Genomic DNA, 576,716 nt, shown 5'->3' on the forward strand with positions numbered 1-576,716 from the left:
AATCGATATCCTACAAAACTTCCAGGACAAGCAGCTAAAAAATAAGCCTTTCCATGGATATATTGCAGATAATATGTATGATATCGTTTTAGAATGATGGCAAGTACACGGTCCTGCAATATAAAACACTTAACTCAGTTCATAGTACACAATACATCAAACACTTCGCGATCAATATCTACAATTGACTGGATTTAATCTCTTTCGGCTACTCCATTAGTTATTGTGCTTTTTTTTATGGAAACGCTGATATAATCTGAAATTACTTCATTTATCAAGTCTCCGCGCTTGTCAGAAATTAATTCAGGTAATGGATACCATTACAATTAAATTCCTGCCACTTTTTTAAATATGTCCGATGCTATGGGGAGGCGCCGAATCGGCTTTTTTTATATATAAAGTTCTGAATTAGAAATTTTGTATTGATGACGTGTCATTTTGTAATAGGTATCACTGGTGTGATGTGTGGGAATTCATGTCAAGTGAAAGCGGTGCTTCTCTTTCAGCTTATGAATTACAGCTGTTCCTTCATGCGAAATAGATTTATCCTGGTAATACAAGTTACATAAGGATATTTTAATTGTGCTGGTGATATGAAGAGCATCGTATGGGGAAGAAATATGGGGCATTGAAGTAGATATAAGAGAACTAGATATAAAAGGCAATTCATTCTGTAAAATAGTAACGATTCTTCCAGAATGTACAGCCAATAGCGGAATTAGAAGCTATGTGAACATATTAGCATTAAAGCAAATATAGCTAGGAAAGTAATAAAATACTGGTTTAGTATGCAAGATGAAACACTAAAATTATGATTATTGGCTAACGGTATTGAAAAGGATGCTCGACAGAATAGGAATGGGGAAATTCATATACCTCTCAGTTTTCATTACTGCGTTGATGGGGTAAGAGTTCCTTGTGGTGATCACTGTAAGTACCTATGTGGTAATGTAAGGAAAGATCTTCATTGGGATAATCACATAAATGGGATTGTGAATAAAGAGTACACATGCACATGGTTATGAGGGTATTTAGGGTTCGTAGTAATGATGTAAAGGAGAGGGCATGTAAGTCTCTGGTAAGACCCCAACTAGAATATGGTTTCAGTGTATGCGACCCTCACGAGGATTACTTGATTCGAGAACGGGAAATAATCCAAAGAAAAGCAGTTCGATTTGTTCTGGGGGATTTCCTACAAAAGAGTAACGTCACAAAAATGTTGAAAAGTTTGGGCTGGGAGGACTTGAGAGAAAGGAGACGAGCTGCTCGACTAAGTGGTATGTTTCGAGCTGTCAGTGGAGAGATGGCGTGGAATGACATTAGTAGACGAATAAGTTTGAGTGGTGTCTGGAAAGAAGGGAGGCTCACAGAAAGCGAATACGGGAATACTGGGAAGAATTAAGCTCAAGGATGCAAACGGTTGAAATAACGTGGTCTGCATCCGGCCGAAACGAAGCAGAGTAATAATAATAATAATAATAATAATAATAATAATAATAATAATAATAATAATAATAATAATAATAATTAGCGGGAGGATTTCAGTGACCTAAAATGTGTGAAATATGTATACTTTTATGATCTACATACAAACACGGCCAATAAAATTCAAAATATGACTTAATGAATAGCATGTACATTACATACAGAAACACTTGTATCACAATTACTACAGACTGCAATTAATGTAGAGGTAAAATAGTTTTAATTCTTCGAAATCCTCAACTTAAAAATTAACTGTAATGCTGAACAGTTCGTGAAGTCATTAAGGTTACACTGCTTACTCCTAGGTAATGATGGACTCTGTGGAAGACATAAACACTACAGTTACTTTCACTGTTCAGTATTCAATCAGTTTTTCGTTATACGCAAAATATGTTATTTGAATGAAGCTTTCGCACCTGATCTAGTCTCCATCATCAGGATTGTTGCAATTTATGACCTCATGCATCTTAAGGTGGTTGAATAAGAATCCTCTCCTGTTGTCACTGAGTATCGTCTCGCGTATAGAAGAAAATTTCTTTCTACATTACATGATGTAGGGACCTAGGAAAGGTTTTCATTCCCCTCCCCGAAGTGGAGGGGCGGGCCAACTAGAAGGTAACGCTTTCTCACTGGACCACATGATGTAACGGGAACGTACTTGCATAGAGTTAAATCACTCGTAGAAAATTCGTGGAAATCTGCAGAAAAATAGCTGCAGAATTGCGTTTTATACTTCTCTGAAAATAATAGCCCGATTTTCAGAAAGTTACCCGACTAGCAAACAATAGCTCTTACCTGCTAGAAACATTCCGTACACTACTTTTTAGTGGTTCTTCAGTAGAAGAATATTCCAGTATATCCTGAAAAATAATGTCTAGAGCTTACTCAGATTCTTATAAAACGAAATTCAAATGAAAATTACCAACTTTTGTCGTTATAAGGAGATTTTTCAAAATATGCCGCAAAAGTAAAGAACCCTAAATATTCATTTTTTATTTTTATTATCATGCTTGGAAACTTGCTGAAAATACAAGACTACATGATATAATGTTAATGAAAAAATATGACTTGTCATACAAATGCGCCCCGTAATAATAATGCCCGACCTTAATCCCCTCGAAGTCGATTCTTGGGATAGTTGGAAAGTTCCTCTGTAAAGGAGAGAGTCAGATAATAAATTATTAAAAATAAAGTTTCTTTCGTGTACATGCTCGTGTTATTTAATTGTTATAATAATACATATTCTTCGCATAATGTTCTCGGAAAAACTGAATGTTATTATTGTCGAGAGATAAGGGGAAATTAGGTTGTATTGTGTGAGCGTGCTTTGATGGCTGGAACATGTATTTTGGTTAGTTTCTGTCGGGCACTCCTCCTACGCTGGTTTTGATCGGAAGTGAGCAACAAGAAGAAGAACGGTATGTCGTGTTTCTGTGGAATTAAACAAGTAATTCCCTTCAGACAGACAGATAGACACACAACTACACAAACTACTTGTAAAGTCCGAGTGTTTGTGCCTCTGTATGTTAAACTAACTTTCTCTTGTCTCCGCACACTAAGTGATGGATTCTGATAAAAAGTTTTTGGGTTTTGCTTGCTGCGACTTCATTGAAAGCTCAGCTGCATAGCGTGGAAGTTAGACGCCTGCTTGTTTGTGCACGAACTTGAGGGACAATTGCTGCTAGGTTAGATAAGCCTGTCTGCTTGCTTGCTCTCTCGAGTTCGCTTGATTCACTTAATGAAACATGGCAGTGAATGTGATGGCAGGAAATAGCCTGTGTTCAAGGAATTCCTCCCCTAACAGTTCCACTGAGTACACTGCTTATATTTCAAGGCACTTTGGACCCTCCGCTTATCGTAACTAAAAATAAACATTTCCCTCAGCGAAAAGCTAATGATATTGAATAGAGTTTGGAAGCTGAAGACCGTAAATTGCTTAAAAAGAACCCTGTAAAAGGACCTGAAAATATCCAAGAAAGAACTTAAAAACTGGCAAGGACATAAAAACACGATCCAAATCCATGCATAATTTTAGTTTTAATTCAATATTTCATGAAGGAATATAATGTTTTAAGATGTAAAATTCTGATGGTATGCAACATGTAGTTCAAAAATATGAGTGAAATACTTCTTTCAGACATTGTATATTTTTAGACATAATTTAAAAAAAAGGAATTCCGTGTTTGTTAAAAAATGTACTTACAGAATTTTAAATGACGGTTTTTTTTTTTTTTGCCTAGAATTAATTCAGCGAACCCGCAATGGAGAAAGAAATTGAAATTAGTATAACTCGAATCATACTTGGCTTAACCACACTAGGGTTACAGAAATTGGAATTTAGAAACCTTACCTCAGTTGGCTTTACAGTACGCGAAACTTTTAGTGATACTTCGGCTCCCTTAGTGCTGAATCGGTAGACATCGGTTATCTTCGAGATTCGTATTGGCAACCTTTGACACACAAACTATGAATCGATTATTCATCGCCGTGAGACATCTGGCGTACACTTTACGTATTAGTACTGTTGTTTACACAGCCAACGGCCGTAGCCATCTTCAAACACCGGATCCCGTGAGATCTCCGAAGTTAAGCAACATTGGGCGTGGTCAGGAGTTGGATGAGTTGCCACGCGCTGTTGGTGGGGGGGGGGGGGGTAAGGGAATGGAGGAGCGGAAAGGAACTGACCACCCTACCGCACGTAAACTTCGGCTCAGGAACACCTCTGCGGAGGTTCGGACCTGCCATCGGGCAGAATAACCCTTACATTACCTTACCTTACCTTGTTTACACAGCAAAGCCAAAATGCTAGGGAGAAGATTCACATCGAGAAATGTTAAGTTATTATAATGTGTGTGTGTGAGAGAGAGAGACAGTTGTTGCCTTAATATAATAAAGGTTTAGGAAATTCATATCGATCGATCATACCATCGATTCAATTCAGATTTAATTTCCATTCAGTTGGCAGAATTACCGGAGCCGGGGTAGCTCCCTTTATACTCCTCATCCCTGTAAAAAGAAGTATCACTAAAAGTTTCGCGGACCTTACAGTATATATCGCAATCATCATCTCTAGGGTCTTCTGTGTAAAAGATCGTCGGTTGCAAAAACATCGAGAACCTTCTCTCCACATCAGTGGCGGCGCGTGACTTTCATCACTGGGGGTTCAAAAGAAGAAAAAATTGCCTCCCCCCAACCTCTCCTCTCCCCATCTCCGCCAGCTTCTCTTCCATCGTGGGCCGTAACCTCCTAAACTAAGATGACATCAGTTCTAGAAATGCGATCAAATACGAGAGGAGCAGGAAATACGGTAGGCCTACATGCCGAGTTTTACCACATGCAAAATAAGAAATAACTGCTTCATTGAAGTCCGCAGAGTCTCGAACAGAGTTCCTTTCAATTGACAACATAGCAAGAGCAATAAGTCTATCCTCGGTCATTGTGCTGCGCTAGAAAGTCTTTATTCTCTTCAGGGTAGAGAAACACCTTTCTGCTTCCGATGTCATGGGAATAGTAACAACTATATTTAAAAGTTTTCATTGGTATTACCTTGCCGCTATTCTTTGCCTCAATGATTTTTGAGTTAAGTTTCTCTCCAAAAGGTAATTATTCCAAAGAAGGCAAATTAATAGATGTTTAGTAAGTAATGATATATTTGGGACAAGATATTAATTGGAATTTGACAGTTTAATGTGACTTTTGGTAGTAACGATGCTTTTCAACACTAGCGCTAGTTACGTGCACTATTCTCTGCTGCCTAGTCAAATTCCCGTAAGACCAACAGATGGCAGACACATACCCCAACCCCAACAACACGACAAGCTAGTCTTGAGACAGTGGCCTATTGCGCATGCGTAAATAACAGAGATCCGTTTCTGCGATATCCTGGTCTTGCGTTAGTGCTGGCTTTCGTCCCCCCGCACTTCGCCACTCCCTTCGCCTATGTACGGACGGAGAGATCGCCTTTGCAAGGGGGTTCATTCCAGACAAGTATCCAGCCACAGATCTTGCGCAGCTCACATGAATTGAAAGCCAGTACGAGTACGGATAGAGGGACTTAGCAAGAGCTTCGAGATTGACAAGGGAGTTATGAAAATTACGTAGTTGAGTACAATTTGATATAAACTGGAGGTTCATTGCTCCATTGCGCTATACCAGAAACCGCCACTGCTCCACATAAACGGATGTTATGTGTTCATACTTGAAGCAAGTGATATCTTTCTCTTCAAAATCACTCCCATCAAAATTTTCTCTTTTCAGTATTTCACATATCTTGCACTTAATTTAATACCCCTTGTTTATTTTAAGCGTAAGTTTCATTTTTTCATTCCCTTTTCTCTCTTAATACAGGAAAAATATTTAAGATGTGATGGATGAACTAACGATGATTCGCTTTGAGGATGGGCAGTACAAATGTAATCGAAAGAAGGTGACGTTGAAGAAAAAAGCCGTTAAGACGTAAAAAAGGCTAAAATGGACCTATAAGCCAAGAAACGCCAGTAAAGGTAAAAGAGGACAAATAAAACCCACCATTTTCTGGCCTACAATGACCCAGGATGAACATATATATTATTTTGGGCGTCGTCTTCGGACACTCGACTAAAAACGGATTTTCCCTCAACTTCTGAGCCCTAATCATGAAAATCTCTTTGAGTAAATGAAATTCAATGTTATATTAAGGAGAACTGCAACTCTACGTCAAAGGAACTTCACTTGTAGCCGCAGCATATTTGGCGACCAAGGCCTACAGTAAGGACTAATGTGACGTCATTGAAGATACACTTTCCGTTTCAACACATTCTATTTATACAAATCCACAGCCTTATCTTGGCGACCAAGGCCTACAGTAACGACTAATGTAACGTCACTGACGGTACACTTTCTATTTCAAGAAACTCTGTTTATACAAATCCACAGCCGCAACATCTTTCGCTACCAAAGGCCTACAGTAACTACTAATGACATCACTTCCATCACATATTTTGTCGTGTTACGTTACACCAATTTTCGGATGACCCCCCCAGCTATAAGACATATTCATGTCAAAATGGTGGAACCGTTTCTGGGGTCATATCATGCATATATCTTTCGGTAGTATGAAAAACGCTACAGTAGAGGTTTTGAAGCCTTGTGAAATTAGGAACAATTTCCAGAGGAAGAGTGTATATGACAGAGATTAGTATAGAATATGGCATTCGTATCTTGATATATTTCCTCATTACTTTCTCGGGGTTTGAGGATTAAAATTAAGTTTGGACTATGAGGAAACTCAAGCGCATGAAAATTGTAGACCATCGATTTGGAAGGTTTACCATCGAATTGTCCGACTCGTTGGCTGAATGGTCAGCATACTGGCCTTCGGTTCAGAGGGTTCCGGGTTCGATTCCCGGCCGGGTCGGGGATTTTAACCTTAATTGGTTAATTCCAGTGGCCCGGAGGCTGAGTGTTTGTGCTGTCCTCAACATCCCTGCAACTCACACACCTCACATAACACTATCCTCGACCACAATAACACGCAGTTACCTAAAAAATGGCTGATGACGCCCGCCCTCATCGGAGGGTCTGCCTTACAAGGGCTGCACTCGGCTAGAAATAGCCACACGAAATTATTATTACCATCGAGTGGTTACGTGTGCGTGCGTATGCTGTTTTGCTTCTGAGCTCGAATTTCGAACCCGTAGTTTAATCACCTTGGAGAGTTTTGCAAGTTCTCGATTTTTGTAGGGATCTTGGTAACTGTCAGAATCTCTTGTACCAATTTTGAAGTTTCTAGGGTGCCTGAAAGTGCCTCAGAAATTCGTATCTATAGTGTTTTGATTTTTATATCTACCTTTACACATCGTTGCACATCGAATTCCGTTTATTAATAGATATATATCGTCTTTATTGATGGCGAAGTTAGGGTTCTGGGCCTTTTCTTACACTTAACCTCTGTTTCACTAAAATGCTACCATATTAACATTAGAACAACTGATGATGATGATAATTATTGCGGATGGGAACTTCGGACCAATAAAGAAGTTTATTTGAATCTCGGAGGCAATGTGGATGTGACTATCGTACCTCAGTTTTTAATGTTGAAAAAATTTCTTAGCAAACGAAGTAGGGGTCGCCATACTACGAAGAACGTAAAATTAAGCAATTTCCTTAATTGTGCCGAAAGTTGAAGGGCTAAAGGGCCCGGAAAAGCAACAAATTGTGAGTCTTGGATAACTCTATCAAACTAAAAATATCAAATTTCTTAAATCACTTCTGGTGTAAATGGCAGTTTCGGAAAAAGAGCCTAAAATCGCTTGTTTCTTTGCTCGTTTTCTTTTTTATTCAGACCCTAGCCAAATTAACTTATTTACCTCATTATTTTTGTAATTTGTTCCTTGGTTCAATACTCTCATGCTTTTTTTTTGAAAAATTTCCACATCGAAGGAAGGGCTTAAATTGTCTCACCTTAGCGCTCGTAGTGGTGCTTAAGTGAAACAATGCATTGGCTCACATTAGCGCTCGTATTGGTGCTTAAGTGAAACAATGCATTGGCTCACATTAGCGCTCGTATTGGTGCTTAAGTGAAACAATGCATTGGCTCACATTAGCGCTCGTAGTGGTGCTTAAGTGAAACAATGCATTGGCTCACATTAGCGCTCGTAGTGGTGCTTAAGTGAAACATTGCATTGGCTCACATTAGCGCTCGTAGTGGTGCTTAAGTGAAACAATGCATTGGCTCACATTAGCGCTCGTAGTGGTGCTTAAGTGAAACAATGCATTGGCTCACATTAGCGCTCGTAGTGTTGCTTAAGTGAAACAATGCATTGGCTCACATTAGCGCTCGTAGTGGTAGGAAAAGGCAAACTGCAAATCGACCGGATACTTTATTATATTTTATTTACCTGAAATTCGTAGCTCATATCCCTAGGATGTTTTCAACATTGAGTTGCTTGCCAAAAGGGCTAGAACTGTGGATTTTTACGATATAAAGATTAAAACGATGCCACAAGATTGGTTGGAAATAAGGCATTATGAAGGCGTTTAATTAATTTATGGAGGTTTATACAGTAGATTGAACGCTGAAATTCATAACGGTTTGTAATGATCATCATCATCATCATCCCTCACCAAGCGTCTTGAGGTCCCTGGGACCTCCTGCAGTTTTGTTTGTTTGCTCCGTGCCATTCCTTTCGAGCAATGACTTTGGCAGTCCCAGTACCTTCATCAGTTAGCTTCCGACATATCTTGCGATAACATCGGAATGTGCTCTGTTGTACTAACTATACACAACTCGAGCGGTCACGTGGACCTCACAACGCTGGTTATGTAACATTTATAATCTGGCGCGACTTTCGTTATTGGCCTGCCAAAGTCGTTTTGTCGTTGTAACAATGGCTAAAACCGAACCATAGAACTGTGTGTTGCCATTGCTTCTTTTGAAGAAGTTGTCTTAAGCAATATTAGAAGATGCACTAGTGGCGTAGATAATTCTGAGAATGACGATACTGATTATCATACGGTAGTGTATTTTTATCGGTGATCTTCAAATTAAGGGATATTTTTGCTTTCGATTTTGGTGAATGGGGAAAGAACAGACTTACATATTTCATCTTAGTGTTATGAGTAGGATATATTTTAATTTTCCAAGTGTTTGAATGAATGACTATATGAAATAAAAATAAGAGTTTTGTCTGTACATTGCTCAGAATTTAAAAAGAATGGTATTTCTATATCGGCCATGTTCACAGTAACATGGAAATGCACGTTTTAATTTTTCGTAATTTTTGTCTGTCTGTATGTATGTACACGCATCACGAGAAAACGGCTGAAGAGAATTGATTGAAAATCGGTTTGTAAAGTCGGGGAATAAGTCGCTACAATCTACGCCATAAATAATTTTATTCACGCTGAGTGAAATGATGGGGGAAGGCCTAAAATTCAGTTATCGAATATTTATGTTACTAGTGGTCCTATCTATAAGTACTACATAACTAAGGTTATATAAAATGTAATTTCCGATCATTTGTGTCTTATACATTTTTACGGTATTGGCTATGATAACAGGGATATTCATGAATTTCGATTTTTGTTGCTAAGTCCATATCACCACCGATCACAGGAAAATGGGTTAACAAAATTTCATGAAAATCTGTATGTCGGGGAATAAGGAAGTACAGTCTAGGCAATAAATGATTTTATTCACCCTAGTTGAAACGGTAGTTTAGGGGAAGGAGCCTAAAAATTAATTTTTAATTACCTATGTCATTGATCCTATCCAAAAGTAGCAAATAACAGAAGTTATAGAGAATACAATTTCCGATCAAGATGGGTGATTAATGGTGATTATTGTTTTAAGAGTAATTCATTAATTTAGATGAATTTAGACTTTCATTGCTTAGTCCACATCCGTCCGACTCATTGGCTGCATGGTCAGCGTTGAGGACTTCGGTTCAGAGGGCACCGGGTTCGATTCCCGGCCGGGTCGGGGATTTTAATCGCCTTTGATTAATTATTCTGACCCGAGGACTGGGTATTTGTGTTTGTCCCAACACTTTCCTTTTCATATATTTAGACAACACACTACATAAACACGCAATAGTGATTAAATCCCTCCATATAGGGTTGGCGTCAGGAAGAACATCCGGCCGTAAAACAGGCCCAAATCCACCTGTGAGATAATGTTCACACCCGCGACCCCACAAGTGTGGAAAAAAGCGGTAGAAAAAGAAGAAAATTGCTTAGTCCATATCTACGCCGAACATTGCTGACAAAGAAATACTATTCAATCGTGTTGACTGGCGATGGATTTTGTCATGATTGTCTTAAGGTGTAAAACGCGTGGTCAGCGGTCCATATCGACAAGGAAGATTGTGAATATGATTATAGAAATGAGAAAATAAATCGAAAAGGAACGATCGCTTGAATAATAAGACTAGAGGGAGTCACGAAAGGAAGGAGCACATCACAGAATCAGAAGAAAACTAAATGTGAAGGCTTACAATATAGAAAGCTCATAAAAATGATCAACAATAACAATTCATTGACCATTGTTTGTTGTGATGTGATTTGTGTCTTCTGCTGCCACTCATCTTCGGTTGATGGGATACTACCGCGTTCGGAGTATAGCAGCCTGCCTGAATATTGGCGGGAAGTAGCTGGGGAGTTAGACAACTCTCTTGATTAGCTCGCAATTCCTCTGGTTCATAAATTTTCTGACATTACTTGTACGCAACACACTGGTTCATCATAGTATTCCAGCTATTCGATCCCTACTCTGAGGCACTGATTGACATGAGCAGTGTGCACACTTACCGGAATAATGGCAAAAGAGTGCTCACAGCTGTCTACGGCCTGGTCATTCCAGCTCGGTAACTTTGGACTATTAGATCGGCAACGTAGTACTATTCGTTAAAAGTACTTTTAATGGCGACATTCGTACTGACGTCATTGTAATGACCTATGTTGACTTCAGTTTGGAAAACCACAAAGGCAGTCTTTCTGAGGATTTAAAAAAGGCAGGTGGAGAGTGAGTGTCTGCCATTAAATGAAAACTGCCCAACTTGATTCTGACTGGCAGTGGGCAAGTGGGCCTACCATCGTAATGAAACACCTCCAGCTTGTTTGTAACATGGTAGGCAAGAGGACCTGCCTGTCATTACACTGAAAATTCCCTAACCCAGTCTTCACATGAGAAAAGACGTATGGTGACTTCCCCGTCGCGTTTTTGGTTAACGTTAAGAGCTGTATAATTTAATACAATCTTACTCACAACGTGTATACTACTTAACCTAGAATTCCGTATATCTTTCAAGTACCGGTATCTAAAATATATGATCTGCTGGTTTTCGCGTAGCATTGCTTTTTGAATAAATAATTTCACACTTTGATTGTTGGGACCTTCATATCGCGATTAAACAATTGTAAATGTTTTGTGTATCTTTAAGTAGTTCATTTGAATATTTATTACAAACTGATTGAAATAGACATTAGCTACATTCTATTTATTTGTAAACCTGTTAATAACTGCCCTATGGAGTTATTTATTAGTGAAATTAAGGTACCGGTAATTGATTAGAATTAGTAACAACTAAACACACCATTGTTGATCTAATACCGTTTTTCAGAAAATCTTATTCAGCCTTAAACATGTGCAGTCACGTATCTCACGACACTGGTTATGTTCCAGAAATGTCACGACTCTTGCTGAGGCTTATTATTATTATTATTATTATTATTATTATTATTATTATTATTATTATTATTATTATTATTATTATTATTTGAATTATAATTATGTCCGGCTCCTTGGCTAGATGGTTAGCGTGCTGGCCTTTGGTCACAGGGGTCCCGGGTTCAATTCCCGGCAGGGTCGGGAATTTTAACCATCATTGGTTAATTTCGCTGGCACGGGGGCTGGGTGTAAGTGTTGTCTTCATCATCATTTCATCCTCATCACGACGCGCAGGTCGCCTACGAGAGTCAAGTCGAAAGACCTGCACCTGGCGAGCCGAACTTGTCCTCGGACACTCCCTGCACTAAAAGCCATACGCAATTTCATTATTATTATTATTATTATTATTATTATTATTATTATTATTATTATTATTAATAGTAGTAGTAGTAGTTGTTAAATCAGATGTCAACCCGGTGTCTTAAGAACGTTATTAGATTTTTACATTGGATAAGTGAATCTTCAGGCATTAGTGCGCTCTTGGTATTAAAAAGCACATTCCCATTTGGAGATCTGCCATTATCGTAAAGGAAGCCTTACTAGAATTCCATGGAGGAGAGTGTCCACGAGTTTCATGTTGGCTTCATGGGTCGTAATCCCTTGTGCGTGTTAGAACACTATCCGGAGTCACTATTTTAAAACATGTGGTAGTGAGCGAAATACTTCGCTAACACGTATCAGACTTCTATACCAAACATACTGTTTCTCTCCGAGTTTCAATTTAATAATGGGAAGAAAAGTACTAATAACATAAGGTACTCTGATATTACATATTAACGTGGACAGGTTATTGGAATGGGGATCTGTCTGGTATTAACGTCATCATTTTCTCGACAGTATTGTAACCACGGCGTCCAGTGTTCGTCTGTACATACTAGGTCAGTAGCGCTTTCTTCGTGTAACTAAGAGCTTGATAAAATCTCTTATCAAGTAAACCCCATTCTACTGCTTAGTCCTAAATAAAGCAAAGTGCGTATACATAAATGAAGCTAACAGACGCCATCTTTGAAAGCATTCCTATCAATATAAATCAATAAACTGGCCGGACTGAATGGCTCAGACGGTTGAGCCGCTGGCCTTCTGACCCCAACTTGGCAGGTTCGATCCTGGCTCAGTCCGGCGGTGTTTCAAGGTGCTCAGATACGTCACCCTCGTGTCGGTAGATTTACTAGCACGTAAAAGAACTCCTGCTGAACAAAATGCCGGCACATATGCGTCTCGAAAAACTGCCGAAAGTAGTTAGTGGGAAATAAAAACAACAACACTATTATTATTAGCAGTAATTGCACCTATCTATAAGCAAGGGAACAGGAAGGATTGCAACAACTATCGAGGTATCTCATTGATTAGTATACCAGGCAAAGTATTCACAGGCATCTTGGAAGGGAGGGTGCGATCTGTCGTTGAGAGGAAGTTGGATGAAAACCAGTGTGGTTTCAGACCACAGAGAGGCTGTCAGGATCAGATTTTCAGTATGCGCCAGGTAATTGAAAAATGCTACGAGAGGAATAGGCAATTGTGTTTATGTTTCGTAGATCTAGAGAAAGCATATGACAGGGTACCGAGGGAAAAGATGTTCGCTATACTGGGGGACTATGGAATTAAAGGTAGATTATTAAAATCAATCAAAGGCATTTATGTTGACAATTGGGCTTCAGTGAGAATTGATGGTAGAATGAGTTCTTGATTCAGGGTACTTACAGGAGTTAGACAAGGCTGTAATCTTTCACCTTTGCTGTTTGTAGTTTACATGGATCATATGCTGAAAGGTATAAAATGGCAGGGAGGGATTCAGTTAGGTGGAAATGTAGTAAGCAGCCTGGCCTATGCTGACGACCTGGTCTTAATGGCAGACTGTGCCGAAAGCCTGCAGTCTAACATCTTGGAACTTGAAAATAGGTGCAATGAGTATGGTATGAAAATTAGCCTCTCGAAGACTAAATTGATGTCAGTAGGTAAGAAATCCAACAGAATTGAATGTCAGATTGGTGATACAAAGCTAGAACAGGTCGATAATTTCAAGTATTTAGGTTGTGTGTTTTCCCAGGATGGTAATATAGTAAGTGAGATTGAATCAAGGTGTAGTAAAGCTAATGCAGTGAGCTCGCAGTTGCGATCAGCAGTATTCTGTAAGAAGGAAGTCAGCTCCCAGACAAAACTATCTTTACATCGGTCTGTTTTCAGACCAACTTTGCTTTATGGGAGCGAAAGCTGGGTGGACTCAGGATATCTTATTCATAAGTTAGAAGTAACAGACATGAAAGTAGCAAGAATGATTGCCGGTACAAACAGGTGGGAACAATGGCAGGAGGGAACTCGGAACGAGGAGATAAAGGCTAATTTAGGAATTAACTCGATGGATGAAGCTGTACGCATAAACCGGCTTCGGTGGTGGGGTCATGTGAGGCGAATGGAGGAGGATAGGTTACCTAGGAGAATAATGGATTCTGTTATGGAGGGTAAGAGAAGTAGAGGGAGACCAAGACGACGATGGTTAGACTCTGTTTCTAACGATTTAAAGATAAGAGGTATAGAACTAAATGAGGCCACAACACTACTTGCAAATCGAGGATTGTGGCGACGTTTAGTAAATTCTCAGAGGCTTGCAGACTGAACGCTGAAAGGCATAACAGTCTATAATGATAATGTATGTATGTATGTATGTATGTACTCAAACTATACTAAACATTAAGTTCCCAGAAGGAAACCATAATTTAATTTCATCAGTGGCAAATATTTTTTTAAACAATAGGCCTACTGTCGCATTGAGGGTGGATGAGTCTACCTTGGGTAGAAGCTGCGTGTTAGTGTTGTGTAGGAAGGTGTAATGTATGCGTTACGTATTTTTTCATTCTTTTATTTTTTTATAATTTGTCTTACATCGCACGGAAACAGGCAAGTGTTATGGCGATGTTTGGGGAGGAAAGGGCTAGGAGTGGGAAGGAAGCGACCGTGGCCTTACTTAAGGCATAGTCCGAGCATTTACCTGGTGTGAAAGTGGAAAACCACAGAAAGTCATCCTCAGGGATGCCGACAGTGGGATTTGAACCCACTATCTCCCGAATGCAAGTGACAGCTACATAACTCAAACCACGCAGCCACTCGATCGGGTACAGAAATATTAAGGACAAAAGGAACACAAGGAAGAAGTGGGATATACAGTAATGTTAGCTCTGTGTTTGGCTGCCATTCTCTCCTTGATTTGTCCTGGTATGCAAATTGGTATGCTAAGTAATTTCCTATTGGCAACTGTAGCGTCGTCCTGTGAAATTAATTAATCAAGAATCCTTCCTCATTTACGCATGCGTCGGTCCACAACGTTATTACTTCAGTAACTGTATGTTAACAGAAACCGTACAAAAAAAGAAAAGAACTATACATGCTGAGCGTATGGGAAAAGACAGGGTGTGGCATGAGATGTTATCTAGTAGCCTAGCAAAATTCACCAACTTCCCGAGAGGAGAAAACTTCATTAAAGTGTCGTGTAAACTATTTAACTAAAGTGTACCGCACATAGGACAAACTTTGATGCCCTTACTCCACCCAGACCGGAATAAAAACCCGACTGGTGGTGTAGAGTAATGTAATGAGTGGGACAAGGAACATTATACAAGTTCCATTAGAGTCACGCATGAGTTAGCAACGTGCGCTATTTTCAGTCAGAGCGCCACACCTTTACTTTCATGTCCTAAACATTTCCACTTATAAAATTAAACAGTCTCTGGCTACAGAATAAGCTGTAGCTCATGTTCGTTAAAAATTAATGTTAGATTGGTCCTTTGTGGTACTGCCCAGCTTCTTTATTATGTGCGCCCTGGGTTCGATTCCCGTCTGGTTAATTCCTCCAGCTCGGAGTGTGCGATCTTTTGCTTATCTTAACGCACAGTTTCATTTTCACACATCACACTACAAACCACCGCATTATTACTTAATAGTGAACACATCCCTCCCCATAGAGTTAAACGGCATTGGGCCGTGAAAATGGGCTCAATACATACAAAATACTGATACTTCGTAATTGGAAAACTGACAAGGAAGAGGAGGAAAATAAAAGAAGCTCTACACTCGTACATTTTCTCAACTACACACGAAAGCATAGAACCGCGAGATCTCAACTCTTTATCTTCTTGCTGGTCCACCAGGTTTTCATTCTTTCAGAAAGTGCTTTCCTCCTTCCATGCATCACAATGGACATGCTTCAGTAGAATTGGGACTTCTTGATCAACCTGACTAAGTTTGTGTTTGAGTGGTGCCCAGAGTTGAATATCTGTTTCTGAGATTCCATACCTTAAAAGATTCGTATCGATCTCCACCAACCAAGGAGGAATCGTTTTCAGACTTCTGAAGCAGGATAACAAACGTTTACAGATTCTTTCAGCTGGCAGTCTGAAAAGGTGAACCTAAAAATTTGTCCTTTTTTCCGAATTACACTTGATATCTTTCCGGTGTGGATGTATATTTATAAGTTTCTCCGAAGTCTATAAACACCATCTTTGACTTTGGGACCAAGGGTGTTTCGGATAATCCTCCTTTCCTTAATTTCCGGTTTTTTAAGCAGGCTATGTTTTGGAAGTGTTGAACGTTCTGCTACATATAATGCTTCAGGTCTAATATTACAGTTTGATAATGTCTATTTTTTGCATTTCTAGAGATGGGCATTTTGTTGTAGATTTCTTGAGTGACTTGGAAAGCTGTTTCAATCGTGTTGAGATGTGTTAAGAAGGCGAACTCCTCAGAATTGTTGGATTCAATTATTATTATTATTATTATTATTATTATTATTATTATTATTATTATTATTATTATTATTTTGCTAGTTGTTTTACGTCGCACCGACACAGATAGGTCTTACGGCGACGATGGGACAGGAAAGGGCTAGGAGTGGGAAGGAAGCGGCCGTGGCCTTAATTAAGGTACAGCCCCAGCATTTGCCTGGTGTGAAAATGGGAAACCACGGAAAACCATCTTCAGGGCTGCCGATAGTGGGATTCGAACCTACTATCTCCCGGATGCAAGCTCACAGCCGTGTGCCTCTACGCGCACGGCCAACTCGCCCGGTATTATTATTATTATTATTATTATTATTATTATTATTATTATTATTATTATTATTATTCGTTGGGGACATCTAGGACCACGTTAAGTCTCGTTACATTTGGCCGTTTGCTTCGCTTTCTATTGAGCCCAGAATTCCTTCATTCTTTGTGAGTGTGCCAGCTTGCGTTCCTCTTCCCAGGTGGTACCTTGTCTTCTTTTCGGTTGCTTGTCTCGGTTTAGCCCATTCGTCAGTGTATTTTTGCGGGAGAGACCTCTACTGAAGGGGTCTTAGGGTTTTATATGCAGAATTTGGAGGTCTTCTTTGATGTTCATAAACCAGGGCATTGTGTTTTTGGGTTTGGAGTCAAAGAAGTAAAAGATCTGTATAGTCAGCCTGTTTGAGATGACCGTAATATCGTGCCCGTCTCTTACGGATTGTTTCTGTAATATTCTCTATTTTACTGTACACTTCTTTGTTGGTTTTTTAAATATTCAGTGCCAGTCTTGTAATTGGATTCCATGATATTTCTGATGATTTTGCGCTCTTTTTTCTCCTATCTTCGAGGAGTTCTTTATTAGCATTTAGGGATAGGGTTTGGGATGCATAAATAACTACTGGCTTCAGAACAGTTTCAGAATGATGTAATTTAGAATTTTGGAACAGGCATTTTTTGTTGTAGATTGAGCGCGACGTTTGATAGGCTGTTACAAGTTTGTGTACTCGTTCCTTAAATTCTTCTTTGTCCAATCCATTTTTCATTATGATCTCGCCCGGATACTCACATTTTTCTACTCGTTTGATCTTCCTGTATTTTGTCTGGGGTTTTGCTGGGGCATCTTTGATGTTAGTCATTACTTCGATTTATTATTATTATTATTATTATTATTATTATTATTATTATTATTATTATTATTATTATTTGCTAGTTGTTTTACGTCACACCGACACAGATAGGACTTACGGCGACGATAGGACAGGAAAGGGCTAGGAGTGGGAAGAAAGCGGCCGTGGCCTTAATTAAGGTACAGCCCCAGCATTTGCCTGGTGTGAAAATGGGAAACCACGGAAAACCATTTTCAGGGCTGCCGACAGTGGGGTTCGAACCTACTATCTCCCGAATACTGGACACTGGCCGCACTTAAGCGACTGCAACTATCGAGCTCGGTATTATTATTATTATTATTATTATTATTATTATTATTATTATTATTATTATTATTATTATTATTATTATTATTATTATTATTATTATTAATTCGTATAGGCCGACTAAGGATCACGAAATTCCACTGTCGCGTTTGGGATGGGTTTTGATATTTGCCCAGTAATTTCGCATCCTGTGACTGTGTTTTTCCTTCCTCTACCTGTCCCTTCTTGGTCGTTTGTCCGGTACCGTCTTTTGTTTAAGAATCCTCCTGAGAGATGTCCGGTCTATTAAATCTCTTTGCTTTCCTCTCAGTTCCTGCAGATCTTTGTTTACTTCCATCAACCATGGTGACTTGGTCTTCCTACTTCGCCAGTAAACGAGAAGCTGCTTGGTCAAGCTTGCAGGATGCTTCCTATAGACGTGTCCATCAAATGCTAGGTGTCATCCTTGTGGTGTAGAAGTAGCGTGTCTGTTTGTTACTCCAAGGCCGACGGTTCCTTTCCTGGCCAGTTCAAGGATCGGAATTCTGGGTTCACTTGATAGTTACAGGAAGAAAGCGCACAGTGAGATGATGACGCTACTGACCTACTATACATCGACGAACACTGGTTGCTTGGTTACAATGTTGTCGGGGAATTGATGACGCTGATTCAAAATATATTCGAACAATCGAACCTCGATATCTCGAACCTCCATTACTCGAATTTTGCAGTATCTCGAAGTAACATAAATTTCCCGGCCATTTGTCCCCTAGTGTTCACGTGTATTTATTTCTCTATTACTCGAAATTCGGTTACACGAATATCTAGATTTCTCGAAGCAAACATTTCCTCCCTTCAAGCAAAAAAAATACTCTGTAACTCGAATTTTGTGCAATTTCTTTAAAACATGATTTTTAAAAATGTACGAAGTGTGCGATTTGCAAATTAAATTATGTGCTATACATGCTCAAGAACAATATTCTCGATATCTCGAAATTTCGATAACTCAAAATAAAATTTAGATCTCGAGGCGATTCGAGATATCGAGATTCCACTGTACATTCCCAGCTCAGAAACATTTCCCTGTTAAAAGTGGTTGTTTGTAACGTGAATCCATAAACTGCTTTGATGTAGCTGTACACGCCACCCTATCCTGCACTAACCTTTTAATGTATACATATCTACTGCAACCTACTGTACATCTACTCCAATGAATGAATGAATGAATGAATGAATGAATGAATGAATGAAAGAATGAATACACTTCTCTCCCAGTCACTGATGACCACCAACTGGGGAGAGTTTATTCCTTTCTTGTAATCTAAATCATTACATGTGGTTAGATTTGAACTTACTACAAAAAAGATTAAAATTGAAAAAATAATCCAAAGATATTCAAATTTCTTAAATGTTACAATAATGTTAGTAAGTGTTCCATTTCCCATACATATTATATATATTATTTCAGTAGTATAGATCCCTTTTGCTGCGCTCACAAGTAACCAATCGTGACAAATGAGCATTCAAAAGAAAGAGAATAGACATTAGCAGTGACGAACTGCACTCTCATTTCATAAATATCGATAGTTTATTTAAAACATGAGCTTTAAAAATGTACGAAGTGTGCGATTTGCAAATACTGTTGCTGTAGGAAAATACGCGCCATCATTTCTGTCCACTTCACATTTTGGCCACTGGGATGCCTGTTTTATGTCATTGTAGCACGCTGTAATTATCAGATGAGAAAAGAATGATAGTAAAAACCAAAAATTACTTCCGGAACATTCGTCAGTATAACAATGCACTTATATTTGCTTCCGTTAAGACTGTCTAATTTTGTACTGTTTGTGTATTCCTTAGTTCACCAGAGGGCTACTCCACCACATACTTTATGAACATGCGAGATTTCTCGCACGGGTCCCCTAGTACAACCTTATTCATACTACATATGAATGCTCGAAGACAAAGAACAGGACCCCCCCCCCAGTCTCGGATAACCACCAATCGGGCGGGGAGTTCAACATCTGCCCGCCGCAACCATTGCACTCACATGCAATCTGTATTATTAATTTTCGGAAATACCATACATGTTTTACCACGTTTGAGGAAAACCGCGAACAGACACCCCCTCCCCCATTCACGGATAACCACCAACCATCGCAATCATCGCTATCACATACCACTGGTGCTAGATGAATAGCATACTTTCTGGCTTCTCAAAAACGCGACCACTTTTCAAATCCCTACAAATGCATCTGAAATTGTTGAAATTCTACGTTGCTGTGGTTTGGATTGCACATTAAACTGGAGGACCCTTGGGTACGTTCACGATATAGCAGTCAAGTACAACTACAAGCTCGCTTTTCTTACCTGTCAACTTCTTTGTTGATGTTTCATTTCAGTCCCTTATCATCCCTTTCCTCCGCCAGTTATCACAAGAGTCTGGATTTTTAGGCTCTAATAGCTTAGAATGCAAACTTGTTGAAGTGCGTAGTCCGCTCTACGCTTGTGTAGGGAGAGCTGCATAAAATGTAGGGGCATTCATGGAGGGGGTTGAGGATATTTCCTACTCACCTGAATTGAGACTGCATTCTAACTGGTCTCTAATTATCACTAAAGCCCGGATTATATATAATATAAAAATGAGAAATATGTACATAAATATGTAGCTAAAATTGACAAAATATGTAGTTTAATATGTAATAAATATAAAATATGTAACTTAATATCTAAGCTGTATTTAATGTATTCATGTACATAGATAAGGAGGAAAATACGAAAAAGTTAAAAGTGCAGTGGTTAGTCAACCTATAATTTTTATTTGGAGGTGCAATTAATAACTAAATATTTTTCCAAATTGTCTGCGGTCATCGAATGCCTTATGTCTGTTAGGATGTTCTTATTTATAGAAAAAGACCTTTCAACTTCACTTGAAGTCACTGGCGCGAATTTCAAATTGCCCGGCAAAGACATATTTAATTGTAGACTTGATCAAGCAAGGGTTTATTCTGCCCGACGCAGGTCCGAACCTCCGCAGAGGTTTGTCAGAGCCGGAGTTTACGTGTGGTAGGGTGGCCAGTTCCTTTCCGCTCCTCCATTCCCTAACCCCCCACCAACAGCGCGTGGCAACCCATCCAAACCGTGACCACGCCCAATGTTGCTTAACTTCGGAGATCTCACGGGATCCGGTGTTTCAACACGGCTACGATCGTTGGCAGATCGAGCAAAGATGGTCCTTATTAAGGGAGAAGAAATTTGATCTCATGAAAGACATGCTTATTAGAAAAATGTTTCTGAAGACTTTTCTATGATGTGTATGCATTTATGGAAGTGAATCATGGGCAATAACCGAAAAAGAAAGAAAGGAAGAAGAAAAGGTGCTTTTGACATGCGACATTAAATAGAGGACTGGCGAAGGGATCATAAAAGAGGCGTCACTAAATCTGAGAGGAGAACAGTGTGACAAACATAGTTCAAGGGAAGATTGATAGATTACAGCTCGAGATACTCGAGACTTGCACCGTCAACATAGCTATTTTGACAGAATACCTCACTTTAAATTATTAAATTATTTTTAAATGTCAGAGACGTACAGGATTTTAAACTATTTTTCAAATATTTAATTAAAAAACGTAAGTCGATATAAAATTAGTGCAAAAATAAATTCTGTTTTCTTTCAAATGCGCAATATCCTTAAAAATATTTAAAATATGTAATAATCCTAATATTTATTATGCATCGAAATACGTAAAAATATGTAACTTAAAACTCCTGGAATAATGGTCCTTTTAGTGTGACTCGTCGACATTTTAACTTTCCTTATAACTACATATATGGGAACAGAATATGTAATTTCATATAATCCAGGCTCTAGTTATCACGTTTAAGATCGTCCGAGTGACGTAAGTGCCTTCTTCACAGTGTCCTGCAATCAGACAAACCAGACTATCTCAGAATAAACTTTAAATACCTCTCCCCTTCAAGGAGAGTTCCCGCAAGGTCATTAATACGATCCATCTTGCCCGTCACCATTCATCACAGTAGCACCCACAAATCATTTGTACCTGTGACCAGGCCTTCCTAGCACTCAGGCCCAGCTGAGACAATATTTGGCCGCACAAATGTATCAAATAAACTAGTGGCTTGAAGCAGCAATGGCTGCTTATCTATTGGATGAGTGTTTAAAAAATTCAATTGCTTAATTGGACCAGAGAAAAACGAAGAAATAGTATTGAAAAGATTAACTTACGCTCACTGAAGGGAGCAATTGATTCAAACTGAAAATTGCTTGAAAGACATAACAGTTAGAATCGTTCGTGCTGTAATTAGGTCGGTATATAGCGCTCAATTTATGGAAATGAGTTTCAGAAACACTTCTCTGTGATCAGGTACCGTAATAACTGATCGCGCGCAGATACACAGTGTTATTAACAGAGAGTAGCTAGTGGAGAATAATTGTAACAGCTCTTTGAAAGATAAATTTTGAAAACCGAGCTGCAACTTGGCGTAATCAATAAACTATTCCCTGTAGGGACATTTTGTTTTAACGACCGTGTCCTGTCCTGTCGTGGAGAGTGAGTTAACGTTCATAAATTTAAAAATAAAAACAGTAAAATGAATTCGAGACAATTAGTGCTTTCCTGTCACTAATGATTATTCCTCTATTTTGTTGTTTAATCGTCTCCATTCAGAATCAACGTCCACAACTTTATAACACGAAATGCTATAACAATTTAAGAGTAACAGTATCCGTACTATGTTTTTCCTCACTTTTCTCTCTGGTCACTAGGAAGCCCAACCTGGGTCAGTTTGACCGAGCTGAAGTTGAGAAGTTTAATTTTAACTTTAGAAGTTGATCTACGTGAACTTTCTTTCTTGAATTTTACTCACTTTGCGAATATTTCATTATTACAAAAAGGTTTATAAATATCGAACTTTTCGGGAAAAAAGTAGTAGTTTGACAAAAATGTCTAACACAGGTAATTTTGACCCACGTCTTTGTAAGTGATTTGAGTTTTACTGTTGGCGTCTCTGATTGTGAAATACATCGCATCACCGTATTTACTCAGTGGCATTAGATACAAGAAAAGCTAATTATTTGTTCTTGTTTGTCATGATGTTGTCATTGTCTGCTTCTCTTGAGAGCTTGTAAAGATGTCTCGCGAAGATGTAATCCTGGAAGAATTACAAAGTGTGTTTTAAAGACAATACAAGTAACTCAAAATGTTCTTGTCGCAAGAAAATGGTGTGTGACAAATGCACAAGGAAATTGCAGTATACCTGTGCTAGGTGTGCGTAGGTTATGTGTGAGTAGAACTACCACGAACGACACAGAAATACAGGGTGTATCAAAGTAATTTAACACTCCGAATGACCACAAAGTCATGCTGATGTTTTGTTTTTGCATTCTGTAACTAATCTAACAGCATGGCAGGTGATCAACTTAGCTTTGAAGTGAGAAAGTTTGTTCTTAAATGTTATTGGCAAACCGAAAACGCCACAGAAGTGCAAAGGCGGTTCAGAAGTGAGTTCGATAAACCGCCAATGGACTTCCTTTTATGAGGATACCTCAAGGACAGGGTTTGACACAAAAAACCAAGAAAAATTGATGCATTGAAGTTGGAAATTGAAAGACAGTGTCGCATAATGTTCTCTTTCGTGACGTTTGCGAATCCATTGGTTCGCGTTATCGGCGTTCTCTGAACAATAATGGCCATCAAGTTGAACATTTGCGAACATGATTCTGTAATCACATGGTTCTTCGGTATTTCAAGCCCTCAGATTTGTCTCCATGCCCCAATTAATGACTTCAGTCCTTCTAAGTGTTAGTACAATATTTTGAGACACCCTGTATAAACAAATTGAGAAAGACATGAGTAAATCTTCCTCCATCACTTCATAGAAATTTTTTTTTCTCTTTATCTCCAATTCATTGGAAGTAAATTCAGTATTTGCTGACTTTTTTATAGGACTTCTAATATACTTGTATTGTAGTAATTGTAATTTGTGAACAAGCTACTCATTGTTGCCCATATGGCTGGATCACCAATCATTATTACTGCTCGTAAATAATAGTTCATTAGTTTAAAAATATTATCAACAATAAAATCATTATACCAACATTCTATAGCTTGGGTCAAATTGACCCAGGTTGGGCGTTAAAGGCAAACGGAACAGCTGGACACTGGAGTGTTAAAAATAGGGTTCGGTAATAATAGTAACTGAGAGATTCGTCGCATCAATCACTTGCCTCCTAAAGGTTAATCGGCATATACTAATATTTGTCCTTTCTGTCGCGTGGTTGGATCTGCACCGATTAACCCCTCTTCCTCTCGCAAACCGAACTTCTACCTCCCTCCCTCCCTCCCACAGCAACTGATGGAGGGGAATAAATCACGCAAGCGATTATAAACACAGAAGGCTGATCTTAATTAATTCATCCCCTATTCTATCATTTTAGAGAGGATAGGCGATGGCGGAATAGGAAGAGAAGAGAAAGACCGATGGGGTCGCGAGTGTCCGATACACATTGATGAGTTAGAGTTCCATTTATCAATGCCAACAATTCTGATTGTCATTCATCTGAACTGTCGACCCGGTCTGATCGATAAAAGTGCGGAAGTGTTAGTTCAGACTGCTTTGGTATTCAAAAGTGCTGGAATTTAATCTTCTATCTCCGTGTATTGATCATCACCCGCATGAGAGGTAGAGTGGATTTATATTGTTCAGAATCTCTCTCTTTGGCTAGGGTTTTCTCCAGTGGGAGTTTCTGCTGCAACCAAGGTCTTGTGATAACGGATTACATGACAGGTATAACCATATTTAGAGTACAGTAAAACCTCGATTCGACAACAGTCCAAGGCATGCATACCGCATATTATGCGGGGAGAATCTAAGCAATGTTGCTGTTGTTGTTTTTGTTTGAGTTGTTGTTTGACTGGTTTGATGCATCTTCCAAGCCAACGTATACCGTCCTAATTTTCTCATTTCTACGTAACCGCTGCATCCTACGTCTGCTCAAATCTGTTTGTCATATTCACATCTTGGTCTACCCCTACCGTTCTTATCGCCTACACTTCCCTCAAAAGCCAGCCGAACAAGTCCTGGGTGTCTTGTAAAGATGTACCCTATCATTCTACCTCTTCTTCTCGTCATATTTAATCAAACCGATCTCCTCTCACCAATTCGATTATCTCTTCATTTGTGATCGATCTATTCATCTGACCATTCTCCCGTAACGCCACATTTCAAAAGCTTCTATTCTCTTCTTTTCTGAGCTAGTTATCGTCCATGTTTCAGTTCCATACACTGCCACGCTCCAGACGAAAGTTTTCAGAAACATCTTTCTAATTCCTATATCAATGTTTGAAGGACCTATTTTCGTTCCGTAAGAAAGGCCTTCCTTGCTTGAGCTAGTGTGCATTTGATGTCCTCCTTACTTCTGCCATCGTTAATTATTCTGCAACCCAAGTAACAATATTCACCTGCTTCCTTTAAGACTCCATTTCCTAATCTAATATTTCCTGCATCACCTGACTTCGTTCGACTGCACTCTATTTCTTTTTTTAAAAATTTAGTTATTTTCATCTTGTACTCCTGCCCCAAGACTCTGTCCATATCATCCAGCAATTTCTCTAGATCTTCTCCAGTCTCAGATAAAATAACAATATCATCGGCAAATCTCAGGGGTTTGATTTCCTCTCCTTGGATTGTTGTATGCAGAGAGTCTGGAAAAGAATGGTAGAGACATATGTCAGAGTGGGGGAGGGGGGCACATGTGGAGATGGATTTCTGTCACATGTGGCCGGCCACCAATGGAATGGTGAGAAATTTGCACCTTCAGCTGGTAGGGGATGTTGAGGTCTTCCCTTTCGGCCCCGCGGGTAGGGCTGAGCGTGTCATGCTTGGGAGGGCGGCTCCTTTTCTCACCAGGGGGGCGGGGGGAGGGGATGACACGGCCGGACAGTAGTTGTAGGATTGGCACCTTGCACGTGGACTAGTTTCTCGCCCGTGTAGAGGGCCAGCAAGTTAATTTTAGGATTATAGGGTTAATTTAGACGCAGGGGTGCACTAACATGTTGACTGGTCATCCGCCCATGTTAGTGGCAGCTTACTAGACTTAGTTTAGGTGTGGTGCCTTGCATGGAGACTGGTATCCCACCCGTGTGGGGGGCCACCAAGTTAGCTGTAAGATTATAGGGTTGTAGGGTTGGCCATTACTTGTGGACTGGTCATCCGCCCATGTAAGGGGCAGCTTAGTAGATTTAGTTGGTGTGATTTTAGTTCTGTTTATTATTGTTCAGTTTCGTTGGTTTTAATGGCTCTTTCTGTTTTATGTAATATGGCATTGTGAACATGTATCTGGGCGAAAAGCCTGTGATGTTCAATAAATTACTATATAAACATTGCAAAGGAGGAGGGGGGGGGGGCAAACCGTAGCCTTCCCGCACTCCTTTCTGGATTGCTCTTTCTTTTTAAAGCAATGTAATTACGTAATTTTCATGTAATTCTTTATCGTATTCGGACCTGCCTTCGGGAAGAATAACCCTTACTTACGTTGTAATGGAAGGTGGTGTTGGGCGTGTTGTGTGAGTTTCCGCAATGTTAAGGAGAGTACAAACATTGGTACGCGTAAATTTTGTACAGTATTGTTTATGTATTTTGTAAACATGTAAATATTGCAAAATATATCACATTTTAAGATAGGTCTAGGCCAAATTTTATATGCACAGGGAGCTCACTGTGTGCTGTCGCCTCTTTTATTTATAATGGTTATGAACGAAATTGTAAAGGAGATGAAGGAAGCATATGAGATAACATTATTACTCTTTGCATACGATATTGTGGTCTGCGGAACACACAGCAAAAAATTACAACCTGATGCTCTGGACAAGAAAATTGAAAAGTATGGTTTGAAAATCAGCGCAGAGAAAAGCAAGACCATGGCGGTATCAAGAGCAGAAAGACGATGGAAAGGTAATGTGAAGATTGGTGGTCAAAGCCTTGAAAATGTTGACAGTTTAAAATATGAAGGGAGAAAATTAGTGTAGAATACAAGGCTGGACAAAGAGATTAGCAAGAGGATTCAACAGGGCAATGCATTCTAGCCGAGTTTAAGAAATCTTGTCTGGAATAAGGAAGTACCATGGAAGTGTAGAGAGTTAATGTTACAAAATGTGTTACGCACCCATATTGACCTATGCGACTGAGACCTGGACAAAGCCAGCGAAATTGAAATACCTAAGAAGTATGATAGGAAAGACAAGGAAAGACTGATGGAGAAATGTAGATGTGAGAAAGGAGGTCGGGATGGAAAGCCTAAATGAGAGAATTTATATGAGTAAACTTAAGATGGTTTGGACATGTAAAGAGGTTGGGGGAGGAAAGAATACCAAAAATAGATGATGGAGATGAAGTAGGAGGGAAAGAGAGAGATAAGGAGACCTAGAACAAGGTGGATCGATTCAATAAAGATTAGTGCAAGAGGAAGAAGCCTGAACTGGGACAAAATGATGGTGGAAGAAGAGGGGAATGTGGAGAAGTGCTATAAATGCCCCGCTCCGGGATGAGGTGGATAAGGGAAGAGGAGGACGAGGCTTTTTTTTCTGGATTGCTAGTGGCTTTAAGTCGCACCGACACAGATAGGTCTTATAATGACGATGGGATGGGAAAGGCCTAGGAGTCGGAAGGAAGCGTCCGTGGCTTTAATTAAGGTACATTTGCTTGGTTTGAAAATGGAAAACCACGCAAAACCATCTTCAGGGCTGCCGGCAGTGGAATTCGAACCCACTATCTCCCGGATGCAGGCTCACAGCCACGCGGGAAGAGGAAGAGGGGGAGGAGGATGGGGCTCGCTCTTTTCCTCTAGATTTCGATATTTCTGCCCAGAAATGTGGTAAATAAAATAATACTAATAATAATGCTCTAAATCATAAACGTTAGGCATATTATTTCCGATCTTTAATGTCCACAATATTTTTCCAAATGAGGAATAATAACGGAGATACTCGTAGCCCTAATCATCCTTAAAATCTCAGAGACGTTATATCTTCTTGAACTGTGATTCCTGTACTTAACATATCAACTTTAAGATTAATTTCACGCTGGTATATGCAAGAAATATATGAGAAATTAGTCCTCTTTTTAATCTAAGTTGCGCTCAGAAAGCCGAGTCGTGGAGGTCGCATCTTGTCTGTCGGTTCTGACGTGAAGCGTACGGCTTGTGTGCTATATATGTTTACTCAGCTCGGTATCCGCAGGCGAGTTTACCATAACACAGCCCCCGAGAGCCCAACTCGAGTGTTTATTGTCCTGGCGAGATTGCTGTCCCATCCGTCAGCAAGCCACCCTCCACCCAGTGAAGTGTGGTGCATTCTCAAGAGAGAGCTTTTGAATCTGTGGAGAGACGGACAGACCATACCGATATCATCTCTCACCTAATCGACCTACTTTAACTGAAGTTAATTCCATATCCCTTTCAGACCGGAAAGAAAACTGGAGGTGTGAATTTTTGTTTGTACGTCAAGAACTGACTAAAATGATCCTCAATACATATATTAATAGTTTATTTTACAAAATAAAAACTAACATCCGAAAAACAGGACCCACACAATTGTGCGTATCAAAATTCAAAACCTCGTTGTATCACGTACGATGGTGTAGCTTCAAAATTTACGTTCACTAACCAATGTACACACTTCATTGAATATATTCCGGTATTCAGTAAAGCTTCTAGATTAACATAAACGCAGTAAATAAATACTTACTTTCGGCACTACTGCTTCCTGCCATTTCGCCGATCAACTGTGCTTTTTAAACTCTTCTTCCTTCGCCCTGGCGGTCAAGCGCATACTAAAATCAATTGAAATACACGCCACGTGTCCTGCACAATCACTGTAGTCCGCTGTAGCGCCGAAAAAACATCAAATACGGTCAGGGATAACTAAAATACGAACCCGCACAATTGTGCGTACTCGGTCTGAAAGGGATATCAACATACCGTATTGTAGAACTTTCCCAAATAGATATTTTTTTAAAAAAGTTATTATCTAATCCACGTCTGAATTTGCCATGGACACAGCATTTTTAACCATCAACTAATTTTGTATCATGACTTGTATCATGGTTACATGAGATGAAAATCATCTTATTGTTCCGTATTGACAGTAGCTCACAATTGAGAAAAAACTAGGGGTATCCATGTATTCAATACTTTATACATTTCAGTCTATTAGATTGATGTCACATCAAAATTGCAGACATGTTTCGATTCTTTTGGGTCGTCGTCATTGCATGAGACAAACTTGTAAACATCTTGATTAAGATAAAAATCTTCTAAGACACTAAACGCTATAATTCTATTTAAATCTTTGTTACTATTTTGTAATTCTTGTTTCCTAATTCTGTTCTTTTTCTCTGTCTGTTGCAGGTGAGTTACATCAGATGTTCCATTCTTTGTCACGTAAGTTCGTTCTTTCTCTTCCTCGATTGGGAATTCTCCTACAGTAAGTTGATTATGAATACCAACGTTCGGAAATGAATCATTATGTCTGTTCCACGGTAGGAATAGAATACTTCACCGTTCCCAGAACTGTGATTGATTCCTTATGTTGGCAGTGGCTTTCAGTGGCGTAATGTTCCTCCACGTTGTATTAGACACCCTTAAACGGTCAAACTTTTAGGCAGTTATGTTCGAGCGGGCTTCATGGTTTCGTAGACTCATCACTAACAACTTTTGAATAAGGCGGTTTCATTCTTGTTACTTTCAGTTTATGACTAAGATAACCTAAGTCCACGCATTCTTTTTCCTCCTGTCACTGTACACCCTTCAGTAAATGATCACACGGTCTAGCGGTAGCAAGTATGCATCTTACCTGAAGGCCCCGGGTTTGACTGCCGACCAGGCAAGGATATTTTACCTGTATCTGAGGCCTTGCTTCAGTTCCATTCAGTCTATCTTAGAACAATGAGGAGCTATCTGACGGCGAGATAGCGGTCCCACGGCTGACCACACGACACTTCGCAATCTGTAAGCCTTCGGACTGTGCAGCGATCGCTTGGTAAGCCAACGTCTGTCAGTACTGTAATGCCATGAGGAAATTAACGTTCAGCATACACCAAAATGGATTGTATTGCTTCATTATTTATTGGGCCAATTTGTTCCTTTAGTCCCGTTATCAAGTTGTAAATTAAATAATGCTAATTAGAAAATGAAAACGTGCTTTTCATGCTTAACCCTCGCGCCTTGCCTAGTTGGTTTGGGAGCGGCCACTGACACTGCGCTGTCAGGGCGAGAAATACCACTTGTCTATGGCTACATCAGGATTGAAGTCTTGTAAGACTGGTATATTTACGACCAGCAGCATGACATCTCCTAATAAGGTGATTTGTTATCCTATTAATGAAGTTGAATCGTTACTCCCCAGATAATGCAATGCACATGACTCCGTAAAACACTTTCTAGAGCTCACCTAAGCATTCAGGAAACGTGTGTGAAATATTTAATAGTTCGCCTTATCTGTTGGAAAATGTTTGCCTTCCTTGAACCGTAGCCAACGGCCGTAGCCGTGTGAAACACCGGATCCCGTGAGATCTCCGAAGTTAAGCAACATTGGGCGTGGACAGGAGTTGGATGGGTTGCCACGCGCTGTTGGTGGGGGTAAGGGAATGAAGGAGCGGGAAGGAACTGGCCACCCTACCGCACGTAAACTCCGGCCCAGGAGCACCTCTGCGGAGGTTCGGACCTGCCTTCGGGCAGAATAACCCTTACCTTACCTCTTGAACCATATTGTGTAGTTGAAACAATTCTGATAGCAAAATATCCTCATTTATATCACCAGCAATAAAATCTCCTTACTGTCATAAAATTATGTTAGGGTGTTATCTTTGGGCGAAAGCAAATCAAAGCTAAACAAAACCGTCATCTCCGTGCAGGCCATGAAGGCCCTTGGAGGGGTGGAAGGTAAAGGCTTCCACTATCCGTAACCTCGGTACTTGATGGGGGTAAAATGGTTAGCCATACGCCCGGCCGTCTTTGCCCCCAGGAATTAACCTAGTACTCATTTTTGGTGTAGGCTTAGTGAACCTCAGGGCCAAGTGCACCTCCGCAAGTGGAAATTTCGTTTCTTAAATGTTTCGACCTACTGATTGGGAATTGAACCCACGTCCTTCCGGGTGAACCGAGCGAGCCTTTTATCTTTGGGAAGGCACAAGAGAACCAGAATGTGTCACTTGATGCCAACTTCGTTCTCAAATGTATCAAGGCGGCACTTAGCAAGTAGTGAATTGTGCGTCCAGTGTTGCCAACTTATATTTTCAAGATCCGCTAAATACTACTAAAATTCCGCCAAGAAATCCGATCTCGAATAATGAGCAATAAAATGAGCAATAAAATGAGCAATAATAATAATAATAATAATAATAATAATAATAATAATAATAATAATAATAATAATAATAATAATAATAATAATAATAAGTAAATGTCTGCACTCACCTGATCTGTGAGTTTCACTGGGATTAACCCCCTGCCTGCGAGCCGGTGAGCTAAAACTTGTAGGCGTTTTAGTGCCGGGTGAAAATTAGGTGAATCCCCTACCTCAAGGCCCACAACAGAACAAGCCAGTTCATTAAACGGTCTTCCTTCATAGCATAAATATATAAATGCTACTGTCTCACAGTTTCATTATCTGTCGCCATTCGTCAACCCTTTCATACGCGTTATAAATTTATGACACCATGATCTCATAACATATAATCCAAATAACATGTTTTCCACATGTGACTGCTAACTCCTGACAAGAACTACGGAATACCTCGGAGGAAGACTGGAGTACAAATTTTAAAAAAATGCATAAAACACTAAATTCCGATATAATAAATCTAGAATTCCGCCAAAAATTCCGCTGTCCGCTAAATTATATATTTCTCCGCCGACAGTCTTCTAATTCCGCCAAATTTAGCGGAAAATCCGCTAAGTTGGCAACACTGTGTACGTCTGATCAACTGTTTACGAATTTATTGTTGATTCTTTTTATTTTTCGGCAAAACGCCAGTTGCGAGTGGGGTAGTGCAGTTTTCGAGAGCTGCTTTTAGCCTTTTCTAAAATGCTTGTGAATACTTTGCCTCGTATACCGTGAAATAGCCCTCATCCCATAATCCCTCAGAATTGCCAACATCGTTGTATAGATGTAGGGATTGTGAATGTTTAGGTATTACTTGTTGCATTACTCGCCTTTCAGTAATCAATAATAGACAACAGTCCACGATCTCTATACAGTAGGGTGCTCACCTTTTCATTCTGTGTGACGAATAGAAGGCACCAGGCAAAAAATAATGTCTGATAAGCTGGCGTATTAAAGTTTGAGCGAGGCGCCAAGTTTATCTCTCTGTAATATTCTAGTCCAGCAATTCTGTACTAAGGTGTCTGTCAACAGCTTTAATTAACCAGTAATACTATCACACGGCCGCAGTTGACGAGCCGATGATGGATGAGGCGTCCAAGAAACCTCGCCCTCAGTCCTCCTACTGAAGGGCGGGTTACCTACGTGATGCATTCATCTTGATTATGCTCGTAACATCATTAGGATAGTGTCGAGTACGCGTGTCCCCACCTTCTGCTCAGTGGCGAAAATAATAATAATAATAATAATAATAATAATAATAATAATAATAATAATAATAATAATATAAAGAGGTAAAGTTTTTTTGTATGCAATGGCTAATCTCAGGAACTCCTCGATATTCCACTAATAGAAAGATACATTATCCCTGAGTGCTATAGGCTATATTTTATTTTCAAAACAATTCGAGGTGGGGGGCGACGTGGGGAGATATACAAATACTAGGCTAATAATGACGAAATATCGAATTTTGTCGTACGAGGAAGAGACAAAGCTCATTTTAAGCCCCTTGACGCAAAGAGCAAAATTTGGTAAGCTCTACGGGCCCGAAAACCATGTTTTAAGGCCCTGAAACCAAACGTTATGGAGATATTGGCACCACACTATCCCTGCTCTAGGAATCGGATAAAGAAATGAACTGTCGTAACCATGGCAACATCAGATTCAGTATGCTTACAGCATCGAGATTATCTACAATATATCACAAAAACCTAACATGTTACAGACATCAAAATTGTTATTTGGAATCTCCTTTAAAAATAAGAGAACACACATTTTTGTTTTCAGAAAATCCACTTAAGGGGCGTGGGTGGGGCGGTGTGGGGGGCGGGGTGAAAGAAGTGAGGAAGGACTTGAATTCTTTACATGAGGATACATATTTCTCAGAAACTGAAGATGTTACAGACGTTTGAGCTGGTACATGGAATCTCTCTTAAAAATAAATGAACACTTTTTTTTGAAAATCCACTTAAAGGGGTGAAATAATAAAAAAACGGGTGGATTTTTAAAATGAGTATCTTCTTCTTCTTCTACCAGCGCTTTCCCCACACCTGTGTGGGTCTGCTTTTACAAGGGCTGCAAGGGCTGCAAATTTCATGTTCACATTACGTAGAAGAACTTTAGGGTTTTGAAGTGTTTTATGATCCTTAATTTCAATGCTAACGAACTGAGAAACATTCATCAAGAAGTTAAATTTTTATTTCAATTTTTCAATAGTAAGTGAGTGTTCTTATTTTGTTGGATTTAATACTTAGAAAGACTCTAGGTTCAAGACAAATACTTGGTGTTTTTATAAAAGTTAAGAAGACTATAGGGTCAGTGATATTCATTTACATTTTCTAGAAATAACTTCAAGAAGATCTCCGTTTAAACCTTTGATTTTGATGAAAGATTTGAGTCCGATATGAATATTGCAGGGTGATGAATCTTTAAACATTATAAATAAATTGTTAACCAAATATAACCGTATATTATTCGCCCTGCGGTTCTATCCTCCTCTGTATCGGCCATACGAAATTAGTATTCTAGTTCGTTATTCGCTGTATTTCTTAAATGTTTTTATTTCAGGAGCTTTTTTTTTTTGATACAGCGAGAATCTTCCAGCACTTGTTAATGTTTATTGAGTGCGTTTCTATTTTAAATTTCAAATATGTGCGTCGATGAAGTGTTCATGCATGGACTATAGTTATATCAGAATATGGATAGTTAACCGTTTCATTAGTGGAGAAGTTATTGAAGAACTTGGCGCAGTTCCCACCCTTTTAGTCGTTTTCAGAGGGAGAGGAAAGAAAATTATCATGCTTTATTTAAATTCAATGGATCCATTTTGGTGAACTCTCACGCCCAAGTTATGGACATTTCATTTAAATCCTTTATTTATTTATTTATTTATTTATTTATTTATTTATTTATTTATTTATTTATTTATTTCAAGTAGAAGCAGTAAAATTACAATTGAAATAAAAAATGGGGTAAGTATCTCAATAATATTGCAGTATTCTAATATGTGTTCCTTTAAGGAACAGTGCCTGTTGCCTTCTTATTCGTTCGAAGGTGCGAAGCACGTTTGAATCTAACAATGTCGTCGTTGTCGTCGTTGTCGTCGTCGCATTGAATCCCGGATTCGCTGATGCGCGGGTTGATGCATGTGTCCAGCGTTGCCAATAGTGGAATACAATTACCCACTAAACGGCTACTTGAAAATCACCAGAAACCACTACCCCTCACCATCCTTCTCCCCCTTAAGATTTGTTTAGTTACGAAAATATTGTATCAACACGTAAATTAAGTATATCATATTGGTTAAAAGTATTCGAAATACATTTCAAGGTGTACTATATCCACAGTCCCAATTTGTTGTAATACTTCGTTTGCTAGCTCATATGACAGCATTGATTGTTTCCCCGCAGTCCCACCCGAATCGATAAAAGCAAATTTGTCACTTCGGGTCTCCTTAGTTTTAATTATGTTCTGCTGACTAAGCATTCTTTCACATTTCGCATTTGAACACAGCAGTAGGCCCTACTACTGTAATCGCGGCAATGCAGATGTTGCCAGCTGCTCAAATTGATTGATTTTACTTCCATCGTAGTATTTCATCACTTTACACCAGAACTGAACGGTGCCCATGTTTTGAGACTAAAGGACACATTTTTCTAACTGATATATTAATCTATTCGCTTGCGTCCAAGTCACATGATTAAGGGGAATCGACACTGTAACAACCTTAAGTGAAGTGGACACTTGAAGAAACGTTCCTTGCTCCGTTATTTTTAAAGGAATTCCCTACATTTCACCTCCATTTCACATTTCCCTGGCTCACCTCTTGATGGCACTGTCAACACCAGGGAACATAAATTTGAACTGTTACATTATTATACTCTCTATATTGTAATGCATAAAACTTTATTTGGAAACCAATCAAAATATTCACTGGCGTAAGCATGAAGAAGACTAGATTTCCCACTGTCCACCGTATGTTAAAATTTGCCCACTGGCGAAGAGTAAAAATAACTAGATTTAGTGGGGCATTTTGAAAATTTCATGTAACAAGGAGTTTCATGTAGTATGCTGGTACTTTCTGTTCCTGTGTGTTTCCCACCATTGATGTACTATGTAGAGTTTGAAAAATATGTTCTAACATGGAAATAAAACGTTTCTGGACCCATGTCATTATAAAATATTTTCTTCTTCTACGTGTCACGAATGTGTCCTGGAAGTCTGACACCATGGTTACCCGGTTCGAATTCCGTTGATGGAAAAATATCGGCAGCAGAATGTTGGCCGGTACGGTAGGAGAGATGGTGGTAAACAATGTCTAATCACTAGATTGCGTGCCAAAGGCCTGGATTAATTCCAAACCTCTTCACAGTGTTCATATGCACTGACGGAGTTTGGCACTGTTGATTGCGGTTCGTCCGTCGGATGGAGACATTAAGCCTTGAACACACCCCTTGATGTTATTCGGCAGGAGTAGGCTATGTGCCGACACCGGGTTTCACAGTCTCCCTACCTCATTATCATCCCACATCCACATGCACAGGTCGCCTATGGGCGTTAAATAGAAAGGCACTGGTACCTGACCTCAGAATTTGCTATCAAATGACTGATCTCGTAAATTTGTTCATGTAAGTTCAGCTGGCAACATATCATTAACCAGAGTCACTTAAAGATACATATGTATCCAGTTGTGATTTGGGATGTGTAGCAATGTTTGTATGTGTGTGCGTGTGGCCATGTCGGCCTGCATTACGGTGATTACACTCTGACAGAAGTAGCCATGTGGTCAGACCGTCAGATTAATTAATGACAAAGTGCGTAGCACCTGTTACGGGAGAGATTGACTATACTTTGGCCGGTGATATATCTCACGCTTGTAACCTCTCTGTTCCATACCAAGCAACTAACACCTACTGGTCCAATTGTGTGTTCTAACCGGTAATTCATTCCACCTGGTGGGCCCCAGCAACTCGACATCCGTAAAGAATTGATTAGATGAATAATTCTCCCAGTGATTTGAATATTATGTCGGAATGAAGGGGGGAAAATAATATTTCTACCTAATGCATGGATTTTCGTGAACGTTTCTAGGAATGTATTCAGAACAATAGAAACAGTTTCCCAAAACCAATTGGAGATGTACCTAATTTTAAATATTTAATGAAGAAAAAATATTTTGAACATTTCAAATCCATTTTTTCCCTCGCTAATTCCATTTCAGTTCTGTTGAAAATTTGGAGTTGTTATTATTATTATTATTATTATTATTATTATTATTATTATTATTATTATTATTGTCCGACTCATTGGATGAATATTCAGCGTTGAGGCCTTCGATTCACAGGTTTCCGGGATTTTAATTGCGTCTGATTAATTTTTCAGGCTCGGGGACTGGGTGTTTATGTTTTTCCCAACGCCCTCCTCTTCGTATATAGATAACACAACACACTACCGACTATCACAGGAACACGGAATAGTGATGACATCCCTCCACAAAGTGCCGGGTCAGGAAGGGCATCCGGTTGTTAAACAGGGCCAAATTCAGATGTGCGATACAGTTCTCACCCGTGACCCCACAGTCGAGAGCAGAACGGTAATAGATTATTATTATGATTATTATTATTATTATTATTATTATTATTATTATTATTATTATTATTATTATTATTATTATTATTATTATTATTATTATTATTATTACACACATAATAGGCCGATATCAGACCACGTGAAGCATTCATGACTGCTTGTTCTTGCAGTGTTCTTTTATTTGGTCACTAAAGGCCTCTTCCGTTCTTCGATCCACTTCGGCCTTGGAGCTTTAGGTGCCGCATTCTCTGGCATTACTTCCCACTTGTATATCTTGTGCCTATACATGTTGTTGTATGTATTGTCCGCTGAATCTACCTGCGCCCTTTCCAGATCGAGTTTTACTTGCGTCATCCATGGTGTAGTGTTCTTGACCCCCTGGATGTATCTGAGGATTCTGAACGTAAGTCTAGATTGTGGAAGTCTGCTTACGTGTCCATAAAATTTTAGTCCCCTGTTTCGGATGTCTGCTGCGAGATTAGACAACCTCTTTATGGTATCACTGGAGTGAAGCCTGTTCCATTTATTTGTGAGCTTTGGGCCGATAATTTTTCTGATTATTATTATTATTATTATTATTATTATTATTATTATTATTATTATTATTATTATTATTATTATTATTATTATTATTATTATTATTATTATTATATTTGCCTTTATTCGTAGTGGCGAAGTTAGGATTCATGGTCCTCTCTTAAAGTTAACATACATTTTCGGAAAACATTATTTAGGTCTATTTATTTTTCTATATGTAGCCTAAACCATATTCAGAAAGTTATGTTGTATTAAAAAAAGAAATTTTATTTGTAAAAAAATTATTACTTCTGGAAAAGTATCCTGCTATCAAAAATGCCATACATAGGAATCAGCACTTCATTAGTTATTCGGTTCAAAGGCTGGATACTCTGTGTTGTTGTGGGATCTGCATTTTTCGGAACACATTAATATTGTAATTAGTTGGTGCTAGGATAAGGAAGAATGTGGCCGATATATAGCTATTTTGTACCATCCTAGCATTCACTTGATTAGGAAGGGTATTTTTATGCAAGTTCTCTTCTCAGTCAGGTCAAAAGCGGCTTAGTGCTCACCGTTCGATACGCATAACCTAGTCTTAAATTCACGACAGATCAAGAGTATTGTACAGCCAACCGGACAGGAGACTACTGTCCACCGTGCTCGATAATTGCTGTCGCTTAAGTGCGGCCATTGCCCAGCATTCGTGAGATGCTGGGCTCGAACCCCTCTATCGGCAGCCCTGAAGATGGTTTTTCGTGTTTTCCCATTTTTACGCTAGGCACCTTAATTAAGGCCGCGACCGCTACGTTCCCAATCCAAGCGTTCTCCCATCCTTGCGTCGCTGAAAATTTTAGATATCTTAGTGCGACTTGAAACTACTAGCAAATAATAATAATAATAATAATAATAATAATAATAATAATAATAATAATAATAATAATAATAATAATAATAATAATAATAAAGCAAACTTTTCCTTGTGTCATTGCGCTGTACACATCCCTGCAGTTCGTACGTATAATTTTGAAACACCCTGTACTGTTTCTCTCCCACTGCTGTAACATTTCTGTTTCTCAGACATTCAACAGAACATAATTCAGATGATAAGAAACTGCTGTGGTGTCTATAGCTTTGAAATTGTCCTGCAATTTAACCTGGTGTTGAATTGCTCCTTAAGTATGCCAAATGACGTGTCATCGGTAATTAAACAGACTTTCGAGAGAGCCGTTTAAAACGGAGAAAGAACAGCAAGTATCTTTTTTAATGAGCTGCCCGTTACGACTTCAGAGCTCATGGAGGCTTTACTGCGAGTGCTGACGTTTTTGGGTGCGGAGTCCGACTGCAGAGTCGTGGAAGCACTAATCCCAGGAGAGAAATGTGTTAAGCGGTTAATGAGCTACGGAAGTAAATACAAGAAGAAACGCAATATAAAGTCACGTGCTGAGCTTGACTAGGCTCACAGATTTACTACAGCGACGCTCTCTTCAAACAGACTGGCAGTTAAATTCAGCATGGGAGTTATGGAGCTAACAATCTTGTGTGGAATTACCGTAATAAAACTGCCAGCCTCCCTCAACAAAGCAGAGATTACAGCAGCAGTAGCAGAACTTTAACATACATACGTGTGTGAAGAGCAGAAATTGCCATTAGTAAAGTTAGAAGGCTGTGGAATTTAATGATGCGAAAATATTGTCCTAATTTCCTCTTGCTTCTGAAGTTAATGCCATGATAAAGTTATTAGCAAAACCTGTCCATACTAGAATAGCAAGCTTTATTTCTGTTGTGTCGAAAGTTAACATTAATTAGAAGTCAAGATCATTGAACCCTGCCTTCTGCCTCTCCTTCCAGATTCCTACATAACATGCATTTTTTCCCTTTTCTTGAAAGCTGTAAAACTTCTTCGAGCCGCAGTGAGAATTCCTGTACGTCGTGGCACTGAATCAAAGAGGTCTTGGATGTGTTCCTCAAAACTTTTCTGCCAGGTTGCTTATATGCGATTCCCCAGTTCATTGGAGGAATTTTGACGGAGTAGTTGTCGGACGACCACATTGCTCACATCGTCAACTGGCGACAAGTCTGACGAACAGGCAGGCCACAGGGGAAGCCATACCTCCTGTGCTTCCAGGAAAGCTTGAACGTTCCTTGCAAGATATGCACTGGCGTTTCCTTGCTGGAATATCGTCAGGAGTCCGCCTAAGGCTACGGCAAAGTGGATGACCACACTTGTTTGCATGACGTAATTTTATTAGTGTGTTGTATATTGTGAAGTAGCTAAGTATCCCCATTGCTCTGCATACGGGAGGAATTCCATTAAATAATAACACCGTTGTTACGTTATATGCTGCGTTGGTTGTTCGTCGTCGTAATCCTCGTCAAAGAAAATATTGGACCCATTATATAATAAGTGACAGGTCATCAAGTGGACAATTTGTTCTCCTAAGCCAAGATAATTTTAATATTACAGAATGTCCATGACCTCATTTGAAATAGGCTACTTTTCTGTTCGTTGGAAAATGCCAGGGCCGGATTAACGGGGGGGCTAAAGGGGCTGGAGCCCCGGGCCCCGCGTGCCAAGGGGCCCCGGCCCTTGGCCGAACCTAAAATTGTATAAAAAGGCCTGCTGCTCCACCTCCGTGCATGTATACGAATATGTACGCTCGCAAAATATCGAACACGCACTCTTCCTTCCTTCTTGTCGGCGTTAATATTTCATCACTGCTAGAATCCATTACCGTCCGGAGACACGAATCCTCGCTATTTACGCACTGTAATTATTGTAAAGGTTATTGTTGACGAAAATTTAAATCTGGCAGCTTGCGGGTACGGGCAGAGGGGGACGGGAGAAGAGGTCTAGGAAGTGAGCTGGAGGGGACAGGGGAAGCACGGTGGAATGCGCACGCTATACTATATCTTTGCATCAGGAAGATAACTTCCAGTTCATCTCTGATTATTGAACCATTCGTAAGTTACAACTGTAATGTTCTTGTAAAATTGACAGAAAATATCCCAGTGGTGCCAAAAAACGTAAGTTATGTTTTGTATGTCGATTTGATAGTGATGATGAGACAAATGTAAAATATGTTTTTGGCATTGTGAAATAATAAACATGAAAAACAGCGAAAAATTGTAGTCTATTTCAACACTTCCATTCATCAATTTAAGTGGAAGTAGTTCTATAATGACTTCAGTATGCTAGTCTTACTTGATGTTACGAAGAAGGGGCCCACATTTTTAAATAGCCCAGGGCCCCCAAACACCTTAATCCCGCACTGGAAAATGCTATCAGCAAAAGAAACACAACGTCTCCCCCAACACTGCGCCCATTTCTCTTCATTTCTCTGCTTTTGAACTCTTGGTTCTTTGTATCGTAAAGGCGTGGGTACTTTTATGCCTCCAAAATTATTAAATCACTGTCTAATTCCATTCTGTGAAAGTACAAAACGAACGCAGGTGGACCATGCGCAGTATTCAGACAAGAGCACAGTACCGCAGCGTCTTCTTCCCGCAAGTGTGGCCAGACACTGAACGGGAAAACAGGCAAGTAAATTGGACCTCGGCCCATTCTGGAGCGAGCGAACTTGAAGACACGCCTTGTCTCTTGTCGCGCGGCGGAAAATCACACTGTGTGTGGTCGTAGCCTGAGGCTGTGTATTGTCATCGCATTATGTCTCTGCAGCTGTGTAACCGTTGTATTTATAAGAAAATGAACGTTGTAGTTGCTGTTAGTGCTTCTGGTTCTCTTTGTATTAGAGATGGCTGAAAAATAACGCAGCAGTTACGTTGTCACAGTTAAATGCCTGTCACTGTTACAAATGCAACGAGGACAGAAAATAACAGGTTACCGAGTAACGACAACAGAATAACGTACTAGTGAAAACAGTAACTGGGAAGTGGGAACTGTCACTAGTAGCAGGTTACAGACACAGAATGTGACCTTCAGAGTTCAGATAGTACGCATGTCTTCCAAGTGAGAGCGCTTTCGTAGGAGAGTGCTTTAAGTCAAATACACTATAGTGTATAATATACTCTAAAGTGTAATTGTTTAAGTTGCTGCTGTCATCTGATAAGTAAAGTATAAACTGTTATGACATATTCAATTGCTCAGGGGTAATCGTTGACTTAGACATCCCTCAGGACTACCTACATTATAATATTATTATAAGTTTCACCGGTATAATTTTTCTTGTACCATAAATAAATTAGTATGCTAATTTTCCATTTTGATATAGTTTACATATTATAGGTAACATAACATTACTTCATTTTACTTAATCGATCTTCTTGTACCGGTTTGTGTTGAGGTTTGGCAGAGAGATCATGTTTTCTTGTCTTCTATCCTTGAACGGGGCATTGTCAAACTCACTCCTCTACATTTCAGAAATGACGCTGTATTGTCTTCTAATTTCATCCGCTGTCTGCCTCTCGTTAACTTTATAGAAAATAGGAATGCGTATTTTGCTGCACCGTCTTTCAACAGTGTAGTGATGCGTGCGCGCATGTGCTAGTGAATGAAAGGGACTTCGCAACATAGCTGTAACGAGACAAGCTTGAAGCCGTGACCAGGCTGTGACCAATAAAAGGTGAGTAACATTGGACATTATTTTTAACTGTTTCTTTTCACTGTTACTTTATTGCAGCAGTGACAGATGTAGCAGTTACACAAAAATAACCGTTTCACACCTCTACTTTGTATGATATTCCTGGATATTGTGAGGCTCGGGAATAGGAATGGAAGCTCTGACAGCAACTAGAGCTTTCACGTTCTTAGAAATGTAACGATCACGCAGCTGCAGAGATATGATGTGAGACAGTAAGACTTCTTTCAGTACAGCTTCTGATGTACCGGTTGTTGGCGAGATTACCCTCACTACGTAGCATCCGAAATCCTGAACAGTTTCCTAGACTGACCCACACCATCACGATCGGCGTTTTGCCGGTGTGAATCTGGACAGTGCATGCCGTATGATACCGCTTACTAGGACATCGTCTGATGCATAAGCGGCAGTTATTGTAGTCGAAGGTAAAGCAGGACTCGTTAGAATGTACAATTTGTTGCCGTTGTGTATGCTTTTTCTTCACGAGCGTATTGTAGCCGGAGACTCCGATAGTCTGGAGTTAGGGGAATCAATCGAAAGGAATGCATGCAACCAGTCCTATCCAAAGGCAAACGTTGTCGAGCATTGGAATGAAACAATGCTACTGTGTTAAACCGTTGTGTTAATAATTATGGTGAAGCTGAACGGTCCATCACTGATATGCGGACGAAGGTCTGACATCCTATGGTGTCGTCACTGTTCGTGATCCACTGACGGATTTTCGATGGACCTGTTTGTCTTCAGTCCACTGCTCACATACTTGAATCACTATTGTGACATATGAGCAGCAATGTCGCTGTACTGAAATTCCACCTTCACGCAGGTCTGTCATTCAATCCCTTTCAAGAGCTGTTGTTTGTTGATGCTGTGCCCGTTTTCTACGTTGAGGTATAGTGACTTGAAGGAAGGTTTAGAGAGTGTTGACACTAATTACTAACACGACAGACCTGAGGATAGATTTGCGCCCTTAAATGCAAAATCACTCAGTAATTCAAATCACTTGCTTGTCACACTCTGCTTTGCATTCCCTGTAAGTTATACATGCGTTTCAACCTTCCTTCATCGAATTACAGTTGTCATAAACATACTTATATGTACATTATGTGAATATAACTGACTATAATTGTAGGCTGTTAGGGCTTTAATTTTTAGTTATCGCAGTTGATTATTGCTTTTGTTAGCTGCCTCTGTGCATGAGTGGTAGTATGTTGGCTTCCGGATCCTACGATAGCGCGTTAAAACCCAGCAGAGGAATGCGGATTTTTGAAGGGCGGAAGAAAAGTCCATTCGACACTCCATGTCACACGATGTAGGTCTGTAAAAGATTTCTGATGACACGTTTGGTGTTTACATGGCAAAATATTAGTTAAAACTCAGCCATACACGCCCAAAAGAGAGTCGGTTTTCTCCGCCGTCTAGTAGGCCTAGAATAAAACGGAACGTCGAAATTGACGAGCAGGCAGCCAGATGCATCCATTTAAAATGTTTGCACACGGTAACTGAAGCCATACGATTAATTAATTAATGGTATAGAACTTTTACAGAGCGTATTAAATCAATACTTCAATTCCTGCTATGTTTCTTCTTTCTCTCCGCCCACACCTCTGTCATCCGTTCTGATCTCTGTTTCCGCAGCTGTTCTACGTTATGTGGCTGCTTTCATTTTCTTTATTGTTTATCCCTGAGGATCACGTTTTTAATTCTGTCCCCTAATAACTTCCTATTATGTGCATCATTAATGACAATGTTTGATTCTTTGAGATCATTCAGTGTCGGTGTAAACCATGCTGATTTTACTTTAAGCTTTACGATTTTATTAAAATTTTGTTTCGTCAGTCTGTAATTATTTATTCTGTTGAAATGTCCGAAAAATGACAATCTTCTTTTACTCATGGTGTGTAGTATATTCTCCACATGTACATAATTACATTTCTTTACTAGATCGTGCCCTTTTGTATTCTTCTTCTGTTGTCCTTGGTCCAAGAATGCTTCTAACCAGTCTTCTTCCTATGCTCATGGTTTTGTTTATTTCACCTTTCCGCATTAGTTCGAGTATTTCGGCTCCATAAAAAGCTTCCGGTTTCACCACTGTATTGTCATGTTTAATTTTGGTGTCCGTGTGAGCTTGTGTCAGGGAGAAGTTGGGTTCGAACCCCACTGTTGGCAGCCCTGAAGATGTGTTGCCGTTGTTTCCCATTTTCACACCAGGCAATTGGTGGGGCTGTACCTGAATTAAGACCATGGTCGGTTCCTTCCAACTCCTAAGCCTTTCCTATCACATCGTCGCCATAAGATCTATCTGTGTCGGTGCGACGGAAAGCCACTAGCTAGATTTAAATGCGCGGCGTTGGGGTGTACCTCCCGGTACAATAATAATACAAATAAAATAATAATACAGATAAAATAATAATAATACAGAGGAATGTTTATAACAGAAATTGAACCGTTACATTAGATAGGCCTAGCATTAGAAAATTGTTTACGACAAGGAGAAATAAACAGAACGGACAGAAAAGTTCGTAGATCGAATGAGATGTAGCAACAATATTTATTGATAATGATCCTAAAATTACAGTAACTATAGATTTATCAGTTAATTAGTAGAATAATTGTAAGGTAGCAGAAGTGCTAAGCTGTACGTCCCGCGTCATTCTCGACCCCCCTTTTCTGTATTGTATGGCACGTTCTTCTGCAGACTTTTGGGCTTGCTCGATTCCTCTGATTTCCGTCTCTCCTTCTGAACGCGTTTATGGCAGTTCCTGTCCCTTTTAGACCGAAGATACTTACAGTAGATAATTTGAAAGTTTATCAAAATTTTCAACTTTTTAACTCATCTTATGAAGAAGTAATGGACGTTATCGACACCAACGGTAGCTAGTATGTTAAGAGTTCTACGAGTCACACTTAACGATATTACGTAGGCCATCCAGAATTCCCTTTTTGTTTTCTTATAAAATAAACGTATTTAGACGGGAAATCTGTGACGTAATCATATACCGACCGGACAAGTCCCGCCTGTTGTCAGTAGCGCACCAGCAGTGACTTAAAATAGCGGCTCGTATTCTATCTCCCACCGCCTGTGAGGTTCGGTCTATAATGAAGTTTTCTGCGATGGGCGATTCAAAACAAGAGGTGTGGAATTCTCAGTCCAGGTGTTGTGCTGACCCATGGTAATGCTCGGCACTCAGCAACTGTTCAGCGAGAATTCATCTGGGAGGCGTTTGATCGTCCACCGTACAGTCCTGATCTTGCTCCCAGTGATTTTCATATTTTCTTGCACCTCAAGAAAGTCCTGTTCTCCTGTCAGCATTTTCACACGGACGAAGATTTGAGGACGAATGTCACACGCTGGTTCCATTCCGTTGTATGACACTGGGATACAAAAGTTTATTCCACGACATGAAAAGTGTCTCACTTCTGGTTGCGATTATGTCGATAAATAATTCCAACATTGCTGTATCGGGTGCCAACAAATTTTTTCATGAAACTATATTGTCTTTCTTTAAAAACATAGGGAAACTTAATTTCTGGATGGCCCTGGGACTTTCAACATTGTTGCACGTGGGAGTCCCGTGCCCATTCTACTATGTTGCAACAGTCTCGATTTCAGCACAAAATGACGGACGCATTCACCGTGACGGCATCATTTACCGAAATTAATTTTCAGGAATATCTTCACCCTTCGCCCTTTTAACCGCCTATGAACCATTTAGATGTCATTTGTGATTTCAAAGTTGCGAAGCCAAACTATACTTTCCTGTGTTGACGCTCCAAATTCTACGCGGGGCACGGTACACAAACGTAAAGAAATATTTATTCTACATCAGAAACATATCACCGTTGCGCTTGCAGGAACTGTCATGTGAAATATTTCAGCTTAGAACTTTGGCCGATAAGGTACTGTCATCTAAGGTTGGGTATTGTGAGATTATTTCAAAGTTGTTCTTGATAGGATGTGTGCTCCGGGTCAGTATTCCTCCTACAACATTATCACATAGCGGTTTTCGCAGGCGCACGGAAGAGACAGTATCTCAAAAAGGAGCACTTGTGCTAGTTTTAGCGCTTGGTTAGTATTACAGGGATGTTGGCGTCTGTTAAAGAAGGAAGGACTATTCCAAACATGGCCTCCTGTGGGAAGAGTCCTAGCGCAAGGTATATGTGTGACAGGGCGGTGAAATAAGAGATTCGATATTATTCCGGTAGCGTATCTTGAGCGAGCTACTTGCTATTCTAACCGGCCGTCACTCTCTGATGAATACATGCATGGTACAATGTTTGGACACACACTGGCTTCATTTACTTAAGTCTTCCCTCTCGTCTTTAAAAGACTGCTTACTGCTCATGTTTGTTCATATTCTTTTAATTTCATTTGCGGTTTTTGCCATCCTTCTTCGATAGATTAAGTTGAAATTGGTTTAAATCTCACGGGTAATAAAGGGAAGAGGAATACAAATCCAGTTTACCTAAACCAGGGGTATAAAAATATTTTCTGTTAAGTGATCATAGTAAAAAAATGAAAACCTACAACCTGTTTTCCAGGCAGTGACCGGGTCAGGGGTGGAATGAATGAAGCCCACATTTTGCGGCGAGGATAGGTGCCGGCTGCCGAAGCCTGTCGCACTCCTCTGGGGCAATGATTAATGATAGATGAAATGAAATTATATTGGAGAATGTTGCTGGAATGAAAGATGACAGGGAAAACCGGAGTACCCGGAGAAAACCCTGTCCCTCCTCCGCTTTGTCCAGCACAAATCTCACAGGGAGTGACCGGGATTGAACCAGGGAACCCGGCGGTGAGAGGCTGACGCGCTGCCGCCTGAGCCACGGAGGGTACGAAGTAAACATAGTATTCATTGTGATTTCTCTAAGAATGGTGTCACATTTGATCGTCCTAAAGGGATAACGAAAATAGTTCGTTCCTGATTTAGATGGAATTAACTTTTGTTATGAGTGCAGTGACTTATTGTCCATTCTCAGCTTATGTTAAGAGGTCTACTTCGTTCTGACGTTAAGCACTTTCTGGAATATAACTTCTGCGCCGTAAAGATCATATTTTCATTTAGTGGCACATGGTTTTCTGAAGACGCTTAAATGGACCCCAATAATGCCAACATATTTTTCTACTGCAATTTTTAAGTAGACCCCTACTAAATTTTTCAAGTTGCGACGCTGTCCTTAATTTCTTTATTCAGTGAAAAAGTTAGACGATCTCGACGAATGGGGTAATATCAATAACTACAAAAATCCACGTGGTGGCAGCTCTAGTGTGTTCAGTTTTCCTTTACGGATTGTTTGTCATGTTTCTGATGCAGTCTTTCTGTTTGACGCCCACGGGCGCCCTCCGTGTCCAGGTGTGTGATGGTTAGGTAAAAAAAAAGATGGCGTATGGCTTTTGGTGTCGGGAGTGTCCGAGGACATGTTCGGCTCGCCAGGTTCAGGGATTTTGATTTGACTCCCGTAGGCGACCTGCTCGTCGTGATGAGGATGAAATGGTGATGAAGACGACACATACACCCTTCCCCCGTGCCAGCGAAATTAACCAATGACGGTTAAAATTCCCGATCCTGTCGGGAATCGAACCCGAGGCTCCTGTGACCAAAGGCCAGCATGTTAACCATTTAGCCATGGAGCCGGATGATCTTTAGGTCAGAGGAACTAACTCTTTCTCAAGATTTAAGGTCGCCTGCCGAGACTACCTGCTGAGGCCAGCTGACAGAATGGTTGCAAGTATGAATATGTGCGTGCCTGAGGATTAGTTAGATAGTTTTAAATGTTCTAATATGAACTAGTTTAATATTCATTTAGTTGTTAATGTATTTACATTCATTTGTAATTTATTTTTAACCATTTTAGATTTTAACCAATGTGTGGTTGAGTGTAAGTGAGGGCCCCGAGCCCTAAATTCGCCACTGAAGAAGGCACTAATACATAAAATTAAATAAATAAATAAATAATGCGGCTGGGTCTGCTCAAAACTTTTAAGTCCGACGAATCACCATGAACAGCGTTATATGCGTTCACTCCATATGAACACCGCGGAGAGTAGCTGTCAGTTTGCATTCCGGAGATAGTGGGTTCGAACCCCCACTGTCGGCTGACCTCGTTTTCTATGGTTTTCTGTACCTTAATTAAGGTCACGGTCGCTTCCTTTCCACTACCAGCCCTCTTCTTTCCCATAATCGCCATAGAGCCTACCTGTTGCGGTGCAATGTAAAGTAAATTGTCATTTTTTTCTAAGTTCGAATTTAGAAAATACGCGCCTACTGATACAAATTTAGCCTGGTTTATTATTGCATCCTCGTAAATAGGATCGACTATATAATTTCTTCTTTATTATGATTTAGATATTTGTAGTGGTAATACTGTCCTCTTTCGTCTACGTCATAAGTCAGGAATACTAATAATTTTGTGTGACTGAGGGTACGTTAGGAATGAACTCGATGGATGGAGCTGTACGCATAAACCGGCTTCGGTGGTGGGGTCATGTGATGCGAATGTAGGAGGATGAGTTACCTAGGAGAATAATGGATTCTGTTATGGGACGTAAGAGAAGTAGAGGAAGACCAACACGACGATCGTTAGACTCAGGCTGTAACGATTTAAAGATAAGACGTATAGAAGTAAATGAGGCCACAGAAATATTGTAGTTACAAATTGTGGCGGTGATTAGTAAATTCGCCTAGGCTTGCAGACTGAACTCTGAAAGGCATAACGGTCTATAATGAAAATGTATGTATGTATGTATGTATGTATGTATGTTCTGTCCTTTTAAGGCAGCCAGCCTCCAAAAACCCAGTCCTCAAGCCAAGGGAGTTTACCGTTAAGAATTAAAATCCCTCGGCCCGACCGGGAATCGAACTCGGGGTCGCTAGACACAAAGGTCAAGATGATGTCCATTCAGCCATATAATCAGACCTCAGTCAAAGTTTACATGTATATTTAGAGATAATTTATCAATGTTCTTTAACACATGATAGCAGTTTTTCTTTGGCACTATATAACTTACTCATCTCTGCAGCATAGGTCGTTTAAATATTTGAAACTAAACCATCAAATTAAGTGTAATGTTCTCATCATGTAGTTCACGTTTGTAATTTTGAATAATGTAGCTTGTAAATTGTTGGACGGTCGAAATGGGATCCAGATCAAACAGAACACCAGACCGGACCCGTAGTTAATTGTTGTAAAATTGCTGTTTACTCTTCGTACGCCGCAGGCAGGGCACAGTAATATTATGTACCCTCATCAAGCTCTGTGTACCAGCTTGATGCGTACTGGCAATTTTGATTATTGTGTGTACTTTGAGGATTTTTTTTTTAACTTTACGTCTGCCCGTCCTACATGTGTATGCATGCGTAGTTTCGGTTTAGTGTGTGTATAAATCGTACGATACTTATATGATAATCAGTAAATAATTATTTTCAGTTACAGCTACTTATGTATACGACGTTTAATGAATAGTTATCTGGAAGATATGATACAAGTATATAATATAATTTCGTGTGGCTATTTCTAGCCAAGTGCAGCCCTTGTAAGGCAGACCCTCCGATGAGGGTGGGAGGCATCTGCCATGTGTAGGTAACTGCGTTGCATTGTGGTGGAGGATAGTGTTATGTGTGGTGTGTGAGTTGCAGGGGTGTTGGGGACAACACAAACACCCAGCCCCCGAGCCATTGGAATTAACCAATGAAGGTTGAAATCCCCGACCCGGCCGGGAATCGAACCCGGGACCCTCTGAACCGAAGGCCAGTACGCTGACCATTCAGCCAACGAGTCGGACATAATACAAGCAAATGGTTTAGATAAATCTACTGTAGAAAAAAGGGTTAAACAAGACGAAATAAGCCTATGGCTTCACTAAGGATTTTTACAACAAGAAATCCTTATCTAAAAGTCTTGAAATAAGGAACTACAATATAGCATTTCTTTTACGCAAGTAAATGTCTAGTTTTGAACTATAGTTCAAATAATCTGGAAGTACTAGAAAGAAGAATCACGAGAAAAATCTTAGGTCCAAAGAAAACAATAGAACAGTGGAAATTTTGCTAGTTGCTTTACGTCGCACCGACACAGATAGGTCTTATGGCGACGATGGGACAGGAAGGGGCTAGGAGTGGGAAGGAAGCGGCCGTGGCCTTAATTAAGGTTCAGCCCCAGCATTTGCCTGGTGTGAAAATGGGAAACCACGGAAAACCATCTTCAGGGCTGCCGACAGTGGGATTCGAACCCACAGTGGAAATTAAGAAGTAATAAAGAAATATATAAGAATATAGAAAATAAGAAAAATGAGGTTGCTATTTTCGGACATATCTCATAATGGATTAATTAATCTAAAATTCATTCTCTTGTGGGAGCTACTCCCCCTGGTCATTCAAATGATAACTTCCTACGTTCAGGAACAATTAGATCTACTCCAACATTCTGCTAACCCATTCTCAGTCAAATATCTATGAAATTCGGAATTAACTTTATAATGTTTACATAATTTAAGTGGTGTGATTTAATTCGAGTGGCTGTTTGTCGGCACTCGGTGATCGGTTTGTGGATTTTTGGTATGCATTTCTTGAATGAATCAGTTACGTAGTGCAAACCATGTGGGGAGGAAGTTTTGAATATCACTCAGAACTGTATTATCGTCTTCTTCATAATTTTCTCCACCTTTCTTGTTGGTCCTCTTCTGCTCGTTTTTTTTCTTCACCTAAGTTTTACGATTTCCAATACATAGGTATATTTTTTCGGAGAACGTCTAGCCCACTTTTTCCATAGGGTAATGTAAATGTCATTGGAAGCCGTTTTGGATATATCTATTATGTTGGTTTCTTGAGTTTCACGGAGTGACATTTTATGCAAACTATTAATACTCACTTTAAAAATTAATCTAATTAAAATATTTTTAAAAATCCTGTTAAGGAAATTCCTGATGTCATAAAGCATATGCAAATTTTCTATGTTATATAGTTCTGCGTTTTTGAAAAATTGTATCTGAATGGTGTGATAAATAAAAATAATGAAAATTGGCTGTAACGTTACATTTGCAGTAAAACAATGTAGAAAAGTATCACCGATATTGCGTGACGTATTGTGAATGTGCGTGCAAAGTTGCGTTGGTGTATGTAAAATATTACAAAAGCTATTGCAGTTTCAAAATGTCCCTATTTTTCAGCCATTGTCTCCCCTTAACACTGTCACCGATCGCAGCTGACCTCACTACTTTTTAATCTATAAAGATAAAATCTTGTAAGTTTGAAATCGTGTTGAAGACAGTCAAGGCTATGGCACGTGCAATTTTGATCACGTTTGGATGACGCGTTTTGATGTTACATCATTTTAAATTCGGAGTTTGTACATAGAATATCAAGAAACACGTTCTCTTTATCGTCCCGATTACAACAGCTGTACAAATGCACATGACAAAAACACAGTATAATACTGCTTAACGTAGAAAGAAAGGTGGTATAAATTGGTGCAATTGAGTTTGAGATCGGTGAATCCATTATTTTTTTATAGATGTTTAAACTCGAGTATCCGAACTTTTGAATCGGACAGTAGTAGGCGTTCTAGTTGATGACTATTCACTTCACTCGCGTTAGCGAATGTCTACAATTTCATTAAAGGCCAACTCTATCATTCTTGGAGCTAATTTGGCTACATTTTGTTTTCTTTATCCAATAGAATGTTTACCACCCTATTTCACATCAATCTCAATGCAGTCTTAAACGAAATGTGAATGAGGCGTTCTCCAGTGTACTGCAGAGTGAATCTCCATGAAGCAAGATGGATCGTGTTCATGAAAGCAAGTTTTATTACGGTAATACAGATATTTGATTACCTTGACCTTCTTGATGAGCTTTAAAGTTCAACTGTTTCATGTTTAAATAAATTGGATATAAATTGTTGATGACGTGCGATACTGGTAGCTATGTTACGGACATGAATATTTAATCCAGGAAGAACAACACCGGAGAGGAGCTGTTCATTAAGCAGCACTTAACGCCTGATATTGAGTGTGCCCCTCCTACACCGGTGTCATGGCGCATCTTTCCCTTGGAAATGAGTCTAGGGGTTGATAAAGATGAAGATGAAGACTTGAAAATGAGAAGACGAGCTGCTCGACTAAACAATATGTTCCGTGCTGTCAGTGGGGAGATGGCGCGGAATGACATTAGTAGACGGATAAGATAGAGAAGAGCTTTTAAAAGTTGGAAATAATATAAAGATAAAGTTGGAATTAAAGAGGGCAAATTGGGGGAAATATTCATTTATAGGACGAGGAATAAGGAATTATAATAGTTAACTAAGGGGAAATATTCAATAAATTTCCAAGTTCTTGGAAAACGTTTTAGGAAAAGGCTAGTGAAACAATTGATAGGGAATCCGCCATCTGGGGACATCTAAATGCAGATCATTGATTATTAATAATAATATAATTGAAACCGTTGTCCCGTTTCGCTAAGGGGTCAAGTATGAAGTGAGGTGAATATTCGTAGCGAAATTTTATAACCGGATGCCCTTCCTGACGTCAACCACATCAGAGGAGTTAACGAGACGAAATTACTGACGCCGGGCTGAGTGGCTCAGAGGGTTAAGGCGCTGGCCTTCTAACCCCAACTTGGCAGGTTCGATCCTGACTCAGTCCGGTGGTATTTGAAGGTGCTCAAATACGACAGCCCCGTGTCGGTAGATTTACTGGCACGTTAAAGAACTCCTGCAGGACTAAATTCCGGCACCTCGGCGTCTCCGAAGACCTTAAAAAGTAGTTAGTGGGACGTAAAGCAAATAACATTATTATTATTATTATTGAAATGACTGACGTGATGTATGGTAGTAGGAAGGGGGAGGATGAAACCCGGTTTCGGCACATCCTGTCGAATAACACCAAGAGGTCTGCTCAAGGCTTAACGTCCTCTTCCAAGGAACGAATTACCATCAACAGCGTCATGTGCCCTCACTCGACACAAACACTGCTGAACTGAATATCCTGAGATGGATTTCTTTCTGTTTCCCGCTTATTAGAACCAACATGGAGTAACGACTAACATTCTGGTAATAACTTGATTTCACAGAGCCATCTATAGGAATAACATAGAAAGATCTACATAGACACACGGCCGTGAAAGACAACTTTCACAGCGCTCTCTGTCGGGCTTTCATAGAGTGATCAGCGCGAGACAGCTTTCATAGAGCCATCTACTAGCGAATACAGTGAACTGCATTGACGTAATCATCGCATTATTTGAATACACGACTATTTTACGCAAATAAAGGACCTGATGATATAAATAATATTTTTCTATTATAGTAATCCTGATATGGAGACCTTTCTTTTGATATGTAACACGTAGGCGCTAGTATTTCAGTTTTTTTACAATATTGCCTTACACGTTCAAATTGTATATATCTATACATGTCTCTCGAAAACGATTCGTTAGGTGCATATTAATCGTTATCAATTTGAGTTTCACTTGTTGGAATACATATTTATGGTCATTTGATTTTCCCAAAAGGGAAATTTCACATCAATTTTTGGTCGTGATTTTTTGAGAAGGTTGTTACTGTAGTATACGCGATGCTGAGACAATTCGGGCGCTTCATTCCCAATCCCCGACTATTCCTGTGCTTACGTCCGCCGAAAGCCTTCCATATGTGGGTGTGGCGTTGAACCACTGGCAAATGTAACAAAGCCTACCTACCACTTCAGAGACACTTATGGCTGGCGACAGTGAGGACATCTAGCCGTAAAACTGGACCAAATCCATATGCATTACCTACCCCAAAGTGATTGGGAAAATGTTGGGAAGAGCTAGAGGGATTTATTTCAAAGATAAGGTAGAGATCAGAGCCCCGGCTTTGCAACCAATAAAGGATAAATCTATCTCTTTCGGTCCAGCGTAACGATTAGCGCTATTAGCTGCCGTTCTCGGTGGACCGGGTTTGGTTCCTGGTAATGCCATAAATTTAAAATTGGCAGGGCTGGTGTGTAGTAAAGAAACATACTTCCAGCTCTCCTTCATTGAGGGTGTGTCCGTAAAAAACTGCAACACCTTGGGACGAGCATTCGAATTTATTTTACTAGACTTAATGCCAACCCTACGGTGTAGGTGTAGCGTTTCAGCATCTTACCCGGATGTCCTTGGTTCGATTCCCGGCCAGCTCAGGGATGTTTACCAGATTTTGAGGGCTGGTTCGAGGTTCACTCAGTGTGCGTGATTACAATTATTATTATTATTATTATTATTATTATTATTATTATTATTATAAATAAAGTTTAGTAAAACTAAAGAATAACGGCCGAGATAACTCGTCATGCTGACCACATGGCACCTCGTAATCTGCAGACCTTCGGGCTTAGCAGCAGTCTGTTGGTACAGTACATTAAGACCCTTCCGGGGCTGTCGCGCCATGTTTTATTAGGGAGGGCTTGTATGTGGTTAAATAGGTACTCGGAGCTCTCCGTCCTTAAGAGTGTGTCTGAAAGAAGCTACACCACCTTGTGACGAGCACTCGAATTTATTTTACTTTGGTGACTTAATATTCCTTAGACTCCACTTGAAGAACAATCACAGACAAAATCGATAGTTAATTAATCTAATTCAACGAGTTTAAATTAATTACGTCTATTCTCTTATCTTCTGCTTTGAATTTGTTTAATGCTCGAAGATTTATTTGTATTATTCAAAGCTTCGCCTTTATTTCAGGTAGAATGCTTCTCTATATAGAGTAATTCATGATTGGATCACTTATATTAATTTTAGCTGTAATTCGCCCCAGTTAGAGTTGGACTGAATTTATGAATTTTAACGGAAACGCTGAAGGAGTGCTTTCAGCCGTACCGGTATTAATTAATCAAATTCAAATCAAATCTCTCTCTTTTGTAAACACTGAGCTATGAGTTTATTGTTGAACTAGAATACGATATTAATAATCCTTTTCGAATAATATAGACAAAAACATTCACTCATTACTATTCTTTTCAGATGATATCTACACAGATGACTATGTAGGTCAGGAACGTATTTATTTCTGGTTTTATATTTCTCACCAGACAGTTCAAACCTGTACCACACGTTGAGGTAGGTTTTCATCGGGGTGTTATAAGTAGTTAATATTCAAGTAATATCTAAGATGCTACTGTTGTGGAATTCCCGGAATGTTGATGTGTGTCTGTTCCTATCAAGAGATGTTAACGGTTCTAGAAATGTAACTGTTAACAGAACAGCAGACAATGGTATGATGGTAATGGAGATGAAAAGACAAGTATGTGTTTCATGAAGAAGGAAAGTCCTATCAGTGATAGTAGATCTGGAGAACCCTGTCTATATCCGTTATAATGAAAGAAGCGTTTTGAGAGATAGGAATGGAGGGAGAAGCATTGCAAGGTGTTGCCACATTCCTGCATTCCTTTCTCCTTCCCCTCACTTCCGGCTCACTCGTTCGTTCGTTCACACCGTTCAGGAGTGAGAGATTTGGCAACTCCATGCAACACGAGCCGACCAGCAGGCTTTTCTCCATGGCAACGGCAGTGGACCCGCCCGTGTTTCCATGGCAACCATACCCCCTACTTCCTTCTCCCCACTGAGGCAGCAGTAAACGGACCTCCCTCTAAGAACTGTGAGAATGCTTCTTTCAGTATTACGACCTTAGGTGTTTACATAAGGATTGATATTCACTGGAGTAACCACATTAACACGCGTGTAAAGAAATGATACAGAACTTTTCACATAGTAATGAGAAAATTTAAGGATGCAAAGGAGAGGGTGCGTAATTATCTGGCAAGGCCCCAATTAGAGTATGGCTCCAGTGTATGGTACCCATCGCAGGATTACTTGATACGAGAACTGGAAAATATCCCAAGGAAAGCAGCACGCTTTGTTTTTGGTGAAATCGTTGTTCATCATCGTCTTTTTGAATTCTAGTCGTCAGTAGATTGATTTTGGAATTATTTTTAACTTTTAATATTTTGCGCTGATCTTTTTACATACGCATTCATCCATTCATTCTTCATCATAAAATTTTGAATTTTGGTCAGTGGATGATTTTTGGAATTTTCATTACATTTCATCTCATTTCGTACCATTAGGACCCGATGACGTGGATATTAGGTTCATTTAAGCAACAAGCATCATCATCAACATCTGTTCTTGGTAATTTCTGACTAAAGAGTAGTGTTACTTTGCGATTGGCGTTACGAAAAGTCACGTTACCCCTCTCAGACTAATGGTTAAAATGTTGTATAATTACAGTTAAAATTAATCTATTATAAAGGTAAGGGAAATATTAACGCTTGTAAATCACAGCACCCAAAAGTGTAGGTCGTAATACAATTTGTGTTAATTTAATGAATATATTTATTACCTGTAAGTACTTATTCTTTTCCAGCATCAAAAGTACCGTAGAGAACTTATTTTTGTTGTTGTTGTTGTAAAGGGTTTATCTTCCGAGCTATGTTTCAGATCGTGCTGTAACATTTCCTTACTCTGGACCTTTGATTATCACCTTCCCCCCCCCCTTTTTTTCCCCTTCACTCACAGTTCAGGCACAATATTACTTTCTCTCCAGTTTAAAAGAAAGAAAGAAAGGTAGAGAACAAATACGTGTGTCCTACTAGGGAATGATAGAGAAACACCTTAGGAAAAGGAAATGGGAAAACAAACGGATATACGTGTGGAGTTCATTATTACGAACCGTGTTGTAAATAAGAATATTAATTATGCATTTCAAAAGAAATTCGAGACAAAACAGGCGGAAACAGAGCAGGATCATGGTGAAAGGTAGCGCACATTTGCGGCAGTGAGGCCGTACAGAATAATGCCCTCCGGGGACAAAGGATTATACTCGCACATGTTCAAGCAGGGATTTAAATCAAATGTTTGTATGTATGTATGTATGTAATCTAGACACAAAACTGGTTCTGTTTTCAATTAGTGAAAGCAGGACGTGAAAAATGGAACGCAGAGAGGTAAACCATGACTGAGGAGAAAATAAGTAACAGAGCTTAGTTGCGTGTGTGTTGTTCAGTTCGCTGTATCGACAGTCCAAACTCTGTTAGTAGGTACTGACATTGTATTTTCATTAAATCAAGTTTTGAGAATTTTGTAATAAGAAAAAAAAATGCTCACCGTACTACCTGTTGTATACCTGTCATTAATAAGTTGGTTCGGGTAATGGCAGCATAATGCCAGACCTGTCAAACTAGAGAAGTGTCAGAGCGTGCGGTTTAACCTGGAGGGGGTGGGGGAAATCCGGAAGATTGCATGAGGAACGAAAAACATGATAGAGTGTTAAAACACACGCGTTTATGTTCTAAAAGGACATGGCTTTTAGTGCCGGGATATCCCAGGACGGATTCGGCTCGCCAGGTGTAGGTCTTTCTATTTAACACCCGTAGGTGACCTGCGTGTCGTGATGAGGATGAAATGATGATGAAGACAACACATACACCCAGCCCCCGTGCCATTGGAATTAACCAATTAAGGTTAAAATCCCCGACCCGGCCGGGAATCGAACACTGGACCCTCTGAACAGAAGGCCAGTACGCTGACCGTTCAGCCAACGAGTCGGACATAAAAGGACTATTAAAAAAAGAAAGAAACGCACAGTCTACGCTAACAAGTAGTTTTTCATAGAGGATCCGGTGAATTTATTGAAAAGAATTTACGTTTATTTCGGCATTTCTTCTGCATACTTATAGCAGTGCTTTTTTTTTTGTACTGGTTCATAAGTTAGAGAAGTGAAGTTAATAAAATAACTATTTTGTACCAGTGCGCAGTAACAGAAATCAGGACGATTCTTTTGAAGTATATCCTCTACTTGTGAACAGCGAGTCAAGTGAATAAGGAAAAAAAAAAATCGCAAAATCTGGTAGATTTGCTGCAGTACAAGAGGGAAACGATTCTGACCATGATAGGCCCGATTGTTGGACATTAAGTCAGAAGAATTACTTCTTGTAGAGAAACGAATGACTTTGTGTGAAAAATAAAATGCTAGATTGTAAGATGTGCCAAGATTTTACAAGTTTAGGACCAGAAAAACGGTGTCCGGACATTTGTGGTCACAGATATACTTGTGCCCATTCACAGAAATTCCCCAGCAATCGCGGTCACTGCAGCAGGGGGTGGGCCTCATTAGCTTAATATCGGGATATCCCCGCTAACCCGCCTGGGCTCCTGCTCGCTCGTTCTAGTTCAACATTCTCTTCCCGCGCACATTACTTAGAGACGGATACGTTCAGCCATCATTATGCACATTACAATTATTAGATGTGCAGAAAGTATAGGGAAAGTCAGGATGGAATCGTCACGTTAGTGTGTCTAAGGAAAACAAAAAGTCATATCATATTTTTGGAAACATACAATTCTGCAATTTATAAAACATCCCAGTGTATATTTTGTTGAAATTTGGCTTAGATCAGATGACGGATTTTTCAGTAACAATGTCTTAAAATTGACGCATGGGTGAAATATATATAAAAACGGGATTTTTTTTTGCATTCCACCTGTGATAAAAATATTAATATTATAACGAATTAAATAATTAACGTAAAATAAAACTTAAAATGAAGCGAGGAAAATGATGACGTTATTTGATTTCCTGCAGGCTTATTGGTTATTTAATGAACAACCTCAAAACTTGAGTGCATATAATAATATGGTTGACAGTAAATTAAATGTTTTTAAAATGCTGATTCCCATCACACTTTATGCAGAATGTTGATCAAGAACAAGCGAGCAGGAGCCCAGGAAGTTTAGCGGGGATATCCCGACATTGAGCTAATGAGGTCCATCCCACTGCTGCAGTGGACGCGGATCACCTGCGACTGCTGGGGAATTTCTGTGAGTAGCCAGAAGTTTCTCTTAGTGACCGCAAATATGCGGCAACCCAGAAAAATAGTTGGAAGTGAACATTTCTTCAGAGTGGGGTAGCAGTAAAATCAATATCTTAGGAAAATAAGATATCTGGAGATCTGGACAAAGTGTGAGATTCAGTTTATGAAGAAATTCGGAAGAGTACCGGCACCATTTTTCTTAAAAATATCAACAAAAAACAAACAAAAAGAAAGAGAGATCACCGCTTATTTATACGACTATGTTTGTAGGTAACGAAATAAGAATAAGCTGGTTCATTTTTAAGGTAACAAGTATCGCAAAAAAAAAAAAAAATGAAAATCCAGTTCAATTGTGTGTACCACCGGAGCATACAGAATAAAATTTAAACATAAATCAATAACTACATTTAGAGAAACAACAAAACCTTAGTAGATATCGAACAAGGAAGGAAATAATCATCAACTCTTCAGTTCAAAAATTCTGTAATTAATTGAATAAAACAAAAAAGAAAACAAAAACGGTTTTTTTACTCGCTCATTCTTTAAACATTTGTTCATCGTTCTAGAACTTGGTAGCTTTTATGGAAGTGTTTAAAAGTTCACTCGAAAGTTCTTATTCATATTGGCTCTGATGCACGCTTATGCGTGTCAGCTGTAGATGCCTGTTGCCTTTTCTCTCAAAATGCGTAAATTTGCAGGTTCGTTGGTTGAGAGCAGGAGTTGATGTTCGAATGCGTGCGACTGGCGCATTTTTTTTTTTTTTGAGAGTTGACATGTCTGCATAATGCCCTCTAGCATATATCAGTGATAGCAGAAGAGAAGAAACACACCTCATTTAAAAGCAATATAATTTGTCATTGTAATGTTATTGTCATTCATATTTCGGTTTGTCATTTTCATTATCTTCCTGACCAACAGCAGCTAAGAACTACATGCTTTTCGAAGTTTATAATAACAATCATCACAACCACCACTATCAGTTAGTTCGTAACCATGACGACTGAACACTATTTCTATATCAGTGATGCTCGCAGCTGATGATCGTAAAAATAAAAATGTGAATTTTGTAAATTATTGTAGCTCATATGGTAAATGGTATGAAGTATAAAGTATTGAAATGATATTTTCTGTCATTTTGTTAAGTACACATTTACATTTAGTACACAATTACATTTAGTACACATTCAGAATATCTGAAACATATAACAATAGTTCACCGAGCGGGAGATAGTGGGTTCGAGCCCCACTGCCGGCAGCCCTGAAGATGGTTTTCCGTGGTTTCCCATTTTTACACCAGGCAAATGCCGGGGCTGAACCATACTTAAGGCCACGGCCGCTTCCTTCCAATCCCTAGGCCTGTCGTATCACATCGTCGCCATAAGACCTATCTGTGTCGGTGTGACGTAAAGCAAATAGCAAAAATAATAGTTCGGTAGATGCAGAGTGGGTCCCTGCTCATAAGTGGCCACGGCTGGTCCGTGGTCCAACAGCACTGCACTCTGACCGGCCAACTGAGCAGAGGAGGGGTGGCTATGGCTGTACCGTGGCTCTACGCCTCTGCATTCGGGAGACGAGACAAAGCTGGAGCTCACGGCTGGCCCCAACCGTCGGTTTTCCTGAGAAGGGTTTTCCGTGGTTTTCCATTCCCCTGCACTAATTCGAATGCCGGAACAGTTCCTAGTATAGGCCACGGCCGCCAACCCCATCGCCTGCATCTCCTTCAGCGTAACAAATCTCCCAGCCTGAGAGGCGGCGTTACCGTCTAAGAGGCCCGCCTCTCCATTCAGGGGAGGAATGAAAGCGTTTTTAGTAGTAGTAAAAATACAATATAATAATCGCAAATGTCTCCCTTATTGCTCCTTGTACGATAAAAACACGTGGAGCATACAGATCCCAAAACCAAGTCGTCAGCATAGACCAAACTACGTACTAGATTTCCGCCTGACTAAATTCCTCCCGGCAACTTTATGGTCCTGTTTCTTCAACGAATGTTAGGTGTTGACATTACTGTTAAGTAGACATAACACACAATTTAACAAAATGACCGTCTTATCAAGAATTGTTACTGCTAACAAATAATTAACACTTGTGTTAAATTAACATGGCCTCAGTCCTGTCTTAAACCTCTTAAAACATCTGTAAATATTTTCAAATTGTATCAAGTAGACGACGTAAATTTGAAGCTTTATTGCTGTATGTAGACTGTTTATAAACTGAAGAAGTCAAAGGACTATTCATACTAGACTTTTTAGAATTGTCAGAAGAAAGCTTTCTACGAAGATACTTAATTACCAAAGCCATAATGAACAGAATACTACAGAAAAATGAAAATAGCTTAGAGTTTCCCACGGATTGAAACTTATCCGTTGCTTTTACAGTAGTTCTTAGTTATTATACTTCAGGCTCTTTCAGTGTAATTGTAGGCGACTATGTTCATGGGTGTAAGACAAGAGTGCGTAGAATTCTGCAAATATTTCCTGCTGCCATTGCAGCATTGGCAGGGCATTACATTATTTTCCCCACAGTAAAAGAATGCCCGAAAATAATTCAAGACGTAAGTTATATCAATTGTCATTTTTTCGGTGTTGTAGGAGCCTTAGATTGTACTCATATAAGAATACTGTACATTGAATGTTGTTTTATAACCGTTCGTTCCTTCATTTTTCAAGCACACTCGCATACTTTCAGATTAAATCTATAGTAATGTTTGTCTCGTATACATTGTAATAACGCTTCTGTTGGCTCTTACTGCACATGTTTACGTCTTAGCGGGCTCCGATAACCATAACTAGAGCCCTGCACTGATGCGGATATCCGCGAAGTTAGTGTCTTGGCGGACACAAACTGTAAACTGTATGGCAGTACGGATCGATAATTTCTGAATAATGACGGTTATTGATTTTCACTCAGGTATAGGGGAGACCGGGGCTAGTTGTTACAGGGGCAGGTTGTTACAAACATATTTTTGAAAGAACCAATAGGAGCAGCGCATCCCTCTCCATATCACGTGTTGACCTTACCGTCCCTCACAATCCGAGGGAGTCTCAGGCTGGGTGTGGATCTGTGAAATTTTTAAAGTTGTGACTTCCCCTTTTGGAGAACAATCATTGAACGAGAAATGCAACCATGCAAGCTAAGGGCGCCAATCTTTAAGTTGATGACTTAAAGATAAAAATTTATAATCAAGCTTGGACGGACTCTTATCACAGGGGTGGGGTGATAGTGCACTAATCATTAAGCAGGAGAATTAGAAATCAAATGGCTAATTAAGGCAGATTGATTAACGTGAACTGGAAAAATACTATTTATTATATTGAATATAAATGACGACGGTATAACGAGAACTGAATTTAAAATAGGAAATGAATTTAACAAAAAGTTGAATGACTCTACTTCGCGAAAACTTGCAATATTTTTAACTCGCTTGCTCACCATGTAGTCTTGTTCTGCTGGTCCTTGGAAAGCTTCCATCCTTGTAGCTGGAACATCACCGGTCGTCTTTGATATATCTTCATCTGCAGCTAAGTACCATTCCTGCCTTGCTAAGTGCACCGACCACTAATTGGAAGATGGCTTCGACACTAACACTCCCTATTATGCTCTATCCCATATATTGGAGATGAGCCCTAAGTCATAGTTAGAAAAACCTCCTTGGGTTATATGGAGAGGATACTCAATTAATAATCCTTCCAACTTTACTGAAAATGTGCCCTGAAGTTTCATTTCTATCTAGTTTAATACTACCTATTGTCTTAGACTGGTACAAACCGGTCTAGTAGCCGAGCTGTACGTACTTCCTGATGAGAGTGGCTATACACCCCTCATTCTGAAATTCCTAAGTACCACGTCGTGGTAATGAAGTAATTAATGTAGAAGTGATAAACTATCACACTAGTCCACTATGGTACAACAACCATAAGACAAGTTCTCAGACCTACAGCGAAATACAAGATCGAAGAATCAAGAATCCAGAAGAAGAATAATAACGAATGCAGAATGATGCCAAGAGCTCCAACACGCCCTTTTATAACCTTCTCTGGCTCTAATTACAGGTCGCTACACGTGGTCCAATCAGTTGACACGTCTCTCCCCACTCCAGATATTAGAGTTGATGGGTCCCAACCAAGATATCAACTGTTCTTCTATTAGCCCTTTCACTCAGTATCCATGGCAACATGACGCTCCTTTGAAAATATAGGCGGTGATCAGTTTGAATTATTCTGGTCGAATTACGGTAGCTGTCGTTACAACGCTTGAACACGTGCTCGCTTTTCCCAGAATTTGATGTCTAAATTTGTCCTTCCTTCTTCCTCGGTGATGTGGCAAGATAGAGGAAATCTACTGCAAGTTAAATTTAAACGAATGTCGCAAGAATCTAAGTGAATATTAGGATATTCAGCCCTCGTTTACAAGTCGTAGTTACAAAGTAATGAAATGATAGTGAGCAAATGATCAACCATGAATTATAATACAATTACATACCAAGATAAATATCATGACGTTAAATTCCTGAATTAATCACACATAATAAAATTAACATAATTACACTGTGACGTCTGGAACGTTACAAAGTGGAAAAGTTTATTTTTGCTGTGTGTTTAGGCAGCGTCTTGCGCCTTTCCGATCTTTAACCACGTGATCAAATAGACAGGTAAACAGATTTTTTTCTGTTTTCGATTTAAACCCTCAGACATAAGCCTTTGTTTTCTAATGTAAGATAATTCTATCTTTCCTGTGTGGTTAACTATAACACAAAATATAAGATGGCGGCTACTGGGGCTAGTTGTTACTTACCGCGCGGGGCATGTTGATACATGTAACAACGTGCACCATGCTGATCTTATATCGATTCTCCCATTTCTTACAGAGAACGTGGTTCGTTCCCCTAAGAAGACAACTGAAAGTGGTAACGCAGACATGGAGACATTCGAAGCAGCCGATTTAGAAGTAAGATCAAATGAATCTTCCATTAGGAAAGCTGCTACAGCGTTCGGAATTAAATTACTGACTTTGCACCATTTCACAGTATCTTGAAAGAATTTCCTCGGGAAAATGAACATGTGAGGAACAGAATTAACAGCTGCACTAACTGCTTGATGTTACTGCACCAACTTGCTTTACACCGTTTACTGGCAAAATTTTGCTGGGACCCTGAACTCTTGTGACAGCTGTTTCATCGCTGTTCCAAAGATCTAACGCAAGACGATTCTTCGTGGAACAAGCCTGGCTCAGGCAGATCCACAGTTACCATTAGCACAGATAGTCTCAAATTACCAGAAACATTAGAAGATGGAAATTCAGCATTACGTCATGTTAGTCCGCAAGAAATTCGTCCAGACTCGAAAGCAGGTGAACGAAAAAGAAAAGCCCCGTTATGGGGCATGTCGTTACAGAATACCTAAGCAGATAAAAATGCATCTTATTGACAAATGTGTGCATGTTCTAGAATTTTTCAACTGCAATTCTTATGATAAAGGTTTATTCTTTCTATCAGCAAAATTGAAATTTCATTTACTATTCACCTTAAAATTTTTTAAAAATGAAATCCAAAAATCGTAACAACATGCCCCGGTCTCCCCTACTCTTATTTTTGCTTGTTGTTAGGCGAGCCTTGACACTGGTATTGGAGAATAGTGATACATAAAGAGCCTTGAGATCATAAAGCCGAAAATCTGACCTAAGCCTAGCTGGCTCCTGTCCTGAATCAATGGAAGTAAGGAACAAAGGTCAATACGTCGGTAGTTTTTGCAAGAGAAAGTCCCTCATGAACCTGTGACTATAGGGGGTCTGCTCCCAGGTATCAGGCCTATTGTATTATGTTAATAGATCTACACGTTTCAAAATGCATATCTGCGGATAACCATTCGCGGATGCGGATATTATTTTGAATTTCCGCGCAGGCCTCTAAACATAACCTATTATAATGTCAACCATGTGTGACAAAATACTATTCCAAAATTGTGCTCTGAGCACTTTATGTAAAAAAAGACCCTATCTGCCAAAGACATTCAGAAATCTCACGGAAACGTAACAGATGTTGGAAATGTTCGTGAAACAGGGGACTTGTAAACGATGCGTTAAATTAATAACAATATTGTTAAGTAAAATGTAACAGGTCCGCCTCTGTGGTGTAGTGGTTAGCGTGATTAGCTGCCACCCCCGGAGGTTCGGGTTCGATTCCCGGCTCTGCCACGAAATTTGAAAAGTGGTACGAGGGCTGGAACGGGGTCCACTCAGCCTCGGGAGGTCAACTGAGTAGAGGTGGGTTCGATTCCCACCTCACCCATCCTGGAAGTGGTTTTCCGTGGTTTCCCACTTCTCCTCCAGGCGAATGCCGGGATGGTACCTAACTTAAGGCCACGGCCGCTTCCTTCCCTCTTCCTTGCCTATCCTTTCCAATCTTCCCATCCTTCCACAAGGCCCCTGTTCAGCATAGCAGGTGAGGCCGCCTGGGCGAGGTACTGGTCATACTCCGCAGTTGTATCCCCTGACCAAGAGTCTGAAGCTCCAGGACACTGCCCTCGAGGCGGTAGAGGTGGGATCCCTGGCTAAGTCCGAAGGAAAAACCGAACCTGGAGGGTAAACAGATGATGATGATGATGATGAAAATGTAACAGACAGTTGAAAAACCCGGGCATGTATCTTTTAGTAGATTGGTCCATGACAACTATAAACGACATATGAGAAATATCACTGCTTTGTATACTCTTGTAAGTATTTTTAACCAAGAAATGTTACCATCAATTACTGCTGCAGCCCAATTTTCAACTTACAGTAAATGCCTTCGATTGCTTTAAATAATCTCCCCTTAATCCCACAATTCCCAGAATGGCTAACATCTATTCTCGCAATTCTCTGTCATGCCTTCTCTAGATATACGAAACATAAACATAACTATCTATTCTTCTTGTAGCATTTTTCAGTTGCCTGGCGCATGCTGAAAATCTGATCCTGACAGCCCCTCTGTGATCTGAAACCATCCTGATTTTCATTCAACTTCCTCTCAACCATTGATTGCACCCTGAATTCCAAAGTGTCAATGAACACCTTGCCTGGTACACTGATCAGTGAAATACCTCGATAGATTTTGCAACCCTTCCTGTTCCCCTTGCTTGTAAATTGGTGCAATTACTGCTCTCGTCCAATCAAAATGTACCTTACTGACACTAATGCTAATCTGATTACTGTCTGAAGCCATTTCGTCCCTGCCTTCCCACTATATCTCACTATTTCAGGTCTAATTTAATCTATTCCTGTATTCCTGTTGCTTTATGGTAATGGTGTTTACTTACTATCGTTTCCACGGCGATGATATAATAATAATAATAATAATAATAATAATAATAATAATAATAATCATAATAATAATAATAATAATAATAATAATAATAATAATAATAATAATAAAACTGACCGTGTTCTGGTCGATATCCTGTTGGCACGAGCAAACTAATTCTGGCAGTGCACTGTAGTTACTGTTGGTCTATCTTTATCTGGTTCTTGGTCTGGCGGATAAGTTGGTACATCCGGCAGAAGCTGTTTTGTACTCCCATCTCAAGAAGTGACTTTGTACTTATTTTTGCTCCGGTATTATCAGATAAAAGCGTGCTTGTGTTCTGCAGGGAATACTTATTTCACGCTTGCCAGACATTTATTACTATTTATACTCAGTGTGTTTTTCCTCTTGGGACATCTGTAGTATTGTTATCATCATCTTATACACGAGTTAATCCTGGCTGACATTGCACAAGCTGTTATCTTGTTAGTCCGCGGTGTTAAAGGTGCGGATTTCCGCAGTGCAGGGCCCCGATAAACCTCTAGATTTATCACCTCTTCCATTCTCTCTGGGGTTAGATCGTGCCTATAGGAGCGGGTCATACGAGACCACGATCGCGGACTGCATAGTGTAGTGGTTCTTGAGCTACGGGGCGCGGCACCCAAGGGAGCTGCAAAGTACTGGGAGGAATCCTCTTTCTTATGGATATCAGTTAAACCTGGTCCTTATAAAGGATAGCCCACTTAGGTTTATCACCTCGGATCACTTCTGGCTATTCGTAGCTTGAGATACGTGGTTCTCACCGAGGTGAACAACAAGAAAGTTGAATGAAAGACCATGCAGTGCGTGACTCATGCTTTATATATGCACCAAGGCAGTGATACCAAGTTCAGACTTACCAACTTCCGCTAGTCTCCCTACTTTTCATTCTTCCTCCCACTCTCTTGATTGGGAAGAGCAGTCTCCCGATTTTGACAGTAAATTCAGTGCTTTTGTATTCCTTAAACAATTCCGCGCGTTTCCTCGTCCTGTCAGAACCTGAATAAATTTACGTTTCGATTCCAGACATGAATACAAAAGGTGAGATCATTTTTAACATATTAAAAAAGAGGAGTGAGCCAAGATCGAACCTGCCGAGTTGGGGTCAGAAGGCCACCGCCTCAACCGTCTGAGCCACTTAGCCCGGCTGTAATAGAGTAGTGTAATGTGTTAAATATTCTGGAATTGATGTAAGTTACGTCAGTATTGATGTATTTTACTGTAATACGTCGTGATGTGCCGCAAAAAATCCCCTGATTTTTTTAAAACTTTTGATAGTTGACATGACTGCAAGTTGTAATTTTTGAATGAAACTATCTTTCGTAAGCATATTCGGTCGTAGGCAGCTCTACTCAGCGATGCAATCATTTTCAGAGTCAGTCATGTACCACTGACGTAAACGAGTGTTAAACTGTGTCCACCTTCGTCTCGTACGGCGAAAACATCGAGAGTGCTTCGTTGTTATGATTTTTCTGGATGCGTTTTCGACCAGGGTCCGCTAATTTTATAATCGTAGTTAGGTAATGTTTGGCCTTCTGTTCCCAAGATTTCATTAACGGCTAAAGTTGATGACATTTAAGTGTATTTAAACAACGCTGTGCAGATGGTTCTGGTAGGGGCCTACTTGACGACTTAAATTTCAAATAGAGAGCTTAAGGAACCTTAGTTTGTTCACAGGATTTGCATGAAAGCTAAAATAAATACAAGTATTTAATGGAAATATGGCTAAATGGTTAGCGTGTTGGCCTTTGGTCACAGGGGTTCCGGGTTCGATTCCCAGCAGGGTCGGGAATTATAACCATCATCGGTTAATTCCGCTGGCATGGGGGTTGGGTGTATGTGTCGTCATCATCATTATTTCATCCTCATCACGACGCGCAGGTCGCCTAAGGGTGTCAAATCAAAAGATCTGCACTTGGCGAGCTGAACTTGTCCTCCGACACTCCCGCCACTAAAAGCCATACGCCATTTCATTTTTCACTGTCTAAAATTCCGGAGTCAAGTAAGTACACATGCTGTAATAGTAGAATACCACCAAAGTATGTTTCTTTCTTGTCACCAATTTCTTCTGTATTATGTTTATTTTCTGAAACTCGTTGTTTAAATCTCCGCCGCAGTGAATGGACACTCAATGGCGAGCTGTAATCGATTGTATTGAGCGTTCTCTAGCCCTGTATATCTCCACGACAATGATCGTCTCGGTTTTCCTTTTAGTCAGCGTATCAGTTTTGATGTAATTCAACACACACTGTGTCGTATCGATATGCTGTAGTACATATTTGCTCCCATTCCCTATAGACCAATATCGACTTGTACTGTTATCGACTACGCTCGCATTGCTGTGATAAGAACGTTGCATTTCCAATAATCGACCTAATGAAGCAATCTCCTAGAGTTTGTGCAGTCAGTTCCATATAATAGTAGGAACCGGTTTAATCCGATGAAACGCAATTGATTCGTGCAGAATACAAGAAACAGAATGTTTGTGAATTTAAAATTACATCTGCACCAAAGTGAAAATAATAGTTCTCTTCTTCTTGCTTGTGTTTGGTGGCTTTGTAGATAATTTATTTCTAGAACCAGTCTCTTCTTTTTACTAAATTCTCTTCCTGCCTTTATATTTTTTTTCTTTTTCTGCAACTTATCCCACACCTCTGGAGTCGCGCGTGGGAACTGTGTCGCACATGTGGACGTCGCCCTGTTTTACGGAGGATGCCCTTCATGACGCCATCCCTATATGAAAGAATGTAATCACTATTGCGTGTTTCTCTGCTGATTGTTAGTATGATGTATTGTCTGAATATAAAGAGAGAGTGTTGAGACACACACAAACACCCAGTCTCCGAGCCAAAATAATTAATCGGAAGCGATTAAAATCCCCTAGCCGGCCGGGAATCGAACCTGGGATCCTCTGAACCGATGGGCAGTACGCTGACCATTCAGCCAACGAGTCCGACTCTTTTCCTGCCTTTATATCGTCCTGAATTCTTGTCTTGGTCTCCCTGTTGTAATACGTCCTTCCATTTTTTCCTCCGGCGAGGTTGTGTGAACCATCTTAAGTGTCGCCGTAAGTTGCCAGTCATACAATTCCATCTCTCCTCTAATTCAGCTAATATTTTCCTCGTTAGTCTCTCCTTCTCTCTCTCGCTCTCCGTGATATCTTCAGCACCACATCTCAAAATCCTCAAGTTTTTTAAAATATTCTGTTGTTGTTAAAGTCAAGTTTCAGAGGCGTAAGTGGCTAAGCTCCAAACAAAACTTATAACAAATCGATTTTTAGCTTTTGAGTGACACATTTCTTGATGTTATAAGACTTCCCTTCTTGCAAAATGTTTCACTGGCTTAGGCTGTTCTGCACTTAATGTCAATTGTACTCCTACCGTCCGATATTATAGAGTTCCTCAAGTAGTTGAAAGAAGTAACCTGAATTAGCTGTGAAAACAATGAAGTGTTATTATCTCTCACCGACAAATTGACTCTCAGAGATTGATATTAGGTGAGGGGTATTTGAGGAATATATCAACTCTCGCCTGTTTCTGATATTACCCTTCTTTAGCCTATCTTACGACACCCAGGACTTGTTCAGTTGGTTTTTGAAGGAAGTGTAGGGGGTAAGAACGGTAGGGGTAGACCAAGATATGAATATGACAAGCAGATTAGAGCAGATGTAGGATGCAATAGTTACGTAGAAATGAAAAGGTTAGCACAAGATAGGGTGGCATGGAGAGCTGCATCAAACCAGTCTATGGACTGATGACTCAAACAACACAACCTACAGGCTACGGAACTCCTGGCTGTTGTTGCGACACTTCCCTAACATTTAAGTAGGAGCGTCGAACATCCCTTGTACTGTACGAGGCTTGTCCGGAAAATACGTATAAAAGTTGAATAATAACTTTATTTGACAATTATTCAGGTATTACAATACGATCTCCTTCAAAGTACTCTCCCTGAGACAAGATGCACTTCTGCCAACGCCGTTTCCACTGTTGATAATATTGTTGAAAGTCTTCAGTTGTGATGCTGTTCAGTTGCCGTGTCGTTTCTCCCTTGATGGCTTCCACATCACCCAAGTGCCGCCCCCGAAGCACCATTTTGCATTTCGGGAACAGGAAGAAGTCACAAGGGGCTAAATCGGGTGAATAAGGCGGGTGGTCTGTCACGGTGATTGAGCTTCGGGCCAAAAACTCACGCACACGTGTGAGCGGGCGCATTGTCGTGATGAAGGATTGTCTCCGTAAACTTGTTGCAAACACTCAAAAATCTCACGGCCATCCTTACCTAGTTTGGCAAGAAACTTGATGTTGATGCGCTGTTCCTCAATCAGAGAGAGCTCCATACCGACGGCAGGTGAAAACGGGTAACTTTCAACAAGCAGCCGCACACTGCTACTGACACGCAGAGCTCTCCGACTCGAACTGAGCGTTGAGAAGATTGGCGACAACAGCAGTGCCACCTGGCGGCGCCTCCACGATACGTGATACGTCACCCCGACGGATTTATACGTATTTTCCGGACAAACCTCGTATGTTGTGGCCTATGGTGTCATTTAAGTGGCCCTAAAAGTAGTAATGGGGATGATTATTGTCCTAAGGGCAGATACAGCTAAACAAGCGTCCCCTCTTGGCCCTGATCGAAACAGAAAAGGGAAGGTATTCGACTGTTTGAGTAATTAAGGTATCTATATATGAAAGTGAACGGTCACGAAGGGCGTGAAAACTCCTTAGGTCTCGTAAACCGAATATTGCTAGGGTTGGCAGAGAACGAGAGTTTACAGAGGGAGGTCTGCCTGGGTAAATTGAGACAATACAGATCTAGACTTAGGGTCCCGTCGCAGTCAACCTTCGTTCCCGAGATGCCAGCCCATGAGGATTACACATTATTATAGCCTAGAAGTTAGGCAAAAAGCCTTTGTTAATTAGGTGATGTATCGAAGTTTTAATCATAAACATGTTTCTGTACATTTGGGAATGGTACGACAAATTACTTTGCATCTTTTGTCTATTGTACCTCCCATTGTCTATTTGAAAATTTAGTGTCTTTTTTGAGTTGTTTATGGATAATAAAATAAATCAGTAGAAAGAAAATTACGGAACTCCCAATGTACTGTATTAATAATAAAGAGAAAAAATTAATTTAATAGGTACAACATTTGCAAGAACGATACTTTCATATTACACAAATAGAAAATCTCACTCTACAAGCCAACTGGTCGATAGGTTTACCAGGTACCTTACCCGCTTTGTAAGATTGAGTACTAAAATGTGATGCTGCTATGTATTAAGTAGCTTACATTAATCCATTTTTATTATTTTAGTGCCCATTTTCATCAGTTTTAAAATGCATGTGTTTATTATCCTGCCAATTATAGCCCAAAACAAATGCCTGAACATTCGGACTCTACTTAAAATAGTCGCCTCTTACTACAGGTAGAATATATTCTCTGCCTCTAACCACAGATGAAGGCCCTCCATAAAAGACATGAAGTATATTTTACATATAACACTAATGTATTATGTTTCATCTTAGTGTGGTGTACAAATCTCGTTTTTAGTTTTTACAGCTTTGTCTTTCATTGTGATTGATTGTGGTGATTTTTGTTTTACGGAGAGGTGATTGATCCATTTCTTTTTTTCTCTGCTTGTTTCAGGTAAGGACTACATCACTTTAGGCAGTCTTATTCGTGTACGGATCCAAATATGTTCTCGTCATATCAGAAATAAGAGCCAACAACGTAAGTACAAAACACCTGTAAGAACTTTGATACCAAGAATATCAGTGCCGATCGTTTTGTACCTGTGTATATATAAGCAAGCTGTGGTGGTTAATGGGTATCTATAAGAATAAGGGTCTAAGAGAGAAAAATGAAGATAATTGTTGTTTGTTTTGTGGAGAATTAATGTCACTCAGGATCAAATACCTGGGTATTGATTTCAAAGCAAAAATAGAAACGGAGAAATAATTGTGTACGATTATAATATAAAATTATTAAACGAAGAATAGATCGCAGCGGGTAGCGACAGCAAAACTTTTGGTATAGTAAAATATATGTGGCAGAAGAGAATAAAGAAAATAAAGTAAGGACTAATTCAACTTATAAAGGTGAGATACATATTGTCCTAGACTATTAACATCTAGGAGGGAAAATTCAAAACAATTTATTAATTGGGTGTATATAGTTATTAGGTTTAATTTTAATGTAATTATAAATAAACCAATAGTGATAAGGAAAAATCATGCATGTATCAGAAAACAATTTCGATTAGAATAAGTCATTACTGACTGTCATCAGTTTCAGGTGGTGCGAAAGTGAGGGATGGTAGTATTGTAGTATATTTTATTATATCCACTCTCTAGGCCCGTTTCTTGATATGGGGTGTGGGATGAGGGGAGGCGAATTCATATGACATGTTTTACTGGCGGATGCACTTCGTGCCACCAACCTCCTTGAGGAGCTAATGAAGATGAATTTTGGTCAGGTCAGGTCTTGAGGACCAGGCGCCTATAGCTAAGCCACTGGGCTAAATCGCGCTCACAATAATAGCAATAATTATAATTTTACAGTAATAATAACACTTCAGCACTGTAATGAAACCAGGGGAGGGGGATCTGTAAGGCTCGGACTGCCTGAAACTTAATAACAAAGGGGAACTGCAAGAAATCGAAGGAAAAAAGAAAGGAATATCATGAAAAAATTCTAGAACCACTGAAACTCTCATGGGATATGAAAGAAAAGAAAGAACGAGGACTTTTATAGTCACACTGAAAATATCAGCATCATTGCGAAAATAAAGGTTGAAATTCCGTCAACATCTGATGAGATTGGAGGAAAACCGATTGACGAAGATCTGTATGTATGTCGTAGGAAATCGAAGGAAAAAAGAAAGGAATATCATGAAAAAATTCTAGAAAAACTGAAACACTCATGGGATATGAAAAAAAAAGAAAGAACGAGGACTTTTACAGTCATACTGAAAATATCAGTCTCAGTGCGAAAATGAAGGTTGAAATTCCGTCGACATCTCATGAGGTTGGAGGAAAACGGATTGACGAAGATCTGTATGTATGTCGTAGGATTGAAGGCGGCTACAGCGAAGTGGGTGGAAGAGGTCAAGAGGGGTGCAGAGGAAGCTGGACTTATAGCAGATGTGATCAACAACCTAAAAGCGTTCAGAAGCCAAACTGACATCAAGACATTCGAAGAGCAAGAAGAGAAATATAGGCCCAAATTGAAAATATCCGAAGAGCAGAGAAAGTTCAGAAGTGAAAGAATGATGCAATTTTCGTAAGAGAAGAAGAAGAAGACCAGATAACCTTCGCTTCTGTGGTTGGTGAAATTCTGATTTTCAAAAAAATAGTAAATTTTTACGGTTTTCGCAGATGCCGAGGTGCTGGAATTTTGTCCCGCAATTGTTATTTTACGTGCCAGTAAATCTACCAACAGGAGGCTGACGTATTTGAACACCGGACTGAGCCAAGATCGAACCTGCCAAGTTGGTCAGAAGACCAGCACTTCAACCGACTGAGCCAATCAGCCCAGCAAAAAATAAAAATGAAATCCTTTTTATGTTGCAACTTCCTAGGGATATGAGCTACGAATTTTAGGTAAACAAAATATGACAATATATTCTTTATTTATTCCTAAAAATTACAATCCTTTTCTTCATAATCGTTTTCCGGTCGATTAGATTAGCAGTTTGCCTTTTTTCTACAACTACGAACGCTAATGTGACTCAGTGCAGAGTTTCAGTTAAGCCCTTATAACTACATTCGGTGTGAACATTTTTCAAAATATGAAAAATATCTGAGGGTATTGAACCAAGGACACATTTCAGAAGGAATTATGTAAATAAGTTAATTTGGCTAGGATTCGAATAAAAAAGAAAAAGATAAAAGAAACAAGCGGTTTTAGGCTGTTTATCTGGAATTAGGTACATAATTCTTCCGATCAAGGTGAAGTAATGCCCTACAGGTAAAATACCCTCTTCATTGTGATGTCCCAGGTTAGTAAGCCTTACATCTAATTACATTGGAGCAAAGATAATTCTGTTGAGACCCCATTTTTTTCGAGAGACAATGAGTTGTGTGAAGTGCCTCTACATATTCCCGAATTTTTCGAGATTTACCCGAATTTTTCGAGATTTACCACACAGAATTTTCGTTTGAACATAATTGTTGGGTATATTATTTTGAATGCTGCACTGAAAACTGTGCGCGCAAATTCTGGTTGCTGTTCCATTTCTGGCATTTACTTCAGAGCAGTGCATAGTAGTTACGACCGGGTGGCTTACTCGTGTTGAGGACGATTTAAATCTGATGTCTAAGCGAGCGCGTGGGACCACTAAACCTTAACCTTGACCTGTCCGGGAATCGAACATGGGGCCTACTGCTAAGAGACAGATTCGCTACCCAACACAGTAAATTGCTAATTGATCAATGTAGAATGTTACAGCACAAATATATTTACAGATGACTTGTGAGTTTTATTCGTCGTAAACGCGTATAGCTATGTCGTAAAAATTGAACGACCTACTTCTTCTGCTGGAGGAACTTCAGGCACGCTTTTATCCGTGTGATGACGTCGTGGGAAGGACGTGCTATTTCCAGAATATTCACCACCTCCGCTGGGAGAAAGATCAAAGCTAGCAAGAGCACATTGGCATTGTGGGTAGTATCTACAAGCTCTGCTCTGTTTTCTTTTGATGCATTTCATTTGTCGTCCTGCTTTCTTTTTCTTGTTCCCCTCTCTTTGACATTTCTTTTTTTAAATTGGCTGTACAAACTAAAATTGAGCGAATAAGACAAAGAATGAAAAGATTATTAGACATGTCTTTGTTTATGAACGAGGATGCCATCTCTTCACATGGCTGCATTCAGAGGAATATCATGCAGAGAAGAAAGCGTGTGTGCAAGGAATTTGTTCTCAGAGGGGGAAAATCCGCACTGGATAGCTGCCCAGAACAAACGTTACTGGACGGTTACATCACTGTGAATATTTGTTGAAGATAAACAGGGTGACCCAAAAGTCAGTTAAAATTTGACAAGGCAATACCTAACGGAATACTGGAGGTAGAGAGGTAATAATTAGCACATATGATTGGCATGGCATGGGGTTTTATTGACACCAAGAACAAGTGCATGAACAGGCCAACAGATGGCGCTGGACAACAACACATCAGTGATGCTGTATGAGACAAGTGTTGTGAGAGAGGGTGTCAGACGCGCCTGCAGTGGTGGCATGCCATACTTGGCCTCCCCGGTCCCCCGACCTCAGTGCGTGTGATTATTGGTTGTGGATAAGGGTGCCCATGCCCGGGGGCCGCGCCACCCCCCCCCCCCCTAGCTCTCAGGGATAGGAAAAAATCGAATGTAGTCAAGTGTTTTTCTTTCAAGAAAATGATATAAAAGTCGGTATTACGTAGAAGTGGTAGTACCGCCCCCACCAGAAGACAACATCCGACTGGAATTTCTCACCACATGTACGGATATGCTGTACAGTGTGCTGTTATTGATGAATGACGACAGACATGTTGAGCATATGTTATAAAGAACATCTTTGCTAAGCCTCGATTGTTATGCTAAGTATTGCTTGTGTATCGTATGGAGCGCCATCTGTTGGTCATACAGTATATTACTGCCGTGCAAAGTCCATTCGAATTAGTCCTCGAACGTATCTAATTGGCTAATTTCAGCAGCTGATAAAATGACAACGGTGTGAGATAACGAATAATTTCTTTCAAATTATTTAACAGCATGAACAACCCTCTAATAATCATATACCCAGTTCACATTGTTCCCGACCACCCTTTATATTTATTGAACGAATCAACGACTTTCCGCAGGTGTGGGCTGCCACAATTGACGAAGCACAGCCTATCAGGATACAGAAATATAGCGTTAGTATGCTTTTGAAATTATGGAGGTCCGAACAAGTGCGACCTCAGGATATGCCCAGATGCACGTATGGTGGTAGTAACTGTTACGGGGATGTATCGTGGAAAGCAGAGGTAAGGAAGCGCGTAGGGTGAATGGCTGGACAGGCGATCACTTAGAGAAAAAAAAAATACTGTAGCAAAAAATTGGACATTTCGTTCAAACCCAAATAGAGTAATCTAATGGTTTAACATGAAGCAGTAAAAAATTACTTGAGAATACTCACATTTAACAACGAGCTCGTCACCTCCAACAATACAGTGGACTTAGAAGTCTTTAATCAGGTAAAGATTAATTGGGAGAAATTCCCAGTCGTTATCCCACATATGAATGAGCATAATTGCTCCTGACAGGTACACATTATAGAGTCTGAGCTCCAAAATCATAGAGGCTAGTTCCAATAAAGCGACATGTCGCTTGTTACATTCGCAATTACACCATTGACCAATTGGGTGACCCCACTTCATAGTGCTCATACACAGGTTGCCGCATGGTGGAATTATCAGTTACAATATTTCACAATCAGGTTGAGTACTTTTCCCCAGCGAAGCCAAAACGTAGACACGGTTATTCGCAAAACCATAAAGAATATACAGGGGCATATTACCCATTCTGCTAGGCCTTAAGAAGGGAAAAATGGTTACAAAAAACAGGCCATTAACCAAAACACCAGCACTCGTTAGAAGAATGTTCTAGAAAATACAAGAACCAAAGTGGGCTTAGGGTCCAATGACACGGAGGTTAACCGTGCTAAAAAGGGTGACTACAAGGGAAAAATTAAAAAATCGATACAAATTTCCAAAATTTTCGAGGTAGAAAAATTTTAGTCACCCAGCTCAAAAGTAGAAGGGAGAGTTCCGAGGGTCACAACTCATGCTCCCTTACATTAAATATTTTCCTAACAGGGAATATAAATTTAGTCCGAAGATTGCGCAGAAGGTCCTACATTTCAGCGAGAAATGAACAGATTACATATTATATTTTAAAGGAAACTGCCGAAATATTCCCCTCAGAACACACGCCGGGACAATCACATATTTAGGTAAATTCTGTCATTACCTGTTAGTGCTGGATCTTCTTCATGCCGGCCACCTCCTACATCCTGCCTTCTGCCCCCTCTAACCTCCGTTAAGTCGCGTACTCAAATCACCGGAGCAATTCAGGCAAGACGGCCCTAAAGCGCTCTCCTTAAATAGCTCCCGAGGGGAAAGTTCTACACCATATTAGAATCCAGAGCGCTGATAGGCTAAACTTCCATACACTCCCCCGAGTACTTATTGGTTAGAGAACTGAGTTACAGGCATGTGATAGGCAGGTTGCTTTCGAGGAGGAAACAGGTGAAGTATTAACAACTTCGGTACATAAAAAAGCAATAACCAGTAAAAAGGTTTACGACTATAACAAAATAAATTTCTCTGGCAGTAGACTGGAACTTAGCCCACAAGAGATCACTAGAAAATTGATGCCGGGGCCATCTAAATGTCGGAGAAGAAAGTTTAGGGAAGTCTAAAATGTTCTCAATCACTTCAGAGAAGGCGCATAGTTTAAATAGCAGGGGAAGGTGTACCCCTGGTACAATAACCATGCTACTGTTTCAGCAGATTGAATAACGTAATAGTTATATTTAAATGAGTCGAAACTGAAAAAAAAAATTGCTTCAGTCATTAAAAAAAGTAAAAAACCAACAATAACAACCATAATTAAATTCTATCGGGCATTGGTGTAATATCGTAGCTGAATATCCAACTTCTCAATCCACTGTACTGCTTCTGAAATTGGTGGTAGGATCTATTTCCACCTGCCTGGATAAACGCTAAGCTGACACTCTCTTACAATATGGTGAATGGCTTGACGAGGATCTGTACAATCGCATTCAGGAGTTGGCACAATGTTTCATTTGCAGAGAGAATCCTAATAATTTTCATGACCTGTACTGATCCTGTTCAGTCTGGTCCACGTTGTGCGCGGCAATTCGGATCCGCAATCAATTTGCTCTTCACCGAAGATGCCGTGCAGTGGCAAGAATGTCAGAATTCTTCCAGCGGTCTTTTTACTCTTCCCAAACATTGAAGTTGGCTGATTTCATGACAGCAGCATCACGAACGGGTGGTTCTTGTGGCTGTAGTCTTTGGAGACAGAGAGTTTGTCGTCTACGACATGTAGCTGAGGATTACTCTAGATCTTATTATACTTCGTAGATCGGGTGGTATTATTCCCGACAGCAACTAGAGCCAGTAGATTGGAGTATATATCATGGCAATGGCGCCCGCTCGTTGACCCTAAGGGAACCCGGTTGTAGAAAAAAGTTTTTTAGTTTTGCGTGACTTTTAATGTCGTTATCATGACTAGAATCTGGATGTTTACACAGTAATAGGTTGGAATGCAAACTTATTGAAGTGGATAACAAGTATAGTCTACCCTACATAACGGTTATGTTATGAATCTTGCATAAACGTTAGGGGCATGGCCCATCAAAAGCCCCTAAAATTTATGTTACTCTTGCTACATAACGGAAGAACGGGCTAGACGCACTTCCTAATAACCCAAATAGTTTGCATTCTAACCCATTATTGCCTAAACATCCTAAGTGTAACCATGACCACGGGACCACCACTTTTGCGTGATATCCGAGCCTCTGATGACGGCTATTGGCCTGGATTTGAATCATGGCCGCCTTGGTAAAAATTGTAGTGACAGTGCCACTCAGCTACCACGCCCCTCCGTAGAAAAAGATCAAGTTGAAATGTACGACACAGTTCTCGCCCATGACCCCGTCAGGGTGTGGGAAAAGAAGTGGAAGACGAAAAAAAAAATATTTTTAGCTTAATGCATTCATTGCCTTAGTATAATTTCTTTTGTACACAGTGTATGGTTTAGAACAAGGTAATTCAATTACCTTTTCCTGCCTTCACGTTAGTACTCCGACATCCTGTTACTCCAGGATACATCCTAGCTTAGAGCTAAATCTGTCGTTAGGATTTTGGAGATTTGTTTCCAGTTAGCGATGGTGGTTTGGTGCGCTTAGCCGAGGCTGGCGACATGTTTCACATTCAAAGTCTCATATAATGATGCAGAGCTCTCTACCTAAAACAATGCCGTTCCTTTACTTCAAAGTCAATCTTTATCATAATAATGAAGCTTCGCGTTAGATACCAATCACCGTTATACGACCAAGCGATTGGGCTCGTGGTTTCGGGCACGTTACTGGCAGCTTACATTCGGGAGATAGTGGGTTCGAATCTCACTGTCGGCAGCATTGAAGAGGGTTTTCCGTGGGCTCCCATTTTAAATCAGGCAAATGGTGGGGTTGTACCTAAATTAAGGCAACGGCCATATCCTTCCCTCTCTTAGCCCTTTCCTATCCCATCGTCGACATAAGACCTATGTGTATCGGTGCGACGTAAAGCAAATTCTAAAGAAGAAAACAACTTTCACGCGATATTTCTGGTGCTAATCTTCGTTTCTACGTAACAAATATATCCTACGTCTACTTATCCTACATTGCACCGACACTGCTCGAGCATGTGGCGGCATTCGGTGCTCAGCGCTATGAAGATACGCTACAGAAACTAAGGCGCACCATAACACCAAAACACCGAGGCAAGATATCGAATGGCTTTATCTTTCTTCATGGCAACGCCCGCCCGCACACTGCCAACTCTGTGAAGAATACACTTCAGATATTTGGTTGGGTAATTCTTCAGTAGCTATCGATAGTTTTTGATCCATCTATATATATATGTGTGTGTGTGTTTTGTCTGTATAGTGCTCAGAATATTTTAAAAATAGCATTTATATATCGGTCGCGTCCACAATAAGAAAGGAAATGCATTTTTAGTTTTCTTTCATCTCTGTCTGTATGTACGTGCATCGCGAGAAAATGGCTGATGAGAATTTAATGAAAATTGTTATGTTTAGTCGAGGAATGTGGCACTGCAGTCCAGACTATAAATAATTGTATTCAAGCTGAGTGAAAGGTAGTTTCGGGGAAGGTCTAAAATTTAATTCTCAAATATCTGTTATTAGCGGTCCTATCGATAAATACTTCATAACTAAAGTTATATACAATTAAATTTTCGATCATTAATGTCGTATACATTTTTACCATACCGGTTATGATAACGGAGGTAGTCATGAATGTATATTTTTGTTTCTATGTCCAAATCAACGGCGAGCATTGCTAACATGGAAATATTGTTCAATCGTGTTTACCGGCCTCGTAGGGTAGGGGTAGCGTTTCTGTCTCTTACCCGGAGGCCCCGGGTTTGATTCCCAGCCAGGTCAGACGATTTTACCTAGATCTGAGGGCTGGCTCGAGGTCCACTCAGAATACGTGATTACAATTGAGGAGCTATCTGACGGTGAGATGTCGGCCCCGGTCAAGAAAGCCAAGAATAATGGCCGAGAGGATTCGTCGTGCTGACTACACGACACTTCAGAATCTGCAGGCCTTCGGGCTAAGCAGCGGTCGCTTGGGAGGCCAAGGCCCTTCGGGGCTGTTGCGCCATAGGGGAGGTGTTGACTGGCGATGAATTTTGCCATGACTGTCTTAAGGTGTAAAACCAGGTGATCGTCGGTCCATATCGACTAGGAAAATTGTGAAGATGATTAGCGAGAAAGAACCGCATAGGAACGATCGCTTCAAGAATATGACAAGAGTCCTGAGGGAGTCCTTTACATTAGATGCTCTAGTATCACAAAGTCGGAAGAAAACTAAATATGAATGACTACAATATCGAATGTTCATAAGACTGATCATCAATAACATTGCAATGATCATAGTTATGATGTGATTTGTGTCTTCTGCTGCCACTCATCTCTGATAGATGGGCTACCTCTCTATCTCGAGTAGAAAAGCATGTCTGAATATTGGCAGAAAGTAGCTGGGGAGTTAGAAAACTTTGCACATGCTATATATGATTTGGGTACTACAGCGAGTCGGTGTAATATATACATACGAGGGCGAATCAAAAAGTAACTTACACCTCCAAGTTCTGGTCACCTACACATAGGCCACACGGCTATGACAACATATAATGTAAGTTTACTTTTCCACATAGTCCCCAAGAGACTCTAAAACATTTCTCGGAACGATCAACCAACTTTTCGAGCCCGGATGCGAAGAAATCACATCAAGCGCTGTGTAACCACCTAGAAACAGGTGCTTTCACCTTCTCATCGCTTCGGAATAGTCGTCCACCGAGATCCTTTTTCAGCGTACCAAACACAAGATAATCGCATGATGCGTAGTCTGGACCATATGGAGGATATTGCCATACCTCCCGCTTGAATCGCTGCAGCAATTCGGACGTTTGGCGTGCCGGGTGTGGTGTTGCGTTATCGTGCAACAAGCTGAAAAAGGATCTCGGTGGACGACAATTCGGAAACAATGAGCAGATGAAAGCAGCTGTCTCCAGGTGGTTACATAGCGCTGGAGGTGGTTTCTACGCATCCGGAATCGAAAAGTTGGTTGACCGTTTCGAGAAATCTTTACAGCTGTTGAGGACTGAGACTGGCAGAAGATCTCGAGAAGTTGCTGAATGGTATGGATAAAGTCTTAGGTAAGGAGTACAAGATGAAAATAAATAAGTCCAATACAAAAGTAATGGAGTGCAGTCGAACGAAGGCAGGTGATGTAGGAAATATTAGATTAGGAAACGAAGTCTTAAAGGAAGTAGATGAATATTGTTACTTGGGTAGTAAAATAACCAACGATGGCAGAAGTAAGGAGGACATAAAATGCAGACTAGCACAAGCAAGGAAGAGCTTTCTTAAGAAAAGAAATTTGCTCACTTCAAACATTGATATCGGAATTAGAAAAATGTTTTTCAAGACTTTTGTGTGGAGCGTGGCATTGTATGGAAGTGAAACATGGACGATAACTAGCTCAGAAAGAAAGAGAATAGAAGCTTTTGAAATGTGGTGTTACAGAAGAATGCTGAAGGTGAGATGGATAGATCGAATCACGAATGAAGAGATACTGAATCGAATTGGTGAGAGGAGATCGATTTGGCTACATTTGACGAGAAGAAGAGATAGACTGATAGGACACATCTTACGACACCCAGGATTTGTTCAGCTGGTTTTAGAAGGAAGTGTAGGTGGCAAGAACGGTAGGGGTAGACCAAGGTATGAATATGACAAACAGATTGGAGCAGATGTAGGATGCAATAGTTACGTAGAAATGAAGAGGTTAGCACAGGATAGGGTGGCATGGAGGGCTGCATCAAACCAGTCTATGGACTGATGACTCATCAACAACGAGGACTATGTGGAAAAGTGAACTTACATTGTATGTTCTCATAGCCATGTTGCCTATGTGTAGGTGGTTTCATAAATGGCGATAACATGGAAGTGTAACTTACTTCTTGATACGCTCTCGTGTGTACGTATATACAGTATATGAAGAAAATTGGGCCAGATCGAGTGAATGAAGACCGTAATATGAATGCGGTAATATATTATATGAATCGATTACGCAATTATTGGACTATGTATTGTCTCTTCTCTCTCTCCCTCTCTTTCTCTTTTTCTTTTTTCTCTCTCTCTCCGTTCTCTCTCACGAACAATTACGTTCCTAATATTTACCTGGAACGGGGATAGCGAGAGAGACCGCATGCAAAACTGAGCCCTGCTGTGTAGTGATTAAAAATCTAATCAAATTTTATATTTACTGCTAGGTTCAGTGGGGGTGATTAAACTGGAAGTGGAGCTATCTCTCGGCCGCACTCTGTAGTCAGATCGGAGCTGTCAGAGCAAACAAACAAGCCTGATGGTGCCGACAGGTGCAGTAAAAGTCCGTCTCGTGTGTGGCAGTAAGCCAGATCCCAAGTGACGGAACCAAGTCACCGTGCTTGCCTACACTTTCAACGTCTTATTGCTTGCTCTCTACTGTACAGAGTTTTCCTGCCGCGGCATCTCCGTCAGCTTGCCTGCAATGTTTGTGGACGGCAAAAGTCAGCCATGGAAAGAAAAATGTTAAAACGCTTTTAGTGTTTGAGTAGAATGCGTATATCGCCAAGAGTATTTAACTTACGATTATCTTTAATGTCTCAGTTGACAGAAAAAAAAATTGAAATTTAGTTCTTATGAAATAGCGCTTAAAGTAAGAAAAATTAGAGCTGAATGTGACGTCACGCGCATACTCTGTTATAAGATGGCGCTGTGTTGACTCGCCTGTAATTGGTATGGAGGAGATGCAGAGTGTTGAATGTGAGGAAAGGAACGTTAAGGACAACACAAACACCCAGTCCCCAGGCCAGGCATATTAATCATTCACAACTAATAACCCCTGACCAAGCCGGAAATCGAACTCGGGGCCGCCGAGTGACAGGCGGACGCGTTGCCCTCTACACCGCCGGGCCGAACCATTTAGAGGTTAGCTGTCGTTGTGAATACACCGTAATCAGTTGTACAGAATAAAAAATTGAATAATGGAATAGAAAGATTGACGTCACGCGAATACTCGGTTATAACATGGCGCTGTGATGAATGGCTCGCTCAGTTGGAGGTTAGCTGTCGTTGTGAATACATCCTGGTCATTTATAAAGATTAGCAGATTTATGAATGGAAAAGAAAGATTTGATTAGTATTCGGCAAAAAAAAAAAAAACAGTGCAAAAGGAAAGAGTTGACATGAGAAAAGTGAATTATGAAGTAATGAAAGAAATGAAACGAAAATAACGTAATAGGCTTTACTGTAAGAAATTGAAGCAGCGAAAACAATTTACAATAAGTAACTACTTTGAAGTACGACTTTGTAATATTACTCCCGAACTCTGTCTCTTATTTCTCATATCGCAGGGCCCATACTACACGGAGTTATTACCGACATTCCAAGCGTACCACGTTGTATTGAATAAAATTTATTTTCCACATATTTGTCTTTTATTTATGATAGGTAAGTCCACAAAACCCTGAAAACTCTGCCGCCTTTATAATAGTGGCTGCGTACGCCAATTTGTTTTCCTTCCTCCTGAAAGTCATTAAGCTTGCCGGCGACGTTACTCCCTTTCGACCTCTCAGACTGGACGCCTGTTTTGGGAATACGGGGTATTTTGCTTGAAAGACATTGGTGTTCAATACCGGTGTGCATCGTAAATACGCCTGCACCTAATCGATTGTACAGTCGTCTTCCTACCCAGATCAACAATCGTCTTTTCTGGCTCTTCAATAGCAATACTTTATTTTAACTGGCAAGATTAAGGCCTTCAGGCCTTCTCTTTCATCTAACCAGGCACTTAAATATACATATATTACATTGTGTTACTTTGCACTAATTATATTAAATTCAAATTAAATTATTAATAATAATTCAAGAATGATGAGTAATGGGATTAAATTAAGATGAAATAATTTTAATATAATAAAAGGAAAAATTGTTAAAACAAAGCCCTCCTTGTAAAAAAAAAGTAGTATATAAAATTTAATAACATTTGAAAAGCAAAACGGTTGAAGATTTTAAACTAATCTTCTACCAGGGCATCCATGACAATAGAACGGTTGCGAGTAGCAGCATCAACTTTACAGATAATCCCTACTGGTGCATACAGTGTCTCCTAAGTGCTTCCTTGAAAGTGCGAATAGCGCTTAACCCTCCGATACTGTCGGGAAGAAGGTTCCATTCGCGGTTCTTTCTCAGTTCCATGTGGATTAAACATAGCTTTACGGCCGGATGGCTTTCCTGTCACTAGCTCTAAATGGAAGGGTGTAGTTATTACTATTGTTTGTGTTTCGTTTGGCATAAGTATGTCGTAGAACTGGCGGTCATCCGAAAATGTGTGGAAAAAAAAAGATAGTGTCCTGTGACAAAATGTGTGAGGAGATGTTACCTAGCAACAGTACCTTGAGAGCTGCACAGGCCTTGGATCTGTAGTCATGGCCATCCATTCACATATTTTACTGAAAGACATATACATTTATGACCATTCGATTTTCCCAAAGGGAAATTTAATGCAATTTGTGTTTCTACTTGAAATATGTAAAATATAGGGTTTTAGTTACATTAGGATTGTACAGTTCAGTTTGTGTATATTTGTGACCTTTGTAAATGTTTATATATTTCTTATTTAGATGAGTTATTGTAACTATTTTATTTATTTATTTATTTATTTATTTATTTATTTATTTATTTATTCCTTTGTACGCGGCGAAGTTAGGGCTCACGGCCCTCTGTTACACTTAACCACAACATACAGTGCATAGTCACATAACTAGGAAAAATAACATTAACAGTCTCTAAGAACTACCTAAATTAATGGAGTAATATTATAACAGATTATAATTGTTATTTTTAATGATTAATATTATCTAGCCTATCTACTTCACCTAACAATAGCTCTAAATCATACTTACTCTCATACACACTAACATTCATACAAGCTGGTCACGTATTTAAGAGGAAATCTCGACAAGACCGTTTAAATGAGACTATTGAAGTTCTATTACGTATAATGACAGGGAGAGTATTCTATAGCCTTGCCCCAGACACCTGGAATGAGTGGCTGTATACAGTTGAGTGATTAACCGGTATCATAAGGGTATAAGTCGATCTGGTATTATGGCCATGGATAGATGAGAGGAAGTTAAAATGTGAGGATAGGTAATCAGGTGTAGATTCGTTCAGAAGTCGAAAAATTAGTGTCGCAGTATGTAAATTTCTTTGTTGGTCGATTTTCAGCCAGGATAGCTTCTCATAATAAGGGGAAATGTGTGTCCTGAAGTTAAAAAAAAATATAAATCGTATGCAAGAGTTCGTTGCCTTTTGAAGTTTCATAGTTTGTTCTGCAGTTGCATCGGTTAATACGACATCCACAGTAATAAAATATTGGAAAAATGAGATTTTGAATAAGTTTTATTTTCATGCTGTGTGGAAGAATGGATTGTCTCATTTTAGGGGGTGAATAGATGCATATACCTTTCTGTATACACTTGTTATATGGTCATTCCAGTTTAATGTGTCATTCATGACAATGCCCAAGTTTTTACAGACTTCTGAAAAGGTATAGCTTCACAACAGAGCATGAGATTAGGCTGTTGTGTGATGTTTAGCGTATTTAAAAGCCTAGATTGTCCTATTATGATTGCTTGCGTGTTCTTCGGATTAATTAATAGCCAGTTCTCTTTAGCATACGAGCTAATTGAATTTAAAGTTGAGTTCATATGGTGGATTGCTTTGTCAATGTCGGGCACTTTAAAGTGTGAGCAGATCTGAAAATCGTCAGCATAAATGTGATAGTTGCAGTCATTCAGATGAGAAGAATCGCTGTAATTCGGCGCTATTTGGATTCTGAATAAATAAATAAATAAATAAATAAATAAATAAATAAATAAATAAATAAATAAATAAATAAATAAATAAATAAATAAATAAATAAATAAATAAATAAACAATTTATTTGATCTCGTACGGACACAGTCAAGCCTTATGGGGACGATAGAAGAGAACAGAGCTAGGACTGTGAAGGCAGCGACCTGGCCTTTATTGAGGTATAGTCCCAACATTCACTTGGTATGGAAATACGAAACCACAGAAACCATTTTCAGGGATACCGACAGTGGGATTCGAACCCACTATCTCCAGAAAGAAAACGAACAGGTTCGCGTCCCAAATCGCGTAGCAGCTTACATGGTCATCACCTTAAAAAGGGAAGGGAATTCCAGGAGCGTACAGTTCCAAGTAAAAATCCACAGGCAAGCAACTCGGTGTTGAAAATATTCTCTGTGTATGAACTAAGAGATTTCGGTAAATAAAATATAATAAATTATGATAATATATTCTCTATTTATTCCTAAAAAATACAATCCTTTTCTTAATCATCGTTATCCGGTCGATTATATTAGAAGTTTGCCTTTTTCTACCACTACGAGCGCTAATGTGAGTCAATGCATTGTTTCACTTAAGTACTTGTCACTACTTTCGGTATGGACATTTTTCAAAAATTAAAAAAAAAACGCCTGAGAGTATTGAAGGAACACATTACATAAGGAGTTACGTAAATAAGTTAATTTGACTAGGATTTGAATTTAAAAAACTACTAAAGAATCAAGCGATTTTAGGCTGTTTTTCAGAACTACATTTAGGTCGGAAGTGATTTTCGAAATTTTTTTTTTTTTCGTGTGACAGAGCTATCGAACGCTACCATTTTGAAACCTTTTCGGACCCTTTGATCCTTCAACTTTCAGATGTAAGACTCATCAGAGTGGGATGTGTCAAACCCTACCCACTGACGCTGGGTGTATGCAGGTGAGCTTATCGGAAGCCTATATATGAGGCACAGTCTGATAACTGCATACGGGAGATAAATCTCCACAATGGAATTATTGCCCGCGTAGCAATTCCGAATGGAAAATTCTAAATTCCCATGGAGGGAATTAGATAGTTTTCACCAACAGAGCATGTCAAAAACATATCAGATGTAAGGCTTTTCAGGCGTTTGCTCTATTAACCAGCGCTTCGTCTTAGGTCTGACACTAGACTTGTCAGAGTGGGATGTGTCAAACCCTACCCACTGACGCTGGGTGTATGCAGGTGAGCTTATCGGAAGCATATATATGAGGCACAGTCTGATAACTGCATATGGGTGATAAATCTCCACAATGGAATTATTGCCCGCCTAGCAATTCCGAATGGAAAATTCTAAATTCCCATGGAGGGAATTAGATATTTTTCACCAATAGAGCATGTCAAAAACATATCAGATGTAAGGCTTTTCAGGCCTTTGCTCTATTAAACTTCACCTTTCGGCACAATTGAGGAAATTACTTAATTTTACGCATTTCGTAGTCTGTAAAAAAATGTTTTTAACATTAAAATTATTAAATTACTGTACCGTAACTTGTAATGCGGTGAATAGGAAAACTCAGCAGGGAAGAGGTTTCTGACCTTGTAGGAATACTATTTGGGGATGACAAGCATGTAAGATCCGTTCTCGAAAACTTTACAGAGGATGTTGTGGACAAGCGAAACCGACTAGATGGCCGATGACCTACTGGTTAGTTCCCTCTAAACAACAATCACCATCTTCCTAAACTCGTGATTCACCTTAGGTGAGCTCCTTTCCAACGTGGCTTCAGACTATGAATAAGTATAGAACGTCGTGAAGACTGGCGTGTTGAAGCAGATGTGTGCGATGACAGTATAACCAGATTATTAAAGTAGAAAAAGAAATTTCCTGAGAAAAGGTTCAGGACGCATACCAAGGAGGAATAAATGTGATTTGTGAAACGGCAGAGACTGATCGTACACTGCGAGCGGGCATTAGATGACGATGGCAACAAGAAGAGAGAAAAACAGGGAGGCATTCAGAGAGGAAAGGAAGACATAAGAAGGTTTGGACTGTAGAATGTAATTGGTCCCGACAAGGATGAGCGGAATTGTTGGAATGGAGGAATTCTACTTCGAACAGATGTGGGAAGGGGGAGGGAAATAACAAACGAAACACTTTTATTGAGCCGAACTACGAGATTGTTCCTAGATGAGTTTGGCTTAAAAAAGAGAGGAAATAAAAAAAACCCACCACGTACACGCAAGTTAAAAGAACCTTGCTCCATTTAGCCTGGTATTCTTCTTGTTCGGGATCTAGAAAGCTTCAAAGGATGTCATTATCCGCCGTTCCTCCCCCATCACAAAGAACGCATCTGTGATTGCTCTTTTCTGTCTGGAATGTGATTAGTAGAGTTTAAGTCCTTAAGTAATATTAACTAAGAGGCTTCAATAAATTTACACAGATAAAATAGAACTTTCTACCATTCTGCAAAGACAAACACCCATATTGTTAGAACATAATTTCATGAACCTCACAGGGGAGACGTTAATTGTGGCCGGCACTGATTTTGTCGAGCTTTGCCAAGGTTTAATGAGACAAAATTAATACCTCTTTCGGAATTATCTCCAATGGATTTCAATTTTCGAAATTAGCGTTTCACTTTTCAAACACTGGCCGTCATGTACATTGTAGGGATGTAAATATCGACCCTTTTTTAATAGATATTCGATATTTCATTGTCGATGTTGTGTTTCAATACTTTTTATGGTATCAGTACTATGTTATGATTATGAAATTAGTGATATTGAAAAGGTGGTTAGCAAAATTTAAGGAATAGTGGTACTAATCGAACACTGCGTAGTGAATTATAATTAAGAGTAAACTTGACGAGTAGTCTATTACCTTAACAGAAAGTCGCGAAGTATTTTAATATTGAAAAAGGGTACTGACCAGTGTTGCCAACTTAGCGGATTTTCCGCTAAATTTGGCGGAATTAGAAGACTGTCGGCGGAGAAAATTATCATTTAGCGGAGAGCGGATTTTTGGGCGGAATTCTAGATTTATTATAGCGGAATTTAGTGTTTTATCAATTTTACGTTTTTTAAAATTTGTACTCCAGTCTGTCGCCGAGCTCTTCCGTATTTCTTATCAGGAGGTAGTAATCACATGAGGTAAACTTGTTATTTGGATTTTATGTTATGAAATCATGGTATTATAAATTTGTAATGCGTTGGGGAAGGGTACTTATCTTTTAGCTGACGAATGACGCCTACAAGTTTTAGCTCGCCGGCTCGCAGGCAGGGAGTTACATATTCTCTTTGGGGAGTTAAGCCCAGTGAAACTCACAGATCAGGTGAGTGCAGACATTTACTTTGATTATTATTATTATTATTATTATTATTATTATTATTATTATTATTATTATTATTATTATTATTATTATTATTATTATTATTATTATTGCTCATTTTTACTCATTATTTAAGATCGGATTTCTTGGCGGAGTTCTAGCGGATTTTTAGTGGTATTTAGCGGATCTTGGAAATATAAGTTAGCAACATTGGTACTGACCGATGGAATGGACTTTTCTCCGTATATTGTTCGCTTTTTATTGAGTTATGTGTTCTGCACGTGTCTTGTGTAAGTGTACTGTTCGGAGCTCATGTGTTCTTCCCTCCACACAGACTAAGTGCCGTTAGTATAGTAGCCTCCTTCTTCTCCTTCAATTGCCATCTCCTCTGATAAGTTCGGCTACCATCATAGAGATTCTTGCTTTAGATGATGCAGCCCAAAACAGCTCAATAGTGGAGCAATTGAACCAAGTTTTCAGATTATCAGCCCAAGAAATGCGTCTTCTTCCTGGTCTTCTTTTGTCTTGTATCTTCCCTTTAATGACCAGCAGAAGTAGATGATATTTCTCTCCTCCCATCACATGATCGAGATACTGTAGCTTTCTGATTTTGACAGTATTGAATATCTTCTTTTTCTTTCCCACTCGGCTTATTACCCCATCGTTTGTGTGTCCAACACACCCGCAGCACCCTTACTATCAGATAGTGCAAAATATCGGCCCTCATTTTAGACTTTGCTTGAGTGGCTTTTTTGGGTCGGATGTGAGGGGTTAATTCGTTCGTTTGTTTGTCCAACCCTTGTCCCGTTTCCCTACTGGGTCGGGTATGAGGTGAGATGAATTTGTCGTGGCGGTTTTTTATGACCGGATGCCCTTCCTGACGTCAATCTCATCAGAGGAGTTAATGAGAGATGAAATGAATGACGTGATATATGATAGTAGGGAGAGGGTGAAACCCGGTGCCGGCACATAGCCTACTCCTGTCGAATAGCACCAAGGGGTCTGCTCAAGGCTTAACGTCCCCATCCGACGGACGAATCACCATCAACAGTGTCATATGCCCTCACTCCATATGAGCACTGCGGAGAGGTTTGGAATTTAATCCAGGCTTTTGGCACGCAATCTAGTGATTAGAAATTGTATACCACCACCTCCCCTACCCTGCCGGCCAACATTCTGATGGTGAAAATTTTTTCGACCAACGGGACTCGAACCGGCTAACCTCGGTGTTAGACCGTTTTTAGACTTCAGCGCCTTAACGATCATGGCCACCAGGCGGGCAGGGGTTAATTCGTTCGTATATGCGCTTTTATTAAGTCATTCTTTCTTGTGGTTCTTCCCCAGATAACCAGATAACTTTCTTTGAGGGTGAATAGATTTTTGTCTTAGTGGATACATTTTACGCCTTCGGTATATCTACCGTTAGCAAGAAGTGGAAAATAATTCGTAGAGGAGTTGGACAAATAATTTGGAACATTTTTAAGTGACGTAATCAAGAAGCTAGATTACGTAAGAAACAGCATCATTAAGTAAGTCATCCTGTTTGATTTTAAACTATCATTATTAAAATAATAATAATAATAATAATAATAATAATAATAATAATAATAATAATAATAATAATAATAATCTATGATCTCAGCTACATAGAATAGACCTTTCAACTTGGTACATTGAGGCGACCCTCCTTGATATCATTGCCCTTTTAATGGAAATATTACTGATTTAGCTCCATCTCTCAAATTAGCGTTCTATGCGCTGTGGACTTTATACGACACAATTTTTTTAGGAAGCCAGATACCACTACGCTTCTCGATCAGCCTGGCTGGCGCTGAGTTTCCGATGGTTACATTCCTCAGCCTAGCAACTAAGTGAGTTCCGAACAGTAGTTGCTGTTGGCCTTTTGTATATTGTAGGCCTGCACATTTTTCACTTTGTGCGTTAAGTCTGTATGGTCTGACGCCGTAGTTAGACGGTTCAAGTCCCGTTGTTGGAAACAGTTTCCACCATCACGATGTTGGATGGCAGTTTAGGAGGGCATTTTGAATACTTCGTGTAAGAAAGAGTTCCATGTAGTATGCTGGTACGTCAAGTTCCTGTGTGTTTCCCATAAATAATATACATTGTAGAGATGTAGAACATAAGTTCTGACGTGGAAATAATACTTCCGGACCCATGTCTAAGTGTGCGGAATATGTCCTGAAAGTTCGGCCGTACCTTATTGCTACACCCAGTATATGTGGAGAAAAAATTAGAAACCTTCGGACCCATATCTAAGTATGCGGAATGTGTCTTGAAAGTTCGGTCGTACCTTACTGTTACACTCTATATCTGTGGAGAAAGAAGTAGAAAGTTCCGGACCCATATCTAAGTGTGCGGAATGTGTCTTGAAGGTTCGGCCTTACCGTATTGCTACACTCTGTATATGTGGAGAACTAAGTAGGAACTTCCGGACCCATGTCTAAGTGTGCGGAATGTGTCCTGAAAGTTCCGCCATACCGTATTGTTACACTCTATATATGTGGAAAGACAAGGAGAAACTTCCGGACCCATGCTTAAGTATGCGGAATGTGTCCTGAAAGTTCCGCCGTACCTTACTGTTACACTCCATATATGTGGAGAAAGAAGAAGAAACTTCTGTGCCCATATCTAAGTGTGCGGAGTGTCTCTTGAAGGTTCGGCCGTTCCTTATTGTTACACTCTGTATATGTGGAGAAACAAGTAGAAACTTCCGGACCTATGTCTAAGTGTGCGGAATGTGTCTTGAAAGTTCGGCCGTACCTTATTGTTACACTCTGTATATGTGGAGAAACAAGTAGAAACTTCCGGACCCATGTCTATGTGTGCGGAATGTGTCTTGAAAGTTCGGCCGTGCCTTATTGTTACACTCTATATATGTGGAGAGACAAAAATAATCTTCTGGACCCATATCTAAGTGTGCGGAGTGTCTCTTGAAGGTTCGGCCGTACCTTATTTTTACACTCTGTGTATGTGGAGAAACAAATAGAAACTTCCGGACCCATGTCTAGGTGTGCGGAACGTGTCCTCAAAGTTCCGCCGTACCTTATTGTTACGCCTGTATATGTGGGAAAACAAGTAGAAACTTCCGGGCCCATGTCTAAGTGTGCGGAATGTGTCTTGAAAGTTCGGCCGTGCCTTATTGTTACACTATGTATACAGCTCATAAATCTCATATTTTGTCCCGTATTGGCTCAACACAACTAAAGTTAAGTTATAAGTAGATTCCCACCTTCCAATACTTGTCAATTTTTATAATGGCTTTATTATTTACATGATGTCCGGCTCCATGGCTAAATGGTTAGCGTGCTGGCCTTTGGTCACAGGGGTCCCGGGTTCGATTCCCGGCAGGGTCGGGAATTTTAACCGTAATTGGTTAATTTCGCTGGCACGGGGGCTGGGTGTCTGTGTCGTCTTCATCATCATTTCATCCTCATCACGACGCGCAGGTCACCTACGGGTGTCAAATCAAAAGATCTGCATCTGGCGAGCCGACCATGTCCTCGGACACTCCCGGCACTAAAAGCCATACGCCATTTCATTTACATGATATAATCTAACTTAATCTCTAGGTGTATACTAAATAGGACATGTTTCGTTTCGATTATGGAACATCTTCAGCTAAAAGATTTTACAAATGGCAAGACAATTAAAACACATGTGATAGTTATGATGATAAAATAAAATGTTCATTCATGTTGGGTTAAAATTTCCAACAAGTCAGTGTACAAGTGACGAAGTAAAACTGGCGTAAGGGTTCTTCTTTATGTTGGAGACGTGTATGCTTGTTAATCTCGAAGATAAAATTAGATATATAAAATATTTTCTTAAAGTATAGTTATCGCAGAAACTCTTGAGAAATAACCGTAGTTGAAGTTGAGTTGCAGTTGGACTATTAAAATGAGTCTTATAGTCGATCGTGTCGTATTTAAGGTCCTCCCTTACGCCGTGTCGTCAACTGACGTCAGTTAGTTAGTTAGTTACAGTCTGTATATATGGAGAAAAAAGTAGAAACTGCCGGAACAAGTGAGTTGGCCACGCGGTTAGAGTCGCGTAGCTGTGAGCTTGTATTCGAGAGGTGGTGGGTTCGAATCCCACCATTGGCAACTGTGAAGATGATTTTCCGTTGTTTCCCATTTTCACTCCAGGAAAATGCTTGAGATGTACCTTCATCAGAAGTGCCAGCTCCCGCTGATTTAAGCGGGAGACTCCTTGTTTTTCGTCCTGTATTTTTGAAAATACCTGATTTTTTCCTCATTCCTTAAGTATCTGGAGAGAACAGATGTTCAGTGGGCACTAGCAAGACAGATGCAATCAGCTGGTGGTGTGGTTAAATGTGACAGAATCTCTAACTTAGTGCTTTTTATGTTATCATTTCCACATAGCAATGCCGACTGTGAGACTATTTTTAGCGTATTTACAGCGACAAAACCTCAGTTCAGATCAAAGCTTCCCGAAAAAGAATTCTGTAAAAATTAAAACTTAAAACCTGTACAACGAGGTTAATGCTTTGAGCGTAAATCCAGAACAGAAATTTATGAAGAGGCCTAAGGCAGTTACAATGAAGATTCTTGTCTTATAAAGCTCGCATACATGCAGTATTTCAGTATTTATAAAATACATCCAATATTTCGTTATGAATAAATTAATTAATTAATAACATAAATTAAATAAATGTGTTAAATATTCTTCAAAGTTACGCCATCATTGATGTGTGGTGTAACATGTCGGGATATGCCGGAAAAAAATTCTTCTGATTTTTTACTTTTAAAATTTGGCACGTCTGCTTCATTAAGGGCACAGCCGTTTCCTTCCCACTCCTAGTCCTTTTCTATCCCTTCGTTGCTGTAAGACATATCTATGTCGGTGCGACATAAAGGCAGTTGTTAAAAAAATCCAGCTTCGGACCGAGCTAGTTGGCCGTGTGGTCAGGGGCGCGCAGTTGTGAGGTTGCATTCGGGAGATGGTGGGTTCGAATTCCATCGCCGGCAGCCCTGAAGATGGTTTTCCGTGGTTTCATATTTTTAGTCCAGGAAAATGGTGGGGATGTGCCTTAATTAAGACCACGGCGTTTCCCTCCGACTCCTAGCTCTTTCCTATCCTTACATCGCCGATAACCTTCAGTGTGTTTGTACGATGTTAAAATCACTAGCAAATAAAAACAATAAAGTAAGTTAATAAAATAATTTAGAAACTTAATATAATGAAAACAAACAAACAGACCAATGTACCTCCGGCACAGATGTGTTACTTCTACACAGAATGGGTGACGTGGTGGCGGGAAAGAAGACAGCGGAGAGGCAAGCAGAAGTATATTACAAACTTAAAAGAAATAATGTGCTGAACATCTTTTTAAGCTCGTATTTTTTTTAATAGCATGGATATGTTGTACAGTGAATGGAAGTATCAATGGTATCGATAATAAGACACCGAGCTCGATAGCTGCAGTCACTTAAGTGCGGCCAGTATCCAGTAATCGGGAGATAGTGGGTTCGAACCCCACTGTCGGCAGCCCTGAAGATGGTTTTCCGTGGTTTCCCATTTTCACACCATATTTCCTATCCCATCGTCGCCATAAGGCATATCTGTGTCGGCGCGACGTAAAGCCACTAGCAAAAAATAATAAGACATTTCTAAGCATTCACAATACTTTTTTTCTTCTTTTCCCTGTTAACCGACTTGCTGCCCGTTTACATCGGATAAGCGGGACTGTACTGTATATCCAATTGAAAAATGGCATAGCTGTTTTGAATTTATTCGAATATCATTAGACAGCTATCCACCACACTCAGTGGCATACACACGACCTCCTGCTCTGTGTGTGGCCTCCATCGACTGAGACAGTGTATGAGATGGTCAAAGGAATTCATTACAGCGTATACCAATAAGGCTAATACTGGGCAATTAGCTAGAGCTAAATACAGGTGACAGCAGAGAAATAGACAGGGGGAGGGGGAAGAGGAGAAACTACATAATACATCCAATATGGAGTAACTTATGAGAATTGCTTATAGGGGAAATTACATGTCACACACCTATAGTGTCCCACAATAGGTGATCGTGTATGACGATAAACTGTCCCTTCGATGATCAGATTACCATATTAGCAGCACTAACTGTCTAGCACAGGCTTGCCAACCTCCATATTCTAGAGGAGAACATTACCAACCGTACAGTCTATTGCTGCTATAGTCGAGGGTGTTGTAACCATGGACTTCGGGTAGTCTCGAAGAAACCTACCTTTAATTCTATTTCCTCCGTTCGTTCATATCAACACCTTGCTCTTCGTTTCTACGCTGTAGAAAATTGTCCACAGACTGAGTCAGGGTTTGATATTGCACCTTGTGCATATAAAGTGAGTAATTAATTAATGTTATTGGCTTTACGTCCCACTAACTACTTTTACGATATTCGGAGACGCCGAGGTGCCGGAATTTAGCCTCACAGAAGTTCCTTCACGTGCCAGTAAATCTACCCACACGTGACTGACGTATTCCAGCTCTTTCAAATACCGACGGACTGAGCCAGGATCGAAGCTGACAAGTTGTGGTCAGAAGGCCAGCGCCTCAACTGTCTGAGCCATTCTGCTCGGCTAAAATGTGAGTGCTTAACCTACTATGCTACTTAGTAGTAATTCGTTTCAAGAGGCTTGCTTGATGAGATATTTAGGTCAAAATTCTGGCGTTTCTCAAACATCATAGGTTAACATTGCTCTGGCTGATATCACATAGATCAACCGTAACTTCGCCCTGTGGGTGGGAGTGGTAGAATATATGGCAGTTTTTCCTGCCTGTCGTAAGAGGCGATTGAAGTACAAGTTTAACTTTTGTTTTAAGTATAAAAAACTACTTTGTTGCGTAATCCTTTTTTAAGATGTGAAGAACTGTACCAAGTTCCTGTAATGTTACATTTTTTCTCCCTGACTTTTGTAACTTTTGATGTGTGAGTAGTTACTGTTAGGTATTGTTTAGAATTCTACATAAAATTAGTTTATGAATGGTTAATTTATTAAGATTTTTGCAACAGACCCCAGATTTTTAGGCAGCAGTAAGTTAGAATGCAAAGTGATTTGGTTATTAGAATGTAGGATTGCCAGGTTTTTGAAATGCCCATAACGGACAGGTCATGTGAACATTTGCTCAAGAAAACACTGAGATATAATTTACTGTACTGGGTATATTTACATCATAGGCACAACATTTATTACATGATTTTACTGATTCATCCTGTTCACAAAAGGTTTTAAATCTGTCTTTTCCTTAACTTCTAGCCTTTTATTCAATAATGCTGAATCTCCCTTAATCGCACGTTATAACCACACTAGTATGAACACACGTCTCACGCCACCAGAGCACAACACAAACTGACAGCTTTAGCTATTTCTGCTAAAAGAGTTTGAAAATGAAAGAATGCAGGGTTTCGTTAATTGTTGTGTTGACATAAACCAGATGCCTCTGTGTCTCACTCCAGTGAGTCCGGCACTTGGGCTTGGCCCTGGCCGTTCGCTCGCCGAATACACGTTTCGATCATAGTGCAGAATCGCTAGATGAAAAATAATGAACTGAAATGCAGGATCTCTAAATGCTACCGTAAACTGATAATTTTAACCATGGTAAAAGAGAGTTGTTTAAATAAGGGAATAAAAGGGCATCCCGTATGCTGTTAAAACGGGACAGTACTTCCGACCTTCAAATACGGGAAATCTCGTGTAATACGGTACAGTTGCCAACCCTATAAGGAAGGGTCATCTAGCCCGTTCTTCTGTAATGTAGCGAGAGTAACATAAATCCTAGGACCATAATCCTAATGTTTATGTAAAAATCATAGCATAACCTATTACTGCCTAAACATCCGTGATTTATTTACCAGTCCACTTCTGTTACTGGTTAAGTGTAAGAAAGAAACGGCTGTCCCTAATTTTCCTAGGATTAATGAATTATCTTCTATCGGAAACCCCCGAAACAAGTGGTAGCAGAGCGTGGTCTCTCAACTAGGGAGCGCGGATTGGAGACAAAGGTTCCCCTAGCTGAGTCTGGCATTACTTCCACTTAATATGTCTGCCCCAATTTCACCTTTCCTAACCGACCTCCCTTGGTCAACTCTTATTTTCTTCCGATCCCGATGGTATTAGGTGTGCAAGGCCTAGGGAGTCTTCGTGACCCTTGTCTTCCTTTTGCCAATACTTTCATTTTTCGAATGATCGGACCTCTTCATTTTCCCCTCATGAGATAGTATAGTTGCCCTGTGCAATATAATCGCCGCAACTCTTCGGTTGTAATATATGTGGATGCTGATGGCATACTTATAGGATCAAATGACAGAGGGGATCTGCAAGGTACGATAGTCAAATTTGAGAATTTCGTCATCAAAAGCAATCTTCCAATCAACAAAGCAAAACAGTACAGATACCTTCAATTTTACCTTGTAAGATAAGCTGAAGGAGTTTATATTTATCATGTCCAATGATATGGCCAGAGTACTCAAGTTTATTCCTTTTGACGTTATGCATGACCTCTAGCTATTTGTTCAGGCGTTGGAGTACTTCAATGTTAGATATTTTAAATAATGGAATAAAAATGCGTACCTTGTGCTGTTAAAACGGGACAGTACTTCATACCTTCAGATACGGGAAATCTCGTATAATACGTGACACTTGCCAACCCTATCAGGAGGTCGGATAGGAAAGATGAAATTGGAGCTGACATATTAAGTGGAAGCAATGCCAGACTCAGCTAAGGGAAACTTTGTCTCCAACCCACGCTCCCTAGTTGAGAGACCACGATCTGCTACCACTTGTTCCGGGGGTTTCCGATAGAAGATAATTTATTTATGCTAGAAATCTTAGGGAAAGCCATACCTTTCTTACACTTAACCAGTAACAGAAGTAGATTGGTAAATAGAGCCCGGATGTTCAGATGTCGGTAGCACCACATCTCAACGGATTGAAGTTTCTTTGGTGATGTTTGCTGTTATCGTCAAAGTCGTGGCACCATAACACCGAAGTAAACGGAGACGAAGATTGATCTTAATGTCCCTGTTACGGATTTGGCTGTCTCCCGTGACCAGTACTACTATATGAGGAATACCATGATTGCTATTAAAGGGTCGGTGACCTGGATTTTGGACCCCTTTGGGCAATAAGCATCATCTCTGAAAATAAGGAATTAATTGTGAATTGGATCCACTGATTTTTGGATTCATGGTCATTTTTTCATCATCATCATCCATTATAGATTCCAGTCAGTGGATACACTTCGAAGTTTTAATTATCGTGTCATTTCGGTGCACCTCGTACTATTAGGGGCCGATGACCTAGCTGTCCATTTAAACAACAAGTATAATCATCATCCGCCCCTGAAAACAACAGTAATTGAAATCTCCAAGATAACACTTCAAGACTGATATATGAGCTGCCCGTAGACAGATTCCTAGTAGAAGATCTAGGAACCAGACTGCAACGGCAGGGGCAGGAACTGACCAAACAAAAGAAACGGGTCGAAATTAGCCTAGACATGTACTTAATTAGTGCCGCACTAAATCGAAGCTGGAGCGGGCAAAACGATGACCTGATTAGTGCTGTAAATAGACTGACGATACTCGAATTCACCATAAACTGAGCGTCCGTCCAGGATTTCACCCGTCTGTGTAGAGAGAGAGAGAGAGAGAATATGTTTTTTGTGCAGCAATTCGTGTAAACGTTATTATTTCAGCAAGAGATTGAAATATTTATTGGAATATTGTACATTCGCACATTTGTGTGACGTTCATCTCTTATTGAATATTATAGTCGGGGAAGTGAAAGTGAAAAATGGTGAAATTAGATACATTTACTTTCTCATGACTTTGAAGTCTGTTCACCTTATGCAAGAGTTTTGGATGGCTGCAGATAAATTACACTGTACCTACGAGTCTTAGCTCGATACGGGTCACAGGTGTTACGGCAGCTCGCTTCGAGGCTTAACCCTATAAATCATAAGACAGTTTCATGACCTAGGAACCAAACTAATGAAATCTCTTTGTTTCTTATTACGATATAATACACCTGGTGTATTAAGTCCGTCACAGTGAGAAATTAGTCTTAAGAATATGCTTACCCCATTTATTATTTAGCTTTAGTGGCAGCATTTGGTTTAGAAGTGATGTCTGTCACGCCTTGCAGTAATAAATCGTATACAAGGTGATTCTTAAGTAGAGTCCTGATTTTTTAACAGTACTAGGTTAGAATGCAAACATACGAAAGCGAGTAACATGTATACTCTATACTGCACAACGGTTAAGCTATGAGATTTGCATAAACATTAGGGGTACGGTCCATCAGAACCCCTAGAGCTTTTGTTACTCTCGGTAGACTGTGGAAGAGCAGGCTAGACCACACTTGCCACTAACAAAATTAGTTTGCATTCTGACCTGTTACTAGCGCTGTACTCCAGAAATTCTCACAGGGTATACTCTAAGAGAAGGCATGACAAATCTCGGATGCAAGACCACCCTGACGTTTAAAATCAGTGGGTTATGGCTAGTTACAACGAACTTCCCTCAATTTGGCACACATCAGGCATATAGAAGATACTACTGTATGTTATGACGTCAAAGAAGAAATTCATACTTGAACAGAAGCGGCGATTGGGAATTAGAAGTGGGGGGGGGGGGAGACTGTGATATAGTGGGACGGGGTATATACATAAGAACAAAAAATGGTAAGTTTTTTAATACTGAGCGAATTTCCGCAGAGAGGTAAAGGTTGACCATTTACCAACTTAAGTGCGGTAATAATAGGTTTTCGAGATTTTTATTTAGTACTAAACAATCAAAATTTCACAAAAGGAACAATATTACATGTGTATTTCAATTAAATAGAAACGGAGTGATTAAAAGAAACATTTAGTGTTTGACTACACACAACGAAACTAACAGGCACTAAAGAGACTACCACCGAGCTCGATACCTGCAGTCGCTTAAGTGCGGCCAGTATCCAGTATTCGGGAGATAGTAAGTTCGAACCCCACTGTCGGCAGCCCTGAAAATGGTTTTCCGCGGTTTCCCATTTTCACACCAGGCAAATGTACCTGAATTAAGGCCACGGCCGCTTCCTTCCTCTGCTAGCCAAAAAACAAAAAAACAAAAAAAAACGGGACTACCAGACTGACGAATGCGCGCGGCATTTTGTGCGTATCTCCGATAGTAATTTTGTTGCTAATTAAAGGAAAGTATTAGCCGATAGGACAACAAGGCTTGTACAATTTGCTTTCTTAAACAATTACTAGTTTCAGTCGGCTAAAATGGAATAAAAACGTAATGTTTTCTTCACTGCTCACCCATCTGCCCCCCCCCCCTTCCACCCCTAATTGCCACTACTGTACTTGAATGTACTAATTTGAAAATCTTAATTCGCTTACACCGTAGTTTTCCACTGGACTTACTGTACTTTCATCTGTCCATGAAAAAGCAATCCAAAGTGCCTCTTTTGATTTGTGAATGACTGTACTTCCATCTGTTCATGAAAAACCAATCCAAGGCGCCTCTTACGATTTGCGAATGCACTTTTCAGTGGAACAAACTCTTGAATTAGTGTGTGTTGCAGTACCATGGTTTGCTGCCACGTATTCGTATATTTCTCAGGCTAAAATTGATCCACTGTTGAGACATTTGTATGTATGAACATAAGGCTGGAAACATAAGCGACGGACAGAGGTGACATTAAATAAATGATGGCCGATAATGTTATTCATCAAGCCGAACTTCCGGTGTTTACGTTTTTGACAGCAAATGTTCCGAGCAGTTGAAGATATTTGTAGGCGGTTTTCTCCTTATTGAATAGCAATACAGGGTACATTAAATAACCTGGAATGTGTCCGGTGCTGAAATAAGTACCGAAATAGCAATATCGGGTTAATTTTTTTTTTAATGTCAGACATGTAGCATTGCCGAAAGTGAGTACTGAGGTGTGCACATTTTCAAATGTGGCATCGCCATGAGAAGACAAGAGCTCGAGCTGGTGTCTCCGAGGAGAGAGGACATGCAAACATTGTCTGACCCGCACCTTCGTCATCTCTTCAACGCTCAGAACGTCAGCGCCTGGCAGTACAGCAACCACTGAACGTTCAAAGAAGTGGAGAACCTCTCCCTAAAACCGACTTGTAAGACGACAATAGCAAATCGTTGTTTCGGTGTCCGTGATTAAATAAAAGGAGAAACAAATCTAACGAATCTTAAACTGAAAGCCCCCATTTGCTCTGCTAATGTGTTGGTTACACCACATTCCCTTGTCAAGGTCAAGGTCGAAACTATTAGTGTGAGAGTGTGTTTTGATACCAGCACAGATGTTGCTTGTGCCATCTGTTACTACGTTCTGAATCCCTTGTTATACTCTCGGTGTCACTGAGAAAGATGCTCTAACATACACTTCACTAATGAGCTCTAAAATGGACGGATTTCTTGGAAGAGGGAAATAAACTATGCGCTCCTCTTTCTACAACCATGGGAGAAATTTATTTTCAGAGATTACTTCTGATATAAATTGTTGCTGAATAAATTTAAATGTGCCGTTGGAAAATATCCGAGTAATATCTCCACAAAATATCATTAAGACCATTAATGGACTGATTGGTGGTGATTATTATTATTATTATTATTATTATTATTATTATTATGGTGATGATGATAATAATAATGGTAATCAGAATGGATGACAACAGGTTAACCAAACAGATCTTCAAATATCTTTGGAACAGGAAGTCAAGAGGACCCAGGGTTCATGAAGTGAAAAATGATTTGGAAAGTAACAACATCAGAGAAGAAGGAGCAACAGAGAGAGATAGAGATTTTTAGAAAGAATGTGCTAAAAATGGAAGGATTCTACGGTCGGGAGGGAAAGAAAACAGGTTCAAAATGGCCCGAGGAAAGGAAAGGTAGGTATAGTGGGCAGAGGAAGGAGTATTAAAGAAAGAAGAAACAAAAAGGGACGAAGCATTGAAAGTGTCACGTGGTTCGTAGAAGACCCTAACGGAGAAGGAATAATAATAATAATAATAATAATAATAATAATAATAATAATAATAATAATAATAATAATAATAATAATATACTCCTTTGTCGCGTTTCCTGACACGAAGTCGGGGATACCGAGCTAGTTGGCTGTGTGTAGGGGCGCGCATGAAGATGGTTTTCCGTGGTTTCCCATTTTCACACAAGGCAAACGCTGGGGCTGTACCTTAATTAGGGCCACAGTCGCTTCCTTCCCGCTTCTAGCCCTTTCCATTTCTCTCGTTGCCATAAGACTTATCTGTGTCGATGCGTCGTAAAACAAATTAAAAAACGAGGTCGAAAATCAAGTGACGTGAAATTATATGGCATATTTTTTACGGCCGGATGCCATTCCTGACGCCAACCTCAGTCGAGGAGCTAATGAAGATTGAATTAAGTGTGCTAATTGAAACTGGGTAAGGAGGTGGAAGGAATCGGCTGCAGCCTATGAATAGAAAGTGAAAATGGGAAACCACGTTAAACCATTCCCAGGACGGCCGACGGTTGATTTCCAAGCTACTAGTTTTCCGAATGCAGAGATCGTCTGCACAGGCATAGCGCGTTAACACGCGCGACCACTCCGAGAAGAAAAAATGAAACTAAAGGGATAAATATTAGCAGACTTTTTAAAAACAAAATTCACCGTGATTGCTTAGATTTTGCAGAAGACCTTGCAACTTTTTCTAACAAAAAGAAGCAATCCAGGCCCTAGAAAAACTTAGTGAAATAGCGACAAGAAACGTACCCCAAATATAGTTTGAAAAGACTCAGTGTATAGAAGGAACTAAATTAAGATTCGACACTAAACCATGAATAGCCAAATTTAAAAAAAATACAAGGAGATAAATTCGAGTAACTGAACGAAATTATTCAGTCAGCAGGTATAAAGTATACAAAGGATGAACTGCTAAACTGCATTGATCCAACACAAACTAACACAGCAACAAATATACATTTTAAAAATGCAAAATTATGACACTATAACAGAGTCATGAGATCAGAGGATGTTTCCAAAATCCTGATAACTGGTGGCAGATTACCAAAAAATTAAAATTAAATTGAAACACAAGACAAAAAATCGCAGAAAAATACTAGGTCCAAATACGAAAATGGAAATTGGACGAAAAGGACACTACAGGAAGAATGATCACGTTACAAAAAAATCGCAAATACACTTTCAGGGAGGCGGTTAAAATTTTGCAGGCACCCATGTAGAATGGATAGCAACGGCTGACAAAACAAAGCAAAACTTCTAAACCTAGCACTATGCCTGAAAAACCGCAATAACGGACGGACGGATGGTTGGAGGGATGAATGGACGGACGGACGGACGGACGGACGGACGGACGGATGGATGGATGGACGGACGGATGGACGGACGGACGGACGGACGGACGGACGGACGGATGGATGGATGGATGGATGGATGGATGGATGGATGGATGGATGGATTATTTATCCTGGAAAAGTTAGGGTAGTTTCCATGTCTTACACTTAACCAGTATCTAAATTAAGGTTGATAACTAACTAATTACATATTATTTAAAGTAACCTATCAAAAACTTAAACTATGTAGAAGTATTGAACTAAAATTAACTACTTATACATTAAAATTACGAAAGTCAAGGGGAAAGAGCACAATAATACAGACAGGGAGTACGGGTTTTAAGAGATATATATATAAATAATAACGTTGTAGAATAAAGATAATTACTTAACATAATAGAATTATTTTTGAAATATAACTTTTGTCCTGTGAGTTTCCACCCAAGTTAAGAAAGGTACAGGGGAAGGTTAAAGTAGGCGGGAGGAAGAGGACTTCAAAGAAAAGAGGACAAGGTAGTAGGATAGTGTTAAGTCTTGCTGCCTTGCTATTTGTATCTTCCGTCAGATATTTTGCGGATGTGCTCTTAAATTTCGTGGACACTGATATCCCACCGAAATCGATAGTTGCAGTCGCTTAAGTGCAGCCAGTGTCCAGGATTCGGGAGATAGTGGGTTCGAACCCCACTGTCGGCAACCCTGAAGATGGTTTTCCGTGCTTTTTCAATTTCACACCAGACAAATACTGGGGTTGTACCTCAATTAAAGCCATGGCTGCTTCCTTCCTATTCCCAGCCCTTTCCTGTCCTATCGTCTCCATAAGACCTATCTGTGTTGGTGCGACATAAAGCAACTTGTAAAATAATGGCAGCTTGTACTGTACGTCAACGATGAAGAAATACAGTTCATTGAAATTGTTAAATATCGGCCTGCCCCCGACGGGTATGTTATGCTAGTTTAGTCATAATTATGTCGGTAGAATGCTATCTTACACTCTTCCTGCTGCACTTGACATTGCTGGTTGTTTTTTGTTCATATGTCATAAGAAGTTGACAGCCGTCTTTGATATTGTTTACTACTACCATGACAAGTTGTACATCTGCAGCTGTTGACGGTTTCTTATGAAAGAAAGCTCCGGTCTGCTGTCGTCTCATCCTTGACCTTGCTTACGCAGGCCAATGATCTTTTACTGTTATGACTAATCAGTTGATGTCGCACCGAATGCGGTTACGGCTGCACTGTTTGTTGTGTGACTTCATACCTGGAAGCGACACCCGAGGATCTTGAAAACGAGACTTCTTTTAACTGCATTCTTCGCTTAAATCTATTATCTACGGATGTGTTACAGAGAAATGGGATGGGACGTAGCTTCTTTATAAATTCCCCGAGAAAAAAAAGCAAACAAATATTACCGGGGAAATCTGGACAAAAATTCTATATTTTGGTCATTTTGGCGAAACAAATTGGCTGAAATTGAAAGGATTGAGTTTATTCTTTCTTGTCACGACGTTATTCCGTTGATTTCAAACAATTAATCACATTAATGATGCTTTATTTACCAGTCTGCATACAGCAGAAATGGGCTTGACGTGTGCTTTGTTTTATTTTTACGCATTATTTCCATGGTTCTTCCATAATACTCTGCTAAATGTAACAAAATGTATATGGTATATGTAGCACAGCTACATTATAAAACCTGTGTGTGGAATTTTTTATTACAGAAATTTTCAAATAGTAGGAATCTTTAAATCCCAAATTTTACAACATAAAAGTACAAAAACATTATTACAATATTTCTCCTTTTTATAAATTATGTACAGAAAACTCAGTACACATTGAGTTTTAAAAAATTATTATGAACCTAATTCCAAATTTTCTTGAACATCTCAATTAGATTTCATGAAAAAATGGAATTAAATTTTTCAAAATGTTTTTTGGAAAACTCTTAAATATACAATAAATAAATTTTCGTGATATCCCTACTTTTATTTAGCTGATATTCCCACACTATTTCATGACAATCCATTCGTTAGGTGAAAATATCTGTTTATATCCAGCAGTGGCGGCTCGTGACAAAATTTTTAGGGTGTTCACAACAACATTTTTGTTCATGTCTCAAATCAGCAAAAAAGTAGCATAGGTACAAAAATCATTTCCCTAACAGTTCCTTGTACGGTTCCTTCTTCACAAATAATTTGGTAGAACCCCTGTAACCGTTGATAAATTTTATACGAGACTAATTTGTTAGTGTAGAACTAAAGTAAAATGCACAATAACTTTATTACACTGCCGAATATTGAAGGATGCGAGCACTATTCTTGGTTTTTAAATAGCACGAACTTCACCTGGGTGTTAGTGTAGAACCAAACAAAACCCCATGGCCCACCAAGCGAGTGCTGCTCAGCCCGGTGGTCTGCAGATTACGAGGTGTCGTGCGGTTAGCACGACGAATCCTCTCGGCCGTTATTCTTGGCTTTTTGACCGCTATCTCACCGTCAGATAGCTCCTCAATTGTAGTGGACCTCTAACCAGCCCTCAGATCGAGGTTAAAATCCCTGACCTGGCCGGGAATCGAACCCGAGGCCTCCGGGTGAGAGGCAGGCACGCTACCCCTACACCACGGGGCCCGCAGAGTTCTACTGTGTCATATGTTAATTATTCTCGTCTTGGAAATTATAGACAATACTACCGTAGGGAATTCAATACTCGCATTTTTGTGTGCATGAACATTTTCATGTTTATTTATTTTTGCACTCAAATGAGCAAGGTCTGTGCACCCAGCTGAATTCCATTCACTTCTTTCTTTGTTGAACAATAAACAGGGCAAACAAAAAAGCGCGTTCCTAGATCTACATCCACAGAGCCACTTGCGTGTTTCGTACACTTCTCTCTTAAACTTACGCCTATACTCGCGTTTGTCAGTTTTTGTAAATTTTTCGATAATCAAATCTGGTCTGTTCGGTCCAAGCCTTTTAAATTCTAACTTATCCTGATAGGTTAATATTTCACTGGTTAAAATTACCTGAACCGAATTCATTTCCTCTTACACAAAGAAAACCATGGTCACAAACCATACAAACACAGAAGCAGAACAGAACACTTAAATTAATTTCACTTGAAAAGATTTTCCAGTCACAAGGTAAAGCAAACTTCTTCCCTCGATTACAAACACCTGTTCACAACGAGCTAGAAAATGCCTATTCAGAATTAGGGTACTAGCGAAATCTGCCGGTAATGTAATGCAATAGTAGTTCCTGGGAGGCAGTGGCTAACCGTAATAGGGGAGGTGGCGGACCCTTGTGGTCAACTGTCATACTGCCACTGGGTTGAGGGTGGCTCTAGACGACAAGGCACGTACCTTGCCGTGCTCTTCGCTAATGGGAATATCAGTGCAGAAAACCCTGACGTCATCTGCTTTGCGCATGCGTATAGTCTTCAGCACAAAAGCGCATTATCCAGTGTGCTCGCTGCACTGTCAGTCAAAACGAACAACTGTCGGTGTAACGGAGCTTCGATATAAGTCGAATGCTTTCGATTGATTGTTGAAATCAGGTCGAAAGAAAGGAAAGTTTTAAATTATCCATGAATGCGTAAATATATATTAAAACTGGGTGTTCACGTGCTCCTGTGCTCCTGAGAGCCCACCGCCACTGATATCCAGAGTGTCCCCTTAAATCAGAATGTAAAAGTATGTGAATTCAAAACGCTGAAATTCACGACACCGCTAATTATAATATATTCCGTTGTCTTCAGGAGTCATAAAAACATTTGTCACGAGATATAGTATGAATGCTATGCTATTTTTAGGAAATAAAAGGACGTGAGTTTTTAATACACTTTGGACTGGTAAAAGCAGACTCTATCTCTTAGCCCTAAAACCAAAAGAAGGCTCTTGAAAGTTTTCCCAAGCTGGAGCGAGCCACTTTACTGCTAATGATCCCCCGCCTGTCGGTCGCCTCTTCTCTTTCCCTATTCCTACCACGTCAAGAGACTCTCTCGGCTCGGAGGCACTGATTGCCGCAGCCTGCCGTGCTGGAACCGAACAAACAACATCGATCTCGCTCTGTCTGCAGCCAGCCAGCCTGCCTGCCTTCGCGAGCATACTGCTTAAAATGAAACGTGGCCAAGGAAGATAAACAATTTAATTAGCTTCATTAGAGGAACTGACCACATCCACAGGGTGATCCGCGAAGAGATGACTTCATGTGCGGCCTTCATATTTTTAGGAACGAGACTCATATTGTAAAACTGTGCTGCAGTAGGTGGTCACAAAAGGAAATTCCTTTAAATTTTGTAAATAATACATTTAAGTTTCTTATTGCTTTGGTTGATAAAACAAAATTGGGAACCTGTCGAGTATGTACCGACTGTGCCTTCATCCAATCCACCCTATCCTTGATGTGCCTTGTGTAGGTAGTTCCAGGTGTTTGCAGCGTAGTTGCTTCCGTTTTATAGACGTTCTCCATTTTCATAGTAGGTTTTCCGTTTTAAAGGCTGTGCGGTAAATCATCTGCACTGTCTTCTGATGGTTAATGATAAATAGGCCCGGATTTTTAGGGTAATATGTTAAGTGTGCAGAGTAATTTGTTTGTTAGGAAGAATCGTCTTGTCCGCTCCTCCGTAATATAGCGAGAGAAACATAACATCTAAGCGGTTCTGATGGGCTGTACCCCTAATATTTATGCAGAACTCATAGCACAATGAATTGTTGTACAGGATAGAGTATACTTCTTACTCCCTTCAGTATGTTTGCATTCTAACCTATTACGGCCGAAATATGTGGCCTGTAATTATCAACTTACATCTGCCCACATCACTAGCTAGTGGAAGCTTTAGTTCACACACATAAACTTGTGTTCTGTTCTAAGTATTTCCAGAGAGACACTATATGCATTTAAATTCGAACATTATGAATTCATTGCATAGTGACATGACCCTGATATCATCGGTTACCTGTTCATTCTCTTCATATCTCTGTTATTGTCTGTTCTTTCCATTTCTGTGTCAAGAACTTCTTTCGTAAGGTGAACTGTCCGAGTTTAGAGAAATGTCGCAGAAATAAACATCAACATTACGATCATATAATTTACTCCACTGCTTTCGCTAGTTTATCATCCCTCAGGATGGCATGCAGCAACCGAACATACATACCACAGTTTCATACCATTTATCACAGAGGAATAGCTCCAAAGGAGATAGCGGTGTTAGCATCTCTCAAAACTTGTCACTTTAATTTTGACAGTCTAAAATTCAGATCGAGTGTGGTCGATGAAATAACAAGCTTCATGTCATAGTACATTGTGAAGAACCATTATGAAAACGGGGGTTATTTTCAGTGTATGAACTGAAGGATTGATTCATATTTCGTATAAAAGAATTATTATTATTATTATTATTATTATTATTATTATTATTATTATTATTATTATTATTATTATAATAGAAATTGATTGAAATTGCCCCTAAAACCTTACACGAAGTGTGCCACAAACGACTGCATTTGTGCTGCTACGCTGTGAGAGTCCCAACAGTGCTGGATGCTGTCCTAATAGTTCACAATGTAATCACCGATCGATGAGAGAGCTGACAGCGCAAGGAGGAGAAAGGAGGTGGCAGAGCTAGCTGAAGTTAATCTAGAAACTTCTCGATGTTGAACTCCTTGAAATATTTGATCACGTTCAGGCCAGGAAGAGACAATCCTTCTCTTTCAAACATCTTCTCCTCTCAGTATTTTTCATGAAGTGTAGTTTGGGACCATCTATCAGGGATCGTCCATGAATCAAATGAAGTCACAGTTTCATTGACAGTTTTTATCCATTGCGTTGATTTCTATATCACTACTTCAATGCGTGCTTAACTCTCAACTATGTCGTCATTTACAGAGAAACTGGTTGGATAATGTTGTGGAGACTTCAATGAGCGTGTCTTTCATATGTACGTATACTGGTAAGTTTCTTATTGATATTGAACAGATATGGTGAACGCGGTGGTCTTCTGAGCCCAAATTAGCGGGATCGATCGCGGTTCTGTCCAGTAACATATGAAAGCGCTTAAATACCCCAGCTTCTTGTCGGATTTATCATTTCGTGAAAGGCTTCTACGGGGCGATATTCCTCCAACTCGGTTTCTCCCAAAACCGTAAAACTACTTGGTGAGTCATGAAATTATTATTATTATTATTATTATTATTATTATTATTATTATTATTATTATTATTATTATTATTACTAAAACATTGCTCATTAAGTTACGACCAACTGTATACAATAACCTGCCATGGAATCAGGATTTTTTCAATATTTCTTGTTTTAAATATAACATTCCCTGAACAGACATTAAAGGAAGAGGGATATTATGCATGCAATGAAATACAATCCTCCTGTACCATTTTTCTGAGTTTCCTTCTTTAAGATTAATATCAAATTTCTTAGCACTGTGAAGTCCAGCTCTTGGCAGGGTAATTAAGGGCAAGCGACTTCATTTCATTTTCCACTTCTTCACATTGTGCGTACTCGTCCGCTTGGGAGTGATCAAATCCGCATATACAATTTTCTTTTAAGAACTTCAAATAATAATTATAATCCACGACATTTCTGAGATCATGCTGTTTCTCCAAAAACAAGTGTTCGTAAATTTTTGCACGTTAAACCACATTCCAGATATGTAACAGGTGAGGACGATAATTGAAATGGAAGTGGAATACTGTGAGATATGCTGCTGTATCTTTACAGCTACGTCATTGGGTACTCGTGTATGGATATTATTCGTACCACGTAAGTCATGCGGCAGTTCGTTCTTCTCAACGAGCTGTGCCAAACAAAAAACAGTTTTACCAGAAACAACCCGTAAAATCAGGAAGGCTTTTCTGCAGATCTTACCTCGAGTTTCCCTGTCCTTACAAAATATGTGTAGGTTTCTGCCACTATTCACGTGTAGAATAACATTGTGGTCGCGGACATAATTAATGTACAGTCCCAAGATTTGCCTGGTGTGAAAATGGGTAGGGCCTAATCACGGGAAACAGTCTTCAGGGCTGCCGACTCTGGGGTTCGAACCCATCTCCCTAATGCAAGCTCACAGCTGCGCGACCCTAACCCCATGGCCAGCTCGCTCCGTTTATTATTATTATTATTATTATTATTATTATTATTATTATTATTATTATTATTATTATCGTGCAATATTTTCAAAATCTCATTTTAGAAGTGGATAGGTAAAGTCTACTATCGCATTTGCATTTAATTCATTGTAATTGTTTTCTAAATCTGTATTAATTGAATATTCGTTTTCCTGGCGACGAATATTGCTTTTCATTTCTGTATAGCTACAATAGTCCTTCACCGTCTTATTTATATACATTTGGTAACTTCTGTATTGCTAATGTAAAGTTGCCTGTGAAAGAATTAGAGTGCATTTAGTCATGTTGTGCTCGATTTGAGGAAACATGTGACAAAGTGTGGAATGATAATTGGTCACTTGTTTTGATGCTTGTTTAACAGTGTATCTTGAGTGCTTGTTGATGGTGTAAACTCGTGTGGTTTGACATGTTGAGCTACACATGTATACCTCAGGGAATAACAGCCCCTGCTGTATAGGCATTACATAAATCAGTGTTGTATTGCGGCTCGGCTCAAGGAGAGACAATGGCGCTCACAATAATTGATTGGCTGCTTATTAAGGCGTGTTATATGTCGGCGAAGGGAACGGATAAAACCGCCGAGCGAAGTGCTGGCTAGTCGCGGTGGAGTGAGAGCAATATTGGGAAGGGTCCTAAGTGCTTTCCGGTGTAGGGAGCATTAATGGCTGCTACTCCTTCGGGTACAGTCAAGACTGCAAATCTTGTGTTGCTCATTTCACGAGAAGAAACATCAGAGCGTGTGCTCCCTTTACAAAGTTTTCAACGAACTAATTACGCCAAGATGGTTCATTTTTCAAGTCTCGGCTAGTATTCAGGTACCGGCATGGAAAAAAAGATTTTTTTATATGAATCAGTTACACGGGACGGAGATAATGTTTCTTACAAGGAGTTGTCACGAGGAAGAAATATTCATTTTTTGTAAAATAATTAAGATGCTAATATAAGCATTTTCAGCACAACACAGTATATCTTCATATCGCGATGATAGAACGGACCTTCATTTGCACATGATATCCCAATCACAGGGACGTTACTTTTCGTTTCTAAATTGTCACACGCATTGGCCGGGATTCGAATTATGGCCGCCTTAGAGAGAAGCCAATGATGATATCACTCGGTTATCAGTATGCGCCCATCACCATAACGAGAGAAAAGTGTGTCGGACTAAGAACTGATCCCTGAGGTACTCCAGCGTTAATACTTATTTCTCTACTGAAGTAAATAAGTTATTACATAAATAAATTAAAATCTTCCGTTTATATGAAATATTTCTCGAGTAGTTGGAGACACTGTGACTAATTTTTGGGTTGGCTTGAAGTATAGGACTGGATGCCCTTCCTGATGTTACGTGATTTCTCTTTTGAATATCTCACTCTGGGATCCGTTAGGATTCGAAATTAGTTAAATATTTAAATTAACAAATGTGGATAGCTTGCTTGCACTATTAAAAAACTATTATAGTTTTACAAAAATGTAACTTTAATATTTTTTCAGACTATCGAACGCTAATTATAACACCATAAGACACCTGTTAAAACACATTATTAAACAAAGAATAGCATGCTTCGTTTTGGAAGAACATCATCATATTCTATCGAATCACACTTTTTTAAATTGATGAAAATTGTTTAGAAATATCGAAACATGTGTCTTAAATTCTATTTATTCTCTTTAATACTTAAAAGTTGGAACTTACCGTAACGAAGTGCTCCAGTAGTTCATCCTCTCTCCGTACTAATCCAACAAAGACTGCCAGGTGGTTTAACGCTTTTTTATCGGCGTTTCTCGGTAACTTTCCGTTTTGTCATGTTCTGGTGGTCATCAGCTACTTTGAATTGAACTTTAAGCTTTATATTATTATTATTATTATTATTATTATTATTATTATTATTATTATCGTAATTGTAGTTTATTGAGCATTAGGGAGTAAATGTGTCTGGAGTAGCTAATACACTTCGTAAATCCAGGAATTTACTTTATACAAGATATCCTAACCCATATTCCAAACATTCAAGTCAGAGTAACCTCCTGTTTGACTCATTAAACGCTAGGTGCAAAAAGTGTGAATTGTTGTTCAGAAATTACGTAGTGCGAATATGGGGTATTTTTTGAAATGGGTGTGGTTAGTTGGTTTAATAAGCATTTCATGGGCTGGCTAGTTTACCGGTAATTGTCGGTTACGTCATTTTCCGGTGACGTCGGCGCCATTCTCGGAAGTGCATTTGTAGAATATTATTGTTGCTGTTGTTGAGTATTAGGGAATGAATGTAAGTTAATAGTTTTGATGAAGTAAAAGTATGAAGTTGAATTCAAAGGTATAGTATAAGACATAAATAACAGTAATAATAATATAATTTTGTGGACTTGAAGATATCCGGAAGAGAGATAGAAAAATGCTAAGGAAAATTCTGGGCCAAATTAAAGAAATAGGGAGGGGAAACTCAAAGCTAACAAAGAATTGAATCAAAGAACAGAAGAAGTGGTTGAACTGATGATAAAGAGAAGGTTGCAATTCTGTGGACACTTGTTGAGGATGGACAACAGTAGACTAATGAAGAGAATCTTTGTTTTCTTCAGGAAGAGGAAGAGAGACGTGAGGTTGGACTTGATGAAGATGGGGGTCTGGAAGATTTTTATCATGGACAGAAATCAATTCAGACAACTCGTCAAGAAATTCCGCGGTTTCCAGGAGACTGGGGAAACACTAGTGAGGAAAGGGAGGTCCTATGGAGAAGAACAGAGGAAGGAAGAAGGAAACAGTATGAAAAACTGGCAGAGTGAAGGCAGAGAAGACAAAAAATACTGCAAAGTTTGTCAAACCTGGTCCATAGACGGCCGAAACAAAAAAGTAATAATGCTAATATTTTTACGTATAAAAATACCACTTACTACTTTTGGCGGTTTTCGGATACGCCGAGGTGCCGAAATTTTGTCCCTCAGCACTTCATTTATGTGCCGGTAAATCTACCGACACGACGTGATTTGAGCACCTTAATATACCACAGGTCTGAGCCCCAGGATCGAACCAACCATGTTCGGGTCGGAAGGCCAGTGCTTCAACTGTCTGAGCCTCTCATCCCAGTACATTATTTTTCGTGATAGCTAATAACCTCCTAAAATGCCTAGAGCGGGTAAGAGGCTGCGTAAATTCAGAAAATTTGCTATTCCATAAATGTCTGGAGTTACATTTAATCATAGTAACCTCCTTTGGGATTCCTTCTTAAGAAAGAAAAGTTTCAGTATAATTTTATGTATTTTAAATATTAACTGAGAATTGTTTCAACTATTTCAGATTTTCGGATGAAAGCAAATTCGAATCAACGGAGTTTTAGTGTACCTGCTTTTCCGACTGCTAGCTCTACTCCGCAACAAGTGCTGTGAGAAATTGTACGGTTTGATCCATAAATGTATTTAACCTGTTCTTTGAAATGTAACTGCCCCAACTACAACCAACAGCTTGTACCATACCACTCTCAGTAATGTGTTTCAGATCCATATGGGCAGACCGGGAGGCTGCTTGTGAGGCTGTGTAGTGAATTAGAGTGCGGTTTAATATCGCCCGTTTGTGGACGGCGCCGAGAACGAAATAGAGGGGTTTTTTTTCTTCTGTAAATCTTGAACGGAGAAAGAAGAAGCGGATAAAAACAAGCGCGAGGTTATAAAATCTCAAAAGACGAGATGACGAGGAAAACGTGAAGCTATGGGAAGAAGAAAAATCAAGCAAGGCTGGAGGAGAAAGCGACACGAAAGAATGTCATAAAATACCTCGATGGAAAAATGTAAAAACAATTTGTCTATCAGAAATCGTTATTGTAAATTGGGAAATAAATATAGCTGGTTCTCAGAAACCCGAACGAAATTGAATTCTTGCTGCTTTAAGGCTGGGTGAGAGTTGTAACGAGTGTTTATGCAAGTACTGTACGTCTTTCAAGTAAATCAATAGGCATTTAACAGAATTAGGGCAAGTGGGAGGTTTATTTGAACTCGTGTTCCGTTATATCAATGGTCTTCTTCTTCTTCCAATTACTTAGAATAGCATTCTCCCATCACCTGAAACTGATGATGATGATGATGATGATGATGATGATGATGATGCTTGTTGTTTAAAGGGGCCTAACATCTAGATCATCGGCCCCTACCACCTGAAACCGTAGTGAGAGTAATCATTTCCTGTAGGCCTAATATATAGATGGTTTTGTTTATTACACCTTGTTTATCTGTTACTACAGTAAACATTATAATGAAACGTATTAATTATTTCCACCCAAATTCCAGATTGTATTTTAAAATTTATTTATTTATTTATTTATTTATTTATTTATTTAGGAGCCTCAGCGGTTCAGGCGACAGCGCGCCGGCCTCTCACCGCTGGGTTCCGTGGTTCAAATCCCCATCACTACTTGTGTGATTTATGCCGGACAAAGCGGAGGCGGGACAGGTTTTTCTCCGGGTACTCCGGTTTTCTCTGCCATCTTTAATTCCAGCAACACTCTCCAATATAATTTCATTTCATCTGTCAGTCATTAATCATTGCCTCAGACGAGTGTGACAGGCTTCGGCAGCCGGCACAATTCCTATCCTCGCCGCTAGATCGGATCTTCATTCATTCCATTCCTGACACAGTCGAACGACTGAAAACAGGCTGTGGATTTTCATTTTTATTTATTTATTTATTTATTTATTTATTTATTTATTTATTTATTTATTTATTTATTTATTTATTTATTTATTTATTTATTTATTTAGTCCTAGATGTTAATAATGTTATGTAATATATTAGAACGTGTACAGTACGCGAAACTTTTATTGATACTTCGGCTCCCTAGTGCTGAATCGGTAGACCTCGGTTCTCTTCGAGATTCGTATTGGCAACCTTTGACACACAAACTATGAATCGATTATGCATCGCCGTGAGACATCTGAGAATTCATGCTAGGAACAAGATTCGCATCGAGAACTTTTATATAATGTGTGTGTGGCATAGTTGGTGGCTTAAAATGATAAAGGTTTAGAAAATACATATCGATCGATCATACTATCGATTCAATTCAGATTTCTTTTCCATTCAGTTGGCAGTATTACCGGAACCGGGGTAACTCCCTCCTTACTACTCACCCCCCGCAAAACGAAGTATCACTAAAAGTTTCGCGGAATGTATCTTACGCTTCACAAGTTGTATTAATGTTTACTTTTGTTTCAAGTCTTTATACAGTTATCCTACAATTACAACGTACATTATGAATGAATGATTGCCTAAATCGATGAATTATTTCATGTTTGAATTGCGTTCATGACGAATTATTAAACACCTTCTTTCCCGGTCATCGATAGCTGCTAACTGGAGAGAGAAAATTCGTTAATGATTGATTGATTGATTGATTGATTGATTGATTGATTGATTGATTGATTGATTGATTGATTGATTGATTGAATACTCTCAGCCTACTGCAACGGAACCCCAGCAGCTATGGACATAATATTCTATTATGGATGAATGAATGCATAATGGGTGAGAGCTTCGCGACATCAGAACCCAAGACCATACGCGGTCCATTCAGTAAGGAACGTGCTCCCATAAGGCAATGAAAATAATAAATTAAAGAACTTACGTTCGATTCTATAGCTATAGATTTTTAGCCAGCCCAGTGCTGTATTTTAACGTCCTGGGTTCGTTTTTCGGCCCGTTCACGGTTAAGTGTTATGGCGATGATGGGATAGAAAAGGGCTAAGAGGTAAAGGAAGCTACCGTGGCCTTAATTAAGGTACAGCCCCAGCATTTGCCTGGTCGGAAAGTAGGAAACAGCCGGGTTAGGTGGCTCAGACGGTTGAGGCGCTGGCCTTGTGACCCCAACATGGCATGTTTGATCTTTGTTCAGTCCGGTGGTATTTAATGGTGCTCAAATATATTAGCCTCGCGTCCGTATATTTGGCACGTAAAATAACTCATGCGGGACTAAATTCCGGCACCTCGGCGTCTACAAAAACCGTAAAAATAGTTAGTGGAATGTTAAGCCAGTAACATGATAATAATAAAAAATGGGAAACAACGGAAAACCATCTTTACACCTGCCGACACTAGGGTTCGAACTCAGTATGTCCCAGATGCAAGCTGACATCTGCGCGCCCCTGACCGCGTGGGCAACTCGGTCGGTCAAGAATTTTGATTCTGCGCCGAAGAGTAGAACGGGGTTCACTTGATACGAGATTTTCTCAAGCTCTTAGTTACAGGAAGAAAGCGCACAGTGAGAAGATGATGCTACTGACCAAGTACACTTAGACGAACAGTTGTTGCGACGTAAAGCCAGGTGTGTGAAACTGGTTGCCATGGATACAGCGGTGTTGGTAAATTTATGAGGGTAATTGCAGATTGACCCCGGCCAAAGAAACATCCATGTTAAAAATCCATCGTGCGATAAGGAAAGTCGTGGTACAAGAGCATATTGAAACTGGTCTGCTCGTTATCTTTGCAAAACATTTGCCCACCACACGACAGAAGTAAGGAGTTGCTTGCTCAGTTCCCCGAGTGCTGCTATTGGTGATAACTAGAGGGCGGATTTTGGGCGTATTTGCATGCTTTGTTTGTTTCAAGATAAAATATGCCTGTTTAAATTTAAAGTCAAGAATTGCATGTTTGGTCCGTATTGAATAGAGATTACAAAACAATAAGTTGAATTGTACAAGATCCTCCTTTTCAATGCAACAGGACCAACAACACATCTTGTAATATGCCTGTAACAAGTAAAGACTATTCATGCCATTTGAAATCGAATCGCTAAGTTTCGTAGGGCATATAAATGCATAATTGCAGTTTATATTATTATTCTGTATATTCAAATCGGGGCACAAATGCAAAGAAAATGAATATGTAAACAAAATTCCATTCCCAGCCGGAAGCATTTGCAATGCATTGTTGCTGACAGTCGACAGTATTAACGAGAGCTTGACAATAGGTAAATTCTTTTCGGTGGCTTTTGGTATTCCGTTCGGATGTTGCAATCATATAAGGGGTGTTTTTTAAGTAAGTACCGTTTTGATATAGAAAAATAGTAATGCATTTTTAAACATTTTTTTATTACACGTAAGCCTATACCTTATACTACTTCTCAACGCAAGTTCCAGGCATATTAAGGCACTTGTCATACCGTGCAGCCAGCTTCTGAATTCCTTCCTCATAGAAATCTGCCGCCTGATGCGTCAGCCACTGCCGCGTGGTCATTGTTACGTCATCTTCGTCGTCGTGGCGTTGACTTCCTAAATACTCTTTCAGGCGCAGGAAGAGGTGGTAGTCACTAGGTCACGACTATACGGAGGAGGATTAAACTGCCCTAACCAAATGTAGCTATGACGTTTCGGGTTCGATAAGCCATGTGAGGTCGCACATTGTCATGAAGCAAAAGAATCCTCCTTGTGAGCATGACAAACCCTTTGTTTTGGATTACGTGAGCACAACTTCCGATAATCTAAGCGTCCTGACACAATTTCATAAAGAACACTCCCTGCTATTTCAGGCAACTCATAAATTAATGACTAAATCGTAAAGCATGAGTTTTCTCGAACCTTTGCATCAACGTTTTGCACCAAGTCTTTAGTATTGACAGATGGTCCCCCACTACGCTTCTTGTCGTGGACAGACAAATACCATAGTTCTAGTTTACTAGCGATAAGTACCATTATTAGGGGCCGATGACTTGGATTTCGGACTCCTTTAGACTACAAGCATCATCGATTCAGTAATATTGCTGTAGGAGCAGTCCCTTGGTCAGTAATATTGGTTTACGTCAGAGTCTGTGTTTTTGAGGCATTGCGGGTCGGATCCACTGATTGTTCATATCCATCCATTCATTCTTCGTCCTCACGTTTTGAATTCTGGCCAGTGGAGGATTTTGGACTTTTAATTTGCCATTGTATTTCATCTCATTTCGTACCATTACGGGCCGATGATCTAGATGTTAGGTCCCTTTAAACAACAAGCATCATCATCCTTCATCGTCGTCGTGGACATTAGTACGGCCTTCTTTAAATGTTCTAACCCATTTTCTTACCATTCCTTTGCTCATAGTGTGTTCTCCATACACTTCACTAATCTACCGATGAATTTCAACAGCTTTCACACCTTCTTCATTTCAAAATCGGATTACAGCGTGTACTTCACACTCGGCGGGACCATTAATTGTCTGAGCCGTTTTCAGTATGCACAAAGAAACATAAATACGGACGAATGCCTCCATAATGGCGTTTGTGGCTAGCCTACAGATGTACATACCGAGCGCGCATGCTCTGAACGACGATCGAAGCGCTGGAGCGGCCATATTTAAAAGCGGTGCTTACTTTAAAAACATGCTTCGTAGAAATATAATGATACCTGAAATAGTAGAGAGGAGAGATTCTTCTTTGATACTTGGCAGGGACCAGCCACAAAAATCATTCTTTCTTGTACTGTAAAAGAATTAAAACTGTATGATGCCACCATTTTCTTTTTCGTGTCCAGACAAATAGTTTGTAGCTCTAACTTACCTTTCATCTTTACTGTTCATCTTTTCTTCTAGTATCGTCGGTGGATGCAGAGTGGGTCACGACTGCTCCGTGGTCCAACAGCTCTGCACTCCGACCGGCCAAAAGAGCAGAGGAGGGGGGTCACGGCTCTACCGTGACTCCACGCCTTTGCATCCGGGAGACGGGACAAGACTGGACCTCACGGCTGGCCCCAACCGTCGGTTATCCTGAGAATGATTTTCTGTGGTTTTCCGTTCTCCTGCACTAACGCGAATGCCGAGACAGTTCGTAGTAGAGGCGGAAAACTATCGATAGTGCTATCGATAGTTATCGATAGCGACCACTATCGTCTGACATCGATAGTCAGTTGCCTACTATCGATAGTCAACGATAGTTTTTTTTCCGTTATTGACTTATTTTTCTCACTAACAGAAATTGTACAGATGTTTCACTGTTTGGTAGTAACTTTAATATACCGGTTTAAAATTGTGAACTTCATATATAGATGCCCAAAAGGAAGATACCTGACGTTTGGAAGTGATTCAGGCGTAGTGAGGATGAAAAGTTAGCTAAGTGCAATGAGTGTGGAATACTGTAATAGAACCCCTACACCAGAATATCCGTAAATGGAATGATATTAGATCGTTCAGTATTTACAATATTACATTGTTTCCACGCGAATGTATGTGCTACATCACCATTGTTTCCGACAAAATATCTTCCTCACATTCATTAGAAATACCAGGTCATCATGCGAAAAATCATTATTACTACTGTTTTTTTTTTTTTTTTTTTTTGCAAGTTGCTTTACGTCGCACCGACACAGATAGGTCTTAAGGCGACGATGGGACAGGAGAGGGCTAGGAGAGGGAAAGAAGCGGCCGTGGCCTTAATTAAGGTACAGCCCCAGCATTTGCCTGGTGTGAAAATGGGAAACCACGGAAAACCATCTTCAGGGCTGCCGACAGTGGGGTTCGAACCTACTATCTCCCGAATACTGGATACTGGCCGCACTTAAGCGACTGCAGCTATCGAGCTCGGTGTTATTACTACTATCAGAATTACTAATATCATTTAGAGATTCATCTTTGATGTAGGCGAGTCACTTATTTTGTCATCAGACAAACATTTCTTCCTTTTCGCGTTCGCCATTTCTGTTCACCTTGTCAGCCGGTGAGTCAAGAGATTGTATAAGAAGATAAGGCAAATTTTAGGCCATAGGCTTCACGAAAGCAACTGAAAACTCTCCTGCCATCCGTTCAGAATGCTGTAAAACATTTTTCCAAAGATATTACTATACCCGAGAAAATGTCGGGCGATCGCAAATGAACACTGCAGCTGAACGAGAATTTCTCGGGCGGTAAAGTTATGGGCAAGCGCGTGCAGCTCGAGAATGTCTCGGAAGTGCCACTAAAGAGATTAATGAGTGATTCCTATTTGAATTTCTGAAATTACATAGCATGAAATAGTTGTAACTTCTACTGAATTTTTTTGTGGATTGTGTTCAGTGTATGTCCTATTTTCATGCATAATGATATGATTCGTTCCACTTTTTGAAAACTATCGATTACTATCGATAGTAGAGCTCATACTATCGGAAAATATCGATGGCGATTACTATCGATAGTTTGCCGCCTCTAGTTCGTAGTGTAGGCCACGGCCGCCAACCCCCTCACCTTTTCCGTGCCCATCCTTCACCGTAATAAATCTTCCCGTCTGAGAGACGGCGTTACAGTCTAACAGGCCAGCCTGCCCTTCAGGGGAGGAATAAAAACGTTTTTAGTAGTAGCTCTCAATATCTGTGGATAATGCGCCGACGTTACCAAACATGTTCATTGCATTGCGAGCTCGTCGGAGCCACCGCTATGTCAGATTTATAGCCTATACTTTCATTGTATGTAGACCAGTAACCACTAGAAATTATGCCAAATGAAAAAAAAAAAGGTAAATGTAATATAATTCAGCAGTGGATATTTGGAAGACTGACTGTATACACAGAGAAAAAATAACACGTATTTTGCAGAGGATGCAATAGTGCATATATTCTTGTTTTTTCTTTAGATGCATGTATATTTGCCATTTAAAGTGCATAAGAATGCACCCTCTAGTGAAAGCGCGCTGGACATACTTGGGCAACCTTCTTGCAACATGTGCTATTATTTACTTCAGGAGCAGAGTAGTAATGAAAATGGCGTGCCGTCTGCTTAATTTAAATATACATAACTTTTTTGTGCTCACATCAAAGTTTTATTGCTCCAGGCAGTATTAGATAACTTCTTTTAATATTGCTGTTCGTTGTGAGCTGCTGGAAGAGAAAGAAACATACCCTTCTACACTCGTATATACAGTCATATGTTCGTATAATATTAATTAATAAACTTTTGAACTATATTAAACATGCATTTCTCAGCTTTAACTGGAATGCCTCTCTCTCTGTGATGTGAAATTAAAATATGGAAAGTGAGGCAGTTACACAGGATGAACAAGGTACAGAGATAAATATCTTTGTTGACGTAGTGAAGGCCATTAGACCTTCTATTACATTAAATCAATTATTGTACATTATAATGATTATCAAGGCTGTCATAATTAATACTAAATAAAGTTACTATGCCATAATCAAAATATGTTATAGCCGAAATAAAATTGATATAAATTTCTACCCCCATGAGACGTACATATTTACACAATTGAAAAATTAATAATAATAATAACTGATGATCTAGCTATCTTTACCAAGACTAGTGAAGAAACCAGGTATGCCATAGAGAAGTTGCATGAAATAGCATCAAAGACAGGCCTCCAAATATCGCGGCTAATGGACACCAGAATATCCAAAGATCCCCACTACAGACAAATTATGGAATAATCACACAGGTCCCTTCCTTCAAATATCTAGGAGAAATCATTGTACCATCCGGATTGGACAGGAAAGCTAATTTAGAAGGAGCCACCAAACTCCTGAAAGCATACCGAATAAGATAGAACCACTACAATAAAAGAGTGATGTCACGAAATGCAAAACTTCGGCATTACAAGACTGTTGTTCTTCTGAAAGCCTTGTATGCCTCAGAAACCACATCTCTAGGAGGCTACTCTAAAGTTGATGAAATTGAAAAACAAGAACGAAAAATTCTTGGGAAAATATATGGCCCCGTTCATGTAAATGGTATATGGATCAAAAGGAAAACTGTAGATTTGTACAAAGCAATGGACAAGTTCACCGATACCGTACGCAGGAAACGATTGAAATTTTATGGCCACATCTTTAGAATATGCAAAAAAGAAAACTGCTTGCTATAATTAATTCAAAGAAGGTCAAAATAAGCTGGTTTGAGGAAATAAAGCAGGACTTAAAGAAATGAATATCACAGAAGATATCATCAGCGATCGCAAGGCTTTTGGGAATCTGGTTGCAGAGTACACGTTCACGGAAAATGCTAAAAGAACCACAGGGAAACAATGGACGGAAGAACGCAAGAAACAGCATAGCGAGTTCATGAAGAGATTTTGGGATCATCAAGCTAACAAGTTCCAACGCGCTCTGTAAACGGGCATAACGAAGAAAGAAGAAGAATAGCTTGTAATCATATTTCAGTAACACGATCAATGAAAATGAAATGTCGTATGGCTTTTTTAGTGCCGGGATATCCCAGGAGGGGTTCGGCTCTCCAGGTGCAGGTCTTTCTATTTGACTCCCGTAGGCGACCTGCGCGTCGTGATGAGGATGAAATGATGATGAAGACAACACATACACCCAGCCCCCGTACCGTTGGAATTAACCAATTAAGGTTAAAATCCCCGTCCCGGCCGGGAATCGAACCCGGGACCCTCTGAACCGAAGGCCAGTACGCTGACCATTCAGCCAACGAGTCGGACAACACGATCAATGAAAGAGTAAAACTGCGCAGCTCACTCTCATCCTCCTGTAACATTTAAAGCTCTTTTAAATGATACCCGCCTGTTTGAGTGGCTCAGACGGTTAAGACGCTGGCCTTCTACCCCAACTTCGCAGGTTCGATACTGGCTCAGTCTGGTGGTATTTGAAGATGCTCAAATACGTCAGCCTCGTGTCTGTGAATTAACTGGCACGTAAAAGAACTCGCGCGGGACAAAATTCCGGCACTGTGGCGTCTCCGAAAACAATCAAAAGTAATTTGTAGGACTTAAAATGTCAATAACATTATTATTATTATTATTATTATTATTATTATTATTATTATTATTATTATTATTATTATTATTAAATAACATTGTCGTTGGTATTCCCCTGATGTGTTGACCACAGTGATATTGTACATAGTTTTTGGTGCTATATTCAATATAGAAGTCACCTGCAACAACTTGTTGTTCCTGGTTTGTTTATTTCCGAGGGACCGTTAGCTTGGGAGCATGGGTTAGCGATCACAAGGCCCCTAGCTGAGTGTGGCATTGCTTTACATTCTTGTATCATTCTCCTGCTGAATGGAGGGATTTAGGGTGGTAATATTTCATGGCCTCTCTCATGATCCTGGTATCCCAGCTGAGTCTGTAAATGCTTCCCCGCACTTGTGCCATCTTTCCATCTTTCCCATTAAACCTCACTTGATCAGTTCCTGTTCTCCTTCGTAGATTGATCTCTCTCTAGGGATCGGTGGTAGAGTGTCGGCCTTTGGATTCCGAGATCGCAGCTTCCTGCCCTACAGAGGGATTCGGGTTTTAAAAGGGCAAAAGAAATCTCAACAGCACTCCATTTTGTATGACGTCAGTATGTTAAAGATTTCTGCTGACACATTAGGTGTTACCCGATAAAATTCATTACAATGTTGCCATAGATCGCTCAATAGAGATCTTCGAAGATGTTGATGAACATGTTCTGCCGCAGGAAGACAAATAATGTGTGAATTTTCTCTCATAATTCTGGAGCATTCCTAGGCCGCTCTGACTGGAAAACTGATTTCTTCAGCATGCCTCATATGTAGAGATTCGGGGAGCAGAAGTGTGTTGTGGCCTGTAGCTCCATCTTGTTGCATCGAATGTCGTTCCAGTGGTAGGTTTCTGGCTATATTTAGTACAGTTTGACTTTCAGAGTATGTATTATAAGCACTCTTTGTTTTGCCCCCCCACACACCGTATAATTAATATACTAATCCTATTTTTGTTCTTTGTTACAGGTGAGTTCAGGCCCGTCTCCATATTAGCCATCTTCCGCGTAAGTCTTTACAGCTTTCAAGCTGGAATTTGCATGGTCACTGGAAATACGACAGAGTATGCATCGTTTCTTCACTTTTAAAGGTTCACAACCTGCATTAAGGGTTTGAAAGGAAATTTGAAAAAAAAATCTCAGAGGTCTTCATGGCCCCTTATATTCATGCAAATGCCTTAACATATCCTTAATGTGGCGTAGACCAGACTTACAACATTTTGCCTGGAAGTTGGTCCCGTAATTCACCCGTGGTGTTGTCATTATTTTCTAACCTTCCTTTTTAAGTAATACGTGAAACTGTCTGCTATGGCTATTAAACCATTAACACACTGAATGGCTTTTAAAGTTCCCTGTTAACTATTTTTTACTAACAAGGCTGTGCTGTTAAAGATTACCGTCCACATTATGCCTTCTCGATTTGTTGGGGAAAAAATACTGTTTACTTCAGAATCCAGCCGGATCCGTGTTGTAGGGGTAGCGTGCCTGCATCTTACCTGGAGGCCCCTGGTTCGATTCCCGGCCAGGTCAGGGATTTTTACCTGGACCTGAGGGCTGGTTCCAGGTCCACTCAGCCTACGTGATTAGAATTGAGGAGCTTATTGACGATGAGATAGCGACCCCGGTCTAGGAAGCCAATAATAACGGCCGAGAGGATTCGTCGTGATGACCACACGACACCTCGTAATCTGCAGGCCTTCGAGCTCAGCAGCGGTCGCTTGGTTGGCCAAGGTCCTTCAAGGGCTGTAGTGCCCTGGGGTTTCTTTGTTTATTTTTACTTCAGAACCCAGGTTTCCTTCTCCTTAGCTCCTTTAAGTGATTGTCAGCTCTCTGTAACAGACAAGCACTTCGGTGCGAAGACCCGAGAAGTCTCCTAGAAGTATTAATATAGCCTAATTTCACAATCACTTCCTGTTAGATTATTTACAGTTATGTTATTATTGCCTAACTCATTAGCTGGATTGTGAGCATCGATACCTTCGAGTCAGAGGATTCTAGATTTGATTCCCCGGCATGGTCGGAGGATTTGTCTGACTCGGGGACTGGGAGTTTGTATATTCCCCTTCACAAATACACACTATGCATTAAACTACCAATCACAAAAAGAAACAGGGGAAAGTGAATACATCCCTTCACATGGGAGTTGACTTCAGGAAGGACACTGGGCTGTATAACATAGTCATGTAAGGATGCTCTACAAAATTCGCATCCGCTATTCCTTCCACCGTGATGTGGAGAAAAGATAACAATAATAATAATAATAATAATAATAATAATAATAATAATAATAGCCTCCGTGACTCAGGCGGCAGCGCGTCAGCCTCTCACAGCTCGATATCGCGGTTCAAATCCCGTTCACTCCATGTGAGATTTGTGCTGGACAAAGTGGAGGCGGGACAGGTTTTTCTCCGGGTACTCCGGTTTTGCCTGTCATCTTTCATTCCAGCAACACTCTCCATTCTCATTTCATAGCATCTATCAGCCATTAATAAATCACTTTGGGAGTGGCGACCACATCGTACTAATAGCCTATATCTGCTTCATTCATTACATCTCTGACCCGGTCTATGACTGGAAAACAGGTTCTAGGTTTTCATTTTTTCATTATTAATAATAATAATAATAATAATAATAATAATAATAATAATAATAATAATAATAATAATAATAATGACATTAACATTATGTGGACCACGCTAATTCGTATCAGCTTCATTTCCTCTAGTCTTCCTCCTTGTCCAATATTCTTTCATTCTTATAGGCCTGCTTTGCAACCTTCTTCAGTCCTTGATGATCTTGTTCTGGGCCTAGTTCTGTCCTGAAAACCTGTGCAATCCTGAATGTTTCATTTTAAAATCACTCTGTTTTATATCTCGGGTTTCTGTATTCCCATTTCTTGTAGATACCTTTGTACTCATCGAGCGTACTTTGGCCCTCTTGTTCACAATAAACTGTATTATTTGCAGCATTAAGCTCCCCTGCTCCCGTCTCAGGATGTGTCGGAATAAAATGCTCCTTTCTTCTGTATGATGTCAGAGATTTTTTCTTCTTCTTCTACTTCATCATCATCTGTTTAGCCTCGAGGTTCGGTGTTTCCCTCGGACTCAGCGAGGGGACCCACATCTACCGTCTCAAGGGCAGTGTCCAGGAGCTTCAGACACTGGATCGGGGATACAACTGGGGTGAATGACCAGTACCTCGCCCACGGCCTCACCTGCTATGCTGAACAGGGGCCTTGTGGGGGATGGGAGGATTGGAAGGGATAGACAAGGAATAGGGAAGGGAGCGACCGTGGCCTTAAGTTAGGTACCATCCCGGCATTTGCCTGGAGGAGAAGTGGGAAACCACGGAAAACCACTTCCAAGATGGCTGATGTGGGAATCGAACCCGCCTCTAATCAGCTGACCTCCCGAGGCTGAGTGGACCCAGTTCCAGCCCTCGTACCACTTTTCAAATTTCGTGGCAGAGCCGGGAATCCAACCCGGGCCTTCGGTGGTGGCAGTTAATCACACTTACCACTATACCACAGAGCCGGACGTGATTTTATCTATCTTGGTACACAGTCCTTAGTTCGCTCGTCTTCTAGATTAACCGACCTCTGCTCTTCACGGTCCCGATATCTTCCTGAAAATCTTTCGTTCCACCATGTCCGACTTCGTGGCTGAATGGTTGGCGTTTACACCTTCGGTTCAGAGGATACCGGGGTCGATTCTTGGCCGAGTCCGGGATTTTAATCGGTCTGATTAATTATTCTGGCTCGGGGTTTGTGTCAGTCCGAACACATTACTCTTCATATACAGACAGTACACTTCACTACCAATCACCACAGAAAAATGCAATAGCGAATACATCCCGCCATAGCGTTGACGTGATAAAGGATCCGGACGTAAAACAGGGCCAAAACCACATGTGTGACAAAATTTACACTCGCGACCCCACAATTGTGGGAAAAAAAAGTGGTAGAAGGAGAAGGAGAGAAGATTATTATTATTATTATTATTATTATTATTATTATTATTATTATTATTATTATTGAAAAATGAAAACCTACAGCCTGTTTTTCCAGTCATTGATCGTGTCAGGGATGGAATGAATGAAGCAGATATAGGCTATTACTACGATGGGGTTGCCACTCCCAAAGTGATTTATTAATGGCTGATAGATGCTATGAAATGAGAAAGGAGAGTGTTGCTGGAATGAAAGATGACAGGGAAAACCGGAGAACCCGGAGAAAAACCTGTGCCGCCTCCGCTTTGTCCAGCACAAATCTCACATGGAGTGACCGGGATTTGAACCACAGTATCCAGCGGTGAGAGCACGACGCGCTGCCGTCTGAGCTACGGAGGCTCCTATTATAATTATTATTATTATTTATTTATTTATTTATTTATTTATTTATTTATTTATTTATTTATTTATTTATTTATTTATTTATTTATTTTTTATTTATTTATTTATTCGTTATGCCCAACCTATACCTGCGTTTAACGTTATTGAATACAATGGTTATTCTTTATCAACTATCTGTGAAGCAAATGTCTTGCTTTAAGATTATTATTCACGACGTTTCTTCTCTTCTTCCTGGAAATCACTCTTTCATAAGAGGTACGTTTATCCCCTCCTCCCACATCTCCTGACAATGAAAGACGCGTGGGCTGCATGAGCAGGACAAGATGCTGGTGGGGAATTTAATTTACATTTTGTTGATTGTGGCCGGCACTAGTAATTTATGTTATGACACACTTGTCGCCAGTGACGTCATCATCTCGCTCGTCAAATGTGTCTGACGTACAATGGCCGTCGACGCCAGACTTCTCTTTCTGTTTCTTCTTCTTTTGATGGACAAAGTTCTAGTTTGTATCATCTACAGACATATAAATAGAATCCGGATTATTAGGCAGTAATAGGTTGGAATGCAAATTTATTGAAGCGGGTAACAAGGTAGTATAGTCTACCCTACACGACGTCTATGTTACGGGTCCTGCATAAACCTTAGGTGGGAACGGCCCATCAGAACCCCTAGAATTTATGTTACTCTTGCTACGTTACGGAAGAACGGGCTAGACGACACTTCCTAATAACAAAATTAGTTTGTATTCTATCCTAATACTATCTAAAAATCTGGAATCTACATATGAACATGTTTCATTCTTCATTTCATATTCTGGTGCCTTTGTATTTGTGTATGTATTTTGCATATCTCGAGACCGTCCAAATGACATACATTGTGCGAACCAGCTCAAATGCGGGCAGAGATACGAGAACCGGAAATGAATCAAAGGAAAGCAGTACGATTTGCTCTGGGTGCTTTCCGACAAAAGAGCAGTGTCACGAAAATGTTGCAAACTTTGGGCTGAGAAGACTTGGGAGTAAGGAGACGAGCTGCTTGACTAAGTGGTATGTTCCTAGCTCTCATTGGAGAGTTGGCATGCAATGACGTTGGTACACGAATAAGGTTGAGCGGAGGAAAGGTGGTGAAATGATAAAGCTGGAATTCAGTAGGACAAATTGGCACAAGTACTCGTTTATAGGAAGAGGAATTAGGAAATGGAGTCATTTATTAAAGGAGATGTTTGATACATTTCGAATTTATTTGAAATCATTTAAGGAAAGTTTAGGGAACCAACTGACACGAGAATCCACCACCTGGGTGACAGCCTTAAATACAGATCAATAGTGATTGTTTTATTGTTTGATTGAATGAAAAAGTAGATCGAGAAGACCACGGAGATGGTTAAGAAAGCCGTTTCTTTTTCGGCAGAGAAATACGTGTGAGTTTACGTTTACGCGATTTGGAATTCCAGACAGTTCGTGGTCCGCATAAAGACTTCACCCGTATGTCGTCTATAGAATTCGAGTACCCATTAGCCATAATTCGAAGGCTCGCTACAGAGAATGCCCCAACATTAAGGAAAGCTCGCCCATGAAGGTTGATTACTAACTAAAGGTTTATAGGAAGGCGTAGAGTTGGGAGACTGCGCAGGCTTGCCATGCTACATTGATGGTAGGGGAAACGCCCTCGTCCACACTAGTCGAACCTGTATCACGTATCATATCTGTGATGTGACGACAAAATACTGAGTTTGGCTGGGAATGATCCTGATCCGATCATTGTATCATTTTTGATCCTGGCGCTTGAAGCAGAATGCCGTTTTCACAGCATGATACAGATACCGTGATTTGATACAGGTGTGGACGCACCTTAACATGTCGGAACTGAATGGTTTGTGATTTCGAAACAAAACAACCTAATGTGTAGACACCGACTTCATTACCCCAGGGATAGGCCTACATCAGCTCATCTGGGATTCAGTACGACGCTGGATTGATGCAAGTATCAAGTATCAAACATTTCATGTGGTATGCTGGTACACTCTGTTCCTGTGTGTGTGAACTACAGTATATTGAGTTCTAACATGGAAATAAAGCGTTTACGGACCCATGTTCACATAACATATTTTCCTTTTCTACATGCGAGTAATGTGTCCTGAAAGTTTGACCTACCTTGTTGTTACACCCTGTATTATGACAGAGTGATGTACAGTGGAACCTCGATATCTCGAATCACTTTGGGAGCTAAATTTTATTTCGATTTATCGAAATTTCGAGATATAGAGAAAACCCTTTTTTAGCATGTACAGCATAGCACGTAACTGAATCATATCTATCTACTAGTGATGGGACATTCGATTCATTTTACTGAATCGATTCATTTGATTCCGTTCACGTTACTGAATCGATACAGTGATCCGATTCACGGCACATTAGTCACCGCTCCTACTTCATCTGTAAAGTATGTGCTGGTAAGACAGCGAGCAACAGCATTCAGTGCTCGCAGCTGCCATCTGGTCTTCATACTATGAACTCCTTTCTTAGAAAAAATGCTAGTCACTCTAATACATCGAAGGTTTCCGGCGACGCAGGGTGGAAAAGGTTAGGATTAGGAAGGTAGCAGCCATGGCCTGAATTAAGGTACAGTCCCAGCATTTCTTGGTGTGAAAATGGGGAAACTACACGGAAAACCATCTTAACGGCTGACGACGGGGGATTCGAACCCACCATCCCCCGAATGCAAACGCATAGCTACGCTATACTAACTGCACGACAACTCGCTCAGTCATTTTTGAAAATATGTAATTTTATATCAGCTGAGGATTTTTTTTAAATCGTCATATTTTGTATAGGCTACCCGAGATGTACAGTAGCCCGCTGGTTTTCTGATTCAGCATACTGTTGGTTAAGTTATTGCGTCTGTCCACATATGATTGAAGTCTTGTGCAACGATGTGACATATGAACTGAGAGAATACTGAGCCGTTCTTCCCAATATAAAACAGATACTTTTGAGTGGTCATTAGCATGACTCATAGTCTTAGGGCAGGCTAGAGTCGAGTTTAATTGTCAAATGTCAACTAAGATATAATACTAAGATTCATTAAACTAATAAATAGTATAATCTAATAGCCTACCTACTTACTACCTACTTCAGAATTATGATTTGACTACCTTTTTAACACTGCAAATAAATCCATCTATTATTTAAACCTCCCTGAAAGAAGAGGATAGTGAATGAAAATGGGTTTTATTTTCAAATGAGATGAGCTCGAGAGTCCATTACAGCATACGTTTCTTTCGGTGTGCTATGGCTCACTGTATGTCTCGCTGCAGCGGAAGCTCGGCTCTCGCCAGTGTCCAGTGAGCCGATGAGGAGCCGAGTGTATCTTGTGTCTCATTGAGCCGCGCTCGTTCACGATTCTTTCGGTGTGCTATGATTCACTGTCTCGCTGCAGCGGAAGCTCGGCTCTCGCCAGTGTCCAGTGAGCCGATAAGGAGCCGTGCGTATCTTGTGTCTCACTGAGCCGCGCTCGTTCACGATTCTTTCGGTGTGCCATGATTCACTGTGTCGCTGCAGCGGAAGCTCGGCTCCCCGTCAACGTCCAGTGAATGCGCCACTCAGCACTGTCCGCTGGGAGTAAGCTGAATCGTGTGCCGTGAGCTCGCCGTTCCTGTGAATCGATTCACTCGGACACTCGAATGAATCGATACACTGCTTCGAATCACGCATTCAGTAGCCAACACTACTATCTACGAGTTTGTACTGAATACATTAATTTTAACATGATTTAAAAGTATACAAACTAACTCTATTTTACGGCATCCCTTTAATTATAACCCTTTTTACAGTAATCATTTTAGAATACAGGATACAGTACATACAGTATTGAAACAAGCAACCTTTCGAAAAAATACGTTAGCCTCTTTTGTTTGTTACTGTTACTGTTTTCTTCTCTTCACGTTGGAACTTCTTGTCAATAACACGCGGCCGAACTTGTCATCCGCGACTTCGGAGAATTACTTTCGTACGTGATCGGTAATTAATTCACACCCGAGAAACAGCGAGGCCTCGCCGATTTTCCGATCATTAGAAGTTGAAGCTTTTCGCAGTGGCGTGTGGTGAACATATTCATTACCCAGCTGCAATTTAAAAAAATATAAACAATTGTAGCCCCACTAAACTCTCTAAAGTCAACATTGCCATTTTATAAGGCTGCGTTTTTCGTGGAAACGTCTACCTGAGAAAGATCTTTCAAGAATATTTTCAACCACACGCTCGCGCATACTTCCAAATTGATATCCACAGCAGTGACGACACCATTATCACTTAATCCATAGCAGATTTTAAACTATGCACTTACAGGTTCATCCGGTGCCGCTTCGTGATAGATAGTACAGTCATGGTTTTCACAAAGTTACACTGGGGCTATTTGTCTTTTACTTAAAAATCCTAATCTAAACTAATCAGCAAAAGTTAACTGGTATTTTACCGTCATTGAACTTTTTTAGTTTCACTCGCATACTGAGTGTACGTGTATCAACTACAGACGAGGGAAAATATTTGCCACGATGTATAACACATGTTATATTCATGAAGAATGCCACAGAACTCCAGAAATCTTCACTTATAATCCAATAGGAACACCACAAACATTCACCATATACCATTATCACAGACAGCTTCGCGCTTAACTCTGTGTTCATGCTTGGCAACTTAAATATTATTCTGCGGCTATCGGAACACATACTCCACACTTGCCATCAATGATTTGCTCGAACAAAACGGTATACATGCCGAAAACACAGATTAAAATATATTCTTCTATATTACAATTGATTTCATGTACTGGCCCTATTTTTATTAGCCGTGCAAGTGGTTATACTGTTAAGATGTTGATATTTTTCTTGTAGTCTCTAGTGTGTGGCGCTGAAGACCTCGAGTTTCAAGTATTAAAACTAACATTACCTTACCTAAGCTAGCTGGATAATCGCCGTTAAATTTCTGTCGGGGAAGGGGCCACAGCTCCGCCTCGCTGCCAGGACAAGGAATCTTCAAGTGCATGCGTCACCCAAAGCATCTTGAATTTCGCTGGGGTAGCTCTCTTTCGCGCTGGCAAGGGAACCAAGCTCGCTGGAGAAGCTGAACTGCGGTAGTGCGAGAGGATTGTCGAAACAGCTTTACTTGGCTTGGCTTAGATGTTCGCAGTTTTTTTTAACTTTATAAAAAGCATTCCAAGGAATATTTAGAAAATGTTCATACAAAGTTCTTTACCCCAGCAGCGCTGCAAACCACAAATGCCGTATTGCGCAGTGTTAATGTTGCACACAATTCGAGTTAGTCTACAGAGTATTTTTGGTTTCAAGGGAGGAAATGTTTGCTTCGCGAAATCGAGAAATTAATGTAACCGAATTTCGAGTAATAGAGAAATAAATACACACGAAGAATAGGACGAACGGCTGTGAAATTTAAATTACTTCGAGATACTGAAAATTCGAGTAATGGAGGTTCGAGGTATCGAGATTCAACTGTATTTCGTAATATGTGTGTTCACTTTCAGTTACATATTACACTACTCCGCAGTTTAGAAACTTTGCAGTTCAGCATTTCGTGACAAGGTTGTGGACGAGAATATCAGAAACTGTCTACGTCATTTTGAAAACTTGTATCTTATGATCAGGATTACTTTGTAGCAGGCCGGGATGAGTGGCTCAGATGATTGAGGCGCTGGTCTTCTGACCCCAACTTGGCAGGTTCGATCCTGGCTCAGTCCGGTGGTGTTTGAAAGTGCTCAAATACGTCAGCCTCATGTCGGTAGCTTTACCGGGACTAAAGAAATTTCGGCACTTCGGCGTCTCTGAAAATCGTAAAAATGTAGTTAGTGGGACGTTAAGCCAGTAATATGAATATTACTTTGTAGCAGGATGGCGTGACTTTATAGAGGCGCTGAAGGTATGCTCGGTACCTGGAAGGACGTTGGTTGGATTTCCGCTCAGAAAATCGAAAGAGTAAAAAACGAGATTTCCACTTCTAGAGTGCCACATGGCCCGCAGTTTCACTCAGCCTGCTCCAAAACTGAGTACGCATCAGAGTAATTCCTAATGGCAAAGGCGGTCGGTAATAGAGCACACCGACACGACGTTAGCAGCTGTCAGATGATTTACAATTTTCAAACCAAAACCACTTCTTTCTCAGTCCGCGAACTTCATTCCACTGCCCCTGAAAAGCTGCATTTGTTAGTGCGACGTTAAACCACAGACCAAAACTGAAAGGAAAATTTGTCTGTGTTTTAGATATATTTACAGAGCAGTAATATTAGTTGAACATAGAATAAGTCCGACTCGTTGACTGAATGATCAGCGAAGTGGCAGTCGGTTCATAAGGTCCCGCATACGATTCATGGACGGGCCGTGAATTTTAACGTCTGGTTACAACCTCCGATTCGGGAAAATTGAAATGACTATACAGCCCTCCACCGCGTCGAAATCCTGCTCTCCAGCTGAGCTGGCGGAAGACACTCGGTCAGACATATTGCAGTTTCCGCTTACAGATCATTCCTGCCGCTTCTCCAGTGTTATCGTTCCCAGTATCTTCGAAGGAGCTCGGCCATCTGCTTGTTGTGTGCCTCAACAATTGATCGATGCTGCTGTTCTGCTTGCCGCTGGCCCCCCGCACATTGTTACTGCTTCGCTGGCATTCTTGCCTACTACTGGACACCGCAGCAACGGCTCGCGTTGTTACAATACATGACGCACACAATAGTGAATACATCGCTCCACGTAGGGTTGACGTCAGGGAGGACATCCAGAAGTAAAACTTGGCTTAATCAACGGTAAAGTCGTCCAGTCATATTCATTCTCATTAATTAACTGTGGAAAATGCCTTTTTTTGTTTCTTTTTCGATTGCGGTAAAGGATCAGAAATTAATGATTTTATAGCCACAGCACCCACTTTGAGAAGTTCAAGCTGTTAATGTGTTATTGTTGACAGCAAAAGAATTGTGTGCAAAGTGTGGTTGACATTTTATAATCCGTGAAACGTAGATTCACATAAAAAGTCACAAATTTTGAATTCCACGCGAAGAAGGGTTCTTGATTGCCTTAAAGACCTCACTACAGATCTCATTAACTCAAAAAGCGTAGAAGAGTGAACGTAAAAGAAAGAGCAAAACTAACGAATTCATTTCCAAAGTGTAATTTTAGAAAAAAAAAAAGGTAGGGAAGTTCGTGCAGACATATAACATGGAAATTTGTGCTTTTGTGCTTTTTAATTGCTTCCGCTGCCATTGTTTGTATTACCTTTTTCAATTACTCTCTATTGTTCGGGCAGAGAGCCCCTCATTATTATACAGATCTTACTGTTAATTATTCTCTATTAGCATCGACCTTTGTAATGTGTGAGCCATTTAGAAGCTCTGTTCTAGACAGCAGAATAATAATAAATGTATACATTAAAAGAGTTTATTAACAACAGCTTTGACAAATTCTTCCGTCCATTCTACGGGACCGACTTGCTTAATTTTTTTATTCTCTCCGGAATTACTCGGCGGTGAATCCTCAGATATTGATAGGTCTCTACGTTCAGCCAACTCTGAGTAATCATACAATCAGGTCATTCAATGATCACTCCAAAAATTGCAGGCAAAGTCTTGCTCTAACACGCAATACATTCTGTACTTAGCGGGTTGCTAAGAGATTAACACTTTCATCCTTAGTAATGTCATTGCATGCATCCATGTTTTATTACTGCATGTCAAGCCAGAGAGTATACACTTCCTCTGATCGTGGAAGGATACCATTCCCTGCTAGATACTCTTTGATTCTCTAACCCTTCTAAATTTCCAAATATATTCAACAGATGGCAGAACGTTCCTAATAATTTACATGCTGCTAAAAGAAAAAAAGTCTACGTAGAGTGCTGAACATGCTTCTATTTTCGGCAAGGTTACTGGTGGTCAGCTGAGCGGAATCTCCGCTCCCATACCTACACAGCCCCCTAGTACTAATCCGCTTACAAATGCTTTTAACAACTTTCCAAATTCCTTACAGGTAGTACATGCTAACGTTCAAAGTCTAATTCCTCACTTCCACGAACTCCGTAACATTATTGCTAATGTCAACCCTCACATCGTCATGAACGGAGAAACCTGGATGAAACCGTGGTTGTCAGATTCTCTTGTCCACATCGAAAATTATACCTTGATCCGAAATGATCGCACAGGTAAAGCCGGCGGCGGAGTAGCTATGTATATTAGGAACGACTTAAAATATAAAATAATTTACAAAACAACTAGTGAATACTGCGCAAGGCCCGAGTTCATGTTCATTGAAATTGAGGCTTTAGGTGTAAAGTGCTTACTGAGTGTTGTGTATCGCCCACCAAAGATTGGATACATCACCGACCTTGAAGACATCTTACTTGACCTCCTACCCAGGTATGAGCATGTTTTATTACTAGGAGACCTCAATACTGACATCCTTAACGACAAAATGACTGAGACTAAACAACTAATCAACATATTTAAATCTTGTAACATGACGATTTTGCCACTTAAACCAACACATCACACAGCCACGTCACATACATTACTGGACTTAATTGTGACGAATAACCCTGACAGAGTACTGACCCACGGGCAAATGTCTGCTTGCGGACTATCCAATCACGACTTAATTTATTTAGCTTATTCACTTAAATGCCCCAAGTACAGACCTAAATTAATTACATTCAGAGATCTAAAACGTATAAATAACGAAGCCCTATTAGAAGATGCTGCAAACATACCTTGGCATAATGTCCATATTTTAGACAATATAGATGATAAAGTGGAGTTCTTAAACACACAACTGCTAGCTCTCCTTAATAAACACGCGCCAAAACGCACTGCTCGTGTAACACGCCCTGCGGCTCCATGGATGACGCAGGAAATACGAGACTTAATGACAGAGAGAGACAAAGCTTTCAGAAAATTTAAAACTAGCCAAATACCAAACGATTTTGACCTGTACAAGACCCTTCGTAACAGAACCACACAGGCCGTAAGGAATGCTAAAATAAGACACTCACAGAACATTTTGCTAACCCGAAACACGACAACAATCTGGAAAACCGTTAAAAAAATGGGCATAGGCGGAAATAAAATACATACTGCTGACGTTAAAATATCACTGGATGATTTAAACCAATACTTTACTACAAGACCCGTTAACATTGACGAGACAACAAAAGAACAGACGATTAACAAAATTCTATACAATGGCAATACTAACAATGGAGGAGAACAGTTATATTTTTCCCTCGTAACTCCTGCAGAAGTAAGACAAATTGCACGATCAATAAAGACAACTGCGACAGGATGTGACGAGATTGTTCCACAGTTACTGTTAAAAACTCTAGATGTAATCCTACCAACTCTAACCCACATCATAAATACCTCACTGATAACCGGCATATTCCCTTCCCTTTGGAAATATGCAATTGTTCGCCCCCTCCCCAAGACCAACAATCCCGTGGAACCCAAAGACTATCGATCCATTTGCATTTTACCATTTCTGTCCAAAATTTTGGAGAAAATAGTTCACAGACAAATAACCGCATATTTAAATAACAATATGCTTCTTGACAAATACCAGTCTGGTTTTAGAAGCAATCATAGCACAACTACTGCACTGCTTAAAGTTACAAATGACATAGGAGTAGCTATGGATAAGGGAGAAATTACTGTTTTAACTCTTCTAGACCTTAGTAAGGCCTTTGACTGCGTTGACACGGACATACTAATAGCAAAATTACGTGCTCTTAATTTCTCACAAAGCACACTATCCTGGATGTATTCCTATCTCTCTGATCGCCGGCAGTGTGTATCTACAGGTGAAAATTTCTCTTCATGGCAATCTGTAGAGACTGGAATACAACAGGGGTCAGTGCTAGCACCACTCCTATTTTCGATCTTCATTTCAGGACTAACACAAGTAATTAAACATTGTCAATATCATGTGTACGCAGACGACATACAGATATATACACATGCACACCCTCGTGACTTACGGACTGCAATAAATAATATGAACGACGACCTAGGAAGAATATGTAGGTGGACCGATGACCATGCACTAAAGATCAATGCCCAAAAATCACAGTGTATTCTTTTAGCTACCCAAAAAACCCACGCACGACTTACAGACATCCATACCCACTCAGTAACATTAAGAGGCACTCAGTTACAATTCAAAGACACAGTTAAAAACTTAGGGATGATAATGGATAAAAACCTTAGTTGGAACGATCATGTAACAGGTATATGTCAGCGAGTGTTTTATTCCTTACATTCCCTTAAAAAACTCAGAGATTTACTCCCCCAAAATGTAAGAAAACTGCTTATCCAAAGTATGGTAATGCCAATATTCGACTACTGTGACGTAGTATACAGTAACCTGAATGCCTCACTTTCCATCAAGCTCCAAAAGGCACATAACGCATGCGTTCGATTTATTTCAGATATACCAAGGTTTAGCCATATTTCTCCCGCATTTGCTAGGCTTTCATGGCTACGCTTAAGAGAGCGACGAAATTTACACACTCTTTCCCTGTTACATCGTATACTGAACCTTAACACACCTGAATACCTTGCCACACAATTCCATTACCTAGCATCACCTTCTAGTACTCCTACCAGATCATCATCCACCGCAGTACTAAGCATTCCCATTCACCGCTCAACTGGCTACAGTAGATCATTTATAGTCGCCGCCAGCCGAATTTGGAATTCCCTACCTGCTGAAATTAGGAGCGTGTCAAACCACCTCCGCTTTAAGAAACTCTGTCAAACCTGGTTAATAAATAATAATGATTTCTTATAACATAGTAGGATTAGATCATAGTTAAGTTTTAGATTAATTAAAACATTTAATTGCTACCTTAAGATATTAAACTGTAGATAATTTAGTGTATATTTAACTCTTCATGTAGGTGTATGTATGGTCGGACAGAATAGCAGGCTTCATAGCCTGAGTCCCGCCATATAAAACAAGACAATAAATAAATAAATAAAAATACAAACAGACCCCATCATGACATACGCCTTAGACATTATTTGGGAACACCTATCGAAGGATACCCTAGCTACACAGAAAGAAAGAGTGCAGGCCTGGCAATAAAATGCTCCTTCGAGACAAGACAACCGTTCTACACTGACTGACAGAGCAAATGCAACACCAAGAAGGAGTGGTTCGAAAGGGATGAAAGTTGGGGAAAAAACAGAGACGGCACGGACGAATAATTGATGTTTATTTCAAACCGATATGCAGGTTACACAATGCGCACGGCATCGACTCAGTAGGATGTAGGACCACCGCGAGCGGCGATGCACGCAGAAACACGTCGAGGTACAGAGTCAATAAGAGTGCGGATGGTGTCCTGAGGGATGGGTCTCCATTCTCTGTCAACCATTTGCCACAGTTGGTCGTCCGTACAAGGCTGGGGCAGAGTTTGCAAACGGCGTCCAATGAGATCCCACACGTGTTCGATTGGTGAGAGATCCAGAGAGTACGCTGGCCACGGAAGCATCTGTACACCTCGTAGAGCCTGTTGGGAGATGCGAGCAGTGTGTGGGCGGGCATTATCCTGCTGAAACAGAGCATTGGGCAGCCCCTGAAGGTACGGGAGTGCCACCGGCCGCAGCACATGCTGCACGTAGCGGTGGGCATTTAACGTGCCCTGAATACGCACTAGAGGTGACGTGGAATCATACGCAATAGCGCCCCAAACCATGATGCCGCGTTGTCTAGCGGTAGGGCGCTCCACAGTTACTGCCGGACTTGACCTTTCTCCACGCCGACGCCACACTCGTCTGCGGTGACTATCACTGACAGAACAGAAGCGTGACTCATCGGAGAACACGACGTTCCGCCATTCCCTCATCCAAGTCGCTCTAGCCCGGCACCATGCCAGGCGTGCACGTCTATGCTGTGGAGTCAATGGTAGTCTTCTGAGCGGGCGCCGGGAGTGCAGGCCTCCTTCAACCAATCGATGGGAAATTGTTCTGGTCGATATTGGAACAGCCAGGGTGTCTTGCACATGCTGAAGAATGGCGGTTGACGCCACCGCTTGGCGGCGGATGCGCCGATCCTCGCGTACTGACGTCACTCGGGCTGCGCCTGGACCCCTCGCACGTGCCACATGTCCCTGCGCCAACCATCTTCGCCACAGGCGCTGCACCGTGGACACATCCCTATGGGTATCGGCTGCGATTTGACGAAGCGACCAACCTGCCCTTCTCAGCTCGATCACCATACCCCTCGTAAAGTCGTCTGTCTGCTGGAAATGCCTCCGTTGACGGCGGCCTGGCATTCTTAGCTATACACGTGTCCTGTGTCACACGACAACACGTTCTACAATGACTGTCGGCTGAGAAATCACGGTACGAAGTGGGCCATTCGCCAACGTCGTGTCCCATTTATCGTTCGCTACGTGCGCAGCACAGCGGAGCATTTCACATCATGAGCATACCTCAGTGACGTCAGTCTACCCTGCAATTGGCATAAAGTTCTGACCACTCCTTCTTGGTGTTGCATTTGCTCTGTCAGTCAGTGTATATAGACGAACTGCGATTTAAAATACCATTGCCTCTTACGACATAATACCAAGCTTTATATCAGGAACTGCAGGATAAAGAAAGCGAATATATGGATATATTTTTACCAAACAGACGGCTTGATGACATTGTAATGAATGAATTCTGACTACGAACCTCGGCATACCATAATGCGTTTCTTAATAAATGTTGATAAAACAATTGAAAAGGGCAGGAACAACAATTGACTACGACAATCATACAAGAAGAGTTATCTGGCCTATTTATAACGAACGCGTCGGAGCAGCACGGGTTCTCTAGTAATAATAATAATAATAATAATAATAATAATAATAATAATAATAATAATAATAATAATAATCATTGTTACCGTGTTTTTGCGGTAGGTAGAGGTGAAAGAAGGTGCAAGCTTGAACGGGTCTCAAACTACGAAATTAAAGTTAATGTAAAATTTAACAAGGTTATATTTTCTTTTCAAAATAAAGAAATAACAAGCATGGCAGGTACAGAGTAGCAAGGCAACAAAAGTATCGTTACAATATTTACCGGATTTGGGCTTCGCGCCCCGACTTCACAATTCTTGGGCGATCAGCCCAACCTTACTCCAAAATAAGTTTTAACAGAGGGGCAGAAAACCCCATTCATGCTCAGGAGCACTTGCTCCAAATTACACAGAAAAGCCTCCTCGAGGCATACATACTCAATTTTCAAGAAAGAGCCACTCGCTCTCAACATTAAGCCTATTAAAGGCCACACCAAACTCCACCTTCAAGTTGTCCTCTAAGGACATAGATACAGGGGTAAAATACCCAACCTACTGAGGTCTATTAAGTAAGAAAAAAGGTTAATTACATGACCTCTAAAATAACCACTTGAGAGGAGGCGACCTGCACTCCTAATACATTTGTTCAAAACCTACTTGGCACTAGGCCATTAATGCAGGGGCTAATCCCATACTAAAGAGGTGACTTTAGAAAGGAACAATTTACATTACGTTAAAGAAGAATAGGTTGAGAAAAAATAAGTTCACCTCAAAACAATATGAGTGGGAGCTCGAGAGGGTTAAGCACTCTCTATCCCGATATGCAGTTTAAAGATAGAATAGATACCAAGGGTCTTTACATTTTAAGGAAGGTTACATTATGGAAAAACTTCGGACCCGCCCCGAGAGTTAAACTGCTGAGCTAGCAAAGAAAGAAGTTATTAATCGGCCATTACCTTGTTGTTGACCGCTGCCGAAGAAAGAGGCGCTTCCCTTCCCCTGCTATGTACTTTACACACTAAAAGATGGAACAGAAGTGGCGCAGAGACCCAAAAATCAGCAGTTTATATACTCTCGCGGAAAGTTCAAGGCGTTTTTGTAATGAGAACACCCTCCCACCAAAACTTTATTGGTTAGGGATAAGCAGCATATTCAAGTTGGGGGAAGATACATCAGATTGGTCAGAAATTAATTAAAGAAATTCGGGATTGGCTAAATACAAACAAGGGGAAAGAGAGGGGTATACAGCCAACTTAAACAATAACAGAAAGAAATTTAACAAGAAACAAACTTTTGAAATAAAATTTTCTCCAAAAAACAGTTCTTTCACATCGCACTAGGGTGCACCATTGCAGTTTTTAGTGGTGTCCTCTAGAAGAGAAAGTTCACACTTCTTACTACCGGTAAAACAAAAATACATCAAAAGTGGCACAGTTCAAAAACTCCAAATTTTCCACGTAGTGACATCTTCTGAGAAACTTGAAAATTAATACCGTCGATAAAGTTCAGACTTCCTCCAGCAGAGGAGTTTCAACTGGCGCACATTTTAAATTAGCGGCGTGGAGGTGTACCGCCCGGTACAATAATAATAATAATAATTCACTGTAAGATTGGGGAACGAATTGCTCCATCCGTTGTTACAAATTCGGTTGTGAGTCGTACAACCACATTGTCCGCCCTCTTAGCCGTTGGGAATCTACCTCTTCCGCCGTCGTGGCCGTTGACTGCATTCGTTTTTGCCTCAGTTGATCCGCGGGTGTTTACTTGACTTAACAAGGAAACCCTTCCATCTGCTAATCTCCGATCTGATTGAGATTTGGTACAAGGACTTCAGTAGAAATGATTTATTGAGCCATACCAAAATTAGATGCCCAGTCGTGTATTTAGCACCTGTTTTGGGTTGACAGAATTTCCTCATTTAAGTGACAGGAGTGAGCGGTGGGAAGCAGGTAGAGGTGGGGAAGTAGTGTGTGTGCGAAAGAAAGAGTGAGAGCATGGCACATGAACTTGCTGGCTGCCCCACCTCTGCCTGCTTCCCGCCGCTCACTCCTGTCTATGCGGTGTGTAAATGAGCAAACTTTAACACCCTTCTATGGCCATAACATTAAGAGGACCCATGAGAGTCTATATCTATAATGTTAAATTTACTGTTTTTAGGTACATTTATCTCAGAAACGGTTCATACTAAAGACTTCATTTTTTCATGCTTTCTTTATACCTTCTTGCGTATTTTAACACAGGGGTTTATTCATTAGAGATATTCGTCCACTTTCAATTTTTTTCATTCAGTGGAACATTTTTTGGAAAAAAAATCGCTCACTTTTTAGCCCCTGGTTTCTGTACCAAACACTTCTCTCCAAAAACGTTGTGTTAAAGTGTGTACATTATGACTTTATGTAATATCTGAAAGTTTCAAGATTGTGTACTAAATAGTTTTTGAGAAAATTTTCCTTTTGTTCAGAAAAAAGTGAACTTGCAGAAACAAGCCTTCAAAGTTTTTCAATGTAATCCTGCCCCATATGATGGATCATCTGGGTTGTCTTGCATATCATCCTCTAGTTTTCTTCTCACAGATCTCTTAGTTTGTCTTGACAGTTTTTTACAGTCCTTTTCTGCACCTTCAGCCTTCCTTTTCCGTTCACAATCGATTTTCTTCATACTTGTTATCATGTGATATCCTGGAGAAATTCCCAATTTTTCTAAGGTTTTACATTTTATGATGTTACCTTCATTGTATGTAGCCACAGCATCGTACACTCCAAAATGCAAGGCATTGACCTCTACAAAAACTCTCTTGGGAATTCGGGTCCAAATCAAATTATTAACACTCTCGTTGGGGTTCTGGGTTCGCCCATGAAGGCACTTTTCATGAAGTTGTGGCTCTGCTAGATCTCTAAACACTGGTCGTATTGCTTCCATTACAGCATAAGAAAGACTATGCTTGCGATCATATGGTTACCTGCACTCATACGTATATACCACAACTGGGCGGGAATATGAGGAGGGAGCCAAGGAAACGTGTTATCGTTGTCAACAACGAGATCTCCCGGCAGATAAAGTTACCGCGCCCATGCAGTGTTGTCTTGGAAACGCAGTACAAAGCACTTACAATTAATATATGACCATGAATGATAGTTCTAATGAAAGAAGAAAGTCTCTAGATTTTTATGGAATGAAAATGTAAAAATTCCATTTTTTGCCGAATTTCACCCTACCGGGCCCCCTTAAAGGGTTTCCTACAATAGATCTATCGAAACGAACATGTATTTCTGTCAAATTGAGAAATCTTTATTCTGTCCTCTATCTCTTTTCACACACGCAATGTTGGAATACAATATCAAGTTCGTTATTTTCCATGAAATTCGCTGCAGTTTTTCACTTATCCCAAAATAAGTAGATTTTGCTTTAAAATTACCTTATCGCTTTCATTCGCTATGATTCGCAAGAATAAAATAATGATTTTCTTAACGAATCATATAATGAGTAAAGGTATCTCAAAATCGCTTCAAACTATTTTTGTTGCGTTTATCGTTAATGCAAAAAAAAAAAGAGAGAAAAAAAACACACCTCTACAAACATCTTATAAAATCGGTTTATTCTGTTGCTTTGTACAACCCTGGCGCTTGCCAGCTTCTTATGTCGTCCTCGCTGTATAACAGATGGGGACACTTGATTAAGCACATCCAAAGTGAGGGAGACTCTAGAACGGCTATTTGAGTTTAAAAATAAAGCGGTCGAAATTTGATCCTCATCTCGTCCTTCCTTCCTTCTGTTCTCACTACAAGAGCAGTCTTGTTGTGTCTCATTCATCGAGATCGTAGTATTCTTCTTGCCTCCCCTCCCCACTTCCTTTCTCTCATACCCCCGCTTTTCTTTTCTTTTCTGACGAATTTCTACTCAAGAATAATTAAATTGCTTCGTTATATTGAGACGAACAAAAGGAAGGCATTGTTATTAATAGAGCCCGCGTGCTCGGCATAGTTTTTGCCAACGTAGACAAGATTGAGGGAGGCACGTCTTGTCTATTAAATGGAACAATCTCTAATGAAGCGGGAACAAAGACGTAGGCTGTTATTAAACACGGCGTGTTCTTAGGAATTATTGATTCTAGAGACGTTGTGGTTAGACGGTGTTTGTGTCAGCGTCTTCCTGCTGTGTTCGTGGTAAACCTAACAGAAATATCTCACCTGAAACAGTCATTTCCACCTAGGTTGGTAAATATTTAATTCTGAGTATAGTTCTAGGAAAGGGATTTTAGTCATTAATAGGTTAGAATACAAACGTGTTTGAACAAGGCGTAAGTATCATCTATCCGCACTACTCTCTTGTAGGTAAGTTGCATACATTTTAGGGTAGACTCATACGCCTTGCCGGTCAACTTTTGACGGTAATTTTTTTCGGCCATCGGGGCTCGAACCCACGATGTCAGAACGTGTAGACTTCACACCTTAACGATTAAGCCCACCGGGTGGAGTTTTTAATAATGTAGTTACGAGGGGAGATCAAATATAAAGGGGTTTTATTTTTTATTTAAATTCATTTATTGGAACACACTAGGCAATTACAATTCATTTTTCCACATTGTTTCCTGCTTTGGAAATGCATTTGTCCGAGCGTATGGGTAGCTTTTTGATACCCTCATTGAAAAAAGAACAGAGTCCTGTCACCAGCCAGTTACGCACAAAGTCTTTCACACTCTTGTCATCTTCAAATCGTTGCCCTCCTAGAGCGTTTTTAAGTGGCCCGACCAAATGAAAACCCCAGGGCGATAAGTCCAGGCTGTAAAGAAGGATGATCAAGTGTAGGCCAGTGCATTTCCTGTAGCTTGGAGACAGAGCTGCAGTATGGGGCCGCGCATTGTCGTGGAGGAGGATGACCTGTCGAATCTGTTGGTCTCATCTTTTGCGGCGATATGCAACCCTCACCTTGTTCAACAGCTCGCAGTAGTAAGCAGCATTGATTGTGCGTCGCTCATGCAAAAAATCCATCAATAATAATCTCTTTAACCGCACGACTGTTTTCGTCTGTAATGCTGGTCCGAGGACGTGTTGCTGATTTTCCACAAGTTCTCGTCCTTCCTTGAACTTTTTATGCCAGGCAAACACATGCGTCCTTGACAGTGTTTGATCATCGAACTGGGCGGTCAATCTCTGGCAAATTTCCGCCGCTGTAATTCCTTCACGGGCAAAACATTTTATAATTATGCCTTGCTCAGTGGAGAGGTGCACCTGTTGCTCCGACATCGTGAGCGTTACTGACGAAACGGTGGAGAATATCTAACAGCGCGCTCTCCCCACTCCTAATAGTCCCGCCTAAGCATAGCAGAAGCGCGGGTCCAGTCCTACCAGCAGTTGATGTTCAGGAACAAAAATCCCGTTTATATTTGATCGACCTTCGTAGTATATTCTTAAATCTATATTTTGTATGACACCGCGGCTGAATGGTCAAGATCGACGCCTTCCGTTCAGAGGTCCCCGGGTTCGATACTCGGTTGTGTCAGCGATTTTAATCGCGTTTGTTCAATTCCGCTTTCTCGGGGAATTGGCGTTTGTGTCTGTCCCTATACATTCCTCTTAATATACACTACACTACTAATCACCCCACAGATACACTCAATAGTGAATACATTCCCCCACATACGGTTGGTGTCTGGGAAGGGCTTCCAGTCTTGAAACAGGGCCAGGTCCACATATTCGGCATAGTTCGGACCCGTCATCCAAACAAAGGAAAAGCTGTGGAGGAGGAAGAAGAAGAAGAAGAAGAAGAAGAAGAAGAAGATTATCCCATCTTTATCTCGTTTTATTTAGATACTACTTAGTAATAATAATAATAATAATAATAATAATAATAATCGTGGAATTCTTTTGCTTACTAGTACATTCACGGACACGAGACTGACGTGTATTCGAGCACTTTCAAATACCACCGAACTGAGGGGCTTCTAAGCCTCAGAGGCTTGTGAATCATCAATAAATTAAGTTCATTTCAATTCATTCGTCCCCGTTGGTGAGCTTCCGTGGCTGAGACGGCAGCGCGTTGACCTTTCACTGCTGGGTTCCGTGGTTCAAATCCCAGTCACTCCATTTGAGATTTGTGCTGAAGAAAGCGGAGGCGGGACAGGATATTCTCCAGGTACTCTGGCTTTCCCTGTCATCTTTCATTCCAGCAACACTCTCTACTATCATTTCATTTCAGCTGTCAGTCATTAATCATTGCCTCAGAGGAGTGCGACAGGCTTCGGCAGACGGCACAATTCTTATCCTCTTATCCTGACCCGGTTACTGACTGGAAAACAGGTTGTAGGTTTTCACTTTTTCTCCCCGTTGGTAAAGAGTGTAACACCAAATATGCGTATATTGCCATGGTTAATTGAAGTAATACACTGACTGACAGAGCAAATGCAACACCAAGAAGGAGTGGTCAGAACTTTATGCCAATTGCCGGGTAGACTGACGTCACTGAGGTATGCTCATGATGTGAAATGAGCCGCTGTGCTGCGCACGTAGCGAACGATAAATGGGACACGGCGTTGGCGAATGGCCCACTTCGTACCGTGATTTCTCAGCCGACAGTCATTGTAGAACGTGTTGTCGTGTGCCACAGGACACGTGTATAGCTAAGAATGCCAGGCCGCCGTCAACGGAGGCATTTCCAGCAGACAGACGACTTTACGAGGGGTATGGTGATCGGGCTGAGAAGGGCAGGTTGGTCGCTTCGTCAAATCGCAGCCGATACCCATAGGGATGTGTCCACGGTGCAGCGCCTGTGGCGAAGATGGTTGGCGCAGAGATATGTGGCACGTGCGAGGGGTCCAGGCGCAGCACGAATGACGTCACCACGCGAGGATCGGCGCATCCGCCGCCAAGCGGTGGGAGCCCCGCACGCCACGTCAACCGCCATTCTTCAGCATGTGCAAGACACCCTGGCTGTTCCAATATCGACCAGAACAATTTCCCGTCGATTGGTTGAAGGAGGCCTGCACTCCCGGCGTCCGCTCAGAAGACCACCATTGACTCCACAGCATAGACGTGCACGCCTGGCATGGTGCCGGGCTAGAGCGACTTGGATGAGGGAATGGCGGAACGTCGTGTTCTCCGATGAGTCACGCTTCTGTTCTGTCAGTGATAGTCACCGCAGACGAGTGTGGCGTCGGCGTGGAGAAAGGTCAAATCCGGCAGTAACTATGGAGCGCCCTACCGCTAGACAACGCGGCATCATGGTTTGGGGCGCTATTGCGTATGATTCCACGTCACCTCTAGTGCGTATTCAAGGCACGTTAAATGCCCACCGCTACGGGCACTTCCGTACCTTCAGGGGCTGCCCAATGCTCTGTTTCAGAAGGATAATGCCCGCCCACACACTGCTCGCATCTCCCAACAGGCTCTACGAGGTGTACAGATGCTTCCGTGGCCAGCGTACTCTCCGGATCTCTCACCAATCGAACACGTGTGGGATCTCATTGGACGCCGTTTGCAAACTCTGCCCTAGCCTCGTACGGACGACCAACTGTGGCAAATGGTTGACAGAGAATGGAGAACCATCCCTCAGGACACCATCCGCACTCTTATTGACTCTGTACTTCGACGTGTTTCTGCGTGCATCGCCGCTCGCGGTGGTCCTACATCCTACTGAGTCGATGCCGTGCGCATTGTGTAACCTGCATATCGGTTTGAAATAAACATCAATTATTCGTCCGTGCCGTCTCTGTTTTTTCCCCAACTTTCATCCCTTTCGAACCACTCCTTCTTGGTGTTGCATTTGCTCTGTCAGTCAGTGTATGTGTAAAGAGAGACCAGAATTGAAAATAAGATATATAATAGAAATTCCGACCTAAGTAATCACAGCACAATAGCATGAAAATTCACGCAACCTTTATAATTATAAACCTCCCCGAAATGAGGATGGAACCAACAAATCACTTAATTTTCAGGAGAGAGGAATATTCTTTTCGGGGCTTATTTCATGCTACACAATACTTGAACCAGTTGCACACACATGCAAGCCTACAGATGAGTTCATCTCTTAAAAACAACATTGTATTGTTAAGGTTTTACCAATAACATATGAATTGGAAGTTATACAATGGAAAAAGGGTGCATCATCATTTTTTATCCACAAAATAATATGCAAGTATGGAGTATTTCTTACATTTTTATATAACACAAGAGAAATCATGTACGTACACTTGGAACACAAGTGATAGCAAAATAATAACCATTAGTGTAATAACAACAATGTCAGACTATTTGGCTGAATTGTCAGCGTTGAGACCTTCGGTCCAGAGGGTCCCGGGTTTGATTCCCGTCTAGGTCGGGGATGTTAGTCGCGTCTGATTAATTCTTCTGGCCCGGGGACTGGATATGTGTGTTTGTCTCAACACTTTCCTCTTCGTATTCAGACAACACACCACACCATCAACCATCTCGGAAATACGCAATAGTTATTACATCCCTCCGTAAACAGGGTCAGGAAAAGCATTCGGCTGTAAACCAGGGCCAAATCCACATGTGCAACACATTTTGCACCCGCAACCCCACAGGTGTGGGAAAAGAAGAAGAAGTACTGTAATAACAAAAATAACAATAATGACAAAAGAAGTCGGGAAAATATCATGGCAGATAATATTTCAAAATATTGATGTGATCTCGTCTATAGCCTTTATTTAAATGATGCATTACACCTGTTGATGAACGAACACAAGCACTCTCCACCATCTTGACTACTGTAATGTTGCATCCTTACACCGCGGAGGACGAAGTTCTGCTGGCACTAAACCACCTTGTAGTTTAAATGTAGGACATAAGATGACAACACAGCATAGAGGCGTGATGTTACACCCTATTTTCATTGAAATCTCACTTTTCAAAATTTGTTGCTTATACCCTTATACCGGGGAGGTCTTTAATTCCAATAACTTAGCCACAGTTTAGGGTAGATTGACATTATCATACGTTCACTTCCACTACTTGAAGCTGACCGCGCGGGCGGCTTGTGTGCCTATATGGAAGTGTGAAGTGAGGAGGAGGTTGGAGAAGAGGGAGTTTTCTTTTCGCACCGAAGCTTGATAAATGAAATGGGGGCAGAGCTTAGCTTTCCAATATTACTGAGAGTCTCATTGTTCCTTTTGTAATTTACTAGAATAAGCTCAAATTCAATATCAGTAGAAATTGGAAGTCCTAAATTTCTAGGAATTATCCGTATAATAACATGAGTTTAAAGATATCGGAACACAGATGGTGTTCGTAAGGACCTGGATTACAACGCCAGGAGGGATTAGTTGGATAATGAGCCGATGAAGATTACTAGGAATATTTGAACCGGAGCGAAAGCTGATTATTGTAGACTGGAAGTTTACTAATTAGTATAGCTAGTTAATTGTGGCCAAGTTTGAATCGTGCTGATGTATCGAATTCCCAGCAGGAGCGGTATTGTTACGAACATAACATTGACTGTTCTGTTGAGCCAATTTAATTCCCCTCTGGGTGGGGGTTCGTACGTTCCGATGGTACAAAAATATCGACATTTCGTTCGATATCGATGTTGTTGTTTGAATTATCAGTCTATACAGTGGTTTGTTTCAGCTCTCCATCCCACCGTATCTTTTTCCAACCTTTTCATTTCAACGTAACTAAGTCGCTGCTAAGCCGCGGGGCGGGTAGAGGGTGATGATACACAGGCAAGCGTAAGCACAGTAAAACATGACTGGAGTAAGCAGATATCTTTTATAGGGCGTGATTTGCGTGTATTTTTCGAGGTAATTAATCTACGAGGGTCGAGTCAAAAATCATGGCAATCTTTTTTTCTCGCGAACAGTAGACAACACGGAAAATCTAAGATATGTATTTGGAAATATAGGGCATGTACTTATACATAGTGCCTGAAGACAAATTCTGACTTCAGAAGATTATCGTAGGAAAGTGACAGAACATAGGCCATTGGTAAACATTCTTTTATTATGGTATTGACAGCAAATACACAGGACTACGTACAAAGGACGGGTCACCACTGGTTACAGACCTGCGAAATAATCAACCAAGGTTTCCGCTATGCGTTGCCAGCGAGGGCGAGGCAAATCGGCAGTTGATACTCTATCCCCACCCACCTCGCCACTGTTCTACAGGGCATGGCATGCACACCTAATGCTTCCCGCAGCTCTGCATGGGATTGGCGTGCATTTCTGCCGCGGAGAACTGTTATTTTAATATACGATCGTTGATCCTGCTTGTTGACTTCCATTTTGTGACGCTCTCACTCACACACTGAACTTCGAGGCATGCTTAGACCCACACTGTTGTTTACATACACCATCTAGTGGCATCGTGCACAAGTACATACCGTACGTTTCCAAATGAGCAAGGTGGCATCAGCAGTTAAGTTGGCAGCACGGCCTTTAGCCTTTATCTCCTCATTCCTAGTACGCTCCTGCCATTGTTCCCACCTGTTTGTACCAACGATCATTCTCGCTGCATTCATTTCTAACTTACGAATAAGATACCGTATTTTGAGTCCACCCAACTTTCGCTCCCCGTTAAGTAAAACAGACCAGGGTAAGCATTCGTCCGGGAGCTGACATTTTTCTAGCAGAACACTGCTGATTGCTGCTGTGAACTCACTGCATTAGCACCAAGGTCAGTTATCCTTTTTGGAAGTCCTTCCTCTAATAATAATAATAATAATAATAATAATAATAATAATAATAATAATAATAATAATAATAATCCGGGCCCTTTCCCAATTAACTACTGAAGGTCGGTACTACATCAGATTTCGGGTTACGTGTAAGAGAGTAGCCTAGCATACACCTTGTATTTTGTCGCCCTTCCGTACGTGTTTAGAATTTCTGGCTCAGTATTTTCCCTTCCCTGTTGATTACGCCATTGCACCAAGACTGGTCGTGACGGGACAGTGAAGAGAAGGGAAACGCTATGAATGATCATAATGTGAGTATTTACTCACACTGAGATGACGTCACGTTTATTAAGTGCAGCTAATTGACTTGTTAGTCTTTTCAGCTCACCCACACCGCCTAGCATAAATAAGAGCGCCAGTAACCTACTTTACATGCTCTCTGACAAGTTTTTGAATGCTTAAATATTTAAATCATTTTAATACGGTTTTACAGTTCATCAATTTTTTTAGTAATTTGGAAACAATTTATTTGTGGATGCATTCTTCTTCTACCTCTTCTCCCACGCCCTACTAGGGTCAATACTTTAGAACGCAGTTATTCATGGCTATAATAGTTATATAATACTGTTGAAACTCAATCTTGTAGGGCTGATAGAAGAGACACAAACATACGTTTTTCGTTAATTGATTCGGTCATTACTAAAAGGCCATTTGTCCACATTTTCTGTAGAAAGTACGACTCCTTGGCTAAACCTTTAGCGTGCTGGCCTTTGGTCAGAGGGGTCCCGGGTTCGATTCCCGAGAGGGTCGTGAATTTTAACCATCATTGGTTAATTTCGCTGGCTTGGGAGCTGGGTGTATGTGTCATCTTCATCATCATTTCATCCTCACCACGACCCGCAGGTCACCTACGGGTGTCAAATCAAACAGATATGCACGTGGCGAGCTGAACTTGTCCTCGGACACTCCCGGCACTAAAAGCCATGCGCAGTTTCATTTTTTTTCTGTAGAAAATACCTAACCTTGGATTCGATATCCGCCGGGCTGAGTGGCTCAGACGGTTAAGGCGCTGGCCTTCTGACCCCAACTTGGCAGGTTCGATCCTGGCTCAGTCCGGTGGTATTTGAAGGTGCTCAAATATGTCAGCCTCGTGTCGGTAGATTTACTGGCACGTAGAAAGAACTCCTGCGGGACTAAATTCCGGCACCTCGGCATCTCCGAAAACCGTAAAAGAGTAGTTAGTGGGACGTAAAACAAATAACATTATTATGATTCGATATCCTTACGTAGGCACACACAGTTTGTGCTAGGTGGACTTTTTCCCATGATATATGTACAGCCATATCATAGAAAACATAATAGAAATAATACGGAAGAGGCAATTAATACCGTATAGAGGAAGAAAAGGAAGAAGAAGAAGAAGAAGCAACAGAGAGAGAGAGAGAGATTTTTTTAGAAATGAAGTGTTACAAATGGAATCATTCCATGTCGGAAGGAAAAAAAATGCTCAAAACGGTTGCAACAGAGGAAAAGGAGATATAGTGAGAATATGGAGTATTGGAGGGAGAAGAAGGAATGCCAGGGGCTCGTGGTCTCTAGAAGACCCTAACGGAGGAATAAAGATAGAAATAACAATAACCAAGAGTGATATTAAGAGGCTTGAAGCCTTTGAGATGTGGTGTTGGCGTCGGCTGCAACAGATAAGTTAGGTGGAGAAGAAGACCAAACTGAGGTATTGAACATTGTTCAAGAAAAGAGACAGCTGTTGAGTCAGATTAGAAAGATACAACTTTCTTGGATGGGGCATAGGAAAGTGTTGATGGAAATTTTGCAAGGTAAAATACCAGGGAAACGCCCTCATGGAAGAGCAAGAAGGACATTCGTGATGAAATTTCTTGTGAACTCAGGATGCAGGAGCTACGCAGGCGCAAAACGTACCGCAGAGAATCGACCCAGTTTAGAGAAGACTCATTGCAGGAGCAAACCACCAGTCATTAGTCTGAATTGCTCAAAGAAGAAGATTATAATATATTTAGCTTATTGTACAAGTTAAGGCGCTTACAAATTGAGTAAGATTACCTAAAACAATGAATAATAATAATTGAAACGTATTGTGTATGCTTCTAAAGGTTTCATACACAAGGAATGGAACATACAAACTCAGATCTCTAGCTGCATAATCTAAAGTGGACATGTAAGGAACCCGTTCTTCAGATTCGAAGCAGGAGTTTAAAGTACACACAGTGCTTGGCTATTGTAGTCTCGTGCCATGTTGAGAGAGATGGATTGAGATAGCTCCTCCAGTAATTTGAAAGCACGCAAGAACCCGGCTGTAATTTTGTCTCAATTGTCGTCTACAAAAACATCGCTTCCTCTTGGTAACCTTTGATATTATGTGGAGGGTTTCGCAACTCAGCTCCCCGTGTTTTCACAATCTCACAATAGGGAAGAGGATCGTGTGTACTATACACTGTGTAGCTTGTCCAATGTCTGCACCTAATGAGCGACGTGGAAGATAACATCTGGGGGTCAGTCAGTGGCGACTGCTCGCCGTCAGACAGGGAAACGGAGAACAGTGTGAAACTTCTTTTATCTGTACCCCGATAAGCCGAAGTTCGCTTAAGGGGCACCCGTAGGATGTATCTTTCCCATGCAATTTTTACAAATTTCATTTCACCTTTTCTTATGAACCAATTAAGGTACAATTCTACAACAAATTAGGGTGTGCGTATGTGATACTTTAATACAGAGATTTCCAAAAATATCAGTTCGTTTGCCAGAACTTTTTTTAGAAATACTTATTTTTTGAACTTGCTCGCCAGTCCATAATGCACTAACTATGAGGTATAATACAATATCCCTGTGTTAACCTACTCACAGGCATGTACTTTCAAAGCTGTGATATATTCTGTAAATTTATGCAAGTAGTTTTCAAGAAAAGGTACAAAAGTCGTTCAAAACCATAAATTATGGAAAACTACCGGTACTGTCAAAGTTTCAGTGCATTCCAGCACCATAACTTGGGGTCATCTGGATCCTACTGGTAGCTTTCTTCCAGCCTTCTCTTTAGTTTTCTTCTCTTTCCTCTTGCCATTTTATTCCGCTTAATTTAATGCTTCTTCTGAAGTCTTATCTTTCTCAAGCTTGTACATGATTTTTACGGTGTGATATTCGACATTGTGAAGATTGCCCCACCCACACCGCATCTTGTTAAATAATTTAGTATGGGAATTTATAGGTAACAAAACTGTATATGTTATATACCAAATTAAAGAGGACAACTCAAAAGTCAAGTTTCAGCAAAAAAAAAAAAAAAAAAAAAAAAAAAAAAAAAAAAAAAAAAAAAAAAAAAAGAAGGCAAGAAAAATTCGTCATTTTTCAGACAGCACGTTGCGACAAATCGTTGCGAAAAATCGAGAAACTTCTCTCCACATCAGCGGTTATTAAGTGTTCATACTTGAAGCAAGTGAAAACTCTCACATCAAAATTATTTCCTTTCAATATTTTACTTATCTTGCACCTAATGTCCCACTTCCATGTTTTGTGCGCATTCTATCCAGCGATGTCCGGCTTCATGCCTAAATGGTTAGCGTGCTGACCTTTGGTCACAGAGGTCCCCAGTTCGATTCTCGGCAGGGTCGGGAATTTTAACCATAAATGATTAATTCCCCTGGTACGGGGACTGGGTGTATGTGCCGTCTTCATCATCATTATTTCATCCTCAGCATGATGCACAGGTCATGTTTATGCGATAATTTTTTTGACTGCCAGTGGCATAAATGTAAGCAATGTATTTCTTATAGCGCTTCGGGAACTGATTATTTTAGTTTCCGCATGAGCTACATGCTTATAACCCATGCCAACAGATTCGAATAGTGTATTTACGAACCGATCATAGTCCCATAAGAGCCTATGCATAGCGGCCATTTTGCGCATTTGCCCTTGTTTCAGCTCTCCGAGTTAGTTCCATAGGAGCTCATGTATAGCAGCCTTCTTGCCCATTAGCCCCTGGGCCAGCTCTCAGAGTTAGTCCCATAAGAGCCCATGTATAGCGGCCAGCTAATACTTTTTCTAACTACTACATGTAACAACAGGCCTCCCCGGTTGCCATACGCCATTATTTTGAATATTATTATTATTATTATTATTATTATTATTATTATTATTATTATTATTATTATTATTATTATTATTATTATTATTATTATTATTTCTTTTTCTGCGATTCCACATGCTACGATGGAGATCAAAACCTCCTGGAATGCAATTGGGATTAAACGTTCTATACCACTCTAGAGCCCCTTGTGACCACTGATGTTTCTATTCCTCTGGTGAGCACAATCCTGTGTATGTCGAGTATCTGGCTGTTTTGATTTCCGGATTAGGGAGGTGGTATTCAAAGTGTGGTACGTGGGTTGTCTCAGGGGGTACGCAAATTTATTGTAGCTTCGGTTTTCAGTGAGCATTTCAGAAAACAGTTGAGCCTGCTCACTTTCAATAACATTTTGTTTTGATGAAGTGTTATTGTCTACTACTACTACCACCCAGAGCCCCTTTCTAAGTATGTGTCACTTTGTACTTCCCATTGACTAGGTATGTAAAAATGCTGTCTTATGCTGCATTGCTGTATTTATACAATTTTTGTTTCACTTCAATGTTTTCAGCAGCAGTACACATAGTACAGTAGTAATTATTGCATTAATAATGATACCTCCTAATTCCACTCAAGAGAAAACCACGTTTTTCTGTCTCTCTTGTGAAGGCTTGCCGTGTTGCCTGGGAAGGGAACAAAGGACTCCATTGGTCGAATAATTGGGTTGTCATTAAGGAATGAAAATGCCAGGAACAGTTCTCCGACCATTACTGACCGCTCACTTTTGGGCTTCTTCTCTAACTTCACTTCGAAAGAGTTCCGAGGTTTTCTTTGTCCAGCGACAATATACACTACATATAATACATTATTGTTATTATTGGGGAATAGGTTGTTGTAGCGGCTTTGCCGGTTGTCTGTCACCCCGGCGACCCTGGTTTGATCCCTGGTGTTGCAGGGGTAGGATTTTCAGGTGTCAGAAAGGGCATGCGAACTTAAATTCCCGGTAACAACTCTTTCACCGGGCGAGTTGGCCGTGCGGTTAGAGGTGCGCAGCTGTGAGCTTGCATCTGGGAGACAGTGGGTTCGAATCCCACTGTCGGCAGCCCTGAAGATGGTTTTCCGTGGTTTTCCATTTTCACACCATGAAAATGCTGGGGCTGTACCTTAATGAAAGACACGGCCGCTTCCTTCGCACTCCTACGCCTTTCCTATCCCATCGTCGTCATAAGACCTGTTTGTGTCAGTGCGACGTAAAAGCAAATAGAAAAAATTCTTTCACGCCTCCGTGCGTGCACGGACCCTGTGCAAGCGGGATAATCTGCGGAAGGCGATGGTAATGATGATTATTATTATCATTAATATTATTTAGCATCCAACAACAATCATTTGTTATTTTTGGTATAACTGAAATTTACTCGTGCTTCGTGGGTACAAAGGTAAAACAATTAGATTTTGAGGGTGCGTCATCCAAACAAGTGTGAATACCACTCGATTATGGTATTTCAGCCTTCTACTGCAAAGATCTTTGATGTCCCTGTGAATTAGCACGAATCATTACTTGAGGTCTTGTTGTATTCTGAAGCAATCCGTTGGAACGGCGCATGTCTGGTGGGAAAGAACGAGTGAGCTATTTCAGTGCGTCTGAAATTACATTTTGACTTAAAGGAAGCCGTGAATGGGCGGGGGGAAATACTATTGTCTTATTCGATATACAAACCTACATTATGAAAAAAGATGTTTTAAAAAAGCCAGTTTAGAATAACCTAATCTGAAGACATGCGAGTTTTCTTTACCATATCTGCTCTCACTGCCAATGTGGAAAGAACCTTTAGTTTTATGGCAGCACATTGGAACTTCTTCAAAATACAAGTAAAGGTAAGATTAATCATATAAAATATATTAATATTCATAAAACTATTGAACGGGCAGCAAGACAATAAGACTACGACAGGTATATCAAGACGTTATCTGACGTATTTATAGCCAATGCTGCGGAACATGGGTTCACTAGTTTAAATGTTATTCGTATAGGGTAGGCCAATGTGAGGGTATTACCTAGTTTCTAGAAATGTTATGCTTGTAGTACCAGTTTTCGGATGCATTTTATTTTAATATATTTGATGTTATATGTTTCTGACACTTAAATAAATCGACTCTGTTTTCCCATAACTGCGGACAGCAGACACCCGCTAGTCCAGAGTTCACCGATTCATTTTCCAGCAATCCTATGTGAATTCACATGGACACTGCTCTGCATTAACGCTCATAAACAACCACCAACTGGACAGTGTCATGTAAGCACCTCAGCCAAATGACAGAGAATAACAGAGAGGTTAGCTGGCGCGCTGGCGGCTACTCTGTGTCACAGTAATTAGGCCCTAGAACGTATTATTGTTCAAATTTTGATGCAATATCATCCCTGTGTTGGAATTATTGAGGTAGCGTGTGGGACTCTTCAAAAATCCGATCACCTCAGCCGGATTTGAATGGGCTATCTCAATATTCGGATCACTGATTTATACAGGGATCTATTTGCTTGGTGTGTAAGTGGGGAAAAAAGGGTTGCCGACTGTGGGATTCGAACCGAAAGCCAGTACGCTGACCGTTCAGCCAACGAGTCGGACATCGCACCGGTGTACACAACTAACTGAAAGCACTGCTTTACGAAAGTCTTCTGGCAGAAAAACTCAGTGGGATTCCCCTTTCAAATGTAAGCATCACGAAGGAATTGTAACACAGTGAATGATTTCTAAAATTTGGAAGGACAGAGAGAAAATAGCCTCTTTTCGAATAAAATTCTTCTAGCCTAGCTGAGTGGCTCAGACTGTTGAGGCGCTGGCCTTCTGACCCCAACATGGCAGGCTCGATGCTGGCTCAGTCCGGTGGTATTTCAAGGTGCTCAGATACGTCAGCCTCGTGTCATTAGATTTACTGGCACGTAAAAGAACTCCTACAGGACGAAATTCGAGCACCTCGGCGTCTCCGAAAACCGTAAAAGTAGTTAGTAGGACGTAAAGCAAGTAATATCAGTATTACGACAATTCTTTAAAAATCAAGCGTGCCGGAATATCTGAACACAATGAATATTTTAATGAATAAGGCATACCACCTTACACAAAGAGCACAAAGATATTGAAGAATCAGATGGTTTAAGCAGCAAACAACAAAGAATGCATCAATCACTGGTGATCTGCAGTTAGAGCAGTCGCCCAGGTAGCAGATTCCCCACCTGTTGTTTACCTAGTATTTTCCGCAATAAATAATGTGCCGATCAATGGACCTATTCTTCAAGCGAAAGCTAATGAAATGTCTTGCACTCCCACTGAACAAATACTATACTGTAAAATAATACATTACGTTAGTTGAAGTTTTAACTTAATTCTCTTAACCATGTAAGTGTGCAGTCTAAAACTTACAAATATGAAATATTTAGCAACGAATAAAAAAAATCGGTTTGAACGACTATCAGCTATAACGACCGTTGTTTGGCGGTCCGTCTCATGTATTTTTATTACGTACGACATATTTTCAGACGGATCACCTCAAGGAACGCGCTGGGACCATCTCTAATGTAGAGATATCTCGCGGACACCACAGCCTCTTTCTTCTTGTTGTGCGAGTGTGGCTTTTGTTTCCTTGTAATATGTAGCGAGCACTATAACAATGAAATACACATCATGTGCTGGTGCTATCAGAGAACCCCAAGTGTTGGCTAACGGACTGAGCTCCGCTTTCCCGAGTGGCCGTGTGTTAGGCCGTTATTTTACGCCGGCTGCAGAACTAATAAGAAAAGGAAGAGGTTGCTGGCTGCTCGCTCCTTCTCTCTCGTCCCGAGTCCGGAAATGACCAGACTGCGTCTCTAGACTTGAGACCAATGAGAAGAGGAGCAGGAGGAGGGCGAAAAAAGTTCTACTCGAGTTCAGTAAAAAGGAGAAAAAATTCCCTCCGAGGTTCCGCATAACTAGGATCATTATACGTCTCACTCCGTGGTCGTACTGCTAATATATGACGCATTCAGTTTTTTAAATTATTTTTCAGGCAAGAAATGCACTCTTCTCATTCAGTATGATTGACCAGCGATGCGGGAGAGCCTCCTTGCATGTGCAGATCGCAAGGAAAAAAGTTCAGTTATAATAATACTGAAGTATATAACGCAACAAGCCTATAGCGCCATATAAAGACGCTAGTATGTTTATGAAACGTCTTAATTATCATTATAAGCCAGGTGCAAACGACGGTTTTTGCTCGACCATAATAAAATGTCGCCGGTCTCGTGGTGTAAGGGTAGCGTGCCTGCCTCTTATCCGGAGGCCCCGGGTTCGATTCTCGGCCAGATCAGGGAATTTTACCAGGATCTGAGGGCTGGTTCGAGGTCTACTCAGCCTACGCGATTGTAGTTGAGGAACTATCTGACGGTGAGATTGGCGGCCCCGGTCTTAGAAGGCCAAGAATAATGGCCGAGAGGATTCGTGGTGCTGACCACACGACACCTCGTAATCTGCAGGCCTTCGGGCTGAGCAGCGGTCGCTTGGTAGGCCAAGGCCCTTCAAGGGCTGTAGTGCCATGGAGTTAGAATTAAATGTCCAAGTTTTGAGATTTTACGATATTCATTGTTCGAAAGATATCAGTTCACAAACCGTGAATGATCACAAAGATACTGAATTTATACACTTTAGACGATGTCAAACGAAAATATGAAGAATAGGAGTAGTTTAAGTATTGATTTAAAATAGTCAGTGAATCTTTTAAAATTTCCACCTTTTTTCCAGTGTCATGTGCTGGATTCCAAGCTTTTTCAGGATTTACCACGTGTGCTTGGGTACATTGTCTCTACGTCCGAATAGCGCATCCGTCACGGACAAGTTCCCTGGGCGAATGTCATGTCTTTCACACACAAGGAGAGAGTACGCACGCGTCATCTAGGATTCGGTTTATTTCTGGAGGGGTTATAGAGCATCGTCAGAAGAGTTACAGAAGTATTAAGAATAAACTCCCCACCATTTTCGAGAAATATGGATTACAAAATTTCGCTTTGGTTTAAATAGGCTAAAAGTTACTTATATGTGTTAGAGATGCTTAGCGCTTGTAGGGGCACGTCGGTTTCTTATATCATCGCATTTGTGTTTTTATGTACCGGTAGGCTATTTGCAATTTTCATGTCAACAAACAAACAAATTCCATTGGGTTTGTCACGTTGTGCTCATGCAATAAATTAATAATAAACTTCCCAACATTATTCATCTTTCAAAAACAAATTGGCAGGTTTGATCCTGGCTCATTCCGTTGGTAGTTGAAGGTGTTCAGATACGTCAGCCTTGTGTCAGTAGATTTACTGGCACGTAAAAAACTCCTGCGCGACAAAATTCCTGCACTTCTGTCTCTGCGAAAACCGTAAAAGTAGTTAGTGGGACATAAAGCAATTATTATTATTATTATTATTATTATTATTATTATTATTATTATTATTATTATTACCATTAAGACAGTGGTTGAACTTGAATGTTGCATGATTATTTAATTTAGTCTTGTTTTCTCCTTTTCTCTTCCCAAAATTTCTTCATTATTTTACTGTGTTCTTGTTTTCTTTGTTCAGTCCACATTTTCCCTGTTTTTACTCTCTTTTACTTCAAATTTCGCATTCATAATTTTATTTCTGAATATGTTTATCATTGCCTTGTCGATATTATTATTATTATTATTAAAAACAAATTGAAGAAAAAAGGGGATAAAAGAAATGTCGATTGTGGGACTTGAACGAAGGTCGCCAGGATGGGAGACCGATGCCCTCCCTCAACCGCTAAGCGTACTCTTAAGACATATGTATAACTTTTAATTATTTAAACCAAAGCCAAATTTTAAATCGATATTTCACGAAAATGGTGGGGAGTTGCGTCTTAATATTTTGACGTCTACCTCTTCAGGCCATGCTCTATAACCCCACCAAATGTGAAACGAATCCCAGATGGCACGTGCGTAGTGTCTCCTTGTCACGCATGGGATGCACGGTTCATTAATGATCTTGTTTTCCTGGTCAGCTCCTTGGCGTGGGATATGCCTCTTTGAAACCGGATGATTGGATCAGGAATAACATTGTTACCTATTGATTTCCATGTTGTCAAATTTAGAAACTAATACTTTATTCGCAAAAGGAAACTTTCTGAAACTTTTGCTGTTTTCTGTAATTTCCCTTCGCAAAATTTTCCATACTGTATTTTCAAAATTATTTAAGGAAACTGTAGGCAAAAGAAATGAAGTCTAGACTTTCATCGTGTGGAAAAGATTTCTAGTGAAATGTCTTTCGTACGCTTTGGTTTGTAGTTTACGGTAATATTTTGTTAAAATATCTCGCGCGTTCATCTGTAAGTGTGTATTCATAGTAGTGTGAGAACATCAATCGCTTGCTTTGCTGGTTAACAGAATGCTTATCTCGTTCCCATGGCGCAACTTTGTAGTCCATTTTACTCCGAATAATCAGACACAGAACCGAGACAATATTCCTTCCCTCTGCTGGAAACATTTCTCCCCCAGGTCTCTGATGGAATTACATACTTACTACAGACACAGCGAAAGAGAATAGCAAATTGAACTTGAGTTTGTTTTTCGATTCGGGAGATTGGATAATCGAGTTTCTTGGTTATTACTGGTATTCTGAAAATTCTTTCTCCCTTCTCTTCTATTCCGTTGCTTTTGAATTCTCAGGAATATCGAACATCTTACTTACTTCCCCTTCATTTTTCACTGTACTTATAAGTTCTGCTCTGGTTTATGTTTCTAACTTGTAAGATTACCGTAAGGAGAGTAGAGAACGGCGTAGTAACGCAGTGACCTTGACTGTTGGCTGTATTTCCAGATGTCTGAAGTTCGAACTCCACCCGGTCTTGGAGTGAAATTTTCACCTTCAGCAAAAATAAAAAAATGACAAAAAGTGGATCCATAAATCAGTTGAGATTAACTGAAGAAATTTTGTTTTTATACTCCGCAGTACCTTACTTCTAAATTGACATTTTGTCCGATTTTGGCTCTGTCTGGTGATTATGCGCTGAAACAAAGACATCCCACCAATCCCAAGCTGCCATTCATATCGACAGAGTGCGATCTCGAAACCTAGTTGCCAACTCTAATATTTACATTCGCCATGCGGTTAACCTATCTCGCTTAGCGTGTACAGTATTCGGTACGGTTTCGTGATCTTTTGCATTTTTCTTCAGTAATTAGTGTCTTTATCTCTCTAGTATAATACAGTACAGCGTAGTTTACAGTTTAGCATAGCATAAGTTAGTAAAATACAGGTTTTGTAGTTCAGTGTGTAAAAATAGCTGTAGTTTTATTTACGTCCGTGTATTGGTTAATGTGTCCGGCTCCTTGGCTAAATGGATAGCATGCTGGCCTTTGGTCACAGGGGTTTCGGGTTCGATTCCCGGCAAGGTCGGGAAATTTAATCATCATTGATTAATTTCCCTGGCATGGGGCTGGGTGTATGTGTCGTCTTCATCATCATTTCATTCTCATCACGACGCGCAGGTCGCCTACGGGGGTCAAATAGAAAGACCTGCACCTGGCGAGCCGAACATGTCCTCGGACACTCCCGGCACTAAAAGCCATACGCCATTTCCATTTCATTGGTTAATGTACTTAGTTCGTGCGTGGTTAGCATGTTTCAATCAGAAAACAGAAAACCAAGCGTCAAGAAAGTGACTATGAGATCAGTGGAGTGTTCCCTTTGTAGGTCATAGCCTCCTTCCTGTACCAGCCATTAGCGGTGAGTGGTGTGTTTTTTCCTCATTCTCCTTTATTCTTAATAATTGATTCACCTTTTAGTGTCGGATGTTGTTAGTAAGTGTAATTTTTGTGAATTTGTTTTCAACCCCGATTCATTAGCTTTACTGGGCATGGTATTACATTATACGAGGGCTGTTTACCGCGGTCGTATTGCATCAGCTGTTCTCACGGCAGTAGCGCGCTGGCAACAGAGGTGAGGCGATGCTCATTTGTTTTGCGAAACGTCAGTTTAGAAGTAAAGCCGTGCGGAGTATAAGTTTTTTTTTTAATACGGTGGATCAACGTCGTTCTAACACATGGAAGGATTTCGGTGACCCAAGGATCGGAAAGTGGTAGGTCTGGGAAGGTAGTGGCCGTGTCTTTAATTAAGGTATAGATCCAACATTTGCCTGGTGTGGAATTGGGAAACCACGGAAAACCATCTTCACGTCTATCGACAGTGGGATAGTACTATATAAACTTTTACCTCAGCGACGATGTCAAAAGTTCGTAAACACCCGGTAGAACCCCTTTTGCCTTACAATTGTATATCTAATCCTTAGTTGTGGTCTCCTTTAATTTCTAGCTGAATATTCGCGAAAGTAACGCTCGAATTGGAGAAGGGATTAAGAACAAACATCGCTATCAGGTCGAGAGAGAAGAAGAACGTTCTGAGTGATGGCGGAGAAAGAGCAGAGCACTCGGGTGGAATTAGCGGCCAAGACTCTGACAATAGTGTGACGTCACCGGGCTCACATTACACGTCTCTTCCCTCCTTCCTTTCTTTACAGACGCACTTAATACGACCAGGGGTGTGTAAGCATCGACCATCATGGACCAGGACCACTATTTATCTAATATGACATCGGTTACTGCCTGAAAGCACAGCAAATAATATTTTTTCTCATTTTCTGACAGAAGTGTGTGAGGAATATAGAATGAAGATTAGTAAGAAGAAAACAAAATGTATGGTGAGCGGCAACATATCCATGATTATATATTTTTCTGTGCTGGGGAGAATATGTACGATCGTCAAGTAACTATTTACCTTGTATCTTCCATACCATTCCTAAATTACGGTATTAGGCAACACTGAGCTGTATGACAAGCTACTGTATAGTGACATAAATATTCCTTATGGCTGGGGGATCATCCGAAAATTTATGTAACTTAACAAAATGTGTGACGGGAGTGTTACCTAGCAACCGTGCAGGCTATGTCTTATGGCTGCTTACCATCTGAAATTAGCAGTCGTTGATAGATGGCCATGGCCGGCAGACATATTTATGATCATTTGATTTTCGCGAACGGAAAAGTGGTTTGTTTTTCCCACCACTTTCATTCAACGTAAAAAAATATTTTTCATTAAATATTATCCGGTGATGTACTCTAGCTCAGCTTTCAGCGTGTAAAATGTGAACGAAATCGGAGTGTAAGATCTCAAAGACTTCGCTTGTAAGATGCGCCATGGTGTTGTCGTCTGCATTGTTCACCGAACTCGATAGCTGCAGTCGCTTAAGTGCGGCCAGTATCCAGTATTCGGGAGATAGTAGGTTCGAACCCCACTGTCGGCAGCCCTGAAAATGGTTTTCCGTGGTTTCCCATTTTCACACCAGGCAAATGCTGGGGCTGTACCTTAATTAAGGCCACGGCCGCTTCCTTCCTACTCCTAGCCCCTTCCTGTCCCATCGTCGCCATAAGACCTATCTGTGTCGGTGCGACGTAAAGCAACTAGCAAAAAAAAAAAAAAAATCTGCATTGTTCATGCGATTTGGCCCGACTGTCCCCCGGACAGAAAACCCATTCAGCAATAGATTGAAACGATCTGCTCACGGACGTCCTGAATGACCATGTAATCTGCAAAACTTACCAGAATCGCCAGTTATGAATAGGGAAAATTGGGCCGAATGACTTGTTTGCTCGTCGCCATAAGACCTATCTGTGTCGGTGCGACGTAAAGCCTCTAGCAAAAAAAATAAATAAATAAATAAATAAATAAATAAATAAATAAATGACTTGTTTGCCCTGTTGACTGTATGCCAAGACGCATTCAAGCCTGTATACAAGCAGCGGGACTAGTTATCATTATCAACATTATCAAGACTGGTCTCATGTTATTATCAGTAAAAAGCTCCACCTTAACAGTACTCTAAAAACTGATCTTTAAAACAAAGTTAAAGGAACATGAACATGTTTCGTCCCTTTTGGGGACATATTCAGCCTTGCAAAGAACAGAAGTTCAATGGTAAAGATTGTAGTAACTACAAAGACGCACACACGTGATGTTGTCGGTTGCATACACTAATTTATTTACAAATTATACGCACATTATACACACACATCAATGAACCACCATTTCGAGCAAAACACTTCTGCGAAGAAGAAGAAGAAGAAGAAGAAGAAGAAGAAGAAGAAAAAGAAGAAGACAAAATCACAACATGAGTTTACCCAAAGTCTCGCTAACAACTCAACTGCAACTCCCAAGACTGCCTCTTTACAGTATATACATTGCCTGGCCAGGCTTCTAGAAAAGTATGGCACAACCTGTTTTCTCGAATTTTCTCGAGTCTCTAATAACCTATTTACAAATGAATCGAATATTCGATAAACCTCTAGTGACAAAGTGCGTTGTTGTGGACTATTACCCTCCGCTGCACAACACTGCATTGGATTTATACATCATATTTACAGATTATATACTATTTACGTTTTCTTACATTAAATAAACTCATATTAATATACATACAGCAGACGTCTCGTGACATAACCTCACATGTTTTGTTACGACCTCGATTTATACCAAATCAAGTCCGTACATAACTACGTAAATAATAATAATAATAATAATAATAATAATAAGAAGAAGAAGAAGAAGAAGAAGAAGAATAGACGTAAACAACTTCATAGCCACACATCACAAGTTAATAATAATAATAATAATAATAATAATAATAATAATAATAATAATAATAATAATAATAATAATAATAATAATAATAATAATAATAACACCTACTAATCGAGCTCGATATTTCCACTATTTACCCATAGGTTAGAGAATTGTTTCCAAGAGCCCATTACACTTGCATCAAAATAAAAAGCATGGATCTTATAGATTCAAGATTATTGAAGACATGATATGAATTGTAACAATATTTTAAATATGCTTTTATCTTTGCCACTTTTGTTCTTTTCAAGGCTGAATATGTCTCCAAGAGGGACGAAACACGTTCCTTTGACTTTCATTTAATGATTAAACGTTTTGAGTGTTGTAAAGGTGGAGCATTTTATTAATAACATCATAAAACTGTTCGTCCGCCTCTGTGGTGTAGTGGTTAGTGTGATTAGCTGCCACCCACGGAGGCCCGGGTTCGATTTCCGGCTCTGCCACGAAATTTGAAAAGTGGTACGAGGGCTGGAACGGGGTCCACTCAGCCTCGAGAGGTCAACTGAGTAGAGGTGGGTTCGATTCCCACCTCAGCCATCCTGGAAGTGGTTTTCCGTGGTTTCCCACTTCTCCTCCAGGCGAATGCCGGGATGGTACCTAACTTAAGGCCACGGCCGCTTCCTTCCCTCTTCCGTGTCTATCCCTTCCAATCTTCCCATCCCCCACAAGGCCCCTATTCAGCATAGCAGGTGAGGCCGCCTGGGCGAGTTACTGGTCCTTCTCCCCAGTTGTATCCCCCGACCCAAAGTCTGAAGCTCCAGGACACTGCCCTTGGGGCGGTAGAGGTGGGATCCCTCGCTGAGTCCGAGGGAAAAACCAACCCTGGAGGATAAACAGATTAAGATAGATAGATAGATAGATAAAACTGTTCAAAGTTGACAGTAAGGGCTAAATATGACTTATATTACATGTGATTGTCAAGAATGATGTGGGAAACAACAACTGTAAAAACTAATGTTGTGATCTCGTACAGAAATGTTCTCATTTTGAGAAAAAGGAATTAATGCAATTAATGCAAAAATATTATACAGTATTTGCAAGAATTGTGTCTACTTTTATGCTAACTTATACAAGCTTAAATTGAACAATATTCGTTTTTTTTTTTTTTTTTTTTTTTTTTTTTTTTTTTTTTTTTTTTTTTTTGACGTGACAACATCTCGCGACAGCAAGGACAAAAACAGATCTGTGCATATTTTGGTTTATTTATTAAGTTATTTAACAGAGGATTGTACATTACGAAAAATTACATTAAAAAAAAGAAACCACTTTTCCCTTTGCAAAAATCAAATGATCATAAATATGTCTCCCGGTCATGGCCATCCATCAACGGCTACTAATTTCAGGTAAGTCACAGACTGCACGGTTGCTAGGTAACATTGTCTGACTATCCATCCATACCTTACATCACTGCCTGCACGGTTGCTAGGTAACATTGTCTGACTATCCATCCATACCTTACATCACTGCCTGCACGGTTGCTAGGTAACATTGTCTGACTATCCATCCATACCTTACATCAGAGCCTGCACGGTTGCTAGGTAACATTGTCTGACTATCCATCCATACCTTACATCACTGTCTGCACGGTTGTTAGGTAACATTGTCTGACTATCCATCCATACCTTACATCACTGTCTGCACGGTTGCTATGGTTGCACTTCCATCACACATTTTGTCGCGTCTTGTCACACATATTTTCAGATGAACCTCAGCCGTAAGGCATATTTATGTCCAAACGTCTCCCTGTGGGGGGCCTCATGTGTTGAGCGCTCGATTACGCTCAGGTTTGGTAGATGGCTGATGAGAACGGTGCGGCGACCGGGCCGATTGCGTGACTACCTGAGAACATTGCCGTGCACGACTTTAGGTTCTTCCACATATGCAAAAGTACATGTTTATTTTCGTTGTTTAATCAACTGCTAACGAAATGGCTTGTGTATCCTCGAAACTCAAAGGTGGATTGTGCATGGACAAAGTGTGTGTTCCTTTGTGCAATCGAAAGCAAGTGATGGTAGAGGAACCCGGAGTATTTAGCAGGGTGCGAAATCAGAAATAAATGGTGGGGGGAAGGGACATAGGGCTTAACTACTAGTGTTTATTTCAGGCAGTATTTCGCGGGTGGGGGGTTAAATTTCTCCTGTAATTTAATTACCCCCTCCCCCCAGACAAATGTAAATTGTAGACTAGATATTTTTGTTTGAATTTTGTTGTTATAAGGAGAATGATAAACATTAGAACATTATTCCAATAAGCTGAGAAGTTTCTAGAGACTGTCGCTTTCTTACGAAAGGCCAGTCGAGGCGCGATTTATCCTGATTTATTGCTTTATTACTGAAACCTTCCTCTATCAGGGCTAAGTTTTGACTGAAAAAATTTGTCGGTTTGTACACTGCTGAAGTGAATAGTGTCCTGTTGGCTACTTATCGGGAAACACACTCTCTCCAAGAAGTACAGGAGTGGTGTAAGCTCGAGCTACTTAGAGAAATGACAAAGGATGACAGCTTCAGTAATTTATATTATTTCCCGGGTTTCAGATGGACTTGTCAGAGTGAAACATGAATAATATGTTGCAGGTCCGGATTGCCACTGCTGCATTGTTTTACTGCTGAAGGTCTGGCAGTCACTTGAATTAATGCTGATGTTTTCATAAAAATATGTGCAGTAATAACCATTAATTCCAGTCATAAATTATATGTGTTCTACATTTTCCTCATAATTTTATAATGAAAGAATCCCCCAGGGCAATTTAAGTGGGGGGGGAACCTTTGAGATAAAATTGTCGGTGGGGGGGAATCCCTCCCTTCTCCCCCCCCCCGCGATTTCGCACCCTGGTAATTAGAACATGGGGTAATTAGAACATCATTTAAGTACCAAAAAGTAACTAATGATATTTCTGCAATTCCCACACATTATAGTGTGTCACTCAATTTGTGCAAGAGGTTTTTTTTCTAATTACCCATTTCAGTTTTGTATTTCATTTTCCTACATATGGTATTTATATGACATTGTTCGAATTACCCCATATTCTAATTTCCCCGGGGGTCCCATATTCGATATTTTTGTGACACCGTTACAGATTAATGATACAGACCGAAAATATTAAGTATGTTGGACAAAAGGGCTAGAGGAAGAAGCCTTGCACGGTGTTGTCATATTCCTTCATTCCTTTCTCCTTCTCTTCGCTTCCGACTCATTTGTTCGTTTGTTCAGACCGCTGTATTCTATTGTACATAACTCAGAAGTGAGAGATTTGGCAACTCCAGGCAACACAAACCGCAGTCGGTCCGCCCTCATTTCCATGGCAACCGTACCCCCTACTCCCTTCTGCCCACCCAGGCAAGCAGTAAACGGACCTCCGTCGAAAAATTGTCGGAACGCATCTTTCAATGTTACGACTATAGCTACTAGGTTTCCGGTAAACTAAAACCTCCTAAGAAAAATGTTTTAAAAATATCAGACTACCATATTTCACGCATTTGCCACACGAAAAACCGTTTTTTTTCTGATTTAAATTTACTTGGATTTATTATATTTAAAATTATTTAAAGTTATATACAAAAAAAAATACCAAAAATACCGTCTTGTTTCGCAAACATGCTGTTGATACCATCAGGACCTCTGTGTTCAATCGGACATTACTACGCCAGCACCGGTTAGCTTGACAAGTGTTTACGCTGTAATAGTAGGAGGAAGGTGTGGGATGAGGAAGTGCACTGCTAGCTGCCGGTATGTGTACAAGTACGTATTGTGCTATAAATCATAAATATTCTTTCAGTTACGCAGACTAGACAAATTTCCCCTGTTTCGTGCTCTGACAATAAATATCTTGAAATTTGCTTATGAAATCAGTCGTGGTATTTCTCTTGGTGGATAAGTTTCTTTTACAAGAATTCCCACAAGGAATTGTGTATATGCTACTGTATCTTCTTTGCTTGTTACTTTTGCACGTGTGTGTGTATTTTGTGCTCGTTTTTCTCTGTTAATATATGACGGACATGTTTTGTTAAGGTAAATTATTTTCTCTCTCTTCTTCCACTTGCCCATTTTTTAAACGCCATTAATATTTCTTTTTGCCGACCACACCTTTCTTGGCGCTTCGTACTCTGGTGACGTCACGGTCATACATCAAACACACACACACATATACAGTCTACCCTCCAGGCGCACACAATTTATTCACAAAGTTGGGCTTATTTAACGACTACTCCCCACCCTTCCTTATTTATTGCCTATAGCGAATATCCACTTACCTACTCCCTACCTTACGTCCGATGATGTAGGGAGAGTGCCGAAATATTTCGTATTTAATGTGTTCTTCTGCTGACATTCAACAGAATCTACGTGGGGTGAGACTTGAAATATGCGGATGAAATTGCTAGCGAATATTTACGGCAAACAAAACACTACCTTTTATAAAGCAAGTTTTTTGGATCGTGGATAGACTGTAAATGTGAATAAGATTTGATTTTGCTTAACCGTCTCTTCCAGAGGTTTGGTCACAGGTGCGATTGGAGCCATACATGTAGAATTGAGCCAGCTTTACGGCTGGATACCCTTCCTCAATTCAATCCTTTTCGGAAGAATGTATTTATTGTATTCGGTGGGCGTTGGCAGTGTTGTGTAGTCTATAAATGAAGTGAAATATCTTAGCCAGTTCCCAGTCTGAGTATGGTTATGGTGTACGGGGCTGTTACCAGAATTACTTTATTCGAGAAGTGGGAAAAAGAATACAAACAAAAGCAGCACGATTTGTTGTGTGTAATTCCCAACAAAAGAATAGTGTTACGAAAATGTTGCAGACTTTATTCTGGGAAGCCTTGGGAGTAAGAATGCAAGCTGTTCGATTAAGCGGTACCTATAATCCTAGCTGTCAGTACAGACAGGCGTGGAAGGACATATGTAGACAAATAAATTTGAGTGGTGTTTTTTAAAGTAAGACAGATCACAGAAGGACAAAGTTGGAATTCAACAGGATAAATTGGGGCATATCGTCGTTGCCGGGACAAAACCTCCTATGTGATAATATTTTTGGAGATATAATGACTCGCAGCACATACATTATGAAGAGCGAGAATGCCTTACTTCATTCACGCAATATTGCACCTTACATGACAGAACCTTACCGGCCAAAGTTCTAAGCTAAAATATTTCACATAGGAGGTTTTGACCCAGCACCGACGATATACTCCTTTATAGAATGAGCAGTAAGGGGTTGGAATAATTTACCAAGAGAGATGTTCAGTAAATTTCGATTTATTTATTTATTTATTTATTTATTTATTTATTTATTTATTTATTTATTTATTTATTTATTTATTTATTTATTTATTTATTTATTAGAGTTCGAGAGTAAGAAAAAATAGTATGTGCTGCAGTTATTATTGAATAAAGATGACGATTCAAAATTATATTGCAGGTGAAAGGAAATAAAACTGCAAACCAAAATTACCAGAACAGAAATAGATTTAAAGGGAGTTTGCATTGCGACCCCATAGATATGGGAAAAGTTGTAGGAGAAGTATATTTTTTGTGGACACTTCAGTCCATCGTGGGATTTCGCTACCCAGCCAACGCCCCCTCAAGACTCACCAGTGGATCGGGACCTATATATTGAAAACCCCTGTGTAGATGATAATTTGTTACTCACTTTCTCACTGGACTGTGTCATGACACAGCAATTGTGACACCTGACTGCGTCGTTAACGTTTCTTGCTGCTTCACTACACATAATTCCTGTAGTTAGCATCTTCTTAAAGGGGAGAAACTTGAAAGTCAGGTCACTGCCCATTGTTTCTTTTGTACGGTGCAGAAAGAAGGCCTAGCTTTCACAACGCAAAAGATTGTCTTATAATAGCAGTCCCTCTTATTCTTTTAAGGTTTATTCCTTATTACAGCGTGTGTCCTGTAATGAATGCATTTCCGAACTCTAGTACCAGTGTTTTGTGTGCTATCCTAATTGTTAAAAATGTCTCAACTTGAGACAAAAATAACCCACCGAGCAAGTATTTATTTATTTATTTATTTATTTATTTATTTATTCATTTATTTATTTATTTATTTAGAGTTGCTGAAGTTAGGACTCTCGGTCCCCTCGGTCACTTAACCTCCTTCTTGATCACAGGTTGGATTGACTTATTATAAGAAATTAATAATATAGCCTACTGTATATTATGTATTGCTGTGTACAGATCAACCCCAATTCTTCCGGAATTCTGCAACGAGGACAACTCTGGTATTGACAACCCTCCGATCATCTTGGAAGTACGGCTGATTAGTGTCTTCACTCTCACAAAGGAAATCTCCCGATGCACGAAGGAATCCCCACGTCTTTAATTATCCTTACGTCTTGTAACCGTACAACAGGGTTACAGATTCCATTCAGTATTTATTATTATTATTATTATTATTATTATTATTATTATTATTATTATTATTAACCCGATTCATTAGATTTGATATTCTGTTTCTCATCATTTAGACTGTAATAATTAGGTATCACGTATATTATTGTATTTTATCATAGGTTAAGTGAATATGTTTGTAATTATTCTGTATTGTAGTAAGTGAGATTTGTTGGTTTTATATTGTCATGCTGTGGCTTGTAACTTTGGCTAGATGAGCTGGCATAGTATTTTGCAATCGAGGCTATGTTTAACTGGGAATGTTGTGTACAAGGAGATTTCCCGGTGACGCATTCGGTATAGTCATTGTCGAACCGCTTGGGTACGCTTAGACAACACTTGACTGATGACATAGTGCGTGGACACGTGATTGCGACCAAGTGTCAGTATTCGCCAGCTACTGTATGTGGAAGTGGAAGGGATGAACAGTGAGTGGGGAGATGAGTCGTCATCGCGAGGTGATATAAGGTGATGCTACGGTAGGGAGAGGTACTCAGTCAGATGATATCAATCAGTTCATAGTACTCAGTTCATAAGCAGTTGGTATCGTGCAGATCATATGTAACAGTCAGATGTATCAAATGGAAGAAGTGGTCTTAGTGTGATGGTCAGAGCTAAGAGTTGTGTTTGAAGAGGTAATCATCGAGGAAGTCTACAAGTGGTGGTTGTATCCGAGCAGAGACGGGTACTATGCTGATAAAGAAACATCATCTTCTAGTGAGGATGGACTTCACACGATGTTTCAATAATATGTTCCAATTTCTTATAATATATTGAATGGACGTAATTACATTGGAGCTCCCTACACGCGTACATGGTATGTAGGCCAACTCCTTGTTATATAAGAAGAGAACAACAGACGGCTCCCGACTTCAGCTCACAGGTTTTCCCAAGAATTTCAAGTTCAACAGCGGTGTATGCAGACAACAGGTAATTAAAGCATCAGACATGTTATGCATTCATAACATGAAGAAGAGTGTAATCAGCGGCGATATCATATCTCACTTCAAGTTCATGCCAATAGCTTTTTTTGTTTAGATTAAATTTTCCTTTTCTTAATACCGCAAATCTCACGATATATTTCTTGTGTTAAATTAAAAGACGTCAATGATTGTTCATTGTGACGTAAATTATAGTCATAAACTCAGTTTTATTTTAATTATAATAAGTGATTCCAGTTCCATGTACAATCCTCAATTGTGGAAATGCAATAGTAATTTAATATTTTCCTGATCCATATCCCTGTATATTGCCAAATATGTGAGTTTATCACCTCACGCCTTGAGATAATTGATTTAAGAGGTATGCTCTACCGAATTTTGTTGTTTTTCTTAAAAAAGCAACTGGCGCTCAAACAAATGTTATGTATATTGTGTGAAGGAGTATAAGAGTAATGGAAAGAGTAGCAACAACGTGTCGCCAGCAACGTGGGACTCGAAAGGTTCAGAAAAAGTGTTTCTGAATGGCAATATACATGGATCAGTTCTTTTAATGAGTACGCACATGTTAAATTCACCGAGTAATGTTAGGAAGGTCATTTTGTTGAAGTTTGTATTTAAGGGGTAATGTCAGAGGAATTGCAAGGGGAAATAGCTTTGAGATCGCGAAAAATTAGTAGGAAACCGAAGATGGACAAGGATAGCAATATGCAGTCAGGTGATGAGGCTGAGGTTATTGTGTCCAAGGAAATCCAAGGTGGTAACATAAATAGGAAGTTGGTGACTAAGTTGGGACCTGCTGAAAGTCAGAAAATAGTAGAAAGTGAGGAAAACGCTGTCACGCAAGATCAAAGTAAAGGGGTGATTGACCTGGGTTTATTTAATTTGCTGATGTCCAAAATGACTGAGCAGAATAATATCATTAGTGAGAAAATTGAATCTCAGAATAATATTATGAGTGAGAAAATTGAAACGGTCATTAGTGAGAAAATTGAATCTCAGAATAATATTATGAGTGAGAAAATTGAAACGGTTATTAGTGAGAAAATTGAATCTCAGAATAATATTATGAGTGAGAAAATTGAATCTCAGAATAATATTATTAGTAAAAAAATTGAAGCTCAGAGTAATGCCATTTGATGATGTTAGTAATAAGATAGATCATAAGGTGTTAGAAATAAGTAAGCAAATTAATAATTTAGAAAGTAAAGTAAATAAGGAGTGTAGTGATATCAGAGCTGAGATGGAATTGGGTCGGAGCAATCTCCATACGGAAATAGAGCAAATTAGTGAGACATGCATCAAACAGATTGATGAATTAGGCGCCAAGATCGAGTCCAATAAAGGAGAAATCAATGAGTTAGTAGAAGAAAGGTTTGAAAAGATAACCAATACAGTGGGGCAAGAAACTAGGAAATGTATTAGTAGGGTAGAACAGGTGGAAAGAAAACTTGGAGAAGTAGGTGATCTAGGGAGTGAGCAGAAATCATTATCACAGAAGGTGAGAGAATCGGAAAAAAAGTTGGAGGAATTAAGAAAAATTCAAGAAAAGACTGAGGAAACAGTGGAAGAAAAATTTCTGAGTTGCCAGAGAGTACTCCAGCAAGAAGTGCGTGATAGTAAGAATGTACGTGAGCTAATTGTAAATAATGGTTTAATCACTAGAGATCATGATTTACCTAAGTTTTCTGGGAAAGAATTTAACCCGATGGAATTTATGAGAGTAGTAGAGAAGAAATTTGCTGTTCAATTAAGAGACAATATTATTAGCTGGGAAACTGTATTGGAGATCTTATCTAATGCTTTCGTAGGAGAGACTAAGTCTTGGTTTCAAGTATATAAAAGCTCGATGTCTAGTCTAACTGAATTTAAGGAGAAATTCATGGCTAAATTTTGGAGTGAAGGTGTTCAGAGTAGAGAGAGAGAGAGAGTAATTTTTGGCAGGTATAATTCTAACGAGGGTGTTAGAATGACTGAATACTTTTTGGCTCATGTTTTGGTGTGGAGAAATTTAGAATGTATTGGACCTGAAGCTGATATAGTTAGACTTATGGCTAAGCACTATCCCGATAGAATAAGAGAAGCTGTTTGTATGCAAAGAGTGGAGACTATTAAGGAAATGGAGATTTTGTTCGAAAGTTTTGATGCTTTAGGTAGTAGCTTGAATAATAGTAGGACACTAAATAGGAATGTAGAAGGAAGGGGTAACCAATCTAATAATCAGGACAGGCCTATGAATAATCGTAACTACAGAAGAGAATATCAAGAGAGACCTAATAATAATTTCCACAGGGAGAGAAATTATCAAAATAGTTCGGAAAATTTCAGGACTGGGAGGCGTGATTATGGTAATCAACCAGAAGCTGGGAGGCGGGAGAATACAGGCCATAATAATAATAATAATAATGACGCTAGAGGAAATAGGCAACAGGGGAGGCCGACTGAGGTGTGTAACCAACAAGTCGTAACCGAACCTAGTACTTTAAACGCGCAACGGGCTGTATAAACAGGTCACTGAGACAGTCCGTAAATGGTGAGTTCACGTATAAGGTAGATAAGCATGTTAATGTCGACCAGCCTATAGTTGTAAGTGAACATGATTGTGACCTAAGTAGCAATAATTCAAATGTTTTAAGTGACGACTTAATCGTAGACAATAAATTTTATAAGTGTAATTTAAATTTAGATATAAGGCAAGATTTGTTAAGTGATCTTATATTATGTAATGAGGATAATTTAAGTAGTGTTACTGTTACACCGACGATTGAACTGCTGATATGGGGCAGAAAAGTTAAGATTTTGTTGGACTCTGGTAGTGAGAAGTCATGTGTAAATTCCAAGCTGTATGAGGAAGTTTTAAGAGAGAAGTATGAGGTAGCGGAAATTCCAGTGAGGAATACGTTCATCGTAACAGCTGTTGGAAACAAGTCTCAAAGAGTGAATAAACAAATAGCTGTCCCCATTAGCATAAGTGGAGAATGTATTTTCCAACCATGCTTAGTTGTGCCTAATTTAGTTTATGCCGTTATTTTAGGTACCGACTGGTTAACGTGTCACAAGGCTAAATTAAATTTTGATCTGTGTAATGTCAATCTTATTTGGGGAAAGAGTAGCAGGGAAGTCAGTTTACCATATGATGTTTTGTCAGAAATTAGTGCGAATAAAGTGTGTTCTAGTACGGAAGGATCTTGTGAAATTCCTAATATGAGGAAAAATATTGATGTCTGCCATGTGTCTATACAGAGAGATTCTAGAGATGAATTGTATGAGACTGTGGAGAAATGTAAGTTAGCAGAAAGTCAGAAGGACGAATTGTGTGAATTATTGATATCACATAGTGATGTTTTTAGCGATCGGCCTGGTAGAACACATCTTTACGAACACAAATTTAATGTTATTGATAACTCAACTTTTGTAGGACCGAAATATCCCATTCCGTTAAAATACGCTAGCGCTGTTGAAGAGCAGATTGACATTATGCTAGATTATAATATAATCGAACCATCATGTAGTCCTAATTTAAATCCACTTGCTATTATACTTAAGAAGGGTAACACGGTAAGATTGTGCATGATAACTTTTGTAGGATTATATTGGATGAATTTGAACTTGGTGACAAGGTTTTACTCAGAGTGCCTCTCCCGTCATCAGCAGAAGCTGGTCAATTTTCTAAGTTTTTCTTGTTATATCAGGGATACTTCACCGTAGTGAAACGGATTGGGAAATGTGCTTATTCATTAGAAGACAAGGAAGGAAATATCGTAGGCATATACAATATAAGAAATCTTAAGAAATATATCATGTGAGTTTGTTGATTAATTTTCATTATTATGTTAATTCACCATGTTTTATGAAGCTGGCATTGCGAACAGGACTTCAGTGAAATTAGCGTGTGTTGTGATAATAAGTGAAGCACGGCAGTGCAATAAACTCCAGTGCTTGGAGACAGTGTATATAATGAAATGTCTTCGAGAATTACTTTTGAACACTCAATGAACGTTTGAAACGACAGAAGTGAGAAAGAAATGTAATCTGTATGTAAATAATGCTGTATAATCAAAGTGAAATTGATAATTGATCAATGTTTTATATGTGTAACAACGAACATCCAGATGGATGATACTATGTACCAAATTTGTAAAGGGCATTTTTATACATGTATCTATGGTGTACTCGATTTCAGGTGATTGTGTAGATATTTCATGAATCAATCGATTCTTTTAATCGATTATTTCATGAGGGAGGCGTTCTGTAACCGTACAACAGGGTTACAGATTCCATTCAGTATTTATTATTATTATTATTATTATTATTATTATTATTATTATTATTATTATCATTATTATTATTATTATTAACCCGATTCATTAGATTTGATATTCTGTTTCTCATCATTTAGACTGTAATAATTAGGTATCACGTATATTATTGTATTTCATCATAGGTTAAGTGAATATGTTTGTAATTATTCTGTATTGTAGTAAGTGAGATTTGTTGGTTTTATATTGTCATGCTGTGGCTTGTAACTTTGGCTAGATGAGCTGGCATAGTATTTTGCAATCGAGGCTATGTTTAACTGGGAATGTTGTGTACAAGGAGATTTCCCGGTGACGCATTCGGTATAGTCATTGTCGAACCGCTTGGGTACGCTTAGACAACACTTGACTGATGACATCAGTGCGTGGACACGTGATTGCGACCAAGTGTCAGTATTCGCCAGCTACTGTATGTGGAAGTGGAAGGGATGAACAGTGAGTGGGGAGATGAGTCGTCATCGCGAGGTGATATAAGGTGATGCTACGGTAGGGAGAGGTACTCAGTCAGATGATATCAATCAGTTCATAGTACTCAGTTCATAAGCAGTTGATATCGTGCAGATCATATGTAACAGTCAGATGTATCAAATGGAAGAAGTGGTCTTAGTGTGATGGTCAGAGCTAAGAGTTGTGTTTGAAGAGGTAATCATCGAGGAAGTCTACAAGTGGTGGTTGTATCCGAGCAGAGACGGGTACTATGCTGATAAAGAAACATCATCTTCTAGTGAGGATGGACTTCACACGATGTTTCAATAATATGTTCCAATTTCTTATAATATATTGAATGGACGTAATTACATTGGAGCTCCCTACACGCGTACATGGTATGTAGGCCAACTCCTTGTTATATAAGAAGAGAACAACAGACGGCTCCCGACTTCAGCTCACAGGTTTTCCCAAGAATTTCAAGTTCAACAGCGGTGTATGCAGACAACAGGTAATTAAAGCATCAGACATGTTATGCATTCATAACATGAAGAAGAGTGTAATCAGCGGCGATATCATATCTCACTTCAAGTTCATGCCAATAGCTTTTTTTGTTTAGATTAAATTTTCCTTTTCTTAATACCGCAAATCTCACGATATATTTCTTGTGTTAAATTAAAAGACGTCAATGATTGCTCATTGTGACGTAAATTATAGTCATAAACTCAGTTTTATTTTAATTATAATAAGTGATTCCAGTTCCATGTACAATCCTCAGTTGTGGAAATGCAATAGTAATTTAATATTTTCCTGATCCATATCCCTGTATATTGCCAAATATGTGAGTTTATCACCTCACGCCTTGAGATAATTGATTTAAGAGGTATGCTCTACCGAATTTTGTTGTTTTTCTTAAAAAAGCAACTGGTGCTCAAACAAATGTTATGTATATTGTGTGAAGGAGATGTAAGTATAAGAGTAGTGGTCGGAGTAGCCACAGTCTGTATGAATCAACACGTAAACGGTTGAGACACCTCCAAGTGGTGTATGGCAAGTCATATCCCAGTGGAAGTTCTTTCTTTCCTTATTTATTTATTTATTTATTTATTTATTTATTTATTTATTTATTTATTTATTTATTTATTTATTTATTTATTTATTTACATGGAACAGGTACAACAAAAAATCAATATTTCGAAACGCTAAATTAAAACACTATAACCATAATTTTGCTGAAGAACCCAAGATGAGAACAACCACTGCTTGAAGGGAAGAACGGAAGGAAAAACAGAGCGAGAAGATGAAGCGATTCTGAAAAGAGAAGAAAGCGCATTCATCTAATAAATAAGTTCAATCGCGCTCCTTATTTCGGTGCAACGTTATGAAAAAAATGACTAACAGAATCCTGTAACTAGGCAACTGGGTAAAAAATGGTGACATTAAGAGGTAATAAAAAAGAACTTATAACATCGTAGGAGACTGATGAAGTGCGTGGTTTAGTGCACCGTAAAAGAAGTACTGGGTATTTTCCAGATGTGTGATCGTCAATATCCCCCGATCTGGTTGTGGGAATATTTGAAGGATCGTGTCTATCAGGGAGATATTCGGTCTCTACCTGATCTAAAGGCTAGCATACAACGACATGCCGCTCTGATTTTTTCCGATATGCTGCCGGCACCTGTCGACCGTGCAGCATGTTGTTGAGTTGGGAGGGCATATCGAACAGTGTTTGTAACCACCAATTCTAATAAACGTGTCAGGGCCACCGTTATTATGTGTTTGATCTTTCCTGCCCCTTTCGGCGAACCTGCCATTGCTTACAGTGCTATGTTTTCTCCTGGTGGCAAGACTAGGAACTATTAATTCTTGTGGCATAATTCGCGAGCGCTTTGCTTAGTTAGCATATCTACGAAATTTCAGACACTTATGATCATTACAGCCCGTGTATGCCGCGCTCAACCCCGTCAGTTTAATTGTGGACACCCGGTACTTGTTACTGGCTTTAGTAATAGTAATTTATTGAACATTACAGGCTTATCGCCCAGATACATGTTCACAATGCCAGATTACATAAACAGAAAGAACCATTAAAACCAACGGAACTGAAAAATTATAAACAGAACTAGAAAACAAACTTTTTTAAGTCTACTAAGCGGCCCCTTACATGGGCGGATGACCAGTTCACATGTAATGGCCAACCGTACACAACTAACTTGGTGGGTCCCCACACGGCCGGGACACCAGTCTCCGTGCAAAGCACCTCCCTCTAAACTAAACCTACTAAGCCGCCACTAAGATGGGCGGATGACCAGTCCACATGTTAGGGCACCACCTACATCTAAATTAACCCTATAAACCTAAAATTCATTTGTTGGACCACTACACGGGCGAGAAACCAGTCCACGTGTAAGGATGCTGGCTTTAGTAAGTTTGCATTCTACCAGTAAGTCTTTAATGGTTTCACTAAGAGATGGCGCCAGCGAACAGTACGCAGCGTATGAATTTGACACATACATCAGTTTATTCGTCTGACATTAACCTACCAACACACACAAGTTGAGTCCGCCAAACATTAGCGTTGTGTTGTATCGTTCAGTGATCATGTCGACGTTTGTGCCTGAAAAGGAACATTTGCGGCACGCATTGCATTTCTTATTTAATCAAAAGGAAAAAGTTATGGAAGTCATCGTTTGCTGGTAGAAGTATATAGTGAACATGCTCCATCGATTAGAACATGTGAGACGTGGTTTCGACAATTTAAAGGTGGTGATTTGAATGTGAAAGACAGAGCGCGCTGTGGTAGACCAGAAAAGCGGTATTGTGTATTATGAACAGTTAATGCACAACGCCAACGTCAACAAATTATTAATTTAAATTACGCATTGATCGAAAGACGAGCGGAATGGGCCAGAAGACATGGCAAAGTGATTTTGATACAAGACAATACACAGCAAAACCAGTGAAAGACACCTTGAAATCTCTTGGATGGGGACATCCTTCCGCACCCACCGTACTTCCCCGACCTGGCGCCATCTGACTATCACCTGTTCTCATCAATGGGCCACGCGCTCGCAGAGCAGCACTACAGCAATTTTGAGGAAGTTGGAAAATGGCTCGACGAATGGTCTTCCGCAAAAGACATGCAGTTTTTCTGGCTTGGTATTCATAATTTATCTGAAAGATGGGAGAAGTGTGTAAAAGCCGATGGCTAATATTTTGAATAAGCAAAAAATGAATTTCCCTACAAAAACCGGCAAAAAATTATGCGCACACCTGGTAACCTGTTCAGTGCCTATACATCTGGGTTCTGTTCATCATTATTGGAAGCAATTAAGTACTACGTCATTTTTATATTCATTGTGCATTCATACAAGCTGGCTATGCAGTTAATAGCGAATCCCGATAGGATCTTTTAAAAGAGGTTAAGTAGTGCAGTTCCTAGCTCTAAGTGGGAGAGAATTCTATATCCTGGGACCAGACACGAGGAATAGTAAGAAGCAAGGAGTTGGACTGAGGGTAATGCTAATGAGTAGACATTGGATGTTTAGGCAATAATAGGTTAGAATGTTAACTAATTTAGGTAATAGAAAGTGTCATGCAAACCGTCCTCCCATTATGTAGCCAGAGTAACATAAATTGTAGGAGTTCTGATGGGCCGTGCCCCTAATATCCATGCAAATTTCATAGCATAACCGTTGTTCAGGGTAGAGTATACTTGTTACTGGCTTACGCAAGTTTGCCTTCTAACCTATCAGAGCGTAACAATCCGGACTCTGGTGATGCGTAGAGGAGATGCAGCCACGATCAGTGCGTGTTGCTTCATTGAAAAGTTGGAAAATGAGTGTAGCAATGTGTAAATCAGTAGCGAGGCGTGGCCTAAATAGGAGGTAGACAGATATTTTAAAAAAAAATTAAACTATTAATCATATTATAGGCCTATGTGGAATTTTGTTTTTGACGCATACAGGACTGCATTGAATATTATATTAATGTCTCTGAAACTAAGACAAACCCTATAACAGTCTCGTTTTATTTTTAAACATAGACTAAATAGACAGCGGGAGTTGTCAAATAACAACATACTTTTGGAATAAAAATAGCAATATATTTCATTGTTATATTGATTTAATCAGATAAATAAGAAATAGATTCTCGTACAAGTCACCTTAAACAATATTCTTATAAATGAGTTCAATCCGCCTGTCCTTCATTTCAGCAAATATACAGTATATATTAGAAGCCTCCGTGGCTCAGACGGCAACGCGTCGGCCTCTCACCGCTGGTTACCGTTGTTCAAATCCCGGTCACTCCATGTGAGATTTGTGCTGGACAAAGCGGAGGCGGGACGGGTTTTCTCCGGATACTCCGGTTTTCCCTGTCATCATTCATTCCAGCAACACTCTCCATTCTCATTTCATAGCATCTATCAGTCATCAATAAATCACTTTGGGAGTGGCGACCCCATCGTACTAATAGCCTATATCTGATTCATTCATTACATCCCTGACCCGGTCAAAGACTGGAAAACAGGTTGTAGGTTTTCATTTTCACAGTATATATTACTCTCGTCTTGAAGTCAGGCGTCTTTCTAAGATGCCACAGCATTTCCCTCTCTATAGCTAGAGTTTCCAAGTTGGACAGTCTCTGGTTGGTCATCGAATTCCTTAAATAGGTTTTGATTCATTTGAAAGCGCATTCACTAGAAACTGAAGTTAGCGGACTATAGAGCATCAAGTTAAGCAATTTTGTTGTTTCCGTATGCAAATTCTGGAACTCATTATTAAAAATGTAAGCCAATAGTTGTTGGGGTTATAAAACCGTAACTAATATTGGCGGGCAAGTAAATGCATGTATTTGAAGGGTTTTGATGCTGTCATTCATTTATTACGTGCAAGTTTGCTATACTTGGTATTTGAACATTATTATTTTATTTTCAGACGTGTCTTATAATAAATTAAATGCAAATTAATTACAGTACATTAAGAGCATGTCTGAGATGGTACTCAACAAGAGCACCTTTATAACTGAGAGCCAGTGAGAGCAAGAAGAGACGCTGGTAAGTCTGTCTACTGGGCGGAGAAATCTCGCTATAGGAAAGTGATAGTTTCATAGTCAGCCCCTACAGATAGCGTTAGTGTTGCTCTATCTGAAAGCTTCGAAAATCAAAGGGAACATACACAAAATGGACAGCGTCTACTTTCGCTTACGTGCTTCGTGTAACTGAGCGAGCCCTAGCATTGCCTAAGTGAGACGAAAATAAGTAAAGCGGGGAATACAATGATGTCAAAAAATTAATGCTCTAAAAAATAATTGAATTAACTAGTCAGTATTTCGTTCACAAAATGTTAAGGATACACGCTGTCTACCCTGACGTTTCGCCCCTGTGTAAATATCTCTTTTAATCTTTAATCATCCGAATGTCTCGTGTAATAGGGAGTGACATGAGTTGTTAACTTTAAATAAACAAACAAACAAACAAACAAACATTCATACTGTGGAAGTCAGCTCCAGGACGAAACTATCTTTACATCGGTCTGTTTTCAGACCAACTTTACGGGAGTGAAAGATGGGTGGACTCAGGATATCTTATTCATAAGTTAGAAGTAACAGACATGTACTGTTGATCGCAACTGCGGGCTCCCTGCATTAGCTTTACTGCTCTTTGATTCAATCTCACCTATTAATATTATACTGCCATCCAAATTAAAAAAAATGAAAGGAAGAGTCTATTGCCTTCTTCGATTCCTTTGTTTGTACCTTAGTGTCGTCAACTAATACTACACCACAGGAATTGAGTATAGGTAACACGGGGGTGTGAATTAATGTCACTTTCATATTATGTGGAAGTAGCGACCGGTGAATTTTGAGTGAATGAAGCGAAGCGTATAGGCGTACTTTCCTGTATCACTTATTTTGAAATACATGTTTTTGACTATTTTTAAACGATGTACGTGCCTTTGCTGGCGCGACCTAGTGTTTACAGTGCACTGTTTCTTCCGGTATAGGCTAGAGCAATTTTGCTACTTTCATTGATCTGTCTCTGTCTTATACTTGGCTTTGACAATATGAAAGTGACTGAGGTATGAGCGATGCTAGTAATGCCGTTCCTTATGCAGCCAGTTCCTGCTATGAATGGCATGAAACTATTGCTCATAGGGTTGGTTGGCGCATGCAGTTCAGTGGACTTGGCAGACTGATATGTAATAGCAACTTCTAGCTCAGTGAGGAAAGCAACGGGAAACTACCTCACTCCTCATTTCCCTAGTTCGCCTCTTCAGTGATGCTTAGGCCATCTTTGACAGCTGATGGCGGAGCTGTTGAGGATCCAACCAGCCTTCGGGCTGATGACTAAACATACAATACATGTACATATTATGAATACTTTTTAGTATAGCGTATATAAATCTTAGCCCTGCTCATAAAATACTAATTTTATGCGTATTTGTGAATATTGGATGTGAGCGCGGGACCTTTCGGTACTGCCATCTGTTAATGAATGCGCTCGTGTCTCGGCCGGGAAAGTAACATCACACTAGTTTGTTCAAGTGACTTCTGTCGGTAAGCTGTAGGCAATGCAACACAATGTGTGTTCTCCTCGATTTCTGATAAACTGTAGATTATAAACAGTAATAGCCTTTGAAATGTGGATCCACCGTAGGGTGCTCAGAATTTTGACTAACGAGCCAAGAAGAAATCTGGAGGACAAGTCAGGAACTCATTCGAACAATAATGCGCCGGAGGATTTCTCACACATCCTCAGTAATGACCGTTACCTAATCTTACAACGGATTGTGCAAGACAAAATACAGGGTCAAAGAGATGTAGGGAGATGTAGGTTTGGAAACATCGTAGAATGGACTGGAATTCACAGTGTTGAAATACGTTTCTTTCTAGCAAGAAATCGCAGAACATTTGTCACAGTGATCGCCGACGTAAGGGGGACGTGATATGGTACTATGAAAAAGAGCAACAAGTGCATTGGAACGGACTTCTAGGCTACAATCCTCTTTCGTCATCACTCTAGTCACCCTTTTCCCTGTTGCCATAGAACAGGCACTCCCCCAGGACACTTATCAGTTTCACCTTTTCTTCTTCCTCCTCTTCTTCCTCAGCGTCTGCCCGCAGTGTCCCTTTTCCTGTCTTCGTTTCTCCATTTGGTACGATCATGTGCCTGGTTGTGACGTAATTTATTGTAATCAATACTCACTCATTTCGAAATAGCAGAGTCCTAACCAAATGCACTCTTAAACGGCTAATGTGACGTAGCCCTCAACCCAACTTGGCAGGTTCGATCCTGGTTCAGTCCGGTGGTATTTGAAGGTGCTCAAATACGACAGTCTCGTGTCGGTAGATTTACTGGCACGTAAAAGAACTCCTGCGGGACTAAATTCCGGCACCTCGGCGTCTCCGAAGACCGTAAAAGTAGTTATTGGGACGTAAAACAAATAGCATTATTATTATTAAAAATATAATAAGAATGTAGTGGCTCTCCGTACATTCATTTTTTCGTAATTTTGAGCGAATTGATGCAGAAACATATTCATAATTTTTGTAAGTTTTATCTCTCTGTCATTCGGTTTAGAATAGTAATATTCGGCCTATAATAATTCTCGTACACAAATTCAAATTTATTCCGTTGTTCTAAAATTCGGTATATAAATTTATGGTCTTATATTAGTTATGAAATTACATCAGCTTCGAGTTGCCTGGGAGCACATGCCCTCTTGCCCCCAATATAGATGGTGCAAGCGAGTTGACCGTACCGTTAGGGGCGCTCAGCTGTGAGCTTATATTCGGGAGATAGTGGGTTCAAACGCCACTGTTGGCAGCCCTGAAGTTTTTTCTGTGGTTTCTCATTTTCACACCAGAAAAATGTTGGGGCTGTGCCTTAAGGCTACGGCCGCTTCCTTCCCACTCCTAGGCCTCTCTTATTCCATCGTCGACGTAAGACCTGTCTGTGTCGGTGCGACGTAAAGCAACTTACAAAAAAAAAACATGCCCTCTAGACCCCCCCTCCCTCCTCTATCCCCATGTAGTTGGTATATGTGGTCACCCACTGTATCGGGAATTGTTGTTGTCTTCGTTGTTACGTTGTTGCGTTCGTAGACCCCCCCCCCCCTCTCTCTCTCTCTCTCTCTCTCTCTCTCTCTTCACTTTCGCGTGGTCTTGGTAGAGAAAGTTTTTTCACGTCCTGATTAAACGCTTCTTGTTATTGCTTTGGAGGCAGTTGTTCGATCAATGATTGTGACGCTATTTTTCTCTTTTTTTTTTTGTCTGTGTTGTGTGAATCGGGACCGTCTGTTTTCCACCCGCAATTAACTCTCTCTCCAGTGAGAGCGAAAGCTGGAAGCTCAGGTGAATTACCACTAATGGAGCAGGCGTAAAAAATCTCCACAGCAGGACACCTGCCTGTATAATGAGGGCATAAACTCACCGTTGTCCGCTTTAGAACAGCACAAATGCTGCGGTGTAGTTCTGTCAACTGGAACCGGAAAGAAGGATGACTAAGCTTTTAATGCGGTGTCCCCGACAGTGTAGAGGGAAGATTCCAAGCATTCTTTAGCAGTGCCAAGAAATACATACAAGTACAGTAACTGCAAAAGATATGTTATAATTCATTCAAACTATGTGTTATTTTATCCAGGACTAGCTTTATACGCGTGGAATTCCTTCCAGTATTATGTGAAACTCAACCAGTAGTAAACATGTGTCTAGTTTTCCGCATGACAACGGCGGTACTTCAGTGCTCCATGCGAATAGTATATGAAGCTTTTCAGTATGCGCGTAGCTAGTGGAAGCGACACGTATGACAGTCCCTTGAGACAAATGGGAGGGATTCCGGCCTCTGCAGGGGGTTATACTAGAGGCCTGGAATAGGTCTCGAAGTGGTTGTCTACCCACGGCCGCGCCTCGAACACAGTCTACGTTGCCGAGAAAACTCAAACAAGCTCATAGATGAGGCTGGCGTAGTCTCTGATGGTGACGGGATTGTGAACTCGCTCATAACCCAATGAGCTAAACTAACATCGGTTTGTCAAGATAAACTCATAGACTGGAACTCGTCGGACTAATAGAACAGAGTGAGCTTGGGATGAGTTTGAGCCCAGTCGGAGCAAGAATCAAGTTTGGGACTCTCCATACAGGGTATTGTTTGTTAGCTGATGCACTGTTGCCGTGTGTGCTTTTTTACTCTCATATAAAAGTTGAAATTCTTTGGGAAGGCCACAGGACGATAGCACCGACATTCAGCTTGGGGACTGTTATTTCCGTTGCGCAAAGTGCACAAAGTGAATGACTTATTTGACAACACTTTGGATGACAACCGTGAGCTGTACAGAAACTCATTTTGCTCACTGAGTTTCAGTGCAGCCCGTCTTACCCATCCGTCCAGTGAGCTGGATTCAGCGAGCTCGGCAGGTTCAGATACGGCTCAAACAGATTAGAGCCCACGCAGTCTCTTTACCGCCTCACATGAATGGATTTGTTTGGGCGAGTCCCATTCTCAGACTCATCCAGGTGGATGGCTTTGAGACCTGTTCCAGATCCCACAGTTAAAGGCTCAGTCAAACAGGAGGCGGGTTCTGACGCAGCTGGCGGTCAATCAGAATGATGTAAGATTGTATTATCTACCTCAAACACAAGGTAGGCTGACACGGCGGGCTAGGCTAAACCGTGGACGGACTGCGAGAAGATTATCTCCGTCAATAAATTTCCGAGTGGGCAGACGAAAATGACTGAGGCTATCACAAAAAAAAAAATCGTCAAATTTGCGGCTGACATTCCTTTCGCTTACTTGTGCTCAGCTCCTCATTTTCACGTTTCTATCCAGGATTCCTTTGATAGACTTTTGTTCTTTTCCCGAACCCGATGGTATCAGCTTTGCGAGACCTAGGAATTCTTTCATTTTCATGCCCTTCATAACCATTCTCGATGCTTTTATTCTCAAAGGATCGGATCTGTTCTTTTTGACATAAATACATATATATACAAATATGTTTTATGGCTGGGGGTCATGGGAAAATTTGCGTTATGGGAGTTTACGTCACAACATGTGTGACTGTAGTGTAACTCTAGCAACCGTGCAGGGTATGAGGTAAAATATGAATGGATGGCCAGGCAATGTTACCTAGCAACCATGCAGGCTATGTCTTACGGCTGGTCACCATCTGAAATTAGCAGTCGTTGACTGACGGATGACCATGAACGAGAAACACGTTCGATTTTCGCGAAGGGAAAAAATGTTTCTTTTTACCCTCTTGATTAGTGTTAAGAGAGAATGACTGCCCACTTGTTCCTCATCTGAAAACAATAAAATCCATTACCACTATCATCGATTTACAACTTGAATATTTCTCTTTGTTTCAGGTAAGCAGCAGTCTTGTTTACAGTTGAGTCTTTTTGGTAAGTACCTCACCTAATTCGCGTTTCGGAAGAGCATGGTAGACGAATGGCATGAACAGTGGATTTTTACCAAAATGGCCGTTGTTCGAATCCCGACAATCTTTTTCAGGTGCAATCTGTTAAATGTTTAATTTTTCGGGTATTATACGCAGTAGAGTCATTATGTGCCGGCCCCGTGGTGTAGAGGTAGCGTGCTTGCCTCTTATCCGGGGGCCTCGGGTTCGATTCCCGGCCAGGTCAGGGATTTTTACCTTGACCTGAGGGCTGGTTCGAGGTCCTCTCAGCCTACATGATTAGAATTGAGGAGCTATCTGACGGTGAGATGGCGGCCGCGAAAGAAAGCCAAGAATAATGGCCGAGAGGATTCGCCGTGATGACCACACGACACCTCGTAATCTGCAGGCCTTCGGGCTGAGCAGCGGTCGCTTGGTAGGCCAAGGCCCTTCAAGGGCTGTAGTGCCATGGGGTTTTGTTGGGTTTAGAGTCCTTATGTTCGTGGACAGGCCGTCTAGTGTCGCTGTGGTGCAGTACAGCGGAGAGTCTGCACCACAGGATGTTGTCGTGACAGTTCTTCGCCAGTCGCAGCAAGAGGTAGTTGCGTACATACAGTACAAGTAGAAATAGGGCCTCTGTTGTGAAGGGTAGTTGAATCTCAGTAACGAAATTTGACAATGTCGTAGTTTGAGCAACGGGCAAATTTTAAGTTCTGCTAAAAATTAGGCAGATCTCCTAGCGAAACAATTGAGATGATCAAGTTGAAATCACCCGAATCACCATGACGGGAAAAATAATCGAAAGGACAGGTCAAAAGACTGTGCGATTCTTGAGCTGTTAGCGCCAGTCCACCGACAGATTGACTGTAGTACGTGCATAGATGTACACTGTGTTGCCTAAACTGTAGGGGCCAGTCCACAAACTTATTGACTGTACTAGTATTTATATTTATTTTATCCTGCACTAGTTTTCGCCAGACTGAAGAGGACCTCACAGTTATATATTAACAAAATAAAACGGAACAGAAATGGCTTTAAAAAACAGGTGTCGAATTTTCCTATGGGAAAATCAAATGCTCATTAAATATGTCTTATATGTCTCTCCGTCATGGCCATCCATCAACGGTTGCTAATTTCAGATCTCCGCCAGGCATAAGACGTAATCTGCACAGTTGCTAGGTAACATTGTCCGGCCATCCATCCATACATACATACATACATACATACATAACATCACACACTGCACGGTTGTTAGGTTTCAATTCCGTCACACATTTTGTTACTGGCGCTATTTAGTTGCATACATTTTGGAGTGAACCCCAGTTCTAAGATACGTTAATGTCAAAGAAAGAACCTAAGTGGACGTTGCATGGTTATGATCGCGATACAAACTGTTGAGTTCTAAGACTGTTAGGCAGTGTATTTGAAATAAATCAATTTCTAACTATTACTTTAGAGACAGTGATTAATATTATTATTATTATTATTATTATTATTATTATTATTCATTTGATTAGGACGTCTTAGGACCACATGAAACAGTTTTCTTCTTCTTGTCTTCCCAAAACTTCGTCATCCTTTCTCGGTGGTGATGGTGGGATATTTTCCCCCTTCCATTAACTGCCTGATTTCTTCTTGGCTTTCTCTGTACATTTATCATCAGATATTGCTTTCCTAAATTTTTCTCTGTTTGCATCTTGTTGTTATTTAATATTGAATAAATCAAAATCTCCTTCGGCTTTGAAAAATGTCGAGTTGGTTTTATAATTTGCATAGTGTTCAAAATTTTGTGTAGTTAATCTTTGTCGATTCTGTACAGCTGAGCAAAGGATCTTAATCTGCAAAACAGTTCTTAGAAGGAAACCATAATTTAATCTTCTTTTTATGAAAGCGTGACCTACTTTTTCTGATGCTTTGAATAAATCTTGTTCTGGTCTCAATATGTAGGCTATACGCAATTCTCCCAAGTAGGTCCCATCATTTTTCGTAGGATTGTCTTTTCTGTTTTGCTTATTCTTCTATCTGGGATGGCAATGAAACACGCTATTGCATATAAGGCTGCTGGAAGGTTTACAGTTTTTCTTCTTCTTCTTATTCTTATTCTGTTTGACACAATTATTTCCATAATCATTTATCAACTACCGCTCGAGTTGACTGCTCGGTTTCGGTCACTTACCTGTGAGCTAGTAGTCGAGAGACAGTAAGTTCGAACCCCATCGTCGTCAGCAAAGAGGATGGGTTCCCATTTTTACACCAGGCAAATGCTGGGGCTGTACCTTAATAGAGATCACGGTCGCTGCCTTTTAAGTCCTAGCCCTTTCCTATCCCAGTGTCGCCGAATGACCTAACTGAGAAGATGTGACGTTAAATCAGTTGCAAGAACAAGTGATCAACTACTTTTCTTGGACTAACTTCAGTAACATAGTTGGTTAGTTGTCCTCATTCCATGGTAGTATATTCAGTCCATCTGTTTGGTGATAATGGAATTTTATTTTTAATATATGAATTAGAATTTGCCACTGAGGCTAGTAAGTTCTTTATGCAGCGTCTGTTTTGAATAGAACATCGTCGTTGACGGGACGAAACCTCCTATGTGATAATATTTTTGGAGATATACTGACCCGCAGCACATACGTTATCAAGAGCGAGAATGCCTTGACAATAATCACACAATATTGCACCTTAGATGACAGAACCTTACCGGCCAACGTTATAAGCTAAAATATTTCACATAAGAAGTTTTGTCCCGGCAGCGACGACATAAAAAATGAAAGAGAAATTTAAGACCTGGTAGAAAAGTGGCAAATTTATGAATATTAAGTTATTGATCTGCTCCGACAAACAGTTTAATGCATTTGTTTATGGAAATTAGAGCAAAGGAACAAGTAACAACTCTTGATCAATCTTTAGCAAGAGACTGATTATAAAGTTGAAATTAACACACTGAGAGGTAAACAAAATTCATAATTTATTAAAGATGCAACGTCGTGCAAACATTCCACATGCTGTATTTACTATGTTACATGCATTGCTCACAGGGCTGCAAATAATACTCTATGTGGTATTACTAGGCCTAATACAGAATCATGGTCTTCAACTCGTTGTTTCCTTTTTGCTAATCACAGATATTTACCGCGCTTAGATTTTCTTCCAGAACTTTTCGGCCAATCTCAGTCTCATTTTATGATTCTTTCACGTGGACACATACTAATTCCAATCAGTGATGACTGAAAATATTAAAAGTTTTTTTGTTGAAAATCCTGCCATACTGTCAATATGATAGGTTTAAAACCGGACGAGTTGGCCGTGCGCGTAGAAGCGCGCGGCTGTGAGCTTGCATCCGGGAGATAATAGGTTTGAATCCCACTATCGGCAGCCCTGAAGATGGTTTTCCGTGGTTTCCCATTTTCACACCAGGCAAATGCTGGGGCTGTACCTTAATTAAGGCCACGGCCGCTTCCTTCCAACTCCTAGGCCTTTCCTATCCCATCGTCGCCATAAGACCTATCTGTGTCGGTGCGATGTAAAGCCCCTAGCACACACACGATAGGTTTAAAAATACATGTTGTATTCTTCAAACGTCATATACAGAGAGTGAAAAGAAATCAAAACAAATAAATGGCACACTGCACCTTTCACTTAGCACCATTTATTGATCTTTTGTTGGTCTTAAGAACACGCTACAGCCTGCTCTGGATCTAGTCCCGATGGTTATGTTATGCTCCTTCAAAATCCGTTCCTTTCAAATGAAGAATCTACTTTAAAAGTTTTAAATGTGGAACTTGCCAAAGTTCAACTGAGAAGTATCCAGTTATGAACTAAATACAAGAACGTAGACACGAGAGAAAGTCCATTATGGATAGCTGACTTAATTCTGGAGGAACCATAAAGCCTCAGCCTACTAATGAATCTATTGATACAATAGAAATTAAAACATATTAATTTTCATTATAACTTTCAAAATTTTTTATTCATTTGTTCAAATTATGTAAAGTTATGCAGATGATTTTGTACAGTTTGGAGGGAATCTCCGAAAATCGCAGTTGACATATCTTGCAGAATATTAGCAGGGAGTCGAAAGCGTTTGAAAATATTCACAGTGAAATTTGTATTGTTCCTCACGCACGAATAACTTCCCAGGTATTAATTTTATACTTGTGTTGCAAGTCACGAAAGCAATGCTCACAATGTATCTTCTTTTCTGTACCAACCTCTTTAGATTGGTTTTCATCTTGCTCAAGTGTGACTGTTAGATAATGACACCGGTTTTTGGTTTTCTCCCGACGACTACAATACCCGCTCTTTAAATTGAACTTTCAGTGGATGTACAGCATGTTTTGTCCTGTTTTGTGTAAACCGCACATTAAACAATAAACATGTGGTATTACAGTGATAGAAATGAACCCAGAGTTTGAGATGAGTTTTGCATTAAAGAACTATGTTAATCACGACAAGGAGAAGTAAGTTTGTCTTTTTTTTAACTCCTGAAAAACCAATTAATCTACTAGCTACAAGGCTAAAAAAAGTGTTTCTGGCTTATAAACGTGTCCATACTGTAGTTAAATGCAGTATAAGAAACCGGAGTTAAAAATTCTTCACAATTATATCATAGGCTGAAAAGCACTTAGAATGCTTAGTCAGTGTATGTACCGGTTGAGAGCGAACGTATTCGCTCAGGAAACAGGTTTAAGTGTCTTTTAAGAGACAGCAGAATGCATTAAAAGGTGAAGGTTTAAACGTGAGAACTCTGTGTCCTTAGCTTCCAATACATTAAAAATGTCCTGAGGAACAGACTTTCGACAGCCCGGAAGCTCTCAATAATGATAGCTGTTGAAGGAGCTCTGTAAAGGCCGCCGGCGGGTGATTTTGCAGGGTTAATTTTGGTCAGCTTTAAGGAAGATTTTCTCTTAATGCATTAAATATAGAAGACTGAATGTTTTTACAAACTGTTTTGTGACCTTTTCACATACTCAGATGGTTTAAAATTTTATTTTCATATTTTGTGCTTGAAATATACTTTTTCAAATAAATGCTCTAACGTTTGTCCACCCCTATGGGTGGGGGACGCAGATGAAGACTACACCCACGGTATCCCCTGCCTGTTGTAAGAGGCGACTTAAAAGGGGCGACCAAGGGATGATAAAATTAGAACCACTGGGCGAGTTGGCCTTGCGGTTAGGGGCGTGCAGCTGTGAGCTTGCATCCGGGAGATAGTTGGTTCGAACCCCACTGTCGGCAGCCTTGAAGATGGTTTTCCGTGGTTTCCCATTTTCACACCAGGCAAATGCTGGGGCTGTACCTTAATTAAGGCCGTGGCCGCTTCTTTCTCATTCCTCGGCCTTTCCTATCCCATCGTCGCCATAAGACCCATCTGTGTCGGTGCGACGTTAGGCAAATACCAAGCAAAGTTAGAACCATGAGACTACTTGTGATTAGTACCATCGCGTGTATTCCACCGTGACGAGGGAGCCGGCACTCAGTTGCATAAACTGTGGTCTAATGGGGATAGGTGCCTAGCGCTGCGCTTGAATGGGTTAGTTCCACTGTGTTCAGAATTGGTCTGCTTTATTTACGAATAGAACCGCTATATGAGGAACACCGTGGGTCTACGTTGCCTGTGATTAGTACCACAATGTGAGGAACACCACGGGTGTGTGCATCGCCCGTGATCAGTATCACTATGTGAGAAACACCATGGGTCTGCGTTGCCTGAGGGTAGTACCCTTATGTGCGGGGCACCATGGGTCTGTGTTACCTGTGGGTGGTACCATAATGTGGATACATTGCCTGTGGTTAGTACCACTATGTGAGCAACCCCATGAGTATACGTGGCCTGTGCTTCGTACCTCTATCTGAGGAATACCACGGAACGATCATGTAATAGGTAATAGGTTTTTCATTCCTTACATTCACTTAAGAAACTCAGAGATTTACTCCCCCATAATGTAAGAAAACTGCTTATCGAAAGTATGGTAATGCCAATATTCGACTACTGTGACGTAGTATATAGTAACCTGAACGCCTCACTTTCCATCAAGCTCCAAAAGGCACATAACGCATGCGTTCGATTTATTTAAGATATACCAAGGTTTAACCATATTTCCCACGCATTTGATAGACTTTCATGGCTACGCTTAAGAGAGCGACGAAATTTACACACTGTTTCCCTGTTATATCGTATTCTGAATCTTAACCCTCCTGAATACCTTGCCACGCAATTCTATTACCTAGCATCACCTTCTAGTATTCCTACCAGATTATCATCCACCTCAGTATTAAGCATTCCCATTCACCGCTCAACTGGTTACAGTAGGTCATTTGTAGTAGCCGCCAGCTGAATTTGGAATTCCCTACCTGCTGAAATTAAGAGCGTGGCAAACCACCTCCGCTTTAAAAAAACTCTGTCAAACCTGGTTAATAAATAATAATAATTTTTTATAACATAGTAGGATTAGATCATAGCTAAGTTATTAGGTTAATTAAAACATTTAATTTCTACCTTGTATGTATGTTGGGTATTCAGCCCTAAGGCTGGTTTGATCCTCCACAGTTCCGCCAACATCTGTCATAGATAGCCTAGCCGTCACTGAAGAGGCATACTAGGGAAATGAGGAGTGAGGTAGTTTCCCGTTGCTTTCCTCACTGAGCCAGAAGTTGCTATTAAATATCAGTCTGCCAAGCTCATTGAAATGCATGCACCAACCGACTCTATGAGCGATATTTTCGCACCATTCATAACAGTGACTGACTGCATAAGGAATGTTATTACTAGCATCGCTCATACCTCGGTCACTTTCATTTTGTCAAAGCCAAGGACGAGACTGAGACAGGTAAATGAAAGTAACACATTTATTCTAGCCCGTACTAGAAGATTTAGTGCACTGTAAACACTACATCTTGCCACCAAAGGCATAATTTAAAATATTAAATTATAGATAATTTATTTAGTGTATTTAACTCTTCATATAGATGTATGTATGGTCGGATAGAATAGCAGGCTTCATAGCCTGAGTCCCGCCATATGAAACAAGACAGTAAATAAAATAAACAAAAATAAATAAAATAAATAAATAGACAAGATATATTCGGCTCCCGTGATTAGTCCCTCAATGCGAGGAACACCGTGCGTCTACGTTGCTTCTGAGTAGTACTCTTATGTGAGGAACAGCATAGATCTGTGTTACGTGTGAGTGGTGCCATTATGTGTGACATGTCATGGGTCTGCATCACCTATGATTAGTACCACCATGCAAGGAACACCATGGTTCTGCTTTATGAGGGGCCCGTGACCTAGATCTTGGGCACCTTTAGGTAATAAGCATCATCCCAGTAACTGAGGCATTGTGAATTGGATACACAGATTGTTTTGGTTTCACGGTCATTCGTTTTAGGTTCTAGTGAGTGTATATACTTTGAAGTTTTAATTTCACTTCGTCTCACCTCATATCGGTAGGTGGCTGTTAGGCCCCTTTAAACAACAAACATCATCATAAATTTTTGTCCATGAACTGGACATAATTTGTTAAGTCAAAGAAAAACAAATCAAAGTACTGCAAGCCTGTTGTGGTAAAACCCATAATGCAGTCCCTTCTAGAAATGTTATGTGTTTCACTTGAATATCTTCGATAGGTCGTGAGAAAATGTTCCTTTTACAGCGAAATATTTATTTGGTGGAAAACTAATTCTAAAGCCTCTGAAAAATTCATTTAACACTTTTCGAATAAGATGACATTCATCTAACATGGCTGAAATTGAATCTGGATGTCTGATTTATTTTCATCTCAAAACCAAAATTGGTATAATTTAGGCATGTAACCCACTCGGGCTTCCTTAAACAAAGCATATTACCGCCCTTGCCCTTAGGATATTTATCTCTCGTTCTAGAGGCCAATAATTATTACTCCATTGTCTTTCAGCTTCCAGTTTACCAAGCGGAAATCCAATTTCATTGTGTCATTGTTAGAGTAAATCAGGTAGCGTCATAGCAGTTAAGTCCTTGCAGCTTGACGGTGGACGATAGCAAGTGGCTAGCTCTGTTATGACTAATATAATCCCGCAGATGTTTGAGACACACAACTACTGCTACTTGGCATCCAGCAGCGACGTCACCGCACTCTGTGGTCGGCCATGATAATTGTAATCTCAACAGTGAAAGCCGGAATTGAATTGTGCGGCTTGAATTGAATCATATGCCCGGGAGGCATGGACAAGCTCTGCCTGCCATCTTCCGTCCTCTGGTGTCCGCCCCCAATCTCCACCTCAGTGTCTGAGCCCAGTCAATCCTATTTTATCTCGTATCTGAAGTTCCACAACCTTCCTGTACTGTGCTGCTCCACGACTGATTTATTAACCCTCGACTAGTGTGGTGGACGTAGGTGACGTAAATAGTGTGACTCAGCTCATAATGATCATCATAATGTCTGTATCTGAGAGCCAAACCAACTATTTTGTGAAACTTAGTGCTATATAAAAGTAAGTCTACTGTCATTTTTTTTATGGCAAATAAAATAATAACTAATCATTTTAAGTGTAAATTATATTAGTGAATGTGTTCAGTGATCAAAATTACAGAATATATGTCAAGAATATTGGGTAGTAAAATAACTTATGATGGCAGAAGTAAAGTAACACAAGGAAAGAAGGCCTTTCTTAAGAAAAGAAGTTCGCTCACCTTGAACATTGATATAATATGTTTATGAAGACTTTTGTATGGAGCGTGACATGTATGGAAGTGAAACATGGACGATAACTAGCTCAGAAAGAAAGAGTATAGAAGTTTTTCAAATGTGGTGTTACATAAGAATGCTGAAGGTGAGATGGATAGATCGAATCACGAATGAAGAGATACCGAATCGAATTGGTGGGAGGAGATCGATTTGACCAAATTTAACCAGAAGAAGGAGATAGAACTATAGGACACATCATAAGACACCCAGGGCTTGTGCAGTTGGTTTTTGAGGGAAGTGTAGGCGGAAAGGACAGTAGGGGTAGACAAAGGTATGAATATGACAAGCAGATTAGAGCAGATGTACAGTGGGATGCAGCAGTTACGTAGAAATGAAAAGGATAGCAAGGATAGGGTGGCATGGAGGGCTGCATCACACAAGTCTGTGGACTGATGTCCCAAACAAGAACAAATCAAAAACAATGATGAAAATGTATTGTCGAAGACATAATTTAGCCAATATGCTCTTAAACTTTCGTTTTTCCTATCTCCTGTGATATTACGCGTATGTAGTTTCTCTCCTCTTTAATTCAGTAATAATAATAATAATAATAATAATAATAATAATAATAATAATAATAATAATAATAATAATGTTGGGTCTCGTAGCTGTCAGCTTGCATTCGGGAGATAGTGGGTTCGAACCCCATTGTCGACAGATCTGTACATTCTTGAACCTGAAAGCTAAACTAACGTAAGTCACATTTTAGTCATTTTACTGAAGAGTGGAAAATCGTCAGTTATAGAGCATTTTTCCTGCCTTATGACTTAGGCAATAAATGTTCATCATTTTTCTTGATGTATACTTTGTGTAATTTACAGTTGAAATTGTTAATTATTATTTTACTGCCATAAAAGTAAAATGATTGCGTTTATATGGTTCTAAGTTTCATAAAAAATGACACGTTGGTTTAGCTCTCAGGTCAGATATCGCACCACAAGAGCAAAATGATACTTCTTAGATAATTGCAATGTAAGATTTTAAAAGGTGTAGTAAATTCAGTTTTTAATATATTTTTATATGCGTTATTTATTTATAAATTAGGTATTTTAAATATATTTTTACATTCATACATGAAATTTTCTCAGAAGTATCATTTTTGCATTTTTGGCTCCCTTCTCCCCAAGGTGCGATATTTGCTAATTTATTTCTGCAGTAGGAGTTGAATGACAACGTTAGTGGTTTTAACACATGATTTTTCTCATAACTATACAATGCACTTTACAGAAAGCACCCGCTTAATAGTGCTAATAAATGTACTAAATATATTTGCTGCAATTGGCATTATAAAATAATGCTTTTTCCTTTTGCGTAATTTTCCGAAGAAAGAAAAATTAAAAAGGCATCTAAATTCAAAACATAAATTGAAAATAAGTGACCAGGTGTATTATAGCTAATGGATTTTACCAACAGAGAAGCCCCTTCCCGTACAGTAACGCCCAATTGCAATCAATGTTTATGCATAGTGTCACGGAGCCTTTCGCGTATCTTACACGACTCCGTCTTCCTGTTCTTTTTCTAAGGACAGATATAGCACCGTTTCCTTTACCCTGTCATTCACATCGGACACATCACTTTCAATACCAATATTATCATGCAGTTCTTCAGCTTCTGGAAGATCTGCTAACTCAATCAACAATCAGTCTCTACTGATCTGCATTTAGGGCAGTCACGCAGGTGGCATATTCCCTATCTGTTGTTGTTTTCCTAGCCTTTTCTTAAAGGGCTGCAAAGAAATTGGAAATATATTGAACATATCCCTGGGTTATTCAGGTCCCTAACTCCCCTCCTTATGAACGAATATTAGCCCCAATTTTGTCCCGCTTTGTCGAGCAGTTTGTTTCCTTTCTCCCAAGTCTTTCCAGCCCAAAGTTTCTAAGATTTTCAAAACGCTACTCTTTTGTCGGAAATCACCCAGAACAAATCGAGCTGTTTTCTTTGGATTTTTTCCAGACCAGGTAACTTGGAAAAGCCGCAGCTTATATACCCGAGAGGATGGTTCGAGAGGGTTCTGGACTAAATCCGAACACACCCTCTAATTTTTGTTGGCCGAATAAAAATCTACAAGAAGACTGTGATAAGCTGAAAAATAAATACAAAAATTTCTAATTGGCCAGATTCAAAAGCTGACGGGATGAGAAGGAAGTGTTGCAAACCTTGAAATAACAAAATAAATAAACATTGATTTAGTTATGAAAACCTAGAAACACAAAACTTCTTTAAATCACAAGTTCTTCCACCTTGCACCAGAGTGCATGACCTCAGTTTTTTGTAAGGTCATCTATGGAGAAAAGTTCAGACTACTTGCTGTACACCAAAACAAAACAAATAAATCCAGTCAGTTTAGGAAACTTTAAAATAACACAATACTCTGTTATTTATGAGTGACATATTCTGATTAATGTTCCAACTTCATGCAGTAGCTCTTTCACGTTTTGTTTGATAGAATTCCTTAAGGCGCTTCTTTTAAATGTGCGGGGTAAGGGTCTACCTCCCGGTACTATTATTATTATTATTATTATTATTATCATGAAAAAGTTCAAGTAGGTAATTTGAGAATGTTGTGGTGTAGGCTGTCTTACAAGCTGGTGAGCTGTCCCAGAGCAGAGTGCGCCCTCAACAGTGAGTTACAAAAAGAGAAAAATCTCTGCTCCACTGTGGGTAGAAATAATAAAAAGCAAACAGAAGGGAAACATTGAAGTAGAGTACAGAAATGTAATAAATAAAATGAAATGAACAGAGCGCGGCCCGGAAGTCAAGAGTAGCAATAAAACACAATCAAGAAGATTTGTATTCTATTCCTTCCTTCCAGACCTCGTGCATCTATGAATTAAGAACAGCTGTATAGGAAATTGGTCTGATGGGATGGAACGTCTTGTTTTGGAAATCCATTATCTCCCGTCATTTATCTGAATATGGCCTGCTTGTGACTCGGAATTGTCTTGTTTGTTCCCTGGCCCTCGCCATCGATATCATTTCTGTGAAAGTGTAATGTTAAACATTGCCTACAAATTGAGTTTCCGAACCATATAGCTCGATATAAAGTATCTTACGCTTGGAAGCTTTCCCCATCTGTCTTAATATAATATATAGGCTGTGTTATTCCACAAAATCAAAGTGGATTAAGGAATGGGAACTTTCTGATTTTAATCTCTATCCCACGTACAGTATCAGAAACTCGTGGAAAAACAGGCTGTTAAGGGCGTTGGACTGCCAAAACTGCTGCTGCACAGCCGGATGGCCTGTGGATGTTGGAGTCATTGTTGCCAACACTTAATGGCGAAATGTAACTAATTGGCCAGTAGGAACTGTAGTCTAACCTGCTCGTCCATAATGTAGCGAGAGTTACATAACATGTACATTAGGGGGTTCAAATAGGCTGTACACCAAAGTTTATGTAAACCTCATAGCAGAACTGTTGTGCAGTATAGAGTATACACTTTAGTAACTTTGCATTCTAACCTGTTAATCCATAAACATCCGGGCAGTAAAGTATTAGACAGGATAAGTCTATGCATACAGCCTACACACTTCTTTTTAAGTGCACCATCTAAAGGAGAACAAAAATGTATGAAAGTTCAATTTATTTTAATTGTAGTAAATTAACCTAACAAAAATATAAGTCATATTCATCCTCATCCCTTCCGAACTGCATCCCTTCCAGGAGCACTTGGGGTGTCCGTTGATTTTTCTGATGACGTATAAACTGCACTTGCTCAACAACTCGAAAAACACATGAAAAACATTTTTCCGCACGGTTGAACATATGCTAAGTTACACTTGTTCCAACAAATCGAAAAACACATGAAAAACATTTTTCCGCATGGTTGAACATATGCTAAGTTACACTTGTTCCAACAAATCGAAAAACACATGAAAAACATTTTTCCGCACGGTTGAACATATGCTAAGTTACACTTGTTCCAACAAATCGAAAAACACATGAAAAACATTTTTCCGCACGGTTGAACATATGCTAAGTTACACTTGTTCCAACAAATCGAAAAACACATGAAAAACATTTTTCCGCACGGTTGAACATATGCTAAGTTACACTTGTTCCAACAAATCGAAAAACACATGAAAAACATTTTTCCGCACGGTTGAACATATGCTAAGTTACACTTGTTCCAACAAATCGAAAAACACATGAAAAATATTTTTCCGCACGGTTGAACATATGCTAAGTTACACTTGTTCCAACAAATCGAAAAACACATGAAAAACATTTTTCCGCACGGTTGAACATATGCTAAGTTACACTTGTTCCAACAAATCGAAAAACACATGAAAAATATTTTTTCCGCACGGTTGAACATATGCTAAGTTACACTTGTTCCAACAAATCGAAAAACACATGAAAAACTTTTTCCGCACGGTTGAACATATGCTAAGTTACACTTGTTCCAACAAATCGAAAAACAAATGAAAAACATTTTTCCGCACGGTTGAACATATGCTAAGTTACACTTGTTCCAACAAATCGAAAAACACATGAAAAACATTTTTCCGCACGGTTGAACATATGCTAAGTTACACTTGTTCCAACAAATCGAAAAACACATGAAAAACATTTTTCCGCACGGTTGAACATATGCTAAGTTACACTTGTTCCAACAAATCGAAAAACACATGAAAAATATTTTTTCCGCACGGCAGAACACATGCTCGACTTCTGTATTTGAAGAGGCAAAGTTAGGGGTGGAAGATCAAACCAGGACAATTCTATATAGGGATTGTCTGTTGCAGTATCTTTATACTAATTAAATTCGAGCAAAAAATCAGTCCTGGAGGGCCTGTTTACTAACTTATTACAACTTATATTCCTCCTGATTTTCAATTTTGTCACTTCTTCTTACAAATCCTTGAAACTAAATCTCGTTTTATGACTTCATTCACACTTAGTAATATTTTTGAAGGATTCGAATTTCTTGAATTTCTATAACTATGGTTTATTAGTTTATATTTACGCACTTATCTCGTAAATTTTCCTAGGTATCATCTGACATATTGGAAATTTTCATTTCATTCTCAAGTGAATAACCAAAATAATTAATTTAATTTCGTGTGGCTATTTCTAGCCGTGTGCAGCCCTTCTAAAGCAGATCCTTCGATGAGGGTGGGCGGCATCTGCCATGTGTAGGTAACTGCGTGTTATTGTGGTGGAGGACAGTGTTGTGTGTGGTGTGTGAGTTGCAGGGATGTTGGGGACAGTACAAACCCCCAGCCCCCGGGCCATTGGAATTAACCAATGAAGGTTAAAATCCCCGACCCGGCCGGGAATCGAACCCGGGACCCTCTGAACCGAAGGCCAGTAACGCTGACCATTCAGCCAACGAGTCGGACACCAAAATAATGAAAATCATAAAATCATTCTTTAAACAACATTTTATTTCCAGTGAAAACCTAAACGACATTTTCCGTTCGTACTGGACGTCACATGACGTAGGTATCTATGATCAGCCTTTGTTTGGGCTGACTCTACCTATACATAACGAAAAGGAAATCGAAAACGTCTTCGGAAACACCAGAGAAAAGGCGCCAGACGACTATTTTGTCTTTTGTAAGTTACTGTACGTTGCACCGACACAAATACGTCTTCTGGCGACGATGGAATAGGAAAGGCCTAGGAATGGGAAGAATGTGGCCATGGCCTTAATTAAGGTACAGCCCCAGCATTTGCGTGGTGTGGAAATGGGCAGCCACGGAGAACCATCTTCAGGGCTGCCGATAGTAAGGCTCGAACCCACTATCTTCCGAGTATAAGATTACAGCTGCGCGCCCCTTACCGCGCTGTCAACTTTCTCGGTCTAACGACTCTTAGGTGTTACCCAGAGGCTCTGTACGTGTATTTTTGAAACGATAAATAAATTAATCGTCATCGATTTGAAGTTCATTTATTTTCCCAAATGAAATTTTAGCACCAATTACATATATGTTTATATTATTTCAGTGTAATGAAAAATATTCTAGGCATATTGTTCGCGTGAAAACTTGTTAAAAAGAATATACGAGTATTTGCTGTAAATGCGTAGTCACAGCCCTTAAATTGGCGAAACTGAGCAAGTGGGTCACTTAGCTATTAGATTGCATTCGGGAGAGAGTGGGTTCGAACCCCATTGCAGGCAGAACTGAGGATAGATTTCCGTGGTTTTCTATTTTCATGCCAGGCAAATGCGGGGTTCTGTATCTTCATTTAAGATCACGGTCGGTTACTTCCCACTCCTACCCCTTTCATATCCCAGGCATGCCATAGGACTTAACTGCGTCGGTACGACGTAAAGTAAATTGAAAAAAAGTATAAAGAATACAGCATGCATCCACTTCGTGCTACAGCCTAGGTATTACTAGCACTTGAACATTACTGTAAACAAAACAACATCGCAGAAACTGAGATGACAGGCTTTCAAAACACAGTTTGTTAATCAAATTAATCACTGACCGTACGATAACGTTTGGAGACTCTCTCTCCCAGCCATATGACGTAGATACAAAAACAACAGGGTATACTGTATATGCACCAACAATACCCTACTTCCAGAGAACCTACAACGTCAGGAACATACGAGTAAGAGGACTGCTTCTAGGTAATAGGGGGACCATCCCCGGAAATGTTGTCGAATGGCGGCAATCGTAAAAACTGGACAGAAATATTCAAGACAAAATTGTTACTACGGGCATAAAATTCTCAGTGGCAAAAATGTGGAACCATTTGTATGGAAAACGTAGTATTTAATTTCCTCCCGGGAGCACAAAGAAATGTTCATATTCTTTGAGTACACCGATATTTCTTTTACGAAACCAACAGTTCAGTTATGTTTTCAAAGAACTTGTGAGCTATTCTGTGTCCCTTGGCAAACACATATTGGTGTCAAAATGAATAAATGAAAAATAAGCAATTTGAATACATACTCGTTATATGACCAAATAAACGTTAAAGAATGAACTATAAAACAAACCACTTTTCCCTTTGCGAAAATTAAAATTAGCATCTGCTAACTTCAGATGGCCACAAGACATAGTCAGCACGGTTGCTAGGTAACATTGTCTGAGCATCCACCCACACCCTACATCACTGCTTGCACGGTTGCTAGGTAACATTGTCTGAGTATCCACCCACACCCTACATCACTGCTTGCACGGTTGCTAGGGTTACACTTTCGTTACACATTTTGTCACTCACGTTACACAAATTTTCGGATAAGATAAAGATAAAGCGTGCAGCCTCCGGAGAGGCCTGGTACAGGTCTTTCGTGTTGACGCCGTATAGACGACGTGCGCGTCTTTGACGATTAGGCGCTACCTATGATGAATTATAACGCTGAAGACGGCACACACGCCCAGCCTCCGAGTCATTGGAATTAACCATTGAAATTTAAAATTCCCGACCCGGCCGGGAATCGGACTCGGGACCTTCTGTACCAAAGGCCAGCATGCTAACCATTTACCCGTGTTGCCGGACGATGACCCTTCGCTATAAGGTATGTTAAGGTCAAAAATAACTTGACGTCTAACCACTCGTTTCCTTTTACGTATGTGTATGCATGTATAATGAAATTCACGCCATCGATTACCTCGCTATTAAACCAACTGATGACGCTGCAGTTTGACGCCTTAAAACACCAAGCATGTATCAAAATAATGACAAGGGATATTATATTCTTCATAACAAGTGTCGGGCAGTTTGACAAACAGAGCTTGTGACATACGTACGAGCATTCAACAAAGTAATGAGGTTGGACACTTTTGTCCTGGTATGCATAACAGTGGATAATAGCCGTGATAATATAACATTTCCATGCAAAATCAGGTTATTACTCAAAGTGTTTCCGCCGCTAAAAGTAGAAACATGTTTCGTTAAAATATTTTCATTAAACAAAGCAGAGTTGGGGAGAACACATGGAGCCACACTTCATTTTTATGGGGCTGCCTCTATAAAATATATTTAAGGCAATGTATAATGTTGCTCTATATATTACAGACCGTGCAAACCCTCCCCCCCCTACCCTCAGTTTCAGATGCTCTTCTCCTAGCATTTCTATCTTTTTTTGTGACCTCCCTTGCGAGTATTGTAGTGTTGTGCACTTCTCTTCCTCTTGGGACTCCTAACTGCAATATATCACCCCCAACGCTCCTAAACGGTAGCCGAATCAGTCGATACAAGCCTGCTGTAAGGTCGCAAGGCCATAATACATATCGCCATTGCTACTAAATAGTTGCGACCTGGCAAGCTCTTTGCTGCCACAACTGGGCTCGATTGAAGTTCAGAAAAATGACTCTGCCTCTCTCCCTCCAGAGTTAACTAGTGCTCGTCGTTCCAATACGCTCAGTACAAGAATGCCATTACGACGCTGTCCATCTTTTTCGTGTTCCTATGTATGTGTTCAGCTCGAAGGCTGGTTGAATCCTCAAGAGTTCCACCGGACACATAATTAGTCACCCCAGTACGCACGCGCCTCTACGTGAGCATAAGGAAATAGTGATCAGTGAGAAATTGATGTTTCAAGCGGACAGTGTATGTCAACATGGGTGGATGTATGGATGTGACAGAGGGGCAATCGTGTTTGGCCGTGTGCTTGGCCATACGGTGCGTGAAGTTGCCGGATTTGTTCACAGCGGACTGTTCAGCGTGTCTGCAAGCAGCGGTGTACTACACGTGGCCACGAAACACGACGTTAGAATTGTGATCGGCAAAAGATCCTGACTAAGAAGGACCGGAGACGCGTTTCACGGCTTGTGAATTTAAATCCTTCTAGTCCCGGCAGGAATTGCAGCAGTCAGTGAATGAAGGTCCATCCCAACCTGTTAACGAGAGAACATTGCGACGGGAATTGCATGCAATCAACATCTGGAGACTTGTCACCTCGCAAGAAGCAATTGCTCACACAGGCACATAAAGCTGTACATCTTCAATGGACTAGAAAGCATCGAACTGGCAGAACGTAATGCGGTCTGACGAAACACGTTTTTGCCTGCATTCCAATGACGCACGTCTTCGAATGCACCGAAGGCCGAATGAAGCATTTCTTCCTGGATGTGTGCAAGGTCAGGTTCAAGCCAGAGGTGGCTCTGTGATGTTTTAGGGGTGTTTTTAGTATCATATATTAGGCCCGCTCACTGAGGTGACTAGTAACATGAACCAACATTGTGGATGATCAGGTGTTGCCTTTCAGTCACTATCTGCGTGATGAGTATGCTATTGATTTTTCAAGATGACAACAGCAATGTTCATCGGGCTGGACGCATATGTGGCTGGTTTTATGAATACTCCCCCACCCTATTACATCTCGATTGGCCTGCTAAATCACCTGACTTTAATCCCGTTGAAAATCTGCGGTACATGTCGGAACAGCGGATGAAACGCCGACATCTAATCCTCAGCGAGTGGCTTAACCTGGATGCGACATACCTGCACAAGCTTTCGGACTAACTTCATAACCGAATTCAAGCGGTTATCATGTTCAGAGGTGGAATTACTCTGTATTAAATGATGCTTGTAATGCGTTATCCAGGGGTGACTAATTTTTGTTCGGTGAACTTAGATCGCCTATGCATCACTGAAAAAGCGTACTAGAGAAATGAGGAGAGAGGTATTCCTGACTGAGCCAAAAGTTGCGATTACTTATCAGTAGAGCCCGGATTTCCATGCAAATGCATGTTCCTAAATAAGCTGGTTACACTTCTGAAACTTTGCAAATATTCGTTTTATGACTAACCATTTCCAAACAACCGTACTTTTTCCGTGCATGTTTGCATGTTTTGGCCTTTTTGGGAAAAAATTCATGCATAATGCATATTTTGAAGATTTTGAATTTAGCGAATAATTTGACATTTATATTGTATTATATGACTTTTCTTCTGACTTTAACGCATATATTATGTTAATTTGCATGATAGTGGCTTTTTCTGAACATGGATTTGCAGAATTTAGGACCGTACATCCACGTTATTTGTTTATTACTGAGTGAGAAAGAAAATGTATTCTTGGTATATTACTTCACAACCAAAGTTAGATGCATAGAGGTGCCATAATCCAGTTAGCTAAGCACGTTCTTTTCTGTCGCTTGAATAAACATTGACATAAGCGAGAAGGCCCCCGTCGACCTCTCTGATCCGTAGAAATAAGGTGTCCCAGTAAAATCCAACCGTAAATTTGGGGTTAATAAATGTTATTCCTTTTTTCGTCTATGTTAGACGAAGATATCAAAACTTCAATCATACTTCTGTAACGCCGCGTTTCTGAAATAGCAGCTTACAAACCTTGGTTTTGCACTGAATCCTGTTTTCTTTTCCTGGAATGATCTACCCCGAACTCCGAACTCTCACTGTTCACATGTCTGAAGCCAAAATAATTTAGAAAAGAAGGGAGTTAAAAAATAGCACGCTTCAAATTGCAATTTAGTGTTGGACTGTGCTGTGAAGTGTTCGTGTCATGCCACCTATTGAAATGAAATGGCGTATGGCTTTTAGTGCCGAAAGTGTCCGAGGACAAGTTCGGCTCGCCAGATGCAGGTCTTTCGATTTGACGCATGTAGGCGACCTGCGCGTCGTGATGAGGATGAAATGATAATGAAGGCGACACGTACACCCAGCCCCCGTGCCAGCGAATTTAACCAATTATGGTTAAAATTCCCGACCCTGCCGGGAATCGAACCCGGGACCCCTGTGGCTAAAGATCAGCACGCTAACCATTTAGCCATGGAGCCGGACATGCCACCTATTAAAAGTATACGAAGAGACCTCGTGTCTAAATGGATTGAGGTAAGGAAATTTTTAGTTAATTTTCGAAAAGAGATAACCAGATATACTTCGTCCTAAATGTCTTCATTTAAGTATGAACCTGTCACTTCTTGTGACGTAGAAAGATCATTTTCCCGTGTTCAGCAATGTTCTGTCAGATAAACGAATGAAATTAAATGAAGAAAATATGGAGAAATTAGTTGTTATACAATGTTTCAAACGGAAGTGAAAATATAACAATGTGGAACTAAATTTTGATAGTGAATATTTTCCACTTGATTGTGCATGTTTCGTCATTTGATATTGCATGAATGCATGCATATTTCGAGACTTGATAGTGCATGGAAATCCGGGCTCTACTTATCAGTCTGCCAAGCCTACTGACCCTATGAGCAACATTTTCACACCATTCATAGCAGAGAGATCGGCTGCATAAGGAATGGAATTACTAGCATATTTCATACCTCAGTCACTTTCGTACTGTCAGTGCCAAGCATAAGACTGTGGCAGGTCAATGAAAGTAACAAAATTGCTCTAGCCCATGCCAGAAGACATATTGCACTGTAAACACTAGGTCTTGCCAGCAAAGACATCATGTTCCTGTGTATGTGCGTGTTCAGCCCGAAGGCTGGTTGGATCCTCAAGAGTTTCACCATTAGCGGTCATAAGCTCACCGGACATAGTTACTCCGGTTGAAAAATCGTAGCCTCCATCTTGGCTAATTAATTCCTTTTTTTACTTTTTATTTCCGAATTTGTCCAAACTACGTACTTCATCAAACCGAAGGATTGTTTGCCTCTATTCTCTTTTCTTCCCATAACCTCTTCATTCTTCTGCTTCCCATCTTTCTCTCCTCTTCGGAATGGAACAGAATAGAATAGAATAGAATATATTTATCACCTACAGGATGTCCCAATTACAGATGATGCAATAGAAAATTAAATAAAAATGAAATTAAATAAAAATTAAATAATATATATGTATAAATATATATACAAACAGATATAAATCTTGACATGTTTTCTACAAATTTCTTATATAATTTACAAAATTATCATGTTCCACCCTTGAGAAGAACTTTCCTAATTGCAGTGGAAGGGTGGTGAAAAATGTCGAGTGGCCTTTCCAGCAGATTTATGGTCCTAAGTAAGGGCTTGCATGAACCAAGAATTTTCATGTGCAACCACCCTTCAAATGATGTTAGACTGTCGACTCATCTCTTGAACTCTCTTTTCTACTGTAATTCCAAACCCTTCCGCATCCCTCTTTACCTCTTCTTCCAACTTGGAGGTGGCCTTCAATCTCATGATATATTTAAAGATATTTTTGGTCAGTCGTTTGTCATCCACTCTTACTATAGCCCATTCCACGTTAAGAAACCATTATTGGTCTTACGGACCTACAAGCAGTGATTAAGGAATATTATACTGAACTTTGCAATGTATTATGAAAGACAGATAAAGAGGATGAGGCAGTTTTGCCTGTAAGTTGTTAAAATAACTACATAACATTTTCTTTTTCATAAATATATTCGTAGGGAGGAAGCATAATGGCAAGAACAGCCATCGCTTCGTTGCCTTCCTTCATTTTTCTTCTACGTTCCTCTGGTGCAAGCATCGTGTAGTCCCTTACTCTGTGAACCTCCGGCAACTCACTTCTACAGTGAAGTCATCTACAGTATTTATTTGTTGCTTGTTCGTTTCTAGGCTTTAAATCAGTGCGTACTCGTCTTGTACTGAGTGAGAATTGGTTGTATATTGCATAGTATTTGTGTGTGTTCTTTTATTTTCGTACTGTACAGATGATATTGTTATTTTATCTGAGACTGCAGAAGATCTTGAGAAGTTGCTGAATGGTATGGATGAAGTCTGGGGTAAGGAGTACAAGATGAAAAGGTGATGTAGGAAATATTCGATTAGGAAAGGAAGTCTTAAAGGAAGTAGATGAATATTGTTACTTGGGTAGTAAAATAACTAACGATGGCAGAGGTAAGGAGGACATAAAATGCAGACTAGCACAAACAAGGAAGAGCTTTCTTAAGAAAAGAAATTTTCTCTCTTCAAACATTGATATCGGAATTAGAAAGATGTTTTTGAAGACTTTCGTGTCGAGCGTGGCATTGTATGGAAGTGAAACATGGACGATAACTAGCTCAGAAAGAAAGAGAATAGAAGCTTTTGAAATGTGGTGTTACAGAAGAATGCTGAAGGTGAGATGGATAGATCGAATCACGAATGAAGAGATACTGAATCGAATTGGTGAGAGGAGATCGATTTGGCTAAATTTGACGAGAAGAAGAGATAGAATGATAGGACACATCTTAAGACACCCAGGACTTGTTCAGTTGGTTCTTGAAGGAAGTGTAGGTGGTAAGAACGGTAGGGGTAGACCAAGGTATGAATATGACAAGCAGATTAGAGCAGATGTAGGATGCAATAGTTACGTAGAAATGAAAAGGTATAGGGTATAGGGTGGCATGGAGAGCTGCATCAAACCAGTCTATGGACTGATGACTCAACAACAACACTGTACAGAAGTTGTTACTGAAAATTTTGGTGTTGCAGTAAGTAGGGATACGTCATCGTATAACTTGTAGTGATAAAATATTTCCCGTGTGTTTTATTTGTGCTTGGCTTTGCTATTTAGCTGTCTTTCTTAATAACATTTTAATTTTACCACTTTATTTACGACCGCATTTAATTATTACTATTGTTTTTTTGAGCGATTCGACAACACAGTAGTACAGCGCAATGCCTTGGAAAATTTCTTAAATGTAATTAAATGCATCCCTCACCCATCGGACCCATAACAATTTTATTTTTCTATTTTCTCCCCCAATTTGCCTTACACTTCAATTCTAAGGTTTTTCATGTTCTGTAGTTTACCTCTGATTCTGTACAAACCAAGAATAGCCCCTGTAAATCGCCGTCCCCTTTAGTTCATAAAATTAATTTTCAGCTTAGTTTCTTCCGCTTTTTATCTTGAACTTAAATACTGAATTTCACAGATTTATGTACCGCCATTTCCCCGTGATGGTGTTGAGCAGAGCCGTTCGAAATGGCAACCCTCTTGTCATAAGAGCAATACTGTTTTCTTAACATGGAATGACCTATACGTGTTCGTAGGATTTCAACCTTCGTTTCCGCATTGTGTCCATGATCTCAGTGTTTTTGTAGAGCCCCTAAACTTCCCAGTTCAATCAATAGTCTTCTGCGGTCCCAGAATTTTCCTCACAACCTTTCCTTCTTCTCGAGTGATGAACTTTTCATGGAACCATGTATGAACAGTGTGGATATTGGAGCTGTGTATAGGTGGGCTGAAAACACACTTCTCGAATTTATCTCTGATGCAGAACATTAAACCGGCCCAAAGTGAGGATTTTACATGTTTCTTCAACGCTAGAGCTGTTCAGTCGGCTGACATTGATTGTGAGTGGAGTGAGCTTTATGCAGGAAATGCAATGCACGTTTCAGTGTTTCCAGGAAATAGATTGGAAACATTGATGAGAAGGTTAGGATGACGAACTGTGAAGGATTCCGACCAACTGTAGTTAATGATTTGACGACGATTTTGTTTCATCCGATCCATTTCCTGAGTGCAGGGTCAGTCCTCCGGGAAATTGCTTTAAGCTCGCCTTGACTTCCGGATGTTGTTACGCAGGATGCTCAAGATGCACTATGCGGAACAGAAAGCAAAATAATCATGTCATACCACACGATGAGCTTCTCTGTTTTTCATTTAGACAGAGAGTATTTTCACGAGGGAAAATTTATTGGACTCAGTGTGCAGAGCGTAAAATATTAAGGGATGTATGTATCAGTATAGGAAGGAATTCAAGAGAAAGAGAGAGAATATTTTATACAATAAATTACTGATATACTGATACAATACTTTAATACATAGTTTAAAGTATTACACACATAATACAATAATAATAATAATAATAATAATAATAATAATAATAATAATAATAATAATAATAATAATAATAATGGCGTGTGGCCTCCGAAGAGGCCTGGTGCAGGTCTTTCGAGTTGACGCCGTATAGACGACCTGCGCGTTTGAGAGGATGGGTCCCTACCTAAGATGATTTCTAATGCTGAAGACGGCACACACCCACCCAGCCCCCGAGCCATTGGTATTAACCAATGAAGGTTAAAATTCCCGACCCGGCCGGAAATTGAACCCGGGACCCACTAGATCAAAGGCCAGCACGCTAACCATTTACCCATGGTGTCGGGCATTACAAAGATGAGCAGATATAATATTACAACCGCATATTTTTTTAAATATATGTGAATCTGAGGTAGTACACTTTTAAGTATACAGATTTCTTTAGTAAAGGCTATGCAAGGGTCTCAAGTACCAGTAATGACGAGCCGCATACACTGGATGGCATAAGTAGTCTTGAAGTGGTGAATGGTCTGATGTTTAGGCAGTAATAAGTTAGAATGCGAACTAATTTGGCTGGAAGGAAGTGTCCTCTAACCCGCCCTTCCGCAATGTAGCGAGAGTAACATAGGCCGCACCCCTGAAATTTATGCAAATCTCACAGCATAACTGTAGTGCAGTATAGGTATAGAGTATACTTGGTATCCGTAAGTCAGTAAGTTTGCATTCTAACGTACTCAAAAAATTATTGTGACCATGTCTGTAGTGTAGTGTAGTGGTTAGTGTGATTAGCTGCCTGCCGGGAGGCCCGGGTTGGATTACCAGTTCTGCCACGAAAAATGAAAAGTATATTGTAACGGGTTCAGTCAGCCTCGGGAGGTCAACTGAGTAGAGGGGAGATCGATTCCCACCTAAGCCATCCTGGAAGTAGGTTTTCCGCTGTTTCCCACTTCTTCTCCAGGCAAATGCCGGGATGTACCTAAATGAAGGGCACGGCTGCTTCCTTCCCTCATCATTGTCTATCCCCTCCAATCTTCCCATCCCCACAAGGCCCCTGTTCAGCATAGCAGGTAAGGCCACCTGGGCGAGGTGCTGGTCCTCCTTCCCATTTGTATTCCCGAACAAATGTTTCGCGCTCATTGACGCTGCCCTTAGGTGGTAGAGATGGAATACCTCACTGGAGGGCAAAAGAATTAGGAAATAAATAAACAAATAAATCAATAAGGAATTGTCCAGTGTATGAATTCATAAGAGTTCGAACGTTTCTGCTAAAAGCTAAGCAAAGCAAAGCAAAGTCACCTCCATACAGGCCAAGGAGGCCCTGGGAGGAGTGGAAGGTAAAGGCTTCCACCATTGTTAACCTCGGCACTTGATGGGGTAGAGTGGTTAGCTCTATGCCTGGCCGCCTTTGCCCACAGGAATTAACCTGGTACTCATTTTTGGTGTAGGCTGAGTGAACCTCAGGGACATATGCACCTCCGGAAGTGGAAATCTCGTTTCTTAAATTTTACGACTTCCTGACGGAGATTCGAACACACGTCCTTCCGGGCGAACCGAGCACGCCTTTGCCGCCTCGGCCAGGCAGCCCCTAACTTTTCTGCTAGTGGCAGAAATTTCTGCAGTTTCATTAAAAATCTTCAGTTGGTATCGATAATCTCTCGGAAGGACGTAGTACGATGCTTGACAAGCCTCTTACAACTACACACACACATATATAGGTCTTTTCACGTCCAATTCACTGAATATATCGGTATGTCATCATCATCATCATCATCTGTTTACCCTCCAGGGTCGGCTTTTCCCTCGGACACAGCGAGGGATCCCACCTCTACCGCCTCAAGGGCAGTGTCCTGGAGCTTCAGACTCTTGGTCGGGGATACAACTGGGGAGAATGACCAGTACCTCGCCCAGGCGGCCTCACCTGCTATGCTGAACAGGGGCCTGGTGGAGGGATGGGTAGATGGGAAGGGATAGGCAAGGAAGAGGGAAGGAAGCGGCCGTGGCCTTATGTTAGGCACCATCCCGGCATTCGCCTGGAGAAGAAGTGGGAAACCACGGAAAACCACTTCCAGGATGGCTGAGGTGGGAATCGAACCCACCTCTACTCAGTTGACCTCCCGAGGCTGAGTGGACCCCGTTCCAGCCCTCATACCACTTTTCAAATTTTCGTGGCAGAGCCGGGAATCGAACCCGGTCCTCTGGGGGTGGCAGCTAATCACACTAACCACTACACCACAGAGGCGGACATATCGGTATGTACCATTTTATAATATGAAAAAGGAGTGTCCATATACTCGATGTATTACAAGTTGTTCTAGTGTAATATCTTAGGTGAATATCCCTGTGTATATGTGTACGCGTATGTCCTTAATTAAGTTAATGTCTCCTGTCGTTATTTGTTTTCTGGTCGAACTCTGCCTTTCTGCTTTCCAAGGCATCAATTTCAGCTGCGGAGGTCACGCAAAGTTTCATGGAACTTTTATTTTTCTGCCTTGTAACACAACTGGTGGCAATTAATAAACGCTGCGACGCCACGGTTCTGAATGTTTTAGTGAAAAGAAGTTTAAATTACTGGCTCGCTCACGATATTGGTTATACGTCATCCCAGAGTTAATTACACATCCTTTATCTCTCAAGATTAAAGCAAAACTTTTACGGCTGCAATAACGAAACTGGAAATATGATCAAAACATCGAGAAATACCACGGATCACTTTAATTTCGTACTAATGATCTCAGTGCAAGACAAGCTTCGTGTTAATGTGAAATAAGTGTGTGAGAAGCTCTCTTAGAATTCTCCCTGTTACAATAGAGGCTTCCGACTACAAAGACACAATTTTCTTTATGTTCAACTACAGCTGGTTCTGTTCCAGCTGCGGTCGCTGGTATTTGAAAGTGCTTTCATTCTTCTGCTCCTTATCACTGGCTTCCGGCGTAATAAAATACTTTGCAGGCTGAGTGGCTCAGACGGTTAAAGCGCCGTACCACATTTACCAGACGTGAGGGGCGTTAAATTCAAGTTGTGATATGTTCGATAAAACATTTAGGGCTTAAATATATGACACTGTAAGTATATTTTTGTCTTAAAGTCTAGATAAATATCTAACAAATCAGGTTATACGTGAAGGAATGTATGCATTTAACTATTTCATTTCGAAAAACCATGAACACTCTGGGTGACACCTGTGCCCGACGTGGCCATTTCTATTCACAAAATGCACGCGCCTGCTGTGGGGTTAAGGCCAAGGCTGCTTCCTTCCCTCTCCTAGCCCTTTCCTGTCCCGTCGTCGTCATAACACTTACCTGTGTCGGTGCAACGTAAAGCAACTTATAAAAAGGAAAATTAAAGGAGAAAACAATTTATTTACATCATTATCTTCTCTTTTACTTTCTTTTTTCTTGTTATTATTTGAGAGTTACACCACATATCTGATATTTCTGAACCTGAAACCTTTGACTCTCAGTAATTCTATTTCGTGCTTTTGGGGTTAGAGTGTTATTGCAGAGAATTTTCTTCAACATAGGCGATGAGTCTTTCCTGCTTGTTTCATAGCTTACAGTGTGAAACTAGTAAGTGTATCCACCCAGTAATTTATGTGTCCAGTTACTAATGACTTGTGCTGACGAGGTCATACCGCACATGTTAGACCAATATTGCTCTCTCGGGGCTCGAACTCATGATCTCGACCTAGCCACACACTCCATTACAGCACTAGAGTAACTAAACGGCGAGGCCCCAAATGCAAATGTCGGGAACGACCAGTTGCGGTAACACCTCACTTGTACTGAAGACACGACTCTCTTCCGGCAACGTAATTAATTCAGTGGCGCTGCCAAATGTTCGTCCGCAGATGACATTTCTTAGAATTATCCTGAGCGAATTCTGTTAAACTCATCAGAAACATAGTGGAGATGTTACCAGTTCCAACCCGCTGTGCAGTTCTGTTTCAAGTGATGCATAAAGTGTAGGGATAGTAATAAGCTGTTCTCCTATGATTCATGCAACTCGCATTGCGTCTTCGTTCTGCTGGACGGAATATCGTCGTTGTCGGGACAAGACCTCCTATGAAGATATACTTACCCGCAGCACATACAATATAAAGAGCGAGAATGCCTCGACAGTATTCACACAATATTGCACCTTAGATGACAGAACCTTCCGGGCCAAAATTCTAAGCTAAAATATTTCACATAGGAGGTTTTGTCCCGGCAGCGACGATACGCTGTATTTGGTGCTCGCTTCAGGAAGTTTGTATTCTGTACAGGGTCGTAGAAAAAGGAGGGGGGAGGGGGTGTACTGGGGTTAATCCTCCCATGAAAATTTTACAGAAAGAAATTATATACAGAAGCTGACAATAAACAATAAATTAATACACATTCAGATACATAATTGTAGAACAAACAGATCTCTTGAATCTATTTTCTAAGAAGTCTCGAAGGTTGGATTTTAGATTATAAACTGAACATAACATTCGCTGTATAACTCTTGACCTTGATCGTATTGTTCTTGTTCTGTATTTTAATGTAAGACTAGAGAACCTGTATTGCTCCGCAGCATCCTTTATAAATAGGTCACATAACTCGTCGTGATATGCCTCTCGTAGTCATATTGTTTTTTGCCTGCCCTTTTCAATGGTTTTATGAACATTCAATTAATTAATAAGAAGCGCGTTATAGTACGCCGCAGTTCGTGGTCAGAATTCATCCATTCTCAAGTCATCATTCCGTCTGTTTGGTGAAAATCTATCCATATATTAGTTTTTTTTAATCCCGGAGTACTTGATGAAGCTTCGTATTGTGTCGTAGAAGGTAATTGTATTTTTAATCGCCGTCTTTCTGTATAGAATGGTTGTCTTGTGAGCTCGTAGGTTTGTCTCGAAGGAGCGCTGTTTGCCAGACAGAGAAATTTTTGAGGTACATGGGCTCCACTCTTTCTAGTGTAGCTAGGTTATCCTTCGATAGGTGTTCCCAGATAATTTCTAAGGCGTTTGTCATGATGGGGTCTGTTTGTAGGGGAGGATCTGGAGTTATCGGACGGCGACTGGTGTCGGACAATCACAGATGTTTTTTAACAGCATGTGGCAGAACCTTTTTAGTTACTCACAGGTCCGCCTGCATGCTTGAAGGGTGGGTACATCCTATTCAGTCTAAAGTCAGGGTCGTTTATGAGTGGTGGTGTATTTTTGTCCTTTGTGTGATTTTTCGGCCGGCACGGATTTATTTTTTACCAAGAAGTAGCAGCAACAAGGATAAGTTGCATTGAACTTTAAGTACATTAGCAGAAGCAGTATTCCTTACTCTGTAATATCGCGGGTTTAGAATCAGTTTCTTTTCGAACGTTTCCGTTCAGTTCCTGTTGTTTCTTAAGGGAGTCATTCGGGCGGTATAGGACACGAAACTGGCGTGCGGTATCGGACACATAGGTTGCAGTTTCGTCCGGGTTACTGATAATACTATCGTTTGTTTTAAGTAAACATGGAGAAGATACGAGGACAATGTGAAGAAAGCAATATGATATTAGCTGTGAATAGTGTCAGGGACAATAGAATGGGTTTTACAGAGGCCAGTCAGTCAGTATTCCTCTGTTCCACAAGAGCACGTTAGGTGATAGAATTAAAGCTCTTGATGCTGGCAAAGAGATTGCAATAAAAGCGTGTACGGCGAACAGTGAGCCTTATCAGAGAACATTCTCAGATGAAGAATTGAATGACCTGTACATGCATATCATGACCCTAGATAGCCAGTCAACAAAACAAAATTTTTAAAACTTGTGTATCAGTTTACTGAGGAATTGAAAGCTGAACATAGGTTTAATAAAACTAAAATGATGGCAGGAAAGGCCTTTTTATGATTTTATGAAGAGACATTAAGACCTCCGTTTGAGGACGGATGAGCCTATCAGCTTGCAGCGCGCATTAGGCTTCAAATTTTTTGATAAATTAAATGATCTTATTACTAAATATTTTTTCGTCCACCAACAATCTTCAACGCTGATGAGTGTGATATTTGCAGAATGGCTGAATGTTAATTTGTTTGTATTTTGAACGTGGAAAAAGCTCTTTTTGTTAAAAAGATTGGCCTCCGATACCACCCTCCATTTTCAAACCTACGAAAGTGTAATGACCTCATAATTTGTTAATATTGTCCGTGTTTTTAATTGTGATTTAATATATTCTAGTTGAGTACGTTAATATAAGAATATAGATGCTTATAAAATGGTTTACACGATATTTTTCGTATTCCATTAAAAAATTATGGCAGAAAAGTTAAACTGTGCGATACCTCCCGATTTTCCCCTACGTAGACGTTTTTCTCCTAGTAGCAAAGGAACGCTCCGCCATCTTTTAAATATATATGGAAGTTGGGAAATTTTAGAGAATGAAAGAGTATCTATCAGGGAATAGTATTCTTCTGTGGTCAGAGGAAGTGTATACTCCTGACTTGACAGGTAGTAATCAAACATGGCTCTATGCAGTGTCATTACTAAGGGTGATATAACATATATCAGAATATGAATGCAAGTGTTAGTCGCTTAGCAACCTGCTAAGTACAGAATGTATTGCGGGTTAGTGTAAGCCATCGCCTGCAATTTATTGGAGTGATATTTTCATGACTTGATTTTATGATTATTCAAAGTTGGCTGAACTTAGAGATCTGTCAATGTCTCATGATTCACAGACAGGAAATTCCGGAGAGAATAAAACAGAAATGAAGCAAATCGGTCCAGTAGAAAGGACGGAGGGTTTTTAGTAAACTCTTTTAACATATAGATTTTGTAGTTTACTGCAATCTCACTATCAACATAATTCACTTGTATCGACAAGTCTTGCATGCGCGCACCACACAGTACAAGCACCTTCATTGTGTCCTATCAACACTTTGTAAAGGGGGACCCCCTTCGGCCGATCCTGGCTGCGCTACTGATTTTGTATGAAAATCCGGTCTGTATGTTATTAATATTGCCCTTTGGGTCAAAAATTCAGAGAATATTGCTGTCCTGAAGACTGAGGATCTCTTTTGGAAGTGCTTTTCCAAGCTAAGGATAGTATTTTGTAAAAGAGTTAGCAATAATTTACAAACCGGGCGAGTTGGCCGTGCGGTGGTTAGAGGCGCCCGGCTGTGAGCTTGCATCCGGGAGATAGTGGGTTTGAATCCCACTGTCGGCAGCCCTGAAGATGGTTTTCAGTGGTTTCCCATTTTCACACCAGGCAAATGCTGGGGCTGTACCTTAATTAAGGCCACGGCCGCTTCCTTCCCTTTCCTAGCCCTTTCCCGTCCCATCGTCTTATCTTAAAGTCTAGATAAATATCTAACAAATTAGGTTATACATGAAGGAATGTATGCATTTAGCTATTTCGTTACGAAGAACCATGAACACTCTGGGTGACACCTGTGCCCCACAAGGCCATTTCTGTTCACAAAATGCATGTGCCTGCTGTAGGGTTATGGCCAAGGCCGCTTCTTTCCCTCTCCTAGCCCTTTCCTGCCCATCGTCGTCACAATACCTATCTGTGTCGGTGCGACGTAAAACCAATAGCAAAAAAAATTGCAATACGTAGCAGAATCAAAATGTTCAAAATTACATTTCACTCCTAATGGGGGAAGGTGGAGCAGACGGATTGAGGAAGGACGTGATGCCTGCAGACAGAACCCTTGCCCGAGATGTTAGAAGTCTAATAATTTTGATGGGCCCAATGGTTCAGATGATATAAGCACTGATTTTCTTAGTTTGGTTAGTGTGTTGGATTCCGACTCAGTCGGGCTGTCTTGAAGATCATCAAATACGCTAGGCTTGTTTCGGTGGAATTACTAAGCACGTAAAACAACTGCCGTAGGACAGCATTCTGAACCTCGAGGTATCCCGATACCTCAGACAAGGTGTCTTAAGGCAGGCTTGAGAGCACCAATCGAAGAAAGAATGACTTCTTACAGGAAGAATTTGAACATGGACCTCTGAGCTAACAGGACCGCACCCACAGTGTGTTTGTTTTTAATACTGATTTCTCGGCATCGGTAGTTGCTAGGCGATCATTCATTTACGGAAATCTTCGTTAAGCAGCAATGTGGCACCGCAAGCCTCTGCCACGCGCAGATTTAGCAACACCGCATCGCGAAGCCCATTTGAATTCGCCCGCGAACTGATCTGATTGGCTAACTTCAGCAGCTGATAAAATGGCAACGGCACGATATATCGATTTATCTTCTTTAAATTATTTATCAGTATGACCAACCTTCTAGCGGTCATACACACCCAGTTCACATATTATCCCATCACCCAAATCTTGCTATTTGTTTTACGTTTCAGCGGCATAGACAGGCCTTACGGCGACAAAGGGATGGGGAAGGGCTAGTACTGGGAAGGAAGTGGCCGTGGCCTTAATTTCCTTGTGTGAAAACCATCATCTGAGTGCAAGCTCACAGGTACTCCGAAACGCTTAGCCTACTTGTGCGCTGAAAAATTACAGCAATGGTGGTACATACATACACTCTGCAGAAGATCTGGATAAATTACTGAATAATATGGACGGAGTCTTGGGTGCGGAGTGTAAGTTGAAAATAATGAAGTCCAAAACAAAAGTAATGGGGTGCAGTCGAACGAAATCAGGTGATGCAGATAATATTTGATCAGGAAATCAAGTCTTAAAGAAGTATATTTATATTGTTACTTGTGAAGTAAAATAACTAAGGATAACAGAAGTAAGGGGGACATAAAACGTAGACTAGCACAAGCAAGGAAGGTCTTTCTTAAGAAAATAAATTTTCTCACTTCCAAGATTGATATAACTAGGTAGAAATGTTTTTGAAGACTTTCATCTGGAGCGTGGCATTCTATGGAAGTGAACCATAGACGACAAATAACTCATAAAGAAAGATAATATAAGCTTTTGAAATGTGGTGTTACAGAAGAATGCTGAAGCTGAGGTGGGTAGATCGAATCACGAATGAAGAGATACTGAATTGCATTGGTGATAGGAGATCGATTTGGCTAAATTTGACAAGAAAAATAATAGAATGGTAGGACACATCTTAAGACACCCTTGACTTTTTCAGTTGGTTTTTGAGGGAAGTGTAGGCGGTAAGAACGGTAGGGATAGACCAAGGTATGAATGGGTGACATGGAGAGCTGCATCCAACCAGTCTATAAACCTGATGACTCAAACAGTTGTTGCTGTTGTTGTTTTGCTTGGCGGAGTGTCCGTACCTTAGAGTACGAAGCACTGTTGGAAGCTTCGTGACCAGTGTAATCTTCTCCACCCACGTACTCACTTCTTTCTATCACCTGTTTTTACAGGCTGTGTTTGTCATTTCAGACCATGTTGGAGAAGTAGACTGCTCTCCTGTGTTTTACGAGCGTTAAACACCTCATTTCTTGGCACGTAGAAGTACCTCTACGTTGTTCATGTGTTGTACCCTTGGGATCTTAACACTGTGCGATATATCTACATTTTATACATAATACATACATACATACATACACACATACATACATACATACATACATACATACATACATACATACATACATACATACATACACACATACGTACATTACCCAAACCCAGGTTAGGTTAGATGACTCGCCTTATGGGTTCAATACATACAGTACATACTTACATAGTTGCAGGACTGTATGCCTACCCTTTAGTCGCGTTTCCTGATACGAGGTTGGGGATGATGTGAGATGAAATTACATGGCATGGTTTTCGGCCCGACGCCCTTCCCGGCATCAGCCTCAATTAAAGAGCTAATGGAAATGAATTGATGGTGAATGAAACTGTAGTAAGGGGGTGGAAGGAATCGAGCTTTGGCCTATGAATAGGAACTATCCCGGCATTCGGCTGGAAGTGGAAAATGATGAATCCACAGGAAACCATTTTGAGGACGGACGTTGGTGAGTTTAGAACCCACTATCTCCCGAATGCAGAGCTTGGCTCAGTAGCCACTCCGCTCGGGCATATGCTGTTTCTTAACTTATTTAACCGTTGTTGTACAATTAAGATTTTAAAACTAAAAATCCATCTCTATGAACTATTTTAAAGTAATTATTACTTTGGTATAACTTATTTTTCTTCTCCAAATTTCTTGTTTTACTGGAAAAGTATTCTGCTTTAAACTTGAATTTTTATGACTCATTTCAACCAGATTCCTGACTACCCCTGCATGATCCAAAATAAGCCCCTAATTACCCTTGGCAGTCCAGTTAAGAATAGTCTCCTTTCAGCTGGTGTGCGTCTCCATGCCACTGTCCGCATTGACTTAATTAGATTTGTATATTACTTTCGTCTTGAATTTATGTTTGATTTTCCATTTTTTGCAGGTAAGGAACACTGGCCAAGCACCTTGCGGTTGTAGAGTAAGTGCAGCCTATCTTCCATTTATTGTATAAATAATTACAATTATCGTCGCCGTAAGACCTATCTGTGTCGGTGCGACGTAAAGCAACTAGCAAAAAAAAAAAAATTACAATTTGTTCATAAGAACTTAAGCTTAGCTACTGGAAAATTGTAATCAAATTATGTTAGTAAACAATGGACCAGCGTTATAAACTGCATATTCAGTTGCATGGTTACACTGAGGTCCTTGGCTGAACGGTAAGCGTAGTCGCCTTCTGTTCAGAGGGACTCTGGTTCGATTCCCGGACGGGTCGCAGATTTTAACCTTAAATGCTTATTTCCCCTCGCTCGAGGACTGGGTGTTTGTACTTTCCTCAACATTCCTGCAACTGACACATCACACACAACACTATCCTCAGCTACAAAAATGTGCAGTTCCTGCACATGGCAGATGCCACCCACCCTCGTTGGAGGGTCTACCTTACAAGGAATGCACTAGGCGAGCTCAAGTCACAGTGACATAGCCAAGGCTGCCCTATCCTGCCTGCGATACTGTGACAATATCTTAAGTCACCGTGAAAATACCTTTTATCAGTTTTCCCTATCCTTTGACAAGTCGATTTTATAGCAAATTTTGCGCTGTCTACCGGGAATGATTGTGAACATGTCCTTTGACCTGTCTTTAATTCCGCACGATCCTCTTCCTTCCAGTTGATCTCTCTTCTATCATTGTAACAATATTTTTATTGCCTTTCCTCTTTCACACCTTAGGCCTCTACGGTATTGTTTTACTATTTTTCTGTCGTAATTCACTGTAAAGAAGTGACTTTGGTGGGCTTTTCCTGCCCACTGCCGTACTACTGTAAGATGTAATGGATTAGATGTTTTTAAATCACCTACTACATGTCACTGTGGGAATTTGCAAGTGATACTCTGCTCTACCTGAATTCACTGTGACTCCTTTGAAAGGTTTTTCTTCAATTTTATCACTGACTTAATATATTTGGTTCTATTTATCTGACATCTTATTGTTGAAGATTTTGATTTCTGTCCCTTCAATTCAATCTCGCTTAATGGCATTCATATTTTGAAATCATTATTGGCAGTTTTCTTAGGAACTCTCTTTCTTCCACCCAGTGGCACGGTTCAGACAATCCCCCTCCAGAAATCTCTGTGATTTATTGGATTTTTGTAGAGCTTTTCCCTCTCCCATCTTAAATCATTGAGACAATGTATTAGGGATTGCGATTTCTGTTTTTTTTCTGTTTTTTCCCCCTTCTAGTCACTCTGACATAATTGATTTTATGTTTCTTCTCTCTCTCATCTGGCAATGTTTTTAAGGGCTTGCAGTTCTTCCACCCTAAGTAACTGAGGGAGTGTTTACGCATTTTTATTGTATTTATCTGTCCTTCACGGTGTCTGCTTTAAAGCTTTTCACATTCTTCCGTTTTATTGTACTGTGACGTAATGGATTTAGTGCGTTTTTTATATTCTTTTTCCCATCTGAAGTCATCCTCTTGCCTTGCTTAACGGATTAGCAGGTTGATCCCACTGGAGGCTTGACCTACATTTGGTGAACATGTCGAGCAATTCCAAAAGAACTCGGTTACGCTCAGTGCACAAAGCCGTCGTACTGTCTAATTTGCATAACATGACGCACCTGTGATTGCCCCTCTTACCCTTGTCTAACTAGAGACGACCGAGTCTCTGTTCTCTAGAACGTTTCCGCCTTAGTATGCAGCACCGAGACTGTCTGTTGGCAAGTTCGCTCCCTCAGCCACTATGTCCGGCCATGTCTGTATGGCTCCTACTTATCCCTAAGCCCGGTGCAAATTAATTCAGTAGTAATCATTAGTTTTACTGTCCGCCTCCCTATTTTAACGGTTGGCGATATTAGCTGCCGTCCTTAGGAGCCCGAGATTAATTCCCAGTACTGCTAGATGTTTAAGATTGCTGGTATGTGGTTCAAAAGGTACATGATGATCAACTTAATTGGGGATGTGCCTGGAAAACGCTCCACTACCTTCGGATGAGGATTTATATTTAGTCCTGTGAGTTTGCATTCGGGAGATCATGGGTTCTAACCCCACTTTTGGCAGCCTTGAAGATGGTTTTCCGTGGATTCCCATCTTCACACCAGGAAAATGCTGGCTGGCCACGGCCGCTTCTCTTCCCACTCCTAGCACTTATCTTGCCCCATCGCCATAACACCTGTCTGTGTCGGTGCGACGTAAAGCCAATTGAAAAATATATATTTATATTTAGTCCACCTCTGTAGTTCAACGGCTATCACTATTTCCATTATTGCCTGAAATTTCAGATTGGCAGGAGAGCTCGTGTGGCCCCGCGGTATAGGGGGAGCGTGCCTCCCTTTTACTTGGAAGCCCAGTTCAGGATTTTTTACCTGGATCTGACGACTGGTTCGAGGCTCATTCAGCCTACGTGATTACAATTGAGGAGCTATCTGACGGTGAGATAGCGGCTCCGGTCTAGAAAGCCGAGAATAACGACAGGGGATTCGTGGTGACGACCTCACGAGACCTCGTAATTTGTAGGCATTTGAGCTGAGCAGCGGTTACTTGATAGGCCACGTAGAAACATACATGGAGAGAACGGTAGCATATTGGAGAGGTGCATTTCCCTAATCCCTCCTATCTCGAGCAAGGACATCGGCATGTTCCCATGAGAAGCTCAACACATCTAGGTGTTGACCAGATGTTCTTCGCCATGCGATCTGGGAACAGTCTCCTTAGGCACTTTGTGGAATGCGACTTATTGCTATCTTTGGAATTCTGTTGTCTTCCATTCCCAGAATATGATGACCCTGGCGGAGTCGGTAAAGGCGTGTTCGGTTCACCCGAAAGGACGTGGGTTCGGTTTCACGTCAGGGAGTAAAAAAATTAGAACCGAGGTTTCCACTTCCGGAGGTCTACATGGCCCTGAGGTTGAGTCAGTCTACACCAAAAAATGAGTTCCAGGTAAACTCTTGGGGGCAAATGCACCTGGGCGTAAAGCTAACCAGTCTTCCCCACTTAGTGCTGAGGTTACATATAGTGGAAGCCTTACCTTCCACTCCTCCAAGGGAATTCATCGCCTGCACGGTGATGACTGCTTTTTAATGTTTATTTAAATGTCAAACTCCTTGCTTACTTTGTTTACGCTGTTTAAAAAGCAGTTGAAAATCTTCTAAACGTTTAGCAAGTATCATGCACCAGAGACCAACAGGGAGTAAATGTAGCTCCGACCTTTATGAGTTTCTGTGGGTTGCCCTGATTGTGGAATCAAAAACAATGACTCGGGGAGATTTATAATAACTTATTATGATCACCTGCTGTGCTATTGTCACAACTATTGAACCCGGTTAAATCTGTAAATAATGGAGAGAGAGAGAGAGAGAAAAAAAAACGAAGGTTCCACAATGGTTGGGGATTACAATATCAACATGACCAAACAATATGCCACTTGTAATAAATACAACAGCAAATAAAAGTATAATTTATTATACGTGTTGGGATCGTGTTACAGTGTGCATTAGCACAGCTTGACAAGCTTATATATTACTTTGGTACTGTTCATCCATTGTCGACAGCCGTCCCATGTACTTAATACAATTATTTACTTATTCCTTCGCGCTACATTCGTCTTGGCAAATTCTTCGGTTCTCCATCGCCTAATTCCCATGCTCCTCAGGTCCCTTTTCACGTTAACCAGCCGTAGAGCCTTTCTTTATTGGCTTATTGCCAACATAAAGTGTACAACCCTTTCACTGCTTTGTTAGTAACTTTAGTATGCCATTTTAAAAGTGTGGCAAGTCAGCTTGCCCAAAAGGAGCATATGTGACATTCCTTGACAGCTGTGGAACCTACTTCCTCCCCCTTTTTCTCCCTCAGATATGGTCCTTGTTAATTTCTCATATGCAGTTAAACGGCGAGTAGTTTGTTCCATTTCGAAGGTGTGCGTTAAAATTATTTCTCAACCAGAATATGTGGATTTTATAAAATTGAGTTTTAATATGAGTGATTTTGATTTTTGATCTTTTACCTTTTATGAAAACAATACACCCTATGGGTGGGGGACGCAGACGAAGAATTCACCCACGGTATCCCCTGCCTGTCGTAAGAGGTGACTAAAAGGGGCGACCAAAGGATGATCAAATTAAAACCATGAAATTACTTGTGATTAATACTACCACGCGGGGAACACCATGCGTCGCTTTTATTTGCGCGTAGTACCACTATGTTGGGTACCAAATAGGTTTGTGATTAGTAGCAAACGAGAGCGCGACGGCTTTTAAAGTACCTGTGATTGGTAGCACTATATGAGCGACACCATGGGATGAGGGAACCCATGGTTCTGGCTTGCCTATGATTAGTACCCACTATATGAGGAACACCACGGGATAGTACACGTCCCTGTGGTGAGTACCCTTATGTGATGAACACCATGGGTTTGCGTTGCCTATAAATGGCGCCGCAATGTGTGAAACAGCGTAGGTCTGTAATGCATGTGCGAATTTCATTAGCTGTGAGTAGTACCATAATGTGTGGAATACCGCGAGTCTACGCTACTCTTGATTAGTACCGCAACATGACAAATACCATGGTTCTACTTTCCTGGCGATAAGTACCATTGTGAGGGGCCGCTGACTTGGATTTTGGACCCCTTTCGACTACAAGTATCATCGATTCAGTATTGTACTATAGAAGCAGTCCCTTGGTCAGTAATACTATTGTTCTACGCCAGCTTCTGTGCATGTTAGACATTGAGGGTCGGTTCCATTGATCGTTTTAAATTCATATCCATCCTTCCATTCATTCTTCGTCTTCACGTTTTGAATTATGGTCAGTGGATGTATTTGGGCTTTTAATTTTTCATTTCATTTCGTCTCGTTTTGTACCATTAGAGGCCGATGACCTAGATGTTAGGCCTCTTTAAACTACAAGTATCATCATCATCATCATCATCATCATCATCATCATGAAAACAATCGATTCCTACCGCTAGTAAAGCTCACAATATCTGATAATGTCCATGGCTATTACTACCGATATCTTTGCGCCTCTAATCAGCCGCCTGGTTCTAGGTCTTCCCCTGTTTCGATGTCCTTCTAGCTTCCCCTTAAAAACCTTCTTAGCCGTTATATCCTGGGGCCATTATTTCCATATGGCCTAGCCATTTCAGACTTTTTTTCACGAAACAGTATCTGATCTGCTGTACATTTTCCTAATTTTCAGTGGCTTCTCACTCTCAAAAGTCCTCTGTCATTCACTAGGTCATAATCTTTTCTAAGAATGTTCCTTTCCCATCTCCTTAACAGTTTCCCATCTCTTCTATGTAAACCATCCAGATATTAAGTTTCCCTATTTCTTTTCTTGTAAAGTAAACGTATTTATTCCGGAAATACGAGCATGAGCGACAGATCTAAGACGTAGCAATCATATACCGGCCGGGCAAGTCCCGCCTTGTGTCAGTAGCGCACCAGCAGTGGCTTGAAATGGTGGCACGTACTCTTTTTCCCGCCTCTTGCGATGTTCGGTCTGTGATAAAGGTTCTACGGAAATTGCGGTAGGCCATTCAGAACAAGAGGCGTGGAATTCTCAGTGCAGGTGTTGTGCTGATCCATGGCAATGCTTGCCCACAAGGCTTGGCGCTCAGCAAGTGTTCTGCAGGAGTTCGGCTCGGAGGTGTTTGACTATCCACCATACAGTCCTGCTTGCTCCCTGTGATTTTCATATTTTCTTGCTCCTCAAGAAATTCCTGTCCTCCTTCTCCTCTTGTTCTTCTACTTCTGCTTTAGCGTTTGTCGCCCCTGCTGGCAGGGTCCACTGTGTGGATTCGTTGTCTCCATTTAATTCGGTCTCGGGCCATGTCTGGATGTAGTCTTACAGCTTTGAGGTCGTTGTGCACTGTATCGGTCCATCGCTATCTTGGTCGTCCCTTGGGTCTCTTTCCAGTGACTTCCAGTGTATACGCTGACTTTGCCAGTGTATTGTCGTCTGCACGCAACACATGCCCAAACCAGCGCAGGCGGTTTTTCTGCATTTTCTTTCGGGTCGGTGCAACGCCAAAGCGTTTCCTAATATTGTCGTTTGAAATATGATCCAGTCTAGTGATGCCAGCTGTCCCTGACGCTTAGTCGACGTTCTACGTCCTTTGCAGCTGGCCAACACTCAGTGCCGTAGAGAGCGACGGGACGGATAACAGTCCGGTAGATCTTAGATTTCAGATGGTCCTTCATCCGGCGGTCGCAGGTGACACCCGTTGTCATTCGCCACTTCAGCCAGGCTGACTTCACCAGTAAATCGGCCATCGTCAGAGATTGTGGAGTCAAAATATTTAAATTTCTCTACTCGTGGTAGATCTTCACCGCCAACGTGGGTGGTTCCAACTTCTAGAGGATCTAATGTTATGTATTCTGTCTTCTTTTTGTTAGGCGCAGGCCGTATTGCGCTAGTCGGTTGTTCCACTCTTCGGTTTGACGCTGGAGATCAAGCTTATTCTCAACGGCCAGCATGACATCCTCAGCATAGAGAAGTGTCCATGGTATTGGCTTGCGCAGGTCTGATGTAACAGTGTCCATCAGAAGAATGAACTGCAGTGGTGATAAGGCAGAGCCGTGATGGACTCCTGAAGGGATGCGGAAATAATCGGACGCTCCTGCGGTAAATTGAACATAATTCCTTGGTTCTACGTAGAGCATCTGTACTCACTTAACATGGTGCTCTGGAATGATATTGGAAGTCGGTGAAAAGATGCCCAAGGGACGACCAAGACAGCAATGGATCGATACAGTGCAAAACGACCTGAAATCTATAAGACTACATCCAGACATGGCCCAAGACCAAATTAAATGTAGACATTCCTGTCCTCCTGTCATAACATAACACGAAGAGAATCTCTGATTTTTTTGTCGGTATGATTCTGGAAAACTCTGTATAACCCCATGGCACTACAGGCCTTGAAGGGCCTTGGCGTACCAAGCGACCGCTGCTCAGCCTGATGGCCTGCAGATTACGAGGTGTCGTGTGGTCAGCACGACGAATCCTCTCGGCGTTATTCTTGGCTTTCTAGACCGGGGCTGCTATCTCACCGTTAGATAGCTCCTCAATTGTAATCACGTAGGCTGAGTGGACCTCGAACCAGCCCTCAGGTCCAGGTAAAAATCCCTGTCCTGGCTGGGAATCGAACCCGGGGCCTCCGGGTAAGAGGCAAGCACGCTACCCCTACACCAGGGAGCCGGCCTGAAAACTCTGTATAGCTGGAAATAAATAGGAAGATGGAAATATGCATAAACCCTTAGATTACCCACTGTATATTACGTATGCACTATGCTACTCCTTGGATATTTATGACCCCAGAAACTACTGAACTTGATTATTGTTACGAACTCCCATCCACTGCAGTCGTCCGATACTATTTCTGTCCAGTATGACGTTACATATTAAGCTATAAATTTGTCCTATTTAAAACATTACTCCTGATAGTAATTAACATTACAAAAAAAACCACTAAATCAGCCTTTACCCCGCAAGAGAACCATATGCATCCAGGGCAGCATTTAACTATTGAACTCACAGGCTTTTAGAAAAAAAGACCGCACCCCATTTTCTGTTTATTACTGCTGTTCATAAATTCAGAACGACGCGACGCTGAAATTACATTAAACAGTAGGTACTTGCGAATGCAAATTTTAGAGTCAGGCTTTTAATATTGGTAATTTTGTCAACACATTATTATCACAGCACGCCGGAGTGGAGAATACAGGGGGCTTTTTTTTGTATGCGTTAGGAACATAATTTCATTATGTGTGAAGTTAGCACCGCATAGCGGGACTAACGCTGTTTACTGCATTAACAGCCGGCCTTGCATGAACACAACAGACTTACCTAGCGTGTCAGCTGGTAGCTTAGTATATCCCTGTGGTCTAGACACAGTAATGAAGTTGGCTTTTAAAAATTTGGTCCTGCTGATTTTATTTAGAAAATGCTTTGACCTTTGTATTTTAGAGAGAGCTCATAATGATTTTTCACAGCAATACGGGAAGACGATGGAACATAAATTTGCGAAACTCAACACTTAAGTTCATGATAAAAGGAGGAAGAAACGAAGCTGCAAATTAGGTTTAGGTTTTTAGAGCAACAAGGATAAACTACTGCATATACAAAACCTAAGTATTGAAGTTCAAAGTAAATTTGAGGAGAAAATAGACAACACATGATTGTTATAGTCTCGGGGGATGGGGGATACAGTTAATTGCATTTAATAAATTTCTCCAGGTAGCGCAAGGTACTACTGTGACGTCGTAACGCCCCGCGAAAAGAAAAGCAAAAAAATAAATTCACTTAAGAAACAACAGCTAAATAATAAAACTAAGCACGGGTAAAAATCATAGCTTATCAGAGCAACCCAGGAGGAAAATGAAAGAAGACAAAGTGATGGATGTTCCCGCCATTGTACTTCCTCCCTGCGAATGTATTTATGAAATACAAAAGCTTCAGTAATTATTTTAATGACACATGAGCAAAGAAATGCCTCATCCATTTTCTTTCTTTCATAATAAAACCTCTGACAATGAAGTTTAGTGAATGAAATCAGAACGGTCGATCTGGCTACGCTGGCGACACGCAACGCTTCACCTGCGTAGCAGCAGGTTTTGGCCACCTGCTACCAACGTTGTTCAGTTGAGCATCGTGTGTGTGCCGTGTAAGACCTGTTTGACACACTGCGTCTTTAGTGCGTAGGTTCCGAACTGCGAACAGGAACATGAACGACCAAAAGATCAATGTACAGTTTTGTTTTAAGCTTGGCAAGACACCGAAAGAAACGCATGCGATGCTAGTACGAGTTTATGAAGATCAAGCACTGTCCTTGAAGTGTGTGTACGAGTGGTCCGCCCGTTTTCAAGGAGGCTGGGAAAGTGTTTCTGACAACTCCCGTAGCGGAGTCAGTGACGAAAACATTGAGAAGGTGAGGACATTAATCACGAACGATCGGCGATTGACTGTGCGCATGATAGGGGATGAATTGCAGATTAACCGTGAATCCGTGCGATAAATCGTTACCCAGAAGTTAGGGAAGAGGAAAACGTGTTCTCTTCTTGTGCCGCATCACTTGACTGACGACCAGAAGCAGGCACGTTTAGAGGCTTCACAGGATTTTGTCGAAATGGCGGATGCGACACCAAATTTCTTGAACTGTATCGTCACTGAGGATGAAACCTGGTGTCTCAGGTACGACCCTGAAACGAAACGGAAAAGCGTGGAATGGCGTTCTCCGGGATCCACTCGTCGGAAAAAGGTCAGAGCCGAAAAGTCACGCATCAAAACGATGCGCATCACATTTTTCGATAGTCAAGGCATTATCCACAAGGAATTTCTACCTGAAGGAACGACGCTGAATGCTGCACGGTACATTGACATGTCGACCCGTTTCATGAAACGTCTACGTAGGGTACGACCCCAGTACGCACTACAAGGTTCATGGTTTTTAGTCCATGACAACGCTCGCCCACACACAACCAATATCTTCAAATAGTTCATGGAGAAAAAGCGGGTGGTGCAACTTGTACATCCCCCATACTCGCCAGATCTCAATCCTCCAGAGTTTTTCCTATTCCCACGACTCAGACTCGCTTTTAAAGGATAGAGATTTGACGATATTCCTGACATCCAACGGAACGTGACGAGGCTTTTGAACACCATCCCAAAGGAAGCCTTCTTGCCAAGTTTCCAGGACATGTATCGCCGATCTCAGCGGTGCATAGTTATGGGGGGAGGGGCTGTAAGTTCACTGTCGTGCATTGTTCATCTATGTTGATATTACAGGACTATTCACCGAACTTTATTGTCACAGGTTGTACAATATAAATTACATTATAATATTCCTTAATCACGAGGAACTGTGTGTGTCTAAGACGAGGTGTGTTCACTCATTGTTGGTCCATAAGAACAATACTGTTTTCTTAACAAGGAATGACCTATAGGAGGGATTCAGTTGGGTAGAAATGTAATTATCATCTTAACCTATCCCGACCACTCGGTTCTTTGCAGACTTGATATATTGGAGCGTGAAAACCGATGTAGCGAGTATTATGTGAAAACTAGCTGTAGTATCCTTCGTTTACCGGACGATCATAAAAGCAGAGTTGCCTAACTGCCCAGCTACTGTATTTTCCACTAATATTCAGGCAGGCTGTTTTACTGGGGACGCAGCAGCAATTCCATCTATCGGATATGAGTGGCATCAGAAGAGACATTTCAAAACACAACAGTAGCCAGTGTAATGTTATTGTTGATCAGATGGTGGTGGTGATTATTGTTTTAAGATGAAGTACAACTGGGCAACCATCCTCTATATAACACTATAATCAGATGATTAAAATGGAATGGGTCCGACACTTCGAAAAATGAATATATCGGCCAAAGAAAGGCAAGGGCCATGAAGGGCGCGAAAATGAAACACGCCCTAGACCTCACAACCTAATACCGTCGGGGTCGGAACAGAACAAGAGTTGACTAAGGGAGGTCGGATAGGATAGGTGAGAAGCAATACCAGGACTCAGCTCTGGGCCCCGTGGTCGCCAACCCACGCTGCCAAGTTGAGAGCCCCCTGGGCCCCTTTTATTAGCGCAGGGGATACCGTGGGTGTTATTCTACTGCCTCCACAATAATGTTGATCAGTTTTATGAGCTTTCGATATTACAGGTCTTCACATTTAGTTTTCTTTCGACTCTGTGATATTACGGCAACTAATGTAAAGGGATTTCGTTCTTTTGTATCTCCCTCTTGTCATATTCTTCAAGCGATCATTCCTTCACGGTTTATTCTCACTTTTTATATTCATCTTCACGATTTTCCTCGTTGATGTGGACCGATGACCACGCGGTTGTACACCATAAGACAATCGTTCCAAAAAACATCGTGAGTTAACACGATTGAACAGTATTTCTGTGTCCGCAGTGCTCGGCGTTGATATGGACTAAGCAGCAAAAGTCTAAATTCATGGATACTATTATGATAGTCGGTGCGGTAAAACTAAAAACCGAGCGAATTGGCCGGGCCATTAGGGGCGCGCAGCTGTGGGCTTCCATCCGAGAGATAGTGGGTTCGAACGCCACTGTCGTCAGCCCTGAAGATGCTTTTCCGTGGTTTCCCATTTTCACATCTGGGGCTGTACCTTAATTAAGGCCATGGCTACTTCCTTCCAACTCCTAGGCCTATCCCATCGACGCCATAAGACCTCATTGTGTCGGTGTGACGTACAGAGTTGTGAAAAATCTATATAAAACATAAATGATCGGAAATGTTACTCTCTATAACTTTTTGATAGGACCAATAACATAGGTATTTAAAAATTAAGTTTTGGGTGACTTCCCCATAACTACCATTCCATCAATTTTCTCGTGCCGGTAACTCGGCGTTGATGTGTACCTAGTAACAAAAAGTGAATTTGATAAATATCTCAGTTATCATAGCCGGTACGTTAAAATGTGTAAGACGTAAATGATTGGAAATTTAATTCTCTATAATAGTTATGTAGTATTTATCGATAGGACCACTAAAAACATAGATATTTGAGAATTAAATTTCAGGCCTTCCCCTAAACTACCATTTCACTCAGAGTGAATCAATTTATTTTTAACATAGATTGTAGTGCCTTATTCCCCGACTTTACATACCGATTTTCATAGTATTCTCGTCAACCATTTTCTCGTGATGCCTGTACATACATACATACTGACTGACTGACTGACTGACTGACTGACTGACCGACCGACCGACTGAGATGACGCATTTCCTTGTTATTGTGGACACGACCGATACCTTTTTGTAAATTCTGAGCAATGCACAGGATTATTACAGTCCGTGCTGTACCGCGCCGAATATCATAACTCTAATTGTGGACACCACATACTTGATCTTTGTTGATTTTTTCAGATTTGCCCAGTTCCAATTGTAATTCACTGCGGGTGAGGTATTTTATTTTATCTAATTAGTGGCACTTGCAATCCCACCTTGGCAGTCTGGTATCTGGGAGTATTGAGCATCTTATTATTCTTCTTCTTCTTTCTTTCTTTTTATCATTATTATTTTTTGATTCGTTTTCCCCAACTAACGAGCGCGTGTGAACATATCACGTTTCTTCTTGTCTTTACAAATTCTCTTCATCCTTTCGCTGTGCTTCTTTTTGCGGTCTTCCGTCCATCCTGTAACTTGTCTTTTAGGTTGATCAGCAAATTTTTGTTTATGAGATTTCTGATTTATTTTTTCTGTGTTGCAAGATTTCTTCATTTATACCAATTTTCTGAAGTTCTTTCTTTATTTCTGTAAACCAGTCGCTGTGATTTGTTAGAGATACTGCGAGATTTAGTATTTTCTTCGTTAGCCTATTGTAATTCATCATGGTCAGGTGACCATAGAATTTTAATCGTCCTTTTATAATGGTGTCTGTGATTTCTGCTCTTACTTGATAGATTTCCTGTAATTTCCTTTTCATCCAAATACAATTTTTCATATAGGTCCTAGAATTTTCCTCAGAATTTTCCTCTCTTCTTTCGATGTTTTTTATTTGTCATCTGCCACCAATTATCAGAGTTTCTCATGCATAAAGGGCTTCTGGTTTGACAACTGTGTTGTAGTGTCGTAATTTTGCGTTTTGGGATATAGATTTTTTGTTGTTGTATCTGTTCTAGACAATTTTGTATGCTTTTTGTAATTTTTTTATTTGCTTGCTGATATATCCCGTTTGCTTGTATAATTTCGCCTAGGTACTTATTTATCTACTTGGCAGATTTTCCCATATCTAGTAATTAGAGGATTTTTGTTAAATCGTGATTTTATACCTTCCATATACTTTGTCTTTTCATATGAAATTTTCAGACCTGTTCTTGCCGCTATTTCATGAAGATTTTCTACGGACTGGAGTGCTTCTTGTTTGTTGCTGAAGAGGATTGCCAAGTCATCTGCAAAGGTGAATTTCGTTTTTGAGAATTCTACCAGTATTAATCTTATTACTTTCATTTTTCCATTCTCGAACCAATTCTCTCGAGAACTGTAGTGGTGATAATCCATCGCCTTATCTGACCCCAGTTGTAATTTCGAATGGCTCTGAAATTTCTCCTAAAATGTATTATTATTATTATTATTATTATTATTATTATTATTATTATTATTATTATTATTATTATTATTATTATTATGTTTTCTTTAGTAAGGATTCCACCGTCATAGTATTCCCTCACCTTCCTGTATCTCCATTCATCGTACGAATTGGAACGGAACCTCCCCTGTGAAGAGTTGTTTTTCACAGTGCGCTCGCCCTAGGGATGCTAAAAACAACCGCAACCACATCCGTTCGTCCGCAGCGTCTCGCTCGGCTACGTCAACAAGAATTATATCAGCGCCACCGACCGTGTTATTGATTCCTGGAAGTAGCGCAGTGATAGTGGAGGAATGTTTTGTTTCGTTGTAACGGTGACTAAAATTAAAATGTCCTTTAACGCAGGCCCCAGGTTCGATTCCCGTCCACCATAATGATTTTAATTCAGGACTGAAGGCTGGAACATTGTTCACCCAGCTTCATGGGAATAATTTAGGAACAAAATTATACGAGAGACAGCGGACCCGGTCTGTTGATAATGTCGGCACATTGAGCACATGATCTTCCAATATGTGCAGGCCTTGTGGTTGGGTAGCAATCATTTTGACAAACCGTGGACCTTAATTGAGTGCTGTGCTGCAGTTTTTTCCTCAATTGTGCCCAAAGTTGAAGGGCTAAAGGGCCCGGACAGGTTTCATATTGTGAATCTTGGACAGCTCTATCAAACTTTTTAATTAGAATTAGAACCATGAAACTACTTGTAAATGTACCATCATGCGGGGAGTACCATGGGTCGCCTTTACTTGCGACTAGTACCAATAGGTTTGTGATTAGTAGCAGCAGAGAATGGTTCACTATGGGTTTACAGTAATTATGATCAGTACCACTATATGCGGAACACCACGGGCTTATGTTGCCTGTGGTTAGTATCATTACGTCGGCCTCCGGATCCCAAGATAGCGGGTTCAAAACCGGCAGAGGTGGTCGGATTTTTGAAGGGCGGAAAAAAGTCCACTCAGTACTCCATGTCGTACGATGTCGGCATGTGAAAAAGATCTCCGGTGACACATTTGGTGTTTACCAGACAAAATTCATTAAATCTCAGCCATAGACGCCCAAGAGAGTTTCGGTTTACGCGGTCTGCCATCTAGTGGGCCTAGAGAAAAACGAAACGTCGAAATTGACGAGCAGACAGCCAGATGGCGTCAAATTGAAATGTCTGCACGCGGTAGCTGAGACCATACGATTGTTATTATTATTAGTATCATTACGTGAGAAACACCACGGGTTTGGGCGTTGCCTGTGATTAGTAGCACTGTATCAGCGACACCGTGGGTCTGCTTTTTATAAACATACTCGTGTCTTAAATTATTGCCATTTATAGGCTTGCTACATAATGTACTATTAATTTCTTCGTAATAATAATAATTTCGTGTGGCTATTTCTAGCCGTGTGCAGCCCTTCTAAAGCAGATCCTTCGATGAGGGTGGGCGGCATCTGCCATGTGTAGGTAACTGCGTGTTATTGTGGTGGAGGATAGTGTTATGTGTGGTGTGTGAGTTCCAGGGATGTTGGGGACAGCACAAACACACAGCCCCCTGGCCATTGGAATTAAACAATGAAGGTTAAAATCCCGGACCAGGCCGGGAATCGAACCCGGGACCCTCTGAACCGAAGGCCAGTACGCTGACCATTCAGCCAACGAGTCGGACAATTTCTTCGTAGGTATTATGTTATTGTACTTAAGAACCGAAATGCCCATTTATTTTTTATTGTGTAGTATATTACAGTATAGGCCCTATATTTTGTGTACTGCAAGATACCACACGTAGCTTTAGTAATTTGTTTCAGGTTTTTTAAATATATGTTTACGATACTCAGCAGCTGTCCCTAACTTTGTTACTTAAAATAAATCATCTATCCATTTAAAATAATAATAATAATAATAATAATAATAATAATAATAATAATAATAATAATAATTTTATTTGCTTTACGTCCCACTAACTACTCTTACGGTTTTCGGAGTGAAAGAATAATAATAATAATAATAATAATAATAATAATAATTATAATAATAATAATATTGTTGTTGTTTGAGTCATCAATCCATAAGACTGGTTTGATGCAGCACTCCACATCATCCTATCCTTTGCTAATCTGTTCATTTCTACGTAACTTCATCCTACTGTACATCTGCTCTGCTGTAACCAGCTTGTCATATTGATACCTTGGTCGACCCCTACCGTTCTTACCGCCTACACTTCGCTCTAAAACCAGCTGAACAGGTCCTGGGTGTCTTAAGATGTCTCCTATCATTCTATCCCCTCTCGTCAAATTTAGCCAAATCGATATCCTCTAACCAATTCGCTTCAGTGTCTCTTCATTCGTGATTGGATCTACGCATCTAACCTTCAGCATTATTCTGTAACACTATATTTCAAAGCTTCTATTCTCTTTCTTTCTGAGTTAGTTATCATGCTTGTTTCACTTCCATACAATGCGACGCTGCATACTGTGTCTTCAAATCCATTAATGCCTATATCAATTTTCGAAGCGAGCAAATTTCTTTTCTTAAGAAAGGCCTTCTTTGCTTGTACTAGTCTGCATTTTATGTCCTCATTATTTCTGCCACCAGGCGAGTTGGCCGTGCGGTCAGGGGCACGCGGCTGTGAGCTTGCATCCGAGAGATACTGGGTTCAAATCCCACTATCGGCAGCCCTGAAGATGGTTTTCCGTGGTTTCCCATTTTCACACCAGGCAAATGCTGGGACAGTACCTTAATTAAGACCACGGCAGCTTCCTTCCAACTCCTAGGCCTTGCCTATCCCATCGTCGCCATAAAACCTATCTGTGTCGATGCGACGTAAAGCAACTAGAAAAAAAAAGACTTCTGCCATCGTTAGTAATTTTACTACCCAAGTAACAATATTCATATACTTCCTTTATTAATATTAAGAATTGTAAAAATATTAATAAGAACAACAAAACAACAGCTCAAGTTAGTCAATGTCTAAACGCCGAGATGTTGCTAAAATATTCTGTTACACACTTGGAGGCTCGTCTGGAGCAGGTGGGTGAACTGGCCGGTCTTCAGTCCCCAGAGTAGGAACTTGGCCATCTGATATGTCCGTGCAGCCCGGGACCGCTTTGGCTAGCGTGGCAGCCGTCTGATTTTAATTCGTTTAGGGGGCTCAGAACGGTTTTGTCTCCCCGGATACTAGGGCTAACGAAATTAGTTCCTGCGCCATGTATGTGAGTGACAGCCAGTTCTTGGGAAAGCAACTCTTAAGGGAGCATGGTGTGGAGACAAATGAGACTGACTCAGCACAATGGAACATTTATTGTCGCGCAGAACCGTTTTAAATGATTCCTCTTCAGAGCATAAGGGACTAGATGTCAGTGCTGCGGCACAGAAACGTGATTAAAGATGGTAATAGCATACAACTCGCTTCTTTCAGTCTTCTGTTATCACTTGCAGGTTACCTTGGTTAGATACAGATTATTTGTGTCACTGAACTGTTTGAACTGGGGATAATCTTAAAACCACGTTCTCTCTGGAATTGAAAAAATATTTACGATAAAGTTTCTCTGAAGTACATCATCATCATCATCATCACCATCATCATCATCATAATCATTATCGCCTTCTTCTTATTATTATTAGATGTACCTCTACCATTATTTCTCCACATAACAAACAGCAGTTCTCTTCATTTTTGTCTCTTAGATCGTTTTTCTTATAGGTATCCATTAGCCACCTCTTACTTCTACTATTCGTAAGTTTTCTTTCTTTATTTACAACTTTTTGCTAATTTCACAGATTTCCTGGCATGTTCTTTTGCTCCTACATTCTGACATGATCATCTGTTTCTCAGAATATTTTACTCTAATAGGTACTTAATTATTCAATTTCTTTTCAGAGTAACATCCCGTTGCTATTCTATCTAACACCCTTTTCATCTTGATTACTCAATAATCATCGTGTAGATGTTTCATCTGATGTTGGTAATCTAAATTTAATATTTCCTTCCCGTTTCCACACTTAAATGCTATTTAGTATTCAGTTGCTTTTTCAGCTATATATGCTTGTATACTTATGTCTTCACATAGAATTATGTTAGCTGTTCATTCTGGTAGCCACATTATTATGTTGTAGAACGTAATTTTTATTACCTCGCGTTCCTTATATACTCGACAAAAGACGGCTTCTGTCTGCTCCCTATCGCCCTCAAATTCTGCTGAATATCTTTTGATCAATATTGCTGTTGGCATTGTTCTGCTAGTGTTGATGCGGTGTGCCTGTTTAAAGTCCACTGTGCCAGTCATTACACTCGATATCCCTGAGAATTGAGCGGGGACACCCGAGCCTACAGCCAAGGTCCAGCCATGGCTCGTGGGAATGCGCTGAAAAGGATGCAACTTCTATGGCTAGGCATGTGCAAATATTTCTCGGAACTTTTGCAGGACGAACTCATTAGGAATCCGATCTTTGACACGTGTAGTGATGTAGCTGCAATTTTTAGAACATCATTTTTGAAAGTTATACAAGAATTGCCTTGAAAAAAGCGATCACAAGCAGTGTTGCCAGCTCTACAAATAAAAAATCGGTAGATTGTACGTAAACATTTCGGGAGTTTTAATGAAAATTTCGGTAGTTTCTCGAGCATTGAAATGTTATATTATAACTAAATTAAAGAATGCAATAGTCATTTGAAGTTATTATGAAAAAAAATACAATTTCTCGCACCCGTACTTTCTGGCCACTCTGTTCTTCTTCTTCTTCTTCTTCTTCTTCTTCTTCTCTTTCTCCCCACGTTATCTGTAGATGTAGATCAGGCGTAGAAATTGTGTTCCAATTTTGAAGTTGTAGCAGCATGTAGATTTTATATTCTATATGCGGGTCGGGGATTTCCCTTCGAATGATGCAGTCAAGAGTGAATTTTGAGCTCAATAAGAGGGGAGAGATTATGCAATTCGAGCCTAAAATGAATGCGGGGAAGTACCTAACGAGTGATGTTATCGATAAAATGTCAAGCAGTGAGATGAGGAAAGAGTTTTTCGGCACAAATATATTCCACCCCTCCCCCTCCCCCGATGGCACTACAGCCCTTGAAGGGCCTTGGCCTACCAAGCGACCGCTGCTCAGCCCGAAGGCCTGCAGATTACGAGGTGTCGTGTGGTCAGCACGAATCCTCTCGGCCGTTATTCTTGGCTTTCTAGACCGGGGCCGCTATCTCACCTTCATATAGCTGCTCAATTCTAATCACGTAGACTGAGTGGACCTCGAACCAGCCCTCAGGTCCAGGTAAAAATCCCTCACCTGGCCGGAAATCGAACTCGGGGCCTCCGGGTAAGAGGCAGGCACGCTACCCCTACACCACGGGGCCGGCATAAATATCTTATGCACCATTAATCATTATTAATCATTTTCCTTGACTTTGGGTTGGAAGAAATTTCGGGAGATTTTTTGTTTTTTCGGGTTTTCTGGTGTGTTGCAAAAAAGTCGGGAGATATCCTTAAATTTCGGGAGACCTTGCAACACTGATCACAAGATAGGAGAGGTTCGCCGTCTGGCTCTTGGCTGCGTACTGGCCGTCGGTACAAGGAGCCTCAATTCGATTCCCGGCTGGGTCGGAGATTTTAAACTTAAAGTGGTTAATGTCTCTGGCTCGGGGACTGAGAATTTTTTATGTCCCTAACATCCCTGCAAATCACACATCATACACACAACACTATCCGCCGAGTTTATTGGACGTGCTGTGAGCTTGCATTCTGGAGATGGTAGGAGCCCTCAAGTTGGTTTTCCGTGGTTTCCCACTTTCACGCTAGATAAATATTGAGGTTGTACATTAATTAGCCACGGCTGCTTCCTTCCCAACCCTAGCTCTTCCCCATCCTTGCATCGCCGAAGACTTTCAGTGTGTTACTGCGAAGTTATACCACTAGCAAAAACTAAAACACACTATCGTCTACTACAATAACACGCAGTTTCCTACACATGGCAGATGCCACCCACTCTCGTTGGAGAGTCTGCATTAGTGATGGTATGATCGAATACAAAATAATCGATTATTTTTCGATTATTTATTCAAATGAATGAGGCAATCGAATAGAGAAATTTTCCCTTCGATTATTTTTCTATTATTCATTCGAATGAATGAGGCAATTGAATAGTGAATGCTTTCGAAATAATCCAATGAAAAGTGATGTTATTAAGACAGTTAATTCACTTATTTATTTTCAAAATTTGGAGATACGTTTGAAAAAAGGCGCAATTCCATTTTTTAAATAAAAGCTCATCTATTCGCTTATTTCAGTCGATTGTCCATCCGACACACTTAAACCGAAAAATATATTCAGTACGCATCCGAATGTTCTATGCAATACAACTGATTGATATTTGAAACTCATTCGATTTTTATTCGATTATTTTTTTGATTATCTAAATAACCGGATGGAGGTTATTCGATTATTAAAAGCATTCGATTATCCCATCACCAGTCTGCATTATAAAGGCAGCAGCAGACCAGCAAGAGCCATACGAAACTATTATTAGTAGCCGTACTGTCAATGTAATAAAAACTACAACTTCGTAGCGATGCCATAATTAAAACCCGTTGGTAGTGCGCAAGTAAAGATAATTCTTCGAGAAAGAAAAGCTGCAATCTGCGTGTCTGAATCTTTATCTGATCGTTATACTTCAGGCCCCAAGTAATAAATATTGAATCGGGAGGCTGTTGTCCACATTAGAGAACAGAGACTGAATAATCGTAAGGAAGAAGAGGTGAAGTGCAATGTGATCAGATAATTATGTGAAAGGGTACAGAATGGTTAGTAATTTCATGGCCTTGGCAGTGCATGTTTGTGTATGTCTCGTTGTTTGGTATTGAATGAAATCTCTAAGCCTCGCTGTTCCTCATTGTACGCGAAACAAGTTGATATTTCTCTCAATGTGTCATGCGGAATAATTTCTGACTGTCTGAAATGTACATCTGTCTATAAACTATACTGCTAGGCCGGCATAGGCCCTTCTGAGGTCATAGCACAAACAGAAGGAAGTCAGTAGAGGACCAAGCTCAGCCACTTTTCGGTGACCAACATCCAAGAAGACGGCTCAAATCAAGGAAAAGCTTTATGCAGACAACAATGCTCACTTCACAACCTGTGGTAGCCAGGACACAGCTATGGCAATCCACTATACCACCACAGTGCATGAAGGCCAAAGAACTCGGCAGGCCACGACACCGATTGGGAAATCAGGCGATCACTCACCAGACTTCGGAGTGCTTATGGAGAGATGTAGAGTGAATTTACGTAAATGAGGATACCTACCTACAGGGTTCAGAACTCTGCAAGTGTGGGGAGAGAGAGACAGTGATACTCCTACATACCTGTGATAGTGCTATGAAAGTGGCCTATTTCCGGGCGAAGATCACCTAATGTGAGACATTTTATGTATTTATATTTCAGTTTATAATTGTAACATTCCTTTACTGCATTGTACGTTACAGTTTCTGACTCGAGTGTTATTATTATTATTATTATTATTATTATTATTATTATTATTATTATTATTATTATTATTATTATTGGTGGATCCTGACCAATAGAGGCAGATGACCTCATAATTTTACACCTTGTATTTTTGCCTGTGATATTCGCCGCTGACGAACTTAGAAATAAATAAATTCGTGAATAACTCCGTCATCCCAGTCTGTTTCGGTAAAAAAAGAATCAGATATAAAATATTGGAAACTTTTGATGTGTACACGTTTTAGATGCAACTATTATATTTCCAGAGATGTATGATGTGGAAAATATAATAGTCGCGATTATCTCCGTTGTTATTTCTCGTAATGTAAAAAACTATACATTGGTAGGAAAAAAATCACTAGGGGAAATCTCGTAAAGAAACCCTAGCGGTTAGAAGGGAATTTTTTAATAGTATTGAACGGCATGTGTAAGTGAGGACTACAATGGTTATAGAATCATCAAAATGATAAACGAAGAATGAACCAAGCCTAGTAATCTTGGTAAGTTGTTATTAGTAATTTGCAATATATAAAAAAGAAAATCGCAATATCTTGAAATGCAGGTACGACAGACTACGGCTAGACAGCTAGGGTTGGGCTATAAATATGTTATTAAAAGGAAGAACGGGTTAATTGTGGTAATTAGAATACTGATTGTTTGTATTATTGTTCCTTAATGTCATTAATTGTTAAATTGCATGTGAATGTGTTTAGGTTAAATACATGGAATGTTCCTCCCTCAGCTGCAGGAGTTCAGTAGCTGTAGGCTGAGAACATTCGTTCGTTAATTAATTAATTAATTAATTAATTCATTCATTCATTCATTCATTCATTCATAATTCATTCGTACATTCATTCATTCAATAATGAATGCTCTCCTCCCCATGGGAGAGCTGTTCAATTATTCGTGCATTAATGAATCCATTCATTCATTCAGTTTTATTGTCTGTTGTAATTGAAGGATAACTCTGTACATACTTGTGGCATAGAAGATCGGAGAATGTATTTTGCACAATTGTCATTGTTTATGTACAATTTTATTATACAGATAACAGTACTCGTAATGGAAAGAATTTATATTTCCTGTTTAGATACAGGGCTAGTGAGGCAAGAGTTGCCCATCCTTCCTAAATGCCCCGTGTCTGAACACGAATCATCAGAGCACGTAACGGACAGGTCAGGAATTTTTACCTCAATCTAAAGGCTGTTTCGAGATTCGCTCAACCTGAGTGATTACAATTGAGGAGATATCTGACAGTGAAATAGCGTTCCCGGTCAAAAAAGCCAAGAATAACGGCCGAGATGATTCATCGTGCTGACCACATGACACCTCATTATCCGCAGGTCTTCGGACTGAGCAGCGGTCGCTTGGTAGACCATGGCCCTTCGGGGCTGTCACGCCATGTGGTGAGGTATTAGAGAAAGTGGTTAAGATGCTCTTCCTCAGCCTGTGGACAAGCGTTGTAGCACGTGATAACATTCTGCTCTGCTACTCAGCCTCATTGAACTTCAAAATTTCAGTGGGAATGTCATTATTAAAAATCTACAGTGCGCGAAATCACGCTGTTCAACTCTTAATTCAGGAGCCATGAAACGCACTGAATCCATCTATTATAAATACTGTATAATAAGCAATCACACTGTACGCTGTATGGAAGTTTATCGCAGACTAGCTGAGACCACATCAGTGGGCGATTTATATGGGTCAGGTGGCTATGCATCATCTACTCGCCCAGACACGGAATAACCGGCAACTCGACTGAGGCTCCCGCTGCACGCTTATTTATTATTTTTCCTTTACGTCGCACTAACACAGATAGGTCTTATGGCTACGATGGGTTAGGATGAGGAAAAGGAAGTGGTCGTGGCCTTAAGGTACAGCCCGGTGTGAAAATGTGAAAGCACGGGAAACCATCTTCAACGCTGCCGACCGTGGAGTTCGAACACGCTATCTCCCGAATTCAAGCTCATAGCTGCGTGCCTCTAACCGCATGAACTCGCTAGTTCCTTAGCGAGTTTTACGACCGGATGCCCTTCCTGACGTCAAGGTGAACACTAATGTGATCAAATAATATAGGTTATAGCCTGGTGCATAACCCGGATATCCCTGAACTTAAATATGAATTTCGAGAAATTATGTTGAGCCTTTTTCTCGGTTTGTCTTAACAAGCTGACAGACAAGACAGGCTGACAAAAATTGAATTGAACCTAAATTCGACTTTGCTTAAACTTACCTAATCCGAGATAGAAACCACGAATGAGGAAAAAAATTGAATAGACAAATTTATAATTTTATACTGTAGTATATATTGAGAGAGATTTCGCACGTTATTTGAGGTTCCTACTTCAATAGAAATATCTCCTGTCAAATACTAGGCTGAACTCCCTTGCTTGCTATGAATGCACCCAGCTAATTAAGCTAACTCAGCAAATCTTGTTCTTCTCATCGATCTTATGAGCCTGGCTTGGAGACTGACGCATGACATGGTCGCTCCTAGTCCACGACGAAGATAGACTGAGTGTGGTCCGCCCACAGACAAGAGAAAGGGGTTATTTCTCCGCTATGTAGAATAGTCAGGGAGATTTTAACGATAGAGTAGAAAAGAATCGTTCATGTTTCTTTTAGCTGACGATAACGTTCATGAGCAATATTCATCTTCAAAGCCAAAATATGTAGTTCCCGAGTTCCATTCACAAGTTCAGAGAGTGCATTTAGATATCTAAGGAGGACGTGGAACTATTAGTGGTGTGTTTTATTTTTGAAAACTTTATGCAGTGCACATAGAAAGTCCTTAATACTAGAGCCGACTTTTGGGTACTTCTGAAGATAATGTTCGTCCTCACATACATTCGATTATACATCACCGAGTTAAACAGGTGGTTTAGTTTGGGCTTACGAAAGTTTTTCACCCGAAAGCTCTGCTACAGGTTATCATAATTTTCCGGGATGTAGCGGCAGGTTGGTTAGTGAATCTAACAGCTGAGGTCTCTCACATAAAGTGACAACCTTCTGCGCCATTTCTGCCTCGAAATCCTGAATACAGCTTCGAAACAATGATCAATTCTAACGAATTAGAATGGATGATGATTCTTTAAATATAATAATAGAGGATATTTCTGCCCTTCAAAAATGCAACTACCTATGTCTGATTTGAACTTGCAATCTTGGAATCTGGTGGCTGAAATGCTATCACTAATCCACAGAGGAATAAATATTGAAGGGCGGTGTCCGACTCTACGAAAAAGGAAATGATCGCCCATGAGAGCCTTAAAAGTTCAAAAAAAAACATCGAACACCTCGCAAAATTAATACTGCCGGGATCGAAAGAGTATAAAAGGTAGTGGCTTGACCCTTGAGCCAAGGAGTCGTATAATAAATAATGTTTATTTATTTTACGTCCCTTCAGTTGCTCCTTATTTTAAGACAGGTCGTATAATAAATAATATTTATTTATTTTACGTCCCTTCAGTTGCTCCTTATTTTAAGACAGGTCGTATAATAAATAATGTTTATTTATTTTACGTCCCTTCAGTTGCTCCTTATTTTAAGACAGGTCGTATAATAAATAATGTTTATTTATTTTACGTCCCTTCAGTTGCTCCTTATTTTAAGACAGGTCGTATAATAAATAATGTTTATTTATTTTACGTCCCTTCAGTTGCTCCTTATTTTAAGACAGGTCGTATAATAAATAATGTTTATTTATTTTACGTCCCTTCAGTTGCTCCTTATTTTAAGACAGGTCGTATAATAAATAATGTTTATTTATTTTACGTCCCTTCAGTTGCTCCTTATTTTGAGACAGGTCGTATAATAAATAATGTTTATTTATTTTACGTCCCTTCAGTTGCTCCTTATTTTAAGACAGGTCGTATAATAAATAATGTTTATTTATTTTACGTCCCTTCAGTTGCTCCTTATTTTAAGACAGGTCGTATAATAAATAATGTTTATTTATTTTACGTCCCTTCAGTTGCTCCTTATTTTAAGACAGATCACGTGTGATCAGCACTTGAACACCATCCAATGTCATCGACATTAGTTGGGATCGACTCCGCCTACTTGGGAACAGAATATTGACTAACGGCGAAAATAACTGATACACTTTCCCGTTTGAGAACTAATATTCCCTGTCATATTCTGTTGAGAATGATGGGTAGTCCTGAATGGCCTTGTTCAAAACGCTCTCTACCCTATCAGTAGTTTCGTCGTGATATCCAGCATAATGATAGAGACCCACTCTGTACCAGGCGCGGCGGTTCTCGTGTCGAGTCCAGGCGCCGCGCACGGGACGTGCCCAGAGCGCCAAGTGGGAAGCAATCAAACCTCGCTTACTCCTAACTCCACTAGATTACACTTTGATATCTCACTCAGAAACGCTGCGAGCTCAACTTTCCCCGAGCACAATACAAATTATGAGATAGCTTCTGTGCTGTTACGAGGGACGTGCGATATATTTCTAACCGAGGAAGTGATGGTCTGGCAACCATTAACATGTCAGGAATGAGTTCTAAATTGAATCGATCGGTGGAAAAAGGAACTAGAGTCGAAACCGTTTATTACGACATTGCTTTTAACGACATATCGGATATAACAGCAAAATCTAACGGTCCCGCCTAAAAACAATATGAAGACTGTATTTTTTTTAAATCTCTTTGCACGACATATCGTATAAACTGGCGTATCATTATCACTTTTCGGAGAAATGCGTCGACTATAACGTCCAAAGTTGATTTTTGTTTGTAACGTGTTTGGGGATTGCTGACAATAATGCAAAACTTATTTTCAAACTCTTCTTTTCAGTACAGTGTAGATTGCAAATCAGTCTGTCTGTTAAATAGTCCAGGCAAGCATCGCTGTGAAGATGTCGCAAAACAAAAGAAAGTGTTTAATATTGAAATACACTGACAGAGCAAATGCAACACCAAGGAGGAGTGGTTCGAAAGGGATGCAAGTTGGGGAAAAAACAGAGACGGCACGGACGAATAATTGATGTTTATTTCAAACCGATATGCAGGTTACACAATGCGCACGGCATCGACTCAGTAGGATGTAGGACCACCGCGAGCGGCGATGCACGCAGAAACACGTCGAGGTACAGAGTCAATAAGAGTGCGGATGGTGTCCTGAGGGATGGTTCTCCATTCTCTGTCAACCATTTTCCACAGTTGGTCGTCCGTACGAGGCTGGGGCAGAGTTTGCAAACGCGTCCAATGAGATCCCACACGTGTTCGATTGGTGAGAGATCCGGAGAGTACGCTGGCCACGGAAGCATCTGTACACCTCGTAGAGCCTGTTGGGAGATGCGAGCAGTGTGTGGGCGGGCATTATCCTGCTGAAACAGAGCATTGGGCAGCCCCTGAAGGTACGGGAATGCCACCGGCCGCAGCACATGCTGCACGTAGCGGTGGACATTTAACGTGCCTTGAATACGCACTAGAGGTGACGTGGAATCATACGCAATAGCGCCCCAAACCATGATGCCGCGTTGTCTAGCGGTAGGGCGCTCCACAGTTACTGCCGGATTTGACCTTTCTCCACGCCGACGCCACACTCGTCTGCGGTGACTATCACTGACAGAACAGAAGCGTGACTCATAGGAGAACACGACGTTCCGCCATTCCCTCATCCAAGTCGCTCTAGCCCGGCACCATGCCAGGCCTGCACGTCTATGCTGTGGAGTCAATGGTAGTCTTCTGAGCGGGCGCCGGGAGTGCAGGCCTCCTTCAACCAATCGACGGGAAATTGTTCTGGTCGATATTGGAACAGCCAGGGTTTCTTGCACATGCTGAAGAATGGCGGTTGACGTGGCGTGTGGGGCTGCCACCGCTTGGCGGCGGATGCGCCGATCCTCGAGTGCTGACGTCACTCGGGCTGCGCCTGGACCCCTCGCACGTGCCACATGTCCCTGCGCCAACCATCTTCGCCACAGGCGCTGCACCGTGGACACATCCCTATGGGTATCGGCTGCGATTTGACGAAGCGACCAACCTGCCCTTCTCAGCCCGATCACCATACCCCTCGTAAAGTCGTCTGTCTGCTGGAAATGCCTCCGTTGACGGCGGCCTGGCATTCTTAGCTATACACGTGTCCTGTGGCACACGACAACACGTTCTACAATGACTGTCGGCTGAGAAATCACGGTACGAAGTGGGCCATTCGCCAACGCCGTGTCCCATTTATCGTTCGCTAAGTGCGCAGCACAGCGGCGCATTTCACATCATGAGCATACCTCAGTGACGTCAGTCTACCCTGCAATTGGCATAAAGTTCTGACCACTCCTTCTTGGTGTTGCATTTGCTCTGTCAGTCAGTGTATTATGGCGACTATAAAATGGGGAAGCAACGTCAGCGTGCATCATACTGAACGATTTCTACAATTTGGAAGGAGAGAGAACTTTTAATTTACTAACCAAGACCATGTGCGATATTGTTGATCAATTTACATTGTTGCCTCATCTTTCTTCACTTTTTGCTGATATATTATTGCTGTACGTACTGTGTGAACATTAAAAAAAAATTCACTCAGACCCATTCCACAAATATTGTATTGCGAATACACTACTTATTTCACTTATTTTTTTGAAATTCGTACTTTATTCTGTTAATTAATCATGTTAACTGTGCAGCCGAAAACTTACAGATAAAGACCGCTTTGTTGGACTATAACTTATAACTACCATTACTTGGCGGAGTCGTTAGAATTGGTTTCGACTTTGTCACTTTTCCTCACTTTTCAGTAGAAGGAATACATTCATACTGTATCTGTAGGGGAAAAAACATCGCTTGTGTCTTCCCTGTTTTAACTACGTCAAATACTTAAATGAAGTATTGTGGAACATTTTTTAGAAGTATATATATTTTTTAGCAAAATCTACTTAATCCCTTTCTACACTAGCTTCTCAGTTTCAAGCTATACTTCACTGCTTTTATTTGTTAAATCTAATGAGCATGTCTAAGTACATTATCAGATTGTTTTAAGAGGATGTTTACTGATGTCACTTAATCGAATAGTACGTAGAGTAAAAGGAAGTTTTTTGTGGTACAGGGAAGTTCGTGATAAATTTTTGAATAAGTATCATGAACTTCTCTGTTAGACTAAGAATTTCGACATTACGTCAAGTAGCCTAAGTTCTCAACAAGAGTCTCTAGCTACTTGCACTGATCTTCATCGTTCTAGTGAACACACAATACTTATTCAAAGAACTATCACGAACCTACCTCCCTATACTGTACATCACAAATGTTTTCTGTTTACAGGTCAAGCAACGCGACGTAGATATAAAACTTTTTAAAATCTTGATACTACCAATATACTATTGCGACGTTGTCCTCGTTGATAAAACTCGTGAACAAACTACGAAACTGCAACGAGCATTGAACTCTGGTCTTCAGTTTCTTTTACGGCGTTTACTTAAACCAAAGCTACACAGTTCTTTCCTGTTTGAAACCCGGAAGGCGACGGAAGTTTCATATACTTACATCAATATATAGAACTCTGAAAGAAAATCTCCCCAAATATATTTCTTCAAAACTTCATTTCTTGTCCTTATTCCATTATTGTAACGTTAGATTTGGCACTTTTCTTGCTATTCCCGTCAACCACTCTTCTATAATATATAATATATAAAGCCCAGATTTTTAGGCAGTAACAGGTTAGACTGCAAACTAATTTGGTTAGCAGGAAGTGTCGGCCACCCGCTCTTCCGTAGTGTAGCAAGAGTAACATAAATTATAGGGTTTATGATGGGCCGTACCCCTGAAGTTTATGCAAACCCCATAGCATAGACGTTGTGAAGGCAGACTATACTTGCTACTCCCTTCAGTAAGTTTGCATTCTAACCTATTAATGCATAAAAATCCGGGCTCTAATAATACATATTTCACATTTATTTGGAATTCCCTTCCAGCTGCTGTCCGGAAATCTAAGACAATCACAAAACCTAAGACTACATTCAGAGAGTATCTGCTGTGATTGGTGGCGTATGATATAGGTTATGTGATTGTGGTACGTAGGCTAGTAATATTGTCATTTTACTAAAGCATACTGTTTATTCTAATAATTAATATTAGGTTATTGTTTTATTGACATGGTGTATATGTACATATTGTTTAACTTTTATCTCATGTAAATAGAGTTCAAGTGATATCACTGTTTGTCATACTTGTTTGCCTATCTAGTATTTATGTATTTGAGTTCTATGAACGTGGTGTTAATGTAACTATTTGTTGTTTTACTCGTTTTCCCTTTACCTACACTATTTTGTTATTATTCTGTTTATGCACTGGCGTATACTTTCATTATTACGAATTTCTCTCTTTGTTTTTATATTTATGCTTCGGATTTTTCTCCTTTTTCAAAACGTTGAAAACATTTCTTATCAGAAAAAAACGTAAAATTAACCAGTCTTCAATTGTACCGAGAGGTGAAGGGCTAAAGGGAAGGTTTCAAATGGTGAGTCTTGGATAGCTCCATCAGACTAAAGGACAGATTTCGAAATTCACGTCCGGCCTAAATACAGTTCCAGAAAAACAGCCTAAAATCGCTTGCTTCTTTACTAGTTTTCTTTTTTATTCAAATCCTATCCAAATTAACTTACCTACACAATTATTTATGTAATAAAGTACACAAAATGAACAACAGATGGCGCTGGACAGCTGCGGGACTAAATTCCGGCACTTCAGCATCTCCGAAAACCGTAAAAGTAGTTACTGTGACGTAAAGCCAATAACATTATTATATATTTATATTATTCTTTGGGGCCATCTAGGACCAAGTTAAGTCTTGTTACATTTGGCCGTTTTTTCGCTTTCTTTTGAGCCCAGAATTCACTCATTCTCTGTGAGTGGGCTGGCTTGCGTTCCTCTGCCCACGTGGTACCTTGTCTTCTTTTCGGTTGCTTATCTAGGTTTAGCCCATTTGTCAGTATCTTTTTGCGGAAGAGATCTATATTGAAGGCGTTTTCGGGTTTTACATGCAGCATTTGGAGGTCTTCTGTGGTGTCCATAAACCAGGGCATTGTGGTTTTGGGTTTGGAGTAAAAAAGTGAAAGATCTGCTTAGTCAGCCTATTTCCGTCCACTTGTTTAAGATAAACGTAATATCGTGCCCGTCTCTTACGGTTTGTTTCTGTAATTTTCCCTATTTTACTGTACACTTCTTTGTTGGATTTTTGTTATAATGGGTGCCATTCTTGTAATTTGATCCCAGAATACTTCTGATGATTTTGCGCTCATTTTTCTCCAGTTCTTCGAGGAGTCTTTTATTAGAATTTAGGGATAGATTTACGGCTGCATACATAACTACCGGCTTCAGAACAGTTTCATAATGATGTAGTTTAGTATTTTGGGACAGGCATTTTTTGTTGTAGATTGAGCGCTACGTTTGATAGGCTATTTCAAGTTTGTGTACTCGTTCCTTTAGTGCTTCTTTGTCCAGTCCATTTTTCTTTATGATTTCATCCAGATACTTGAGCTTTTCCTCAAAACTCTTAGTGGTCTTGATCCTCGGCTTATTAGCATCCCTGCTGCTGATTTCCGTTCCTTATATTCCCATTTCTCCCAGGCCCGTCTTCACCTCCCGATTCCAGAGCGCCGTAGTTTTTCTGGTCCCAAAAACCCTTATTATCTGATTCTTCAATCTTCCCAGTTTCGTTCTGTAGATATGTTCGAAGAACATGGCTCTCCTTTTCCTGATCCATCCTCTGTTCTTTGATGCCCCAGTATCTTGCTTAGAATCTTTCTCTCCGCCAGTTCTGACTTCAAAAATCCCATTTTCATCAGGTTCAAATATTCAGGTGCATGTAAATCCTCTTTGTTTTATTTGTTCCATGGAATTAATTTTACGAGAACTTATTTAAATTAAGTAGTAAATTTCGGTTTTTAAAACATATCTACGAAAATATCTCATATTTTTATATTTTTTAGAAACGTTTTGTTCTGAAGCTCCAGCTGCTTGGTGTGCATTGAGGCCTGTGGCTCAGAGGATCCTGGGTTAGATTCTGGCCAGGCCGGGGGTTTTAGTCGCGTTCGTTATTTTTTCTGCCTCGGTGACTAGGTGTTTGTGTTTTTAATACACACTTCATCATTCACACACAACACGCCAAAGTGCTAACCACCACAGTGAATATATCCCTCCACATAATATTGAAGTCAGGAAGGGCATCTGGCCGTAAAACTGAGTCAAATCCACCGCCATTGTCGACATCAAAACTTAGGGAAATCCGGGAGGAAGAAGAATTTTACGTCTCAAGATTCCGCTCCTTGGCTGAATGATTGTCAGGATTGCGTACCGGGTTCGATTTCTCTCCGAGTCCTGAATTTTGCCTATGTCTGGTTAATTCCTCTGGCTTGAAGGCTGGGTATTCGTGTTCATCTTACAGGCGCCTTGCGGAGGTGCCATAATTTTGTCTTGTAGCAGTTCTTTCACATACCAGTAAATCTACGGACTCGAGGTTGACGTGTTTGGACAAATACCACGGGACTGAGCCAGGATCGAACCTGTCAAGTTGGGCTCATTCCTCCGAGCTACTATGCCCGGCGGATAGGGAAAACAGTAGAAAAAAGGACAAAAGAAGTGATTTTTAGATCTCAAATATTCTAGCTTTAATATTGCTTCTTTCGGGTGACATTTGAGATCTCTGCTAATCCGTGGAAGGCATTACAATTTTGGCGGCGTCTGTACGATGACGTCAATTGGAATTGCAGTGCCAGGCTGGTAGGGAGTTTATATAGATCGTGTTTATGTAGCTTACCACTATGCAAATACAGTTAGAGATGTTTGGGCGTCTGATGAAAGACCGGGGATTAATTCTAACACTCCCACCAACACCAGTGCCATCGCTCTACGCGACGGATGTCGAGGGAATTGCCTACAAGCTGCTGGACGGAGTTGGTTAATTTCACACTCCCATGCTCAAATTCCAACGTATTAATTAATAATAAATGAAACTATACAAGTTGGAAGAAACTCAGTCCAGTGGAGATAACGTCATCTGATGGAAAACGCGTTTTGCCGGACAATGATTTTCTGTTCATCATCCCCCCTCTCTCTTTTTCTCTAACTCACACACACACACGCGTGCACCTTAGCTGAATGATCAGGTGTTCGCCCCTTGGTACCTAGGCAAGCAAAACTGTATCGCAGCACGGTAGGTCCGAATTTAAGTGTATTTTATTGTAACTCTCCCATTTGCTTTTTTTTTCTGCGGGGAGAAAAATAATATTTTTGAGACCTCCTGCAGTACATCGCTTAATTTCACTTAAAATTCGCCAGATATTGAATAATTTCGTTCTGAAGTTGAGACACGTAAGCATGAATTTCTTCACGCTTTTTTTGGATTCGCTTGATATTGGCCTCAAATCAAGGGGTAGGTTGGCTCTCTGGAATCGCTTAGCTTTGTTCCTGTATTGAGAGAGAGATTGGTTTTGGGCCTGCCTACGCTTTTTTTCTTTTTTTTTAGCTGAGAGCTTTTAACCTGTAGTTTTGTCCTGGATTTCAGAGTTAAATTCACATTTCGTCTGCATAGCTTTGTTCTGGAATTTAGAGGTAGGTGTGCCTTCCTTGGAACAGCTTACTTCTGTTCTGGATTGTCTTCGAATCCAGTTAATTTTGCTCTAAATTTAAGAATGATTTTGGCTTTGAACCTGCTTAGTTTTAGTAGACATGATAATCTTTAGGGGTTTTATCGTGTGGAGGAAGTTCTTCCTCAGAAGGGACAAAGTAGTCGTCGTCCTCCACTTGGATTTAGGAAGCAAATTTATTTTGGATCTGCCTAGTTTCTTTGTGGAATTAAAAGGCAGTTGCGCTTTGAACTTGTTTAATTTTCGTCTGGAATAATAAATAAGTTGGCTTTGGATCCGTTTAATTTTGTTCTGCCTATATGAGATTAGTTTTGGACCCAATTAATTTTGTTCTAGAATTAAGAGACAGGTATGAAGGAACTGTTTTCTCTCTGGTTAAGAGCTTTATATGGACCCATATAACTTTGTGTTGAGGTTAAGACACGTGACAGTAAAGTTGGAATTCCCTTAGGATCCTTTCAATTTTGCCTTGTATTTTATGAGAGAAAACGACGATACATTCCAGACTGGTTCTAATTCCTCGTGATTTTGTCCTGAAGTTGAGAAACGTGATGCAAAATTTTGCTGTGCTTACTTAAACCCACTTAATTTTGTCCCGTGGTTAGAGCATGTGTTGGTAAAGTTAGTCGATTCTAGTTTTGGACCAGCTTAATTTTGTCCAGAAGTTGAGATGCATTCCTGTAAACTCCACTAGTGCTCTCATTGAGCTCTGCCTTATCACTGTCGTGTTATGTTGTGTCATGACTCCACTCTTGGATGTTGTTTGTAACCTAGAGAATAACAGCGAAATGGCCCACTCTCCTCTTCACACAGCAATTACACTTTAATGAAATTCTCGGGAGATGTAACTCTTCCTCCTTGTAATGAGTTAATTGGCGTCCTGTCCCAAATAAACTAACTCGAGCAGTGATTTCTAGTTTAAGGACTTTATTTGCCATGAAGCCATCGCCTTTGCTAGATAAGCTTCAACAGCGGAGAATCATATAATAGTAAGCACGAAGAACATCTCTTCCCGAGGTTTCTGTGTACAAGATCTCGTACTAAGTAGACGTTTATTTTGTGTGTGTTTTTAGGAGCCAAAGGGTATTTGCAGAGGAACGTCTTTCATATGAATGAGATTATAATTGTTTGTCGTTGATAAGGTGCCATTCTCTACGACTGATGGACTCCCGCAAACACGTGAAATATCCAGATAATCAATTACAAAAAGATAACTCGACCAGAACGCTAATTATTATCGGAGTTGTATTCTCAACCCACTTCAATACACAGGTGCCAATCGGATATATTTTATCTCTCCATTGTAGGCACCCTAACTCTCTATTACCCTCTACACCTGCCGTTTTCCTTCTACCACAGCGCAGTAAGCTTGCTGTCATGGGTGTGGAAGAAAGTTTCTGGTGGTATTGGCTGGAGCGGACGAAAGTTAAGCCACTATTTGCTCACCCCAAATAAACAGAGTGCGAATGCGCTTGTGGGTTGTTTGCGACTGTTGATCCGTTCATGACCTGTTCCTAAGTAGGCCTACAGTGTTGCTTTTAAGGTTAAGCTGTGCAGTATTTAGTATGATTTTGAAATATTTTTAATCTCCCTCGAACCGTCTTATAACTTGTCTCTTCTTTATTAGGTGAGTTAGTGTTCCACCCGCCTACACTACACAATTTAGTGCCATTATGGGGTGTTATTGACAGCAAAATAAAGTAAATAGAGCTTCACTAACAGTGCCTGGCGTATCTGACGCCATCTGTCACGACAGCTCCTTTTATACCGTACACAGGTCTCATGCGGCATCACTCACGTATTGCTGTCCAGCGCCATCTGTTGGCCTGTTTGTGGACTCGTTGTTGGTATCAATACAGATTGTGTGACTGCAAAAAAAATATATTATGCCGCACAGAGTCTATCAGGCTGGTCAACACACAAAACTCTCATAGAATCCACAAACTTCTGAAATAGAAAGAAACTAGCCCAGAAAACCGAAAGTATTCCAGTTCTCAGAATAGAAGGGACAGATCTAGAAAGAAGTTGTAGCTCTCTTATATGTCAAGTAGCATTTAAATGGCCGTTAAATGGCGTTCGGGGTTCTAGCCTTTCCGGCAAGCAACACAGTGTTGAAAACAAACTAGGGGTGTGAGCTACGAATTTTAGGTAAAGAAAATATAATAAATTATGAGAATATATTCTTTATTTAATGCCAAAAATTGCAATCCTTTTCGTAAGCATTTTTATCCGGTCAATTAGATTAGCAGTTTGCCTTTTTCTACCACTGCGAGCGCCAATGTGAGTCAATGCAGAGTTTCACTTAAGCCCTTATAGCTACATTCGGCGTGTACATTAAAAAATTAAACGCCTGAGGGTATTGAACCAAGGAACACATCACACGAATAATTATGTAAATAAGTTAATTTGGCTAGGATTTGAATCATAAAGAAAACGCGAAAGAAACAAGAGATTTTCCGGAACTGCATTTAGGCCGGAAGTGATTTTCGAATTTTTGTTTTAGTTTGATAGAGCTAGCGAAAGACTAAAAATTTTAAAACTTTCTGGCCCTTTCCTTCGGTACAATTGAGGATATTGTTTAATTGCACGTTTTTTCGTAGTATGCGGTTCCCTACTTTGTCTGCTAAGACATGTTTTCAATATTTAAAACACATGGACATTATAAAATGGACTTCCAGCTAACAAAATCATAAAAAACTTAAACATGGTGTTATGAGCACAAAATCACCTCCCCTTAAGTGTTATTGCCAACGGCCGTAGCCGTGTTGAAACACCGGATCCCGTGAGATCTCCGAAGTTAAGCAACATTGGGCGTGGTCTGGAGTTGGATGGGTTGCCACGCGCTGTTGGTGGGGGGTAAGGGAATGGAGGAGCGGAAAGGAACTGGCCACCCTACCGCACGTAAACTCCGGCTCAGGAACTTCTCTGCGGAGGTTCGGACCTGCCTTCGGCCAGAATAACCCTTACCTTACCTTAAGTGTTATTTGTAAAGAATTCATATTTTTCTAGAGGACTCTCCATTTTATTTTGATTTTTTAAATCCTAATATCGTTGAAATCTACCTTTTCTATTAGAATAACTGGTTCACTTGTTACAGGTTCAGTAGATCTACTCTTGTTTACTACGCCAAACAAAAGTCTACATTTATAAGGCTCGTTAGTCTATAATGCTGCAGTGTGCGGAAACAGCTCGGCCGTGTTAAGTACCGCTTGATAAGGCACGAACCTATTACCATCAAGTGCTAGAGAGGCGCCTCTACCTCCGAAGCGGAGATGTTCTAAGATGTGCTAGTTTTGGAGATGAGTACAGCGAAGAAGAACGGTCTGCTTCTAACAAGCTTGTGTTCCATGTACGGTTATGTTCTGTTTAGCATTAAACGTGATAACGTTCACTTGCATCCGCCGTTATCAGGATGATGGGATTGTAAATTACCAGTAGCTGTAGCAGAGAGATGCAGCTTATCTATAGAGTATTGACGGAAGTTCTTTTACGGAATACATGATGATGATGATGATAATAATAATAATAATAATAATAATAATAATAATAATAATAATAATAATAATAATAATAATAATAATAATAATAATTCTATTCTTTTCGATTTTGGCCATCTAAGGTCCACGAAATGTATTACTGTGCATTCATCTTCACCATTCTTTTCTTGACTTCCAATACTTCTTTATCCTTTCACTTTGGTGTTCATTCTTGTCTCGTGTCCAGATTTTATTACCTTTCCTCTTCCTCTTCTTCTTCTTCTTCTTCTTCTTCTTCTCCTGGAAATTTTGTATCAATCTTCTGAAATAATAATAATAATAATAATAATAATAATAATAATAATAATAATAATAATAATATATGTGAGCTTGCATCCGGGAGATAGTGGGTTCGAACCCCACTGTCGGCAGTCCTGAGGACGGTTTTCCGCACTTTCCCATTTTCATATCATGCAAATGCTGGGACTGTACCGTAATTAAGAGCACGGCCGCTTTCTTCCCACTCCTAGTCCTTTCCTATCCCATTGACGCTATAATACCTATCTATGTCGGTGCGACGTAAAGCAAACTGTAAATGATAATACAGTCAAACGTCTATAGTTGACATTTTCCGACGGACTCTTATACATTTTACGTTTTATGTAACTTATTTTCTATAACTCAGCAGCGCTTTGGATGCAATATGTGGTGTGGTATTATCCCTGATCAGGTGATCGGCCTATACATGTTACCCGGGCGACTGAATGCACCAGCGTATCTGATCTTCTCGAGGACACGTTGGTTGTGCTACTGGATTATGTGCCCTTAGCAGTTCGCCGTGTCATGCGGTTCTTGCATGATGGGGCTCCAGCGAACTTCATTATGCAACACCTTTCCACGACAAGTGGATCAGGCGTCGCGGTCCAGTGCTTTGGCCTGCCACATCCCCTAACCTTAATCCAATGGACTTTTATGTGTGTGGACAGATAAAGTGTTGTGTACGCTATTCCAGTTAACAACATCAACGACCTGGAACATTGTATCAGTAACACCCGTGCAGCTGTTCAACAGGACCCAGGTATCTTCGAGCGGCTTCGCCAGTCCATATTGAAGTTGCCCATGGCAGAGACTTTTTTACAAATTGCTTTTTGTTGCACGGATAGGAAATGGCCTTAATGAGGTACAGAACCAGCATTTGCCTGGTGTGAAAATGGGAAACCACGGAAAACCATCTTCAGGGCTGCCGACAGTGGGGTTCGAACCCACTATCTCCCGGATGCATAATTTTAGTCACCATAGATAAAATCATGCTTAAGTTGTATTTTCCATGGAAAGATTATAAAGAAAAAATGGCATGTCATGAACATCCGGGCCCTAGTGATAATCGACTGATTTAATTATTTTTGGCCGTATTATTAGTCGGGTTGAATTTGAATATTTTTTTAGGATTTTTTAAAATTCTGATTGATTATAGGTGAGGAGTAACTGTTCGATATTACACTATTAACATGTTTGACAGGATTTACTTTTTTCAGTTTTGAATTATACGAAATAGATTTACAACTGTGTGAGCGATTCCGTTCCCAAATTGTTCAATGGAGTGTATTCATTTGGACGATAAACAGTAGCCATTACTGCTCTTAGCGAATGTAATAAAAGTTACAATCTAGTTTAATGTATTCTGTACTCGTCCGCGCACTCCTCTTCCGATAGGCCAGTTATCTGCTGGAGCCAGACAGCGCTGCACGATATATAAAATAGTCCCCCCGCATCAGCATGCTCTGCTTCAATCGCGCCGTTTTAACAGATGTGGTGGTAACCATCACCAGACTTCCTGTGCTATACCCGAAGACGAACCCAAATGTGCCAACTGCTCTGGTAATCATGCAGCATCTTTCCCAGGTTGTCCTTTTGTTTAAGAAGCCATTAAAACGCGATATTCCTGTAATAATTAATTTCACTTTTCATTCCTACAATCCCTCACCTCACATCTAATTTTCTCCATCAACTCTTTCCCCCGCCCTCCTCCTCCACATTCCCAGGTCACCCATCCATTCAGTAATAATATAATTTCGTGTGGCTCCGATTACTCCGATGTGAGTGGGCTTCCTTTAAGTAATTCCTATCCTAATAATATAATTACCCAGGCCAGGTCCTTTATATCCAGAGCTTTATTCTACCTCTTCTACCTCTTCCTCTCCATGCTTAACTATGCCTATCTTGTTATTATTATTATTATTATTATTATTATTATTATTATTATTTCCGCCTAAATTATATACTGTCTTCTTCTTATTATTCTTCTTCTTCTACGGCTTTTTCCCACACGTGTTAATTTGGCCCTGTTTTACGGTCGGATGGAAGGAATGTAATTACTATTGCGTGTTTCTGTGCTGGTTGGTAGTACGGTATGAATATGAAGAGGAGAGTGTGAGACACCCACAAACACCCACCCAGTCATCGATCCAGAAGAATTAATCAGATGTGATTAAAATCCCCGACCCGGTCGGGAATCGAACCCGGGGCCCTCTGAACCGAAAGCCTCAGCGCTGACTATACAGCTAAAGAGCCGGACAACTAATTTGTATGCTGTATGATACTGTTATTCTTAATTACTTCTGGTTTTATATTTTTAATTTTTTATATTCGCTAGTCGGCATCTACTGTCGAGGAAAGTTTCGTTTTTCATATTCTATTCATTGTATTTCACTCGTCTTATGCCCGTGTCCGTGTCTAAATGATTAGTATGCTGGTATTAGATCCAAGAAGTTCGGGTTCGATTCCAGCCCAGGTCAAGAATTTTAAACTTCAATGGTTAATTCTTCCAGTTCAAGAGCTGGGTATCGGTGCCGCCTTCAGCATTAGGTAGTGTCCCATCCTCACAGACACTGAGGTCACCGACAGTGCGTCATATCGAAAGACATGCACCAGGCCTCTCCGCAGACCACAGGCAGATTTAAAAAAAATCACCACTCGACTTGTAGGCCTATTTAATTTCTCTTCCTTGTCGTATATTTTTTTCATTACTTCCTCCATTATCCTAAATAAACAACCCTCTACAAACGTTTCTTTTGCTAGTGGTTTGACTCGTACATCGAAGGTTTTCGGCGATGCAAGGATGAGAAAGGGCCCTATTGGGAAGATAGCGGCCGTCTTCTTAATTAAGGTACAACCCCAGAATTTATCAAGTGTAAAAATGGGAAACCACAGGAAATCATCTGCAGGGCTGCCGACTTTGGAATTCGAACCCAAAATCTCCCAAATGCAGGCTCGCAGCTAGGCGACCTAACCGCATGGCCAACACGCTCGGTCTGTACAAACTACTATTATCCGCACTTTATGATTACCTTTCCAATGATAAGTCATAAATACTGGCAGAGGGACTCAATTTAAAACCCGGTATAAGTCTCATCTCCGATCCTCCGATAAGATAAACAAGGAAGTATGTTTTGCTTGATTAAATCTAAATATTACATGCAGAATGGGTGAAACTTGAGGAAGATGCGTGTTTGTTTGTTTGTTTGTTTGTTTGTTTGTTTGTTTGTTTGTTTGTTTGTTTGTTTGTTTGTTTGTTTGTTTGTTTGTTTGTTGTGTTATCGTCAGTCCATGGACCGGCGTTTCTTTTTCTCGACATTTGTTTGCCAAACTAATTAATAGTGGTTTTTTTGTGACGAAGGGACGAGACTGGGAAGTGATCATTGGATTGTTTCTGTTTGTTTCCGTTTACTCCTTGGCTTGCCTTATATTCTGTGTCCCCTTTCGGAGCAAAGGGCTGCAACAAAAGTCCTCCATCGGTTCCGTCTCCTGGCAATCAGCTGTAAGTCTGCCCACGATTTGCCGTCCACCCTCATCTTCTTCCACACTTCTTCTCCAGGTCATCCTTGGTCTTCCTCTTTTTCTTGCTCCTTGCGGGTTCCATCTAAGTGTTTCTTTCACGATGACATCCTCCTTTCTCAGACAATGACCTACCCTTCGCCATTCTCTCCTTTTAATCTGCTGCTTTATATGGATTTCTCCTGTCCTCTTCGGGAGTTCCTCATTTGTGATGGTCACTGGCCAATGTATCCGCAGAATTCTTCTGAGGCAACGATTGATGGAAACCTGTAGACTCCAGGTGATCTGAGTTGTTACTTTCCAGGTCTCACATCCTTACAGGAGGACTGCTTTAACATTGCTACGGAAAATTCGTAGTTTTATTTTGGTTGAGATGTCCGACTCATCGGATGAATGGTCAGCGTGAGGCCTTCGGTTCAGAGGGTCCCAGGTTCGATTCCCGGCCGAGACGAGGATTTTAATCGTGTTTGATTAATTCTTCTGGCTCGGGGACTGACTGTTTGTGTTTGTTCCTGACACAGTTCGCACCTACGACCCCACAGGTGTGGGAAAAGCGGTTGAAGAAAGAAAGACAGTAAGAAAGAAAGAAAGAAAGAAAGAAAGAAAGAAAGAAAGAAAGAAAGTCTTGGTTGAGATGTCACGGCCTTTCCATATCGCATATAGCTGAACAAATGCAAAATTAGCCTTCTTGATGCGACTCTTGTCATCTGCACCGGCATCACCATCCTCTGACATTACACTACCTAGATATTGAAACTCTGCCACCGTTTCAATCTCTTCTCCATTTATCTGGAACATCCGATCTGGATGGATTTTGCTGTGTATTCGCATTTCCTTTGTCTTGTTTACAGTTGATCTTAATTCCTGCTCTAGCTCCTTGTACTTGTATGCGTTTCTCACCGAGCTCGATAGCTGCAGTCGCTTAAAGGCGGCCAGTATCCAGTATTCGGGAGATAGTTGGTTCGAACCCCACTGTCGGCAGTCCTGAAGATGGTTTTCCGTGGTTTCCCATTTTCACACCAGGCAAATGCTGGGGCTGTACCTTAATTAAGGCCACGGCCGCTTCCTTCCCACTCCTAGCCACTTCCTGTCCCGTCGTCGCCAGAAGACCTACCTGTGTCGGCGCGAAGTAAAGCAAATTGCAAACTTTGCGTGTATGTAAATTACTCCCTCAGACTTCCGACTCCTCTTACGCACAGCCCAGGCCTACTACAAAGTAAATATATTCCAGCGTGATTATTGAAAATGTAGTCCAAAATAACTTTGAAGCCAATATTGTCCGACAACGTGAGAGAAAGGGTTTGGGCTTAATCTAGAACAGGGCCTCTTAGGGTGCATGCGCCCGGAGCATGCACTGTGCACGGTGCAAAAGACGACTTCCCTTGGTTGACCAGAGCGCAGACCCTATCTCCTCGATTTGGAGCAATAGCGCTGCCTCTCTCTTTCCCCACGCCTGTCTGGTTCGTTCCCTCTGTCACCCTCTTTCTCACTTGCTCCGTAGCGCTCCAAATCCGAACCGAGTTGAACCGAGCTTAGCCGAGTAGCCCAGAGACGAAGCGTTGGTCCGATCCGAGCCGAGCGGGACCGATGCACTGTGCACAGGAACTCTGTGTCGCTGTCTACACGCATGAGATTTTGGGCGTTTGAGAGGCCTTGATCTAGAGCAAGGTGGTGGTGGTGGTGGTGGTGATTACTGTTTAAAGAGGAAGAACCACTAGGCAATCATCCTCTATAACACTAATCAGAGAGAAAAAAAATGGAAGGGGTCCGTCACTTCGAAAAATGACGGTATTGGCCAAAGGAAGACAAGGACCATGACGGGCATGAAAATGAAAGACTCTCTACGCCTCGACTGCTCTAATACCGTTGAGGTCGGAAAAGAACAAGAGTTGACCAAGGGAGGTCTGATAGGACAGGTGAAAGTGAGGAGCCTGGCACAAGTAAGTGAAAGCAATGCCAGGACTCAGCTCTCACCGTGGTCGCCAACCCACGCTCCAAAGATCAGAGCCCCTTGGGCCTCTTTTAGTCGCCTTTTACGACTGGCAGAGGATACCGTGGGTGTTAATCTATCCCATCCCATCGTCGCCATAAGATATATCTGTATCGGTGCGATATACTATTAATTTAATTAGTATTAAATGTATTATTGTAAAGTGATACAATGTAATATATGTATATTTCAGTGCCTGGTTAGATCGAAGAGAAGGTCTGAAGGCCTTAATCTTGCCAGGTAAAACAAAATATTACTAACTAACTAAGGCACCTTGTAAACAAAATTAAATAAAGAGGTTTACCAGAAAGCTAAGTAATGGAGCATTTTAAACCACACCAGGTTGCGCAGAAACTCTGTCAATTTTGAGCCTGCAAAAGTGGGAAGGAAGTTTTTGGCCTCCAATTTGATAGCCTTTTACCCATTACGCCAGCCCTCTGTTTGCTCCACAATTTCTGTACGAAGTTGTCCGGCTCCATGGCTAAATGGTTAGCGTGCTGGCCTTTGGTCACAGGCGTGACAGCCGTGCGCTGTTTCTATCTTTGTACGAAGTTAACCAGTGTTGTAATCGTATTCCGGAATCTACAAACCCCGATTCTGTTTTAGACCTTCTAATCAGTCGAGACTGAATCTAAAATTGAACCCGGACCACACAGGGTAGTGTTAAACATACTCGTAGAACACAGCGGCAGCCCTGAGCTTGGGCGACTACTTCTTTCACTGGCACAAATTCAGACCAGATGGCCGTCTCTGATGTCAGTACCAACCGATCGCACTAAAGTTAGAGTGGTCGAGAATGTTGTAAGTTGTTTTCTCTGGACACAGCCGTGGTAGTAATTTTAGTTTGATAGCTCTGTTTATTTCTGTGGATGATGGCGTAAGATGTGTTTTGATGCCATCCGGGTGTGGTGGAACTTATTACACATGCCAAATTTAAATGCGAGGAAATAGTTCATGAAGCCATTTGTCTCTTCTTTAGCGGCAGCACATTCACAAACCAGGCCACTACAGCCCTGCTAAGTGCGGTGGAATTACTACGCATGAAGACAAATCCCCTAACATAGGACAAGACTGTTCTACGTCAGCGGGCTTAGGTTCGGGAAATGTAGGAGCGGCCTTGCGTAAAGTATGAGTTTCATGCGGCAGCTTAGTTCAGTAGTGAATTTATCCCACACTGCAGGCTCTTCGAAGCATACCTTATAGTTCATGAATTTTCCAACCTTTTCACACTTGTTTACGAGAGAGTCCTGTACGATCGGACGCATATTTTTAAATTTATACGGATCAGTTTTAGTTGTAAAGAAATGAACAAGACTTTTATTAGGACACCTTAGAGAACAATCAATGTAAGCAACAAAATCTATCTTGTATAATACAGGACGGAGAAAATTAAGATTTACAAACTTGTAATGCACTCTCTCGATCACAAGAGGCTTGCTAGCGCGTTGATATATTCTCCTGGCCTTCAGTGTATTTAACGTGTGCTTCAGCTTCACATAGTTGGGAATGATGTTATGTTCCCTGCATCTCAGTAGAAAGCAGAAAGAAGAATAGACTTATTTCTCCTTAATTTGCTGAATTTTGAAGCCTTCTTAAAAATATCCTCCTCATAGAGGTTTTTTGTATTTTGTTGACACGGCATAAGCCCAAAAGCCTATACAATATCATGTCTATAAGTACGAGCCGTGAAAGCATCAGTGGCAGCAATAAATACTTTGTTAATTTTATGCACACACTAAACACACAAAATAATCAATCACTTTTTATCTTGAAGTTCTGGTTTTTACCAAAACAATCCACTTACAAATAAGCCCATGTTCATCACATGACTTGATATTTGAAAATTATTAATGCAGATGACAATCTACATTCATAAGGGGTTGTTCTTATACTTTTCTAAGCATCTAATGTTAAACAGACAGGTAATTCGGAGTAAGTTAATGTTTAAATACAGACAATGGAGGAGCCTTTCTGATGTAATCAGCAAGTGCATTATAATAATATCACAAGGATTTATTGTCGAATCTGGTAATATTCACGGCTGTGCTTGAGGTATAAAACATTGATTTTAATGGTCTTTTATTAAATTTGTAGTTAAACAGATAGTTGGAATAATGTTTCTACGAGGGTTACTTTTTAAGTAAGGTCCGACCGGCTATAGCTTTGTTAAGTTGGTGCGCCTGTCGAAATACATCGCGCGCTGTCTTCCGGCATGCCTTGGGCATGAGACGACACCCGTTGCAGTCGTAACATCATTGCGTATGGTTCGGTGTGGGCAGTTAAAATGTTTCAGATAATTGGGCGTCCTGCCGAGTGTGAAACAAGGTCTGCGAGTTGATTTTTTTTTTTTACAGCAAGGGACGTGTCAGCTGCGGACATTCATCGGCATGCTGTATACAATAAGTGTCATCTGGAGGGTTGGTTTTTTTTTTTTTTTTTTTTTTTTTGCTGTATGGCAATGCACGATCTCATTCTGCTGCTCAAACTCAAGAGATAATCCTATCTTTTGAATGGGAGCAAATGGACCTTGCGCCGAGCTATAATCCCTGTTCCATTATCTGGAGCATTTCCTCACCGGTCAGCGGTTTGGCACCGACGAAGAAGTGAAAACAGTAGTTGAAGATTGGCTTCAGTCACAGGCGGCAGAGTTCTACGATGAGAGGATACAAAAATTGGTGGAACGCTATGATAAATGTTTAAACATACACGGTAACTAGGTAGAATAATAGCTTAATGTGTAAAGAGAGCATAGTAAAAAAGGATTTGGCAATATCATTATTACTTTTGTTTCTATTGACAAACGGTCCTTTCTCAAAAATAGCCTTCGTACGTACTGTTGACCTTGCATGCGCTCTCTCCAAGAAAAAAAGGTTTCCTTTTTTTTTTTTTTTTTTGCTTAACGTCGCACCGACACAGATAGGTCTTATGGCGACGATGGGATAGGAAAGACCTGGAGTTGGAAGGAAGCGGCCGTGGCCTTAATTAATGTACAGCCCCTCATTTGCCTGATGTGAAAATGGGAAACCACTGAAAACTATCTTCAGGGCTGCCGACAATGGTACTCGAACCCACTATCTCCCGATTACTGGACACTGGCCGCACTTAAGCGACTACAGCTATCGAGCTCGGTAGAGTTATTTCTAACCGGCCATATAATTTACATTTATAAGTACATTATAATCTGCGCTGAACAATAGTTAAAAGGTTTACAGAACTGTTAGAAACCGTTCAAAATATCAACGTAGGACTCAATAAATAAAGTAAGTTCCGCCTGCAAATAAAAAAGAAATCTAAATGCAGTAAACGTTTGTTTGTTTCACAATGATATCCATGTGCTTCAATAAATTGGACTTTAATTGTACTGGTTTCATAACGAAGCTGTTCACCTTTTATTATTATTATATCTGTGGTGGGATATTCCAGCTTAATCGAGATTAAAACTGATAGTCTAAACACGCGCAAAAAATTGGAAACTGGAAGTGCTTCTCTTTTTTATTTGCATTTCATTCAATTGTTATTGTTATTATTATTATGTTCGAATTTATTTCGCAGTTGTCATGGCATGCTGATGTTCAACTGTTCGCACATCACAATTATGTGCTCTTTATCCGAGTACAGTGCAATTTGATCGATTGTTCCAGTTCTGTTATTGATACACAGTAGTGGTCGAGGATGCATAGGATAACCTTGGAGAAACGGAAAATAGAGATATCGAGTAAAAATTGAAGAGTGTATCCATGGTCAGAGAAATTACAGTATTATTCATTATCTAATAGTAGAAGTAGTAGTATTATTTATTTGTTTCGACTTTCCCCACCTGGAGATTGCCGCTGAGTACAAATCATACAAAAACAACACATGCATAATAAAAATAATTGTGCGTAGATTGCACAAATTTTTTCAGCACATTATGTTGTTGCATTTAAAAGTTTGGGAGATATGATTCGTCAGGATTTGAATGGAATATTTCAAGGCAGTTACTGCAATTTCTTTTATTAAAGCCTGATTGAGGTTAAATAATTTTCAGAACTGGACGAAAATTAGAGGATTGGTTCCTCTTAACGCCAACCATTAATCCTCTGACTTCGATAACATCCAACTGGTATTTTTGTTGATAGAATGGGATGGTTGGTTCATACGTTCCCTGAAGATGGTTTTCCGTGGTTTCCCATTTTCACACCAGGCAAATGCTGGGGCTGTACCTTAATTAAGGCCACAGCCGCTTTCTTCCAACTCCCAGACCTTTCCTATCCCATCGTCGTCGGTGTCGGTGCGACGTAAAGCCACTAACAAAGAAAAGGTTCATACGTTGTTCCCTTCTCCTCATGTACTTCATTAGGTTGTGTTTCGGTTGTCTAGAATCTGATCGTCGGATCTATTATAAAGCCTTTCCGATGGTCTTTGAAGGCTATCATGTCGATTCGACGGGTGATGCCTGTAACAGAGAGACCGTGGACCTCCTCGAAGACTGTACAGCCTGAGTCCCTTATCGCTTGAGGAATGGCAGGTCGTATTTTATTATGCCTAGTATTTCGTAGAGCTTTTCCATGTGATTAGTAACCGAGGACGTGAGCGGGAGCTCCACCTCGTTGTGGCAGCGCCGACAACGTTTAGTGTCCATGGTTCTGTCTGGAATAGCTCGTACAGCTGCTACGTTGCCTGTCATTTTCAACCTATCACTCCATTCGCTTCAAGATAATCCTTGAGGGCAACTAACCCACTGATTGGCTGGAGGGTGCTGACGAAAAAGGATGACTCCTTTCCAATTCCGTGGGAGAACACACAAGTTACTAAATTCAACTTCTCTCAACTTGGTTCTTATTTCCGAGGGCTAAAAAATATATTTTTTCATTCACTACGCTATCATCTGGTGTTGGACGAAGCCGTTTCAAACAATTGAGGCTTTCTTATTTTGATTCCCTTGTATTTCGTATGTAAGAATAATAGTAGACTATAATAATAATAATAATAATAATAATAATAATAATAATAATAATGCCCGCCTCTGTGGTATAGCGGTTAGCGTGATTAGCTGCCACCCCCGGAGGTTCGGGTTCGATACCCGGCTCTGCCACGAAATTTGAAAAGTGGTACGAAGTCTTGGGAGTTCAACTGAGTATATAGGGGTTCGATTCCCACCTCAGACCCAATCGAAGTGGTTTTCTTTGGTTACCCACTTCTCCTTCAGACAAATGCCAGGATGGTACCTAACTTAAGGCCACGGCCGCTTCCTTCCCCCTTCCTTGTCTATCCCTTCCCATCTTCCCATCTTTCCACAAGGTCCCTGTTCAGCATAGCAGGTGAGGCTGCCTGGGCGAGGTACTGGTCCTCCTACTCAGTTTCACCCCGACCCAAAGTCTCACGCTCCAGGACACTGCCTTTGAGGCGGTAGATGTGGGATCTCTCACTGATTCCGAGGGAGAAACCAATCCTGGAGGATAAACAGATTACGAAAGAAATAATAATAATAATAATAATAATAATAATAATAATAATAATAATAACAACAATAATAATAATAACGTGTATGTATGTTCAGTCTTCAGCCCTAAGGCTGGTTGGATCCTCAACAGCTCTGCCATCAGCTGTCATAGATGGCCTAGGCATCACTGAAGAGGCGTACTAGGGACATGAGGAGTTTCTCGTTGCTTTCCTCACCGCGCCAGAAGTTGCTGTTACATATCAGTCTGCCAAACCCACTGAAATGCACGCACCATCCGACCCTATGAACAACATTTTCACATCATTCATAGCAGGGACTGGCTGCAGAAGGAATGGCATTAGTAGCATCACTCATACCTCAGTCACTTTCATATTGGCAAAGCTAAGGATACGTGTGAAAATAACAAAATTACTCTAGCCTATACCAGAAGACATAGTGCACTGTAAACACTAGGTCCTGCCAGCAAAGGCATATAATAATAATAATAATAATAATAATAATAATAATAATAATAATAATAATAATAATAATAATAATAATAATAGTGGACTGTACATTGTAAAACGTATTAATCCTAGATTCCAAGAGAAAGATTACATAAAGCGAGATTACTATTTTATACTACTGAATGGGGATTTCTAAAACTTGACAGATCAGAGCTGGCCTCGTGATCTAAGGATAGCGTGACTGCCAAGCCCCGGGTTCGATTTCTGGACAGTTAAGGGATTTTTTCGTGGACTTGAGGGTTAGTTCATGGTCTACTCAGCCTACTTGATTACAGTTGAAGAGCTATCTGACGGTGAGAAAACAAAGAATAATGACAGAGAGGATTCGTCCCCTTTACCATGTGTCACCTTGTAATCTGCAGGCCTTCAGAATTAAGAGCAGCGGTCGCTTGGTAGACCAAGGCCCATCATGGCTGTAGCGCCATGGAGTTCGTTTTGTCTGCTTACATTGATTGGAAATCACTGCCCTGGGCGATGTGATCATCAAGAATGCAAATAAGCAAACTGCATACTACAGCAAGCATGCAAACACACACTAATTCTTCCGAACAGTCAATCTATTCCATTTCTGATAATTGTATAATAGAGAATCTAATTGAATTGTTTGTGGAGCCTGATGGAGCGATACGATATTAGCATGTTGAACGGCGCTGAACGCAATTGATTGCTAATTTATCGCTTCGTGTCGTCCTAAGGGTACGATACGTGTGTCGTGCGCTATATTCTCTTTCGGGTATTATTCGAGTTCAAACAGACATACGGGTAAATGAACACTTTTCCTTTCAGGACGGTGTATATTCCAGAGGAAGGAAAATCGTGTGGTACAATCGAGTCCTGGAATTCTAAATACTGTAATGTGGATTGAGAGGGTGTCGAGTTTTCGAAATGTTGAGGTTTATGGAAAAATGGATGGGTTATTCACAACTCATAATAATTCACTGCATATTACTCTAATGAAAGTTCTAGCGCAGGACACAAAAGAGTACAATATACCTTGAAATTTGTTAAAAATTAAAGAAGAAACGTACAAACAAAAGTGAAGAAATTAATATTTCTTTGTAGGAACAAATGTCGTGATGCTTGGCTGTCTCTCGCACTGAAATGAAATGGCGTATGGCTTCTAGTGCCGGGATATGTCCGAAGATTTCGGCTCGCCAGGTGGAGGTCTTTAGATTTGACTCCAGTAGGCGACCTGCGCGTCGTGATAAGGATGGCATGATGATGAAGACGACACAAACACCCAGTCCCCTAGCCAGGGGAATTAACCAGTTATGGTTAAAATTTCCGACCCTACTGGGAATCGAACCCGGGACCCTCTGGCCAAAGGCCAGCGCGCTAACCATTTAGCAATGGAGCCGGATGTCTCTCGCACTCATTTCGTCACACAGGCCACGGAGAAAAAAGTCCATAGCAAATGCACTTTGCTCCTCCATGTAAAGGCTGGATTGCATTGAAGGAGTTTATTAGCTACTAGCCGGCGAGTCTAGAAGTGGGGAGCCGGGCTGAGTGGCTCAGATGGTTGGAGTGCTGGCCTTCTGACTCCAACTTGGCATGTTCGATACTGGCTCAGTCCGGCGGTATTTAAAGGTGCTCAAATACGTCAGCCTCGTGTCGGTAGATTTACTGGCTCGTAAAATGAACTCCTGCGGGACTAAATTCCGGCACCTCGGCGTCTCCCAAAACCGAAAAAGTAGTTAGTGTGACATAAAGCAAATAACATTATTAGGCTATTAGAAGTGGGCGAGTAAGCTAGTGGGAATAGTGATGATGACACACAAAACTTTTCACTCGCTCAGTAGCCAACTTGCTAGCGATTTTGTTGCTGTTTTTTCTTTCATTTGCTGCGTTTTTCTGGGTGTTCTAGTGTTAAAAAATGAAGTGGGGCGTAAATAATATTGTGGATTTTCTTAACGTCTTCCAGCAGTAGGTACTCTATGTTATGGAATAGAATATACAAAGATTATTGCAACACAAAATTAAAAGGTGATATTTTCCAACGTCTTTATAATGAGCTTAATGAAAAACAGTTAATTGGTATTGCCTTTTTTTTAGCATTCCATCTACCACCTGTAGGAAACACCGCCATAAGTCCACTAGGAACTATAATGACAAGACCTCGGATTTTTAGGTGGCAATCGGTTGGATTGCAAATTTGGTTTGTAGGAAGTGTCATGCTACCCGTTGTACCATAATGTAGCAAGAGTAACATAAATTCAAGGAGTTATATAGGCCGTACCCCTAATATCTATGCAAATCTCATAGCATAACCGCTGTACGGGGTAGTATATATGTGTTGTTCGCTTAAGTAAATTTTCATTTAAACCTATCAGTACCTAAAAATCCGGACTCTAAATTAATGACACACGACTAGTTCACTAGCTAACAAGCCCACACGCCAGCGAATAGCGAGTAAAGTAGCCGCGCTTTCAACTTTTCTCGCAGTATGTTAACAATCTGCTAGTTAGCTTGTGAACATGATTACACTGGGCGAATTTACTAGCAGCTGGTGAATTCGCCAGCTTGTAGCTAGTAAACTCGCTCAGTGTAATCGAGCCTTAACGAAACATTCCTTGAGCGACCTCCAGTCCTTCACTGTGCCATCTTTTTAACATTTCCTTTGTCTTCCATCACTTACGTCTTGTGATTCATCTTCTATCCTCGTTCTTTTTCACTACAGTCCGCACTGCTTTCCTTCTAAATTGACGTTTTTGCCGATTTTAGCTTTGTCTGGTAGTTATGCGCTGAAACATAGACATTCAGCCAATCCCAAGCTGCATTCATATCGACTTCTATCGACAGAGTGCAATCACGAAACCTAGTTGCTAACTCTAATATTTACATTCACCACGTGGTTAACGTATCTCTCTCAGCGTGTATGGTATTCGGTACGGTTCGCGATCTTTGGCTTTTCTTTCAGGTTTTTCTCTCCAGTATAGTACAGTATAGCGTGGTGACTCTGAGATCTGTGGAGTGTTGCCTCTGTAGTCCATAACCTCCATCCTGCGCCAACCATTAGCGGTGAGTGATGTGTTATTTCCTCATTATCTTTTATTCTTAATAATGTATTCTCTTTTTAGTGTCGGATGTTGTTAGTAAGTAAAGTCTTTGTGAATTTGTTTCCAATCCCGGTTCATTAGCTTTTCTGAGTACGGTATTGCACTTTACGAGGGCTGTTTACCGCAGTCGTAGTGCATCAGCTGTTCTCGCGAATGTAGCGCGCTGGCAATAGAGGTCTGGCTATGCTCATTTGTTTTGCGAAATGTCAATTTAGAAGTAAAGCCGTGCGGAGTGTACTGCAGCTACATGCGCCATCCAGAAATGAAGTTTTCTTATTTGTTTTCTTGTAAAGTAAACGTATTTAGCCGGGAAATAGGAGCATGCATGACAAATCTATGACGTAGTAATCATATACCAGCTGGACAAATCCAGCCTGAGTTCAGTAGCGTAGCAGCTGTGGCTCGTATTCTTTCTCCCGCCACTTGCGAGGTTCGGTCTGTGATAAAGTTTCTGCGATGGGCCGTTCAAAACAAGAGGCTTCAAATACTCAGTGAAAGTGTTGTGCTGATCCATCGAAATGCTTGGCGCTCAGCAACTGTTCTGCAAGAGATCGGCTGGGAGGTGTTTGATCATCCACCGCACAGTCCTGATCTTGCTCCCAGTGATGTTCGTCTTTTCTTGCACCTCAAGAAATTCCTGTATTCCTGTTAGCATATTCACACGGACGAAGAACTCAGGACGAGTGTCACACGCTGGTTCCATTCCCAGGCGGCAGACTTATACGACAATGGCATTCAAAAGTTGACACCACGGTATGACAAGTGTCTCTATTGTAGTTGTGATTATGTCGAAGAATAGCACCATCATTGCCAATAAAAATTTATATAACTATGTTGTCTTTTTTAAAAAGAATAGGGAAACATAATTTCTCAATGGCCCTCCTTTTTTACTATCTAAAAGTTCATATTTTTCATCCTACCCCATCCATTCTCCAGCATCACCACCAGTCACATCTTTGCAGCCTGGAATTTCCCTTAACAAGTCTACTATTCCACAATTCTCTCTCTCTCTCTCTCTTCCCTGCTTTCATGAAATTCGTTTCCTGAATAGTCCAGACACTTTTTTCAGGAATGAACGAAGCTTATATGCTCTTATTTCATTTTAAGGTTTAGATATCCAGTCCACTAGGTCCAATATGTCTATTTTCTGTAGCTTATCGATCATGTCACACCATTTCTCCACACTAAGACAAGAAAAGAGAAAAGTTTATGTCTGTATCTCTTCTTAAGTGCTGCCAAATATCCTGGTCCATTGGTTGACACATCGAAGTCACATTAGGAGGGAGAAATATGACTATCTCAACTAGTGAATATAATTTATTGATTAAGAAAGACGAAACATTCGTGCTTGTTAAGTTGTGGAGTAATCGGGAGTCCCGTTATTGGGATTCTTCTGTATTTAAAAAATATAGCATATAAAACTGTCAGAGTCACGGATATGGGCCACGAACCTGGACAACTCGATGCTTTTGAGCTACTTCCCCTCCATTCTGCTTTTGATTGAACCAGCTTATGACGGGTAGAGAGGACGCTTGTAGAAACATTTATTTTGTTACGTTGGCACAACTCTCTGTCCCATTTATTAAATTGTCCGGCTACACGGCTAAATCGTTAGTAGTATGCTGGCCTTTGATCCAAGGAGTCACGGGCTGGATTCCTGGCAGGGTCGGGAATTTTAATCTTCATCGGTTAATTCTTAGGTAGCCTAATGCCCCATTCTCACGAATGAACAGGATGCCTATACGGTGTCGCCTCGAAAGATTTATTTATTTATTTATTTATTTATTTATTTATTTATTTATTTATTTATTTATTTATTTATTTATTTATTTATTTATTTATTTATTTCGTACACCACCAGAGATGTTTCTCAAATTACATGTAGCTTATTCACTATACATTAATTATTAAAAATAACATCTGTTCTAAAGAACTCAGCATGGGATATCCTTACGATATTTAATGTAGTAGTTCCCCATTGCTTTCTACATCCTCATGCCGTTGACCTATAGGTTCTTCCACCTTTAGGGACGGTTTCCCATCCCAAGGGCAAGAGATTCACCTGCTCCTAAGAGGCCTTTGATGTGGTGGGGAAGGACTCCTTATCCCGGAAGTCACTCGGCTTTCCTTTTTACTCGCCTTCCACGACTGGCAGTTCCGAATGAATAATCGACAAATAATTGAATGAGAAATATAATGGAATAATCGAAGAATAATCGAATAATGCATTATTTTGTATTCCATTACCCCATCACTAGTTGAGGCACAGGAAGAATGCAGACCTCTACAACAAATAAAGAAACTGAAAGAATGACTGATACGATCAGGAAGATGAGAGTTAAGTTCTTTGGTCACATAATGAGGATGGATATTGCCAGGCTCATAACACACATTTTTAATTGAGTTTACAAAAATAAGAGGGGCAATCAGTAGATGTAAAGTATAAAGAGAGAGTTGGGAATAACAGCAGATGTAATACACGAGGGAACAACTTTCAGGAGATTGGTACAATATTTCAAGGGTTTGCAGAAGAAAGAAAAGAGGGAACGGAATAACATCTGGACAGAAGAGAGGAGGGAAAAAGCACACTGAAATAATGAAAAACTATTGGAAAGGCAGCAGGAAACACTTACACTAATACTTTTCTCTTATTTGAAGTAATATATCACCTAAAATACTTAATATAGAAAAAAAGAAATACAAAGGATAAATGCATAAACTTCAAAGAAATTAAGAATTAGTATCTGCAGCACAAAAGGAATAACTCGACCTAAGCCGACTCCCGTCAGAAAAGCAATTGATATATAAAAATAAAAATACATACGGTATGGTTGATAAGATAAGAAGTATGGCAGTCAATATCAACAGCACATTAAATCTTACGTAAGTACAAATAGATTCTCATAACGACATTTTTTGCCGTTTTCGTTACGTGTAAATAAAAGTTCCATCATTCGTGTATTTCATTTTTTTCTCGTATACAGTTTGAAAGGTTTGAAAGCTGTAGTAGAGAAGTTAGTCTTCCTGAGATAACAGCCGTTTCAGTATTCCACTCTTGAAGTTTTTCTTGATGGACTCCATCAACTTTGATCGAAGCTGATATAGCACAGTCTAATATATACAGTCGCGAAGCTCTGGTGATATTTTTCATCCGAGGCGACTACAGCGCTCCAAGCGGCGAGGTAGAGGCAACTTGCTAGCAGACAACAGGAAACGAATTACCACTACAGTCTAAAATGATCATAACTTCTGAACCATTCATGCAAATAATGTCCCGACAAGGTTATTGTAATCCTTATGCAATAGCGGAGGAGGTCAAACAATTTATTTCGATGAGGAGTTCGAGAATAATATCGAAATATTTATTTAATCTTAAGGAGTTATTTTTCTTTACCGCTGACTATAACATAAAATCGCTTCTAGAGGGCAACCCGTTCGAAACAGGTATATACCATCGCGGACTTTTTGTAGAGGTTTTTATGCTCTACAATTCGTACGCTTGCACTTGGGGTATATCGTTGACGGTTCAGGCAGAGTAAGCCAAGAAAGCAAGTGACTGACCGACCGACTGACCGACCGACCGACCGACCGACCGACCGACATCGAACCTGCCAAAATGGACTAAGAAGGCCAGCCCTCTACCATGGACGGTCACTTGCTTTCTTGGCTTACTCTGCCTGAACCGTCAACGATAGACCCCAAGTGTAAGCGTACGAATTGTAGAGCAAATAAACTTCTACAAAAAAAGTCCGGGATGTTATATACCTATTTCGAACCGGTTGCCCTCTAGAAGCGATTTTAAGTTATAGTTCGCGGTAAAAAAAAACATAACTCCTTAAGATGAAATAAATATTTCGATATTATCCTCGAACTCCTCATCGAAGTAAATTGTTTGACCTCCTCCACTATTTCATAAGGATTACAACAACCTTGTCAGGAAAGTATTTGCATGAATGGTTCAGAAGTTATGACCATTTTAGACTGTAGTGGTAATTCGTTCGCTGTTGTCTGCTAGCAAGTTGCCTCTACCTCGCCGCTAGATGTGCTAGTGTCGCTCCAGCTGTCAAGTGGATGAACCTTCCTCTTATTAGAGCTTCGCGACTGTATATATTAGACTGTGGATATAGTACAAGATAAAGTACTTCTTCCTCCTTCCCCAAACTTTATCAATCCATACTTTCACGCCTTCCATACACGTGCACAACCAAACTTGCTGGTGTCTTTTTCTTAGGCTGAGCCTTTCGCTTCAAGATTATCATTGGTAGCAGCTTAAAATGCCATCAGCTTTACACGCAAGTACTTCAATGTAGTGTTTTTTCCATGTCCACTGGTGTTCACAACACACTGTTTTCATCTTTCTCAGCGACTGTCCTATTTGAGCAGAGTTTCGTTCATACTCTCTATCTGTCCCATTTCAGAATTAATTGTTAGATTTTACAATTTGCTTTACGTCTCACGGCGACGGTGGGATAGGAAAGGGCTAAGAGCGGGAAGAAAGCGGCCATAGTCTTAATTCGGGTAAAGCCCCAGCATTTGCCTGGTGTAAAAGTGGGAAACCACGGAAAACCATGATCAGGACTGCCGACAGTGGGGCTCGAATCCACTATCTCCCGGATGCAAGCGCACAGCTGCGCGCTCCTAAGCGCATGGTCAACTCGCCCGGTGATAATGATGATGAACTTCAACGCTTGGCGCTTCATGTTTGTCAGTACAAACTTTTAATTCCGCTTGTAAACATTGCGCGGTGCGAATTGGTTGTTTAAAAAAAGGGAGGGGAAGAAAGAATATTGAATATAAATGTCAGTAGACAGCTCAGTCCGTCGGACTCGCCAGCAGTTGATAATATTCAACTTTTTAGATGTTGGATTTCATTTGTGTCTGCCATCAAGAGTTATTGTATGTCCGTGATATGGGTTTTTATTTCCACATTTATTTTTAACTTTTTTATTTCTGTGAAAAAAGAAGAAGTCTTCTATTCACGATGCAGATATAATAGAATCCACTTCAGTGGTATGTGATATTCAGGAAGCAGCTGTACGGCATTTTGTCCTATGAGACATTCACGTTTGATAACCTCGGTTGGCCACAACACGTCTACGGCCGGAGGATTAAAAAGTTCTTTTTTTTCAACCTCGAGGCTTGCGGACATGTTACATAAAAATCTAGCTCCGTGACCTCGCACACATTCACATGAAACTCGACATAAGTTACAGTATAATGAATGTTAAAAGCTAATTGATATGTGACCAGAAATGAGCAGCACAGATTTCATTAAGGGTACTGTGAAGAATCGCGCCCGCAGTTCACATAAAATCGTAGTTTCTTCTGCTGCACATAGTGTTTTATCTCCTTTTTATTCTTCTTCTTCTTATTATTCTTCTTCTTAATCAGTCAATCAAATCGAGAAATACTAATCTGCAATTAGGGAAGTCGCCCAGGTGGCAGATTCCCTATCTGTTGTTTTCCTAGCCTTTTCTTAAATGATTTCAAATAATTTGGAAATTTATTGAACATCTCCCTTGATAAGTCATTCCAATCCCTAACACCCCTTCCTATAAACGAAGACACCACTCAAACTTATTGGCCTACTAATGTCAGTCCACGCCATCTCTCCGCTGACAGCTCGGAACATACCACTTAGTCGAGCAGCTCGTCTCCTTTCTCCCAAGTCTTCCCAGCCCAAACTTTGCAATATTTTTGTAACGCTACTCTCTTGTCGGAAATCACCCAGAACAAATTGGGCTGCTTTTCTGTAGATTTTCTCCAGTTCTTGAATCAAGTAATCCCGGCGAGAGCCTCATACACTGGAACCATACTCTAGTTGGGGTCTTACCAGAGACTTATATGCCCTCTCCTTTACATCCTTACTACAACCCCTAAACACCCTCTAACATTATGCAAGATCTGTACCCTTTATTTCGAATCCCACTTATGTGATTACTCGAATGAAGATCTTTCCGTACATTCTTCTTCTTCTTCTCTCTCTCTATGTGCATAATATAATGGCGTATGGCATTCGTAGAGACCTGGCGCAAGTCTTAGTTAACAACCCACAGGCGACTTGCGAGTCAGTGAGATGGGCCTTACCTAAGATGAATTCCCCCCCCCCCCCATATTTTTTACTATTTGCTTTTTCGTCGCACCGACACAGATAGGTCTTATGACGACGATGGGATAGGGAAGGCTTAGCAATGGGAAGAAAGCGGCCGTGGCCTTAATTACGATACATCCCCAGCATTTGCCTGGTGTGAAAATGGGAAACCACGGAAAACCATATTAAGGGCTGCCGACAGTGGGATTCGAACCCACTATCTCCCGGATGCAAGCACATAGCTGTGCGCTCCTAACCGCACGGCCAACTCACCCGGTAAGATCAATTCTAGTTAATGAAGACGATACAAACAGCCAATCCCCGAGAAAATTGAATTAACCAATTAAATTTATAATCCCCGATCCTTACTGCAACTCCTAAATAATCCCATAACCATGTGATGAGATCTGTAAACTTTCTTAACAACTTCGTTAATATGGTTACCCCAATGAAGATCATTCCTTGTTGATAGGAAACATGCACGGTATCCACTACCTATTCTAAAGGAAATACACAAGGGTTAAGCTGTGTTTAACATTGCTTCTACCTACTTGTGCTAAGCTTCTAACTTTATATTTCTTTGCCTTTGGGACTGAGATGCAATCAAGATAATTACACAAATATGGAGTTTAGGAGAAGAAGAGACAAGGACTCATGGGCGGAGGAACAGAACCTCACTCACTCGTTGCGTGTGAATGAATACTGGGCTAAAAGGATAGCCAACATATACTGTTGATTCCCGGTCGTCGTAAGCGACCTACTCTCTGATTATATCAATAAAAATTATATGCCTGTTTTATAGAGATGATAACTATGACACAGGGAGTTGCATACATATATGATAACCCAGACATCATAATGAAAATGAAAACCTACAACCTGTTTTCCAGTCATTTACCGGGTCAGGGATGTAATGAATGAAGCAGATATAGGCTATTAGTACGATGGGGACGCCACTCCCAAAGTGAATTATTAATGACTGATATATGCTATGAAATGAGAATGGAGAGTGTTGCTGGAAGGAAAGATGACAGGGAAAACCGGAGTACCCGGAGAAAAACCTGTCCCGCCTCCGCTTTGTCCAACACAAATCTCACATGGAACGACCGGGATTTGAACCGCAGTATCCAGCGGCGAGAGGCCGACGCGCTGCCGTCTGAACCACGGAGGCTCTAGACATAATCATCATTATTATTGTATTTTTTAATATATAATTAACAATTTTGGGTTCATTAGCTTCTGCGGTACAATGTACGGTACATGGGAGAAGTACTATTTAATACATACGCACATATGCTTCATACATACTGGTATATACTTACGTTGTACCGGGCGAGTTGGTCGTGCGGTTAGAGGCACGCGGCTGTAAGCTTGCATCCGGGAGATAGTAGGTTCGATTCCTACTGTCGGCAGTCCTGAATGTGGTTGTCCGTGGTTTCCCATTTTCACGCCAGGCGAATGCTGGGGCTGTACCGTAATTAAGGCCACCGCCGCTTTCTTCCCATTCCTATGCCTTTCATATCCCATCGTCGCCATACGACCTATCTGTGTCGGTGCGACGTAAAGCCACTAGCAGAAAAAAATACCTTGTTGACAAATAAATTTGACAGATATTTATAGGATATTTACTAAACATAAATAGTCAAACTTATTAGTGAACGATTTTCATTAGTCCTATGTATATTGTGGATGGTTCATGTCAAACTTCCTTACTATATTGCAAGAGGCCTTTTGTATTTCTCTGTAAGTGAGAGGGCTGGAGATGGAAGTGCTTAAATGCTCCTGTGTAGTGTCTTTGGTGTAATACCATTACATTCAGTTATTATTATTATTAATATTATTATTCATCGCCAGCGCCACTAAGGACTGCGAGATCTCAACTGTTTGTCTTCTCGCAGATCCACTAGATTTTCATCCCTTCGGAGTATGCGTTCTTCCATGCATCAGAATGGACAGGCTTCAGTCGAGTTGGGACTTCTTCTTGATGAATCTGTCTTAACACATTGCTGACCGGATGCTTGAGCTTGTCACATACCCTGTGGACCGGACATTTTTCTACTAAGCATACTAGGGTGCACTTGATTATAAAAATGCAAATAAATATTAAACCAGTCAATCTTTTATCTTTAAAGTTGGTATGGGTACTCTCCAATGCCCCTAGTAGTAGTGGATCTGCCTTTACAAAACCATCTTCAGCGTCAGTTCCTAACACATCATTAATGTTTACATCGTTGTCGTCGTCAGAATCACTTGAATAAATAAGTACACTAGGTAAATTACGGCCTGTAGAGTCTTGAATATCACTTCCAATATCACTCTCACATTCAGCTTCCACTAATTCATTGCACTGTTTCCATTTGAACGATCATCGGCATATAATTCTTCTAAAATATCGTCAGCTAACATCGTATTCCGCGGGCGCTCCATCTTGTCATTGACTGAACCGGCAGAAAGAAAGTCGACGTTTCGAAACTAAATCAAAGAATAAAAGAGGCCGTGAATAAAAGAAAAGTGGCAGATATACATCTACGATTTATTCTACTCAATGTGCACGTTCGAAATAGTTCAAGATATGGTCAAGAGATGTCACAGGAAGACTGAAAACAATGTCGTGAATAAAACCGAGATTTCTCGGGGCCCGTCACCCATGTCTTAACTTTGTGCTTGAGTGGTGCCTGGAGTTGAATGTCTGTTTCTGTAATTCAATTCTATAAAAAACATTTATCGATTTCCACCAACCAAGGAGGAATCGTATTGAGACATCTGAAACAGGATAACAAACGTTTACAGATTCTTTCAGCTGGCAATGCAATCTGAAGAGGTGAGCGTAAAATGTTATCCTTCTTTTCCACATTACGCTTTGTAGCTTTTTGGTGTGTGAGGTTTTTTTTTATAAGTTGCTCCGAAGTCTGTAAACACCATCTTTCGGATTGAGACCAAGAATATTTCGGATAATCCTCCTTACCTTAATTGCCAGATTTTCAACCAGGCTATGTGTTCGAAGTGTTAAACATTCTACTGCATATATTGCTTCAGGTCTAATTATAGGTTGATAATGTGTAATTTTTGCATTTCGAGAGACAAGACCTTTTGTTATAACGTTTTAAGCAAGTCAAGGCTTTTTCAAACATTACTGTTCTTCTTCTTTCGATTCGGCCAGCTAAGGACCACGTCATTTCAACTGTTTCTTGCTGCTTCGAGCTTTAACATCCTCCCAGTACTTTCGCATTAGTTCTCGATGCCGATGCTTACTTTCTTTACTGCACTTCTTGCCTGTTGGAAGTCACGTTTTTCTTGGAAACATCGGTGTCTTGTTATTCTTTCTTTCTTTCTTTCTTTCTTTCTTTCTTTCATTCTTTCTTTCTTTCTTTCTTTCTTTCGCTGTGGCGGTTTACCGATCATGCGACGGACACTTGTCAAATTCTCCCGACCTTTATTGCTGTGATGGGAAGGTACTTGTCGTACGGCAGGTGTTCAGAATGACAGCCTTCTGCATTCTTGTGGGAGTGTATAGGCGAAGTGTGTGCAGGTGTTGTTGCAGCTTGTTGTGCACAACTTCTGTGGCGGAGATAATGAAGGGCCACACTATTGCCAGGCCCATTTTTCACAGTATTCGAACTGCATCTGCGAGGTTGGTGTACTGTACTCTTTCATCTTCTGGACATAGACCTGATGTATATTGTTATCAAAAGGTACTGCCACATATAGCAGATAAGTTTTCCTGAGATGTTTCTCAATAAGGACAATATTCGGTGTGTTTGATCTTTCGTTTTAGATCACTTCAGATGGTCTGTACTCATAATATGGGATTTTCTCATCCATGTGTTCCGACTTGATTCCCGGCCCATGACGCACGATTTTCGCTGCATTTCATGCCAGTGAGTATATAATTCTTGACCACCTGCCATGGCTTTGGATGCATCCACATTATGCTCCACCATCTCAGCTGTTTCTTCTCATCTACAACTTTCGCTCACTTCTCCTTAAAATTATACATGCGGTAGTTACGGATGCTTTTGACTCTATCCTGGATTTCTATCAAGAACCCTTCTGTTTCTCCGTGGAGGTAGCCGTATTTTATCCCGAGTGGACTTCAGTATGTCAAAAGGTGGTTGCCTTAGAGAGGATATGCGCCATAGAGTTCTTTCTGCTTCCAGGCAAGCTGTAGTTGTTCTGTGTTGGCGAATTTTGGAGGAGGAGTTGGCATGCTTTTAAGGAAATTAGCCGACCTTAGATTCCTTTTCCCTACATGTCCCAACTCGCAAAGCCAGGATATATCCACCCCTTCATATTCCGTATTCCTGAATCTCTCTTGTTCAAAGAAGTTCATTTTTCCGCATTCCAACCCTCCTTAACTCTTTATCTTCTGAAAGGAACTTGGACGTTTTTCTTCGTATGCCTCCTTTAATCGATCCATCCTGGTCTTAACCTACCTCATTTCCTTCGTATTCTTTTTTTCTCGTCCCATTGCTGTCCTCTCTATTGTACTTAATGTAATATTTTTTTTACTGTACTATACCGTTACTTATGTGTCATATCTGTATTTATCTTACTGTGCCTAGCTATAAGTTCTTCTCTTCATTTTACATTCAATCTTTAATTTTCCTAGTTATTTTCTTTTTTCTTTACGTTTTATTGTTAATTGTTGTGTCTCTACAGTTATTTTGTTAGTTTTTTTATTTTCTTCCCCCACTTTTGTCATTAGATGATGTTTCTTCACTGCTCTTTCATATTTTAAATGTTTACATTGTGCTACCCTATTGTAAATAAATTTTTTCAATGCGCCACTCCGTAATTCGGCATCTCGTTGTTTTGGTTTCCCAAATAAATAAATAAATAAATAAATAAATAAATAAAGCTATTGAGTAAAGTTTATTCTTGCTGTTATTATTATTATTATTATTATTATTATTATTATTATTATTATTATTATTATTATTATTATTAGACATTGCATCCGGGAGATAGTAGGTTCGAATCCCACTATCGGCAGCCCTGAAGATGGTTTTCCGTGGTTTCCCATTTTCACACCAGGCAAATGCTGGGGCTGTACCTTAATTAAGGCCACGGCCGCTTCCTTCCAACTCCTAGGCCTTTCCTATCCCATCGTCGCCATAAGACCTATCTGTGTCGGTGCGACGTAAAGCCCCTAGCAATAAATATTATTAGACAAAAAGTTAGTTGCAAATACAGGTTTTTGAAGTCCCATAGTTAATTTGCAGAGGCTTGCAGACTGAATACAGAAAGGAATAATAGTCTATAATGTAGATATGTGTCAATAAAGAAAATTAGATGAGGCCCTTCGAGGAATTCTGTGTGTTCGTGTATCCATTTGATCGAGTTTTGAGTTGTCCTAGCCCTGGGTAAAGTTTGTAGTCTCGAGGGATGTGGGAGGAAACCTTGTAATGACTGCGGTGTCCGCTCTCACGGAGCAGGAAGTGGAACCGCAACAACGTCACTTCCGTTGTCAAATTACATTAGCTCCACCACTTAGAAAGACGTGCATCAGACCTTCGCTCAACTGCTGTTCTATAGACAACCACATTGGAGACCCGGGATAATTTGTTAAAGGACACAGGGCGTGCATCAAACGTCCACCTGTCACCGTCAAACACTGGTCAACTTATGACTGTGGTGTTACCTGTTCCCGACGACAATATGAAAGATGAATTATACAGTTTATCATAGTGTATTTATCCCTCTCCGTCCGACTCGTTGGATGAACAGTCAGCGTACTGGCCTTCGGTTCAGAGGGTCCCGGGTTCGATTCCCGGCCGGGTCGGGGATTTTAACCTTAATTCCAATGGCACGGGGGCTGCCTGTATGTGTTGTCTTCATCATCATTTCATTCTCATCATCACGCGCAGGTCGCCTACGGGTGTCAAGTAGAAAGACCTGCACCTGGCGAGCCGAACCCGTCCTGGGATATCCCGGCACTAAAAGCCATACGACATTTCATTTCATATCCCTCTCCGGCTCAAATTTATTTGACACATGAACAAGGACATTCTTGAAAGTCCCCTTCAGATAATTATGAATAAAGTGTCTGTGCAAAAATCCACACAATTTTAGGAAAAAATAAATAAAATAGAACAGTGATTCCTAAGGGAATTGAAAGAGTTATTTAGAAAATTCACAGAAAACATGAAAGTTAGTGATTTCAATTGGAATCATAGGCCTGGAGAGAGATATGAGCAGGAAATAAAATGTCATGATTCAACAGCTCCGAAGTGCCATGGGCTGTCAAGCAACCACCGCCCAGCTCGAAGGCCTGCAGATTACGAGGTGCCATGTGGTCAGCACGACGAATCCTCTCGGTCGTTATGCTTGGCTTTCTAGACCGGGGTCGCTATCTCACCATCAGATAGGCTGAGTGTACCTCGAACTTAAATCAGGATAAAACATCCCTGACCCGGCCGGGAATAGAACTCGGGGCCTATCTCTACATCGCCGGGGCCGGTTATTTAATAGCACGGTAGAGCGATTACCTCGCCGTGAAGGAACTCTGTATGCCAACAACCATTGTTTAGCACGTAATGTTACAAAGCCTGCTTTGTAACTGAATCGAACAGAGCGGCCCGCAGCTAGCAAGTGAAGTTCGTCACCCCTCTTCCAAACAAGCTGAGAACGATAAAAGGTACTATTTCCCTTTGTTGCCTTCGGATGGGCCATGGTATAGCAACGCACTTCTTACTGAAGGGAGATGCCTCTTCCCCGTGGTGTATTTGCCGCGGTCATCTTACCGTGATACACACATCCTTACGAAGTGCGTGGATCTGGCTGATCCGCGTCGTAGTCGAAAACTTCAGAGTACCATCTCCCTCATCCTACGAGATGACTAGCCGTCAGTAGACCACGTTGTGATGTTTGGAACATCACAGCACATGATAAATTATTGAACTGTCTAATTAATTGATAATATGTATATATTTAATCACTGATAGGTCATTTTTAAATTAATATGTATATATAGGGTTTTAATCATCCATTTCACATCATTTCATTTCTTTGTATCGTGGCTATAACGTATTCTGAACGAACCACATATTGGGTAAAGTATTTCAACATCATTCATATTAATAGCTTGCAGTAAATTTTCCAATAGCCGTTGTGAGGTGACCAGAGTCAGCAGGCTAATTTCAGCCCATTTCCAGGAAAAGTACGTCATCAAGGTTACGAGAGACCTTACCCTCTCCACTTTCTGAAGAGACAGTTGAAACATTATGAACGCCGACTTTTCGAAGTTCGCTACCTGACGCTTTGATTTCGCGGGAAAGTTCAGCCTATGTGAATGGACGTAATGAAGTAACGTGATGGATTCACAGCAATACATAGGAGAAGGGATGAGACCTCGAATCTTGCTGGACCATGTGATATGGCTGATGGAGGGAGACTTTTGACGGCTATATACCCGCCGACAAGAGCTGGAGAGGACATTCTTATTCTTACTCTTAGACACAGAGATACTCTTGGAGGACACTCTTACTACGATTCTACGACTGTACTTCGGAGAAGATTTTAACTTAGTTCGCTTCGCATCTGAGTATATACTACTCAAAAGTTAACTCAATGACGAGAGGTAGTCAACGGGAGACCGGTTTTGACTAGTATACACTAGTCACACATCTGTGGGCTGAGTGGGTACGTCACAACGTCATCCGTTTTATTAGGGTTAGTGACCTGTTTTATCATGTTTGAAAGCGAGTTTTCTAATTTATTTTTAATACGGTTTAAGCTTTGACTACTCCGTTTTAGTTAGTCGGTATGTATTTAAATGCGTTATTTAACTTTTAATTTGAATGATATATATATATGATTTCAATTCAAGGCAATCCTGTTCTATTTTAATCAATTTTTCTATCATTTTATAAGAAAATAAGGCATCGCGAATTAGATCCACTGATTATTTTAAATTCATAATCATTTTTCATCATCGTTTGTTTTAATTTATAATCAGTTGATAAATTTTAAAATTTTAATTATTACAATTCGTTTCACCTCGTACTATTAGGTGCCGATGTCCCTTTAAATAACAAGCATTACCATTTTGAAATTAAGTGCGCTCGATTTTCTGAAGAAGTTCTTGCCCATTTTTCTAAATAATCACTGTGCTTAATTTTTAAGGCGACACACCGGAGATAAAAATCGATATTTTGGACAATTAGGTGACATTTTTTTAATGACTGAAATTTAAAGGATTGAGTTCCTTTTTTCTTGTCACCAAGTTATTCCGCTAAATTCAAACAATTTATCACTGTAATAATGCGTTGGTTGCCAATTGTAATGTTACATTTAAATCTCATTTTTCTCCCATGATATTCTGCCAAATGTAACAAAATTTGTATGGTATATGTATCACAGCTATATTAAGAATATTGGAATTTTTGATTGCAGAGTTTTTCAAATACTAGGGATTTTTAAGTCGAAAATTTTAGAACGTAAAAATTATACAAACTTTAGCACGATATATCTCCTCATATAAATTATTTACAGAGAAATCGATGCGTAGTGCTTTTAAAAGAAGTATTATGTACCTAATTACGAATTCACATTAATATGTTAATTACATTTCGTGAAGAAAATTGAATTAAAAAATTTAAAAATTATATTTGGAAAAACTATTAATTGTATATGCAATAAATGTTCATGATATCTCTACTTTTATGTAGGTGACATTACTACAAAATTTCCTGAAAATCCATGCATTAGGTAAAAATATATTTTAATCTCCGGAGTGTCGCCTTAATCCCCGTAATTTTAAGGTAGAAAACAATGTAGTTCAGTTTTAAAATACGAAATTAGTATCTTCATATCAGCTCATATTGACACCCTGAAAAGTACCTGTTGTAGGTTTGATTATAAGTCCCAAGATAACCGTATCGGTCTACTTGAGGTGGACATCTTAGCTGAATAACGCTTTGTGTATATAAGGATCCCATTCCTCTCGGTTTTTCAAGATCACTTCCGGTTTTCAGTAAAATGTACCGATAAACTTCATTCGGGACGAAAATTTTCCGATTTTTCGTTTTCTATAATTATCGGCTTCAAGGAGGTATTAAACCATATATCATTCAGAAGCGCTAATATTTGAAAAGTCTTAACAAAATTAAGTTATCATTCAGTCCAAGGAAAAATTGTGACATAGTTTAGGAAAATAGTATGTATATTCTATGTTGCTATTAATTGTTTATAAATTGTTATTAATATCCTACCTCTTCACTAAAAACAGTGTTCCTTTTCAGTACAACCAGCAAATCCAAGTAGTTATAGTCCTAAGTTAAAGGTTGTTTTAATAATCAAAAGCCGTAATTTTTATATTTCTTCAATTTTTCATTATGCACAGTTTTCCATTAAACATTTTCTTCTTCAAATTCTAAAACTGTTCTATTAAAAAAGGTAAACTTGTGCTTAAAATTCTAAATGATTCAGATTGGCTGAAATTACATAAAATATTTTCAGGAAAAGGTTCGAATTAATAGAACAAAGGATTCCAGAGGAAAGGTACGTTGTACTTGAGAGGAATTAATTCGTGAGAAGATGTGTTAAACAAATGACCTGCACTATCAGTATATGAACTCAGTCGATACACTGAGATAATCTGTATAGATTCAAATGCTCAGAACAGCATGAAAATATTAAGATTTTGGTCTGAAATTTGGCATGGGGGTGATTAGACCTTTTTAAATAAAATGGCATGAAAAATAGAAAAATGAATTCATTCCCGATTATTCCGGTTAACGCTCCTTAAATTTGCTGCGACGCGTGACGCTAGCATGAATAAAATGTAGCCGGAGGCTGGTTGCATACTCAACAGCTCCATCATTAACTGTCGTAGATCCTTATTATTCCTTCGATGTCGCATACATCCATCATGAAAGCTCCATTGCCAACAGTATATCGCTAAAACTGCAGGTTGTCATTCTTGCAAGCTGCACACATTTACTGCAGGTGGTACTGGCCTGTGTTGTATTGGCTGAAGGCTTGAAGAAAAATTCTGAACAGGAAAATGCATTTTCAACAAGGGTTTGGAAGAATGGAGTCTTGTAACTGCAATTGGTGCGAAGTGGAAAAAGTGTACGTACAGGCATTGAATGTGATCAAAAATGACCACTTACAATATAAAATTAATGCAATTGTTAGTTTCTGCTTGACAATATCCGGATGAAAAATTTCAGTTGTATGTGGAGTGATGTAAGGAACAGGGTAATAATAATAATAATAATAATAATAATAATAATAATAATAATAATAATAATAATAATAATAATAATAAATTAAGGCCATGGCAGCTTCCTTCCCTTTCATGTTATATTTATGTTGTATACTGTATCGAGCAGAGTGACCCCGCTTGATTATGCGCTACGGCTGTAGAACCAAGCTTCTGTTCATAAGACTACAAGTTGTATTCCTGGCCGGGCGGGGATTTTTAATCTCGTTCGATTAATTGCTCTAGCTCGCTGACTTGGCGTTTGTGGTGGTCTAAATACACATCTCCATTTACGAACAACGCAAACACTGCCAACCACAACAGAACCAATGGCGAATACCGCCTTCTGTGAAATGTTGGTGTCAGGATGGGCATCCTTCCGTAAAACTGGGCTAACGGAAATTAGTGCCTGTCCCAGATAATTGAAAGAAAGCGATATGTGAAATATTGCAGCTTAGAGCTTTGACCGGTAAGTTTCTGCCATTTAAGGTCCAATATTATGCGAGATCCTTCAAAGAATTCTTGATCTTAATGATAAATGCGCTGAGGGTCAGTATCACTCCAGCAACATTATCACATAGTAGTCGTGGTGGCCATAGGTTCAGAAGGCTACGGCTTCAATGCCCGGTCGGACTAGGAATTTTGATGCGAACAGTCAATTTCTCTGGCTTGGGGACTGAGTTTTTGTGTTGATCATAATGCACATTTCTCCATCTACAAACAGTGCATCACGCTACCCACCACTTCAGAAATATGCAGTGAATATATCGCTCCACATATGGTTGGCATCTGGCTGCAAAAGTCAGACACCTCTACATGAAGTCCCGACCCCAAGAAACTGGGAAAATGCTGAGGGGAGTACGAGATTAAATTCTCACGTTCTGGTACTCTTGAAGCAGTTTAACAGTTCTGATAGTGCCAAGAAGTGAACCCGGGACAACTACTCCTTTCAAAATACCAATTTCTTCTCTAATCCACACTTTATATTTTTGTTGCTAATGCAAGACGTGTGTTATTTTACTCTTGTGGTATTACGAATTACTTTGTGGGAGACATTCCTGATTTCATGAAGACGTTAACGTTGTTGCCCAAGTTACTTTGTGTACGAGCTCCTTCATCTTGCCGTCAACACATTCACAAGTTAAATTGTTCGCACCATGATGAGCCACCGTGCGTACGGCCTTCTCATCTGCATAATATTTCCACCCAGCACCAACTAATTCCCGGCCTCCTGAACGAAGTTTGCTTATGTTGCCCCACTTAACGTCGCTGTCAGGAGCGTAGCATAGCCACATTATTGCAGGAGCCCGTGGCTTGGCTTAGTGTAGGCTTGCTGCCTATAGCTTACCTCGAGACCTGAACTGCAGAACGTTACATTTTGACTTTGAAAACCTCTTTTTGGAGGACCTTCTTGGTCAAATTTGACATATGAACAGTGTTATCAGTAGTGAAAGGATTTTGATGTGGAGCACCTCTCCAAAAAATATAGCTATGTTCGAAGAGACAGGTCATTATATTATGTATTTGGGTACTGAAGTGAAGAGAAATAAACACTTTGTTGCACTTTTTTTGTGAGATTACTAAATTTTACCACCTTTTCCCTTCTATTTTATGCTTCAGCACATTTTATCCCCAATTTCATCTGCCTTTTTAAAAGATTAGACAGAATCTTTTTTCTCTTCTTAAAAGATTTTTGTCCGCCTCGTTGATGTAGTGGTTAGTGTGATTAGCTTCCACCCCCGGAGGCCCAAGTTCGATTCCCGGCTCTGCCACGAAATTTGAAAAAGTGGTACGAGGGCTGGAACGGGGTGCACTCAGCCTCGGGAGGTCAAATGAGTAGAGGTGGGTTCGTTTCCCACCTCAGCCATCGTGGAAGTGGTTTTCCGTGGTTTCCCACTTCTCCTCCAGGCAAATGCCGGGATGGTACCTAACTTAAGGCCACGGTCGCTTCCTACTCTCTTCCTTGTCTTCCCATCTCCCCCACAAGACCCCTGTTCAGCACCCAGTTGTATCCCCCGACCCAATGTCTCACGCTCCAGGACCCTGCCCTTGAGGCGGTAGAAGTGGGATCGCTAGCTGAGTCCGAGAGAAGAACCAACCCTGTGGGGTAAATAGATTAAGGAAGAAAGAACTTTTTTTACAATTTTGTTCAATGAGAAGGAAAAGTCAATAAATATATATTAAAGTATAATTTATGGAAACCACCAGTAATTCATATCTCAGGAAGAATGGCCAATATGCTGCTGTGAAATCAAATTCAAATTAAACAATGATACTGCAACAATTTAAACTAAGTATGTTTAGTACTACCATGAATGTAACGGTTCCATCCATCGTCTGTGTACTGTCTTCTTGGCCGTGTTAAGTGTTTTGCCAGTGTTTTTATGCTATTTGTTTTACGTCGCACCGACACAGATAAGTCCTATGGCGACGATGAGATAGGAAAGGCCTAGGAATGGGAAGGAAGCAGCCGTGGCCTTCACTAAGGTACAGCCCCAGCATTTACCTGGTGTAAAATGGGAAACCACGGAAAACCATTTTCAGAGGGTGCCGACAGTGGGGTTCGAACCCACTATCACCCGGATGTAAGTTCAGAGCTGCGCGCCCCTAACCGCACGGCCAACTCGCTCGGTGTTTTACCACTCTGAACCAGAACATATTTTTCCCAAAAAGTATAATCATGCCAAAGGTTAAGGAGAAATAGAAGAGGAAGAAGTTGTATGCACTTTCGGAAGTATTCAAGATGCAATTTATCGAAACAGATGGAATCATTCTTCAATGTGCCGTCTGCGAAATAAATATTGCAATCGATAATGAGCATCAATAAATAGAATGAACATCCAGTACAGCAAACATGTAAAGAACATTGAACTTCATAAGTCGAAACCTAAACAAACTATCTGATACACGCCTTCGCTTCAGGATCCAAAAAGCAGCGATCTCAGCTTGAGTTCAGTGCAGTTCTTGCCATGGCATTAATCCAGTCAGAAATTTCAGTCCACAAGGTAAACAATCATGCATTCAAATCATTCATTGAGAAGTACAGTACCGGGTGAGAGGACTCTGCGAATCAATTATATACAGCCAATTTATAGAAGAAGCAGTCAGCAAACATGAAGTGGAATTAATTTGAGATGAAATTACCCTTTTTGCAGTGCCTGATGTGATTCAGAACTTGGAAGAACTTGATGAGTGTTAGGGAGAATCTTGATGGATTTGCTAAAGAAAAATTAAATTTGAGGAACAATCCAGATGTGGAAACCTTTGCAACTTCGACTGAACTCCCTTTACGAGAGCTGACGAGATATGCCGCATTGGTTTCTGTAGATGTCGAGCACTGTTTCTCTCTATATAAGAATCTACTGAGCTCAAAGCGCCAGTGACTTACTGTCAAAAACATTGAAATATTGTGTGCAATTCAATATAAAAAGTGTATTAATTATTAGAACCCAAGAAATGGGTTAAGGAAAGTTCATGTTACTGATTTAAACCTTAATAATGTGATTTCACCAGCATCTTTCCGTATGTTTTTACAGAACCTTCCCCCCTTCTGACCATACTTTCCACCTTAAAATCCTTTCCCTAGTTATCAATATCAGTATTGCGCACGCGTCTATTCTGCCGTGATCATAGTTACCATAAACGTTTGTTAAGGACAATATCAGAATGAGAAAAGTTGTTTCGTTTATCTATCCGTGCATTTTAACCACTGTTATGGCAAATGATAATTGTCTGTTTTAATGATAAATCATTTCGAGTGACTATTTCTAGCCTGGTGAAAACCTTGTAAGGCAGCCCCTCCGACAAGCGTGGGCGTGTGTGAGAACTGCGTGTTATTGTATTGGAGGATTGGAGTTGTAGGAATGATAGAGACAGTACAAATACCCAGTCACCGAGCGAAGGGAAATAATTGTTTAAGTCTAAAATCTCCGACGCTGCTGGAAATGGAACCTGCGGCCCTCTGAACAGAAGGTAACTACGCTAACCATTCAGCCAAGGCGTCGGACGTCTGGTTTAATGCAGCAGTAATATTAGTAATAACTAGTCTATAAACCTATTGTACGTAGTTATGCTATTTTTTCTCCATGGCTAAATGGTTAGCGTTCTGGCCTTTGGTCAGAGGGGTCCGGTTTCGGGAGGGTCGGGAATTTTAACCATAATTAGTTAATTCCGCTGGCACGAGGGCTGGGTGTATGTGTCGTCTTCATCATCATTTCATCCTCATCACGACGCAAATGACCTGCATCTGGCGAGCCAAACTTGCCCTCGGATACCCCCGGCACTGAAAGCCATACGCCATTTCATGCTATTTTCTATCCCTTATTAACTCTAAAGTTCCTCGCGTTAACTCTCGACTTTCTGTTATGTGTGAAATCTCTGTTATGACAGTTTCTCACAGACACTGTACGGGGTCTGTAAGTTATTTCACTCTACTCTGAGGAAAATAATGTCTCTGGATCTCAGTGACCCCCTTCAGAAATTTGTTCTTACTCACGTAAGCAATATCATTTTAAATGTATGTGTACTGGAACATAACTCAGTGGGTTTGCTGGAACATCAAGGGATGGTGACACCAACACACTCTGGAGCACCACATTGACCGTCGTTGAACAGCTCCCATTGTCGACTGGGCCTAACATAGCGGATGCACTCCCTCACAGTGGCTACCTGTACTTTGTATTATTGCTCCTCCACACATCAGGGGACAGTAAGCCCTTACCCTCCTGCGGTGTAGGACTAAAATGATACTCCTTTCATCATGACGCCAACCAGCTTTCTACAACCAGGTTGAAATCCACAATACCAGCATACAAAACGGCTATGGATCTTACAGCCCCTCAATTCAACCTCCGAAATGCCTGGAGAAACTAATGGAAGGGTTGAACTGATCACGTCGTGGCCTTATTCAAATCTGTGAACCAACGACAGGACTGGCTGGTTTCCATCTGTCTCGGACAGTCTGGTGAAGACTGAAGGTAATTTAGTGTGGCACTGCTCAGTAGGGTTTAGATAGGCTCTCCTAGATGAGACTGTGGTTTTGAAATGCAGACTATCAAGCATATCCTGTAGGATTTCCTTCTGCACCCGTATCCCGATTCCTTGAATGAGTTACACTCAGTAACTCCTGAAGCAATCACATCGATTACAGAACTTTCAATCCAAATATGAAAGTATCGTCGTAATGCTGTAAATTGTATATTTTTTTAAACACTTTTCTTATTGTTTTGTATGAATCATGCGATTAAATAAATAAATAAATAAATGGGCCGATGGTCTCCAGTAAGGCCCCTTTAAACAAGCAAAATAAATAAATCTATATAAAAATCGTTTACGACCGTGTGTCTGTACATTGGCTATTTTGGCGAAATTTCCGTACAGTTATCCGTTTCAGGTGTAATAATGACCATCCGCGTATTTTTTTATCTTGGTTGGTTGGTTTGGTTTGGTTGGTTGGTTGGTTGGTTGGTTGGTTGGTTGGTTGGTTGGTTGGTTGGTTGGTTGGTTGGTTGGTTGGTTGGTTGGTTGGTTGGTTGGTTGGTTGGTTGGTTGGTTGGTTGGTTGGTTGGTTGGTTGGTTGGTTGGTTGGTTGGTTGGTTGGTTGGTTGGTTGGTTGGTTGGTTGGTTGGTTGGTTGGTTGGTTGGTTGGTTGGTTGGTTGGTTGGTTGGTTGGTTGGTTGGTTGGTTGGTTGGTTGGTTGGTTGGTTGGTTGGTTGGTTGGTTGGTTGGTTGGTTGGTTGGTTGGTTGGTTGGTTGGTTGGTTGGTTGGTTGGTTGGTTGGTTGGTTGGTTGGTTGGTTGGTTGGTTGGTTGGTTGGTTGGTTGGTTGGTTGGTTGGTTGGTTGGTTGGTTGGTTGGTTGGTTGGTTGGTTGGTTGGTTGGTTGGTTGGTTGGTTGGTTGGTTGGTTGGTTGGTTGGTTGGTTGGTTGGTTGGTTGGTTGGTTGGTTGGTTGGTTGGTTGGTTGGTTGGTTGGTTGGTTGGTTGGTTGGTTGGTTGGTTGGTTGGTTGGTTGGTTGGTTGGTTGGTTGGTTGGTTGGTTGGTTGGTTGGTTGGTTGGTTGGTTGGTTGGTTGGTTGGTTGGTTGGTTGGTTGGTTGGTTGGTTGGTTGGTTGGTTGGTTGGTTGGTTGGTTGGTTGGTTGGTTGGTTGGTTGGTTGGTTGGTTGGTTGGTTGGTTGGTTGGTTGGTTGGTTGGTTGGTTGGTTGGTTGGTTGGTTGGTTGGTTGGTTGGTTGGTTGGTTGGTTGGTTGGTTGGTTGGTTGGTTGGTTGGTTGGTTGGTTGGTTGGTTGGTTGGTTGGTTGGTTGGTTGGTTGGTTGGTTGGTTGGTTGGTTGGTTGGTTGGTTGGTTGGTTGGTTGGTTGGTTGGTTGGTTGGTTGGTTGGTTGGTTGGTTGGTTGGTTGGTTGGTTGGTTGGTTGGTTGGTTGGTTGGTTGGTTGGTTGGTTGGTTGGTTGGTTGGTTGGTTGGTTGGTTGGTTGGTTGGTTGGTTGGTTGGTTGGTTGGTTGGTTGGTTGGTTGGTTGGTTGGTTGGTTGGTTGGTTGGTTGGTTGGTTGGTTGGTTGGTTGGTTGGTTGGTTGGTTGGTTGGTTGGTTGGTTGGTTGGTTGGTTGGTTGGTTGGTTGGTTGGTTGGTTGGTTGGTTGGTTGGTTGGTTGGTTGGTTGGTTGGTTGGTTGGTTGGTTGGTTGGTTGGTTGGTTGGTTGGTTGGTTGGTTGGTTGGTTGGTTGGTTGGTTGGTTGGTTGGTTGGTTGGTTGGTTGGTTGGTTGGTTGGTTGGTTGGTTGGTTGGTTGGTTGGTTGGTTGGTTGGTTGGTTGGTTGGTTGGTTGGTTGGTTGGTTGGTTGGTTGGTTGGTTGGTTGGTTGGTTGGTTGGTTGGTTGGTTGGTTGGTTGGTTGGTTGGTTGGTTGGTTGGTTGGTTGGTTGGTTGGTTGGTTGGTTGGTTGGTTGGTTGGTTGGTTGGTTGGTTGGTTGGTTGGTTGGTTGGTTGGTTGGTTGGTTGGTTGGTTGGTTGGTTGGTTGGTTGGTTGGTTGGTTGGTTGGTTGGTTGGTTGGTTGGTTGGTTGGTTGGTTGGTTGGTTGGTTGGTTGGTTGGTTGGTTGGTTGGTTGGTTGGTTGGTTGGTTGGTTGGTTGGTTGGTTGGTTGGTTGGTTGGTTGGTTGGTTGGTTGGTTGGTTGGTTGGTTGGTTGGTTGGTTGGTTGGTTGGTTGGTTGGTTGGTTGGTTGGTTGGTTGGTTGGTTGGTTGGTTGGTTGGTTGGTTGGTTGGTTGGTTGGTTGGTTTTCTTCCAAACTTCATATTTAGAATCCACCTGTCCTTGGTAGGTTTTAGGATCCTTATTGTTTCTAAATCCATGAATTGACTGGGGGTTTATACGAAACCAAATACCATGGAGATGAATATAAATAAAAGTAGAAAGAGAGAAAGAATTTTATACAATACTAGCTAATTTTTTCTGTATTCTAAGAAACATGTGGAAGAAAGAAATTAAAATGAGATTAGCAATAACTGAAAGTAATACCAGTGTTAGTAAATGATAGTAAATGTAATGTAGATGAGTATGAGGATAGACAAGTAATTTGTAACTATAAGTATTCTTAGAGGAATGAGAGGTAGCATGGAAATAGAAAAATGTAATAAGCAAAACATGATGACAATGTAAGTTACAAGCGCAGCAGAGAGGTAATATTATGACTGTACAACAAGAGATCTCGGAAATAGCAGATATGTATGAGTTAATAAGAACGATATTTGGTAACCATATAAGTATATAATACAACTTTATAGAACATTATAGAGTTTAAGTCGCTAAGAAGTAAGGGCGACAATAGTTATAAGTTTAGCATTATGTTTCTCTTATAGTTGTTCAGTGTTCCTTCATACATTAGGTATTGTATGTTTCTAATTAGTAGATTTAGTTCATTAATGTGTTAGCAGTAATGTGTTCCCTACAATGAGGTTGTTTGCTGTTTGTTAGCCTGTTTTATTTTGCTTTGGGATTGTTAGTTAGTTCGTTTTGGCTGCTGTAGTACAGTAGAGTTGGGAGAGGAGGAGATAGGCCTAACCTATCTCAAGCCTAGTGTTGACTCAGTACTTCTGCACGTGTAGATTAGAGTAAGGTGTGAACAGTATTAAACCAGAGGAAACAAGTTGTCAATCAGTCAGCGAAATATGAGCCCAGTTATGGATTCCGTCTCGGCACTGGAGTACAGGCGAGACAGCCTACATATTGAGCTAGGTCATCCGCACACATGTGGGCTGTCACACGAAGGAGTGGTGAGGAAACAATATTGATAACTTAAGGGGTCTACGAGGTTTCGATTTCGGAGCCTCATGAGAAGGGTCTGGTCGTGACATCCCTGGGAAGGGTGGTAGGAGTTCCTCACCAGGGGGGATGTCGCGACCAGACAGATTTAGGTTAGATGTAGTATATATTTAATATAAATTTGTCATTTTGATTCTAACTTTTCTTTAATGTTATAACGTAATAAATAAAAATTCGTTCAATTAGTAAGATAAGATAGGGAAGATACATGTTGTCCTAGACTATATTATATTGTTAATGTCTAGGACAAAATAATTCATATTCAGTATAGTAACAACCAATAATTGTAAGAGGGTATTGTAAGCCATGTATCATAATTCAAGGAATTGCATTAAACGAATGCTCTCTCCCCAGCTCCAGGCGATCCGGAATTGGGGGACGGGAGTATTCTATTCTATTCCATTCTATTCTATTCTGTTCTATTCTATTCTATTCTATTCTATTCTATTTTATTCTATTCTATTCTATACGAAACCAAAACCGTGATTTTGCACTCCCAGAAATTATAGACAACCGAACTTTATGGAAATGTACCTGCTTTAATGGAGATCAATTTCCAAACCTTTTTTTTCACGAAGAATGTTCAATTTTGTACATTGTTTATATTAGTACAAAAGCTTATCCATTCAGTACTTTCAAATAGAATTGCATCGATCATCTCATTGTCGGAACTATTTCCCAAACATATAACAGATATTGCATTTCTTATCCTATACTAGTTTTTGTTTCAACCTTCTTATTTTGTATATTTATATCCTTGGTCGTTTTGAGCTACAATATGTATTTTGATCTGACTGTATCATATTACCATCCCGTTCATAAATTCGTGTGTTGTCACTTTCGTCCAGCCGGTCGGCGATGTGATTCCTATCAGACTGAAACAAACCGTATCATTCGCGGGCGTAATTTAATTGAAACGCGAAAGTTTTCTCTTTTTCAAAAAAAAAAAAAAAAAAAAAGGAATTACGCATTACCACCAATCTATTGCAAACTCCGAGCAGTTATGAGCTAGCAAGCGAGCAAATACTGGAAGCGAATCCGGCCAACTCTTCTCCCCGTTTATGAATTTTCTAAATATGGCCAAGTTTTAATCAAATAGCAGTTTGCGTGTGGAGTGAGTCTGTGGTACGCACACAGACACGCGCGCGTATTAAAATCCCTCTTCCATCAGTTAATTTGCCTTACTTCTTCCTTCCCTCCGTTTTTGTCCTGTTTTGTTTTTATTTCTGTAAGTACAAGCTGTACTGTATGCGATAGCCAGAAACTTGGGATTCTGAATGTATTTGTATACTCTTATACCTGGAACTGTGGTAATATTATATAAACACATCTTGTGATTAATGCACTGCTGCTCCTTTGCATAGAGTTATAGCAGGTTCTTGTAGCATGTCCAGGAGTTCTTAACAGTGTTGCCAACTCTCGAACACAAGAAGTAGCTAAACTGTATTAAAAATATAGACAAAAGTGGCGAAAATTACAGACTGAAATAGCTTTAAAAATTGGGCTAGACGAACTCACACAGTTATTGAAAAATACGGCCTCCTCATCCTGTTATTCGTCTCCAAGACAGAAAATGTAAATCGGAAAACAAGTAGAAGTCTGATATGGTGGTTGATGGGGATTTATATGAATAAGGGTTGGACCGAGGAATTAGACAATAGAACGTGTGTTGTGTGTCGAGGTGAGAGAAGATTTCCACCTGCTGAAAGTGTGTAAGAAAATGCAAGAAGTGAAAATGAAATTCCTGAACTATTGTGAGTTATCCTTGTTTGCCAAGGAAGGGAATGATCATAGGGTTATGTGTTATTTGATGAAGGAATGGAAGACGAATAGTAATATTGGCAGAATTTTTTAAAGTAGTGGGGAAGTTTTGTATAGTTAGGCTGAAAGACAAGTACATGGTATAATAGATAAGGGATACACCAGCTCAGCACAGTGTTGATAGAGGAACCCCCTAGCTTCAGGTTTTCCCAACAGGGAAAGGTACGCGTGCCTGGGTGTCTGCATCCCGATATGATAGGGGTGGGGACGTGCCATAAGGTTCATAGTGGCTATCCTTATATCCAGATGGAGTCTCGTTTCGCCGAAGTACTCTTAGGTTCCGCTCTCTAGCTAGTGGTCTTCCATGGAGGTTGAGGGGAAGGAAGACCGAAGGAGTCGTCCCTCCAAGTCACTGGAGAGAGATGACACCCAGGCTAGCGCATGCCACCTCCCTCGGTTTAAGCGGGAGACTCACTATTTTGATTCTTTCTCCCTTTCTCCCTCTCTCCTCATTTTTAGCATATTTACAAAAAAAATCTCAGTTCACTTCAAAGCTTCCCAAAAAATAATTCTGAAAAAATTTAACCTTGAAAGTCGCTCAAAAAGGCCAGTTCTTTGAGTATAAATCTATCTACTCCAGAAAATTATGAAGTGGCCTAAGGCAGTTACAGTGAAACGTCTTGTATTCAAAAGCTCAGATACAGTATATGCAGTATTTCAGTATTTATGAAATACATGCAATATTTCAGAATGTATAAATAAATAAATAAATGAATAAGAGAAATTAAAAGTACAATGTGTTAAATATTCTTCAGAGTTACGATATCAATGATGTGTCGTAAAATGTCAAGATATGTCACCAAAAAATATATCCTGATGTTTAACTTGTGAAAGTTGGCACGTCTGATTTTATTTCGGTAAAGGTAAGAACAAGATAAACTAAATAATTACAAGTTGTATACATGTAAGAAAATTGAAGTGCCGAGTGATCGTGGAGAAAGACGATCGGCTGCGAGTCATTATCACCGAAAGTAATACTCAGAAGAGTTTTCATGCCTAGGACCATCGAAAATTTCACCAAAGCACGTGTTTTGTGGAACATGCAAATGTGATATTTCCATTAAACATGGGGAACGCAATGATTGTCCACGCTGTGGAGAAAGAAAATATCAAGAGCATGGATGTATCGAAGGGCAGTGTAAGATGCTATCGCCTTTTCTTACGATAAAAAGTTACAGTACAAGTGTTACACGGACCTAATGTTTTTTCTCCTTTTTTTGTTTTGTTTAACACAACGTTCTGTTATCTGCATAATATCGCACTCCCAGTGGGTGGGGGACGCAGACGAAGAATACACCCACGGTATCCCCTGCCTGTCGTAAGAGGCGACAAAAAGGGGCCACCAGGGGATGATTAAGAACCGTGAAACTACGTGTGATTAGTACCATCACGCGTCGAACACCATAGGTCGCTTTTACTTGCGAGTAGTACCACTGTGTTAGGAACACAATAGGTTTGTGATTAGTAGCAGCAGAGAGTGGTTCACTGTGGGTTTACGGTATCTGTGACTTACATGCGGAACACCACGGACTTACGTTGCCTGTGATTAGTACCATTATGTGAGCAGAACCACGATTCTGCATTGCTTGTGAGTATTATCCTTATGTGAGGAATACCATGAATTTGTGCTAACTGTGAGTGCTGCCATATTGTGCGACATACCATGGGCCTACAGTGCCTGTGATTAGTACCACTATAGGAAGAACACCATTGTCCTGCTTTACCAGTGATTAGTACAATTTAAGAGGGGCTGGTAAACTGGCTTTAAGACCCCTTTAGATAAATATGGTAGTACCTACGCCATTGTGAATAGGATCCACTGATTGTTATTTTTTACGACCATTTTTCCATTGTCGTTCGTTTTAGAATCTAGTTAGCGGATTCATTTTTGAAATTGTAATTTTCCTTTCTTTCACCTTGTACCATTAGGGTTCAGTGACCTAGCTGTTAACCCCTTTAAACAACAAACATGTGAGACTCGTTGGCCCAACATCCCTGCAATTCACACACCACACATAACACTACCCTCCACCACAATAACACGCAGTTACCTACACATGGCAGATGCCGCCCACCCTCATCGGAGGGTCTGCCTTACAAGGGCTGCAGTCGGCTAGAAATAGCCACACGAAATTATTATTAACAACAAACACCATCATCATCAGCATCATTTTTATGGTAGAGCGGTGTGTTGGAATTCCCTTATAATATTGATGAACAGCACTCTATTTACAAAGAGCGCTGTTGGCGTGTGGGCTCTAATATATTCAATACAGTATTTTATCTATTCTGTACGTTATGTTCAAGTAACTAAACATTTATATTAACCAAATTTTTCTCTTTCTTTCAGGTGAGTTACTACTCCTGTCTTTGTGCGAAGATTGCATCTTTACAGACCATAGTAAGTCAGTCAAATATAATTGTCTTAAGGAATTCTTAAGACATGGTTTGCTACACATTTGATAGAGATATCCCAGTGCGTGTATTTGTCAGTCAGTATGTCTCCTGTCTGTGAACAGGTACGTACTTCATATACTTCCAAAATTGGAATTATGAGTTTCTTTCTAACTCCCAACAAGTAAACATAGCACCCCGTGTATGTGGAGGACGCAGACGAAGAGTACACCCACGGTATCGCCTGCCTGTCGTAAGAGGCGACTAAAATGGGCGACCAAGGGATGATGGAATTAGAACCATGAAACTACTTGCGATTGGTGCTACTACGTGAGGAACACGATGGATCGACGTAACTTGCTATTAGTACCAGCATGTGTGGAACACCATGGGTCTACGCTACCTAGGAGTCGTACTATTATGTGAGGAACACCACGGGTCTGGGCATTCCACCGAGGCGAGGAAGTGGGCGCTGCGCTGGAATTTGTTAGACCCACTGTGTTCAGAATAGGCTGCGTTACGTACGAGTAGTACACGCGTGCACGTTAATGGTGTCCCGACATAAACAATCAACATTGCCCCACTCCAGTATTGAGAAGGAGGGGAGAGAATGATGGGACAGCGTGCGACATACCACGGGTCTACATTAACTGTGATTAGTACCACCATGCTAGGAACACCAAGGTTCTGCTTTACCAGTGATTAGTACCAGTATGAGGGACACCGTTGTTATTTATTTTTAGGTAGTAATAAATTAGAATACAAACACACTGAAGCGAGTAACAAGTACACACTAGCCTGCACAACGGTTATGCTACGGGACTTGCATAAACAGTAGGGGGTACGGTCTGTCAGAAACCCTAGAATTTATGTTATTGTCGCTACGTTATGGAAGAGCGGGCTGGAAAATTATTCCTACTAAACAAATTGCTTTGCATTCTAATGTATTACTACAAACAGTCCAGGGTTTACTCATAACATAATTGAAATGGATCTCCAGGAGGCTGTGGAAAACATACATAGAGTGCTGAGGGAAGAGAACAAATCAAAAGATAACTAAAATAATGAAATGCATGTGGGGTGGTGATTATAAACCCGAGGTAAGGCTAGAGGGAGAAACATTGGCGTAAGTTACCTAGTGATATTTCTGTGGCTTGGTTCTAAAAGGGCCAATGCCATTTTTTTTATATCGAAATTGGGATATTAACTGATACAAACGCATTTTATCCTGGCTTCCAACATGTTAAAAGGGCCAGTGTCTCTTTTAAGTACTAAGCGAACAGTTAACGTTTAATTAAATAAGCCCTTGCCAATAATGTTAGATTACCAATAAAGATTAGAGACCTAGCAATTTTTAAAGAATACGATAGAAGAATTTAACGTTTAATAAGGCGACTTCCACAAAGAAAGTGTAAAGTTATTTAAAGTTAGTTGTTGAAAAAATAATTGGAAAACTATAAGCAAAACTTCAAATACTCATAGCTCAAAAACAGGTTTTTTGACATTGGCCCTTTTAGAACCAAGCCACAGATTTATCATATCAGATGGAGGACATGAGAAGGACCCGTAATCAGCGGTGTAGTCTACGTGAAAAGTCTTCACCAAGAAGAGGAGAACACAATTTCAGCGAAAACAAGGAATCACTTCATAAATAATTTTACACAGGGTAGTCGGAAACAATCTGAACCAGGTAAATGATCGTTAGAGGGTTCGTCATACTGATAAATAAATTGAAAGAAAGAATTCGATAACTCACACCATTGTCATTTTATCACCTGCTCGAGTTAGCCAATCAGATCCCTTTGCGGGTGAATTCAAATTGGCCTTGAGCGGCAAAGTTGCTACCGGGCGAGTTGGCCGTGAGGCTGTGAGCTTGCATCCGGGAGATAGTAGGTTCGAATCCCACTATCGGCAGCCCTGAAAATGGTCTTCCGTGGTTTCCCATTTTCACACCAGGCAAATGCTGGGGCTGTACCTTAATTAAGGCCACGGCCACTTCCTTCCAACTCCTAGGCCTTTCCTATCCCATCGTCGCCATAAGACCTATCTGTGTCGGTGCGACTTAAAGCCCCCTAGCAGAGTTGCTAAATCACCACGTGACTTGACAACGGCTTGAGATTTATACTTAGAAATGAGCATCAAACACAAATACATCGTTTGCTTCATTTCATTGTATCAATTCAATCAACATTGGTCTACATTTAGGGCAGTCGCTCGGGTGTCATGTTCTCTGTCTGTTTTCCTAGCATTTTCTTAAATGATTGCAAAGAATTTGACATTTAATTAACATCTCCCTTGGTAACTATTCCAGTCCCTAACTCTCCTATCTATAAACGAATATTTGTCCCAAATTGTCCTGTTGGATTCAAACTTTATATTGTGATCTATCCTACTTTTTAAAACACCCCACAAACGTATTCGTCTGCTAATGTCATTCCACGCCATATCTCCACTGACAGCTCCGAACATACCACTTAGTCGAGTAGCTCGTCTCCTTTCTCTCAGGCAGTGTCACCGTAGCTTATTTGTGCGATACTGTCAGCTCGGAGGTCTGTACTCAAACCCCTCACCTGGCGAAGTTTCACTCTTCGACTGGTATTCTCATGGCCGGCCTTAAGCCACGTACAGATTTAGCAACACCGCCTCGCAAAGTCCATTTGAATTCACCCGCGGAGCGATCTGATTGGCTAACTTCAGAAGCTGATAAAATGATAACGGTGCGAGATATTGAATTATTTTTTTAAAATTACTTATCATTATGACCAACCCTCTAACGCTGATATACCCGGTTCACGTTCTTTCCGACCATCGTGTATAATGTTATGTGTTTAGACACTAAGTCAATCAAACCTAGTTTGAAGGCATTTGAGATGTGGTGTTGCTGCCGAACGTTGAAAAATTCCCTAGAAAAGTAAAATGAAGAACGAAAAGGTGGTTGGTTTTTTTTTTTTACGTCGCACCGACACAGGTCTTATGGCGACGATGGGACAGGGAAGGGCTTGGAGTGGGAAGGAAGCGGCCGTGGCCTTAATTAAGGTACAGCCCCAGCATTTGCCTGGTGTGAAAATGGGAAACCACGGAAAACCATTTTCAGGGCTGCCGACAGTATGGTTCGAATCTACTATCTCCCGAATACTGGATACTGGCCGCACTTAAGCGACTACAGCTATCGAGCTCGGTCGCGAAACGGTGCTGCAGCAGGCGGAGGATAAACACAGGCTACTGGATGCCATGAAGAAGAGAATGGGTAGTGCGACCTGTCACCTAATACATCACTCCTGTTGGTATAGAATTTTATTGAAGGGAACTGTGGAAGGCTGGCAAGAAAGGAGGCGACTCATAACTTCTTTTCTGAATTATGACATGAAGGAATGATGTTACCAAGAACCTGAAAAGAAAATTATTTATACCTAGATAGAGGAAAGACAAGTTGAAACTGAGTTGGGAGAAGATCAGTTTGGCTTCAGAAGAAATGTAAGAACACGTGAAGCAATCCTGACTTTACGTCTGATCTTAGAGGATCCGGTTAAGAAGGACAAGCCCGCATATATGGCGTTCGTAGATCTTTTAAAGACATTCGATAGTGTTGATGGACCAAGCTATTTGCTGAAGGTCATCGGGACCAGGTACCGAGAACGAAGAATTATCTACAGTCTATATACAAATCAGTCTGCAATGATAAGAATCCAGGGCTTTAAACAAGAAGCAGCAATTTAAAAAGGAGTGAGGCAAGGTTACAGTGCCCTCCCACTCCTTTCCAGTGTTTATATAGAACAGGCAGTAAAGGAAATCAAAGATCAATTTGGGGAGGGAATCACAATCCAAGGAGAGGAAATCAAATCCCTGAGATTTTCTGATGATATTTTTATTTTATCCGAGACTGCAGAAGATCTGGAGAAATTGCTGAATGGTATGGGCAGAGTCTTGGGTAAGGAGTACAAGATGAAAATAAATAAATCCAAATCCAAAGTAACGGAGTGCAATCGAGCAAAGTCAGGTGATGCAGGAAATATTAGATTAGGAAATGGTCTTAAAGGAAGTAGATGCATATTGTTACTTAGATAGTAAAATAACTAACGATGGCAGAAATAAGCAGGACATAGCACTAGAAAATAAATTTGCTCGCTTCGAACATTGGCATAGGAATTATAAAGATGTTTTTGAAGACTTTCCTCTGGAGTGTGGTATTGCATGGAAGTTAAACATGGCGGATAACTAGCTCAGAAAGAAAGAGGATAGAGGCTTTTGAAATGTGGTGTTACAGAAGAATGTTGAAGGTGAGATAGAGAGATCGAATCACGAATGAAGATATAGTGAATCGAATTGGTGAGAGGAGATCGATTTGGCTAAATTTGCCCAGAAGAGGAGATAGAATGATAGGACATATCTTAGGACACCCAGGACTTGTGCAGTTGGTTTTGAGGGAAGTGTTGGCGGTAAGAACGGTGGAGGTAGACCAAGGTATGAATATGACAGGTAGATTAGAGCAGATGTAAGATGCAGTAGTTAAGTAGAAACGAAAAGTTAGGCACACGATAAGGTGGCATGGAGAGGTGGATCAAACCAGTGTATGGAATGATGACTCAGACAACAACAACAACATATAGAGGAGTGAGGAATTGTCTATTATGATGATATTGTTATTCTGGTCACCTGGATTTTGTAAGTAATTCTATGGCATCGCCTGATAGTGAATGCTGCTCGGATATTGACTGAATGCTGCTCGGATATTGACTATGAAACCACTGGCTTCTTATGATATGTACATGATTGGACGTTAGATTTTATAATCACCTTCCCTTTGCGTGTACGTGGTATAAAAGCTATATTTTATCATCCGGGGAAGGTATAAAAATTGAAAGGTCTCGTGATATTCTCGTGCGTGACCTCAAGAGAGAGAAGGAAAAAGAATCACTCCGGAAAGGATAAAGTAATCTTTAACGGGATTATGACGGGCCGACACGAACAAAGAGAGTGCATGGCGTTGAATGTTAAGTCTTTTTTCACACCCCCGCTTATCTCTAACTAGTTAAATTGGTGTGTAACGTTAAAGCTGCTTTTCACTTTATATGTAAAGTGAGTTGAATATTATCTGTTTATGTAGAAAATTCTTAGTTAATGGAACATACATCTTGTTATCTTCCGTTGTTTAACAGCAGAGTTAGTTACCCTCCTGTCGTTTAGCTAACACTATTCATGTGTAAAAACACTGTTGCGAGGACAACAAATTCCTTTGTTTCAGGCTACTGACGCTGTGGCTGCTTTTTAGCAACTTGCTGTTTAACCCTTATTAAGTCAGTTGAAACTTGATTGATTGATAAGTGAAAATGAATATCCACAGCCTGTTTCCAGTCATTCGACCGGATCAGGAATTGAATGAATGAAACATCCATCTAGCGGCGGGGATAGGAATTGTGCCGGCTGCCGAAGCCTGTCGCACTCCTCCGATGCAATTAGTTATGACTGAGAGATTAAATGATATTGGACTGTTGTTGGAATGAAAGATGAGAGGGTAGGCCTAAACCGGAGTACCCGGAGAAAAACCTGCCTCGCCTCCGCTTTGTTCAGCACAAATCTCACATTGAGTGACCGGTATTTGAACCACGGAACTCAGCAATGAGAGGCCGGCGTGCTGCCGCCTGAGCCGCGGAGGCTCCGACTGTGATGTGTCCGGATTTTTAGATATTAGTAGGTTAGAATTCAAACTTACTTAAGCGAGTAACAAGTATAGTCCACCCTGTACAAGATCTTTTCTATGATATTTGCATAGATATTAGGGGTACGACCTATAGAACTCCTAAAATTTATGTTACTCTTGCTACGTTATGGAAAAACGGGTTGCATGACACTTCCTACTAACCAACATAGTTCGTATTCTAACCTTTTTTTTGTTGTTGGTAAAATCCGAGTCGATTAGAGAGCCAAAACAACTTTAATGTCAACTAGTTTCGTTCACCGTCCTTTACAAATTCGATAACAGTTCGCATCAAATACGGTAAAAATATAAACCCGGGTATGCTTCGAGATTTTTAATTATTCACTCGTTTCGGGAGAGGACTTAATGGATATCAAACTTTGAGAAATGTTCTTCGGAACCCCGAGCGCATATGCAACTCTTGAGTCATACTTGTTGTATGTAGTGGCGAATTCTCGTTTAATTACGTAGTTCATTGTTCGCTGAAGATAATGTGATGAAACGAAGGAAATTTGGGACGGCGAACGTATACCCAGGCGGCAGATTCTGATCCCAAAAAGTGGTCCGCCCTAGTGATAATGAGGGTCGTCAGTCAGTCGGTTTCTATCCTCCGCATGCAAGGGGCGCGGGTCGTTTAAAAGGCAACTGAGCGCCGTCAAGAGCATGGTTGTCATATTTGGTGTTGATTATTTAAACAGTTCGCATTTAATTTATTCTTAAGGGCTGCATTGGCAACCCAGCTGTGGGGAGTTCTTTTGGGGAATGAGAACTTGCGTTTTAAAGCCCACTACCGTCATAAATCAACCCCTGCGTCGACTCGAGTCTTAAGCGGTCCCTTTGATTTTATACCAGTAATCAACTGAAGGACTCAGAAAAATATCCTTCCATGTGTGAACACTTGCCCTATTTCCCCTTCTCCCTCTCAATTTCCTGGCGGGTAATATAAGCCGCTTTCTTATAACATTTTTAACATCAAAGGGACAACTTAGGACTTGAGTTGACTCGGAGTATAATACTGTACATTAGGTCGGCGGTTGCAGAGTATGCTTAGGCCTACAAGTGGCCACGGCTACTCCGTGGTCCGACAGCTCTGCACTTAGACCACTCAGCCGCTATATTCGGGAGACTGAGAATGGTCGGTCCCCACGGTCGACTCTCCTGAGAATGGTTTTCCATTCTCGTGCTCTAAGGCGATTGCCGGGACAGTTTCTAGCACAGGTCACAGTCGGCAACTCTCCTCACCTTCTCCGAACATCTCCTTCACCGAATCACATCTCCCTGGCCTGAAAGACGACGTTACGGTCTAGGAGGCCCGCCTTCCCCCTTAAGGACGGAACAAAAACATTATAATAGGAGAAACAGTCACTCAGTCTCACAGTTGCTAACGCTGCCAATATTCCAGTAGAACTTCGTATACAGGGTGGCTGGAACAACGTAAACCAGGTATATGAGCGTTAGAGGGTTTGTCACATGGATAAATAATTCGAAAAAAATTGTGTCTTGCTCCGTTGTCAGTTTATCAGCTGCTAAAGTCAGCAATCAGATCGCAATATATATATACAATTTGCTTTACGTAGCACCGACACAGATAGGTCTTATGGCTACGAAAGGACAGTAAAGGGCTAGGTGCGGGCCTTAATTAAGGTAAAGCCCCAGCATTTGCCTGGTGTGGAAAAGGGAAACCACGGAAAACCATTTCAGGGGTGCCGCCAGTGCGGTTCTAATCCACTATCTTCCGAATACTGGATACAGGTCACACTTCAGAAACTGCAGCTATCGAGCTCTGTCAATCAGATCGCTTCACGGGCGAATCCTAATGGGCTTTGTGATGTGGTGTTGCAGTATGTGCACTTGGCTTCAGACCACTTCAGAGCCATGCCGAGAAATCAGCACCGAACACAGACACACTGTGGGGTTCAATTGGTGTTACCGCAGCGTAATTGCTATGGTGCGATCGTGTCAGTTCGAAGGTCTGTGTTCAAGTCCCTCCCCTGGAAAAGTTTTATTCTTCGACTGGTGCTCTCAAGCCGGCATTAAGTCAAGTACAGGTTTAGCAACACCGCTTCGCAAAACCCATTTGAAATTTTCCGGGAAGCGATCTGATAAAATTACAACAGCGAGAGATATCGAATTATTCCTTTCAAATTATGTTTCAGTATGACGAACTTTGATTGACCGTGAGAGATCGAGGATCTAGTTCCTTCGCCTATTTGTGTAGAATATTAGCCGTCCTGCATAAGCAGTCCGTTGCCCACGGTACATCACGAGGATTTTATCTACACGTTGCACTACATGGGGAGCTGATGCATCCTCACAACACACTACTGCCCTCACCATGTTTTATCCAGTGGTTGAATATTGTGCCCCCACGTGGTAACGTAGCGCTCATACTAGGAAGATGGACGTCCATTTGAACGAATGTATGAGAACTATAACGTGCTCCAAATTTTTCTACTATTCTACGTGATTCTACGTCTGCTACGCTCGACATGCTGCTACTAACCTCTGTGTGTGTGCTCTCTTCGCCCGTCCAGTTCGTACTGTTCCTGCTGTTGCCCTCCCTCCTTTCCTCCCCTACCGCCTCGCTGTGCAATGTGTACCTTCTGCTCTCGTCTTTTCTGGACGTTTCCATCGTAATATAAATAAGGCCTGCTCTAGGCTCGATCGGCGAGTTGGATGAAGAAGACGACTTGTGTGGAGGGAGGACTTTCTTTTATTTGCGCTAGCGGCTGGTCCGTGTATAATGTTTTTTTAAAATGGTGTTTATTGTTCATGATTGAAGCTCAAGGACTGCTGGACGGGTGAGCGAACTTTAAATTTATATTCCCTTGCCATACTTGAATTTCTTTTTAAAGCTGCACTTCCTTATTTCATCATGCCGAAACGGCTGCTAATGACTGTTCACGCTAAAAATATTGCTAGTCTGAGCTGTTGACAGTGGTGTTTTTCTTGGAACTGCATTACGATCCTTTTTCAAAATTTGGCTTTCTATTACGTGAATAATTACTGTGATATGAACCATTGGATTCTAAAAGACTTGGTGAACAAACGCAAGAATAGGACTAATTGTATTCATATTAACGCCTAGCTTGTGTTCGAAATTTTGACTTCTATTAATGCTTGTAGGTTCTGTCTTTCCTAATTCCTGTTGCCAGCCTTAGGTACTGTTCTTTTGCACCTCCTTCCCTTTTTCCCCACGTTCCTGTCTGGGTTTTTTCATTTCTTCTACTTTTGCGATTGTACAGTGGCCTAATGCCTTTTTAAATTCTCTTAAAAATTTTGTATTAATGGGTAATATCTGTTTACCGTTTTGTAGGATACTCCCAATGAAAACTATTGTAAAATTCATCTTGTTTCGAGTCTAGCTGTTTTTAAATAGCGAATAGTGTTGTTAAATGGTCATCCCATTTATTTTTTTTGTAAATCAGAAGTATCTAATCTTTAAAATATTGTTAGTTTCTTTAATTATCTGTTTCACTTTTTTTGGCTTGTAAAAATCCTTCTTGGTGTTTGTGGTAATTTATTATGAAAAAACTGTTCCTTCTTTTTCCCTGATTTTTATCACATGCATTTCCATGTCCTTTAATTATCTGTACTTACCTCGGGTCCCTCTGAAAAAATGGACACAGTAAAATGCTTCCCTATGCGCTCTGCTAAAACCCTTCACTTTGAAACTGGAATCTGAGTACTTGTACACGTATGGATTTTTCTGGAGAGCTGTAAATCCTTTTCGTGGCATGCCATACTTGCATAGACTGCTGTTTGTTTATGTTACTGCGTTAGTCGGACTAGTGTCCAAGTTCATGACTTAGTTATATTCTTGTATGATCGTGTTTGTTTTGTTGGTATATTGACTTACCATTTCCACTCTGCTGTATTGCGAGATTATTCTGAGTGTACATACTTACCCAAATACGACATCATACCCCTAATATTAACGTCACAGAACCATTACCGGCACACTAAAAACCACCCCAATCCCGTAGCTACATACTATCAGTAAAATACCACCTTCGGAACTGAGTGACAGGAAGCAACTATACGCGAGTGGAAAAACTTACACCATTCTGATCATCCACAAAATCTCCCAGTCCATGAAGTCCTTACTGACGTAGCCTCTTCTCGTCTTAAATCAAGGAACCCAATATGCCATGACATAACTGGCTTCAATATCCATGAAAAATGGCGTCAAAACTGTAGCTCTGCACGTGTGAAACACCAAGGCATCCATGACCCCATAACTGGACTCCCAGGATTTCATCAGAAGAGACACCAATGGTCTAAAATCAACCGTTTAAGAACAGGCCTCGCTAGATATAATGCCATGCTATATAAGTGGAGACTTCGAGAATCCCCTGGCTATGACTACGGAGCCCCTTTCCAGTCAGTCCAGCACATTATTGAGGAGTGCCCTCTGAGGAAGTATGGTGGACCAGCCCGAGATGTCACCAGTGGTACACCTCCCTACTTAGAATGGCTAGAGCAACTGGACATTGGTTTGTAAATGTGAACGCTACCAATATTCTTGCCGCGATATATATACTGTATGTTGTAAATTTTCTTTTTCTTTTGTATACTTGCCATACGATAAATAATAAATAAATAAATAAATATGACGAACCCTCCAACGCTGATATATCCAGTTTACCTTGTTTCCGACTACACTGTATAACTGATTACTAGAGATGCGAATTATATGTTCGAAGTTAGAATGCAAACGTATTTGAACAAGGCGAAAGTATCAACTAGCTGATCTACAGCTCTGGTGGGTGAGTTGCATACATTGTAGGGGATCTGATAGTTTAAATTGCTGTTATTTATGCAAATCTCAGTGCAGAACCGTTGTGCGGGTAGAAAACACTTGCGCCTTGCTCAAGTCCGTTTGTATTCTGAACAGTTCACATCTCTACTGATCACTCTATCCCACATAGTGCCGAGGTTCATGGTGTGTACGAAGATGCTTTTGTTTTGATTTTTAGTCTTTCATTTATTTCCCTTCGACTCGTCCTGGGGACTCAGTAGCCTACAACATGGAAGGGCTAACTACTCTGGAACAGTTAGTTTCTAGGTAACGATTAATGGAGGCCCTTACCTCCAATTTCCCCATGGACTTGTGTAGCAAATTTCGCTTTACTTTTCGGAAACGTGCCTTTTGCCTTCTCTCTCTCTCTCTCTCTCTCTCTCTCTCTCTCTCTCTCTCTCTCTCTCTGTGTGTGTGTGTGTGTGTGTGTGTGTGTGTGTGTGTGTGTGTGTGTGTGTGTGTGTGTGTGTGTGACTAATGATGCAGCTGAGAAGCAGAGACGACGAAGGTGGCAGCTCTTATCTCGCAGGCGGTGCGCGCTATAAATAACAATTAATTACCGACTGCGAAAGCAACATCGCAAACGCACCTTCACCGCAGAGTAATAGGGCGAGGAAACTTGAGCGACAGGGACAAACTGTGGCCTCCAAATTGAACGACACGTCACTTGGGCTGACAGAGAATGGTTCGTGTTAAGTAGGTTCTGTAGACAGCGAGCGCTTGAAAAAAAATAAGTTTTTCCTTAATATCAGCAGGCTTATTCAGGGTAAAGTTCAGTAATAATATTTTTTGCTTAGGTACACCAATTCTTGTGCGCAAAATCCTTTAAAGTGCCTTAAGAACAATTATCATATCGATTATTGCTCTTATCTTCCCTTACCAATGATTGGAACCTTTGGATTGGCCACGATGTAAACTCAGCACCTCTGAGTACGAGTTAGTTACGCTACCCTAATACTTCGGGACTGGCAAAGTAAATACGTGTCCTCGCATTCCTACAGGTGGTTCAGCTCCTTTCAGATACACCCACGTGAAAGGTGAGCCGCATATACCTTAACAGACACATATCAACCCCTCTACCAATTTTTAATCTCTTAACAGGAACAGGAATCGAACTGAGGCCTCCATGGGTGGTAGCTAATAGCTTGTTTTTCTACAAATTTGGAAACGACCACTACGACTACTTGGCTCATGAACCAGTGACTGGTGCGGTATAAGAATTTCAAGAATTTCAACCAATCAGAACCTTCTATCGCCACAGTTTTATCGCATCTACGCGCACTTTAAAAAATGTAAATTTATCAGAACTGCTCGCTATAACGTCTTTATATAGCATTTTTTGCCAAAACATCAGTTGTCCTCAGTAATACTTTCGACCACATAGCGCACAATCAACAGGACGTAACTCTGTTATTCTGATGAGGCCGACAGTCGACATATTGGCGGCTCAAAGAGTTTTAATGGAAAGATATACCAGTTTTGTTTTCCGTGTTAAAAGTTTTGTTCTCCTAATACGTTACAGCCAGACCATGGAAGTTTCTTCTGCACCACAACCCAGAAGTTGATGATCTTGAAGATTCTGCTGTATTCTCTTCCTGCCTTGATATCGTCCATGAATTCTTGCCTTTGTCTTCCTCTCGTATTACGTCCTTCCACTTTTCCCCTCCAGCAAGGTCGTGAACCATCTTGAATGTCGCAGTAGATGATTAAACATACCATTCCTACCCTCGCTTCCTCGAGGTAATACTTGCGGTACTTTCAACAACCAGCACCACATCTCCAAAGCTTCAAGTTTTTTTTTCTCTCTGTAGCTCTCTTAGGGCCGGTTCTACGATCTGCTGGTAAACTGGATGGCAGCTACGCGGGAGATAAACTACCCGGGGGTAGTACTCTGTTATTCTGATGAGGCCGACAGTCGACATATTGGCGGCTCAAAGAGTTTTAATGGAAAGATATACTGGTACGTTGGCTTGCGTGCTACCATTTCCACGTAAGCGCTAGATAGCTGCCCGAAGCTAGACACCGATATAGGGGGTTGGCTAGACTGATTTTAAGCGACTTCTCGCTTTCGAGTGAGGTGCTATCTATCGTTACATGTATGACGCTCATTTCGATTTTCTTATTTTCCTGTGCTTGCATCTGCTGATTATCACCAAAATGCCTAATAAGGGGAGTCTTAAGAGTTATGGACAACGATTTATGTCAAGCTTTCCTGATTTTAATCTATGAGCTTCAAAATCAATACGTAATTAGGGTTAAAATCTTGAGATTACATTTTCTTACGCCAGTTATAACTTGTCATGTAAGGCAGCGTTTTGGAAAGTATTCTCGTAGTATATTGGTCAAGGGATCGCTCCGAAATGGAAGGTATGCAGGTTATATTTTTCTTTTTGATTCAAATTTAAATTTATTTTCGTTCCCTGACCTTGTTCCTAACTCCCTTTTACGTGTTTCCATATACGTATATACACACTTCAGCCTTATGTACTTATTGCCTTTGAGCATTCTATCTGCAGGCTTCTGTTTATTTATAATTTTCATTCTAATATTGGAAGATGAAGTTAAAGAACAAATTGAGGTAAACATCCATTCATAGGAAGAGTAATTTGGGAAAGGAAATAGTTTCCAATTTCTTTGAAATCATGTACGAGAAGGCTAGGTAAACAATTTATATGGAATCTGCCACCTGGGCGACAATCTTAAATGACTGGAAATAATCATAACATAACTTTCTATAAGTAACACACACATAAAGCATTTTCCTAGTAGACATAAAATTGTGATGTAACGTTTCATTGAGATATATTACTAACAAAAGTACGTATGAAAAAAGGCATACGGAAGAATATAACAGGTAATTATGAAATTAAAATATTCTGCATAAAGAAGACTCGAACCTGCGTACCTCATATTACGAAGGAAACACGTTAGCCATTACGCTACGTGAACGCTTGGGGTAAGTGATATATATATATACTAACGTATACCTGGTGTCTGAAAATGGAAAAATTAAAATTAGAAAATTAAAGCCCATTTGAGGTGATTTCCAAATAGGTTTTGATTTTGTATCCTTGAGGAGTTTTATTGCGAAAGCTTGACGTATAAAATTTATTCCCGACCCTGTCGATGCGAGAGGCTGGTGTGATCGTTACAACTGAAGGGAAGCATCAATGTTCAAAATCCTGCAATACTGTATCGATCACGGTTACGGTGTCATGCGTTTATCAATATATTACGCTAATTTAAGCTATATGTCACCAGAAATACAGTTAATAATGTTCAGCTCTCAAAACTTGTCCGGCAGGTAAAGTCTTATCGGACCCCTCGAAGTGGCCGATGAATTACACGCCGAGTAACTACTATTTATGCTGCCGATAGCGCTACCCGGAAGTGGTCGAACGGAAATATCCTTTTACTCGAAGAGTAAGTTACGCGCGACTTTACCTGGAGAGAGTAGAACCGGCCTTTAAAGTCCAAGTTTCAGAGACGTAAATGGCTAGGCTCCAAACAAAACGTTTGACAGATCGTTCGAGTGTCACATTTCTTGATGTTAACAGAATTCTCTTCTTGAAATATGCTTCATTGGCTTGGGCTATTCTGCACTTTATGTCAACTGTACTTATGCCTCCCAATGTTATAGATCTCCCCAGGTATTTGAAAGAAAAAATGAAATTGCGTATGGCTTTTAGTGCCGGGAGTGTCCGAGGACAAGATCGGCTCGCCAGGTGCAGATCTTTTGAATTGACTCCCGTAGGTGACCTGCGTGTTGTGATGAGGATGAAATGATGATGAAGACGACACATACACCTAGCCCCCCTGCCAGCGAAATTAAGCAGTTATGGTTAAAATTCCAGACCCTGCCGGGAATCGAACCCGGGACCCCTGTGACTAAAGGCCAACACGCTAACCATTTAACCATGAAGCGGGAAGAATTAACCTGCATTAGCTTGTTACCTTTCTACCCATACCTGTGCGATCTGTTCTCCATCTCTCCTAGATCATCTTCATTTCGATCTTGCCCATCTAAGGACTACGGAAAGTAACCCTGTGCATTCATATTGACCCTTCTTTTCTTGACTGCCATTAGTTCTTCATTCTTTCACTTTGCTGTTTCCTCCTGTCTTCGGTTCAGATGTTATTACCTTTCATCTTCTCCATATCCTGGAACCCCTTGAAATTTTTTATACGTTTTATGAAAGTTGTTCTGTCTTGTATTATGTCGTCTATTATTCCTATCTCTGTTATATCCCTTATTACTCTACTATATATATATATGATTTGTTTGATATTAATTCGCTTTTCTTATCATTTCTTAAATAATCTTGTAGTTATTCGCTATATAGTCAAAATAAAAAAAAACTCAAATTCTAGATTCTCTCTAGATAAATGATGGAGTTCTCGTTATTTTACTACAAGTTTAGCTGTTTGCTTAAAGTGCATTATACGTCTTAACTTATTAACTGATACGGTTGTAGTCCTCTCCCTCAGAAGCTCTTTAATACACCGGAAGCATTGTAGCATTTATACACCCTTAAATATCACTAACCTCAACTTGAATGGAACTCTTAGTGACTGACTGACTGGCTGGCTGACTGGCTGGCTGACTGACTGGCTGACTGACTGACTGACTGACTGACTGACTGACTGACTGACTGACTGACTGACTGACTGACTGACTGACTGACTGACTGACTGACTGACTGACTGACTGACTCGCATTTACCTTTGTCTAATCCATCATTAAAGTGACTATCTTAACTTGTAATGAACGTTGAATATGTATAGAATTAGCTCAAGAAACGGAAGCGTATGGATTTTAATTCTCTTGTATCAGAAGAGAGAATATATAATGAACTAAGACACGGGGACATATACTAACTGTAGTAATCTCGTCGTGTTAATTGACTTTCAAGTGACCATCTGCTCCATTAACGCGCTCCTTCATTTGCAAGCATGTTTTTGTTTTATTTGGCAGGAGGGGCAGTTCCATTTTGAATTATAGCCGTTAAAAAGGAAAGGCAACCATTAAACCCTCTGAATGGCGTATTTCAGGGTGGGAGATATATTAGCATTGAAAAAGCGGTACGCCATATGGTGCCCATGTAATTACCGGAAAGCCATTTGCATACCGAAGCAAAACTTTTGGAACAACGAATTGAATTCATATATGAAACACACACACAGCTTGATGATGGCTAAACGAGACTCATTATCTGATGTATATATAATTAGAATACTACAATGTGTAGATGTAAAATATAATATCACATGGATGAACTTCATCGGGAGACTTCAACGAGTGGGTAGACAGGAAGTGTGATGCATAAATTATTGCTTGAATTCATGCTGGCATATAGATCATCTGCTGAGAATCTGATTTTGAATTTTAACTGGATAAAGAGATATGAAGGTGAAGTAGTGTCTGAATCTAAATAGTATTCTTCCTTGCATTGTTCCAGTTACTTGCGGTGACAGAAGTCCATCCCAGGTCCTGATGTCAACGCTATGGATTTACTATTGCGTATTTCTATGGTGGTTAGTAGTGGGTTGTGTGTAGATGAAAAATTCTGAATTAACAAGATCACAAATACCCAACACCCACTAGAAAAATCCATCAAAGGCGGCGAAAATCGCCAGCAGTCGTGTCCCTCAGCCAAAGAGTCGGACGATGCCAACTCCTCACTCTCACCTGCCATGTCACCCCTCGACCATATGGAGTACGTTACTGATAGGAACGTTGTGTATAATTGACTCTTGAGCATTAATGAATGCCGAATATGTCTTGTTTCTGACATCTGTCGGCAATTCCACACTGAGTACGTGGATCTCTCTGGCCTAGACGGAACCTCGGCTGAGAGAAAACACTCCAGCTCAAATTACGGAATACTGCTCATTTCGTCGTTCGCTTTTTGTGTGAGACTGAACTCATAAAGTAGATCAAAATTCTGAGTGCTCTGTTACTCAGGAAACTTGCCTTCTCTTATGATGCGTTAACTTCCATTTCTGTTTCTCAAATTGATTTATGTATTACATTTTTCCTTCGTTTAATAAAATTCGTCTACATATTTTACGTTCTTTAGGACACGGTGGATGTCTACTTTTACTTAAAAACACTACCACCACCGAATTATACTGTTTTCCTGCGTTTTGCGAGAATTAGGACTCCAGTTGATTTCCCGATTGTCACACGGTCTAACCTCTGTTGGTAATTTAAATTCCAAGCAACATGCACGTTATTATTAATTTCTAAAGGCGTTGTCTGGTCCACGCAACAACTATTCTCTCTGTTCAGACTCTTACTCATTTATCATCAGATCTTGAAGATATTTCGTCCTAGTCCTTCCTTGCTCTCCCTTTCACAAAAATATTGGCCAGGAAGATTTTACACCATCACAGCAGAAATAGAAAGAGGTGGTTGTGCTGACTACTTTCTTAAGAGGAAGTACCACTGGGTAACTATATTCTCTTAACATTAACCAGAGGGTAAAATGAAGATATCTGCAAACAAGGGAATTTCCATGAGAGGTGTGCGAAATGAAAAACTCCCTATGCTTTGTAAACCTAAAAATATCGAGAGCGGAAGAGAAAAAGAGTTGACCAAGTGAGGTCAGATACGAAAGATGAAATTGAGGAGTCTGACACAAGAAAATGGAAGCAGAGAAGTTGAGGGCGTCAACGCACGCTCCCAAGTTGAAAGTTCCAGGTTCACCATTTAGCTACGCAGAGGATGCCGTGGGTGTATTCTGCCGTTCCCACTCACAGGGGGAATTTTGCATCTAGAAAAATATCAGGCGTTACGAATCCGTGCAGAACAATTAAGAGGTAAATAAATACTGCTCTGTTTAGTTCGCGTGCTCTCTTCCTGTATTGTACCAGCGGCGCTGCGCGGCAGAATTTCCGCCGAGAACAGCTGTAGCTGCACTTCGTCTGCCGAAATGTGTGTATATTTACTTCCCATCCTGATTTGCGATATTGCTCTCCTTAGACTGCGAGTTCATAAACATGAACGACTTTATCGCTGTTTATATAATAGAGAAATATTAGCTGCTTACACAGAGTTATACGAAAATAAGCTTCCGATACATTAATAGCAGCAAGACAGAAAGGACGATTTATGATGGCGATATAATACACGAAAGTCAGGTTACAGTACTCCATCAGTGACCTAACTTCCTGCACAACTGTGATACACGTCTGAATGACATTCTGTTCGTAATATGATATGAAATACACGTAATTTATGCCGTCGATAATATTAAATCAGTCGCCATCGACCTTCATTTAGAACTGTCACTCTTGTGGCAGATTCCCCATCAATTGTTCACCCGGTCTTTTCTTAATTCGTTTCATAGAACTTTGGAATTTATCGCACATTTCCCTCCATACATTATTCAGTTCCCTAATTCTACTTCCTATAAATTAATAATTGACCTTAATTTGTTCTCTTGAATTAAATATTTATATTCATGATCTCCCCCCTACCTTTTAAAGCCCCACCCGAGCTTATTCATCTACTGATGTCATTCCATGCCATTTCAACACTGACAGCTTGGAACGTGCCGCATAGACGAGCAGCTCGTCTCCTTACTGCCAAGTCTTCCCAGAATTTCCTAGAACAATTTCGTAAAACTATCATTTTGTCGGAGATCACCTAGAACAAATCGTGCCGCTTTCCTTTCGATCTTTTCCAAATCTCATATAGGAAAATCCTGGTGTGAATCCATACTGTAAATTCGGGCCTTACCAGAGACTTAAATTACAATCTATGTATTTTACGTCAAAAATATTTTCTTGCAAAATATTAGTTGTACTCCATTTGATTTTGATTTTATATGCCATCAGTAAATTTATTGAAAGTAAAACAAACAAACAAACAAACAAACAAACAGACAAACAAACAAACCCCATGGCACCACAGCCTTTGAAGGGCCTTGGCCTACCAAGCGATCGCTGCTCATCTCGAAGGCCTGCAGATTATGAGATGTCGTGTGGTCAGCACGACGAATCCTCTCGGCCGTTATTCTTGGCTTTCGAAACTGGGGACGCTATCTCACCGTCAGATAGCTCCTCAGTTCTAATCACGTAAGCTGATTGGACCTCGAACCAGCCCTCAGGTCCAGGTAAAAATCCCTGGCCAGGCCGGGAGTCGAACCCGGAGCCTCCGGGTAAGAGGCAGGCACGCTACTCCTACACCTCGGGGCTGGCCTGTTGAAAGTAAGGTTTATGTAATTTTTTATACAAATAGACACTTTGCTAACATCATTTACTCCTCATTGGGATGTGGGATCAACGGCGGAAAGTGGGATTTCCACATGGGTGAGGTTTCGCTCGGGTACGCTACTAATAAATAGAGCCTGGATGTTTAGGCCACAATAGGTGAGGAAGCAAACTAATATGTTTATTAGGAAGTGTCTTCTAGCTTGGTCTGCCGCTATGTAGCGAGATTAACATAAATTCTAGTTCTGGTGAACTGTACCCCTAATGTTTATGCAAACCTCTTTCCATAAGCGTTGTGCAGGCTGGGTACACTTGTCACTCGCTTCAGTAAGTTTGCATTCTGACTTAATGCGTAAACATTCGGGATCTAGTAATAAAATATTTATTTTAAATATTTAACTTTATTATTAGAAAAGTAAGTGTCTTAAGATCACGAGGAGTAAATTTGTACTTGGTAGAAATAGTGATTCCGTGACTCAGATTGATAGGGAAATCACAGAAGATATAATAGAAATGATTCAAGCTTTCATGAGACTAACGGAGAGGAACAAGACATGCCATCAAACGTGAGAGACATAGTTCAATCAGAACACACTCCGTCTAGCATTACTGTAAACTTTCGAAACAGTTCCGTTGAACAAAACCTTCGAAAGTAAACTAGAGGACTCGGACATAAAAATGCTGCGTTGGACGTGTGGACTGACAAGTTTAGACAAAGTAAGAAATGAAACGACATGGAATACGCTGAACGTGACTCCTTCAAGTGAACAGATCCGCGAGTCGCGATTACGCTGTTATGGCCATGTTATGAGGCGAGATCGCGGTTATGTGGGGAAGAGTTTGCTGCAGATGGCTCCATCTGGAGAGAAAAGAAGAGAGTTAAACTATGAAAACGATAGAGCGATATTACCAGCTCCAATATGAAGAAGATGGGTCTTGATGAACTGCTACTCTACGATCGAGCGGCATCGAGAAGAAGAACCGGATCAGGGAATCATCCCAGGCAGCGCTATGAAGAGGAGAAAGAGTGGAGATCATGATGCGTCTGGAGCATGTGAAAACACGCTGAACAACCGTGAATATTCTAATTCTATTTAAGAGAAAAGTTTGAAAATGAGACAACTCAATTCATGAGCTGTCGTAAGTATTCCCTAGGACGATCATCTGCGCGCGGAAGTCTATCATAACACTAAACTACGTCAGTTAAAGATGCCATTGTAAAATGTAACTCAAATATTGCTGGTTGCAAAACCCCCTTTAAATATTTCTACCGTACGAGTTGACCATGCGATTAGGGCCGCGGGGCTGTGAGATTGCATTCGGGAGATAGTGTGTTCGAACCCCACTGTTGGCAGCCCTGAAGATGGTTTTTCATAATTTCCTATTTTCACACCAGGCAAATGTTGGGGATGTACCTTAATAAGGTTAATTAAGCCCTTTACTATCCCATCGTCGCCCCAGGGGCTCTTAACTTGGGACCGTGGGTTGGCGAGCACGGGGTCCTCAGCTAAGTCTTGGCATTGCTTCCACTTACTTGTGTCAGACTCTTAACTATCATCTACCCTATCCGGCCTCCCTTGGTGATAGTGTGACATAGTGTATACATAATTGAACGTAGTTATGCATTCGTAGACTAAGCGACAATTGCTCATTTCAGGTTCTTTCTGCATTCTGGTGGCCAAGACTTCAAACTTCAATATAAAAATAAGAAATGCCAACTTTCCTAAGTAAAATTTCCTGTAAAATAGAAAAACCTAAGCGCCACACGATTTAAGTCCATTACTGTGTTTTGCACTTGAAGACCTAGTATCATCTTAAAAAGGCAATAGTAGACCAAAGCTGTCACTTGGTCTATAAATGCTTTGGTTCTTAAAGTTGATGCTTAAACTGAAGAGGAGTGTATGAAGAGAAACACAAACAACCAGTCCTCGTAGCAGAAGGAATAACGAGACGTGGATAAAATCCCCGACCCACGCCATTCTGCCACTATATTTTGTATTGCAGACTTTCCTGGAGATTTTGCCAAAACACGTCCAGTCTTAAAGTCTTGCCCAAACAGTTTCACACAGGTTGTCCACGAATCGTGCTTCGCATGACACTCAACAATCAGCACGCGCTGTTTGAACGTGAGCACCGTTTTGTGTTGCATTCAACTGGTCATTTAACACGTCTGTTGCTCTCCTTCACTCACACGTAATGACACAGCGATGTACTCGGGAGATGCGTACGCGCACACATGTGACAGCAACCGAGTGGTGCATCAAAATCACGGTTTCCAGCATTTCTTGTGATGTGCAGTTCTCCTGTTCATTAATAAGCGTCAATTCCGCGTCAGTCGTATAAATATTTTACGAGTCAATTTTATTTTTCCCACCCTGCAGCATCTTGCTAAAAACAGTCACGTAAAATGAAATTATTATTAATTATTAATTTCGAATTGTTTTTGTTTACTAATTATCAAGAAGTGTGGACATTCTCTCACAGATGTCTCTACCAAAAACTATGATCATGCACCCTGGTGCGAAGTGACGGAACTTTTTTTTTTTTTTGCTTTACGTCGCACCGACACAGATAGGTCTTATGGTGACGATGGAACAGGGAAGGGCTAGGAGTGGGAAGGAAGCGGCCGTGGCCTTAATTAAGGTACAGCCCCAGCATTTCCCTGGTGTGAAAATGGGAAACCACGGAAAACCATCTTCAGGGCTGCCGACAGTGGGGTTCGAACCTACTATCTCCCGAATACTGGATACTGGCAGCACTTAAGCGACTGCAGCTATCGAGCTCGGTCGGAACTTTTCTTGAAGATATTTTATACTCATAAGTTTTCATATAACTAAATTTCGTTGTTTCATTTGTGGGTTGGCAATATAAATCTTTTCTTTCCGCCAGTTTTGAAGTTAACCAATCAATAATTTCTGTCATTAATTTTCAGTCAGTTGTGTCCTTCTTCCCCAATTTTTGTTGTGTAAATTTTAGTTAGCCAATAAACGCATGTGTGTGTGTCTTACTTAATCATGAAAGGTCTCGAATCTTCCCCGAGAGTATAAAAACTGCTGATTTTCATGTCTCTCGGCCACTCGTCCAACATCTAGCTTAGTGTATGGAAGTATAGCAGGAGGCGCGAAGCACCTCTTTCATCCGCCAGCAGCTCTTCTACAAGGTAATGGCCTTTTAACATCTTTTTTTCTTGCTAGCTCAGCAGTTTAGCCCTCGGGGAAGGTCCGAAACCTTTTCAATGTAACCTACCTTTCTAAAAATGTAACTTAGTGCCGGCTTATGTAAAAGTTTCTTATTATTTAACTGTAAATCGCGGATAGAGAGTGCTTTACCCTTTCGAGCTCCCCTTCATTTTGAGTTGAGGTGACTACGTTTTCATAACCGATTTTCTACTCTTAATGTATTAAAATTTTCTTATACGAGTCACCTCCCTAGTTTGGGAATAGCCCCTGTATCATCGGCCTAGTGCCCCTTAGGTTTTATAAAGTTTCATGTAGGAGTGCAAGCAGCACCTCCATTCATCTTGGTATTTTGGGCCATTTAATTAACCTATTATTTTTCTTTTAAGACCCTGTAGGCTGGGTACGAGATACTCCTGTTTAATTTTTGTAAGTTGCGCCTCGATGGCAAGTGATTGTAAAGCATTGTATTGCCCTTAATAGGCTTGAAAGATTGAGAGCGGGACAGCTCTTTTGGAAAGGTGCCTCTAGGAGGCTTGACATTACTAGGTGGGAGCAAGTGCTCCATGTAATGAGGGGTTTTCTGCCATTTGGTAATTTGTGGTTGTGAGCTGTGGGCTCAGGAATTATAAACTTGGGGCTCGAAGCCCAGAATTTGTAAAGACCCCTTAACTTGTGCTTTCGTTTGTAAAGTTACAATTGTACATGATTTTTCATTGTTATTTCACCTAGTGAAAATTTGTTAAATCTTGTTGTCTATTGAAAATATAACCTTTATTTAAATTTTAATTAATCTTTCGGCCTTGTAGTTAGACCCATTCCAGCCCGCACCTTCTTTCACCTCTGCCTTCCACGGATAATTCCGTAACATAAATAAATAAATAAATAAATAAATAAATAAATAAATAAATAATGACATTCGCGGACTTCAAAAAAGCATACAACTCCATAGACCGGGTCACACTAATGGAAGTACTTAAGTAATTTGGAGTAGACAATAAGACAACAACCCTGATTCAGCAAACACTAAAAAACACACGATCGCAGGTAATTTTTTTAGGAGAACGGTCAGAGCCCTTTGAAATCAAAACAGGTTTGAGACAAGGAGATGCCCTCTCTCTAATTTTGTTCAACTATGTTTTAGAGAAAGTTATCAGGGAATGGCGTAAAGAAATAAGTAAGTTCAAATTTCCAAATGAAATTAGATTAGCTCACAAGAGAACTGGGCTTAAATTTGAATGCCTCGTATTTGCAGATGATACAGACTTTTTTGTATAGAATTTGCATATTGCAGGTAAGCAGATTGAAGTCCTCAAAGGAACAGCAGACAAAACAGAATTGCAAATATCTTTTGAAAAGACGGAGTACATGAACATAAATATCACTGACCCAACCTGGACAATGGGGACCAACAAGAGCTACAAAATCCAAGTACCTAGGAGAGATTTTGACTCCAAACATGAATGAAAAAGCAGCAATTTTAGAACGTGCAAGAAAGATGGAAACTGCATTTAGATTATGTCAAAACACCTACAAATCTAAGTCACTCTCTTACCAAGCCAAATTTAAGCACTACAGCACGATAGTCAAACCGGAATGTTTATACGCACCTGCGAAGGGACTCTCAGATTTGGAAAGGAAAGAAAGGAGATTCCTTAAAAAGATTCTTGGACCCAGAAAATCATCAGACAAGTTTACGTTTCGCATGAGACCAAACCAAGAAGTATACCAACAATTTGAAAACATCACCACCACAATAAAATAAAAAAGAGGAGACTGACGTTCTATGGACATATTAAAATGATGGGATCAGAGAGACTCGCCAACAGGATCCTCACTTACAGCTTATAAATCTCATATTTATTCCGTATTGGCTCAGCACAACTAAGGTTAAGTTATGAGTAGGTTCCCACCTTCCAATACTTATCAATTTCTATATAATAGGTTTATTAATTACATAACATAAACCATATAATCTCTAGTACATGTTTCGTTCCGATTATGGAACATCTTCAGCTAAAATTTGACAAAATGGCAAGACAATTAAAATACATTGATGTTATGATGATACAAAAGCTAAAAGATATAATAAAATGGCACGAAGATTAAAACATATAATTATGATGATGAAATAAAGTTCATTCATGTTGGTTAAAAATTCAACAAGTCAGTGTTCAAATGACGAATTAAAAACGGCGATAAAGTTCTTCTTCATGTTGGAGACGTGTACATTTTGTTAATCTTGAAGATAAATGGGAGAAATACAAGATTTTCTTAATGTATATTTAACGGGGGAACTCTTGATAAAATAACCGTAGTTGAAGTTGAGTTGTGGTTAGATTATTGAAATGAGTCTGAAACGAGAAAAGAATGAGTAAAATAGAAAATATTTTAAGGAGAAAACCTTGTTAAAAATGTATGTTCGCGAGAATGAAGGAGTTGATTACCTTATAGACAGTCGTGTCGGCAGCCCTGAAAATGGTTTTCCGTGGTTTCCCAGTTTCACACCAGGGTCAAACCATTCATTCCATCCTTCAATTAAAAGACTAATGATTATGCTACCTTTGCAATGTTGGGGCTGTACCTTACTTAAGGCCACGGCCGCTAAGCCTTTCCTATCCCATCGTCGCCATAAGACCTATATGTGTCGGTGCGACGTAAAGCCAGTAGCAATAATATAAATAATAAAACCGTAACTATCCGAAAAGAGTTCGAACTTCAGATAACATTGCTCCAGTTAGGGAAAGCTTGGAACGAACTCTGAAGAAATCATAACGTCTTTTATCTGTGCAAGTGGGAGTTAAGGGATCGTCGTGTCGAAACGTTATCAAAACAAGATCTGCGTTTGTATCCTTACAAATGTACTGCTGTGCATGCGTTAAACTGTCCTGAAGAACTTTCGTGTGTTAATTTCTACCGGTGGTTTCTGACTGCAGTGGAGTGGAGTGAGGACTTTCGGATCCTCAGTTTTTCATTTCTTTAGATGAGGCCTCTCTCAACATCTTCCATAATGTTCATTAACAAAAATTAATCTCGCGACAGTTCTATTGTAAATAATTTCCGAGCAAGTTTTATATTCCCTACCCAGTATTATACCATTAGGTTAAAATGGCTTGCTAACGAATTGGGTCCCGCCGACGGGTAGTAAGCTAGAAATGTTTCATTTCACCTCTGTGAGGAACTTGTTTGTTCGTTTGAGGATACATGAACTCGCTTACGCCCGAAAGTTGTCGACGTGCGTGAGTCATGCTACAGTACTATACAGCAGTTCTTTCCGAGCTGGTGAGCGTGTGATATCAACAGTGACAATAATCAAATGAAGATGAGGAGCTGCTGCTATTTCGGATATTCCTTTGGTACATACTCCTCAAAGCGTTCCTATTTTAGATACTTCATTTAATGTTATAATGTATGCATTCCCTTGTATACGAACATGAAAATCCACAGCCTGTTTCGAGTCATTCGACTGGGTCAGGAATGGAATAAATGAAGCCGCCCGTCTAGCGGCGAGGATAGGAACCGTCCCGGCTGCCGAAGCCTATCGCACTCCTCTGGGGCAATGATTAATGACTGTCAGACGAAATGAAATTATATTGGACAGTGTTTCTGGAATGAAATATGACAGCGAAGACCGGAGTACTCGGAGAGAAACCTGACCCGCCTCCGCTTTGTCCTCCACGAATCTCACATGAAGAGACGGGGATTTCAACCACGGAATCGCGATGAGAGATCGGCGCGCTGCCATCTGAACCACGGGAGCTAATGGTTTTGAATATGCCTTTCAAATTATCCCACTGGATGGAGTATCTTTTACTGATTCCTTTTTCAGATTTAAGGCGACGAAGGGATAGGAATAGGTTAGGAATGGAAAGAAAGCGACCGTCGCTTTAATTAAGGCTTGGTATGAAAATTGGAAACCACGGAAAACCATCTTCAGGGCTAATTCCTCTTGACAATCTTCAGAGCTCTCAGTACATTGTGATACCAAACGTTTTTAACTATACCGACAATATCCGCCCTAATTGTCCTAAATCTATTTGAAATGGATGGAAAATGTTTCTACCTGGTCAGCTGGGGGCGAATCCATTTGACCCCGTTGATATGAGCCATGAATAAATTATGAATTCCTGAAAGAAACATTCATTCGGCTGACTTTTTCCATCAGAATATCCTGGTTAGCATTCCCAGTTGTTTTGATTCATCTCATTTTAACTCGACTCCATTGTATTTCACACCTAATCACTCACGTCCTTTCTCCATTATTCGCTGCCATTGGTCGGTGGCGCAACATATTTCACTCCCAACGGCGTCTTGTTGAGCTGTGAGATCCATCCGTAGCGAACTGCTCATAAATCAGACGCCGGGCGCTATACTGCTAATTGCACTTGTTCGCTCCGTTCTGAAAACATCCAGCCATTGCATTCTGAATACTAGCGTTTTTACTGACGAAGTACTTGTTGTTGTCATTTAACGATACTAGATTGGAATACACTAAAAGCTTGGTGTTCGAGTGGGTACTGTTTTGCATTAATTGGAAATCGGTTAGCATAAGGAGACTATATACGAATCTTGTCTGATCATTAGGGCTCGAAAGTTGAAAACCTATAAATAGCCTAAAAATATCTATAAAAAAACCTAAAATATCCAAGAACAGAAATTAAAAATTATAAAAAGGGCTTTAAAATATGATCCAAATTCATTCATAATTCTAGTTTAAATTACATATTTAACGAAAGAATACAGTGTTTAAAAAATGTAAAATTCTGGTGGTGTGCAACATACAGAGCAAATATATATATGAAGTTCGGCTCTATGGCTAAATGGTTAGCGTGCTGGCCTTTGGCCACAAGGGTTCCGGCTTCAATTCCCGGCATGGGGGCTGGGTGTATGTGTTATCTTCATCATAATTTCATCCTAATCACGACGCGCAGGTCGCCTACGGGGATCAAATAAGAAAAAAAAGGCCTGCACCTGGCGAGCCGAACATGTTTTCAGACACTCCCGGCACTAAAAGAAAAACGCCATTTAAATATATATGATTTTTTTTTTTTTGCTACGGGCTTTACGTCGCACCGACACAGATAGGTCTTATGGCGTTGATGGGATAGGAAAGGCCTAGGAGTTGGAAGGAAGCGGCCGTGGCCTTAATTAAGGTACAGCTCCAGCATTTGCCTGGTGTGAAAATGGGAAACCATGGAAAACCATTTTCAGGGCTGCCGACAGTGGGATTCGAACCCACGATCTACCGGATGCAAGCTCACAGCCGCGCGCCTCTACGCACACGGCCAACTCGCCAGGTATATATGAAATAGTTCTTCTCTCAGTCAATATATATTTTTTAGATTAACCATTCTAAAAAGGAATTCCTTGTTTGTAAAAATAAAAAAGAGTACTTGCAAATTTTAGAACTTTTCCACCTAGAATTAATTCAGCAAACCCTCAATGGACATGTTGGTTTTCTCCACAACTTGAAATTAGTATAACTGGAATAATATTTGTCTTAACCGCACTGGGGCTACAGAAATTGGAATTCGGAAACCTTGCCTTAGTTGGCTTTGCAGTATATCACAATATTCACCTTCATATTCTTAGGTGTAAAGTATCCTCGGTTTTTCAGACAGCATGTTGGGAAACATCAAGGAACTTCTTCCTTCTTCAACGGATGTTAAGGGCTCATAGTTAAATCAAGGGAAATCTTCCTATTCAAAAACACATCAAAATGTTCTCTTTTCACTTGTCTTGCACACAATTTAATACCCCTGATTTTCCTCAAGAACTAATTTCATTTCATTTTCTTTGTTTTGAGATATGCTTCAAATATATTATGTATTTCCGAGATGAAGGATGTTTAAGAAGTGAACTAATGATACGAACTGAGAATGGACAGTAAAAATATAGTTGAAAGAAAATGAAGTTGCAAAAAGAAGGAATTAAGTCCTTAAACATGTCTTAAAAAGCACCAGTAAGCCAAAAACGCTGGATAAAGGCAAAAAAGGACAATTAAACCCACCGTGTTCTGGCTTACGATGAGCTAGAATGAACATAATTAGGCCTATATTAGCCCTCGTCTTTGGGTACTCGAGAAAAAGGATCCTTTCCTCAACTACCAAACTCTACTGATAATAATCATTTGTTCTCAATTTCAGTTCTTGTAACTAATATCGTTGCCCGCCTGGTCACCATGAGGTATTTGTGGTCTGACATCGTGTTAGCCGGTTCGAGTCCCATTGGTGAAAAATATTTTCACCATCAGAATGTTGGTCGGCAGGGTAGGAGAGATAATAGAATACAATTTATAATTATTAGGTTGCATGCCAAAAGCGTGAATTCAGTTCAAACCTCTTCTCAGATTTTATTTGTCGATTTTAAAACTTTTATCTTTTTGTAACCCTCACCGGCTCACGAATGGTTCCGAAACCGTGACATAATGTAGATTTTCTTAACTTTGTGCTCGTATATTTTCACCGCTACGCGAACAAGTATATAATCATGGATATATTGCTCGACGTAAAATACGAGAGAGCGAGTTCAGATTCTTTAGTTCTTCCTCTCTTAGTAGCCTCTTACGATATGCAAGCGGTACAGATAATGCATCCTATGATGATAATAATATTATTAATAGCCCCGAATTCTCCCAATATTGGAAAACGTTAAGCAAATAACTCAATAATTTATTTTGTGGGTTCTCTTTGTTTTTCCGATAGGTCTTAATTCTTCCCGAGAAGGCTTGTTTACATTCTGCCGACTACTTTGGTCTGTACTGCTTTTGTTGTGATTGCTCTGATGTAGCTTCCCAGTTGTTTACTTCGTGTCTTAAAAATGTATTTTTGTACGATGTCTGTTGAACTTATGTTTGTGTTCTTGAGGTCCTATCGAAGTTCGTTAAGCCAGGGCGTTGAGTCCTTAAGCGAGGTTACAAAATCTATTGTCCTTTGTGTCATTTGGTTTTCTGGTAATCTAGTCAGATGGCCGAAGAATTTCATTCGTCTTTTACTAATGTCAGTTTCGATGTTTGAGAACTTTTCTGTTGTTTTGACGATTGTAACCTGTAAACTTCTTGGGTGTATCTTGCTCCTAAGATTTTCCTAATGATCTTCCTCTATTATTATTATTATTATTATTATTATTATTATTATTATTATTATTATTATTATTATTATTATTATTACGGTGATATACGTAGAGCAGAAAGAGGTGAAAGAAGGTGCTAGGTTGAATGGGTCTAACTACAATATCAAGAATTGAATAAAAATTTTAAAAGGTTATATTTCTTTTAGAATTTCAAATTTTTTCACTGAATGAACATAACAATGAAACATCAGGTACAATGCCAATCTTGAAACAAGACTAAGAAAATCCAAGATTAGTGAAATTTTACAAATTTGGGGCTTCAAGCCTTTAGTTTACAATTTCAGAGATATAGGATCCAGTTTACAAAACTTGCGAACTCTCAATGTTTCGACAAGGACGAAAATATCCCCAATTTAAGAGCACTTGCCAAAAATGTTACAATTTTTAGCCTTCCAGAGGCACCTTACACTGTAACAAAACTTTGAAAAGAGCTTACATGCTCTCGATTCCTTACAGCCCACTCAAGGCAACATTACATCAAAATTTTACACTCCCTGGCCTCACAAGGCCTGATTTACAAATGGAAATAGTTTTACACAGGGGTATCTAGTACCCAACCTACTGGGCCTTTGCGGAAAAAGAACAAGTTAAATAAATGGCCCGAACACAAACCGAATGGAGGCATACACTGCGCTCCCAGATAATGAAATATTAAAAACCTACAGGGCTCTCGGCCGATGGAACTGGGGCTAGTCCCAAGCTACTGACGTGGCTCGCATGGAAATAACTTTAATATGTTACAGGAAAGAAAACAGTTACGAAATCGTCGTCACCTCAAACCAAGATGAAGGGGAGCTCGAGAGGTTAACTCACTCTCTATCCCCGATTTACAGTTAAAGATTTTATGAAATTTTACATGAAAAAGAATACGTTTGCATTAAGACGGTTACATAGTTAAAAATTCGGACCTTCCCCTCGAATAAGTATGCGGAGACTGCAAGAAAGATTGAATTTATGTGGCCATTACCTGGCTGATGTTCTGCCTGCCGAAGAATGAGGCGCCCCGCCTCCTGCCTCAACACACAGTGAGAAAGATGACGATCAATGAGACAAGGAAACTCGAAAAGCCGCAACTTATATACCCTCGGGGAAGGTTCGAGATAATTCAGGACTAATCCGGACACATCCTCTCAATTTTTATTGGCTAATTCAAAGTGAACAAGAAATGCGGTATTGGTTGAAAATTAATTACAAAAATTCCATGATTGGCCAGATTCACAACTGGCGGAAAGAAAAAGAAGTGTTGCCAACCCAAAAATAAATTAACATAGATTCACTTATGAAAATCTAGAAATACGAAACTTCTTTAAGTTGTAAGTTCTTTCACCTTGCACCAGAGTGCATGATCAGAGTTTTTGAAATGACATCTATGGAGGAAAGTTTAAACTTCTTGAAGTAGACAAACACAAAGCAAATAAATCCGGTCAGTTTAGGAAACTTCACAACAACACAGTTACTCAATTCTTCAGTAGTGACATCTTCTGATTAAAGTTCCAACTTCATGCAGTATCAGTTTCATCTTTTGGTCGATAGAGGAGTTCATTAAGGCGCTTATTTTGAATGAGCGGAGTTGAGGTGTACCTTCCGGTAAAATAATAATAATAATAATAATAATAATAATTATTATTATTATTATTATTATTATTATTATTATAATTATTATTATAATTATTATTATTATAATTATTATTATAATTATAATTATTATTATAATTATAATTATTATTATAATTATTATATTATTATAATAATAATAATAATAATAATTATTATTATTATTATTATTATTATTATTATTATTATTATTATTATTATACTAAAGCAGTCCTTAACATTTATCTTCCTGGAGGAGCACCCAAGGGGCTGAGATCACGCATTCATGCGTCTAACAATCAGAAATGTGTATGTTTCTTAGAGAATTGTTTTACTCTCTTTTGTTGTAGATTATTTAGATTATTATAGTCTAAAATCATAAATGGGCTTAATGTTTTATTTTCTTACTTATTGTATTATGTATGTTTTGACTTTTCTGGATTTCCTACATGTATTTTAATTCTTTTTAAGTTTAATGTTTAATTTAATATGTTAATTACTATCATACAAAATTAGTTACTGTGTTCATAAACCTGTATATTGTTACATATATGAAGACACTACATAAAGGGGCTTTTCAGTCTCAGTGGCATGTAAATTATCAATATTAATTCAATTTACACACAAACACATGTACGTTTTAATGCCGTATGTGCCCTACATCAGTTTATCTAATTATCAGGTTATATATTTCCTTTATAAGTATGTTACATATTCAAAAACGAGCAAAACCAGTGGCATATGACAGCGATGATTGCGATGGTTGGATGGTCTTCTCCCCCTACCCTGTTGGCGACTGAAATGGTGGTGGGTGGTCCTGTTCGTTATCTTCGTGCATTCATGAAAATACCTACAACCTGGAGTACCCGGAGACAAACCTGTCCCGCCTCCGCTTTGTCCAGCACAAATCTCACATGGTGTCCAGCACAAATCTCACATGGTGTCACCGGGATTTGAACCACGGTATCTAGTGGTGAGAGGCCGACGCGCTGCCGTCTGAGCCACGGAGGCTCCCTCTTCGTGCATTCATGTCTAGTATAAATAAGGTTGTATAATATTTACTGGGCATGGAATATATACTAACATTATTGTAACATTTAAAGAATTGGAATATCTTCGGACTTTTTATTTTTGTAGTACTCTACGTTCTAACTCCGTGTAATGATTTAGATTACAATAAATAAATAAATAAATAAATAAATAAATAAATAAATATACTCCCCGAGTTGGTGGTTATCCGTGACTGGGAGGGAAATGTATTCATTCATTCATATTTCCTTTTTCTTCTCATTAACTTGTCTGAGTGCATGTCCCTCTACACCCTCGATGTAAATCTCTCACACTCTCCCACACTCCCTACCATTATGGGAACCACTGTTCTGTAGGTAAGGACGCGAAGTTCTCGCAGCCTGCGCTAACAGGAAACATGCACAAGTTGTGTGTATTGGTCGCATCTCATCAGTGGTTATCTTAGGCCAGCCACAAGCGAAGTTCGGTTTATGTAAAGTAATTGTAATATACCCGACATGTAATCTTAGTGTCAAGCGTTGATCCCTGCTGACATAGCTTGATTCTGCCTCCCCTTTCTGAAACAAGTCTCCCGTGACGAAGTCTGCGTGGTACGCGACCGTGCATGTCGCAGACAAGCATCTGGCTCAGAGATTGTCCATAACCCTCCTCCACCACGACAGGCAAATTAAATTAACCCTCCTACTCGTTCCCCTCATACCACGGTGTGTTAAAGAAGAAGTGGGGGACGGGGGACCCCATCTGATAAGCAAGTACACCCGGGGGCTTATAAATCTTTATCCATCCTCCCGTGTTTCCTATTGAAATGTTCCCGCAGACAAACTATACATACCACAGAGAGAAGTCAAACAGGTGGGGGAGAAAACGTGATCAATCTTATTCACGCTTTCTCACTATCTCTCGCAATTCAGTCTCTCTGTAAGTCAGTACTGTTTCCAGATTTTAAGCATGCATTATTATTGCTTTCTCAGGATCTCTACCCACTTTATAGTGGTAGAATACAGTCACGCTATCCCACGCTTGTCGTAAGAGGAGACTTCAAACTTTTCCGTTCCATAAAACCAAACCCCATGGTGCAACAGCCCCGAAGGGCCATGGCCTATCAAGCGACTGCTGCTCAGTCCAAAGACCTGCAGATTATGAGGTGTGGTGTGTTCAGCACGACGAATCCTCACGGCCTTTATTCTTGGCATTCTAGACCGGGGCCGTCACCTCACCGTCAGATAGCTCCTCAATTTTCAATCGCGTAGTCTGAGTGGAACTGGAACAGCCTTCAGATCCAGATAAATGTCATTCATCTGTCCGGGAATCGAATCGAATCGAAGCCGGGGTGTCCGGGTAAGACACAAGCACGCTACCTCTACACCGCGGGCGCGGCCCCTTTTCCGTCCCATGCCAGAGTTAATTCGAATGTCAGCATGTCTCCCGCTGTCCGAGAGACGAGTTAACTCGAATTTCAAGCAATGCGGTCTTCTCCACTACCGAGTTCAGTCTGACGCTGTTGTTCTATTGTTCATTACTAAGGCGAAATATGAATATAATTTTTTTTCGGATAATGGCGGAATATATACAAAAATGTAACGTTCTTGTAATACGTTGTAATATTATTTCCTCTTAAAACAATAATCAACATCACCACAGGGAGCTATAACACGAGACTATGGCAACTATAATTTTTCTCATGAATGTGGGGTCTACCAGACAAATGGAAATATACAAATGTGAGTTGGAATGGGTAAGGTGCTGTGAAATGTATTAATAATGCCGAGTGGGTTTACCAGGTGTAGGATATAAAGCAAGGAAACGGTTATGACATCTTTGTGCTACATAATGGTTATTCTTAGAAAGGACGGTAATTTTTACGGCAAACCCTCAAGTAGTTCTCTAGATTGTCCACGATACGCTGCCAGCAATGTGGTGGACGTCGGATACCATTCGCCTCACCATGAGTGAATTTTGCAGTCTCTGTTTCATAGCATTGACAGTGTCCTCTCGTGTCCCAAACCATCTCCCACACAGTAGGTCTTTTCCCTTGGGGACGAGGCCATAATCATACGGAGACAAGTTCAGTGAGTATGGTGCGTGTTCCATTACTTCCCACACACAGCGCTGAAGTGGCCTTTGTGCCATTCTGTGGATGGTTTGTTTTCGAACGCCCATTTCAGCTTGTACCTGTAACTCAAGTAGTGTCCATCTTCTGTCCACCTCCATGTACTGCGTAATTATTACTACACGGGGCATATCAGTCCGGATACTGAACAACAGCGACCATACTTTTAACATTACTCTCTGTCGTACTCCTCCAGTACATTCAGCGACGATGACGACGACGAGCACTACTGCTGATCACTATACTCCGCGTTTTTGGACAATAATAGGTTAGAATGCAAAGTAATTTGGTTATTAGGAAGTGTCGTCTAACCCGTTCTTTCGTTAAGTAACAAGAATAACGTAAATTGTAGGGGTTCTGGTGGGCCATACCCCTAAAGTATATGCAATTCTTATAACATAACCGTTGTGTAGGGTAGACTGTACATGTTACCCGCTTCAGTTCTTCTGCATTCTAACCTATTACTGCCTAAGAATTCGGACTCCACGGATCACTCACTTCAACAACAAAAACAACTACTACTGCCCATTTCCATACCCTAACAACAACACTCCAACACTACTGGCAATGACCAAAATCTTCTCCACGACATCACTCCCAACGCGCTCGCATCCCTGTTTCAACAACTATACACTGACTATGATGAAACACCCTCCACTCACAACTCCGACGAAAGCCAACACTACTCCTGTCCGACTTCAACTCTCTCCTCGATATATCCCTGCTGATGAAGTAATCGAATTTTCGGGATGCAGCGAGGAAAGGAAGATTTCAGTTTCGCGTTCTAGAAGGCCTACGAGGAAACCAGACGAAAGCATAATACATGGAGGGACCGGTCTTGCCTCCAGGCCGGCTGGGAGGTCTCCAGACTGACTCAGTCAACCCTCCCAGGAAATACCGAAGGAGACTCTGATAGGGCTGACGGGCGTTTGAGCATGGAACAGTATATTGAATATTGACATAAATATGCGTTATGACTGGGAGTCATCTGAAATTAGCAGCTGTTGACAAGTTACTATGACCGACAGACGTACACTGCCGGGGTGGGGATTCAACATACTCAAAGCTAAGGTAATTTTAATCACAAGCGATGTGACATGTAATTCATCATTGCAAGAGTATATCATTACAAATTCAGACCAAATGAAACACACATGACACAGTAAAGGATGCCCAAACAGTCGCATCAGTATACCGTGTACCCATCTCTGGCGGGAATATAGGTGTGTATTTGCGCATGCAAACGATCATAAAAGTATCGAATGGCATCCTCTGATAGATTCTAAAAGCATCTTGCACATTTTGATGTAATTCGCGAAAGGCTCTTGCAGGCTCTGGAGAGCGCGTAAGTTCCCGTTTCATCATGTCCGATATTTGTTCAATTAGTGAGAGATTCGGTGATCTTGCTGGCCACGGCAGTTGTTGTACATCACGTAGAGCAGGTTGCGTCGCAGGAGCGGCATGCGGACGTGCGTAGTCCTGCTGAAAAGCACATCACCTTCCTGTCATACAAATGGCAGTAGCTTGGGGACAACAGCGTATGCAATGTGGCGGAGACTGGTTGCGTTTCCCTGCAGAAACACCAGCTGTGAACGCGAGTTGTAACTGATGGCCCCCACACCATGAAGCCTGGGGTGGGACCTCAGTGTTGTGGGCGAATGTACTCTGGAATAGGCCTCTCACCAGGTCTACGCCGTACGCGTGTACGTCCATCACCTGCATATAGAGAGAACTTAATCTTGTCACTGAAGAAAACAGAGCGCCATTCCAGTCGACTTACACTACACCAGGGTAGCCGTGTTTGGCGATGTCGTGGTGTCATTGATAGCCTGACCAGAGGTACACGTGATCGTAATCCTGCTGCAAGCAGACGTTTCCCAATTTTCCTTGATGACATAGCAGGCGCAACATGTGACCGGATTTCGTTCCTGGATGATGTTCAGTAGGCCACCGCTGCTCGCACATTGCATCGATCTTGAGGTGCGCCTGGACTACGCGGACGTCCGGAGGCTAGTCTTACGGGCGATGAAAGCAGTGACACACCACCGATACATTGTGCGGCAATCCGTCGAAACGTCCATCCACTTTCCCTCAGGCCCACATTGTGACCCCGTACAAATGACGCCAGTTGTTCAACAGGAGCACGCACTCGTCGGCGGGGCATGGTGGTACCGTACAATGAATGTATATTTCAAACACTCTTCACCTCTAACCTCAGCACAGTTACTGCCTGTATAGTCAAAACAGAGTGCGCACGGACAGCGCTATCTGATCGCCGATGTCCGTGACAAATTAATCACAAAACCAACAGCCCCTCAGTATGCACATATTATACCCTGGTGGGGAACACAAGAGAGGCATTGGAAGACCCCAGAAGAGATGGCTCGACGACATAAAGCTGTTGGCTGGAACACGCTGGTTCCAAGTGGCTCAAGACCGAAGACGATGGAAGCATATCGTCGTTGCCGGGACAAAACCTCCTATGTGATAATATTTTTGGTCATATACTGACCCGCAGCACATACATTATGAAGTGCGAGAATGCCTTGACAATATTCACACAATATTGCACCTTAGATGACAGAACCTTATCGGTCAAAGTTCTAAGCTAAAATATTCCACATAGGAGGTTTTGTCCCGGCAGCGACGACATGGAAGAGGCCTATATCCAGCAGTGGATTGAAATAGGCTAGAAAAAAAGGAGAAGATACCCTAGTGCCACTGAACACAGTTCTTGATGGTGTTTCGTGTTTTCTCCGGCAGTATATTTATTATTATTATTATTATTATTATTATTATTATTATTATTATTAACAAATACATCGCAATTGGAAATATGTCGGTGGCAACGGTCACTGACAGCACTGTGATAACATAACTACCCAGCAACAACAACAACAACAACAACAACAAGAGTACATCAAGCAGTTCCATGGAAAGAAAATTTTACAGGAAATACTACTAGTTTACCATTCTCAATCCAGCATCATATGCAAATTCATTTATGATCATTTGGTTTTCGCAAAGGAAAAAAAGGTTTATTTTATTAGTTTTATCTCTTTGTTAATTCTCGCATTCAGGGCGACTCTTTTGACCATAATAATAATAATACACCTCAAATTTCCCAACATACGCAATTATAAGTGCTGAAAATGTAAATAAGAATTCTTGTCGTAGGACTTTAAGGAGTTTGCTGTTTTCTACATCAAACCTATCGTAGGCCTACTAAACTTTGAAGAAGTAGTTGTGACTTTGTTCATTTACACCGACTGTACCAATTATTTTACGCCGTTCCTGCTTTCAGTTGAGAACTGTGATTTCATTCTCCACTTCTTTACATTTAAATACGAATAAAGCAATTACAGGGCTATAAATTTGGCAGTAAACATAGGTCAAGCATTTAAACTACAGGTAGCTGGAGTGTGTTTATTTTTGGAATCCCTCTCGCTGTTTATGAGTTGAAGTGATACTTCTCTCGTGGAGCGTTTGTACTATGCAGTTGTCGATAGAAACTCTCTTGTGTTTTTTGTGCAAGCGTATTTTGCTATGTTTGATATCCACTGCATATCGTTCATTTCAAAGTGGCATCCACTCACTAACAAAGCACGTGAGTATGTTTTTAACATGTTTTCTTTCACTAGATACAATCACACCTAGTGTGAGTTTAGTGGGAGTTAAAAAAATATACTAAATGAGCTTGTAGCATGAAACAACATGCACTACTAATTAAGAGCAAGTTAGTTCTAATGCTGTGACAGTGTTTAAACACGGGAGTATGGAGTCACAGAGTTAAGCAACATTCAGTAGACAACAGAATGGTTTAGGTTAATGATTTAGGGCCGGTATTATAACAGAAGTTTAAACTGTTGGTTTAGTTCAAACTTCGGTTTATCTGTTAGTCGCGTACTATAAAACTTAATCTTAAGTTTAACTAGAGATTAATTTTACTACCACTCATCTACCGTTTAAACTGAAGTTTAAGAATACATAACCTTACAACATGGCGGAACGAATGGATCTCGAAGATATTTTTGAGGTGTTTGAAGAAATACTAAGCGATGATGAATAAGTGGTTCAAATTATTGAACGACCACGGGCACCACGAGTTTTTGGAACAAGGGCACGTCACTTTCATGTATGGAACGAAACAGAGTTTTTAAATAGGTTTAGGCTTATAAAACAGACTGTCATAACCCGATTTCAGCAAATTGGTGCTAGAATAAAACATGAAACGAAAAGGTAAGAATGTAAAAATGCATTTTTGAACAGTTTGAATGTCAAAAGTATAAATTTTGGAAAATAAAGTAACTTCCTTCTATTTCAAACATCATGCTGCAGAACCCCTCAGTCAGCTAATAATAGCATAGCGGTTTTATGCCTCCGGTGGTATGTTTATTAAAATGGGAGATTTCAGAGGAATTCATAAGGCCACTGTTTCACGGATATATAAATATTTCTGTACTAACGGCACAAGCAATTCTATTTCGTTACAAGTAAAATTAGGACAACGTTTTACCTACAAGAAGTAAACAAAACATTATCGACAGTCATCTTTTCTCGCAAGTCGCTGCTACCAAGATCGTACATTCCCTTCTTCACCTCAGTTTAACTTAGGCCGGCCATTATAAGACTCAACATCGGTTTAAACTCAAGTTACCGTTTAACTCAATCTTCAGTTTAAACCTTCATAATAATACCGGCCCTTAGTGCAGATATGGTCTCACTGGATATTTGGCCTAGTGAGCGCACGGTACAAATGGTGGTCGGACAAAGGTAGCATGTTGCTTTCAGTCATCACAGTTGACCTTTCGATTAATGATGATGATGATGATGATCATGATGATTTCTAAATGATGTTAGATGTACTGGCTGGGAGAAGTGTCACGCACGGAATAGAGGTGCAGTCTGGAGAGCTGGGGCGCAACTTCGATTGTACAGTTAAGTTAGAAAAATATTTAGATTGATGATTTCACGGGCCGTGAAGCTGAAAAGCGCGGCCCACAGCAAGCAAGCTACAGTGGCATGGGCTGAAACGCACAGTGTATTAGTGTTTGATGCTCATTTCTCGGAATGGCGAAGCGATCTGATTGGCTAACTTCAGCAGCTGATAAAATGAAAACGACGCGACGTGGTTTTTTTTTTCAAATAAGATATCAGTATGACCAGCGCTCTAATGCTTATATACTGGTTCACATTGTTTTAAACCACCCTGTATATGCATGAACAGTAGATGCCGAGTGAAATTTCAGAGGAAAAATAGCTATTTGTTTTTATTTTAATTTTCTGTACCTAAACCCCCTAAATTCGAATACACTTGCATTTGATTACGCTCACTTGAAGAGTCAATATGGCGGCCCCATAAGTAACATTTCTGTCTTGACCTCCCTAGACTGAAATTATGTTTTCGCCACTGGTCTCCTCACGACGTATAGAAGCCCTAGAGATAAAATGATCTCAATTTTAGAAATTCATTTCATTTCTGATATTAAAATATTTTAAGTTATTTTGATTTATTCAGAACGCTTGATTCTGGCTGAGTTCACAAAAAGAAACTTACTTTGTGGCATAAAACTTTATTTAAATGGAATTCGATCTGTGGCTGATATATAGTTTTTTAGAATTATGTCTCTCATACTCTTTTGCGTTGTGAATTAGATTTCGAAGCTTTAAAATTAATTCAGATCTAAAGAAGCAGAATTACTCCAGACGTTGCGCTAATGTGGAGATGGCGAATTAGAGAATGTGGTTTTGCTCGCAGGCTACATAATAGACAGCGAATGTGTCTTTCTTTGTCATTGCAGGCTGCTTTTTCTTTCTTTCTTTCCATCCTTGTCTTTCAATTCCTGCAATTGGCTTGTTCTCTTTCTCTCTATCTTCTGTTTTCTGTCTCCTGAGAGACTGCAGCAAACAGACTTATTTTTCTTCTGAGATATTCCTTTTTTCTCTAACTCGGGTTTGTCGTCCCTTCCTTCCATTGAACTTGCTCAGGGATGTTTATTATTAAAATCACAGAACGATTGGCTCAGCTCTGCTCTCTTCCTCTAGCATTTGTTTTCTTGTTTGAAGTTAAAGCTGGAGTCTGCATTGCACGGCATGGGAAAGCCGAAATGGCAAATTAAGTCATCTGAATATTACTTCGTTTTCCTGGCCTTCATTTAACTTCTTTCACATTTGTGGTAACGCTGCCCAGTATTATTATTATTATTATTATTATTATTATTATTATTATTATTATTATTATTATTATTATTATTATTCATCGCGAGTGGGTCACTCGCACCACGCGGAATCAACATTTGTAGGGTATTCTTTTAGTCCAGTATTCCTTCGTACGTGAGCCTCCGTGACTCAGGAGACAGCGCGCCGGCTTCTCACCGCTGGTTTCCATGGTTCAAATCCCGGTCACTCCATGTGAGATTTGTGCCGGACTAAGCGGAGGCGGGGTTGGATTTTCTCTGGATACTCCGGTTTTCGCTGTCATATTTCATTCCAGCAAAACTCTCAAATATCATTTCATTTCATCTGTCAGTCATTAATCATTGCCCCAGAAGAGTGCGACAGGCTTCGGCAGCCGGCACAATTCCTATCCTCGCCGCTAGATGGGGGCTACATTCATTCCATTCCTGACCCGGTCGAATGACTGGAAAGAGCCTGTAAATTCCTTTGTACGTAGTGAATAGTGAATGGGTTTTCGTTGTAGGGACCATACATGTCGGTTATTCTCTCTCTCCTCATCCTCAGAACCACCTGTGAGTGTGTATTTTTCTTATCGGTCCAGTAGATTTGGTGATCCTAAATCCTTCAAGTCTTTCTTTGTCTGTCTGTAGCAGTTTGATCTGGTGATTTTATACGAAGTACTTTAAGAATTTGTAAATTCTGTGCGTCAGTCATAATACATTCATTATTATTATTATTATTATTATTATTATTATTATTATTATTATTATTATTATTATTATTATTATTATTATTATTATGTTGAGAAACACCACGAAAAACATAAGCCTCTTCATCTCGCTTTTCTGGATCTTGAGAAGGCCTTTGATCGGGTGCCACATGACCTAATCTGGCTAGCGCTACGAGAACATAGCATTCCAGAGCACCTTGTTAAGTGGGTACAGATGCTCTACGTAGAACCAAGGAGTTATGTTCAAGCTGCCGCAGGAGCGTCCGATGATTTCCGCATCACTGTAGGAGTACATCAATGCTCTGCCTTATCACCACTGCTGTTCATTCTTGTGATGGACACTGTTACATCAGACCTGTACAAGCCAGTACCATGGACACTTCTCTATGCTGATGATGTCATGTTGGCTGCTGAGAATAAGTCTGTTCTCCAGCGCCAAACAGAAGAGTGGAACAACCGACTAGCGCAATACGGCCTGCGCCTCAACAAAAAGAAGACATAGTACATGACATTATATCCTCGAGAAGTTGGAACCATCCACGTTGATGGTGAAGATCTACCACAAGTAGAGACATTTAAATATCTTGGCTCCACACTCTCTGACGATGGCAGACTTACTGATGACGTCAACACAAGGATAGACGCAGCCTGGCTGAAGTGGCGAATGACAACGGGCGTCACCTGCGACCGTCGGATGAAGGACCATCTGAAATCTAAGATCTACCGGACTGTTATCCGTCCTGTCGCTCTCTACGGCAATGAGTGTTGGCCTGCTGCAAAGGAGGCAGAACGTCGACTAAGCGTCATGGAGACAAAGATGCTTAGGTGGACAGCTGGCATCACTAGACTGGACCATATTTCAAACGATGATAATAGGAAACGATTTGGCGTTGCACCGATCCAGAAGAAAATGCGGGAAAACTGTCTGCACTGGTTTGGGCATGTGTTGCGTGCAAAAGACAATACATTGGCAAAGTCAGCGTATACATTGGAAGTCACTGGAAAGAGGCCCAAGGGACGACCAAGATAGCGATGGACCGATACAGTGTACAACGACCTGAAAGCTGTAAGACTACATCCAGACATGGCCCGAGACCGAATTAAATGGAGACAACGAATCCACACTTCGGACCCTGCCACCACGCGGGACAAACGCTAAAGAAGAAGAAGATTATTATTATTATTATTATTATTATTATTATTATTATTATTATTAACAGATGGATTGCACTTATGTGATATACCCAAAACAATGCCTACTTACAGTATATAACAAAAAAGTTGAATTAGAATAAATTACATAAGAGAAATATAAAAGAAATCCATGAAAGCCAAATACTGCTTTACAAAAAAAATTGTAACGAAGCAAGACTTGTACGATAACAAATAAAGAATAAAAGAGAACTTCATTAAGACAAAATAAATGGAAAATTGAATTGGCATACGACTAGTGTAATCTTCAACCTGTTTCTAGTCGTTCGACCGGGTCAGGAATGGAATGAATGAAGCCCCCATCTAGCAGGGGGCCGTCTTCCGAAGCCTGTCGCACTCCTCTAGGGCAATGATTAATGACTGATAGATGAAGTGAAATTATACTGGACCCCCTGTGAGTGGGAGACGCAGACGAAGAATTCACCCACGGTATCCCCTGCCTGTCGTAAGAGGCGTCTAAAAGGGGTGACCAAGCGATGATCAAATTAGAACCATGAAACTACTTGTAATTAGTACCACCACGCGCGGAACACCATGGGTCGCTTTTATTTGCGCGTTGTACCACTATGTTAGGTACCAAATAGGTTTGTGATTAGTAGCAAACGAGTGCGCGACGGCTTTTATAGTACCTGTGATTAGTAGCGACAGAATGGAATGAGGGAACCCGTGGTTCTGGCTTGCCTATGATTAATACCCACTATGTGAGGAACACCACGAGATAGTACGAGTCTTTGTGGTTAGTACAATTAGGTGATGAACACCATAGATTTGCGTTGCCTGTGAATGGCGCCGCAATGTGTGAAACAGCGTGGGTCTGTAATATATGTGCGAATTTCATTACCTGTGAATAGTACCATAATGTGTGGAATACCGCGAGTCTACGCTACTCTTGATTAGTACCGCAACATGACAAATACCATGGTTCTACTTTCCTAGCGATAAGTACCATTGTGAGGGGCGCTGACTTGGATTTTGGATCCCTTTCGACTACAAGTATGATCGATTCAGTATTGTGCTTTAGAAGCAGTCCCTTGGTCAGTAATACTGTTCTACGCCAGCTTCTGTGCATACGAGGCACTGTTGGTCGGTTCCTCTGATCGTTTTAAATTCATATTCATCCATCCATTCATTCTTCGTCCTCACGTTTTGAATTGTGGTCAGTGGATGTTTTTGGGCTTTTAATTTGTCATTTCATTTCGTCTCATTTCGTACCATTAGGGGCCGATGACGTAGATGCTAGGCCTCTTTAAACAACAAGCATCATCATCATCAAATTATATTGGAGAGTGTTGCTGGGATGAAATATGACAGGGAAACCGTAATACCGGGAGAAGAACCTGCTCCGCCTCCGCTTTGCCTGGCACAAATCTCACCTGGAGTGACCGGTATTAGGAGTGTAAAGCCTAGAGTGTCCTTCAATCTCGCACTTACACATCGAAGGTCTTCGGCAACGCACGGATAGGAAAGGTCTAGGATTAAGAAGGTAGCGGCTGTGACCTTAAATTAAGGTAAAATCTAAGCATTTTCATGGCATTAAAATGGGAAACAACCTAAGAAACCTCTTCATGGCTGACGCCTGTGATATTCGAACCCACCTTCTTCCGAATGCGAGCTCATAGCTACGCAACCCTAACCGCATGGCCAACTCGCTCGGTCTGGTTATTGTTAAGAGGTGATTGGTGCCTAGTAGTGCTTCCTTTTAAACTAATAATCACCGAGCTCGATAGCTGCAGTCGCTTAAGTGTGCGGCCAGTATCCAGTAATCGCAGCCCGGAAGATGGTTTTCCGTGGTCTCCCATTTTCACACCAGGCAAATGCTGGTGTTGTATCTTAATTAAGGCCACGGCCGCTTCCTTCCCATTCCTAGGCCTTTCCTATCCCATCGTCGCCATAAGACCTATCTGTGTCGGTGCGACGTAAAGCAAATACCAAAAAAAAAAAAAAAAAACTAATAATCACCATCGCCACTATCATATATTCACTATTCTTCTTGTTCTACTAATTCTGTGTCCCGCTCGCTGCTTCGTGAGTGGCAAACCACTGTCAGAGACTTCCTCCCCCACATCTGCGTTTCCCTTCTATGTTGCCTTATACCATCAATAGTTTTATCGGCCTGTATTTGTCATTTCAAACATTTTCACCGTAACAGACTTTTTTCCTGCATTTTGCGAGTGTTAGGACTCGGGATGATTTCCCGGCACCTCTTTCGTAGTGACACGATCTTCCCGTGGAACTTCAACTCTCTGCAATGCAACCATACGTCAAGAGCTTCTAGTCAGTTTCATTTATGAAACCAGACGTTGCTTCTGAGTACAACTTTTAAGGCTAACAAGAACGAAACTCGCCCACTGAATTGTTATAAATCGTCTTACGATACGCTGAAATCCAAGAAAAGTTTCCTCCCTGCTTCAGAGTTGAATAAAAAGTGTTCCAGGCTATATAATGTTTCTAGTTTTCTTCTTACATTCTTTATTTGTCTTATATCTAAAATGAGAAAAAGAGTGCACACTCAAACAAAAAACTCTAACAGAAGAAACACAACAGTAAATTTCTATGGCGCCCATCAGACATTGATAACATCAATCCTTGTAATTCTTGGTGAGCATCTTGAAGGGATAGGAAGAATTGCGCAGGCACTCTTAAATCTTTTACTAACTTACCAGTTCTACACGACTTTCAGACTTACCATTTCGAAATTGTGTCAAGAATGTTTGAGCATCCGCTGTTAACGTAGCAAGAAGTCGGAGAATTGAATACACTCGTCTCCTACATCAAACGGGCCCAGAATTAGGTCGAAAATAGCGTGTGGAGTAAAAAATAACCTACTCTCCTTCATATGTCTCACATAACTGTACCATCGAAAGCAATTCTGAGGCTCAGAGCAATTTTTGCGGTCAGGTTTTCTACAAATGGTTCTTTGGACGAAATAGGGAACATTTTTTTCACCATAAAATAGTTCTTCTAGAAATGCATGCTTATTTACAGCAATGTATTAATGTTTCCCGAACTGGTGCTACAACACTGGAGTACATTCCCTTCTTAACTAATACTTCTAGTCATTATTTTAATAATTTTATATTGTTAGAGAAATATTTTTCGGGGCTGAGTGGCTCAGACGGCTGAGGCGCTGGCGTTCTGACCCCAACTTGGCAGGTTCGATCCTGGCTCAGTCCGGTGGTATTTGAAGGTGCTTTTAGACGCCAGTCTCGTGTCGGTAGATTTACTGGCAGGTAAAAGAACTCCTGCGGGACCTCGTCGCCTCCGAAAACTGTAAAATGAGTTAGTGAGACGTAAAGCAAATAACATTATTATTATTATTATTCTTGAAAAATAATTTATTAGCGGAAAAATAAACTTACCTGAACACTTGACATTGAACTATGTGCATTCTAACGGCTCCATCTTGTTTGCTCCTTTGTTACTTTGTTTTGGCGGGAGACAGTTAAGTGACAATCATACCACATTAAGCCAGATAAATTTCTGAACAATTGAAACATAAGCGTATACTCTAGATTTACTCTTTGCGAGAATGCGATGTCCTTTTAAAAGAATGCAAGAGTTCAGGGGTAGAAACACGCTTATTCCTCCAACGTATTTATTCGTTCATTGACGTTACTTTTGTATGATATTTTAACTGGATATCCGTTACAGTTATCATTCTCACAATTACTCGTAGCTAAGGTGGTGGAATTATGTCTTAAAAGGATTTTATTTGCTTGTCGCAAAACCTTCTCGACACATAACAAACAGAACCCGCATTTGTAGGCAGTAACAAAATAATTAGAATGCAAACTAATTTGATTATTAGAAAATGTCGCCAACTTTCACTTCCGTAATGTAGCCAGAGTAACATAAATTCCAGCGTATCTGATTCGCCGAACCCCTAACGTTTATGCAAATCTCATAACACAACCGCTGTGCAGGTAGTGTATAGTTGTTACTCGCTTTGGTAACTAAACATTCTAACCTATTGCTGCTTAAAATTCCGAATTCTAATAATAAATCGACGTTCAAAATTTGTTCGATTTTAACCGGTAATAAATCTGCAATAGTGCCATCTCCATCGGCATTGTAGGAATCAGAGGCAAATTTAAGTCTTCCTTCGTCGACTTCTGCAACAGATTCAGAATAAAAAATCAACAGTTCTAGACGTTCAGGCAAGCAACTCAGTATTGAAAACATCCTAGGGATAGGAGCCTCGAATTTTAAGTAAATGAAATATATTAAGTATGAGAATATATTATTCTTTATTTATTCCTAAACATAACGATTCTTTTCTTAATCATCGTTATCCGGTCGAATAGATTAGCAGTTTGCCTTTTTCTACCACTACGAGCGCTAATGTGAGTCATTGTATTGTTTCACTTAAGCACCACTACGAGCGCTAATGTGAGTCAACACAGAATTTCACTTAAACCTTTGTAACTACATTCGGTGTAGTAATTTTTGAAAAAAAAATGGAAAATGGTTGAGGGTATTAAACCAAGGAACACATCACAGAAATAATTATGTAAATAAGTTAATTTGGCTAGAATTTGAATAAAAGGAGAGAACGAGTAAAGACACAGGCGATTTTAGGCTGTTTTTTCTGAACTGCATTTAGGCCGGAATTGATTTTCGAAATTCGCTTTTTTAGTTGGAGAGAGCTATCCAATACTCACAATTTGAAACCTTTTGGGGCCCTTTAGCCCTTCAACTTTCGTCATAATTGAGCAAAAAGCTTATTTTTTACGATTTTTCGTAGTATGGGGACACATACTTTGTCTGCTAAGATATGTTTTAATTATTTAAAGGATGTCGTCCGTACTGTTGTCCCCATAGCACTAAAGGGATCTATCAGAATAATTCAGACATCATTTTTATTCGCCGTCATGTCAACGCCTTTAACGCACTGCCAAACACATGTTTTTGTATTTCATATCCTTTGTTATTAGCTACTGTAGCGTACTAATTTATAAACATGTCATAGCATTCAGTATCCTTGTGATCATCAATAAACAAATATAATTTAAGATCAGCTCTTAATCAACTTTGTTACTCAATCTATCGAACTAAAATCCGCAGCTAGAAAAGAATTCCATGTACCTTCTTCTTAACATTCCTTCTACAATAAAACTGTTAAAATATCCTTGTCAGTCCATACTAGTTCATATTATCTAGATTGCAGATTTCAAATTAGAATTGGTAACAAGGGCATTGTTGGAAACTGTGACCTGTAAACTTGACGACCCGATGATCGACTCGCCAATGTTGTGAATATTGTTCTGTATGCCAGCAGGGTAGTTAATGGAACATGGTGATGTGTACGTAACATGAATAGTTTAGTGAGCACTACGTTATCCAGTAACAGTAAACTGGAGCCTCCACATTTCATATCCGCCACACAATGAACCTCCATAACAGTATATCACTTTTATTAACCCCCTTTATATACTACATATGAATCTTTTATTACGTGCAAAAAATATTTGTTTTCTTAAATAATGAGCCAACCAACAATGCCTCTGTAATTAAATTCTTAAAATAATTCACCAAAATAAATAATGTGCAATCAATACAGGACAAAATTCAGAGCCTTGTGGAGGTAGTTAATTATTTTTATAGTTTTGTTTAACCTCAGTATATGTGCCAGTACGCCAAATGTCGCCAGGCATGATTTTACAGGATAAAGCTAAGGCGTGTGTTGTGTCATATTAATAATTTGTTAATTTGATTCTTGAATTATATCGAGAAGGCGAAACCAGTGTTGCGAGTACAGAGCAAAAAGAACGCGAAATGTTTAATAGAAGTGGCCGTTGTTTAGCAATAGGGCTTTTTGTCCATATAGTCATTATATGTGGCCAAATTTTGAGTTCTCACTGAACATTTATTTTCTGGCTCGGAACCCAGAAGTATTTTCCAAAACGCTCATAAAACCGTGCATAAAATATTTTTTTCAAGAAATTAAAGCTGGCTATTTCTGAATTTTTCTACGATGTCCTATTACTTCCAGTTCTGCACAGTTCTTCCTGTTCTAGATTTGACCTGCTGAATCCTGAACAAATGCGGACTTAGAAATGTTACTAACATGGTTCACAATTGTTAATATTATTCAAACTAATTACTGTCATCCCTTGTTAGCTAATAATCAACAGCATACTTCCACAAAAAGATCAGTAGCAGGACAACAACTGTACATATTGTCATTATCAAAATTTTATATGGCCACTGCAAGGGATGATCTAGAAGCAATTGTAACTGAATAGGCAGGCAAATTGCAGAGAAAGGTTTTTTTAAAGCGAGGAAGAGATGGAAGGTATTGCCCCCGTTTTGCCGGGCAGCTCAGCCGGTAAGCAAAAGTTCCCAGAGGCGGAACGTTCGCTTACAGGCGACGCTAAATTATAGGGGTCAGGGACAATCTAAGGACTGACGACAAATGAAAACACTAGAAAGAAATGGGTTTTAACATTTATTAAATAAAATATTAGCACTTTCCAGGTTCTAGAAATATTTTCAAAATCTTGAAATAAAATTAAATAATTCTTCCCTGCCGGAATTCTTCCGCAATTCTCCATTAATTTGAATTCTGTAAACAGACGAAATTAAGCCTTAATAAATCGTCCTAAGAAATTAAACAAATTATTATTTGAGAGAAACCTATCTCAAAATCTCAAAATATGAATTATTCTTCCTTTTCTTGAATTATAATTTAAATTGACAATACTTAGCGGTTCATTTAAATTGTGAGTCAAATTTCTACGTCACACGAAAAATCCAATAACTCCCTTCTATTAATTGAATATTATTTCAATTAATTATTTAAGCTTCAAATTATATAACAAAATTATTTTGAAATCAAATATCTAACTCATTTGATTCTTATTCTTACGTCAATTGTCCTAGTGTTGTGCTCAACTCACAATAAAGGCTTAAAATTCTCGCATTATAGCGTTAAACATTTTACATTTTGTGAGCTTATTTCATTTGACGCGATCCTTGCTTAAGTATTTTTTCTCGAAGCAAAGATCCTAATCTATCTTATTTCGTCATAAAATCACTTAAAGATTCATAATTGAGCCAAATATGCTCGCCACAAAACAACAAAATAATCGAAACTTTACGCGCTCAGCGTACACACAACATGACGAAATATAACCATGGAAATCACAATTATAAATAAAATCAATCATTCATCCATCTCACATTCAAGCTTTGGTCCACGTTAATATTATTAAATAAATTTATCGAATCCTATCTTCTGATTTTTATTTTTTTAAATTTTATTTGAAACATGAGAACTTCTCTCGATGACCATATCAGACAAGGGTTACCATTACAAACGTCTGACGTGTGATTGTGACAGGATTACCACTTTTCCAATGAAATAAGTTCCACAACGATGTTCCAGAATAATTTTGTAGTAGAAATCGTCACTAAAAATTCCATAGAACTGCCTACAGTCACAGATAAATAAACATTCGCGCATACGGTCTATGAGTCACGACTACGTTATTTTTAATCTCTCATTATCACAAATTATTGACCAACATGTGCTGCACAAGAAGAAATTATGTTTAAAAACACACTCTCTTCCTTAATTGACTCATGTAATGGACACACAAATAAAATCCTATCTTAAGATCCATTTACAAGTCTCAAAAATTACCAATAACAGTAAATGCAAAATCTGTGGACATTCAAGCCACGACCAATATTCCAGGTCACATCTACTTCAAAATAGCACACATTAATCACTTATAAGCACAGCAATAATTACACTCATGACCTTTAAATATTCTATTAGACCGTAATAATGTCAATTATTATTATTATTATTATTATTATTATTATACGCGCGCGGTCTCGTCATCGCAGGCTATGTTTTAAGGAAATCATAGATGACTCTATTCTATTTCGGATCTATGGTAAACCACAAAACATCAAGGAAAAATCCTAAATTCACAGAACACGTCGATATTCTGTCCCAGATAAATCAAAAATTATTCCATCATTAATTTATAATTTGAAAATTATTATCGCGTGGGTCAGATATTTTTAACACTTCCCTAGACTTAACATGGGACAGTGAGAATATGTCACGAAGCACTCACTCACATAGAACAAATTATAGGTCCCAAAAACACTCTCGCGCACATCAAATCTACCAACACCAGTGAAAGAAGAGTGAAAATTCTAACTACAAAGACTATTAGAAATGACTTTAAATATTCAAGCAAGGACTACGTCTACATAATTGTTACAACAGAGAAAAGAGAAAAATATAATTTAAAATCTTAGCTGTAGTAGACTTGGCTTCTGGACTCGGCTGATGATCAATGAATATTTAACCAAACTCCATCTCTGATGTTATTCTCTCCCGGGCTGAATTATGCCTCACATTTTAAAGATACATGGCTGCAGCAGGCGAGGACTCACGACAAATACATACTTCGTCGTAACGCTGAAGTTCCATTCTTCCAAACTATTTAAGGTTGCTGGGGATCTTGCGTCTTCAGGTAAAAGCTGAAACTAAAAGATATGTCTTAGAAAAAATACCCCACACACACTCGATTCTTCAAGATGGCACAGTTTTACCTACTTTATAAATTCTCTTCAGGTTTATAAAACTAAAGAAATCTGAACTGCGGCGTTTCCGATATTTTTTGTCCCAAAATTTCCTCGGAAGCAGAAAATTTCTCGTCTTTCCTTAAATGAATACTGGTAAGATTCCACGTCGAATACGTCGTTTCCAGTAACACATGTGCTCGAACAATTCTTCCGGTAGACAACTGAGCAAAGACCAAATGAGCACTGAGCGAATGCAAATGAGCAAAAAGAGCAAAAGAGAATGATTTCCTCAAGTACATGGGTATTTATTCCTTCAAGACGTAGGTGTGTCTGTTAATTAATTTTTATTGGCTAAGACTTTGCGATCAGGCTAACCTTGCGGTCCAATTGGTTGAATATCATGACGTCAAAATCTCAAAGTATTGATCGCTTTTAATATGGTCGAGTTCCTGTCCACGTGCCACCTTCTGCTGTCTTTAACAAGGCACAAAAAAAAAACCCAGACTCGTATGCACGGCACGGGAAAAACCTGTTCCCCTCGCTGGCTAGCAAACAGTGCAGAGTTGAAATCACCTTCCTGGATGATAAATTTATGCATGGTTCCACACTAGAAATAAAATATTCTTCCCATGCAAACCAATAACCAATTTTCAAGGGTGCATATTTCTCCCGTGGCTGAAATAATGATTTGATGGGCAGATTAAATCATTATTATCTGGAAATATAATTAACATGTCCCTTGAAAATTTTGAAGTACAGTTATGTGTCACACTATTCCATAATTATTCCAGATGACGTTCCAGCACGTAGCCTACTATTGTCCAGTTCCAGCGCAGCACAAAGCAAGCGTAATTGACTCATAGTGGAATCTTGTAACTCCTGACATTCTTTGCATACTTCTTCCGTCATATCGACCTGCGTTGAAGCATGAAGGTAGATCGGATCCTCATCTTCGTTCCATGACGTTTCCTCTTCAAAGATGACGTTTATTTGATTTACAGCAGATTGTTTAGGACAGTGATAGCTCTTCAAATTTGAACCATTATGAACTCCTTCATATGATTGATCAAGACTTTGTATGCGGTAGGCATTGTTCCCATAGACTTTAATAATTTTGTACGGCCCAATAAATAACGGTGCAAACTTGGCATAAAATTTACTTGTGGTTTCTGAGGAAGCTGGTTTCTTGAGTAACACGAGCTCATGTAATTTTAATGGACGACGAAACTTCTTGTTTCTGACACGTCGTTGCCTTCTCTCAGCTTGTTCCTTTAGAGATTTAGCTGCCTTCTCAATATTCTCCTCCAGGGTAGGTTTTACATTTCCTGGGCATTGAATGATACTATCCCAAGGTCGGTAAGGTCGTCTGTCAAAATGAAGAACAACTGGAATCTGAGATGTTGCCTCGTGCACAGTGTTATTTAAGCATTCCATCATAATTGGTAACACATCTACCCATAACCAATGTGTATTTCCGCAGAAAATACGGCAGAATTTTGACAGTTCCTGCATTACTCTTTCAGCTGGATTGCTCGATGGATGGCGGACAGAGTTCAATATATGCTTAATGCCTAATTGTTCCATAGCTTGACGAAATTCAGCGGAGGTAAATTGTGATCCGTGATCAGTCAATATGGCATTTGGCTTGCCCATGTGAGGTATCAGATTGCGGATTATCCGACGGATTACAGATTTTGAATTCGCCTTTTGGATAGGATACAAGGCAATATACTTAGAAAATACGTCGATAGTGACTATTACATGTCGGTTTCCCCTCCTAGAGATCGGGACTGGTCCAAATAGGTCCATTGCAAATAACTGTTTAGGCCCTGTAGGTAATATGGGAATAGGACTATGCTGAAGCAGATGAGAGCTGGGTTTTACTCGCTGACAAGTATCACATGTGCGGACTACATTACGAACAATGGTTCGAAGTTTCTCCCAAGTGAATTTCTCTTGAATAGTGGCAACCGTCTTATCAATACCACCATGACCTGTTATTCTGTGCGTATGCCAGATAAGGGATTCCTGTAATTTTGGAGGCACCACAACTCTAAGTTCCGATTTTGCAGAATCAATGAATTTAAATAATATTCCATCCAGATATTGGTAACGTGAAGCTTTCCTCTTATATCTTCTGTAATTAGGTTCTCCAGGTTTGATTCTCTTCTCCAAAAGGTCTATGATGTTTCGTAAATCTTTGTCTCTCTTCTGGGCTTGCCGAATGTAACGTAATTTTCTTAAAAATTCGTGGTCCTCTGGAATTAATCCAATCTGATGGATTTCCTCAATATCGGCATTCGGGTTACGACTTAAACAGTCAGCTAACAAATTGCTTTTCCCAGTACAGTGCTCCAGTTTGATGTCAAATTGCTGGACAAACATCGTCCACCTGAATATTCGTTCAGATGCCATGGTAGTTTTCAACATGAACGTCAGAGCTTTGTGATCAGTCCTGATAATAATTTGATAACCATATATTATCTTCTGCCAGTATTTGAGAGCATATGCTATTGACAACATCTCCAATTCAGTAACCGTGTAGTGCTTTTCGTGATTTCTCAATTTTCTGCTGACGAAGGCAAGATAAATTCTCCTTTCAGGGTCTTCCTTATTTTCTTGGAATAACACAGCTCCAATTCCAATACCTGATGCGTCTGTTTGTAATATGAACGGTTTTCCAAAGTCTGGATATCCTAATTTGACGTGTTGTATCAGCATTTCCTTGGTCTTACTAAATGCTGTCTCACATTCATCATTCCATTTCCATCTGTTTCCCTTTTTTAGCATATCCTGTAAAGGTGCGACAGTCTGCGTAAAATTAGGGCAATGGTTGGCGAAAAAGTTGGCCATCCCTAAAAATTGCCTTACATGTTTTACTCTTAAGGGCCTTGAAAATTTACTTATGACTTCAATCTTGACCGGGTTAGGTCTGATTCCTTCACCATCTATTATGTGTCCTAAAAATAGAATTTCAGTCTGACAGAATTTTGACTTGGCTAGATTTATGTGGAATCCTGTTCTAGAAAGATTCTCCAGCAATTTCTCCAGTTTAGATAAGTGATCTTCGAAGGTTTCACTGGTCAACAGTAAATCGTCAATGTACTTAGTCGTGAAGCTCTTTACTTCCTCCGTAAGACACCGATCCAATGCTCGGATAAGAGCGCTTCCTGCATTAGATATGCCAAAGGGCAATTTTCGGAAGACGTAGGTCTGTTGATTAAACATGAATCCAGTTAGGAGTCTAGATTTTTCCTCCAGGAGAATGTGATAGTATGAGGAAGTGAAGTCGACTGACGTAAAGAGATTCATCCCTCGAAATTTCCTTAGAACTTCCTTAATAGCAGGTGCCTGGTCTCTTTCAGGGATCAACTTCCGGTTTATCTCACGAGCGTCTAAACACAAACGAAGGGATCCATCTGGCTTGCTTACGATGACCAAAGAACTAAGAAAGGGTGTACTAGCTTTCATTATGATCCCATCCTTTTCCATGCCTTCGATTAATTTTTCCACTCTAGAATGGAATTTCTCCGGGATCGGGTATGGCTTCTTCTTGAAAGGAGTCCAGTCAGTTACCAATGAATATTTAAAATCTGGAATTTGTCCCGGTTTGTCATCAAACAAGTTCTTATATTTTAATAATAGATTTCGTAGTTGTTCCTTTTCCTTGTCATTTCCCTGAGCTGAATTCACCTTCTGATTTATAAGATCCAAGGGATGCGTTCTATTTTCGCCCTCTTCAATTATGTCATCCAGAACCTGATGAATTTCTTCTAAGGCCTCATGGTCTTCTTTCTCCCTCGATGGTAAGGCGCAATTTATGTGGAACACCTCTTGGTCGGTTACATCAACAGGATTCATGACTGTAATTTCGGAAAATTCCTCCAGACGAAATATTATTTGGTTGGAGTCCAAACTAATGTTTGCGTGGTATGATGTAAGAAAATCCATTCCAAGAATGATATTAAATTTAATATTTGTCATGGCCAAAAATATATTAGGGAACTTGGTGTTTCCGATTTCCACATCAAGAAATGTCTGCTGTTTGCAAATTACAATTTTGTCAGGGATAATTCCTTTAATTTTAACATGTGAGACGGGAATGATGGGTATTTCATGCCTTTCTCTTAAGTCATTCATAAATGATGTTGATATTACACTAATAGTGGAGCCGGTGTCAACTAAGCATTTAACTCTCACGCCACAAATTTTAGCTAATATTATTGGTAATGTCCTTGCATCATTTCTAATAGTCTCAAGATTCTCTTCTAACAGATCATCAGATTTAGTAACCCATGAATCAATCTGAACTACAATCCATTCCTTCGGGACCTCTGAATTACAAGAGTCAGGATTCGAACTATCATTTTCTAGTTGGATGGATGTTTTTTTTTAATAGCCCCTTGGCTATAATCTACCTCTTCATAGCGCTGGCGATTTTCTTCTTGCTTAGCCCTTTGGTATTCTAAGCTTTCCGCTCCTACTATATCTGGGTTCACGTCCTGGTCCTGAATTGCATGACGCCACTTGGATTTCTCCTGATTTTCCTTGCGTAATTCCTGGATGTATTTCTCTCTCTCTTCTTGTCTCCAGTTTCTTTTTCTTCCTCCCGTATAGTTAGTCTCGCTATTTCTTCTCCACCTTCCTCGAATATTTTCATAGGGTCTGCGTCGTACATTTCTTCGGTAATAATCTCTCTCCTCGTCACTTCTGTGTCCTGACCTAGGAGAACGGTCTCTCGATGACATTTCCTTTGTAGTTCGACCGCTAGGTTTCCCTTGGTTGAACGAAGCTCCACTGTCGGCTCGGACGACTGTAGTTTGTAACACCTGTTGATCTTGACCTAGATTACGCCTTGGTTGCTCTCGCGAAGTTAGGTCGAGCTGTCGGAGCACGGCATCGGCCTGAATTGCGGTCTGCGCGTTCGAAGCAATCATTATACGTTGAATGTCCGCTGGAAGTTGCCTTATTATTACACGGACTACTTCAACTTCTGAGGGTGGCATATCAAGCTCCTTTAGTTTACGTAGCTGGGCTGAAAAATAATCGCCGTAGCGTGTGGGCGTAGAAGAAGCGTACCTCTTAGCGTAAAGTTCTGTTTTTAAATTATGCTGTAGGTCACTGTTCCAATATCTCTCCAGAAATGCCTTCTTGAACCCTTCAAAATCTTCAAATGAATATTTGAACGCTTCATACCATGTTAATACTGAATTCTCCAAATAACGTTCAGTCACCCTTAGTTGGCGTTCAGGAGGTATCTTATTATCTCTGAAATATTCCTGAAGTTCACGAATGAAGCTTTTAGGAGTAACGCCTTTAACGTTATTGAACTTCTTTGGTTGTTCCTCATGAAGTTTAATAATATTAACAATTTGAGTCTGACCTGAAACATTTGCCGAATTTATCCCACTGTTGTCCTGATTTACGTAAGGATTGGTGTTATTTAAGGGATTAGCCATGTCCACCACTTTTGGAGTCGAAGACGGGACTTCACCAGACGTCCGCTTCTCTAATTGACCTTGCCTTTCCAATAATGTAGAAGTGACAATATTATGCCTCTCGCCCTGAAGTTTAATTATCTTAAGCTCTTCAACAAGCTCCTTAATTCCGTCCTGAAGTTCACGCTTCGATGCTTCGGACTCAGCTTTTACTTCGCTAATTTCCTTGTCCATTTCAGTTTTTATTTCTTTGAGACCTGTCTGCGTCTCTTCGATAGTCTCATAGAAATATTCTAGCCTTTCTGACGTGGTTACTTGGGAAACTTTTATTTCTGCTATGACTCCCTTTTCCACTTGTTTCAAAGTTTCGTAAAGGCCGGTAAACTTCTTACTCCATGCTGCCTTAGTCGCTGTAAGGTCGTCTGCATTATCCACAATTTTCTCCTCGATATTCTGAAAGTTTTTCTCCACCTCATTTTTGTATTTATCAAGCCCCTGTAGTACATCTGTCTGGACTTTAGCGAGTGTCTCACTAACTTCGTTCGACATCTCAGCTAACGAACTTGTAATACCCGCCTGTATTTCACCTTTAAAGTCTGAGAAATTCTGTTTTACTGCTACAAGTTCACTTTGAATGGATGCTATTTTCCCATTAAATAATTTCACGTCCATGTGCAGTTTATTAATGTTTTCGTCCGTCCTATTCTGTATTTCTTCCAATGCATTTTTAAGATCGGATTTAAATTTATCCTGTCCCTCGTTCAGTTCTAATTTCAGTTTTTCATTATTCTCACTAAGATCCTGCTTCAATCGCTCCTGATTTTCATTAAATTCAGCGCTAAGTTCCTGCTTTAGTTTAGCACTACTTTCACTTAAATCCTGCTTCAAACTATCCTTCAAATTCCCTAACGCATTCTCCAAAAATGCACGCCATTCATCCATAATAACAATAAACTTTTCAAGAAACGGCAGTTCAGACCTCGGGGAGAATAATATCAGAGTATAAACCAGAGTCCAGTTCCACGTCTACTAATGAATTAAGCTCACCTCCTTAGGGGAAGATTTGTATATCATTTCAATAATACTTAACTATTAAAATCCGAAATGTTGCGCAAATGCAGTCGCATAAAAAAAAATGAAATTTTCCTAATCTCCAAGATTTTGTTTCAAACATTCAACATGGCCCTTCCTAACTTTAACTAAAGTGCTCTCTGCCACAGAGATCTGGGCTAATAAATGTTATCAAATAACCCAAAAATCCTATTGTCGCCGCATCTTGCTTATGTCCAAATTTTGGACTACAAGATCGAGTCCTTAGATTGGCGTCGTCAATTAAATTCGGGCCAAACACGTTGGGCGCCAAATTTGTACTACCTGCCCCCGTTTTGCCGGGCAGCTCAGCCGGTAAGCAAAAGTTCCCAGAGGCGGAACGTTCGCTTACAGGCGACGCTAAATTATAGGGGTCAGGGACAATCTAAGGACTGACGACAAATGAAAACACTAGAAAGAAATGGGTTTTAACATTTATTAAATAAAATATTAGCACTTTCCAGGTTCTAGAAATATTTTCAAAATCTTGAAATAAAATTAAATAATTCTTCCCTGCCGGAATTCTTCCGCAATTCTCCATTAATTTGAATTCTGTAAACAGACGAAATTAAGCCTTAATAAATCGTCCTAAGAAATTAAACAAATTATTATTTGAGAGAAACCTATCTCAAAATCTCAAAATATGAATTATTCTTCCTTTTCTTGAATTATAATTTAAATTGACAATACTTAGCGGTTCATTTAAATTGTGAGTCAAATTTCTACGTCACACGAAAAATCCAATAACTCCCTTCTATTAATTGAATATTATTTCAATTAATTATTTAAGCTTCAAATTATATAACAAAATTATTTTGAAATCAAATATCTAACTCATTTGATTCTTATTCTTACGTCAATTGTCCTAGTGTTGTGCACAACTCACAATAAAGGCTTAAAATTCTCGCATTATAGCGTTAAACATTTTACATTTTGTGAGCTTATTTCATTTGACGCGATCCTTGCTTAAGTATTTTTTCTCGAAGCAAAGATCCTAATCTATCTTATTTCGTCATAAAATCACTTAAAGATTCATAATTGAGCCAAATATGCTCGCCACAAAACAACAAAATAATCGAAACTTTACGCGCTCAGCGTACACACAACATGACGAAATATAACCATGGAAATCACAATTATAAATAAAATCAATCATTCATCCATCTCACATTCAAGCTTTGGTCCACGTTAATATTATTAAATAAATTTATCGAATCCTATCTTCTGATTTTTATTTTTTTAAATTTTATTTGAAACATGAGAACTTCTCTCGATGACCATATCAGACAAGGGTTACCATTACAAACGTCTGACGTGTGATTGTGACAGGATTACCACTTTTCCAATGAAATAAGTTCCACAACGATGTTCCAGAATAATTTTGTAGTAGAAATCGTCACTAAAAATTCCATAGAACTGCCTACAGTCACAGATAAATAAACATTCGCGCATACGGTCTATGAGTCACGACTACGTTATTTTTAATCTCTCATTATCACAAATTATTGACCAACATGTGCTGCACAAGAAGAAATTATGTTTAAAAACACACTCTCTTCCTTAATTGACTCATGTAATGGACACACAAATAAAATCCTATCTTAAGATCCATTTACAAGTCTCAAAAATTACCAATAACAGTAAATGCAAAATCTGTGGACATTCAAGCCACGACCAATATTCCAGGTCACATCTACTTCAAAATAGCACACATTAATCACTTATAAGCACAGCAATAATTACACTCATGACCTTTAAATATTCTATTAGACCGTAATAATGTCAATTATTATTATTATTATTATTATACGCGCGCTGTCGCGTCATCGCAGGCTATGTTTTAAGGAAATCATAGATGACTCTATTCTATTTCGGATCTATGGTAAACCACAAAACATCAAGGAAAAATCCTAAATTCACAGAACACGTCGATATTCTGTCCCAGATAAATCAAAAATTATTCCATCATTAATTTATAATTTGAAAATTATTATCGCGTGGGTCAGATATTTTTAACACTTCCCTAGACTTAACATGGGACAGTGAGAATATGTCACGAAGCACTCACTCACATAGAACAAATTATAGGTCCCAAAAACACTCTCGCACACATCAAATCTACCAACACCAGTGAAAGAAGAGTGAAAATTCTAACTACAAAGACTATTAGAAATGACTTTAAATATTCAAGCAAGGACTACGTCTACATAATTGTTACAACAGAGAAAAGAGAAAAATATAATTTAAAATCTTAGCTGTAGTAGACTTGGCTTCTGGACTCGGCTGATGATCAATGAATATTTAACCAAACTCCATCTCTGATGTTATTCTCTCCCGGGCTGAATTATGCCTCACATTTTAAAGATACATGGCTGCAGCAGGCGAGGACTCACGACAAATACATACTTCGTCGTAACGCTGAAGTTCCATTCTTCCAAACTATTTAAGGTTGCTGGGGATCTTGCGTCTTCAGGTAAAAGCTGAAACTAAAAGATATGTCTTAGAAAAAATACCCCACACACACTCGATTCTTCAAGATGGCACAGTTTTACCTACTTTATAAATTCTCTTCAGGTTTATAAAACTAAAGAAATCTGAACTGCGGCGTTTCCGATATTTTTTTGTCCCAAAATTTCCTCGGAAGCAGAAAATTTCTCGTCTTTCCTTAAATGAATACTGGTAAGATTCCACGTCGAATACGTCGTTTCCAGTAACACATGTGCTCGAACAATTCTTCCGGTAGACAACTGAGCAAAGACCAAATGAGCACTGAGCGAATGCAAATGAGCAAAGAGAGCAAAAGAGAATGATTTCCTCAAGTACATGGGTATTTATTCCTTCAAGACGTAGGTGTGTCTGTTAATTAATTTTTATTGGCTAAGACTTTGCGATCAGGCTAACCTTGCGGTCCAATTGGTTGAATATCATGACGTCAAAATCTCAAAGTATTGATCGCTTTTAATATGGTCGAGTTCCTGTCCACGTGCCACCTTCTGCTGTCTTTAACAAGGCACAAAAAAAAACCCAGACTCGTATGCACGGCACGGGAAAAACCTGTTCCCCTCGCTGGCTAGCAAACAGTGCAGAGTTGAAATCACCTTCCTGGATGATAAATTTATGCATGGTTCCACACTAGAAATAAAATATTCTTCCCATGCAAACCAATAACCAATTTTCAAGGGTGCAGTATGCAAGTCTACTATAAAAGAGAGAAACTTGTTGTCACTAGACGGGGAAACATTTCAAACATTTCACTTACCTTCCAAGTCGAATTAGTGTTGATGGAAGAACGGATGAAGAGCTGAATTGGAGGATAAGCGGTGCACGACTGGGAGTTCAAGGAATCTCCGGAATGTCTGTGACTCTAGATGAAACCGAAGGAAAAAATCTGCACCACATCTGTTAGATTTCGTCTAATGTATGGGATGGAAACTGACGTTAAAGTTTGTATCGAGAGCGTTGGATATGATTTTCAACAGCCACTTTGGTGAAATGTAGATCTAAATTAGTTTTTAGCTTCATTCATTTATTAACTCTTAACTAATAATTGAGGCATAGCTTAATGAAACTGAAGGACCGTCTGCGCCGCTACAACTTACCGATGAGTCTAGCAATGGATTGCGGGTAATCTGTTCCCCGGATATCCCCTGCCTACTATGGTAGCTTGTCATTGCCTATCGAGATACATCTCAGACAAAAGTCTACATACGCCCGCTTATCCCATAATGTTTTTGGACAACCTTTGCTGGATGTTGATTGTTTTGACTTGCGCTTATAACGTCCTTCCAAACACTGAATACTTTTTATTTCAGTGTGATAGAAAGCAGAAAGCATAAAGAAAACCTAGTGAAAGTCAGCCTCCAAAAGAAAAATCTGGATCCATTAGAGAAACATTAAGGTGGGAATGTTCTTGTTTGAAATTGCATGTTTAGTGTTTGGGTAGGCAATTTAGTGTTTATTGAAAATAAAATGGATAAATGGAAGTATTTGTATTTACTACAGGAAAATCTCTGTTGGACAACTGGGACTAAGAAATGACTGAGTTAATGAACGTAGGTTTCCGTGGCTCATTGTATTAACTTAAAGAAATAAATTTGTAACTGGATTGAAGCCGAAATAACATCAACAGGGAAGACAGTTTCAAGTTATCATATACATGGAGACATGTACTCTAGAAATACATGCATAACACCACCATGGCACAGCGGGACGCACTCAAGAAACTGTTGACAGAGGGCGGTGAATCAGTAACTTTCCACCCAACCACCACAGCACAGCGAGACGATCCTTGAGTCCTGTAAGTGTGTGTGTGGTGGGGGGGGGGGGCGTGCATAGTACGGTCATTACTTTCACGTTCCTTCATAGAAGTTCTTTGCTCACTGTCGTAGGCAGAACTTCACATGCCCTCATGAAGGCCAATGCAATTTGGCGGAGAGATCGGCTTTATTAAATAAATATATATAGTGGCTATAATCCAGCTACACATTTATTTCTTTATGTTAAATGACAGAGTCATTCAAGCGGACATCAATACTTAACATACCGTTGCAATAATGAAAAAAATGGCCGCTTAATAATGTTCCCAAGCAATTTCATTCACTTCCAAGCCCCGCCATTGAACGCCTCCATAGGCGGATTAGGAAATATTCCTCAAGAAGAAGGACGATTTTAAACTTGCCATAATAACAGAATGGAACAAAAGTTCAGCAGAAGTCACGAAAAACCGAGTGAAATCGAAGTCCCTGCATTTGGAAGCTGTGCTAGCTGCAAAATGTGCTGAACCTAATATGAAAGTGAAAAATTGCGATTGTATGTTCACTTTTGTTCCTGAACATGTGTTTCGTTTCAGAAATGAACGATATATGGCCTTTAGTTCCACACCTAGTTAGTATGTCATAATAATAATAATAATAATAATAATAATAATAATAATAATAATAATAATAATAATAATAATCGTATGGCCTCAGCTACCGTGTGCAGACATTTCAATTTGACGCCATCTGGCTGTCTGCTCGTCAATTTCGACGTTCCGTTTTACTCTAGGCCCACTAGATGGCAGGCCGAGTAAACCGAAACTCTCTTGGGCGTCTATGGCTGAGATTTAATTAATTTTGTCGGGTAAACACCAAATGTGTCACCAGAGATCTTTTACATGCCGACATCGTACGACATGGAGTGTCTAATGGACTTTTTTCCGCCTTTCAAAAATCCGACTACCTCTGCCAGGTTTGAACCCGCTATCTTGGGATCCGACACTGTACCAGCTGATCCGCAGAGGCAGATCAGTATGTCATAAAGTATATACAAGTTTATTGTTTTATTTTGTACGTTCTGATAAGTAAAATGTTTTGTTTTGATTACACTTAGATGAAATTTTTAAGTGTACGTTGACATTTTGTTTCCAACTGTATGTGTAGGCAGCCAGGAATAGTTAAAGTACTTCTCCTCGGTTTCTTCGAACCAAAAGAATGTTGCTTGACACTATTCAAGAGCAATGTTTCTCAACCCTGGGTACTTGGAGAGGACTGAAGATATTTTGTCTTCTTCTTCTTCTACAGCCTTTTCCATACTTTGGTGGGATCGCGGAACATTATTTCCGGTGAAACGGAGTGGGACTTCAGAATGTACTGAGTTTGCTTCTTGTTAAATAACATTGTTGGGAGAAATTGAAGTCCGCCTCTGTGGTGTAGTGGTTAGCGTGATTAGCTGCCACCCCCGGAGGCCCGGGTTCGATTCCCGGCTCTGCCACGAAATTTGAAAAGTGGTACGAGGGCTGGAACGGGGTCCACTCAACCTCGGGAGGTCAACTGAGTAGAGGTGGGTTCGATTCCCACCTCAGCCATCCTGGAAGTGGTTTTCCGTGGTTTTCCACTTCTCCTCCAGGCGAATGCCGGGTGGTACCTAACTTAAGGCCATGGCCGCTTCCTTCCCTCTCCCTTGCCTATCCCTCCCATTCTTCCCATCCCTCCACAAGGCCCCTGTTCAGCATAGCAGGTGAGGCCGCCTGGGCGAGGTACTGGTCATACTCCCCAGTTGTATCCCCCGACCCAGAGTCTGAAGCTCCAGGACACTGCCCTTGAGGCGGTAGAGGTGGGATCCCTCGCTAAGTCCGAGGGAAAAACCGAACCTGGAGGGTAAGCAGATGATGATGATGAGGAGGAGGAGAAATTGAATAAGAAGGCTCCAAATAACAAAACAATATTAGCTGTCTGACAAGTTCCGTCATACGGGATCGGTCTTCTTTCAAAGAAAGGGGAGAACGGGGCGCCCAAGAACCATCAGCACAAACGAGAATCATAGACGACTTCATCTACAGGTGTTACGTGTCCGGTTATGGAATATTGGACCATTATTTCGTCGAGGATGCTGCACATAATCCAAAAACAGAGAGGCAGGTAGTCTAGAGAGCTCATTATTACCCAATTCATCCGGGATTTGCGCCGGTTTTGTCGCGCCAGAAACTTACCCTTTCACCGAGCGAGTTGTTTCTTGCGGTTAGGGGCGCGCAGCTGTGAGCTTGCATTCGGAAGATAGTGGGTTCCAACCCAACTGTCGGCAGTCATAAAGATGCTTTTCCGTGGTTTCCCCTTATCATACCAGGCAAATGCTGGCACTGTACCTTGATTAAGGTCACGGCCGCTTCTTTCCTACCTAAAGCCCTTTCTTATCCCATCGTCGCCATAAGACCTATCTGTGCCGGTGCGACGTAAAGACAGTTGAAAAAAAGTAATGGAGTTATTATTCCCAGTGTTGCCAACTTGGCGGATTTTCCGCTGAATTTGGCGGAATTAGAAGCCTGTCGGCGGAGAAATATATCATTTAGCGGACAGCGGATTTTTTGGCGGAATTCTAGATTTATCATAGCGGAATTTAGTGTTTTATCCATTTTACGTTTTTTACTTAGTTAACGAATGACGACAGACAATGAAATTGTGAGAGAGTAGCATTTCTATTTATGCTATGAAGGAAGACAGTTTAATGAACTGGCCTATTTTGTGTGTGGCCCTTGAGATAGGGGATTCACGTAGTTTGGACCCGGCACTAAAACGCCTACAAGTTTTAGCTCGCCGGCTCGCAGGCAGGGGGTTAAATCCAGTGAAACTCACAGATCAGGCGAGTGCCAACATTTACTTTCATTATTGTTATTATTGCTCATTTTTTTATCATTATTTGAGATCGGAGTTCTTGACTGAATTTTAGCGGATTTTTAGTAGTATTTAGCGGAACTTGAAAATATAAGTTGGCAACACTGATTATTCCACACCGTGAGGTAGTCGCTTACACTTCTGCAATGACATTTTGGAGATCGCCTAATTTCTCCATTCCCGTAACCTTCCTACTGCTCGGATCTTACGACCCCGGATACGTACATAAGGAACCTTATGAAAGAATTAGTTTTTTTAAGACACCTACAAATATTCACGAATTAAGCCTTTTATCCGTACAATGCCCTTTGTTCAACAACTTGTTCAGAATGTTATGAACAGTGTGTGGGACGTGATGGTGCATATTTGAACGCATACTGTACCAACGCAATTAAATAGCATCACACTGCCAATTTGTTTGCCGCATACGGTACAATATAACCATGTTCCAGTGCCTTCGTGTCTCAGGCCGCAGCGCGTCGGCCTCTCACCGCTGGGTTTCGTGGTTCAAATCCCGGTCACACCATGTGAGATTTGTGCTGGACAAAGCGGAGGCGGGACAGGTTTTTCTCCGGGTACTCCTATTTTCCCTCTCATCATTCATTCCAGCATTACTCTCCAGTAGCATTTCATTCCGTCTGTCAGTCATTAATCATTGCCCCAGAGGAGTGCGACTGGCTTCGGCAGCCGGCACAATTCCTATCCTCCCCGCAAGATGAGGGCATCATTCATTCCATCCTTGACCCGGCCACTGAGTGGAAAACATGTAGGTTTCTCATAACCACGTTCCACTCGTGAAAACTAGGTATCGCTACATATCTGTATATACCAATTCCCTAATTCTGTTTGCCTTTCTCAGCGATGTTGAGAAAAGGAGAAGGTTTCGACAGCTGAGAAAGATACAGTTAACCTCTCTTGACCACAACGTGTGTACTTCTTAAAAGACAAATACGTTTGTATGAGCGAAGCCGTTGGCGCGTATTCGCCATTATGACGTAGGTACACAGCTACATCTATCGACATGATGTCGAACTGCGTACATCCTGGCTGCTTTTGGTTTCCACATTCATAAATTTGCGATTTAAACTGGTACCTACAAGAACAATGTAATGATGACTATCATACTTGAATTGTTCAGTGAAAACTACAATCTTTCAGTGAAATGAATGCATATTTTCTTCTATTCTGGGCTTTACAGTGGAAATTCGATATCTTGAATGACCTCGGGAGCTAAATTTTATTTCGAGCTATCGAAATTTCGGGATATAGAGAATACCATTTTTGAGCAAATGTCTGTCTGTCTGTTAGGTCATCAGCCCAGAGGCTGGTTGGATCCTCAAATAGCACCACCAAAGGTTATGCGGTTATAAGGAAACCGCAAAAAGCAATGGCAGCACCAAAATGAGGCGTACTAGGCAAGACGAGGAGTGAGGTAGTTTGCCATTGCTTTCCTCACTGAGTCAGAAAGTGCTATTGCAGCACGACTGACCCTATGAGCAACACCTTTCATAACATTCAGATGCACTAGTAGTGCTCTGAATGTCAGTACTCAGCACCACCCATACCCCGGCAGCTTCCATATTGTCACAGCCATGGATGAGACTGGAACTTCACTGGAAGCTACACTTTACTCTACAGAGCTCGATAGCTGCAAATCGCTTAAGTGCAGTCAGTATCCAGTATTCGGGAGATAGTGGGTTCGAATCCCACTGTCGGCAGCCCTGAAGATGGTTTTCCGTGGTTTCCCATTTTCACACCAGGCAAATGCTGGGGCTGTACCTTGATTAAGGCTACAGCCGCTTCCTTCCCTCTTCCAGCCCTCTCCCGTCCCATCGTCGTCATAAGACCTATCTGTGTCGGTGCGACGTAAAACAAATAGCAAAAAAAAAAAAAAATCCACTTTACTCTGGCCTGTGCCAAGAGATGGATACAAAACTACTGTATCCATCAAGAAATGGCAGCAGGAAATTTGAGCAAATATAGCGCATAATTGAATCGTATGTATCTAGGGGCTTATATTGAATACAGTATTTTTTACAGTACTTAAAAATATACTAACAGGCTCGTATTTTACGGTATCGCTTTAATTATGACCTTTATTAAAATCACTTATTAGAACATAGAATACAGTACATACAGTCGTGAAACAAGAAACATACCTCCGTTAACACCTTTGGAAAAAAAATCGTTATTCTTTTCTGTTTTTTTACTGTTACTTTTCTTTCTTCTTTTCTTTTCTTTTCTTCCACATACTTTTCAACAACATTTAGTGCTGTGAGAAATAGACATTCCACTGACTCTGTATGTACGTTCGAAACCACACAGCCAAGATTCTGCTCCCGTAGAGGTGACCGGTAGTGAATTTACGCTCGAAAAATAACGAGACCGCCGAATTTCCTTTTCTTAGATGTTTGTTTTTCGGTTCATGTCATACAGTACCGGTCAAAAGTTTAGGACCACATTGAAAAATCATGAAGTTCCGTCTAAAACCTACAATTTTGCTACTAGGCCTCTGTATCTTTTTTCCCGAGCTCTTGCATCTAATATAATATATATCTCCTGATTTCAGTGATTTACGCCAAGTATTGTATATGTTATACAATTTTAAATGTTATAAGGTCACAGCAGAAAGTCAACATTTTTGGAAATATTATGTACTGTATCCTCTAATTGGTTTCAAGTATCACCACCAAGATTCTTGTAGAGACTTAGCAATAGTTGGGGGTCATTTTAGTATAAATATGAAAATTCCGAAAAAATGCGGCACCCATTTTTGTTGGTTTTTTTTTCAAACCAGTGCTAAAATAGTCCATTTTTCCTTGTTTTTGTCATATGTCTCAGTGTGAGCTATCAGCATCAGAGATGTGTTCTTGGATGACATCCGCAGAGTGCAAACGAAACTATCAGGGCAGATAAGTTTGACGCCGATAGCTCACATTGAGACCTTGGGCCATACATGAAAGAGGCAAAGAAAAATCAACAATTTTGGCCCTGGTTCGAAAAAATAAAACACGAAGAAAAACCCGGTGCCGCACATTTTCGGAATTTTTATATTTATACTAAAATGGCCCCCACCTATTCCTAGGTCTACAGAAAAATCTTGGTGGTGATACTTGCAACCAATTAGAGTATTCCGTACATTATATTACCAAAATTTTTGACTTTTTGTTGTGACCTTCCAAGAGTTAAAAATTCATAAATTCTACAGTATGTGGACTAAGTCAATCAAATCAGGCAACATATATCCTATTAGATGTGAGAGCTCAGAAAGAAAATTACAGAGGTCTAGTGGCACAATTTTAGGTTCTAGATGACATTTCGCGATATCTTTACGTGGTCCTAAGCATTTGACCGGTACTGTATTAGCTCCCAGCATCACTGTAACTCTTTCTTTACTTGGTAACTGTTCCTGACAAACTACAAACGCTGCATTGCACAGCCAGTGTTGTACAAAATTCGAGTTACAGAGTATTTTTTGCTTCAAGGGAGAAAATATTTGCTTTGAGAAATCGAGAAATTCGTGTAACCGAATTTGGACTAATAGAGAAATAAATACACGTGAAGAATAGGAATAACGTCCGGGAAATTTATGTTACTTCGAGATACTGAAAATTCAAGTAATGGAGGTTCAAGGAATCGAGGTTCGACTGTATCGCTATCGATAAACGTGAGATTGTGAAGCCCACATGGTGGCCGTGGTCTTTTACGCGTCAAGTCGTTATGGTCCGATCCCGTGATTAGGCGGTTCGAATCCCTTTCGTTGAAAATACTTTTTACCATTATAATGTTGGTCGGCAGGGCAGCAGAGGTCGTGCTATGTAATTTCTGATCACTAGAATGCATGCTAAAACCCTGAATTAAATTTAAAAACTCTTCGCAGTGCTCATATGGCCTACGGTTCTGTTGATGGTGATTTGTTTTGGACAGTTCTATGAAGCTTCCTCAAGTACACACAGATCCATAGACATCAAAGTACAACTCTGAGCTACAACTCCACTCAATATGGTTTGTAAGGAATTCCTACAATACCTGTTTTGATTCCATTCGAATGCTGTATTAAACTTGGAACGTGTAACTTTTATTCACCTTTCTTTCTGTCTACCTCCTTTCTTAATCTGTTTACCCTCCAGGGTTGGTTCTTCCCTCAGTTTCAGCGAGGTATCCTACCTCTACCGCCTCAAGAGCAGTGTCCTGGAGCGTGAGACATTGGGTCAGGGGATACAACAGGGACGGAGGACCAGTACCTCGCCCAGGCTGCCTCACCTCCTATGCTGAACAGGGGCCTTGTGGGGGTGGGGTGGGAAGGAAGCGCCCGTGGTCTTAAGTTAGCTATCATCCCGGCATTTGCCTGAAGGAGAAGTGGGGAAACCACGATAAACCACTTCGAGGATGGCTGAGGAGCGAATCGAACCCCCTGTACTCAGTTGACCTGCCGATGCTGAGTGGACCCATTTCCAGCCCTCGTACCACTTTTCAAATTTCGTGGCAGAGCCGGGAATCGAACCAGGGCCTCCGGGGGTGGGGGAGCAGCTAATCACACTAACCACTACACCACAGAGGCGGATAGCGGTTATTCATAAGATATATAAATAGACTATTTAGAATTCCCAATTAGTTTGTATATTCGACTGATGAAGACATACTTATGTACTAGTGATGTATAATGACCTTTGTCGTAAATATGTCTTATAGCTGGGGTCATCCGAAAATTTGTATAACTTAACATGATAAGATGTATGACGGAAGTGTTTCCATGGCAACGGTGGAGGTTATGTCCTATGGCTGCTTGTAATGTGAAATTAACAGCCGTTGATGGATGGCCATGGCCGGGAGACATATTTATGATAATTTGATTTTCACAAAGGGAAAGAAGTGGGGGTTTATTACAAAAATACCTCTTAGAACTGGGGTTCATTCAAATGTTTGTGTAACGAAATAGTGTCATGTAAGATAGTGTGTGACGCGGTGTTACCCAGCAACAGTACCTTGAGAGCTGCGCAGACCATAGATCTGTATGTCATGACCATCAATACTCCATACCACAGCTTGCACGATTGCAAGGAAACATCGCGTCAAAGATTTCATTAAAATGAATATTTGTGGTCATTTGATTTTCTCTAAGGGAAATGTTATATCTTTAAAAAAATCAAAATACAGCCATTATTATTCACTATGAAAAGTGGATAAGCGGATATGGACATGTATTGTATGTTAAGATTTAGCAGCAACAAATAATAATATCCATATTATTGATACTTCTTAAAATATCTAAACATTACTTCACGGATGGTGGTTAATGTATATTAAGCTTGCAAAATTTTGTTTGTTAACACCATTTATATTTGCAGAGCTATGACAATTTCATTATTCTATCGGGAGGTGTATCTTGACACCCTGCTTATACCCTATAGGAGTGTTCGCTTCATAAATTTTGTTACCCCTGGACTGGTGAGAAAAATCATACCCGTAGGAGATATAATTTTAAGTGAAAATGAAAAAGAATGGAGTGTAAGTTAGCTTGGCAGAGAGGAATGATTGTCGCCGGTAGCGGTTAACTGAGAGGCGTCCATAGTTCAGCTTCGTTGCGACGACAAATGGACGCGCATCTTCGGCGTCCAGTGCACCTGACGCCACCGGCACACGAGATCAGACTTGATCAAACACTCTCCCTCGTCCCTGACATCAAAATCAATGGCTCCCTTGTCATATTATATTATATAACAAAGGAGACTAAGACGTTATACAGATGGTGGGCGTCAAATCATCGATCAAAAGAATTTGGTATCTCTTGGGAAATAAAGTGTGTTGGGGTCTTCTTCCCTCTCTTCAACATGAAAAGCCAGATGTGGCCCTGATAACTTTGAGAGATTATCTATATGTACTCTAATGGTATTAACCCTTAAGTCCATGACTTATTTTTATATTTATACCTTATTCTTAGATATCCTGGAAGTTTTATAGCAACGGAAAGTTATTTTGAAAATGTCATGCCATAGAGTTTATTTTGCATATCGGATATATGATACAGCGTGGATAAACATTTTGTTTCACCATCGACGTGATTGTTACTAAGTTACAGTCAAGTTCGTGGACAGGCGCCTACAGTGTAGACAACACGGCGATCACTCATGTACTACAGTCAATGATTTCTTTGAATGACAATTACAGTCTAGGCAAGACAGTGTACACCTATGTAAACACATGCACAGCAATGGTGTCCCGACCTAAACAATCAACACTACCCCACTCCTGCACTGAAAAGGAAGTGAGGGAGTGATGGGGTAGTGTTGGAGGCCACACCCCAGTATCGAAAAGGGGAGAAGGGAGTGGACGTGTAGTGCTGATGGCACAATTTGTATATTGCTGTACATCCAGCACTGTGCTCATTTCAGTCACAACAGTCTTGTAGCGGGCTGTCTACCCGCAGCAATGCGTCAAGCGAGGAAGTGGAGGGGACGCCATTCTTTGTTTTTATCCCTTTCAGACCGAGTAAGCACAATTGTGCGGGTTCTTTTTTTCGTTATCCCTGACCGTATTTGATGTTTTTTCGGCGCTACACCGGACTGCAGTGATTGTGCAGGACACGTGGCGTGTATTTCAATTGATTTTAGTATGCGCTTGACCGCCAGGGCGAAGGAAGAAGAGTTTAAAAAGCACAGTTGATCGGCGAGATGGCAGGAAGCAGTAGTGCCGAAAGTAAGTATTTATTTACTGCGTTTATATTAATCTAGAAGCTTTACTGAATACCGGAATATATTCAATGAAGTGTGTACATTGGTTAGTGAACGTAAATTTTGAAGCTACACCATCGTACATGATACAACGAGGTTTTGAATTTTGATACGCACAATTGTGTGGGTCCTGTTTTTCGGATGTTAGTTTTTATTTTGTAAAATAAACTATTAATATGTGTATTGAGGAGCATTTTAGTCAGTTCTTGACGTACAAACAAAAATTCACACCTCCAGTTTTCTTTCCGGTCTGAAAGAGTTATCGGTACACCCTTTCTGTGCATGCGTGAAGTACTATATTGAATATGTTCGTGGACTGGCACTATCCATTCAAGGATCACATAGACTTTTGACCTGTCTTTTCGCGTCTTTTTCCCGTCGTAATGATTCAGGCGATTTCAACTTGATCGTCTCATACGTTTCGTTAGCGGATATGCCTAAATGTTGGCAGACCTTAAAATTTGCTCCTTGCTCAAAACTACTACATTCTCAAGTTCCGCCCCTACATTCAACTACCCCTTCACAACGGAGCCTGTATTTCTGCTCATACTGTATGCACGCAACTAGTGATGGGATAATCGGATACTTTTAATAGTCGAATAACCTCCATCCGATTATTTATATAATCGAATAAAATAATCGAATGCGTTTCAAATACCATTCAGTTGTAGTGGTGGCATAATCGACCTCCATCTGATTATTTAGATAATCGAATAGATAATCAAATAAAATAATCAAATGATTTACGTCTATGCGAGAATATGTGCCGTAACGTACACTAAAGTGAGTTGGTTCCCCTGTGTTCAAAATACTAATGTTTACTAATTACTAATTACTAATACTAATGTTTACTCATGTTTCCAGCTCTCTTCCCCGGGGGCAAGACGTCTGACAGCCCCATATGTGGTGTTGGGCGTTAAAATCTCCCAACAAGAGGAAGGGAGGTGAAAGCTGAATATTCGGATGCGGCATGAATCAATTTTTCGGTTTATGTGTGTCAGATGGATAATCGATTGAAATAAGCGAACAGATGAACTCTTATGAAAAATAGAAATAAGCCTTTTTCCAAACGTGTGTCCAGATGTTAAAAATAATAAGTGAATTAACTTCTTAATAACATCACTTTTCATTGGATTATATCTAAAGCATTCACTATTCGATAGTCTCATTGATTCAAATGGAGTTTCGAATGAATAATCGAAAAATAATCGAATGAAAAATATAATCGAATGAAATGAAATAATCGAACAAACGATTATTTTTATTCGATTATCCCATCACTACACGCAACTACCTCTTGCTGGGACTAGCGAAGAACTGTCACGACAACATCCTGTGCTGCAAACTCTCCGCTGTAGTGCGCCACAGCGACAATAGACCGCCAGTCCACGAACTTAATGATTCTACTACGTATATACTATACGTAAACTGGTGTTATATCTTCTTTCCTTTCTGTTACATCCTGCAAATTATTTTCATACATAGTCTGTGTTCATCCACTGATAAAACTCTAGATGAACCCATTATTGATCAAACACTTTTCCTGCTCCCAGACACCGTGTTCTCTCAGCGTTTAACGCTAGGAACCCTGTATCATCATCGCCAAAAATATCAGAGTAATTACTCCAGGCTCCTGGTGGAAAACTGTGTAGTATTTCTTGTACTTCTTGAAGCAAAGAAACTGTTCATATTTTGTGCAAGAATCCGAGTGCATCCAGGAAACTTTCATCGGTTTCGTGCGGTATCCCATTTGGGCCAGTTATCATTTGAGTCTTGGGGTTTGAAAACTGGCTTCTGAAGAGGAGGTAAAACTATTTCCAAACTTCAACACAGTGCAGCATGTTGTAACCTCCCGCTCATCAGTAAACATATTACTGTAAATCCACTCTTCTGCCAGCCACTGAGCAACCATTGTCAGAGTGTTCTGTTAATATCACGGAGCATGTGAGGACTCTCTAGTCCACGAAATTCGCTCCAGCAGCGCCCACGCCATTTTCGACATAAATATGTCTTATGCATGAGGGTCATTGAAAATTTGTGTCACGAAATTAACTGTACAAATGGGTATTATCTAGCAACTGTGCAGGCTGTGATGTGAATTATTGATGGATGGCCAGGACTCAGAGACATATGATCAAAGATGTGCGTTATAGTACAGATAGTCAATGCGACCTTGCAGGCTGTAATGTAGAGTATTGATGGATGGCCATGACTGAGAGACATATTATGAAAGAGGGGTGTTAGAGTACAGATGGTCAATGCGAACTTGCGGGCTGTAATGTAGAGTACTGATGGATGGCCATGACTGAGAGACATATTATCAAAGGGGACCGTTAGTGTACAGATGGTCGATGTGATCTTCCAGATTGTGGTGTGAAGTATTGATGGATGGTCACGACTGGGAGACTTATAGAAGGCTCTTTAATCAAAGAGGGCCCATCTCACCATACTCTAGATGGCTGATTATTTCATTCGTGGTAGTATAATAGGCCCTGAGCCTGTTTCCCAATTCCGATACGCTGAATCCTACACTTGTCGACTCCAAATTCCATACAGATGTATCTCGAAAATGGTTCGTTAGTTGCGAATAAACTAATCATTACCAATTTTTCATTTATTGATAGAATGCTTATGATCACTCTGTTTTCTTAGAGTGAAATTCGACACCGTTTTTCTACCAACGTCATCGCATGACAAACACAAGCCCTTCCAAAAGTCTCCCCCATATGTGCAGTTTAGCACTTAGATATGACAAAAACCCAGCAGGTAATTAATCTGGGCGGAGAAATAAGCAATCAACATGATTACATAAAATGGAAATGGAAGAAATCTATTGTCAGTTTGAAATTCAGATCATCGTCAAGAAGGCAAAGGATACTGCAAGACTTTTTGCACCCTGGTCTAATGATTACATTCAAGAAGAGAAACTAAGAATCATGAATAATTACGCGATATGTGTTCTTTCGCTACTAAATTAACTATTTGCATGTCCATAACGTAACTAACTTAGAAATCGCATGCCCATTACTATAATCACTTTCCTCACGAGAAGAGAAGTTAATTTACTTTTTTTATAAGGAAGCAATTTTCGTGAGTGGCAGTTGTGTTTGCTACTTGTTTTCCGTGGAGGATAATGAGACAGTAACAAGTTGAGTTTAATAAATAGAGAGGAATCGGCTAAGGTAAAGGCAAAATAGGAAGTATGGTGCCTTTTGAGATTATCACAATAATATTTACATACTGAAACAAGTAATATTTATTTAGCACTTTAAAATAGTGATGGGATAACCGAATGCTTTTAATAATCGAATAACCTTCATCCGATTATTTAAATAATCGAATTTGAGTTTCAAATACTATTCAGTTGTAGTGATGACATAATCGAATACTTTTAATATTCGAATAACCTCCCTCCGATTATTTAAATAATCGAATAAAATAATCGAATGAGTTTCAAATACTGTTCAGTTGTAGTGATGACGTAATCGAATACTTTTAATATTCGATTAACCTCCATCCGATTATTAAAATAATCGAATAAAATAATCGAATGAGTTTCAAATACTATTCAGTTGCAGTGAAGACATAATCGAATAGTTTTAATATTCGAATAACCACCATTCGATTAAATAATGGAATGAAATAATCGATTGGAAAAATATTCATTAATCGATTGCCTCATTCATTCGAATAAATAATCGATTGGGAAATATCGATTAAAATGAAATAATGGAATAAGCGATTATTTTATATTCGATTATCCCATAACTACTTCAAAACAATATTATGATTTTACTTTATCAGTTATTAAGTAATTGTAACTGCAAATCCTAATTGCTTAGAGGAAGTCAGAAGGACAGCGCTCTACCAACAAATAATACTACGTCAAGGTGTTAATGGTTGGGTTATTAGTCTATAGACTGGTCTTATGCAGCTCTCCATGCCACCCTACCTTTCCGTTTCTACGTAACTACATATACTCTAATCTGTTTGTCATATTGTACCCTTGCAGGTTTTACCGCCTGCACTTCCCCCCAAAACTAACTACACTGTCCTGGGTGTTTTAAAGATGTGTTCTCTCATTCTGTCTCTTCTTCTGGTCAGATTTTGCGAAATCGTCCTTCGCTCGCCAGTTCGATTCAGTAACTTAATTTGCAATTCGATCTACCCATCTCACATTCAGCATTCTTCTTTAACACCACATTTCAAAAGCTTCTATTCATTTTCTTTCTGAGCTAGTTATCGTCCATATCTCGCTTCCATACAATTCTACACTCCAGACGAAAGTATTCAAAAACATCTTTCTGATTCATATAGGCTATCAGTGTTCGAAATGAGCAGATTTATTTTTTTAAGGAAGGCGTTCCTTGCTTGTGTCGTCTGCATTTTATGTTCCTCTTACATCTGATATCCTTAGCTATTCTACTACCCAAGTAACAATACTCTACTTCGTTTAAGACCATTTCCTAATCTAATATTTCCTTAACCATCTCACTGCGACTGCAGCCCATTACTTTTTTCCTGAATGTGCTTATTTTCATCTTGTACTCCTCCAAGACTGTGTCCATACCATTTATCAATTTTTCTAGATTTTCTGCAGACTCAGATAAAATTACAGAATCATCGATAAATCGATTGTGATTCCCTTTTGAAATTCCTCTTTGATTTCCTTTATTGCCTGTTGTACATTGAAACACTGAAAATGAGAGGGTACAAATGCAGTCTTTCCTCGGTGCAAGCAGACTGAATTGTGTACATATTTTAAAGGTTGTAACAAGTATTGTATAAGTACCCGCGTCATGCAAACACAGTACCCTCTGCCTTTGTTCGTATGTTAATGTTAGTGTGTCGGAATTTAGTTCAAACAAATAAACAATTTACTTTACGTCGCGCGGACAGAAATAGGTTTTAAGGCGAAGAAGGGATAGGTGCGGGAAGGAAGTGACTGTGATCTTTAAGGCCCAGCTTTTACCTGGTATGAAAATGGGAAACCACGGAAAAAACATTTTCAGAGCTGCCGACAATGAAGTTCGAATCCATTATCTCCCGAGTGCAAGTTGACATCTACGTGATCCAAACCATACAGCCACTCGCTCGGTAAACCAATAAGAAATTGGCTCATCAAGGGGCTGGTGTGGATAAGAGAAAGCACTATTGGTAATATATAATTCCGCGCCTTGGACTGTACCTATGACCTGTTGTTATCTGTCGTGCTAACGAATATTTTTTTTTTCATAATCGTGCAAGCTGTTGGTGAGTGACTTGACATTCCGTTGTTGATCGAGAATTGTTTGTTGTCAGGAGAACAGCAAGTTAAATTTGTCTGGTCCAACTGTGAAGCAGAACACATTATTCCAAATCGAATTAAATCCTGCTGGTGAGTGTGGCCGCCTCGTACAATGTCCGTCCTCTTGCATATTTATCTCCGGGAGAACGCATTAGTTATTTAAAGTATTTACGAGCCATGCTCCGTGCAACTTGAATAACGACTCTATTTAATTATTCTCAACTGTGTGTGCTGCGTTATTACAGCCCTAGATTACTTCACTGGTTGCTAATGGTTCATGGGCGTGGTCATTGTACAGGAAAGATGATTTCTCCTAGCCTTACCTCCCATTTTTTCCTCTGTGGGTTCGTATCAACCTGCCTTTTCCACATCGATAAGTTGTTCACACACCGGCTAGTTGTGATGACCACCTTTGTCTATTTGCTGTTTAAAGGGGGTAGAACGACGGACGTTATGAGAAAATGGAGGAGAACAACCTTTCGAAGGTTGAAGGTATCGGCTGAGCAAAGGATTGGGGAGAGGGATGATTTTTCGCATTATCGATAGAACTACCAAAAAAATATTTTGAAGTGATTTTGAGATAACTTAATGAATCATATTATTCTGGTTAAGGAAATAATGATTTCATTTTTGCGAATTACGGCGAATTAAAGCAATAAAACTAGTTTAAAGCGGAATGTACTTAAGTGCGAAACTGTAGCGATATTCATGAAAAATAACGAGCTTAAGATTGTATTCCAATATCAAGTGTGTGAAGCGAAGTGTGAGACAGAATAATGATTTCTCAATTCGACAGAAATAGGTGTTAATTTTAATGTTCTAGTAAATCGCTTAATGGTGTGGCCATGTAAAGTTAAAGTGTAATTATTATGCGATTTTATTAGGGCTTCATAAAGGATTCTACCTTAAATAAGAAGGAATATATTGCAGTCAGATTCAACCTGGTCTTAAATGAGATCATCCTTATTTACTAATATTGTTCCTATTTATATATCAATCTTTCACATAAATTGATCAAGAAAGACAAGAATAATAGCTGACAGATTCGTCGTGCTGACCACACGACACATCATAATCTGCAGGCGTTTGGGCTTCCAGCGGTCGCTTGGTAGGCCACGGACCTTCCCGATTTTTGCGCCATGGAGTTTGGTTTTTCACATAAATAAGTCACAAATTAAATTAATGAAACTTTTTATGACAATTTTAGAAAACTATTAAAGCGAAATTCAAGCGATGAGGGAAATCGTATTTCGAGAAATAACGCGAAAATGCGTTTTCTTTTCGCGAAATCTTACATAAATCAGCGCAAAAAAATCGTTGTTCAAGGAATGGGCTATGAGCAGGTGGGGGTGATAGTGGTGGTGGTGATTATTGTTTTGAGAGGAAGTACTACTGGGCAACTATCTTCTTTATTCTTAATGCGCTTTTATGGCCGCATTGGACCACTGTAGTCAATTTCTGTCCGGTCTTCTGAGTCATTGCAGGCCAGACAATGGCGGGTTTTATGCGTCCTGTTTTGCTTTCTTTCGGCTTTTTTGGCTTATTGGTCTTTTTTATTTGTTTTTGGCTGATTGGTCGTTTCTTAGGTATTATTTACGTATTAACGGCTTTTTGGCTTATTGGTTCTTTTAGCTATTTTTTAGGTCTTCGCGGCATTTTTGGCTTATTGGTCCTATTTATCTTTTTTAGGTCTTAGCGGCTTTTTTGGCTTATTGGTCCTGTTTATCTTGTTTAGGTCCTAGCGGCTTTTTTGGCTTATTGGTCCTGTTTAGCTTTTTTAGGTCTTAGCGGCATTTTTTGGCTTATTGGTCCTTTTTATCTATTTTTAGGTCTTAGTGGCATTTTTTCGTATTGATCCTTTTTAGCTAGTTTTAGGCCTTAGCGGCTCTTTTGGCGTATTGGTCCTTTCTTAGCTATTTTTTAGGTCTTAGCGGCTTGAGCTTCTTTCGACAACATTTTTACTGCCCATTCTCAATTCGAATCGTCATTATTATTATTATCGATTACCTCTTGAACACCTTTCTACTAGTAAACGCATATATTTTAATCATATCTGACAAGAAAGAAGATGAAATGAACAAATGAAACCAGTGCTAGAAGAAAAAAACAGGAGTATCAAATTATATGGGAGATAAGTGAAATTTTGAAACAAGAAAATGTTGATGTGAGTGAGTGGTTTTGAAGAGGAAGATGCCACTTGCTTCTAGTATGAACCCTAAACATCTGTTGGTGTGAAGAGAAGTTTCTCGGTGTTTTGCAACGAGCTGCCCGAAAAGAGACGATTCTTTACACCTAAGAACCTGGATATGACTATTGTGATACACTGCAAAGCCAACTGAGGTAAGGTTTCCGAATTCTAACTTCTGTTACCCTGGTGTGGTGATGCCAAGTGTGATTCCAGTTATACTAATTTCACTTTTCCCCCTCCAGAATGTCCATTGTGGGGTCGCTGAATTCATTCTAGCTGGAAAAAGTATTACATTGTAAATTCTGCAAGTACTTTTTTAAAGACTGGATTCCTTTTATATTATGTTAATCTAAAAATATATATAATGTCTGAAAGTATTCCACTCATCTTTTTGCAATGTAATTTGCATACCACCAGAATTTTGCATTTTTAAACATTCCTTTATTCCTTCATTTCCTGTCTCAGTTTCATTCTTGACTTTGACAATATGAAAGTGATCCAGGTATGAGCGATTCTAGTAATACCATTCCTTATGCAGCCAGTTCCCGTTACGAATGGTATGAAAATATCACTCATAGGGTCGGTTGGTGCGTACATTTGAGTGAGCTTGGCAGATTATGTGAGCTACTTTTGGCTCAGTGAGGAAAGCAACGGGAAACTACCCCACTCCTCATTTCCCTAGTACGCCTCTTCAGTGACGCCTAGGCCATCTGTGACAGCTGTTGGCATAGCTGTGGAGGATCAAACCAGCCTTCGGGCTGAATACCCAGCATACACATACATTCCTTCATTTAGTATGTCATTGAAACTAAAATTATGAGTGCGTTTGGATCGTAATTTTACGGTTTTTTTTGGCCAGTTCTTAAGTCTTTTTTGTGGATATTTTAGGTCATTTGACAGGACTTATATAGGCAATGTATAGGCCAATTTCCGAGCTCTAGTTATTAGATACTTCGGTAGAAGTGCAGTTGCTTTTAATGAACAAGAAAACGGTCTTAGTATGTTCCAGTTACATGTTATTTACTCGTAGTGAAGGAAGTGTTCAAAGTATCGTCCGTGTACCGGAATGCAGGCACTCCTGGAAGATGATGCCGCAAAAACCGAAAGTAATTGTGTCCATTGAGTTTGTTTGGTAAAATGTACGGAGCAATAATACGATCACCTTGTACCCCTAACACAATCAAGTCACTGGTAGCTAAATTCTAAATTATCTCGCAAATGGCTCGTTGTCGGACCCATGTTTACTAGGATATTTTTGCTTCTAGTATCGTGTACTTACAGCTGTTTCGATTTGCGCTGTTAATTATGATACACCCTGTATTAGTATTTCTCCCTCTCTCTCACACACACACACCCTATGGCGGGGGGCGGTGGAATAACATGTGCGTCGAAAGAGGCGACTGAAGAGCGGAACAAAGGTGCTTGGGTTGGTGACCACGATTGCCCTATCTAAGGGTGGCGTTGTTTCCAGTTACTTGTTTCAGGATCCTTACTTTCATCTTTACTATCTGACCTCCATTGGTTCACTGTTGTTCTTTTCCGACTCCGACGGTATTAGGTTTCGTGACCTAGGGAGTTTTTCTCACACACCGGGCGAGTTGGCCGTGCAGTTAGGGCCGCGTAGCTGTGAGCTTGCATCCGGGCGATAGTGGGTTCGAATCCCACTGTCGACAGCCCTGAAGATGGTGCTCCGTGGTTTCCCATTTTCACACCAGGCAAATGCTGGGGTTGTACCTTAATTAAGGCCACGACCGCATCCTTGCCACTCCTAGTTATTTCCTATCCCATCGTCGCCGAAGACCTATCTGTGTCGGTGCGACGTAAAGCCACTAGCAAAAAAAAAAGAAGAGTTGACCGTGCGTTTAGGGTCATGCAACTGTGAGTTTGTATCCGGGAGATAGTATGTTCGAATCCCACTGACGACAGACATGGTTTTCGGTGGTCTCCCATTTTCACACAAGGCAGTTACTGGGGTTGAACCTTAAATAAAGCCACGGCCACTACCTTCCCAATCGTAGGCCTTTACCTCCCTTACGTCGCCGTAAAACCTTCGATGTGTTACTGCGACGTTAAATAAATATTTTTAAAAAATTTAAAAAATCATTTTCACGCCCTTCGTGACCCTTGTCTTGGTTTCGGCGACACCTTCATTCTTTGAAGTATCCCACATCTTCCAATTTCCTTCTGAGTAGTGTTGATAGAGAGTGGTTGCCCATTTGCACTCTCTCTTTAAAACAGTAATCGCCAACACCACCACTTTCTATCCCTCTCTCATTTAAAGTCGGTTGTCACTGCCGGAAGCTGCTCGCCGAGGCTTGTCAGGGTTCCTTAGCAGTAATCAGCGTGGTTGAAATATTCTGAACGAGCTCCACTAGACCATAGAGTGCAATGCTCGTCACATTAATTTAAGTGTGTTGTGGGAGGGTTAAGTGTTTTGATAGTCAGTTATAACGATTGGGCGAGTTGGCCGTCCGGTTGGGAGCGCACAGCTACGAGCTTGCCTTTAGGAAAGAGTGGGTTCGAATCCCACTGTCGGCAAACGTGAAGATGGTTTCCCATTTTCACACTAGGCAACTGCTGGGACTGTGACGCTTTCTACCCACTCCTAGCCCGTTCCTATTCCATCGTCGCCATAAGACGTATCTGTCTAGGCGCGACATAAAGGAACTTGTACAAAAATAAAAATCACAGTTCTAGCCCTTCAGGCAATCAACTCAGTGTTGAAAACATCCTAGGGATATGAGCTGTGAATATTAGGTACATAAAATATAATAAAATATGAGAATATATTCCTAAAAATTAATCGTATAATCCTTTTCCTAATCATCGTTATCCGGTTTATTAGATTAGCAGTTTGCCCTTTTCTACCACTGCGAGCACTAATGTGAGTCAATGCATTGTTTCATTTTTCTGCATTTTTCCTCGAGAAACGCTGGGTATTTCAACATTTTCTCAATCAGATGAAATTTCTTTCACTATCGCTTCTCATAGGTCCAATCAAATCGGATGCAATTTTGCTGTATAGCACAAAGTCACGGACCAAACTGATTAAAATAATGACCGCATGACGAATCGAGAACTGGCGAAATAAACAACTCTGCTGATATATTGGAAAACGTTGAACTGCGGCAGGGGAAAATTAAGGCAATGTAAAAACATGGACGATTTGCATTTTTCATTCCAGCCACTGCGAAACAAAGTTGTTGTTCTGTCCGCGTGTTTCGTTCAACCAAAATAGTTACCCTGTCGTCCTCCAGGGGAGCTGATGAATATTTATCTTCTCCGGTGTTATTTAAAGTATTTGCGGAACCGTTTCAACTGTGTTGTAGAGTTAATTATTAATTGCTGTCCCCGTTATTTTTTCTCCCGCTGCAAGTCTGGTTGAAATACAGCGATAGTGGCTTTCGTATCGGTTCACTTCAACAATGGCAATGAGATTCCAAAATATGTTTTAATTCTTTGTCCAGTTCTTATCAGTTAACTCGATTTAAAAATCCTCGTGGTGCTAGAGCTCTAATGGACCTTGGCCTACCAAGCGATCGCTGCTCAGCCATATTCAGTGATGGAATAATAGAATACTTTTAATAATCGAATGAGTTTCAATATCATTTAGTTGTAGTAATGCATAATCGAATATTTTCAATATTCGAATAACCTCCATCCGATTATTTAATCGAATAAAATAATCGAATGAGTTTCAAATATCGTTCAGTTGTATCGCATAGAATATTCGGATGCGTCATGAAACAATTTTTCGGTTTAAGTGTGTCGGGTGGATAATCGACTGAAATAAGCGAATAGGTGAACTTTTATGAAAAAATAGTAATTCGCCTTTTCCCCTACGCATCTCCAAATATTGAAACTAAATGAGTGAATTAACTGGCTTAATAACATCACTTTTCGTTCGATTATTTCGAAAATATTCATTATTCAGTTGTCTCATTCATTCGAATGTATAATCGAATGGGAAACATAATCGAATAATCGAATAAAATGAAATAATCAAATAACCGAATATTTTGTGTTCGAGTATCCCATCACTAGCCATAAGACAGATTACGTGGTGCGCGTGGTCGGTGTGGCGAGTCATCTCACCTTTATTTCTTGGTTTACTGGACCGGGGCCGTTATCTCACCGTCAGATAGCGCCTCAGTTATTGTCACGTAGGCTGAATGTAAAATCTTTTTATTATTATTATTATTATTATTATTATTATTATTATTATTATTATTATTATTATTATTATTATTATTATCATCTGTTTACCCTCCAGGTTCGGCTTTTCCCTCGGACTCAGCGAGGGATCCCACCTCTACAGCCTCAAGGGCAGTGTCCTGGAGCTTCAGACTCTTGGTCGGGGGATACAACTGGGGAGAATGACCAGTACCTCGCCCAGGCGGCCTCACCTGCTATGCTGAACAAGGGCCTTGTGGAGGGATGGGAAGATTGGAAGGGATAGGCAAGGATGAGGGAAGGAAGCGGCCGTGGCCTTAAGATAGGTACCATCCCGGCATTTGCCTGGAGGTGAAGTGGGAAACCACGGAAAACCACTTCGAGGATGGCTGAGGTGGGAATCGAACCCGCCTCTACTCAGTTGACCTCCCGAGGCTGAGTGGACCCCGTTCCAGCCCTCGTACCATTTTTCAAATTTCGTGGCAGAGCCGGGAATCGAACCCGGACATCCGGGGGTGGCAGCTAATCACGCTAACCACTACACCACAGAGGCGGCTAAAACATAATTACCCAACAAAAACAACAAGAGTACAACAAGCAATTCCGTGGATAATAATTTCGTGTGGCTATTTCTAGCCGAGTGCAGCCCTTGTAAGGCAGACCTTCCGATGAGGGTGGGTGGCATCTGCCTTGTGTAGGTAACTGCGTGTAATTGTGGTGTAGGATAATGTTATATGTGGTGTGTGAGTTGCAGGAATGTTGGGGACAGCACAAACACCCAGCCCCCGGGCCATTGGAGTTGACCAATGAAGGTTAAAATCCCCGACCCGGCCGGGAATCGAACCTGGGACCCTCTGAACCGAAAGCCAGTACGCTGACCATTCAGCCAACGAGTTAATTCCTTGGAAACAAAATAGTACAAAAAATACTACTAGTGTAGCATTCTAAATCCAGCATCATCATATACAAATTCAAACACATCTTAAGCATTTCCAGTACTTAACACTACGGCTTACAATACTATACAATACTATACTTACAATACTAGCTTAACATTACAACACCGTCATATACAAATTCACAAGTGCCTAATCATTAAGTATTTCAAATTTTTAAACTATGACTTACAGTACATTGACCGATCCAGTTACTTTTTTTTTTTTTTTGCTATGGGCTTTACGTCGCACCGACACAGATAGGTCTTATGGCGACGATGGGATAGAAAAGGCCTAGGAGTTGGAAGGAAGCGGCCGTGGCCTTAATTAAGGTACAGCCCCAGCATTTGCCTGGTGTGAAAATCAGAAACCACGGAAAACCATTTTCAGGGCTGCCGATAGTGGGATTCGAACCTACTATCTCCCGGATGCAAGCTCACAGCCGCGCGCCTCTACGCGCACGGCCAACTCGCCCGGTCCAGTTACTATTAGCATTGTAAATACAGCATGTGCATATACAAATTCACAGATACCTTAAATAATTCAGATGCCTTAATACTACAATTTACAGTGGGTTGAGCGATGCATTAAAATATGACACCATCACATATAAATTTACACACATTTTACAGAATGCTGGAGTCTCTTCTTGAAGTATCTTTTTGGGAAAAGGCTCTAAGACTGCTTCAGGCGATGCATTCCAATCATCGATTTCCCTATTTACAAACGATATTTACCATACTCAGTTGTCTGCAATGTACCTTTTCCTTTATGTGGATGATCTGTCCTACTTACGTAGCAGGGTTTTTCTACTGTAGTCGATTGTTCAACTCTCTCCAAGCTGGCTTATTGTTGTAGGCGTTATATATTGCACATAACCGTGTTCATTTCCTTCTAGTCCCCAGTCTCTCCCACCCAAGTTTCTCTATCATACTTGTCACACTACTTCTAGCCCATTTCAGCCATTGCTTAAAAAAAACGGGTGAATAAAACTTGGCACTGAAAACATTTGTGAACTGATGGCGCTGTTAAGGGATTCCGCACCTTCACATTCTGAGCCTTCCTGTGTTATAAAGTGTTATAAAAATGAACTAGCAGTTTCCCGCTGGCTCCGCCCGCAATGTACAAACTATGGTGGTGTTCGTTACTATCCTCACGGATGTATTATTTTGCAAAGTTTCGAGTGGTAATAGAATGTAATATTATGTCAACAAAACACTTGAAAATACATCACACAAAGAAATTGAATTAAACGTTCCTTGGAACAACACTTCGCACCGAACTGTTAAAAAGTCCTTCTAAGATCTTCGTCATGGAGACAAATGTACTCATAACTTTTCTCAGAATCTATCAATTTAATTTGTTGTTACCTCAAAAGAAAAAGCTTGATCCACTGAGTGTTTTAGACCAAAACGAACTGCGTACCTGAATGAGAACGAAAGATATGATTGCTTCAAAGAGACAAACAATTGAAAAAATCAAATAATTTGAGGAAGGCAGAAGTTAAGTGATTTATAGTACCTGATGACAAATCTGTGCATGAATATCTTTCAGTTAAAAAAATGAAGGAAATTGACCGGATAGAATGGCCGGACTGACTGACTTTAGTTTTCATTTAAAAAAAATAATATATAGATGGACGAGCAATATTTTCAGAAAGGTTTCGGTGTGCAATATTGCCCTTCGCCAACGAAGGTGCACACCGTTTGCTGGGGCCACTTATTGGTTGCAGGAATGTCGGCGCGATAGAGAGAGGGACCTGCCTGTCGGCCTTCCTCACTTTTAATTTACGTTCCCTTTGACTTGAGGGAGCACATTCCTTGGTTTCAACAAAGACAAGTTCAGTAACCAACCAATAATGCTGTAATGGAGGTCGATAACATACCAGGTACGACAAGCGCTAGGGAGAACTGGTGTGTCATTCGGAATTCACAGCATTCTCGCGTTGCTCTGAGCAAATCCGTATAAAATCATGCCGTTATGGTTGACGAGGCCTCTCGTGGGCAGAGCATGTAAAGTATACCTGTTCGAGACAGTATTGATTCCTCCATCCGTTGCAAACAGCTACGAACAACAAAAATTAACATAATCAGCACTCTAACAGTGCTTCATTTCGACTGCGGTGATTGTAACTCAGTCACACAGTTAGCCAGTAGGCTGCAAAAAGTTCCTAATTCCTACATTCATTTTATTTTCAGTCTGAATCCACGTCAGCACATCTCTCCGTGTCCTAACCAGCTGTTAATGCTAAATCTGCAAATGAGAAGGCAATTTGATGTCTAGTACGTCTACTACTCAACACACTTAAGCACGTCTACTCGTTAGTAGGTACCTTGCAACCAGGTTTACCACACTTTCAGAGAGTTCTCTTCCCTGTCCTTTCACTGTTCGTATTTCATTTCGGAGTTTACCAAATTTGTACGTTCCTCAACACCAGGCTATGTATTAAGCGTCATACTTTCATAACGTGTGTGTAGTACGCGAAACTTTTAGTGATACTTCGGCTCCCTAGTGCTGAATCGGTAAATCTCGGTTATCTTCGAGATTTCGTATTGGCAACCTTTGGCACACGAACTATGAATCGATTATGCATTGCCGTGAGACATCTGACGTACACTTTACGTTGGTACTAGTAATGTTGTTGTCTACACAGCAAAGCCAAGGATATTTCTGAGAATTCATGCTAGGAACAAGATTCGCATCGAGAAGTGTTATATAATTTGTGTGTGGCACAGTTGTTGGCTTAGTATAATAAAGGTTTAGCAAATACATATCGATCGATCATACTATCGATTCAATTCAGATTTCATTTCCATTCAGTTGGCAATATTACCGGAACCGGGGTAACTCCCCCCTTACTCCTCACCCCCGTAAAACCAAGTATCAATAAAAGATTCGCGGACTATACACGGGTGATGCCCCATCCCACACCGCCTCACATTATTATCATCCTTTGGTTTTCTCCACACACTTGTTTCCATTCTTCAGCTCTGTTCTATTTTCTATCCTGGGTGACTTTCGTTGCACTTAATTTTTTATTTTCTATTTATTTTTCCTACCACGTTCTGCCCCGATTCGACTGATGATCTCGCTGTTACTTCTCACGCACACACGGCGGTGTGATAGAACGTCTTAATTGGAGCACGGCCGAGCGCATCCCTCGCTGTGCTGGATCTAGCTAGAGCGACGCATCAAGTCGGCCGTGATTGAAGCTTAATGGTGTCGTCAGCTCCCGCTTGGAGCGCTAGCGCTGTGCCTGCATACAGAGAGCCATCTGGTGATGAATGAACGCACCACTTACAGTGACCAAAATTCCAAAAGCAACATCACGCTAGGTAAGCCCTGAATGGTCAACCATACAGGGTGAGCCACATCGTATCCGTAAAAATGCATTGCTAATCATATCACTGAATGATGTAAACTTCCCTGGTCACACACAGTTAATATAAAAATACAGTATACTTAACTCGCACACTCAAAACAGAAATATATATACCAGTACCACAGTAAAGCAACATTATGCGTGGTCATCCACTGGATGGGTGACCAGCACTCATCTTTCAAATCACTAATACTGTACATGAATTACCTATACTTGATAATAAATAAACCGATCAAACACACAACTGACTACCCGCATTACAGACCGACAGAGGAGCTCCGATGGGAGCACTGGTATCGGTACGTCACATAAAACCTATGTGTGGACAGTAAAGCGTTCTTAAATTCAAACCCTCATTATTGTAGGTCTTCCTCGTGAACAGTCGAGATTTTCTTCTGAAGACGCAGAGCAAACGTGAAGAGTTTCCTTGTTTTCATGACACGGTATAAGCCCAAAAGCCTACATCATGTCTCAGAGACTCATCAATTAAACACCCGCTCTTACAACAGGAGCACCGGGAAAGTTGGCCGTCAGGTTAGGGGAGAGCAGCTATGAGCTTTCATCCGGGAGATAGTGGGTTCGAACCCCACTGTCGGGAGCCCTGAAAGTGATTTTCCGTGTTTTCGCATTTTCACACCAAGCAAATCCTGGGGCTGTACCTTAATTAAGGCCACGGTCGCTTCCTTCCCACGTCTAGCTCTTTTCCTATCCCATCGTCGCAATAAGACCTATCTGTGTCGGTGCGACGTAAAGCAAATTCTAAAAAAGAAGGAAATAAATAAAAATAAACCAATTTAACATTAACTTATCTTATTTCTCTATGCAACGAAATATCTTTCATGGCCAGAACTATTCTGTGACAAAAAAGACGTCTGTGACTGTGTGACCATGTAACATTGTGAAGAAATTTTTGTAACAAACGATTGTGTTACAAAATTACCGTGACGAAAAATAGTAACTCCGTTCTGTATTGGATTCATTGAAATCCGTCGGGGGTTGTTCCATTTCCGACAACTTGCTCACGACGTGCTGTATAGTTGAGGGATGCAGGTTGGGAGTTTTAAGACTATATTCAATCAATCTGCTCTGAATCACAATTTAATCAAGAACTTGCACAACCCAGTCTTGTTTGACCTGTAGGTCTGTTACGCCATTATACATAATCTTTGACAAAATGTTACGTCGTAAATCTCTAGAAGAGAGTATTATATTTTTGATTCCTATACAAAATAACTTTCCAGTTTTAATTGTGGAGATTTTAATATTGCTTCTTGGACTAAATTTGGATTTTCTCTTTGTTTCAGGTAAGAACACTAGAGATCTGTGAGACTCCACCTTGCATCAGTGAAGTAAGTGCATGGTTTTCTTCGTAGTTTGTTTGTCCGTATTGCAGAAAAAATAAACTATTTTCGAAGACGTAGAGAAAGATTGCCCACCGGTCTGAGATAAACAGCGTAATGTTTTCCTAGGAGCGGCTTGCATTCATGAGGAATTATGGACGAAGTTGCATGACCGATATCTTTCGTCCGGCTCCATGGCTAAATGGTTAGCGTGATGGCCTTTGGTCACAGGGGTCCCGGGTTCGATTCCCGGCAGGGTCTGGAATTTTAACCATAATTGGGTAATTCCGCTGACACGGAGGCTGGGTGTATGTGTCGTCTTCATAATCATTTCGTCCTCATCACGACGCGCAGGTCGCCTACTGGAATGAAATCGAAAGACCTGCATTTGGCTAGCCGAACTTGTCCCTGGACACTCCCGGCATTAAAAGCCATACGCCATTTCATTATTTCTTTTTTACTGATATCTTTTGTGATTCCTCCTCTCCTGCTGCATTTGTCTAGTTCATAACGAAGGTTTGCGAAACGGCCAGTAAAAATATGTTTCAATTGGCAAGTTAAATTCGAAGCTTAGCAAACCAGAATATGACCATACGGAACAGACACTAAAATTTATTTTAAATCACCCCAAAATTATGAATGTTCTAGAACAGGCGATTAAAGTGGTCTACGTAGTTCAAACGATGCTTTCCCTCGGGGAAAAATAAAGCTGACCGTACGTTGACTCAAGCAGTTATGGCAATGAATCAAATTTAAATCTAATAAGGGTCCTGGGCGTTACAAATTAATTTAGCGTAAACAAACAAGCATGCAGATCTCCCCTTTGCGTAAATGAAATGTTTGGACAACTTGTTCTATGAAGAACCTTTCATAATGTCATTTACTATTCGTGTTCAGTCACCAGTGACAACAAAGAATTAGCTATCATTCCGTTCCTTTTATCATTCTTCTCTTTATCGGATACTACTTTTTTTTTTTAGGGGTACACCCTTCTCACCCCACTGCATTATTCCCCGGGTGAAAGCTTCGCTTTTAGCACCTCATTCAAAAGGGGATCATGGAAGGTATACGTGTATGAAAACATCCCTTATTCTGTACCATAATATGTTGATATTTTAACGCATTACACAATGTAAGAGGATGCGTGAGGGGAGAGTGAGAACGGGTGCGGGGTATTTAAAATGAGATCAGGGGGGACGGCAGATAAACATGTTTTGTGGCTGCTAAAAAGCAATTTTGTTTCTACAGAGTGGTTGCGAAGGGGACGGCAAGTAGTTCTACGCAGCTGCCAGTTTTGTAAGGGAGGATTAAACGATTTAGGGGCGTGTTAGTATGCCGATTAAATGACCAGCTCCGTGCGCTGGAAATTTATAGTCTGAGTGTTACGGCTGAAAGGAGTACGTTTTATCTATGGCGAAAATAAATGCGGGGGACCAGCTGTGTGATACGCAAATATCCGATGTACAGACGTTGGAACATCTGTGCAGGAAAAGCAACGTAGAAGCTGCTGTATTCCTAGCAGAAGAATGCCTTACTACTCTCCGGATTTTAGAAGCTATTGACTTGAAGCATCTTGTAAATCAGTTTGAAAAATTGAACGAGAAAAATTTGGGAAGTTTTAAAAACATTCTTAAATGTTAAACCGTGCACAGCACAGAGTCGAGTTGTGTATACGCAGGGTAATACTTGTTGTACACCATAAAATTATTCTTTCAATTTAATACTTCACAAGAAAGGTAGTCAGATCTTGTCAAACATTGTTCGACATTGTTGAAGGTTTGACAAGGTCTGACAAGATTTGATAGTATTTGGTTTTAACATGGAGGAAGGGCAAACAGCATTTGTGGGCTAGCAGTGGGATACATTCTTAAAAAGAAGAGAAAATGAAAACGTACTACCTGTTTTCCAGTCATCGACCGGGTCAGGGATGTAATGGATGAAGCCCCCATCTTGCAGCGAGGACATGAATTGTGCCGGCTGCCGAAGCTTGTCGCACTCCTCTGGGGCAATGATTAATGATTGACAGATGGAATAAAACGATATTGAAGAGTGTTGCTGGAATGAAAGATGACAGGGAAAACCGGTGTACCCGGTGAAAAACCTGCCCCACCTCCGCTTTGTCCAGCACAAATCTCACATGGAGTGACCGGGATTTGAACCACGGAACCCAGCCGCCTCTATGGTGTAGTGGTTAGTGTGATTAGCTGCCAACCCCGGAGGCCCGGGTTCGATTCCCGGCTCTGCCACGAAATTCGAAAAGTGGTACGAGGGCTGGAACGGGGTCCAGTCAGCCTCGGGAGGTCAACTAAGTAGAGGTGGATTCGATTCCCACCTCAACCATCCTGGAAGTGGGATGGCACCTAATTTAAGGCCACGGCCGTTTCTTTCCCTCTTCCTTATCTATCCCTTCCAATCGTCACATACCCCCGCAAAGCCCCTGTTCAGCATAGCAGGTGAGGCCGCCTGGGTGAGGTACTGGTTAGCCTTCCCAGTTGTATCCCCTGACCCAGAGTCTGAAGCTCCAGGACACTGCCCCTGAGGCGGTAGAGGTGGGATCGCTGAGTGCGAGGGATAACAAACCCTAGAGACCGGAGTGTAAACTGATTAAGAAGAAGAAGAAGAACATCATTTGCAGAGGTTATGTTGTATTGCATTTACCCACATTAATTGAATAAAACTTACAGTAATGCAACAGATATTCATGTCTTATTACCGAAAACATATTATGAATTCAATAAGAAGAAGAAGAAGAAGAAGAAGAAGAATATGCGAAGATGGTTATAAGTCGAACATTGCTGACAGTATTTACTTATAGGATACCGTACAGTAATAAATATAAGAGCGGTCCACTTCCTTGCGATATTTCTCTTGTAATCTGCTTGTACGCTGCCGTTTTATTATATTGCGTTACTCTACGGATCCCACTGAACATAGGCAGGGATGTGCCTCATGCTTATGCCTATTGCTCACGGTAAAATGTTTCGTAAAATTTGTTATACAATTAATTTTATAAAAATTTGATGAAAATAAGTTGTGTTGCTCACGGTGACATTATTTTATAAAATCGGTGGAAGCATCAGGATGGCCATCTATGAACTCACTTCTGAACTAGGATGTGTATGTGCTGCCATCTATCGATAAACTTTTAAACCAAGAATCAGCTGTTCAACTTACAGTGTGTTTGAGAGTATGGCTCTAACAAACAAAGCAAAACCTGCTGCTTTACCTGCAATTATATGTTGTACAGTGGTAAAAAGGAAGAAAAGGAATGCCAGGAAATGCTGGACTCGGGATTGGATATAAAGAAGAGAAGAAGGTAGAGGATTGCTGTCCTTGGTCGAAAATTAGTTAAGGTTAGAAGACCAGCATTAATATAGGAATTCGGCGATTGTGTTTCCTGCCTCCCTTCTTGCATCAAACAAGGATATTTCTGGTATTCGTCAGTAAAACACTAACAGCTTCCTTAGTCCACCCGGATCCTACCATTTTAGAAAGAAGTGTTTGTTTACAATCGAGCTTCACAATCTTCTCACGACGCAGCGCCAGCATCATCGTGATGTCAGCTTCGCTGATTGGTTCGTTTCGTAAAATTAATTTTATGGAATAGAACATATCCTATTTTATGAAAAGTTTTATCAAAGATTTTATAAAACTTGAATTTGACAGTGAGCAACAGGCATTAGCAATTAATCCACACACAACATCTCTCGGTCATAAAGAACCCCATCGTCGGTGGTCTTGAGAATGCTTTTGTGTGATTTCTCTTTTTCATTTCCTGGTAAATGCAAGGACAGCTCCTATTCATTGGCCTTAGCCGATTCCTTCCACATTCCTACCCTTGTTTCCTTCACCATGATTCAGCTTCATTAGCTCCTCATCTGACATTAGCGTCAGGAAGGGCATTCGGCCGTAAAACTTGCCGTCTGATTCATCTCACTTCATCTCCGACCCTGTATCGGGAAACGGAAGTAGAGGGTAGACATACATACAGTACATTTAAGGAATGAGGGTGGAAACAAAGACCAGAAAGAAGAAGACTCTACTTTACTACAAAGATCTTGAAGACAGCAGAAAACCCGAATATTAAGATTAAAATTAATAACGATAAAAATATCGTAGTGCTTGCCTTTATAATTGATCGAAGGTGACTGCTCCTCGGAGATCAAACAGCGGCTGACATATAGAAGGAATGCAATGATCATTATGAATACAATCTAGAAAAGCAGAGACATTAGTAAAATAACTAGATGCAGTGTAGCCAGCACCATAATCTTCCCCATTGCCACCCGCGGATGCGAAACTTGGACGCTAAAGAAAACTGACAAAGGATAGATCGATGCTTTTGAAATGTGGCGTTGGCGACGTATGCTGAGAATACCATGAACACCCAGAGTTATGAATCATCTTCAACCACCTGAAACCGGAAGACCCCCTTAAAGATATGCTAGAGAGGCGAAGGCCATCCTGCTATAGCCACATAATAAGAAGCACTTCCCGGGAAATGGATTACTGTTTTCGAGTCGAAAAACATACAAATTTACAGTTAGTGTACAAGTCATTTTAAAGTAAAGATAATATAACATGAGAGATCTTCATATTATACATGCCCAGTATTTTTCAGTGTCCAGTGCACTCCACTTAAAGACTCTCCCTGTTGTCAGCTAATTCTGTATGTACACAGGGTGGCGCTATTCCAGCCAGATAATAGAGCATATCTGTCTGAATCGGCTTTAAGTAACCTGTAATCAACATGCAGGTTTCATTGAGGGCCGTATCTACCTGTCTGGCATGAGATGAACTATACCAGATTGGGGAAGCATATTCGGCAGTAGAAAAACACAGTATCATTGCTGAGGTGTGGATTGTTTGAGGATGAGAGCCCCATTGTGGCCCTCCCAGTTTGCGAGTAAGGTTGATTCGTGTGGAGATGTTTGCCTTATTACTTTTATAACGAGTTATTAACGTAAGAGCTCTAACAAGGGTTACTCCCTGGTATTTTGGAGACTACAGTGCTACAATTCGATACTTGACCATTCTAGACGTAACTCGCGATGAGCATCCCTTTTCCTTAAATGCAAGGCGCATATTTGTGTCTTAGAAGGACTGATAGTCTTATATTTGTCAATTTTGTCAATTAAAATATATGCAGGTTATATCAACAGCCTCCACTGAGGCAAATGATCTAGAAGTTGTAACTCTGGACATAGAAGGCTGTACAATAAACTTTTACAATCAGCACACACAAATAGTAATTGGAGAAGGATGTCATGCTAGAATGATCGGTGGTAAAATAAGAACTGGAAGGCCAAGATTGCGTTGGTTAGATGGCATCAAATGCGATACCGGTTTGTCTATTACCGAACTGACTGACTGACTGACTGACAGACTGAAAAACAAGCGACGTTGGTACAGTATTTGTTCAAACTGGGTACCACCATGTGCCACACATTGTTTATAACGTTTCTGAGGATTACTGAACAAAGGTTGCTGCTCTAAGGACACAAAATAACGTCATCATCTCGCATAATTTGGGAATATTTGGAGGTGAGTCATCTGTTTTGAGTCGCGAAGCTGTGAGCTTGCATTCGGAAGATTGTGGGTTCGAACCCCACTGTCGGCAGTCCTGAAGATGGTTTTTCATGGTCTCCCATTTTCACACCAGGCAAATGCTGGGGGTGTACCTTAATTATGGTCACGGTTGATTCCTCCCTACTCCCAGCCCTTCCCTATCCCATCGTCGCTATTCGACCTATCTGTGACGGCGTGACGTAAAACAGATCGTGTTGTCATGTGTCTTGAAAAAAGATTCGTTCAACATGCCCCATACGTAGGCATCTGGGGTCGTGAGATCCGGGAAGCAGGAGGGGTACGGGAATGGAGTTCCACGAGAAATTAAGTGACCTCCAGAGTGTCATTGCAGAAGGGTAAGTGACTCCCCCGGAGTGGGAAATTAAAACACCTGTTCATTTTCTCATTTCGATATACATAAAAACGAAGTATGAGACCATTTTGAAGTGTGCAGATAAAGTTCCAAGTTCATTTATATACGAGGGTTGATTCAGAAGTAATGGAGACTTTTTTGTCTCGAAAAACCTCCAACACAGGGAAGGTACTAATTACTTTTGAAAGTGAATTTTTGAAGGTGACACTACATGGGGTAGAAATGCAAGAATCTGTTACGCCACTTGGTATTTTGAAACCACAGCTTTGGTTTATTTTTTCTAGTAAAATCATTTGTACGTATTGTACAAGCTGTTTAACATCCTTCAGAGGAGTCCTCTGATTTTCTATGGTTCGTTACAATGGATGAGGAACTCGGAGAATCCCGTCGACTGCCCGAGACGTGCTAGCTCACCTCGGAATTCTCTAACGACGTCTTGTTTGTTGGCAAAGCGTTTGCCAAGCATTGGCTTGTTCAATTCGGGAATAAGATCGAAGTCACATAGACTAAGATGTACGAACGCTGCCCGACTTCAGTTACTTCCATCATGCACCGCTGTCATGAGACGTCCTAACTATGGAGCATGATCACAGCCAGATTGACGTACCCACACCCCATTTGCCGGCAACATTACGAAGTACATGTAACGTACCTTCAAATTCATGTATTACACTTTTGTGTTGGTACATTTTCGTAAAATAAAGAACAGCTCTGAATCACCCTTCGTAGATTTCGACCCCAAGAGGATGTAATACTCTTGAAGAAATGTGTTTACTCACCCTACACTCGACAAACCCTGGAAGATGTATTGTCGCTAATGGTTTGGTGAGAAGAATGTCGGTTCGATTTCCCATTACCTACCTCTCTATATGAGAACTCATTTTGTCGTGTCAGCGTGTAAGTAACATTAGAATTTAATAATGAAACTCGGGAGAGCTTTTAATAACACAGCGAGCGACAGGCCGGAGCTGAGGGTGGTGACAGCCGGAACACGTCACACGTATCACAGAATGACACTGACGCGACGCCACGTGTTCACCCCCTCTCTGTTTCATCAGTTTTATTCATCCCTATCAAACGCGGGCGCACATGCACTGCGTGAGGTCATCGAATTACGAGTACTGTCCCCGAGAAAAGAAGAGGCTCCTTGGAATTAGACTTCCTGCAGTACTATTTTCGAATGATAGAAGGTGTGCCTAGCGCTTCGGTCGGAGTACTTGTTGTCATGGTAACCTGTGGCGGCCAGTCCATATGGGGCAGGGACGGCTCATCGCAGATGTTTAAAATTGAATCGTGGAAATCAGAAACCCACTAATTCCAATAAACTAAATTTTACAAGAGGAACAAAAATCCACAGTTCTAGCACTTCAGGCAAACAACTCAGTGTTGAAAATATCCTAGGGATATGAGCTACGAATTTTAGGTAAATAAAATGTAATAAAGTATGAGAATATATTATTTATTCCTAAAACTTACAGTCCTGTTCTCAATCGTTGTTATCCGGTCGATTATATTAGCAGTTTGCCTTTTTTTCCTCTACGAGCGCTAATGTGAGTCAGTGCAAAGTTTCACTTAAGCTCTTATAACTACATTCGGCGTGGACATTTTTCAAAAATCAAAAATCGCCTGAAGGTATTGAACCAAGCAACACATTACAGAAAGAATCTTGTAAATAAGTTAATTTGGCTAGGATTTGAATCAAACAGAAAAGGAGTAACGAAACAAGCGATTTTAGGTAGTTTTTCCGGAACTGCATTTAGGCCGGGAGTGATTTTTGAAGGTTTTTTTTAGTTTGAAAGAGGTATCGAAGACTCACAAGTTGAAACCTTTCCGGGCCCTTCAACTTTCGGCTCAATTTTAATTTTACGTTTTTCGTAGTATGTTTTCAACATTAAAAAGCTATTTTATGGCAATGTGTCCCATAAATTGTCTTTATATTTTTTATTGCAGAACTACCTTAGTATAAACAACTATGAATATCAGAATAACGACAGTTGGATAGGTTTTAATTCTTAAACAAATATTATACCCTGTATGTGTCTGTATGTGCTTGAAATGCGGTGTTTTTTGACTTCCATTATGTCTTAACACTGCAAGCACCAGAATACCCATGAATTATTTATTGTCTGACATTCTATGTAGTGGAAGTGGAAAATGTTTATTTAAGACTTTATTTGTAAAGACCTAGCCTTTACAGTGTGATATTTGTAACATATGTATTTGTAAATAGTAGATTTCAGTTCTGTACTTACTGGAAGTATCTAGAAAATTGTTACATGAATTTTTGAACAGGGTTTGTTGCCTTTTGTGGGTTATGTGTTCTAGAAGGCATTTTCTAACTATTCTGGAAATGGAAGATTCGTGAACGTGCGTATTCGAGAAACTTGATTAAAGTTCGCGACTCAAAGTAGGAGTTGTGATTGGTGAACCTAGGTGGGGATAGGCGGACTCATGCATTCTGATTGGCTGCTCCAAGGCCAGGGTTTACCTTTATATAGAGTGCGAGGCAGTATTTCGTCGTCTTGTCTGGTCTTGTCTGGTCCTGGCCTGGTCTGCCTTAGTCTGTCTTGGTCTGTCTGAAGTTTCACGTCATGTGCGACACCTCGCTAACGGGATGGGCCACCTTCGGGTAAGCACTCTTGAATTCCGTTCCGGCTAAAATTTCCGTAATGTTCGGTTGTTATTTCATATAGGAGTCTGCCCTAGCCTCACCTAGATTCGCCAAATTAATTATTTATGACGCCGTAGCTTTTCAGCAGGGCTTGCCTATTTGTTTTCGAGGCATTACCATTTCTTGTTTCACTAAATATGTAGATTGTAGTTTAATATATTTACCTTGCGTTTTGCCTCTAGTAGTTCAGTGTCACTTGATGTACGCTAGAGTTTTGAGAGTACGTTTACTTCACTGTAAATTGCATTGTATAACTGGATTTGTAACTAGATGTATAGTTGGTTTGAAATTTTGAACTTGTACGAAGACATTATCAAAGAACCTCTAAGTTATGTGTACCACAGAGCATATAGTTCGTAAGTTGCAAGTTGGCGGATTTTGTTCGGAATGTATTTGTAAAATCTATTTGTAAATAATATTTTTCAAATTTAAGGATCACGGTTGATTTATTTCGGAATCTGCAATCTAAGCCATGTCCATGCTCTCGGTAGATCGTAGCTGCTTCCACCTTCCTGGTTTTTTGTCCACTAGTTGGCACTACTGATTTTTACGTATGTTGTTGTTGTCGGAGATTCGCGTAGTTCCAACTGATGTTCAACTGTGTGTGAAGTTTTTTGGTACTGCGTAAAGGCACCTTCCCCCCCTTTATTGTGTTTAGTGCTTTGTTTTGTGTAACCACTGTAGTAAAGATTACACTATGTACGCCAAAGTTATTGCTTGTTATAAGTCTCATTCCGTATTGACGGCTATCACTTTACAATAGAAAAGTATTTGTTATACTTCTTTTCAGTACAAAAGTGTCCAACTGTGTTAGATGGGACAATGTCTAACTAGACATGTTTTGGCGTATCTAAAAGCCATCTTCAGTCGAAAGCATAGAATGTTACATATATACACTAATAAATAAATATACACTGAGAAGTAGAATTAAATGAACGATCATGCTTGGCACATAAAAAAACACGTGTTTATGTTGAGGTAAAAAGTCCTGGCGTCTAAACTCCTCTGGTTAAAGCAAAAACTTTTTTTAGTCCTTATAAAATGGAAAAAATCTGTCTTGCAAGGTGCCGATATTCTGTTGATGGAGCAGCTGGATTCAGTTGGTCGTGCGATATCTGAGGGTTTCACAAATTGTGTTGCTCAAAGTAGTGGATTATGAGTAGGCCTACATGAAATTCAGTGTCAACAGGAACATGAGACTGACATGGTCGTACCATTCGAGAGGACAGCCACCTGATGAATTACACTCTTAATGTAGAGCATCATTTCCGTGGATGATGCATAAATTACTATTACAACACCGAAAGCGTTCGCTTCTGATTTGGATGGACTGGAGTTTCCATACATCACTTTCCGCTGTTCCTCGACTTTCTGTTCAGGAATCGAGCTTCCGTCCCTTCCATTGAACAAAACACACCTCTTTTGTCTGGACAGGCAGTCCTGTAATACAAATTAAAATCATATTAATAATGATAATGGCTCAAATTCTATTTTTCTTCAAACACATTTCTTCAGACGAGTCCTTACTAGAAGCGAAATGAAGGCCTCTTCATAAAAGCGATATTTATATAATTGCTCTCAGCTTTAAATAAAACTCAGTAGTTAATTACTTTCTCAGCCCAATTCAATAATGAGAAAGCAATTTAACTTTTAAATCGTTTTATTCACTTTTTTTACTGGTCTCATTACACTTAAATCAATACCAATTAAATATGATGAATGGCTTCAAGTACGTTTCTAGTATTTTTATATTATTTCAATTTAAACTTCTACACATATAACAGACCGCCCGCTAGATATGACCAGCTAATGCAGTCTCTGCGTCCAACTGGTAATGTGTTTTCATTACTGAAGCACCATCAGAGTAATGTTTGATGGGAAATGTTACACATTCCATTACTTTCGTTTTGTTATCCTTACAGCCGGTGTATATGGTTTTCGAATAATTAATGTAGCATAGTCGATTGATTTCTGTGCTAGCTTCGTGAACCCTGGAGTTTGGGTTCGATACCAGTCGAGCTGGGTGGATTTGTGGAGACGAGAGAATGAGTAGCGCGCCATGACGTTTATGCTGGCATATTAAAAAAAAAAAATCCTGGGGGAATATGTTGGTTCGGCAAATATCAGTTGACATTCTATTCCGTATGTACGGAGGCAGGACCAGGAATGGAGTGTAACCAGAAACCCTACATTAATACAATTGCAATTGTAAAACCTTGAACAGCGTTGGGTATCATAGTAATTCTGCATAAATAAAACAAGAGTTTTGTCTGTACTTTCGTCAGAGTTTCTGAAAATTGGTATATTTGTGTCAGTCATGTCCGGAATAATACGGATAAGTACTTTTTAAATTTCCGTCATATTTGTCTGTCTGTCTGTCTGTCTGTCTGTCTGTCTGTCTGTCTGTCTGTCTGTCTGTCTGTCTGTCTGTCTGTCTGTCTGTCTGTCTGTCTAATTACGATAAGATGGTTTAACAGAATTGAATCGAAGTTGGTATTCAGGCTCAGCGGAGAAGGCACTATAATCTAAGTCAAAGGCGGGCACAATTGGCTCAATGAGCAGCGCTCCATCTCGGGCAGGTAAAGGAGCAGAATATGCGCTTCTATTTGGCTGCCTGGCCGAAGCGGTAAAACCATGCTCAGTTCGCTCATAAAGACGTGGGTTCGATTCCCCGTCAGTAAGTTGAAACATTTTAGAAATGATTTTTCCACTTCCGGAAGTGCACATGGCCTGTGTGGTTCGCTCAGCCTACACCATAAAATGAGTACCAGGTTAGAGATCGGGCCAGCTAGGAAGACACCCGGTGAGGGGAAGTGTGCGAGTGAGAAAGCAGAGCCGTGGGAGCGAGATCGCTGACTTCCCCTTCTCGCTCAGTGTTGTGGCGACGTACAGTTGACCCGAAATATTTGTTATAACTGCCATGTAACACTCCGCAGATTTTCAGTTAGTGGAATTACCTTCTAGCTGTAAAATACAGACATACCTAGCCGAAATGAATTTATTTAGAAGTGTTACAGATGATAGATAGATTTAAGGATTTAGAATATAATTTAACCTCTTATTATAGTAGCTGTCAAAATCGTTTTCGTGTATCAATTTGCGTAGTCCTTATTTTAAATTATAATTTGATGTAAAATTAACTTTACGACGCTGTAGATGTACAGTGTAGAATATGGTTTGCTATAACGCCAAGCTTCTTAACCTGAGCCACGTCATGTAAAATAACTCAATAATAATATTAATAATAATAATCAAGAATGAAACACGCTACAAGAAAATTGAAAAACTCTCAGATACGATGGGAAGAAAGAAGATATTTTTTTCGGTCATCATCTTCTCAGAATGAAATCCAATAGATTAACCGAACAAATCTTTGACTTCTTCCGTAACCCAAAACAAAACCGAACTGATTTAAAGAAACTGAAAAGGACCTGGTAGAATTAAAAATTACAGGAAATTCAGCTGATGCTACTCTTTCCTGCACTTTCTTGCAATCTGTCACGAACTTTTCTTCCACTGCCTCCCTTTCCATAAAGTCTATAACGTTCAAGATTGCTGCACCTTACGATGCAGGCTACTTTTAACGCCTTCCATACAGTCATAGATAGGCCTAACGCACACCACCACTAACCACAGTTACTGCACAACGAGAAATTAGAAAGCAACGCGCGACAGCTGAGTGTAAACTTATGCACTGTACTGTCCTTGAAGCAGGAGCTCTGTTAGGAGGGGATGCGCTATGCCGGATAGTCCAAAGTGCGCATGCGCTCCCAGATGTCTTCCTAGCTGGCCCGATCTCTAATTCCTAGGGACAAAGGTGGCCGGGCGTAGAACAAACCACTCTACGCCATCAAGTGCCGAGGTTACGGGTTACCTTCCACTTTCCAAGCGCCTTCATGGCCTGTACGGAGATGACTTTGTTTGCTTTTGCTTGCTCGCTTCCCTATATATTCGTTTCTGATTTTGCTTCTCAGTTTCCTTTATTTCCTTTCTTTTTTCCGGCGTTGAAACTTTAATCAAAAGACACTTACTAGCAATAATGTACCAGGTTGAAAAACAAACTACGTGACCTGCTTGTCGCAGGCCTAACTGAATGTGTGCTGCTTTACTGGAAGATGCAAAATACCTCTGGCAGGGAAAAAAAAGGATTCACCCAGCGCACATCTCTGTAAATGATGGCATCATTTCCACAAACTCATCCACACAAACGCAGTATGTAGTTGGACGCGCACAGTGAAGTGTATTTATTCCTTATTTCAGAACATTTGGTCTCATTTAATTTGGTCGAACTGAGTGGCTCAGACGGTTGAAGCGCTGGTCTTCTGATCCCAACTTCGCAGGTTCGATCCTGGCTCAGTTCGGTGGTATTTAAATGTGCTCAAATATGTCAGCCTCGTGTCGGTAGATTTACTGGCACGTAAAAGAACTCTTGCGGGACAAAATTCCGGTACCTCGACGTCTCCGAAAACCGCATAAGTAGTTAGTGGAACGTAAAAATATTATTATTATCAACGAGGGCAGATTCAGAAATCATGGTAACTATGTTTATTTCCCAAAAATGTGCTAACACGAAACTTGTAATGCATGCAAGTGAAAGTACGTTCCATGCACTTCGTAATGTTGCCGACACTGAGTATAAGTGGGGCGTAGTTAGTGGGACGTAAAGCCAAAAACATTAATATTTTATTTGGCCTAAAATTCACAACGTTTTCAGCTGGATTCAGAACTCCGTTCCAACGATCCTATATCACAGAGAAAGGAGTAAAAAATCCCTACGTTTAGCGACATGTCTCTACGTTGGCGACACTGCTCGTATTCCTTTCCAGCTATTATCACATTCCCCTTGCTGCATCAAAGTTCATTCCTTCTTCTTTTGCCAGTGTCTGATTATTCCCTCCCTTCTTACATATTATTCTAAATATTTCTCATTGATTGACGAAAATCCGATATTCAAAAAAGAAATAAGCTCTGATTTTTTAATAGGCTCACCCTGTCAAACAGAACGTAAATGTTATGTCCTTTTATTGAAACACGCTTTCGCCATTTGTCTTTTTCCTGTGTCATTTGCCAGAGGAGATCTCTCTGCCTATAAATAGATAAAAAGGAAAGGGGTTTTAAATATTGATGTGATCCGTCCCTAGAGTAGATCGGCTGGTATTCACACTGCTCAATAATTCTGCTTGTATAAAAGAGGAATCGAACGAATACGGCTTTCTTTTCCAGCCTGTTGAAAATTGTACATTTACTTAATATGTCATCTTTCGAAACTGACGTACACTTTATGAACAGCTAGAAGTCTTTCCATGCTCAAGCCAAGCTGTTGGTCTCGGATTAAGCAGGACATATTGAGCAATGGATATCAACCAGGGGTATGCGAAATCATTTAAGGAGGTACCCGCGCTTTTTCTCACACAGTGAATAACATTTAATCCTAAAACGTGTATGCTAAATGAAAAATTGCATTTTTTATATTTTATTATCCGACTTCACTCACTCACTCTTCTTAATAGGAACTTCCACTTGTATCAAGTACAGGGTCATCCAATTAACGTAGAACTGCGGCTGAGGTGGGGGTGACACTTGGGCAAGGCCAGGCGATACGAGAGCAAGCTATACCCGCAATATGAAAAGAAGCGTTCTGACTGATATGGTTGGAGGGAGGATCATTGCACGGTGTTGCCACATTCCTGGATACCTTTCTCCTTCCCATCGCTTCCGTATCACTTGTTCGTTCGTTCAGACTGCTGTGTTCCGTTGTACGTTACTCAGAAGTGAACTCCAAGCAACAGGAGCTGGCCAACAGGCATGGCAACCGCAGTGGGTCCGTCCTCGTTTCCATGGCAACCATATCCCCTACTCCCTTCTCCCAACCGATGCAGGCAACAGACGGACCACCCTCTGAGAACTATCAGACTGCATCTTTCAATATTACGACTATATCGTGACTTCCTGAAAAATTCTAGTGCACCTTAAAAGTACTTACCCCCTAATTTCTCGCATGGAAGAGTTTCCTCACCGAGCAATGTCGTATGTTTTTAGAATGTACGTACCTACGTCAGTAAAATCACGCTTCGTTTGAGAAGATTGGGATCAATTTCTCCGTCATGCACTTTATTCAGAATCCTTTCACTAAGTATAATCCTCTGTACGGAACCGTAAGAAATTCCCGTTTGCTGAGAAAGACGCCTAAGAGACAGAATTTTTCTGAAGCTCTCCAATGCCCTCACGATTTTCTTCTGTTAGCACTGTACGTCGCCTTCGTTGTCTCCTATCATTAGATTTCGGATTATGAGGCAGTAATATGTTAGTATGCAAAGCAATTTGGTTAGTAGGCAATCCCCTCTAACCTGCTCTTCCACAGTGTAGCAAGAGTAACATAAACTGTAGGGGTTCTGACAGACCGTACCCTTAGTGTTTATATAAATCTCATAGCATAACCGTTGTGCAGTGTAGGGTACACTTGTTACTCACTTCAGTAAATTTGAATTCTAACCTATTACACTTATAGACCCGGGCTCTACTTATTAGTATTTCCCGTTTCACGAAATTTATGAACTAACCTATGAATCGCCCCATGACTTGAAACTCGAACACCTGGGAATTTCTCTTGAAATAATCTCCTAACAGCACGAGCGGATTTTCTACGGACATAGGAATCGTAATGTGGAATATAATAGAGCTATTTTTTCCCTATTTATTCTCACTGCAATTTGAACACAGGTGGTACTCTCAGTGAAAAACGAAACAAACTGCGTTGCGAAACAAAACCAGAATCGGTAGTCGCCGCAGGCGCACCTCCCTCCCGCGCAGCTCTTGGCGTAGTCATTCTCAGCCGCCACTCCGGTTCCAAGATAATTGGATGGCATAGTATCGTCTGTCTGTCTGTCTGTCTGTCTGTCTGTCTGTCTGTCTGTCTGTCTGTCTGTCTGTCTGTCTGTCTGTCTGTCTGTCTGTCTGTCTGTCTGTCTGTCTGTCTGTCTGTCTGTCTGTCTGTCAAGTCATCATCCCAGAGATTGGTTGGATCCTCAGATAGCACCATCAAAGGTTATGTGATTACGGGGAAACCGCAACAACCTACAACGACGTCTAAATAAAGCGTAGTAGGCAAGATAAGGAGTGAGGTAGTTTGCCATTGCTTCCCTCACTGGGCCAGAAAGTGCTATTGTAGCATGACTGACCCTATGATCAACAGCTTTCATAACAACCGGATACACTCGTCATGCTCTGAATGTCACCACTCAGCACCGCACATACCGCAGCAGCTTCCATATTGTCACAGCCATGGATGAGACCGAGTGGGAGCTACACTTTGCTCTTACCTGTGTCAAGAAACCGATATATAAGTACTGTATCCATCAAGACATGGTAGTAGGCAGGAGTATCAACTACAAAAGGATTAAGCTCGGAGATTATTGTTTATTAATATTACGTAACTGTTTACAGTGTGTTTATAATTATTACTTCATACTATAAGGTATTGCTGCAGCGGACATGCAGCGTAGCGCGACTCCGATGCAGGTATATAAGCACGGACATGTAGGTGAAGGTTTTAGTATGGCAGTCGTGTCGTGCCGAGGTGCGTGCATTAAATGCGGCCACGTGAACCACGGCAACGTTATTACTAAATGCGTCCAAACAGGACCAACGTGCTGTTATTCTGGAGCACCCGCCCTATAGTCCTCATCTCTCCCCATGCGATTATCACGCCTTAGGTCCCTTCAAAAAGGCATTAACGTGTCGACGCTTCCTGTCTGACGAGGATGTGCAGCAGGCGGTTACGGTCTTCTTCACGCAGCAGGACACGGTGTTTTATCACTCGGGGATTCCCAACCTGGTGCGTCAGTGTGATGAGTGACTCAATGCACACGGAGATTTTACCTGATTAGTATCCCTATTTAATCGTCGAACGAAAACTTTTTGATCGCCCCATCTATTTGCCCCAACAGTGTTTGAAATGCACAAATAGAGAAACATGTTATATATAAAAAGGCGAATTTCTTACACCCTGAAGTTATACTTAACAATGGTTCCTATAGTCGTAATATTAAAAGAAGCATTCTGAGAGCGAGAGAGGGTGCATTTACTGCCTGCCTGGATGGACAGAAGGAAGTAGGTTGCCATGGAAACGTGGGTGCACTGACTGTGGTCTCCATGGACACGTGCCTGGTGTTCGTCTGGAGTTGCTTGGAGTTAGGCAAACCTTTCACTTCTTAGATCTTGTCGCAGGCTGCAACAGAATACAGCGGTCTGAACGAACACGAGAAGGAGAAAGGAATGTAGGGTTGTGGAACACACGTGACGGCACCACAGTAGGCCCTCCCTCCTGCGCTAGCTGTCAGAACGGGTTTTCCGTGGTTTCCCATTTTCACACCAGGCAAATGCTGGGGCTGTACCTTAATTAAGGCCACGGCCGCTTCCTCCCACCTCCTAGCCCTTTCCTGTCCCATCGTCGCCATAAGACCTATCTGTGTCGGTGCGACGTAAAGCAACTAGCAAAAAAAAAGCTGTCAGAACGCTTCTTTTAATATTTCCACTACAGCCACCGGAACAAAAACGTTAGGGAAATGGGCAGACGGGCCTTGCCTTTGCCATCGTCACCGAAAACCTACCTGAGCTACTTCGACAACCCTTTGCGGTGTTTTGTCCAGTGGAATTTCACATATACACACTCCTTGATGCAATCCTTTGGCCAGTCCCGCTGGACAAGATGTTTTATTTTTGTTACTGGTAATTTACTCTTGTTTGCACGAATACCATCTGTACCATCTGGAGAGTAAACTTCTTAACTACAAGTTATAGTATGTGTCGTGTTGTACTTACATATTTTGATTGCTGTATCTAAATGTATTTCCATCGTTGATCTCTCTTAACTCTTGTTTGTAAACATGGCATCTAATACTAATGACCGTGACTTGAATGGCTCTGATATTGAGGACATTTTGTTTGTTGATGAAAAAAATTATACTCTGATGATAGTGAATTTGTTGACAAAGATATTAGTGAAGTTAGTGAGAATTATGGTAATGAAGAACGAGACGAAAGTGGAAGGAGAAAGCAATACAGCAAACGGTTCTGGCTGGAGGAAGATAAACACAGCAAATAGTTCTTTCAATAATAAAAACTTCACAGTTCCTAATCCTGGAATTCAGCAGGTTCCAAAGTTCTCAGAGATGTTCTCAGGTTTTTTTCATTACTTTTTTTTCGACCAGCTCTTGATAGAAACTAGCTCAGACTTGGGAGACACCTGGAATTCCAGAAACAGTTCATATGAGAGTTAGTGACATCTGGCAGGAAAAAAGGGGAAGACCATCATTATTGGGTGAGGAGGAGAGGTTGGATAAGAGACAGCACTTCCTTGGTGATCTAGAGCAATTTAAAACTAAGGACTGTGTGGTGTGTAGTGACCAAAAAGGAAAGGACAGAGACAAAGAAACAACCATTTTGTAAATCACGTTCCACAATTCCAGGGCTTCACCCCACTGAGTGTTTTTGAAAAATAAAATACCTTGTTAATATTTCATCTTTGGCTGCACTGACTTTGTCCATGAAACTGTGTTTAAATTTTACTTTAAGTACTGTGTTTAGAGATGAGTAATTTTCTTTGTGAACTATATTGGACTTGGTGGACTGTGCAGAGTGGAAATGAAAGAACTGCGGAGGGTTAGACCACCAGCAACTTAAATTGTGTTTTCTTCTCTTAATTATTATTTCCCTCTTTTCGACATCCCTCCTGTACAATTCATTCTTTTTTGCTAACCAGTTGGTCTTTCCTTGCCTTAATTCTCTTCGTGTTCTCATTCTCGCTTCTATATTCTGTTATATTTTTCTCCCTAAAAGTACCTTCACACCTACGGTTGCAAATAGATCTGTACCTCCACGACTACTAGCTTATTATGTAAATAACATTACAGTATCACGCTGCAAGCTGTTTCACTACAAGCATGCAAATCAATACGGTGGTGTCTGGAGGAGAGGCTATTGCTTATTGACAGAGGAATGCTATGCGCTAGTGGGGAATAGCTATGTGCAGGTGTTGCGTTCATGTAAGGGGGCCGGCATCACAGGCGATATAACGTAACGAACACCATTAGATTGGACTGGCTGGCCCTTCTATAGAGACGCTGAATGTGGTGGAGTTTGCCTAACGACTACTCCTTTCCACTAGGGTTGAAATCGCCCCCTCGCGAATGCGAAATACAAGAAGGGTGAACGAGCACTGCAGAGATATGCGGATAGTTTCCTCGTATCTTCCACTCATTCTTGTCCACCCTTATTTTGCTTCCTTTTCTTTATCTTCTACTTGTACCTTCTTCTTCTTCTTCCATCGTACATTGCTTCTTTGTTACCTGCCGGGCTGAGTGGCTCAGACCCCAGCTTGGCAGGTTCTATCCTCGCTCGGCCCGGTGGTATTTGAAGGTGCTCAAATACGTCAGCCTCATGTCGGTTGTTTTTCTGGCACGTAAGAGAACTCCTGCGGGACTAAATTCCGGCACCTCAGCGACTCCGAAAACTGTAAAAGTAGTCAGTGGAATGTAAAGCCAACACCATTATTATATTATTCTTTGTTTAGTCCGTCTCCGTGGCTAAATGGTTAGTGTGCTGGCCTTTGTTCACAGGGGTCCCGGGTTCGATTCCCGGCAGGGTCGGGAATTTTAACCATCATTGGTTAATTTCTCTGGCCCGGGACTGGGTGTGTATATGTCGTCTTCGCCATCATTTCATCCTCATCACGACGCGAAAGTTTCCTACGGGCGTCAAATCAAAAGACCTGCACCTGGCGAGCCGAACCTGTCCTCGGACACTCCCGGCACTAAGAGCCATAGGCCATTTCATTACCTTGTCTTCATCCACGTTAGTTCATCTATGTTTCTCTCTTCTTCGCTCTGCGTCCCTGTTATTGGTTTTACATAGTAGCCTACCATCAAATATGTCCCAGTTCGATTCCTGGCGTAGTAACAGTCTTCAGCCGAGCTAGATGACGAATACATTCCTCCATAGAGGGTTGGCGGTAGGAAGGACCTATCCAAAATAATTTGGGAAAAGGTTAGGAAGAGCAAGAAAATGATTTCATTGCTTTACGTCGCACCGGCACATAAAGGTCTTACGGCGACGATGGGATAGGAAAAGGCTAGGAGTGGGAAGGGAGAGGCCATGGCCTTATTTACGGTACTGCCCGCAGCATTTCCCTGGTGTGAAAATGGCAAACCACGGAAAACCATCTTCAGGGCTGGCGACAGTGCGGTTCAAACCCACGATCTCCCGGATGTAAGCTTACAGCTGCGTGCCCCTCGCCATGTAATAATATACTAGAGTTCGTACTAGTACTCTGCCAGTAAGAATTTAATGATACAAATAATTTCTGATATGGGAACAGAATATAACTATAATTAAAATAACATTTTGAACATGTTTTTCTGTAATTTATATAATATTCTTCGGTTAACGAAATATATTCGTAACGTATTCCCCTCTAGTAGAAAAACAGACCAGACATCTTAAGATTGTTGACTTTATGTTTACTACTTTGTTATTATAGCATAAGATTACTATTACACACAATAAACCTCATGATGATTCCGTATTGACTTATAAATCGAATCGGTCCATTTCACCAACAGGCCGGGCTTCAGTGGCTCAGACGATTGGTTGCTGACTTACTGACCCCAACTTGGCAGGTTCCATCTTGGCTCAGTCCGGTGCTATTTGAAGATGCTCAAATACGTCAACCTCGTGTCGGTAGATTTACTGACACGTAAAAGAACTCCTGCGGGACTAAATTCCGGCACCTCAGCGACTCCGAAAACCGTAAAATTATTTAGTGGGACGTAAATTAAATAATATTACTATTACTATTATTCAACAGAACAATAACAGTCCCTTTTAACATGATAATAGGTTCGAACCCCACTGTCGGCAGCCCTGAAAATGGTTTCCGTGGTTTCCCATTTTCACACCAGGCAAATGCTGGGGTTGTACCTTAATTAAGGCCACGGCCGCTTCCTTCCCACTCCTAGCCCTTTCCTGTCCTATTGTCGCCGTAAGATCTATCTGTGTCGGTGCGACGTAAAAACAGCTAGCAAAAAAAAAAGTAACATGATAATAAGAATGTATCAAGACGGCTTCATAAGTAGCGTGTATTTAGCGTAAAGACCTACAATTGACTCTTTAAAATCGCCGTGCCATATTTTAATGGACTTTAGTTTTCCTACAACACACCATCTCTTTTATGTATTATATTTTTCTAGTGACAGAATGTCACTCGTTAATTTGTTAGCCAGCTGATGATCCAACAGGCACAGAAACGTGTTCTGGTGTCAACAAAAATGTATTCTCACTATTCATTAATAATGTAAAAGTCTTTCGTAACAATGTATTGAAAGATGGGAGAAATGTAATTTTCTCTTAGGAGTCAATTTAGAATGGTTTTTAGGGACAATTACTAATTGCAGTCCGACTGCTCGGTTGAATGGCCGACGTAGTGGCGTTCGGTTCAGAGGGCCCCGGGTTCAATTCCCGGCCAGACTGGAGATTTTAACTTTGGTTAATTATCTACCTCCTGGACTGTGCTGGGTATCTATGTTATTCTTAGTACACATTTTAATTTGCATACAACACATCACACTACGAAGCACCGCAGCAACACGCAATAGTTAATACATAGTGTTGGCGTCAGGAAAGACATTCGCTCGTAAATACATGCTGCCACAAAGCAAAGTGATCTTTGTACAAGCCATGGAGGCCCCTTGGAGGAGTGAAAGGTAAAGGCTTCCACTATTTGTAACCGCTGCACTTGATGGGTAGAGTGGTTAGCTCTACGCCCGGCCGCCTTTGCCCCCAGGAATTAACCCGGTACTCATTTTTGGTGTAGGCTGAACGAACCTCAGGACCATATGCACCTGCTTAAATGGATATCCCGTTTCTTAAATTTTCAACTTCCTGATGGGGAATCGAACCCACGACCTTTTGGGTGAACCGAGCACGCCTTTACCGCCTCGACCAGGCAGCTCCTAAATGCATGACTTCTGAATCAACCCTCCTATTCGAAGGTAACATTTTGTTGCACACTAAAAGGACATACGACAATTCCTTATGCACTTTAGTTTGTCGTGACCTACCTGTCCTGAGAGACGTTCTCGTAGGTTGGTCACCAGGCCGTTGGATGTTGAAGTATTACCTGTCCTGCCGAGCGGAATGTAGGGAGGTAAATTGTAGGTATGACTCGTCCCGCAACTCCCGAAATAAAAGATGAAATTATTTACCTGTCCTTTATTACTGAGGACAACTACAACTACTATGTACAGTATATTTACAAGTCTGAATGTAATGATCTATAGAGAGAGCGAGCTTGTTCCACGCGCCTACTGTTCTACTACGCGTCTATCTTAATCTTGCCCTACGGCACTTGGGCTATGCCCGAACAGAATATCGTTCTGAGAAGTACGAACTACTAGCTGGAAGAAGGCCCCGCGCCATCTTGGCCAGGGATTATATCTCCGCTCCTGAACTCAAAGTTCTATCCCTACCTCCTACCAAGGGGTTGGGTCTTACAGGCATTACCAAACTGTTCATCCAGTCACTAGCGCCCTCAAGTGGCTATTCTCAATAGTTGTCACAGTAAGTGCTGCTACCTAGGCACTACTGTCTTCTGTCTTAATTTGTCCTCATCTTTCCTTGTTTCCTAAGTGCATCTGTACTGACCCTGAATGGCCTTGCGCTCGGCTTTGTTCCTTTGTCGGTTTATCGGGCGGCCGCCTGGCTCGCTGGCATACTAGCTCTGTTTGTCGATACACAGTAAATACCTTGTTGTGATCAACAAGTCCCCGCTCTTAGTCAACACTTGTGTAAGCGCATTTCGCAAGCTCTCTCTACTACATGTAACTTCTTGAAATGTTTCCCTTTTCTTACAGTAACTAAATCTGCCTATAATTATTATTTTCAATTACATTAATGCTACAAGGTGTGTCCTGTCTTTGATTATCATTCTAACACTAATTAATCTTCTCTGACACCTTGAGCTCAAGACTCGGCTGCGAACCCCGGCTGCCTTCCACCTGGCAGTCCGCCGGTTCGAGTCCGTGGGAGGTCTGTACACGACAAGTTTTGCTGGAAACATAGTTATTGGACATTCGTACGACTTTTGCAGACTATTTTATTTGCAGGACAGAATTTTTTATTGTACTTTTTTTCATTTCCTTTCTGAAGTTTAACCGGTATTTTAATTTCAAATTATATCCGTTGGCACAGGTTGGCTTGAACAGCCGAAGGGAGAGAAGTAGGTTCACTCGGAAACGCACAAATGCTTACGCAAACAAGTAAGAGATCTCTTGAGTTCACCCTCCGTACTTTCTTTTCTTCAGTGCTTATTATATCAAAGGGAAAGAAGTGTGAATTCAATGAAGTTAATTCACATTACTGTTCCCCATGGTTCATATTTTCCTCCAAATTTGTAGCATTATAAAAATATTAATTATGGCCTCTCTCATTTACTGGAATATTTTTCTCTCTCACGTTTTCTCTCTGGATATTGAACTCCATTACATAATCCCCTTCTATGTCCTCCAACCATAAGAATGGGCAGTGCGTACGTACTTTGTAATCCCTACTTGCGAGGCTAAAATCCTGGCTCCCTTCTCTCACGCAAAGTACATCCCCCTTCCCCCAAAACCCTCCATCCGATGTCGAACGGCGAAATCACGGCTTTGTTTCCATGCTGTGTGTAATCCTGGTGTTATGTTTGTATAAAACTCGATAATAGCGCTAACTACTACAGATTAAGTCAGAGGTACAATAAATCCTCAGTGTAGTAAACGAACTGGTTGTCTTGTAGAAACTGGACTTTATCTAAACGGAGTCATTACCCCTATTGTCTGACCACTGCGTGGTTCGCTCATTCATCTTCCTGTCCCAGTTCTTTCTCATCTGATTGGTTTCACCCTCCTTGTTGCTGAGGCGGAAAGGAAGGGAAGAAAACAAGGTGGAGAGTTTTCTGGCAGATATCCAATCCGTTACCGTTCCCCATTAGACGTCCAGTGAGGAATATATTAAGTCTTAATCCACGAAGACGGATCGCAAATCTGTAATCTTTTCGTCCTTTTTTTCTTGGAGCGAATTCTTAATCCTTGCTTGAAGATTTATTACTGAATAATTAAAGCGAAAATTTATGCTATTTTGATTAGGTATTCCGAATTTTAATGCGTAAATGACATTAAAAGAATGGTCCACGGACATGGTGTAGTGAGGTATGAAACCTGCGGTGTACCGATATTCTCCAAGCGAATCTTTAGCGAAATGTTGAACTACAGAATTTTACTACTTTCATAAATATACATAGTGTATTGATGTTCCTGTTACAAACCCCTTGTAGATGGAGCTGAATATTAAAAGGTTTGAATAGGACCCCGTGTCTGGAAAACGCACCATACAACAAATAAAACGAAATATTTAAATCTGACCTCCTACTGAATGAGCGCTACTGAAGTCAATTCCAACTCAATTTTAAATCCAGTAAAAACAATAAAAAATTAATGACCACGTCATGGCTAAATGGTTAGCGTGCTGGCCTTCAGTTACGGGGGCCCCGGGTTCGATTCCAGGCAGAGTTGGCAATTTTAACCATAATCAGTTAATTCCGCTAGAGCGGGGGCTGGTTGTATGTGTCGTCTTCATCCTCATTTCATCCTCATTACGATGCGCAGGTCGCCTACGGGAGTCAAATCAAAAGACCTGCATCTGGCGAGCTTGAACTTGTCCTCGGACACTCCCGGTACTACAAGCCATTCGCCATTTTATTTCATCTTCTGAACATGGGTTCTAATTGAATATAGACTATTATTATTATTATTATTATTATTATTATTATTATTATTATTATTATTATTATTATTATTATTATTTATTATTATTATTATTATTATTATTATTATTATTAATTATTATTATTATTATTATTATTATTATTATTATTATTATTATTATTATTATTATTATTATTATTCCTCACCCTGTTGGAGTCGCGAGTTCTTTGGTCGTCGCATAAACAATTAGTCCCCGTGTTAACCAGATGCGACTATAGTTCCTGACGCGGTCGGAAATCGAACCCGGATCGCTTAAATAAGCTTTAATCTAAACAATGGCTAAGTTGACACGATCAACGGTAAGAATGAAGACGAGTTATTCTTCTTGTGCCGCTAATGTCACATCTGTGAGGTCGCTACTCACTCCTCGGGCCCGTTGTGCTGCAGTAACATTTTCTGCCCCAGTGAGGAAAGCAGTGGGAAACTAATTCACTGTACATTGTACATCGCACTCACATTATGGCTCTTCCTTCGGTTCTTCCAGTTTTCCTAAATATAAGTGCTTTGGTGCTAAATGAGGATCAATAATAATGTTATTTGCTTTACGTTCCACTAACTACTCTTTTACGGTTTTTGGGGACGTCGAGGTGCCGGAATGTAGTTCCGCATGACTTCTGTTTCGTGCCGGTAAACTTGCCGACAAGAAGTTGACGTATTTGAGCATCTTCAAATACCACCAGACTGAGCCAGGATCGAACTTGCCAAGTTGGGGTCAGAAGGCCAGCGCCTCAACCGTCTGAGCCACTCAGGGCGGCTATTTGAGGATCCAGCTAGCCTTTGGCCTCAAGACTAAGCAGACCCATCACTGCATAAAAAAATACGGCCTCTAGCAATTATTTATACTTAGTACTGAGATTGGTGTCTCTGAAATTGGCATTCATATCCAGAAGAGTAATCGTAGAATATAGAACATGGTGTCATCTTCCAGTAACCACTCCTCCTTCCTGAGATAGTAATAAGGGAGAGAAATGGTGGACGCGGGCACTGCTTCGTTAGCTCTCACGGTAAAGATAAACAGCGTTGTAGCCGGAGGCTCGAGTGCAGCTGAGAAAACACAGTCAATTTCCTCGCCTGTCAGCAAACTTAAGACACACGCAGCAAACAGTGTGCTCGAACTTATTCATCTACTAATGTCGTTCCACGCCATCTCTCCACTGACAGCTCGGAACATACCGCTTAGTGATGTCAAGTTCACCGAAGGAAAGTACAATACACAGCAGAGAGAAATCATATTCCTTCGGATGGTGCTGTTAACTTGGTAATATTTCACAAAGTCATTCTCTTCTCAACATCCAGATTCAGTATCTCTTGATTTTTGAAACGATCTATTCGTCTCATCTTCAACATTACTCTCTGTAATACCACATTTCAAGCGCTCCTGTTTAATCAAATAGCCCTGAATGTTAATAACATTGATTTTGTAATACCAACTTGCGAATTTCTGTTTGACATTGGTTTACACATATTTGGTTTGTGAAGTTTCTTTATGGTTGCTATTAAGCTGTCATTACTAAATATTCCAAATACAAAGTATATTGTTATATACTGTACATCGCTTCATTGTAAATTTTGTCTTATGAATAGAGTATATCCTATTACTCTAGTTCTTTTTTACTGATAATATTAATTAATGCACCTATTATAATTTAAGTTGTTCACGAAGAGTATATGTTTGTCAGCGAGACACACATTTTGTTCATTTCGTTTTGTTCTGTTCTCTTTCCGGTTTTCACCCTTCTTAAAATCTGTTTCATGTTCTATGTAACCTATGTAGTATGTACTGCATTTTGTAACTGGAGGCAACCTATGTAAAGGGCAATGTTTAAATAAATAAATAAGGAAATAACTAACTAAATAAATAGAACAATGAATCAGACGCGATCCGGCCCGGAACCGAAACCGAGACACTGTGAAACGAAGGCCTCAATGCTGACCGTTCAGCCAAGGAGTCTGACCTTGCAAAAAAATTTCACTGTACTCTGTGTTCCTAAATGTATTTCTGTCTAAGATTTGGACCTCTGAGATGTTGTAACGCTTCCATATCTTTCTGCGTTTCCTTGAATCATGCTGTAGTGATATTATTATTATTATTATTATTATTATTATTATTATTATTATTATTATTATTATGCCCCTGTCCTATAATGGTCAGTGTGATTAGCTGCTGCCCCCAGAGGCCCGGGTTCGATTCTCAGGCTCTGCCATGAAATTTGAAAAATGGCACGAGGGCTAGAACAGCGGTTCACTCAGCCTCGGGAGATCAACTGAGTAGATGTGGGTTCGATTCCCTCCTCAGCCATCCTAAGAAAAACCAAACCCCACGACACTTAAGGGTCATTCCATGGTTGCGTGTGTGACATTTTGACATCATATTCACTTGCAAAATACACTGTAGATTAAATGTCTTTAGAGCTAGCACTCTGATTTTCATATATCATATAGACCTGCAATTACACAACTCTTTCATGAAGTTTTGAGTTGGTGAAGAGGAATAGACTTGAATAAAAAATAAGTTAACCTTTGTTGCGTGTGTGACAAATTAATACACCTCTTTCCCAAGTAAATAAATATTTTATTAAAATTCTGTTCTCGCGGATGATGAATGTGATTGAAAATTGCTGGTAGTATAGATAAAATATACACTTATAAGATGATATAGTTGAAGTTGCTCAGAAATATTTTTATTCCATGTAAACTCTAATTTGAGTATGTTGCGTGTGTGACCGTTGCGTGTGTGACAGTTGGAGACCTGTTAAGATTATACATATTTATCAGTTGTAATGTAAAACAAACCCCGTGGTGCACCGGCCCGTGAAGAGCCTAGGCCTACCAAGCAACCGCTACTCAGCACGAAGGCCTGCAGATTAAGAGGTGACCTGTGGTCAGCACGACGAATCCTCTCGGCCGTTATTTTTGGCTCCCGAGATGGGGAGTTGTAATGATTGTGACAGATATATGTATTCACAAAAGAAAGAAAAATGGACCATTGCTCTTATAATAATTAATTTAAAAACATTGTTGCAAACATTAATATAAATGCAAACACAAACATAATCACCTAAAAAACAAATTGACCCCTGTTATTAAGCAAATTAGGAGGTTTCACTTTCTTCAAAATCACTGACATGTCTTCCCAAGATGTATCGTCATTTGCTGGCCACACCCAACACTTCCCACTGGGATGCATATACTTGAGCAAAACTTGATTAGTTTCTTCCTCATACTCCATCACAACAGCAAAGAAGTCTTTTTTTCTGCTAGACTTTCCGGTAGCAGTTAAAGATACAAGTACAAAGTCCCCTGGTTCAATTTTAGTTTGATCCTTGTTGCTTAATAAAGATCCAGACTTCACTGCTTTTTCCTCATCCTCATTTTCTTCTTCTTCAATATGTTGGAGTAAAACTGGTCTCAAATCTTCTTGTTGAGAGGTTACAGATACCTCCACCACACCTTCTTTAATGGGAGAGACAAAGTGAACTTTATGCAGGCTCGGAATAGGCAGTACATTTTTCCAACGATCATCCAGGAATGATGATGATGAATCCACTTCTTCAGCAGATACGAAGAGCACTGTTACACCTTTTACATTCTGTTTGGCACATTCAAAGAATTCATAAGGCGTGTTTATTATAACTTGCCGTGATTTGACCATTCGCCAAACAGTCCTTTTCAATGTTCCCCCAACACCATCAACTGCTCCTTTGCCATGGGAAGTGGCAAAAAAATTCCAGTCAGCAGAAATGTTAAAGTCAGACTGAAAATGTGTGAGATTTAACAACGTGAAGCGGTTCTTGAACTGTGCAGCACAGCCATCAGAGAAAATCTTCACATGATGAATATTTGGAACTTTTAGCTTCAAGTCTTGTAGTAAGTATTTAAGAAATGCCCAAACAGAATATTTGCTGTGTGACAAGTCATCACTTATGATGGCATAATTGTATACATTTAAACACGCTAACCAAACAACAGCAGTGAAAATGGTGGTTTGCCGCTGGCTCCAGTGAGCACTTTGTATTTCATCTTGACTCACAGCAGTGTAGTTCTCTGCAAAATCAATTTGAATAAGTGCATCATGAGATAAAAAGTTTTTCTTTACATCTTCAAAGTGTTTGGATTGTTTTCTTTTGACATAACAATGGAGCTTGAATGCTGTCAATTGCGTCTGTATTTTGTTCACACATTCAGATACAGTTCCAGTTTCAATGACAATTTGAGGATGTCCTTCCACATCTTTCCATTGTGGCCATTTAATTTCATTACTGATTCTCTCCTTATCACAAATTATATTTTGAACAGAATTGCAGGCCGACTTACATTTCTCACATATTCCTGACATACAGTCAAAGCGTTCAATATCACACACAAGAGTGGCTAATAAATCTTGTGCACTACGTGGAAATACGCCTGTTTCTTTTTCTACACTTTCCACTAAAAACTGCATGTTCGCATGGTAACGACATACACATACATTATGGTTCATAGAGGAAACAGGAAATACAAATAGTGGGCGAAGCTCAAAAAATTTAGATTTCTTTATCACACAGTCAGGATATTCCTTCACAAATTCTTCATAAGCTTCAGCAATGGTCATCATCATTGTACGTTTCTGTACAGCTTCTTTCTTGCCAGTTTGGGCATTCTTAATGGTGACTTTGTCTTTTTTTCCTGGCTCAGTCCTGCTTATATCATCACGGAGATAAAACTGCATGACATTATCTTTTGTTTCTTCATTGAGTCTTTTACCAGAATCTTTTCTGAATTTATGTAGTATGTTCAATCTTTTCCCAAATTCAGGTAATTCATCAACAAACAGTTTTGCTACTACAGCTTTACGTTTCGCTGGACTGTTTGGTAAACCTCTCTTCACTTTGGAAACTGCTTTCCCTAAGGATCTGTTGCTCCTATATGAACCCTTTGTTGGAGATGCATTGCTCGTCTCAGGTGGTGATTTTAACGATTCTCTGTGCCTCTTCTGTCTTATTCTATCTTGCTCTCGCTTTAGCTTTAACTTCACTTTATCACTTTGAAGTGCTTGTTTTTGTTTTTCTCTTCGTAATTTAAATCTTTCTCGTTCTTGGATTAGGTACGCTTCATACTTTTCTGGATCCTGTTTAAGTTTTTCTCTAAATGCCCGTGACCTCTCAGTAGACGACATTATTGATTGATCTGCAACAATGTGAATTATTAGGACCACTGCCTCAAATAAACACATAAACTTAACTTGCATGAGGTGTAACACAGTCACAGACAAATTTTCTGATACTGTATATTTATGGTCACACAGGCAATACATTTCTAAGTATAGAAGAGTTATGTTACAAAAATAAATTAGAATAATAAAATCCAGTTCATGTGACTAATCTCACATTCATCAAATTTCTCATTTAAGTCACTTTAATGCAACATAAATAAAAAGTTTTGTGATGGGAGTGTGAAATTCTATATTAGGTCAAGATCACACAGTGCAATTTATTTTGAGTACAAAATATTAATGCTACAAATAAAAGTTTCTATAGTAATATGTAAACCATGTGGATAACCTCACTTTCAGAAAGTTTCATATTGATAAGTTAATTACTTTCCAGTGAAAAAAATAAAATCAAGTTCTGTGTCGTGTGTGACATTTGATGCTATATTAGGCTGTCACACACGCAACACAATTTTGAGTACAAAATATTCATGCTACAAACAAAAGTTTCTATAGTAATATGTAAACCATGTGGATAACCTCACTTTCAGAAAGTTTCATATTGATAAGTTAATTACTTTCCAGTGAGCATAAATAAAATCATGTTTTGTGTTGCGTGTGTGACATAAGAACATTATATTTTAATTTAGTGCCACGTACTTGTAAAGCTTAACTTATTTGCTCAAAAATTTCACAGTAGATTCTTGAACCTCTATATAGCAAGTCTGGCACAAATAACAACTGAGAAGCCAAACAACAGATGATCAGGGTAGCCAACATGTGAGGTGCCTTTTCCCTTTTTATCAGCAGCACTATTAAAGCTGAAGTTAAATATGTATATAAAACAAACAAGTTAATATTTTAAGGAAATTAATAGCTTATATGATAGAAGAATTCTTCTGCTTTAAAATTTTACATATTACAACTACATTGAATTAAATATATTTTTTACCTCAGAGGGTCCTTTGACACGGAATGACCCTTAACGCCCTTGAAAGTGCCTTGGCCTGCCCAGCGACTGCTGCTCAGCCCGAAGGTCTGCAGATTACGAGGGGTCGTGTGGTCAGCACGACGAATACTCTCAGCTGTTATTCTGGGTTTTCGAGACCAGGGCCGCCATCTCACCGTTAGATAGCTCCTCATTTCTAATCACGTAGGCTTAGTGGACCTCGAACCAGCCCTCAGGTCGAGAGAAAAAACCCTGACCTGGCCGGGAATCGAACACGGGGCCTCAGGCGAGAGGCTGGCACGCAACCCATACACCACGGGGCCGGCCCTCAGCCATCCTGGAAGTGGTTGTCCGTGCTTTCCCACTTCTCCTCCAGGCAAATACCGGGATGCCACTTAAGGCCACGGCCACTTCCTTTCCTCTTCCTTGTCTATCCCTTCCAATCTTCCCTTCTTCCACAAGTCCCCTGTTCAGCATAGCAGATGAGGCAGCCTGGGCGAGGTATCGGTCCTCTTCCTCATTTGTATTCCCCGACCCAAAATCTCACGCTCCAGGACACTGTCCTTGTGGTGGTAGAAGTGGATCCCTCGCTGAATCCGAGAGAAAAAATCCTGGATAGTAAACTGATTAAGAAAGAAAGAATTATTATTATTATTATTATTATTATTATTATTATTATTATTATTATTATTATTATTATTATTATTATTATTATTATTATTATTATTATTATTCGAGTGGTGGTTTTAACGTCATTTTCACTTCGCAAACATCATCTGCGATTCTGGAATCCTACTATGCCCCATGATCATACGTGCCCACATTTAAAACTTTTATGCGGTAAGAACATCGCGCTCGACTTCACAGTCACCAAAGTTGAGGAATCTTCTTCTTTCTACAGTCTCCATACCAACGTCTACAAGAATGTAATATCAGTTTCCACGCCACGGCGCGATTGACCCGTCACCTGGAATGTGGGTCTGGCTCGCCATTGTGTCCGAGAGACATGATTTGTGTGGGCGGATGCCAACACAAGGATTACCGGAGACAGTTACGCGCTTCAGGAATTATAGGCACGTAGAATGCTGCTAGGACCTCGCATCTCTTAATTGTTATAGGGTAAGGGGGAACCATTTGAATTGAAGGAACACTCTTGCACATTTTCGTCATTATTTCTGTAGTTTTCTTGTGTATTACTGTACTGCGAAAAAAGTGAAAGTAAGTTTGCAAATCAATTTTGAAATTCTGTAGCCGGTATACTTCGTAAATGCCATTAGTAGACCCCAATATGTTAGAATGCAAACTAATTTGGTTATTAGGAAGTGTCGTCTAGCCCGTTCTTCCGTAATGTAGCGAAAGTAACATAAATTCTAGGGGTTCTGAAGACTCGTGCCCCTGATGTTTATGGAAAACTCATTGCACAACTGTTGTGCAGAATAGCGTATACAGGGTCTCTCATATAAACCAAGACCGCACGCACGGTGTTTGTACTCTGCGCTACGGCATCTGCCTCAGCCGAACTTATGTCGCGCGCTGCCGCCCTGCTTCAAGCGTGTGTACAGTCTTAGGCCTATATGAAATCTTACCTTATAAAGTGTCGTCCTTCCTGGGTTATACTGGCATTGTATCTGGTAACCACATTCTAGCTGACGCGAGTGAGTTCTGCCACTGAAATGTTTCTGATTTCATTCATAATGTTTTCGTTTAGTTCCTCCAATGTGTGGGGATTTGTTCGATACATTTATTCTTTCACTTTACCTCAGAAGTCAAAATCACGTACTGTTACTGTAGATCTGGAGAAGGAGGGAGGGGGGATACAGTGAACCAGCGCTGATCACTCTATCTTCAAAGGGAATCTTCTGCTGTATGAGCAGGGGCTGAATCTTGTTGAAACCACGCAGGCGATTTCTCTTCTACCGTTAACTTGGTACCTCTCTGCACTTATTGTCATCTCGAAAAAATAGGCCAATAATTATTTGTCCTGCACTAACAGCACAGCGAACACCAATCTTCCTATCATAATGAGGGACTCCATAAACACCCTTAGGATTTTCTGCACACCAATAGCGAAAGTTATGACTGTTCACACGAGCATAAGATGAAACCAGGCCTCATCCGAAAAGAACACAAGATGTGGTTCGAATAAACGATCATTCAATGATGCAAGTTACCACTCACAATATCTCACTCTTGTGGCTGGATCAGCAGGCTTTAAACAATGGGCCCGTGTGAACCTGTACGATTTGATGTGTACCAGAGTTGTAGCCCCTACTTGTGCCAATTTCGTGAGTGATTTATTCGGTTACCGTTCAGGATTCGCACCAATGTCCTCTAGCGTTTCCTCTGTTAAAACTGTACTTGCGCGCCCAATGTTTTTATTGAGCACTGAGCCAGTAGTTTCAAATTTATTTACAATTATGTGAATCTGTGCTCGTGAAGGTGGCACTTCACCAGGAAGTTGGTTAACAAATGCATCGCGTACTGAACCCTTTAGGTCCTTATTGAGGGATACCTACCTTCCTTACCTATCAGCAAAGCTCATGAGATCTGTCTCTTGGGTCGTTTCGGGTTCTTCGTCACTTGCTGAGGTAAAGGTAGGGTTCATTAATTCTAATCTATGTACTGGAATGAAAGGTCTATTTAAAATATTCCTATTTATTCAGGGAAATGAAGTAATTTACTATGTCAACGATGTCATAGTCAATTGTGTCCACTGGACACCACAATCATTTTTACATAAATGTCAGAACACTGGTGTGAGACTTTAACGTAACTGCCTGATGGGCAATCTTACTAGAAACCATTATCTCAATTATTAATCATTTAAGAAAGGAAAGTCTGGAAATCCTTAAATTCGGCTTCCATGTGAGATCACATGTACCATCATAGTGATTCGTTATGGTCCAGCCCTCGTAACACGAACTCTGGACTCTGAGTATAATTAAGGCCGTCCAATCGGTGTGTGCCACAGTGGTTCTACGGCATGGACCCTTAATTGAATCGATGTGACCTGCGTCTATGTCATGGACCGACATCTAATCTTCTAAGTTACTTTAAAGTCATTGTGGATGATGACCGCAAGGAAATGATGCTACAATGGCATATGGCCCTAATCTAAGTCACTGAGGTTGATGACCCCCTGACCATCCAAGTTTCTAGGCTGAAGGCTAAACACAATTAAGTTACATCGGTTGATGACCAAAGTTTCCACTTTACTATCCCCAGCACATTCACTGCTCAATCAATCAAAGTTCAATAATTACAACAACAACAATGCTCACAAACTTTGTGGCATAAAATCCATTTCCTTCGGATATGTCCCTTTTATCTTTACTTTATTTTTTTAATATTCCTCAGACAACAAATTAAAATTTCCAGAATGCATCTCCAAGTTATTCGCTTGATTAAAGTTATTTCAAAATGCGGTTTCACTGAATTCAATAATTTAATAAATTTAAATGATTTAACGAAATATTAACAAACAACAAATTTTATCTCCGCGGACTCTGGTTTCCTCACAAATTTCTACGCAGCTGTGATGTGAATTCAATATTGCGATGTTTATCTGGCTGGAAAAGAATTTGTTACATCATTCATGTCCAGCTATATATCTCATCTCGTGATATCATGCTTAAAAATCTAATCTAATCCTAACCGTTATTAACACTTGGATATCCTAATAATCTACGTACAAACCAAACAACTCGCCATATAATTACGATGTCATATCTCGTCATTACCATTATGAATTTTGCACACCCCTCGCAGACAAATCGATCATCACGACCATCGCTCTATATTTTGGACAACCTTGAAATTGGGTTACTCTGTTCCTTATACTCAAAGTTCATGGTTTCGAATGTTCATTACGTCCCCAATTACAGTACTTCACAATACTTAGATCATTACCGGCTATGAAATTTCAACTAAATCCAGCATTTTAACGTTTTTCTGGCCGAGAATACAGTCTCAATACCAAGCCTGTCCCGTTAGATAGCTGAGGTGTCTCACCCCCCTCGCTCGCTTGGCAGTTACAGGAACCACCTGGTTTATTCACAGATGACTGACTTCTCAAATGTTCCCTTTAAACTCTGCCGACATAATTAAACAAATACGATATTCTAACCAACAAAATGCACAGATTATGCTTCAAGATGCCCACACTAATTATACGCGTCGCCAATTATACCGCTATGGATTTCTATGAATTTCTTTCCATTCCCAACATTATAAATTATTCCTCGGGTTATCATATCCCGGCTTCAATGACAGGACTCTAACCTGATTCGCACATCTCATCTCAACTCATATAAAACACTCCTCGGGCTTCAGTGTCCCGGCTTCAATGACAGGTCCAACCTGATTCACAAAACTGACCTCTATTTCCCAGCTCCACAATTATCATTGACAAAGAACTGGAATAAAATCCTCACTAGAAATACCGACGTCTAATATCGCACAATGCATTAATCATGAATAACTTCGCATAAATGATATCGTATTTAATAACTTGATTTTACGAGAAATGACTGAAACATTCTACTAGATCTTTTTATTGTCAGTCAGACACAGTTTAAAATGGGCATAGGAAAACGTTTCTCTCCGTGACCAAATTCATCACCCTTGGCTCTCACCCGACAGCGCGCTTCCACTCGATTGAAAATGAGTGACCATGGATTATTATTATTAACGTCAAATTGCAGACAGAAGAATTTTACATCGAATGAACATCTTACATTGACATCACAAAATACAGGCAGTACACTCACACGGATGACGATCTACATTGGACGTGATATCACTTCAGAACCTTATTCAATAACTTTTTACAACATTATATGGCACTCGCAAGACTTCAAAATTTTATCCAAGTGGAAAATAAAACAAATGACTCTTTTAGTCGTACTCTCACACTTACAAAACTTAGTAGGGGTGACCACTGCGTCGTAAATCCCCATTCAAATACAAGAAATCACGAGACAAGATATAAGAGGTAGTAAGATGGAAAGCCACCTACCTCATGTCCACGCCAGTATTCGTCTTAGGGCTCACCTGTGACCCTGGCATTTATTTAGCCATCTTTACATTCATGGCTGTACATCTCATTATGTTTCTTCAGGTTTCCTGGAATAAAGCATAAAAAAAAAGAAATACCCTTCACTTGTTTGCGGAGCACACACGATGGATTATAATTATTCCCGCACACGAATTACTTAATCACATTAGAATATTTCAGTACTTTGACCGTCCTATCTGATACACTTATTTCTCTCAAGAAAACTATCTCCCCATGGAGTCAAGACTTAGCCACACTGGCTAAAATCTGCAGTCGAACTCAGTCTACTTTCGTTGGTTTGATTTAGCAGAGCAGCTCAACAATTTTTCGTCCGCTTTGTATCACAAATGCCGGAGAAGGAAGCTTCGTCATGGCGTCCCTTCATATTTATAGCAGTTACCCCCTCTCTTCAGGTCTCTCCCTTTGCCGCCAAGAAAAATTTTATAAATTTTCTGACTTACCTAAACTGTAATTTCAAGAGTTTTGAAAGTGACTACATGCTTGCTACATTTCTGATGGTAGTGTTCATGGACATTTAAAAATTTTACGGGTTCGATTTGTGAGATGATTGACCTCCTTTGATAGGCACTATATTTTTTTGACTTGGCGTGGTCACGCCGTGTACACGCGCTTTGAAATAGTTCATAAAAATGAATTGAGATTCTTCCGCCGTCGACACGTGTGGTTGACGTCACGTACCCCAGAGCGTGGGACCGAAGGTAATCACCCCCTCGTCACGTGTCAAATCCATGCTATCAAGAATCCAACTTTTAATTTAATTGTTATATAATGCATAATGTTCTTAGGGCACAAAGGTCATGGGTTCAGTACCCTTCGAGCCGACTAGTATACTTAAAATACGGTGTTGCAGTGATAACTGTCTCTCTATGTTAACAGCTGAGATTCAGACCGGCGACTGATGCTTGCCAGGACGAAAACGTGAAGGCTGCTTGCAGGGTCAAAAACTATACGCGCGCCTCCCATACTGCAGGTGTCGTAGCGCAGATTACAAACACCTTACGTTCGGTCTGGGTTCATATGGGAGACCCTGTACTTGTTATTCGCTTCCGTAAGTTTGCATTCTAACCTACTACTTCATAAAAACTCCGGACTGCAGTCGTTAGGTGTTCCAGGTTATGAATACCGTAGATAAAATGCACAATATATCATGCTCTTCTTCAGCCCAGTCCAACGCTGCAGATTTCCCTCCATATCGAGCGAGTTGGCAGTGCGGTTAAGGTCGTATAGCTGTGAGCTTGCATTCGGGAGATAGTGGGTATGAATCCCACCGTCGGCAGCTCTGGAGATGGTTTTCCGTAGTTTCCCTTTTTTACACCGAGAAAATGCTGTGACTGTACCTTAGTTAAAGTCGCATCCGCTACCTTTCCGATCAAAAAAAAAAAAAACATTCGTTGCAAGCTCGTGATCAACGCATCAAATCTCAAAACATTTAGAAACGAGATTTCCCCTTCCGGACTGGCTTACTCAGCCTGCTACAAAAATGAGTTTGGTAACAGATTATTTCCTGGAGGCAAAGATAGCCGGGCATAGATCTACCCATTCAACCACACTTAGTGAAATAGTGAACAGCAGATAGTGGAAGCCTTATAGCTTCGTTCCTGCAAGAGTCGTCATGCCCTCTACAGAAATTGCTATACTTTTCTTTGCTACATATTTCTCTCATTTTCAAGCAATTCGAAATACTGTATGCAGATTTGGCTGGTCGAGATTGCACACAAATGCGAGTAATTCATATTGTGAACGATGGTCCCTATCTACTGCGGTTCCTAGAATTGAGTTAAGTTACTGAATATCCGTTGTTCCAGCGGTAATGAACACTAGATGAATTAAATAGCAATGAAGCAGTGTAACCACTTTCCATATCTCAGCCTTAATGAATTTCATAGGAGTTTGACCTCGGAGGGGCATACTGTGCTATCCATATTGTCAGCCACACGGAGTTCATCCCAACTTTACCACTAACACCACCACCACCACCATGCTACCGCTCGATCGTTGGGTTAGCGCTTGACGAACTCCTTAGTGATCGGGTTACACATCGGTTTGGTGGAAGCTCAAACCTACCATCAATTATACAGACAACTATTTTCTGGACACTATGAAGAGAAGAAAATCGGGAACCACTAAATCGATGTCACTAACTCTGTCACCATTACATAGCTAGCTTCTTCAAGAATTTTATGTGAAATGCATACTATTTTCTTCCTGGATTCCACAGGGTGACCCTGAAGTCCGTTCACATTTGACGAGGCAGTGCTTCACGGAATATTGGAGGTAAAGAGGTAATAATTGACACACAAGATTGGCGTGACATGCGATTTTATGGACACCAAAATAAAGTAAATTAAGCTTCACTAACAGTGTCTCTTCTAGTAACGTCAACATGCCGCGATTGCAGGCGCATTTGACACCCTCTCTCACGACAGCTCCTTTTATACCGTACACGGGTCTCATGCGGCGTCACTGACTTGTTGCTGTCCAGCGCCGTCTGTTGGCCTGTTTGTGCACTACTTGTTGGTGTTAATAAAAACCCATGTCATATCAAGCATGTGTGGCCATGTATACCTGACGTGTTGCTGTCCAGCGCCATCAGTTGGTCATTTTGGGTAATTTATTTTGTGTCAGTAAAACCCCATGTCATGCCAATCATGTGTGTCAGTTATTACTTCTCTACTTCCAATATCCGTGAAGTATTGCCTCGTCAAATGTTAACAGACTTTGGGTCGCCTGTATTTAAAGGTATGTGATAATGCTATTCTTTGTAAAGTCACACTTTGACAGTTCATATAAATGCACATTCTAGAGAAATGCTAGTTTAAAAAATTATTGTATTATTACTTGTCCCCTTTCTGTTATCGATTAATTAGCAGTAATTAATTTACAGTCCGCCTCTGTGGTGTAGTGGTTAGTGTGATTAGCTGTCATCTACGGAGGCCCGGGTTCGATTCCCAGCCCTGCCAGGAAATTTGAAAAGTGGTACGAGGGCTGGAACGGAGTCCACTCATCCTCGGGAGGTCAACTGGGTAGAGGTGGGTTCGATTCCCCACTTCTCCTCCAGGCAAATGCCGGGATGGTACCTAACTTAAGGCCACCGCCGCTTCCTTCCTTCTTCCTTGTATATCCCTTCCAATCATCCCATCCCCGGCAAGGCCCCTGTTCAGCGTAGCAGGTGAGGCCACTTCACATTTTGGCCGCTGGGACGCCTGTTTTATGCCATTATAATATGCTGTAACTATCAGTTAAGAAAAGAATGATAGTAAAACCAAAAATTACTTCCGGAACTTTCATCAGTATAATAATGCACTTGCATTTGCTCCTTCAAGTGGATACCATAAATGTTAATTTTTTAAAATTTTATTTTTTGCTATTTTGCTTTACGTCGCACCGACACAGATAGGTCTTATGGCGACGATGGGACAGGAAATGGCTAGGAGTGGGAAGGAGCGGCCGTGGCCCTAATTAAGGTACAGCCCTAGCATTTGCCTGGTGTGAAAATGGGAAACCACGGAAAACCATCTTCAGGGCTGCCAACAGTGGGGTTCGAACTATCTCCCGGATGCGAGCTCACAGCTGCGTGGCCCTAACCGCTCGTCCATCTCGCCCGTTCATAAATGTAAAAAAATCAGAGATTACATTAATTGGTAAATAAGATTGTCCAATATTGTACTGATATGTGTAAATCCTTAGTTCAAAAGGGGGCTACCCCACCACATACTTTATGAACAAGCGAGATTTCTCGCACGGGTCCCCTAGTTTTAATTAATCATGTGAAACCTAAAACTTACGTATATATATTTTTAGGAAGGGAAAGGAACCAGTTTGTGCGACTATCGGTTATAAACACCTTGATTGGCGGTCCCTTCCGGGTCGTTATTACCGGTTTCGACTGCATATCACACAGTTGTTTATTTCCTTTAAAATAGCAGAATTCAAGATTTATATTTTCTTTCCACGACAGTCCGCTAACTGTATAAATATTTGCCGATATAAACAACTTATTAGCCTACTTCAGGCATTCCCAAACTCCAGAAAAAATACTGGGGCGGGATATGCGTAAGGATGAATAAAACTTGTGTGTAAAGGTTAAGGAGAAGAGGATTTTCCCGTAATTTGTGGTCCGCTTTACTGTGGCTCTGTTAAGCCGCCTTTGTGGTATTCGTTCCGTGCTGCCGTCACACCATTGTGACACCACGAAATGAAGTGTCAATTTTTTTAATAATGGACGCACGGCATTTCCTGCGCGTTTGTTATTCTGTGAAATGAGTATCGAGGTCGTGTTACCTTTTTTTTTACATGTAGTCTGTGGCAGATAACAAGGATTTATTGGTAATGCTTTCTAACTGATGATCTATGGTCCACCGAGGTGCTTTATTCCGTATTGTCACTCATAATCCTGCCCTGCTCATGTTTTGAATTTCCTACCTTCGTAACCGAGGGATTTTCACCTCTTTGTTAGGAATGGGAAAATACAGAATATTCTGAAAAAGGTTCCGTTATTTAAGCAGGAGCTAATATGCACCAAAACAAGAAATGAAAGTCCTATAACCCTTTCAGACCGGAAAGAAAACTGGTGGTGTGAATTTTTGTTTGTACGTCAAAAACTGACTAAAATGCTCTTAAATACATATATTTTTAGTTTATTCTACAAAATAAAAATTAACATCTGAAAAATAGCATCCGCACAATTGTGCGTGTCAGGACTTACTTCACTACTTACAAAAAAGAAAAATTACCTCAGTGCATGTGAATATTCATATGTGCATGATCAAATGTTCTATTTTCCAGTGGGGAATAATTTAAAACAATTAAATCTTCTTTCAAACACAAGTAAACGTTACATTTTCTACATTGAGGAGGAGTTTTGATATTACTGCCCTTTTGGCATCAGCAGCTTGTCGTCAGACCTGAATGAAATCTGGAAGTGTCAAAACGTCAAATACTTACTAAAATGCTCTCAAATACATGTTTTTACAGTTTATTTTACAAAATAAGAACTATCGGCTGAAAAACAGAACCCACACAATTGTGCGTGTCAGGACTTCATTCACTATTTGCAAAAAATAAAAAAATTAAAAAAATCAACTCAGTGCATGTGAATATGCACATGTACATGATCAAATGTTCTATTTTAAGTGTGGAACGATTTTAAACAGTTAAAATCTTATACATTACATTTCCCATGTAGAGTACGAGTTTTTCTTTCTCGGTCCTTTTTGCGACAGCACCCTGCACTCCTGCATGCATTGGCTGTAAGGAAACCTAGCTCGCACATATGTGCATATTAACATTCAAAACCTCATGGTATTACGTACGATGTTGTAAGTTCAGGACTCATTTATATCTTCTGAGTAATGAGTGCTTGTTTACCATCACTGTAAGATCAGCATATTGTTACAAATAAAACAGCGTCTGTTTTATTACTATAATTTATTTTAGGATAACCCAGTAAATGCAAAAATACACACACAAATGTATACACACCCTATTCTATTCAACTATGAACCACCAAACTTACTAATCGTTGCCTACTGTATTTACAAGTCTCTCACAGGAGGACTCCATCCGGACAGTCTTTACCTGGAGGGAGCTTTAATCCTACTTGACAGACCTTTCACTTGCGTTCGCCAGTCCAGTCATCCCACACAGGTTTGAACACAAGGCTACTCGTCACAAAATACATGATGATTGTTCCTTGGTTCGACTCCAGAGAACAGTCCAGTAATTCACACAAACACACAGTACTCTCAGGTAGTATACAGTCTTCCGTTCCGTACGTCGTCTTCAGAGCAGCTACTCGCTGGACACTCCGACGCAACAACCACGAGTCCTCGTTCATTCTACGATGAGACATCAGCGACAGCCAACACCTTAGTCGCCCTCAGTCCAGCCATCGAACCCCAACACACTGAACCGAGCTCGATAGCTGTAGTCGCTTAAGTGCGGCCAGTATCCAGTATTCGGGAGATAGTAGGTTCGAACCCCACTATCGACAGCCCTGAAAATGGTTTTCCGTGGTTTCCCATTTTCACACCAGGCAAATGCTGGGTCTGTACCTTAATTAAGGCCACGGCCGCTTCCTTCCCACTCCTAGCCATTTCCTGCCCCATCGTCGCCATAAGACCTACCTGTGTCGGTGCGACGTAAAGCAACTAGCCAACACACTGAGTTTCGCACTGACTCCATCACTGAATACAACACTGACTTCACGACGGAACTCAACACTGACTCCACCACGGAATCCAAATCTGACCGTCCGCGGCTAGCCTCCGATTTTACAGTTCGGGTGATATATACCAGAATTTTCGCGAGGTGACTAGAGACGGAATATTCCCGTTCAATCTCCCAGAAACTCACTGGCAACCCATCTGACGAGAACATTACCCGGAAAGGCCGGCTGGGAGATCGCCGGTTGTCTGTCTCACTACCCCCTTCAAGGAAGTACCAAAGGGTTAGCACGTAACAGTATTTTCTACTGTGATCCCCTTGGCAGTAAGCAAATGAGGAAACAGACTGCAGCCTACCATTGTCAGTATTCGTAAACTTATTTTATACTGCATCATTACTCTGCCAGTTGATTAGGTTAGTTTCGTATCTGCTTAATCAGAGGTTTGTTGTAGCGGTTATACTGTACTTTTGTTGGTTGTTTTTCTGTTCGTATGCTGTATGACAGGAGAAAAACATTCAATTATTGATTAGGAAAAAAATGCTCCGTATTATAATGACCCGATATTAATGATATCGGTTATTTATATGTAGAAGATATTTGTAACATTTATATTGTAATATTATACGTAATGGTGTCGAGAGTTACGTATTGAAGTTGTACCCGTAATATTAAAGAAGCGTTTTGACAGAGTGAGGAGCACTGCATGGTGTTGACACATTCCTGGATTCGTTTCCCTTCCCTTCGCTTTCGACTCACTTGTTCGTTCGTTCAGACCGCTGTGTTCTGTTGTACGTAACTCAGAAGTGAGAGGTTTGATAACTCCAAGCAACACGAACCGACCAGCAGTTTTATCTCCATGGCAACCGCAATGAGTTCGTCTGCGTTTCCATGGCAAGCATACCTGCTACTTCCTTCTCCCCACCCAGGCAAGTAGTAAACGGACCTCACTCTAAAAACTGTCAGAACGTATCTTTCAGTATTATGACTAAAGAGGTGTTGTAAACAGAGGGGGAAATGTCGTGTAAGCGTATAACAGATATAGCTTGACTTCGTGGAACACGCTAAAACGCTAGTAGCGTACCCGCACATTATTTAGATCCTGTAGCTATCACGAAGTGTTACTGGGTCGTGATATATTTCGTTCCTCAAATACCGGTTGCATTCTCCGGACTGAGATCATGGACGTATATGTTAATAATATTGATTTTGCAGTGCCAATTTGCGAATTTGTTTACAAGATTCGTGAAATTTCTTTATGGTTTGTATTAAGCTGCCTTTACTAGATAATCCAATATACCTCGTATTACTATATACATCACTTCATTGTAAATGCTGTCTTATCAGGAGCGTATTTCTTATTACTGTACTTTTTTCATAGATAATGTTAATGAATGCACTTATTAGAATTTAAAAACAAACTATGATTGTACATGAAGATGTTTTATTTGTCAGCGAGACAGGCTCATTTTGTTTGTTTTGTTCTCTTTTTTGGACCTTTTTTATGCTATTTTTAAATTTCATTGTATGTTTCATTGTAATTGGAGGTAACGTCTCTAAAGGGCAATGTGTAAATAAATAAATAAATAAATAAATAAATAAATGGTTTATTCTTTGTCTCAGGTAGCCTACGAGTGCAGAAAGATTTGAAAATTAAAAGTAAATGAGAATGAAGGAAAATTCACAGCCTGTTTCCATTCATTCGGCCGGGTCAAGAATGGAATGAATGAAACCCCCATCTAGCAGCGGCGATAAGAATTTTACTGACTACCGAAGACTGTCGCACTCCTCGGGGGCAAGCGAATTGAAATTAAATGAAATGTCGTATGGCTTTTAGTGCCGGGATATCCCAGAACGGGTTCGGCTCTCCAGGTGCAGGTCTTTCTATTTGACACCTGTAGGTGATCTGCGCGTCGTGATGAGGATGCAATGATGATGAAGACAACACGTACACCCAGCCCCCGTGCCACTGGAATTAACCAATTAAGGTTAAAATCCCCGACCCGGTCGGGAATCGAACCCGGGACCCTCTGAACCGATGGCCAGTACGCTGACCGTTCAGCCAACGAGTCGGACAATTGAAATGATATTGGAGAGTGTTGCTGGAATGAAAGATAATAAGGAAAATCGGAGTCCCCGGAGTAAAACCTGTCCCGCCTCCGCTAGGCCCAGCACAAATCTCCCATGGAGTGACCGGGATTAAAACCACGGAACCCAGCGGTGAGAGGCTGGCGTGTTGCCGGCTGAACCACGGAGGTTCCCTGAAAATTAAAAGTAATATTTGAAAGTCTATATTTCTGGCGCCCAGTGAATTTTGATATAAATATGTCTAATCAAGTAGGTTACCAAGATAAAAGCGGAAAGCAGGTGTAAAAACGTGCGACATCAAATGACACTCTGGTGGCTCGAACAGCCGGGCGTCAACAGATGTGAAGTAATACAGTGTCAGGTGTGAATTATATTTAATTATTTTAAGGAAAAATTAGGTACTGGAAGAGGCATTATTTGCGCCATACATGGCTGTAATAATTACAGACAGAAAAGGGCATCAAAGTTTTATAGATTTCCGAAAAATAAAGAAATGTGTCAGTTAAAATGTTAGCGTACATGACACATGCGTGACAAATTGTTATATCTTGTTGATCCATAATTACTTTGCGCTCCTCAGTAAACCTTTTGTGAATAAAACATGTGATCCCTGTAGCCTCCATCCACAGTTCTATTCCTTCAGGCAAGCAACACAATGTTGAAAACATCCTAGGGATATGAGCTACGAATTTTTGGTAAATAAAATTTAATGAAAATGAAATGTCGTATGGCTTTTAGTGCCGGGATATCTCAGGACAGGTTCGGCTCGCCAGGTGCAGGTCTTTCTATTTGACTCCCGTAGGCGACCTGCGCGTCGTGATGAGGATGAAATGATGATGAAAACAACACATACTCCCAGCCCCCGTGCCGTTGGAATTAACCAATTAAGGTTAAAATCCCCGACCCGGCCGGGAATCGAACCCGGGACCCTCTGAACCGAAGGCCAGTACACCAACCGTTCAGCCAACGAGTCGGACATAAAATATAATAAAGTATGAGAACATATTTTTTACTTAATCCTAAACATTTCAATTGTTTTCGATTTGCAGTTTGCCGTTTTCTACCACCACGAGTGCTAATGTGAGTCAGTGCAGAGTTTCGCTTAAGCCCTTATAATTACATTCGGTTTGGACATTTTTTAAAAGCTCAAGAAATCCCTGAGGGAATTGAACCAAAGAACACATTACAGAAAGAATTGTGTACGTAAGTTATTTTGGCTGGGATTTGAAAAAATTAAAACAAGTAAATAAAGAAGCGACTTTACGCTGTTTTTGCGAAACTGCATTTAGGCCGAAAGTGATATATACATATATATATATATATTTACTAGAGCTATCCAAAACCCACAATTTGAAACCTTTCAGGACCCTTCAGCCTTTCGGCACAATTGGGGAAATTGCTTAATTTTACGTTTTTCGTAGTATGCCAACCCCTACTTTGCCTGATAAAAAAAATGTCAAATTACGGAAAGTAACACATATGTTATTTCATGTTAATGTGTATGTAGATCTGCATAATCGTAGTATTTACACAATTATGATATGTGGATAGTTGTCACTCTATATACCTAATCTCTAATTACAAAAAATAAAGGACTGTACCTTATGTATGCCTAAGTGAATTTAATGGAAATATGGTTGTATGACCTACAGTTGTATGTACCTGGCGATTGGCCGTGCGGTTTCGGGTGCGCAGGGGTGAGCTTGCATCCGGGATATAGTGGATTCGAACGCCACTGTCGGCAGCCCTGAAGATGGTTTTCCGTGGTTTCTCATTTTACACCAGGCAAATGCTGGGATTGTACCTTAATGAAAGCCACGGCCGCTTCCTTCCAATTCTTAGGGCTTTCCTATCCCGTCATCGCCATAAGACCTATCTGTGTCGGTGCGACGTAAAGCTACTAGCCAAAAAAGTATGTAAGACATAAATGATCCGAAATGTAATCTATATAACTTTTGTTATATAGTATTTAGCGATAGCACCATAGGAATAATTGAATTTTAGGCCTTCCGCTAAAGTACCATTTCACTCAGCGTGAATAACATTATTTACACCTTAGATTGAAGGGCTTTATTCCCCCACTTTACATACCGATTTTCATTCAATCTCCTCAGCCAGGCATGACGGAAAATTAAACGCTTACTTGTTACCGTGGACTGAGCAATATACAGACAAAACTCTTATAATATATAGATAGATTTTGAACGGTCACAGTACATGACTGAAATTTTAGACGCAAGAAACGTGTCAAAATTCCTCCGCGGTCTATAGAGTTCTCAAATTTATTTACGTAAGAGGAAGAAGAAGACGAAGAAGAAGACATAAAATCATATTGATGTATTGTCAAGAAAAGAATGTCTTTAGATCAACCCATTTCACTTTCTATTTTGTCAGCTCGGAAAGAGTATCATATTCTCCCAGTATGTATGTTCTACCGCCGCGACGCGATACCAGGCGACACTTGATAGAAAAGTCCCGCTCGTTCTGCCGAGAACGGAAATCAAATATTCTCGGAGTTGTCATCTTCGCAGAAACTTCTCATGGACAATGTGTCGCGCACGCCTTCTTGTCACAGATATTTGTTTTGATTTCTCGAATTTCTCTTCATCGTTTCAGCGAGTGTGAATGTTGTTTTGTGAGAGATGGTGGACTATTCCAGTTCACTTATTACTTGCTCTGCTTGCTCTGCTTGCTTCTTGATAATTCAATAGAGATTCACGTCTTATCAACTTTTAATGAGCAGATCTTCCGCCTAGTGAGTGGATTTATTCACGTAGTAGTTTGACTTGCTAATCAATGTACTTGTCGCTCGTATTTAGTTCTTAAAAATGTCGACGTCTTTTTCATAAGTTATAGCGATTATTAATAACGATTAACTGCTCCCTTGATAACTCTCTCTCTCTCTCTCTCTCTCTCTCTCTCTCGTTATCATCTTTTCCTCTTCTGCACTCAATTGTACCCTTCGTTGTCCCTCTCATCTTGTCCTCTTCTGTTGTTCCATTATCAACCTCTTCATCCCTCTTGTCCTCTTCTCTTACCAATCTCTGTTCTCTTGTCGTATTCCATTATCTCTATTATCCTCTCTTATTATCAGTTGGGGCCGATGACCTAGATGTTAGGCCTCTTAAACAACAATCATCATTATCATCATTTCCAGTCTCTACTCTTTCTTCTTCTCTTCCATTATCGCATGATTGGCATTTAGATTGGATTTTGATGTGGATTTGGTCCAGTTTTACGACCGGATGCCCTTCCTGACACCAAACCTATGTATTCACTATTCCGTGTTTTTGTGGTGGTTAGTTGTGTGGTGTATTGTGTATGTAAGAAAAATTATTTATTTATTTATTTATTTATTTATTTATTTATTTATTTATTTATTTATTTATTTATTTATTTATTTATTTATTTATTTATTTATTTATTTATTTATTTATTTATTTATTTATTTATTTATTTATTTATTTATTTATTTATTTATTTATTTATTTATTTATTTATTTATTTATTTATTTATTTATTTATTTATTTATTTATTGCAATGAGTATGGTATGAAAATTAGCCTCTCGAAGACTAAATTGATGTCAGTAAGTAAGAAATTCAACAGAATTGATTGTCAGATTGGTGATACAAAGCTAGAACAGGTCGATAATTTCAAGTATTTAGGTTGTGTGTTCTCCCAGGATGGTAATATAGTAAGTGAGATTGAATCAAGGTGTCGTAAAGCTAATGCAGTGAGCTCGCAGTTGCGATCAACAGTATTCTGTAAGAAGGAAGTCAGCTCCCAGACGAAACTATCTTTACATCGGTCTGTTTTCAGACCAACTTTGCTTTACGGGATCGAAAGCTGGGAGGACTCAAGATATCTTATTCATAAGTTAGAAGTAACAGACATGAAAGTTGCAAGAATGATTGCTGGTACAAACAGGTGGAAACAATGCTAGTAGGGTACTCGGAATGAGGAGATAAAGGCTAATTTAGGAATGAACTCGATGGATGAACCTGTACGCATAAACCGGCTTCGGTGGTGGGGTCATGTGAGGCAAATGGAGGAGGATAGGTTACCTAGGAGAATAATGGACTCTGCTATGGAAGGTAAGAGAAGTATAGGTAGACGACGATGGTTAGACTCGGTTGCTAACGATTTAAAGATAAGAATTATAGAACTAAATGAAGCCACAACACTAGTTGCAAATCGAGGGTTGTGGTGACGTTTAGTAAATTCTCAGAGGCTTGCAGACTGAACGTTGAAAGGCATAACAGTCTATAATGATAATGTATGTATGTTATTTATTTATTTATTTATTTATTTATTTATTTATTTATTTATTTATTTATCTTAGGTGTAACATATTCAAATCACTTCCGGTTGTCGATTTGTTTTTGTCGATTTGGCTGTAGCATAAGTTCACATCGATGTGAAGAGCAGTACCAGTTAAACCAAAGATACTGAATTTTATAACGTTGATTAAAACACTACTGTACATTCATTAGCTTAACATTTCTAATTCACCAAAATCGTTTCTTGCACTCAGTAATTCTAAAACATGTTCAATATCATGAAAATTGTATATACGTAGTTTCTGTCCTCCAGTGCGATTCGTGCGTTGTAAGGAAAGCTTGTGTTAAACGAACATTGTGATGAGTACCTTCATTTCATCATAGAAAGCCGGCCAGAATGGCTGAGTGTGTATGCTACTCGCTGAGAACATGTTAAGATTCCATCATTCAAATAATGAACAATCGTCCCCAGGCGCAAATTTGATTTAGGATAAAAGAATATTAGATAGTTCAGGACAATGTTTTACAAGAGGCCGATGAAAACTACAGTTAGAGACGAATTGCATCGTAATGGATAATTGTCATATCGAAAAAGTAGGAAATGAAATAAAATAAAATAAAAGTCGATTAAGTGATGTTATCTTATTTACTGTGAGAACTAACTTATATAGACCGAGCGAGTTGGCCGTGCGGTTAGAGGCGCGCGAATGTGAGATTGTGCTTCGGGAGATAGTGGGTTCGAAACCCACTGTCTGCAGCCTTGAAGGTGGTTTTCCGTGGTTTCCCATTTTCACACCAGGCAAATGCTGAGGCTGTACCTTAATTAAAGTCACTGCCACTTCCTTCCCACGCATAGCTCCTTTTTTTTATCCCAATGTCACCATAAGACCTACGTTTGTCAGTGCGACGTAAAGCCAATTAAAAAATCTTATCTAACTGGCGGCCTAGTGACACGCAGATACTACACTGCCTGACAAAATTTGAAGCATCCAGAAAAAAATGGTCGGATGTCAATGTAACTTCGTACATGTATACACCTTCGGTGGGTATGCAAACAATTAAAGTTGTAATTCTCTCTGATAGGTCAGGTAGAACGGCCACCAAAGTGCAGTAGTGTTGTTAGCAGGCCTGGTAGTGAACAGCGCCAAATATTAAGTGATCGCTGTGAAGGACACGGAGATGCTGCGTACTCGTGTGAGACAGCGTTATCTGCACCTGATAGAGTTTGTGGGTCTCCATTTGGCCAGCTGATCGAATCGTGCAGTATCCAGATTTGTGGTGTATTCGGATGTGACAGTGGCCGGATTTTGGACTGCATGGGAACGAGAGGTCAGGTATACTCGTCAAGGTTCCGGTCGATCAAGTTTGACCACCGCAAAGGAGGATCGCCGTACTGTGCACCAAGCACATCGTAACCCCTTCACATCTCCGCCCGACATCCGAGAACAAGTAATGGACATCCTGTAACATTCTGTGTCATCCCACACCATTGTCGGACATTAGCAGCAGTCGGACCAGGGAATTGCCGTCCTATGCAGTGGCTGACGTTAACAGCACAATACAAACGGCTGAGCTTGGAGTGGTGCCGTGACCGGGAAGCATGGATTTATGACGAATGGCGTCGGATTGTTCACCGATGAATCGCTGTTCTGCTCTACCCTGGACGACCATCGTCTGCGAGTATGGCGGTATAACCTGGGGAGAGGTCCCATTCTTTGAATGGAGCGGAATTATCCGTGGGCAGTGAAAGGACGAAATAATGAAATGCAAGACAGTGAGGGACAACTATATCTTCGTAGCCGAAAAGAAGGGGATGTGATGTGATGTATAATCCGTATACAATGTAGAATACCGCAGCGAAGCACGTGTGCATTTCCTAGGATATAGGTACTATTACAAATATCGGCAGATCTCGCGCGTATGAAACGAACGACACCTCGAGGTATGTGCTATCACGTCACAGTCTCGAATTACGTACACTCGTAAACTGTGGATTTCCGGTGGCCGAAGAGATGATACTTGGAATACTACCACTTGCACAACATGTTCACGCTATTTCAAACAAGAGAATCTTAAAAGGAAGTCGTCTTCTGCGACAGCCGATTTTTGTAGGAATGAGTGTAATTTTACCGCACGCACAAAGGTCCAATTTCCCCACAAAATGACGGATGCGCGCACCGCGCACTTTTGAGGCATCTGAAAGCCAATTGGTTACGCTCTTTTAAACCTTCCTCTGTGCGAATCAGTTCTTATATTTTTTTTCTAGTTCCTATAGTTTCGAAGCCGGCCCCGTGGTGTAGGGGTAGCGTGCCTGCCTCTTACCCGGAGGCCCCGGGTTCGATTCCCGGCCAGGTCAGGGATTTTTACCTAGACCTGAGGGCTAGTTCGAGGTCCATTCAGCCTACGTGATTAGAATTGAGGAGCTATCTGACGGTGAGATAGCGGCCCCGGTCAAGAAAGCCAAGAATAACGGCCGAGAGGATTCGTCGTGCTGACCACACGACACCTCATAATCTGCAGGCCTTCGGGCTGAGCAGCGGTCGCTTGGCAGGCCAAGGCCCTTCAGGGGCTGTAGTGCCATGGGGTTTGGTTTGGTTTTTATAGTTTCGAAATTATTGAAGGAAATCTGCTGGACACCTTCAGGACATGCGAATATTTTTCGACACACCCAGTACCGGAACGAAGAGATGGAGGTATTCTTCAGCCACTACTTTTTTTATTATACAGGGTGGTCGGAAACAACGTGAACCGGGTATATGAGGGTTAGAGGGTTGGGCATCCTGATAAATAACTTGAAAAAAATGTAATTTAATATCCCACACCGTTGCCATTTTATCGGCTGGTGAAGTTAGCCAATGAGATCACTTCGCGAGCGAATTCAACTGGGCTTTTCTTTTAGCAAGGCCAAAAAATCAAAATCGTTTGACATTATGCCAAAAGAAAGAAATCGCAACTCAGTATGAATGCTTAAATTTCAATCAACTCACAAATGTGACAATTTGCAGCCACGCCCCCTTCTATACTGTCAGTTACTCGAGTGAAACATATGGGAAAGATACTTAAATGATCTTGACTATCTTTCCGACAGGACCCAGTTCTTGAAGAAGAATGTTTTGTTTGTCCGTACTATTAGTAGCATTTGGAGACAATTGAAAGACATGTGGTGTCTCTGGCCCGTAGCGGGTAAGGTTTGTTTACTTCTTTCGTGTTTCTTTGTGCTGAAGTATTGTGCTTTGCCAGTTGTACTGGCATCCTGAGAAGAGAGGAGACTATTGTAGTGTCAACTACCGGACTGGTTTCTCACTTAAGGAAGATGTCGGTGAGGTTATGGTTACAGAGGCTAAACCTGCAGTACACCATTCGCATAAATAAAGCAGGCAGAATGGTGGAATAAATTGAGAAGTGTTCAAGAAAGAAGGGAAGAAACAAGAAGAAGTTCAGAGAGGGTGGGGAGAATGAAAAGTACGGAGCAGGACAGTTTTAAAAGTAAGATTTCTGTTGCAAAACGTTTTTCTCAGATCGACATTTTTCTAATTCTTGGTACTGATTTCTTCTACACTATTAATGTTACATGAATGAAATTTGTACAGCTTGTTCTTATACTACAGAGCTACAAAAATAAGATGTCAATTTTCTATAAAATATATACTTTTCAAAATATGGTAATTTAAGGGATTTTTTGAAAAAACTATGACTTCGGAGAAAAAATCATATCCTGGCAACTAATAACTAGTTTCAAAACTGCTTCTTATTCTTGTCTAGGAATGTTCAAGCTAAAATTGGTTGAAGTTTCCGGTTAATATCTTTGCTTAATTTTAAGAAAATGGTACCTGAAAATTGGAAACTTAACATGGCCGAGATAGGGCAGGCTTACTCCCCTTATGACCGGCTTGTGAGCCATAGCGAGAAATCAGCGTCAAGCATTATACACACCGTGGGTTTCAGTCGATGTAACAATACGGTACTTGCTATGGCGCGATCCTGTCAGCTCGGAGGTTGGTGTTCGAAGCCCTGTCCTGGTGAAGTTTTTCTTCAAGCCGGTCTTGAGCCACATGCAGATTTAGCAACAGCGCAAAGTCCATTCGAATTCGGCCGTGAAGTGATCTGATTGGCTAACTTCAGCAAGTAATAAAATGACAGTGGTGTGAGAGATCGAATTATTTCTTTCAAATTATTTATCAGTATGACAAACACTCTAACGCTGATATACCTAGCACAAGTTGTTTCCAACCACACTGTATTAGGACGATATGGGTCTTAATATCGCGTAGGCCTTCCTCTAGCTCGGCCAAGTGGAAGAAACACTTGCGGAGATATTCTGACGTATTTGTAGGTTCCATAATCGTTCGACAGGATTCATATCAGGCGAGCGCGGCGGCTACAACATTCGTCGAAACTCTCCAGATCACCGCTCGTTCCAATTCTGGACATCTTGGACCCAATTACACGGTGCTGTTCCTGCTGCAATATCTCATCATTGTAGGGGTACGTGAAATCCTTCAAGGGTTGCAAGAGGTCACGAAGAAGTTTAACGTAGCAGTCACTGGTTAACGATCTGTTCAGGTGGATCAGCGGATCCAACCCATGCTACGTGAACACACCCCATACCATTATGCAACTACATGGCTAAATGGTTAGCGTGCTGGCCTTTGATCACAGGGGTCCCGGGTTCGATTCCCGGCAGGGTCAGGAATTTTATCCATAATTGTTTAATTCCCCTGGCAGGGGGATTGGGTGTATGTGCCGTCTTCATAATCATTTCATCCTCATTACGATGCACAGGTCGCCTACGGGAGTCAAATCAAAAGACCTGCACCAGGCCTGTCTGGAGGCCACACGTCATTATTATTATTATTATTATTATTATTATTATTATTATTATTATTATTATATCAGGAACTAGTTTTTCGAAGGGATAAAGTGTATGAATAAACGTAATGCTTCGCATAATTTCGAGTTACAAAAAAACATTTTACATCTGGGTTTCATATATCTTTCGAAATATCGATAACTTCGAGTAGTAGATCCTCGAGTTGCAGAAAATATATTACACGTAAAACATATACTATAAGATTCCATCGGGAAACGTTAATCCTTTCCAGATATACAAAATTCGAATTATAGAAGTTGGACTGTATGTTCGTAATACAAGTAATGAAAATAAACAGGCCGGGCAACTTGAGAAATTGACCGAGACTGTAGTAACAGCGATGTCCGGTTGGCTAACATTAAAAAAGGTCACACGAGAGTGAGGAGGCCATGCGAAAGGGAATAAAACTGAATACATCGAGTGTTATCAATTTCGAATGACTGCTTTTATGACAAAGGGCAATGGTATAGTGGAGTCACTCTAAAGCCCATTCTTTTGTATGTGCTCCATAGCGCCTCCTCTGCTCTTCCATTAAAAACTGGCCTTCTCGCCGATACAATTCATAATGTTTAAAGGGTTCGGAGATGGGCCTGCTAATGTAGCATCATTACTCAGAGGCGACCTCCGGCCATTGAGAGGGGTGGAGATATTGAAATCTCCGGGACGAGCAATAATTACTCCATCTATTTAAGTTGGTATGATTAATTATTAACGAGACCCATTAGTTCGTCGTGATGAAGAACAATGTCTGGCTTCTCTCCATTCTCGACCGAGCAAATAAAATGATACATTGATGTACCCCCCCCCCTCTCTCTCTCTCTCTCTGTCTCTGGAAAGGGCTTAATTGCCAACGGAAAAATATTTTGCTTCGTAATTGCTCCAGAGGATTTTGTCAATTTATTTCTGACTTCCTTCGGCTGCTTTTTTCCTCGGAGAAGCTTAATTGTCTTGTAAAAGAAGACAGAAGAAGACAGCGAAATGACCGAATCTGGAAACAGACAAAGTGTATTCATCCTGAAGAAAAAGGAGCCTCCTTGACATGACAACGTACATAGAATCAGACTACGTACACAAATTCGAACCTTGGTGTAACGAAATCACGTTGCATAAAACCAATTTTATGTTTTTATCCGTATTGAACTTACTATTAGTATTTACAATTCTTGTATTTATTATCCACACCAGTTCAATACATAAAATGTTTATTGTCCTAACTTTTCAAACTATGTTAGTGTATTTACCGAAGTTTCAATGTTCATACGAAAATAGTAACTTTAAAAGGTTAAACTTGCGGTATTTTTCTATTGTGTTTTCGTTACTTGAGATCTACGCCATTATTACGGGATGGTTCATTGGATGTTTATACTCTGTTGTATGCATCATACTTGTAGTCATTACAATATTCAACTGATTTGAGTCAGCCTGTATTTACTGGTCAGTTTATTATTAAGCTTGGTTTAAACGGACGTCAAAATAATTACATAGACGTGATGTGTTGTATACTGCAACGTTAAGGATGAATGTGTCCCTTAGTTTCACGCTTTTTTTGTTTAGTTGCACTTGTTATAGTACTAAAAAATAAGAATCAAACGAGAATTAATTAATCGGCATATTTACTATGACTTGGACATCAATATTATGTTATTAACGTCTAGTCAATTAATGCAACATTTTAATTGTCAAGATTTCTTGTTTACTCTTTAAGTGTGACGACATTTTACTGTGTAAAATATTTTTAATACTCAACTCTATTGTAAATAGGACCTAACGAATGACTTAACCTTGAGACAATCGTATAAAATATGGCTGAAGATGCTCGATACAGCGAGCGAAACATGTACCAATTGACATTTGTATTGTAACGTCCCTTTAGGACAAAAACATTTTATGTATTGAATTGGATAATAAATACAAGAATTGTAAATACGAAATCACGTGTTTACATTCGGCCTATAATTCCGGATCTAAAAACTCAGATCCGGATGATCCAGGTAGTAATAATAATAATAATAATAATAATAATAATAATAATAATAATAATAATAATAATAAATAGAGCCCGGATTTTTAGGCAGTGATTGGTTAGAATGCAAACATAATGAAGCGCGTAACAAGTATAGCGTATCCTGCACAACGGCTACGCCATGAGCTTTGCATAAACGTTAGGAGTACGGCCCATCAGAACCCCTAGAATGTTTGTTACTCTCGCTACATTACGGAAGAACGGGCTAGACGACACTTCCTAATAACCAAATTAGTTTGTATTCTCACCTTATAGCCTAACTGCCTAAAAATACGGGGTCCAATAATAATAATAATAATAATAATAATAATAATAATGTTATTATTTTTTCCGTCCCACTAACTACTTTTGATTATTTTCGGAGACACGGAGGTACAGGAGTTCTTTACGTGCCAGTAAATCTACCGACAATATGCTGACGCATTTGAGCACCTTCAAATAGCACCGGTCTGAACCAGGATCGAACCTACCAAGATGGTGTCAACCGTCTGAGCCACTCAGTCCGTCTCATTCAGGTAACGTTTGACTGGAAATGTGTGACACGAGAGAAATATGACACGTGAGAGACTTAGGTGTAGGGATTGGCTTTAGAAAAAAGGTACTATCTTTAGGCATTTCATTTTGTTTCCGACTAAGAAGCAAAAACGACCCCATGGTGCTAAAGCCCTGATGGCGCACCAAACGACCGCTGCTAATTTCATGACGCAAATTTTCAGGTGTCCCAGCATATTTATGTTGCTTGTAGGAATGACTGTATTTGTAGATCGACGCATGCCACATGAACAACAAATGGCGCGGGAAATTCTTTCTAGAAAGTAAAGGAGCAGATATCTTCATATAAACCCATTAATAATGACACATCGCAACGCTAAGTGGAGGTTATGCGACTTGTTGCAACAGTGGGTCATAGAAGCGTAGTTGATGGAGACGCTCTGTTTAGGCGATAGCGTATGAACTACAGTGGTTCGAATCCACTCATTGCTCCCTGTCTTTTTCTTCCGCTAGTGCCTTTGCTGGCAGGACCTAGTGTTTACAGTGCACTATGTCTTCTGGTATAGGCGAGAGCAATTTTGTTACTTTCATTGATCTGTCTCTGCCTTATCCTTGGCTTTGACTATATGAAAGTGACCGACGTATGAGCGATGCTAGTAATGCCATTCCTTCCGCAGCCAGTCCCTGCTATGAATGGTGTGAAAATGTTGCTCATAAGGTCGGTTGGTGCATGCATTTCAGTGGGCTTGGCAGACTGATATGTAATAGCAACTTCTGGCTCGGTGAGGAAAGCAACGGGTAACTACCTCACTCCTCATTTCCCTAGTACGCCTCTTCAGTGATGCCTAGGCCATCTATGACAGCTGATGGCAGAGCTGTTGGGGATCCAACCAGCCTTAGAGCTGAAGACTGAACATACATACAACTAGAACGACTTGTAAACACAATCGCTTTTTCGAATACACTAACAGTATTAACATGGAGCGGTTGTAAAAATTCCTTTAATTCGCTTCATTTCTCTGCAGTGCGTAGTACGTAGGATAATGTTTGATCTATTAATAGCTTAGGTAAGGTGGTAAGCGTAAAGGGAAGGCCACCTTGAAAATATTATAAGCATTTGAAATGCGAGTCTACCGTCGCATGCTACGTATCGTCTAAGTAGACAGAATACGGGAAGAGGAGGTACTGGCCAGGATGTGTAAAGAAACAGAACTGTTAAGGCCTTTTAAGGTAAAGAAGCTCTCTTACTTTGGTCATATCGTGAGTAAGAGTCCGGATTTTTAGTCAGTAATAGGTTTAGAATGGAGCCTCCGTGGCTCAGACGGCAGCGCGCTGGCCTCTCACCGCTGATACCGTGGGTCACTCATTTGAGATTTGTCCTGGACAAACCGGAGGAAGGACAGATTTTTCTCCGGGTATTTCGGTTTTCCCTGTCATCTTTCATTCCAGCAACACACTCCATTAACTTTTCATTTCATTTGTCAGTCATTTATCATTGCCCCAGAGGAGTGCGACAGGTTTCGGCAGCCGGCACATCTCCTATCCTCGCCGCTAGATGGGGGCTTCATTTATTCCATTCCTGACCCGGTCGAATGACTGGAAACAGGCTGTGGATTTTCATTTTCAATAGGTTAGAACGCAAACTTATTGAATCGGGTAACAAATATAGTTTAACCTACACAACGGTTATGTTACAAGTCTTGCATGAATTTTAGGGGTACGGCCCGTGAGAACCCCTAAAATTTATGTTACTCTTGGTACGTAAAGGAAGGAGCCGGACGACACTTGCTAATAACCAAATTAGTTTGCATTCCAACGTATTGCTGCCTAAAAATTCGGAGTGTAATCATGAGACACTTGCAGCCTCCTGCAAAAATTATATAAGTGGAGATCGAGGGGAAGAGAGGTCCTGGGAGAACCCACACGTCTTCGCTGGAGAACTTGCGACAATGGTTCGGACAAGCAACCATCTCGCTATTCCGCGCAGCCACCAGCAAAACATTTTATTCCAAATTATCTTGTCAGGTCCCTCTGACGTTGGCGATCACTGTGGCAAATGTTGTGCGATCACTTGCTGGATGGAAAAAAAATTAAACACTTTGAATTCCAGTCCATTCTTTGATGTTTTTAAGAAGCTAGGGTGGTCGCCACCTGCAGGCACCATTCGACCTTGTATTTTACCTTGTACAGTTCGTTGCAAGAGCGGATATACTTCTTGCAATTTCCTCGTTAACTACCGGCACGCTTTTGAAGCCTAGCTGGCTGGCTGTGTTCACATTCCTTGATCGGGGAGTACCAGTATTTCCCCAGCTCTAGACACAGCGTTGTCAGCTCTCCGTTTAACTACTTAGCCTTTGATAACGAGACTGGGCAGAACTGCGTGCAGCTGTGCAACACTGGAGACCTGAGCAGCGAGCCGGTTTCAGGACCGGCCCGCTTTTCAATTACTCCACTTGGACTGTCACTGGCAAAGCAAACATGCTATTGGTCACAACGCAGGCGACTGTAGCGCTAATGCGAGTCAGTGCAGAGTATCACTTAAGCAGTTGTAACTAAATTCGGTGTGGACATTGTTTCGAAAATCAAAATACGCCTGAGGGCATTGAACCAACGAACACATTACATAAAGAAGTTAATTTGGCTAGGTTTTGAATCAAAAAGAAAACGAACAGAGAAACAAGCGATTTGAGGCTGTTTTTGCGGAACTGCATTTAGGCCGGAAGTGATTTTCGAATATTTTTTTAAGTTTGGTAGAGCTATCCAAGCCTCGCAATTTCAAACCTTTCCAGGCTCTTTAGCCCTTCAACTTTTGGCACAGTTGAGGAAATCTCTTAATTTTACGTTTTTTCGTTGCCTGCTAAGAATTATTTTCAACTTAAGACTTAAGATCACCAACGTCTGACGGATCCGGCACAAGAATATAAGAAGAAATGTGTGGTGCAGTTACTCTTCTTACCATTTTCTGATAAAGTCTGCTTGAAATTCATATCGATCCTTTAACCAAAGTTTACCCATACAACGTTTATATCTAGCTAATTTTTCACTGAACGAATCAAAACCGGCAACTAGAAATAAGTATATTTCTGTTACTGGGAAGGCATGGTGGTATCTCTATTAATTTCAAGATTCCGTACTTCTTTCTCATTTACTATGCTTCGCGTTCAGCTCACAGGGAAGACGGTGGAGAGCTGAGAATAAATAATAAGTGTGTTGCCTGAAGTCTTGTAGATAACGAACTCTGGGCTGCAAGAATAACAGAGGAGAAAGAGGGAGATAATAGACTTTTATAGAAGTCTCCTGTACGTCTGCCTTCAGAAAATGGAGACGTATGCGAGCTTGACGTCACCACACCGTAAGTGAATATTGATCTCAAGATGTGGCCATCCTTCTGACTGCCTGGGTGTTGACAGAGTCGTGACTTGCTCATCCCTTAGCTCGTGGAAAACCGGTGCTTAAAACCAAGATATACCGAGCTCGATAGCTGCAGTCGCTTAACTGCGGCCAGTATCCAGTATTCGGGGGATAGTAGGTTCGAACCCCACTGTCGGCAGCCCTGAAAATGGTTTTCCGTGGTTTCCCATTTTCACACCAGGCAAATGCTGGGGCTGTACCTTCATTAAGGCCACGGCCGCTTCCTTCCCGCTCCTAGCCTCTTCCTCTCCCATCGTCGCCATAAGACCTATCTGTGTCGGTGCGACGTAAAGCAAGTAGCAAAAAAAAGAAAAGAAAAATGATAAATTGTACCTTTTGAAGATAACTTATAATTTCATCACTGATCTGCATATAGCGCTTTCGCCCAGACGGCAGATTCACTATCAGTTAGGCTGTTTAACTAGTGTTTTGTTAAATGATTTGAAAGAAGTAGGAAATTATTCCAATATTCCAATCACTAATTTATTTATTTATTTATTTATTTATTTATTTATTTATTTATTTATTTATTTATTTATTTAGGGAACGAAAACAGCGAGAAGCCAAATTACAGAGTTCCGCAATAAAAAATATATTTACAGTGGAGTAGCACAAAGCAAACATAAAACTTATAAGTGGAAGAACAATGAAAAACAAATCTAATGGTAAAAATAGAGGAAAAATTAAAGACTAACAAAATAACTGTTGATACACAACAACAACAATTAACAATAAAAGAAACAACGAGGAAAATTAAAGATTGAAAGTAAAACGAAGCGAGGTAATTACAGATATAACACATAAGTAACAGTAAAAAATTCCACTTCCAATAAATGAATATGTGCCCCAACTTGGTCTCTTGAATTGCAACTTTAACTTCATAATATTCGTTTCTACCTCTAAAAGTCCCACTCAAGCTTATTCATCTACTAACGTCATTCTACGCCGTGTCTCCACTGACAGCTCGGAACATACCATTTAGTCGAGCGGTTCGTCTCCTTACTCTCAGGTCTTCCCAGCCCGAAGTTTAGAAAATTTTCATATCACTACTATTGTGTCGGAAATTACTGAGAACAAATTGTGCTGCATTCCTGTCTATTTTTACCTGTTTTCGTATCAAGTAATCCTGGTGTCGGTCACACACACACTAATTGTGGTCTTCCCAGAGACATACGCCCTCTCCTTTACATCCTTCCTACAACACTTAAATACTCTCATAACTATTTTAAGAGATCTCTAACTTTATTTACAGCAATTTATGTCATTTCCCCAATTAAGATCTTTCTATATTAATCCCTAAATACGTACAGTGATTATCTAGACCAATTTCCGTCAGCAGTCTCCTATGATCTGCCATCGGATGGGTCATTAGATCTTTGCCTCTAATTCAGCCTGCATTTGATATAGTAAGAATTAGAAATAAACGCACGGTATATTGCATACGTACTAACTTATGGTACTGATACTTTCATCACTTCAACAGAGTAACTAAAACTGAGAAGACCTTTCCTCTTGCCTGCTGTCCATCTCGCCGGGCTGAGTGGCTCAGATAGTTGAGGCGCTGGACTTCTGACTCCAACTTCACAGGTTCGATCCTGGCTCAGTCCGGTGGTATTCGAAGGAGCTCATATACGTTAGCCTGTGTCGGTAGATTTACTGGCACGTAAAAAAACTCCTGCGGGACTAAATTCTGGCATCTCGGCGTTTCCGAAAACCGTAAAGCAAATAACATTATTATTATTATTATTATTATTATTATTATTATTATTATTATTATTATTATTATTATTATTATTTACTGTTCATCTCACAACATTGTCGAGATACTTTTGCAGTCCCTCACAATCGTATAACTTATTTACCAATGTATACAGCATAACATCGCGTGCAGAAAGCCTATGATTACACATATCATTTATATACATAAGAAAACATAAAGGTCCATTAGTACTGCCATGGAGGATCACACACTCTTAATTGTTAAAGGATCAGATAATACTTCACCTACTCCGAATTCTGTTTTCTAGAAATTTAGCCACTCTTTTGTCTAGACCAATAACCCTCATTTCAGACAGCAGTCTCCTATGATCTACCATCGGATGGGTCAATAGACCTTTGCCTCTAATGTGGCCTGCATTTGATGTAGGAATAATTTAAAATAAACACATTAACTTATGCCCATCCTAAGAGGCGACTAAATGGGGCGACCTAGGGATGTAGAAATTAGACCCATGCGACTACTTGTGATAAGTACCATTACTCGAGGAACACCACGGGTCGACTTTACTTGCGATTAGTAACACCATGGGGTTAGATTGCCTAGGAGAAGTACTATTATGTGTGACACACCACGATCTGGGCGCTGCCTGTGATTAGTACCATCGTGTGCACTCCACCGTGGCGGGTTGCACAGACTGGAATAAGTGCCGAGCGCTGCACTCGACTGGGTTGGTTTCACTGTGTTCAGAATGTGTCTTCGTTACCTACGAGTAACACCACTATATGAGGAACACCACGGGTTTGTGCGTCGCCCGCGATTAGTACCACTGTGCGAGGAACGCCGTGAGTCTGCGTTGCCTGAGAGTAGTACGTGCATCTTTATGTGCGGAACACTACGGGTCTGTGTTGCCTGTGGGTGGTGCGATAATGCATGATACACCGTGGGTCTACATTGTCTAACATGAGTACCACTATGTGGGCAACACCAATGAGTATAAGTGGCCTGTGCTTAGTACCTCTATGTGAGGAACACCATGAGTATAAGTGGCCTGTGCTTAGTACCACTATGTGAGCAACACCATGAGTATAAGTGGCCTGTGCTTAGTACCTCTATGACCGGGCGAGTTGGCCGTGCGCGTAGAGGCGCGCGGCTGTGTGCTTGCATCCGGGAGATAGTAGGTTCGAATCCCACTATCGGCAGCCCTGAAGATGGTTTTCCGTGGTTTCCCATTTTCACACCAGGCAAATGCTGGGGCTGTACCTTAATTAAGGCTACGGCCGCTTCCTTCCAACTCTTAGGCCTTTCCCATCCCATCGTCGCCATAAGACCTATCTGTGTCGGTGCGACGTAAAGCCCCTAGCAAAAAAAAGTACCTCTATGTGAGGAACACCATGAGTATAAGTGGCCTGTGCTTAGTACCACTATGTGAGCAACACCATGAGTATAAGTGGCCTGTGCTTAGTACCACTATGTGGGCAACACCATGAGTATAAGTGGCCTGTGCTTAGTACGTCTATGTGAGGAACACCATGAGTATAAGTGGCCTGTGCTTAGTACCACTATGTGGGCAACACCATGAGTATAAGTGGCCTGTGCTTAGTACCACTATGTGGGCAACACCATGAGTATAAGTGGCCTGTGCTTAGTACGTCTATGTGAGGAACACCATGAGTATAAGTGGCCTGTGCTTAGTACCACTATGTGAGCAACACCATGAGTATAAGTGGCCTGTGCTTAGTACCTCTATGTGAGGAACACCATGAGTATAAGTGGCCTGTGCTTAGTACCACTACGTGGGCAACACCATGAGTATAAGTGGCCTGTGCTTAGTACCACTATGTGGGCAACACCATGAGTATAAGTGGCCTGTGCTTAGTACGTCTATGTGAGGAACACCACGGAGACAGCCGGTGCCCATGATTATTCCCACAATGTGAGGAACACCATGGGTCTGTGTTACCTGTGAATGGTGCCATTGTGTGTAACATACGATGGGGTATGTATTACCTATAATTAGTACCACCTTTCAAGAAACACCGTGAGTCCAGGTTATCTGTGATTAGTACCACTATAGGAGGAACACCATGGTTCTGCTTTACCAGTGATTAGTGCCATTATGAGTGGCCGGTGACCCGGATTTTGTACCCCTTTAGATAATAAGCATCATCCCAGTAACTAAGGCATTGCGAATTTGATCCCCTGATTGTTTTGGTGTTACGACCAGTGTTTTCATCGTCATTCGTTTTGGATTCTAGTCAGAGGATCCATCTTGAAGTTTTAATTTTCATTTTGTTGCATCTCATACCATTAGGGGTCGATGGCCTAGCTGTTGGCCTCTTTAAACAACACATCATCATCTTCATCATTATCAGTGAAATAAATTGATTTGTCAAAACGTTGCCACACCTGGCTATGGTCCATATTCGCCCAAGCATAAATATGACCACAGTCAAGTGTCCTTTGGTTGGTAACTCGCGCTTCCAAATTGTGAGTCCCTGAGTTTTACTCCTGTAACTCGTCTCGTACGACAGACAGCGGATACAAGGATACATTCCATAGTCACCACACACAAAGGGATATCGTTGCTTAAAGAGAACTTAAGATCATCTGTCTCCTAGAGCGTTCTGTACAACTTTAAGGCTGATACGTATTGCAACACACACCCATATACACAAAAATAAGACGTTAACGTGTTGTGAAGTTATTTCATGGATCGTTTTATTGGCTTACAAATAGCATACAGATATCATTCCATCTCATACTTCACTCTTTCTTCGTCTGCTTTATCGCTGTTTCCATATAGTACATTCCGTGGAGCAGATGGAAGGAGAAGAGGAGGAAAAAGACGAAGAAGGAAGTCTGTTTCCTCTCTCCCGTAACTTCATCTGAATATACATCACATTGCAGAGTGACAAAAGGTTCGGAGCGAAGATTGATTTTCTTTACCGAAAGGATAAGAGAAGATGCTATCAAAATATTTGTGAGTTATTTCTCCCTTTTTTGTTAGTAAGAGAGAACTTTATTCAAGTGCCCGGAATACATTTCTAGCGATGCAGATTATACGAGAAAGCAATTTCAAACCGTAACATAGAGAAGATAAACGACTTTTATAGTCCGGTTTATGTCTTCAATACTCGCATGATAACGACGTTACCAAATATAGTATACTAACATGTATGTGTCTCTCCTACAATTTATGTCACATAGATGCCGATGATATTCATACAACTACGTCCTTCCGCTATCCATACATTATTATTGTCGCACAGGATGGTTCGGAATAAATGTATTTAGTACGTACCAGTGTAATAGTTGGGGGGGGGCGTAGAATACATTCGCGGTATATATTAAAAGAGTGCACTTGTGTGTTTAAAAAAATATAGATGTTAATCCTTTCTTTGTCATCAATTCTAAGAATGGTTTTGAGGGGGCGCAAGCAGATCTCCACAGTTCTCTTCTTGGTGTAGTCTCCTTTAGAGTTCTGTAGGAGTGATAACTGGTATCCCTCATGACCTGATCGATGTACTGCAACCTCGGTGTCCCTCTAGCATTCCTACTCTCCGCAGCTCCTTCAGGAGTAATATCTTTAGAGCCCTGGACGGATGCTCTGAGGTTAGGCTTGCTCTCTTGCGCGTAAAAAGTAAGGTTAAGCCCCTCCAAGATAGCGTCTGTGAGGTTAAGCATGCAATGACCTGTGGAGGCGGCGCAGAACCCGTAAAAATCAGCTACTTAGGTTATAGCTAGAGCCCAGCACGGATGCGGATATCCGCGAAGTTAGTGTCTTAACGGATACAAACTGTATAGCAGTGCGGATAATTTTGCTGATAATTTATAAATAATACGTTTATTTACAGTTAGGTATACTCTTGTTTCTGCTTGTGATTAGGTTACCCTTGACATTGGTATGGGAGAATAGTGATATATAAATAGCCTTGACACCATAAAGCCGTACATCTGATCTAAGGTAACTGGTTCCTGCCCGCAATTAATTGAAGGAAGGAACAAAGGTCAATACGTCAGTAGCTGTCGCAAGAGAAAATCCCTCATAAACCTGTGACTGTAGGGGTCTGCTGCCATGTGTCAGGCCTATTGTATTTTGTTAACAGATCTATCCGTTTCAATACCTTGGGTGTAATGTACTGTATTTATTATTTTGTATATCCGCGCAGGGCTCTAATTATGTTCAAGATTCGTTCGTGCCTTAGAGCATGCCCAGTCCACACATCCCGTCTCTTGCAAACTAGGTTCAACAAGCACAGCTTCCCCAAATCATCCCTATGCAGAACCGCTTCGTTCGTCACTTTTTCCACACAATAAATTCTGAAATTCCTACGATTACACCACATTTCAAAGGCCACAATTCTTTCCTCTCAGCTTCCCCGTATATCCAGATCTCGCTTCCATATAACAGTACAGTCCATACAAAGGTGTTCAACATATTTATTTTGACGTGCTTCTTCAGGTGAAGAGATTATGCCTCTTATTAGCGTAAAAGTTATTTACACTAAAAATGTGCTTTTCCTTGCCATCAGACCCAGTTAGGTCAGTTCAATACAGTATCGATTATCCGAAAGAATTCGGGAAGGGGAACGATCAGATAAGTGAGTTTTCGGGTAGCCAATCATTTTCAAAAAAGTCTGCTCCTACGCCATACGAGCAATGCAGTGATACTGAACACTTTCAAAGTTTTTCTGTTTCAAGCTTCCATCCATATTGTCAAATGCACTTATAATTTTTGAATAGGTATCACTCTTCATTTAAGTGTTCGTTACTGTGTCCTTCCAGCTCCAAAATCTTCAACTAATATTGATCCGCCAACACCATCTTTAACTAGTCTATTTTAAATTTATCGGAAAATCAGAAAATGACCTGTGTTCCTTTAGACGTCATTGCGAACTGTACAGTCATTCATTTCATTTCAATATCTGCCACAAGCGCCACTGACGGCAACGGCAGTATTGTTAACTACATCGGAGTAAAAAAAAAAAGTAACCTTTGGATGAAAAGAGTTACAATTGGCTGAAATGGACCTGGATTACAACTATAATATATTTTAACGATATTTCTGTATTTTTGGATGCGAGGCTGCTGACGTAGGAAGGAAAAAACGTTACTTTGTCACAGCACTTGCGGATATACATAACGCAGATATTTGAATTTGCTGACTGGACACTTTCTGTTAGCTGATATTTCTGTTGATCGACATTCAGATAATCGATACTTTACTGCAGGCAGGAATGAGTTTGCCAATGATATAACGAAGGACATTGTAGTATTATGACTTGTAAAAAAGTAGATTTTAAATTCATGTACTATAATGCCAATAATATAAAGGGAATGAGATCGTAGTAAGTTCTGTTTTGTATGTCGATTTGATAGTGATGATGAGACAAATGTAAAATAAGTTTTGGCATTATGAAATATTAACATGAAAAATAGAGGAAAAATTGTAGTCTCTTTCAACACTTCCCTGTTCATCAATTTAAGTGGAAGTAGTTCTGTAACGACTGCAGTTTGCTAGTCTTACGTAATGTTACGAAGAAGGGGCCCCACATTTTTAAATAGCCCAGGGCCCCCAAACACCTTAAACCGGCACTGGTACCCACTATGTGAGGAACACCACGGGAATACCGGCGCCCGTGATTAGTACACCTATGTGAGGAACACCATGGGTTTGCATGCCTATGAGTGGCGCCATTATGTGAGAAACACAATAGATGTGCGTTACCTGTGCGACGCACGATACTTGTGAGTAGGACCATAATGTGTGGAACACCGTGAGTCTACGCTACCGCAACATGACAAATACCATGGATCTACTGTACTTTACTAGCGATAAGTATCATTATGAGGGCTCGTTGACCTGGATTTTGGACCCCTTTAGACAACAAGCATCCTTGATTCAGGATTGTGCTCTAGAAGCAATCCCTTGATCAGTAATACTATTGTTTATGATAGTTTCTGGGTTGGATCTACTGATTGTTTTAAATTCATATCCATCCATTCTTTCTTTATCATCACGTTTTTTATTCTGGTCCGTGGATGATTTTGAACTTTTAAATTGCCATTGCATTTCGGCTCATTTCGTACCATCACGGGCCGATGACCTAGATGTTAGGCCCCTTTAACCCTCGACTGGCGTTGTGGGGTCTTTAAAGATACCATTGACTTTGTACAACCCTGGTGCACCATCCGTATTCCGTTCTGCCTATCGGCGTTCAACGTAGCTGTTACTTAGTGCAAGGTCAACTTCTATCTGGAGTTGTAGCGTTTAGTAAATTTTGGTTTTCTCAGGAACTTGATTTAAATATCGTGTGGTGCCGTTTACGACCCCACAACGGCGTTTGTGTTACGAAGTTTGTCGTGACTTAAAAAGTGTTCATATTTCATTCGAAGTGCGTATGTGGTACTTTTTGTTCGTGTAAGCCTTGCTATGGCTTCCACATCTCGCCCTGGCATGTCAGTGTGTGATCCTACGATAGCAGTGTTTTAGAGGAAGATGCCGGAGGAAGTGACAAGAACGATCTCTCAGTTGAAAATGATCCAGATTACAATTCCGAGCATGACACGGATTCGGAACAAGAAGAAGGTGAGGAAGACGAAGAGGGAAGTTTCACGGACAACCTAGAAGTCCATAACCAGCCATCATCTTTCTCTGGTAGGAATATATAGAAGTTGTCAGCTACCGAACCCAACAGGCAAATGATACGTCAAAGTCAGAACATTATTGTGAAACTTTCAACCCTTAAGTGGTTGTGAAAATGACGTTAAGACTTCTTCTTCTTCATAGTACCGTATCAGGTCCCCCTGACGTTGGCGATCACTGTGGCGAATGCAGAACGATCTCTTGCTAGGAGGAAAAATCTTTCAACACTGTGAATTCCAGTCCATTCTTTGATGTTTCCAAGCCATGATGTTCGCCTCCTCCCGACACCTCTTCAACCCTGTATTTTGCCTTGTACAATCCGCTTTAAGATGAGGTAACGGTCATTTCTAAGGATGTGGCCAAGGTAAGAGATCTTCCGGAGTTTTATTGTTTGAACGAGTTCCCGACTTGCTCTTGCCCTTCTGAGTACTTCTTGGTTCGTTAGTCGTGCAACCCACGAAATCCTGAGCATCCACTATGAAATTCAAAAGTTTTCTGAGTTTTGTATACTATAATATTTAAATGTATCTTTGAATTTGCTTTGGAGCAATGAACATTTAAAATTTGTTTTCATTGAAGTTTAATTCATGGGACTGCGATTTTCTTTTAAAATCAGTGACGGTAAAACAATTATGCGTTATCTCACAATCTATAATCAGTAAAGATATTAACCTCTCATTGTAGGTAATGCAAAAGGAATAAGAAAATATAATTTACATGCATTTATTTTTTGAAACTTAAATAAAGGGTGTATGAGGTCATCCATTCTATGGTATCATTTTCGATCCCACAACGCCATTTACGTACCAAAGTTTTCACAACGCCAGTCGAAGGTTAAAGAACAACCATCATCACCTTTCTCAGCATGTCCTATACATAAACGAGCAATGCGACGTAGAAGCTATTACAGAATATTGTTCTGTACTCTGTGATATGACGATGCTAGCTTTCAGAGTACGTGAATATATTAAGAATTCTAGGTCATGTCTTAAAAATAGGATATGCTCTAAAAAGACGACTCGAAATGGGTTGTGAGACGGTGCATGTCACAAAGTTTCAACGAACTTGCTACAAAATGCTCTCTAAAAAGGAAGGAAACTTGAAACTATTCTTTCCTCCTTCATTGTGAAGACTAAGGTAGCATTTACATATTTCTACACTTAGCTTTTATTGTTTCACATTATCTCAAGTTTGTAACGAGTGCTACGTATACTTTTTTGAAAGATGTGTCATGTGATATGGATAATTTCCTTTGCAAATGAGTTGCCATCTGAGAAGTGGACGGATCTTGGTTTCACTTAATTTTCAAGTCTCTCTGTCCATGGCCTAGTATGTTGAATATATCAGCCGAGGAGGTATTTTTCCCCTTACAATTTGCTTTACGTCGCACCGACACAGATAGGTCTTATGGCGACGATGGGACAGGAAAGGGCTGGAAGGAAGCGTCCGTGGCGTTAGTTAAGGTACAGCCCCAACATTTGCCTTGTGTGAAGTGGGAAACCACGGAAAAACCCTCTTCAGGGCTGCCGACAGTGGGGTTCGAACCCACTATCTCCCGAATACTGGATGCCGGCCGCACTTAAGCGACTGCAGCTATCGAGCTCGGTCAGCCGAGGAGTGACATGGCATTAAAAGTGTCTGCTGTTCCTTCGAATGCAGTGAATTGTAAATAAACAGTTGAACCTCGATATCTCGAATCTTATTTCGAGTTATCGACATTTCGAGATGTGGAGAATACAGTTTTTGAGCTTGTATAGCACATAAATAATATGCTCTACGGGCGTATACTGAATACAGTGGAACCTTGGATTGCGAGTATAATGCGTTCCAGCAACATGCTTGTAATCCAAAGCGCTTGTATATCAAAGCACGTTTTCCCATAAGAAACAATTGAAATGCGGATGATTCGCCCACAACACAAAAGTATTTATTTGCATACCATTTATGAAACAAAATATAACTTAAACCAAATTAAACTGCACTTTACCTCACAGTAGAATCAGTGTTGCTGTGAGGGAGGCGCGAGATGACATGAGAAGAGTTACTGTGTAGCACGAGTTTTACTAACGGAATCACTGCTGTCCATTGGCTCACTGGAATTGTTTCCTTTCCGTGTAACTTTAACGAGGAACCTGTCCAATTACTGTTGCTTTGGCTCTTTTTGAGGATTTCATGAAAATGTGACATTGCATTGTTATTGAACTGATTCATCGCTCGTACTGCTACAGCCTTATTCTGGTGATGTTTTTCTACCAAATATTTCACCGTTTTCCACATTTCGCACTTCTCCCGAATCTTAGTTGAAGTGAGAGATTCCATTGACTTTTCCTCCTCTTCCCCGTGCGAGATCTCCTCCATAACCTCCTCCTGTTGTTCGCGATGGAGGTCCATCAGTTCGTTGGTAGATAGTTCCTGGCTATGTTCTTCCAACAGCTCTCGAATGTCCACGTCATTCACCTCCAACCACAGAGTCTTCCCTAAGGACACAATTTCATCGACAATCGGTGGCTCATTTTCACCAACAATCCCCTCAAAGTCATGTCTAAGAACACAGTCAGGCAACAGCTTTCCACAAGCGGAAGTGAGAGTTCTCTTGGTGACTCCATCCCAGGCTTTATCGATGATCTTCAGGCAGTTCACGATGGGGAAATGATTTCTCCCTAACTCTTGGAGGGTAAGGTTTGTTTCTTCGGTCACTTCGAAGCATCGCTGAAATACTGCTTTCGTGTATAGCTTCTTGAATTTCGAAATGACTTGCTGATCCATAGGCTGGGGTAGTGTTTGGAGGAAGGAACTTAACCTTAACGATCTTGAATTCCTCCAGCAAGTCGTTCTCAAGGCCTCAAGGCCTGGAGGATGAGCAGGAGCATTGTCCATAACCAGCAAGACTTTGAGCGGCAGATTATTTTCTGAAAAGTATTTCTTCATTACAGGGCCAAAGACCTCATTCATCTATTCAATAAACGAACAGGGGAGGGGAAACGTAGGCGTACGTAACGCTCGTATTGCGGATCCTCACTCGCTTATCAAGTTACAATTTATTTTAAATTTTTGCTCGTCTTGCAAAACATTCGTAGACCAAGTGACTCGCATTCCGAGGTTTCACTGTACATTCATTTTAACTGTATTGGAAAATATACAAACAATTTTACGGCATCACTTTGATTATAACCCTTATTATAGTCACTTTTTACAAGATAGGATACAGTATATACAGTAGTGAAAAAAGAAACATACGTCCGTTAACACCTTTGGAAACCATTCGTTAGTCTCTTTTGTTTGTTTGTTTGTTTGTTTGTTTGTTTGTTTGTTTGTTTGTTTGTTTGTTTGTTACCGTTAACCTTTCCTCCCTTCACGTTGAAACTTCTCGTCAATACCACGCAACGCAGATTCGTAAATGGAGCTTGTCATCTGCGACTTCGTGGGTTACTTTTGGTTTCCAAGACCTGGGGTAGCTTTTTTCCTCACGTCTTCCGATTCCCTCCTCGTTCTTCTTTCATTGAAGGGTTGGACTACGTTATCCTTATGCCCGTTGCTCACGGTAAAATTTTCTGTCAAATTTGTTGTACAGTAATTTAATTTTATAAAATTTCTGTTGCTCACGGTCAAATTCAAGTTTTATAAAACCTTTGATAAAACTTTTCATAAAATAGAACATGTTCAATTCCGTAAAATTAATTTTACGAAACGAACGAATCAGCGAAGCTGACATCACGACGATGCTGGCGCTACGTCGTGAGAAGATTGTAAAGCTCGATTGTAAACAAACACTTCTTTCTAAAATGGCAGGATCCGGGTGGACTAAGGAAGCTGTTAGTGTTTTACTGGACGAATACCAGAAATATCCTTGTTTGTACGAAGTTAAATCGCCACTTTACCACAACAGAAATGCAAGAAGAGAGGCAGAAAATACAATCGCCGAATTCCTATATGAATGCTGGTCTTCTAACCTCAACTAATTTTCGACCAAGGGCAGCAATCCAGCAATCCTTTACCTTTCTCTCTTCTTTTGATCCAATCCTGAGTCCAGCACTTCCTGGCATTTCTTTTCTTCCTTTTTACCACTGTGCAACATAAAAAGCAGCAAGTTTTGCTTTGTTTGTTGGAGCCATACTCTCAACACACTGTAAGTTGAACAGCTGAGCCTTGGTTTAAAAGTTTATCGATAGATGGCAGCACATACACATCTTAGTTCAGAAGTGAGTTCATAGATGGCCATCCTGATGCTTCCACGGATTTTATAAAATAATTTTACCGTGAGCAACACAACTTGTTTTCACCAAATTTTTATCAAATTAATTGTACAACAAATTTTACGAAACATTTTACCGTGAGCAATAGACATTAGATTAATGTTAAGGGAAGGATGGTTAACGCATTATATTTTCCTTTATATTAATACTCGCCATAGGCGATGTTGCTTAACTTTGCAGATTTCCAAAGATCCAATATGAGAGTGTCATTAGCTCCCTTCCAAGATCGAGTCTCTAATTAGGTCTTCCAAGACATGACTCGTCTCTGGTTGCCATCCTCGCCTCCGAAGGTAGAAAGCAGTAATCAGCGTCTTCCGGTTGAAATGGTGAAGTATCTAGTCGGTCGTTTTGTAACGTCTGTCTCCGTGTGCTGAAGTGGTCATCCTCTCACTCACCATCCGGTCGACATTACCACCCCGCTGGCAATTACTTAGGAGAGCCAATTAGAACACAAGTGCTTACCTCCATGGCTCAGCTAATTGTAACAAAGACAAAGGAGCGGCACTCACTGATCGAGAAGGGTGGTTTCCTCCTTGTGGTTGAGGTACCGTGGTCTATAGTCTCCTGTCTGAAGATACTTCAATTTCCACTTTTGCCACGATTTTGATACCACAGCAGAACAACTATTTTTTTTCCAGAAGATACTTAAAAAGACAAACGTATTTTTTCTAATGATTGTGACAGTGCTGGGGAAATAATTTTCTTTCTACGAGGCGCCAACAGTATATGAACGTGCTAGGAGAGGGAAGAGGGCCTTGATTAATGTACAGCATAAGCATCTTGCTGGTTAATGATAATGTTCCCGGACACCGAAGCGGTAGAATTTTGTTCCATAGAGTTATATTAAATTCACCAATGAAAACCTACAACCTGTTTTCCAGTCAGTGACCGGCTCAGGGATGGAATGAATGAAGCCCCTATCTTGCGGCGAGGATAGGAATTGTGCCGGTTGCCGAGGCCTGTCGCACTCTTCTGGGGCAATGATTAGTGACTGACAAATGAAATGAAATGACAGTCGCGAGTGTTGCTGGAATGAAAGATGAAAGGGAAAATCGGAGTACCCGGAGAAAAACCTGTCCTGCCTCCGCTTTGTCCAACACAAATCTCACATGGAGTGTCCAGGATTTGAACCACGGAACCCCGAGGTGAGAAGCCGACGCGCTGCCGCCTGAGCCACGGAGGCTTTAAATTCACCAATACGAGGTTGAACTATCACTTCAAATACCGCCGGATTGAGCGGGCACCGAACCCACCTTCTTAGTTTCAGAAAGCTAGGGCTGCACCGTTTAAACCTAGCTCAGCTATGAGAAGTGAAATATGATGCACGAGGGCTGCAAATAAAGTACCGGCAGTGGCTACGTAGTCCAGACACAACAAAGTACGGGAATATATTCTTTATTTATTCCTAAAAATTACAATCCTTTTCTAAATTATAGTTATCAGGTCCATTAGGTAAGCAGTCTGCCTTTTTCTACCACTACTAGTGCTAATGTGAGTTAATGCAGAGTTTCACTTAAGCCCTTATAACTAGAGAAAGAGTAACAAATATGGAATATGCTTCTAATATGGAACACCCAATATTTGTTAATTTATACTTGGCATCGCTGCATGGAAGAGGTAGAAAGATGTACAAGGAAAGGCTCTGTGATCGCGAGTTGAGGGAAGTCACTTGAGCTGCGTTCCTAGTATGTGACAGTCGACGGAGTGATTTTCAACCTCCAACAAGTTTTGGGAAGGTAAGAACTGCAGTCCTTTACAAACCAAGGCCTTGCGTAAACAACAAAACGCTTGCTAGTTTTGCGTAGAGGGTGAACTAACCATACAAACTGTATAGTAGACAATCAATTCTATGAAGTTACAAAAGTAATTTGAAAGATACAAATTAAATGAAACTGGGTGCCTAATATGGAATACTGTGGTGTTCTAATTAAGGAATAGTATTCCATATTACCACTAATAACACAAACATTTGAGAATTAAATTTTAGGCCTTCCCCCAGACTACCATTCCACTCAGCGTGAATAAAATTATTTATGGCCTAGATTGTAGGGACTTACTTCCCGACTTCGCATACCGATTCTCATAAAGATAGGATCGCTAATAACATAAATATTTGAGAATTACATTTTTGGCCTTCCCCTAAACTACCATTTCTCTCGGCGTGAATAAGATCATTTATGGCCTAGATTGTAGCGACTTATTCCCGGACACTACATAGCGATTTTCATTTAATTCTCTTCAGCCATTTTCTCGTGATGCGTGTACAAACATACGCGTACATACATACAGACAGACAGACAGAAATTACGGAAAATTAAAAAGTGCATCTCCTTGCTACTATGGACACGACCAATACAGAAATACCACTCCCTTAAAATTCTGAGCAATGTACAGACAAAACTCTTATTATCAGCTGTCATAGATGGCCTAGGCATCACTGAAGAGGCGTTTATTAACGTCACAATTAAAATTAATCGCGCATGAAGTTTACAGGAAATCATTCAAAATATTGCGTTACATACAGTGTAACATAAAATGGTAACTGAATCTCTTGTTACTAAGCGCTCGCCGAAATGCTGGCCGTGTTAGAAAGGAGATGCATTTAAAGTCTTTCATGGAATCCCCAGGTTGCAAAAAAAGGAGGAAGCTTACACTGAATTCATTATAGTTACAAAACCAACGTGAACGCTGATAAACCGCGGCGCTGATGGATCTTGTCTAACACGAACGATTTCTCTCTGTTCGCTGTGGTTATGTCGCTCGGAAGTTACCTGGCTGTGTGTGTGCTTTTCCTTGCGGAATATTTTTGTAGCTCTTATCTGCAGTTCGCACGCCCAATTTTGGCAGCGTCGGTGATTTGTTATATGTGTGCGAGAGAGACCGCTAGCTGTGTGTGTAGCAGCGATCCGGCTCACGCAGATATATTACCATAATTTTCGGTTACTTCTCCAGTGCGGTTCATTTTTCTACACCATCAGGTATTTGTGCACAGCTGTGCAAGGTTCTCTCTCTCTCTTTTTCCATCCTCCTCTTCTACCGCACTTCATTTCTTTCTTTGAAATGATGGAGTTGTGAATGCTGCGAGTTACAATCGCGAATGAACAGCCGGCTATTTATTATGAGCACTCTGTTTCCTAACATTTGGTAACGTTGGTAACATTTCAGTTACAGTAATCCACCTGCACATAACACTTTCTCTGCCATTATGATTGACTCTGCAGACTGGTTCCTTTCTTCTTCTTCTACTTGCGTTAGGGACTGCTAGGGACCACGTTCCAATTTCAATTCTTCACCCTTTTTTGTTGTCTCTTCCTTTTTTTCCAATATTCCTTCATTGTTTCACTGTTTTTCTTTTTTCAGACCACTTTGTGCCGGTTTTCTTTGCCTCCCTCCCTTGGAATCCTTCCATATTTGAAACTTTCTCCCTGAAAATTTCTCTTTCCATTAGGGTACTTCTTCTTCTCTGATGTTGTTTCTTTCCAAGTCTTCTTTTGATATCTTAAATCCAGCTGGTTGTTGACTTTTTTTTCCCAAAGATACGCGAAGATCTTCTTGGTTAGTCTACTGTCGTCCATTCTGTTAATTGTCCAAAAAATAGCACTCTCCTCTTCCGTACTGTTATCGATATGTTTTCTATGTTCTGATATAAATTATATAAATTTCGTTATTAGTTCTTAATTTCCAAAATTCTGTCGTTTTTAGGGGGCCGAACATTTTTTTATATTACTTCCAATCTTTCAAGTTTATAATTGGCATATAAGCATTCTGGTTTCACAACTATGTTGTAGTGTTTTATTTTAACATTTTTAAATAAACATTTCTTGGTGTATGTATTTTTTTTGTTATACCGTATGCTCTTTCCATTTTGTGTATCCTTGCCTCTATAGCAGATGTTTCCAAACCATTTTCTTGGATTGTTTCTCCCAAATATTTGAATTGCTTTACCCTTTCGAATGAGCCAAGATCTGTTCCTAGCAATTTTAGGGCATTTTTTTATATTCGTCATGAATTTTGTTTTCTCTGCCGAAATTCTTAAGCCTGCCATGTTGGATGTTTCTTCCAGAAGATTTACTTGTATTGATGCATTAGTCAGGGTTTCAGAGAATATGGCAAAAATCATCTGCATATGTTAGGCAATTTATTGCAACACCTTTGTTCTTTCGCCCCAGCATAAGTGGTAATATATTTTGGTGCTTCAGTATTTCGTTCCAAATTCTCAAAACTTTGTTCAAGGTTCAGTTGAAAAGGAGTCTGACATCTGTTTTTATTTTGAAATGTCGTGATATCTCACCCATAAATTTAACTTTTGAGGTAAGCGTTTCGCGGATCAGGTTTGCCAATTTGGTTTTAACTCCAAACTCCCGTACGGTTTTATCTAAAATTTGTCTATCAACAGAGTCAAAAGCGTTTTTAAAATAAATTTAATGTAACGAGTATGTCTTTGGAGTTCATTTGCCTGTGACGACGAATTACTGACTTCAAGTTGAATATCTGTTCCTAACTTTATTTATTTATTTATTTATTTATTTATTTATTTATTTATTTATTTATTTATTTATTTATTTATTTATTGATTTATTTATTTATTTATTTCTCCGTTAAGGTCTTCTGGGGAGTACGCGACAGTTTCAATGCTTCATCCTTTGTTGTTCCTTCTTCTTCCTCCAGTACTCCATCTGCTAACTATGTCTTCTTTTCTTCCATTTTGAGCCTGTTTTCTTTCATTCCCGACCTTGGAATCCTGCCATTTTTAGCACTCTTTCTAAAAATCTCTCTCCCTGTTGCTGCTGCTTCTCTTATAGTGTTTCTTTCCAAATCTTTCTTGACTTCTTGTTCCAAAGATATTTGAAGATCTGTTTGGTTAACCTATTGTCATCCATTCTGTATAAATTTCCAAAAAATATAAATCGCCTCTTCCGCATTGTTTCTGTAATGTTGTCTATGTTCTGCTATATTTTATCATTACTTCTTGATTTCCAGAGTTCCGTAGTTCACCGAGTATTTTCCGTATAATTTTTCTTTCCAGCTTGTAATTCAGAACTAGACATTCACTCGCGTATAAGTATTCCGGCTTGACTATTGTGTTGTAGTGTTGTATTTTGACGTTTTTAGATAAACAGTTTTTGTTCTAGATATTCCTAGTTATACCTTATGCTCTTTCCACCTTGTGTATCCTTTCTTCCACAGCGGACTTCCAAACCATTTTCTTGCGTTCTTTCTCCCAAATACGAGGGTCGAGTCATAAGTCATGGCAACAATTTTTTTCTCGCGAACAGGAGACACCACGGAAAACCTAAGATATGCATTTGGAAATATAGAGCATGTACTTACGCATAGTGCCTGAAGACAAATTCTGGCTTCTGGAGATTGTTGTAGGAAAGTGACAGAACATAGGCCATTGGTAAACATTGTCTTATTATGATATAGACAGCAAATACACAAGACTACGTACAAAGGACTGGTCTGCACTGATTACAGACCTTCGAAATAATCACCCAAGGTTTCCACTGTGCGTTGCCAGCGGTGGGGCAGGCGCTGAATACCATTCGCGGCATGTGTATCTTATCGCTAACGCCACCTCGCCACTGTTCTATAGGGCATGGCATGCACACCTAATGCTTCCCGCAGCTCTGCATGGGATTGGCGTGCATTTCTGTCGCGGAGAACTGCTATTTTAATATACGACCATTGCTCCTGCTTATTGACTTCCATTTTGTGACGCTCTCAGTCACACACTGAAATTGGGGGCATGTTTAGGCCCACACTGCTGTTGTTTACATACACATTCTAGTGGCATCATACGCAAATACATATCGTACGTTTCCAAATGCATATCTTAGATATTCAGTGTTGTCTCCTGTTCGCGAGAAAAAAAAATGTTGCCATGACCCGACCTACGTATCTGAATTTATTTACCTTCCTTATTCGACCAATTTCTGTTATTAGAAATTCTGGAGCATCTCTTATATTTATCGTGAATTATTATTATTTTACAACTGGCTTTACGTCGCACCGACATAGATAGATCTTACGGCGACGATGGGATAGGAAAGGGCTAGGATTGGGAACGAAGTGGCCGTGGCCTTAATTAAAGTACAGCCCCACCCTGCATTTGCCTGGTGTGAAAAATGGGAAACCACGGATAACCATCTTCAAGCCTGTCGGTTGTGGGGTTCGAACCCACTATCTCCTGCATACAAGCTCACAGCTGCGCGCCCCTAACCGCACGGCAACTAGCTCGGTAGGATTCTCTGTAACACTGCAGCATTGATCACATGGTAAATTTATTAATTCATGTCTGTTTTTATTTTGATGCCTGTCTTTATACATCGTTACACCTGACTTCCATTCATGAATATAGATAATGACCACGTGCCTGGAAAATGGAACAAAATCGATTAAATATCGGTAATATATGGCTTTGTGTGTTCTGATTTGATATCGCAACTGACAGCGAGAGATAAAAAATGGGCAAACTTCTCTTGTGCTCATTTCAAAGAAAGGAACAGATTTTTCTCACATTGTTCCTATTTTAAGCTAGCTTGGAAGCATCTGGCTGGCTGACTCGACTGTTTTGTCTGTCCATAGAAAAGATTAGGAAGAAGAAATGTTGAAATAAAAAAGGGGGAAAGAATTCGAACGAAGATGAATTTGTGGATGGAAGAGCAGAGGATAGATTACCTCACTGATAGAAAAGAAGCCATTTATAACGGAAGACAGGGTTGGAGAGGGATGAAACATAATGAGCGGTGTGGGGATAGAGATGACAGTGCCTTGCGTATGTCTCGTTTCTGCTGCACAAAAACTGAACGCCTCGGGAGAGAAGTTCCTCTGTGTATGTGTTTGCGTATTTCATAGCACCACCGCTGTTTGAGACTGGAGTTTCTGTGCAGCTTGCTTCAAGCTGTTAAAATATGTGCAGAATTTTCTAGGGAGGAACCTATTGAATTTTTTAATTTGTGTTAATTTTAAATTGATTTCTCCGGCTCCTTGGTTGAATTGTTAACGTACTGGATACAGGATTCGATTTCCGGCCGGGTCGGGGATTTTAGTCTCGTCTGGATAATTCACCTGGCCTGAGGACTGGTTGTTCGTCCTTGTCTCAATACAGGATGAGCCAAAAGTCCGTTAACATTTGACTAGGCAATACTTCATGGAATATTGGAGGTAGAGAGGTAATGTTTGACGCACATGATTGATATGACGTGGCGGTTTATTGATACCAAAATAAAGTACACGTAATGCCCAACAGATGGCGCTGGGCAGCAGCACGTTAGTGATGACTAGAGCCCGGAATTTTATGCATTAATGGGTTAGAATGCAAACTTACTGAAGCGTGAAGCAAGTATAGTCTACCTTCACAACGATTATGCTATGGGGTTTGCATACACATTAGGGGTACGGCTCATCAGAACTCCTATACATTTATGTTCCTCTTTCTACATTATGAAAGAGCGGCTGGCCGACATTGCCTACTAACCAAATTAGTTTGCAATCTAACCCATTGCCACATGAAAATTTAGGCTTTAGTGATAACGCATGAGACCCATGTAATGTATAAAAGGAGCTGTCGTGAGAGAGGGTTTCAGATACGCGTGCTGAGAGCCGCCACTTCCGTCATGCTTGGCCTCCCCGGTCCCCCGACATCAATCCATGTGATTATTGGTTGTGGGGTTACCTGAAGTCGCAAGCCTACCGCGATCGTCCGACCTCATTAGGGATGCTAAAAGACAACACTTGATGGAAATTTCTCACCATTATGTCTTCTAGTATAGGCTAGAGCAATTTTGTTACTTTCTCTGATCTGTCTCAGTCTTATCCTAAGCTTTGATAAAATGAAAGTGACTGAGGCATGAGTGATGCTAGTAATGCCATTCCATATGCAACCAGTCCCTGTTATGAATGGTGTGAAAATGTTGCTCGTAGGGTCGGTTGATGCATGCATTTCAGTAGGCTTGGCAGACTGATGTGTAATAACAATAACTTCTTGCTTGGTGAGGAAAGCAACGGGAAACTACCTCACTCCTCATTTCCCTGGAACGCCTATTCAGTGATGCCTAGGCCATCTATGACAGCTGATGTCGGAGTTGTTGAGGATCCAACCAGCCTTCGGGCTGAGGACTAAACATACACCAACGAATATGCTGTACAATGCTGTTCGCAAACAACATTGTCCTTCGACTACAGGTATTGTTGATGAATGACGGACCGGACCGGAGAGATTTGTAATTAGACAGTAATTAGTAAGTGTAGCCATTCATAGTATAATAGACGTGTGTGTGTGTGTATGTATGTGTGTGTGTGTGTGTGTGTGTGTGTGTGTGTGTGTGTGTGTTTATTAGGTCATCCTGAAATAAATTAGAGTAATAAACAGACAGAATTTTATTCGTAACAGTACATTCATGTACTGGTTGGAAATTCTGTTCCAAGTGCGGAAAATAACAAGCACGGAAATTTCAATGAATCACCAATGTTAACGCGCACCGGGATATTGGATGAATCGTCTATACATGAAGAAGCGACTCTATATGACTGGATCAGTCAAGAGAAGCAGGATGGAGAAGGGAAGTTGGATATATTTACAATAATGTGTCTAACATTCCCAGGTTATCGGGTTTTACCTGTAGGCTTCTTTCTATTTCTGCAAGTTGCGTTTTCTCCTAGCTCTTATCACCAAACCTCCAGTACCACAGACCCTAATACCATGTCTGCCTGGTAGCATGCCTAGCAAGGCGACAGGCACGATACTTCTGAACTCACTGTCTTATTTTTCTCTTCTTATAATTAACAGTATGTCAGAGACGATATAGATTGTGTTGATCGCCATGCGGGAGGAGCGGTCTTCGTGCCCCCTCCCCCACCGTGTTCCCTCCGAAGTTAAAAGAAGATAAACTCCGAGGTTTTACGTGTGGGCAGATTTCTATTTCTGCCTATGTGCTTTTTTTCGCTGGTCCTTACTACCTGGTACAACCACTGTTATACCACATCACCTGGTCTGCCTGGTAGCATCCTGAACACGGAGACAGGCCAATACGCCCGGAGTATGAACACATTCCAATCCTCCCTGCTGTGTCTTATTAGAAACAACAGCATGTCGCTGGGACTATACCTTAATCGAGACCAGGGCTGTTTCCTTTCCATTCCTAGCTCTTTCCTATCCCATCGTTGCCAAACTAGCGAAGCTGCAATATGTCAGATTGTATTAAACCTGTACTTACAGTGCAGAAAATGAAAATCCACGGCCTGCTTCCAATCATTCGACCGGGTCAGAAATGGAATGAATGAAGCACCCACACAGCTGCAAGGATAGGTACTGTGCCGGCTGCGGAAGCCTATCACACTCCCCTGGGGCAGTGACTAATGAAATTATATTGGAGAGTGTTGCTGGAATGAAAGATGGCAGAGAAAATCGGAGTACCCGGAGAAAAACCTGTCCCGTCCCCGCTTTGACCAGCACCAATCTCACATATAAAGACCGTAATTTGAGCCACGGAATTCGGTGATGAGAGGCTGGCGCGCTGCCGCCTGAGTCTCGAAAATTCGACTTACAGTGCAGAATCACTGTTAATTATTTTAGAAATACACGTTAGAAAGACAAGTTTACGTGTTTGTCGCGAATATTTTGCTTTGTCGCAGAAATATTCAAGTTTCGTGAAAATTAGTGGTAAAAGGTATCATCAATTGCTATTGGCATAAATCATGGACGTTTCTTCTTCGCGACTTGCAGAAATCGCAGAGGAGTGCGACAGGCTTCGGCAGCCGGAACAGTTCATATCCTTGCCGCTAGATGGGGACTTCAATCATTCCATTCGTGACTCGGTAAAATTACTGGAAACAGGCTGTGGATTATCGCTAATACCAAAGAACGAGTGACTCTTGATATAACTTGTACTTCAAGAGATGAATATGTACATGTTTATAGCCTGAAGATTTAGAAATGTGTAGATATCCAGTCCTAACTAGGATTTTATTGTAAATATTAACTAATAAAAGGAGAGTTTATTTAATTTATAGCCGTAGCGGAGTTTTATTGTGTCCTTTTTTGTATGCGTTTGTTACCAAAAAACACGGCTTGCTTCATCTCTGGAAAAATAAAACACAATATTATTTTGTTTTTGTTTTAGTGAGATCTCTACCACACTGCGCGCCTGTTAAACAGGAAAGATTTATTGGAACTCTCGTGTGGGTGTCTCTTGTTTCGGCTAATAGCGGTCGTTGCAAACCGCTACCAAACAGAACAGATGTGGGGGAAAAAAGAAGAAGAAAGGTTCTTTCTGTGTTGAATACAGAGCCACATTATTTTTGTATGAGGTGAAAAATAAATTATAACAACATAGAGATTGAATATTTTTCAACAGTTTATTGAAGTTAACATCCATTTTTTTCTGTCAAAGGCACAAGCAGCCTGTTAAAGTTGAAAATTGAATTCTGTTAAGTTTATTCGCCGAGTGAGTTGGCTGTGAGATTTGGATCTCGTTGCCGTGAGCTTACATTCGGAAGATAGTAGATTCGAACCCCGCCTCTCTGCTGACAGCCCTGAAGATGATTTTCCGTGGTTTTCCATTTTCACACATGGCAAATGCTGAGGCTATACCATACGTCGGTGGATTCTACACCTATACAGCAGCAAAAATTCAAACAGTGACATTTGATGATATTTTAGTGGAAGAAGCACGAGAAATGTCTTTCATAAATATGTCACAACATACGGATAGTAAATTGCTTACTGTAAACTCATTCGAGAGGTTAGAGCAGATTTTTGAAAATTCCAGGAAGCCTAAAATAACCGATTTCTAGCGTCAAAAGGCATATCGGGAACGTCTATATATTAAGGGGGGGGGGGGGCGAGAGAGTATATCTCACGATCAGCTTCAGTTTAGTTGATCAAAAGTAAACTTACAGCGGGGATAGTAGCAGCCTGTAAAATAATACATTATTAATATTATGTCCGACTCGTTGGCTGAACGATCAGCGTACTGGCCTTCGGTTCAGAGGGTCCCGGGGTCGATTCCCCGCCGGGTCGGGGATTTTAACCTTAATTGGTTAATTCCAATGGCACGAGGACTGGGTGTATGTGTTTTCTTCATCATCATTTCATCCTCATCACGACGCGCAGGTCGCCTACGGGAGTCAACTAGAAAGACCTGCACCTGGCGAGCCGAACCCGTTTTGGGATATACTGGCACTAAAAGCCATACGACATCTCACATTTCATTAATATTATTATTTCGTTATATTAAAAGTGTTTACTAAACAGCTTGAGCAAATCCGCCGTTCTTCTGGACCGATTTGCTTCACTTCTGTTTTATTCTCTCCGGAATTACCTGCCGGTGAATCATGAGACATTGACAGGTCTCTAAGTTCAGCCAACTTTGAGTAATCATAAAATCGTATCGTTAAATGATAACTCAGATAATTGCAGGCTGAGGCTTACCCTAGCCCGCAAGACCTTCTGTACTTAGCAGGTTGCTAGGCGATTAACACTTTCATTAATATTCTGATATTTGTGATTTTCACCTTTAGTAATGTAATTGTATGCAGCCATGTTTACTTACTACCTCTCAAGCTAGAGAGTATCCACTTCCTCTGATCACGGAAGAATACTATTTCCTGCTAGATACTCTTTGATTCTCTTACCTTCCCCAGCTTCCAGCTATATTCTACAGATGGCAGAGCGTTCCTAACATGCTGCTAATAGAAAAAAGTCTACGTACAAACAGACCCCAACATCATGACATACGCCTTAGATATTATCTGGGAACACCTACTGAAAGATAACCTAGCTACACTAGAAAGAGTGGAGGTCGTGTATCTTTAAAAAGTTCTCTGCCTGGCAAAAAACGCTCCTTCGAGACTAACGTATGAGCTCGCAAGACAACTGTTCTTTATCGAACTCCGATTAAAAATACCATTGCTTTTTACGACACAATACTAAGCTCTCCATCAAGAACTGCAGGATGAAAAAGCGGTTATATGGATAGATATTTACCAAACAGGCAACATGATGAAAACAGAATGGATGAACTCTGACTGCGAACTGCGGCATACCATGACGCGCTTCTTAAATGTTCATAAAACCATCTAAAAGGGCAGGAAAAACTATGACGACAGGCATATCTAGACGAGTTATCTAACCTGTTTATAACGAACTAGCGAATGTACCCGTGCTTCGCTACGGTATTCTACATTGTATTCGAATATCGAAGTAAATAGTGTACATGCAGTAAATAAGATAGTTTTAAAATTGCATGTCTCTTAGCGTTATCCGAGAAAGAGCATGGGGAGGTCCCCGTACGTTTCCAATGTAAAGTGTTTGTTACGGATTTGTGATATAACGGCAGGCTCACTTGCCTACTGGCATTCACAATCAGGTTGGGAAGTTTACATTATAATTGCAGGCCCCATTGCCTACTATGCGGACAGAATCGATTTGGGGAGTTTTCGTTAAAATGGCAGCCCCCCTTTCCTACCTCCAGACAGATTACAGTTTTTATTATAATGGCAGGCAATTACCCTACTATCACTCGAAATTGAGTTGTGCAGTTATCATTATAATGACAGGCCCCTTTTCCTACTGCCAGCCAGCGTACTGCCAGTCACACCAAGTTGGTGAGTTTCCATCAAAATAGCAGGCCACTATGCCTAATGCCAGTCACATTTTAGATGAGTACATTTCTTTATAATGGCGGGCACCCTTGCCTACTGCCAAACACAATCGGGTAGGGGAGTTTTAAACAAAACTGCATGCTCACTTACCTTCTGCAAGTCAAATCGAGAAGGGAACTATTCATTACAATTGTAGGCCTTCCTTACTAATGACAGTTACACAGGAGTTGGAGAAGGAACCCTTTCCTACTGCCAGTCAAAGTCGGTGTGGGGAGTACTGATTACAATAGCAGACCGACCCTTTCTCGATCGCTAAATCGACATCAGTGAATATATATAGATCGACATACGAAAGTATATGCGTGTTTACAATATTGAAGACCTTCATTTACAGATTAACTGCTACTAAACGTACGTCATATCGACAAAGGATTATACCATAAGACACGCCGGATTTAGTGGCCTAAATGGCTGGTCCAATGATATGTCATCTATTCTTGGGTCAGATTTAGAAACGTGCAACAGGGTAAAGGTTTTGTAAGATCATCTCACATTACATTACTTTTCGGATAATAATGTGACAGCTACATACGTAGCATTTGGCTCACATATGGCTACTGAGTGGGCCAATTTTCGTGAAGAGTTTGATGATTCTGTATTTCATATAAGTAATTGAAAGTATGAATAATGCATGTGAAAATTCCAAATTGACTTAACATCGATTAATAGAGAAAAATCAAACGTAAAAGGGATACAGATACGGCATAAAGTCATAAGACCAAGGTTGTAGATCATTCCAAATTGAACGGAGATTGTGCAATCCGTTACGTGATAGGAATTTCCGAAGGTCTGCACCATCATTAAAATTGCCTGCATATTTCGATATTCTTCGGGGATAAAAAATGAAAAATTTAATGATATAGGATTTTTCATTCGTTACAGGCTAAAACGTATAATTTTGTCAAATTTCAATTATCTTCCTATTCTTCTGGCAGATTATGCCACAATGTGGATTTTGGGCGAGGCGGGTAAAAATTAGGACTTTCAGGAAATCAAAAATTATGGAGATTGTTATTATTACCCCTTAAACGGAAAGCTGTACGAAAATTTCGCCAAAATAGTCAGTGTAGAGGTACACAGTCGTTACGATTTGATTTATATAGATAAGGAATCTGCTCCATGTAAAACACCTTTTGGGCTATGTCCGCTGGACTTAACCTGCAAAAGTGACCATTCATGATATCTCCCTTATTAATCCTCCTGACGAAAAAATGCACATGAAAAAAAAGGTTTAGAGGTGGAATTCCATCAGGTTTGGTCGATTTCCAGTCAGGTTGGTCTTGTTCTGTATATATTGTGGAAGAGTAAAATCACCATTTCGGTTCCTTATAAACCGCCAGTCCATTCCGGAACATGAAATGTTATTTACGTTTAAAACCTACCTTTGGACAGGTGGATGCTAAATATAAATTTTGTTTCGAATGTCTTCAGTAGTTTTCAAGTTGGAAGGAATACGCTTTACACGCACCCGCTCGTGAGTTAAGTCCGATGGGACTTGTACAGAAAAACGGTCCTTTAATGATATCTCCCTTATTGATCCTCGTATCGAAATGATGCACATGAGAAAAAAAGGTTTAGACATTAATTTCTACCAAGGTAGGTAGACTTCCATAAACTTTTGTTGTGTATATTTTTTGGAAGTGCAAAATCACTGTTTCGGTTTCGTATAAACCCCCAGTTAGTTCAGGGATTTAGAAACAATATTTGCCCTGAAACCTATCAAGGACAGGTGTATTCTAAATACGAATCTTGGTGGAAATGCATCCAGTAGTTTCTAGCATTCACGTACATACGGCGTAATTAAGGAAGAAAATAATACAGTTAAGAATGTTGAAACTAATAGAAAATGGATTATAACTGAGGACAGCCGGATAACGACAAATAAATAAATGCCGTGAGTTATGGATATAATAAAGCGCTAACAGAGGAGAAATTTAGGTTCAGTGATTCTTAGGTAAACAAATATGAAGATGACTAATGGTGTTATTACTTAATCTATTCGTGGGCGGTTATAACCTCCAACGATATTCCGCCAATATCCCGCAGATGAGCCGATTGATGCCTCTCTTGCCATCTACCCAAGGAACAACCACGAATTTAAAAGCATGATGAGGAAAATGGCAATACGTTACTTCCCTACTGGCATGCAGTCAGAGACGTTGCCATGGTAACCTGTAGGTTCGTTGTCGGTCTGTCGGTCACTAAATGCAGAGCATGATACCAGCAGAAAATTGTAAATTTCTCCGTCATGTGAAGAGTAAGGTAAATTATGAACATAACGAAAGTTGTTTATAATGAAGAGACGTTTCACGTACGGTAAACGAAGTTTACAGAAAATCAATAGTATAAGAGAAAATAGAGGAAAACCACTGTGGTTTGCCTATAAACACCCCGTCTATTCAAAGATTTTAAAATTATATGCATATCGGAACCTTTCCTGGGATGAGTATACTCTAAATATGAAGTTTGGCTGAGATCTATCCAGCCGTTTCGACGTGATGGTGGGAAAACCACTCTGGTTTTCCTATAAACCCCCCGTCTATTCAAGGATTTTAAAATGATATGCATATCTAAACCTTCCCCGGGATTAGTATACTCTAAATACAATGTTTGGTTGAGATCCATCCAGCCGTTTCGACGTGATGGTGGAAAAACCATTCTGATTTTCCTATAAACCCCCCATATATTCAAATATTTTAAAATGATATGCATATGGAAAACTTCCCCGCGATGAGTATCCTCTAAATATGAAGTTTGGTTGAGATCTATCCAGCCGTTTCGACGTGATGGTGGAAAAACCATTCTGGTTTTCCTATAAACCCCCTGTCTATTCAAGGATTTTAAAATGATATGCATATCAAAACCTTCTCCGGGATGAGTATACCCTAAATATGAAGTTTGGTTGAGATCTATCCAGCCGTTTCGACGTGATGGTGGAACAGACAAACAGTCAGACAAACAGAAACAATTTTATTTATATAGATTTTTACACTCGTTCTTCACCCCCTTTCCATCCCCGCCCAAAGGAGTCCTATGAGTGCCTTACACAACAGTATATTTTTTTTCCCAGATATTAAGTCTTATTTGTACCTATTTTGGTTGACAGCTATGCCCAAACGTACATGCATAATCTCACTGCTCTAGAATCCTGGAGCTGACGTTGCCATGGTTACGGCAGTTCATTTCTTTATCCGATTCCTAGAGCAGGGGTAGTGTGGTGCCAATATCTCCGTAACGGTTGGTTTTAGGGCCTTAAAACATGGTTTTCGGGCCCGTAGGGCTTGCCGAGTTTTGTTCTTTGCGTCAAGAGGATTAAATTGAGCTTTGTCTCGTCCTTATACGACAAATTCGATATTTTGCCTATAATAGTATAAGAGAAAATGGAGGAAAACCGTTTTTCCTATAAAACCCCCGTCTTTTCAAAGATTTTAAAATGATATGCATATCGAAACCTTCCCCGGGGTCAGTATACTCTAAATATGAAGTTTGGTTGAGATCTATCCAGCCGTTTCGACGTGATGGTGGAACAGACAAACAGACAGACAGACAAACAGACAAACAGAAACAATTTTATTTATATAGATGCTGCGAAGCAGCACGGGTCCTTTATAATAATAATAATAATAATAATAATAATAATAATAATAATAATAATAATAATAATAATAATAATGAAGAACATTTATCATTAATAATATTAATAATAATAATAATAATAATAATAATAATAATAATATATACATATGCATACGTTTGGCCCTCTAAGATGCACGTAGAACCATTATTTATCATTGGTATTCGTGATCTTCTTGTTCTTCTTATCTTCTCAAAACTTCCTCATCCTTTCCTCTTTCTTGTATCCACGCATTTTTGTTTTTCAAATTTCTTGCCGTCCGTTTCTTGGGCGCAAACTTATGGGTGTTGACCTTTTGTCCATATGAAGTCCTTGTGGTTTCCAGTGGGTCAATGTCAACTTCTGCGAGATCTTTTTGGTTGTCTACTAGCCAGCGCACTTTCGTTTGTAGTGTTCCATTGATAACGAAAAAGATTTTCTTGGTCAATCGTGAGTCTTCCATTCGTGCTAAATGCCCGTAGAATATCATAACGTCTTTTGCATGCAAGTGAAGTGAATCGCTCAGTCAATGAATAGAGTTCCTTCGAGATTTTTCGCATCCGTATGCCATCTTCAAACGTGGGTCCGAATATTTTCCTCAGTTTCTGTCGTTCCATTTTCTCAATGTCTCTAATGTTGATGTTTAATGGTGATATTTCAATTGCGTAGAGTACCTCTGGGAGAAAAACAGTGTTGTAGTGTCGGAGTGTGGCCTTGGTGGAAAGTGATTTATTGTTGTAAACGTTCCAGGCGGTTGTATAGTCTTTACGTAATTTTTCAGCGCGGTTTTTTGTTGGCTTCTCTTTCGTTGCCAGTGCTCCCGATAACTGCACCTAAGTACTTAAACTGTTTTACTTGTGTGACTCTGCCATATTGGATCATGAGTGGCACCAGATTTTGAGATCTTGGAGTGCATGTACTGTGTTTTTTCGTAAGGGATGTGGAGGCCAGTTTTGACAGCAATCTCATGAAGCTTCTCGATGGCTTGGCTGGCTTCCTCAGGAGTTCGGGTAATTATTGCTAGGCCGTCAGCGAAAGCAAGACATTTTATGTTGATCCATTTAGCTTTTGTTCCCATATGGATTCCAGGTATTTCTTTCTCCCAAGTTTTAATGACCTTGTCCAGTACTGGGTTGAACAGGAGTGGGTACAGCCCGTCACCTTGTCTAACACCTATTCTAATTTTTAAAGGTTCAGAGATTTCACCCATGAATTTCACTTTAGAGTTTGTGTCTGTCAGTGTTTGTTTAATTAACGTGGTTGTTCTGTTGTCAACGCTATATTCGTGGAGTACATTAAACAGCGTGTCACGATCAACAGAGTCGTATGCTTTTTTTTTTAATCTACAAAAAATGAATACTGTACGGTTTGACTGGCGATGTTGGCGAATCATCTTCAGGTTCCAGATCTCTTCCACGCACGATCGATGCGGTCGGAAGCCCGGCTGGTATTCACCGATCTTATGTTCTGTCTAGTGTTCCACTTTTGACGGTTCATCTGCCGGTGTGGCAGAGCGCTTGCCAAGTCCGGTTGCTAGGTTACCAGATTTATCGTACGAGACTGGAGGAGGAGGAAGCGAGTTAGTTATCCGCCTGACTACTTATCAAGCTCATAATAAACGTGTTGCTACAATCTGCTTGCTCCATTTCATCTGAATTTACAGGTCGCTGAGCCGTCCAGCGCTGGATAAGCACCGCTGCACTCGAATTGAGCGGACGGACCGTACTATGTTATTGTTACAGTTAATCCATGCGTGTTGTTACAAATTTCTTATGCTAAATTCCTAACGTTATGTCTAGAATAAACATTATCCTACAGAGGATATATAGAATACATCCATGATATCCCTTGCCTGACTTAAGAGGTGACCTAAAGGGGTGATTAAAGATCAAGTGGTTGCATGGTTTGGGTCGCGTAGCTACCAGCTTTCATTCCGGATATAGTGGGTTCGAATCCCACTGTCGGCAGTCCTCAAGATGGTTTTCCGTGGTTTTCCACCTTTACACCGGGCAAATGCTGGGGATGAAATTCGATTAAGGCCACGGACGCTTCCTTCCCACTCCTAGCCCTTTTCACTTCCATCGTCGGGGTTGAGTGGTTCAGAAGTGGAACACTGACTTTATCATCTTAAGGTGCGAGGTTATTATTATTATTATTATTATTATTATTATTATTATTATTATTATTATTATTATTATTATGTGCTAGTAGTTTTATAGTTTCATTAACGCAGTTCTGCTATGCTAGGACTGGGAACGCAGTAACCGTGGCCTTAATTAATTTGCCTGGTGTGAACGTTGAAAACCACCGAAAACCATTTTCAGTGCTTATGGCGGTCTTATGGGATTCAAGCTTACCGTCTTAGCTTTAAACTCTGGTAATCTCCTTTACTTTCTACTTTAAAAAGAACTGGTAATATTCCTTATTCTCAGCTTCTGAAATCTAGTAATCTCCCTTATTTTCTAAAGTCTGGTAATCTCGTTTTATGTTCTACTTTAAAATCTGACGGCCGTAATGATCACGACATAAACAACCATATAAAATGCACACTTTCTTTTGCGAAACTGTGTCTGACATTATATCCACTCACTTTTATCTTTTCTACATGACCTCCCTTTGACCATTTGTCTTTGTCTTCCCTGTCTACACCGACGGTATTAAGTTTGCGAGGTGGATGGAGCCTTTTATTTCTCACACCCGTCTCTATCTTTTATCCATGCCGTCATTCTCCCAAAAGTCAGACGTCTTCCCTTTTCTCTCCTGATTCAAATTAAGATGAAATGGTTACTTAGTTGTGTTTCTTACCACCAACACCATCACCACCACCACCACCACCACCACTACCACTACCATATCTTTATTTTCTGCAACGTACTATTTTCATTGTTAGTATTATTCAAAGTTATTATTTCCTAGCAGTGTCATTTCGAAAGATCCCTTGCCGCAGAACCATGGCATTTTAAATTCTGCTACAGTGTTTTTATACTTTGGTGGTGATGATTATTGTTTTAAGGGGGCGATGTAACCTTGAATACAGTACATCACTCGATTTTAAAATGCACAGAACACACAATTTGAAACACAGAAATTTACCGTTATCAATATAAAAAGTAAAACTATCTCCGTACAGGGAGCGGTGGAAGGTCTTAAATTTTTCAACTGCCTGGCGGGGAATTGAACCCACGTCCTCTCAAGCACGCCTTTAGAACCTCGGTCAGGCAGCCCCTGTTATCAATATAAGCGTCATATATTATATAATGAAGTACGCTCACTTCTTTTTTTTTGCTAGGGGCTTTACGTCGCACCGACACAGATAGGTCTTATGGCGACGATGGGATAGGAAAGGCCTAGGAGTTGGAAGGAAGCGGCCGTGGCCTTAATTAAGGTACAGCCCCAGCATTTGCCTGGTGTGAAAATGGGAAACCACGGAAAACCATTTTCAGGGCTGCCGATAGTGGGATTCGAACCTACTATCTCCCGGATGCAAGCTCACAACCGCGCGCCTCTAACCGCACGGCCAACTCGCCCGGTACGCTCACTTCAGTTGCGGCAGTATAGTCATGGAGAAAAGTTCATTGTATGGCGAGGGATAGATGCACATTACAGCACAAATACTGGTTATTATTTCCTGTCATAGCGCTGATACAATACAAACAGTACGAATATAATAAGCCATAAATTACACTACACAAAACTACTGATAGCATCACACTGATATTTTGTAGGCTTACATTAGACATATTGAAGCTTAACAAAGAATTATGAAAGTATTGGTGAAAATAACATTTCTGTGGTGATTTCAGTTTCGGAAACATGAAAGTATAGTACAGTATCACAATAAATGTCCTGTAAAAACTCCGAATATCAAAATAAATGCACAATTTTAACCCCACGTCGTTGCGTAACAGAATAATTATTATCTCGTTAACAACGTTAAACAAGATATAAACAATAAATTTAATTCCATAGGACTGTTGAATTTTATCTCCTTTCATATTCCACAAGTTAGAGCTCGCAAAAACGCAGTATTTCACGTTTCAAGATCCAGAACAACATATCACTTGAACTCACCATTTATTAAAATGCTACGTTTTTACAAATTTGCTGCAGGAATAGATTTATTTTCAGAATCACACACTGTCATTGGAAATACAGGCCTTTAAATGTTTATTAATTTATAAATGCAGACATTTTTAAATTTATAATTGGTGCTTCTTAAGGTATTTATTATTATAGTCGCTTACAAATTACTCTAGTTATATCTTTGTTTTAATTCCTGTATTTTCATATTATAGAAACATCCTTGATGTAGTTTAGATCTAAATATGTATTTCCTCCTTCTTTTCATTCTTCTTTCTTGTCTTTATTTTAATTATTTTTATTTGTATATACTTTTACTTTCATATGTAGGCTATTGTAAGTGTTATTGTGTTAAGAAGGTACTGTAATGGGCCTACTGTGTACTTTCAAAGAGATAAATAAATAAATAAAATTTTCAGAAAAACGACATCACTGAAGGCGCTACTCAGTTCTTGTTTGTATTTCATTGGCTAACTCCTGGAAAAAAGTTTCAAACTTGGAAGCAGTGGAAAAATGTGAGGTATTTGTAAAGGTCGTAATATTACTATTGATGACTTTGTACTTTTTGGTGAAATAAGTGCTTTAAGATCTTACTACAGGATGAACTGTTGAACTTCATTGGGATAATAAATGTAGCAGAGAAATGGCACCAGTAATGTGGATTGTGTTGAATTATTAAGAGTGGTACCAGTAGGCTTGTTACCCGGAGGCCCCGGCTCACGATTCCCCGCCAGGTCGGGGATTTTTACCTGGATATAAGGGCTGGTTCTAGGTCCACTAAACCTATGAATTGCAAATGATGAGCTATGTGATGGTGAGATAGCGGCCCCGGCATAGAAAGCTAACAATAACGACAGAGAGGATTCGTCATGCTGACCACATGACACCTCATAATCTGCAGGTCTTCGGGCTGCGCAGTGGTCGCTTGATAAGCCATGGCTTATGGTCCGGCTCCATGGCTAACTGGTTAGAGTGCTGGCCGTTGGTCACAGGGGTCCCGGGCTCGATTCCGGGTAGGGTCGGGAATTTTGACCATAATTGGTTAATTTCGCTGGCTTGGGGCTGGATGTGTGTGTCGTCTTCATCATCATTTCATCCTCATCACGACTCGCAGGTCAGTCATATTAAAAGACCTACATCTGGCGAGCCGAACTTGTCCTCCGACACTCCCGGCACTAAAAGTCATACGCCATTACATTTTTCAATTATTGTACTTTACAACATGAAAAATGTAATATGTGTACAGTACTATGACAGCGTTGTGTATAAAACGGATTTTATAAAAAGAAAGCCCCAAGCTAGTAAAATATATGGGAAATAGACCACACGATACAAATTCCCCCGTTTTAAAATTTAACAGTATGTTAACCCCCACTGTTTTTGTTTTCAAATATGGTAACCCTATACTAGAAGGAAAAAGTCAAATGAGGTGCATCAATATTGCAAAATAAATGAAACTGCAAAGGGGCACAGAAAATCAGAAAACGACTAGCGTACGTAACGGCGAGCTGTTTACTGCCGCATGTCAGCCTGCGTCCCTCAGAATCTCAGGAGCAACTCGAGGGATCGATACAAATGTAACCATGCATGTTTAATGATTAAGTCATTAATAATGACAAGAAGAAGAGAAAAAGGAGGAAAAGAACCATGAGGCCGTATGCGGACATTTTGATTTGTCACAATTTTGGCTGCCTGCCTACCTGCCGATTTTACTATTGTCAGATCGCAGAGAAACACACCTCTTTTGGGCGGGATTGGACCTAGTTATACTTAACCCCCATTTTGCCAGTTCAACTTGAGTCGAAAATGAGAGAAGATAGGATTTGCACTTCCATTCTTGTTCATATTTCCCAGACAATCCGTCCTTGTGTATTGTGCCATGCTTTGAGAAGTATCCCACTTTGAAGAGCTACTGTATGTGCCACGAAATTACTTGTTTTCAGTGCTGACGGATATGTCTTTGACGAAATAAATCCCTACCATCGATTTACCACTAAAATAACGTACAATTTTTCAAGTTTTTCATAGAGTGTAACTAATCTCATTCAGTAGAAAGCCCATTTTGAGATCAGACAGGCTTATCCAAGAGATGGAAGAAAGTAGAACTCAAAGGTTTCGAAAGTAAATTTGTAAAAAATTTGTATAATTTGTATGGCTTCTTTGTCGTGTATGTCCAGTGTTTTTTTCACGTCACATATATTCTAGTATTAATTCTTAATCTTGCAGGATATTTCTGTGAACACGAACATCAGTTACCATCAGTTTACTTCAAAATAACCCCCGCCCCCATTTTTTGTTATATTACAGTGTAATCCTGCAGTGCCAATATTTTTCATCATATTACCTTTGTATGTTTATTTGAGAATAAAATAAGGTTTTTTTAGTTTAAAATGTTAATTCTTCACCGCATAGTTCCATATTTTCAAAGTAAAGTGTACCATTTTTTGTATAATTGGTATTAACAGTGTATAGGCTATACAGCGTATTTTCCTGTGTCACATATGTATGTTACATTACTACTTTTTAGTATTGTGGAGTATTTCTGTGAACAAAAACAGTCAGTTACTGTATTATTTAACCACAAACGTAAATTTTGTAATTTTTTCTCATTTTGTTTATTTTTACATTGTATTCCCGCAGAGTATCAATAATACTTTTCAGACTTTTTCGATAGTTCTCTAAGATGCAAATGACGTTATTACAGGTAAAAATAAAATATTTTCAGTGATTAATTCAACATTTTCTAATTTTCTAAAACCAAAGGCATTCAAGTTGAGATGGTTCCAAGAGTGTGAGAGAGATCTGAGAGAGGTGGGCATTACGGGGGATAAAATTAATGACAGGGTTAGTTTCAGAAGGAAGCTATCAAGGTTTTATGGTGGAAACAGAACCCAGAAGACGGAGAGGCCCTTTACCAGAGGAGCGGAAGAAAGCGGTGATCGATGGGCTCAAGAGATACTGGCAGGATGTCAAAGCCAGCAGACGAACAAGACACAGACACTGAAAATGACAGTGGTTGTTAACACGCAGTCCATAGAGGCTCAATACGAAAAAAAAAAAAAATTAAACATTTTCACAGTAATGTTCCAAATTTCATTCGGCATTACAGGGCTGAATTTTGTCGCGTAGTACCAAAGATATCACCAGAGATCTTTAACTTGGAGTGCCGAATGGCCTTTCTTCTGTCCTTCAAAAATCGTGCCCCTTTTGCCAGGTTTGAACCTGGCTGTAAGCCTGCACTCTACCACTAATACACAGAGGGGGCTATCCCCGCCATTAAGAGACTCGTAGTGGGTTGCAATATCGGCAGCTCACGAATTGTGTCACAGCAAACGACAAGCTGTAAGGCAACACAATGTTTCTGCCCCTTAATCTTTAGCACCACTCCGTTTGATGGGTTAGCCAATTCTACAGCAGTTGACATCGCACAAGGCGCCTCCTGCCACTTGTGGTTATAGACCACTATTGAACGTCGTAATACCCCAACATTAGGTATACTTCTACGTGAATGTGCCTGAGGTTTGGTCGTCACCACCGAACTGAGGCGAGCTTTGGCCTCGCTGTGTTCAAGTCGATATTTCCGGCAGCTTGCTGGCAATTTGTAAGCAGCGGCTTGCCCTAGTATCGCCCATCAGCAGGTCGTGTGAACTCCGGGCGGTTCCGGTGGGAGCACACACAACACTTCTCATCCCCTCCCTCCCTCTCTTCCCACACAGAGCCATTTCGGCTGCCATTTACATTGTGACGTCAGCGATACAGACACCAGATTTCAACTGTGAATTTACTATCTCACCAGAGATACTTTTCAACACAAAGGTTATCTGTGTTTGTCCCTGCAAAATGCTGTGAGAGGATTTTTTTTCACTGTGCAAATATATAATGGGAATTGTTCACTTCTTTATAAGTACGTTATTTGAAAGATCAGGTTTTTTTTTCTTCAGGAAAACGTGTTATACGAAAATATAAACACGAAGAATTGGAGACCTCCCCGAAATAAGGATGTAACCGACAAATCAGTAATTTTTCAGGAGGGAGGAAAATTATTTTTGGGGTCTATTTCATGATGCACACTATTATATATGCAAGTGTATAAATGTGTTCATCTATTAAAAATCAACAGTTCTAGCCCTTCAGGCAAGCAACTCAGTGTTGAAAACATCCTAGGGATATGAGCTACGAATTTGAGGTAAATAAAATAAAGTATGAGAATATATGTATTCTTTCTTTATTCCTAAAAATTACACTCCTTTTCGTAATCGTCGTTATCCGGTCGATTAGATTAGCAGTTTGCCTTTTTTCATCCACTACGAGCGCTAATGTGAGTCTGTGCAGAGTTTCACTTAAGCCCTTATAACTACATTCGGTGTAGACATTTTAAAAAAAATCGAAATGCGTTTGAAGGTATTTGAACCAAGGAACACATTACATAAAGAATTATGTAAATAAGTTAATTTAACTAGGATTTGAATCAAAAGGAAAACGAGTAAAGAAACAAGTGACTGTTCCGGAACAGCATTTAGATCGGAAGTGATTTTCGAATTTTGTTATTTTTAGTTTGATAGGTTTGTGCAATATTCACAATTTGAAAACTTTCCAGGCCCTTTAGCCCTTCAATTTTCGGCACAATTGAAGAAATTGCTTAATTTTACGTTCTTCGTTATTGTTATAATTTAAGGTTTAAAAATAATTTATGAATTTGAAGTGATACAATGGAAAATATTCTCGAGTATGGCTTACATTTGTATATAACAGAGGAGAAATCCTATACATGCACTTGGAATACAAATCATAGCAAATAATATTAGTGTAATTATAAAAATACCAAACTTTAGACATGATTTCGCCTGTGGCCTTTATTTAAATTATCTATTACACCTGATTAAAAAATGAAATGGCGTATTGCTTTTAGTGCCGGGAGTGTCCGAGGACAAGTTTGACGCCCCTAGGCGACCTGGGCGTCGTGATGAGAATGAAATGTTGGTGAAGACGGCACACACACACACACACACACACACACACACACACACACACACACACACACACACACACATCCAGTCTCCGTGCCAGGGGAATTAACCAATTACGGTTAAAATTCCCGACCCTGCCGGGAATCAAACCTGAGACTCATGTGACCAAAGGTCAGGACGCTAACCATTTAGCCATGGAGCCGGACATTGCACCCGGTGATGTACCAACACAAGCTCCGTCCACCATCTTCCATCCTTACACCACGGAGGACGAAGTTCTGCTCGCTTTAAACTAGCAGAGTGGAAGTTCAAATGTAAGACGTAAGATGATACACCCTATTTCCACTGAAATTTCACTTTTCAAACATTTGTTTGTTACATCCTTATTCCGGGGAGGTCTTCAGTTGAATACGCAAATGTTGAAAGTTTTAGATTTTCACATCTCATCTAACTAAATAACTCCCACTGCATTGGTGTACCATTCAGAAAATCGATGTATTTCTTTGATCAATTTAGCAGCAAGACCAACTACAATACCTCAGACCTTAACCGACCTATCGAAACTGTCTTCAGTGGCGGCATTTGGAGTGCTTGCATGTGTTGTTTGAGAGGTTTGGCAACTCCAAGCAAGACGAGCTGGCCAGAAGATTTATCTCCACAACCGCAGTCACCCCACCCTCGTTTCCATAGCAACCATACCCCCCACTCCCTTCATCCCGCCCCGGCAGGCAGTAAACGGACCTCCCTCTAAGAACTGTCAGATTTGAACTTCAGATATTGGATGTATAGTTCGCTTTGTTAACAGGCAAGGTCTTCACTAGTGTCTAAAAAAGGAGGGTCGATAGCTGCAGTCGCTTAAGTGCGGCCAGTGTCCAGTATTTGGAAGATAGTGAGTTCGAACCTCACTGTCGGCAGCCCTGAAAGTGGTTTTCCGTGGTTTCTCATTTTTACACCAGGCAATTTCTGGGGCTGTACCTTAATTAAGGCCATGGCCACTTTCTTCCCACTCCTAGGCCTTTCCTGTCCCGTCGTCGCCGTAAGACATATCTGTGTCGGTACGACGTAAAGCTATTTGTAATTTTAAAAAAAGGTGGGGAGGGTAGAGTCTGTCAATGACGGAAAGTAAATTGGATGAGAACACGTGTGATTTCACACCAGACAGAGACTGTCAGGGCCAAATTTTTTGTTCATTTCATGTTATTGAAAAATGCTACGAGAGGAGTTGTGTTAGTCTCGTAGATCTAGAAAAGGCGTATGACTGACGGGATCAGTAACAAGTTATTTGAAGCAACGCATGTCTATGCCCACCAAAGTCCCCTTTTCTTGATATGGGGTCGGGGATGAGGTGAGGTTAATTTGTATGCCACTGTTTATGGCCGGATGCCCTTCCTCATGCCGCACTGTGCCGGAACACTGATAATTTCACTATTGAAAAGGCAAAAATTAACTTGAATACTTTTAGATAATGTTCTTTATGTTGTACTATAGTAATCTTGTTCGGTAGAAGTTCAGTAAATGCGGCCTAAGTTTTATAGCATTATAATGAATTTGAAATAGTACAAATCTTATGTGGAACACCTTGTAGAGGAGAGATTTGTTCACTGCGACAGCCGGGGACACAACCACTAGCTCCCAGAAGTACATTTACTTTTATAACTTAATGTGATTTTGCACTCACCATTCTCCATTGCTCAAGCACGCACTAGGATTTCCATTGGCTGAGATAAATGGAATATGACGTCATTCCCACCAATCAAGTCAAATCCTTTCCGTTACCAACACGCGCACAATCTGTAACGAAAGGATTACAATACAGATCAACAACAATTTCCCATTTGCTTGATCACAGTCATGTTGTTCTATCATTAAACGAACCTAACCAGTCCAGACCAATAGGATTTTTCACTAACCGGAACTAACCAACCCAGACCAATGGTTTTGTAACTAGCCGGACCTAACCAACCCCGACAAATGGTTTTGTCACTAACCGGAGCTAAGCAGTCCAGACCAATGGATTTTATCAGCAGCCGGCATGATAAATTAATTCAGCTCTTCACCACTTTCCAACATAGAATGCGCTGCTATCGCCCTACGGAATGCTAAAGGTTTAACAACCGCTTCGTGGCCGTAACTTTTGCTTGATCACAATCCGATGATTTTGTCACTAACCGAACGAAATCGATCCGCTTAGTTCGTAAGTTCAAAAGTTGCGCTGCCGCACCTAACAATGTACGACTAGTTCTTAAGTTCAAACGTTTGCAGCCCTGTGCATCGCACGATCGCGTCGACTGCGGAAATCCGCGAGTAAGAAACAAAGGACCGTGTAAACGCGCCTAGATATCTGCCTTGATAAACGGCCGCAGTAACTCAACTTATGCCTTTTTTTTTATTTGATAGAGTAGTTGCTGGACATTATGTACAGTGATTTCCTTTCCGTGTAAAAATGCTTCTACTTGCCTCTAACATGGACACCCTGTTAGGTTGAACAAATTTCTGTTGAACCATGCAGAGTAGTTTCGCTATATATGAGATTTTTCTTAATCACTTTCCCTGGACGGGAATTTAATTTTGAATCTTAATGCCTTTTCCAAGCGCAGAAAGTAACGGAAGTAGGCCTGTACGGTGCTGATATAAGACTAGCCTATTCTTAATTTTGTGCAGCCAAAATTTCTTTCAAGTATTTGCTAACTAACTTGTCTAATAACGTTTGTTCTGGCAATTCCAGTAATTATCTTGTATTCTCGTTTGTTGCAGGTAAGAAGAATGGGACACGTTCGACAATCTAAGATTACCTGAGGACGTGAGTTTGTGTGGCATTTGATTTGCTTTCACTTTGAAAAGTCTGTGTCTTACTTAAAGTTCATATCATTTATCGGAATACAATCTTCATTTAGGGCTGTCACCCTGGTAGCAAATTCGCTATCATTTCTTTACCTAGCTTACTAAGTTTATCGATCATTTATTGGTAAATTATTCCAGTGCTAAATTCCTCTTCTTATAAGCGAATATTTGCCCCAATTTGTCCTCTTCATTTAAAACTTTATATTCGTGTCATGATCTTTCCTACTTTTAAAAACTCCACTGAAGCTTATTTGTCTACTAATGTCATTCCACTCCTGCTCTTCACACACCACTCGGATCATACCGCTTAGTCGAGCAGCTCGTCTCGTTACTTCCAAGTCCTTCTAGGCCAAAGTTTGCAATATTTTCGTAACAAAAGAATAGTCTGTTGTGGGAAATTACTCAGAAAAAATCATGCTGCCTTCCTTTGGATATTTTTCCCCCGTTCTCAATTCAAACAATCCTGGTAACGGTCCCATACAATGTGGAACCATACTCTAATTGGAGTCTTACGTGTGACTTTCATGACTCCAGTGAGTTTGACGAAGGTTAAGGTTGAAGGAAGCATCCCACCTTCCAATACGTACTTGCTTTTCATGGCTAGTTTATGTAATTACGAACATATTCCAGCTTAAAGTCTAGTTAAATGACTAAAAGAGTACATGTTTCGTACCTCTGATTAGGGACATTCTCAGCTAGAAAACGTGTATTAAGGCTACATTGCGGAGATAAAAATATATTTTTAATTAATGCATGGATTTTCACGAAACTTTGAGGGAATGTCGCCTACATAAAAGTAGAGATAACACGCACATTTCTTTCATATACAATTAATAGTTTTTGCAAAATATATTTTGAAATGTTTAATTCCATTTTTAATTTAATTAACATGTTAATGTAAATTCGTAATTAGGTAGATAATACTTCTTTTAAAAGAACTACGTATCGAGTTTTCTTACTAAATTTTATGTAGTTTTTACGTTGTAAAATTTTGGACTTAAAAGTCGCTACTTCTTGAAAAAGTTCTGCAATCAAAAATTCCATACACAGGTTTCTTAATATAGCTGTCATTCATATACCATACAAATTTTGTTACATTTGACAGAATATTATGGTAGAAAATGGAATTTAAATGTAAAATTACAATTGGCAAACAAAGCATTATTACAGTGATAAATTGTTTGAATTCAGCGGAATAACTTCGTGACAAGAAAAAAGAAACTAAATCCTTTCAATTTCAGTCAAACAAATTTCAACAAAATGATAAAATTAGCATATATAAAATGAAAAATACTTATGATGAGATAAAATATTACTTCATATTGATAAAAAAAACACTCAAGAAGCAAGTGTTGAAATTTGTAATAAAATCTGTGTGCGTAAGGGATCCTAGAAAGTGGTGTTCTTTCTTCAAAATCCTGGGGAAGTTGCTATAGTTTTTTTAGTGTGTACTCTAAATAACTTGTGGATAATGATAGATTTAAATTTAAAATACGATGACCGGGGGAAACACCTTAAGAAATGAGATTTATAAATTGTCCAGTGGCTCCTGTACAGGATGACCCAGAAGTCTGTTAACATTTGACGAGACAGTACTTCACGGAATATTGGAGGTTGAGAAGTAATAATTGACACGCATGATTAGGATGACATGGGGTTTTATGGAGACCAAAATGAAGTACACCGATCGTTCGACCTCATTTGGGATGCTAAAAGACGACATCCGACGGCAATTTCTCACCATACCTACGGATATGCTGTACAGTGCTGTTCACAACATTGTCCCTCAACTAGAGGTATTATTGATGAATGACGGCCGACATACTGAACACGAGTTATAAAGAACATCCCCACCCCATGGCACTACCGCCCTTGAAGGGCCTTGGCCTACCAAGCGACCGCTGCTCAGCCCGAAGACCTGCAGATTACGAGGTGCCGTGTGGTCAGCGCGACGAATCCTCTCGGCCGTTATTGTTGGCTTTCTAGACCGGGGCCGCCATCTCACCGTCAGATAGCTCCTCAATTCTAATCACGTAGGCTGAGTGGACCTCGAACCAGCCCTCAGGTCCAGGTAAAAATCCCTGACCTGGCCGGGAATCGAACCCGGGGCCTCCGGGTAAGAGGCAAGCACGCTACCCCTACACCACGGGAACATCATCTCTGCTAAACCTCGATTGTTATGCTAAGTATTGCTTTGTGTCGTTTGAAGTGCCATCTGTTGGATATTTTCAGTACTTTATTTTGGTGTCAGTAACAGCCTATGTCATGTCAATCATGTGTGTCAATTATTACTTCTGTACTTCCAATATTCCGTGAAGTATTGCCTCGTAAAATGTTAGCAGACTTTCAGGTCACACTGTACATCCAGCCCGCGACATTTCATCGGAAACTGCACACGGCATTTTCAAGGTTGGCTCTCTCCGATGGTCAGTGGTGGATAGCTCTTCACCTAGTAGTTCAAAACGAAACATTATCCTCCTTCACTGATATGCAAATCAGAACACATTCAGACTGCGTGTTTAAACAGGGGGGAAATGTCCCATAGGACTGTGTCTCACGGCGAGCGTGTAGTAATCTTATTGTCGGATTCACCTGCTACTACACAGTAATTAGTGCGTGGGTGGAACACTTGTCACACACTGCTTGTCTCTCCTCCCTCCCACGCCATTAAATCGACTGTAAAAGACGAAGGTGTCACCAATTAAATGTCACATGCTAGAAACTAATGAACACCGTCATTCGCTCAATTGATCTCACCTGGAATGCCTCGCTGACAGCTCTTCTCTCCAGTGGGGAAGAAGTCAACCGTCAAGAATCTGTGGGATCTAAACTTGGAGCCATGAAAATAATCTTTGCTGGTAGATACAGGGAAAGAATCGTATGACATTTTTTCACAATCAGCTTTACGTTGCCGACACAGACAGGTCTTATGGCGACGTTGGGATAGGAAAGGGTTAGGAGTGGAAACGATGCGGCCGTGGTCTTAATTAAGGTACACGCCGGGCTGAGTGGCTCAGACGGTTGAAGCACTGGCTTTCTGACCCCAACTTGGCAGGTGGCATTTGACGGTGCTCAGATACGTCGTCCTCGTGTCGGTAGATTTACTGGCATGTAAAAGAACTCCTGCGGGACTAAATTCCGGCGCCTCGGCGTCTCCAAAAACCGTAAAAGTAGTTAGTGGGACGTAAAGCAAATAACATTATTAATTAAGATACAGCCTCAGCATTGGCCTGGTGAGGAAATGGGGAAACCACGGTAAACCATCTTCAGAGCTGCCGACAGTGGGGTTGGAACCCACTACCTCTGGAATGTAAGCTGATAACTACGTGACCCAAACCGTGCAGCCTCTTGCTTTATCTTTTTTAGGAATTTCGAAAAACAGACGATCACATTCCAACTTCCGTACGGGAAGAGTTGTCTGTCACATTCTGAATCACCTTCTTAACACACACCTCTAGGATTTATTTGAAAATTTACATCATAATATTATTATTTTTAAATCGTAGTTATAATGTTAATGTTTATTATTACTTTCTATTAGCTATACTGAGTTGTGTAGACTATTTGCGAATAAGCCCTTTAGACCTACGCAAACTACTTAGAGGCGAGCATTTGTCTTCCTTTGTGCCCATACTTCTTTCATTCTCTTACTGTGGACTTCCTTTCTGTCTTCAGATCAGGTTGTTTCAGTCTTCTTCCTTGATCTTTCCTCTTGTGAATTTTGGACCTGAAGATTACACAGTTTTGGACATTACTGGTGTAATTCCTGCCTGTTTCAGATCAGTTTTGGTTTCGCCAATCCATTTCATTGTGGCCGTTTTGGCTTTACTCCTGTTTAATTCGACTATTTGTTTTGTGTGTCTGGGTGCATTCTTTTAACGTGTCCATAGAACCTTAACCAGCGTTTTCTAATGTAACTGTGAATATTTGTGAATTGTTTGATATCCTGTCTGCCTCTGAGTAAGCATTGTCCGTCAGCGAGTTTTGTGCCTAGAATTTTTCTTATGATTTTGCGTTCGTTTTTCTCAGTGTTTTCAATGTCTGCTTTCCTATTTAAAGTGAGCTTTTCTGATCCATAAAGACACTCTGGTTTAATGTCTGTAATGTCTTAGTCTTGTGTGCTTGGAGATACATTTTCTTTACTGTAGATATTTTGGGTTAGTCGATATACAGTTTCCATCTTTTACCATCTAATTGCTTTAACTTTATTCGAGTCCATTTCCCTGAATTGTTTCACTAAGATATTTAAATTGTGATACTCGTTTAATTTTGTCTTATTTTGTCTCCATGAGGTTTGGTGCTTGTCTGTTGCAGGTCATGTATTCTGTCTTTTCAAATTATATTATTATTATTATTATTATTATTATTATTATTATTATTATTATTATTATTATTATTATTATCGTTTACGGCCATTAGAGACCGCGTTAGGTAACAGTTACATGTTTCTGGAAGCCTTCTTCACAGCCCAAAACTTTAGCATCCTTTCTCTGGCAGCCTGTCTTCTTTCTTCCGTCCACCCACGGTTAAGTTTTGGTTCGTCATGGAATCCCTGGAATTTGTCGATCACTAACCTAAACTTTGTTCGGTTTGAGATGTCTTCTGAATTTAGTCCCACCTGTTTGAGATCCTTTCTCACCTCCCTGAACTATTTGTCCGGCACTTTAGGTCTGCTGTCTAGTATTGTGAAAACTCTTTTCGTTAGTCTGTTCTCATCCATTGTAAATAAATTCCCATAGAATTTAAGTCTCCGTTTCCTCATGGACTCAGCCTTTCGTTGTCACGGTAAAGTTCTTCCCTTCCTCGCAACCTGTACTGTCCGTCCACAATCTTTGGACCCATTATTTTGCGAAGGATCTTTCTTTCGAATTTCTCAGCTTCCCTCAGTCCCGCTTTCCCTGTCATTTGGAGGCATTCACTAGCATACAGACATTATTATTATTATTATTATTATTATTATTATTATTATTATTATTATTATTATTATTATTTAAGAAAGAACCCAACACTAGATTACAGCTATGTTTCATACTGCATTTTTTTTTTTTTGGTTGGCAATTTAGATTTCTTCCTACTATCACATCCCTGTTCTGCTCTGAGCTTGTTAATGCCAAAGGAAGGAGCTAATGGAGACAAGACGGAGTTGTTATCCTGTCTGACCTCTCACAGATCCACGGTACAGCAGGGAGCCACTTCGCCCGGGAAGTCTCCATTACGATACGTACTTAGCTCGCATTCCTCTCTCCTACCTAATTGGCTGTTTCGTAGTGGAGTCTGGACCTTGGATGGGCGAAGACGGCTTACAAGGAATCCCCTTAAAACGTCCGTGAAGAAAGTGGTTCGGACTAAGTAGATTACGTAGAAATCCCCGTGTTGATGGCTACCAACACGAAGTTTGCCTCCGTAGATTCCTTTCTCCATTATCGAGTTATTCACGGTCATAGATTAATCCGTATGTACCGAAGACATCCTAACTTATACTTCGTTAACATCTCAATTCCGTATATAATAATAATAATAATAATAATAATAATAATAATAATAATAATAATAATAATAATAATAATAATAGCCGCCTCTGTGGTGTAGTGGTTAGCGTGATTAGCTGCCACCCCCGGAGGTCCGGGTTCGATTCCCGGCTCTGCCACGAAATTTGAAAAGTGGTATGAGGGCTGGAACGGGGTCCACTCAGCCTCGGGAGGTCAACTGAGTAGAGGCGGGTTCGATTCCCACCTCAGCCATCCTCGAAGTGGTTTTCCGTGGTTTCCCACTTCACCTCCAGGCAAATGCCGGGATGGTACCTATCTTAAGGCCACGGCCGCTTCCTTCCCTCATCCTTGCCTATCCCTTCCAATCTTCCCATCCCCCTACTAGGCCCCTGTTCACTATAGCAGGTGAGGCCGCCTGGGCGAGGTACTGGTCATACTCCCCAGTTGTATCCCCCGACCAAGAGTCTGAAGCTCCAGGACACTGCCCTTGAGGCGGTAGAGGTGGGATCCCTCGCTCAGTCCGAGGGAAAAGCCGAACCTGGAGGGTAAACAGATGATGATGATGATGATAATAATAATAATAATAATAATAATAATAATGCTTCTACAGTCACTTACGACGGATGAACGACTCTTGACGGACAAAACTCATTTTTAACCATTTTGTTTCAAAACCAAAAACAATTCCCTAGTAAGTTAACGTCAAGAAGGACCTCGAAAAAAATGGACCTACGATCAGAAGACGCGGACAAACGAGAGCTTTCCAGAACCAGCATCGTGACTTTCGGGAATATCCGCTTTGTGAAATGGACAACTGGTGCAAAGCGATCGGATAAACCGCCGTACTTGTCACGGCGAGCTAATGAAAACCTACTGGATCAACGAAAACTGAGTAAACTCCAGAATGTACGTAGGTTGGAACTTAAAGGCAACTATTTATTTATAACAGTCCGCCTCTGTGGTGTAGTGGTTAGCGTGATTAGCTGCCACCCCCGGAGGTCTGGGTTCGATTCCCGGCTCTGCCACGAAATTTGAGAAGTGGTACGAAGGCTGGAACGGGGTCCACTCAGCCTCGGGAGGTCAACTGAGTAGAGGTGGGTTCGATTCCCACCTCAGCCATCCTCGAAGTGGTTTTCCGTGGTTTCCCACTTCTCCTCCAGGCAAATGCCGGGATGGTACCTAACTTCAGGCCACGGCCGCTTCCTTCCCTCTTCCTTGCCTGTCCCATCCAATCTTCCCATCCCTCCACAAGGCCCCTGTTCAGCATAGCAGGTGAGGCCGCCTGGGCGAGGTACTGGTCATTCTCCCCAGTTGTATCCCCCGACCCAAAGTCTGAAACTCCAGGACACTGCCCTTGAGGCGATAGAGGTAGGATCCCTCGCTGAGTCCGAGGGAAAAGCCGACCCTGGAGGGTAAGCAGATTAAGAAGAATTAAGAATGTATTTATAACAGATACAAATTAGTTACATGTTAGCAACCTTTACTGTCCTCCAGTGTAGTCACCAGCGGTCTGTATAACACGTTGCCAGCGATGTGGAAGTCGTAGATTACCTTCAGCAGAGCCTGTTCTCTTGATGGTGCGAATGGAGCGGTCTACTCCTTGTCGAATCTCTGCAACTTTTCTGAAGCGAATGCCACGAATTTGTTCCTTCATCTTTGGAATCAAATAATCTGGTTTCGATCACTGTCCAGTAACGCGGCAAGAGCATGCACTACTTCTTCACTGACGCTCGTAGGACGACGTGCCCGATGAATGTCCGCCACAGGTTGCGACCATCGTCGAAGGCTTTTACCCAACGTACCACTGTTCTGTAGGAGGTCTTTGTAAAATTGCAGGTATTGAAAAACAAGAACGTAAAATGTTTAGGGACATTTTCGGTCACATACTAGAACATGGAAGTTGGATCAAAAGGCGAACTGCAGTACTTTAGAAGGTAATTTTTCATCTTCCAGTGTGTGTTTTTAATTTGAACAGAGCACAGTCTGCTAACAGCTGGTCCTACTTATGGAAACACTGTATATTCATTATTACGGTATTTCTTCTTAGCAATATTTTGACTAAATGAAGTTTTAATTTCATTCTGTTTGCCTTTGGTTCGCCTTGCAAGCACGGCAATATTCCAAACGTCTAAATACAGTAATTTATATCGTACTGAAAGCAGCTTTACCTAATAACTTTTATTAATGCTAGTACGTCGCCTTCATAGTTTTAATTGCGTTTCTCACGTACACTAGTTAACTAACTGATTGTAGCTGCAGGAAAGTTTGGCGCTGGAACTACGGCAGAGTTTGACATAGAGGTGAGCAGTTACTGGTGAAGTGGGGATGCAAATATGGTCGTAATATCATAGAAACGCTGAAACTCATTGACCAAAATCTGCATTCTATAATGAACACCCGAACAACATGAACGAATCATGTGAAGCACCTGAGTTTCATAACACAGGTTTCCACTGCAGTTCTAAATATATGGTTTTGTTCTCATAGAGTAAATAATAATAATAATAATAATAATAATAATAATAATAGAACGAACAGGGTTTGAAAGGGAAGCATAGCAAGTTCGCCTACAGAAACTCAAGAGAGCGTACTGGAGAACATGCGACATTTACAACAAAAAATGCATGTTCACAAATATAAAAATCAGGCACTGCAATACTATGATCAAACCTGAAGTTTTGAACACGAGGAAAACGCTGGTACTCAATAGAAAAGGGGATCTAGAGAACAGTGTGAAGGAAGAAGGAAAGATCATCAGGAAAGTTCTTGGTCCAGAAGAAACTGTAGACGGATACAGACTGAAATCCCGTAAAGCAACAGAGAAATTGTCCGACCTGGCAGAAGATATTAGAAAACGAACATTGAAATTTTATGGACACGTTCAAAGACTCCCAACAACAAGGCTTACACACAAGGGCATGACATACAACAGAAAATTGAAGTCTACCATGGATCTAAGAAGTCAGAGGACCTGGAGAAAGCCCAGATAGATATATCGGGAATATTAGACAGAAATCTGTTCCGTAAGAAAGTAAACAGATGGGTAGTACAGCCAGAGAATGAAGTAAACAGATGGGTAGTACAGCCAGAGAATGAAGTTCCAAGGAACCAACTGGACTGAAGAAAGGAAAGGAACAGAGACCACGGAGGAAAAGTTAAAACAGTACAGAAGACCAGAAAGGCGTGATTCAACAGGTACAACCATGTGACCTGAGGGTGTAGCAGGAGCGGAAATTTAAAGACGACTTTCAGCACAATACGGGGACAATGTTTTTCCACAGTGGAGTGAACAGTTCAAAAGTGGTCGAACGAGCGTGAAGAATAAGGAAAGATCCGGGCGTCCATCTGCAGCCGTAACTGATGCAAAGTGCGTGATATGATCCTGAATATCAGACGAGTGATTGTTCTTTGAATTTTCGCTCCTGGTACACCCTCAAAGCACAAAAGCCGGATTACGGAACGCTGTTCGTCCTTGGTGCAAATAGAGAGTGGCACGGCCATCTTTACGTCGCTACAGCGCAAACTGCACTGATCTGATAGGGCTGAAACCTACCACAGACTTAACCCTCTAATGCATGAATTATTTTTCGTTTCCGTTTGGTGAAGAAAATTTCAAGCTTTAATGTTCAACATACGCTCAGTGTTTTAGATATACCAGCAATTCTTAACTGGGCCTAATAGCTTAACACTCGTATGTGATGTGGATTGCCATATTGCAATATATATACGATTTTTCACGATTGTACGCACGCTCCATTCGATGCTTATGCTCCGAGCAGTCAAGATCTCGTGAGAACCCTGCACCGAGCTGCTCCCTGATCACCGCCAGCTCACTGGTATCTCCCGTCATTGCTCTCGCCTGCGGTACTTCTCAGTACTGCACCCAGCCGCTTGGAGCGCTTCGCCGAGTGTCCTGCCTGAACGAGCCCCGGCTCGCCCCCAGCCATCGACCGCCAGCCGCACCAAGAGTCGCCCGGTAACGGCCGCCATCTTGCCATTCTCAGGGCGGTCCGACTTATTGGATATAGTCGTGGACCCACCTTTCTGCGGTCTCACGACGGATCACCACATCACTGACGGAGCCATTCACAGCCATTGATTCATCCACGGCCGCTTGGAGCGCTTCACCGGACTGCCTGCCAGCACGAGTCCCGGCTCGCTCGCCGCCAGCTACTCCGAGGGTCGACCGGCAACGGCCGCCATCTTGGAGTTTACAGGGCGGTCCGATCTTCTGGATACCGTCCTGTAACCACCATTCTGCGGTCCTGCATATCCACACCAGTCGCCAACGACACCAGAACCAGCTGCCAGCCTGCCTGCCACTGTGCGGGCAAACTCAAATTGTCGGGTTGTCCCGCCTAACCAGCACAGCAGCCCAGTAGCCTAATTCAGAAAAAGAGCAACTCCAAAAGAGCAAAACATGTCTTACGGCTACTTGGTCTGCCTTCCGCTGGTCTAGGTGGCATACCTAACGTCCACCGCGGGATTACCGCCACCTGGCTGGTAGTTAGGTGTCACTTCAGCGCCAGGCGGCGGCCCTAGGCCCCCAATTATTTTTCTAGTCGACTAGCGGCCAACATATCTTGCAAACGTAGCTGGGTTCGTTAGCCGGTCCCACTGTGAGACTCGCCGAAACCTAACGGTGTCAACATAACCTTGTCTCACAGTGGTAAACCGCTGCGCGGTTCCTTGTGTCCACGCTCAGGCGTGTTTGACACCCCCCCCCCCTACAACCACTGCTATTTTTAGCAATTAGGATATGGCTGTAATATTGCGCAGGTATTCGTGAGGTTCCGCCCCACACCTTTCTTACACGCCTCCTGACCTCGGCAGGAGTCACTCCTTTATGTTTGCTATTAAACTGTAGTCAAAATGACCAAAGTTGGTCCGAAAGTCAATGTTTCAATTAAGGGTAAGCACGGGCCAGAAATGAGGGCCACAACTCGCCATACGACAAATGTGAGCAGGTCATCAGCGACCCCTTCCCCCTCTAGTGCAGCGATGACGTCATCGCTCCGGCAAAACGGCCGCACCTCGCCGGCCAACTCAAACCCCGAACGCGACAGCCCCGAGAGCCCTGATGCCTCGCCGAATCCACTTATTGACCCACCAAGTGAAGACGTCGGCTTCATCCTAGTGGAAAATAAGAAGAAAAAGAACGACGGTACGAGCTCCCCACCTCCTACCCCTATCAAGCTCACGTCCAACCGTGCTCCAATCACTACCAGGAACAGATTTTCCCTGTTTAACTCCCCCTCAATAGACACTCCCTCCTACACTAACCTGAAAGTCCGTAAACCCGCCTCCGCCATCTCTGCCACCTCTACCACCCCCAAGTCCACTGCCAACCCTTTAATGACAAGCGCCACCGCTCAACCCTCAACCTCAGCTACTCCTGCCACCCCCGGGGGCTCGTCCCCTGCCACGGCAGCTGCTGCCCAGCCTCAGCCTAGGCGCATCAATATTCCACCTGTCTACATCAGGAATGTGAAAGACGTGAATAACCTCATCGCTCTTCTACGAGAAAATGAGATCGATTATAGAATGAAAGTTCTTCACGACGGGGTGCGAGTCGACACGCGCACTAGAGAGGACTACCTGCTACTGACGGAACTAGTTAAACATTACCAAGCTGAGTTCCACACTCGTCCTCTCCTGGAGAAACGTTTCAGGAAGGTAGTTATTAGAGGGCTGCACTCCACCAACGTGACAGAGGATATCAAGGCCGAACTCACAGAGCTAGGCTACGTGATATCTTCCGTAGTTCAACTGACATCGTACAGAACCAAGCAGAAAATGCCGCTGTTCCTCGTCACGTACGACGGGACCAACGCCCAGGAGAACTCCGTGTTTGAAATCAAGCACATCCAAGGAATAGCAGTTAAGATGGAACGTTTCCGGGGAACCCAAGGCCCAGTCCAGTGTTTCCGATGTCAGCGGTTCGGTCACGGCACGTCAGGTTGCCACTGTCTAATCAGATGTGTGATCTGTGGCCAGAACCACCGGGCAGGAGAATGCCCCAGGAAAGACGACAGGGAACAGCGGCCGACCTGCGCCAATTGCGGCGAGGCGCACACAGCCAACTTCAGAGGCTGTAGTGTGTACCGCCGCATTATAGAATCAAGCTACCAACGTCTTCCTGGCAATAAGAGACGTGAAGCGGCACCTATCGACCCACAGCGACAGGCCTGGAGACGGGATGACGTCACATACTCACAGAGCATGGGATCGAACCCCGCACCCAGCTCCTCCACCTCCCCTGCAATATTCTCTGCCACAGAATTCCCCTCCCTCCCCTCTACCTCTACCGCCACCCCCTCCCCCTCCCCGTCTGAGGGGGGTTTCATAGATATCCTTAAACTTCTGTCTGACCCCACAATCAAGCCACTCTTCTCCCTCCTACACTCCACTCTTCTTCGACTCAAAGCCGCGACTTCCAAGTCAGAACAAATGGAAGTCATAATGAGTGCAGCCCTCCAATGGTTCAGCAATGGCCCGTAGACTGAACATGAGACCCCAGCAGTTAAGGATCCTTTATTGGAATGCGGACTCGATCCTTGGAAAAATGACTGAATTAAGTCAGATTGCCAAGGAGATGTGTTTAGATCTCATCCTCATCGGGGAAACTAAACTCAAACCTGTAAACCGGATCTTCCTTCCAAACTATTCTCTCTACCGTAACGATCGCCCCGGTGATCGTGACGGTGGGGGAACAGCTATCTTCATTAAAAACACCTTGGTTCATACCCGCATACCCACTCCAGCCGACCTTCGAACCCTAGAAGCCACCCTCGTTGAGGTTGAGACCAGTAAAGGACCCCTAACCGTTGCCTCGTGTTACCTACCGCCCAATGTAGAGTTTTTCCCGGCCGACCTCGACTCAGTAAATAATGGACGTCCTAGAATCATCCTAGCTGGGGACTTCAATGCGAAGAATCCTAGATGGAAGAGCAGGGTTTTCAACGACCGTGGGAAGAAGCTTGCCAGCTACTTGGATAGACATCAGTTACTCTCCCACCCACCCGATAAACCCACCCACTACCATTACTCCGGCCTACGTCCTGACACAATAGACATCGCTATCTCCCGTAACCTCAATATGTACCCTAATCTCTACACCCAAGACCCACTAGACTCCGATCATTGCCCCGTCCTTCTCACCCTAGACGCCACGCCCCTTTCCGACCCCCCCCTCATCCCACTACATAGAAGGAAAATTGACTGGCAGCTTTTCAGGACCACACTCGCAGAGAACATCACAGGCAATCCCAGCATTCGCTCTTCGGAAGACATAGACGTCCAAGCTGAACTAATTGCCACAGCTATTAGGAATGCAGCTGAAACTTCCTCCGTGGGACCGAAGACCAGACCCCCGCTACGGCGCCCGCTCCCCTCTGCAGTACTCCAGCTTCTGAAGCTCAAGAATAGAGTTAGGAAGCTGTGGCACGTCACCAGGGACCCCAATATGAAGATCTTATGGAATAGACACCGGCGAAACATTAGAGTACTAATGGAACACCATCGCCGAGCTGCATTCCAGTCGAGGTTGGCCGAGTTAAGCTCTACGGATGGCTCCATTTATCGTATGGCACGTAAATTTACAGGTGAAAGGACAGGCATACCCCCACTGCACGGACAACGTGGAGTGGCCCACTCAGACAAAGACAAGGCAGAGGCATTCGCAGACACGTTCGAATCTACGTGTTCTCCGAATGAGGAGCCAGCAGACGAAGACTTTATAGATGAGGTCGAGGACAGCCTCCTCGAACATGACGATAATGACCTTCCTAGGGACTTCAAATTTGTTTCTACCAGAGAGGTAGTACGTCACATCCAGCGCCTGAAAAACAGGAAAACCCCCGGCCTGGATGGGATTTCATCTACCTTCCTTAAGAATCTCCCTAAGAAGGCCATTACTTTTCTGACTAAACTTTTCAACGCAATATTTCGCTTTGCTCACTTCCCAGCCTGCTGGAAAGTGGCTAAGGTTATAATGCTGAGAAAAGGAACAGCTAACCCGACGTTCCCACAGAACTACAGACCTATTAGCCTGCTCTCAGTTATCTCCAAACTGTTTGAGGCTATTCTCCTCTCCCGCCTACAGACTGTAATAGACGACCTCAATATAGAACCGAACGAGCAGTTCGGCTTTAGGAAGGGCCACTCCACCACTCACCAACTACTACGACTGACTGAGGACATTACGAAAAACTTTAACGACAACAGGTACACAGGAGTCTGTTTTCTTGACGTCGCTAGGGCATTCGACAAGGTCTGGCATGACGGACTAGTATATAAGCTAAGAACCCTTGGTTTCCCTGGGTATCTCACAGCATTAGTCGCAAGTTACCTCAGCGACCGTAGCTTCCAAATCTCCGTAAACAAGGAGCTATCGACAGCACGCCCCATCACAGCCGGAGTACCGCAGGGTGGGGTAATTTCCCCAGTGCTTTTCAAAATCTATACCTCCGACATGCCAAAACCTGAGAATGTCAATCTATATTTATATGCTGACGATACAGCTCTGTCCGCGGTCTCATGGCAGGCCCCGAGAGTCGAACACCACCTTCAGACAGCGCTGACCACTATCGAGCCCTGGCTCGAGAAGTGGCGCATCAAAATTAATGTAGGGAAATGTCAGGCCACGCTCTTCACGAAGAGACGCGGCAGACTGGCGGGCGGTCTGAACTTCTTTGGTGAGGTAATCAGATGGTCCGACAGCGCCAAGTATCTGGGGGTCACCCTAGACCGCGGACTGACCTACCGTCAGCATGTAACTAACATTTCAGGCAACGCCCATGCAAGGGTATCAAAATTATTCCCTCTGATCTATGCTGAAAACAGCCTCACACCACAAAACAGGCTCCTCCTGTACACGACGATGGTTAGGCCGCTACTCGAGTATGCCTGTCCTATATGGGGCGTGGCCGCTGATTGCCACCTGAGTAGGCTGCAGTCCGTTCAGAACCGGGCCCTGCGGCTTATTACGGGTTGCGATCGGTATACACGTATCACCCACCTCCACGACCTGTGTCAGATAGACACTGTTAGGGTGAGAATGATAAACCTAGCCAAGACAATCTACAGGAAGGCCCCACTAAGTGGTAACCCTCTTATTCACAATCTAGGCTCCTACGATACTCGCGGCCTCAAACACAAGAGACCGCTGGTACTCGTAAAGTAAACTTCTCCGCGCACCTAGCGCATTTTACTTTCTCTTCTACGTGCCTAGCACCACTACTGTACAAATAACTATGTAACACAGCGCTCACGCGCCCGGCCATACTCTGGCCAAAGATTGTCTAGATTCTCACCCTAACCCCATTCACCAGCAATTTTACAGCCATGGGATTAAATATTAAAGACATAGCGCTCAAGACCGGTATCGGTCGACGGGCTAAAAAGTTCTCGCATTGAGCCTACGGCTCAATGCATCGAACATGGGGATGGCATGGCATGGCATGGCATGCGGTCTCACATATTCGCTCCGGCTGCTCAACGGTCTACCAGTCCAGTCCAGCCCAGCCGACTCACTGCTAGCCCGTAGGGCTGTGTATTACAAAGGAGCAATTTGTCAACAAGGAAAGAGCGATTTGTCTCGCACTCGGTGTGTGCTTGCTCGCGACTTGTCCCGGCGCGACCCGGTTTACAACTACACCTGGCGCGACCAGTACCCCCCGAGTGCACCCAGCCCTGGTCCTCCTAGGAGTTTGACCACTAGTGCTAGCTCCTGTCTCTTCCTCTCCTCCCCTGTCTTTCCATCTAATCTTTTCTCATTTCTTCTTTCTTTCATCTACACAATATGGATACCCCCGGTGGACCGAGTAGCTGGGGCCCATATGTGAACTTTAACCTTCCGATGAAAATTGAATTTCTTGATTCTGACCCCTGTCTCACTGACAATTATCTGGTCATTCCCCCCCCCCCTTTCAGAACCCACCCCAACGAACATGAAATGGCTCAGACAGCGCATAGCCGCTACTTTCCGTTCCTCTACAAAATTAATTAATAGAATTGATGAAAATGTTGACTCCCACGTAATCTTCGTCCTCCCCCGAGCCCAGGACTCCCTACCTGTCCTCTCCAACCGCCTAGCTGATAAAGGTATTCGTTTTTCCCCCGCCGACAAACTACCGGGATGGCAAGAACTGATGGAGGCAGTCCTCGACTCGGAAGACGAAGAAGAAGAAGACATTGCAGTGGATGACCCACCCCCGTATGAGCATCCATTCCACTATACTAAGAAGAACACCTCTTACCCCATAAACCCTAAAAACAGCTTTCTCATTATCCCACTTACTAACCCTGGACCCATACCCGCTATCAGAAAAGCCGTCATTGAAGCTATAGAGCCGATCCTGAGCAGTCACATAGCCGTCATCGAGGAGACGCACAATAATCACCTCCTCATCACCCCACTTAACAACATATTCATCCCTGCCATCCTCAAGAAACTCATATCTGCAGACATCCCATCTCCGATTCTAATCAGTCCAGTTATTATGTCATCCCAACAAATAACTGCCAATAGCAGCCACCAGACGCCTACCACCTAAGACACCGAAATTCAATCCAACCCCACTTCTGTCAGCTTACAACTGGATATCCAAGATCAAGAAATTCAAACCGACCCTTTCATACCTTCCGACCCTGACAGCCAGACTCCCCCCACTCCTCCCCCATCACCAAGAACCGACTCTAACCAAGAACCAGAGCAAACTTCACTTAACTTCACCAGCAGTGCCACTCAGACACGCCGGAAAAGAAGAAGAAGAAGTCGACGTACGCCCGTTCAGAAGACTACTTCGAACCCTGAACCAGTCACTCACCGTACCCCCCCCCCCTCCATCCCCCGCCCCTCCCTCGTCGTGCAGTGTTTTAACTGTCTCCAGCTGCACCATACAGCTGGATCTTGCACCAACTCCACCAGGTGCAATCGGTGCGGCGGCCCCCACCGCCACACGGAATGTCAGGAACCGCGCGACCAGCCGAGGTGCGCAAACTGTGATGGAAAGCATGCGGCGTCGTTCCCCGGGTGCCCGTACATCAAGAGAGCCATCAAGTCGCACTACAAGGACTCCAGGCACCTGCACCGACCAAGATCTCCACCACCACATCTCAACCACTCCAATCTACCGCCGTGCCACTCACTACCCATTCCAACCAACCAGGACACCTCTCCAATAATCCAGCTACTTCTCAGTCTTCTTTCATCTCATGTGTCACCTCAAATTTCCCGCCAAGTTCCCTTCATGCCCTCCCGGCAGCTAATAATCCCGTAACCAGCTCACCCTGCAAAATCGCCTTTGTCCTCACTACTTGCCTTCTTCTCCTGAAATTTACATTACATCAACATCTACCATCTCCCACCTTGCCAACTAGCACTAGCTAAATTTGATAACTAACAGTGCAGCGATGAGGGGTTTTCTTTTCTGACAGGTGAACTTGTTTTCGCCTCGACAGAGCCGATTTTCCCCCGCTAGTGTATCGTGCTGGTGCTGATGTGAGTTTTCACATGCCGCTGAAACCGACGAGTAGAGTGGCCTAGTGTTCGCCACGGGACTCTCGTGTATGTGCAATCAACAACAACAACAACAACAACAAAAAAGATTGTACGCTAAGTGGTTTAACACTTAAAGACGGAACATTGCTGCCTACTGGCCATGGGTACGTATTGCAAGGCGCAAGTATAGGCTCTTGCACGACCGTAGGTCGGTAATGTCTTTGAGGTTGAGCCAGAGGTACTCATGAAGCCTGTGGTAATGTGATGGGGAGGGCCCACGTAAAATAAACGGTGGTTGGTTCGCGTGGATGTTGACGGGGTGGAAGGAGTACCTTTGGCTGTAGGGCTGTTTAGTCTTATGTAAAAAAAAAATTAAAAAAATAAAAGCATCACTGGGGTATGTGTTTAATTGGCTGTACAGTTGAAGGTGTGACGTAAAACTACCTCTGTCTATAATATTTATCCATTTACACAGGTGAAAAGTTATTTGTTGTCTAATGGCAACGGCATGCAGTAGAGGGTTAAACAACGGTGCCATCTAGCGGCTGGTGAGCACACAACGCAATAGAGCCAAAATAAAGACAGTTAAAGCAAAAATTCAGGTTCTTACTGACTTGCCCTCGTATTAGCAGCAAGAGGAGCACGTGTTTCACAAGTTAGAGAAGTGAAATGAATAAAATAACTAATTATCTTGTACCGGTGCGCAATGAAAGAAAGAATGACGATTCTTTTGAAGTATCTCCTGAACCTCTCAGCAGTGAATCAATTGAATGTGAAGAAAACATCGCAAGTGCCGATAGATTTACTGCACGAGAAACAGTTCTAACCACGATGGACCCGATTGTTAAACATTTACTCAAAAAAATGAGTTCTTCTAGAGAAGCTAGTGGCTTGATGCAAAAATAAAATTCTAGGTTATAAGGTGTGTCAAGATTTTGCAAATTTAGGACCAAAAAAAGAGATGGAAGTGAACATTTCTTCAGAGTGAGGCAGTAGTCAGTACCGAGTGTGGCACTAGAGGTCCTTTATATCTCTTTAAAGAAACAGCTACGTGAACCAGATTTGAACCCACGACTTTGGAATCTCGATACTAACATTCTAGCACTCATCTAAATTTCACCATTTCCTGGTGAAGCGGAAATCTTTATCGCCTCAACTGCTGCAGGCAGCCTCCTCCTTCTCTCGTTTTAATATGAACTAGGAAGTCTTTGTTTACCGACTTGACCTAGCATTGTGTCGTGTTCTATACTGATCGTAATCTCGTGTTTCTGTCTCCTTACTTCCTTGTTAGTGTAGAGCGTGTGAAGTATAGCGTGATCTCCCTGTGTGTGTGAATATGGCGTATGCACCAGTGTCCTCTCCCATTGTTTCACCTAGCACAACGAGTGAACCTACAACAGGTAAATATACGATAGCATCTGCATCGAGACAATGTTGCATCTCTTAGGAACATAACATGTGCTACTCTCATGAAATGTGTAGGTTAGATCACACCATCGAGTCTTCTAAAGGTTAATATAATACCAGGACGAAGAGAACTGACTAGTATGACGACAGGTACGGCGTGGGTGTTTTAGAGATGGGGAGGTTCTGAACGAGTGATTCATAATGAAAGAATCATTGCACTGGCTGGTTAATAAATAATAATAATTTCTTATAACATAGTAGGATTAGATCATAGCTAAGTATTAGATTAATTAAAACATTTAATTGATACCTTAAGATATTAAACTGTAGATAATTTAGTGTATATTTAACTCTTCATGTAGGTGTATGTATGGTCGGACAGAATAGCAGGCTTCATAGCCTGAGTCCCGCCATATAAAACAAGACAATAAATAAATAAATAAATAAATAAATAAATAAATAAATAAATAAATAAATAAATAAATAAAAACCATGGTTAAGTGAACGAAATGAATCGACTCATTTGTGAATCGAAAGCTGAATCGAGAGATGGCAGCCGCAACTCGTTCCTTGGTTCCTCGTTCGTTCTGATTCATATCCCCAAATCGGGCATCCACCATTTTTGAATCAATTACAACTTGTAAAAGACGACTATGTTATTTTTTATTTAACCTGAACTGAAAGTCCGGTTCACAGGTCAAATATTCCTGACCTAACCTTGCAGGAAAAAAAAAATATATTTTTTTTAAATAAGAAATTATCACGTTTCAAGTCGCACACTTCACGGAACTGTAATATACACTCAACTTCCAGCTCGTTGCGAAATGTTAGGTTAAGTTCACTTCAAGGTTCCCGTTCCCGTTCTCGTTCTCGTGAACTACTCTGAACTAACGTGTGGAACATGGCCACAAAAATGTTCATATCTACTATACATTTCAAATTCGATTGTCGTATAGTTTTGAATGATAGCTACTTAAATTTAGAAAGGATTAGTCGGACAGTTGAGTAGCATTTTTCGACTGAAACCTCTAAAAAGAATATTACTCTTGTTAAAATGCTAGCAGTTACCTTGAACATTTAACTTCTTGTAACTTGTAAACCTGTAAAGCAGTAGCAGTTATAAAGAACATAACGGAATGATTCATCTGAGTCCATGGTTTCGCTTTCGGCTCTCCGTCATGTGGTAATCGAATGAACGAATCATTTTACTGAATCGTTTCAAATGAATTGGTTCTTCTAAATGAATCATATTCCCCATCTCTAACTGGATCCCTCGCTGCGAGAGTGACGCATCAAGTCGGCCGTGCCTGCAGGCATGGCGTGAATGTTCGCCGCGTGCAGCCATCATGAACGTCTTTCTTGGTCTTTCACGAGGCCGTTGCCCTGGTATTTCACCTTCCAAAATTTCCATCAACACATTTCTATGTCGAAGCCTATGACCTATCCAAGAAAGTTGTCTCTCAACAGCTGTCTCTTCTCTTGGACAGTGTTCAATACATCAGTGTTAAACTTCTCCACCCAACTTACCCGTTACAGCCGACGCCAACACCACATCTCAAAGGCTTCTAGCATCTTAATAATCACTCTTGATATACGTCCAGCTCTCAGGAAAATACAGCGCAAAAGACAAAGCATAAGATTTTATTTTTATTTTATGTACGATGAGGGACATTGTTTTCTGACATGGAAGGGACTGTTTATTTCTAAAGGCTTGCTTTGCTGCTGCTCTTCGTGTTTTTATTTCGGTGTGACACTGAAGGTTTTCTGTTATGATCTGGCCAAGGTATTTGAACTGTGCTGCTTGTTGTACAGGCTCATCACTGATCATCACGTGCAATGGACGCGGATTCCTACTAAAAATAAAACCTATTAAACATAATTTTTTTTAAATCTTACAACAAAGAATACTAAAAAAAAAGTACTCCCTTTGTTCATATAACATGATAATATATATATTCCATTACTATACTTTTGCCTGTTGCCTTTGCTTGCAAGACGTAATGTTTACACTGCACTATGTCTTCTGGTGTGGGCTAGAGCAAATTTGTTACTTTCATTCACCTGTCTCAGTCCTATCCCTGACTTTGATAACGTGAGAGTGATCGACGTATGAGAGATGTTAGTAATGTCATTCCTTATGCATGAATGGTGTGAAAATGTTGCTCATAAGGTTGGTTGGTGTGCGTGCATTTCAGTGGGCTTGCCAGACGGATATGTAATAGCAACTTCTGGCTCAGTGAGGGAAAGCAACTAGAAACTATCTCATTCCTCATTTCCCTAGTACGTCTCTTCAGTGACACTTGGACCACCTATGGCGGCTGATGGTGGAACTGTTTAGGTCCAAACCAGCCTCCGCGCTGAGAACTCAACATACAACTAGAGTATGGTTCCACTGTATGGGACCCTCACCAGGATTACCTGATTCAAGAACTGGAAAAAATCCAAAGAAAAGCAGCTCGATTTGTTCTGGGTGATTTTCGACAAAAGAGTAGCGTTACAAAAATGTTGCAAAGTATGGGTTGAGAAGAAATGAGAGAAAGAAGACGAGCTGCTCGACTAAGTGGTATGTTCCGAGCTGTCAGCGGAGAGATGCCGCGGAATGACATTACTAGACGAATAAGTTTGAGTGGCGTTTATAAAAGTAGGAAAGATCACAATATGAAGATAAAGTTGGAATTCAAGAGGACAAACTGGGGCAAATATTAATTTATAGGAAGGGGAGTTAGGGATTGGAATAACTTACCAAGGGAGACGTTTACTAAATTTCCAATTTCTTTGAAATCATTTAGGAAAGGGCTGGGAAAACAACAGATAGGGAATCTGCCACCTGGGCGACTGCCCTAAATGCAGATCAGAATTGATTGATTGATTGATTGATTGATTGATTGATTGATTGATTGATTGATTGATTGATTGATTGATTGATTGATTGATTGATTGATTGATTGATTGATTGATTGATTGATTGATTGATTGATTGATTGATTGATCATACACTTCTACCTGCTGTAATTAAATAAATTATTCATACGTTTAACAGTTTATTCAAAGAGGGCCCGAATTTTTATTTTGACAGGTGGGCCCATATTATATTCGTAATGTCCCTTCACCTAGGCGACAGCGTCCTAGATGCAGATCATTGATGAGTGATTGATTGTCATAAATGCCAATACCTGAAATAATCTAGCATTGGCTGATTTTATTGATCAGTGCTTCTTTCCGCTCCCTGTCCCAGAAAACAGTAAAATGACACTGAAGATCATCAACGGATACGCTCTGCTAGGTATAACATCCAAGTTATTGTATGACCGAAACCTCTGGGAAGACAAAAGACGTCTTGAGACAGAATGTGAGCAAGGAGCATAAGTTGAGCTGGGAACTGAGAAGAGCAAGCTTTTGTCCTTTCTGTCTGCGAGGACAAGAGGAGGCGAGGGCAAAAGGAAACTCAGCTATTTTTCCAACCAAGTCCCGCAATTAACTGTCTAAACACAAGAGCAGACATGAACAAAGGGCAAAGAAAACAAAGGGAAAGGAAAGGGAAGCCTCCAACAGCCACAAATCTCACCAACGTTGCCTTCAAACAAGTAAGGGTAGAAGGAGAAAAGGCAGTCGACTGGAATATATAACAGCTGTTAACAACACCTTTATAATTTGCTGAATTCAGCGTGTTATCGGATGTCGCAACCTGCGGAATGAGCAATTTACCACCGTTCCGTCAAGCTACGTAAATTGTATGCCAGCTGACACTTCCCACCATAATTTGCTCAAATTATGTGTAACTTAATACATTACTGCAAGAGAGGTTGCCTAATTTCCATCAAAGGAGAAGATATTTGTTCTTGCCATTTAGACAACAGAAATGTTCGGTTAACAGTATTGTATATCGCTATGGTAAACCTTCTTCGGTAGAGTTTGCTTGCTTGTTGTTTAAAGGGGCCTAACATCTAAGGTAGAGTTTAAACCAGCTACTGTGCCCGTGCTTCGCTATGGAATTTCATACGGGTTTCTATGTAAAGTACTCTTCACGTTGTGAGTGATATTTATTAAATTGCACGGTGCTTAGCGTTCCCCGGGAAACAAACTGGTAAGGGCGCCTTTCTCATGGAAATTCCTGGTTTGAGAGTCTTAATGACAATGGGAGGCCCCTTGCCTACTGCCTGACACAATCGAGTAGGGGAGTTTTCATTATAATAGGAGGTTTCCAGCCTACTGCCAGTCACTACAGAGCCGGGGAGTTTTTATTTACAATGGCATGCCATTTGGCCTACTGCCACTCTCAATCGAGTTGAGTTTTTACTACACTGGAAGGCTTCTTGTTTAATGACAGTCAAAATCGAGTTGAGGAAACATCATTAAAATGACTGCTATCTTGTGCAATTCAAGCTGAACTTGGTTAGTAGTTTGAGAAGTGAAGAAACGACTCTAGTTCCTCTGCTATTGTACAAAATGTCTCCGTCGTGGACATTCCTGCTGCTACTTACTTCCAGCCTTGCGCTGCTGAAGACAAACTGATATATACACCACAGTAAGACTTACAAGTTAACTAGACTCCAGACTGCGACTTCACACTGCTATATACACCACAGTAAGACTTACAAGCTAACTAGAATCCAGACTGCAACTTCACACTGCTATATACACCACAGTAAGGCTTACAAGCTAACTAGACTCCAGACTGCGACTTCACACTGCTATATACACCACAGTAAGACTTACAAGCTAACTAGACTCCAGACTGCAACTTCACGCTGCTATATACACCACAGTAAGACTTACAAATTAACTAGACTCCAGACTGAGACTTCACACTGCTATATACACCACAGTAAGACTTACAAGCTAACTAGACTCCAGACTGCGACTTCACTTTCTTAGAAATGAAATGGCATATGGCTTTTAATTCGAGGACAAGTTCGGCTCGCTAGGGGCAAGTGTTTTGATTTGACTCCCGTAGGCGACCTGCGCGTCGTGATGAGGATGAAATGATGATCAAGACGACATTGCGAAATTAACCAATGATGATTAAAATTTCCGACCTTGCCTGGAATCGAACCCGGGGCCCCTGTGACCAAAGACCAGCACTCTGACCATTTAGCCATGGAATAGGACACTTTCTTAGAGAACAACATCTACACTTCAGTTTCCCAGAAACTAATATCACTCCCAACTGTATACTCCTAATCAGTTTCCAAATCCTCCAATTATAATAGGCATTAATTACTATGAAAAAAATGATTACATATGCGTGAGCTGTAACGATTACCTTGTAAATTTTGTCATCACCAATCAAATACCCAGGCTCTCCTAGCTCTGCCCGGATTAGCAAGCTGGATCATTTCTTGGTAAGATGATTGGCCTACTTCTTATCGGAGGCAATAGTGACGCGCTTAGTTCACCAGAAACGACAAAATATCGATACTCCATCGCGTGATGTAGATATTTAGAAACAAGATGATCACCTCCAGAGACTTGAATATTCAATAAATAAATAAATAAATATATAGTGTCTTTTCAGCTTAGAAGTACAATGTGGACCACGCTAACTTCTGAAAACATCATACAGTTGGCCATCTTACCCAACTTATAAGGGAGGGTCGCAAAGCTGTGAACATGAATCCAACGAAACTTTCAGAATACCATTAAGGTAGTCGGGATTTTGGAGGCAGAAAGAAGTTCATTCGGCACTCCTTGTCGAAAGATGTCGACATGTAAAAGATCTCTGTTGACACATTTGGTGTTCACCCGAAAAAAATTAAAACAGCCATAGATCGCACAAGAGACCCGGTTTTGTCTCCCATCTGGTAGAGTGGAGTGTAACGTTGAAATTGACCTTCAGGCAGCCTAAAAGGCGTCAAATTAAAATGCCTGCACAACAAGATAGCTGAGGCCGTCCGATTATTATTATTATTATTATTATTATTATTATTATTATTATTATTATTATTATTATTAACGTAACACGCTATTGATGGCGCTTATTCCGTCGGATGGAGACGTTAAACCTTGAGCAGACCCCTTGGTGCTCTTCGACAGGAGTAGGCTATGTACCGGCACCGAGGTTTCACCCTCTCCCTTCCTACTATCATCACGCCATTCATTTCATGTCATTAACTCGAAAGCACGGAAGTACTCATCTACTGCATGGACATGAGCTTCCAGTACAGAGACTGAAATCTAGGAAGAGCTTCCTACGAACATCTCAGGAACTTATAGTACCAGCTGAGAAGGCAAGGATACAGCTATGGAAGACGAAGATCCCCCAAGGCTCTGAGCAGATAGCGATTGAGGAACGTTTGCCACCCGGTTGCAATGAGAGCTGGACAATCTGGAAATCTCTCAATAGGTTGAGATCAGGAGTGGGAAGGTCCAAAGTTAATTTGGCAAGATGGGGCTTCATCAATGGCGACAACACCAAGTGTGACTGCGGAGAAGATCAAACCATCCAGCATATGCTTCAGTGTCCGCTGTGTCCATCTTTGTGCACGCAAGATGACCTGTATCGAGCTACGAAGAGAGGACTCGAAGTAGCGTTGTATTGGTCCAAGATTACTTAAATGTTACATGAAATTATTGTAACTGTTTTCTTTTTTTTTTTTGATGTATCTGACACGAGAATAATAATAATAATAATAATAATAATAATAATAATAATAATAATAATAATAATAATAATAATTAACTCCTCTGGTTATCTGGCCATAAAAACCCGCCACGACAGATTCATCCTACCTCATACCCGACCCCGTAGAAAAACGGGATAAAGGTTTTGACAAACATTATTATTATTATTATTATTATTATTATTATTATTATTATTATTATTATTATTATTATTATTATTATTATTATTATTATTATTATTATCTAAGCTAATCAAGTAAATTATGTATGTGGTAAAATAATCAGTTCTTCCATTTGATATCATGTACTTTTTATCTTGGTTCTGCTTCGTAAAAGGAATATAAATCTCATGAGATCTTCATACAATTTTTCACCGTGGATGTATTCTGACGATGACATAGACGACGTCTGATGGGTGAAATTAATTTAAAGTTAACGTGTCTTTCTGCGGCAGTATATTGCCTGAGAGAGAGAGAAGAGTAAAGGATGAAAGTTTTAACCTTGTCAGAAAGGGTGCTTTCGGGCAGAAACCCAGCAATAGAAACCGTGAACAAAGAAAGAGAGACTAGGCAAATTAAGAGGAGAAAAATATTGAGAAAATCAGGAGTACAGAGTGAAGTAAGGGTATTTCTTGGTCTTTGTTGACGAAAAAGTTATTTCTGCACGGAAGCTCCTTTTTTCCTTTCTTTCCTTTTTCGTTCTTTTTCTTCCTTCACGTACGAAATATTTACAGTGGCGTGAATTCTAGAGAAGGAGGGATCTAGCCACAGTCCATTTTTCTTCTAGTCTTTGCTTGTTTTCTCTTATTTTCGCTTTCGTTTTATTCTTTAGTAAGGGATTTAGACGTCAAATCCAGCTTTAATGAAAATAGCCGGAGCGGAAATAAGGAGAGTCAAGCCAGGGACCTTGAAACCACCACAGATCACGAACCTAGGCAGCGAGAAATATTTCTCAAATGAGATGATACGGTATATTGGACCATACAAACTTTCACCAGCACAGTAATGGACAAGTGTACGAAGCCTGCTAAACCCCATGTGGGTGGGGGACGCAGATGAAGAATACACCCGCGGTATCTCCTGCCTGTCGTGCGAGGCGACTTTAAAATATTACCCAAACATTGTCTAGAACATCTATTTTTGTGATCATTGTCTCTGAAATATTGTGTTTTTCGTTGCTGCTTTGTAACCGTCTAATCTGATTTAAATATTTTTTTAAAAAATCTTATAATGTGGTGGCAGTATAATTTTATGACCCGTGCGTGTTTGTCCATGCTGCTACGGACATGCATGTAATATAGTGTTGAGTCTTTTAAAGTTCTCATTAAGAGGCTGACCTAGTCAGCATTATACTGTAGTTTGTGTTACCTCGTCGCGTCTTAGCGTGACAAATGGTCTTCGCGCGTGCTCCGGAGCTGAACTGTGAAGCCTTGAGTTGGGAAATACGAACCCGACGACGTGAGATTACGAGCAAACAGAATTGCCTTATTGGCTCTTAATAACCAGCAAATATGCACAGTGGCTGCCGTTCCCTGTGACATTGTGGCTTCTTAACTAATTAACTTTAATTGTACCACCACTGTAAGATGAAAAGTAACATACATATGTTCTTTTGAAATGATAAATTGATTGCCTCGAAGGACTCGAAACTTTGTGGAAGGCTGACGATTTTGATTATTATTATTATTATTATTATTATTATTATTATTATTATTATTATTATTATTGCGTCATGCCAATTCATGGAATGCGTTGGAACTTGTTCTTTGGCTTGATGACTTTCGCTTTCCTATTCTTCCAAAATCTATCCAGTATTCGGGAGAGAGTGGGTTCGAACCCCACTACCGGCAGCCCTGAAGATGGTTTTCCGTGGTTTCCCATTTTCACACCAGGCAAATGCTGGGGCTGTACCTTAATTAAGACCACGGCCGCTTCCTTCCTATTCGTAGGCCTTTCCTGTCCCATCGTCGCCATAATACCTATCTGTGTCGGTGCGACGTAAAACAAATAGCAAAAAAAAATCTTCCAAAATCTCTCAATGAACTCACTGTGTTGTCTCTTATTATTATTATTATTATTATTATTATTATTATTATTATTATTATTATTATTATTATTATTGCGTCATGCCCATTCATGGAATGCGCTGGAACTTGTTCTTTGGCTTGATGACTTTCGCCTTCCTAATCTTCCAAAATCTCTCAATGAACTCACTGTCTTGTCTCTTTCGATCTTCTGACCACTTTGTAGCAGTCCTGCTGCTAGTTTTGACCACAAATGTGTGTTTATTTACTGAGGCCCTCAAGACTTGGCGATTTTTCATGATGTCTTCCCTGATGTTTAATTCATTCAGGTCCCCTCTTGTTTCTTCCAGCTAATTTATTTTCCTGTTTTGGGAATTTATTAGACTGTATAACTTTTTTGTGAGTCTATTATTATCCATGCTAAAAATGTGTCCAAAAAATTCAAACATCTCCTCCATACAGTATTGATGAAACTGTCTGCATAACTATAGAGGTCTGCAGTTTGCCTTTTGATTCTAATTCTATTTTGTTCTATAGGGCCGGAAATTTGTCTAAGAATTTTACGTTCTTGTTTTTCAATATCTGAAATTTTAGAATGACCTAAAGTTAAGGTTTCTGATACATATGGAGCTTCCGGTAGAATTACTGTTACCGAGCTCGATAGCTGCAGTCGCTTAAGTGCGGCCAGTATCCAGTATTCGGGTGATAGTGGGTTCGAACCCCACTGTCGGCAGCCCTGAATATGGTTTTCCGTGGTTTCCCATTTTCACACCAGGCACACCTTAGTTAAGGCCACGGCCGCTTCCTTCCCACTCCTAGCACTTTGCTGTCCCATCGTCGCAATAAGACCTATCTGTGTGTGTCGCTGCGACGTAAAGCAACTTGCAAAAAAAAAAAAAAAAAAAAAAGAATTACTGTTTTGAAATGTTTCAATTTAGCATTACGTGACGTTATTATTTCTTCGATTTTCGCCCTACTTTGGACTACGGTAAACAACTGACTTGCTGGTTAGATTTTTTTTCCTGCCGGGCTGAGTGGCTCAGACGGTTAAGGCGCTGGCCTTCTGACCCCAACTTGGCAGGTTCGATCCTGGCTCAGTCCGGTGGTATTTGAAGGTGCTCAAATACGTCAGCTTCGTGTCGGTAGATTTACTGGCACGTAAAAGAACTCCTGCGGGACTAAATTCCGGCACCTCGGCGTCTCCAAAAATCGCTATGGCTCCTCTTCCTCCCCTCTGAACACATGTTCTTGGACTTTTTATTATGTTTTTCCTGGAACCCCTTGAATGTATCAATTTTAGCTCGAAACATATTACTTTTGGATTGATGCCAACTTCCTCCATGTCTTTTCTTGTTTCTTCTACCCATTTAGTGGATGCTTTTAATGTGATGATGTAGTTAAAGATTTTACAGACTCCGTGGCTCAGGCGGCAGCGCGCTGGACTCCCACCGCTTGGTTCCGTGGTTCAAATCCCGGTCACTCAATGTGAGATTTGTGCTGGACAAAGCGGAAGCGGGACAGGTTTTTTCTCCGGGTACTCCGGGTTTTCCCTGTCATCTTTCATTCCAGCAACACTCTCCAATATCATTTCATTTCACCTTTCATTCATTAATCATTGCATCAGAGGAGTGCGACAGGCTTCGGCAGCCGGCACAATTCCTATCCTCGCCGCTAGATGGGGCCTTAATTGATTCCATTCCTGACAGGAAACAGGCTGCGGATTTTCATTTTCATTTTTTTCGTAGTTAAATTTGTTTTTTGTTAGCCGACTCTCGTTCATTCTTGTGAGGTGCCCATTAAACTTCAGTCTCCTCTTACGTATGGTGTCTATGATCTTCTCTGTCTGTCTCTTCGACTCCATGGCTAAATTTTTAGCGTGCTGGCCTTTTGATCACAGGGGTCCCGGGTTCGATTACCGGCAGGGTCGGGAATTTTAACCATAATTAGTTTAATTTCGCTGGCACGGGGGCTGGGTGTATGTGTCGTCTTCATCACCATTTCATCCTTATCACGACGCGCAGGTCGCCTACGGGAATCAATTCAAAAGACCTGCACCTGGCGAGCCGAACTTGTCCTCGGACACTCCCGGCATTAAAACCCATGCGCCATTTCATTTTTTCTGTCTGTTTAGATCTTCATTTCTCCTCTTCCTCCATGTACCGTCCTTTCTTTTTTCGGGTCCTAAGATCTTTCTCAAGATTTTTCTTTCTCTTCTAGCTAATCCACCTCCTCTTTCTGATTCAGTATCAGACATTCTGAACTGTAAAGTCCCTCTGGCAGGATAACCATGAAATAGTGTCTGATCTTTGCTATGTAAGACATCGTTCTTTTATTGTATCTATGCGCTAACTCCATCTTTCTGCCCCTTCCCTGATTTGCTTATTTATTAAGCCCATTCGGCTGGATCCATTCGCTAAGATATTTAAATTCATCTGACCTTTTGTCTTTCGCATACTTTTCGTAATTATGTTTGTATTTTATGGAGATCCTGAGTCCTGCTTTCTCTGCAACTTCATGTAATTTTTCAAGCATTATTTGGGCTTATTCTTTATGTCCTGCTAATAATGCCATTTTATTATTATTATTATTATTATTATTATTATTATTATTATTATTACGAGTCAAAGAGTTAAAGATTCATTTAAAACTTTAAAATAAAGGTTATATTTCTTTTCAGAAAATTAAATATTAACAAAATATATTTTCAGGTACAAAATGCCAATTTAGACACAAGAACAGAAAACCCAAGGTCCAAATTTACAAGTTTCCAGAAAAACCAAACCAAACCCCATGGTACTACAGCCCTTGAAGGGCCTTGGCCTACCAAGCGACCGCTGCTCAGCCCGAAGGCCTGCAGATTACCAGGTGTCGTGTGGTCAGCACGACGAATCATCTCCGCCGTTATTCTTGGCTTTATAGACCGGGGCCGCTATCTCACCGTCAGATAGCTCCTCAATTCTAATCACGTGGACCTCGAACCAGCCCACAGGTCCAGGTAAAAATCCCTGACCTGGCCGGGAATCGAACCCGGGGCCTCCAGGTAAGAGGCAGGGACGCTACCCCTACACCACGGGGTCGGCACAAGTTTCCAGAATCGCTAATTTTGCGTTTAGATTGATAAGGAGAGAAATCTCTCAAAACACAATTTTCAAAATCACTTTGCTCCAACGGTTACAAATCCGGCCTTCCAAAGGCTCCACTCAATAGTACACAGAAATCTATTACCGAACTTCACAAGAGCTTACATGCTCTACAACTTTTACCAAGGAGACTGCGCTCCCAAACTCTTATAGCCTACTCAAGGCAACTTAGCACAATACCTTTCAATTTATGGTCTCTCTAGGCACAACCTACAATTTACAATAAGATTACACAGGGGTATCTAGTCACCATCCTACTTGGCCTTCGTGAAAGGGAAGAGCATGTTATATTACTGTGCCAAACTCCAAAATGCATGGAGGCGTACACTTGCGCTCCTTGACAACCACGTTTAAAACCCTACTTGATTTCGCGGCCCGATAATAATTTCGTGTGGCTATTCCCAAACTACTGAGGTGACTAGAAGGACAAGTTAATAAATGACTTACAGTTGGAAAACAGTAACAAAATCACAGTCACCTCAAGATAAATTGAAGGGGAATTCGAGAGGGTAACGCACTCTCTATCCCCGATTTACAGTTTAAGTCTTTATGAAATTTTACAGGAGAAAGAAGAAAGTTTACATTTTAGAAAACAGGCGGTTAGATAGTGAAAGATTAGAACCTTCCCCTCGGGTCAGTTTGCGGAGATGGCTACAGAGATAGAAACTAGTGGTCATTACTTCGGCTGATGTTCTGCCTGCCGAAGAATGAGGAACCCCGCCTCCTCTCTTAACACACATACACACTCAGTAATTCGACGATCTATAAGACAAGTTGACTTGAAAAAGCCACAGCTTTTATACCCGAGAGGAGGGTTCGAGAAGACTCTGGACTAAATCCGGATACACCCTCTCATTTTATTGGATAATCAGAAAATTACAAGAAACTTATGATTGGCTGAGAAATAATTACAGGAAATTTACCATTGGCCAGGACTCAAAAGCTGGCGGGATGAGAAGAAAGTGTTGCAAACCTTGAAGTATCACAAATAATGAAAGTCAACTCAGTTGAGCAAACCTACGAACACAAAACTTCTCTAAATTTCTAATTATCCCACTTTGCGCCAGAGTGCATGATCTCAGTTTTTAGTAGAGACATCTATGGAGACAAGTGCGAACTAGTATTACACCAAAACAAAACAAAGAAATCCAGTCAGTTCAGGAATCTTTGAAATAACATATTCCTCAGTTATTTAGTAGTGACATCTTCTGATCAATGTCCCAACTCCTTGCACAAGTTGTTTCAAGATTTGTTCGATAGATAGCGTTCCTTAAGGCGCTTCTTTTAAATGTGCGGAGTTGAGGTGTACCTCTCGGTACAATTATTATTGTTTTGTTTGTTTGTTTGTTTGTTTGTTTGTTTGTTTGTTTGTTTGTTTGTTTGTTTGTTTGTTTGTTTGTTTGTTTGTTTGTATCGGCTTACTAAAGACCACGTTATTCCACATGTCTTCTCTGGACTTTGATCTTTGTCCAATGCTCCTTCATTCGTTGCTGGTGTTGCTCTTTTCATGGTCCATATATTTCCCGTCTTCGGGTTTGGCCTTTCTTGAAAACCCTGGTGGTCTTTTAGTTGCCTCCTAAGTGGGTTGCATTCTTTTATATCTTCATACGTGATCCCCATCTCTGGTAGGTCCCTTTCCACCTTCTTGAACCAAGTTGGCTGGGTCTTCTTATCTTTAAAATAGGTAAAGATCTGGTTCGATAATTGTGTTGCTTTCATTCTCAGCAAGTGGCCATAAAATGTAGTCCTCCTCCTCCGCATGACATCAGGTATCTTCTGGACATACTGTAAATATACAGCTCATGGTCATGCCGATTTATCCATTCATCTTTGTCTTTAATTGAGCCTAGAATTTTCTTTAAAATCTTTCTTTCTTTAATTTCCAATTTTTCTATCAGGCCTTCCTTTATCATAGGTAGCAATTCCGCTGCATGCATTCAAGAATATGGACTTTTTATTGTAAAAGTCTTTGGTTAGTTGATCAGCCATTTCCATTTTATTCATGCGCGACGCAAGAGCCTCTTCTTCAGAGATATTTGTTCTATCCACTCACCAAGATATTTAAACATCTCTCCGTTTTATATATTATCATTATTATTATTCCACCTGGTTGCCATGATCATTAAGGCGCCAACAAGTATATATGGTCTGACACCCTGATTGGCTGGTTCGAGTCCCGGTGGTCGAGAAAATGCTCACGATCAGAATGTTGGCCGTCAGGGTAGGAGAGGTTGTGGTACACAATTCCTAATCACTAAATTGGGAGCCAAAAGCCTGGATTCCATTCCAAAACCGCTCCACAGTGTTCATATGGAGTGAGGGCATATGACGCTGTTGATGGTGATTCGTCCGTCGGATGGAGACGTTAAGCCTTGAGCAGAAAGGGCTTTTCTCTAATCTAAACGAAAGCCAGTCAAAGAGAGTGGAAACTCGTTTAAATCACGGCACCAATTGTACCTACGTACAATTTTCAGTCCACGCGAGATTGTCTACGCTAAATTGATGACTCTAATTGTAGATATAAACCAAGCCCAAAACATATCCATGTTAAAACAGACACAGAACTGCTGATTGTACTGTACGTATCGACATTGACACAATTCCTGCTTAATTAAAGATAAACTCCAAATGCAATTAAAATAGTCATAATTCAAGTTAATATATCTCAGGTCGTATCCGACGATTCGTTAATTCAGTTCAGTTAATTAAATTCCGAATGAAAGCCTTACCTCCCCTACACCTGAAAATGTGCCTTTGACGCTATCAAACTGGTTGTTGAGCAAGTAAATACAACGGGGTCCGCTTGTGTGGTGTAGTGGTTAGTGTGATTAGGAGGCACGGGTTCCATTCGCGACTCTGCCACGAAATTTGAAAAGTGGTACGAGGGCTGCAACGGGGTTCACTCAGCTTCGGGAGGTCAACTGAGCAGAGGGAGGCTCGATTCCCAGCTCAGCACTCCTCGAAGTTGTTTTCCCACTTCTCCTCCAGGCAAATGCCGGGATGGTACGTAACTTAAGACCACGGCCGCTTCCTTCCCTCTTCATTGCCTATCCCGAAAGGCAGCCTGAGCATAGCAGGTGAGGCTGCCTGGGCGAGGTGCTGCTCCTCCGCGTCAGTTGTATCCCCGACCAAATGTCTCACTCTCCAGGATAGTGCCCTCGAGGTGGTAGATGTGGGATCCCACGCTGAGTCCGGGGGGGGGGGAATAAACCAACCCTGGAGGGTAAATCGATTAAGTAAAGTAAATAAATAAATAAATAATAATAATAAAAATAAAACTTAATATATCTATGTACTTCAACAAGTTTAATGCTTGATTGTGCACAGTGCTGTAATGCTTTGTTATTTTTCTTGCCCATTGAGTTTCTGAAAATAGTATTCAAAACTAATCATCCGATGTACATTGATGATACTGTAGCTGGCCTCTAAATAGCGAATGTCATCACTAGTGAAGACGCGGGTATTTACTATCCAAGTTCAACAACACTGTAAATACAGTAACAAGTAGATATAGATTATGTCTTCAGATACACAATCTAAATAAATTTACTCCCGGTAAACATGATTGGATTGTTGATGAGATTATCAGATCATTCAAATGCAGGAAACATGCCACAGCTAATCCGCTATATTCGTTATTATATATTAGGAATGTTTCTAAACATTAACTGCGTAGAATACAAAAATATTTTGAGGTACGGGTAAACTTTTCATTGTACCCGGTCAGTATACGCAAACAGAACATAAATAACTAATTTCTTACAACACAAGTTATATTGAAAATTACCTAGATTATTGTACGCTGAAAGTAAAAAATTTATAAAACACTATTCCTTTAACGCTCAAATGAACTTTGACCGTCCATTGACCTTCACGGCCTGTGACGTCACCACAACGTTGCTGTCGCTGAAGCGCACACACTGCTCGCTCGCCCGCCCTCTTCTATATATACTGTGTGCTCGCGAGACGAAGAAACCCAGCCTGAGCACCTCTGTTGTACAGTGTGTCCCGTTCCCAACGGGCCCGGCCCGGGAGTCGACCTGCACATGCGCGCTCTGTGCGAAGTATTCATAACCTCATGCTGACTCACTGCATAGCCTCGAGGCGGCCAGTTATTCGAGTTTGTGTGTCGTGTGAAACCGTGAAGTGATACGTTTGTTGCAAGAGCACGTGTGGTTGAATTACAGTAGAATTAATTAGATTAATTCATTACGCCTTCGAAATTCCAGTGAAATGCACGCTTGAACAAAGAGATTTTATGTAGTAACAACCGAGTTATGTAGAGCGCTGTGCAGGCGATTTCAGGAGAGATTTCCCGAGGTTCCTGTTCCAGGTAGGAGAAACTGTTAGATGTCTCGTGAATAAATTATGAACAACGGGTTCACTTAATGCTGCAATTCCTTTACCGAAACGAAAGGTTCTATCGGGAGAAAAATCGGCGGCATTAACACATTATTCCTGCGATCTCCCACTAAATCTGTACAACGTGTTGTACAACAAGTCTTTTTCTCAAACTCGTCAGTATAAAGGGTTACTAAAATATTGAGGACTCTAATTTCAACATTGCCTGTATGAAAAGATTAATACTCATGATAAAGGATATTGGGTACGTAACTAAGCAATGAATGTAATAATATCGGACATAGAATACGCGGGACGTTATGAATATACCGCTCGGAACATGCATGCTGTTTCCCGGCCCCACTGGGAGTGGTACACGCTGTAGGTAAAGAATCTCGCAGTGCCTGCTTCCAGCTTCTTCGAAGGAGCTTCGCGACCTTCCTTATCGTATCCCTCAACAATTCGCCGTGCTGTTGTTTTTCTCGCTACTCTCTCTGGGCATATTGTTGCCTCTCTCTGGCCCCTGCCTTCGACCCACATTGTTATGAAGTAACACACGCGTAAATGTATATAATGTTACAGACTAATGGAAGATATTGGATATCGTGCCATTACCATTGGAAGAGTCCAGGAATGAAGCTATCGCGTTTTCAAAACGAAACATTTAGGGTAAATGTATTAATCGCGCTCCAGTTCACTACCTGTCGCCATGAAACAGGGTGGTAAGTGGTCATTGTCTGCATAGCAGAAATAATTCCATTTGATTCGCTCTGGCAGTTAATTGAGCCGCATGAGCTAGCAAATCATTCCATGTGTTATTATTATATTACTGAAACATAATGATGGAGTAACAACAAATTTAACATTTCAAATTGGTGGAAATTATGATCGTTTCGTTTACCAATTAATTAATGACAATTAGTAATCACCTCTATTGTGAAAATATAATTATTACTTGTTATGCGTTGAAATTATACAGCCATATTAATTCGACGTGAAGCCTGTTAGTAGCATAATGTTCGAACAGATTTGTTTTCTGTCATTGCCACACTATATGATTACAGTTTGTGATGCATCGGGATGTGAAAGATTCCCCTCACTAATTTAATGGAACCAAGGTCAGAAGAGGAAGAAGAAATTGGCTCTTTCCTCACGCATGCGTACTGGTCCTTTGACTGATGACAGCCCTCATAGCCAGGTTGCCAAAAGTTTAAAAAAATCCAACTACAGAATGCCCCAAAAGTCCGTTAACATTTGACAAGGCAATACTTCACGTACTAATAGAGGTAGAAAGGTAATAATCGCCACACATGATAAGCATGACATGGGGTGTTATTAACATAAAAATAAAGTACACAAAATGACCAACAGATGGTGCTAGACAGCAACACGTCAGGTAAAATTGGCCACACAAGCTTGACATGACATGGAGTTTTATTGACACCAACAACGAGTGCACAAACAGACCAACAGATGGCGCTGGACAGTAACACATCAATGATGCCGCATGAGACCCGTGTACGGTATAAAGGAGTTGTCGTGAGAGAGGGCGTTAGAAGCGCCTCCAGTCGTGGCATGTCTTGCTTGGCCTCCCTGGTCCCTCTACCTCAATCCGTGTGATTATTGGTAGTGGGGTTACCGGAATTCACAAGTCTACCGCGATCGTCCGACTTCATTAGGAATGCCAAAAGACAACATCCGGGGGCAATTTCTCACCACACCTACGGATATACTGTACAGTGCAGTTCACAACATTGTCTCTCGACTACAGGTACTGTTGATGACTGACGACCGACATGGTGAGCATGAGTTATAAAGAACATCAATTGTTATGCTAATTATTGCTTGTATCGTACGAAGCGCCATCTGTTTGTCATTTTGTGTACTTTATTTTGGTGTCAATGAAACCCCATGCCATGCCAATCGTGTGTGTCAGTTATTACCTCTCTACCTCCAATAGGCCTATTCTGTGAAGTCAAATGTCAACAGATTTCTGGGTTACCCTGTAAAACCTTCGTCAAAAACTAGAATCACGACTTTAACAACTATAATTAATTTTTATCCTAATTAATGTAAATAACTTTTAAAATTTAAACATTTTTCGAAATGGATTATATGCAAAAAAAAAAAACAAATAGAATTTTACTAGAAATAAATTGCATTGTAATTATCTTACAACCAAAATTAAAAATACTAGTGCATTAGGTAAATATTTACAGACATTGCATAAGCTTGCCCAAAATCTAAGGTCAACAAATCATCGTCGACATCTTATTGTTCTTCTACAGTTGCAGCTGCTAAAGTTGAAGTGTAGTGAAAGCTGTTTTGTATTTGTATGCATCTTTTCACCCTAATTTAGCAAAGCATTGGCGTAGGAAGTTCCAAGAGCTCGCGACGGCCACACTTGTATTTCTTTCTTTTTTAAAACACTCGTCGCAAAATTTTGTCTATAGTGTTTCAGTTTACTTGCGTTTCTAGTTACCACTGTAATACCAAACTGTTGGATAGACCACGCACTTTCAACTCGGACTAGCACTATCGATCATCACCCCCGCTTGAATTAATCAACATTACGGTTGATGATAGGTCTTGACTGTGGTGCAGTGCTATTCCACCAAATTCGGGGATTCACAGTCTCCCCTAACCGTGCCCTTTCTAATACACTCTCTCACGAAACTCTGATGCAGTGCAAGTCTACAAGGTTCTGGGGTTCACACTTTCCCCTTCCTCGCTCTTTCCCGATGTATATACGAGAGGCATCCAGCAATTAAGTTTACCTATCTTTTGGAAAAAAGGATAACTTAGTTACATGAAAAGCTTTATATGCAGACCATATAGCAATGTTGGAGCTATTTTTCGACATAATCACCACCAGAATTAAGACACTTGTCATATCGTGGGATCAACGTTTGTATGCCGGTGTCATAGAACATGAGAATGGAGCCAGCGTGTGACATTCATCCTCAGATCTTCGTCCATGTGAAAATTTTTGACAGGACAGGAATTTATTGAGGTGCAAGGAAAGATGAAAATCACTAGGAGCAAAATCAGGACTGTATGGTGGACGATCAAACACCTCCCAGCCAAACTCCTGCAGAACAGTTGCTGACCGCCGAGCCGTGTGTGGGCGAGCATTGCCATGGATCAGCACAACACCTGCGTTGAGTAATCCACGCCACTTGTTTCGTAGAACCTTTGTCACAGGTCGAACTTCTCAAATGGCAGGAGAAAGAATACGAGCCGCCATTTCGAGACACTGTTGCTGCGCTACTGACACCAGGCGGGACTTGTACGATTGTTACGTCATGGATCTCTCGCGCATGCTCGTATTTCCCTGCTAAATACGTTTACTTTACAAGAAAAAAATAGGGAAACTTAATTTCTGGATGACCTACGTGGTATAGCATAATTTCTATGTAAAACAATATTTTCATTCTCCAGTGTTCTCTCTCGTAGAAAGTATTTTTTTCTTAAAATAAAGGAAAAAGTAAACATTTATTTAAATAAAAAGAGAACTGCATTACAGCCAGATACAGTCTCTGAACATACTGGGTTTTCAGCTAGAAACTAAATGTCAATTTTACTAATTAAAGTGCGTAAAGAAGTAGAAAACAGATTTAGTTGGAAAACAATTAAGTTAAATTGGCAACACTGCTCAAAGCCCAAGAGCTGCTCGCACTTGCAACCCGTACATTGGATGCAGGCAGAAATATTGCTGGGAACGGAGCATTTATCTCCGCTTTCATTAGGTATAGCCTCATATTAGAGGACAGAATTTCCTTTAGAGAACTTCAAATAAGTACTGCGTTAATCGTAGAGCAGTGGTATTTATACGTCTGGAGTTCCGGACCATAACAGGAAAATGTGTTTTCTTCATAAGTAGAGGCCGGATATTAGGGCAGTAATAAGTTAGAATGTAAATGTACTGAAGCGAGTAACAAGTACACTCTAATCTGCACAACGTTTATGCTGAGAGCTTTGCATAAACATTAGGGGTTCCGCCCATCAGTACCCCTACAATATTTATGTTTTACTCTTGCTAGATTAAGAAAGAGTGGTCTAGACGACATTTCCAACTAAATTAGTTTACATTCTAACCCAGAGTTTCCCAAACATTTTGTCTCTGAGGCCCCTTGGGCATAGAACGTAATAGTGCATTCAGTAAACAAAAACATAAGTTTGTAATGATACCATGTTTGATTTTATTCCTATAATGAAAATGAAAATCCACAGCCTGCTTCCAGTCATTCGACCGGGTCAGGGATGGAATGAATGAAGCCCCCATCTAGCGGCGAGGATAGGAAACATGCCGGTTGCCGAAGCCTGTCGCACTCCTCTGGGACAATAATAAATGACTGGTAGATGAAATGAAATGTTATTGGACAGTGTTGCTGGAATGAAATATGACAGGTAAAACTGGAGTACCGGAGAAAAACCTGTCCCGCCTCCGCCTTGTCCAGCACAAATCTCATATAGAGTGACCGGGATTTGAACCACAGTATCCAGCGGTGAGAGGCCGGCGCGCTGCCACCTGAGCCACGGAGGCTTCTTTATTCCTAAAATATTTAGGAATAATACTTTCTTACAGTTTTATTTAACTTCATTTACATAGTACACCTATTTGTCCGGCTCCACGGCTAAAAGGTTATCGTGCTGGCCTTTGGACACATGGGCCTCGGGTTCGATTCCCGGCAGGGCCAGGAATTTTAACCATCATTGGTTAATTTCGCTGGCACGGGGGCTGGGTGTATTTTTCGTCTTCATCATCATTTCTCCCTCATCACGACGCGCAGGTCCCCTACGGGTGTCAAATCAAAAGACCTGCACTTGGCGAGCCGAACATTTCCTCGGACACTCCCGGCACTAAAAGCCATACGCCATTTCATTTACATAAAGTCACTTTATAAACGCACAGAAATTATAAAACAATGTGACACTTGGCTAAATAATTACAACGGCCAGGATCTGGAAACTTACTTGAACAAATTCACTTGTTGCTCTTGTTGGATCAGTGGGACGGTTTGTGTTGTTTCCCACCAAAGACCAAGTGTAGTCACTAGAACTGAAGGTCAGTCTCTACATTATATCTGTTTCTGTTCTTCGGTTTTCATTTGTGTGAAAGCAGGAAAGCTACACTCACACAGGTATGTTCCCATGAAAGGCATTAAACTCAGTATTTCCTTTTTGACATTTCAGGGTTTAGGGTATGTCGTGAACCCAAAAGTCGATCAGAGACGTCGAGTTGTGATTCATTCATGGAGTTTCCTGGAGCTGAACATGCCATTCCATCTGATTCTCCACCCATATCGTATTTCAAATTATTTTTCACATTCTCTGTGCCAAAATACTTGGGATAGTTAATCTTCCGAGGAATATCTGGTCGACGAGATTTTCTCAACCAAAGGCAGAAAATATGGTCTGAGTGTGGATACTAGCACTTACAAGTGTCTCACAATTAAATCATTTAGACTGCCTTGTAGTATTTATTCTTCCGTTGCTAACTTGTACCATCTATCAGCCAGGTTAAGAGTTACATATAGCGTACTTTAATTATACAACAGTGAAGACATAGTTCCCATATGTATTACAATGGTCTATGAATTGTGTGCGTACAATAAAATTTCACTCTCCAAATACACTCATGTTCATAAAAACAGAACACCATGAAGGACTAGAGGTAGGAAGTTCATATTCACAGGATATATTCATTAGTATATTCTGCATAAATGATTAGCATTTCACTCACCTAGGTTCAGCATGTGTTCTGTTGCCTCGTAGGCGATAGATGCCGTGATAATTTGTTCCATGCGTGATGGCATCGACGCGTATAAGGCACGAATGGCGTCCTGCGTTATAGATATCGATGCTACATTCTCCTGGTTCAACATTTCATCTTTGGTGGTTGGCATTGAGTCACAGAGCTGCACACGTCATTTCACCATATCCCACATATTTTCGATTGGCGATAAGTCCAGTGATCGGGCGGGCCAGGGCAACAGACTGAAATTCTGTGACAACAAGAAAGCATGTTTTCGTGCAGTAACATGTGGTCGTGCATTGTGCATTTTCCTTTCCTGTCGTGCAGAAAGGGTATGGCTACGGATCGCAGGATGTCATTCACGTAGATGAAACTGGTCACGTTGACCTGGAAACGCACCAACTGTGATTTTTGGTTGTACCCAATAGCACCCAGCAGCATAAGGCCTTGAGTTGGCGCTGTATGTCTTGCGCGAATGCAGTCAGTGTGATGCCTCTCCCTCTGTCTGCGGCGAACCAAAATGCGGCCACCATTTTCAAACAAATAGAACCTGGATTCGTCTGAAAGCACGACCTGCTTCCATTCCTGTCCCCAGTGATGTCGTTCCATAACCATTGCAGTCTAGCATGTGCATGCACATTAGTCAAAGGTAGGCGGAGAATTGGTCGACGCGTCGGTAACCCAGACCCTAATAAACGGCGGCGGACTGTCACTCCTGATAGTGTACGATGTGTTACACTGTTCCACTGTTGCGCCAGAGCCGAAGAAGGCGCAGATCTGTCCTGCAGTGCCATTTGGATGAGGAGTCGATCTTCTCGAGGGGTGGTCTGGGTGGTGAGACCAGACCCATCTCGTCGTGCTGTACGGCCTTCTGTGAACCATTCTGTACAGACCCGTTGCACTGCCGACACACTTCGTTCCACACGAGTAGCAATTTCCCGGATGGATGCATCACGGTCTCTCGTTCCGATAGTTCGCTCCCTTTCAAACCCACTCATTTGACGGCACGGTTCTCGCATACGTCTGCGAGGCATCTTGCACGTCAGCTCAAGTCACACTGATCCATTAACTTCAGTTTATAGCGACAACGAGAGCCGTAGGCACATTTTACCTTCCGTGGTGGTTCGCCGAGATATGATGTGGTCCTTGAACCTGAGGGCCGACATGGTTCAGATTTCTTCAGAACATAGTAATGCAGATGTCCAGTAAATATGAACTTCCTGTGTCTAGTCTTTCAAGGTGTTCTGGTTTTTATGAACATGGGTGTACTTATAACTTACATTATGATTACGGACTCTTTGATTATCTTCGCGGCCCCGCAGGGGTCCGCGGACCACCTACTACTGCATAAAAATGCGAGGTCTATTCGTCGCAACAAATGACTTTTTTGTTAGCGTAATATGAAACATTTTACCTACATTCTTAATGACATCAATTATCATCCGTATTACCAACTTCCTACCTTGAGCAGACGTCATACAATTCCATAACATCCCGATATGTTCTATTTTCTCATAAGACAAGATATTTACTGTTGTGGTGCCGGTATTCGAATCCCGCGCGCATCGCGGCTTGAATCCAGTTCTCACCGGCAGAGCTGGCCAGGCGACCAGCTGACAGTCCACGCCACCGCTCGAGACCCTATATATGCGAGTGGACCGGGAGAGAAAGCACGTAACAAATCCCCCGGTCTGAGAGACGGTGTCAACCTCTAGGAGGCCCGCCTCCCCCTTCAAGGCAGGAATAAAAACATTTTTAGTAGTAGTAGAGAAAAAGCCGTCGGTCGTCCATCGGCTAACTACACCTTACTTCAGAAGCACAGAGGATGCTCTGTATAAGCAGCTTACTGAACAGGTGGACTTAAGCTAGCTCGTGAGGTTTTTACCTCTAGACTCGCTGACATCTCTCCAAACTTTACATTCTCAAATCTTCAGCTCTTGAATGAGCACTTCGACTTTGCTAGTCAGTTGCTGTGCAACATTTCTCCCTCAGCGAGTCTTCATTTAGTTTGTGTACTGGCAACGTGTAAATATTGTATACATATATCTCAACTGTTGTAGAAATCTGTTTACGTGACAAAACCGTCCATCCTATGAAAAGAAGCTGGACTTTGAGTGTAATGTGCAAGTGGCACATATTTCGCAATACTGTATCATTGTAATTCTCCTTCAATAAATATTTGTTTCGTGTGTGTGAAATAAGTCTCATATATACACAACATTTAAAAAGTTGCTAAAAAAGGGGGCATGTGTTTGTTGTGGGTATCCATAGGTTTTGAATTTATATGGAGCGTGGATTATATTTTGATGATATTTATCATTAAGTTTCATATATTTTTGAATGAATGGAACATACAATTCCATGCGCTCATTCTTTTTTGAGTGACAATACATTCCAGCTACCTTTCACTCGTCATTTCCAACACCAGCAACCTATTAACAGATTGTTTACTCAGCGCTGGCCTTCTGAACGCAACTTGGCACGCCTCATGCCAGTAGATTTACTGGCACATGAAAGAAAGAGCTCCTGTGGGTCAAACTTCCGGCACCTCAGTGTCTTCGAAAACCGTCAAAAATTAGGTAGTAATGAAACGTAAAATATGATTATTATTATTATTATTATTATTATTATTATTATTATTATTATTATTATTATTATTATTATTATTATTATTATTATTATTATTATTAATACTTTCAAACTACCGGAGTATCTCATGCGCATAATGAGAAATTATTTGAAAGATCGTAATCTAGTATATCACACAGAAGATGGGCAGAGAGTGAAACGGCTCACAGCTGGTGCAGCACAAGGGTCCATCCTTGGCCCAAATCTGTGGAACATAGTATATGATGGATTGTTGAGGTTAGAGATGCCGGAAGACACAATGCTAGTGGGCTATGCTGATGATATAGCTGTTTTGATAGTTGCTCGAAATTTGGAGCTGGCTCAGTTTAAGCTAAATCAAGTAATGCGACGGGTGAAAGATTGGATGGCGAATCACAGATTACAGCTTGCAGATCATAAAACAGAGATTGTTCTCTTGACAAGAAAAAGGATCACGACCGTCATTCCAATGTATATTGGACAAACAGAAATCGAAACATCCAGAAGTATAAAGTATCTCGGAGTGACACTTGATACCAAACTTACTTTTTGGGATCATATCAAACGGGTGACAGATAAGGCGGTGAAAACAACGATTGCGCTGAGTAGATTAATGAGCAACGTTAAAGGTCCGAAGTCTAGCAAACGACGACTTCTGATGTCGATAGTTCACTCGACACTTCTATATGGTGCCGAAGTCTGGGCTGAATCTCTGAAGTTTGAAAAATACCGGCGAAGGATAGCTGCGGTACAGCGGAGATCAGCTTTGCGTATTACAAGCGCGTATCGCACAGTATCCGAACCTGCGGTCCTTACGATAGCAGCGGTAGCACCAATTGATTTACTTGCCTTAGAGAGACAGGAAGTCTGGCGAACTCACGGAGAGCTCGGAAAGAAGCGCGCTAAGGAGCTAGCTTATAGGCAACGAATGGAGCGGTGGCAGCAAAGATGGGAGGAAGAGCCTCGAGGAAAATGGACTAAGCGGCTGATACCAGGCCTAGCTGATTGGGTTGCCCGAGTTCATGGCGAGGTTAACTTTTACATTACGCAACTATTGACGGGTCACGGATATTTCCGGAAATTTCTACATAGAGTAGGTAGAGCGAGCGACTCGGCGTGTATTTATTGCAATGATATAGACGATGTATTTCACACATTTTTCGTATGCTATCATTGGTCAACTCAGAGAAGATGTTTATATACTGAGCAAGGAGAGTTGACGCCAGAAACTATTGTGCAGGCGATGCTACGAAACCAAGAATCTTGGGATCAGATAGCAGTATATATAGAAGGCAACCTGCGTCAGAAAAAGAGAGATATGCATGCTCATGAACGGCAGTAAGGAGAAATAAGGAAGAAGAAACCGAAGAAATTAGCACGACACCGCCCTGAAGTAATGCGAGAGCGGTTCCGGGGCGGAGATATACGTCGTGGGAAAAGGGTGTGTGGGTTTTAGTGAGTAGGAATCTCACACGCTTGTGGAGTGCGGACCCTCACAAGTGTCTAATGAAAGATTTCCCACACTCCCCTCGTAAAAAATTATTATTATTATTATTATTATTATTATTATTATTATTATTATTATTATTATTATTATTATTATTATTATTATTATTATTACGGAGCTGATTTTTTGTCTGTACACTTTACACTTTTTTTTGCAACTTGGGATCTACCAGTGAGCTACAGACGGAGTCCTTAGGTAGGCCTAATTCAGTCTCGGTTATTGCTATTTGCATTTGTTCGTCTTTTTTTATAATGCTTAGAGGGCGGGGATTTTCATTCGTAGCTGTTGAAGTTGGCGGCAATGATAGATCCTACTTGGGTCTGTCATGTTCACTTTTTAGGGACCAATTTTATACGATTCAGCTATACTGTATGCCCCTAATCGCTTCACTCCCCCGCATCCCTCTCCCCTGACATGTAATATGTGGCGCCACCTGGCCAGTGGGCGATAACATCAGGGACATGTACTGCTTCTCTCAGAGAGTGATCTTTCTCGATACAACGAAAGAAAATGCTCTTCTTTGGTTGCCGTTGCAAATCTATATAAATACAATTGTAGGTTGTCTGATGTCTGGATATTCATCTCTTTTGCACTTTTTCTAGTTATTTATTCGTTTCATCAGGTCAGCTCAAAACCATCATATCAGTAGCTTTCATGTCTGTCTCTCTGTGTGTCCTACAATCACTGTGAAACGGCTCGACATATTTCACCCATACTTTTTTTTTATGCTATTGGCTTTACGCCGCACCAACACAGATAGGTCTTATGGCTACGATGGGACAGGAAAGGGCTAGGAATTGGAAGGAAGCGGCCGTGGCCTTAATTAAGGTACAGCCCCAGTACCATTTGCCTGGTATGAAAATGGGAAACCACGGAAAACCATCTTCAAGGCTGCCGACAGTGGGGTTCGAACCCACGATCTCCCGAATCATGGATACTGGCCGCACTTAAGCGACTGCAGCTATCGAGCTCGGTAGACTTCATATTTAGAGTCTGTTCATCCATATTTAAGCTAATGTTCATTCCTGGTAAAACACAATGTATGCAGTCACATACACGTCTTGTGGTATGGGCTTGAACAAATTTGTTATTTTCATTGATGTGTCTCAGTTTCATCCTTGCTTTGACAACATGAAAGTGACTGAGATATTGTTTGTTTACTTACCATCAAATGCATTGGTGTCTATCCTTGTTAATGAAAATATACAGTGGTCTGCCAAATTGTTTTACTCACTGGTAGGTACCGCATTTTTAAAGACGACTGTACATTCAACGAAAAAGTGAAAAGGATCATCACGAGTTAGTTTTGAGTAATTAAAGTATATCTCAAAGATTGTACAGTCATACTTCATGCTGCACCGTAACATAAGACAAAATCTGTGTCAGCTCTCCCATAAAATCAGTAAATTAATATCTAGAACTGGCCAACAAGTTCTCTTGACTTCAATCCAATAGAAACCTTTTGAATAGCACAGACAAAAATAAATTAAAACAGGAGGAGTTATTACCAACCTAAAGATGCTCATTGAAAGAGTAAATGAGGCTTGGATAAACACAGGAACCTACAAGTAAAATGCTTTTCAAGTGATTACAGCTAAGCCTAACTTCACAAAATACTAATAATGTAGTTAGTTCAGTGTCATGAATATTGTTAATTATCGGATTGTTTTTGTCAAGGAAATTTACTGTACAGTAGAGGAAGTGTAATATTTCACCAGTCCGTATACAATGGCGATAGCTAGGGGGAGAGGGGAGCGCCCTACCCCCCTTACTATCTGAAGAAAAAACTGAATTTTTATTCCATTTTAACCGCCTGAAACTAGAAATTATTTTTAAAAAGCGATTTATACAAACCCTGTTGTCTTTCAGCTAATTATTTTCTTCAAGTTCTTTAATTATTAAGAAAAATGCTTAGCAAAAAAACGCATGAAATGTCGTTCGTCGCGGCTAACTGAATTGTACAGCGCTACAGCAAGTAGTGGAGACCCGCGGAGTAATGTGCAGCATGTTCTGCGATGAAGGGAAACAGGGGTATATTTTTGCCAAGGTCGCACGCTTGCCGCGCGCATTCCTCAGTCTGGCAGTTGTCAGTCAATGTGTCCGTTCCGTTCTAAATTTGTAGGTTGTCAATCTTTACATCTCTATCGAAATTCGCTCAGAGAGCATAAAAAACTTACCATTTTATAGCTTTTTTCCGATGTTGATGTCTCCCCTCCTCTTTCCCGCTATATCTCTCAGTCACGGGTACTTTTTGTTGTCTATATATTTTTGTACCACCCCCCTCCCCACTTCTAATTCCCAATCGTATATGCTATACGAAAATATTCTCCTTGTGACTATAATAATTTGGCAGAGAACTGTATGTTGTAATGAAATGGCGTGTGGCTTTTAGTGCCGGGAGATCCCAGGACGGGTTCGGCTTGCCTAGTGCAGGTTTTTGATTTGACGTCCGTAGGCGACCTGCGCGTCGTGATAAGGATGAAATGACGATGAAGACAACACATACACCCAGCCCCCGTGTCAGGGAAATTAACCAATGATAGTTAAAATTCCCGACCCTGCCGGGAATCGAACCCGGGACCTCTGTGGCCAGAGGCCAGCACGCTAACCATTTAGCCATTGAGCCGTATTACCATTCACTCTCGTACTTGTTCTGTCGTGTCTCCCTAGCCTGCTGTGTTTGTCTTATAAAGCGTGTGGTGTGTGGCAGGGAATCACTCGCTTGAGTAAGTAGGACACTGTGGTTTAGAGTGACTGGAGTTGGCAGCTTATTAAGACTCCGTACAGTATTGGAGTCCGACTCTGTGGTGTAGTGGTTAGCGTGATTAGCTGCCACCCCCGGAGGTCCGGGTTCGATTCCCGGCTCTGCCACGAAATTTGAAAAGTGGTACGAGGGCTGGAACGGGGTCCACTCAGCCTCGGGAGGTCAAATGAATAGAGGTGGGTTTGATTCCCACCTCAGCCATCCTGGAAGTGGTTTTCCGTGGTTTCCCACTTCTCCTCCAGGAAAATGCCGGGATGGTACCTAACTTAAGGCCACGGCCGCTTCCTTCCCTCTTCCTTGTCTATCTCTTCCAATCTTCCCCATCCCCCGCAAGGCCCCTGTTCAGCATAGCAGGCGAGGCCGCCTGGGCGAGGTACTGGTCATTCTCCCCAGTTGTATCCCCCGACCAAGATTCTGAAAATCCAGGACCCTGCCCTTGAGGCAGTAGAGGTAGTGGGATCCCTCGCTGAGTCCGAAGGAAAAACCGAACCTGGAGGGTAAACAGATGATGATGATGATGATGACAGTATTGGAGTTTGCTACATTCCTCTTTCAGACGAAGTCGGCGCGACATATTCGGTACCTGTCACTGCATATAAATTATTATTATTATTATTATTATTATTATTATTATTATTATTATTATTATTATTATTATTATTATTATCATCATCATCATCATCATTATTTGGTTCGTTGGCCCACTAGGGACCACGGAGCTCGTCTTAACTCTGTTAACTAAGGTCGTCTGCTTTTTCTTGGCCCAGAATGCCTGCATTTTCTGTGTGTGTGCCTGCTTCCTTCCTCCGTCCACTTAGGTCTGGTGGTCTCTGTACTCTTTTTGCTTGTGAGGGACAGTGGGAAGACTTCCTGTAGGTTGGCCTGTCGATACGGAGATTGGCTCTCTGTGGTCTCTAATGGGATTTGCAGTTCCTCTAGGTCTGATTCTACTGAGGTGTTTGCACTTGGTCTTGGAAGCTATTTCCCTACTTGTCTCTGTGAGGATTCTGTTGGTGTTTCTGCAGGGTTTCAGGCGGCTCATGTGCCCGTAGAAAGTCAGTCGCCTTTTCCTCATACATGCGACTATGTCTGCCTGATGTTCGTAGACCTCGTTGTTGTGCCCGATCCTGTAGATGCCATCCTCCTCCCTATGGGTCCTAGTATCCTCCTCAAGATCTTCCTCTCTTTAAGTTCTAGTTTCCTGAGTGGGCCCTTTCGATTCATCAACAGGCACTCAGAGGCGTAAAGTACAGAGGGTCTTACTACGGAGTTGTAGTGCTTCAGCTTTAGGTTCTTGGAGGGGTATTATTATTATTATTATTATTATTATTATTATTATTATTATTATTATTATTATTATTATTATTATTATTATTATTATTATTATTATTATTATTGCGGGGATACCGTGGTTTACAGAGGTGAAAGAAGGTGCGGGCATGAATGGGTCGATACAAGACAGTCAGAAAATTAATTTAAAACTTCCATATTTCATCTGCTATATTTTGGTTTCTTCTCAAAGCCTCAGCTTTACAAATTTAGGTACAAAAGTGCGTAAGATTGAGAAACAATGTTAGAAAATCGAATAATAATCAATTAACAAATTTGAGCGCTGAGGCTCCTTTCAACAAACAGTCAAGGAGACGGATCAATAGTAAGAACATCTTTGCTCTATCAATTTTCTAGGAGACTTCACTCTAAACATTATATCATTCCAGCCTTCCAAAGACACTATTTAACCTTTACATTAATAGAAAGAGCGTATTTTCAAAATTTAACATCTTCCAAGCCTGTCAGAGGCACGACCTACAGTTTATATAATAGAACAGTATTCCCTATTTTAAATGCTCAACAGTATAACATGGAGCAGAAACATGGACCTTAAAAGCCACAAGTATCAAACGACTTGCCGCCTTTGAAATGTGGTTGCACAGAAGAATGCTTAGAATACCCTGGACAGGTATGATAACAAACGATAAAGTCCTAAGGAGAGCTAGGACGAAGCAAGAACTAATAACAACTGTAAAAGTTCGCAAAATAGCTTATCTAGGCCACATATTAAGAGGAAACAAATATGGCCTCGTAAAACTCATTCTCCAGGGTAAAATAGAGGGCAAACGGCGAGTTGGCAGACCAGAGATAACAGGGTTACATAACATCAAGCAGTGGACCCGGTATTGAGACAACCTGAGAGACTCTTCCGACTGGCAGAAGACAGAAACATTTTCTCCAGAGTAATCGCCGACATCTGGGCAACCGGATATGGCACTTGAAGAATAAGAATAACATATTTTACATGAAAATGAAATAAGAGTTTAACAGGGATATAGAGTGCCCATTCTACCATTCTGCAGCTGCTATTACCTTGAGCTGTTGGACCTCCTGAAGATGGATAAGGTCCCCCGCCTCCGTTACGAACACACACACTTAGACTGGAGCGATCACGACAACAACTTGGTCCCAAACGTGCCAGCTTTTATAGGCGAGGGGAAAGTTCCAGAAAACTCTGGGCTAAAGTCCGACACACCCCGAATTCTGATTGAATAATTAACCTTAACATACAGAATTGCTCTACAATTTTAATAGTCATGTTAAAGTTACTGGCCCTAAAATCAAAATGGTAAAGAGGCGGACACTTGCACTCCTTGAAATTTGCAATTAAAAGCTTAAAACTCTATTTGGGCTTATGGCCCGAAGTTACAGAGGCTAAGCCTGTACTACTGAGGTGACTAGATAAAAAGATTAAGTTACAGAAATTACAAGGTAGATTTTAAAGGTTATAAAATCATAGTGACCTCAAGATCAAGTTGAGAGGGAACACGAGAGGGTAGCTCACTCTCTATTCCCTGATTTCGGTTAAGTTCTTTCGGTTTGTTTGAAATTTACATTTCAAGTTTGAAATCTACATTTTAGAAAATTGAAATTACATTATTAAAGACTGGAAACCTTCCTCTCGAGCTAGCTTGGAAGACTTGTCAGATATTTAAACTGCAGCTGCTATTACCTTGAGCTGTTGGACCTACTGAAGATGGATAAGGTCCCCCGCCTCCGTTACGAACACACACGTAGACTTGAGCGATCACAACGACAACTTGGTCCCAAACGTGCCAGCTTTTATAGCCGAGGGGAAAGTTCCAGAAAACTCTGGGCTAAGGTCCGACACACCTCCAATTCTGACTGGATAATTAAATAAATACTAAAAAGTTTTGATTGGTAAAAAATAAATGTACAAAATTTACCATTGTCCGACATCTTAAGTTGACGGGAAGAGACATAAGTGCTGTAAACTTTAACACACCGAAAACAAAGAATAAACAATTCAGTTTAGTAAACCTTAACATACAGAATTGCTCTACAATTTGAATAGTCAATCTTCACACCAGAGGGCATAACATAAGTTTATAGTAGCGACATCTATAGATAAATGTTCATACTTCTTGCGCTAGTTGTTGCGAGTTTTATATTTTAGATGGAATTCTCCAAGGCGCTTCGTTTAAATGTATGGGGTGGGTGTACCTCCGGTACAATTATTATTATTATTATTATTATTATTATTATTATTATTATTATTATGTGGATGGTAGCATCTCGTTTGACCTAATTTGGCGAGAGAGAATATTATTCCACGTAGGTAACACCACACTTAATGTATGCAGGACTGCGTCATTGATATATGGTTACCTGGTTAGTTAGGTAGCGTATTCTGTATGCATGGATGCAACACGGGGACATGGAAAAGGAAAGGGGAGATGCGTGTAGGTAATATATTAGAGCGAGAGCTGGTCGGCAATAATGCTTCTGAAAGAGTGAGATAGCGGAACGGAATAATAACGCGCGACGAGTGAGATGGGAAACAGGACACTTTTACTGGTTCACCCCATAAATTGACTTGCTCTCTGTTGCTCAGGTAATGCAATTCTGGGTGACCTCATTCTGGCGATCCAGAACAAGTGAGTGTGGATTTCATTCGTCCATTATTAACCAACCAGTGCGATGGTCCCCACTCTGGTAATGCTGTTAAATCTGTCTATAATAGTATATGGAGGCTGAAGTGTGCGTAGTGATCTATAAAGGTAAGTATCAAAGTGAACATAGACATGAACTAATAAGGAAGTTGGAGCACTCTAGAAACTCAACACTCCGTACTTGTTAGTCTGATATGCCGAAGATGCATAGAAAACGTTAAACACATAAAAAAAATGTGGTAGGATGTGCCGGGACACCGCTGAAAATTTCTTCTTCAATGTAAATACCGTTGCTGTTACTCCAAAACCTCGCACCTCCAGCGAGCATCGAATTTGAGGTTTTAAGTACACTAAATGAAAAATATCGAGTCTGAGATGTCTATGAAACCGCACTCATAATGCAGTAATTAGCGGTATTCGCGCTAAGAGCAAAAGGAAAACACTGAATAATGATATACTCATATTTCTGTTAGTACTAAACGTCGTAAATTCGGCATACGAGGTTTTGATGTTTTTATGCGCTGATTCAAAACCTTGTCAATTGGACATACGAGGTTTTGATGTTTTAGTGCGTGAACACAAAATCTCGCAAGCTGGACGTACAAGATTTTGATGTTTTAATACATTAATACAAAACCTCGTAAGCTGGACATACGAGGTTTTGATGTTTTCATGCGTTAATACAAAACCTCATATGGTGGACATACGAGGTTTTGATGTTTTAGTGCGTGAACACAAAATCTCGTAAGCTGGACGTACAAGGGTTTGATGTTTTAATACATTAATACAAAACCTCGTAAGCTGGACATACGAGGTTTTGATGTTTTCATGCGTTAATACAAAACCTCATATGGTGGACATACGAGGTTTTGATGTTTTAGTTCGTGAACACAAAATCTCGTAAACTGGACATACGAGGTTTTCATGTTTTCATGTGTTATACAAAACCTCATAAGGTGGACATTCGAGGTTTTGATATTTTAATGCATTAATACAAAACCTCATAAGGTGGACATACGAGGTTTGATGCTTTAGTGCGTTAACACAAAATCTCGTAAGGTGGACGTACAAGGGTTTGATGTTTTAATACATTAATACAAAACCTCATAAGGTGCACAAACGAGGTTTTGATGTTTTCATGCGTTAATAGAAATTCTCGCTATGAATGACTTGTACTTGAAGTTAATCACGAAATCTCGTATCTCTAGGTGATCTGACAATGAATTTATGCCGATACCTCGTCGTACTTTATATTACATAACTTTTAGTGTTTAATTATTTGCGTCACATTAGAGTTCTCTATATGCATTGTCATGACACATTTTAATATTTTATCTAATTCTTTACAAAGAGTCACTTCTTCTACCACTTTTTCCACACCTGTGAGGTGAAGCCCTGTTTTACAGCCGGTTGCCCTACCTGACGCCATCCCTATGTGGAAGAATGTAATCACTTTTGTGTGTTTCTGTGGTGGTTGGTAGCGTGGTGTGTTGGATGAACATGAAGAGGAGAGCGTTGGGACAAACACAAACACCCAAGCCAGAAGAATTAATCAGATGCGGTTAAAATTTCGGACCCAGCTGGGAATCGAACCCAGGACCCTCTGAGCCGAAGGTCTTAACGCTGACCATTCAACCAAGGAATCTTATCAAAAGTTTCTTTCTATCAATAATTTTGTCCGTCCTGAAAAGTGCAGATTTCTGGAGATACGAGGTTCTAGCTTAACAAGGAAGATATGGCGTGCGAATGGATGAGTCGATGTCCGTGGACTCATCACTGGAACTCTCGTCCATGTCGACATGCACTCGGCAATGTCTGCACTTGTACCAGTCCGTGACTGGTCGACGTCTTAGCGTTTACCTTTCTTTTTTGTTTTACGTCGCATCGATACAGACAGATCTTATGCCGATGGTGGGATGGGACAAGGCTAGGATTGGGAAGGAAACGACCGTGTCCTTAATTCAGATACAGCCTGGTGTGAAAATGTGAAACCACGGAAAACCATTTCCAGGGCTGCCGATAGTGGAATTCAAACTCACTATCTTTCAATTGCAAGCTCACAGCTATGTAACCCTAACCGCGTAGCCAGCTCGCTCGGTATGTATCTTTCTTTCTGTGTAGAGTCTTACTTGGTTCCATTCTGGAATAGCTACAACCTGCTGCTAATTGTAATTTCCTAAAATTCTGCGTGTATAATAATAATAATAATAATAATAATAATAATAATAATAATAATAATAATAATACAGAATGGATGATTCCAGATTAACAAAAAGGATTTTCAAGTACCTTTGGGACAAAAAGGCAACAACTAGCTGGATTCAAGAAGTAAAGAAAGGTTTAGAAAGAAATAACATAAGAGAAGAAGAAACTATGGACAGAGAAATTTTTAGAAAGAGGGTAGTAAGTATTGAAGGATTCCAAGGAAGATTCAACAAGAAGCCTGGTGCGAAGTGGTCCGAGGACACAAGGAAAGAGCATAGTGAAAGGTTGAAAGAATATTGGAAGGGGCGGAAGAGAAAAGAACAACGTATGAAGAACTGAATTGAAATTGGCACGTGGTCTTTAGCAGGCCTCATCGGAAATAATAATAATAATAATAATAATAATAATAATAATAATAATAATAATAATAATAATAATAATAATAATAATAATAATAATTGTTACGGACTTTTCCGTGGTAGGTAGAGGTGAAAGAAGGTGCGGGTGTGAATGGGTTTCAAGCTACGAAATTATAGTGCAATGTAAAATTAATTTAAAATTTAATAAGGTTATATTTTCTTTTCGAAAACAAAGAAATAACAAGCATGGCAGGTACAAAGTAGCAATTCAAAAGGGGTTAGTTACAATATTTACAGAATTTGGGCTTCGCGCCCCGACTTCACAATTCTTGGGCAATCAGCTCAGTTGTACCCCAAACACAAGTTTTACCAGAGGGGGAGAAAACCCCATTCATACCTAGGAGCCCTTGCTCCAAATTACACTGAAAAACCTCCATGAGGCATACAACCCAGAATTTTCAAAAGAGCCACTCGCTCTCAAAATTTAAGCCTCTCCCAGGCCACACCAAACTCCACCTTCAAGTTGTCCTCAACGGACATAAACACAGGGGTAAAATACCCAATCTACTGAGGTCTATTAAAAGAAAAGCCGGTTAATTAAATGACCTCTAAAATAACAATTTGAGAGGAGGCGAACTTGCACTCCTAATACACTTTGATTAAGACCTACTTGGCACTAGGCCGTTAATACAAGGGCTAATCCCATGCTAAAGAGGTGACTTAAGAAAAGAACAATTTGTTTTACATTAACGAAAAATAGGTTGAGAAAATAAGTTCACCTCAAGACAATGTGAGTGGGAGCTCGAGAGGGTTAGCACTCTCTATCCCAATATGTCGTTTTACAAGAGAATAGATAAAAAGAGAAGTTACATTTTAGGAAAAGGTTACATGGTTGAACGCTTAGAACCCGCCCCGAAAGTTAAACTGCTGAGCTAGCAAGGAAAGAAGTTATTAATCGGCCATTACCTTGTGTTGAACGGCTGGAGAAGAAAGAGGCGCTTCCCGCCCCCTGCTACGTACTTAACACACTGAAAGATGAAACAGAAGTGGCCGAGAGACCCAAAAATCAGCAGTTTAAATACTCTCGCGGAAGTTTCTGGGCGTTAGGGGAAAGAAAACACCCTCCCACAAACTCTTTATTGGATAGGACCCCGCAACAGATTCAAGTTGGGGGAAGATACATCTGATTGGATAGAAACTAATTTAAGAAATTCGGGATTGGTTAGGTTCAACACAAGGGGAAGAAAGGGGTAAATATTGCCAACTTAAACAATGATAGAAAGAAATTTAACAAAGAACAAACTCTTGAAATTAAATTTTCTCCAAAAAAATAGTTCTTTGACTCCGCACTAGGTTGCACTATTGTAGATCTTCAGTAGTGTCCTCTAGAAGAGAAAGTTCACACTTCTTACTTCAAGCGAAACAAAAACACATCAAAAATGACACAGTTCAAAAACTCAAAATTTTCCACGTGGTGACATCTTCTGAGAAGGTAAAGAAGTAACAGCGTAGATAAAGTTCAGACTTCCTCCAGCAGAGGAGTTTCAACAGGCGCACATTTTAAATTAGCGGAGTGGAGGTGTACCGCCCGGTACAGACCTCCCCCCCCCCCCAAAAGTTCCACCAGGGATGACACATGAAATCAGTTTGAAACAAGGTCCAAGTTATGCTGTGGGTATGAAGATTGATTGCCAAAAAAATTTATAAGATTTTCTTAATTTGGGTTGATTTGGTTTCAAAATTTGTTGTTGCAGATGAAGTAAAGTCTTTATATTTGTAGAAGTTGAATTTCTGAAGATAACTTTTTATACTTGAAAGTGAAGAGAAAAAAAAATTTTCAAAGTCCACCAAATATTGCAGTTGAATTCCCAAGTGTAGTCATTACTTATAGTATCTATTCATGTAGTAGATGGAGATGAAGTGGGATGGCCAGACCGGCCGTTGCTGCTTGCGTCCAAAGGAGGTCGCTCGGACCCCTCAAGTACCCTGAGATACCGCTCGCCCGCACTATGAGGGGAGCAGAGGTGTTGAAGCACGCCGCGCCCGCGGTGAACATATATAGGCTGCGGGCAAGTAGCAGGTCGTGCGCCGCACATCAGCCTTGGCCGGGAGGAGAGCTCCGGCTCGCCGTGCACACGTCTTCCTCGCTGGGGCCGAGGGGGCCCGTCCTCAGCTCCAGTTGCTGCACGGCGCCGCGCGGCTGCGGGGGCACTGAAACATTAAAGCTTGGCGGCAGAATTGTGTTGGACCATCATCTTTTTTGAGGGTACAGGCTTGTGGAGAGGTAGAGGGGCCAGCGGCGTGCAAATATCCATGGCATAAGTCAAGCCACTGTGTGTATTGACGCAGGAGACGGGAGCGTGGTAATGGCCGAGGTAAGGACAGGAAGGCAGTTTAACAATCGGGGAGGTTTACAAGAAATGCTTACATATAAAATAAAATAGAAGGAGCAGAATGCCTTAAGAGTGGAACTCAAAAAAAAATATAACCTTCATATTCCTATCAAATTATATGAAGCAAGTTGACACAAAATTTACACTGGTTTCACCTGTGACAGGTGAACCCTAAATATCCTCTCGGTGGCTGGATTGCTTACTAACAAGGTAACCGGCGTAAGAAAATCGAGAATGATGCATGGCCCATGAAATCTGGGGGCAAGCTTGCCCGCGGGAACAAAATTTTTGACCATAACCTGGTCACCTACCTTCAAAGGGGTGGGTCTCCGTCCACGATCATACCTTTCCCTAACCTTTTCATGAGACACTTTAAGATTAGCTTTAGCCTTCTTCCAAAGATCTTTAATGTTATCCGGATCTATTGTCTCGGGTAGAATGTCATTCAGAGACCAGAGGTTAGAGAGCGGCGAGTTGGGAACAAACTTGAACATCAAAGAAGCTGGAGTAAACTTGTGAGATTCATGAACCGCCGAATTCAAAGCAAAAGCTATCCAATGCAGGGACGTGTCCCACCTGGAATGATCTTCATGATGATAGGCAATAAGTGCGGACCTGAGATTACGGTTAACCCGTTCAGCCAGAGATGGTTGAGGGTAATAAGCAGAAGTAGTTACATGAGAGATTGATAAGTCAAAACAGAATTTACGAAATAAATTAGATGTAAAAGCTTTAGCATTATCAGATACAATATATTGACACGGACCAAAAGAAGCAAAAATAGAATTTAAGCAGGTAATGGTAGACTGAGCGGTAGCCAGCTTAGTCGGAAATAACCAAGAAAATCTGGTAAAACCATCTACGCACACAAAGATGAACTTGTTAGCATTACCCTTTGACTGGGGGAAGGGTCCTACATAATCGATATACAGACGTTCCATGGGGCGCGACGCTTGATGCGAAGACAAAAGGCCTACCTTGGTGGACATGGTGGGTTTACTGAGCAAACAAGATTTACAAGCTCTTACAAGTTCCCGGATTTCACCGTCCATACCTTTCCAGATGAACATTTCACGAATCTTCTCACGAGTTTTAAAGATTCCAAGATGCCCTCCTAATGGGGTCTCATGATAATACTTGAAGATCATAGGTACAAGAACAGCTGGAACGACAACTTTCATCATCCTATCATGCCTCGATGGGCAACATAGAACACCATTCCTCAGAACATAAGGGACAACATGTTCCCCAGAAGAAAGGGTTTCCATTATCGGAGCCAGCGTCGGATCTTCACGTTGGTATTTCTCAATATCCCTAAAAAGCATGGGAGCATCTGTTAAGATGGCATTAACACCAGATAGTATGGACTCGGGAGGTGATGAACTGTCGACCGGTTCGTGGGTCTCGACGTCGTTATGAAACATACGGCTGAGTCCATCAGCAACAACATTTTCGGTACCTCTGATATGTCTAACATCAAACTGGAAGGCGGAAATACGAATAGCCCAACGGGCTATACGACCAGTACGACGCGGCCTACCTAAGACCCAGCTTAATGCTTGATTATCTGTCTCCAGGTCGAATTTGACATGTTCCAGATAGAGACGGAACTTTTCTAAGGCAAATAAGACTGCCAACCCTTCGAGCTCATAGATGGAATACTTGGCTTCTTGAGCCGATAGAGTCCTAGATGCATAGGCGATGGGTCGCCTCCCTAGTTCAGTCTCTTGAAGAAGGACTGCAGCTACTGCTGACGACGACGCGTCGGTTTGGACGATGAATTTCTTCGAGAAATCAGGCATAGCAAGTACAGGGGCATTACAAAGCGCTAATTAAAGATCTTCAAAAGCGGCTTGTTGAGAAGGTCCCCACTCGAATTTGATGCCTTTCCTACGAAGAAGGTTTAAGGGCGCCGCTCTATTAGCAAAGTTAGGAATGAACTTCCTGAAGAAATTCACCATACCAATGAACCTGGCGATACCTTTAATGTCCTTGGGAGGTTTAAAATCACGGATGGCCTGTGTTCTAGAATGATCGACTGCTACACCATCAGGTGACACAATATGCCCTAGGAATGACATAGAGGGCTTAGCAAAGGCAACCTTGGACAACTTAACAGTTAACCCAGCCTTACGAAGGCGATCGAGAACTTCTCGCAAATGATCTAGATGTTCTTCAAAAGTCTCTGAAAATACGACGACATCATCTAAATAGTGATATAAGTACTCGAATTTGATGTCGGAGAAGACCCTATCTAGTAGCCTAGTGAGCACAGCTGCCCCCGTGGGGAGCCCGAAAGGCACGCGGTTGTATTCGTATGAATTCCAGTCCGTGGCAAACGCTGTAAGGTGTTTAGACTCTTCGGCAAGGGGAATTTGATTATAGGCCTGATTCAAGTCCAAGATAGTGAAGAACTTGGCCTTACGAAACCATGAAAAGCAAGAATGAAGGTCAGGAAGGGGCACAGATTGCAACACCACCTTCCGATTGAGAGCCCTGTAATCAATGACAGGCCTGAAGCCTCCTTGGGGTTTCGGGACTAGAAAAATAGGCGATGAATACGCCGACTTAGAGGGCCTAATAATACCATCCTTCAACATCTGATCGATAATTTCTTTCAGAGCCTTCATTTTAGGTGGAGATAGCCTATAAGGTGGAAAACGGACAGGAATCGAATCCGTGACCTCAATTTTGTATTCAATAAGGTCAGTAACACCAAGAGTATCAGAGAACACCTCTGGAAATGACTGACATAATTTACGAATACTATCAGCCTGCTCCTCAGGTAGATGTCTAAGGTCTAACAACATCTCATCCTGGGTAGGCGAAATAGATGAACATGACACAGAATTACACTTTAACAAGGGAATTTTACAATTGGACACAAATTTGAATGTGCACGACTTACTCTGAAGATCGAGCACAAGACCAGTGTGAGAAATAAAGTCCGCTCCCAGTATGATGGGGCAAGACAGGTGCTTAGCCACAAACAATTTAATTTTCCAAGTAAACTTAAAAATACGAATTTTGACCAGTACGGAACCTAGAATTTCTAATGAAGATGAATTAGCCGAAACATATTGAATAGAAGATGAGACGTAGTCAGGTAGTTTACAAACCGATTTCAATTTAGAATACCATTCAGCCGAAATAATCGAACAAACACTGCCTGAATCTAAGAGAGCTGTTATAGGCTCGTTATTTAACTCAATCTTAAGAAAAGGAACAGGTGCGGGGGTATCCGCCGCGATCCTAAGGCACTCTTTGGGGCATTCAAAAGATGTATTCGAAGACTTATCGTTCCCTGAATTCTCGACCTTTTTGCCAGGGGCTGAGCCTTGGGAAGCAGAATTAGTTGACTCAGCCGCAGCCACTAGTCACTTTTGATTGTTGTTGGAAGTTACACCAGAAGTTGAGCAGGAGGGGGTGCTATTTGAATTGGGACAATTCTTTGCGATATGTGAGAAAGCCCCACATTTAAACAGCCTTGTGATGAACCAGCTCCATTATTTGCCCTACTAGTTTTGATCAGAGGACACTTATTACGCAGATGGTCAGGCGACCCGCAAGCATAACATTTACGGGGGGTGACTGATCGGCGAGGTGGAGGCCGAGTATTACTAATGGAAGGCGGGGGTTCTTTCGCGACACGCAAAGAATCGGCGTATCTAACTCCTTCCGCTGAGACGGCCAATGCTTCAAGTTCCGAGAAAGTTTGCGGGCACGCCGCGAAACACAAATATGACCTATAGGGAGGTGAAATTCCCTCTACAATAGCCTGTACAATCTGATCTTCAGGAAAATGAAGGGCAAACACCCTAGTATAAAACTTAATGTCCTGTATGAAATCAGCCAAGTTTTCATCCAAGCGCTGTACACGATAATAGTACTTCTGAATAAGGGAGGACCTGGCCCTAGCAGGGATGAAGTTAGCTAGCAAATGGGCATGGAAATCCTCAATAGATGATTGCTCGGCAATGGCTCTTACGATTTTATCAGAGAGAATACCAATAGCATACGGATAGATAATTTGCAAGATTTGACATGGAGAAAGAGAAAAAACAAGGGCATGATCCTGGAATTCCACTAGAAATCTTAAAAATGAAATTACATCACTGGTGGTATTAACGGAAAACTTAGAGATACCTCTGAGCAACATTGCCAATGGATGAGGCAAGCTGCTAAACCCGGGTGACATAGTAGGTAAAGGTTTCAATGGTAAGGAAGTTAATTCAGAACGGATGTTACTCAGCGATGCACGGCGTTCAGACTCGTTGTCCAATGGGGCAGGGATAGTTTGAGCAGCAACGGTTATTCTATTAACTTCTCCCTTGGGAGGCGCTTCCTCACTACCTGCATTTACTATGGTGGGTTGATCAGATTTGGGAGGAACTTCCCCAGTTAACAATTGAGTGACCTTACTAGATAATTCGGAAATATTTTCCAGGAGCGTACTAGCTTCCTTCCTCTGAACATCATTCAGTTTTAGAGACAACAGATCGTTAACCCTATTCGAAAAATGATATAGCCTGCCTTGCACACGCTTAATTTGATTAGGAGACGGATCATTTTCATCAAAAAAACTAACTACAGAAGCTAGCCCAGTAATATTCTCCGTGATCGTGGAAAGAGAGTCGTCAATTTCTTTCTCTCCCAAATTGGGGATGGAAATGGGCAAATCAAGGGACTCTCTAAGCTTGTTAGTGTCTATTGCAACCGTGCCTCCAGATTGCACATTTCTGATAGTTAATTCATAGATCAACTCCTCCTTACGCAAATAGTTAAGAAGGAGAACATCGCGAGGGCCGGGCATGATGACAGACCAATTTTGAAAAACTCAAAAAATTCCAGCAACTGGGAAAATGGTTAGAGTTCGGAACAAACAATATTTAGCCGTCAAAAGGGGCTAAATTGAGACCCATTCTACCACGCTCTGCTACCACTTGTTACCGTGTTTTTAGCGGTAGGTAGAGGTGAAAGAAGGTGCGGGTGTGAATGGGTTTCAAGCTACGAAATTATAGTGCAATGTAAAATTAATTTAAAATTTAATAAGGTTATATTTTCTTTTCGAAAACAAAGAAATAACAAGCATGGCAGGTACAAAGTAGCAATTCAAAAGGGGTTAGTTACAATATTTACAGAATTTGGGCTTCGCGCCCCGACTTCACAATTCTTGGGCAATCAGCTCAGTTTTACCCCAAACACAAGTTTTACCAGAGGGGGAGAAAACCCCATTCATACCTAGGAGCCCTTGCTCCAAATTACACTGAAAAACCTCCATGAGGCATACAACCCAGAATTTTCAAAAGAGCCACTCGCTCTCAAAATTTAAGCCTCTCCCAGGCCACACCAAACTCCACCTTCAAGTTGTCCTCAACGGACATAAACACAGGGGTAAAATACCCAATCTACTGAGGTCTATTAAAAGAAAAGCCGGTTAATTAAATGACCTCTAAAATAACAATTTGAGAGGAGGCGAACTTGCACTCCTAATACACTTTGATTAAGACCTACTTGGCACTAGGCCGTTAATACAAGGGCTAATCCCATGCTAAAGAGGTGACTTAAGAAAAGAACAATTTGTTTTACATTAACGAAAAATAGGTTGAGAAAATAAGTTCACCTCAAGACAATGTGAGTGGGAGCTCGAGAGGGTTAGCACTCTCTATCCCAATATGTCGTTTTACAAGAGAATAGATGAAAAGAGAAGTTACATTTTAGGAAAAGGTTACATGGTTGAACGCTTAGAACCCGCCCCGAAAGTTAAACTGCTGAGCTAGCAAGGAAAGAAGTTATTAATCGGCCATTACCTTGTGTTGAACGGCTGGAGAAGAAAGAGGCGCTTCCCGCCCCCTGCTACGTACTTAACACACTGAAAGATGAAACAGAAGTGGCCGAGAGACCCAAAAATCAGCAGTTTAAATACTCTCGCGGAAGTTTCTGGGCGTTAGGGGAAAGAAAACACCCTCCCACAAACTCTTTATTGGATAGGACCCCGCAACAGATTCAAGTTGGGGGAAGATACATCTGATTGGATAGAAATTAATTTAAGAAATTCGGGATTGGTTAGGTTCAACACAAGGGGAAGAAAGGGGTAAATATTGCCAACTTAAACAATGATAGAAAGAAATTTAACAAAGAACAAACTCTTGAAATTAAATTTTCTCCAAAAAAATAGTTCTTTGACTCCGCACTAGGTTGCACTATTGTAGATCTTCAGTAGTGTCCTCTAGAAGAGAAAGTTCACACTTCTTACTTCAAGCGAAACAAAAACACATCAAAAATGACACAGTTCAAAAACTCAAAATTTTCCACGTGGTGACATCTTCTGAGAAGGTAAAGAAGTAACAGCGTAGATAAAGTTCAGACTTCCTCCAGCAGAGGAGTTTCAACAGGCGCACATTTTAAATTAGCGGAGTGGAGGTGTACCGCCCGGTACAATAATAATAATAATAATAATAATAATAATAATAATAATAATAATAATAATAATAATAATAATAATAATAATTGTTACCGTGGTTTGGTGGATCAGCAGAGGTGAAAGAAGGTGCTGGGATGAATAGGTCTCAATCTACGAAATTAAAGTTAATTTAACAAGGTTATATTTTCTTTTCAATATCAAGAAATAACAAATATAACAGGTACTTAGTAGCTTAGCAACAAATCGAGAATGTACAATTACAGTGGTTACAGGATTTGGGCTCCGAGAGCCAGACACACAATTCTTGAGCTATAAGCCCAACTTTACCCATATACAAGATTCAACAAAGGGGCAGAAGACCCCAATCATGCCCAGGAGCTCTTGCTCCCAATTACACAGTAAAGCCTCCTCGAGGCACGCAGAAACAAATTTTTTGGGAAGAGCAACCCGCTCTCAAAGTTCCAGCCTGTCAAAGGCCACACCAAATTCCACCTTCAAGCTGTCCTCCAAGGACATAGACACAGGGGTAAAAATACCCAACCTACTGAGGCCTATTCACCAAAGAAACAGGACAATTACACGGCCCCAAAATACAAACTTGAGTGGAGGCGTAACTTGCACTCCGAATATACTTTATTAAAAACTATTTGGCTCTAGGCCGCTTATGCAAGGGCTAATCCCCTACTGCAGAGGTGACTTATACCAAAAAAAATTATATTACATTAGGAAGGGAATAAACGGTTGTGAAAATAAGTTCACCTCAAAGCAATAGGAGTGGGAGCTCGAGAGGGTTAAGCACTCTCTATCCCAATATGTAGTTTAAAGAGATAGAATTTTTACCAAGTGTCTTTTACATGTTAGAGGAAAGTTACATGGTAAAGGCTTCGAACCTGCCCCGAGAGTTAGACTGCTGAGCTACCAAGAAAAGAAGTTTTTAAAAGGCCATTACCTTATTGATGAACTGCTGCCCGACGAAAGAGGCGCTTCCCGCCCCCTGCTACATAATTTACACTATGATAGATGTTACTGAAGTGGCCCGGAGACCCAAAAATCAGCAGTTTATATACCCTCGTGGAACATTCGAGACCTTTCAAGAATAAGAACACCCGCCCACAAGTTTTTTTATTGGACGGCCAAAAGATTACATGTCAAAACTGAAGAAGAAAACCAGGATTGGTGGGAAATTAATTACAGAAATTTGCGATTGGCCTATTTCAAAACTGGCGGAAAGAGAGGGTTAACATTGCCAACTTAAACAATGGCAGAAAGAAATTTAATAAGGAACCAACTTATAAATACTAAATTTCTTCAAAAAAGTTTCCTACACTTCGCACTAGAGTGCACAATTGTAGTTCTTAAGAGGTGCCATCTAGAAGAGAATGTTCACACTTCTTGCTACAGGGAAAACAAAAATACATCGAAAACGACACAGTTCAGAACACTTCAAAATTTACAAGTAGGGACATCTTCTGAGAAACTTTAGAATTAACATGGTTGTTAGAGTTCAGGCTTCCTCCAGTAGAGGAGTTTCAACTGGCGCAAAGTTCGAATTAGCGGAGCGGAGGTGTACCGCCCGGTATAATAATAATAATAATAATAATAATAATAATAATAATAATAATAATAATAATAATAATAATAATAATAATAATAATAATAATAATAATAATAATAATAATAATAATAATAATAATAATAATAATAATAATAATATTTAGGACAGTTCTCGTCCATAATGGCTCCACAGTTCAGCTCATTGTCTAGCTAGACAATGGAACGTCCTCTTCTCGGATACCACTCCGTTATATTATTATTATTATAATTATTATTATTATTATTATTATTATTATTATTCCAATTTGCTTTAAGATACGTCACGCCGAGACAAATTGGTCTTATGGCGACGATGGAATAGGAAGTGGCTAGGAATGGTAAGGAGCGGCCGTGGCCTTAATTAAGGTAAAGCCGCTGCATTTGTCTGTGGTGTGAAAATGGGAAACTACGGAAAACCATCTTCAGCGCTGCCGACAGTGGGATTCGAACCGACTATCTCCCGAATGCAAGTTCAAAGCTGCGTGCCCCTAACCGCACGGCCAACTCCTCGCTCGGTGTTGTAAAGATTCGCCATTTGCTTAAAAAATGTCAATTTAAAAAAAATCCTCTCGCGATTATTACATCGAGCCAGCTCTGTGGTGTAAGGGTAGCGTGCCTACCTCTTACCCAGAGGCCCCGGTTCGATTCCCGGCCAAGCCAACTATTTTTTACCTATATCCAAGGGCTGGTTCGAGGTCCACTGAGCATACGAGACTGACGGTGAGATAGCTACCCCGTCCTTGAAAGCCAAGAATAATGGTCGAGAGGATTCGTCGTGCTGACCGCACGTCGCCTCGTAACTACTGTACTAGGACTTTCGTACAGGTGTGTTGTGTTAGTTACAACATACCGCTTGCCGTTGTGACTGGGCTGACTCACAGCATACAGGAGCTACTGTATTACCTTGCATAGTATTCGGGAGATAGTAGATTCGAACCACACTGTCGGCTGCCCTGAAAATGGTTTTCCGTGGTTTCCCATTTTCACACCAGGCAAATGCTGGGGCTGTACCTTAATTAAGGCCACGGCCGCTTCCTTCCCACTCCTAGCCCTTCCCTGTCCCATCGTCGCCATAAGACCTATCTGCGTCGGTGCGACGTAAAGCAACTAGGAAAAGGAAATTAGCTTGCATAAAAGTCTTGTATTTTACAACTACCATCACAGTATCTTCAGGAAGTCCGAAACATATACTGTACATGGTTTTCACGTATGCTTTGCAAATATCTTCCTCTGCTCTGCCTATCATCGTCGTCGTCATCATCATAGCTTGGGCAATTTCGTTTAGAAGGAGACGCCTCCTCCATTGCTTACCAGGTTTCTATTTAGGGCAGTTCTCGTTCATAGTGGCTCCACAGTTCACCTCATTGTATCTGACCATCTAGCTAGACAATGGACGTCCTCTTCTCGGATACCACTCCGTTGCTGCCTTGGTCCACTTCTGGAGATTAGATCTTGTTACATACGCAGTCCTGCTCCACTTCTTGGACCATAGCTCCTTTTGTACGTGCTGCAGTCAAGTTTTAAGCCTTATGACTGTTACTAGCGTATAGTGTTACGGGGGCGGGCCCTCAGAGAAACACCCAGTAAGCTTTTTTCCACCCTTCGCTGACGCAGTACAAGTTGGGTGACTTTCTTTTTCTTTTCGTTGCGGACCATATCTCAGCACCGAATATAAGAACGGACAGATCTTGATGTTAAGGGGATAATAATTCTTGAGAGGGAAATTAAGTGAGATGAAATGTGGCCTCCGGAGAGGCCTGGTTGATTTGACTACCCGTAGGCGACCTGCGCGTCGTGATGAGGATGAAATGATGATGAAGAGGGCACATACACCCATTCCCCACGCTAGGAGAATTAAGCAATTATAGTTAGAATTCCTCACCCTACCGGGAATCGAACCCGGCACCCTTGTGACCAAATGCCAGCACGCTAACCATTTAGCCATGGAGCCGTACAAAACTCGTGTCCTCATCTCGAGGTGGTGCAGCTCTTTTCAAGCACACCCCCATTGGAGGTGAACTGCATGTACCATTTCAGTCGCATACCAGCTCTCCTGCCATTCTTAAATTTCTGGCTGTACCGGGAATCGAACCCGGGCCCCCGAGGACGGCAGCTAATAACACTGACCGTTACGCTACGGAGGCGGACGAAACTAAGTGACCAGTATTTCTTCCAGGCAATCACTATCCATGCTGATCCCTTTAGTCAGCCTGGTCTGAAAGGACACAATCTGGTCTAAATAAACGTATTCTTCAACGTATTCTATTGTCTCTCCGTTCATTTCGGTTCGTTCCTCAAGCTTGTTTGTCATTGACATGATCCTCATTCATGAATAATCTCATTCCCTTATTGTACTTAAACACGTCGCTCGACGTAAACTGAAGTGTTTCTCTGAAAACAGGACAGTAAATCTCAAGTTGGGAAGTTTGTTCACATTAATATTAACGCCGTGTTCTTTGTCCCAGTCCAAATCTTGAAACACTTCTTCCAGTGGACAGGTGAATAGCTCAAGCGATATGAGATCACCTATTGCCAGTTTTAAAGGTCATTCAAACTCGTTGGAGCTCTAACTCTCGTTTAACTTTATATTGAAGGGTTAGAAATTGGTATGCTTTTGGGCTGGGGTTCTGTTTCGAAGTAGTCGTCATTTCCCAACACCTTTGTAACCATGGCAACCTATGTTTGTCTATGTATACCAGGTCAGTAGCGTTATCTTCTCACTGTGCGCTTTCTTCCTGTAACTAAGAGCTTGAGAAAATCTCCTATCAAGTGAACCCCCGTTGTACTCTTCAGTCCAGAAATAAATTCCTTGAACGGGCCGGAAAAAGAAACCCAGGACCTTGGAATATGAGACAGGTACACTATTTAGACACCACAGGGCTGGCTAATAATAATAATCAGATTAGTTGTATATGTACGAGGTCTAGATTGTCTTTCATTTTCTCACAATTCATAAGCCTTACCATTCTTTATGGATACGCAAATTTTGGATGGAGTCAAAGAATGCATTATCTATACCCTCTGCACGTCGTAAGAGGCTATTAAAAGGGGAAGAGACAAAGAATCTGTACTTGTTCTCTCGTCTTGTAAGCCCAATAACATATCCACGATTTTATCCTTTTCCGTGTAGCGGAGAGAATGTACGATTGTGAATTTATTGTGCTATTCTTCTCAACAGTATCTTGGTAATATATATATATGCAGCACGTCAAACTAACCGGACGTTAAAATAAAAATAATAATTTCGTGGTTTTTGCTAGTCTGGTTAATCCATTGTAAGGTGGACTGTCTGACGAAGGTGAGTGAATTTTGCCGTGTGTGGAAAACTGTATTTTATTGTGATGTAGTGCATGAATTGCAGGGATGCTTGAGACAGCACAAACACCCAGTTTCACAGCCAATAGAATTACCCATGTAATATTCGATCACCTACAAGTGGCCTGCAATCGAACCGGTGACCCTTTGAACCGAAGGTCATTACTCTGATCATTCTACCAACGAGCCGAATCCAAATCGGCCATTTTTTTCTTTTTTACAACTTGCTTTACGACACACCGACACAGACATGTCTTTTTTTACAACTTGCTTTACGTCGCACCGACACAGACATGTCTTTTCTTACAACTTGCTTTACGTCGCACCGACACAGACAGGTCTTTTTTTACAACTTGCTTTACGTCGCACCGACACAGATAGGTCTTTTTTTACAACTTGCTTTACGTCGCACCGACATAGATAGGTCTTTTTTTACAACTTGCTTTACGTCGCAACCACACAGATAGGTCTTTATTTACAACTTGCTTTACGTCGCACCGACATAGACATGTCTTTTTTTACAACTTGCTTTACGTCGCACCGACACAGATAGGTCTTTTTTACAACTTACTTTACGTCACACCGACATAGACATGTCTTTTTTTACAACTTGCATTACATCGCACCGACACAGATAGATCTTTTTTTACAACTTACATTACGTCGCACCGACATAGACATGTCTTTTCTTACAACTTGCTTTACGTCGCACCGACACAGACAGGTCTTTTTTTACAACTTGCTGTACGTCGCACCGACATAGATAGGTCTTTTTTTACAACTTGCTTTACGTCGCACCGACACAGATAGGTCTTTTTTTACAACTTGCTTTACGTCGCACCGACATAGATAGGTCTTTTTTTACAACTTGCTTTACGTCGCAACCACACAGATAGGTCTTTTTTTACAACTTGCTTTACGTCGCACCGACATAGACATGTCTTTTTTTACAACTTGCGTTACGTCGCACCGACACAGATAGGCCTTTTTTACAACTTACTTTACGTCGCACCGACATGGACATGTCTTTTTTTACAACTTGCATTACATCGCACCGACACAGATAGATTTTTTTTACAACTTACTTTACGTCGCACCGACATAGACATGTCTTTTTTTACAACTTGCATTACATCGCACCGACACAGATAGATCTTTTTTTACAACTTGCTTTACGTCGCACCGACACAGATAGGTCTTTTTTACAACTTGCATTACGTCGCACCGACACAGATAGGTCTTTTTTTACAACTTGCATTACGTCGCACTGACACAGACATGTCTTTTTTACAACTTGCATTACATCGCACCGACACAGATAGGTCTTTTTTTACAACTTGCATTACGTCGCACCGACACAGACATGTCTTTTTTACAACTTGCATTACATCGCACCGACACAGATAGATCTTTTTTTACAAGTTGCTTTACGTCGCACCGACACAAATAGGTCTTTTTTTACAACTTGCTTTACGTCGCACCGACACAGATAGGTCTTTTTTACAACTTGCATTACGTCGCACCGACACAGATAGGTCTTTTTTACAAGTTCCTGTACATCGCACCGACACAGATAAGTCTTTTTTTACAGGTTGCTTTACGTCGCACCGAAACAGATAAGTCTTCTTTACAGGTTGCTTTACGTTGCACCGACACAGATAGGTCTTTTTTACAAGTTGCTTTACGTCGCACCGACATAGATAGGTCATTTTTTTACAACGTGCTTTACATCGCACCGACACAGATAGGTCTTTTTTATAAGTTGCTTTACATCGCACCGACACAGATAGGTCTTTTTTTACAAGTTGCTTTACGTCGCACTGACACAGATAGGTCTTATGGCGACGATGGGACAGGAAATGGCTAGGAGTGGGAAGGAAGCGATCGTGGCCTTAATTAAAGTACAGCTCCAGCATTTTCCTGGTGTGAAAATGGGACACCACGGAAAACAATCTTCAGGGCTGCCGACAGTGCGGTTCGAACCCACTATCTCCTGAATACAAGCACACAGGTGCGTGCTCCTCATCGCACGGCCAACTCGCTGGGTCAGTAATTGCTAATGCCATGCTTGGGACTTTTCTTACGCACGAGAACTACCCCAGGTGTGTTCCATTCTTCAGGTATTCTGCCGGATATTATTTCTAAATTAGGTAGCCGAAGGCTGAAATTTATACTGATGTATCCTCAAAGACGCACACAAAATGCTGTCAGTTGTATACCCTAATTTTATGTACAATATTTATACGTTACACATCAATAAACCACCATTTTAACAACTGCCTATCACGAAGCACAAGGAGACTGCAACCACTGCATGTCAGTTACCAACTCTACAAAACCAATTCACATATTTCAAACACGACTTCTACGCACGTCTCATCAAAACAAGTCCTGTTAAACTATAACTCAACTCCTCCATCGAGATTGTCTCTTTATACAGGTTGCCTGGCCAGACTTCTAGAAGAATATTACACAACACCTTTTCTCGTAAATTCTAGAGTGTCTAATACATAGTTATAATATAAGGAACATTCTATAACCATCTAGAGTCTAAGATACGTTATTCTGGACGTTACAGTGTGTTGCACAATGTTCCTGTGGATTATACACCGTATTTACAGGTAATAATAAATTATATACACTATTAATAACAAGTTCTTACATTAACTAAACTCTTATAAATATATATATATATATATACAGCATAATCTCACAAATAATACGATCGACCGACTACGTAAATAATAATAATAATAATAATAATAATAATAATAATAATAATAATAATAATAAATGGATGTAAACACTTCATAGCCATGCCTTACGAGTCATAATAATAATCATGCAAATAATAGTAATAATTCGAGCTCGATATTGGTATTATTTACCCATGGGTTAAAGAATATTGTTTTCAAGTTATATCAGTCTATTATACTTGCGTCAATACTAAGATATTTAAGTTGAGTTTCAATTTCCAGATTATCTCCGGCGCATTGTATCCTGTCATTGTCCATTCGTACTGTTTTGTTTTAACGTAGATTTAAGTTCCTCAACAACGGGTTCACTGAAAGAAAAATGTTAAGACTCTTTTAGTGTTTGGGAGAACGCGTATGTCGCCGAGAGTAATTAACTTACGATTATGTCTCAATTGACAGATAAAAGACAAGGCTACCTGTTGCAAAGAAACCAAACCAAACCAAACACCATGGCACTACAGCCCTTGAAGGGCCTTGTCCTACCAAGCGACCGCTGCTCAGCCCGAAGACCTGCAGATTACGAGGTGTCGTGTGGTCAGCACGACGAATCCTCTTGGACGTTATTCTTGGTTTTCGAGACCGGGGCCACTATCTCACCGTCAGATAGCTCCTCAATTCTAATCACGTAGGCTGAGTGGACCCCGAACCAGCCCTCAGGTTCAGGTAAAAATCCCTTACCTGGCCGAGAATCGAACCCGGGGCCTGCGGGTAAGAGGCACGCACGCTACCCCTACACCACGGGGCCGGCGTTGCAAAGAAAACAAATTGAAAATCTCAAACGTAGTTTTCATGAAATAGCGTTTCAAAGTAAGACAAAATTTGTGCTAAATGCGTAACGTCACACGCATACTCTGTTATAAGATGGCGCTGTGTTGACCCGCGCGCTCAGTTGGAGGTTAGCTGAAACAGCGAAGGCAATTTAATAAAATAAGTCTACGAAACCTCAAAACCCTGCAGCCGTTAAAATGAAATGAAATGTCGTATGGCTTTTAGTGCCGGGAGATCCCAGGACGGATTCGACTCGCCAGGTGCAGGTCTTTCTATTTGACACCCGTAGGCGACCTGCGCGTCTTGATGACGATGAAATGATGATGAAGACAACACATACACCCCAGTCCCCGTGCCATCGGAATTAACCAATTAAGGTTAAAATCCCCGACCCGGCCGCGAATCGAACCCGGGACCCTCTGAACCGAAGGCCAGAACGCTCACCGTTCGGCCAACGAGTCGGACAGCCGTTAAAATAATAACAGCCTTCCACCAATTCCTTGTTGTTGATTGCAAGGCCGTTTTTGCAGTCCTAGAAATGTTTTTTTCCTTGCGTTTTGGCTCTTAAATTTGAAGAACACGATAGACCTGGCTCATCTGTTTATTGATTATCTAAAGTAACACGATGCACATTTATCGCTGAACTTCCTTAAAACTCTTTACGATTTGTACAAATAGTGCGTCCTCCCAACAGTCGATGACCATCACCAAACCACTGATCCACAGAAACAGCTGTGTGTAGGTAGAAACGTTCGCCGTTCGAATTTGGCCACCCCTGTGCGCGGGAGATGTCATTCGCCATTGTCAACTCCCACAATACCTCAAGAGACGATTATTGTATGTAAGGCACGCCATTGTTCCCACGAACTTATCTTCACAGCTCTCTGATGTGATAATAGAATATTGCAGGTGATTATTATTGGTGTTAGAGCCCATGTTTGCTGCTATCTTCACTTCGCACAGTTAGTGGATGTGCGTAAGGATAATATGTGCTGCTTCTTGAGTAAATATTATTTTATTCCCACTCCTCAACGGTGCAAACAATGGTTATAATGTATTTTCCCACCCCAAATCTTTATGGCATAAACCAAAATGATAGAGCTTTGTACTGTTAGACGCCAGTAATAATAATAATAATAATAATAATAATAATAATAATAATAATAATAATAATATAGTGGTATAATATAGCGGTATAGTGCTTAGTATCATAAGCTGCCACCCCCCGGCGGCCCGGGTGCGATTTCCGGCTCTGTCACGAAATTTGAAAAGTGGTACCAGGGCTGGAACGTGGTCCACCACTCAGTCTCGGATGTCAACTGAGTAGATGAGGTTTCTATTCCCTCCTCAGCCATCCTCGAAGTGATTTTCCGTGGTTTCCCCACTTCTCCTCCAGACAAATGGTGGGATGGTACCTAACTTAAGGCCATGGCCGCTTCGTTCCCTCTCCCTTGTCTATCCCTTCCAGTGTTCCCATCCCCACAAGACTCCTGTTCAGTATAGCACGTGAGGCCGCCTGGGCGAGGTACTAGTACTCCTCCCCAGTTGTATCCCCGACTCAAAATTTCACGATTCAGGACACTGCCCTTGAAGCGGTAGAGATGACCTCGTGAGAAAATCCAAACTTGGACGGAAAAGAGATTAAGAGAGAAAGAAATAATAATATAAATAATTAAAATTGATACTTCCTGTCCAAATGTACTTTCCATTGGTTTCGTCGCCAGCTAAATACTTTTAAATTATTTCACTTCACCTATTTCAATCCTCAGGCCAAATAATTAAATGTAAAGAAACCCACCGCGTAAATCCCGTTAAAAACCACTGGAGTGTCAGTCAGTTCTTATACTCACGAGCTGATAATCAAGGACATTGCACAACCCTTAAATGAAATAAAATTTCAATCAGTATGAGATTACGATTGGGGAATTCCTCTGAAACTAAGAATAAGCTACCATTTCAGCGTTTTCGTTTAGTGAATGTAAAAACAGCAAAGAAAATGACATTCAGGAGTCTGAAGTTAGCCACGCTAATTAACTCCCCAGAACTCTGATGGAGCCTCAGTTATGAAGGCGAGTTTCTACTTCAACCACTGATTACTACTGCAGTCTTCACTTTGTCGCAACGTTGTTGTCTCCCTCGGCGATACACCACTCTGTTTTCTAGTAGTTGTGCCAGACTTTGAGCTGACATTTTTATTAGACTGGGCATGAACGCAGAGTGACATGGACTCTAAAACTTCTCCTGGATTATCAAGAGTCTCTCTAACTCGAAGAGTTTTCGGAGACTTATGACCCAGAGCGAGCCGTGCGGAGCCCTGCGTGTGATACATGGACCACCGGAAATTACCTTCGTGACGTCGCCTTCCCCGGAAATTGATCCACAGACAATCGAGTGACGAAGAAATAGAGCATTCTTTCGCCTGAGCAAAAACTGTCGTAATCCTGGGATTAAGCTTGCTCGAGATAGGTAAAAAAATAAAAATTTAAAAAAGAGGAGAAGAAAAATTCTACAACTCATTCATTAGTCTCATTAACAACTGGTGATCCCTCATGCAACTAAATAACCTTTGGGAAACATCATAAATCTAGGACATTACGTACAGTGAGATGTATGGCACGTTGTTCCTAATGTGTTTCTCCCGCCATCATGTCGGTTCCCTGTTCGCTATCTTCCTGATTATGCTGGGTGAATCAGCCACGTAAACCATTAAATATATCGAAAATAATTTTTCACTTTTATTAATGTTTCCAAAGGACTCGCTGGACTAGAAAAAACTAGGGCGGAGAAGGTAGCAACCGTGACGTCATTTAGCCTGGAGGCTGATTGGATCCTCAGAATAAATATCATTGTGGTTATAGGGAAACCGCAAATACTGATGGTGGCACCATAATGAGATGTACAAGGCACGATGAGCAGAGAGGTAGTTTGTCATTGTTTCATTTAAATCGCTCTATTTATTTATTTATTTATTTATTTATTTATTTATTTATTTATTTATTTATTTATTTATTTATTTAATCCGTTTAGCCCTCCAGGGTTGATTTTTCTCCCCGGACTCAGCGAGGGATTCCACCTCTACAGCTTCAAGGGCAGTGCCCTGGAGCATGAGACATTTGGCCAGGGATACAGCTGGGGAGAAGGACGAGCATCTCACCGAAGCGGTCTCACCTGCTGTGCTGACCAGGGGGCATTGTGGGGGATGGAAAGATTGGAAGGGATCGACAAGGAAGAGAGAAGGAAGCGGCCGTGGACTTAAGTTAGGGAAGAAGTGTGAAATCACGGAAAAGCACTTCGAGGATGTCTGAGGCGGGAATTGAACCTCCTCTACTTAGTTGACCTACCGAGGCTGAGTGGACCCCTTTCTAGTCTTCGTGTCACATTGCAAGTTTCATGGCAGAGCCGGAAATCGAACCCGGGCCTTCGAGGCTGGCAGCTAATCACATTAACCATTGTACCTCAGAGGCGGACCCCTTTATTTATATTGGTGGGAATTATGTACTGTATTCGGTTCTTCAGCTTTTCCCTGTTATTTGTAGGGTCGCTGGAGCCACCCAGGCTCATTTTAGTTTTGGCTGGGGGTTTAAGGCCGGATGCCCTTCCTGACGCCACGTGATTCTTGAAATGAAAATCTCGACTCAGGATTGGTCGGGATTTGAACCTCAGCCGCCGGGTGGGAAGATGTAGTGTATTCGGTGTCCGTTATAAATATTTCGAACCTTCTGTGACTTGGAATCGAAAAAAAATGACCGCTTGTAGTTTTGTATAGCCCTGTTTCTGTGGTCCGTGTCCTCCTTACGCAATTTCCTACCCGGGCAGTGTGTGATATGACACCCGCTCGCCGTGGAATGTTAAGTCATTCATACGAGAGCACTTGGTAGTGGGAGCTCCATCCGAGAGCAGCACGTGCAGTGGATATGAGAAGTGGGCAGCCTTCCGTGGTATGCGTCCTTTAGGATAATGTACAAGTGGAGCGATATTTTCACAGCAGAACAGGTATGAGGTCAGAGCAAAATTAACAAAATACATGTAGATACACAGGTGCCACGGAGATATAAGTAAAACCTAATAAATTGTCTAAATACGCGTTTTTATTTTTCTATTATTGCTTAAAAAACTGCGCCCTGTCTAATTCCATTTCGTTTGCCAAGTTATTTCCAAGGATCCCCTGACTGTTAAATGGAAGTGGAACGTAGTAGGACTCCTATATGTCCGAAGCTTACTTAAAACGTTCTCACCGATCGAGTTGGCCGTGCGGTTAGGGTCGCGTAGCTATGAGCTTGCATTCGGGAGTGCATGAGTTCGAATCCCACCGTCGGCAGCCTTGCAGATGGTTTTCCGCCGTTTCCCATTTATACACCAGACATATGCTAGGGCTGCTATCTTCCCAATCCTTCCCTTTTTCCATCCTATCATTGCCGAAAACCTTCAGTGTGTCAGTCCGACGTTAAACCACTACGGAGAAAAAAACGTGGGGGGGGGGGGAGGAAGAAAAGAAACAAGCAAGAAAATCTGAGTGCGATAAATTTCTGTGAAGTAGGACGCTACCCTATTTACACAGTTGGAGGGAGAATTTCACCTCTATGGACCAGCGGTGGATTGTATAGTCCTATGTCAGGTGTAGAATTAAATCATTTAAAGTATTCGGGATTTGTATTCTTCCAGGATTGAGTATACTAAGTGAAATAGAATCATCTCTCGTCAGCTGTTGTACGAAATACCTCTTCTTCGGTCTATCTACAGACCGAATTTCCTGTACGCGAGTAAAGGCTTGCTGGAATCTAGAAATCTTATTTTTAACTTCGAAGTAACAGACATGAAGGTAGCGAGAACTACTTGTTCAGAACAATGACAGGAGGTTACTCGAAATGAGGAGATTAAGTTAGGAATAAATTCGTTGAATAAAGCTGTACGCATAGTCTGGCTTTGGGATCATATATATAATATTATTGGCCACGAACCTGGATAATCATGGTTTGTTAAAATGCAGTATTAATGAAAACACCTGGAAGATTTTATAATTACAAGTGGTTCACGTCACCCCACGATATCTGGAAAGACCTAGAATTATTTTATAAGTAGATTTCCTTCGTACTCCAAGGTTCCAGAGTTCAATCAAGTCAACATACATACAACTGAAAGTTTCCTGAACGACTTGGAACATATGAATTTTTTTTTTACAAGCGATAATCGCAACATAACCTGTCCTGTGAAATATAAAAAATGTTGTCCGTTATACGCACAGAACCTAACCAGGAGCTAGTTGCATATGGAGGATTGCTGAGGTGGTTTGCAGACGGAACAATGAAAAACACGACAGTCTACAATGAAGATGTATGTATGGGCAACTGCGATCAATTCCAGTACATCACTTTAAAAAATGATCTAGAATTCCCTATGTTCGAACATGAGTCACGTCGGTAACCATTTTTTCGGCGACATATTTCAGTACGACTAAACTGTATCACGGAAATCTTTCCTAATAATAATAATGTTACTTGTTTTACGTCCCTCTAACTACTCTTTTACGGTTTTAAGAGACGCCGAGGTGCCGGAATTTAGTCCCGCAGGAGTTCTTTTACGTGCCAGTAAATCTACCGACACGAGGCTGACGTATTTGAGCACCTTCAAATACCACCAGACTGAGCCAGGATCGAACCTGCCAAGTTGGGGTCAGAAGGCCAGCGCCTCAACCGTCTGAGCCACTCAGCCCGGCGAAATTTTTCCTAAACGATCATGGGATCGTACGTGCTATGGTTTCAGCGAGGGATCTCATCTCTACCGCCTTAAGGGTAGTGTGAGACTTTTGGTCGGGGGATACAGCTGGGGAGGAGGACCAGTACTTCGCCCGGGCGGCCTCACCTGCCGTGCTGAACAGGGGCCTTGCAGGGGGATGGGAAGATCGGAAGGGATAAACAAGAAAGCGGCCGTGGCCTTACGTTAGGTACCATTCCGGCATTTCCCTGGAGGAGAAGTGGGAAACCACGGAAAACCACTTCGAGGATGGCTGACGTGGGAATCGAACTCTCCTCTACCCAGTTGACCACCCGAGGCTGAGTGGACCCCGTTTTAGAAGGAACTACGAGACAACTATCCTCTCTTAACACTGACAAGGAGACACTACGAACATGTCATCCGGGATTCCGTTCACTTTTAATGGGGTTATAGAGCATGTTCAGAAGAGTTACTCATCAACACAGTAAGACATTTCGTTTTGGTATAAATAGACCAAGAGTTACGCGAGAGTGTGCTTAGCGCTTGTGGGAGCGTGTCGGTCTCCTATGCCGGCGACCTGTGTTCAAGTTCCAATTTCGTGGCAGATACAGGAATCGAACCCGGGCCTCACACTAATCACTGCATCACAAGGGCGGATGGTTTATTTGACAACTGTTGAAAATGAAACTAATTTTTAGAGATTTATTAGAATGTATCATCAAGCGGTTCTTGATACAATACACATCAAATTTCTCGGTCATTCTGTAATTACCCACAGTGGATATGTTCAGAGAGCTTCAAGTCCTATTGTTTGTCTTAATAGCTCTCAGAAATGTCACACTTGGACTTGGACCCAAGCCACCAAGTGTCACCAACTTCTCATTGTAAGCCCTTCTCCAAGTGACGTCGGAATAATTACCGCGGTAGCGTCCGTCAGGGCGGCCAGAGAGCAGACTGGAATTTGACGTTAGAGAATGTGGAGGTTTCAGATTGGTTCTTGTATGGTCGACATTCCTCGTTACTTTATTTTAATTTTGTTCTGTGTTGGTAACTTGTGCTCTATTGTCGGTAGTATAGTGGTCGTTATTGTTTTAAAAGGTAGTACGAAACTATCCTCTTTAAACACTAATAAGGAGACATTGCAAACATGTCTGGGATTCGGTTAATTTTTCGTTGACCGAGCTCGATAGCTGCAGTCGCTTAAGTGCGGCCAGTATCCAGTAATCGGGAGATAGTGGGTTCGAGCCCCACTGTCGGCAGCCCTGAAGATGGTTTTCCGTGGTTTCGCATTTTCACACCAGGCAAATACCGGGGCAGTACCTTAATTAAGGCCACGGCCGCTTCACCCCCTTTCCTATCGTATCGTCGCTATAAGACTTACCTGTGTCGGTTCGACGTAAAGCAATGGTAAAAAATATCATAAAAACAGGCAAAACAGAAATTGACTCGACACCATGCTCATTTGATGAATGTCGAGCCATCACAACTATATCATTGTTTCAAATCATTTTGAGCAAAACACACTTGATTCACGTTCAAAATTGGCTCATTGCCATCAATCATCATAGAACATGGCCGCAAACCAAGCAAATAATAACATGTTCCGAATTATTGGAGCAGACAACTGATGATTATTTATCGAGTAAATTCATAAAACAGTCTTCTCTTGAAAGTACCAGGCCTATTTCTCGTCCACTTGGCACCAAGAATCCACAGTTCTGAAGTTTCTTCATAAAAATCAAGCGGGGAAACAATGGCAGAGATGTGCGCCTATAATTGGGCAGCGTCCGTTCAACTTGTTCATAGTCGGGCTGAGTGGCTCGGACGGTTGAGACGCTGGTCTTCTGACCCCAACTTGCCAGTTCAGTGGTATTTGAAGGTGCTCAAATACGTCAGCCTCGTGTCGGTATATGTACTGGCACGGTAAAACAACTCAGCGGGACTAAATTCCGACACCTAGGCGTCTGCGAAATTCGTTCATATAATTTGCAAATCCACCTCCACTTAGCTCCATATGTTTACCAACAGCCGGCAGTCGTCGAATGGGTCACGAAAACACAACATATCAAATTGGTTTAAAATATTTTCCAAAATTCTGGTGTGCATGAATAAGTGTGTATTATCTTTTTCAAAAACAGGCAAAAAGAATTATTTTCTTGATTACAAAGAGTCTTTAACGCGATAAAAAAAAGAATAAAGTCAATGGTGGGACTTGAACACAAGTCTCTGGGATGGGAAACAAGTGCTTTTTTTTATGTTGAAAACAATTCTTAGCAGACAAAGTAGGGCTCTCCATACAACGAAAAACGTATAATTAAGCTATTTCCTCAATTTTGCCGAAAGTTGAAGGGCCAAAGGGCCCAGAAATGTTTCAAATAGTGAGTCTTGGATAGCTCTATCAAACTAAAAAACGAATTTCGTAAATCACTTCCGGTCTAAATGCAGTTCCGGAACAACAGCCTAAAATCGCTTGTTTCTTTACTCGTCTTTTTTTTTCGAATCCTATCCAAATTAACTTATTTGCATAATTCTTTCTGTAATGCGTTCCTTGGTTCAATATTCTCATGCGTTTTTTTTATTTTTGAAAAATGTCAATAAGGGCATAAGTGAAACTCTGCATTGACTGACATTAGCGCTCGTAGTGGTAGAAAAAGGCAAACTGTTAATCTAATTGACTGGATAATGTTTAATTTGTAAGGATTGTAATTTTTAGGAATGAAAAAAGAATATGTTCTCATATTTTATTATATTTATCTTACCTAAAAATTCATAGCTCTTATCCCTAGGATGTTTTCAACATTGAGGGTTTTTTTTTCACAAATTTCCTTACATCGAACCGACACAGATATGTCTTATGGCGACGATGGGATAGGAAAAGCCTAGAGATGGGAAGGAAGCGGCCGTGGCCTTAATTAAGGTACAGCCCCGGCATTTGCCTGGTGTGAAAATAGGAAACCACGGAAAACCATCTTCAGGGCTGCCGACAGTGGGGCTTGAACCCACTATCTCCCGATTACTGGATACTGGCCGCACTTAAGCGACTGCAGCTAACGAGCTCGGTGGGAAGGAAGCGACCATGCCCTTAATGAAGGTACAGCCCCAGCATTTGCCTGGTGTGAAAATGGCAAACCAGGGAAAACCATCCTCTGGACTGCCGACAGTGGAAGATCGAGCCCACCATCTCCGGAATACAAGCTGATAGTTACGTGACGCAATCCGCGGTGAAACAAACTGTAAGCATACTCTAACACATATATGTAATTTTTAGTCTATTTAAACCAAAGCGAGTTGCGTCTTAATATTTTGACATGTAACTCTTCTGTCCATGATCTATAAACCCTCTAAAAATGATAGACCGGGCGAGTTGGCCGTGCGGTTAGGAGCGCGCAGCTGTGAGCTTGCATCCAGGAGATAGTGGTTCGAGCCCTACTGTCGGCAGCCCTGAAGATTGTTTCCCGGGGTTCCCATTTTCACACCGGACGAATGCTGGGGCTGTTCCTTAATTAAGGCCACGGCCGTTTCTTTCCTATTCCTAGGCTTTCCCATCCGATCGTCGCCATAAGACCTATCTGTGTCGGTGCGACGTAAAGCAAGTAGCAAAAGAACAAATGATAAAATGGTTGCCTAGTTGTATTTCTTCTTAAAACAATAATCACCGTCACCACCATCACCACCACTTCCTCCTCTTAAAATGAACCGAATTCCAGACGACATGTACGTAGTGTCTCCTTGTATGCAGCACATGAAAGATAAGAGATCCGACCCTCAAAAATGTAACTACCAACAAAGGAAAGGAAAGGAAAGGAAAGGAAAGGAAAGGAAAGGAAAGGAAAGGAAAGGAAAGGAAAGGAAAAGAAAGGAATGGCGTAAAAATGAAAAATACCGCAGGCTTCGAAAACCAAATATCAGCAGTGTCAGAAAATAACAAGATCTGACCAAGGGAGGTCTGTGAGGAAACATGAAAGCGTGGTAGCAATGCCAGGCTAGTTGGTGCCCCCGTGACACAAACCCACGTTCGTAATTTGAGAGTGCCTGAGGATTACCCTTTTAGTCGCTTCTTACTCCAGTAGAGGATGTAATTATAACGACCCCGCCCACAGGGGGGGAGGAGAAATTAGAAACTTCTTATATTTCATTAAATGTTATACTGTGTGGGTCGAAAGAGAGCAAGAGTTGACAATGTGGAGTATGGCACAATTAGGTGGGAGCAGTGACTGTTTCAGCTCCGGATCCCTTGAATCTCAACTCACTCTCCTAAGTTGAACGGTGGTACTGATTATTGTTTTAAGGGGAATCGCTACTAGGTAACTTCCGTCTGACTCGTTGGCTGAATGGTCAGCGTATTGGCCTTCATTTCAGAGGGTCCCGCTTTCGATTCGCGGCCGGGTCCGTGATTTTAATCGCTTCTGATTAATTTTTCTGGCTCGGGGACTGAGTGTTTGTTTCCGTCCCAACACTCTCCTCTTCATATTCACACAACACACTACACTACCATCCACCACAGAAACACGTAATAGTGATTACATCCCTCCATATAGGGTTGGTGTCAGGAAGGGCATCCGGCCGTAAAATCGGGCCAAACCCACAGGTGCGACACGGTTCGCACCCGCGACTCCACAGGTGTAGGAAAAGTGGTAGTAAAAGAATAAGATGACTACTAGATAATTATCCTGTAATTAACGCTAATGGGAAGGGGAAAAGGTCCAAAACTGCAAAGAATGAAGGCTTCTGCAAAAGAAACACTCCCCAGGGCCTCACAAACCTAATAGTATGGGGTAGGGAAGAGAAGAGGAGTTGTTCGAGGGAGGTCGGACAGGAAATATTAGCGTGAAAAGTCTTTCACAAGAAAGTGAAATCAATGCCAGACTCAGCTAGGGGATTCGTGGGTCTTCAGCCCACGCCACCAAATTGAGAACAGCCGTTTAAAACGTCCCTGACGACAGGCAGGTGTTACCATGGCTGTGTTCAATTTCCCCCCTCCCCCCAATCACAGGGAGAATAAGTTGAAAACTCTTCTCGGCAATCCCCCTTTTGGTAGCTTCTTCCGTCTGTCAGGTGATATCATTATGTCACCACTACAGGGAAATTGCCCCTTGCTCTTGGCACTTTTCTTTTTCTTTACTGTTTCAACAGATCGGCTTTTCATAACCACGAAAGCAAGCAAACAAGCTTGTGGATTTTTACCTGATAGTTGCTTTCGTGATCATAGCCGCAAACTCTCCAAGATCGCGCAGCTGTGAGCTTGCATTCGGGAAATCGTGGGTTAGAACTCCGCTGTCGGCAGCCCTGAGGATGATTTTCCGTGGTTTACCATTTTCACACCAGGCAAATCCTGGGGCCGTACTTGAATTAAGTCCACGGCCACTTCCTTCCCACTCCTAGTCCTAGTCCCACTCCTAGTCGACGTAAGACCTATCTGTATCGGTACGATGTGAAAGCAACTTGAAAAATAAAACCTCCAAAACCATTTCGTGGAATCTGAAGCTCTGGGACGCACTTTTAATTTCGAATACCCCACATGCTTTAGCTGGGAATCGAACTGAGACATCCTTGGTAAGAAAACAGGTACGATATAACTTGAGCTATTATACCTCCGTTTTTCTTACATTCCTAGACAAAGACAAAGTCACCTCCGTACAGGCCATGAAGACCCTTGGAGGAGTGGAAGGTAAAGTCTTCCACCATTGCTAACCGCGGCACGTGACGGGGTAGAGTGGTTAGCTCTAGGCCCGGCCGCCTTTGCCCCCAGGAATTAACCTGGTACTCATTTTTGGTGTAGGCTGAGTGAACCTCAGGGCCATATGCACCTCCGGAAGTGGAAATCTCGTTTCTTAAATTTTACGACTTCCTGACGGGGAGTCGAATCCACGTCCTTCCGGGCGAACCGAGCACGCCTTTACCGCCTCGGCCAGGCAGCCCCTTTTCTTACATTCCTAGGATAGGAAAATGCTGTAAAACTGAGAAGGTAGTAGTTGTGGTATTAATTCAAATAGCCGAAGTTGTGAAATTATGAAAATCATTTTCTGGGCTACAACCTTAACTACTATAGACGGATTTAGGTTCGAGGTCTGAAATAATATCCCGTTTTCGTCTCTGTGAATGTATAAAGCTTTGGACAGCTTTCCTCGATATTCCGTTATGATCTTTGAGAAAAATTTCCTTGCAAGTTTCCGCATACGATCAAACTTTTTCTTAACGTTTTTTACCATGTTACTTGCTTACTTTTGCAATAACTTTATTTCTTTCCTGCCTATTTCATATCTTTCTTTCTCTCTTTTCTCTTCCAATTCACTGAGTTCCCCCCTTTCCTATGTGAGCTGAGTCTTTTAAGACATTCTCGTTTCGTTTCTTCCGATTCACTTCACTTGAAAGTCGTTCACTTTCATCCGCTCAGACTGGGCTGCTGCTTGAGGACAAAATTCACTGCCTTCTTTCTGATCAAACAGCTCTTCGCGCAGACACAGGGAGTGCTAATTGAGTAATGTAAAATGGTGAATTCAGTGTTCCCAACCTTCAGTATTTCTCCAAGTCTCCCCAGAAGACGTGATCATTAAGAGCTAAATTTATCCAAAACTGGCAAACTTATCATTGTTCTTATGGTCAGTGTTACCAAAATCTATTAACATTTTTAAATAAGCTTGAAAACCCTCCAAAATGTACTGGAAAAATATGTGAAGTACAAAATTATATACATAATGCATACATACATAAATACGTATATGTATGGAGCTTTTTTGCAATCCATACTCTCAATTATTGCCCTTATTTCTTCTTTTGTGAATGGCCTGTCATCGTCTGTGTTAGGCGATCGCATTAATTATTTTGATTCTGATGTGGTGTGTTCTGGGAAGGGGGAAGATTTAGACAATATCAGCACGGATCATCATTACTATTACTATTATTATTATTATTATTTCGAGAGGAATCTCCCAGGTTGGTAGTAGAGTGAGAGAATAAATCTAATGCAATGAGCTAGCAGTTGCTGGAACTAGGCGATGGAAAGACGTTGTAAGGTTTTATTCTGTGATGAAACCAGAATACCAATAAGGCCACATGCAAGGCGTATTAGGGTTTGGAGACAATCTGGACGCCGTTAAGTGGACAACAATTTACAAGAAGTCCATCATTACACTCCTCGTTCCCATCATTGGTAACTTAATTGGCCCTCTATACGTCACGGATATTCTACAACCCACAGTGATTACTTTCAGAGTAGGTAACATTTCATTTTGGCGCATGTTAATGCTAGACCCCACTGTCATGGGATGTCTTACACTGCCTTCAGCAGAATAACATCTTCCGGATGGATTGGCCTGCCAAATCGCCCGATATGAATCCCATCGAACATGCATGGGACTTGATTAAATAGGGTAACTCTTCAGTGACCACCTCCATTGACACATTTCAGGAAGTTATTGCGGCAACCTAAAAACATTGAGACTATTTGCCACAGAAAGCCATTGATAACCTCATTACGAAGTATTCCGCTAAGGTTGGAAGAATGTAATGATGTCAGAGCAGGACATACATGTGATAATCTGATGGGACATTACTTTTAGCAACTCTGTTTATCATGTAAGATACGTCAGGTGGTTTTTTTTCTAGCTGAGGAAATGATTTTTACTTACGATCACCTAGTGTACCACAGCTGATATATTCTGTGCTTTATACTTGTCATTGTTTGCTGTTTTCCATTCAAAGGTACAGGTGGCAGTACCGAGTAAATATCAAAACACTGTATAGTCCTATCGTATCGAGAAAACTCTTAGAACCCTTTCAAAATATTTTAAATATTGTTTTAACAGGTGCATCTTATTTTGCCCCTTAGCATTATACTAAACACACAATATGCAATGATAATGTCTAAATCTTCCCCCTTCCCAGAACACACCACATCCCCTTTGTTCCTTAAAAGTCCATTAAACCCAAAGATGATTTGAAAAATATCTACATTTGTGTTTGGATCTATAGAGGTTAAGTAAAGAAAAAATGGTATAACAAAATGCGACATGGAAGAGTGAAAATTATCAGTTTTTGACACTGAAATGCTGTCCTGTTTAGTTGTTATTGTCCCTTTTTCAATTTTGGACTTGGGATGTACCGCGGAGTATGGGCAACGTGTCTGCCTCTTACCTGGAGACGCCGGGTTCGATTCCCGGGCATGTAAGGGATTTTTATCTGGATCTGAGGGCTGGCTAGTGGTCTAAGCCTACGTGATTACAATTGAGGAGTTATCTGACTGAGAGATGGCGGCTCCGGTCTAAAAAACAAGAATAAAGGCCGATATGATTCGTCATGCTGACCACACGACACCTCATAATCTGCAGCCCTTCGGGCTGAGCAGTGGTTACTTGGCCTACCTGTCATAAATGTGTTCTAAATTTGATTATGCATAACTTTTGTTCGTGTCTTTATCTGATAAACCACTTGGAAGTCAACGCCAGTTCCTCCAAAGTAGGTGGGGAAGAGACACGTCCGTAAAATAATACGATGAATAGTATTTAAAACGTCCAATAACAGCAGTACACAACAAAGTCAACATCTGACAGGAGAAGGGGTAGAGGATGTCTTCATTTCAATCTCTTTTGCATTTATGCACAATATCCAGCGCGATCCATTTTATGTTAAGAAGAGGGCGGTTATGTCACGAGTTAAGAATTGCTCCCATTACTCCCCATTTACATTCCCGTCGCTTGGGTGAGTGTATCAAACAGGGCAGCCTGCCAGGCGTGAAGAAACTTAATTTGTTACCCTGGAGGCGACAGAAAAGCGATACTACTCCTACCTTAAATAACTGAACTTAACAAAATGTATTACTTGCTGCATATCAACTTGAAGGGTACAGCTCTACAATCCAGAGATATTTCTTTTTCAGCGCTTCAAGCCATGCACATTATTCAATAAACTTGCCTGTTTACAAACAATTTGTTTTGTGCAGTCGTCAGTTCATGGACTTGAACTCAGTCTTTTGTGTTTGCTGTTTAAAACGAAGCAGAGTCCGGCCCATTGGCTGAATGGTTAGCGTGCTGGCCTTTGGTCACAGAGGTCCCGGGTTCGATTCCCGGCAAGGTCGGGAATTTAACCATCATTGGTTAATTTCCCTGGCACGGGGGCTGGGGGTATGTGTTGTCTGCATCATCATTCCATCCTCATCACGACGCGCAGGTCACCTACGGGACTCAAATCAAAAGACCTGCACCTCGCGAGCCGAACCCGTCCTGCCATCTCCCGGCGCTAAAAGCCATACGCCATTTCATATTTTTCAACGAAGCAGACTACTGGGAAAACGTTCTACAAAGTCTCAGAAGTAAACCATACCCATTCTAATAATGCCCGAAAGTTTGAATTTCATTTTAAACAGAAACTATAATCATAAAAAAATGTGATGTGGAGAACAGGTGTTACATCGTCATCAGACAACTCACGGTGCGCCTCTATGTGTTAAGAAGTGGTCCAAGTTGCCACACCACACGGAAACGCATAAAAATAAATGAAATTTGATTAATAGAAATATTTTAAGACTATACGTAAGTCTCTCGCATTTAATCTCTGCTGTATTCTGTCACTTGACCTCGTTACTTTCAGTATAGTAAGTAATAACCGCGTACTGGGTTTGAACCACACTGTCGGTAGCCCTGAAGGTGGTTCTCCGTGGTTGCCCATTTTCACACCAGGTAAATGCTGGATCTGTGCCTTAATTAAGGCCACGTTCCTCTCTTTCCCACTCCTAGCCCTTTCCTGTCCCATCGTCGCTATAACATCTATCTCTGCCGGTGCGACGTAAAACCAATTATTATTATTATTATTATTATTATTATTACTATTATTATTATTATTATTATTATTATTATTATTATTATTATTATTATTATTATTATTATTATTATTATTATTTACCCGGAGGAAATTTCCACGCATCGGCACTGTTCATACATTAATGAACAAGGTGATGTTGAAAAGCCTGATTTCCAACCAGTCATTTAATTCTATTGTGCTGTTGCAGAATAAACTTCCCATCTGTTTAAGTAATCGTAAACATTATGCCTTCCTCTTTGCAGTAACACTAGAACGCAACTAAAATACTGAACATTAAAATGCTATTTATATCACTGAAGAGTTCTGCAGAGTAATCTGTTTACGATTGGAAAGGCAACATTTTAACCTGACGATAAAGTCACAAACACAAGAAT

This window comes from Anabrus simplex, chromosome 11 (genome assembly GCF_040414725.1).
Source record: "Anabrus simplex isolate iqAnaSimp1 chromosome 11, ASM4041472v1, whole genome shotgun sequence".
In the NCBI taxonomy this organism is placed as follows: Eukaryota; Metazoa; Arthropoda; class Insecta; order Orthoptera; family Tettigoniidae; genus Anabrus; species Anabrus simplex.